The 576,716-nt window shown below is 40.5% G+C and overlaps 6 protein-coding genes and 1 long non-coding RNA gene across 29 annotated transcripts; 1 reads left to right on the top strand and 6 right to left on the bottom strand.

The window, feature by feature from the left end:
• Positions 1 to 35,798: 35,798 nt before the first annotated feature.
• LOC134299335 (uncharacterized) lies at positions 35,799 to 37,645 on the bottom strand. Its single transcript, XM_062981883.1, has 2 exons — positions 36,349 to 37,645; positions 35,799 to 36,197 (listed from the first exon to the last, which is right to left on the bottom strand). The coding sequence occupies exon 1, from the start codon at positions 37,538 to 37,540 to the stop codon at positions 36,443 to 36,445; it is 1,098 nt and encodes a 365-aa protein (XP_062837953.1). The 5' UTR covers positions 37,541 to 37,645; the 3' UTR covers positions 35,799 to 36,197; positions 36,349 to 36,442.
• A 78,537-nt stretch (positions 37,646 to 116,182) lies between these two features.
• On the top strand, positions 116,183 to 383,399 carry shisal1 (shisa like 1). Of its 12 annotated transcripts, none has more exons than XM_062981950.1 (7): positions 116,186 to 116,380; positions 178,892 to 178,991; positions 182,696 to 182,909; positions 204,937 to 205,242; positions 373,360 to 373,548; positions 375,589 to 375,757; positions 378,224 to 383,399. In XM_062981950.1, exons 2-5 carry the CDS (start codon positions 178,925 to 178,927, stop codon positions 373,421 to 373,423), a joined length of 651 nt encoding a protein of 216 aa, XP_062838020.1. In that variant the 5' UTR covers positions 116,186 to 116,380; positions 178,892 to 178,924; the 3' UTR covers positions 373,424 to 373,548; positions 375,589 to 375,757; positions 378,224 to 383,399. The 12 variants fall into 12 exon arrangements, with proteins under 12 accessions (XP_062838017.1, XP_062838014.1, XP_062838020.1 ...); XM_062981952.1 differs by lacking the exons at positions 373,360 to 373,548; positions 375,589 to 375,757; positions 378,224 to 383,399 and adding exons at positions 226,289 to 226,318; positions 227,324 to 227,483; positions 232,246 to 238,690 and having other exon boundaries at positions 116,187 to 116,380; XM_062981949.1 differs by lacking the exon at positions 375,589 to 375,757.
• Positions 248,363 to 250,460, bottom strand: LOC134299341 (uncharacterized). The gene is made up of 2 exons (XR_010006525.1): positions 250,182 to 250,460; positions 248,363 to 248,735 (listed from the first exon to the last, which is right to left on the bottom strand). It is a non-coding gene; the product is annotated as an uncharacterized LOC134299341 (long non-coding RNA).
• On the bottom strand, positions 344,725 to 398,351 carry parvg (parvin gamma). Of its 11 annotated transcripts, none has more exons than XM_062981941.1 (16): positions 392,004 to 392,594; positions 391,550 to 391,757; positions 390,892 to 390,931; positions 386,118 to 386,212; positions 385,627 to 385,691; positions 378,264 to 378,366; positions 376,256 to 376,396; positions 371,167 to 371,282; positions 360,951 to 361,006; positions 357,377 to 357,399; positions 351,045 to 351,106; positions 350,857 to 350,925; positions 349,450 to 349,551; positions 348,134 to 348,206; positions 347,077 to 347,185; positions 344,725 to 345,322 (listed from the first exon to the last, which is right to left on the bottom strand). In XM_062981941.1, exons 4-16 carry the CDS (start codon positions 386,194 to 386,196, stop codon positions 345,091 to 345,093), a joined length of 1,230 nt encoding a protein of 409 aa, XP_062838011.1. In that variant the 5' UTR covers positions 386,197 to 386,212; positions 390,892 to 390,931; positions 391,550 to 391,757; positions 392,004 to 392,594; the 3' UTR covers positions 344,725 to 345,090. The 11 variants fall into 11 exon arrangements, with proteins under 11 accessions (XP_062838011.1, XP_016849427.2, XP_062838009.1 ...); XM_016993938.2 differs by having other exon boundaries at positions 386,118 to 386,214; positions 390,892 to 390,934; positions 391,545 to 391,757; positions 392,004 to 392,591; XM_062981939.1 differs by lacking the exons at positions 391,550 to 391,757; positions 392,004 to 392,594 and adding an exon at positions 398,277 to 398,351 and having other exon boundaries at positions 386,118 to 386,214.
• A 4,432-nt stretch (positions 398,352 to 402,783) lies between these two features.
• parvb (parvin beta) lies at positions 402,784 to 464,848 on the bottom strand. Of its 2 annotated transcripts, none has more exons than XM_003221434.4 (13): positions 464,598 to 464,848; positions 429,802 to 429,891; positions 426,869 to 426,939; positions 422,111 to 422,213; positions 421,255 to 421,395; positions 418,670 to 418,785; positions 414,555 to 414,613; positions 412,981 to 413,000; positions 412,409 to 412,470; positions 411,394 to 411,462; positions 409,664 to 409,765; positions 406,879 to 406,951; positions 402,784 to 404,088 (listed from the first exon to the last, which is right to left on the bottom strand). In XM_003221434.4, exons 1-13 carry the CDS (start codon positions 464,716 to 464,718, stop codon positions 404,012 to 404,014), a joined length of 1,104 nt encoding a protein of 367 aa, XP_003221482.1. In that variant the 5' UTR covers positions 464,719 to 464,848; the 3' UTR covers positions 402,784 to 404,011. The 2 variants fall into 2 exon arrangements, with proteins under 2 accessions (XP_003221482.1, XP_008109627.1); XM_008111420.3 differs by lacking the exon at positions 464,598 to 464,848 and adding an exon at positions 434,958 to 435,074.
• Positions 464,849 to 472,947: 8,099 nt separating this feature from the next.
• Positions 472,948 to 499,295, bottom strand: samm50 (SAMM50 sorting and assembly machinery component). Its single transcript, XM_003221412.4, has 15 exons — positions 499,133 to 499,295; positions 496,777 to 496,887; positions 496,354 to 496,455; positions 494,931 to 495,018; positions 492,731 to 492,837; positions 490,885 to 491,015; positions 490,061 to 490,148; positions 489,503 to 489,631; positions 486,319 to 486,390; positions 485,941 to 486,027; positions 479,446 to 479,516; positions 478,411 to 478,478; positions 476,058 to 476,204; positions 474,329 to 474,470; positions 472,948 to 473,101 (listed from the first exon to the last, which is right to left on the bottom strand). The coding sequence occupies exons 1-15, from the start codon at positions 499,151 to 499,153 to the stop codon at positions 473,056 to 473,058; spliced, it is 1,410 nt and encodes a 469-aa protein (XP_003221460.2). The 5' UTR covers positions 499,154 to 499,295; the 3' UTR covers positions 472,948 to 473,055.
• Positions 499,296 to 504,463: 5,168 nt separating this feature from the next.
• On the bottom strand, positions 504,464 to 536,312 carry LOC100557029 (1-acylglycerol-3-phosphate O-acyltransferase Pnpla3). The gene is made up of 9 exons (XM_008111423.3): positions 536,029 to 536,312; positions 523,882 to 524,114; positions 520,955 to 521,020; positions 518,917 to 519,126; positions 515,585 to 515,645; positions 512,914 to 513,132; positions 512,028 to 512,160; positions 509,483 to 509,599; positions 504,464 to 506,591 (listed from the first exon to the last, which is right to left on the bottom strand). Exons 1-9 carry the CDS (start codon positions 536,228 to 536,230, stop codon positions 506,306 to 506,308), a joined length of 1,527 nt encoding a protein of 508 aa, XP_008109630.2. The 5' UTR covers positions 536,231 to 536,312; the 3' UTR covers positions 504,464 to 506,305.
• Positions 536,313 to 576,716: the final 40,404 nt, after the last annotated feature.

Genomic DNA, 576,716 nt, shown 5'->3' with positions numbered 1-576,716 from the left:
TTTAAAACTCCCCTTTTTTCCTTTTCTTGGCTCTGCCCACTTCTCCTTCTGATGAGCTAGCCAGCTTCGTCTCCTTGGTAACAGCACTACTGTGGATTGAAACAAGATGGCTTCTGTTTCAGTTACTGTGTCAACTAAAACACAAATACATACTCCAACAGACAAAATTAAACACAATAACTATGACTTCTCCACAGTAGGTCTTCCATCCTGTCTATATGTACCTAATACATTTTTAATGCATGCATTTAATGAAGCAAATGCTGACTATGAGTTGTCATGCTCCTCCTTTTGGTGTCTTTACCAAATTAGCTATATTTCTCTCATTTGGTAAAATCCACACAAATGATTTTAATGTGATAGATATATGTGTACAAAACTATCCACAAGTGTTCCTTACTCTGAGAAACCGATACAATTAATTAGTTCAGACATGTACTCATGGGTATGATTCTGCCTTGGAGACATTTCAATTTGCCCAGCTATTAAAAGAGTCATCCATCTTTGTGACATGAATGAGAATTTGCTTTCAGAGATCTAAGACAGTGTCTGAAAGTTGTTTCTTTACATTTAATTAGCTGTTGAATTTTAATTTAAATGACATATAGGGATGATGAATTTGACACCTAAACATTATTTATATAGGTAAAGGTTTGTCCCGGTTATTAAGTCGAGCCATGTCTGACTCTGGGGTGTGGTGCTCATCTCCATTTCTAAGCTAAAGAAATGGTGTTGTCCATAAACGCCTCCAAGGTCATGTGGCTGGCATGACTGCATGGAATGCCATTACCTTCCTGCCGGAGTGGTACCTATTGATCTACTCACATTAGCATGCTTTCGAACTGCTAGGTTGGCAGAAGCTGGGGCTAACAGCAGGAGCTCACCCTGCTCCCCGGATTTGAACTGGTGAGCAAGTTCAGCAGCTCAGCAGTTTAAGCTGCTCTGCCACCGGGGGCTAGAACTGTAGGAATATTTGGTATCTATAGCAGAACAGAGTGAAGCATAGCAGAGTTATATATGAGCTTATGGTAAGAAATAGGAGGAAAATAGGATGCTCTGGTAAGGTTAAAAGGGTAAAAAAAAACCCTTACTTTTATTGTTTCAGGTAATACATCTCATATAAAAGAGGAGATAGACAAACAAAAAGTTACCTAACCTTTGTGCATTAGCCCCTTATGTTGACTCTCAAGCCTGCGTGTAAAGCTTCTTGAGGCAGAGAGAAACCTTGTGATGCTCAACAAAGGACAATAAAGCACACTTAAGATTTCTGGGAAGAAAGATAACGGACTTCTACATGCTGGCAGGAGACAAAATAACCTGAGCTACCTAGATCTCGAACACAGATGAAAACAGCAGCAGCCATACACTTCAAGGTACCCTCTGTCCGTAATTGCTCCTCAATTGCTCTATACATAAGTATCAATGCCTCTTCACTTCTAACACATACCACTTTCATTCAATGTTTCTCCAAGAGTTTATTTTGACAGGAAGCAGAAATAATTGCTGGCATATCTGTGAGACTTTGGAAACACTGTATTTCTCTACACTAAACTTCCAGACCCTACCAGCCATCATGGTCACTCGCCATTTTGGTCCTGTTGTCCAAAAAAAGTATCATTGTCAATCTCAGTGTGTTAACGGGAGAAATAACATCAACCAGACTAATAAACCAACAAAATCTACCAGGGATTTTCCACCATACGAAAAATGTTGCCGATATTGTAAGCCCTGCAACTTCTTGTCATTTCATCCTGATTTGGCTTTGCAACACTCATCCACATCTCAAAGATATATGTGCTTACTCTGAGGTTTTGATACCAAGCATTTTTCTTTATTGTTTAACTCATATATCCTTTGTAAAACACTGACTGACAAGATGATTTTTTTTAAAAAAAATTGCAGCAGATTTTTTGATGATCAAGCTTGCTGGGGAGAATTCCAATGGATTGGATTTATTTTTGAAGGGGTTTTTTGTGGTTTCTATTGGAAGATGAGTCAGCTCACCACAGTTGGTCAACGTCTTCTAAGAATCATGCTGGCAGACCTAGAGATTTCAAGAGAAAACACTTCCCAGAGTAGATATAGATCCTCCAACACAGTTCAACTTCTGCCATATGTTGACCATAGAATTGTACTTGAGGACTTAGTGATTCCAGATAGGTGTTTAAACAGGTCAAAAATAACAGTTTTATTGCAGTTGGGATCTTGTGCCTCTAACCCCAATGAACGTGGAGGGCTGACTCTGTGTGTGTGTATATGTATGTATGTGTATGTGTGTATATATATATATATATATATATATATATATATATATATATATATATATATATATATATATATATACACACACACACACACACACACACACACACACACACACACACACATATATTTGTGTTATTGACTATTGTTTCCATGAATAATATCTGTAAAACAAATTGCTTCTATGAAACAAGTCAAACTCTTCAGAGAAATCAAATAAAGTACTGAACCAGAAACAAGAAGGTTGAACAAAACTCATCCCCACCCCCTTAAAAGCCTTAGCCCTTTCAAGTACTGATTTTACGATCGAATTAGAGGATGCAATTAGTGTTAGTATCTTTGTCTACTCTGACAAGTGTATCTCAATGGCAACTGTAATCTACACACTGTATCCTGTAATTATAGTCAGAAGGCAGCATCTGCATAAACAAGGCAAAATTACAGTTGACAGACACCTTTGGTTAATCACAATTGTGGAGATCCCCCAGGAAAAAATAACCTTTTCTCTTGCTTTTGTAGAAGGTGAAAATCTGCCAGAGCATTTAATCCTGTTAGTGTTGGATGTTTGACTTGCTTCTCTTCAACTCCCTTCTCTACTATATAATGTTGACTTATATAGCCATCATTATATTTTCATTGTCAGCCATTTCAATCTCCCCTGTATCATTCCTGAATGTTAATTTGATCTTACCAGAAAGAACAAAAGTATTTAAGTACTCTATCAGTTTCTCTATTTTGCAGTTCTGTTTTTTAAATAATCATTTGTACCGAATATATTTATTAGAACAACAGGATAACATAAATCACAGAAAGCAAGAGTATGCAAAATGTATGTATTCCAATAGTGTAAAAAATCTTCTAGTACCAAATCTCCCTTTCATTCATAGTAAGAATATTGGCAACCTCATGTAATGGGGCGTTTTGGCAGAATATGCTATAGTTTAGCCACCGAGCCCATCAGCTCCCATCCCATGATTTAAAACTACTTCCAGCAGGGCTCAATGGCTAGTTGACAGCTGAAAAGGCATATGCCGCCACAGTGGCAATATGGGAGGCTTCTCATGTTGCACCAGCAACAATAGAGGGAAGCCGGGGACCCAATTCTTCCCTCTGTGGAATGGGGTTATGGGTAAGTCAGGCGATGCTGGGCATGGGACAATGGGTTCCATGGCGATTCCAGCAGCGAGTATTTTTATTTATTTATTTAGTTAATTACTTATTAATCGCCCTCCATCCAAGATGCTCTAGGCGATTTACAAGATAAAATTGTAAAGGATAAAAATAAATACATACAAATATTGATAAAATTAACATAGATTAAAAGCTCTAGTAAAGAGCCAGGTCTTGATGTATGATGAGGTCCTGAATCTAGAAAAGGTATGTGATATTTATGAACTAAGAACAGGAATGTTTCTTTAACTGCTATCATTAGAGTTTCTTGGACTATATGTTATTTGAGGTGCCCAGGGTTTTTTTATAGTTCAAAATTAGTGAACATTAAAATCAATAAATCAATAAAATACTCAGTGCTTCTGTACATTAATGGAGCCTCAGCATTTGGAGTGGGGAAAAGAGGGAGCAGTGTTTTCTGGGAACAGCACAGAACTCCTGGAAATGTAGTTTGGGAAGGGAGGAGACCTATGCAAGAGAATAAAAAAGACTCTGCCCTAAACTACATTTCCCATGATACACTGCTCAGCATCACAGAGATTTGCCCCTAGCCAGGCATAGTTCCAATAAATTATTATTTTTGTTCCTGGGTTATAAATGTCATTACCTAATTTGTTCTATAATAAAAACATGGCAGAAGTTTATTACTCTGCAAAAACTTTGTCTTTGCACGAAGGACATTGTGTTATAGCACATTTTGCTATAGCACATTTTCCACCAATTTAACATAGTCACCCACCCATTTAACAAAGTCTTTGGCACAAAAACTAAGTTCCTGGAGTGGAATTACTACTTTCAAAGTAAGGAATACACAATTAAACAGGGAATAATATTTTTAAACTAGGAACATATTTTCTTTATTATTAAAAACGTTTATAAAAATGGAAATTTCCCCAAATATCAATGGAGAAGTGAAACATTCCAAAATTTGGTGGGCTAAGGGTGGTAAATGTGTTCTACCACTGTGGTGAGTTTCACCCCGATAGCTGTAAAAATGAAGGAGAAAGAAGGCCCTAAAGTTTCCCCAGTTATAGTAATTAATTATGCACAATTTACTATAACAAAATAGTAACATAATTTCATTAACCTCATGATGGTAATGAATTTTTCATGAACTATACTTTAGAAACACCTTCAAAATGAAACGCTAGTACCCCTCCAGTTTTGTAATGACTTTTGGACCATTTTCTAATGAATTTCACATCCCGTGTGTGTGTGTGTGTGTGTGTGTATTTATTATTTGAATTTTGGCTGCAAAATAGAGATAGAATTAGAGAGGGAGAAATAGGGAGAAATAGATTGGGATGGGCAAAACCAAAAAAAGCCAAATAAAAATAGCAGGAATAGTTGTTATGGAAAAATAGAGCTCAGCTTTGTTAATCACTGGCAATGTGCTATAAAATTAGAGGGTGGGTTATTTCAAATTACTTTTGATACATGATATCAACCTCCCTCCCATTATCCCATATTCAGGACAGAAAGAATTTAAAATTTATTTTTAAAACAAAGATTAGTTTTGAGGTTGGATTTTTGCAACTTTGTTTATCTGGGAAACTCCCCATATGACAGACAAGTACACAACATGGTGTTCTACCTACTGAAAAGATATTTTATTTGGTTAGTGAAATGGGACAGAATTTCATTTCAATTTATTTTTGAATAATTTGGGAAATCTTTCAAAATTCCTCATAGAAATTTAAAGAGAATTTGAAGTTTAAGACATCAGAATGTGGGATAAGTATTTTATGCCACATCTTGTAGATAAACCATACTCACAGTTTAAGAATAGACATAGTGATGTGTTCACACAGCTGATGCCAAAATGTCTGAAATGTGATGTCATCATGCTATACATTGCCCTGCCTCTAGCTCACTTCACTGGCTGCTATATAACTGAATCAGGATGACCAAATATCCATTAGGAATATTGTTGATGTATGTTTTAATGTAGATTGAAATTGTACTTATAGTTTAACGCTAACTGCTAGAGTGTCTGTGTCTGTAATGCAATATGTAATCCAATAATCCAGTAATGCAACTGTTAAATGCATAGAGAAGAGATTTGTGGCTAGAGTGAAGCAATTGAAGCTGATACTTAACAGGACATTCATCATGCAATGGAATGTGGGAGGTGACAGTGTGCTTCCCTTGCAGTGTTCTGAAGAAGGTCGAACGCACAAATGCTAAGGTCCAGCAGATTGTGTAAATATTATGTATAGAACTACAATAAAGTATAAGCTGCTGGTTTCAGCTGACATCTGGGAAGTCTGGATTTTGTCCTGTGCGATCTGAGTCATCTGCCAGGTTCTTCAGAAGAGGTATTGAGACCGGGAAGGTAGAATAGACCTGTAATTGATTTCAGGGATAGCAACTGCATAACTTTCATCACATTTTGTTCCAGCCTCATTGTGAATGTGTATGGATGAATTCAGATGTATAGAATATGCAAAAGAAATGTATGACATTCTCACACTAGGGTTTTAAAGTGGGTGGCCCACATTTCCAATGCCTGCAGAATTCTGGGAAATGTAGTTTAGGGTGGAGCCTTTTGAATTCTCAGCTGCAGAGGTCTTTGCTTTCCCAAACTACATTTCCCAGAATTCTGCAGCAGCAGAAATGTGGGGCTGCTCGCTTTAAAGCCCTGATGTGATAATGAGTAGGGAAATATGTTCAAAGAAGCTTTTATAACATTCAGTGACATGCTGTCCTTTAGGCTCCTGAATCACAATTACGGTATGTTTCAACGAATTGGTAAAAAGAATTAGGATCACCAATTATCTAGCTCTTATTGGATGCCATTTTTGTTTTAGTTCACAAAACTAAGTTCACAATCTGGATTGGCTGGCACTCTCCTGGCTTCCTAGACAGTTGTTTCAGAATACTTGTCATCAGTCCCTATAATTCAAGGAGGAAATATTAGCAAATTACATCCATTTGTTTATAAGTTTCCTGTGTGTTCTTTTTGATTTATACCTATCCAGTCAGGAAATGCTGGGAAGTCAAGCAAAAGATGCAGATGAGCGAGGAAGAATGATCATGTCTGGAAAGTATTAAGTGGATTTCCTTGAACAGTGCTAGGAATGCATGCTTTATCTCGTGAGGCTGCTCTCTAAAAATAGCAGCATCTGTAACAGTAAACGAGCCAGGCATGTGATTAAATATTGTCTCCCATGGAAATGAGAACCAAGGTGATTTGGATTCTTCATTATTCCATTTTTTAAAAATAGGCTCTAAAAGCCAGTTTTCAAATGTTTTAAGTTGGAAAGGATATGAACAAGTCTCGGATACTGGAATCTAGGGTCTCAGTTGGTATCCATTTTAATTTTGGATAAGAGGCATCATTGCATGGCATTCTGAAAAATAGGGAAACATCTGAATTAACATTGTTGTGTAGACAAATACCACAACTTTTCTTGAACTGGGCTTTTACTAGTTGAGTGTTATTATTAAATTCTGAAATGCTTTCTTTAATTTGCCTATGTTTTAAATGTATTTTGGGGCCCCTGATGGCACAGTGTGTTAAAGTGCTGAGCTGCTGAACTTGCGGACCAAAAAGTCCCAGGTTCAAATCCTGGGAGCGGAATGAGCGCCCACTGTTAGCCCCAGCTCCTGCCAACCTAGCAGTTCGAAAACATGCAAATGTGAGTAGATCAATAGGTACCTCTCCGGCGGGAAGGTAACGGCGCTCCATGCAGTCATGCGAGCCACAGGACCTTGGAGGTGTCTATGGACAATGCCGGCTCTTTGGCTTAGAAATTGAGATGAGCACCAACCCCCAGTGTTGGTCACAACTGGACTTAATGTCAGGAGAAACCTTTACCGTTACCTAAATGTATTATATCGCTCTTTCTTTTTTGCATAAAGATAGGATATAATTTTTTATAAATAATTAGTTTGATTTACACATAGAAAGTTAGTGATAGATTTGCTAGTGAAGGCTGAATACAGGAGAGACACATCTATCATTGTTCTGTAACTCATCTCCTATTTATATTGACAGTCTGTGGACATCCCTGTCAACAAAGACATTGGACCGTTCCCACATTCTTGGCTAGCACAGACTTTTGGTCTTCTGGCTGGAAGGGATGGGAATTACAGTCAAACACATCTAAAGAGTAGTGGGTCACAGACCTCAAGCCTGCAACTAAGATATAGCCAAAATTTCTCTATTTTGAACAATTTTTACGTAAGATCATATATTCTTAGCTATGTAGCAGAGGTGCTAAGAAACTCTGTTACAGAATTGCAAAGACATGTACTGGAGCATGAACAAATGTATCCCAATCAATATCAGCATTTTTAGCTGGTTCCATTGAGCATTGGTCCTGATAGCCATTTGTCCCACTCGTATTGGTCCCAATATGCAACAGCCACTTTGCTAATTCCCTTATGTAATAATGTAACAGCAGCCCCTTGCTAATGTGAAAATTGCACCGCTGCTCAATGCTGCTTCCCACAGAGAGAAATCCTCTTCAAAAGCATAGGTTTCTTATTAAATGTTGGCCATAAATCTTTTATACTTCATTTTTAATGGGGACTCAGGGCGGATCACATTATGTACATATAGGGCAAACATTCAATGCCCATAGACACATCGAACCGAGACAGACAGACAGACAAACAGACGCAGAGGCAATTTAACCTTCTCCTGAGGGGATATTCGATTTGGCCACAGGGGGGAGCAGCTGTTTCATCATCCACTCTGACCGCACTTCCTCACTTCCTCATTCCAACGTTGTAAATTAGTTAAACTTGCCTCCCCACTTTTATAAATGGTACCTTATTTCCTACTTGATAGATGCAACTATCTTTCGGGTTGCTAGGTCACCAACGAGCAGGGGCTATATTTTATTTTTAATTGATGGGTGCTCACCCTGCCACGGGCTGGCCTCCAACTCATGGTCAGAGTGATTTATTGCAGCAGCTGCTTACCAGCCTGTGCCACAGCCCGGAAGACTTTTTGTATTCGATAAGTGGTTCAGTGTTTTCAGACACCAGAATTATTTGGGGGAGGGGCAATTGCCCACAAAACTTGTTTCATGTGTAAAATCAACACTCCTACACAGAAATACTGGTTAACATCTTGTTCAGTAGTTACAAAATTGTAAAAATAGATTCACAATGTTGTAACGGCTTACAGTCTGGAAGCACCCTGATAAAACCATTCCAAGATACTGCATACTGTGGCACTCAGAAAGAATGCCTACAATGTTTGCTTGGTGATGGGTTGCCTTGGGACAAGAAACTGAGGCAGGGCACTGTGGGCTCTTTTCAGCTGCCTGTTCTCAGTCTATCCCGTGAAAGAAAAAGGACAGCAAGCACCTGGGGAGGGGCATACCGTATATACTCGAGTATAAGCCGACCCGAATATAAGCCGAGGCACCTAATTTTACCACAAAAAACTAGGACAACTTATTGACTCGAATATAAGCCGAGGGTGGGAAATGAGGCAGCTATGGGTAAATTTCAAAATAAAAATAGATACCAATAAAATTTCATTTCATTAATCAAGGCATCAGTAGGTTAAATGTTTTTGAATATTTACCGTATTTCAAAGAAAAACAATAAACAAGCTCTATAAGTGGAAAAGTAGGGGCAACAAAAACAATATGGTATCAACAATAACCTAATAATAATAATAATAATTTTAAAAAACTTCATTTGGATCCCACCCTATCTCCCCATGGGGACTCAGGCCAGCTTCCAACATGGTAACAGGCAAACATTCAATGCTTATATAAATAATGCAGCGCTAGATATAGATCTATAATTATAGACACTAATTTCAAATATGCATTTCCCCCTGAAACATTTGCAAATCCCCTCTGTGTGTGTGTGTGTGCATTTCCCCTACAATATTTGCAAGCCATATATACACACACACACGCACACACGCACACACACACATACATATCTGTCTGGACATGTCTATAGATATTTGTGTATTCATTTCCCCCCTGTAATATTTGCAAGTCCTATATATAGGTATGTAAGAATATATTCATATCTATCCAGACATCTCTCTTTATATAGATATTTGCAGAGACTAGCAAACATATGAGGGTAAATTCATATATTAAAATAATGTATATGTATGGCTACAGATACACAGGTACATGGATCTATATGTATAAAGGATTTGCAAAGACCTGCAAACATATGAGGGCAAATTCATGTATAAAATTAATGTATATGGATATATACACATACATAGAGATGGCAAAAGCTTGCAAGGGGTTAATGCCTATATATCTGTAAGAGAGTTTAACAAATATTTCAGGGGGAAATGCTTTCATAAGATTAATGAATATATATTTTTCTTCTTCCTGACTTGCAAGGGTGTCTTTCTCTTTTCAAAACATTCCCTTGATTAAGAGCGAGGGAGGCTTTGCGAAAGAAAACACACTGGTAGGGAGAAGAGAGAAATAGATCACATATTGCAAGCAATAGCCTGCAGGCTCTGTTTCTGGCCTTGACCCAATTATAAGCCGGGGAGGCTTTTTCAGCTCATAAATAAGGGCTGAAAAACTTGGCTTATCTTCGAGTATATACGGTAATTAATTATAAAGTAACTACGACAAATTGAGTGCTGTATTAACAATGTAGGAACTTAGCAATTGTATTGCAAATATGCATCTTTGCACAATTGTATGTTTTTTTCCCATTAAACCAAGATTTCTGAAGAAACATTTTTCACATTAGCAAGTTCCCAGATGTGAAAAATCCCATAAGCGGCTCCTTTTTATGAACAGACTATCTCAATGTGTCAAGACATCCTTGTTCAGTGCAGAGAAGATGATTTCAACTATGTTTTTACTTTCTTACCACTGGAACACCAAGAAAGGAGACTGACCAAGATACTGTGTCATGTAGAAACCAAATCCTATAAGGAAGGATTACCGCGGGTTGTATGTTGTATGTTGTATGTATGTCTATGTGTTAAATGTTTTGATACGGCCGATGGGCTAATCAATAAAACGTGATTTGATTTGATATAAGGAAGGAGTGAGAGAGCAAGATATGTTTATCCTGAAGAAAAGAGAGGATCAAGAGAAGAAATGAAAGCTGCCTTCAAATAGCCGAAGGGATGCCATTAGTGAGGGATGATCAGAATCAGGTTCATTTAAAATTTGCATTCAGCGTTAAGCTAGTTCTATTCAGTTTCCACATTATTTTGCATTTTTGATTTAGTTTCCCATACAATCAATTATTTTGTTTGCCATTTCACTTTTTATTTAAAATAATAAGGTTCTACTTATTGGACAATCATTCGTGACACCAGAGTTAGCCTCAACCCATCAGTTCTTAAAGCTAGTTCCAGACCAGATATTTTGGTGATGCAGATAACTTTGTCAAGTAAGGAGAAGACAGGTGGTTATGTGTTAGCTCAACATTGGATTTAAGCTAATCTATTTACTCTTATAGGAGCCCCAATGGTGAAGTGTGTTAAAGCACTGAGCTGCTGAACTTGCAGACCGAAAGGTCCCAGGTTCAAATCCCGGAAGCGGAGTGAGCGCCCGCTGTTGCTCCAGCTTCTGCCAACCTAGCAGTTCGAAAACATGCCAATGTGAGTAGATCAATAGGTACCGCTCCGGCAGGAAGGTAACGGTGCTCCATGCAGTCATGCCGGCCACATGACCTTGGAGGTGACTACGGACAACGCCGGCTCTTTGGCTTAGAAATGAAGATGAGCACCAACCCCCAGAGTCAGTTATGACTGGACTTAACATCAGGGAAAACCTTTACCTTTACTATGTACTCTTATATATGGTTCCTGAGCCAAAACTTGCATCTCAAATTTCAGAGAAGTGTTAAATCTTAATAATAATAGTAGTAATAATAATAGTAATAATAATACTTTATTTGTATTCCTCAAGGGGACTCAGGGTGGATTCCAGCATACACAAACACAAACATTCAATGCCTAGAAACAACCGTAACTCAGATAAAGGTAAAAGCTTCCCCTTCTGGCTCTGAGGAGTGGTGCTCATCTCCATTTCTAAGCTGAAGAGCCTGCGTTGTCTGTAGACAGCGCCTAGGTCATGTTCATCTCTGGCTTTGGGCAGTGGTGATCATCTCCATTTCTAAGCTGAAGAGCCTGCATTGTCTGTAGACACCTCCTAGGTCATGTGGCTGACATGACTGCATGGAATGCTATTACTTTCCTGCTGAGGCGGTTCCTATTGATCTCACAATTCCATGTTTTTGAACTGCTAGCTTGGCATAAGCTGGGGCCAACAGCGGAGCTCATCCTGTCCCATGGATTTAAACTGCCAGCCTTCTGATCAACAAGTTCAGCTGCTCAGCGGTTTAACCCATTGCAAAATGTAAAGTAAATCTTTTGAAGATTAAACGATAATGACGACCCGGACTGATTTACGGCTACAGCACGAGGATTTTGGAGGAATTGATTTTAATCATATGTTTTTATATTGTTTTAATTGTTTTATTGGATTTTTATTGCTGTTTTAATTATGTATAGGCATCGAATTGTTGCCAATTTTGTACGCCGCCCTGAGTCCCTTCGGGTGAGAAGGGCGGGATATAAATGTTGGAAATAAATAAATAAATAAATAAAGTAAACCTGGTTGCTTAAAAAGTTGGAGCAAACTAGATTCTTCTCTGACTCAAGCTGTCCTGTAGAAGAAGCAGTTTTGTTGTTTCAGAGGTAAGGTCAAGAACCCATGGGGTAGTAATTGCAATGATACATTTGAAGAAACTGCTCATAATAGCTATAGCTGTAGTTGTAGCAGTGTTGAGATCAAAAGAGATTGAGAGAAGGAGAAATAGAGGAGGAAGGCTCTGGTGATACTACAGTATAATAGCACTGCATTCCTCTTCAACTGCCATTCCTATGGAATTTTGGAGTTTTGTATCTAAGGATAATGTGCTTACAATTCTCAGCTAGAGCCTCACAATACGTTGCAAGAAATTTGGTAAATTGGTAAATTAAGGTGAATATAACCTGAGACAAGATTAATGTGGGCATCTCCCTCCTTTTTCTGTATCTCCTCTACTCCTCTCTCATCCAGTTTAGCATGACAATTTCTGGCATTCTAATATTTGATCTTCTTTGGACTAATTTTGGTAGAGTAATGACAACAGTGTCTTGGCAACTCCTGGCATGAAACCTTCTGATTCCTCAGGTGGCAACTCATCAGAATCATACTGTGCTTTGACCCAAACAGCTCACTACAAGCAAGAGGTGCAACAATTGTGCCAGTTTAAAGCAAATGTCATACTTTATGTCACCTGGGGTTTGGGAAAGCACAAGAAACAATGAGTCACCAGATGCTTTGTGGGATGCTTTCTCCAAAATTGTGGGAAAATATTCATACTCTTGGTGGGTTTTGAAATAAATTCTGGATCAATTGACCTTTTGCCATCTTGCTCCAGTTTCCTATTTATTCATTTTGAAGAGTTATAGATAAGTCTAGGGAATGATTGCAAAACTTATAAGGAATGTAGTCACTACATACCTGATAGAGCTATGCCTAAGCTTAATGCTTCTTAAAATGTTTGCTTTAGAGCTTAGAGAGTAAGTGCAGAGATGTAGTGTTCCTTGTTTACCTACCAGGGGAATAAATCCTTAGGCACAAGCAATATTTATGTTGTTCTTGTTCTATATCTGCATGAATATCTCTTTCCGTCCTTCCATGTAGGAAATAGGTTAGGAGACAGGAATATGATTTTCCAAATATGGGTATATTCAGAATTAGTACTAAACAATTGTGTATCTACACTGTAGAATTAATGCAGTTTGGGACTACTGTTTTACTTGAGTCAAATGTACCATCAAATCTAATGCACACCTCAATTTTCAAAACCATGAAACTGAAAAAAGTATTTGCAGCATAAAGTATACTCTTTGTCATTTGGCTATTACAGTTCCTGCATGCTTAGAATCCCTTCTTTAAAAACAAAACTATTAGAACGCCAAAGCTTCCAGCAATAAAAAAGGAAACCTTGGGGTGCATCTATGCTACAGAATGAATCCACTGTCTTGATTGAATGCTATGGCATCTTGGGAGTTGTAGTTTCTCTGCCAAAGAATGTAAACCACAAATTCCAGGACTGCAAAGCATTGAGCTATTGCAATTGAATTAGAGATGACGTCCCTCTAAGATGAGCTCGTTGCAGCTTCTGAGGCAGCTTCCCCCTTTGCTTTGGCTCAGCACTAAGATTACCATATGATACAAATCTAATGCACACCCTAATTTTAGTGAGGTAATGTAACCAAAAAAGGTAGGCATTAACTGGCATGGCTCTATTATATGGATTTCATGAGAGTTGTAGTTCTCCAGGGTCTTTAGGCTTTCTCTGCCAAAGAATGGTGGCTCTCCCAACTACACTTCCCAGTATTCCATAGCATTGAGTTCTTTCTGGAGTTTTGATTAGTTCTCTTGTCATTTCCTGTTTTTAATTGCCCCTTGTTGTATGAAGTACCCCCTCATTACCTCCTTGCTGGCATCCCAGATTGTTTCTATTTTTGTTTCTTCATTATTGTTTATCTCAAAGTATTCTTTTAATGGTTTCTTATTTTTTTCTATCTCTGCTTCTGTTTTTAAGAGGTTCTCATTTAATCTCCATCTTCTCACCTTCTGACTTTCTTTTATTTCCGCTTTTATAGGACAGTGGTTTGAGTTAAGTCTTGGCAGGATTTGAACTTTATTAATTTTTGTTGATATTGAAGTCGAAGTCCAGATCATGTCGATTTGGGACAATGATTGATGATGGTCAGAATAAAAAATGTAATCTCTTACTGTCCTGTTTTTAATTCTCTATATGTCCTGTAATGATAAGTCATTTTTAATTGCATGAAGTTGTTCAGGAGCTTTCCCCCTTTGGGGTCACCTTCTTTCTTTACTTTTTTGGTTTTATCTATCTCACACTCCACTACCCCATTAAAATCTCCTAGTATTATTAAATTTTCGTATTCCTGCTCCTGAATTTTACAAAGGTAGATTTTGCTCCTGTCAGAGCATAAATGTTGCAAATTAGTGTTTCCTGATTGTTAATTCTTATTTTTATACTTACCATCCTCCCTTCCTGGTCTTTGAATGCTAACTTTGCTTCTAACTTTTCTTTCACATACAACACTACCCCTCTTTTTTTCTAAAGCTGAGGAATAAAATTCTCTACCTAGTGACTTCTGCACTAGATGAGTTATCTGCTTTTGTTTAATGTGTATTTCTTGTAAGGCAATTATATCATACTTTCCCCTCTTTAGTTGGTTAAAGATAATTCTCCTTTCATTTGGTACATTTAGTCCATTCACGTTATTTGAAAAGTTTGTTAATGTCATTGTCTACTACTTCTTCTGAATCTCCCTGATTCACCTGAGCCTTTTCTGGGAAACCATCATATTCTTCTGGGGAGTCTTCCCTGAGCCTTTTCCCTCCTTTCTTTTTCACCTCTTTCCTTTTCCTTTCTTCTTCTGACTCTGTTTTTTTGTCGGTTTCTTTATTACCCTGCTTGTATCCTTTCTCTATATCTTTCTTGAATTCTCTATAGAAGTCCTTTGCTTTTGTTCTGTTGTTAGCCAAAATTTCCTGTCAATGTATGATATCATTATTCTTTCTGTCTTTTCCCACCTGAATTTAATCTGGTGCTTTTTATGTTCATCCATCAAGAAATAATACTTTTTTCTCTTATTCATAGCTGCTATGGGGAGTTCCTTCTGTATTACTACTTTTTCCCTCTGTAATATGTTAGTTCTTTTGGTGTTATTTTTAAGTATATCATCCCTAATTCTTTTCCTTCCAAAGTGCGCCACAACATCCCTGGCAACCTTATTTTTCCTCGCAAAGCTTGTATTTATCCTGTATCTCTTTCAAATTCCTCCACTCCTTTTCACTTCTTTTCATTCCCTCCTCTCTCTGTAAACCATTCTTAGAACTTTCTTCTTTTAAAATTCACACTTTTAAAATCTCAGCCTTCTTCAGTGGTGTCAAACTGAATTAATTCTACAGTACAGATGTACCCCAAGTCTATTATTGTCGAATACATTTGAGAAATATCTCAAGTTTTAAGACTGTTCTACTGCTGTACTGTGATAGCAGTCCAACACACAGTGATTTTATTAGGGAATGCCATTCCAGCACAAAAAAATAAAGTGATATAGAAAGATGGCAACATAGAAACTTCATTCTATTCTTGCCTTAAATGGCTTTTGCTGAACAGCTGCCACCTACCAGAGATTTATTTGTATTGCTACAACAGTTCAGAGTCAGATTTGTGTAGAAGCTTGTACAATGCAGAGCCTTAGAATATGAAGTGCTTTTGGATACTAAGGATCTAATCCTATGGAAGTTTTCCTTCATTTCTACCTGTTTCAACACACTTCAAATATGGATTCCCATGGAACCCATCAAACGTCACAGGACTGCTTCCAGGGGTTGCTCATGGGACTCCATTGCAGCATTGTATAGAAATGGGAGGATTTCAAAGATGAGCAGAAATCGACTTCATTCTTTTCCCTATGCATAGAAATATTTACAAATTGATATTTTTCCTTGTGATGGAAAGTGATTGATTTTTCAGATTATTTTTTGGCAATTCAGTGTGGATGTTCATGAGGGCTAATGATACTTCTATTTTCATAATAATTTAAAGATGGTGTGGGTCCCACTGAAATAAGTGTTTTAAAATTTGTGCCTATCTTCTTCAGCATAGGAGTTTAAGGGGAACGATCCCATGGGAAGTGGTGTTCCAAAAAAGGAAAGGATGCCTGTCTCCTTTAGTGTAGCAGCTTAAGAGCAATGATCTCATGGAAATTGGTGTTTCAAAAAGGATGCCTGTTTTAAAAGGTGCACTTGTATTTTTAAAACAGTTCAGCTAGAAAGGGGAGGAAACTATCCTATGGGATGGGGTAAATTCTCTGTCTTCTTTGAAGACGGGAGTTCATGAAACACCACACAAAGAATATGATTTCACCCGCTCCCCCCCCCTTTTAAGATGAGATCCTAAATAATTAAAAATATAAAAATCTTTAATTCCCAGATTTTGGTATTGCAATGGGTCCTCTCAAATAAAATCAAATCATTTATTTTGGTTATAGACCAGCACAGGAAATAAAGTTCACAGTTTCATACAAACTTGGTCCTCTCAAGAAAGGCATAGCTCAAGTTTTCAGAATGTCATAATTCAGTGATGGTACTAGTTACACTGGGCATAGGCTCAGTTTGAAAAATACCATCAGTTTTAAGTTTCAGAGTATCTTAGTCAGGCTGGTCAAGGGTCAATCCTACAAGAGGCAAGTAAATCATAGGCAAACCCTGATACTGGGTTGCCATGCCAGGTAGACCTTTGGAGATGCAAGCTGAGGCCTGGCAGATGAAGGCAGGAATTTGTGATGTTTTTGCTTGGAAGGGAAAAACCTCACAAATGAAATAGAAGTTGAGTTTATATTGGTTTTTATTGTCTTAAGGCCCCATGGTAGATCCTGCAAGTAACTGCAATTATCAACCCTTCCTGAGTGATCAGGAGAAGAGGAGCTAGGATGGATGATCATGAACTGGGGTATAATTGAAGCAGAACCTGGCAGGTAATGGTTAGAGCCCTTTTCAAAATATGGAATCTACTGAAACATCAGGCTTCCATACAATTACTTAGCAGAATGTGATTTAAGCGTTGTTGCTTTCAAACCACTCTCCATACATTTGGTCTGCTTCTCAGTGAGGAAAAAGAGGTCTGTACTATCACTTAGTAACAAGCACAGCTGTTTCACTAACACTGGAATGTTTCCATAAATGCCTGCAAGCTTTTTATAGTTGATACACAGTATGGTTTTGCTGTGACAACTTGTGTTTGTTTCAGAGGCGGGGAACACAAATCTCTAGGATGCAGCAGATGAAATGGAAAGTGTAGCATAGTCTTTGTCAAAGGGGAGAACGAAGTGAAAATTCCATGTGTTTTTCTCCCAAATGGTGACATTTAAATAATGAACGAAGTATTTACATAGTAATAATCTTGTATTCCCAACACAACAGAGACACCAGCTGTTTAAATGTCAGAGTTCTTATCTACAGAAAGTTTCCTTATAGCTTCAGCTTGTCCATGAAAAATATATTACTCTCTATTAATGAACTGTGCGTGTACTGGAACCATGATTCCAGGACTTAAGGGGTCTGTTTTATTATGAAAACAGTATTGCAGTTGTCAGTGTATCTTTTTCCATAGAAGATATTGGGCACAAAAAACCCAGGTGAATGTACTAGACCAAAGGAAGAATAAAGCAGCTTGGAACTAAAGTGGTATAAGCAATAAAGAGTAGCACATTACTTGGGGAAATAACAATATTGCTTTGAAAAATAATGCCACAACTACTAATCTTGTCAGATATTTTGATACAATCAAAATGCTCATGGTATTTGTTTTCCTTTCTCAAAGAATCACTAAAAAGTAACATGTTTGTAACACACTCAGAAATAATTATTACTTAGCTCACAGATGATATCCTGTAATGGGATTTATCCAAGCCAAGTAACATAGGAGGTGATGATGGGAATTGCTCACCAGACAGATTTGATTATATTGAGAATGTTTTTTCATGAAATGAAGCCAGAGGCTTGGCCTGACCCTGGGAATGATGCGAGGGAGGAGGAAAAGGCTGGGTTGTTGCCTATCTTTCAGCACCTTCAGTTAAGGCAAGATAATGCTAGGCAAAGGCATTTAAGATTCTCACAGCATCTAAAAGATAAACAAAGAAATGCCAGGTGGTAGATTGTTAGTGTCCTCATAGAAGCTAATCAGTTTCTTAAGTCAGCTTAAGAGTTGTTCTTTGTGACAGCAAAGTTACATTTTCAAGAGAAGCTTATCCTGTTTTTCATGAGCTCTGGAATAGAAGATTTTGGACCTTGCTTTCATGTCATGTTTCTTGGTCTGGAACTGGAGAGTCACGTTTTGGATCTAAATTCTGTGGATTTTTGGCTTTACTTTCTATAGTGATCTGTGTGGTTTACTGCATCAAGAATATTATGACTGTTAACTGAATTTTGGAATGTTCCTTGAAACCAATATTTGGAATATACTCTGCCTTTTATGAATACTTTGGAAAGATGTTTCTAGTTTTACTTTGGAATATATTTTTGAACTACCTTTTTCTATATTGCCCTTTGCATCTCTTTTACTCCATTTAGGATTTAAAATGACACAAGGATCCCTGAAGCAAAGGATGTAGGATATTACCCTGGGAGAGTAAGAGCCTGCTAAAACTCAACATCCTCCCCTAGAGCCCTAAATTTACCATACAGAGAGCCATTTAAGACAAGTTAATACCTAAAAAATCTCACAGTGAGCAAATACCACATATTTTTACAAAGGCAAGACTTAATGTATTTCCCTCAGAGCTGTTAAGAGGCAGACTATCTGGAAACTCTCATTCCCAAAAACTATGCCCCTGTGAAGGAAATGAAGGAGAAAAATAGAACACATTTTATTGCAATGTTGCTATTATACAGTGCAAAGTAGCCAACTTCTATATCCAGTTTTGTCTCATATGACCAGCCATCCCCCACATGTGATTGGTAGATATCTTTTAGAGGATAAATGCCACAGTGTGACTCTCACAGCGGCAAAATTCCTTGCAGTAGCAACAAGGCTGAGAAACAAACAAACCTCTAATAGGAGTATTACTTGAAACCATGCAGATGTATCTGGTATTTGGTAGAATGAACTTCTCCTGAGATGGGAGAATTTAAAAATGATAGTCTGTTACACTGATGGGTCTATGGACCGTAAAAAATATTGTTGTTGTTATTTTTTATATTACTTTTTATAATAAACTTTAACTCTGTTGACTGCTTTTTAGTTGGCTGAGCATAGGGTGCAGAGGCGTCACATTGGTGGCTGGGCTGCCTTCTTGAGCAGGATGCTAACTTTGTGACCCTGCTAACCAAGGTAATTGCAATGAGGAAAAGGGCTTCCCATATAAGGAACATTTGTAGATTTGAGCATCAGAGATTGAAATGGAATTGGTTAAGGCCTTGAGGATTATAATAAGGAGGCAGGATGACCACATATGGATAATAGATGGTTTCTTAATGCAAAGCTCTATTGAGGAAGCACTTTACATGGGGGGTCCCTTGTAAATAAGGGGGTCCCTTTGCGTCCATTCATAGTGGAAGAGTTTACTAAGACCTGGTGACTTATAACTTCATCACACTGGGCTTTTTTAACATCCTAGGATGCTTCCCTGCCAGTCCAGCAATGGATTGGCATGCTGCCCATCACATGACGTTGCTGAAATTCTGGCAGAGAAAGATACAAAACTTTGTGGGCAGACCCCACAATGTACAACTCTAGCCCTGCTGGTGTAAGTGTATACATCTTGCATCATAAATTTATGTGCTTCGGAGAAATGTCATATGCACCAAATAGTACTTACATATTAAAAATATAAGCATCTAAAATGTGTTTTATTTGAAAAAGTGGCAAAAATATACTTAAGGCCCCCTCCATTAATCTGATCCCAGGTTATCTCCTTATCCCAAATTTAATCCAATTTAATGCAGATCATCTGGGATCAGATCCTGGGATATAGGGCAGTGTAGAAGGGGTCTTAGTCAACGGGAAAATGCATACATTAGGGCCGTGTGTGGAATAAATGCACAGAGAAAATGTATTTTAAATATACATACATAAAATGTCCACACAGAAAAAAAAATCTTGCAGTCTCATATGAACAAAGAATGGGATCTGAAAGGAGGTGAGATTTGTAGGAATTGAATGATATTGAGACTGAGAATTTTTCTCATCTCTACATTCCTGACACACAACAGTGACCCCTCTTCTACAAACAACTCATTTAAAATGCAATATCTTTTTCCATCTATATCCAACAGTGTATTTTGTTTATATGGCCATATAATCCTTGCTGATGTGATGGACAAATCAGAGGTATTCCAATGAAAACAACAAGTAGAAGCACATAACTGAAAGCTTTTCCATATTTTCTTAGAAAACCTTTGCACATAAGAATTAGGACCAGAGAAAGATTTCCTAACATCTAATTTTTCTGTATGCAGGGGGTGGGAAGTTAGTTTTTAAAATATGTTATCCATTTGTAACAGGTAACTTATATTGCTTACTTATAACAACATTTATTTTAAAAATTAATTAAATGTTATGTTAGCACAGTTTCAAAGAATGATTTATTGTGTTACTTGTTACCTTCTTGAATACTTTCAGTAACCTTTTTTATTACTTTCCAAGAAAATATTATGATAGTTATAAGACTGGCATTAAACATGAAATGTTCTACTCAGAATGTTGCTAAATATACTTTAAAATATTTTGTTTAAAAGCTGAAAATAGTATATTAGTATTAGCTTTGTTTATATTCTTCCTTATGCACAGTATTGGAATTCAAGGCAGTTTGTAAATTTAAAATGGTTGCAATACTGGGCACAACATACAGAAAGGCAACATTAAGGTAGAATTGGACTATTAAGGATATTAAAACAATTTAGAACACACATAAGAATGAAAAGCAATAAAAACAATACAGTGTCAAACAACACAGCACCAATGTGTTGTCGAAGGCTGTCATGGCCGGAATCACTGGGGTGTACAACAATACAGCACCATCTTAACAGCCTTTTCCCTAAACACCTTTATTTCTAAAAAATACATCTGATTTTTGTTTTAAAAAATAAAGTTTTGCCTGCCAAAGGAAGGGCAGCAAGAAGGGCCATTCTAGCCTCCCTAGAATAGGGTTCCCATACTCGCCAATTATTGATAATTGGCAGGGGTGGCTCCAATTAATCCTCCATCATCCTACTTTTTCAACTGTCTTTCAATGGTCTTGGCTTTTGTCAATGGATTTCTGCAGTCTCTTCTAGCATATATGTCCTTCCTTACTAATATCTATTGCCATCTGGACTGCATTGTGATGTTCTTTGGTCATACATATCTCAGTTTTCATCTATGACAAGGGTGTCAAACTAATTTTCATCAAGGGCGGCATCAGCCTTCTGGTTGCTTTCAAAGGGCCATTACATGGACAGAGTATCCATGAATCTAGAGGGCCAACCATAATAGTATTATGTAACACCCAGTTCTTTTAGTTTTTACCTAGTTTGGGTCTCCAATGTTATTAAATGACAACTCCCATCACTTTTGATTATCTGGGAATAATGGAAATTGCACTTGTGTCTCTAAGGTTAGGGAGAGGTTAAAGGAGATTTTAATATCAGACATCATATCCACAAGTCTTTTATCTAAAGTCAAAACCCAGTATCCTGACTAAACATTACAAACTCCAGCTTTCCAAATGTTTCTGTATCATAACTCACATCAGCTTTGGTCATGATGTCTAATGATGAGAAATATAGGAGTTGTAGTCCAGCATCTGGAGGGCCACACAAAATGACATGGAGGGCCAGATTTGGCCGACAGACCTTGAGTTTGACACATGTAATCTAGATGTTATACCAATTAGATGGTATGAATTCCAGTTCTTACCCTGTTTTCCCTAAAATAAGACATCCCCAGAAAATAAGACCTAGTAGATGTTTTGCTGAATTACTAAATATAAGGCCTCCCCCAAAAGTAAGACCTAACAAAGTTGTTGTTTGGAAGCATGCCCGCCGAACAGAACACCAAAGCATGCAGGATCGGTAAATATACGTACCATAGAGTGTTGTACATGGAAATAATGGTAGTAACAAGAAATTCTTAATAGGATTCACAGTTTGTCTGGTTATGCTGGTTTGTGATGACAACTACTGTACAGTATATAATAAATGTTCATTTTTTTGTTCAACAATAAATGTGAATTCTTCTTCATGGAAAAATAAGACATCCCCTGAAAATAAGACCTAGCGCATCTTTGGGAGCAAAAATTAATATAAGACACTGTCTTATTTTCGGGGAAACACGGTAGGACCAGCCACTGGAGATGCCCCTATCTTTAGTTCCTTCCAATCTACTATGATAAAAGTATCTCTCCTAAAGATATCATGGTCCAAACATCCTCATTAACTGTCATTAGCATGCATCCCCCTCTTCAAACCTAATTATGTTCACACATTAGAAAAGTAATATTAATAATGTATTTCTTTATAATAATTTATTTCTTATATGCCACCTCCACCTCTCTGAGGGGACTTGGGATGGCTCACATGGGGACAAAGCCCTAAGAACAACAGTTGACATATACATAAAACAGTACAAGTTACAACATTAAAATACATAGCAAAAACCAAACAATTTTAAAAACTTTAAATAACTGCATGTCAAAGCAGGCAAGGGAGCGGGGCTGTTTAGGATTACATATTGTCACACCCTGCCTAACTTTGCTCACTAAAGTAAGGCATCAGAGGGCAACTCTTGTAGTGTCAAACCACGGTTAGTAGCATGCCCATCTAGTTTGATAAGTGGAGTGCAGAAGATTGTTTGCCCTTATTTACTCTGTGTGTACCTGAACTCAAGTCCTGACGAAAGAAAAACATTTGAGTCAGTTGTGCTTTAAAGTCAAAACTGAAAGTAGTTCATTCACTTTAAGGATAACAAAAATATATAACACAGTAATTATCCTCACTACAAAAAAGCCAACAAAGGAGACTTCTCTACTTGAGAAATTTTCTTGATAATACCAAGGAAAAACATAAACCGTTCAACTTCTTTCCTTGAGAAGTTCCACAATGCCCTTGACTGGTGCAGTGAAAGGAACACTCACTCTTGGCTTTTTTGTAGCGTCTCCTCAGCTTCAGCAGCAGCAACAACTTGTGGTTACACCAGTGGCTAACAGCCAACACTAGCTACTTACACCAGTAGCTAACAGCCAGCACCAGCAGTGAGCAGCTAACCCACAGTTTGTTTAATTCACTAGGCTTGTTAATACACCCATCTAACACACTGCAGCTGCTTCACTCTTGTTACAAATGTTCTGATCCTTATTATCCCTTAGGAAAAGTCTGTAGTAACTTCTGAGTATCAACATGCAGCTCATTGGGTTGTTGTATGTCTTTCGGGCTGTGTGGCCATGTTCCAGAAGTATTCTCTCCTGACGTTTCGCCCACATCTATGGCAGGCATCCTCAGAGGTTGTGAGGTATGCCTGCCATAGATGTGGGCGAAACGTCAGGAGAGAATACTTCTGGAACATGGCCACACAGCCCGAAAGACATACAACAACCCTGTGATCCCGGCCATGAAAGCCTTCGACAACACAATGCAGCTCATTGCTTTAAAAGTTAGATAATGTATTGTTTTGGGTTAATGTGGAGAAGCCCACAATCATGTGCTTTCCCCCAATGAAAATACATCATATGATGTATGGATTAAAAAATTGACAGAGCAATGTTTGATTCATAGGATAATAGCAGAAGGAATTTGAAAACATGAATAACTTTCCACTGATGGGGTGGCAATCATGACATCATTGTAGAAAAAAGGAGGACCTTTCCATTCTAGAACATTCCAGGAACCAGATAAAAATTCTCACATTTCGTTATTTTCTCCCACACCAGGGAAAAGACAAGTGTCAATCTCCGATGGAAACTGAGATAAAAGAAGTTGCTATACATTATAGAAGAAATTGTTATTGATTTTCTAAGGCTACTTCTCACAAGACAACCAGATAATATCTTGTCTTTATTAGGCTAGTCAATAACAAGACTTGCAAAGGGATGAGAAAGATATTATATTAAAATCCTCCACCAGCCTTTTATTTACAGCAGGAGAACCAGTGTGAGGTATATTAAGCCTCAAACATAACACCATGAAGGCAGACTCTTACCTGTTATTAGATATATTAGAAGCAGAAGATAAGATCCCTCTAAAAAAAGATGCAAAAAGCTCCATGGGGTGAGTGCATTGTACTCCTGTGAAGTAATCTGCCCCTGTGGGAAGCTTCCCATATGAAAAAAATAGGTATTCACATTCTGGAGACACATAGACAAAGAAGACTCAATAGGGGAGGTAAATTATATCTTATAATGTTACGTTTGCTTGTCAGTTTATACAATGCTATGTTTACTTGTTTGTATACAGTTTCAAGGATTGTTCAGAATGAAGCAGCAGACAGAAAAAGGGTGCTTTTATCCTTTTCCTGTAGTAAACATTGGCTCCATCTACACTGATAGTTCAAACCCCACAAAAATGTGAAATAAAGTCCTTAATATGCATCAGCGTTCTCTCGTTTTGTGTAATCTCCATCTGGGACTCAAAGTAGTTCCAGGATTTCCTATGTAATCGCCTGAATAGAAAAACCCCTTTTTTCAATACTGGTTTGAAACTGCACTAAGTGTGGATGTGCCCATTGTTCTGCCAAAACTACTTTTCTGTTGGTATAAGGTGAGATACGGAGATCTAAAGAAGAGATATTCAGCAATAATTGGCCAATGAGTAACCCTATAGGCCCTGAAGATTCCTCGGGAAGTGTTCTGTCCTGCACTCCTAGTTGGAGGGTGTAGTATATTTCACAAATTTCATTTTCAAATGAAGTGATGAGTGTGACATAACTTGTTACCCACTACAAGAACGTCTTTGAAAATTGTGCAGCTTGGGATGTATTTTGAGCAAAATTTGCATATGGCATTTTTGTGCAGAAAACAGCATTTTCTGTACAACAAATGCCTTTTCTTCCATAGAAATGTTCTCTCCTCCTGCTTGGAAATCCTGACTATTATTACTACTACTACTATTCTTATTATTATTATTATTATTATTATTATTATTATTATTATTATTTTATTTTCCAACTGTCGTCCTGGAACAACAATGATTGTTTAGTTTAACTTTAACAGTTTTTGGCAGTTCTTTGTTAGCGCATTTCCAATGTCAGCTGCCTCTAAACTAGTGATTTTATTTGAAGTGTTTAATACCAGTGCTAATGCTTTTTGCTTTTGCTTTTTGGTGTGTTTCTTTGCCAAGTACTTTTTGCATTTTTATATCGCCATTTGTTCAGATTTATTATTTTTCTTTTTTATATAAATATGGACACTTTAGCTTTATTTTTGGTTTTTGGTTCTCTCTCTCTCTCTCTCTCCATTTTTGATCCTTTTTTAATGTGAGTTTTCCTACTTTCTATACAATCAAATGTTCTCACTCTTTCAATGTTAATTTACTCTATCTTATAAAGTAAAACTTCAATAAAAATATTTTTTAAAAAAAGAAAGAAATGCTCTCTCCTCCTGAACAGAAAATGGTGTCATTGGGGGTTTGCTGTGCACAAAATGCACACATGATTGAAGGGGTTTTGCACAAAAAAAATCCACAATAATTTCTGCATAAGAATAATAATAATAAATAATATATAATTATTAATAATAGCAATCTGTATCTGTGACCATTCTGGTACCAGTTTGTACTTTTTACCTATGTCAACTTGATATAGACACAGGGTCTATTCCCATCCCAATTTGCACCTCCAAGAATTTGCAGCATTTTATCAGTCACCTCGTGTTTACAATATTTATATGGTGCACCTTACCCAGTCTACTTTTACAACCTCTTCGTTTTAATCCATGTTTTTATTAGTTCTTGTCATTTGTTTTTATTGGCTAATGTTTAAATTTTTATAATTGTGCATGTTTTTTGTCTATTGTTGTGTTTTATATTGCTATTGTTTTTATTCGGGCTTGGCCCCATGTAAGCCGCCCTGAGTCCCCTTTGGGGAGATAGAAGCGGGGTATAAAAATTAAGTTATTATTATTATTATTATTATTATTATTATTATTATTATTATTATATATTTGTGCAAAAATGTAGTTTCCTGCACAAGATTCTTATTTGTCCAGGATTCTCCTTGTCAGTGTTCCCTGAACTGGAAAGCACATAATCACAATGAAAGAATACAAGGAGTCTAGGGTCCTGTTTTGTCGCCCTTGCTGTTTAACAGGATGAGAGAGGTCATCCAGTGTTTTGGAGTGTGGTACCATCCATGTGCAGATGACACCCAGCTTTACTTCTCTTTTCCACCCCAAGTCAAGGAAGATGTTCTGGTCCTAAATCAATGTCTGTTACCAGTAATGGACTAGATGAGTACAAACAAACGGAGACTTAATCCAGACAAGATAGATGTGCTCCTAGTCAGTTGGAAGGCAGATCAAGGAATTATTATTCAACCTGTGCTAGATAGGGTTGCACTCCCCGTGAAGACACAGGTCCGCAGTTTGCAGGTACTCCTGTACTTCCAGGTGTCTGCAGTGGCCAGGAGGGCCTTTTCCTTGGGAAGCCTGATCTGGCCACCTTGGTATATGCCTGAGTTTCATCACATTTGGATTATTGTGATGTGCTTTACTTGGGGGTGCCTTTGAAGAGTGTTCAGAAACTTTAATTGTTCCAAAGAGCTGCAGGCAGACTGATAAGGGGGCTACAAGAGCAGGTGACATTAATGTTGTAGGACTGGGCGTTATTTACAGGTTTTACCTGTTAATATCTAGCCCTGGTGGCAAAGTGCATTAAAGCACTGAGCAGGGGACCGAAAGGTGCCAGGTTCAAACCCCGGGAGCGGCATGAGCAGCTGCTGTTATCTCCAGCTCCTGCCAACCTAGCAGTTCGAAAACATGCCATTGTGAGTTGATCAATAGGTACCACTCTAGCAGGAAAGTAACGGTGCTCCATGCAGTCATGCCAGCCACATGACCTTGGAGGTGTCTACGGACAATGCCGGCTCTTCGGCTTAGAAATGGAGATGAGCACCAACCCCCAGAGTCAAACATGACTGGACTTAACGTCAGGGGAAACCTTTACTTTTTTATCTAGGGACAGGAAAATCAGGGGAAGAGGAAAACAGGCAGCAGGATGCAAAGTTGTATGCTGGTTAGTCAGCCTGGTGTGATAGAGTCCACAGTTATCCACCTCCTTCCTCCCCACCCCCCAACCTCTGTTTTAGTAGAGTTTCTCTGGAGAGCCTTAAACAGCTCCATCTATTGCTACTTAAACTGTAAAATTATCTAGTAAAGATGCTGAGGGATGAATGCCTGCCATATCTTCCATTTCTAAAGTTAAGCAGCAGCATGTGAACAGAATAAATCCTGTAGTGCTGGATGTGTTTCCTCCCTCTCATCTTGTTTGCACTTATCTTTTAAATAGGCTCCCACTCTCCTCTTACTAAATCTTACTGGATCTTGGATCAGGATTTGCCCTTTCCCCCTAACTTAGCTTAATCCAGGGGAAGGCCAATTAAAGTGTCCTTGCTCCAGGTTAAGTTAGATCAGCCCATGTAGTGTATAGCTGCTGCAGGAATGATCATACACTGATCTAAGGGATTGGTTCATAAGTATGTGAATTGAAACACAGGCATGCTCAGTCATATGAAAAATTCAAGAAATTGTCTTTCATTGAAGGAAATGTGTAACATTTGTGGCAGGGATATATTGAAGGAGCAAGAAGACTGACAAGTCCTGGGTTTGAGTTCAATGTCCTAAATCAAGAAGACAGTCTTCACAGAGTTCTTTCTACTTATAGAACTCGGAGCCATTTCACTGATCACTTACAAATAGAGGAAAAATAAGTAATGTACACGCCCGTATTTCACCATTTTATCAGCTTTAGGACACTGTGATATGTTAAAAATTGGAAAGTGTCATTATAAATACTTTTATGTCTATTATGCTGTCCCCAGTTACTCCAAATGAAATCCACAACATTCTCTTTGGACAGGTCATACAGTACAAAGTTAAAACTTTCCAGAAATGTAAACCCAACTGTGTTATCAAATGTTTCTGATGCAAATATTCTTTGGGAAGTGAATCCCTACCATTTCTGCCAGCTTTACTACACACACACACACACACACACACACACACACACACTGAATGCATCATAAAGCAGCCTGTTACTGTCTGAGAAATTTCCACTCTGCCCACCCCATCATTTTCACACTGAGGGGGAATGAAAGATAGACATAACTTTCACTCTCATGTATGGAAGATAAATTGTTTTCCTAGACAATTTATTTTTCATTGATAATATTTTTTTCTCTTTAAAAAACAATCTTTGGGGAAATGAGACAGGGAGGTCCAACTGCCATTTCAGATAAATTGAAGCCCAGCAACAGGAAAACATCAGTTCAGAATATTCATATCAATGGATCTGCTGCAAAAGATCCAGGTAGATTTCTGAAGAACTTTAGAGTGAGAAAATATGTGCTAAATATAAATAGGAAATACCAAACCTGCTAAAATTAAAAACTTTAAATATGAATACTCTGTGTCCAGGAAATTCAAATTCTGAGTAAATGCCTGGGAATTGCATATATTATGAAAATCTGAATAATTCTGTATGTTTCTTGTTAATGTATTAGTTACTATCTACCCATGAGTGAAGGAGTGAACATGAAGAATTTCCTTTTAACCACTAAAAATCTAACCTGATAGTTGACCTCTGATTATTCAACAAACATTTTATCAGGCCAAAATTGAAACAATGCTTTTTAAAAAAACGGAAGGCTTTTATTTATTAATGTATTAATGTATTAGATTTATACTGCACAGGAAACTTAGGTAATTGTTAATGGAAAATTAACAATACTCTATGAGGTTGAAAAGGGAACAAAATAGAGTTGTTTGCTTTCTCCGATATTGTTTATCCTGCCACTTAAATACTACATAGAGTTTTCAAAATATTACTTTTATTCATTTTCAGTACATTCTTCTATTTATTGGGGTGTGCACTTTTTTTGTTATTCCTTGTAAGTCGAATCAAATTTGTTAAATTCATACTTACAAGGCAATATATAATATGTGAGTGTGGCCTGTGACAAAAACTTTAAAATTGAAGAATACTTTTTCATTTGCGTTTTGTAAATCTCAGAAGCCTCCAAAAGTCAGTTTCATTTTCAACGCAAGCAAGCAAAGCAAAAGCAAAAAGGCTGTCTTTCCTCTTTAAATTAATGGCATCTCACCATTAGAAGAGGGAAGCAGCAGGGAGAAAGCAAAGTTCACTGGGAAAGAAAGCACAGAATTCTGGGAAGTGTAGTTGGGAAAGGCAAGGAGCCTTATGCCAGAGAATTCAAAAGCCCCTGCCCTAAACTACATTTCCCAGAATTCTGTTCAGCATCAAAAAGCCTTAATGAGGACAAGGGATATATTTGTCCCTCCATAGCAGCAGCAAGCCAGATAAATTCAACAATGAATTGTTGAATGTGCAAAGAGGAGGACTGACTGATACTTCTGGTAAGCAAATTTCTGTACTGAGCTGGTAAGAAATCTAAATAGAAGTTCTATTGGTTACTATGAGAGACATTCAATGAGATAGCTTTTCTGGCTTTTTAAAAAACATTTTTGTCAAAACCTTTTCAAAAAACTCCCCAAAATAGCAGATGTATGAATATTTCTGAAAGCTGGGGAGGAATGATCTCCTGTTATCTTGTGTTATTGTATAGAAAATTCAAGGAGATAGCTCTTGTGGTTTTTAAAAAAAATGTTGTTTATAAAAACATTGAAAATTCCCCAAAAATCCACGGATAAGTGAAATGTTCACTAACTTGATGGGCTAACCATGGTAAACGTGTGCTACCATTGTAGCAAGTTTCATCCCAATAGCTATAAAAATGAGGGATAAAGGAGCCCTGAAGGTTCCCAAATTATAGTAATTATGCGCAAATACTATAAAGAAAAAGTAATGAAATTTCATTACTCTTGTTATAGTAATTTTCACTAACTATACTTTAGAAATGCTTTAGAAACAAAACACCAGTGCCCCCTAATTTTGTAATGACTTTTGAAACCTTTTTTATTGATTGCACATGCCCACTATTTACAAAAAATTAGGAATGGAAAAGAAAATAGGAAACTTGATGTCCATGGATAAAGGCAACTCTGTCTTCCAATAATGTTGGAAGATTATTTCCATTAATTGTTGCTCAACTTTGATCTGATACCGCTAGCACTTTTATGGTCCAGTTCTTTTTAGGAGCCAACCCAGGATTTTATCAAGCATGTTTATTTTATATTTGTTTTATGACTTGCTTTATTGTTGATTGATTTGTTTTATTGATGTGTTTTATATTGTCTGTTTTGCTTGGGCTTGGCCCCATGTAAGCTGCCCTGAGTCCCCTTGGGGAGATGGGGCGGGGTATAAAAATAAAATAAATAATAATAATAATAAATAATAATAATAATAATAATAATAATAAATAATTAGTTTAATGTACTTAATTTAAGAAGTCAGTCACTTTTTCTAAGTAGATGGTTAATAGTTCCCAATCTTTTTTTTTTTAAGTGTTTGCATCCTGATTCTATTGCCGTATGGACAGTTTGTCCATTTTGAAGAGTTCCATGAGCTTCATTTTCTTCCACTGTTGGCATTGTCTGTTGTCTCCGATATTTTGCAAATAGTATTGTGGCTGCTGATACCATGTATTAAAAAAATATCTCTTATTCTCTTGAAATTCGTTTATAAATGAGACCTAATAGAAAGGTTTTGGGCTCTAAAATAATTTTGTTTAATATATTTTTCATTCTTTTGTGTATTTTTGTTCAATATCTTTTAGTTTGTGGGCATAGCCACCATATATGGTAAAGGGAGCCAACCACTGCATTACATCTCCAACAAATATTCTTTCTCTTAGGTTGGATTTCAGCTAGTTGATCTGGCTTCATATACCAACAATACATTATCTTATAAAAATTCTCATGGAGGCCATCGTTGTGGGTGAATTTTATCCTCCATTTACATATGTATTCCCATGTACTCATTTCAATATTATGTCCAATGTTTTATGCCCATTTAATCATGCGGTCATTTACTTGATCTTCCTCTGTACAAGTTTTTTATTATACTTTGTAGATTCTAGCAACCAGTTTTGTCTTTTCTTTGCAGTTGCAGATATGATTCTGTATCTGCTTCTTGAATACCTACTTTTTGATGATCTTGCCATCTCTGATGAATCTGAAAATATTAGAACTAGGACATAAGTGCCCATCATTTTTGAGTTCTGATAGGGATGTTAATAGTTTCCTCTCACTGCCTGTTTTCAGTAGATTTTTATATATCGGCCAGAATGTTTATTTGTATTGTAATTTGTGGAATGTGTCCTGCGGTAATGTCCAATTTGGGATTTTTTGAAATGTCTTAGGAACTTTGTTTAATCCATATTCTAAAAAGGTTATTTTTAAAAAAATCATGTTTAAAATTATCATTTTTTTCTTTCTATATACCAAATAGGTATGCTACCCAAATTTCTGATCATATCTTCCAGCATTAGTAGTTTTTTGTTTTTTAAGATGAACTACTCTTTTACGTGAGATAGCACTGCTGCTTCATAATATAGATTCAAATTTCATACTATAGATTCAAATTCAAATTCAAACCCAAATGTTAAATAGAGTTTAAAGCCAATAAGAGACTTTTACAGGAATAAAGATTTGAATATAAAATTAAAAATTTTGGAAAACCTTTTGGAGAATACAGTAGAGTCTCACTTATCCAACACTCACTTATCCAATGTTCTGGATTATCCAATGCATTTTTGCAGTCAATGTTTTCAATACATCGTGATATTTTGGTGCTAAATTCGTAAATATAGTAATTACTACATAGCATTACTGCTTATTGAACTACTTTTTCTGTCAAATTTGTTGTATAACATGATGTTTTGGTGCTTAATTTGTAAAATCATAACCTAATTTGACGTTAAATCCTTATTATCCAACATATTTGCTTATCCAACGTTCTGCCGGCCCGTTTATGTTGGATAAGTGAGACTCTACTGTATATAAGTGCTAACCAGAAGTAAAATTTAAGAATTGGGCATGTTAGCAAGTTTCAAGAGTAATGAAATTTAAAAACATTCCGTTTTAAAACATCATAACTGAACTTCTCAGGACAGTATATTCTGAACCTGCCTACACAGTATCTGTATTTCCTGTACTTATGCACAATGGGGCATATAAATAATAATTCTCATGGATGGCAGAGACATTATTCTTTGCATCATTAATGCAGCTGTTACAGATTTTAGCCATTGTCTAGTTTATACAATGAGCACAACACAGAGATGATCTAATCTCATGAATCTATTATTTCTGAAGAAAGCAAAAAATAAGGATTTAGTAAAATCATAATTGTGCTCATCAACAATAAAACATGTAATTACCTGGGTGGGGGGGGGGGGAGAAACCTTTACATCAAATTAAATAACTTACTTTGCATTTAGTCATTGTACCTATTGAACAGAATTTAATTTTCAAAATATGCCATTAGACAGAAGGTGATAAATGAGAGCATAATAATAAAGTACATTATATTAATTATATATTATATTATACTATATTATCTGTGCCCGGCCACGTGTTGCTGTGGCGATGTATGGTGGTTATGAGAAATAAAGTATTGAGGAATTGGTGGTAGTTAAGGTAAAGGTAAAGGTTTTCCCCTGACATTAAGTCTAGTCGTGTCTGACTCTGGGGGTTGGTGCTCATCTCCATTTCTAAGCCGAAGAGCTGGCATTGTCCATCGATTCCTCTAAGGTCATGTGGCATGACTGCATGGAGCGCCGTTACCTTCCCCCTGGAGCAGTACCTATTCATCTACTCTCATTTGCATGTTTTTGGAGTTTAGGGTTGGCAGAAGCTGGGGCTAACAGTGGGGGCTCTCTCCGCTCCCCCAATTCAAACCTGCAACCTTTCAGTCCAGAAGTTCAGCAGCTCTGCGCTTTAACACGCTGTGCCATCAGGGGATATTATTTCCTAAAGCTTGTGAATATACAATATTTCTGATTTTTTTTTGTCTGTTGGAGGCAAGTATGAATGCTGCAATTAGGGGAAATGATTAGCATGCAATGGCCTTGCAGTTTTAAAGCCTGGCTGCTTCCTCCCTGAGTGAATTTTTTGTTGGGATGTGTTAGCTGGCCCTGATTGTTTCCTGTCTGGAATTCCCTTGTTTTCAGAGTAGTGTTCTTTGGAATATTTTATGTGCTTCTACTGTCTGTGGCCCTCAGAAAACAGAGGATTTGCCAGACTTTGGTGCTGGGAATACTTTGTTGGGAGGTGTTAGCTGGCCCTGATTGTTTCCTGTGTGGAATTCTCCTGTTTTCAGAGTGTTGTTCTTTATTTAGTGTTCTGATTTTAGAGATTGTATTGTTCTTTATTATTCTACCACAGTAATTATTTCATATTACAGGAGAATCTCACTTATCCAACATTCGCTTATCCAATGTTCTGGATTATCCAACGCAGCCTGCCTTTTAGTAATCAATGTTTTTGTAGTTAGTGTTTTAAATTCATTGTGATATTTTGGTGGTAAATTTGTAAATACAGTAATTACTACATAGCATTACTGAGCATGGAACTACTTTTTCTGTCAAATTTGTTGTATAACATGATGTTTTGGTGCTTAATTTGTATAATGATTACCTAATTTGATGTTTAATCGGCTTTTCCTGAATCCCTTCTTATTATCCAACATATTCACTTATCCAACGTTCTGCCAGCCTGTTTATGTTGCATAAGTGAGACTGTACTGTATATTTATAATCTTATAGTATCTGCTTAGAACTGGATTATATGAGGCCCCTTCTACACAGCTGTATAAAATGCACACTGAAGTGGATTATATGGCAGTGTGGAGTCAAGATAATCCAGTTCAAAGCAGATAATATAAGATTATAAATGGGTTATATAGCTGTGTGGAAGGGCCTTGAGTCTACACTGCCATATAATCCAGTTAAAATCAGATAATCTGTATTTTATAGGCAATGTGGAAGAGGTCTAAGTGAGGCCTAACTGTGCTTGTCCCCTGGGCTGAGTGGGTTGCTAGGAGACCAAGTGGGCAGAGCTTAGCCTTCTAATTGGCAGCAATTGGATAAAAACAATTATTCCTCTCCCTCTAATTAGGACTTTATTTTTCTTTTCTTTTTATTGTATGAACGTAGAGGCATAGATGAGGGGTTGTGCTGCCAAGTTTAGTGTTTCTGGGATGCATAGTTTGTTGTTTTGTCCTAGACCAAAATTTCATTACCCTTTTTAATATATAGATTTAGATTAATTAGACAATTCCAAGAGAACCTAAATAAAGCACTGACTCCTATTCTCTCTAATGTGGTGTCACTTGTGGCCTTTCTGAATTCTGGGCAGGAAGATCTCAGCATCCAGGGGCAACTGAGAGGTGCTTTTACTGTCACCTGTCCACAGAATGATCCTCACCTTATCCATGAATGATAGCAAAATCAAAACATGCAATTGACTTATGCATGAGGCCAACTTACACATCAGTATATATTGTAGTTATGTATAAAAGTTCAATCTTCATATGTCCCAGGCACTCCACTGTACCTTCAGGGCTCAAAGTCTAAAATGTCTCCTACTACCCCTCCTTTTCTTCCTTCTTCTTTTTTTTAACCACAACATTTGATTTCCATAAATGGGGATCCTGATAAGATGGGGATCTAAACAGGAGTTTTGCAATGATTTTATTTCCTAGAGTCAGTCAAGCTGCTTAAGTTTCTGGGAAGTCCCGAACACCTTTAGGACCAAAGGTTGTGAACCACTGATCTAGAGAATGAGTATAAAATGTGTGCAGGAAGCCTGAACATATGACCCTAAGCTTTATGCTTTGCATTACTGGGACTTAGGTATCTGAGATCTTTGATTTAGAGGTGCTTGGACTGTCTACTGTAATTGACAATGACACAACTACACCAGATCCTTGACACAATCCAATTAATCTAGCCCCTTTGCCCGTGGCCCCCACTGAAGTCTGCTGCCTTCCAAATTAACTATGGTTTGAATTCAACCTGAGAGCATCAGAATCTGGATTCCTTATAAAGAGTCCAGAGCCTCTGCAATGCAGAGAATGAGACAAGGTGCCTTTTAGGAAGTCATGAAAACCACTCAGCAATATAAAGGTTATTATCATTTTGGTCTTTGCAGGCCTTTCAAATAGTAAAGGATACTAGCATCTCTGCAGCCAATGATTTCCCTTTGTGCTATATTATGTAAAGTGTTAGTAGTTCATACCGTGGATTATTTTATTATTATTTTTTGCTTTCATGATTTTTGTATGGCAAAATGCTGCAAATAAGATGAGCACAGAGCACCTTCCTGTTAAAAAAACAAACAACCCTGCGGTCCTATCAAAAGGGGGAGAAATTTTTATGAATAATTCAATTATTCATGTTTATGCAAAACTTTAAGAAAAGCAAACCAGAACTCAGAATATAGCCAAACATATCCCAAACTGCTTCCTCCTACACATTATCTGCAAAAGTGAACCTGAAGGTCAAAAACTGCAGGCAGTCTACTGGGAAACAAGCAATGCAAACCTATATTTTTCTGTCTGAACTGCTGGCCTAGAAAGAGTTTTGTAGCCTAGACTAGGATTAATGTGAAATTGAAGTATTAGGTGTGCAACAACCTCCCAACAGTGTTGGCATCTGACCCAGCTATATGCACAGATGTCTATTATATACAGTAAAAAGGAAAAAAGGAAAAGTATGGTATATATTGTATTTTAAAGTAAGTTATAGTTCTATATTTCCTCAAGTGATATAATCACATATAGTATGACTGTAATATCAATTTATATATTCCAACTGTACAGATAAGTACATATTTCAATGTCCAATTTTAACAAATACAATCTTGATAGTGTTCTCAAGGTTTGTAGTACTCTTCTTCAAATTCGACCATTTAAAGTAAATCAAAGTTCCATGTCAATAGTAAATCAAAGTTCCTTATCAATAGCAACAAAGTTCCATGTCAATAGTAACGACTGGTCTCCCGGGTATGCATCCAGCTCCGGTGACCTTCTTCAGGTAGACCTTCTTCAGGTAATCCTGGAGTTCCCTCTGTTTGCTGCTCTGCTGTCTTATTTCTTTTCATAGAATTAAATGTAAATTGAGTCAAAATAATACAAACCATACTAGAAATAATACAAACCATACTAAAAATAGACATGTATAATACACCCCAATAATATCTAATATAGTATATAAATATCAGGATTCACGGCAAAAAGAACTTACATGTCCTTGGAGGATCCTTACATGTAGTATTCTACCTCAGGTTGCGAGCATTCAGCAGTAGTTCTGTAAAGACTTAAGTATTTTTTTTATCCCATTATAAGAAGCAGGTGAGATCTAGCCTATCGTTTAGGCCTTGTGGGGTTAATGTCTTCAATTTGTGGATCCAAAAAGCCTCCCTGCAGAGGAGTAACTTCTTGATGTCAGTGTTAATTGGAGTCTGTAGTTTTTCTAAGGCAAGGTACTTAAGGTCGTTACAGGAATGAATGTTGTCTTTAAAGTGTAAGTATAGTGTGGATTCTGTGTTTCCTTTTCTAATTCGTGATCTGTGTTCCTGTATTCTAATCCTTATGGCTCTGGTTGTCATGCCAACATATAATTTATTACAAGGACATGAGAGTACATAGATCACATTCTCAGATGAACAGGTGGTATAGTTTTTTAATTTAATTTTCATATTTAATGTGGGATGTATGAATTCTTTGACATTGTTTGTAAACTTACAGCAATCACAATGACCACATTTAAAGTTACCGGTGGTTGGGTTTCGTGGAACTATACTGGATTTTCTAATATCTGAGTGGATCAAAATATCCCTGAAATTTCTAGTTCTTTTATGTGCTATGATTGGTTTAGATTGACAACCAGGGATGTCCTGTAGTAAATGCCAGTGTTTAAAGATTATTTTTTGTATATTTGATGTCTGTGTGGTTAAGGTGAGGGGGCAAATAATTCTGTTGGATTGTGTTTTAGATTGGTATTTAAGTAATGTGTCCCTGTTAACTTGGTTTGTTTTTTCTAATGCTGTATTGAGAATTTTTTCTGGGTATCCTCTTATCTTAAGTTTGTTCTTAAAGGTGTGTGCTGCCGTCAAAAAATCTTTTGGTTTACTATTATTACGTTTTAGTCGAAGCAATTGGGAATATGGTAAGTTTGATTTTAGAGAATGGTGATGGAAACTTTTGAAATGTAGGATTGAATTTTTGTCTGTTGGTTTAGTATAGTTAGTTACATATAAGCCATTTCCATCCTTGTGAACTACCACATCCAGAAAGTTAATATTGGTTGAACTTATAGTACTTGTAAATTTCATATTTGGATGGATGGTATTGATCCAGTCACTAAATGACTGTGCTTTCTCGTAAGAATTAAATATTGTGAATATGTCATCTAAAAATCTCCCATAATATAACATATCTGTTAGGTATGGGTTATGGATCTTATTGAATATGAATATTGTTTCCAAATGAGATACAAAAAGATTGGCCGCAGATGGCGCAAGCGAACTCCCCGTAGCTATCCCCCAAATTTGTAAATAATATTTAGAATCAAATCTAAAATAATTATTATCAAGAACAATGTCCAATAAGTCCACTAAAAAGTGTGTGGGTGGTATTTTTGATTCTCTGGAATCAAATAGATCCTGAATAATAGTTCTGATTTCGTTTAGTGGTATATTAGTATATAAGGAGGCGATGTCAAGAGACATCAATGTACATTGTTGAGGTATGTAGAGTGATTCTATTGTATTAATAAAATGAGTTGTATCTTTAATGTATGATTGGGATTTTAGTACAAAAGGTTGGAGGAAATGATTTAAGTATTTGGCCAGGGGTTCTAATACAGATAAAGTACCAGATACAATGGGTCTTCCTGGGGGAGGTGTAATGCCTTTATGTATTTTAGGGAGAACATAAAAGATAGGGGTCCTGGGGTACTGGTTCTGTAAAAACTCAAATGTTTGCATAGTGATATAGCCCATTGCTAGACCTTCTGAACACACCATTCTAATTAATGTTTTAATTTTGTTAATGGGATCATGTGGTAATTCCCTGTAAAAAAAACTGGTCTGAAAGGTGTTTCACCTGCTTCTTATAATGGGATAAAAAAATACTTAAGTCTTTACAGAACTACTGCTGAATGCTCGCAACCTGAGGTAGAATACTACATGTAAGGATCCTCCAAGGACATGTAAGTTCTTTTTGCTGTGAATCCTGATATTTATATACTATATTAGATATTATTGGGGTGTATTATACATGTCTATTTTTGGTATGGTTTGTATTATTTCTAGTATGGTTTGTATTATTTTGACTCAATTTACATTTAATTCTATGAAAAGAAATAAGACAGCAGAGCAGCAAACAGAGGGAACTCCAGGATTACCTGAAGAAGGTCTACCTGAAGAAGGTCACCGGAGCTGGATGCATACCCGGGAGACCAGTCGTTACTATTGACATGGAACTTTGTTGCTATTGATAAGGAACTTTGATTTACTATTGACATGGAACTTTGATTTACTTTAAATGGTCGAATTTGAAGAAGAGTACTACAAACCTTGAGAACACTATCAAGATTGTATTTGTTAAAATTGGACATTGAAATATGTACTTATCTGTACAGTTGGAATATATAAATTGATATTACAGTCATACTATATGTGATTATATCACTTGAGGAAATATAGAACTATAACTTACTTTAAAATACAATATATACCATACTTTTCCTTTTTTCCTTTTTCCTTGGCATCTGACCCATCAAACAACACCAGTGTCTATAATGGTTAAACATGTGAATCCTATCTGGATTAAATGTGTAACTAAGAGAGAATCATGTTACAGTAGAGTCTCACTTATCCAACGTTCTGGATTATCCAACGCATTTTTGTAGTCAATTTTGTCAATACATCGTGATATTTTGGTGCTAAATTTGTAAATACAGTAATTACTACATAGCATTACTGTGTTTGAACTACTTTTTCTGTAAAATTTGTTGTATAGCATGATGTTTGGGTGCTTAATTTGTAAAATCATAACCTAATTTGATGTTTAATAGGCTTTTCCTTAATCCCTCCTTATTATCCAACATATTCACTTATCCAACATTCTGCCGGCCCATTTATGTTGGATAAGTGAGACTCTACTGTACTTATAATACAATGACTGTCTTCTATGGTTGCAATTGTTAACTGACTACACACACACACACTTAATCTTAGCCAAAAGGCTGAGAAGCTAGTCAACTGACTCAGAAAATGGCCTGTTATGTTTATACAGCATTAAAAGAAGTCTGATATGCCGAAATAACAAGATAAACATTTCCAAAGTATAATAAGTAATAGTAATCACAATCTACTAGTTATTATACGTAGATGCATTTCATTATTTATTTCATTGACCAGCTGAAATCCTAGTTAAAGCTACAGGCATCAATAGGTGTTTTTAGAAAATACCAGAATTGAGTTCCTCCTAGGGCTTATCTATACCAGGCAGTTCAGCTTGATCTAAATGTACCCTAGAACAGCTCTGCATCTGGAATCATTATTTCCACAGCCAGGGAAAAAGGCCACACATCTAAGGCAGTTCAACCATTACATTGTCCATGACTCTGCCACTACTCCTAGCTGGCCACAGAGCCCCATTTGAGCTTCTGGCTATTATGGGCACCTTTGCTGGCACCCACTCAAGCAGCATGAAAAAGGGGAACAACCCCCCATCTATTTTTCTGGTTGCACTGGCACCCTATTTTGACATTGGTAGAAGTGCCCACATGACCAAGAAGGAAGAAAATAGATTGGGTGAGTATCTCTATCAACATCAGAATAGTGCACCCATGCAACCAGACACCATGCTCATGGCGCACATACACCATGCTCTGTTCTGATATCAGCAGAGGTACCCAGACTGACCAGGAGTTCTCATTGAGCTCTGGGGTCAGTTAGGAGTGGTAGTGACATGGGCATGATCTGTCTTCTTTCCTTGCACTCATCAATTGATGCCCCAGGTGAAGACTAGGCCATTTGAAATTGGATCTGATCCTGCTGTCCTTACTGTGTTGTCAAAAACCAGGACCCCAAAATGAAACATGGAATTTGCAGCTCCATAGTTGCCAGCAATGGAGCCTGTGATTTCCCCCAGTTTCAGGCAACTTCCCAATGAACTTGCCAAAAGTTGCACAAGAACCACGTATAAACCTCACATCTCAGGGAATGCCTCAACATTTGTTTTAGGAAAAGCTCTAATCCCTTCATAATACCCTGGTTTAGGAAGAGCCACGGGTTTTTTGGGGAGGGAGGGATGCCAGATTTTATCTCACTTTATTCTTGGGAACATTTCTTCATTCCAATTGCCAAATTGGACCCCTCCCTGGAGTTCCCATTAAAACTATGGCAACATCCTTGGTACCCATTGTCTGGCCAGCTGAAACCCTTGTCCTGTTCCTGCATTCCTGAACCATTACATCCAATTGTTTCCAACCAAGTCACATTCCTCTCGCCCTGCACACCTTTCCTGGGCAAACAAAATCAGCCACTAGACTTCAAATCAAGCAATGACACCCTATGAAATCTCCCTTCATGCCTGGAGCCAATCAGCAGCAAGGATGGACAACACTTCCGTGCCTATTAGGGAGCAGATTCTAGCCAGCACTGACCTGGACCAATCAACAACTGGCACAGCAAAGTCTCATTGTTTTGAATAGCTGTCAAGGTACTATAAATAAATCCTTATGTTTGCAATTGCACTTATGTCAATTTTGGGAGAGCAGACTTTACTCACTTGACCAAGGTGAATAAAAGCCTCTGTTCTTTGTCTTCATCCCATCTGTGTCTTTTGAGAGCCTGACATGCCAGATTTCCAAACCCAAAGTTCTTGCGGGACGCCAAATCCCATGGCTACTCCAGTTCCCAGCAAATCCCATAGCACTTCCTGACTTTGCCCAAAATGTGCAAACTCAGTTTAAAGATAAAAACACCAGGATACTCATCGGAAGTACCTGTAATACCCCTAGGCAGTGCGAACACTGGGAACCAACACGGAGGCCAATATACAATCGAATATCTTTATTAAAGCAATAAAAGTTTCAAACAAATATAAACAGAGTAAATAGTCAATCAGGTGACCTTTTAGAAAAGATCAGTAATAGTCCGAAGAAAGAAAGTTATATGTCCAATATTAGAGTCCAAAGTCCAAAATCCAATAACCAAAACACACTCAAACTTAATGGAAGTTTGAGTGGGGAAAAGAGCAAAGTTCCTTAGGAAAGTACTTGAAATAATAGTCCAGAAACAGGGTTCAAGGCAAGGCAAGGCAATTTGTGGTGGATCTGTAACGCAGTCCAATCTTGGCAAGGGACAAGACGCTACGCCTGGTCTACTCGAGAGTAAGCGCGCCAACGGGCCGCTTAGAAGCACAGGATCAAGAGACGATGTGTTCTTCCGTTAGAAGTCCAGTTGACACCGCAACAAAGATTCTTTGCACAGAACTTTTATTGAAGTCCAAAAGCTTCCCCCATGCAGGTGTGTGTCTCCCCAAAAGTTCCCAAGAGAACGAGCTGCTAACAACGAGACGCCAGATGCCTGCCTCCTTAAATCTTCCCAGGAGAACTGACTCAGCCACAATCTCCTCACTCCGCTAATCTCACACTTCTCCTTAAACTTTGTCTTTGAGAGCAATCTGTTTGGAAAGTAGCCCTTCTATCAAATTCTAAATTCTCCGGTGATCCAGGAAAAACCGGCAACATTTCAAGGGCATTCTTAATTGGCTCTGGCTCTGCAATGTCAACAGGAGACATCTGGAAAGGGATAGAATCTTGCTGCGGTGGGAAAAAAACCTAAATCCTCTTCATTTTGATCCGCAATGGCTGCTGGATCAGGGGCCAAAGGTACCTGAGACATCACAGTACCTGTGCATTGCAAGTGAGCCAGCCTTCCATTTGAGCCTAGGGTTTTTGGTTTGTCTAGGCAAACCCCCAGATGTTTTACAGAACACCAGACCACACTGTATGGTAGCCTTATCTTTCCCACAGCAAATACACTGGAGCTTTTGGGATTCAGTGGGCTTAAATCAGTGCAATGTTTCTTTTGAAAGATATAACACAACAATAGCTGCAGAGCAAGATGTGGCTACATATAAAACCTTGAATCCATGCTCAATTTTCAATGTTCATATTAAAGAAGAAAACAAAAGAAGTGGGTGCTACTTATATAGCATCATGCGTGAATTTGTGGAGATATCTAAATGTGTTTGAACAATATGTGTTTAGTGGATCAAATGAATAAGCATTACTTCACCTTCACACTCCATCCAGTCTCATGCACTGCTAGAAACAGATGAAGGTTACTTTATTCTGACACCCACATTGCAGTGGTAGATAAGAATAATATCTTCACAGTAAAATTGACCATAGACCCAAGCACAATAATTTCAGTCTATTTTAAAAGTCATTGAAGTTTAATAGTACCTCCTGGGATTGGAGTTCAGGGAACCAAGTCAATTAGGAAAAATACAATGTGGTTTTGTTTCCACGTTTTACAAGCAAGTTAAGTGTGGGGGTCCTACAATTAATAATTTTACTGGTGTTTCCAATTATTTTAAGGAAAGACCCACAGTTTGAAATGTTTGCAAAAGCTAATGCCTAATAAACCAAATAAATCTCTCTGAAGCAAAAGCCTACGCAAAATCATTAAATAAGGAAACCACATTTACACATAGTAAAGTTCAATTGGATTGTAACACCATTAAAATATAAGCACACTGTGCCAGTCTATTTAATGCAGTTTTCTGAATCAGCACTTCAAATAACCCCAAGAACAGGCCGAAAAACCAAAGCACCGAGATTTTTTCTTTGTTGGGCTGTATAGAGAACCCTATTGAAATGACCTAAGAATATTATAGAGTTGAAATGGAAGATCTAGAAAATGCCTAGAGAGCCGATATTTTATTGAATGTGAATGCATGAAATTATGGATACCAGTCACGTGGATTCAGAAATCTTTCTGTATGTCCTTTTAAGGTATCATGAGACTCGCTTCTTTATACTGCTACAGTACAAATTAACATAGTTATGTTTATAGCAATTCTATAAAATAATTCAGTCTTATTCTAGAGGGAAGGGTTGAGGCTCAGAGAAAGACCTCATGCATTAGTAAGTATAAAATTTGAATGGGAGACCATCTGTTCATAAAACATTAAACCAGGGCTTTTCAAATATTTTCACCTGTGGAGCCCCATTTTGAAGCAAAAGTTTCTTGAGTCCCAAAAAATGTGTATATATTATATTATATATACAGTAGAGTCTCACTTATCCAAGCTAAACAGGCCGGCAGAAGCTTGGATAAGCGAATATCTTGGATAATAAGGAGGGATTAAGGAAAAGCCTATTAAGCATCAAATTAGGTTATGATTTTACAAATTAAGCACCAAAACATCATGTTTTACAACAAATTTGACAGAAAAAGTAGTTCAATACGCAATAATGTTATGTTGTAATTACTGTATTTACGAATTTAGCACCAAAATATCATGATATATTGAAAACATTGACTACAAAAATGACTTGGATTATCCAGAGGCTTGGATAAGTGAGACTCCACTGTAATGGATATATATCAGACATGGATAAACTTTTTGACCAACCTAAATTTAACAGTCTTTCAGTAGAAGACCCTAGGGGCCATACAATCCAACCCTCTTTTGCCATGCAGGAAAATCACAATCAAAACACCCCCAATAGATGGCCATCCAGCCTTTGCAATAATAATAATAATAATAATAATAATAATAATAATAATAATAATAATAATAATAATAGCAGAAATCTCAGGCGGCATCCAGTCCAACCCCCTTCTGCCATGCAGGAAAGGCACAATCAAAGCATCCACCAACAGATGGCCATTCAGCCTAATAATAATAATAATAATAATAATAATAATAATAATAATAATAATAGCAGAAACCCAAGGGACCATCATGGATCCCCTCAGTATGCTTCAAGGGAGAACTGCTGGAGTTATACTGAGATGTTAAGGATTGTAGATTATGTTAAATAGAAGTTCTTATGTCTTACAAACCAAAGTCACCCTGCAGGGTAATGATGTGCCACTCAGCTTTGTAGAACAATTAACAGGAACTTTACTGACTTCAAATGATTAAACAGAGCAATAATATCTACAATAGTCTCTCTGATTGCTTACAGAGAACAGTAGGAATAAATAGTCCTTTTAAAGTCCATAAAATTGCCTCAGTGCCTTAGAAATAACAGGTCCACTGAGAGCCGGCAGCCATCTTTTCTCCTGGCTGTTTCCAGTCAGCATACACACACACACACACACACACACAGAGTCTGAGGTAAAACCTGCTCAAACCAGTTCCTCGGCAGCATGACAGAGAAATTGACCAATCAGATTTCTAGCAGTTTGCAGGCTCAGCCAATCAGCCTCTTACACATACTTTTTCCAGTTAACCCATCCATAATGGTGTCTTTGCAAACCACAACATGAGAGTCCCCAAATGCAGCATAGGAGACTTTTTGAGATGACAACAAAACTTTAAATCTTGAATAATTATTTACAGGGACAGCAAACTTCAGATCAGATGTGGCAACCTGGACCAACTCTCTGGTGAGATACCCATGTCCAGAGGGGTACGTCAAGGATGCATCCTTGTCCCCACCCTATTCAACATATTAATAAATTACATGGAGGATACTCTTTTGGTCTGCTCATGTAACAAACAGGGAGTAGAATTCATCTACCACATTCTACTGAAATGCAGTTTCTATGAATAGGCCGAGCACACATAATCAACCCGCTACTTAGAAACTTTCTGCCAACCTAGCAGTTCGACAACATACCAATGTAAGTAGATCAATAGGTACTGCTCCGGTGGGAAGGTAATGGTGCTCCATGCAGTCATGCCGGCCACATGACCTTGGAGGTGTCTACGGACAACGCCGGCTCTTCGGCTTAGAAATGGAGATGAGCACCAACCCCCAGAATCAGACATGACTGGACTTAACGTCAGGGGAAACCTTTACCTTTACCTTACTTAGAAACTTACCAGCTAGCCCAGTGAAATTTTATGTGAAGTTTCTACTTGGTGACTACCTTCCCCAAGTCACCGTGGTGGTTGCCAAGTTTCTTTCTGTGGCAGCCAGGATTAGACAATTCCCAACTTTAGACACAGACTGAAACATGCCAGCACCTCTTGTAAGCTTTTACCTATGTTCATGGCCAACATGTATTTTAAACAGTTTTTAACTGTTGCAGATGTTACCCAATTGTGTATTTATTCAACCAACTGGTTAATCTCATTAACCTGCATATCTTGTACACCGACAGTGCAATAAGGTTCTTTGGACCATTATAAAATGTTTGTTGCTGTTATTATTGTTGTTGTTGTTGTTGAATAATCTTAATCCATAGTGTCAATGATTAGAATTAGCCTTCACTGAAGTTTGCCCACACTGGTTTAATGTCTACAAACATCATCTTTTACACAAACTTATTCAAGACATAGTATGAAAATTCCTTTCGGTGATGTGTATAAAGTGTACATGAAGTATAAATGGATCCTATGTTTAGATTCAGGTCTCATCTCCAAGATATCTCATGATGCACTTATATGCAAATATAGATAGATATTACAAAAGAAAAAAAATCCAAAACACTTCTGATAAAGGGATACTGCAAATGAAATTGTGAAAGGGTTAATAGTAAAAACCGGTTCCCAGGAGTTGCTAAGCAACACAAACTGCCCTGTGGATCATTTACGTATCAGCCAATGGAGATTTGTTCAGCTGGTGTCATTTTTCTACCTTAATATCTGCGAGGAAGAACTGTGTGGGTGGAGTTCTGTGCAGATCTACCTGGACTAGTTCTAATTAGCTCTCCATCACATAAGATTAATTTTTTTCTCCACCTTGTTTGGCTTCAAAATTTAATAAAGTAGCCAATAGACACAATGAAGAAAATCAATAATAGTCATTAGCTACAGCCGAGAATATGATGTCTCACTTTGCAATACTGCATCCCACACTTAGTTCTCCAGTTGCATTGTTAGATATTTTGTTAGAATATCTGGGGAAATGTACAAGATTTCTATTGTCTTCTGGAGCGATCTTTTGGAGAGAATTAAATACATTACACAGCTTGCGGATTCTTTATGCAAGTCTTGGGACCAGAAGCATTTTGGATTTTTCCAGATGATTTTGGAATACTTGTATTTCATCCACATAATGCATTTTGGAGAAGAGACCTAAGTCTAAACAGGAAATATATTTATGCTTCATGTACACCTTATAGCCTGAAAGTAAATTGAATAATTTAGTGTGTGAAAGAAAACAAGGCTTGTGTGCGTTGAACCATCAAAGAACAAAGGCATCACTAACTCAGCCACCAAAGTAGACCATTTTGGATTTTGGAATTTTGGATAAGGAATGTTAAACCTGTGTAGTATGTGACTATTTTGTTCCAATCAAACTCTTGCAAGGACCCGTTTTTACAAATAACATTGATTTAGTGAAATGATTAACTTTCACCACAGTGGCATTAATCTGAAATGAGTAATAGGATGAAAAGCTTAATGTTTGAATTGAAGAAATCCATTTTCTTGCATTGACATGGGATTACTTGAATGATTTGCTGGAAGACCTCACTAAAATTTTATGGCATTCAGGTTTTGCTCCATCCATTGGTTACAATTCCCTGCAAGGAACCAGCCTTGGGAGAGAGGCACTCACTCAGAAAATGACAAGCCTTGCAATGTAGGGTAGCATTGAGTTTATGAGGAATGGTTTTAGAAACAAGTCAGATATCTTCCCATTTGAGCCTGCCCAAGCATCCAGATCTTCAGGTGAGCATTCTTTCTATTCCATCACCTTCATAGACACAGCTTTAGGAAAGAAATGTGGGCAGGTTTTGGGGTTGATGGACTTTGATGGGCCAACTAGAGTTTCATGATGGGTTCCAACTAAGGAGACTATTTGTGGTGGGTTCCCTAGGAGACTCAGACCCCTTCTACACTATCATATAATCCAGTTCAAAGCAGATAATTTGGATTTTATATGGCAGTGTAGAAGGGGCGTCGGTGACCTTTCAGGCTGCCCAAGGATTAATTCTTTGTTAGGTGGTAGGGTTGTTGGCCAAAAAGGATGGTCACTGGGTGATTGCTCCAACTTCCCAGAGGAGTAATGGGATTAGCCTTATGTTTTCCACCAATGGATAACTGTACGTTCTGGGGAAAAGGTCATCTTTGGCTGAGAGCTGAGCTGTGATTCTAGGGAAAAGGTCAAGCCAGCAAGACTCTTCATGGCACCTTCTTTGGCTGCAGGCTTTGGGGTTGTTTGGAGTCCTGGGTTTCAATTAAAGTATAATGGAGGTTGCTCAGCTCATACCTGAATCTGATAGCCTGTTGAGAAGTTAGGAATGATTCATGACTAAACGGTGCTTCCTACAAAGACTTTGGGCTGACCAGTTTTAAGTCAGCCCTATAGAACTGTGGACTAAATAGTGATTCAGAATCAGGCTAATGTTTGCATATCTCTGTATATATGGGAGAGGGAGTTGTGTGCTCTCTTTAAACATCAGACAAGAAAGCATATACATACAGATTATTCGGGCCTTATAATGAGTTATCAACAAAGAAGGTCAATTACTTTCTAACAACAGGAAATAAAATATCTGTGACCGTGTTCTATAATGGATCTTAAAGCTAGTGGCAGATCAGAAAGTGGCATATTTAGTTTTCTATGTGCATCAATCACCAGCTCATTGAAAGAGTTCACACTTATAGATGCTACTCACGTTGTTATCAGATACCTTTCAGCATTTTCAGCTTTTCTTTCCGAGAGGGCATTTGTTTTTCCAAACTCTGCCAAAATGTTTTCAGATTTGTACAATCAGTACTGCTTGTTAGATCTCCTAATCTTGCCATTTAAAGTACAAACACTTCACCATTCAGTCCAAGCTTGGTCAGAACATGATGTAGAATGATAAATTGTATTTTGATTTTGCTTTCAGGTAGAAGTCATAGTTCTGTTCAATCATTGATATTCAGAACAGACTGTTCTCTTCCGTAAATGCGTTACCCAAGTGCCCTCCTATCTTAGGCTCAAAAGACTCCTCAGCTAAAAGATAGTAACTGGCTAAAGGGTACTAGTAAATCTTAGATCTGCTAGAGTGTTGTAGACAGTAGGGAAGTTATTCCTTGTTCTGTTGAGCTCTTAGAAAGAAGTCACTTGAACTGGATACTAATGTGCCACTTGGTTTAAATACTTAACAACAACATTCTCTTATGTATCCCTGGGCATTAAGAACAGGAGCACTACCTACAATTCATTAGTTGCCATTTGAAAACAAAAGTATATAAACATGGGCATTTGATTCCTGTGAAACTTGCTAACCGTTCGATATAATAATTATTAGGCATGGGCAAATTCCTCGGAATTGTTGTTAATCGGAATAAAATAGTATCTATTTTGGGTTCCGAAGAGGGTTCCGAGGTGGTTTGGCAATTCGGAATTAACTTTCCAATTCAAAGCATTGGAGCCAATTTCTTTAATGGCCTCAGAAAGCCTTCGGATATATGAGAAAGCATTTTTAATTCAACCAAACATTGTTTGCAGGGAAGAGCAGCCTAGCCTGGGCTTGCCTCCTTGCCCAGGCAGTGCTGATTATTATAATACAGGAGAGTCTTGGCAGAAAGGGAAGAGTGTTTCCTCTCCAGTGGCTGGTGGCTAGCATCGAGTTTAATAGCAACCCCATAGAAAGACACCAAGTCCTGAGTGTTTCCTCTCCTCGCTAGTAAGCAGCTTAACAGCAACCTCATAGAAAGACACCAAGTCCTGAGCGTTTCCTCTCCAGTGGCTAGCAACAGGCTTAATAGCAACTCCATAGAAAGACACAAAGTCCTGAGTGTTTCCTCTCCTGGCTAGCAACAGGCTTAATAGCAAACCCATAGAAAGACACCAAGTCCTGAGTGTTTCCTCTCCTGGCTAGCAACGGGCTTAATAGCAACCCCATAGAAACCAAGCCCAGTGCTGGAAGACAGTTTTCCCGCCTGACTAGCAGCGGGTTTTGAGACAGCATGGTGTAGTGTAGTGGTTTGGGAGTTGGACTACAATTGTGGCTTGATTCCCCACTTAGCCATGGAAACCCACTGGGTGATCTTGGGCAAGTCACACACTCTCAGCCCCAGAAAACCCAGTGAAACAGCAAATAACACTTTCAAACCAGGAAATGATTTCCTTATTCAGAGGCTGATGGCCATCTGCCAGGAGCGATTTGATGGTGTGCTATGATTTCTGTTTCTGGTTGATAGATCTCATTTCCTAATTGGTTCTGTCATAAAAACATGATGAAACTTTATTACACTGGCAAAACTTTTATCTTTGCACAAGGGACATCATCCTAATAGCACATTATGGTTTGTTGAATCTCTCTCCACCAATTTAACAAAGTTTCAGTGACAAAAACAAAGTTTCTGAAATAGAGCAATGACTTTCAAAGTAAAGACAACCCAATGAAACAGAAAACAACACTTTCAAACCAGGAACAGATTTTTGTTATTTTAAAAAAGTTTTTTTAAATAAAAACTTTGAAAGTTCGCCAAAAATCTGAGGATAAGTCAAACGTTCTTAGATTTGGTGAGCTAACAGTGGTAAATGTATTCTACCACTGTAGCAAGTTTCATTAGGACAGCTAAAAAGAATAAGGTAGAGAGAAGCCCCTCAATTTTCCCCATTGAAAATAATGTTTTCCTGCATGCGCATGCGCATCCACCATTAACGAGGTACATATGAAGATTTGGAAGTTTTGGAAAGTTTTAAACTTTTTGCCTTCAAAATTTGGAAATGACTTTAGAAACGAAGCGCCAGCACCCCCTACTTTCAAAGAGAGTTTAGAACCATTTTATTCCTGAATCACACATGCCTAATAATTATACATGGCAGGCATGCAATTATACACAACAGACATCCAATTGTGCGCCCATGTGTAGCTTTCACCTTGGCTACACTGAAGAACGTATATAGGAAGGAACATTCTACCATATGTAAAGTTTATCTGGCTGGGTATAAGAAATAGTCTAAGTTTGTTGAGTAGCTTTACTGGAGAAAATTAGTCTAAGCCCCATATCTGGCTATTCACATGTTGGAAAAAGTATGTATCTTTAGTAATTTCTTGTAATTCTTTGATTTAATCGGCTCTAAATCAGCTTTACAATGTTTTGAAAAAAGACGGGATATTCTGAAGCTTGCTGGAAATGTGGGAGTATCCTGTGGCTTTGGGGCTGTGTGGGCAGCTGGATCAGGTCTGATTTGTACTGATCTGATGTCCAAATGGGACATAGGTACCACCACCCTTTCCCTCCACTCATCATCACAATGAAAGGGATGGATCGTGCCTGTGTTCCTGCCACTATTCTTAGCTGGACACATAGCTCAGCAAGAGGTCCTAGCTGGTGCCCTCATCTCTGACATCAGAACAGGATGTCTATATAGCTAGCACTAAGGGCTTACATCACCTAATCATGTGGTCATCCTATTATCATGTGGTATTTCAAAGTACCTTATGATCTTGAGTTTTCTTCAGTTTCACTTAATGAATTTCATGAAAGTAAAGCATAGAAATATGTTATTTCTATGTAGAACAATTTCCCGGCTGTCTACAACACTTGAACAGATCTGAGATTAACTAGTACCCGTTAGCCAATTACCATCACCCAGTATAGTTTTAGTTCAGAAGTAATGCTAGTAAATCAAACAAAATTCAAAATTGTGGAAGTTGTACGTGTGCATGTGTGCAAGCTTTCCTTTTAAACTGAAGCATGAACTTTATGTAGGACGTAAGTTAGTGCATGCAGTCATTAATGTCAAAACAGAGAAACCATGGCTTCAACTGTACCTCCAACAGTGCTTATCGAAACATTACCCTTTGAGATGGAACTGGATATGTTAAGAGACTGGTAATGAAGTGTGAAGGCTGCTGAAGAAACATGAGAACTTTTGCTAATATTCTCTTACAAAATTGAAAAAAGAGAACATATGTGCAAAAATAAATATACCACTATGAGATATCACTATGCTCTGATCAGATCTTCTGAAGATGCCAGTCACAGATGCAGCCAAAACATCAGGAGAAAATGCTGTTATGGCCATACAGCCCAAAAACTACACAACACCCCAGTGATTCCAACTGTGAAAGCCTTCGACAACACATTAATCATTGATTCATCCTTCCATTCATGCATCCCTCCATAGTTACAAAATCTACCCTATTAGTTATAAAAGGCAGCTTAAAGAGTTTGGTAAACCAAACATAATATGCCATTATGGAATGCTTACAAAGTACATTTGTCAGGAAGCAAGACAGAAACTGCATTTGGTGCTCTTGAATTGTGTACACATAATAATCCAGGAAGGACTGGGGATGGCATAGAAACTCTGCTTTGTTACTGGCTATCTTTTTAGCCCATATATGTGGGGCCCTTCTACACTATACTAAAATGCAAGGGGAAAAGTGTTAAAATGAATGAACTGATTTCTACTTTATTCTTTTTAATCACAAGATGGGCTTTCCAAATGTATAACCATTTAAAACAAATTAAAATATACAAATAAAATGCATATAAAATTTTTAACTAAGTGTAATTGAGACTACAGTTATTAATGCAGTTAAGGAGCCCCGGTTTGGAAAACTGAGGTATAATAGTTGATATGCTAGGAGAAGACCAGCCAGGTCTGGGATTCAGCTAAATAAATGTGTTTCAGGTGAGTCATACCTTTTCTTGTTAGCTTTTCATAATGCCTTTGGTCTCTTTCTAAAGATTTTCAAGGAAATCAAAAATGAAGCTTCATATCAAGCTTAAAAAACAATTCCTTTATAAAGCACTGCCATTTCATCATGAAACCTGCTTTTCAGCCAAACAACAATTCATTGATTTTTTAAAAAATTAGAAAAAGAAATACAGTCCTCTATCTTTCACTCCTGCTGTCAGCAAGCAAATGCATCTGTCATGCTAAGACTTTTTACTGTTTGTTGATGCATTATGGCTTGCACATGCAGAGTTATGCCAAATGATCATGAATCCTGGGGCCTTTCACATTACACAGCGGTTGCAATACAATCAGCCCACCACATTTGCAAATATAACTTTGCAAATTTGATTATTCTGATTTCACTAATCTGGTATCTCTAGGAATATCTAGGTAATCCAGTTCAACTCTAGTCCGTTTCGGGCATGGAGTCACGCCTAACCACACCAACTTCCATTTTAATTAACATGGGGACAACATATGGCACCTGGGATTTACAGTCTAAGGGCCCATCCAGACAGGCCTTTAATCCAAAACCTGTCCCAGTTTTACCGAAGGTATCCAAATGATGTCTCCAATAAAACTGAATTAACTCAGATCAAACCAGGGTCTCCCTGGTTTGAGCCAAATTAATTAGATGCCCCATTAGATCTAGGCCTTCCTTGGATCCCGAGTCTAATGGGGTATTGGGCCTGTGAGGACTAACCTCCAGGTATTTCCAGGCTCAACTGGTACTACCCGGTGGTGAGTCCACACAACCATCTCAAACCTTTTGGGCTCCTGGATCCCAAAGGTGTGGGATGGCACCCACCCCCCTCTCCACAAGCCTCCCAAACCAACTCTTAAAATTGAAAAAAGTACCCGGACACCATTAAGGTGGTCCTTGCGTTATCCTGGCATGTAGAAATGATGTGCCGGGTGATGGGGGTGGGTTGAGGAGTGATTTTACTCCCCCCCCCAGCCTCTAAACATGTAGTCATTGGGGTGGCATGTAAACACACACCCCTGGGAAAGTCTGGGGTTTTGGGGGGGTCTGTGGGGACAGAAATATACATCAAAGTGGGTTTTAAAAACCCACTTTGGCATGCATTTCTTGCCTGTCTGGAATCGCCCTAAGGAGAGGGACATTTAGAAATCTCAGCCAGAGCGTTCTAATGCTTCACCAAACCACAAATCCCAGGAGACCTGAAGATGTTGCTGTGGCAGTTAATGGTAAATCACAGTGATATAAATGTGTACTGTGAAAGGGGCGCTGACATCAGATAGATAGCTGAGAGCAACAGAAGGGTAGACACATGTTATGATTTAGGGCAGGGGTCCCCAAACTAGATGTGTCCCTCCACGGTCATTTACCTGCCCCTGCCTAAACTTTAGACATATTCTTGCCCTAAGTCTGAAATGACTTGAAGACACACAATAGCAGCAATCCTAATTAACTTGATTATCTCATCAGCCAAAAGCAGGGCCGCATTTCCTGTTGAAATGCTGGTAAGTTTAAGTTGGTTAAAATTGTTCTTCATTTTAAGTACTGTATTGTATTGTTCTTTCATGGTTTTTTGCATGACAAATAAGATATGTGCAGTGTGCATAGGAATTAGTTCATTTTTTTTCTCAAACTATAATCCGGGCCTCAAACAGTCTGAGGGACTGTGGACTTACCCTTGACTTTAAAAGTTTAAAAATTTGCTTGAATATTTACTTATTGATTATTTACTTAGACATTTAAGTAAATATGTTATAACATTAACAAATTTCATAGTCATATATCAAATACAGTAGAGTCTCACTTATCCAACACTCGCTTATCCAATATTCTGGATTATCCAATGCATTTTTGTAGTCAATGTTTTCAATACATCATGATATTTTGGTGCTAAATTCGTAAATACAGTAATTACTACATAGCATTACTGTGTATTGAACTACTTTTTCTGTCAAATTTGTTGTATAACATGATGTTTTGGTGCTTAATTTGTAAAATCATAACCTAATTTGATGTTTAATAGGCCTTTCCTTAATGCCTCCTTATTATCCATCATATTCGCTTATCCAACATTATGCCGGCCCATTTATGTTGGATAAGTGAGACTCTACTGTACATTAAAATGATATCAGGTTTATTTCTCCCATACATTTGCTCAGTTACCCAAGCTGTAAAATCCCTCTTCCCAACATTACCGGCTGTAGCACATCCCGTCATCTTACATTACAGTACACACGCAAAAGTACGACCTGTCAACATTTGAGGATCACTGTAAGCTCATTAACTTCATATAGCAATTGAGTCATTTTGTTTTCACTTGTTATGTTGGTTTTGATTTGTGGCTTGGTTACACTTTCCCTCTGCCAGGGTAACTTAATGTTTCAAAGCTCTGGTACAGAGACCAACAAATCCTTTAAGGAGTACTCTGGAAGGAAAGGTTGAGCTGCCTGTCAAAAAGACTGTCTTGGCAAAAACCCAGCCCAGAGAAACTCCCTGCTATGCATCCAGCCAGGCTTTGTCCTCCAGAGAAAGATTCCCATCCCATAAATATTTTTTTCATTCAGCTTCTAAATTTCTATCACATTGAAAATTCTTCTATTTGTCTGTTCACATTCTCTTGGAAAAGTCACCTCCTTTTCTTTTCTTTTTTCTTTTCTTTTCTTTCTTTCCTTCCTTATTTCATGCTCAAATTCATTTCCCAAATACTCAAATGTTAAGACACTGAAATGCTAGACATTTGGGGACAGAATAAAAAATTCATTGGGCAGCTTTTTCAGCCCTTTCCCTCATAGTTACATTCTTGCAGTCTAAATGTTGACAAATATTTCAAAGGAGCAGAAAAATAATATGTGTTCCTAGACACTAAACTCCTCTCCTTGGGAACTTACGGTTTCTTTTTGCCATGTGTTTTGTTAAAGGTTAGCCTCTAAAATCCTTTAAATCAAAAAAAGTTGCAGAAGTCGAGTTGTTGGCCATTACACCAACATTCAAAGTCCCCTTTGCAGTGGTATTGTTGCTGCTAAAAATTGTCAGATCTGCTCGCCCAGGACAATCCTAGTCAAAAAGTAGACCAAGTGTAGAAATCACTCAACAGTGGCCAAACCTGGAGGTCACCTACAAAGCCAAGTGGCTTTTTTTTGTGTCAGGAGCAACCAGAGTTGCTTCTGGAGTGAGAGAATTGGCCATCTGCAAGGATGTTGTCCAGGGGACGCCCGGATGTTTTAATGTTTTTACCATCCTTGTGGGAGGCTTCTCTCATGTGCCCGCATGGAGCTGGAGCTGATAGAGGGAGCTCATCCACGCTCTCCTCGGGTGGGATTCGAACCTGGCAGCCTTCAGGTCAGCAGCCCAACCTTCAAGTCACGAGGCTTTTATCCCCTAGGCCACCGGAGGCTCCAGCCAAGTGGCTGAAAATGACAAGTTTCAACATAATATTTATAGCATCAGGTTTTCTCTTCATGATCATACAATGCTCATGATTGGTTATATACAAAATAATTGTTTCCTACTTAATATAAAAATAGATACATTGTATTTTTTAAACTGCACATTGTATTATTTAAACTGCACATATACCAGAGACAGACCATAATTTGCATCTAATTGTAATAGCAGAGGCCATCAGTATGTCCCTAAAGACAGTTCACCCAAAGTTTATGCTAATGAAGTCCACACTTGTCAGATTTGTCCAAAACTAGTTTAAGCAAGACAAAACTATTATACAAATTATATTACAAAACTCTTTCTATTTATATTGTTCTTTGAGTTATACAGCCGAAGGCCTCATCAGTGGCCTTGGCTGGTGTGAAAAAGATTTAGCGCTGTTTCACTGGCTAGAAGCAGCTCTCCAGCAGAACTTTGCTGGCAATGCTGCTTCTTGTGATCACATGGCATCAGTAAATATGACCAGCAAGGCTCTGCCAGGGATCTGCTTCTTGCAGGCAAAACAGCAGCAGCAGACATTAGGAAGAGAGTACACCAAGGCCACTGAACTGTAGACCCTGACAACCATCTGCACTGCAAAATAACTTCAGGGTACAGACAGTCCCCAAGTTACAAACATCCGACTTACAAATGACTCATAGTTATGAACAGGGGTGAATCAACAAGAAGTGTGAGAAATCTACCCATTGGAAGGAAAATTCACCCCGAAAGGGTTATCAATGGGGAAAGGTGCATCCTCTAAACCAGGGGTCCCCAAACTTTTTAAGCAGAGGGCCGGTCCACAATCCTTCAGACTGTTGAGGGGCCGAATTATCATTTGAAAAAAAATACAAACAAATTCCTATGCATACTGCACATGTCTTATTTGTAGTGCAACAACAACAACAATGAAAGAATACAATATTTAAAAATGAAAACAATTTTAACCAACATAAACCTATTAGCATTTCAATGGAAAATGTGGGCCTGCTACTCGCCAATGAGATAGTCAAGTTAATTAGGATTGTTGTTGTTGTTGTTGTGTGCCTTCAAGTCATTTCAGACTTTGGCCGAGCCTAAGTCTAAAATTAATTAATTATTTACTACATTTATTTACTACATTTATATCCCACCCTTCTCACCCCGAAGGGGACTCAGAGCAGCTGTATGTACATACAATATATTATATTATTAGCATAACACAATATTAGCATTATATATTACTATATTGAACTATACCACTATACTATTATATAATATCTAATATATAACATTTGATTAATATTATTATATGGTATTACTATTAGTATTATATTGTATAACATAAGATTATTATCAATATTATATGTATATACAATATATTATATTATAAAACTGAGGGTGGGGGCCAGGTAAATGACCTTGGAGGGCCGCATCCGGCCCCCGGGCCTTAGTTTGGGGACCCCTGCTCTAAACCTTTATCTCCAATCCTTGTTTTCACAACAAGCCAAATTTTTCAAAATCCAGTTATCACAGGGACTATATATGTGTATGTGTGTGTGTGTTTGTGTGTGGCTGGAGTTACACTTAAGAAATATCCTTGTTCCAACTCACATACAAATTCAGCTTAAGAACAAACTCACAGACCCTATCTTGTTTGTAACTTGAGGACTCCCTGTACTTCCTGGGTCAGATAACTCTGGGTTATTTTGCCAAGTGAAGACACAGCCTTAGGCTATCATCTCCACAGGTTATCTAGCTGTGCTAACTGTAGTTCAAAACTGTATTTTTTGAAAATTCTGGGAAAAAATATTTATTTATTTATTTTAATAACCATATTTATATCCCACCCTTCGTACCACACAGGGGACTCAGAGCGGCCTTACAAAAAGGCAACAATTCGATGTCGTGTAAAATACATTAAAAAATTAACATATACAGTCTCACTTATCCAACATAAAACGGGCTGGCAGAACGTTGGATAAGTGAAAATGTTGGATAATAAAGAGGGATTAAGGAAAAGCCTATTAAATGTCAAATTACGTTATGATTTTACACATTAAGCACCAAAGCATCATCTTTTACAAGAAACTGACAGAAAAAGCAGTTCAATACATGGTAAATGTATGTAATAATTACTGTATTTACGAATTTAGCACCAAAATATCACAATGTATTGAAAAAATTGACTACAAAAATACTGACTACTAAAAGGCAGACTGAGCTGTATAATACAGAACGCTGAATGAGCGAAGGTTGGATAAGCGAGACTCTACGCTACATTAAAACTAACAAGTTAAAAACATCTCAAAATTAAAACCAAAAACCAACTAATTAAAACTACATAATCCAAAATCGTAATCTGAAGCCATTCCAATTGTCATTGCGCTATTTCATATTTATTTGTTGCACTGTAGATGTGCCGTGCCAAAAGATCTCAGCCGGCATTTGGAAACAATAGACATTGACAAAATTACAATCTGCCAGCTGCAAAAGGCCACCCTGCTGGGATCTGTGCGCATCATCCGAAAATACATCACACAGTCCTAGACACTTAGGAAGTGTTCGACTTGTGATTTTGTGATATGAAATCCAGCATATCTATCTTGTTTGCTGTGTCATAATAAAATAATAATAATAATAATAATAATAATAACTTTACATCATTAAAACATATAAAAATAAGCAATATAATGAAACCAGTTAAAAACCTAAAAGTAAAAACATAAAAAATACCACAATCAACATCACAACCAGTGCTGGAAAAAGTGGGCATGTTCAGATATGAGAGGTAAGGGCAGTCTTGTGCAAAACGCAGAGCTGTAGCCACATTTTAAATTGAAGTCCAGCATTGCTAACAAGGCTTCCTGGGTTTCAAAAATTGTTCTTTAGCACTCTGTATGCACATCCAACTTCTTACCTATGGCTACCAATGCTAAACGAAATCATACAGCAGAAAAAGGTGTGCAAAAGAACTGTGTGTGTATGAATCTGCAGTATTTTGTATAGGTTGTGAAATATCACCTTGGATCACCTGGATGCAGATTTCTAATCTTTCTCAAAAGGCACCGATTGAGCTTTTAGAGGCTATCTTGAACAACTGAATGAATGAAACGGAGTCTACTGCAAAATCTACTCTCAGCAGGCCTCTTTTCATGGTCCCATGTAAGCCTTCCTGCCTCCCATTGGCAATCAGCAATTCTGCTTTTAGGACTTTTTTTGAAACTCCATGGTCCCTCCAAAAGTTCCTAAAAGTCTCAGAATGCATGCTGGGAATTGAAAGGAAAAAGCAAGAGAAGGGGAGGAGAGAGTCACTACATACTCTATTGAAAAATGGAACTAGAGGAGCAATTTTGACTTAGACCTGAATCTTTAAAGCTGCAATTTAAGAAACACACACCCCCTGTCACTTTAGAATGCAATAATTAATACATGAAAGGAGGAAAAAAAGGTTTAAAATGTATCCACTATTTATATTGGGTACTTTAATATTCTCTTTCTTTAATATTCTCTTTCTGAGCTTTTTCAGATATGAAAAATGGTAATGCTTCATTCGCCTTCCAAATATTGTATATACCTGGGTATAAGTCAGGTTCTCCTGGGATGAATGAAGCTTTTATTTTTTTGGCACTCTACTCAGAGAAATTGATGGATCTTTTTATCATAGTTAACATACAGCACTTACACTGAACCATAGACAAGGCAATCCAGGTTTGGGGAGTTGACCTTTTTACTATTGTGTTTAACCTTAAACATGAGTAGATTAGAAGAGTGGTTACTGATCTTTCTTTGCACTGCTGCCAGCTGCAGGTTTTTGCAGGCAATTGAACAACACCACAACCTTGAACATGACTAGATGTGCATAAGAAATAGATGTCTGCCTTCTGTATTAAATGCCCTCATGTTATGGTCCTATACATACTTTTGATACACACAACATCTCACCATACATACATGCATGCATGCATGCACACACACACACCTCGGCAATGAGCAAAACTTCTTTATATTACAACCCCCTCTCCCATAGTCAGTATATAAGCAGTCTGAGAACTGTTATTAAAACAAAATTTGCATGCTCAGAAACGTACACCAACATGCAGCCAGCCCTCCACATATGCAAGTTTGACGTCTGGAGATTTGATTGTTCATGGATTTGATAAAAACTTTATTTTTAGGTCTCTCAGGTGCTACTCTGTGGCCAGCCTCTGTTGAAAGACCTAGAAGAGGTATTCTCTAAATTTAAAAAAATGTTTTTTATTTATAGTTTTCCGCTTCTGTGTTAGTCTATGAGTCTAATATAGCAAATGTGGAGGGACTGACTGTATGTGAAATGTTGTACGATGTCTAGAATGTTACATGAATAACAGCTCCTGAACAAGCTTATTTCTTTTCCCCAGAGTGCCTCCTGGATCTTGGCAGGCAGGTCCATTCATTTACACAACTCTTTCTGTATAGGCAACCCTTTAGCTAACTATCTTGACTGTGTCTAGTTAAATTTTGGCCTTTCAACTACTGTGCTCTTTAAAATATCTTTATAATTTTATTCTGGCCCATTTTTTTAAAAATAAACATTTCGAATGATTACAAAACTGTCCCAAGAGTTCTAGCAGGAACATCCGAGCTCTAATCCTGGAGAGGGAGAGAAAGAATGAGCTACGTATCTGTATGATTCCTCACCACCTTTGATGACATCCCAGACTGCGGTCTGAATTTAAGACAGACCTGATGTTGGTTTGATTTTTTTTTCTTAGTGAGAGGGAAATTATTCCCTCTTCTTCACTCATGACATTCACACACATATGCACACACCTCACACTGAAAAAGTATTGGTCCTTTCCTTTTCCTTTTCCTTTTCCTTTTCCTTTCCTGTCCCTCCCTGCTTCCTTCCTTCCTTCCTTCCTTCCTTCCTTTCTTTCTTTTCAGCCAGGACCCTGGCAGATGACTGGATGCTCCAGCCCAGCATACCTAGGGTCACCCTACCTGGCTTCAACTCTATGCTCTACACCTGGGCTTCTCAAAATGTGGTCCCTGGTCCCTGTTGGGATCTCCTTAACTGGGGTCAAAAATTGGTAACAGTTAAAGGTTTTGGAATGCCACCAATTTACATAAATTTGCTAGCAACCGATGTGCATTGTTTACTATGGTTGCGCATTTGGTGTAAACCTTGATTCGTTTCATGTCCCGGCTTTCGGTGGGACTTATGATTCTTTTTTCTTTTTTTTAATCTCCTGAAATTGGGAGGGCAGGTATCTGTTTTTGCTCTGGGGTGCCGAAAGATCTATTTTCTATTGGCCCATTATGGGGGGAGAGGCTTTCCAGGCTCCCCTTCCCATCATTTTAGGCATTTAATCTGTTCTACTCTAGAAGAGAGGCACTCGGCTGCAGGCAGGCACACACAATTTATCTCCCAGGTTTGCACACCACACACATTCACTTTCCAAGGCATTTAAAGGAGGCAAATAAGTTCTTAAAGCTGTTTTGTACTCTAGAGGAGACACACACACCTGCAGCCACACACTCTTTCCATTCCAAGGCATTTAAAGGAGGCAAGCAAGTTCTTAAAGCTGTTTCTTACTCTAGAGTAGGCGCTCAGCTGCAGGTGCTTGGAGTGATGACATTGAGCTTGCTGAGAAGATCAGAAGGGAGAGGAAGAATGGTTCCTGTCCCTTCCACTTTTGATCTCATTGGTACACTGAATATAATTGCCATTTTGGTGCCCAGTGGATAATGAAAAGGTAAGTTGGGAAGGCAGGGTCAAAGAAGGTGCCATCCCTTTTCTCCAGGCTGTCTGAGCCCAGAGAAAGTGGGATGGCTTATAATCAACTGTATTGTTTCCCAAATGTGAAGTAGCACGACTGAGTGTATCAGCATTGTCATTGGACAATTTGGAGCTTTGGGAAAACTTTGGATTATCCAGCAACTTCAGGTTTGCATTACACAGGACCAGCCCTGTGCATCATATAATGGTCACAAAGCTGGTCAGGCACCCCTGAACTGTAAAAAAAAAGTGTGTCAAGATGTTATGGAATTTCATTTGGACGCGGGTGAAGAAAGCAGACTGACAGCAGAAGTTGTCTTCAAGATAGTTTACTTTTGGCCAAGAGCAGGTGACAATGTTAGCTAATGCCCAGAAAACACAATGCCACACCTTGCCTGTAGTGGATTTCCAATTTATACAATTTTACAGAAGCATGCGCAGAAGCTAACTGACAATGGAATTTGCTGACTATTACAATCCTTTTGGACATGCGTAGTTGCCTTGTAACTTATATAACTCATTACTCATCACATCAGGTGAAGTGTCCATAGTTTGCTCCACGTATGCACTATCCTCAGGTGACATGTTCATAGTTCATCCCACGTATGCATCATCCAGCAGCCAAATCATTACTGTAGTTTGCATGACCTTACATTGTGAGCAAAGAGCAAATGTCAGGCAGAACATGTCCTGTCGACACTTTCATGGAAAAACAAGATTTTTGAGTAAGGGTCATCTAGGTAATGGATTTTTAGGGTCTTTAAATAAAATATTCAAGAGCTGCTCCATTAAAGATACACCCTCAGTTGTCACTTGACTTTAACTTCCAATATTTCTCACCATTTGGTAATGCTGGCTAGGGCAGCTGGGAGTTTTAGGGCCCTTCCACACAGCCATATAACCCAGAATATCAAGGCAGAAAATCCCACAATATCTGTTTTGATCTGGGATATCTGAGTCCACACTACCATATATTCTAGTTCGAAGCAGATAATGTGGGATTTTAATCAGCTGTGTGTAAGATGCCTTAGTCCAACAACATCTGGAGAGCCATATATCCAAGTTATCATTCCCATCCAGCATCTGCTGAGCCAAAGGTTCCCTTGCCATCTGCAAGAAAATAATCTGATAGACTATTTTCTAGTGTCCTTAAGAACTGTAAGTCTTGCCATAGCCTATTTCTGTAGGATTGCCTTGTTTGTATTTTTTAATCAATCGCTATGTCATGAAATAAGCAGGGATTATTTCAACCCTCACCCTGGGCTGCAAGTTTTTTCAAGCAACAATATGGAATAATGCAGCATGCCTTGGATCTCACAAGGGCCTCTTGCCAAGAGTTTCAGGCTCCTATAAGAATTGAGATTTTATGGGACCCCATAACTTGTGGATCTTGGAGTTGTCTTTATATAGGCTTGCCCCATATGTTCCATACCTCCATATCCTGGATTTGTAGCGTGTTACTAAGTGTCAGCCACACATCCAGCAGACAGATCTTGCACTATTTGATATATAATTTGAAGACATTTGGCTGTAACTCAGTTGTTCCTAGGGCAGTTCATTGTGAGAATGAATGATGGCCTCCACAATACCTGCTCCGAGCAGATGAAAATTATGGAATTTGGGGCACTCTGTCTAAAAGATAAAAATATATTCCACAGAGGTGGGCCTCCATAACTTTAAGCAGTTTGTACCAGCTTTCTCCCCAGCCCTAAATTGCTGTAGAAGTCAGAGTAAAATGTGCATTTTAGAAAAATATGTCCAGAAGACATGTTTGGATTCCTTCTTCCAACAGGAATTTCCTGTAGGAGCAAATTACACTTCTAAATGTCAGTGAATTCCAAATGATTGTAAAGAACTGCCAGAACTGCAATGGGATAATAAGCAGCCATCAAAAACCTTCCTTCGGGAGGGTGTCATGAGGAACACATTTACTATTATGTGGCTAGAAATCCTTTTTTTCCGCAGGAATTCCTTAATACTTTAGCAATCATACTAATTTTATGTCTTAAGGCTTGCCATAATAATATTTAATTTGTCTACAGGGAGAGGAAGCAGATGCTTAAGAAGTGGTTATAGTTGAAACTTTAAAAAATGTATAAGATTTAATATCCTTTTCCTTGTGCTTTCCACAAATACACACAGTTCTGCCATCCCCTTTTCTGAAAGCAATAAAATGTAGGGGCTCGTTGTTATATCAGAAAAAGAATCCTTTTATTGTTCTGGATTATGTAATGTTTTGTCTCAAGAGTATCATTAGATGACTAATGGAAGGTTTTGATAACTCATACTATTCTGTTTCAATACAGGCAATTAAAAGCACATTTTATCCCTTAAGATAGTATAAAACTGTCAGTGTGAGGGTGTGATAGTCGACAAATATTATACTTGTAGTTTTCCAAGATGGTAGTCTCCCTCATTCTCTACAATTTGGCTGTTTCTCTCAGTTTGCTCATATTCTCCATGAAATTCATCAAAATATTTAATCATAATTGATTTATATAGGTACTTAATATAGGGTTGTTGTATGTCTTTCGGGCTGTGTGGCCATGTTCCAGAAGCATTCTCTCCTGATGTTTCGCCCACATCTATGGCAGGCGGGATGCCTGCCATAGATGTGGGCGAAACGTCAGGAGAGAATGCTTCTGGAACATGGCCACACAGCCCGAAAGACATACAACAACCCTGTGATCCCGGCCATGAAAGCCTTCGACAACACATTGTACTTAATATAGTTAGGGATTCTCTATTGGTAACGCTAAACAAGTATGCAACACCCAGTTTTGGCACATAACTTAGAAATTACTAAAGTTAAACTGTTACCATCCCACAAGTGCAAAGCAGGAAAAGCTATGTAAGAACGATACCTTCTAGAGATGGGCTTTTGATACTTGCCTTGTTGTGTTTCGTGTCCCAGCTTTCGTCGAGGCCCTGATTGGTTTTCATCTGACCTCCCAAAACATTTGTTTTGTTTTGTTTCATTTTTGTTTTCGGAGCAGCGGGAGGCACCAGCTAAGGCCACAACCAGTGCTGTTCAAATGCCCGGTAAGGAGCCGAGCAAAGGGAGGGGGGAGGCGCAGGCAGAGCCGGTTCTTAATGGAGGCCCATGAAGCTGCCGCTTAGGGTGCAGCCCTTGCTGGGTGCTCTCGAAGCGGCGGCGGTGGCAGCGGTGGCAGCGGCGGCAACCATTGGGTCGCTCACGACGGAATAAGGAAGTACTTGCTATTCTTACGAGATTTCGCAAGATCTCATGAAATCTCAAGAGATCTCGCAGAAATCTCGCGAAATCTCGCAAGAATAGCAAGTACTTTCCTGTTCCACAGCGAGCGACCCAATGGTCGCCGCCGCCACCGCAGGTAAGTTGGGTGGGGCGTAATTTGGGGGGGGGGGTGCGGCCCTAGGTTTGCTTACATACTGAAAAAACCTAGGGCTGCTCCTGGGCACAGGACAACCCAGCCACCCTAACCTCCCCCCCCCCACCAGACCTGTGCACAGAGGCCCAAAGCCTGCACCCATAGGCCTGGGTGCCCGATGGAGCCTCCAGTGGAGTAGTGGGCTAAAGCCTTTTGACGTGAAGGTTGGGCTGCTGATCTGCAAGCTGCCAGGCTTGAATCCCACCCAGGGAGAGTGCGGATGAGCTCCCTCTATCAGCTCCAGCTGCATGTGGGGACATGAGAGAAGCCTCCCACAAGGATGGTAACGTCCTTGCAGACAGCCAATTCTCTCACTCCAGAAGCGGCTTGCAGTTTCTCAAGACGGTCCTGACACACACACACACACACACAAAAAAAAGCTGATCGATCCGAAAGGCAGGCTTGGAGCCAATATCGGCTCCCGCCTGCCTTTCATGTCGAGGCAGTTTTTGTTTTGTTGGAGGTCTTTCTGTTTTGTGCCATCCGAATGGACAATACAAAACAGAAACACCAATGAAACATATGAGATAAATATCACGCATATCTCTAATATCTTTATAATATAAAATTCCTAAAGCCAAAATTAGTGCACATTCCTTTGACTTCATACATTAATATCCATACTTTGTGTTTTATATGCTCTTTTTATCAAAAAGACAAATAAAGGTCGAACATCCCTTATGCCAAAATCCAAAATTGTCCATGTGGGTGGCTAAGAAAGTGATACCTTTACTTTCTGGTGGTTCAGTGTACACAGACCTTGTTTTATGCACAAATTTATTAAACATATTTTATAAAAACCACCTTCAGTCTCTGTGCATAGAGTGTTTATGAAACACAAGAATTTCATGTTTAGACGGGTCCCATCAATTGTGGCCTTTTAGATACTTTCTGCCTACAAATCATATCAATATTGTGCATAAAATGGTGAGGGATTATGGTGAGGGATTACGAAACCTGTAGTCCCTAAATATCAGGAGGGCTACTCCTGAGCAGCGGCTCTCCTCTTGCCTGATGGCAATTCTACAAAGACACTATAATTCTGTTTGTAATGGGCTAAAGCAAACTGGTTTTTCTGTGTACCATCTACAAAAACACCCTAGGAACTAGTTTGAGGCTGGGACAGTGGTTGTGCCGTCCGCCGGACAATAAAAAACTATAAAACTGAAACGTGCTGTCCTTTATCCGGGCGAACTGCAAATCCCTATAAGCTGTCCTATAGATATTGAACGACTGAGTCTGGATAACTTCAAAAAGGATGTTTATTCATACAAGGTTGTAAACCTGGCACAGATCTTAAAGTTGCAGAAAATGAAACAAATTTCTATAGGTTTTAGTCACAGAATTATCCCTGGTTCCAGAAGGCAAAAGTGATTATAAAACCACTATACCCTAATCACGCTGCCTATATTAGAAGGAGAAACTCTTTCCTTCCCTATCTTTACAGCAAAGATTAGTTCTAGAAGCGATGGAATAACTTTGCTCCTCTAACTAGATTTCCTATTCCAGATCAATATAATTCAATACTTATCTAATTTGGATAGGCTTAGATTGGCCTGGTTTTGAGGATGATTTGTCCCAGTTAGCCTTGCACAGCTCCAGCACGTTGGAAAACTATAGCCAGAATGAAGCTCCAAAATGGAGACTAGACCCTGGTAAAAAGGGCGGTCCTAAGATGTTGCACTCTTTGACCAATCACTGCAAAGAAAACTGCAGCCAGCTTTTGCAGATTCCAAGCCACTTTTCCTGGGCTTTGCAGCCAGAGGCTGAAACAAGATGCAAAGGAGGGAAAACAAACAAACGACCAATAGGTAAGGCAAACCATCGTCCTGGGGGACGGAACACTCCCCGCTAAATTCCCAGGATGTGGGAATTTACCAATCAAAAACATACAAACACCTTTGTATACACAACAATAAAACAGTATAAAACTTACACACTTTGGACAAGCAACACGAGATTGCTGGTTGGTCTGTCTAGGACAGACATTTTGTCCTTACTATGAGTCTTTACCTGAACTTTTCTAACCTTACCGTCAGGGCAAGGAAAGGTCTTTAGTATAATGCCCATAGGCCAGGCATAGCGGGGCAAGTCTTTGTCCTTTAGCAACACAAGGTTTCCCACCTTGAAATTGTCCTCTGGGGTTTGCCAGAGTCTTCTGGTTGGAAGCTGGCTTAAGTATTCGGCCTTCCACCTCTTCCAGAAGTGGTTGGCTAAGGTCTGCACATGCAAAATTGGTGCCACAGTCCGATCGAATTGACTTAATTGGCCCACTGAGGGCTATGAACCTTTTCAATGCGTTTATGAATGATGAAGTGTCCATTCCCTCTGCAACCTCTATATGGACAGCTCGTACTGACAAACAAGTAAACAAAACCGCACATCTTTTGTTATTTACAACACCACCCCTGGTTTTCCTAGTGACAACCTCCCAAGGACCAAACACATCGATTCCCACATGGGAAAAGGGTGGGTCTGTCAAAGTCCTATCCTGAGGTAGTTCTGCCATCAACTGACTTTGACAGTTTCGCCTGAGTCGCCGACATTTGACACATTTGAAAATACAACTGTTGACCAACCTTTTGGCATTAACTACCCACAGACCTTCATTTCTAAGGGCTGCCTCAGTCAGAGTTCTACCCTGATGATGGATTTTCTCATGGTAGTGACGAACCAACAACAAAGCAATATGGCTATTGGGGGGTACAATGATGGGGTTCTTTGTACACACTTTGAGTTTAGCCTTAGCTAACCTCCCTCCCACTCTTAAAATGCCCTCCTTGTCTAGAAATGGGTTTAACTCACGCAAGAAACTCCGGCTGGGGGTGTCAAGCCCTTGTTCTAACCTGGCTATTTCTAGACTAAACTCATGCCTCTGAACTGACCTGAATATGACGCTCTTAGCCTTTATCATATCCTGGACCTGTAAAGGCTCACTATCTTTGCAAGCCAAACGATGTATAAGCCTAGCTACTGCTCTAAGAAGACTGTGCCACTCCGAAAAACGTTCAAAACGGTGTGGTTCCAGGCAAGATCTTTGGCCCATCTTGATTTCTGTGGTCATCTTGCAAACTTTCACCTCTGCACTTCGTGAGACTTGAGCATTCATAATGTCCGAAAACCTTTGCTCATCTTTCGAGAGCGCTGTGGCTTCGTCTCTCTCAGAGACTTTGAAGATGGAGGAATACTCTGGAGTTATCCCCTGACAATAGACCGAGATATGACTCAAACAGCTATGCATTAGTGTGGGGTGACTACCTTGAAGCACATGCGCTTGACGAGTGCCCACCGACGATGGAGGGTGCATCCTATTTATGCACACTGGGCCTGTAACTGTCCAGCCTAGTGGTAGCAGCTGAGCAATGGGCGCCCCTGGAGGTCCCTTAACTTGGTCGTTCACATAGAACAAGTTCGGACAGTCCGCACCAAGCAGAAGGGCAATGTCCACATCTGGACGGAAAGCAGGTAAGGCGTTCTTCAGCCTTCGCAAGTGTGGATGAGCCTCCACAACTTCTCTAGTTACAATTTGTTTTTTGTTCCGAGGGATGGAGGAACACTCAATCAGGTCTGGCAACTTGAACTGTCTCTTCTGGTCGCAAGAGGAAACAACAAAGCCGGATGCTATGCGACCCTGCAACTTCTTCTTCCCTACACAGGTGGACATGGTGTAGTCGACCGTCTGGGTTTTTATGTCAAACAGTTGGAAAAACTCTGGAGTCGCCAGGGAGGCGTCGCTTTGTGAATCCAAAGCCACGTAAAGTCTCTTTTTAAGCCAAGGGCTCTTGGCTGGATATACATCCGCTAGGCAGATAGGATGACAAACTCTGTACTGGTGCACGTCAGAGCATAGTTCAGTACAGGCGACCGATGGAGCATCCTCCTGCATCCGTGACGCGGCCTGCATGTTGGTGGCATCAGTAGATGACCCTTCTTTGGAAGACGTGTCCCCTTTGGCGCGGGAGACAGCGTCAGAGTTGTGCATCGCGGTGCAATGCTTAAGGCTGTTACACCTTGCGCATTTGACGTCCTCTTTGCAGTTGGATGCAAAGTGAAGAGTTGCTCCACAGCACCTAAAACATATGCCCAGCTTCTGTACAATCTGTTGTCTTTCTTTATAAGGCTTCTTGCCAAATTCCCGGCAGTTGGCCAAACTGTGAGGCTTTTGGTGAATGGGGCAGAGCACCTCCTTCACCTCTGACTTGGATTCGTTGGCCCTGTGCTGAGTTTCAACAGCCTTAACACTAACCGGTCTTTTGGCCTCTCTGGATGGTTTTTTCTCCACTTTAGGTGCCTTCTCTGGCTGGGTCCCTTGGTATAAGGTGGGGAGGCCCGTCTGCGGATCATTCCTTTCTCTGGCCGCCCTGGTGATGAACTGGACCAAATGAGAAAATGGAGGGTATGCCTGGGAGTGGGCCTCCTTGTAGTTGAAGACCTCCTGTCCCCAGCGTTCTTGCAAAGTGAAGGGCAGCTTGGTCAAGATCTGCCTCTGGGACAGGTGCTGATCGAGGCACTTCAAACCGGGCAGTTCTGGATTCTCCTTGGCCGACTCTAATTCCGCAAGGAGATCGCTGAGGTCCCACAAGAGTTTGAAGTCTTTGAGTTTTAAAGCTGGGAACCTTTGGAGCTTGTCCATAAGAGATGCTTCAATCTCTGTGCTGGCCCCATACCTCTGCTGCAACCTGGCCCAGGCCTTTTCCAGGGCTTTGTCGGGATCGGCTACGTGGGCTGCGTAGATCTTCTTAACTTGTGAGGATGAGGCTGGGCCCAACCATGCAGCCAGAAGAGTCAGTTCTTCCTCAGGCAATAACTTTAAGTCTCTGATTGCTCTCTGGAAGGTGGCCTTCCAGAGAAGAAATTCCTCAGGCTTGTCCGAAAACTTTTCGACACCCTTGTCCTTAAGATCTCTTCTGGGGCTTCTGATGATGGAGACAAGCTGGGACTCTGGCGTCGAAGGGAACAATTGAGGAGTTTGCTGTTGTGGAGTGGACTCCCACCGTGTACCTTGCGTCAACCTTTGGCCTCTTGGAGGGATGACATCGACCACTGACGAATCGATGGTTCCCTGTGCAGCTGTCTGTAGGGGCCAACTAGCGCTCGGCCTTGAGGCCCTGATTGACTGACCTAGGGTTTTAGCAGGAGGCACAGGTAGCTCGAGCAAGGGTGAGCTCCCCGCTATGACGCTCTGCTCTGCAGGAAACTCAAAAGTGACTTTGGGGCCCTGCTCTGGGTAAGGAGAGAAGTCTTCCTGTTCCTCATCCGAAAACTGGCTGTTCATGCTGCCAAGGTGCGCAAACACTTTGGCAGAAGGATCCTGTATTGGTAACTGGCTTACATTTTCTTCTGTGAGTGGCTCAATTAGGGCTTTGGCCAAAGTCTCAGCCCTTACCCTTTTGGCTGCGGCATCCATCTTTATTCTAAGCATCTCTATACGAGCCTGTTCTATTTGCATTTCGCTTTGTCTATGGGCCTGTTCTATTTGCATTTCGCTTCGTCTATGGGCCTGTTCTATTTGCAGTCGTTGCTCTTCTTCTTTAAAGGGAAGGGTGAGATCAGCTGCCTTAGCATCAGCCTCCGCCCCCGCCACTTTACTCTGCAGCTCCAGACGTGCAGCCTCCTTAATGTGCAAGGCAGCTAGGGAAGAGATGGCACTCCCAGCAGCAGAAGACTTGCTAGAGTGGCTGTGTTTAGACGATGCACGCTCCCTTAGTTTAGATACCTGACTAGAGCGGTTGGACTTAAGACTAAGTGCCACAGCAGGTGATTTTAAAAGATTGGTCTCATGGCTGCATAAGGAAGCTAGGATTGCCCTCACCCTATTTTCTTTCTCATTAGTGTCAGCTAAAACACTCACTATTTCTAACTCTGAATCCTTGGCGTTAATGCGCTCGAGGACCTGGACTATCTTAGACACCAAACCCCTCCAAAGACCGAAGGTCTCTTCAAGGTCTGTCTGTAATATGGATGGCACCCTTGTAATACCCAAGCTCTCTATTCTGCCCATTAATGTTACAATGCGCTCCCATGCCGAACCTAACCTCACATGGAGGAGCTCCTTTTCATCTATTAGATGGGCTAGCATCTTGGCTGAAGGGTGCTTTATCCTTTGGGGCCTTTCATTCCTAATTTCAGCCTCAGAAGGAGATATACCATTTGTATCATCTTGAAATTGCATAGACATTATGTATTCTTAATAGCAAGTAAATTTACAACAAAGGCAAATGCAATATACCTGCAAGTAAATTTACAATAAAAGCAAATTCAATATATAATACAATTCACAGCACTTAACCATAGCAATATATATCACTAAGTAACTATACTTTACAAAGATAGTGACCTTTGGCGCCAGACTTTGGTGGGCAAGCTGCAAAATGTCAACTGACAGCAACTTGCCACTTGATACCTCCCTTGCCCGAGTGACGTAAACTGCCAAAATGGCGACTTCGCCAAATTTTCAAGCACCTCGTGCTCTGCGGCTCGAGGCCTGCCGCCGAAGGAGCACCGAGGCTGGCTTTGGAAAGGAGGAGAGAAGAGACGCCTCCTCCCCGCTGTGAAGGGAGGTCACCACCGCAGGTCGATGAAGCAGGTCACCACCGCAGGACGATGAGGCAGGTCACCACCGCAGGACGATGAGGCAGGTCACCACCGCAGGACGATGAGGCAGGTCACCGCCGCAGGTCAATGAGGCAGGTCACCACCGCAGGACGATGAGGCAGGTCACCACCGCAGGACGATGAGGCAGGTCACCACCGCAGGACGATGAGGCAGGTCACCACCGCAGGACGATGAGGCAGGTCACCGCCGCAGGTCAATGAGGCAGGTCACCACCGCAGGACGATGAGGCAGGTCACCGCCGCAGGTCAATGAGGCAGGTCACCACCGCAGGACGATGAGGCAGGTCACCACCGCAGGACGATGAGGCAGGTCACCACCGCAGGACGATGAGGCAGGTCACCACCGCCGGACCATGAGGCAGGTCACCACCGCAGGACGATGAGGCAGGTCACCACCGCCGGACCATGAGGCAGGTCGAAGCCGGCCGAGTGCTCCGGCCGAACTCGCAGCAGCGTTGCCAGGCCTGTCCAGGTTCTAGCCTGGTTCTGGTGGGCTTCACGCCTCAGAGCCAGCCAAAGAACTGTCGCTGGTGCTCCGCGGCTCGAGGTCTACCGCCGAGGGAGCCCTGGACGTTGCTGGGAACTGCACAGCCTGTGCAAACCCAGAAAGCCACTGGGCCACGTGCGCACACGCGAGCCAAATAGCAAGGAAATAGAGCCCCACTATTTGACTCCTTCAGGTCTGAGAGCGGGCTCCACTGCCTCAGACGCTGGTAGAGTCTTTAGGTATGCAGACTGAGCTCAGGCGGAAAAGCCGCAGCCTATACTAAAACTTCCTAAACTATAAAAAACTATAAAGCCGTGCAAGCTAGCTGAAGCGGAAAAACCGCTGATCGACCTCAAAACTGTGCCGTCCGCCGGACAATAAAAAACTATAAAACTGAAACGTGCTGTCCTTTATCCGGGCGAACTGCAAATCCCTATAAGCTGTCCTATAGATATTGAACGACTGAGTCTGGATAACTTCAAAAAGGATGTTTATTCATACAAGGTTGTAAACCTGGCACAGATCTTAAAGTTGCAGAAAATGAAACAAATTTCTATAGGTTTTAGTCACAGAATTATCCCTGGTTCCAGAAGGCAAAAGTGATTATAAAACCACTATACCCTAATCACGCTGCCTATATTAGAAGGAGAAACTCTTTCCTTCCCTATCTTTACAGCAAAGATTAGTTCTAGAAGCGATGGAATAACTTTGCTCCTCTAACTAGATTTCCTATTCCAGATCAATATAATTCAATACTTATCTAATTTGGATAGGCTTAGATTGGCCTGGTTTTGAGGATGATTTGTCCCAGTTAGCCTTGCACAGCTCCAGCACGTTGGAAAACTATAGCCAGAATGAAGCTCCAAAATGGAGACTAGACCCTGGTAAAAAGGGCGGTCCTAAGATGTTGCACTCTTTGACCAATCACTGCAAAGAAAACTGCAGCCAGCTTTTGCAGATTCCAAGCCACTTTTCCTGGGCTTTGCAGCCAGAGGCTGAAACAAGATGCAAAGGAGGGAAAACAAACAAACGACCAATAGGTAAGGCAAACCATCGTCCTGGGGGACGGAACAGTGGTCATAGTAGCCACTGATTGCAGGTTGGAACTGAATCCTGGAACTGCAGTATCTGTGCCATAGGAAAATCAGATTTTTTCTTAACCAGTCCGCTGAGATGTGCTGATGTGCATATCTATATACATTCAGGCTCACTCCAGTCTTTAACCCTGCATTGAATATACTCTGATTGAATGTAGTGGATTTTCTGACTTGTTCTGGACTTTCTGCTGAGGTTTTAAAAAATATGCTGTTTCTGGCTTATGACATCATCACACGACTAGTTGAGTAATGGAGCCCCATGCTGCCCAACACACAATGTAACCTCACTTACGATGGGGCTCCATTGCTCAACTACGCAGAGCCGGCCCTAGGTATTTTTCAAGTGTAGGCGAACAGAATTTTGGCACACCCCCCAAACCAATCACTGAAAAATAAAAGTGTTGGATAAGCGAAAATGTTGGATAATAAGAAGGGATTAAGGAAAAGCCTATTAAACATCAAATTACATTAAGATTTTACAAATTAAGAACCAAAACATCATGTTTTACAACAAATCAACAGAAAAAGCAGTTTCGACTGCGCCCCCGTATGTTTTGCACCCCAAGCGACCGCTTAATTCGCCTCATTGTTGGACTGGCTCTGCAACTACGCTGGCAGTGTGGTAGGATACTGCACTGGAAGTATGGAAGCCTCCTCATGTTCCATTTGGAAAAACAGGGTTACTGCAGGAACACTTCCCCACATGTGATGGCGAAGCATCGCTACCAGCTGGGCAGGGTGCAGGGTGCTGGGATTGCCCTGCTTGCCCTGCCAATTCACCATGGAGGCTGTTGAATTGGTATGCAGGACCTCATCAATGTCCTTACTGTGTTCTTTAGTGTGCATTGGGAGTATGCATTTTGTGGACACCCCACTCTTGAGTTAGCTTTGACCTGCATTATAGTGTCTGTGAAGAACTGCCTTGAGACTTGCACAGTGAGGGTTTGTCTACATGACCTAAAAACACAAAGTGCACCAGAAGTCACTCCTAAATGTTCACACAACATCCGGGGATTTCTGATCCTTAACACAGGATGAACCATATCTTCACAATAAGAAAGGCTGAGGAATGCTTTTGAAATTTGGTTAAACTGTGGAGCAATCCCACATTTTGGGCATAATGAGGAAAAGGGTCTGTGTTGCCTGATGCTGCCATCCAATCCAACAACCCCTTGACATGCAGAAAAGGTACAATCAAAGCACCTCCCAATCAGAGGCGGTCCAACAATGAGGCAAATTAGGCGGTCACCTGTGGCACAAACCATGCAGGGGCACTGTCAAGGCAGTGGCAGAAGGCCCAGCCACCCATCCGAGCGACCATGCGCAGGCCCATTGACGCGCGAGCGGTGGGCGAGGAGTCCTCGGACAGTGAAGGAGAGCAGGGTGGCTGGGCCTCTGCCGCTGCTGCCGATGTCAGTATTTATCAGCAATTTGTTTGGGGGGGGGGGGTGCCAAAATTTGGGAGGGGTGCCAAAATTTCGGTTGCCTACTCCCGAAAATTACTTCAGGATGGCTCTGCCCCCAATAGATAACTATCCAGCCTCTATTTAATAACCTCCACATTTCAAGGCAGCATATTCCATCACTAAACAGCTCTTAATCAACAAGGAAGTTCTTCCTAATATTTAAGTGGAATCTTTTTCCTGCAGTTTGAATCCATTGTTCCATGTCCTAGTCTTCAGAGCAGCAGAGAGCAGAGCTTTCCTCCTCCTCAATGTGACATCTCCCCACCACCACCACCACCTTCTTTTCTTCAAGCTAAACATACTCAGCTCTCTCAGCCATTCTTCATAGGGATTGGTTTCCAAAGGGGATAAAATAACAGCTTTTAAAATTTAATAAATTTCTTGAAAAAATGGCTTAGAAGGTCAGTAAAGAAAAATTCAATCAGTTAAAAAATATAAAATGTTTGATTTTTTCATTTCTAAGGGACAAAGAAAAACTATTAACTGCATACAAAAATGTTTAAATGATAACCCTGATCAGCATTACCCATTAAGTGACATTGGTCTATTAGAGCAATTCATACATACCTTACTACAGTTTTGTTAGTGATCCCTTTCCTGCTTCAGGATGGCTCAGTCTGCTGTATCATTGCTTTAAGACAGTCTCATATAAGATCAGTTGCCTTTACGAACACCAGTTTCAGCCATCATTATTATGTGTGCAGTATTGATTTCCCATTTAGGACCAACTTGAACTGACCTTGCCATGCTACTGATGTTTTTTCTTGGTTTTATCTATGTACGTGTATCATAAGATTTTCTCATCTCATTTTTATAGGCAAACCTATCATGGGTTTTTCTTGGCAAAATTTGTTCATAGGGATTTTGCCTTTGCCTTCCTTGAGACCAAGAGAATATACCCAAGGTCACTGTGTAGGATTTGTTGGTTAAGTAGGGATTTGAAACCTGGGCTCCTGGGGACCTAGTCAATCACTTAAACCATCACTCGATGCATGCTTCCTTAGTGAATGGTTTTCAAAGCTGTTAGCAGTGATATATTTTTGACCCACTAAGCTGAATTCTGCTGACCAGTCTTAAGCAGCCAAGAGATTGAAGTAAGAGCTCTTTAAAAGCTCTATCAATCATTCTAAGCAGGACAGGAACTCAGGACATTTTTTCCTTTCCCTTTTTGCAGCACACACATCTTTAGTAAGTTTCAAGAAGTGAAAATGCCAACATCTCTCCTCAAATAGTTACAGTTACCTGCTCCGAGGACCAATTTGAGGGAAAGAAAGCACCTTCATTTCAAAAGATCTAATGCTTTGACTAAATCTAATATGGTCTTTTAGTACCTCTAGAATGTCCTGTTTGTGGGCCTACAGTAGATAGAAACACCACTAGCAGTAATTCTACACCCGCAACATTTTCTGAAGGCATGCCAGAGTCTTTGGGTGAGATAGCTGCCCCACCCCAATGGATTTCTGGTCCACAGGTGGAGGATTCTTCTCATGCTCCCCATCAGCTAGCCTTTCACAGGGTTTAGGATTGCTCTGATGGTGTGTGTGTGTATATATATATATATATATATATATATATATATATATATATATTCAGACTCTACAGCTATCAATTCAGTACTCACCCCTAATGCCCACTCCCATAACAAATCTTCACACTATTTATAAATAGAGGCAACCTATCTTGAACAGATGGCACTTGAAATGCAGACTAGAAAGCCTTTGGAGGGCTGCATACAAAAGCAGAGAAACCTTGAGATCAGTATTGTTATATAATTAATTCACCAAATCTTTATACCTTAAATTCAGCATCTGCCCTTTGCCTTGGTCTCCCCCCCCCCTCCTAATCTCACCCACCCACACATGCTCAGGCTGGATCTATATTGCCATATAATGCAATTTTAGAATGCAGATCAGTTTCATTGAAATGGATTATACAAATCCGTTCAGTAAATCTGCATTCTGAAACGGCATTATATGGTAGTGTAGATCCAGCCTCAGTCACACACAGACTTTCCAAAAGGATAACCCATGTTTCAAAACACAAGAAAGGCCATGTTAGCTTCCTTAAATGCTTCTCTTACTACTTTTTATTTTATGTATATGTACCCTGTTTCCCCTAAAATAAGACATCCCCAGAAAATAAGACCTAGTAGAGGTTTTGCTGAATTGCTAAATATAAGGCTTCCCCCGAAAGTAAGATGTCACAGACAGAACGTCAGCGAGTAAAACAAAACTCAGTTTATTGAGGTTACAGAACTAAAAACGCCCGTAGGAAACAAAGAACAGGGCAAACACTTGACTTCAGTGTGATAAGTAACAAAAAACAGCTCAGTTTGAGCTTAAACGGTTCAAAGGGATAAACCGGGTTAAACCAAAGTATAATCCGGATTAAATCAAAAGTGCTTACTTCAGCCTGGCAAACAATGCAAACAAAAGAGGATCAACAGGAGTCAGAATGTAAACAACAGACTGGTAGCAGATTCCTCTCTGCTACTCAGAAACAGCAGGAGAATAAACCAGGCTTGTTTATTCCTCCCTGCAGCGAACGAAAAGCGTGGTCGTAATCAGGATTCAGTTTAAGGTTCAGCGGCCAACGATATCCAGGTCCAGGCACAGCAATCAGGGTAAGGGCAGGCAGCAGGGTCCCAATCCGGTCCAGAGGTCAATAGCCAAGCGTAGTCGTCTAGAAATCCAAAGGTCTCACCGATAGCCAGCAGAAGGGATAATCCGGAATCGAAGTCAGTCAGTCCAGTGTCAATCCAGTGCGAGTAGATATTGCCCGTCAAAAAGACGACGGAGGTCCAAGCTATCGAGATTAAACACAAGTTGCACAGAGAAAAACCCCGCACAGTTCCTCCCGCCGTCGATGCCCAGTGTCCTTGGTAAACTTACGTATCCAGTAACGAATCACACCCGTCTTCAGGAAGTTCCCCAACAAAAGCCCAAGCGTCCATCCAGATTACCTTGCCCAACGCAATTAGACATTGGTCCCAAACCCCAATTTATCCCAGTTCAAGCTCATCATCGCTGTCAGCTGCCATCCCAATTCCAGGTGCCCCAACATCATCATCCTCATCAGAGCTTAAGCACCTTTGACTACGCCCCACAGCATCCCCAGCTGTGGATCCCGCTCCATCCCTCCAGCCAGTCCATGGGTCTGATCCTGCAACCCGCCAATCACCTCCCATGCTTTCATTGCCTGTTTCCCCAACACCCAAATCCTCCCTCACACGAGTCCATTCCATGTCGTCCTCCTCTGAGCTGGCCATCTCTTCCTCCAAACCCTCAGAAAAACCCTCAAATGAGTCCTCATCTGTCGGGTCTGTAAACAAATCCCGGAGCCGTTTTCTTTCACGCTCCTCGAAAGAGTCTGACTCTCGAGGAGTCTTATGACCCCTTCTTCTATTACCGGAGCCCGAAGGCTCAACCATAACATAAGACCTAGCAAAGTTTTTGTTTGGAAGCATGCCCATCGAACAGAACACCAGAGCATGCAGGATCGATAAATGTATGTACCATATACATGGAAATAATGGTAGTAATAAGAAATTCTTGATAGGATTCACAGTTTGTCTGGTTATGCTGGTTTGTTATGACAACTACTGTACAGTATATAGAAAAATAAGACATCCCCTGAAAGTAAGACCTAGCGCATCTTTGGGAGCAAAAATTAATATAAGACACTGTCTTATTTTCGGGGAAACACGGTATATCTCTAACCTTTTTCCTAGTTTTAGGACTTCATTACACTTTGCATCCCCCACCCCAGGTAACGTTTCTGAAATTCACGTATCCACCCTCCTCCTTCCTGTGTGATGAGAAGAAAAGGGTATAGGAATCACTAGGGGGCATGTGGTGCCCCCTCGCTTCTCCTCATTAGATGAGGGGAAGCACAAAAATAGTAGAAAAAAGTAGAAAATTGTGGTAAATTTTACATATATCTTGGGTGCTGCCCGCGATGTAAAAATTTGCATCCACCAACGGCGGCTGATGCACAATGCCACAAAAATTCTGAAAGGGGGAGTAACCAGTTGTGTAAAGGGACATGTCAGTGTCTGTAAAAATGTGTTAAAAGAAGTTGAGATCAGCGATAAATTGCTAAAAAAAATCCATCTGATGAGTTTGCAAGACTCAAAGCAGTTTACAAAATTTTAAACAAACATAGATGAAAATTTACAACATGATAGAGTAGAAGCAGGGGCCTCCCCTAAAAGAATTCAGAACATGTGCAGGTTTGTACAGGAGAATACAATTTCTAAAACAACCTTGACTTGATTTGTGTAAGACTTTATAGGTCATGAACTTTGTGCCCAGAAAGGGACAAGTACCAAAGGAGCTGTTGCAACAGGAAAGTAATACGTTCCCTATACCCTGTCACTGAGCTGCTGAGCTTGCAGACCGAAAGGTCCCAGGTTCAAATCCCAGGAGTAGAATGAGCACCCGCTGTTAGCCCCAGCTCCTGCCAACCTAGCAGTTCGAAAACATGCAAATGTGAGTAGATAAATAGATACCGCTCCGGCGGGAAGGTAATGGCGCTCCATGCAGTCATGCCGGCCACATGACCTTGGAAGTGTCTACGGACAATGCCGGCTCTTCGGCTTAGAAATGGAGATGAGCACCAACCCCCAGAGTCGGTCACGACTGGACTTAACGTCAGGGGGAACCTTTACCTTTTTATACCCTGTCACAGTTAACATCTGTCTGTAGGTCTTTAGTCCAGACAAGCTTCCAAATACTTTTCAAAATGCAACCATATACAGATCATGTTACAGTAATCCAAACAGGGTGTCACCCTGGCCAGGTCTACTGTATCTAGGAATTGACACAATTGGCCCAAAGCTTTAACTGTACAAATAGTCTTGATTACTGTGAAAACCTGAACTTCCAGGTTCAGGGAAGCACATTCAAGCTGCAGACCTGCATCATCAGAGGGATTGTGATCCCATTCAGAAAATGTATTATTGCACAGACATTCTTGTACTGTATTTAAACGTTGTCCCAAATGTATAATGTAATGAGAGAATGGTGTACTATACTCTGTAGAGAAGTCAATATAGAATTGGGAAACTGAAGACACTTGGGTATCTCTTTCATTTTGTGATCCATGCTGAAGAAGGCCCACTGTTAAAATATTTTGAAGCCAAAATAGTTATGAATTGTCATACAGTGTACACATATCCTTACATGACTTGGTCTGTCATAAGCATCAGACTACTAGTGCTTACTCTGCTAGTAGTAGTTAATCTTTATTTTTTATTATTGTTGTGAGTTGTCCAGAAACGTCTCTAAAAACACGCTGTCTGCAGCTGTGTGTGATTGTTTCACACAACAATAGTATGAGTTCTAATAATCAGAAGATCACACCAGGAAAATGTAAAAAAAATGACAGTCATCTTTCATCAAAAGATAAATATCCATGATGCCAGTAGCAATTTGTAAACCTTTTCTGCCTCTTTGTCTTGGACATCCTTGATTCTAGAAAGCATGGATGCAAGTAACATATGGATTGTAATGTGCACCCAAACATGTCTAGTTCCAGTTGGTATCAATTAATATGTATTTGAATGCATATTTTCACTAGGCAGAGGGTCCTGGATATTTTTCCTTTTAGGAGCTATGTGGTGGAAATGAAGGAATTCACTACAATGTATATTCATTACAAGGTGCATCAAAGTGCCTTCAGACAAATTTTTATTCAACGTAGTTAATGTCTTGTGTATCATGCAGGAACTTTATGCATAAATTAGATCAGAACAGAGACAGCACCCTTTAAGAAAACAGTGTGTAATACACATGACCAGGGTTTAAACATAATTTTGATTACCACTGAATTTGTGGTATGCAGTTCCAGAGAGAAGTTCCAAATTTTCCTCCAAGCTGTACAGATTCTTCATAAAGTAGGTGTTAGTGGAGAGCAAGATGTCAAAAGAGAGATACAAGCTGTGTCTTCTTTATCTGGAATGCTTGAGATCAGAAGTGAGATTTTTTTGAGGTGATTTTGAATACCTGTATTTGCATATGCCTATATAATGTGATATTGTGGAGGTGAGACCCAAGTCTAAACACAAAATCTATTTCTGTTTCATATGCACCTCAGACACATCGCCTGCAGGTAGTTCAATACAATCTATATATATAAAAGGGTAATGAAATTTCGGCCTAGGACAAAACAACAAAACTACACATCCCAGAAACACTAAACATGACAGCACAACCCCTCATCCATGCCTCTACGTTCATACAACAAAAAGCTCCAGCTACTCCAGAAAACGGCCAAGCTTTGAGACTGCAAGGCTATTCACTGCTATTCCACCTGGCCAACAAAGGATTCCCATAAGCCACAGCAACGCGTGGCCGGGCAAAGCTAGTATTTTTAAATATTATTGTGCTTGAAAAATTTTGTGTGCATTACACCACCAGAAAGCAAAAGTGTCCCTGTCTCAGCCACCCATGCAGATCGTTTCAGATTTTGGAGTATTTTGAAATTAAAGTCAAGGGATACTCAAGTTGTGCAAACTGTCTATTGAGGGAAAAAAAATCCACTGATCAAAAAGTCAGTCTATCTCTTTAATTCAAGTAGGATGCTGGCAGAAAGAAGAACATGTGAGAAACTGCAAGTTGATTCTGGAGTGAGAGAATTGGCCGTCTGCAAGGACGTTGCCCAGGGTACGCCCGGATGTTTTTGATGTTTTTACCATCCTTGTGGGAGGATTCTCTCATGTCCCCGCATGGAGCTGGAGCTGATAGAGGGAGCTCATCCACGCTCTCCCAGGTGGGATTCGAACCTGGCAGCTTGCAGATCAGCAACCCAACCTTCAAGTCACAAGGCTATAACCCACTACTCCACCGGTGGCTCCTGAGGTCAAGATATAAGGTCCTAAGTCCACTCAAAGTGTTGTGAAAGTCGAGGAAGAAGATCTCCTGAGTTCCCTTCCCCACATGTAACATTGAAAAAGAGAGGCTATTCTCTTTTGACACAGAGGACTTGATCAGATTGAGCTGGAGAAAACGAAACAAGGGAAAACGAGGGAAAGCAGGAAAAAGGGTGGAGTTTCATGGAGTTCTGTCTTTAAAGAAAATGAAGAATTTATTCACTGCCATAACACTAAGATCACCCCCTTTAGCTTCTAACTCAACAATTTAATTCCCATCATATGGGCAGGTGATGACTCTTCCCATTTCAAGATTACCAGCACACTTTAAAAAACAGGCATCCTTTAAGGCAGAACTGCCTTCAAGACCCTTCCATTGAAACAGAAGCACCTATCTTAAGGCGACACTTTTCCTGGGTTCGTTTGCACTTAGATTTTTTCCCATTGTTCCTCCAGGATTTCCATTATTTTTTTTAAAAAAAATCACCCCAGATTGTGGGACATGGTTTTAAATTAACCCTGATCTTTCCCAGAGCCTTTGCATTGGCGATCTGATTATAGGAAGTGGTTTTAAATTACCCTTTCCCCAAATCTTCATTGGCGATCTGGGGAATTTGGCATTTCAGCTCATCCTACACACAGTGTCATCATTTTATTTACAAGTGGGCAACAGGGATTAACATCACATGGAGAAATTGGCCATTTTGCCTGTTTCTATGCAAGGAATTTAAAAATAAGCTAATTTCCAAACGGTTTAGGAATTGTTGGAAAAACCAATGCTTTAGAAATAGCAAAATACCTAACCCACACAGTTGAAGCTTGCATCATGTGAAGGGCACAGTGAATTGCTGTTTCTTAATTGTATAGAAACACTGATTTTACTGTGTGATGAAGTCCTATAAAAATTGCTGCTTAGGGTGACTGCTTCATTCTGCCAAATAGTAGGGCAGTTTCTTGGAATGTAGGCTGCAGCATGTACATACAGCAATTTGTGGAAATGGGTTGTTCTTTATAGCTCAGTTAAGATAAATAGCATTCCCAGGAGAAGGAAACCAAACCATTAAGAAAAGTTAGTCTATACACTTAACGAAGTATTTCCTTTGAAAATGGTTTGGGCTCTGCTAAGCAATTGTGCCAGATAACACAGAGTATTGTATTCTCTACAGCCGATGCCCTCGCAACATACCTCAATTTCCATTCCTGCAGATCCTTTGGGAACTCTACAGTCTACATGGGATTTCACCATTCTAGGTGACCTGCAAATTCAGTTATTTCACTTGTTCACTTCTAATGAAACATGGGTTATGGTCAAGTTAAATGGCATGGGTCCCATCCTTGGTGGACTCAACTTCTTACTTCCTTACCCCAAGAGAATCTCTAGTTTTCTGCCCCACTAAACGAATGTCCCATTTGTTTGAGCTGTTTGTAAGGCTTAAAATCTTTTTGGACGTTCAAGTATATATTAGTGGGCATTCAGATGTGAGGCCTGTTTTTAAGTTCCCCATCACACCAAGCTAGCTTGCAAATGAGTCTGTCTATTCAGCTGCAAACAAGTGTTCACTGTTTTTTGTGTGGGATGGTAGATACTGGCTTGTGAATGCTAGTAATTGACACATTTGTGTGAATGTATGTAACATACAGTGTCACATTTCCATCTTTGGGCAGACTAAACTGTCAGTGTGTGCAGGCACGGTTTTAACTTGCTTACCGTATATACTCGAAGATAAGCCGAGTTTTCAGCCCTTATTTATGAGCTGAAAAAGCCTCCCCCGGCTTATATTTGGGTCAAGGTCAGGCCAGCAGCGGAGCCTGGAGGACACAGTATGTTTTCTTTTCCAAAACCTCCCTCCTCTGCTTCTCCTCCCAGGCTGGTTATCTTATATTTTTTTGAGAGAGAGAGACAGAGAAGAAGCAAATGTTTTCAAAAGCAAAAGGAGAGTGTGAGAGAAACCCTTGCAAGGCAGATTGCATGGGCAGAAGGGGAAGAAAAAAATATTCTTGCAAATTTGCACGATTCATTGCTATTATTATTATTATTATTATTATTATTATTATTATTATTATTATTATTACTACTACTACTACTACTACTACTACCATTGCAAGAACATTTGAGTCCAAAGGTAGGGAAGGAGGGAAAAGAGAGCAACAGAAGGTGTGTATTTCTTTTTATTCCTAAGGAAACAAAAATGAGGTGGGCTTTTTTGGGAGGGGGAGAGAAGTTTTAAAAAGCCTTTTCTCCCTTTTGAAAAAGAGAGAAAGAAAAGAGGTGGGAAAGGGCAGGAGAAAAGAGGACAAAGTTGTTTTTAGGAGGGCTTTGCTTGCATTTCTTCCTTGGGTAAGTGCATGCCCCAAAGCTTCTAAATATTTATATAGATGTTCCCCCTACAAATACATTAATATATGAATTTTCCCCTCATATGTTTACAGGTCGTTGCAAATCCGATGTAAATATAGATAACTAGAGATTTCCATGTACCTGTATATCTGTTCCTATATGTATACATTAATTTTATATATGAATTTTATATGAATTTTACCCTCACATGTTTTCAAGTGCAGAGGGAAAATGCGTGTGCGCGCACACACACACAGATGTCTAGATAGATATAAACATTGATAAATCGGGCTTGGAAATATTGCAGGAGGAAAATGCACATAGAGGATTTGCAAAGGTTTCAGGGGGAAATACACACAGGGGGAGATAGATAGGGCAGGGTACAAATGAAGCTGTTGATGATGGTGATGATTATTATAAAGTTATTGTTGCTTTTCCACTTAATAGAGTTAGTTTACTGTTTTTCTTTGAAATACAGTAAATATTCAAAACATTTAACCCACTGATGCCTCAATTAATGTAATTTTATTGGTATCCAATTTTATTTTTGAAATTTACCAGTAGCTGCTGCATTTTCCACCCTCGGCTTATACTCGAGTCAATAAGTTTTCCCAGTTTTTTGTGGTAAAATTAGGTGCCTCGGCTTATATTTTGGTCAGCTTATACTCGAGTATATACGGTAATCATTATTTTTTTCATTTTATGAAGAAGGGGCAGCCTCTTTGGCAGACAATAAGTTCCTACAGTGCCAGGTCTTCTTCCTTAGGTGAGCATTTCACTCTGCCTAATGATAGGAAAATCTCGGCTTGCAGATATGGCACTACCCTATACATCTTTGCAGCCATGAGGAATGGTATACCATGTGAACAAGTTGTACTATACAATCTCGGGGGGGGGGGGGGGTATTCTAGGAAATTTCCACAAATGAAGGGAAAAGTTCCAAGCAGTACTAAGATGGCACTTTTCCTGAATAAAGATGGTGTGATTGCTTTTAGTTTGCATAAATCGAAACACAGCTCTGCCTCCAAAATGTTGGATATGGTTTCTGTTCTCTTCATTCAGCCAAAGCGGGGAAGACATTTCCTGTCTGTTATCCTCACAGCAGATCTCGCCCATTGCATGAACTCACAAATCTTCAAAGCTGTTGTAAATCACAATGGTTGCTGCCAAAGAAAATCAATATGCATTTTAGCAGCTGCTTCTTGAAGTTTGTTTGTACCCTTCTTGGCTAAGCTGGAGCAATATAAGGAGACCCTACAGTATTTTGTGAGGACCCTTACTGCTCTGCTGAAGAAGTTAACAAATAAGCACCACAACCAAAGGCATTTCTTCCAAGGATCATTTGTTGTTTTTCTCTTGGCATGGTGAAAGGGCAAGGTATTGTAGAGAAGGGGAAACTATTAGCTTTTGCTGCGGCAGTTAAAACCCAGCCAAGCACATTTCCAAAAGGAGGCAGCAATAACAGGGGAAAATCTATTAACTATTTCTCAAACTATTATATATTACCTATTTATTGTATCAGAAGCGAATCGAGGGTATAGTTGTAATGTATTTAAAACTCTAGTGCAGTAGTTCTCAACCTTTGGGTCCCCAGATGTTTTGGCCTTCAAATCCCAGAAATACTAACAGCTGGTAAACTGGCTGGGATTTCTGGGAGTTGTGGGCCAAAACACCTGGGGACCCACAGGTTGAGAACCACTGCTCTAGTGGCAGTCCACTATGTGAAAAGAGGGAAGTGCACCACATGGGTGACCACCCAAGTTTACCCTGAGAGAATGCAGCCCTTGAGCAAATGAAGGTTTCTCACCCCTGCTCTATATTATAGACTCTTAACCAAATAATTGTGTAAATCATGTCTTGGAAGGAAATGTATGGTTTCTGCTCCAGCTCAAGAGCCCAGCAGCTCAAGAGCCAATTGTATTATGCAAATTGTGGCAATACATCATACAGGCTAGCTGAGAGTATATCTTAATGCAGTTTGACACCACTTTAACTGTCATGGCTCAATGCTATAAAACTTGAGAGTTGTGTTGTCAAAATATCGACACCCCCCCCCCCCCCTCCAAAAACAATAACTTAGATTAAGTCTCTGGAGTATCTATATATATATAAAAGAGTGATGGCATCAGGGCAGCGGACAAAGCAACAAAACTACAGGCCCCCCAACCTCGAAATTTGACAACACAACCCATCACACATGCCTCAGGGTTGATACAACAAAAAGAAAAGAAAAATAAAGTCCTAATTAGAGGGAGAGCAATAATTTTTTTTATCCAATTGCTGCCAGTTTAGAGGGCTAATCTCTGTCCACTTCGTTGCCTAGCAACCAAGGGACAGCCAGGTTTCAGTTAGGGGACAGGAAAATTTAGGCCTCACTGAGGCTTCTTCCACAGATTATCTAATTTGCACTGGATTATATGGCAGTGTAGACTCAAGGCCCTTCCACACAGCTATATAACCCATTTATAATCTTATATTATCTGCTTTGCACTGGATTATCTTGACTCCACACTGCCATATAATCCACTTCAGTGTGCATTTTATACAGCTGTGAAGAAGGAGCCTCATATAATCCAATTCTAAGCAGATAATATAAGATTATCAATATACAGTAGACTCTCACTTATCCAACATAAACAGGCCAGCAGGATAAGTAAATATATTGGATAATAAGGGATTCAGGAAAAGCTGATTAAACATCAAATTAGGTAATCATTATACAAATTAAGCACCAAAACATCATATTATACAACAAATTTGACAGAAAAGGTAGTTCCACGCGCAGTAATGCTATGTAGTAATTACAGTAGAGTCTCGCTTATCCAACATTCTGGATTATCCAACGCATTTTTGTAGTCAATGTTTTCAATATATCGTGATATTTTTGTGCTAAATTAATAAATACAGTAATTACTACATAGCATTACTGCGTATTGGACTACTTTTTCTGCCAAATTTGTTGTCTAACATGATGTTTTGGTGTTTCATTTGTAAAATCATAACCTAATTTGATATTTAATAGGCTTTTCCTTAACGTCTCCTTATTATCCAACATATTTGCTTATCCAACATTTTGCCAGCCCACTTATGTTGGATAAGTAAGACTTTACTGTACTGTATTTACAAATTTACCAGTAAAATATCACAATGAATTTAAAACACTGACTACAAAAACATTGATTATGAAAAGGCAGACTGCGTTGGATAATCCAGAACATTGTATAAGCGAATGTTGGATAAGTGAGATTCTACTTTGATATGAAATAATTTCTAGGATAGAATAATGCAGAACAATATAATCTCTAAACCAGGACAGTAATAAAGGAATAAAGAAAGTAAATAAAGCAAGGAAATTGGAAAATCCACAAAGGAAACAATCAGGGCCAGCTAACACCTCCCAAGAAAGGATTCTTCCAGAAAGGAAGCTGAGAAGGAAGTGAAGCACTATGTATTACCAAAGTCATTATTATTACTATCATTACTATCATTACTACTACTACTATTATTATAATTATTATTATTATTATTATTATTGTGTTGCGGTCAACCGTGAAAATGAATACAATCTGGCTCCAAGTATTCAAAAACACTAAAATCAGAATATATAAAAATTAATGTGGTATAATAAAACAGAACAATACAATCTCTAAAATCAGAACACTAACAACACTCTGAAAATAGGGGAATTCCACACAGAAAACAATCAGGGCCAGCTAACACCTCCCAACAAAGTATTCCCATCATCAAAGTCTGGCCAATCCTCTGTTTTCTCAGGGCCACAGACAGTAGAAGCACATAAAATATCGCAAACAACACCACTCTGAAAACAAGGCAATTCCAGACAGGAAAGAATCAGGGCCAGCTAACACCTCCCAACCAAAAAATCACTCAGGGAGGAAACAGCTAGGCTTTAAATCTGCAAGGCCATTACATCCTAATCATTTTCCTAACTGCAGCATTCATACTTGCTTCCAACAGACAAAAAAACCCCAAAAAACAATCAGAAATATTGTATATTCACAACCTTTAGGAAATAATATCCCCTGATGGCACAGCATGTTAAAGCGCTGAGCTGCTGAACTTCTGGACCGAAAGGCCGCAGGTTTGAATTGGGGGAGCGGAGAGAGCCCCCACTGTTAGCCCCAGCTTCTGCCAACCCAGAAGTTCAAAAACATGTAAATGTGAGTGCATCAATAGGTACTGCTCCGGTGGGAAGGTAACGCCGCTCCATGCAGTCATCCCACATGACCTTGGAGGAGTCTACAGACAATGCCGGCTCTTCGGCTTAGAAATGGAGATGAGCACCAACCCTCAGAATCAGACATGACTGGACTTAACGTCAGGGGAAAACGTTTACCTTAACTACCACCAATTCCTCAATACTTTATTTCCCATACCACCATTCTTCGCCACAGCAACGCGTGGCCGGGCACAGCTAGTGTTATATATATTTATTTATTACGGTCGATGACCAGCAACATAAAATGTACAAGCATCAGAAAAATATGCAGAAAAATATGCAATTAGATATTAAGAAACACAGTGAAGAACAAGGTTAAAACACAGTATTGAATGTGGTAGTTAAAATGGTATAAAACATTTATATGCTAAAATGGCAAAGGTAAATGCTGAAGTAAATATTAAAACCTACTAGAACCTTGGCAACATCTTGCACCGACAAGCTATAGCTGCTGCACAAAAGCTATGTTATACATGTATACATTTTTATTAACTCATACAAACAAACCTTGGCTGGATCCCGAGGAAGGCACAAGGGAAATGGTCCTAGGATAACAAGATAATTCCCTGGTCCTCAACCAGTTTCAGTTTCAACATACGTAAGTGACCTTTTGGGTCTTCACTTATGTATGGATTCAGAGTTATGAGTTACTAGAAATGAATGTACAAGGGAGCGCTCATGAATGTATTAATTACATTAATTAATTAGTGATTAATTAGTACTAATACTAATTAATAATTAATTAATTTAATTAATTAATACTGATAAAATAATTAAACCACAATACCCAGGTTTTCATAATGTTGAGTCATGGCCCTTAAATTATGTAAAACAGCATTAATTCTACATGTAGATCAGTGCTTCTCAACCCCCCAGATGTTTTGGCCTTCAACTCCCAAAAATCCTAACAACTGATAAACTAGCTGGGATTTCTGGTAGTTATAGGCCAAAACACCTGGGGACCCACAGGTTGAAAACCACTGATTTAGATGCATCCCATGACATATGCCATTGGGACATCTTTATCACCTTCCACCATGTTTCCCTATTGTCTGGGAATGTAAAGTTCTCTATGGAGTTTTAATCTCTCATTCATCTACTAGAGGTTTCCTCTTCTCATTTCCATAAACAGTAAAAAGAATTTGGTTTACTGTACATGAGGTTCTAATGCTGGGATAAAGCCCTCTGACTGTAGAACATTAGAGCGAAACAATCTATTAATATCAGAGCTGTCTTCCGCCTTCTTTTTACAATTTGTTTTCTGCCTGCTTTGTGATGGGATCCATAGAAACAGAATAAATATAAACAACTGAAGGATTTGCTTTGAACTTTGGGTTCAAAAAACGGCTTGACCTGGCTTATAGGAGTTTATTATCTACAAAAGAGAAATTCCTCGGGTGATGCAACATCCCCTTAGTCTGCATCGTTCTCTTACAAAATGCACCTTCTTACTGGGTTGTTGTGTGTCTTTTCTCCTGACATTTCGCCCACATCTATGGCAAACATCCTCAGAGGTTGTGAGGATGCCTGCCATAGATGTGGGTGAAACATCCAGAGAAAATACTTCTGGAACATGGCCTTACAGCCCGGAAAACACACAACAATCCTGTGATTCTAGCCATGAAAGCCTTCGACAACACACCTTCTTACTATTAGGTCCTCAAATGCAAGGGATATCTCCAGTTCTGTGAGAAAAAGAAGCCTCGGTTTTCCTGCTGTGAAGGAATCTTTTTGGTATTGCATCTGAACGGTATTTTGGATGCAATGGTAAAATATCTTGGTATTTTAATTTGCACATTTTGTTGCTGTTGTTCAGATCTCTTACTTGCATGTTGTTATGTAGTGACGTCATTGATTTTACCCTGAAATCCTAAATAGAACGAAGCCAGTAATCAGCAATGTTGAAAATGGATGGGCATTTTGATTTATTTAAGCTCTCTTTCTGTATCTCTTTACCTCTCTCCCCTGTTTCCCTTTATCCCTTCATATACCCTCAGCTCTATTCAATAAAAAGGATTAACATGACATCTCAATCATGAGATTATTTGAATGAATTACACATCAGATTAAAGAAGATCTCATTTGCCGCATCATCAAAATGAAACCTTTACTAATCAAGGAGGAAAACATTCATTTCCCTTCTCAGAAAATAAGAAAAGGATTCTTCGCTCAGTATATATGTCCAAACCTAGTACAGTAGTGTCTCACTTGTCCAACATAAACGGGCCGACAGAACGTTGGATAAGCGAATATGTTGGATAATAAGGAGAGATTAAAAAAAAGCCTATTAAACATCAAAATAGGTTATGATTTTACAAATTAAGCACCAAAACATCATGTTATACAACAAATTTGACAGAAAAAGTAGTTTGTTACACATTAATGCTATGTAATAAATACTGTATTTACGAATTTAGCACCAAAATATCACAATGAATTGAAAACATTGACTACAAAAATGTGTTGGATAATCCAGAACGTTGGATAAGCGAGTGTTGGATAAGTGAGACTCTACTGTAAATGTCCAACTTCCAAACTTCACTAGACTACTGACCCAGACTTTGGATTGAGGGCTCTTCCTAGCATGACTGACAATAGAGATACCTGCTGTATTCTGCACTCTGAACAATGATCTGAATATATCTGTATAATAATAGAACAAAATACAGAAGAACCTTTCACCTTACGTCATCACATTTCAGTGAGCAATTATATGTACCACTGAAAATTACATTGTAGCCTTATACTGCTTAAAGAAATACTTCTGAAACTATACATTATCAGTGTCAAACCTGAAACATATCTGTGCAACCCAAAAATTCTCTAAGTTAAAAAGATGTAATGCCTGATCTTCAAAGTCTTAAATCATTATTCAGTCTTTGCTTTGATAAAAAAAATGTTACTGGTTTTAGATATTCTAGCATAGTGAGATACAGCATATGATATACTTTTGCCCTTACTTTTGGATTTGCTGGTTGAGGTCTGATGGGAACTGCAGTTCATCAACATCTGGAAGGCAGCTTGTTCCTCAATCTTTTTTTTTTGTTGAATAATTTTTATTTCTTTTGATAATCATAGGTACAGCGATAGTGATTGTTCCCCAATCTTATACTGTAGGACAATGATGGGCAACCTTTTGCGCTTGGTGTGTCAAAATTCACCAAAAAAAACCTAGCATGACTTGGGTGGTGTGTCACTTTGAGAAAAAAAAACCCATAATTTTGCAATATGTATAGTTTAAATAACAAAAATATATAATTGTAATATATAACTGTATTTAATAAATCAAAAACTATTTACCAACATTATTTCCATGTACAACAATCTATGGTACCTCGTGCAGTTTCCACGCTGATTTCTCTCTATTCTAGTTTCAATGTAGTCATGAATAATAAATATAATAATATAATAGTAATAATATGATAATATACTACAATAATAATAGAATGAAAATATATATATATATATATATATATATATATATATATATATATATATATATTGTTCATAATTCCCATGAGTACACAACAAAAACTACTGGACTAAATCACACCAAATTTGGCCACAAAATACATAGTCATCCAATCAATCTGCATGCGGCATTGTGTCAGCAAAAATGGCTAGGCGTGTCAGTGCTGACACGCATGTCATAGGTTGGCCATCACTGCTGTAGGATATTCTAGCTAAAGAAATGGTTCCTCAAACTTTTCAAGCAGAGAGCTGGTTCATGATCTCTCAGACTGTGTGTGTGTGTGTGTGTGGGGGGGGGGGGCAGACTAGTTTTTAAAAAATATGAATGAATTCTTATGCTAACTGCACATATCTTATTTGTAGTGCAAAAATGAAAGAAAGAAAGAAAGAAAGAAAGAAAGAAAGAAAGAAAGAAAGAAAGACCAATGCAATATTTAAATGAAGAATAATTTTAAACATAAACTTACCAGTATTTCAGTGGGACGTGGGGGCCCATTTTTGGCTGATGAGATAATCAAATTAATTAAGATTGTTGTTGTTTTGTGCCTTCAAGTCATTTTGGGCTTAAGGTCAATGACCTTGGAGGGCTGCATTTGACCAGTGGGCCTTAGTTTGAGGACCCTTGCTCTATTGGGATATACAACAAAGTCTCACTTATCCAACACTCGCTTATCCAACGTTCTGGATTATCCAATGCATTTTTATAGTCAATGTTTTCAATACACCATGATATTTTGGTGCTAAATTCATAAATACAGTAATTACTATGTAGCATTACTGCATACTGAACTACTTTTTCTGTCAAATTTGTTGTATAACATGATGTTTTGGTGCTTAATTTGTAAAATTATAACCTAATTTGATGTTTAATAGGCTTCTCCTTAATCTCTCCTTATTATCCAACATATTCACTTATCCAACATTCTGCCGGCCCATTTATGTTGGATAAGTGAAACTCTACTGTACTACATATTTCTCTCCAAAGTAATACAATATATGGATGCATCTACTACTCAATAACCACGAGAGCTGAGAGTCCAGTGCAGAGTCAATCCCTCTGTACATATGCTAGTAAATCCCCAGGATCACCAAGTGGTTGGAGGTATCAAAAAGGCACCTCAATTTGATTACTGGATAAATAAGTAATGTGTTGGCTTGGATATCATGATCTTTCAGATAATAACTGTCTTCAACTCCCACTATCCCTAACAAGCATATCCATGGATGAACCTCCAAATGCATTGAGAAGGAATAATTCCCACCTCCTATCCTGTACTGCAGATCCCATGATCATTTACCATAGTTTATGCTGACTGAGAATGATGGTAACTGCTATCTAACAACATCTTGGCTGTGAGATGAATTAGCAGCCATTAGCTCTCTAGAGCTACATTCCCAGTCTGTGGAACTTGGCAAACAGGAACTTGGCTAAGAAAGAAAGCCAACAGGGATGTTTTTGTTCTTGTCTAGTGGAGGAGGCTCAAAGTTCTGTTTCAGTGTCTACTTAAGACTACTGACCATGGACAGAGAGGGAGTTGTTGCAGCCACCTGCAACAGCTGTGGTGTGTGTTCTTGGCAGAAGAAGTGGGAAGTGCAAATGCAAATTGGTGGTTCTCTTGTAAAAAGAAAGTCCAGCAATTTGATGCCCATGTTATCTACTCTTCAGCATATTAGGGAACATGAGGTTTACTTGGAAAGAGTGAAACAGGCACAATGGATGGGGAGTTTTTTGTGTGGAAGAGCCACTTCCTAAACAGGAGGCAGACATTTGAAGGAAGGTGACTCATTGAGCAGGGATCATTCTGTGAATTTGGAGTTACAAAACTGATACATTGCTTTCTGCTTTACCACTGAATAAGAACAAGAGTGCCAGTGTCAACCTTCAGAGAATGTGCAGGTGATCTTGGAAGATTCAATACATGGACTTGCCCTTGCAAGTCCTCAAAGGAGGTGTGGTATGCAGATTCCAGCTAAGGGCAACAGAAGCAGTGATTTGCAAGTTTGAAAGAATGTCCTGAGAGGCATAAGGTAAAGATAAAAGCTTTCCCCTGACATTAAGTCCATTCGTGTCTGACTCTGGGGGGTGGTGTTCATCTCCATTTTTAAGCCGGCGTTGTCCGTACACGCTTCCAAGGTTATGTGGCTGGCATGACTGCATGAAGCACTGTAACCTTCCTGCCGGAATAGTACCTTTTGATCTACTAACATTTGCATGTTTTTGAACTGCTAGGTTGGCAGAAGCTGGGGCTAACAGCGGGAGCTCACCCTGCTCCCTGGATTTGAACCACCAACCTTTCGATCAGCAAGTTCAGCAGCTCAGTGTTTTAACCTGCTGTGCTACCAGGGGCTCTGAGAGGCATACTGAATCAAAAATCCAAGATGAAACATATAGGCTAACAAGACCATCAAGCTCACTGACTATTGCCCCATCCTTTTGGTCCCTGTGGAAATCAATGACATTCTTCAGGACAGCAATTTCCAACCTTTTTAAAGTCATGACCCCATTTTATAGAAGTGAGCTATAACCCTGATACATTACAAACAGGTGACCTGTGATCCCAATACATTAAAAATTAAAGCTATTGGCACTGCTACCATGGTGACTATGGTGTCTGGACCTATTGCTTGGCCCATGGCTGATTGCTCTTGGCTGGCTACTTCCTGGTCAAAGAAGGGAGATAATGAGATGTGCTGGAAGCAGGAGGATAGGTCCTCAGTACACATGTGTAACTAAGAATTGCCTAATCAAAAGCCAAGCAGCACCTGCATTCCATAGACCCAATCACGTGGACGCATAGCTGGCGTGCCTTCCATGTCCGCATGGGTGAATGGAAGCCCTGCACATGCACACAGACCTATCACCCAAAATGGCCAGTGGTGCTGTGCGCGTGTGCATGGCTTCCATTCGCCCACGCAGACACAGAAAGCACGCCAGCCACTCGTCCACGCGGGAGAATGGATTTCTAACGGGAGCCGGCTATAGGGAGCACACAATGCCCCTATTAAAGCAGCTCCACTGGCTGCCGATAAACTGCCGGGCCCAATTCAAGGTGCAGGTTTTGACCTATAAAGCCCTACACGGCTTGGGCCCTACCTATCTCCGTGATCGCATCTCCTCCTATGAGCCAGTTCGGACCTTGAGATCTTCCGGGGAGGCTCTTCTCGCACTCCCACCACCGTCTCAAGTGCGGCTGGTGGGGACGAGGGAACGAGCCTTCTCGGCAGTGGCCCCCCGGCTCTGGAATGCATTGCCAAAAGAGATGAGGCAATCCCCTACATTATCCAATTTCTGTAAGGAACTGAAGACCTGGTGGTGTCGGCAGGTTTTTGAGTAATTATATTGGACTACCGCCAATTTCTGAGCCTGAATACATTGCATAAGATTTCCCTTTATGGTTCCCGTCCCCTTGATCTGGTCATGTAAGTGTGATTTATTGTTATAATTGTATTATTTTACTTTGTTTAATAGTGTGTATTATGTCGTTATGTAATGTTTGTGTTGGTTTTATGACTGTAAACCGCCCTGAGTCCCATCCGGGAGATAGGGCGGTATATAAATAAAGTTTTATTATTATTATTATTATTAATCCCTGTGTGTGCGCACAGGATCATCACCCAAAATGGCCAATGGTCTCTTGTGCGCGTGCGCAAGGCTTCATTTGCCCGCATGGATGGGTGGCTGGCGTGCCTTCAACCGGCTGGAGAGTACGCCCGCTGCCTGGAAGGCGGGCCCACGCCAGCTTACACCCACCCACCCTGTGTGTCGGCGTGCGCCGCTGCCGCAGCTGCCGCTGCCGAAGTCTGCAGCAAGGCAAGTCGGGTTTATTTTTCAGCGATTGGTTTGTGGGGAGGGCGCCAAAATTCTGTTCGCCTACTACTAAAAATGACCTAGGGCTGGTTCTAAGTGGAGGTGAACAATTGGATCCCCATATGATGCTACCAAGAATGACATGGCTTCTTCAAGCAAGGTTCACAGTTTCATGAAGATAGACTTTAGGCAAGTGACAGGTTGCACCTCAGCAATTGACAGGAAGATTTTTGCTAGAAGTCTCACAAGCCTGATGTGAGTCTCCTTGTGGAGAGAAAAAGTAAGGTATAAATAAACGTTATAATCACCACCATAATTTAAACTGAGTTATGTGTGGGAGGGAGACAATATTTCTGAGGACAGGAGTTCATAAAATGCTGGAGATAATCACCCAAATGTTCTAGAGAAAACGTGGTGGATAGTACAAAAACAACGGGAAAAACTTAAATAAGCTAGTAGGGGAAATGGCCCATGATCTTAAATTTCTGTACTCTAATACATGCTGAATGAGAAACAAACAAAATGAAATAGAATTCTTAACACAGCAAAGGAAATGTGGTATAGCAGGCCTCACTGAAAACTGATGGAGAGAGTCTCATGATAGCAATGTAGTAATAGAAGCACATGTCCTATTTCAGGAAAAAAATCAAAATTAATACAATGAATTTCAACATTGAGAAATGTTAGATGCAACAGTTAGGCAGGAAAATATGAAATGCACAAATATAGAATATGTGACAAGTACAGAACTTGTAAAAGGGATACAAGATATTTAGTAGTTGTGAGCCACTTCAAGTTGTGAGCTGTTTCGAGTTCCCTCGGGGAGATGGGGCTACAAATAAAGTTTATATTATATAAATGATTACATTAGACCACAAGATGATCAGGAGTCAACAATGTGATGCAGCAGCTAAAAAAAGAAATGCAATTATGGATATCATCAATAGGAGAATTGTGTCTAGATTGAGGAATGTAATAGTACCACTTTGTTCTGTTTTGTTCATATTTCACCCTGAATACTGTGTCCACTTCTGGGCACTGCAATCCAAGAAGAATATTGAGAAGCTGAAATGTGTCCAAATGAAAGCAATCAAAATGGTGAAAGGTTTGGAAACCATTCCCTGTGGAGGCAGCTTAAGGAGTTTGCTATGTTTAGTCTGGAAAGAGATGGTTAAAAGCTGACATGATAGCCATGTTTAAATATTTGAAATATTATCATTTTTGAGAAGGGAGAAAACTTGTTTTCTGCTGCTCCAGAGAATAAGATACGGAGTAGCACCTTCAAACTATAGGAAAAGATGTTCCACTAAAGCAGTGGTTTTCAACCTGGGGTCTCCAGATGTTTTTGGCCTACAACTCCCAGAAATCCCAGACAGTTTACCAATTGTTAGGATTTCTGAGAGTTGAAGGCCAAAAATATCTGGGGACCCCAGGTTGAGAACTACTGCGCTAAAGCATTAGAAAAAAACTTTCTGATGGTAAGAACTATTCAACAGTGGAATGTGCTGCCATAGAGTATACCTGTATCTGGTGGAATCTCCTTCTCTGGAAATTTATAAACAGAGGCTGGATAGCCATCTGTCAGGAATGCTTTGAAAATGTATTCCTGTGTGGCAGGGGCTGGATTTGATAGCTCCTTATTGTCTCTCCCAACTATATTATTCTATGATCTGGAACACCACAAGTTACCCAGCTTCGTGATATTTTTGTGTGGTCATTGAAAATGTATTCCTGTGTGGCAGGGGCTGGATTTGATAACTCCTTATTGTCTCTCCCAACTATATTATTCTATGAGCTGGAACACCACAAGTTACCCAGCTTCGTGATACTTTTTATGTGGTCATTTACACATCATCAGAAATATATTACCAAAAAGGAGGAGAATGATGGCACACGTTCATTACTACACTTGCACATGTAAGGGCAAATTTGGAAGTAATCACTATAACAGAAATACAATACATTGCCCAAAAGCAGGGGGCATTGTGACCAATGAACTTTGTGCTTGTTCCATCTGCTGCCAAGTGCTAACTAGTGATGAGGAACTTCATAGCAGTTTCCCTCAGGTTCTTTAGCAGATGGCCGATAGCCTTCTAGCTATAGGACTGTACTCCATACAGTATGACACATGGCCACCCTGCCGGCATGTGCAAATCCAGATCCACACTATGAGTAATGAACTTACTGCAACCTCTCAGAAATATTGTGTCTTCATCTTTATTATGTGTGCTTTGCCTATTAAAAATAAATAAATTTAGGGAGCTGGAATTTCTCATTCGTTGACCTGTGGGTAGCCATCCTATCAGTTTTTGCACATTTGCCAAATGCTACCACATTTCTCCGCTTATGGTTCACCATTCTGAAATCGTGAATTAATTCAATCTCTCTGCCAGAAGTGCCCTCCCCACACACACACAACCAGTTGCTTCTACTAGTTAATCTTTTGCAGAAGTCACAGCTTCGCTCAAGGTTTCCAGCAATAAACTCTGCCAACATTGCTGGGTTTAAGCCATTTTTCAGATACCCGTCTTCAGGAAAAAAAAAAAAGACTGCTCATTACTGAAAATGATATGTGTAGTCTGGCTTTGAAATGCAAGGCCCCTGAGTCATTTCCTTGACATTTGGGATTTCTTTTTGGGGAGGGGATGGAATGCCTTTATTGGCATCCCTTGAAAGCCATGTGGTAGACACCCTGTCCAAGCCACCTGAGTCCGACTCGTCTTTATATACAAAGTCAGCAGTTTGGCCCTTAATTCAGGGCAGATGGTGGTGATTAGAAACTGGAACCATCAAAAACTTTATTCATACTCAACAAGGGAACTGGTGTGTATAAAAGTATGCCAAACTATCCTCACCATCCTTGAATGTTTCATTGTAGGAGTACGGAGCAAGTACATTAGCTAGATGTTGATAGAATACATTATCTTAATGGTACAACAAAGCGGCTTTGTGTGTTTCCAGCGAGCCAAATCTGCATTATTAGCAATGCAATTCTATATATTTCTACTCAGAGGTAGGCCCTCCTCAATTTAACATGGCTTATTGCTTGGCAATAGTCCACAAAAGAATGCAAACTAAGTTGTTTATATAATGTTAAACTTAAGATGGGATATGAATCAAATAGCTAAGCCTATTATCACATTTTGACTCCATCTTGGAGGAAATTTGAGAGAAAGAATAAGTGACTCTCTGGATTTCCGTGTTAACTATTAGCTTTAATTCAGCATATGCACCTTTAGGGATTCTGAATTCAATTCATTTTGAATTCGAAAGCCAATTTATTTTGTAGCAAAAAGAAATTGATGCATTGTTATCATGGAAAAGTATTTAAAACAGGGTAACACAAATGTAGGATTATTCAAATTCTAAACAGATGACGGACATATGGATTTAACATGCCTCTTTTGTTTGATGGAGCCTCCGGTGGCTCAGTGTGTTAAAGCACTGAGCTGCTGAACTTGCGGACCGAAAGGTCCCAGGTTCAAACCCGGGGAGTGGAGTGAGCGTCCACTGTTAGCTCCAGCTTCTGCTAACCTAGCAGTTCGGAAATATGCAAATGTGAGTAAATCAATAAGTACCGCTCCAGCGGGAATGTAATGGTGTTCCATGCAGTCATGCCGGCCACATGACCTTGGAGGTGTCTACAGACAACGCCGGCTCTTGAGTCGGACACGACTGGACTTAACATCAGGGGAAACCTTTACCTTTACTTTTTTTTTTTTTTTGATATGCCAAAGATCCCTGATATCTCTAACTGAAGGCTTATTTACTTATTTAACTCAGGATATCATAATGTCTTAGGATATGTCTAAGGGATAAATACTGCTACAACAGTTAGAATTAGGTTAGATGAATTAATGATTTATCTGATCAGGGCAATCCCATCACATACATGTGTAAAATTGTCTATGAGGCCTTCTACACAGACATATAACTCAGAATATCAAGGCAGAAAATCCCACAATATCTGCTGGGGGCAGTTCCAGACACCACTTTAATGCAAGTCCAATTGGGTTTTAAAAACCTAATTGGTCTCACATTGAAGTCTGCACATGTCCCAGAAAGCTCATGCTTTCCTGGGGCGGGTGTCTAGATGCCCTGCCGGACTTTCTGACACAAAACAAAACCCACCAGAAAAGCCTTTAAAATGAAAATAACTTATCCGGCCACCATACCCCTTCTCAGGAGCGATTTTCCTTCCCTTCTCCTGGCGTATCCTATCTACGTGCAAGGAGAGCTCCGGGGAAGGGGGAATAGTGGCCAGGTAACTTATTTTCCTTTTAAGGCTTTTTAAAGGGGTTTTGGGGTGGGGTGGGGGCTGTCTTGGGTTTCTTGGGCTCCAGGAGCCCAAGAAACCTGAGAAAGATGGATGGGCACTGGAAATCACACAACATGATCTCCGGTCCCCATTCACACAGCTCCTGTAGCTGAAAAGACCTTGGTCTTTCAAGAAGACCTGGGTCTTTTCAGCTGAAAAATTATTTCTGCACAAAGCAAAGTTTTCCTGCTTTGTGCCAAAGGAATTCGTTTTTATCTGAGGCATCGTTTGGACGCCCCAGGGAAAAATGCGAGAGGGCACACACTTTAGGTGCTATCTGGATGCTCCCTGGGTTATCTGAGTTCACACTGCCATATATTTCAGTACAAAGCAGAAAATGTGGGATTTTATTCAGCTGTGTGGAAGGAGCCTACATCTAATGTATCTAATGCATGTGTATTCTGTAATAAAACAAAACCCATGTATTCAACATGCCTGTAATTTGGCTTAGAATATACATCTTAGAATGTCACAGTTTTTCCTGAACTTTTGTATTTTTAAAAACAAAAATCTTGTTTCTCAGGAAGTGTTTTTTTAAATAAGTAATAAGCCTAAGCCAGTATGTGGATAATCTAAGTTAATTCCATTTTAAAATGGAGTAACCACTAGATTCTATGTCTGTAGTCCTAGAAGCGGTAACCATGAGATATATGCCATTGATTTTACTGGAATGTATTATTTGGGATGGCAGCTGTACATGTGCTTTTTGAAGGAGAGAAAGAAAAGGTAACAATGTGAAGAGTAAGCCAATAGCTTGAAAATCAGCAGACGCCTGGAAAAAACTTCCTAGAAAGGATTTCTGTTGACATTTGCTATTATTCTGAATAACACTAATTTGGAAAAGATTTTCATTTACTGTTTTGTAACTGTTTGAGTAACAAAAAACCTGGAAGACAGGTCATCCTTCTGCAAGCAGTGAATATTGATAGTATCTAACCACAATACAATTCTCTACATTTTCACTGCTGAAATAAGTGAAATTAATAATATTCTGCTTTCAACAGCTGCCTACTCAAATACAGAGTAGAGGAAAACTTAGTAGGTATGGAATTTCCCTGAAATCATAATTAATTCAATTGTAATTAATCTGACTTGCTTTAAATGCTTTAAATTTCCGAATGTCACAGAATACATTATTAAACAAAGCCAGGACAATTTTGATATAGCTCCATTCACTATTACAGTATGTAGCGGGGGGGGGGGGGGGTCTCAGGGTGGTCTGCGAGAAGGCCTCACATTTATTATTTAAACTGTTATGTTTATTCATATTATGATCTGATCACCATGCTTAATATATCGTATATGCATGAGGGTATTGGGATAACGATACAAAAGGTTTGCTAGGGTAGACCCCCTCCCTCAGACTACCCCCCCCCCAAAAAAAAAGCAAAATCCTGGCTACGGGCCTGCAGTAATCGAATGAATCATCATACCTATGTACCCAATATGTCTACAACATCCCTTTGTTTGGAAGAGATGAACAAAGACAAATGCCAAACTTTCCTTTATTTCCCAGGAGGTTCTGCATTTATCATTTTTTGGATCTTCCTCACTCCTGCATTGCCATGCTATTTTCCCATATACCATGTTTTCCCGAAAATAAGACAGTGTCTTATATTAATTTTTGCTCCCAAAGATGCTCTAGGTCTTATTTTTAGGGGATATCTTATTTTTCCATAAAGAAGAATTCACATTTATTGTTGAACAAATAAAATGAACATGTATTATATACTGTACAGTAGTTGTCATCACAAACCAGCACAACCAGACAAACTGGGAATCCTATCGAGAATTTCTTGTTACTACCAATATTTCCATGTACAACACTTTATGGTACGTACATTTACTGATCCTGCATGCTCTGGTGTTCTGTTCAGTGGGCATGCTTCCAAACAAAACTTTTGCTAGGTCTTACTTTCGGGGGAGGCCTTATATTTAGCAATTCAGCAAAACTTCTACTAGGTCTTCTTTTCTGGGGATGTCTTATTTTAGGGGAAACAGGGTATGGTACAGCATCATGCCCACTGCCAACTCTGATGTGTGTGTGTGGGGGGGGGGGGGGAGAGTGACAACACACACTCACATACAAACATACATAACCATATTAGAAAATGCTGTGGGAGGAGTGTTACTAAGATTAGGGAGGAAGGAGGGGGACTCATGTGTGAGCGATGCCCCCTCCTTTAGTCTCTCATTTGACCCAAGCCCTGCACTTCAGCAAGGAAAGGGAGTGGGACTTATGAGGTCTCCCCCTTCCCCATCCTCCTAGGTGGTAATATCACCAGCACATGAAGGAAGAGGAGGGAGAGAGGAGGAGAGAAGATTGGAGAAGTAAAAAGAAAAGGAGAAGGAAAGTAGAGAGGAAAAGGAGCTGACAGAAGGATAGAGAAAGAAGTAGAAGAGAAGGAGGAAAAAGAAAAAAGAAGGAGGAGTAAGAACATTTTCAGATGGGATAAATTTCGGCGACCACACCTGAAAAAGAGAAAGAGGAAAAGAGAGAAAGAAGAGGAAAAAGAAGAAAGAAGTAGAAAGGAGGAGGAGGGAAAAGAAGAGGAGGAATGTTAAAATGAAACAACATATTCAAGAAAGCCTAAATTAAGTCAGCAAAAGCACTTGACATTTTCCATAAAATCCTTGAACATTTCTTCCAAAGTGCATCGAGGGATGACTTTTCATGTCACCAGCTTCCTTTTTTCTTATGGCATCTATTTTTAAGAGCTTGCCTGGTGAGGCAGGCCTATCTGTTTCTCCCACACTTGTCTCTATTTCACACATACTCAGTAAAAAAAATTCTAGAGGCAGCTGTTGTTTTCCTTGCCTGTTATAGGCAAACACATGAACTGCAATTGGATTAGCTAGAACAGAATCCCATTTTTCCCACTTCATGTTTATCCTGCTTGAATCCTGCTTTTAACTGGGTGGATCAATAAACAGACACACTCTTAAAAATAGTCCAATTACAATTTATTAAAATTTTCCGCCACTGTGATAATCAACCAGCAACGATGTCAGACAGAACCCTGGTCTACTCAGTCAGGAGCCAGCGTGGTAGACTTGGATAGCTATCAAAGCGCAATGAATATGCTCTGTATTCGCAGTTGCAATATGTCATTTCTTTGGAGTTCTGTCTCCACTGACATTCTCACTGGCCATTGAGAATAAAGCCTCTGATTTTGCCTTCTCCCCACCAGTGTCTTATTTGGTCCTTTGATAGATTGGCAGTTACTTGGCACTCCAGGCCCTGAACCTGCGATTTTAATGGAAAAGAAATCACATAGCACTTCTCTCTCTAGAGAGGAGGCTCCAAAGTCTGGGAACAGCCACCAAAAAGGCCTTTTTCCTTGTTCCCACCAAATGCACTTGAGAGAGTGGTGGGATAGAGAGAAGGCCCTCTCCTTAAAGCATCTCTGTGTTATGCAGTGTATCCATGTGCCCATCCCTCCTATCCAATGGGGCTAAAAGAAAAAATATGGTTTTAAGAAATGTTTGCAGATACAGTAGAGTCTCACTTATCCAACACTCACTTATCCAACGTTCTGGATTATCTAACGCATTTTTGTAGTCAATGTTTACAATACATCATGATATTTTGGTGTTAAATTCGTAAATACAGTAATTACTACATAGCATTACTGTGTATTGAACTACTTTTTCTGTCCAATTTGTTGTATAACATGATGTTTTGGTGCTGAATTTGTAAAATCATAACCTAATTTGTTGTTTAATAGGCTTTTCCTTAATCTCTCCTTATTATCCAACATATTCGCTTATCCAACGTTCTGCCGGCCCGTTTACGTTGGATAAGTGAGACTCTACTGTATATGATATCCCATCCAGTTTGGGCTTTACTGCCCATATGTCCTCAGAAAAGATTTGCTGAGACCACTTTTACACTGCCATATAAAATCCAGATGATATCCTTTGAGCTGTGTAGACTCAGATAATCCAGTTCAAAGCAGGTAATGTGGATTATCTGCTTTGATCATCTGAATTATTTGTCAGTGTAGAAGGGGCCTGAGAAGCAGTGGCTTGGTGAAATCAATCTTGTGAGTTTGCTGCAGTGGTTAGAGTAGTGTTTTTAAGCTCTGTATGCCGTTTTGAGTCCTGCCCATGGGAGAAAAGCGGGATAGAAATGAAATTAAATGATGATGATGATGATGATGATGATGATGATGATGATGATGATGATGATGAAGAAGAAGAAGAAGAAGCTGGATACTGAAACTTTAAAGAAAAGTTCATGTTGAGCCTTGAAATCACTAGGTGATCTTGGGTCAGTTATTCTTTTTTAGTCTGACGTAACTCACAGAGTTGTTGCCAGGATAAGTTGGAGATAGGGAGCCAGTTACTTTGCCTTGAGTTCACTGGAGGAAACTTAAGATATAAATGTACCTAATAAATAAATGAATAGGGAGATTTCAAGTAGGGATTTCTGGCCGTTATGCTCCAGTAACTCAGGCTTAAGTGGCCATAATTCAGTGGCAAAGAGCAAATGGGAAGTCATTTTGTGGAACCATTAGGTTTATTTATGAAACTGGAACAGAGAAGGATGGCCAAGGAACTTTGGTGTTTCAACTTTGCTCTGCCATTAAAGTGGACGGGAGTGAGACTTATGTAAGGGCAACCTAATATTCCTCAGGACTTTACTTCTCAGGCATTCTGATACATAGCATAAGTAGGGGCAAAGATTAAGAAGTGAGTATGACCTAGGGTGCATCTATATCGTAGAATTAATGCAGTTTGATACCATTTTAACTTTGTCATGGCTCAATGCTATGGAATCATAGGATTTGTAGTTTGGTGAGGCACCAGAACTCTTTGGCAGAAAAGGCTAAAGAGTTGACCTTGTAAAACTACAGACTCCCATGATACCACAGCATTGAACAATGGAAATTAAAGCAGTATCAAATTGTCTTAATTCTACAGTATAGCTGCAATCCCATTCACAAAACCAGGTCTCCTGCATTTCAGCTTTGAATCTGCATTTTAGTCTGCAGAAAAATAAAGCAAATAAGTAACAATCCTTTTGATTATATTTTAATAAGGCAATTTTTATCTTTTTTCTTTCTCATCCAAAATCCCCCAGAAATGTTCTGTTTCCAGCTCTTATTAAAATAGACCTTTGAACCGGAAGCTTTTAATCAAGAGTGGAAATCCTATGGTCGTTCAGACACTGTCGGACAGCAAATCTTGATATTCAGATGTTGCTATATTTAACTTCTCCCTTACATGCATTAGGCAATAGTACATGTATTTAAGTCATAGAAAGCTTTCCCAGATTTCTGCCATTAAGCAAACAATGGAAGTGAGGTGGATCTGAATAGACCCCCTCATTTAACTGGTAAACATCCCCCCCCCCCCACAAAACCCTGTGGCATTTACTTCTGACAAGATGCTCTCTATGCTCTTTTATTAACTGGAATATTTATCCCATCTGCCCTTCAGCTTGATATTTGCAGTAACAGGGAGTGGGGAAAGGTATGGCTATGAACTAATTTGTTATATTGATGCCCACCCTGTTCTACGGACTATGCACAGCTTGCTGCAATTTCTGTCCATTTCATTTTATAATAGCCTCTCCCTAAGCAAAGGCTGCTGGTTGGTGGTGCTGATAGCAGAAACTACAGCTTGCGTCATTCAGTTCCTAGGAGATGCTATTCAAAGGAAGCGTCTTTAATGCATTCTCAGAACAAACGACATTTGCACTTCCAAGGTTCATCCACAGCAGTAATTGAAGCCTGCTTAATGTATAGCATCCAGACACATGTGCAGATCCTTCCCGTTTATGAGAGTAATCTACTAAGTAATATATAGTAATATGCTAAGTCAGCATATGCAGGAGCATAGCTCACACTGTAATTGATGGAATTTGTGGCATCATTGTCTAAAAATACTCTCAGGGAATCCTGAAGTTCAGTGATGATGAAAACCGAGCTATTCAAGACAGATTGCTAAACATGCCTTATATTCTATCCAGCTCTTGGACATGCTCTTGGATTTTATACGGCAACTCCAAGATCCCATGGGCTTTGCCTGATCTTACCTGAACTAAATATATATCTATAATGTGTTGTCTAGATATATATCTAGAATTCTCAGCACTTTTCAAGATCAGTCATTGAGGGCAACTAATAGGTCCCAGGTTCAAACCCCAGGAGCGGTGTGAACGGCTGTTAGCTCCAGCTCCTGCCAACCTAGCAGTTTGAAAACATGCCAATGTGAGTAGATCAATAGGTACCGCTCTGGCGGGAAGATAACGGCGCTCCATGCAGTCATGCCGGCCACATGACCTTAGAGGTGTCTACAGACAACACCGGCTCTTCGGCTTAGAATTGGAAATGAGCACCAACCCCCAGAGTCAGACATGACTGAACGTCAGGGGAAAACCTTTACCTTTTTATATTGTAGAATGAATGCAGTTTGATACCACTTGAACAGCCATGGCTCAGAGCTATGGAATCCTAGGGGTTGTAGTTTAGCGGGGTGCCAACACTCTTTGGCAGAGACAGTTCAAGACCTTGTAAAACTAGAACTCCCAGAATTTCATAGCATTGAGCCATAGCAATTCAAGTGATATCAAACGGCACGAATTCTGTGGTGTAAATGCACCACTTGACTTGCTGGATCCATTGTGTTCTTCTGCTGTTCTTCTTGCCCTTCCAGACTGAACATCCAGCTGTAGGAATAATTTTGAGGAAGAAGCCAAGTCTATACTGTTGTTATTATATTAAGCAAAGCATTATTGTCCCTGCCTGTTGCTACTATTACTTGTCACTTTATGAGTAACCTGTTAGGAAAACATTATTTTATTTTAATATGTCAAAAAACTCTACAAAGTACCAAAGTACCAAATCGCCAGAAATAAACAATAATTGTGACACCAGAAAAATAACAGCGTTACCGTAAATAGTTTGTTGTGACATCACCATCCTTTCATTGCCTTCCCAAGTGACACATTATAGGTAAAGGCTTCACTTGTTCACTTGCGAACTGCTTTGTGTTGAATGTTATTGACGGTACCATTTTCCCACACCCTCTTTTTGTGGGTGAGCTGAGTTTGCCAAGAGCTGTCTGCACATTCAAATTATTACCAATTGTTTGATATTTATTTAGCAGATTTTACATCCTGCTTTTTGACTCGGAGACTCAACATGACTCACAATATTTATAAAAATGCAAGCTCGAAGCATCTCTCTCTACAGGGAACTACAATTATACTAAGAAGTAGCAGGGATGAGTGAGCCCTCTGCTGCTGTTTTTAGGTGCATCTACACTGTTGAATCAATGCAGTTTGTCATTACTTGGAATTACAGTGACTCCATGCTATGGAATCCAGGGAATTGTAGATTTGCAAGGTCTACTACAGCCTTCTCTTCCAGGGTATTGGTGCCTCACCAAATTACAACTCCCAAGATGTTGTTGCCCTTCATGAGTTTGATGATTGTTGTCTGGAATAGAGAGTCTATTCTGCTCACATTGGAATATCTACAATTTCTGTGAAATATGGGAGAATTGGTCATCCGGATTCTTAAATTGTCTGGGGACACTATAGTTTAAGATACCCTTTGATTTGGGAAGAGCAGTGAGGACAGTGATAGAAATAACAGAGCAAACATCAAATTTTGGAAAAGTTACTTTTTTGGTTTGTAGACCCTAGAATCCACTAGGCTGCATAGCAACGATGCCCTGTCTAACCTCAGATTAGTATACTTTCTGCTTTCTTTTCATGCATATTTAGTCACAGAAAAAGCTTCAGAGAGCTGCAGTGAATACCTTTCACTTTCTTGTCTCAGCCACGGGTTTTTTAAAAGTTACTACCACATACCTTTGCACTACACTGACATTCCAATGTACCTTTGCCTCCATGTTTATAATATCTGATAGGCTTGTGCATTTCGGCTGAATCTCGATCCATTTCTGCTGGCCGGATTATTATTTTCATGCGCCTCCTGAAAATGAGTGGGCAGCTGGATAGCTGTTTTAGGTCCGCAGCAAAAAACTACAACTAGATCCAGCCCATTGGTGGCAATGGGGAACTTACGAGGCTCCCTCTTCCATTCCTGGGGGCCTTTCCTTTTTTCCTTCAAGAGAGCCTGGGTGACAGCAATGGGGTTAGGAAAGCACCCTGAAAGCTGTTTCTACTCTGGAGGAGAGGCACTGCAGGCAGGCAGGCATGCATTTTCTCTCCCCGCAGCACATCACAAAGTCTTACAAGGCATTTTAAGGAGGACTAGAGAAAGGAAGAGTGATGACCTGGAGCTATCCTCCCTGGGCTTCCTTAAAAAACTCTTTTTTCTCTACTGCAGGCCCTGTCTGGATTGAGCATGTTTCAATCTCATTTCATTTTCTGTTTTGGGATTAATGCTTCTTTAAAGCAGTTTCTACTTTCTACTCTAGAGAAGGGGTAACTAGGTGGTAGTAGTTTTTAGAGAATAAGGGCTTTCTTTTTGTTTGCTGGGATTTATTATTATTATTATTATTATTATTTAGAAGTATTTGAAGGAGAGGAAGAGATGGAGAAAAAAAGCCAAATGGGTGACTCTCCCAAGTTCCCAAATGTGCACTCACATCCCACCCACCCATCCCTGCACATCCCCAACTCTCAGTCAGTCTCACTAAATAAAAAAAATCAAGGAAATCAAGGAAAATAAAAAAGATTAAACTGTGGTGCCAAATAGGGGAGGAGGAGATCATCGGCCGCCACTTAGAATCATAGAATCATAGAATAGTAGAGTTGGAAGAGACCTCATGGGCCATCCATCCAGTCCAACCCTCTGCCAAGAAGAAGGAAATTGCATTCAAAGCACCCCCGACAGATGGCCATCCAGCCTCTGCTTAAAAGCCTCCAAAGAAGGAGCCTCCACCACAGTCCGGGGGAGAGAGTTCCACTGCCGAACAGCTCTCACAGTGAGGAAGTTCTTTCTGATATTCAGGTGGAATCTCCTTTCCTGTAGTTTGAAGCCGTTGTTCTAGTCTGCAGGGCAGCAGAAAACAAGCTTGCTCCCTCCTCCCTATGACTTCCCCTCACATATTTATACATGGCTATCATGTCTCCCCTCAGCCTTCTCTTCTGCAGGCTAAACATGCCCAGTTCTTTTAGCCGCTCCTCATAGGGCTTGTTCTCCAGACCCTAGGTCATTTTCAGGGTCCTGTTATGGACGGGAATCCGTGACAGCTAGGCTCTTGCCATGACGGACACCTGAACAAACAGAAGAAGGATTGACTGAAGGAAGCAGCTAAAAACGAATCTGGGATCAAGCCTAATATCTGATTTACATGTAAAGCTAAGTGCAGAAGACGGTCAAAATGTTGGATCATGCTAGACACGTCCAAATTTGAATCCACTCTCAGCAGGAAACTCAATGAAGGTTTCTCTTTTTCAGTCTATCCAACTTTACGGCTTTGCTTTGATAATAAAAATGGGGTGTGGGGGGCTATAGAATCTGCTTTGAGCAGAGGGATAATTAGAATATGAAGGGAAATGAATGTCTTTACAATTGGGAATCAATTTTTAAACCTAAGTCTTTATTTAAGGGATTAACTCTGCAATTTAAGATGATTTGCAGATGTTCGTATAAAAGGATTCCCTGCTTTTAAAGAAGTTACTCAGGCTACCAAATCATGTCCAGTTGCTGAAATGCTATTTATAAATGTTCTTAAGCTAGGATATACACTTAATCCCAAGAGCCATGTTAAAAAATACAAAACAAGGAGAGATGAATGAGTAGGTGGGGGGAGGGAGGGTAAACAACATTCTGGGTAAAGCATTGCTATGATAAGCATATTTCTTGTTGCCTAGGGATCATTTATTTGGAATAATAGTTATTATTATCCTAAGGGGTGATCACTCTATTAAATCCACATGCAAGCTTTACATCACAGAAAGTGATTTTCCACCCCCTTGTTTTGGCAGGTCTTACATTATTCTCTTGGCAAGTATAATTCTAAATTGTAAATTGGGCCATACACAAAGGTTGTATTGTATTTGTTTTTATACACATATATATGTATGTACAACATATACAAGAAGAATGACAGCTGCTAGGGAACATGATGTCGAATCAGATTTGCTGTTTGGGGAAGTAACTGGATTCAGCCAAAACCCAAAGGGCATACTAGAACAAATGCTACTGAATGGCCCAACTGGAATGCATCATTTTATTCGAAGTCTTGTTGTTGTGTTGTTTATTCGTTCAGCCGCTTCCAACTCTTCGTGACCTCATGGACCAGCCCACGCCAGCACTTTCTGTCGGCTGTCACCACCCCCAGTTCCTTCAAGATCAAGCCAGTCACTTCAAGGATACCATCCATCCATCTTGCCCTTGGTCGGCCTCTCTTCCTTTTTCCTTCCATTTTCCCCAGCATCATGATCTTTTCCAAACTTTCCTGTCTTCTCATGCCTCTAATATCCTTCCCTTCAGTGAGCAGCTGGGCATTATTTCCTGGAGGATGGTCTAGTTGGATCTTCTTGCGGTCCAAGGCACTCAGGATTTTCCTCCAGCACCAGAGTTCAAAAGCGTCTATCTTCCTTCGCTCAGCCTTCCTTATGGTCCAGCTCTCGCAGCCATAGATTATTATGGGGAATACCATTGCTTTAACTATGCAGACCTTCGTTGCCAGTGTGATGTCTCTGCTCTTCAGTATTTTATCGAGGTTGGTCATTGCTTTCCTCCCAAGAAGTAAACGTCTTCTGATTTCCTGGCTGCAGTCTGCATTTGCAGTGATCTTCATGCCTAGAAACATAGAGTCTGTCGCTGCCTCCATGTTTTCTCCCCTTATCTGAACATCAGGAAGAATTTTCTCACTGTGAGAGCTGTTCAGCAGTGGAACTCTCTCCCCCAGACTGTGGTGGAGGCTCCTTCTTTGGAGGCTTTTAAACAGGGGCTGGATGGCCATCTGTCGGGGGTGCTTTGAATGCGATTTCCTGCTTCTTGGCAGGGGGTTGGACTGGATGGCCCATGAGGTCTCTTCCAACTCTACTATTCTATGATTCTATTATTCTATTTGCCAGTTATCAATCAGTCTGGTTGCAATAATCTTGTAATGCAGACTGTGCATTCTTGATCCAGATTTTTTAAGGGAAGGTGCGCATCCATGTGGTTAATGTAGCCCATCCTAAACAGTGTGGTTGAAAAGATGTTCTGGTCTTTTCAATCAATGTGGATGACCTTTAAGACCTGCTTAGAATAAGCATGCATAAGATTGAGACCTATGTGTGGATAGTAAGTCATTGGCGACAACAAATCCATAAGTCTTTCTGCTTCAGCATTGCCATTGGCTATGCTGATTTCAGGGTACCTTGAAAACTAAAGAAATGCTTCTCAACCTATGGATCCCCAAATGTTTTGGCCTTCAACTCCCAGAAATCCTAACTGCTGGTAAACTGGCTGGGTTTTCTGGGAGTTGTAGGCCAAAACACCTGGGGACACACAAGTTGAGAACCACTGCCTTAAAGGCAACAGATCCTGTTTGATCCTGGAAACTAAGGCATGTCAACCCTAGTTGGTACTTGAATGGGAGAGTACCAATGAATCCCAGATGCTAGCTTGAAAACAGTACATGTGAAAGGGATCTAGGAGTCTTAATAGACCACAATGTGAGCATGAGTCAACAGTGTGATGCTGAAGCTAATGTGATTCTATGCTGCATCAGTAGGAATATCTATAGACCTGATTTATTCTGTCTCAGTCAGACTTCACTTGTGTCCAGTTCTGGGCACCATAATTCAAGAACAACATTGACAAGCTAGAATGTATCCAGAAAAAGGCAAACATTTGGAAGCTGAGCCCTATAAACAACAGCTGAGGATGTTTAGTTTGTAGAAAGAAAAAGCTGAGAGGGAACATTGTAGCCATGTAAATATGTGAAAGGATGTCAAGTGGAGGAGAGGGCAGGCTTGTTTTCTGATGCTCTGGAGTTTAGAAAATGAGCAATGGATTTAAATGGCAGGAAAAGGATTCCACTGGAACAGGAGGAAGAACTTCTGGACAATAACAGCTGTTTGGGAGTAGAATGTATTGCCTGGGAACGTGTTGGAGTCTCCCTCTCTGGAGATTTTTATAATCATCATCATCACATTCTTTGATTTCTTACCCACCTCTCTTCTCCAATATTTATATTTTATTTTTTACCTGCCTTCTCTACCTCCAGTATTACTAGATCCATGCAGATGAATGAGCAGAACATAGCCAAACTATCTTGTTTTGCATCCATAGAGACTGGATGGATGTGCTTTAATTTTGTACAGGCAGTCCCCAGGTTACATACAAGATAAGTTCTGTAGGTTTGTTCTTAGGTTGAACTTGTATGTAAATCAGAAAAGGCACATTTTAAGCATAACTCCTTAAAAATGCTTAAATGTGCTTTTTTAAAGCATAACTCCAGGATCCCCCATGGCCTAGTGGATTAAAGCCTTGTGACTTGAAGGTTGGGTTGCTGACCTAAAGGCTGCCAGGTTCGAATCCTACCTGGGGAGAGCGCGGATGAGCTCCCTCTATCAGCTCCAGCTCCATGCGGGGACATGAGAGAAGCCTCCCACAAGGATGGTAAAAACATCAAAACAACCGGGCGTCTCCTGGGCAACGTCCTTGCAGACGGCCAATTCTCTCACACCAGAAGCAACTCAGGTTGCTCCTGACACACAAAAAAAGCATAACTCTAGCCATCTATATCTATATCTATATCATCTATATCTATAGCTAGGATTTTGAAAAATGTGGCTTGTTGTGGAAACAAGGATTGGTGAAAAAGCTTCAGTAGACACCCCCATAAAAATTACTCTTTCAGAAGTGAATTTCCTTTCCTAGGGTAGATTCATCTCATTTCCTGCTGCCTCACCCCCGTTCTTAACTAGTAGTCATTTGTAAGTCTGATGTTTGTAACTCGGTGACTGACTATATTTCTATGGGGCAAGGGGTTGGACTCTGTGATTATATGGCTGGATCTACGTTGCCCTATCTCCCAGGATCTGATCCCAGATTATCTGCTTTGAACTCAATTATATGAGTCTACATTGATGTATAATCTGGGATAAGAAGATAATCTGGGATCTAATCATAAATTCCTAATGGGGCTCCTCTATGTCGCTGACTCTCCACTCAGATATTCAATGGTCAGCTTCCACTTTTCCAAAAAATTCTCATTACTTTTGTTCCTTCTATTATTGGTTAATTTGGCCATTAGCATATATTCCGGCATTTTTTCCCTCCAATCCTTTTTAGTTAACCTTTTTCCCTTTTCCGATCTTTGGCTGTGGTTAATCTTGCAGTGGCAAAGCTAAATTGATGTACAACTCTATCAGTCCTTTCCACCTGCTGCTAAGGAGGCTGTTCAGGTCCTGAACCGATGCTTAGCAGCTGTGACGGACTGGGTGAGGGTGAACAAATTGAAATTGAATCCAGACAAAGTACTCCTGGTCAGTCACAAGGCCGAACAGGGTATAGGGTTACAGCCTGTGCTGGACAGGGTTACACTCCCCCTGAAGACACAGGTTCGCAGTTTGGGAGTTCTCCTAGACTCATAGTTGAGCCTGGAACCCCAGGTTTCGTTGGTGGCCAGGGGAGCATTCGCACAATTAAAACTTGTGCGCCAGCTGCACCCGTACCTTGGGAAGTCAGACTTGGCCATGGTAGTCCACGCTCTGGTTATATCCCGAATAGACCACTGCAACATGCTCTACATGGAGCTTGTCATTTTGATTATTATATCCACTATATAGACATAATAGGCACAACCCTGGGCTTTTTATCTTATTATGTAATTATTTTATTTTATGACACAACAAACAAGATAGATATGCTGGATTTCATATCACAAAATCACAAGTTGAACACTTCCCAAGTGTCTAGGACTGTGTGATGTATTTTCGGATGATGCGCGCAGATCCCAGTAGGGTGGCCTTTTGCAGTTGGCAGATCATAATTTTGTCAATGTCTATTGTTTCCAAATGCCAGCTGAGATCTTTGGCACGGCACCCAATGTGCCGATCACCACCGGGACCACCTGTACTGGTTTCTGCCAGAGTCTTTGAAGTTCAATCTTGAGGTCCTGATAGCGGTTGAGTTTTTCCTGTTGTTTTTTGTCAATGCGACTGTCACCTGGGATGGCAACATCAATGATCCAAACCTTTTTCTTTTCCACAACTGTGATGTCTGGTGTGTTGTGTTCCAGAACTTTGTCAGTCTGGATTCGGAAGTCCCACGGTACCTTTGCGTGCTCACTTTCCAATAATTTTGCAGGTTTGTGATCCCACCAGTTCTTTACTGTTGGGAGGTGATACTTGAGGCATAAGTTCCAATGAATCATTTGGGCCACATAGTTGTGCCTCTGTTTGTAGTCTGTCTGTGTGATTTTCTTACAGCAGCTGATGACATGATCAATGGTTTCTTCGGTTTCCTTGCACAGTCTGCATTTTGGGTCATCAGCTGATTTTTTGATCTTGGCCTTAATTGCATTTGTTCTGATGGCTTGCTCCTGGGCTGCAAGGATCAGGCCTTCTGTCTCCTTCTTCAGTGTCCCATTTGTGAGCCATAGCCAGGTCTTCTCCTTGTGAGGAGTTTCTGATTTTTGACTTCAATCAAAGCAGGTTATTCACTTTGCTTTACATATTCTGCCAGGGCATGTTCTTCTTCATCTCCTCCCCGCTTTCAGCCATCAGAGTAGTATCATCTGCATATCTAAGGTTGTTAATGTTTCTTCCAGCAGTTTTAACTCCAGCCTTGGATTCATTAAGCCCTGCATGTCGCATGATGTGTTCTGTATACAAGTTGAATAGGAAGGTTGAGAGTATACAGCCCTGCCGTACTACTTTCCCAATCTTGAACCAGTCTGTTGTTCCATGGTCTTTTCTTACTGCTGCTACTTGGTCATTATACAGATTCCTCAGGAGACAGACAAGGTGACTTGGTATCCCCATACCACCAAGAACATGCCATAATTTATTATGATCCACACAGTCAAAGGCTTTAGAATAGTCAATAAAACAGAAATAGATGTTTTTCTGAAACTCCTTTCCTTCCTCCATTATCCAGCGAATATTGGCAATTTGGTCTCTCGTTCCTCTGCTTGTACATCTGACAACTCTCGCTCCATGTATTGCTGAAGTCTATCTTGCAGGATCTTGAGCCTTACCTTACTGGCATGTGAATAAGTACCACCAGGGCCGTAGCCAGAAAAAAAATTCGGGGCGGAGGGGAATGTGAAACTTTTCTTTAGCAAATCATGAAGAGTAGTTCCATAACACAAAATAATTTAGAAATCAGGCTCCATCAATAAACTTCAGTGGACACCCGTAGGGATTTGGTTAACCAATTAAAATTCATGAGTAAACCAGGGTTTGTTTTTTTAAAAAAAAAAAATGAAAAATTTTGGGGGTGGGGATTGAACCCCTAACACCCCCCTCCCCTTGGCTACAGCCTTGAGTACCACTGTATTATTTATTTATTTATTTATTTATTTAATACATTTATATCCCACCCTTCTCACCCCGAAGGGGACTCAGAGCAGTTTACAAATTAAATTTACATACAATATTATATTATTAGCATAGCACAATACTGGCAATACATTACCATATTGTACTATTTCTATATATTGTGATATTATTAATAATATTCAATAATAATATTCAATAATAAGGTTCAAATCTGGACTTAACGTCAGGGGAAAACCTTTACCTTTTACCTATGCATAATATTATATATTATTGGAAATTATATTGTGCATATGTACCACTGAGTACCACTGTACAAAAGTTTGAGCATTCTTTACCATTTCCCTTTTTTGGTAAGAGGATATAAATTTATTTCTTTACAATCTGATGGCCATTCTTGTGTTTTCCATATTTGCTGGCATATGGCATGCATCTCCTTGTCAGCATTATCTTTCGAGATTTTAAACAGTTCAGCTGGGATCAGTCGTCTCCTACTGCCTTGTTATTAGCCATGCTTCTTAAGGGTCCATAGGGTCCCCATAAACCTAACTGGTGGGTATAGAGCAGGGGTCCTCAAACTTTTTAAGCCGAGGGCCGGTCCACAATCCTTCAGACTGTTGAGGGGCCGGATTATCATTTGAAAAAAAATACAAACAAATTCCGATGCACACTGCATATGTCTTATTTGTAGTTCAAAAACAACAACAACAACAACAACAACAACGAAAGAACAATGCAATATTTAAAAATAAAAACAATTTTAACCAACATACATTTATCAGGATTTCAATGGGAAGTGTACTCCTGCTTCTGGCCAATGAGATAGTCAAGTTAATTAGGGTTGTTGTTGTTGTTGTTGTTGTTGTTGTGTGCCTTCAAGTCATTTCAGACTTTGGGCGAGCCTAAAATTTATTTATTATTTATTTACTGCATTTATTTAATACATTTGTATCACACCCTTCTCACCCCAAAGGGGACTCAGAGTGGCTTACAAATTATATGTACATACAATATATTATATTATTAGCATAGCACAATATTAGCATTATATATTACTATATTAAACTATACCACTATACTGTAATATTATTAGTAATATTATATGTAATGTAGAATATATTAGTAAGATTATCATATGGTATTATTATTAGTGTTCTATTGTATTACATTATAATATTATTATCAATATTATATGTATATACAATATATTATATTATAAAACTGAGGGCCGGGGCCAGGTAAATGACCTCGGAGGGCCGCATCCGGCCCCCGGGCCTTAGTTTGGGGACCCCTGGTATAGAGGGAGCCACCTTCCATAAACAAGGAACTTTCTCCAATTCTGCCCAATGGGAAATAATACCTCACTGAATCCAAGCAGATTGAGGCGATTCGTGGCGACTTTTCAGCCAAGCCACCCAGTAAGTTGGCTCCTAAGTTTTCCCGGGGTGGGGGCTGCCCTACCCGCCTCTATGTGGGGTGGGGCTCCGGTGAGGGCTGCCTGCCCTCCTCCCCCTTCTTCGCCGCTCCCCGCCTCCAGCTCTTCCCTGCTTCTTTCCCCACCCCTTTGCTCAACCCGAAGCGAAGGAAGGGCGGAGTGGAGGAGCCTGGCGATGGGATGCGCTCCCTGAGCAAAGAGCCGCCGCTGGGAAGGAGGAGGAGGAAGAAGAAGAGGAGGAGGAGGAGGAAGGTGCCATCCCCGGGGGGATGCCGCTCGGGACTCCAGCCAAGGCGGCTGCGCCTCTCAGGTGGGTCCGTCCTCCTCTCAAGGCGTTGTTTCCCTACAACGCTGCCCTTTCTTCCCTTGCAGGCGGCGATCGGAAGCTTGCTGAGCAAGTCTTGGGGAAGTTGGATATGAGGTTTGTTTTGAATCGGCCTTCGCTCCAGTCTAGATCACCTGCCCAGGTGTGGCCTCGCCCTTAGAGACAGGAAGGGGGGAGGGAGGGAAAAGCGCTGTTTCTCTCTTCGTTTGCAAAGCTGGGTAGCAGAAGCAGCCTTCTTTCGGGGTGGCTTTTGCCCTGGAAAGGGAGGAGGAGGGGGCCAATCTGGATCCCACTGTGTGCCGAGGATGTAAACAACCAGGCAGCCTCTGCTTCAGAAGTTCAGTCTGGAAAAGCCTTGATGGAGAGAAAGGGTCAAGACAAGACCCCGAGCATCCAAGGGAGGTAAAGTTTCCCCGCAATACACCTTGATCCGTTTTGTGCGTGGAGCATCCTATCTTGCGGGGTGGGGGGAGTGTTTTGAATTTCCAATATCTCCCCTTTACTTTGGGAATTGCTGTCATTTTGCAGGGAAGGTGGGACCCCAAATCTAAACGCTGCCATCTAAAATCCACATTGTCTGCTTTGAGCTGGATTGTATTGTCAAGGCTTTCATGGACGGAATCACTAGGTTGCTGTGAATTTTCCGGGCTGTGTGACCGTGTTGAGGTACCCCGGTGGCGAAGTATGTTAAAGCACTGAGCTGCTGAACTTTCAGACCGAAAGGTCGCAGGTTCAAATTCCGGGAGCGGAGTGAGCGCCCGCTGTTAGCTCCAGCTTCTGCCAACCTAGCAGTTCGGGGGTTTCCACTGAAGCTTTTCCACCAATCCTTGTTTCCACGACAAGCCACATTTTTCAAAATCATAGATATAGATATAGATGGTGGTGGCGCAGTGTGTTAAAGCTCTGAGTTGCTGAACTTGCAGACCAAAAGGTTCCAGGTTCAAATCCCGGGAGCGGAGTGAGCGCCCGCTGTTAGCTCCAGCTTCTGCCAACCTAGCAGTTCAAAAACATGCCAATGTGAGTAGATCAATAGGTACCGCTCCGGCAGGAAGATAACGGCGCTCCATGCAGTCATGCCAGCCACATGACCTTGGAGGTGTCTCCGGACAACGCCGGCTCTTTGGCTTAGAAATGGAGATGAGCACCAACCCCCAGAGTCAGACATGACTGAACTTAACGTCACGGGAAAACCTTTACCTATGGCCATGTTCCAGAAGCATTCCCTCCTGACGTTTCTCCCACATCTATGGCAGGCATTCTCAGAGGTTGTGAGGTCTGTTGGAAACTAGGCAAGTGGGGTTGATATACAGTAGAGTCTCACTTATCCAACATAAACGGGCTGGCAGAATGTTGGATAAGTGAATATGTTGGATAATAAGGAGAGATTAAGAAACAGCCTATTAAACATCATGATTTTACAAATTAAGCACCAAAACATCATGTTATACAACAAATTTGACAGAAAAAGTAGTTCATTACACATTAATGCTATGTAATTACTGTATTTACTAATTTAGCACCAAAATATCACAATATATTGAAAACATTGACTACAAAAATGCGTTGGATAATCCAGAATGTTGGATAAGTGAGACTGTACTGTATCTGGAATAATGTCCAGGTTGGGAGAAAGAACTCTTCGCTGTTTCAGGCAAGTATGAATGTTGCAATTGGCCACCTTGATTAGCATTGAATAGTCTTGCAGCTTCAAAACCTAGCTGCTTCCCGCCTTGTGGAATCCTTTGTTGGGAGGTGTTAGCTGGCCCTGATTTCTTGTCTGGAATTCCTCTGTTTTCAGAGTATTCTTTATTTACTATCCCGATGTTAGAGTTTTTAAAATACATTTATTAGGTTTTTTTTAACCATGAAAATGAACAAAATCTGACTACCAGTACAGTAGAGTCTCACTTATCCAAGCTAAACGGGCCGGCAGAACCTTGGATAAGCGAATATCTTGAATAATAAGGAGGGATTAAGGAAAAGCCTATTAAACATCAAATTAGGTTATGATTTTACAAATTAAGCATCAAAACATCATGTTATACAACAAATTTGACAGAAAAAGTAGTTCATTACACATTAATGCTATGTAGTAATTAATGTATTTATGAATTTCGCACTAAAATATCACAATGCATTGAAAACATGGACTACAAAAATGCATTGGATAATCCAGAATCTTGGATAAGCGAGTCTTGGATAACTGAGACTCTACTGTATTAGTTTATTTAGCCATGAAAATGAAAAAAATCTGACTACCGGTATTTAAAAACTCTAACATCGGGACAGTAAATAAACAATAACGTTCAGAAAACAGGGGAATTCCAGACAGGAAACAACCTGTTTGTTTGTCTTTGTTCTATGTTAAAAGGCACTGAATGTTTGCCTATATGTGTAATGTGATCCGCCCTGAGTCCCCTTCGGGGTGAGAAGGGTGGAATATAAATGCTGTAAATAAATAAATAAATAAATAAACCTGGGCCAGCTAACACCTCCCAACAAAAGATGCCCCCGGGCAGGAAGCAGCCAGGCTTTGAAGCTGCAAGGCCATTCAATGCTAATCAAGCTGGCCAATTGCAACATTCACACTTGCCTCAAACAGACTTCTTTTTGTGTTGTTGAAGGCTTTCATGGCTGGGATCACAGGACTGTTGTATGTTTTCCGGGCTGTATGGCCATGTTCCAGAAGTATTCTCTCCTGACGTTTCACCCACATCTATGGCAGGCATCCTCAGAGGTTGTGAGGTATGGAGAAAACCTCACAACCTCTGAGGATGCCTGTCATAGATGTGGGCGAAATATCAGGAGAGAATGCTTCTGGAACATGGCCATACAGCCCGGAAAATATACTACAACCCCAGACTTCTTTCTCCCACCTTAGACATCCCAAAGATATATAAACCTACTTGCCTATTTTCCAATAGACTTCACAACCTCTAAGAATGCCTGCCATAGATGTGGATGAAATGTCAGGAGAGAATGCTTCTGGAACATGGCCATACATCCTGGAAAACTCACAGCAGCCCATTGAACTGGATTATATGGCTGTGTAGACTCAGGATGAATCCATCTATGGCAGGCACCCTTAGAAGTTTTGAGGTCTGTTGGAAACTAGGCAAGTGGGGTATATATATCTGTGGAATGTCCAGAGTGAAAGAAAGAACTCTTGTCTGTTGGAGGCAAGTGTGAATGTTGCAATCCTGAGTCTATAGCTTGATTAGCATTGAATAGCCTTGCAGCATCAAAGCCTGGTTGCTTCCTGCCTGGGGGAATCCTTTGTTGGGAGGTGTTAGCTGGCCCTGATTGTTTCCTAATAATAATTTTATTTCTTGCCTGCCTTGCCTCACGGCTCAATGTGGGTTACAGTATTAATAAAACATAAACACATAATCATTTTAAAACACTCCATAAAATACACATATTAAAACATGCCTCCATAAAACATAAAAAATAAAATACCTATCAAAATTAACAAAATAAAAACAAGGCATACATTGGAGTTTAAAATTCCCCACTAAAACTGCCTGGATTAGACATCATGATTAGAATTGACTGGAGCTGGAATATACAGTAAGATCTAAAAGGCTGCAACTTGTTCTGTTTAGCCAGGAGAGTGAGGTTTGGATTGAAAGACAAGGTTTATGGATGTGATACCTGGCTTTAAAATCTCCTTTAACCTTTTCCCAACCTCAAAGCCACAAGTGCTCTTTGGTTGAAATTCCCATTATCCCCATTCTACATGACAGATAATCAAAAGCTATAGGAGTTCTCATTCAACAACATCTGGGGATCCAACTTAGGTAAAAACTAAACAGCACCAACCCCTATGTGTGTATGTGTATACATACACACACATATACACATATGCATATACTGTACAGTAGAGTCTCACTTATCCAACATTCGCTTATCCAATGTTCTGGATTATCCAACGCAGTTTGCCTCCCTCCCGGATTCACAGCTGTTTCTCTAGGCAGCAAGGACTGAACCTTTTACAGATTTAATTTTCGACAATGTTGTTACTGTAAGTTCATTTTATGTAATTCTATCTGTATTTGTAGTCAATTTGTTAGTAGTCAATGTTTTTAATGCATTGTGATGTTTTGATGCTAAATTTGTAAATACAGTAATTACTACATAACGTTACTGTGTATTGAATTGCTTTTTCAGTGGAATTGTTGTAAAACATGATGCTTTGGTGCTTAATTTGGAAAATCATAACGTAACTTGACGTTTAATAGGCTTTTCCTTTATCCCTCCTTATTATCTAATATTTTTCTGTCGGCCCATTTATGTTGGATAAGTGAGACTCTACTGTATACATATAGTCAGCCCTCTGTAGCCATGGATTCTCGATTTATGGATTTAAAAGCCCCTTGAAGGCAACCATAAGGCTGATGTGGCCCTCCATGAAAATGAGTTTGACAGCCCTGCCTTATATGCATAGCCTGGAAGTCATGTTATATGAAATCTTCCTGATGATTTTGTGCATGAAACAAAGTTTGTGTGCACTAAACCATCATGAAGCAAAGGTGTCACTATCTCAGACAACCAAGGGGATGATTTGGGAGTGTGTTGGATTTCCGGAAAAGAGATGCTCAACCTGTGATACTATTTGAGATATGATTTGAAAATACGTATAAAGTTGAACTGAGGACGAGATGGCGTTTTGGAGGTGACACAAAGCTTAAATTCCTCATGTTGTAATTATCTAGGGGGTAAGCCTTGCTGAAAGCAATGGGGGGTTGCTTGTGAGTTGACATGCCTAGCATGATACACCGATATTCATCAGTCAGATTGCTGAGCCTGGAGCAGGTTTGCTTCTTTTGGAGCAATTGACTAGTAGGCTGCTTCCATGCTTTGCCTCACATCACCACAAAGAAGGGGCCAATCTGCTGCTTTGTTCCAGGCCCCTTCTACACTGCCATATAAATAAATAATAATGATAATAATATTATAATGGAATACAATATTATACTACTAATAATGCAATATAATAATATTAATTATCTATATATATAAAAGGGTAATGAAATTTCGGCCTAGGACAAAACAACAAAACTACACATCCCAGAAATGCTAAACTTGGCAGCACAACCCCTCATCCATGCCTCTACGTTCATACAACAAAAAGCTCCAGCTACTCCAGAAAATGGCCAGGCTTTGAGACTGCAAGACTATTCACTGCTATTCCACCTGGCCAACAAAGGATTCCCATAAGCCACAGCAATGCGTGGCCGGGCAAAGCTAGTATATTATATATTAAATGTAATATTACTAATAATATTACCATATAATGATATAGTACAATATAGTAATTTAATGCTTATATTGTGCTATGCTAATAATATATTGTATGTACATTGGATTTGTAAGCCACTCTGAGTCCCCTTCGGGGTGAGACGAGCGGGATATAAATGTAGTAAACAAACAAAATATAAAATCCAGATCATCTGCTTTGAACTGGATTATATGGCAATGTAGACTCACTGGATTATATATGTGGATTATATGTTTCGATAACCTGAATTATATGGCAGTGTAAGAAGGGGCTCCGGACATAGGTTTGTTTTCAGGTGAAGGATACATTTCATGGGATCTGAAGGAGAGTTGTTTTGGAAGCAGGCACTGTTGCACAAAACTTATTTTAATAATTAAACTTTATTTGCAACCTGTCCTATCTCCCTAAGATTAAGATTATTTCCCAACATGTTTAAATATTCTTAATATAACTTAAATGAAACACCTTAGATTACCGTATATACTCGAGTATAAGCTGACCCGAATATAAGCCGAGGCACCTAATTTTATCACAAGAAAACTGGGAAAAATTGACTCAAGTATTAGCCAAGAGTGATAAATTTCAGAAATAAAAATAGAAACCAATAAAATTACATTAATCGAGGCATCAGTAGGTTAAATGTTTGTGAATATTTACATAAAACTCTAATTTAAGATAAGACTGTCCAACTCTGATTAAATTATTATTCTCATCTTCTTCGATGTAAATGCCCTTATGTATCCTTTTAATAATAATAGAGTAAAATAATAAATGTAATAACAATAATAATATCAGAGTGAAATAATAAATGCATTATTAATAATAAAACTAGAGTAAAATAAATGTAATACTAACAATAATAATAGAGTAAAATAATAAATGTAATAATACCAATAAAAATAGACAAAAATAATAAATGTACCACATATACTCGAGTATAAGCCAGCCAGGACCCTCCGTCGAGTATAAGCCGAAAGGAGCTTTTTCAGTACTAAAAAAGGGCTGAAAAACTAGGCTTATACTCAAGTATATACAGTAATTATAACACCTCCAATTCTTTCAGTTTGCCTACTTTAAAGAAGTAAAATTTAATTTTAAAATTAGAGTGTATGAGGGCTATCAATACACGAAAGAGGCCCACACGTACATTGGGGACAGACAACCTCCATATTTGCAAGATCTGCCGTTAAAAAAAAAAACTCTTAGAAAAACTCTTAGAATTGAAGAATACAGAATTCAGGAATCCATGTTGACGTTCAAAACCACTGGATCAACTTTCCTTCCTCTAAAATCCAATTCCTAGTTGTACTACCCCATCCTACCTCATTTCACACATTTCAACAGTGTAATTAGGAGGGAGGGTTTTCCTTGTTGCCATTGCCAAACTTTTGGTAAGAATTTCTTGCTATGTTACCAAATCCAGAGATCTCTTAGCAGATCCTTTCTACCTAATGATTTAGGTAGAAAGACTGTTGAATTTGATTCACGGACAGTTTTGTTTATTCTTCACCTGCTGCATAAAGCATCCTCTGAGATGTGAAAGAAGTAGTTAATAACTGTAGCTGTCAAAAGGATACAATTGTGATACCCTTTCTGAAGATGTGACCTGTTGTACCCCCCTAGTGACTCTCCTTAGCCCATCACATAGAAAATGGTGTCCGTAAGCCACCAAACTTAAAGTGTATCTTCTAATTTACTTTCATACATTAGGCACAACTCCCAATTCTTGGCAGGAAATACAAGAATAACAAACATCTCTATGATGCTCGTAATCCTCTGCCCCCGGCACTGGGTCTGTGAAATGATTATATTCTTTTTCTCTATGCTTCATCCTGCTTCCAACATGGGTTTTTCTGTTCCTGAAAGTAAACGATTGGAGCTGTGAACGGGAGTTCTGTGTCACATTTAATTTGAGCCACAGCTGAGTGTAGAAATGAGACATATGTGGAAAGAGAAAGGTGGAAATTAGCCTTCAAGAACCATCAACTGCTTATATAGCAGTAACCCATGCCATCCTTCTCACTTACACATCAGTTGGTAGGTTAAACGAAAAGATCCTATCTCCCCAGATTCACTTTTAATACAGTGAACTCCATTGAACACATGGGACTTACTATGAAATCAACATGCCTTGACTTCTAGTGAGGTTGGTAGCTAACCAGGCATTCAAATTTTTTTGTCTCACCAATCCCACTCTACGAGACATCCCACAGTCCCTGAGTCCTCTCTCATAGTCATCATGTTCAAGTCCCTGAGTCAGCTTTCATAACTGGGTTGTTGCTTCTAACTCTCATACACAGAGACACACAAATGTGCTTCTAACACACACACACACCTTCCTAAAGCATTCCTTGGAGGATGCCTGACATGACCTTGCAGATGGCAATGCATTCATCTGAAACAGCAGATTTGCTAAGTCAGTGGTAGATGCTAAATTTCCTTTCTTGGTGGTTCCACTGGGTAGCTCATTCCAAAGAAGTTTGGAATTTGAAAATGTTTTCATTCCAGTGTTCAAGCAACCAGATTTGTTGATTTTCTTTCCTCCTTGTCTATACTCTGTTATATGAACTTGAAGGCGCTGGGGCTGTAGAAACGGGTCTGGGGAGAAGTGGGTCACTGATTCCTTTATTCTGTTTTCTCCAGTTCAAATTCACCCCCAGAATCTGCTGTTAGGTTCATAGTGGCAACAGCTGATAATCGTTTAAAGGGGAATGATAAAAGCCAGAGCCTTCTACAGCTGCTCAGAGGTCTGAAAAACAGCAGGAGATCTCAGGAGGTCTGCATCTGAGTTGTTTTCTTTCTAAAAAGAATTGCCAACAGTTGCCATAAATTGTGGTAGATGAAGGATCTTTCTTATGCTGGGTTGAAAGAAGCAATGGGCTCTTCTGTGCCAGAAAGAAGTGTAGTTCTTTCACTACTGAACACAGACACATGTTATTGGTTTAAAGGTAAGCTTTAATGATGCTGTAATCTACAGCAGGAAAGCATTCTAGCCTTTCATTGAGGGGTCCAGCACCCTCTGATGGCCAATGGTAGAATTGGGCCCCTAAAATAATTCTACCCAGAATATTCTTCAGGCAGCAAATTAGATCCTCTTTGCTGACTATACTGTAAAGGTAAAGGTTTCCCCTGATGTTAAGTCTGACTCTGTGGGTTGGTGCTCATCTCCATTTCTAAGCCGAAGAGCCTGCGTTGTCCGTAGACACCTCCAAGGTCATGTGGCCGGCATGACTGCATGGAGCGATGTTACCTTCTCGCCGGAACGGTACCTATTGCATGTTTTTGAACTGCTAGGTTGGCAGGAGCTGGAGTTAACAGCGGGCGCTCAAGACGCTCCCAGGATTTGAACCTGGGACCTTTCGGTCTGCAAGTTCAGCAGCTCAGCACTTTAACACACTTTGCCACCGGGGTTGACTATACTCCTGGTGAATTCCCAAGGTTTGTATAGAATCAAAGAAAACCAAAGTGCATGAGCATTTCTTCTCTCCCCTTCCCCAGATAGTAACAACAACAACAAACAACTGTATTCTTATTTTAATTAATTCATTATACAGTATTTATATTCCGCCCTTCTCACCCCGAATGGGACTCAGGACGGATCACATTATACACACATAGGGCAAACATTCAATGCCCATAAACACATCAAACAGAGACCGAGACAGACAGACGCAGAGGCAATTTAACCTTCTCCTGAGGGGATGTTCGATTCTGGCCACAGGGGGGAGCAGCTGCTTCATTATCCACTCTGACGGCACTTCCTCATTCCAGGTCGTAAATTAGTTAAACTTGCCTCCCCACTTTTTTTTATAAGTGGTACCTTATTTCCTACTTGATAGATACAACTATCTTTCGGATTGCTAGGTCAGCAACGAGCAGGGGCTATTTTTTATTTTTTTTTAATTGACGGGTGCTCACCCCGCCACGGGCTGGCCTCGAACTCATGACCTCATGGTCAAGAGTGATTTATTGCAGCTGCTCAACAGCCTGCGCCACAGCCCGGTCCCGGTATATTCTTATATACTGCCCCATCTCCCCGAAGGGACTCAGGGCGGCTTACATGGGGATCAAGGCCAGTAATGCAACAGTAAAATACGACAACGTAAGATACATGGATCCCCGGTGGCGAAGTGCGTTAAAGCACTGAGCTGCTGAACTTGCAGACTGAAAGCTCCCAGGTTCAAATCCCGGGAGTGGAGTGAGCACCCGCTGTTGCTCCAGCTTCTGCCAACCTAGCAGTTCGAGAACATGCCAATGTGAGTAGATCAATAGGTACTGCTCCGGCGGGAAGGTAACGGCACTCCATGCAGTCATGCCGGCCACATGACCTTGGAGTTGTCTGTGGACAACGCCGGCTCTTCAGCTTAGAAATGGCGATGAGCACCAACCCCCAGAGTCAGACATGACTGGACTTAACGTCAGGGGAAACCTTTACCTTTACCTTTAAGATACATTCAATTACAATAAATTAATACATAAAACATATGCAAATCATAAAAGCATAAACTCAATAACATATTGATAGTCAATAACCAATAGCAAAGGGTGTGTTAAAAAAAGTGCATGTGCAATATATTGCAACGTCACTAATAAGATGAGCCAGTAATAAAGTGCAGTGGCTGGGTATAAGTGGAAGTAAAAGGACTCTGTCAAATTGTGCAGAATTAGTCAAAAGCACATTGAAATAACTAGGTTTTCAGGTCTTTCCAGAAGGTGGGCAAGGTGGGGGCCCCTTTCCCCTCTTTTCAAGAGAAAGGGTTGGGAGAGAGGCAAAACAGAAGACCAAAAAACAGGTCATTGATCTAGTTTTGAGAGCACCATTCAGCACTCAGAAAGTTAGCCTTAAGTTGACCCATGCACAAGAATACCCGAAGAATACTTGAAGCCTCTTTGAGTAGTCTGTTTTGCTAATGTAGTTAGTGTGTGTGTTTAGGGACAGGGCTTTACAAGCTTTATGTTTCTATTTGCCGGGGGGCCACCACTGAGAAGGCCTCCTCCTTTGTCCCCAACAACCATGTTTGGGACAGTGGCAGGAGCGAGAGAAGAGCCTCCCCAGCAGATCTTAAAGTTTGTGCAAGTCTGTAGTAGAAAATGTGATTGCAAAGATAGGCTGGACCCGAACCGTCCATAGCTAGCTATGGGACTGTGCAAATGGGTCAGTAAGAAAGGAAAATTAACTCTCCCTGGGCACTTCTACACTGCCATATGATCCAGAGTATCAAGGCAGATAATTCATATTATCTGCTTTGAACTGGATCATCTGAGTCTACACTGCCAGAAAATCCAGTTCAAAGCAGATAATCTGGATTTTATACAGCTGTATAAAAGGGACCCCAGTCTGCTTCTAGACTTGAAATCTTTTTTCATCCTCAAACTGTCAAGCTTATGCAAAAATAAATAAATAAACGAAACAAGGTCCCTAATATAAACTAACCCTTTTATGAGTTGCTAACTCTTGTCCATAATGCTGATAAGGAGGACTCCCAAAACCATCTTTCTGGTGGAAAAGGCCCAATTTGCTGCAGTAGGCGCCAGATCCCTATCCTGATGTATTCACCTGGGGCCCCTTTTACACTGCCATATAAAATCCAGATTATCTGCTTTGAACTGGATTATATGGCAGTGTAATATAATATAAATTATAAATAAGTTTTATTTATATCCCGCCACCATCTCCCAGCCCGAAGGGACTCAGGGCGGCTCACAGAAGCATTTCAAGTGCCACGTAAAACAACAGTACATAAGCACATAAACAACAACCTAAGTATACAAACAACAATCCACATAAAATCCCATTGGATAAAATTGTAGCGCAGTAGAACCTGCAAAATAAAGCTGGCTATCTGTAGTAACAAATCAAAGTGCAGAGCGACAATTGGGGGATCCTCAAAGCTGACCTTAGATTACACACGTTCAAAGCGCCATGAACCATGTTTTTAAACTCACCCAAAAGGCTTGTAGAGTGAGGGCTAACCTAATTTCTCTAGGGAAGATATTCCAAAGCCGGGGAGTCACCACTGAGAAGGCCCTCTCTCTCGTCCCCAAAAACCGCAGTAGACCCACATAATCCAATTCAATGCAGATAATGTGGATTGTCTGCTTTGATAATATGGATTATATGGCAATGTTGAAGGTGGCTGGGTTGTCAGAAGCAAAGTCTGTGGGATTGCTTTGGGAAATCAGTGGTAGGGAAGTATGCTTTTTCTCAGACTGGTTGTATGCACTCCCACTAAGGACCCTTCCACACAGCCATATAATCTAGAATATCAAGGCAGAAAATCTCACAATATCTGCTTTGAATTGAGGGCCCTTCCAGACAGGCCCTATATCCCAGGATCTGACCCCAGGTTTTCTGTTTATCCTAGATTATCTGGCAGTGGGTACTCATGCAGAAAACCTGTGATCAGATCCTGGGATATAGGGCCTGTCTGAAAGGCCCCTAGTTAGCTTAATCCACACTGCCGTATATTCCAGTTCAAAGCAGATAATGTGGAATTTTATTCAGCTGTGTGGAAGGGGCCAAAATCTGAATGAAGCCCTGTGGATGAGCAGCATGCAGTAGGACCGAAAAATCCTAAATACACAAGAACCCGTATGGAAAGCTAACCAGGGTTAGCCCTGGCTAATGCTTGGGTGAGAGAACACCAACAGATCCTGGGTGCTGTTTAGGGCGGAACTGGCCAAACAATTTCTGAGTATTCCTTGCCTATGCAAACCCTTAGAAATTCATCAGGTGACTTGACAGATGACTTGAAGGCACACACAGAGAGAGAAGGAGCTGGATGTCAGCCTTTCAGTTCTCCGGTGAAACTGTCAGTTCATTGTATGAAATCAAGCTTTGAAGACCGAGAGAAGGCAGCTCAAGAAATGAAAGGGAAGGGAGTCTGTATAAGGTATGATTTGGGGTGGAGTATGGTTGGTATATTCCTAAATCGAAACACTGGACTTTTTGAATGCTTGATGTACATTAGCATTATGAGTCAATCTTTGCCGTTCATAATCACTGGTGTCTTATAGAGCTCATTAGTAGAAACTTGTTTCCATGACAATGTGACCCCTAAGATCATTTTGGTCATCATTCTGCCTGGACTTGATATTTATAGTCATACAGATGGATGGTCTGTCTTTAAAGTAACTCCCACCCCTCTGCCTAGCAAGTATCTCTTTTCTCGCATTTCAACTCCAAAAAGGAGAGTTTTTCTGAAGAGAAAGAGCAATTGAACTTTTAGTACTGCATGGTATATGGAAGACCACTCTTATCCAGTATTCAGAACCTTCTTATCCACAAACTCACTTATACATGTTCCAAAAAATACCCCTCTCATTCCCCCCAGAAGTGTTTGTGGGTCTGTCTCAACACTCCAGTGTGATTCTATGGCATGCTTTCAGTCCAAAATATAGGGTTTGCTGTTATCCCCCAAGGATAGGGAATTGTATTTTAAAAACACATTAGATTAACTAAAACCCATTAAACTTAATGGCTATAAATCTGCCTTTTGTTTAAGGTTGTAAAGTTTTGTGAGTATATTGGAATCAAGATTAAAAGTTTGTATTTATGAACAATGGCAGCTTTTGAATTTTTGAGCAGTCCTTTTTGGACTGGATGGTAAACTAAATGTCAAAGTGAAGGGGGAAAAAAAGGTTCCTGGCTACCACATGCTAGTTTTAATGGCATTTTTGTTGGCTGGTTATAATGGGCAGTTCTACACATCTATATATATAAAATTGTAATGAAATTTCGGCCTAGGACAAAACAACAAAACTGCACATCCCAGAAACACTAAACTTGGCAGCACAACCCCTCATCCATGCCTCTACGTTCATACAACAAAAAGAAAAGAAAAATAAAGTCCTAATTAGAGGGAGAGGAATAATTGTTTTTATTCCAATTGCTGCCAGTTAGAAGGCTAAGCTCCGCCCATGTGGTCTCCTAGCAACCCACTCAGCCCAGGGGTCAGGCAGAGTTAGACCTCACTTAGGCCTCTTCCACACTGCCTATAAAATACAGATTATCTGATTTTAACTGGATTATATGGCAGTTTAGACTCAAGGCTCTTCCACGCAGCTACATAACCCATTTATAATGGACTTAATGTCAGGGGAAAAGCTTTACCCTTTACCTTAACTACTACCAATTCCTCAATACTTTATTTCCTATACCACCATACTTCGCCACAGCAACGCGTGGCCGGGCACAGCTAGTACACTATAATGCGGTTCAAGGTTGGCTCCAGGGTGGGGTGTTCCCAAAACACACACACCCCAATGCATGCTGTCACGCGGAGCAAGCCAAAAACAGCACTTAAAAAAAAATAAACTTACCAGAAACCGCAAGCCACATAATGTGTTGCAGCTGATCTCAGAGCATATCCCATGCAGGGCTCGAAACCGGGGTGACCCCGAATGGACGTGGACATGCAGACTGGTGAATTAAAATCCCTACGTTTTCTGGAAGTTGTCTAACCATGGATACTGTGGCTCCTGGGTTCTGTTCCAATCCATAATTAGCAGATATTGTGGCCATCATCCCAGTCTCGAACTGGTTCCCAGCGTGTTTGTATAGGTGCTTCATTCACAGAGAAACTGATTTGTTTTAATCCACTTCCAAGTTGGATTATAATGTTTGTGTAGAATCATCCAAAGACATTCCCGGCTGATATGTTTGATTATACATGGTATAATGTAATGATCAAGTTACTGAGGAATTAGTCACTGTAATAGATTTCACATGTTTTCCCTTCATACACTTTTGATCCCTTCCATCACCATTGAAGTGCATATGTGAGAAAAATAATGCTATTTAACCACACTTACATCAAGTTAGTAAGCTGACACTAACTATACTTCAGTGGGGAAGTACGCAGTCAGTTCTAATTTCTTACATTTCTTGAAGCATTGGTTAGTAGGGTTCTTCAATTGCAAGCCCACTTTCAATCATTTTCTCAGCATTTTCCCACTGTATCCGTTGGGACTGGTACTTTCATCATGTTCGAAGTTCTCAATTCTGCACAGAAGATTTTTGCAGTGTCCTGCATCTTTATTCTCCACTGAAATGAACTGCTTTTTCCAGCTTCTCTAGAAAACGTGCATTTTGAAATAAAAATAAAAGGGGGCACCCATTTATTTATTCCAGAACCTAGGCACAAGGCCGTATGGTCCAGAATTTGGGCAAACCTCATGAGTACTAGTTGGGGAAGGATATTGATATTTTAGCATTACATTGCTTTCGCTCATATCGTTTACATCCTTTCAATGAGACAAGTATGTGCTTTGAAGCATCTTCTCTCTCTGTGCCTTCCAAAATTTTGAAAAGAGTTACTCTTTAGGGGCCCTTCCACACAGCCATATAACCCAGAATATCAAGGCAGATAATCCACAATATCTGCTTTGAACTGGGTTATCTGAGTCCACACTGCTATATAATCCAGTTCAATGTGGATTTTATACAGCTGTGTGGAAGGGGCCTAAGACTACAGTGGGCCTGGTGATGGACATCTCTACTATTTGTTCTCCAGAAAGGTAACTTTCTTGGGCTCTCCCATATTCTGACAAATAGTGTGGCCAGCAGATATCATTTGAGAAATATCTTGTTCATCCCATCCAGCTTTCTAATTCTGGCAAGGAATACCTTTGGAAGCTCTCAAACTGGGCATGATATCTCTGCCCAGTATCTTGTGTTTAGAGACATACATTTTCAGAAACGGAAGCGAGGAAAGTGTTTAAGTACTGCCTCTCTTCTATGATTCAACTTTTAACATATTAAGTAATTTTATGAAAAACCTAGGATAGATGAAACCTAAATGTTTAATGAGGATGAAACTAGGATTGTCATTTTTTAAGTTTTTCTGCAGTGCCTTTAGAACAGTGGTTCCCAAACCTATTTGGCCTGCTGCCCCCTTTCCAGAAAAAATATTACTCAGTGCCCCCTGGATAGGGGGGCATGGCTTAGAGGGGTGGGCGTGGCTCCTGCTCAAGAGGGCGGGGCTGAGCCTCTCCCCTAGTCCAAGATGCAGGGCTGGGAGGGGGAGGTGGGCGGGGCCACAAATGAGCGGCCAGGACTGGGATGGGTGGAGTTACGAGCTCTGAGGCAGGGATGAGCTTCTATCCCTGTCCTGCGGTGCCTGCCAGGAAACGGGGCGGGGCTAGAGGAGGGGGCGGGGCCTCTTACCAAGTGCCTGATGGGGCTGAATCTCTATACCCCACCCCCGTGTTCTAACAAGCGCCTCAAGGGAGGTATACAGAGGCTCAGCCCTGTCTCGCACTCTTGGGAAGAGGCCCTGTCCCCACCCCAGCCCCGCCCTGCCCTTTAGTCCTAAAATGCCTCTCAGGAGAGGTATATAGGCTCAGCCCTGTCTCAGACTCTTGCAAGGAGGCACCGCCCCCGCCCCTAGCCACGCCCTCTGTGTCCCAACAGGTGCCTCAGGAGAGGTATAGATTCTCAGCCCTGTCTCAGGCTCTTGGGAAGAAGCCACGCCCACTCCTCTAGCTCCGCCCCCTGTGTCCTAACAGGTGCCTCAGGTGCTCAGCCCTGTCTCCGACACTTGGGAAGAGGCCCCACCCCTCCCCTGGCCCTGCCCCATGTCCTAATAGGTGCCATCACCACCCCCCTGGATCACTGCAGTGCCCACCAGGGGACGGTAGCGCTCACTTTGGGAATCACTGCTTTAGAATATCATATTCTTACCAATTCACCCACATGCAGCGAGCAAACCTTCCTTACACTTTTTGGTAACTTTACTCATTGAATTTTCATATCAACTTGTTTAAAAGAAAGAGATGAGCAAAAGCATGAGTAACTGTTTAGTCGAAACTCAACACATTTGGGCAGTAAATCACTAGAAATTCAACAAACTGATCATGACTTGGTTCTTCTTCGCTTCAACAAGAACTAGTTCATGCAGCTGTTCACTTGTGAGATGTTGGCTTACTGGCCACCTCATCAGACGGCCAGCAGTAGGAGGCAACGGCTCTCCACTTCACCACGGGGTGTGGGGAACCTGATGCCTATGCCCCACTTTGCCTGGATCCATGTAAATGCAATCACATGGGGGAAGTGTGAGCATGTGTGATGCATGTGGCTTCCCCTCATAGATTTAATGGCAACATGGGAACTTTCCTGTGTTACCCTGTCGGCAGTATGTGCTGGCTCCGGCCTACTTCATCCATAGTGTGATGGGAGCCAGCCAGCTCTGTGGGTGACCTGGGCTAAAATCGGCACGTGCCGTCGATTTTAGCCCAATGTGATGAGGTTGTTGATGAACAATGAGTATGGAGTTCAATAGTGAAACATTTGTTTGATCACAGCTTATCCTAATAGTGTGAACTATCCAAAATGGCTGTGTAGGAAGCTGAGAGTGGGGCATGATGATTCATTTTCACTTCTCTCACATTCAGATCTGTTTTTACATTTTGTGGATATTTAGCTGTTGGTCGAGAAAATATAAAAACCGAATGAAACTTTTGAGTAGCCCCAAAACAAGTTTCATAACTTGCTTGTCCAAACATATCTTTACTATTCATGGTTCCTCACCAGCATTTAAATGATAGATTCCAAATGAATTTGTTAACAGTGATAGTTGAAAGAGGAAACTTTGAACTTTGTTGTTGTCAACTATGGCTGGATGTGCACTGCCCTAAATCCCAGGATCTGATCCCAGATTTTCTGCTTATCCAAAATTATCTGGCAATATATCTATTTATTTATTTATTTACAGTATTTATATTCCACCCTTCTCACCCCAAATGGGACTCAGGGTGGATCACATTATATACATATAGGGCAAACATTCAATGCCCATATACACATAGAACCAAGACAGAGACTGACGCAGAGGCAATTTAACCTTCTCCGGAGGGGATGTTTGATTCTGGCCACAGGGGGGAGCAGCTGCTTCATCATCTACTGTGACAGCACTTCCTCATTCCAACGTCGTAAATTAGTTAAATTTGTCTCCCCACTTTATAAGTGGTACTTTATTTCTTACTTGATAGATGCAACTATCTTTTGGGTTGCTAGGTCAGCAACGAGCAGGGGTTATTTTTTATTTTTTAATTGACGGGTGCTCACCCCGCCACGGGCTGGCCTCAAACTCATGACCTCATGGTTAGAGTGATTTATTGCAGCAGGCTGCTCACCAGCCTGCGCCACAGCCCAGCTGGCTGGCATGGTGTAGATAGAACAAGATATAATCCAGTTCAAAGCAGATACTTTGAGAATCAATCCTGGAATATAGGGCAATGTAGATCCAGCCTTAGGTACACTGGAAGTTTAATTCACAAGAATGGAATTTACAGATGATGATGATGATGATGATGATAACACTTTATTTTTATTCTGTTCTATCTCCTCGAGGGGACTCAGAGCAGATTGCAACATAAACAGATAGGCAAACATTAAATGCCTTTTATACAGTGGAATAACAATGACATACAAATACACAGAACAAAGGTTAAGGCTTCCCGTTTCATCTCCGGCTTTCTGTAGGCAGTGCTCAACTCTGGCCATAGGGAGGTGCTCTTGTTCCATTTCCAAGACGAGGAGCCTGTTGTCTGTAGACACCTCCTGGTTGTGTTTTGCCACCATGGCCGCATGGGCACCTTTGTTACAGAGAATGCTATTTCTTCCATTTAGTTGTTGCCTTCTTCAACAGTTTTCTTCTGTGGTTTCTGAAGCTTCATTTCCAAATGTCAAACTGCCAAAAGAGATAGAAGCTGTAGATATATTGCAATTGACTGAGTGTCGACTGAGAAAGAGAAAGGCAGCATAGACAAGGTAGTTTAGGACCAGAATAGCCCATATATTTTAGTTATTATTCTCTCCTTATTAATCTTGATCTCTCATATACTCCAGTCTGTCCTAGGTAATCTCTGGATAGATCTACACAGCCATATAATCCTGATTTTTTTTTTTTTTTTGCATCAGGAATAACTTGAGAAACTGCAAGTCGCTTCTGGTGTGAGAGAATTGGCTGTCTGCAAGGACATTGCCCAGAAGACGCCTGGATGTTTTCCCATCCCGTGGGAGGCTTCTCTCATGTCCCAGCATGGGAAGCTGGAGCTGACAGATGGGAGCTCACCCCATTCCCCCGATTCGAACCACCAACCTTTCGGTCAGCAGTCCTGCCAACACAAGGGTTTAACCCATTGCACCTATCCTGATTATCAAATCAGATAATCCACAATATCTATGCAGAAGAACCAAAACAATATGTCCTGTAAAAAGACCAATTTTTATTTGCTTTGTACTGGATTATACACATCTACACTGCCATATAATCCAGTTGAAAACAGATAATTTGGATTTTATATGGCAAAGTAGATGGGGTGTCTGTTTCCACATTTTTGCACACTTTCTTCCAAGAGTACATCTAACTGATCTTTTTTTTCTTTTTAATTCAGCTAGCCGACACTGAATCATGTCATCCACATCCTCCTTCTCCTTTGGCAATGAAAATACTAAAAAAAATTGTACCAAAGGAGTGGTGAGTGCTATTCAATCTCTTTTCTAGTTTTTTCCCCAACCTCTAAAGGCTCTTCCACACAGCTATATAAAATCCATATTGAACTGGATTATATGGCAGTGTGGACTCAGATAATACAGTTCAAAGCAGATATTGTGGACTATCTTCCTTGATATTCTAGGTTATATGGCAGTGTAGAAGGGCCCTAAGGGTATCACCAATTGCCCACTCATCATGTTGAGCTGAATTTGGGCAGGTAATAAATAAAAAATTAAAATTAAATTCCCTTATGTATTCGTGCATAAGTCAACATTATGTATGTTTTAAGGGAAGGTTTTGGGGTCGTCGCAACATCACAGTTCAATCTTTTTCTGATACCCCCCCCCCCCCAGCAAACAAATAGTACACCCTCATTCCCTGAAAACTACTCTCTGTCGCACCTCAGGTTAGCTTCACCTTGCTGTATACACCAAATTGCACACAGGTTGAAGTCTTTTTAGTTTATTAGAAAATAGAAGATAAAAAGTTCTTTAAAAGCAAAAGTAAAGTTCCAAAAGATCGTTACAAAATAAAGCCTTAGAGAATAATTCAAGAAATCACAAGGAATACACAAAGTCCCATTAGAGCATGACAAAGTCCCAATAACATGAACACAATGGCTGCAAGATAATCCAAGAAAACGAGAGCTTGCTTCTTGGTTGAACGAAAGTTGCTTTGTCTCCAAACACATTGCTTTAATACCCTTTGCAAAGAATGAAAGCATTTCTCTGGCCTCTAACCTCCCTCTTGTTTGCGATTCTCATACTCCTCCGAACCCTGATTTCCAAATGGTCAGCTCGATCTAAGGAACCTGTTTCGTCAAGGTCAGCCTGCTCATTAGTTTGCTAAGCCTCATTATCAGACTGAGAACTGTCCGCCTTTTCCAAGTCAATTTGCACCTGGCTAGTTTCAGTATCATCAACATCATTCCTTGCTGTGGGAAAATGAACTGGCACTCTCTGTTCCTCATCTTCTACAACAGGGACATTTTGAACCTGATTTTGAACCTTAACCCCATCATCCTCATCAGAGTCAATCTGAGGTTCCAGTTGAGTCACAACACTCTCATTTTTGAGGAGGCCATTGCTCTTCCCTATCTGTAAGTGGGAAACCTTCTTAAAATGCCTTGTAGAGTGCATGGCTGGCTGTCATGGTGTAGTACGGGAGAGAAAGCACTCGTGCCTGCAGCCAAGCACCTCCCAGAACTTGCCTCCTTGCAAAGAGTGTGCATGTGTGGAGTGCAGGTCCAAAAAATGGGTGACTGCCAGTGCCTGCAGCTGAGCACCTCCTCTAGAGTAGAAACAACAGATAAGAAGCCTCCTTAAAGCGCATACCGGGAAGGGGAGCCTGGGTGGAAGCCCCCCCCCCCTCCATAATGATCCGATAAAAAAAGGATATTTCAGCACCCCAGATCCAAAAGAGATATCTGCTCTCCTGATTTAGGTAGGCTCCTAAAAAACAGATCAGGGCCCTCACTGAAAGCCGGGACACAAAACGGGTCAAAATTTACCCCGAAAGCACAAGCCTAGTTAACATCTACTCAGAGCCGGTCCAACAATGAGGCGAATTAAGCAGTCGCTTCAGGCGCTAAACATACGGGGGCGTAGTCGAGACTGCTTTTTCTGTTGATTTGTTGTAAAACATGTTTTGGTGCTTAATTTGTAAAATCTTAATGTAATTTGATGTTTAATAGGCTTTTTCTTAATCCCTCCTTATTATCCAACATTTTCGAATATCCAACACTTTTATTTTTCAGTGATTGTTTTTTTTGGGGGGGGGGGCGCCAAAATTCTGTTCGCCTACACTTGAAAAATACCTAGGGCCAGCTCTGCATCTACTGGAAGTTAACTATGGAGCCATGCTGAAGGGCCTAGAAATTCCAGGATAAATGTTCTCTCAGGTTAAAAAAAATCATGTTTTTTCACTTTTGTTGAGATTTTATACCCCAAACACCAGTGAATGTCGATTGCTGTTTGTATGCTTTTAATTATAAGCTGCTTTGAGTCTCCCTGGGGATAGATGAAGTGGGATATAAATAAGCATAATAATAATAATTTTAGTTCTGTTCTACTCCATCTTATCAAACACTCTTCCAGTCTATAAAAGATATCTGGTAGTGATTTGGGTAAGTGGCTATTTGCTAGTCAGGTATAAACTTTAAATTGGCTAGAAGATACAGTTAGCTTTTTTAATGAGCAGTTTTCTCGTTTTGCATGTGACATTTATACAGGCATACAAATGGCAAGAGAGGCACTCAAAATCAATTTACATTACATCTGCAAAAATGCTCCTAGACAACCACTTTGTCATGAATGGTGATGCTGTGGATAGTCCAGCCGCTGACTTCTTGCTAGCCACTCCAAAACAGTCAAAGTTAATCATCCCTTGAGTGGCTTGATAGTTGCTGCTTTGGTGGAACTTGCAGTGAGGGCACTTAAGAAAAATATCTCTTGGATGTCTAAATGGCACAAATTTGCTAATGAAATCATTAGACAAGTTTGCATAAAGGCTTGTTATTTACAGAGAATTGCTTTTCAGAGCATAATTACATTCCAATATCAAGCCAATTAAAATGTTAATTTACATTACAAAAGGCGCTCAGCTTTCAGGTAGGAGTAGAGAATCTTCTTTCTCCCTAAGACTAGATGAAAAATGCGTTTAACATCCTGCTAGTATTTCTTCTTATTCATTGTACATGGAAGGGACACGTCTGCTATTCAACCCCAGCTGTGCTTTGGTCAGTTGTCTGGAAAATGTCAATAACTGATTAGAGTGAAACCATAGGCGTGCAGAAGGGGTCAAAGGGATAGGTAAAAAAACTTTACTTGGAACAGATCAGCACTGTGACCTAGCTTTTCTGTACCAATGAGACAAAAAAAAATTACGTGGAGTCTAAGGTTGACATCTTTTTAATGGATATGCTACTGGCTGGGTTGCAGATGGGCTGCTCTTTTAAATGTGTGACAGTTTCATTAATTCTAAGGTTAAAAGACTTTAAACCATCCAGTGGGCATATTGGATCTTCTTTGCTTCCAGGTTGTCTGCATCTGTTGTGCAAATGTGCTAAAGAATTAATGCAGGTTGGAATCACTTGAAGTACCATGGCTCAATGATGTAGAATTATGGAAGTTGTCATTTATTGAGGCACAGCACTCTTTGGCAGAGAAGGCCATGGCAGTAGAAGTGGTGTTAAATTGTATTCAAAGGCTCTCAATGACTTAGGTAAAGGTAAAGGTTTCCCCTGACGTTAAGTCCAGTCGTGACCGATTCTGGGGGTTGATGCTCATTTCCATTTCTAAGCCGAAGAGCTGCCGTTGTCCATAGACATCTCCAGGTCATGTGGCCGGCATGACTGCATGGAGCACCGTTACCTTCCCGCTGGAGTGGTACCTATTGATCTACTCACATTTGCATGTTTTCGAACTGCTAGGTTGGCAGGAGCTGGAGCTAATAGCGGGCACTCATTCCATTCAGGGGATTTGAACCTGGGACCTTTCGGTCCGCAAGTTCAGCAGCTCAGCGCTTTAACACACTTTCCCACCGAGGCTCAATGACTTCTGAAGCTCTAAAACAGGGGTCCTCAAACCTTTTAAGCTGAGGGCCAGTTCATGGTTCCTCAGACTGGTTTAAGTGATCCTTCGTTATCCGATGGTCTTCCAAGAGTAGTGTCTTGGCAGTGGGTACGTAGGTTACTGTGAAGTCTTATTATTGACCCACATGTTCTTCAACAGTGAGAACATCGGACAGTCAACACTTCCTTCCATGGGATCGCCCTGCAGCGATGCGGGGCGTGTGGCATTAGATTCCCCCTGACCCTCATCGGCAGTTGCCGGATTCACCACATTGCATGATGTGAAGAGATCTTTAGGTTGAGTTTCAAATGGCTGTATCTTTGAATTTGACTCCCAAGCTTAAGACAGATTCAAAGATCATGGGGAAGTAAAATCAAGGAAGGTGTTTTAAATCTGGTATGACTCTTAGTGTAGGCTTTTAACTTATACTAGCTGTGCCCGGCCACGCGTTGCTGTGGCGAAGTATGGTGGTATGGGTAATAAAGTATTGAGGAATTGGTGGTAGTTAAGGTAAAGGGTAAAGCTTTTCCCCTGACATTAAGTCCATTATAAATGGGTTATATAGCTGTGTGGAAGAGCCTTGAGTCTACACAGCCATATAATTCAGTTAAAATCAGATAATCTGTATTTTGTAGGCAGTGTGGAAGAGGCCTAAGTGAGGCCTAACTCTGCCTGTCCCCTGGGCTGAGTGGGTTGCTAGGAGACCAATTGGGTGGAGCTTAGCCTTCTAACTGGCAGCAATTGGAATAAAAACAATTATTCCTCTCCCTCTAATTAAGACTTTATTTTTCTTTTCTTTTTGTTGTATGAACGTAGAGGCATGGATGAGGGGTTGTGCTGCCAAGTTTAGTGTTTCTGGGATGTGCAGTTTTGTTGTTTTATCCTAGGCTGAAATTTCATTACCCTTTTATATATATTGATTAAGTGGGAATTTAACATAATTGGAATAGTTAAACATTGCACATTCCAGTGTAAATGTAAGTGAATTGGAAGTTTTAGCTTGTCAAAAACTAATTATGTCAAAACATTTCTATTGGCTTTGTTGTCCTTGCTTATAAGTGTGATGTACAGGCAGTCCCCAAGTTATGAGCAAGATGGGTTTGGTTCTTAAGCTGAATTTGTTTATAAGTTGGAATAGGTACATTTTTAAGTGTTACTCCAGCCATGTACACTATATAGTAAAGGTAAAGGTTTTCCCCTGATGTTAAGTCCAGTCATGACTGACTCTGCGGGTTGGTGCTCATCTCTATTTCTAAGCCGAAGAGCCGGCGTTGTCCATAGACACCTCCAAGGTCATGTGGCTAGCATGACTGCATGGAGTGCCCTTACCTTCCCGCCGGAGTGGTACCTATTGATCTACTCACATTGGCATGTTTTCAAACTGCTAGGTTGGCAGGAGCTGGGGCCAACAGCGGGCGCTCATTCCACTCCTGGGATTTGAACCTGGGACCTTTTGGTCCGCAAGTTCAGCAGCTCAGCGCTTTAACACACTGTGCCACCAGGGGCCCTGCACACTAGATAGATAGATAGATAGATAGATAGAGAGAGAGAGAGATGTATACACACTAGGCTTGCTCAAATAATTCGTTTTCCCCGTTAACCGTTATTAATTCGTTATTTTCGTTTGTTTTGAAGCAATATAGAACCTTGGTTGTCCACACGTCTGGATATCGCGGTTTCGAATCGCGAGAGGCCGTTTTTCGTTATGTCGTCGTTTTCTTCGTTAGGAAAAAAAAGCTTTTGCAAATCACCCAAACCATTCAGGCCCTTTCCTTTTGCCCCTCAGCCAATGGGAGGGGGCGAGGGGGAAGGAGGCCGAGGAGGAGGAGGAAGACGGAGGGGGGAAATGGCCGCCGCCGCCGCCTCGCCTCAGCTCAGGCCTAGTGTCTCTCTGTGAGGCGGGAAGGCGGCGGATGGAGCCGGGAATGGAGAGACCGAGAGAGACAGAGAGGGGCCCGGCGGTGAGGTTTTGACGTCTGTGCGAAGCTAGGTAAGTGGGGTTTATATATCTGTGGAAGGTCCAGGGTGGGAGAAAGAACTCTTGTCTGTGGGAGGCAAGTGTGAATGTTGCAATTGGTCACCTTGATTAGCATTGAATAGCCTTGCAGCTTCAAAGCCTGGCTGCTTCCTACCTGGGGGAATCCTTTGTTGGGAGGTATTAGCTGGCCCTGATTGTTTCCTGTCTGGAATTCCCATTTTCTGGGTGTTGTTCTTTTACTGTCCTGATTTTAGCTTTTCTGTAGCTAAAAATGCATATAAAATTGATTCTATAGGGAGGATAAATGATTGGATTTCAACTCCTACAGCTTGGCTTTCTCTGCCAATAATGGTACCCATCTTGGATATTGTAAAGGATTTTTTATTATTATTATTATTATTATTATTATTATTATTATTATTATTATTAGACCTTGCTCCCAGGAAGGTGCCTTCGCTGTGGCTCCCAACTTATCTATCTATCTACCTTTCCACATATTCTCCACATTGTGTGGATGTGTATGTATATTATATATATATGAGCCCCGATGGCGAAGTGTGTTAAAGCACTGAGCTGCTGAACTTGCAGACCGAAAGGTCCCAGGTTCAAATCCCGGGAGCAGAGTGAGTGCCCGCTGTTAGCTCCAGCTTCTGCCAACCTAGCAGCTTGAAAACATGCCAATGTGAGTAGATCAATAGGTACTGCTCTGGCGGGAAGGTAATGGCACTCCATGTAGTCATGCCGGCCACATGACCTTGGAGGTGTCTATGGACAACACTGGCTCTTGGGCTTAGAAATGGAGATGAGCACCAACCCCCAGAGTCAGACATGACTGAACTTAACGTCAAGGGATACCTTTACCTTTACCTATACACACACACACACAAACACACACACACATATGCAGGGACTATATATACACAGTATATATCACACACACACCAATTTAACAAAGTTACAGCCACAAAAACAAAGTTTCTGAAGTAGAACAATGACTTTCACAGTAAAGACAACCCAATTTAACAGGAAATAAGACTTTCAAACCAGGAACAGATTTCTGCAATTATTAAAAAATGGTTTATTATAAAAGCTATGAAAATTCGCCAAAAATCAGAGGATAAGGTAAACGTTCCAAATTTTGGTGAGCTATCAGTGTTAAATGTGTTCTACCACTGTACCAAGTTTGAAGAAGATCACTCAAAAAATGAGGGTGGGAGAGTCCTGTAAAGTCCTCTCCCTCTGTGCTGTTTTTGGGAATTGCGCATGCGCGTCCGCCATTAACGAATTAATTTAGAAAATAACGAATTTTCGTTAATTTCGAAAATTTTTGGGGGCAAAATTCGGAAATACCTTCAAAAACGAAACGCTGCCCCCCTCTACTTTTGCAACGAGTTTAGAATCAAATTTTTCGTGGATCGATCAAGCCTAATACACACACACTTTGGATAACATAGAAAAGTTATCACTCCTGTGGAGTTTGCTTTGCTGTCTGTGCCCCTGTTCAGAAGATTTCACCTCACTTTATGTAACTATGAGAATTGGTTTTTGAAAAATTTGACTTTTTATGGAAACAAGGATTGGTGAAAAAGCTTCAATGGAGACAGCTGTTCCCTATGACAACTCTTTCAGGAGTGAACTTCCCTTCCTAGGGGCAGATTTCTCTCACTCCCTGTTGTCTCATCCACTTTTGTAACTATGGGTTGTTTGTTAGCCAGATGTTTGTAACTCGGGGACGGAAAAGGTGATTGATGTTGTAATCCCAGTAATTACCATATCAAAGAATATCTGAAAATGGTAGAAATTGTTATTGTTGTGTTCCTTCAAGTCATTTCTGGCAAATGACAACACTAAGGCAAATCAGTCACAGAGTTTTCTGGACAGAATTCTTCCACGGAGGTTTGCCCTTGCCTTCCTCTGAAGGTGAGAGAGTATGACTTGCCCAGGGTCACCCAGCCATTTTCCATGGTTGAGTATTCCAAGTATTTTGATAACTGTAAACACCAAAGGGAGGACTGTGCTATTATGCATCCTTGTCATAAAATATGTGTAGGTGGCTAAATGAAAGCTGAGAGCTACATAAAAAATTGTAAATCAGGAGTCCATGTTACTGAGAAGTTGGGTTTTTTTTTTTGACAACTGAAACTGTGAAATTCTGTTGCATCAAAGACATTCAGAACTATGGAAGTCTGCTATGTACCCATTTGCATATGTAACTTTGCGACCAAAGTTCTCTAAACAACTTTGTGTTTTCCTTTATATATTTTTTCTTATTTTTAGTACTGGTTTCACCACTTGTGAAATTATTTTTTGCACCTTTAAGAAGTATCAGTATTACTATTTCCAGATCTAAGGAGACTGCCTTCCATCTTCAGTCCTTAGAGCAAAGTAGAGGAGTCTCAGGGCAAGAGCACTGCTTTGGTGGCTGTGTGTGTGTATAAATATTCCTTATCTGTTAGATTTGATCCTTTTTTATTTGATGTCATACTCTTTGGAATTGTGGTTCATGCTTAATGTGCCATCATGCAGGGTCACCCTTTATGTATGGTCAGTAGAGCAGGTCTGGTTGATCAAATCTAATGAATGCTCCTGATCTGGCAACCTAATTTTTAATGTGTGTGTGAAGGGTAAAAATGGTTTTAAGTTGTAGCTGCAAAGTTTTGTTTTGCTTTATTTTGTTTTAGGATTTGTTTATTTAGGAAATACATGATATGCTGATAAGACCCTGTTCATTTGAACTACTTCCATTTTCTGAAAGCAACTAGTTCCTTTACTCATTACTCTGTTAACCCAACAGAGCATGACTTGTTACTGAAAACCGGAAAGATACCTTGTGAAGTTATTTTAATTACAAGCAAGTTATAGTTATTGTTGTGCCACTGTAAGATAAAGGGAAATGTCCCAGATAACTAATTATCTGGGCCGGGCTGTGGTGCAGGCTGGTAAACAGCTGCTGCAATAAATCACTCTGACCATGAGGTCATGAGTTCGAGGCCAGCCCGTGGCGGGGTGAGCACCCGTCAATTAAAAATAAAATATAGCCCCTGCTCATTGCTGACCTAGCAACCCGAAAGATAGTTGCATCTATCAAGTAGGAAATAAGGTACCACTTAAGTGGGGAGGCAATTTTAACTAATTTACAACGTTGGAATGAGGAAGTGCCATCAGAGTGGATGATGAAGCAGCTGCTCCCTCCGTGGCCAGAATCGAACATCCCCTCAGGAGAAGGTTAAATTGCCTCTGCATCTGTCTGTCTGTCTGTCTGTCTGTCTCTGTCTCAGTTCGATGTGTTTATGGGCATTGAATGTTTGCCCTATATGTACATAATGTGATCCGCCCTGAGTCCCCTTCGGGGTGAGAAGGGCGGAATATAAATACTGTAAATAATAATAATGAATAATTCACATGGTCTATTTTGAAATTTCTGAAAAAATCCAAAAACATTATGAAACCATCCTTGACTGCAAGCTGCTCATGTGATGCTTCTTCCTTCTCTTCTCATTGATCAAAGTCAGCATACATATCCAGTAACGAATAATAAACAAACAGCCCTTTTTCATCCCATTGAAAAGTCGTGAATTACAGCCATGGCTATTACATGCAAATAGATACCAGGTTTTTACTGTAAAAAGCAATTTGTTTCCAAAGTAATTAATTGCAATAGTTTTCTTCCATTTTTGATGGCTTAATATATGTTTTTCTAATTGATTTTTTCAATTATTCCAGTGGGATTTTGATTCTTTCCAGATATTTTCCCAAGTTTTGAATGTTATAAAGAACTACTGATGAAGATGACACAGATGAAAATATATTTGTATGTGTCATTGGATTTCGAAAATTGTTTGGCTGTAGTGCTGTATTTTAAGGTTCTGCTTGAGGCACTACTTATTTTATTTACGTGTCAGAAGCGAATTGAGAATACAGTTATAATGTATAAAAAGCCACAAACAAAGTGGCATTTTACTAAATGGCCTTTGACCAAAAGCTGGCCACTTGGAGTGCCTCTGGTGTTGTAAGGAGGTCCCCATTGTGCAGGGCTCAGGCTGTATTGCAGTAGTTGGTTTGTGGTTTGTTCTTCTCCACACTCTCATGTTGTGGACTCCACTTTGAAGCCACAATTCTTAAGATTGGCTCTGCATCTTGTGGTCCCAGAGCACAGTCTGTTTATCGCCTTCTAAGTCACCAGGAACGTGTTTTTCATCTGGTATCAGCCACTGAGTGAGGTTTTGGGTTTTAGCCTGTGACTTTTGGAATCTCACTTGTTGAAGTGTTCCTGCAAGTATCTTTGTAGATCTTAGAAAGTTATTTCTTGATTTAAGGCATTGGCATGCTAGCTAATATCCGATGTGATGGCGCGAGTGGCACCATCTATATGTGGAACTGTAAGTTGCAAGATTTGAATTGTTGTATCGTGCCTGATTTTGCCTTTACCCTGTAAATGTAGTTGGATTGATTGGTTATTTATAGCTGTCAATCAATGTTGTTTGCACCAGTTATATTGCTTCTTCCGCTCAATTGTTTGGCTCCACCTCTTCCTGGAGTAGGACAGTGTTTCCTTTTTTCTTTCCACCATCAAGCTTTCTACCAGATGGACGTGAGAGAGAGACTTGGCTCTAAAAGCCCTTGATTAAGTTACCTCTCAGCACCAATTCTGAGGTTCTTACCTTTGAGACTTATGCTTCATGTTCAGGGCCAACCTGAACGACATTGAGGAGTCTCAAGCGCCTTCAAATCAGTTCTTTAGCAACAGAGGAAGACTGTGTCTTCAAACATAGGCCATTTGGACTGAGGCTGAGGATTGCTTTGGCATTCACAGCCATTGAGAAAAAAGGACCTGGAAAAGCTTCTCAGCTGCAGAGCTCCTTGGACTTAAGACAACCAAAGACTGTAATGTATATTTTCCTTTACCCCTTTGAAACTTCCATCTTATTGCCTTAAAGGGATAACCTTTTGTGAACAATAAAACCAGTTTTGAGTTATCTACAGTGTTTTGGTCCTTGGGAGTTCCAGTTTCCCTAAAGGAGGCAATCCCCTGGGGAAAGATGTCACGTCCATGCCTCTTTCGCTAAGAGTTATAGCCCCAGGCATGACAGCACATCTGAACAGAGGATGGGCTGGAGATGTCATGGCCTTTGTCCTTTTATTACTGGCTGCTACTTCCTAAAGGATGTCAGGTGGTGCGATACTGGCTAAACAGTATAATTTCTCCAGTGGTGTAGGTCATAGACATCCTGTGATAATGCGGCATGTCTCATTAAGTGCTGCATCCACTGTTTTAACATGGTGAGATGTATTCCACACTGGGCATGCGTATTTCAGCAGCAGAGTACCAAAGCTCAAGGGCAGATGTCTTCACTGTATCTGGTTGTGATCCCCAGGTTGTGTTAGCCAGGCACTGCTAAAGAGTAGTTTAATAATCATGCTACCTTAAACATGATGTACTTTAAATGTTTATAGATTTCTTTGTTGATAAACATTTGTGTTTGTGTTGTCTTTATTTTGTGCATTTTTATCCAATTTGGTGAAGCAATCTATGAACGTTGTTGCTGGGATATACTGTAATTTCCTGCTACGGTTTAGTTTGCGGTCATGCTACTCCTGAATTATAAATAACCTAAACCATAGTTGTTAATGTAAATGGAAGGAGATTGCCTATCTATCTTCTTGTATAATGTAAAATTATTCAAGTGCAAATAACATTTTGTCTTGTCACTGAGTGTTTTTGGAAGCCATCCCATTAGTAAGGTTCATTCCATTTAAGTCTTCCAAGGGCAAACCTAATGAGAAAGTTACATGGATAACCTGTGTCAATAATTCATTTTGCTGTATCTCTTTCAATGCATGTTCTTATTAAGGCTGTCAATCACATAAGGACTTCTTAGTTGATTACCTTCTTTGTAACATTATATTTCATTAGACGCAGTATGCTGCCTTTTGGGTAAAAATGTGAAATTAGGGTGGCTATGGTCCCTTCTACACTGCCCCTATATCCCAGGATCTGATTCCAGATTACTTTCTTATCCCAGAATATCTGGCAGTTGAGACTCATATAATCCAGTTCAAAGCAGATAATCTGGGATCAGATCCTGGGATATAGGGCAATGTAAAAGGGACCTAAGAAAAAATGATTTTAAAAAAAATCTGGGATATCCCCCATTGAAAAAGTGATTATAGGATATTTTCTTTTAGAAAGATAAATATCTGAGATAAAGTGTTCATATGTTTACACCCCAAGAGTATATACAACATCTTATAACTTTGTAATTCTTGGCCTCTTTTCTCTTTCTGTGGTTCTTTTTATAGGATGACTGCTTTATATCTACTTAGTAGACATAGTGGACTCAAGAAGACAAAATAATTTCCTTTGTTTATCTAACAGTGATTGTTTCTTCTATTATTTGCTCGTTTTTTTTGGAGGGGTGGCATGCTGAAAAACTCAAAGGTCCTTAATATTTAAAGACCTTGTAGTTGTATTCTTACAAAAGTAAACATTTTTTAAAAAATCAAAAAAAATCAGTTTCCGCCCATAAAGATGAATCTTTTCCCCCCCCCCAAATTTCTAGGAAGTTTACATCTTGACTTCAAAATTACCAGGAAGTTTTCATCTTGACTTTTGAGCAGTTATAAAGGATGAATAATGCCATGTTGCATTCATTCATTTTTTTCAAAAATGTTACCACTATAGGACTAACACTTTAAAAAAAAAAAGTGTACCTTCTTGTACCTTAATATGATTGCTCACATATTTGCTTTTGAACTGGATTATATGGCAGTGTAGACTCATATAATCCAGTTCAAAGCAGATCATGTGGGTTATCTGCTTTGATAATTTGGATTATATGGCAGTGTAGAAAGTGTATTAGAAAAAGCCCACAAAGTTAAAAACAAAAGAGCTGTGCTAGAGGACACTCCTTAATCCTGTGATCCTTGGCAAGTGATAAACAGCCAACCTAATGAGCCTAATTGTCTCATTTGAAGCCATCAAAATCTTGTGGTAGTGAGCCCTAAAGTTTACATTGAATGAAGAAGTGCCTCTTTTTTGTCTAACCTGGGTAAGATATTATCCAAACATAATATGAATTTGTCAACTTGTACTCTTCTCTGGGTTGGCTATGGCTACCCGCTCAACAAATGTGCAAAGGTGATACCCTCCTTGCCTCTTCATATTGTTGTGAGTAGGGTGCTATCACATTAAAATGTTGCTTGGGTACATGCCCGGTTCCCTTTAATACAGTGAATTTTTTGCTTAACACTTTGGTTGCATAATTCAGATGTCATAGACCATTTTTTTTCTTACTGCTCCCTTTCTCCTTTTTTTTCAGTGATAAGCTGATTTGTTTTTTAAAGAAAGATCCCTTTTTTGAAATTTTCATATGCATAATTCATTCTGCATAACTCAGAAGCAGGTGTTCGCATGTGCAGATACTTCTCTTATCTGGCAGTTCATATTTAATAGCTCCTTTTACTGTTTATCAACTACCGTATATACTTGTGAATATGTCCATTTCATATATAAGTCAAGGACAGATTTGGGGGCTACAATTATGAATTTTGATATGACCTGTAATCAGAGGCGGTTCAACCACCAGGCCAACTAGGCAGTTGCCTGTGGCGCCATCTTGTTGGGGGCGCCATCGAGGCAACTCCTGTCTCCTGCGGCCTGCTTCCGCAAGGTATTGAACTGCTTTTTCTGTTGATTTGTTGTAAACCATGATGTTTTAGTGCTTAATTTGTAAAATTTTAATGTAATTTGATGTTTAATAGGCTTTTCCTTAATCCCTCCTTATTATCAAACATTTTCGCTTATCGAACGCTTTTATTTTTCAGTGATTGATTTGGGGGGGGGGGGCAAAATTCTGTTCGCCTACACTTGAAAAATACCTAGGGCCGGCTCTGCCTGTAATTAAGAGATGGTCATTCTGCAGATAGAGGACCATCCCCTTTTCTGAGTAGAGTGGTGACTGACGAGAGCTTAGTCCGTTCTGGGAGAACATAAAACAAGACATATCAAAAAGTCACTGCTTTAACCATTGTTTTCTTATCTAGACATTCTAAAAGGTAAGAAGCAGCACTATGGCAAACAGACTTAGGATTTCACCCCACACGGTCTGCACTCTGTTTCTCTGCACTTCTGAAATGGAGTTCCACAGAGGCCATCACACGCTGTAAGGCCACTTCTGGTGGTTGCTTTTGGAACTCCATTGCGGCAGCACAGGGAACTGGAGCAAAGACTGTGTGTTCTGGAGTTGGATGCTACCTGAATCCCAATGCTAGAAGATGCCAGAAGACAGAGAGAAATCAGGGATATGACGTGGATGGCTGCCATCCTTAAATATGGAAAGGCATAGGACGATAGGGAACGAAATTAGACAGATCCCTCCACCCCACTTTTCCCCTCTTCCCCCCATGGGATGAATTTCTTAGAATGGTTCAGTGCTTCTTTTAGGTTTCCCAGGACAGTTTTTGCCTTTTGCAAAAAGAGAAAGGCTTTCAGAGAAAGGCTGCTCAGTCGTTTAGCTGTCTCCGACTCTTCCATGGACCAGTCCATGCCAGAGCCTGTCGGCTGTTGCTGCCCCCAGTTCCTTCAAGGTCAAGCCAGTCACTTCAAGGATACCGTCCATCCGTCTTGCCCTTGGTCGGCCTCTCTTCCTTTTTCCTTCCATTTCCCCCAGCATCGTGATCTTTTCCAAGCTTTCCTGTCTCCTCATGATGTGGCCAAAATACTTCAGCTTTGCCTCTAATATCCTTCCCTCCAGTGAGCAGCCGGCCATTATTTTCTGGAGGATGGACTGGAGAATGGACGGTCCAAGGCACTCTCAGGATTTTCCTCCAGCACCAGAGTTCAAAAGCGTCTATCTTCCTTCGCTCAGCCTTCCTTATGGTCCAGCTCTCGCATCCATAGATTACTATGGGGAATATCATTGCTTTGACTATGCGGACTTTCGTTGCCAGTGTGATGTCTCTGCTCTTCACTATTTTGTCAAGGTTGGCCATTGCTCTCCTCCCAAGAAGTAAACATCTTCTGATTTCCTGGCTACAGTCTGCATCTGCAGTGATCTTCACACCTAGAAATATAAAGTCTGTCACTGCCTCCACATTTTTTCCTTCTATTTGCCAGTTATCAATAGGTGTAGTTGCCATGATCTTGGTTTTCTTGACATTTAACTGCAACCCAGCTTTTGCACTTTCTTCTTTCACCTTGGTGATAAGGCTCCTCAGCTCTTCCTCACTCTCAGCCACCAGAGTGGTATCATCTGCATACCTAAGGTTGTTAATGTTTCTTCCAGCAATTTTAACTCCGGCCTTGGATTCCTCAAGCCCCACATTCAGAGAAAGGAAGGTTTCCTTTTTTGAGAAGAGTTAAAGTAGAGTACTTACACTGAATCATGGATAAGTTGATCCAGGTTTTTTGGGACAACTCTGACTAAATTTTCTAGACATAAATGAGTACAAACCATACTTCTAGAAAAGCATTTCTTACCCTTTTGTATGTTGTAAATTTTGCACAATAGTGATACTTTACAGTCTACCACATAAGATTTTACTTTTAGTAAACAAGAGCCATTTCTCTTCCTTCTTTTTGTGTGTGCATGTTGTAAGTACAGTACAGCCATTTGTCCAATTGAACTAGAACTGTCAATACAACAAACACAAGATATTACTCTGAAAATGTCTCAAGGCCACTTTGTAGTCTCCCTAAACACCTTTTTTTCTCTCAAATGAGAGCTAGAATAAAGTGAGTTAATAAGCAAAGTGAACATAAACTGCTAATCGTCATTTGTATATCTCGCTGGCCCAGTTTAGACTTGGCCCCAGCTACACTGGCATACAATGCAGTTTCATAATGCTGTTTAATTGCATTGAGCTGCATTATGTGGCAGTGTAGACTCATATAATACAGTTCATTGCAGTTAAACTGCATTATGAAATTGCACTATCTGGCAGTGTAGATAGGGTCCTAGGGGGAGCAATAGATTGCCAAGATTGCCATTTCCTTCTCAATTCAAGTCCTTCCAAGTCTAATAATTTTTAACCAAAAGTTGGAGGCTGTTGTGTTAACAGCAGATAAGTGAAATTGCGCATCCATGGATACAGGATTTTTACTGCATTAGCTGTTTCTCCTTCCACTTGATGACAGAGTCACTTTGTACTAACAGAAATGACAGCAGTAACAATGTTTAATATTTTAATCCAGAATCTTTTCATTGCAGTTGTCACATTTTCTCAAGAGTATTTGTCTGTGGTGCCATTCCACCACCAATTCAAAAGACATACCCTACCATTTGAACACACACAGACACGCACACATATTTCTTAGCAAAGATATTTTTGTGCAGTTTGTATGTTTATTAGTTCAACTCAGTGGTTTTTACTCCCATATAGACATATGGATGAGTATGACCTGCCCTTTTTATGCTGAAAGCCCAATATAATAATGGGTAAATGAAAATTAGCTTAAATGAAAGGGATTTGAATGACATAATTTATTAAGGACATAATACCTTGCTGATGGTTCAGGTTTGGTTGCTGACCTGAAGGTTGCCAGTTCAAATTCAACCCGGGGAGAGCGCGGATGAGCTCCCTCTATCAGCTCCAGCTCCGTGAGGGGACATGAGAAAAGCCTCCCACAAATATGGTAAAAAAAAAACCCATCAAAACATCCAGGTGTCCCCTGGGCAACGTCTTTGCAGACGGCCAATTCTCTCACACGTGGAGCGAATTGCAGTTTCTCAAGTTGCTCTTGACACACACAAAAAGAAAACCTTGATATTTCCACGACTTGTCTTAGAACTCTTCCAGCTTATCTTGAAATTTCTTTAATGTTTTTTTATCCAAGTCTTTGGTAAAACCATGGGGAAATTTAAGGACCAAGCTTTATATTGCATCGAGTTACATTTACTTGACTGCAAAATTGTGTGTGTATCTTTGTGTTGGAAGGATGCCAGGAATGAAAGAAGAAGCACTTAGCCTTTTGCCCACTGTATTCACCACCCACCCCAGCCCCGCCGCCTTCTTTTCTACTTCCTACGGCTGATTCTCGTAACTTTTTTCCTCCCTGAGCTCAACCCTACATATGTGAAATGTACACCATACAACTGTTCCTTTGGCTCTCATTGGGAGATAAGAATCTGATGGTAATCTTGCACCTTTCCCTGATAGTGTTGCCAATCACAAAGTACTATAAACTATCTGAGGGCGGGATTGTTAGCAGTCTGTTTTCCCACTTCATTTTGTAACGTTGTATAACGAATTTTCTGTGATCCGTATATAAAAGGTTAAGCAATCTTGATTAAAATGTACAGATAAAAATATCACAGGTGGCCTTTCCATCTCATGGTAGAAGAACGGGATTGGTAAGGGATATTAAAAGCTGTATGAAAGACAGGGACAGGTTAGAGGATGCCTAAATTAAATTGCCTAGTTATTAGAAGAAAAGCAAACTCAATCAAGAAAGCCATCTGTTCTGTGTGATATGTTGTAATCCCCTTTTTAAACAGTGTAAATGTTATTGATGTTTTTAATCTAAATGTCATATAACTATTGGCAACCATAGCAAAAATCCAGCCTGGCTACATGATTCTTTCCTTCCTCTCTTACCTCCCCACAATGTGTTCAACAGCTCTGTTGGTTATCCCTCAACAGGTTCCAAAGTGAAGTCTTTCTCAAGTATGGGCTGTTGAAATAGACTGTTTATTTTTTCCATATCTTTCAGACATCTATTGTGGTATGGGGTGTGGAAGAAGTGGTCTGAAGATGGGTTCTAACTGTTTCAGTTGTTGAGGCTGAACAAGTGTCCGAAATACAATAAAATCCAATAATAATAATAATAATAATAATAATTTTATTCTTGTACCCCGCCTCTATCTCCCCGAAGGGACTCAGGGTGGCTTACAAATGCAAAAAGAGTATACATACAAAAACATCAAATACCGAAAATGCACAAAATCCAAAATCACGAACACCCATGGTCCCAAGCATTTTGGATAAAAGACACTCGACTTGTATTCCCTAACCACTATTGTTGGGTAGATGGATGGATATATATACCAGCAACAGTCTAATGGATTTAGCAACAAAATAGCTGAGAGCTTTCCAGACTGTGCCGTCGTGCCTGGGGATATAACTCTTAGCAAAAGAGGCATGGACGTGACATCTTTCCCCAGAGGATTGCTTCTTGCCCTCCTTTAGGGAAACTGGAACTCCCAAGGACCAAAACACTGTAGATAACTCAAAACTGGTTTTATTGTTCACAAAAGGTTATCCCAATAAGCTGGAAGTTTTAAAGGGGTAAAGGAAATTTGGTTGTCTTAAGTCCAAGGAGCTCTGCAGCTGAGAAGCTTTTCCAGGTCCCTCTTTCTCAATGGCTGTGAATGCCAGAGCAATCCTCAGCCTCAGACCAAATGGCCTATGTTTAAAGACACAATCTTCCTCTGATGCCAAAGAACTGATTTGAAGGCGCTTGAGATTCCTCAATGTCGTCCAGGTTGGCCCTGAACATGAAGCATAAGTCTCAAGGGTAAGAACCTCAAAATTGGTGCTGAGAGGTAACTTAATCAAGGGCTTTTAGGGCCAAGTCCCTCTCTCACGTCCATCCGATAGAAAGCTTGATGGTGGAATGAAAAAGGAAACACTGACCCACCCCAGGAAAGGGTGGAGCCAAACAATTGAGCTGAGGGAGCAATATAACTGGTGCAAACAACATTGATTGACAGCTATAAATAACCAATCAATCCAACTACATTTACAGGGTAAAGGCAAAATCAGGCATGATACAACAATTCAAATCTTGCAACTTACAGTTCGACATATAGATGGCGCCACTCGCGCTGTCACACAGACATTTCAGGTTGATGACACATGTTTTAGACAAGCATATTTTTGTGACATAGTAGTTCAGTTTTACTTGCAAAAAGGAGTTTAAAACAACCTCTTGTAAGAGATATGGACATATGCATTGAATTTTGTTTGTTATTGTGTGCCTTGAAGTCATTTCCAACTAATTATGACCCTAAAGCAGGCATGTAGCCGGGGGGGGGGGGGGGCTTGAGGGGCTTCAGCCCCCCCCCCCGAAATTCTCAGGGTGGTCCGCAAGAAGGCCTTACATTTATTATTTAAACTGTTATGTTTATTCATATCATGATCTGATCACCATGATCAATATATCCCATATGCATGGGGGTATTGGGATAACGATACAAAAGGTTTGCTTAGGTAGATCCTCTCCCACTCAGACTTAGCACTCCCCCCCCCCCCCCGAACCAAAATCCCAGCCGCTCCCGAAACAAAACCCTGGCTACGGGCCTGCCCTAAAGTAAACTTACCATTTGGTTTTCTTGCCAAGATTTATTGGGGAGGGGGTTCCTTTGCCTCATTCTGAGGCTGAAAGAGTATCACTTGCTCAAGTTCAGCCAATGGGTTTCTATGGCAGAATGGGGATTCAGAGTTATACCACCTCAACAAACAGCATGATTTTAGTATTCTAGGACACTTCCACCCCGTATGAAGAACTGATGATCTCGCTGCCCATCAGACGATGCAAGAGAGCTTCCTGTGGAAGCCTCTCCTCCAACTGGAGGGAAAGCATTGTCAGATGCTTCCCTCTCAAGACAGGAGGCTTCCTGTGTTGTGCTAACTTCAATGGAATCAGCGTGGGGCCTCCCCACAATGGCAGCACTTTCTCCATGTGATGGGGAAAGTGTCACTGAGAGGGAGCTGTGCGCAGGTTGACAGATTTGCCATGTTGCTCTCTCTTTCCTCCCTAGAATGCCGGCGAAGTGGAACACTTCGGCAGGGCTTTATGATGAGGTCAATAGTCCACTACTCAAACCACCACCACACACTGGCTTTCTCACCAGAGTATTAAAAAACAGCAGTTCACCACCAAAGCAGCTGAAACATTCTTCATCTCATGATTACCAACTTTCTTAGGTTCATCATGCATGCACAGAAACAGCCAATTTCAACACTAAAATTTAGTCTGCAGAAAAACAGTTGCAGCTGATTAGATTCAACCATCAGTCAAAACTCAATCATTAATAATGACTAGCATTAGACTTGATGAAAAATACTTTCGGTGAAGTGATCATTTCAGATGATGAGAATTTTGTTGCTAAATCCATCCATCTACCCAACAATAGTGGTTAGGGAGTACAGATCACGTGTCTTTTATCCAAAATGCTTGGGACTATGGGTGTTTGTGATTTTTGATTTTATTGTATTTTGGAAGATTTGTGTTTGCATTCATGTCCACAATGGCATATCTTGGAATTAGAAAAAAGGCACAATAAGACTATTTCCAAAGATAGCAAGTAAAGAATACTCACTTTTTTGTTTTCTGTTCAGAATGCCTCATTGAAAAAATGGTGACCACCATGAGATTTTTGCTTGTATTGTAGTTCCTTTTTAAACAAGGGATCAAATTTTAGTGTGAGTGAAAGTTTTTTAATAGAAAACAGCATTGCTGATAACAGATTTATGTAAATGGGTGGCATACAGAAACCTCTTACTGTCCTAAAATTGAGCTAAGGGGGTCCCCTTATTTCAATATTGGGGTCAAAAAAATTGGGGTCGGGGCCTAAAGTTTAAGAAGCAGCATCCTAGTTTATGACATCTTCAGACCTGACCATATAATGCCGTTTCAAACTTTATTATATGGCAGTGTAGCTGGCCTTTATGTGATGCTGCCAAGGTCTTCTCTCTGTCTCTGTCTCTCTTTGTCTTTTTTTTTTTTTTTTGCATGTTCTCTCTTCCTCACCAACAGCCTAGTTTTCATTAACTCTCTTTGTTTTGTTTGCTAGTTTGTCTCTGGAGGTAGTAGGGATTTATTATGCTTTTCAGATGTGTTCTGAGACATATAGTATATTTATTGGATTGCTTTGTAGTACTGTTATGTTCTTATGGGGAGTTTTATGAAAGAGTGAAAGCCAATATTGCATTTGATATTAAAGATCAATGTGGTTGGTACACAAATTACATGTGGAGTCTTTGTAGAGAAAAAGTACTACCTTTAATTCAACTAACATTATCAACATTTGACCTGCACAATATCAGATATAAAGTACAGGCAGTCCCCAAGTAACGGACACAATAGGTTCTGTAGCTTTGGTCTTAAGTTTAATATGTTTGTTAGTCAGAACAGATACATTTTTAAAGTATAAATCCAGCCATAAATATATACAAATTAGTTTTGGATAGCATAGAGAAAGGTCAACACTTCTGTGGTATTCGTTTTCCTGTCTGTGCCCCAGTTCACAAGATTTCACCTGACTTTCTGTCCCTGTGAGAATTGGATTCTGAAAAAAATTGATTGTTGTGGAAACAAGGATTGGTAATAAAGCTTTCATTGAGACACCTTTCCCTTATGATAACACTTTCGGTAGTGATTTTCCCTTCCTGGGGGTTGATTTCTTTCACTTCCTGTTGTCTCACACCTATTCTTAAATATGAATCATATAACACACAGGATGAGGCTCTCCTGTCAGGGCCAAAACACAAATTTTGGTTTAGAGGATATAAATACTTTTTGTTCAAAAATCCAAAGTCTGTGCTGTCGAGAATCCTTTCAAGTGGCTTCAGACTTGACACAGTTCAAGGGGCAGGAGAAAATGAAAGTGTGTACAAAATAGTAGGTTCTCACGCTTCCTTTTGTAGAAAAATCCACACAGTATTCAAAGAAATGTTATTCTTGTATTCATTTTTTTCTTTTAAGTATATTTGTAATATTTATTTTTTACTTATTTACTTGTCTGGTAAGTCACTTTGAACCCTACTGATGAGATAAGCAGGAGGATAAATTACACCAATAAAGAAGCAAAAAGTATAGGGATATAAATAAATTTGACACGATGAAGAGAGTCCCATTGCACTCAATCAAAATCATCCAGTGTTTTCGAAGGCAGATTTTTTCCTAGGAAGAAAGTGTAGGAGGAACAGAGGCACTGCCCCATGGCATAACGCTAATGATCCCAGAGCATCCCCAATGACTGTTATTTCTGCTTGAAAAAGCATGGCAGAACCCCTTCAGGTCACATATCCATTTCTTTGTAGGAGTGCATTTGCTGGATAGCTCCTTCTCAAGGGAAGCCAGGCTAGCTCTATCCCTTTGACATTTCTGGCAGGCAGCTGAGACTTTGGTCCTTTTAAACTAAGGGCAAAGGCTCTGACAATTTCAATGGTTTTTAAACTATTTTAAGGAGATGTTTAGGAGCCCCGGTGGCGAAGTGGTTAAAGCACTGAGCTGCTGAACTTGAGGATCGAAAGGTCCCAGGTTCAAATCCCGGGAGCGGAGTGAGTGCCTGCTGTTGCTCCAGCTTCTGCCAACCTAGCAGTTCGAAAACATGCCAATGTGAGTAGATCAATAGGTACCACTCCGGCGGGAAGGTAAGGGCGCTCCATGCAGTCATGCCAGCCTCATGACCTTGGAGGTGTCTACAGACAACGCCGGCTCTTCGGCTTAGAAATGGAGATGAGCACCAACCCCCAGAGTCAGACATGGCTGGACTTAACGTCAGGGGAAACCTTTACCTTTACCTTAAGGAGTTGCTTAGTTTTGTTTTGTATGTTTTACTTGTGCATTTAATGTTTTAAATAGTTTTATCTGTGTACGTCTGTGGCCCTGTTAGGATGAAAGACAGGATCTGATTGGGGTTTGAATTTTCATTCAACCATGGAAAGCCACTGGACCTTGGGTAAGTCACACTTTCTCAGGTTCAGAGGAAGGCAAGGGTAAACCCCCTTGTAACAAACCTTGATAAGAAAGTCCTGTGATAGATTTGACTTTAAGTTGGAAATGATGTAAGGGTACCCAACAACAAAGCAAGCAGTGACCTATCCTGGTGACAGTATGGTCTAGTAAAGGTAAAGGTTTCCCCTGACGTTAAGTCCAGTCGTGTCCGACTCTGGGGGTTGGTGCTCATCTCCATTTCTAAGCCGAAGAGCCGGCATTGTCCGTAGACACCTCCAAGGTCATGACTGCATGGAATGCTGTTACCTTCCTGCCGGAGCAGTACCTATTGATCTACTCACATTTGCATGTTTTCGAACTGCTAGGTTGGCAGAAGCTGGAGCTAACAGCGGGCACTCACTCTGCTCCTTGGATTTGAACCTGGGACCTTTCAGTCTGCAAGTTCAGCAACTCAGTGGTTCAACACACTGAGCCACTGGTCTACCACCATGGTCTACAGCAGGGGTCCTCAAACTTTTAAAGCAAAGGGCCGGTCTACAATCCTTCAGACTGTTGAGGGGCCGAATTATCATTTGAAAAAAAATACGAACAAATTCCTATGCACACTGCACATGTCTTATTTGTAGTGCAAAACAACAACAACAACAACAACAACAACAATGAAAGAATACAATATTTAAAAATGAAAACAATCTTAACCAACATAAACCTATCAGGATTTCAATGGAAAGTATGGGCCTGCTACTGACCAATGAGATAGTCAAGTTAATTAGGGTTGTTGTTGTTGTTGTTGTTGTTGTTGTTGTTGTTGTGTGCCTTCAAGTCATTTCAGAATTTGTGTGAGCCTAAGTCTAAAATTAATTATTTATTTACTTACTACATTTATTTATTACATTTCTTACCCCGAAGGGGACTCAGAGCAGCTGTATGTACATACAATATATGATATTATTAGCATAGCACAATATTAGCATTATACATTACTATATTGAACTATACCACTATACTGTAATACTATATGTAATATATAACATATAATTAATATTATTATATGGTATTATTATTAGTATTATATGGTATAACATTATAATATTTTTATCAATATTATATGTATATACAATATATTATATTATTAAAACAGATATAGAAATATATTATAAAACTGAGGCTGGGGGCCAGGAAAATGACTTTGGAGGGCCGCATCCGGCCCCCGGGCCTTAGTTTGGGGACCCCTGGTCTACAGCATAGGAAATATTCTAGTCCAGCTGATGGGTATGGGCATCCTATTGTAACAAATTATAGAACTGGGTCCTTCTACAGTAAATCAAACCCAGACTATCCCAAAAGCAATAGTCCAAATCCTCATAGCTGGAAAATGGGCACGGAGCTCATCACATGATTTTTTATTTTTTTTTCGTGTCAGGAGCAGCTTGAGTCGCTTAAGGAGTGAGAGAAGGGACCAAGGGACGCCCGGAGGTTTTTGATGTTTTTACCATCCTTGTGGGAGGCTTCTCTCATGTCCCTGCATGGAGCTGGGGCTGATAGAGGGAGCTCATCTGCACTCTCCCTGGGTGGGATTCGAACCTGGTAGCTTTCAGGTCAGCAACCCAACCTTCAAGTCACAAGGCTTTAGTCCTCTACGCCATCGGGGGCTCACATGATGTTAAACTACTTCTGGCCATCATAGTGGTTGAAAAGAGGCTGAAGTGTCCTGAAAGAAAGGAGCTCTGAACACGGGTGAGCAATTGTGTTCAGAGCTCAGAGCTCCTATCACGTTACAGCATAGATCCAGCTGAAAAGCACATGGGATTGGAACCAGTGGGTAGTTTTTCTCTTCTGGTTTTGAAATTGCACTGATCTAAAAGGGAAGGAAAACATGAGAAAGGCTTATTAAGCCAAAGTGGTTTGAAATTACACTGGTTTAATGAAGGCAAGCAGAGCCCTGCAAGGTGGGATGGTTGCTTCCATTACACCCTGCATGGGAAATCCAAAGGAGTTTTAAATTCCCCTGCTTTCCCATCCAATAGGGTGAGGTCCATAGTAGTCTTGACATTTTCCATGAAGATTCTCCATGTGATGGTTCCAACCAGGGGAAAACGGGGGGGAAACTGAAGAGAGAAACACATGTGATGGGAAGAGAGAATTTGAAATGGAACAATTGGGGATCAAAACGTACAAATCCCTTCCATTACAGGTGGTCCACCACACTTCTCATGGTCCATGCGATTAGTCTCGGGGGCATACCACCTCTACATATAAAAAGGAAAAGATTTTTTATTAAAGATGGAGAGAAGGATACGGCTGAGAAAATGAGTCATTAAAATGGGAGTGTGTTGTAATTTCTTTTAAAGCTAAATTGAAGATGGGCACCTGCAGCAGAACCAAAGGCTATTTTTTTACTCAAAAATGTGAAAACTATGGCATGTGGCCTTCATGTAGCCTCTGAACCCTTCTCTTTTCTACAGACAGGAAAAGTGCAGTTCAAGATCTCTGGAGGGTCAAGGGCTGCAAAAACAGCCTCATGGGCTAAATGGACCTCAGGATTGCAGTTTGAGCATGATAACATAGAGGTTCAAATAAAAATGAGTTTTCAGGAAGCGAGGGCATTCTTAGGTTGCTTACTTCACTCTTTTGGGATATTGACTAAACATGGAATCCAGTTTAGAATCTGAATGTCCAGGTTTCAATGTACTGCTGAAATTAGTTGAAATCTGTCGTGGTTTTCAAATTGCGAAGTTTGTGAAGGCTGTAATAAAAGTATATATGGATGAAACATTTATGGATTCTAAATAGGTAAGCATTTGCAAATATTGAAGATGCTCTGAAAATATGTAATAGCTCCATTGGTATTCATTTTCATAAGGTAAATAATATTTTCCATATAGTTTAGTACTGTTTATTTTCTTCTGGCCAGATAAATAGAAATCATCTGCTTGCAGAGAAAAACTAGTTTGTTTCAGCAAGCTTGCTAAATTACAGAAATTAATCATTGTGGGAGCAAGCTATTTAAGATGTGAAGAGGTAATTTATATTGATTTGATGACTTTTTACTAGCTTGGCCTTTGAGAGTAGTAAGCACATCAGGAAAAGTCTTTACATAGACCAAAAGTGAGCAAATTGCACTCCACCACTAATGCTATTGAATATCTTCTTATACCAGTCCTAACCAGTTGAGGAATGTTGAAGAATACTAGGAGTTGCAGTCCTATAATCTCCGGAGGGCTGTGTGAAGCAGTTTTGGGACTTTAAAGTAGTCAAGGGTGGTATATAGGTCAGTGTAGTTTAGGATCTTCATGTTGATTCTTATGTTAGCAAAGTTGAGTCTAGTTGTGTCTGACTCTAGGTGTTGGTGCTCATATTCATTTCTAAGCTGAAGAGCCAGCATTATCCATAGATGCCTCCAAGGTCATGTGGCCAGCATGACTGCATGGAGCACCATTACCTTCCCTCTGGAGTGGTACCTATTGATCTACTTACATTTGCGTGTTTTTGAACTGATAGGTTGGCAGAAGCTGGGGCTAACAGCAGGAGCACACCCCGCTCTCCAGATTCGAACTGCCAACCTTTTGGTCAGCAATTTCAGCAGCTCAGCGGTTTAATTTGCTGTGCCATCGGGGGCTCCGATCCTTATGTTATACCATGGGAATGTTGAATTGAAGTTTATTAGTGTTGCCTATGTAGCATGAAATTTAAGGCACGTACTTCAACTTATATATAATCATGCATTACAATTGGCCCTCCACATTTATGGGTTTGACTTTGGGGATTTAATTATTCACAGATTTGATTAAAATGTTATTTCCAAGAATCTCAAGGTCCTCCAGTGCAACTCTATAGCAGTGGTTCCCAACCTGGGGTCCCCAGATGTTTTTGGCCTACAACTCCCAGAAATCCCAGCCAGTTTACCATCTGTTGGGATTTCTGGGAGTTGAAGGCCAAAAACCTCTGGGGACCCCAGGTTGAGAACCACTACTCTATGGTCAGCTTTCTTTCGAAATGGACTACAGAGTCACATTGAAAGATCTAGAGCTTTTTAGAGAGAATAATTCTCTTGGACTCTATAGGTCCCCCCATTTGATTCTATGGTCAGCTTCTGGTGGACTCATGTTGCAATATCTAATCATAGGAAAGTGTTCTTTCAGGTTAAAAAATAGCATTTGTAATTCATGGTTTGAATCTAACAAACAACATAAAGCATGATCCAATAAATGATCCCTTTCTTTTTCTCCATTTGATGTCAGTAGGGGTCAACTAGCTCTCCCAGAGCTCTGACCAGCACAGGAAAAAGAGGATTGAAACACTGGTCTGTGTGGACAGTGAAGTGTTTCAACCTGGAACCAGTCTACCTGGTGCAGGACTGATCCAGAGTTTGACTAAAACCTTTCCGACTTTCCTTAATACAAGATGGATGACCTCATTAGACAGGGCAAATTTTGGCTGAAACACCAGTCCCTCTTTAGTTTTGCACCACCGGATTCACCACAATGCATGATAATTCTGCTGGCACATATGATGAGGTCATAAACCTGTTCACCATGATTTATCCCATGTTAAGGACCAGAAGTTCCTGAACATCATAAAGACAGCCATGAGAGTTCTAGGTCACTTTGAGTTTTATATCCAGTGTAGATAAGTCCAGTCAGCTATAAGAGCAACAAAAAATGGACAAGACACAAGTGGAGCGGGTGGTTGCCTCGCAGCTCCAGGGTTTCCTGGATGACACCGATTTTCTGGACCCATCGCAGTCCGGCTTTAGACCTGGTCACAGTACTGAGACGGCTTTGGTCGCCTTGGTGGATGACCTCCGCAGGGAACTGGACAGGGGGAGTGTGACCCTGTTGGTTCTCTTGGACATCTCAGCGGCTTTCGATACCATCGACCATGGTATCCTTCTGGGACGGCTCTCTGGGATGGGCCTTGGGGGTACTGCTCTGCAGTGGCCGATCCCAGTTGGTGAAGCTGGGGAACACCTGCTCGGACCCCTGGCCATTGACCTGTGGGGTCCCGCATCCATTCTGTCCCTCATGCTTTTTAACATCTACATGAAATCGCTGGGAGAGGTCATCTGGAGTTTTGGAGTTCGGTGCCATCTTTACACAGATGACACCCAACTCTACTACTCCTTTCCACCGAACTCCAAGGAAGCCCCTTGGATACTGGACCAGTGCTTGGCGGCTGTGATGGGCTGGATGAGGGCAAATAAGCTGAAACTTAATCCCGACAAAACAGAGATCCTCCAGGTCAGTCGTATGTCCGATTGGGGTATTGGGTGGCAACCTGTGCTTGACAGGGTCGCACTCCCCCTGAAGGCGCTGGTCCGCAGTTTGGGGGTCCTCCTGGACTCAGCGCTGACGCTTGATGCTCAGGTGTCGGCGGTGGCCGGGAGGGCCTTTGCACAATTTAAACTTGTGTGCCAAGTGAAGTCTGATCTGGCCATGGTGGTCCATGCCTTAGTTACCTCTAGACTGGACTATTGCAATGCGCTCTACATGGGGCTTCCCTTGAAGATGGCCTGGAAACTCCAACTAGTCCAACGTTTGGCAGCCTTGCTTCTAACGAGCTAATTATAGGGAGCGGTCAACCCTCCTGCTTAAGGAGCTCCATTGGCTGCCATTCACCTTCCGGACCCAATTCAAGGTGTAGGTGATCACCTACAAAGCCCTGAACGGTTTGGGACCCTCCTACTTTGTGATTGCCTCTCCCCCTACGAACCTGCACAATCTCTTCGTTCGTCGGGGGAGGCCCTCCTCTCGCTCCCTCCTCCGTCACAAGCGCGGTTGGTGGGGACGAGAGAGAGGGCCTTCTCCGTGGTAGCCCCCCCCCCCCGACTCTGGAACTTGCTCCCCAGGGAAATCAGGCAAGCCTCCACCCCGTTAGCATTCAGAAAGAGCTTGAAAACCTGGCTCTTCACTCAGGCCTTTGGATAAAGATTGCTCATCCTCATAACAACCCTGTATCTGTGACCATTCTTGTACTGGTTTGCACTTTTTACCTTTGTCAACTTGATATAGACACAAGGTCTATTCCCATCCCAATTTGCACTTCCAAGAATTTGCAGCACTTTATCAGTCACCTCGTGTTTACAATATTTATATGGTGCACCTTACCCAGTCTACTTTTACAACCTTTCCGTTTTAATCCATGTTTTTATTAGTTCTTGTCATTTGTTTTTTATTGGCTAATGTTTAAGTTTTTATAATTGTGCATGTCTTTTGTTTATTGTTGTGTTTTATATTGCTATTGTTTTTATTCGGGCTTGGCCCCATGTAAGCCGCCCTGAGTCCCCTTTGGGGAGATAGAGGCAGGGTATAAAAATAAAGTTATTATTATTATTATTATTATTATTATTATTATTCTCTGAAAATTGGATATTCTCTTAAGTATTATTTAGCTCAGATTTCCATTCCATTCTGTACCAATAGGTCTTTTTAGTCACATATTCTTAATTTTGAAGACTGTATTGTAAACAGCTAGGTTAAAGAAGAAAGGAAAGTATTCCTTCAATACTTATTTGGCTCAAATGTCACTGAGGTTGCCATATTTCTCATCCTCTATTTTTAGGAATAATTATATTCCCTAATGGTTAATTCACAGATGAATACCTTTTCAGGTCTTAGTCATTCTGTTCCTCCTGGAGGCAAAGTCTGTTTTTGTGAAAAATGAAAGCTGTCTGGAGTCTGAATGACCCTGTTTCATTCATACAATAAGCAGCAGATAATCAGCGAGGTAGATCTCTTCCTTGCATGAGTAGTTCTGCCTGGGTGCTCTCAGCTACTTTTTGTTTTTGTTCCCCTTTGGGAATGTGAATTGCATTTTTTCTATATATTTTTCTATAAATTGTAGCAAGGAGCATATTTTCAATATCCCTGTTTGGATTACTTCTTGATTTCCTTGTAAAGACATTTATTGTCTCTTAAGAACCATTCAGCCTCATGCCTCCGACTGAGCAGAGTTCATAATATTTTTCATTTGAAGTGGTCCTTGTAATAAGGTTTTCAGATTGGGAAGTTGTTATGGACAAACTTACACTTTTCATAACGGCAAGAACAAAATAAATAATACACTGGTCGTAGATAACAGCTTCTATGGGGTTCTTACTGAAGGTTTTAGGACTAGACTTATTCTCATATCTGAAGATGTTACACTATGTAGAGGAAAAAACCCTCAGTTTTTTGCTTTTTTATTAATGCTCCCATGAGAAAATGTATAAGGATGTGGGTGAGCTACTATACCTAAAGGTCTTCGGTCAACCCTCCCAAGACTCCCCCAGGATTCACAGCTGGCCATGCTGGGTCTGCGTGCCAAGCTTGGTCCAGATCCGTCACTTTTCTTCTTATCCCAGATTATATGGCAGTGGGGACTCATATAATCCAGTTTAAATCAGATAATCTGGAATCAGATCCTGGGATATAGGGCAGTGTAGATTCAGCCTGATTCCTTTTCCACACTACTCCTATATCCCAGGGTCTGATCCCAGATTATCTGCTTTGAACTGGATTATATGAGTCCACACTGCCAGATAATCTGGGATAAGAAAATTATCTGGGATCAGTTCCTGGGAATTAGGGCAGTGTAGATCCAGCCTGAGTCCCCTTCCACACTGCTGCTATATCCCAAGATCTGATCCCAGATTATCTGCTCTGAACTGGATTATATGAGTCTTCCTATGGGGCTTAGCCTACTTCTAACCAGGAGTTTCTTCCAATACACATACACACAAATATAGGGTGAATTTTAAAAGGAATACTACTAAAAAATAAATTTAAAATGCAACCTTTTCCCTTCCCAGAATGATACTATTATATATATTTTAACGGGAGTCCCTTTCTGTCTCAAATCTAGAGAGAAAAGTGGGGTGCCAATAATAATAATAATAATAATAATAATAATAATAATAATAGGGTAATTTAAAATAAAAGAGGGGAGTTGTGGAAAATCTTTAGAAGGGTGATAGTTTGCGTTCTCTGCCCATTTCCAATTTTATTCTCCCCCTGAAGTGGAAAGTCACACACCAACCTGGATGGAGGTTTAGTTAGAGGTCTAGTTTGCACAAAACCGGAGTGAAGTGATCTGGATCGTGGATTGGGATTGATCCACCCTCCTTTGCCCCCTTTCCTCACTTAAAGCTTCTCACAAAGGCAGGAGGGGAAGGCTGCGAAGGGGAAGAGGAAGTGGTTTGCAAGGGAGATCCTGCAGAAGCGAATCAGAAGCCTTTCGCAAACCAGGCTCCCTCCGCTTCTGCAACCAGGAAGAGGGATTTCTCTCCTGGATAGCAACGGGTTTAAGAGCCCTATAGAAACCAACCAGGAAGGGAAGCGGGATTTCTCTCCTGGATAGCCAGGAGAGAAAACGCTCCAGGTTTGGTTTCTATGGGGCTCTTAAACCCCAATGCTAGCCAGGTGATTGGATGAATTAAAACACTATCTCATATATCCAAAGATTATCCGAAGGTATTCTGGGGCATGAGCACCAATGCTCCAAATTGGAAGGCTAAATTCTAAGCGCCAAACCACCTCGGAACCCCGTTCGAATTTATTACGATTAATGAATTTATTACAATTAACGATGATTCCGATTAATTCGCCCATGCCAGTTGTATAATATATTCTGCATTTTACACTGTCTTGATATATATGCCAACAAAGTCCAAAGAGCAGGCAAGAGAGGGGATTTTTAAGGTAATCAAGGGAGGATAGCTCATCTAAACTCCAGGCCATTGCTCTTCCTTCCCTGGGCTTCCTTAAAATATCTTGGAAAGATGTGTGGCATGCTGCTGGTCCTGGGAGAGAAGAAAGTGCATGTGTGCCTGCCTCTCTGCTAGAGTAGAACAGCTTTAAGAAGCATTAAACCTGGTCTTCCTCTCTACAAAGGGAAAGGATCCAGAAAGAGTGGTAACTTTGATGCTTTTTTAAATCTAGGTCTTAATGATGAATATGGAAGGGGAACCTGTGGGAAGTCCCCCGCATAATGGGCTGGATAGGGTGATTTCTTAACCACATTGCTGAGGCTTCTTTGAAGGGAGGCACTAGAAAATGGATATGGAGGGCAACCAAAATGGATAGCAATTCTCTCGAAATGCACAAGTCTAGTAACTACTATCCCATGCCATAGAATCAGCATCAAGAACACATCTACAATTACCATTTAATACACTGCCTGTAATTATTTTGTGCAAGAAACAACATTGTGTCCACCAAACAGTCAGAAAGCAACAGTGCCCCAATCCCAGTGCCCCTATGAGAACAATTATGGATTATGAGAATTGGGAATTTTGGAATTCCAGAAAAGGGATGCTCAACCTTTCATCTCATTATTAAACAGGCCTAATCCAGCTACAGATGTTGCATTTTGGCATGCAATTTTTTATGGAAGAAGACTGCTATTTTACAGGTTTGAACTATGATTTCGTCAACTGGCATCACTGGCTGAGAACTATTATAGATGGCAGTGGAACAGCAGGCATATAATGGCTGCGGGAACTGTGGCAGTTATGAGATGGAAGCAAAACCCCTCTCAGTTAAGTGAAAAAAACTGCCCTGCTGGATGGCCAAACATTTTCTCTGGCAAGAAAGGTGGTTTCCTCTGACATCACTATGTTGCAGCTTCAGAAAAGTTCTCTTTGCCAGCATAATGGACCACGACACTGCCATAAGGTACCAGCAGGATTCTGGCCTTTACACTGACAATTCTTGCTGTTCGGATGGATTGTACTCTGTAGATGGCCAATTGATTAAGAACATAATCCTCCCTTCGTGCTTATGTCCAGCACATGGACAGCTCAGTAGAGATATTATAAGTTTTATCTGTTTTCTGTGTGAAGGGAAAAGATTTTTACTCTATTCGCATTTTCATACAGAAATATCTATTTCACACTTCCCAAGACTGGCAACAGAACAGAGCACATTCTGCCTCAGAAATCTGTACATCTGTCAAACATGTCATGTATTTTAGATAGAAATAATGCACATAAAAATCAAAACTTGCCTGAGTAAAATATGCCTACTTTTCAGAAGGACATACAAACATGCTTTTTTACAATGAAAACGACTCAAGAAATAAGAAGAAGGAATCACAGCCTGAGATGGAACTGGGTTAGAATGGAAATGCTGGTGGAATGTCAAGAATTTCAAGGAGGACGGATTGGAAGCTTCTCTTTTCACCAGTGAAGAGGAAGAAAAAAGCAGCTTTAGATACTGGAAACCAGTGTAAGAACAGCAGCTAGAAAAATGAATGTGAGGACGGTATTTCTTACAATACTGGGAATGTGCTATGCATTGGTCCTGGTATAACCTGCTTGAGATCGGTGGACTATATACGTAACATGTGGATTATAGATGAATACCATATTGACATCTTTATTCATAGAATCACAGAGTTGAATGAGACCACAAGGACAAACCAATCTAAGCCCTTGTCATGCAGGAACACACAGTCAAAGCACTTCCAACAGATGGCCATCCAGCCTCTGCTTAAAATCCTCCAGAGAGGAAGACTTCACCATGCTCCAAGGCAGGGGTCCCCAAACTAAGGCCCGGGGGCCGGATGCGGCCCTCCAAGGTCATTTACCTGGCCCCTGTCCTAAACTTTAGACTAAACGTCTACCTGGTCTTTGGAGGTCTCTTTGCTTACTTATAACCTTATGAGATCATCTAGATCAGGGGTCCCCAAACTTTTTAAACAGGGGGCCAGTTCACGATACTGGATTGGAAGAGACCCCTTGAGCCATTGAGTCCAGTCCCCTTCTGCCTTAGTGCACAAAAGGAACAAGCAAAGCACCCCTGACAGATGGCCTCCCAGCCTCAATGTTAATAATAATAATAATAATAATAATAATAATAATAATAATAATAATAATAATAATAATGAAGAGTGTTGGAAGAAACCCCTTGGGCCATTGAGTCCAATCCCTTTCTGCCTCTGTGCACCAAAAGCACAAGCAAAGCACCCCTGACAGATGGCCTCCCAGCCTCAATATTAATATTAATATTAATAATAAGGGTTGTAAGAGAAGAAGAGATCCCTTGGGTCATTTAGCCCAACCCCCTTCTGCCCTTGTGCCGTGGGGGCCGGATTAATGGCTTCGATGGGCCTCATCCGGCCCCCGGGCCTTAGTTTGGGGACCCCTGATCTAGATGGTCTTTGGAGGTCTCTTTGCTTAGCTACAGCTGCATGAGACCATCTAGATGGCTTTTGGAGGTCACTTTCATTACCTATGGTCATATGAGACATTCTAGATGGGCTTCGAGGGTGCCTTTACTTACCTATGGTTTTATGAGATTGTCTTGATGGCCTTTGGGGGCCCCTTTCCTTACCTATGGTCTTATGAAACCATATAGATGGTCTTTGAGGATCCCTTTCCTTATCTATGGTCTTATGAGACCATCTAGATGGCTTTTGGAGGTCACTTTCCTTACCTATGGTCTTATGAGACCATCTAGATGGTCTTTGAGGATCCTTTTCCTTATCTATGGTCTTATGAGACCATCTAGATGGTCTTTGGAGGTCTCTTTGCTTACCTATGGTCTTATGAGGTCATCTAGATCAGGGGTCCCCAAACTAAGGCCCTCCAAGGTCATTGACCTGGCCTCTGTCCTAAACTTTAGAATTAAGTTTGACCTAAGTCTGAAACGACTTGAAGGCATACAACAACAACAATCCTAATTTTGGACTATTTCATCATAGTCCGGCCCCCCAACAGTCTGCGGGCCTGTGAATCGGCCCTCCACTTAAAAAGTTTGAGGACCCCTGCTCCAAGGCATCATATTCCACTGCCAAACAGCTCTTAGTGCCAAGAAGGTCTTCCTAATATTTAAATGGAATCTCTTTTTCTGCAATTTGAGCCCATTGCTCTGTGTCCTTACCTCTAAAGCAGCAATGTTGCATCTTTTCAAATATTTAAACATGGCTATGTAAACATGTTATGCTATGGAAATCCCCCAGGTGACCTTTGTCAAGTCACACTCTCTCAGCCTCAGAGGAGGGCAAAGACTTTGAACAATGTTGTAAAGAAAACCCCATGATATTGCCTAAAGATCAACATAAGACAGAATTAACTTGAGGGCACACAACAACAAACAAAAAACCCTTCATTTTCAATAATAATTGAAAAGGGGAATAGCATAATGAAAGACCAGCTGTGTATTTGTTGCCACAGATGAAACATCTCACTCTATTCAGTGTTGAAATGAATGCACATACTTAATTCAGTCAGAATTGGCACATGAGTGACAGACAGTGTATCAGCAGACGATATGCCTAAACGTGTAGACAGTATTGCCTAAAGAAGAGTTTCCTATACCTGTTTGAGCAGAAAGAGAGACCTAAGAGACACACTTTAGGATGGCATACCTAGTATCTAGAGAAAAAAAATGCAGTGTTGTTAATAAAACAGATCGAGTTCTATACATCTCAGTAAGTTGGAATCAGAGTTTTTAAACACTGACCATGCTGGATGGGGAATTCAGGAGTTGTTATTCAAAAAAACATTTCCAACCTCTCATTGGAACTGTGATTCATCTTCTGTTTTTCAGTCATTGGAGTTGTGCCCCAATGTTAGCTTGTTGGGTCTCACAATACTGAAGCCACAAAAATTTTGATGTTGCTCTTGTGTGTATTGAAAGCTTTTATGGCTGGAATCACAGGGTTACTGTGAGTTTTTCAGGCTGTATAGCCTTGTTGCCCGTTTGTTGCCAATATGATGGAACTGAAGTGTACAATTAAAGCACAACTATAGCATAACATAACCTAAATAGATTGGTGTTTCCATTGAAATTTCCATAGTTTAAACTGCTTGGGCTGAATAAAATCCTCGTTGTGTTGTATTTATCTTATAGCTGATTTATTGCATGTGTTCCATCTGCAAGTCATAAGGTGCTTTACTGTCCATTATGTACTAAGGTAGGTTCAGAAACTGGGTGGGTTGTGTTTTGTGGAGCAAAAGCGTGAGAACAATTTCAAGAAATAGGTCCTCTCTTTTTGCAACATAAAATGCAGTTGTCAGCTCAAGGACAACTTTCCTGACTCCATTTGCAGTTCATTAGTTCATTGTTTTATTTCAGTCAGGATAAATTGTAGTTTTGACATAAGATGCTCTTGTCTAGGGCCCACATTATGCTCTTCGCAGGGCCTCCTTATTGAAGGCAGTTCCTTGTTTCTCCAGTTGATCCAAGAATCCAGACAAGTAAAAAATCTTGGAAGATTTATTTGCTAGGCTGAAAGTGTTGTCATTCAATAACCTACTTGGCTTAGCTGTGCCAGAGATAATTTGTGTAACATGTGAAATATAACTGCCCCAGGAGCAAAAACAATTAGGGGACAAATGCAATATAAAATGTAGAATTTTGGACACCAGACCTTTCCAAGTTCATTTTCACTTTATTACAATCAGTGACCACACTTTTCCATTTCTCCAGCATTCCTCACTATGGACTTTGCTGGGCAGAGCTAATGCTGGTGATGTCTGTAGGGCCATAATTTGTTTTCAAGTGAAATAGATGGGGTTTTGAACATTCACTTTTTGGACTGCAACTCCTAGAAGCTCTCAGATGGCTTCAGATAACATCTCTGTCTGTTGCATTCTGCCAGCTGGTTAAGATCTTTCTGTTTACTTTTATTTAAACTTTTATTTTTATTTAAACTTTTATTTAAAAATGCCATTGCTGTCCTTTTTAAAGAAATTAATATTTTGAATTTTATTGCTGCTTGTTTTTATAATCTTAGGTGTCTGGGACTTTGAGCCAATTTTGCTTAGGAAAATTTCCAAGTACAGTAGAGTCTCACTTATCCAACATAAACGGGCCGGCAGAATGTTGGATAAGCGAATATGTTGGATAATAAGGAGGGATTAAGGAAAAGCCTATTACACATCAAATGAGGTTATGATTTTACAAATTAAGCACCAAGACATCATGTCTTGAAAAAGTAGTTCAATATGCAGTAATGCTATGTAGTAATTACTGTATTTACGAATTTAGCACCAAAATATCACGATGTATTGAATACATTGACTACAAAAATGCATTGGATAATCCAGAACATTGGATAAGCAAGTGTTGGATAAGTGAGACTCTACTGTAACATAAATTGGCCTTCCACAACGGTGAGTAGGGCAGAAGCTTCCAAGTGAGAAGGCTTAGTTTCTGAGTAGACCTCAAGTCTGGCATCATTAAATAATTATGAAATTATTATAATTACTAATTCGAATTGAGGATGTGTTTGGTTTATAACATTTTTTTTCATTCTCTGACTTCTCTTTTTAAAAGTAGTTCAGTGATATCTTGACTTAAGAGATTAATTCATTCCATGACCGAACTCTTAACTCAAAATGCTCTTATCGCAAGCGAATTTTCCCATTAAAATGCTATTAATCCATTCCAACCCCTAACCCTTCCCCTATTTTTGTTACGTGTTTATAAATAAGAAAATGTACTTTATAAATAACAAATAGTATATAAATTCACATTTACATGGAACAATAAAAAGAAAGATCAACTTTAAAATAGTAGAAGCACAAAGTTGTGGCACAATGGTGGAAGCACAAAGCACAAAGTGAAGAGGCAGAAGCATCCTTTTCTTCATATTGTACTCATTCCAGCCTCCCTCCCTCTCTTGCTCTCTCTCCCTCTCTCTGTCTTCATGAAGTCTACTCTGTCTCCCATGCTCTATAACATCTACATGAAACTGCTGGGAGAGGTCATCCGGAGTTTTGGAGTTGGGTGTCACCTCTATGCAGATGACGCACAACTCTACTACTCTTTTCCACCTAATTCCAAGGAGGCCTCTCGGGTGCTGGACGAGTGCCTGGCCGCTGTGTCTATCTGGATGAGGAGGAACAAGCTGAAGATCAATCCCGACAAGACAGAGGTCCTCCTGGTCGATCATAAACCTGAACGGGGTATAGGGTGGCAACCTGTGCTGGACGGGGTTACACTCCCCCTGAAGCCACAGGTCCGCAGTCTGGGAGTCCTCTAGGATTCATCACTTACGCTTGAGGCTCAGGCATCGGCGGTGTCTGGGAGGGCCTTCGCACAATTGAGACTCGTGCGCCAACTGCGACCGTACCTCGCGAAGGCTGATCTGGCCGGGGTGGTCCACGCCTTGGTCACCTCCAGACTGGACTACTGTAATGCGCTCTACATGGGGCTGCCCTTGAAAACGGCTCGGAAGTTCCAACTGGTCCAACGAGCGGCAGTCAGGATGTTAACTGGGGCCCCTTACAGAGAGAGGTCAACCCTCCTGTTTAGGGAGCTCCACTGACTGCCATTTATTTACCGAGCCCAATTTAAGGTGCAGGTGCTTACCTACAAAGCCCTGAACGATTTGGGACCATCCTACCTCCGTGACTGCATCTTTGTCTACGAATCCACACGCTCACTTCGGTCATCTGGAGAGACCCTGCTCGTGATCCCGCCTGTGTCGCAAGCGCGGTTGGTGGGGACACGAGACAGGGCCTTCCCTGTGGTGGCCCCCCGACTCTGGAACACCCTCCCCAAGGATCTCAGACAAGCCCCTACATTGGCAGTCTTCAGAAAGAATCTGAAGACCTGGCTGTTCCAATGTGCCTTCCCAGATTAATATGAAATCTCCAATACCAAGTCCCATAAGCACTTTATTAGAACTAAGATCGCATATCGCACTCTGCACTTGCCCTATAAGCCTTATATATCACCTGTCACATCAGCACTTTTAATCTTGTACCCATTACTCTGGCCCGGCCCAGTTCTATTGTGTTCTAGCGTATTGTTATTGCTTGTGGTTTATACTGTTTTAATTGTTTTAATTTGCCTTTTGTTTGTATTGCTACATTGTGTGTTGAGGCCTTGGCCTTTGTAAGCCGCATCGAGTCCTTCGGGAGATGCTAGCGGGGTACAAATAAAGTTTAATAATAATAATAATAATAATAATAATAATAAAGTCAAACATACCAGGAATAAAAAACACACAAAACCAACTAACCCAAGGATCCTCAAAGCGAACAAGAGCAATCTCCCAAAGTGGACAAGAGCATGAGGCATGGAGGCTGCTCTTCTGAAGCCCTAAAGTCCTGTTCTCTCATTCTAGCACTCCCTCTGGTATAGCGGTCCCTCTAGCACTAGCTCTTAACTCAAAATACTGCTCTTATGTCAAAGCCAATAGTTCTTAACTCAAAACACTCTTAAGTTGGGATGCTCTTAAGTAGAAGTTCCACTGTATCATAATTTGCTCCCTGTACAAAGAAGTTTTCAAAAAGCAAATATGTATCTTTCCCCAACAGACTTTATCCATATCTGCTGGCAATGCTTAAATTCTCAAATATATGAACAGCTAATAATTTGACTTATGGCAAAAATTGTAAGTCTGCATATTGCATGATTGCTTGGTAATGTGAAAGTAAAAACTAGAGGCATATGAAATTGTGCTGTCCTTATACAGTAGAGTCTCACTTATCCAACACTCGCTTATCCAACGTTCTGGATTATCCAATGCATTTTTGGAATCAATGTTTTCAATATATTGTGATATTTTGGTGCTAAATTCAGAAATACAGTAATTACTACATAGCATTACTGCATATAGAACTACTTTTTCTGCCAAATTTGTTGTCTAACATGATGTTTTGGTGCTTAATTTGTAAAATCATAACCTAATTTGATGTTTAATAGGCTTTTCCTTAATGCCTCCTTATTATCCAACATATTCGCTTATCCAACATTCTGCCAGCCCGTTTATGTTGGATAAGTGAGACTCTACTGTACTTGCAACTGGCTTCCAGAACACCAGAACAACAATTATTTCCTTCACATTCCCCCTAAAAATATATTTTCCATTTAAGCCTTTGGCACTTTCTCCCAGTCCTTAAATTCAAGTGTAACTGAGGCTAAGTGCATGTAACTGAAATGACAGCATGTTTTTCCCTGACTTCATAATGATAGCACTTTTTTCATATCTCCCTTTCCTCTGTCTCCTGTGTATTGAATAATAGATGGTAAACCCTGTGGGGAAGGACCTGTCATGTTGTACTCTAAAATATTGTATATAGTGATGACACTATATTAATAATCCAAACTTGGAAAAGTCACTTTTTAGACTATTGCCTGGCCAGCATGCTGGGGGCATGTGGTATACCAAGAATGTTATTTAAAAGAGCAACTTTTCAGGACTCTGCAAATAATAAAAAATAATGTTATTGTTTTTTAATTAATATCTCTGTCATACTAAATTGGGGAATTCTTTGAGAGAGAAATACATAACTTTTATCTCATTGTTGAAGGAATGGTGGTCACCAACTGACATTTCATAGGTTAAATTTGACCTGCAAAATGTTTAAATGGCTTTCAGATTTTAAAATCAAAATCTGATTAAATGTTCCCCAGTTTTCACTGATAGAGAAGAAAAATTGTTTGAGGTATAGAAGTGTTTTCTATTTAGGATGTACCATCTGTGTTTGAATTTTGAATGCATATTTGAGCTGCGGGATAAACTACCTCAGAAAGTGCTGGCTTCTTCTCCTTTATGGTCTCATCAAATGTGCTGCTGGAATTGCTGCAAATTGTTGCGTCGCTGGAATCGTGGCAATTCCAGCAGTGCCCGTCAGGGTGAGTGGGGAACCTATCACTCCATGCCCCGTTCCAGTTGCCCCATCCCAAAGGGGAAGTGTCAGCTGCCCAAATAATAATAATAATAATAATAATAATAATAATAATAATAATAATAATAATAATATCCCCCTGTTGATCCCCCTGTTGATCTCAATGGAATGCCAAGGTGGCAGCACATGCCAGTTGAGCTTCTCTTTTGTGACGGAGCCCCTCCGGAAGTACAGTAAAACCCCGCTAAATCGAGCCCCGCTCGTTCGAGCGTCCAGGCAATTTGAGCCAAATTCCTCCCCCCCCCCCCACTCACCCCACCAGATCCCAGTGTTGCTGGAACCCAGCCGGGTGAGTGAGTGAGCAAGGGATGGAGGGTGGGCTCGCTCTCTCGCTCCTCCTCCATGCTGGGTGCCGGTGCTGCCGGCCCCAGCATGCGAGGGAGCCGAGGCATGGGCGAGTGGGTGAGCGAGGAGGGCTCCAAAAGTCCTCCTCGCTCACCCTCTCGCTGGCTGGCTCCTCCTGTGTTGTCAAAGGCTTTCATGGCCCAGATCACAGGGTTGTTGTCAGTTTTCCAGGCTGTCTGGCCATGTTCCAGAAGCATTGCGATGTTTTAGTGCTAAATTAATAAATACAGTAATTACTACATAACTTTACTGTGTATTGAACTGCTTTTTCTGTGGATTTGTTGCAAAACATGATATTTTGGTACTTAATTTGTAAAATCATAACGAAATGTGACATTTAATAGGTTTTTTCTTAATCCCTCTTTATAATCCAAGTTATTCGCTTATCCAAGCTTCTGCCGGCCCGTTTAGCTTGGATATGTGAGACTCTACTGTAGTTTGACGTTGTGAGATGGGAGTCAGTGGCCTCCATCACAAAAGAGAAGATCAACTGGTTTATGTCACTGATCTGGATCCTATCTGATGAGTTTGTTAGAAAGTCTTAATCAGATGTTGGATGGGCATTTTTCAGGAGTGTTTTAGGCCTCTTCTTCACTGCCATACAAAATCCAGATTATCTGCTTTGAACTGGATTATATGGCAGTGTAGACTCATATAATCCAGTTCAAAGAAGATAATGTTGATTTTCTGATTTGATGAACTGGATTATATGACAGTGTAGCCTTAGCCTACACCTTCATGGCAGGGGTTGGACTAGATAGTCATTGCAGTCCCTTCCAAATCCGTGATTTTATGCCTAGTAGTCTCCCATTATCCCTGGTTTCACTTTTAATGGTTTCAGTTATCTGCAGTGCCACCAAAAGTAGACATGCAGCATGGGATGAGATCGGGCAGACTCCATGCTGGCTGCGCAGGTGACGTGTTCTATGACAGGAATTTTTCCCCATGTGATGAAGTCTTTAGAACATAGGTGTGCATGTTAAATAGTATGGGGTGTGTGTGTAGCAGTAGTAATATATATAGAGAGGGAGGTATTTGGTACTATCTGCAGTTTCAGGCATCCACTGTGAGTCTTGGAAGTATCCTCTGTGAAAAGGAGTGAAGCTGCTATATTCCAAGTTTGTGATCCTCCCATTTGAGGATGGGAGCAATAATGCAGAGTCAGATCATTGGTATGAGGTTTGTCTTGTCTTTCAAAATATTTTTGGCATTGGCTTGTGATTGGCTGTGGGCAGATCCAGACATTAGTCAATGTACTTGTATTGTCGAAGACTTTCATGGCTGGGATCATAGGGTTGTTGTGTGTTTTCCAGGCTGTATGGCCATGTTCCAGTAGTATTCTCTCCTGGCGTTTCACCCACATCTATGGCAGGCATCCTCAGAGGTTGTGAGGTATGGAGAAACTAAGAAAGGAAGGTTTATATATATCTGTGGAAAGTCCAGGTTGAGAGAAAAACTCTTGTCAATTGGAGGCCAGTGTGAATGTTGTAGTTAATCACCTTAATTAGCATTGAATAGCTTCATCTCCTGGCTTCTTTCTGCCTGGGGGCATCCTTTGTTCAGAGTCGTTAGCTGCCCCTAATTGATTCATGTGTGGAACTCCTCTGTTTTCTGAGTATGTACTTGTTTTTGGCTACATTCCAGTACTACTTTGTTGTTGAATATTTTTATCACAAAGTGTTCTTATTAAACAATTTAATACTTGATCTTTATCTATTGATTCTGTTGATTCTGCTATAGAAATATACTGCTTTAAGTGTGTGGCAGCACCTTTCAGTCTGATAAAATAAAATATATATAAAAAAACTTAAGTCTTAAAAGTGCTGCTACATTTCTTTGCTTTTCCCCCCCCTCCTCTCCTCATTTTTACACAGTAAGAGATTTTATACAGCCACATCTTTGGAAGTTGTTTTCAATAGGCTCACTAAGTCTAAGTGCAGAATTTTCCAAATATGTGACATTTATTTCTGTTTTCCAAACTAGGTTTGATTTGAAATGAAAATAGTTGTGTCATGTGTACAAGCCAGCCTCTGTAAATGATGGTGACATTCAGGCTTCAGAACCCCCAGGCTTTAGATTTACTAATAAATATCAGACTATTCCGACACATGCAGTTTTCCACAAAATATATACAGAATTCTTTTAAATGCAAACTTTTGCTGACTTTTAAACAATGCCACAACATATCAGTTGCTGTTATGGCCAAAAGTGTGGAAAGGTCTGAAAATACCTTTTAATCATTTCCTTGGAAGCACACCAGTGATTTCTGTCAATTATATTTAAATAAAAAGAGACCTATGGCTTTTTAAGGACTACCAAATTTATTGTGGCATATGCTTTTTGGATGAGAGCCCACCTTGTCAAATTCATCAAGTTTTTTCTACAGCTGATAAATGATTGGGTGTACATAGTACAGTATGACTGGTCGTTTTTCATTTTATGTGTTACATCAGCAATGACTTTCAAAATATATTTGCATCAGCAGTGACAAAATGAATTTTTCTGCAACAGACTATCAAGGCCTGCTTCTTTGAAAACTCATGCATAAATGATTGCCAGCCTTCAGTGATACATCTTTTTATTGATTTTGGATGTTTGGAGATGTTTGCAACAGGTTTGTTGTCTCCCTGGAGCAAAAATCTGAGATATTACAGAATAGACTTAGAATTATAAAGTTATGGGCAGGAAGCTGAAGGCCCTGTATACTGCGGTCATCATTTCGTCTCTCCTCTCAGTTCAAGGGCACGGAACAAGGAAGGAAGAGAATAACTGGCTTGGCAGAAGATGACACCAGGAATGACTTGGCTTCCTGAACCATGGTCTGAGGTTTAATGAAGTTGGGTTTTTGGCAAGGAATGGCTTGCACCTCACTGAGATTGTCAGGAATGTTTTTGCTAAGAGCCTCACAAACTTGATCAGGAGGGCTTTAAACTGAGTTATGTGAGAAAGGTAGGCAGGAGTTTATCTGTGGCGAATATCCCAACTGTCATAGAGACAACCAGGCAAGAAAGACAAGAATGGGATCTAGGAGTCTTTTACAGATCACAAGCAGAACTTGAGTTAACAGTGTCCTAAATATAAACAGCCTAATTTGTATATTAGGCGAATCACTATATTTTGGGCCGTCCCAGAAAAGTTTGCATTTGAAGCTTAGGTTTTGCTACATTGGGCAGTTGATGTAGAAATGTTTGTTCCTAGTAACCACCATGACAAGTTGGGCAGAAATTAAAGGACTCACTTTCTAACTTGAGCATTTGCAGCCTAAAGTACTCTGATTTGTTATTTAATCTTATTCAACATATGCATTATGTAGCTGAGTGTACTCAATAGCCCTGACTACTATGCAATGCTTAGAGGAATGAGTAAAAATGCCTGGAGAATTGTGTTTTCGAACCTCAGACCATTTTACACATTTACACCACAGTTTTCAGCTCTTTGGTTCATTAAATACACAATGCACACATGCCAAACTAGTAATCCTCTCTAATGCCAATTTTTCATCTTTCCTAAGCAGGTAATTCTCAGATGGCTCAATGAAAACAAAACGATGACAAGTTGTGGTCTACAGTCCTTAAATAAACTGATGGTCGTGTTCTATGTGCTCTTGCCAGCAGGTAAAGTTTACTCTATTGTTTCTTCCTAGTTTGTTTGCTAAGTTCTAGAGGTATAGCTAAATTTAGTCTTTTCTTACAAAAATAACATTTCTTACGGAATCTTAAAGCATAAGCTTCCATTGGTAAACACAGACTTGATCAGGTGCAATAGATGAAGCAAATTCTTGTTCACAATAGAGAGCATGTGGCCACCCAGATGTTATTTGACTGCAACTTGCAACAGCTCTAGCTATTATTGCTAATAGTGTAGAATGCTGGAAGTTGCCATCCAGTGGTATCTGGGGGACCACATGCTTCCTATCCTTGATTGTACTTCCAAATACAAGAGTGTTGTTGATAATATTTTTGTTTATCAGGAAAGGAAGTAATTTGTTACAGATTGCAAATTCTATGGGTTGCTAATTTAAGAATAAAACAAAGTAAAACATACTATTCCATGGGGAAAATGCATACTTAGTTATTGTTTGGTTGGGACAGACTAAATGGGGCAATAACACATCCCTGTTTGACACCTGATTCCACCTTAAATGGATGACTTTGGGAGCTATTGCTGTCCAAGACTGTTGCCATCATGTCATTGTGGAGGAGCCGCAGGATGTTCACAAATTTGTCAAGGCATCCGATTTTTTGGAAGATGGTCCAGAGAAGTCTACAATTCACTGTGTCGAACGCCTTTGCAAGGTCAATGAATACCATGTATAGAGGTTGATTTTGTTCCTGGAATTTTTCTTGGAGCTGTTGTGCAGTGAAGATCATGTCCACTGTTCCTTTGGAGGAGTGGTAGCCATTCTGGGATTCTGGGAGGGTGTCTTCTGAGACAGGTAGAAGGCAGTTTGCAAGGATTCTTGCAAGGATTTTCCCAGTTGAAGTTAGAAGGGAGATACTAACAGGGATTCCTCTTCTTCAGAAAAGGAAGGGGAGCAGGAAAGTGTTCATGAATATGAGGGTGAGTTGGAGTCTGAGGAGGAGACTTTGCTAGTACCCTCATTCCAGGAGAGGCGAAAGGAAATAGAGCAGAGATGTCATTCAGCTGGATTAGCTGCCAGAAATGCAGCTGAGTAATTAGGAACTGTCGTAGCAGCTGTGTGGGGACTCAGGGCTATAAAAGCTGAAGCAGGTGCAGCCAGCTCTTGCTGGTAACAAATTGACTCTAATGCCTTCACTCTCTGTGTGCCTGCTCCAAGTCTGCCTCTGGATTTATTCTTGTTTCTTTGTCTGAAGTAAGACTTCCTGGCTTTCTTTTGCATTATTTCACTGACTGTACTGTACTTTATGTTTTGCTGAAGTAAAGCAGTTTTCATTTACTTACCACAGTGTCTTAAGGCTGTTCTTGAAAAAAAAAACAGGACAGATACCGCGATAGTTTCCGTAGATTGTTCTTTCTCCTTTTTTGAAAAGGGTCATGATGGTGGCATCCTTGAAGTCTGCTGGGATTTTATCAGTCACCCCCCCTTTTTTTAATGAGCTGGTGGAATTGTTGTGTCATCTCAGGTCCACCCTCTTTAAAGATTTCAGCAGGGATCCCATCAGGTCTGCTGGCTTTGTTATTTTTTTGTTGGCTGATAGCATTGCTGACTTCCTCCAGACTTTTTTTTTTAGTCCTCCAGACTAAGCAATGGAGATTATTTATAACATTTCACATACATATCACATAATCTAATTTGCTTTACCTGCTTTTCGTTGTAGTAATTCTCAGACTGTGGGTCTAAGGAGTTTGTGAATTTTGATCACTTTGTCATTTAGCCGAACTGATTTCTTTTATTCAATGGGGGAAAGTATCTCACAAAATCTCTTATATGAACATCCAGTTTTGTACAAGGTGTGATGAATTGTAATAGTTTGCACCTGTCCTTTTTCAAATGTTTAAAAAATTGTTTTGCAAAAAAACCAATGCGAACCATAGGACTTGGGAGCGTATCGAACAACCAGCTGCTGCAATTTATCTTCTCATGTCCACTGGTATAACATACCGTTGTTGCTGCTGCCATTACTTCCACATACAAAATGATTTACATCCAAATTCAAGCCACATTATGAATTTGACTATAAAGTATACAATCTGGAAAGCTGTGAGTTTAAATGACAAGCTTTAAGGTCCCTTTCACACAGCTGTATAAAATCCACATTGAACTGGATTTGGTAGTGTGGACTCAGATAACTCAGTTCAAAGCAGAAATTGTGGATTATTTGCCTTGATATTCTAGGTTATGGGGCTGTGTGGAAAGGCCCTGAGTGCCAAAAATATGCGATGTGAACTGTTCTGAATTATACATAGCCAATTAAAAGACCCCTGGTGGCACAGTGTGTTAAAGCGCTGAGCTGCTGAACTTGCAGACCAAAAGGTCCCAGGTTCAAATCCCGGGAGCGGAATGAGCACCCGCTGTTAGTCCCAGCTCCTGCCAAACTGGCAGTTCAAAAACATGCAAATGTGAGTAGATCAATAGGTACCGCTCTGGCGGGAAGGTAATGGCGCTCCATGCAATCATGTCGGCCACATGACCTGGAGGTGTTTATGGACAACGCCGGCTCTTCGGCTTAGAAATGGAAATGAGTACCAACCCCCAGAGTCGGTCACGACTGGACTTAACGTCAGGGGAAACCTTTACCTTTAATTAAAAGACTGTGTTTCCATTGTGCAAACTCAAATCCAAACTCTAAGATAAGCTCATTTTGGCAGAGCTTATCTATCTGGGATATCTATCCGGGATGATGAGGTCTGGGATATTAAGAACTAGAGAGATGGTATCTGGCATTAAGGAAGCTCCCCTTGCAGTTAATCAGTAGCTATTTGGGATGAAACTGTGCTTGGCAACCATTTGATTACCATTGTACACTTTGCAAGAAACAGTCATGTTAGTACAGTAGAGTCTCACTTATCCAAGCCCCACTTATCCAAGCCTCTGGATTATCCAAGCCATTTTTGTTGTCAGTGTTTTCAATATATCATGATATTTTGGTGCTATATTCATAAATACAGTAATTACAACATAACATTACTGTGTATTGAACTACTTTTTCTGTCAAATTTGTTGTATAACATGATGTTTTGGTGCTTAATTTGTAAAATCATAACCTAATTTGATGTTTAATAGGCTTTTCCTTAATCCCTCCTTATTATCCACGATATTCGCTTATCCAAGCTTCTGCTGGCCCGTTTAGCTTGGATAAGTGAGACTCTACTGTAATGCTAAATTTATCCTTGTAAAATGGCATGAAAGGAACATAAATGTTTGTAATTTCTAGTTACCCATGTACAGGTTACCAAATTAATTCCAGCCTTAGATGATCATTTTAGTCCTTCCTGCATTTACAGTTTCTGATCATGAGAAAATGAGGAATAATTCCTCCCAGTTGTCCCAGGTCAAAAACTAAGGTGTTAAGCTATCTCTTCCTTTTGACCTCATCAGATGGTCCAAATTTGGCAGCATACACTGGTTCCTCTTCTCTTTTGCCATGGAACCTATGATGTACATCTACTTCCAGCGGGGCTTGATGGTAAAAATGAAGAGGAACCACTGTATGACGATTACGACATGGCAACATGGGAGGCTTTCTCTTGCCTTAGGAGAAAAATAATGTTTAAGCCAGTTCCTCACCTACCATCCTAGGAAAGAACTGGGATTTTGTGAGAATATATATGTCAAAACTACTTCCTGTCTTTCAGTTGCAACTGAGTTACAAAGAAAGTTGTCTTTGTCTTATAGCCCTATCTGCACATTTCCGGGTCTGTGAGCCATATACAGACTACAAAGGCCGCTCCCATTTTGGATTCCACTGCCCACGCCTTTCTGACAATAAATCGTACATCTTCTGCTGTCACCATAACAACACCGTGTTTAAATATTGCTGTAATGAGACGGAGTTTCAGACTGTTATGCAGATGAACCTAACAGTGGAAACGGATGGATATATGCATAAGTAAGTAAACAAGTTGACACATATTTTTTTGTTCTTCTTCTTCTACAGAATGTATTCTGAGTGTGATCAAAATTGTCATTGAAGCAGGTACTAGAAATGTTTAAATGTAAGTCCATAACAAAAATAATAAATAAAATTGAACAAATAGAAAAGAATTGACAATTTCTAGATAGCACAAAATGGTATATGTGCCTAATCATTATTTTAATTTTGTGCATGTTTTGCATATTAATTATTTGCACTTGATAAGCAAAGTGCATTTGGACTGTATCTTTCTGGAGTGAGATATCTCCTTGAGATTCCATTGCATATTTTAGTCTTAAACAGAGGCCTATTTCATTTTCTCCTTTTGTCTTCATATCCCTCTTTGTTTCTATGCCGTTTAAAGAGCAGGATTTGAAGAATCATAAAGGCATAAAGCTCCTTTCAAAGCAAAGCCGTATTTGAACCAAGCAAACTAAAATCTTAATCTATTTTCTTTATTAGAACTCTGCCTGAGCAAAAGGTGAAATAGTGATATTGACCTAATAATGCTGCCAGTGTGGGACTCACCTGAACCCTGTAACCTGTCTTCCAATGACTTAGTTTTGTCTGGACAAACTACATATAAGCTGTACCAGTTCAGACAAAAACACACATTATTGCTAGTGGAAAATAGAGATAAATGATTTCACTCTTTACACAACTATACCAGAAGATAGGAGAGGGGTCAAATACATAATGAAACTCTTTCATGCAACACTAACTAATGCTGTATGGTTGCATGTGTGGTTGCACAGATGCAGGCAAAGTGGCAGGAGAGAATGCTGCTGGAACATGGCCATACAGCCTGAAAAACTCACAGCAATCCCATTAGAAAGTTATTACACTATCCAACAAATATAAGCCACTTAAAACCATAAGCCATAAAAAGCACAAAAGCACAACAAAAATAAGAAATCAAAAATCGAATAGATGATGTCTGCCTCACTTACACAGGCCTCAGGAATCTGTTGAAATAGTCTTCAACTGCTTATAGGAAGAGAATAAGAAGCCTAACAGTCTAACATAGGTTGCATCCAGACAGTGCCTAAAACACGCGGCGGGCATGTTTTTACATAGGGCGCCCAAATGACGCCCCTCGTAAAAATGATTTCCTTTAGGACAAAGTAGAAAAATGTTTCATTGTGCTGAAGTAACTTGATAGTAGATTAGATACAGGTCTTTTTTTTGGGGGGGGGGGGGGTGTCAGGTGGCTCAGTGTTCTCCCAAAAGGTACTGGGAGGACATTTAGACACCACCCCTCTCCCCAGAAAAGCATAGATGTTGAGCTGGAGTGTGGATTGTAATGCGGACCCAATTGGGTTTTTAAACCTGTTTAGGCCCGCATTAAAGTTCTGTCTGGAACTGCCCATATTTGGGAAGGGAGTTGCAACACCTTAAAGCAGCCTAGAAGACCCTATCTCCTATGTTCTCACCAGTTATATCTAAATTGTCAATGGGAGAGAGAAAAGTATCTCCCCAGCAGATCTCAAAACATGGGTAAGTTCTTAAGGCAGAATGCTGTCCTTCAGATTGCCTAGGCCTGAGCCATATAGAGCTTTATAAATTAAAACCAGGGCTTTGAATTGGGCTCTGGAACAAATCAACACCAAATGAAGCTGTTGCAACAATCTGTTTGCAGCTCTTTGGACTAGCTGAAATTTCCAAGCATTCATAGAATCATAGAGTTGGAAGAGACCATAGTCTAACTCACAATCACAACACACGCAACGCACATTCTGCAAAGGCAGTTTCATATAGATCATATTACAGTAATGTAAATAATGTAACTAAATCTTGTGTCACCATGGCCAGATACGATATCTCAAGGAATAGGACGAGTTTGTGCCAAGACTCTGATCCAATGTGTCTCTGTTTGTGTCTCTGATCCAATACTAGAATTTAGAGAATGCTGTCAGGCAAGACCACTAAGTAGCTAGTCATTGTTAACTAATGAGAGAAGTTATATGTGAAGCCATGGAGAATTTCAATATATTCACCTTCACTCAAGTGTTAACCTGCATCCTGTGTTTGGGTGAACCTGGCTATAAAAACATTTCTCTTGCAAACCATTTTGATATTTTCTTAAATTAAAAGTAATATTCAATGCACTTAGATATATATTGAGAGGTACAGTAGATCTAACTCAGAATTGTATTTCCCCACTGGCCAACCATATGCCTATGAGGACTACTCAACCAAGAAAAAAGAGCAATAGCACCCATTCTCCCATAATTTCCCATCAATTGGTGCTGAAATTCATAATTTGACGATGGGAGTATTCTTTTTCAACCAAGTTAATGTTTGCTACATAGTTTGCGATGCTTCCTTTTGCTTCTTTGTGAGGAAACATAGGGAAATGTCATGCTGTGTGATGTAACAATAGAAGATGTTAGTAACTGAAAGGTCTGCAAAAACCTACTGGGAAAGGTATTGTTCCACACTGGGTATTGGCTGTCTCATGGGAATAGAATACTGCTCACCTCCAATTATGCTATACATGAATATCTATAAATAAATATCATAGCCACACCATATGCCTTTTGTAACTACCAGAGAACACAAGAGTCAGTGGAATCTCTCACTATCTGAAAAAAGGAAATAATACACTATTTATACTCGTGTGAAGGTCTAGAAATTTTCCATAACATCCTGATTATCTGCTTTGAATTGGATTATATGGCAATGTAGACTCATATAATCCAGTTCAAAGCTGATAATGTAGATTACTTGTTTTGATAATCTAGATTATATGGCAATGTAGAAGGAGCCCCAGTTCCATGCAAATGTTTCAGACGACAATTGGCCATGTTGTCTGAGGGATTCAGGGAGTTATTTCCCTAAAAGTAGCATTTCCCAACTTCAGTGCCATGATATCATTGAACTGGCTTCATAATACTTGTTTAGTCTACCTCATATAGCTAGTATAAAGAGTAACCCCTCTCCCCCCCGCCCCATGGCATCAAAACTATGGGGAAGGGATCAGGCAAAAGTAGCAAAATGAAAATTAAAGTTTGGGTGAGATTATTCTGGAAAATGCTGTATTCTGCTTTTTCCTCTCCTCCCTTCTTTGCACAAAAGAAATGGTTTGGCCATAATAAATACACCCAAAATTTGCTATTATTTCAGACATGATGTAAATTATCAATTGGCTGCCTTATTTTCAGTCTGTAATTACATCTTTCTAAATGAGATTGAAAAAGGAACTGGGAAGGACATTTTTTTGTTGTAAGAACAAACCAGTTGTGCTTCATTGAGCATAATTTATATTTTAGGTGTTCCAGCTAAACAAGCACAGTAATTGCTATAAATGGGGTAACTGAGCTTGTCTTCCTTTTTAGCAGGAAGAGAAAGCTTACATGAGTACTGAATCAGGTCTTCAGTGGTCTGCTTTCTATTTTTAATCTCTTGATCAATAATGTGCGCTGGTCTGCAGTACCTTGAAAACTTTTTGTTTGAGATATTACCTGCCTTAAGAGATAGGTTTGTGGAGTCAAGTTGTTTATTCGACGCCATAAATGTGAACAGCTCAAAATTACATGATTGTCTCTCTGCATTATATGTTCATATATACTCAATAGCATGCCTGCCCTGTGCTCCAGTCAGCAAGTACCCTAGTAATTTGGTGGTTAGAATATAAGAGTTGTTCAAGTAGCTAATTCACTCAGGATTAGTAACTAGGTAACCATTAGGATGAAGGGAGAAGCAAGAGGATGGTCTTTAGCTGATATAAAAGTTGTTCAAAATATCAGTAGTCCAGATAAACAATCACCAAGGAGGAGGGGTGAAAATTATGCCAGAGATTTGTAGACAGCTGTCTCCAGTTAACAAATTCCGAATGAGGTCAATATCTTTTATTTAATAACCACTGCGGTTATTTATTTATTTATTTATTTATTTACAGTATTTATATTCCGCCCTTCTCAACCCGAAGGGGACTCAGGGCGGATCACATTATACACATATAGGACAAACATTCAATGCCCATATACACATAGAACCGAGACAGAGACAGACGCAGAAGCAATTTAACCTTCTCCTGAGGGGATGTTCGATTCTAGCCACAGGGGGGAGCAGCTGCTTCATCATCCATTCTGACCACACTTCCTCATTCCAACGTCATAAATTAGTTAAATTTGCCTCCCCACTTTTTATAAGTGCTACCTTATTTCCTACTTGATAGATGCAACTATCTTTCGGGTTGCTAGGTCAGCAACGAGCAGGGGCTATTTTTTATTTTTAATTGACGGGTGCTCACCCCGCCACAGGCTGGCCTCGAACTCATGACCTCATGGTCAGAGTGATTTATTGCAGCAGGTTGCTCACCAGCCTGCGCCACAGCCCGGCACAGTTAGCACTATCTCTCCTTGTTGCTTTGTTGCTCAATGATTAGTGGCAATGATTCCTCTGCATGTACGGGGAGAGGAGGATCCCCATTGTTTCCACTCCCGGCTCCTAAGATTCAGAGAGAAATAGTTATCAATAATTGCAAATTCCCTGCAATCCTCCCTTCATCTGAATTTTCTGACTTCAGAGTTATGGCAATACGCTAATTCCCTTGGGTGTAAGTGAGTCCGGATCTAGCCGGATAGTGTTGGTGGAACCGGCATACCAATATGGGACTATAGACATCAGATGCATATTCCAAAGAGCGCTCCGTTAGTCCAAATCCTATCCAACCAATAAGGTATATTTAGAAAAAAAAATATCCATCATTACAAGACTTAAGGGACAACAGACCACCCTTAGAAAATCAAAAGAGCAGAAAACAAATTTTGTAGGTTTTTGCCAAGCCCAACTCCAGTTTAAATTGGACCTTCTGATTCTAAATGGGCCAATCCCCAAGGATAGCTGGGGTGAATTCACCTTTTCGAATCTGTTTGGCTCTAGTAAGGTGGACTACGCTTTGCTCTCCAGGAATGCCATTTACAATATTCATCATTTTAGCATTGGCACTAGAACAGACAGTGGTCATCAGCCCCTGATTCTTGGAATACTTGTTTTTGGGCATAAAGTTTGCCTAACCCAAACCTGTATACCAAGGGTTGTCACGGGGATCCCACACAAGTCAAGAGTCAAGTAGTCAGATGACAACATAGCTAGACTAAAGTCAGAAGCAACAACCAGATTAAGATCAGTAATCCTATCAAACCAACCGGTAGTAACCACTCTGGCAGCATGCGAAGAATTAATCTATCTTCTTCAAGACGACTAAACTTATGTCACCAAGCAAGGCTACTCTCAAGCTAAAGACACCAGGTCAGTGGTCCCTATCTGGTTTGACAAGAAGTGCCAGCTGAAGAAAAGTATTAAGAGATACATTGGCTGTAAGAAGTCTGGATCCAGTGATCCACCCCTAACCTCTTTCAACTAAAAAGGGAAAACAAGTTCCTTGTAAGGCAAAAGAAACTGCAACATGAACAACACAACACCTGGGCTCTACTGCTGAATGCTTCATTAAACAACAATGCTAAAAAATTATGGCAGCTTATATCAGGAGCCCTACTTTCTCACAATAGAGCTCTAGGTTGTGTAATTCCAGCTCAGCTATCAGAAGATCATTTTAGATCCATCTTCACTGAAACTTGTTGCCATAGCTTAGAATCCAAGAAAGGCCAGGAAGTCAATTTTCTGGATGTGTCTGTTTGTGACCCAGTGTCTGTTGACACTATTCTGGACTTAATTCATCAGTTGAAGAACAGTAAAGCCCTGGGCTCTGATCATGTCCCCACTGAACTCATCAAAACTAACTTTGGATCATAATAAAGATGGATGATGATGAATAAGGTACTGCAGTTTACCATGATGTATGGAAGACAGTCCCTTATAGAATGCATTGATTACTGAAACAAAGAGGTGATTTGTACAGCTGTAGTTTAAGTGTTGTACTAGGACCACAGGAGACAAAAATTCAAAACTGCCCAGCCATTAAAGCCACTTGGTGGTCTTCAGTCAGTCATATTCTCTCAATCTCAAAGGAAGGGAATGGCAAATTCCCTTAAAGTAAATTGCCAAGAAAACTTCTGATATGTTCATTTTAGGATTGCCATTAATCAGAAACGATCTGAATCTATTTTCTTCCTTCTAGATCCTGATTCTGTCAATTGTCAATATCACATTTTAATAATTTTGTTTATTCTTCATGGTTGGAAATCCTATAGCCAGATACACTTCTAACAAATCAGAATATCCAGGAGACCAACCCTCTTGTAGCTACATGTTTTGCAAAATATCCATTTCCAGAGAGATTTCAGGACAAGTCTATATGGCACTGGAAGTAGACTGTGGGAGTTTTTTGGGTTTTTTTTTTTTGTAAATTCTTAAACTATTGGAAGATTATAGAATCAAAGCAAGAATATAGGTTCTGTAGACATATAAGTGCATCCAGGTAGAATATATATTAGTTCCTTGTTAAAATCAACCATCTTTTGGATAAAACAATAGAAATTGATGATCGCCAACAGAACAAATTTTCTCTACGGTAATGCCATATTTGTCAGATGATTAATCACTGGTTTCTAGTGCCAGAGTGTGGCTTTTTTTTATTAAGGCCTTCAGGCTCTGGTTTGTTTTTCAAATGTACACATACATGGTTTCAACTATTTTAGCCTTTTAACTTCTGCTTTTAACTTGAGTTGTTTAACATGTATTCATTTATATTATATTATTGCTTTAAATATAGTTACTTCAACTATTAATATTTTAAAAAAATTATTTGCTAGCCTAAAGTCTCACAATTAAAGTTGAGCTCCCTGTAAAATGTGATGCAAAACTGGCAAAGCTGTAAGACTGGCAACATTCTTGAGATATAATTTTGTAACCATCAATCAAGGCTCTAAATCACAGTTGTCACTAATGTGCCAACTGGGATTTAGAGGTCTGGAAGGATAGGCTGTTAATCCTGGGCAAGGTTGATATTGAACTTGACTGGGAACTTGATTGTGCAATTGCCTTTGCCATCATACTTATTCGTCTTTTCAGAAAATAAAAGATGGCATTGGGCTGATGTGTCTAAGGATCCAATCAATATTTGCATTTTCTGACAGAAACCCACAATTATAGTCTTCTCTTCCCCACACAGGTGGAAGGCAGTCTCGATCAGGGTTGGCTTGATGTGCCTTCCTCTTGGCACATTTCTCCCTTTCACCCTTCATTTGTGCCTCTACAAATTTCACAGCACTACTGGTCACAACTGACCTCCAACTAGAGCACTCAAGGGCCAGGATTTCCCAGTTCTCGGTCTCTATGCCACAGTTTTTAAGGTTAGCTTTAAGCCCATCTTTAGATCACTTTTTCCTGTCCACCAACATTCCTTTTTCCATTCTTGAGTTAGTATAGTAATTGCTTTGGGAGATGGTAATTGGGCATTCGGATAACGTGGCCAGTCCAGTGGAGTTGATGGCATAGGAGCATCACTTCAGTGCTAGTGGTCTTTGCTTTTTCCAGCACATTGACATTTATCCCCCTGTCTTACCAAGAGATTTGCAGGAGTTTCCAGAGACAATGCTGATGGAGGTACTATCATTCTCTGGTATGAGATTATGCACTCCTGTGAGGCAATAGAATATGTTGATGGGAGTAGTGGTATTGATAGGGTCTCCCCATATAAGACAGGCTTTTGCTGAAGAGACAGACTAAATGAGCCAAGCAACTACTAGGAAGTAACCAGAGTTGAGAGTAATACTGGCGTAGGGTGTGTCTGAGACCATGGCACCATAGTTAATATTTGTTTGTACTGCGTTGAAGGCTATGGTAAATGGATAAGAACCCTGAACACAACTGTTCAACAACTTGGGCAGAGAAATAGAAGATGGCAACAAAAGTGTAGAAAAAGATATCTCCTCCACAAGTTTTGAGAAATCAGGCGAAATTTAAACCAAAATGGATAAAGCTTACTTGTCCGAACGTATCTCCCGCTATGACCCACCTCATAGCTTAAGATCTTCGGGAGAAGCCCTGCTCTCGATCCCGCCAGCCTCACAAGCGCGGCTAGCAGGGACAAGAGACAGGGACTTTTCAATAGGGCCCCCCTCCTATGGAATGCCCTCCCTAATGAGATCAGACAGGCTCCCTCTTTCCTATCTTTTCACAAAAAAATAAAACTTGGTTATGGGACCAGGCTTTTGTGTGATAGATGCAGCATCAATTACAACTATAATGAATTCATGACAAAGTGACAGATTTGGATTGTGACTCGGAACGCGCCTCTGAATGTATATTTATATGTATGTCTTAACCTAATTAATTTGAATTATTACTATTGTGATAGTAATATTTATATACTTGTTTTATATTTGTAAGCCACCCTGAGTCCTCCCAGGGGGTGAGAAGAGAGGGACAGAAATGTTGTAATAAATAAATAAATAAATAATGCTCTATGACCAACGGAGAAGAGCACTGCATGATCAAGAAGACATAAAAAGCTGGTGGAAATGGAACACTGAAGATTTATATTAAAAAGATGAAAGTATGATGGATTCATTCAAGGAAGAAGTATTTGAAGATGAACCTACAATTGCAGAAAGTGATCTGGAAGCTACTCTCAGATACGTTTGAAATAATAAATCACCAGGAACCAATGGCATACCAATAGAGCTGCTTCAAGCTACAGAGACAGAATCTACTCTATTTCTAACTAAAATCTATCAACAAATATGTACAATAAAATAATGGCCCAGAGATTCAGAAGTCCTCAATATGAATTCCAGTACCCCAGAAAGTGAACACCAAGGACTGCAATAAATACCAAACCGTTCCCTTAATCTCACATGCAAATAATAAAACATACTGAGACTGTATTAGCCACATAATGAGAATACATGATACACTCTATAAGACAATAATACTTGGTGGGATGGAAAGGAGTAGTGGGGAAAGGAATACTGGGTTCCAGATGGATATAGTCAACCAAAGAAGTCACTGTCCTGAGTCTGCAAGATCTAAGCATAACTCTTTATGGCAGGGTAACTTGAATATCTCTCATTTATCGGGCCACCATACACCAAGGTTGGTTTGGGAGCAGCTAAGAACAAGGAAGCATGATATATGCGTGACCTTTTTTGGGAGGAGCACACACATGCTCCTTGTTGAGTGTGGCCCTCAACATTAGCAAGCACCAATTTACAAGTGATATGGATTCCTCTACATTCTGCCGAATTTGAAAGTGACTGAATAATCCAATTTCACCAGATACAGAAATGTGACAACTGCCCACCACATCTAGAAGCCATACCAGGCACCTGCCTCTGTGGGCTGGTGGTTTAAGCTTCACAGGGGCAAGTAATTACTACTGTGTAGTGATCAGGATTCTAAAAAAAGAACAATGGGCACCACATTGTCCATCATAGAGAGATGGGCATTCATGCCTGACTCTCCAAGTGGCTTAAAAGCACTTTAACACTCTTTGCAATGTGGTCAAGGGAATCCAACCAGAAAAAATTATTCCCTTAGCTGAATTTCAACATCATGACCAGTTTCCTGCTTGATTGTCTTTTGCTGTAATTTTTTCTCACATCTTAAGTATGGAAGGAAATGTTTCACTAACTTGTGGGTTTCATGCAATTATGGAGTAATTAATGCATGCAGATGCATAGAGTGTAATGTGCTAATGACAATCAAAGCTCTTTACCAGCAAATTGAATTCATTTCACTTACTGATTTTTTTTGTGTTTCAATTTTAAATATGCTTCCACATCATTTTAAGATTCTTTTATGGTTAAGGTTATAAAATTTGATGAATTATTCACATGAATTCCTCATAGGCTTTGGACTTGTGCATTTTTGAGGTGTTTCTTCCATCTCTGTCTCTCTCCCACCCACCCCTCTCTCATTCTTCTAAAAAAAGTACCATCCCGTGCTTTTTTTCTTGGAACTAAGCTCCATTGAGTTCAGTGAAACATGTTCATAGGTAAGCCCTTATAGGATTACAGCCAAGTTTGCCTGCATTCAGTTTGATGCCCTTCTTTGGAATGGTCAATGATTTTTTTTTGTTTTCTTTCTTTAATAAACAGCATCTTGGGACAGGAGAAAAATACAGAAATGACATGCTATGTCCTGTTGTACATGTCCTCTGAGACATTATCAAAACAGAGCACGGATAGTGACTGCATAGGTGAAATTTCCCATAATGTCCTCCCTTTTCTGCAGCTTAGTCTGTGACCAGACTAAAATTCATCTAGCCACTGGTACAAACCTAAAGGCAGTGTCGCACCTCAGGATAGCTTCACCTTGCTAAATACACCAGACTGCACACAGAACGTAGTCTTTTTAGTTCATTAGAAAATATAAAAGGAATGGGAGCCCTGGTGGCGCAGCCTGTTAAAGCACTGAGCTGCTGAATTTGCAGACCGAAAGGTCCCAGGTTCAAATCCCGGGAGCGGAGTGAGCGCCCACTGTTACTCCAGCTTCTGCCAACCTAGCAGTTCGAAAACATGCCAATGTGAGTAGATCAATAGGTACCGCTCCGGCGGGAAGGTAACAGCGCTCCATGCAGTCATGCCGGCCACATGACCTTGGAGGAGTCTACGGACAATGCCGGCTCTTCGTCTTAGAAATGGAGATGAGCACCAACCCCCAGAGTCAGACATGACTGGACTTAACGTCAGGGGAAAACCTTTACCTAACCTGTAAAAGGAATAAGTTCTTAAAAGGTAAAAAATACCGTTCCAAAGAATTAGCTGTAAAATAGTTCCAAGAGATTATTGCAAAATAAATCCATCCAAAAGAATGCAGGAAATCACCAGAGTACATAAGGTCCCATAACATGAATAACAAGGCAAACAGCAAAGTCCCAAGACACAGAGGGCAAGATAATCCAAGAAAACTAGAGTGAAACCCGGGGAACGTGATAGCTCTTAACTCAATATTCACTTACATTGGGATGCTCTTAAGTAGGGGTTCCACTGTAACTTGACCTGTGTCTAACCCATTGGAAGCGATAAAAATTGCAAGTATTCACATAACCATGGGAAAGTGGGTTTTTGATGTTGGAATGCCCTAGTCTTCTGGGATACATATAAATGCAAATGGCATGGACAATGTGAATTGTATCATTTGCTTTCTACCCAAGTGTGAAGGAGGCATTCTGCTCACCAGATATTCATAAAAATGCCAACCTGTGTTGGGTTGCAGCACAGAAAAATATCCCATGCTTCTCTGAATTGAAAGTCCTTTAACTTTAATTGCAAAAATGGAGTCATTACATTTTATTGCGAAGTGGGGTGGGATGAGAAGTAGAAGAAAAGGAATACAAACTGAGATCCCTCTGTGGTTATGTTGGTAGGATTTGTGAAGTTCACAGAAGCATTCCATCATGGCTTCTGAAAGCTGATTCTGTTGCACCCCAAGGCAGCGCAAGCACTTGAAAACCAGGCAGGAGCCAATATAACACACAAACTGTTTATTGAAGCAGAGTAAATATATAGGTCTATACACATTTAAGGTGTATAGAAATGGTCCATAATATATAGTCTATTGCAATTCAAAAAGAGTTCATCAACGTCCAATTTGTAATCCACAAGTGAAGCTCGATAGCTTCCCTTAGATATCAAAGTTTGTCCATGAAACAATAGTGGAAAACAAAGCACTGCAAATCCGCTTGAAAAGTCCCGTAGCAAAGAAGCAAGGTAAACAAAGTGGAGTTAATCTCGATCCAGGAACAAGGAAGTCACGGTAACAAGGCAAGGTCTACTTGGGAGTAGCGGCTCGGCACGGCTCTCCTGAAACTGGAAACTCGGCACGGATTCAGAAGACAAGGCAAGGAGCTGGAAACTGGAACCTCTTCCGAGGAAAGGCAAAGTTGACACCGCAATGAAAATACAGTGCAGAGTACTTTTAACAGAATCCCAAGTCTGTAAGAATTAAGGAGTACAGGGCCCACGTATAGCAAGGTAAACAAAGCGGAGTCAATCTCGATCCAGGAACAAGGAAGTCACGGTAACAAGGCAAGGTCTACTTGGGAGTAGCGGCTCGGCATGGCTCTCCTGAAACTGGAAACTCGGCACGGATTCAGAAGACAAGGCAAGGAGCTGGAAACTGGAACCTCTTCCGAGGAAAGGCAAAGTTGACACCGCAATGAAAATACAGTGCAGAGTACTTTTAACAGAATCCCAAGTCTGTAAGAATTAAGGAGTACAGGGCCCACGAAAGTTCTCATGGGAAAACTAATCATTATCTAGTTTGAGAGCGAGTCTTTTACTTCTTCTCAGTCCTTGTTTTCTACTTCTATCTTTGGTAACAAAATCTCTCTGATTAAAACTTCCATTCTCCCCCAAGTCTGTATCATCTGGTGTGGTTAATGCTGAAGAGAATTCGGAATGTTTGCCAATTAGCAGATCCATGATATCCAGCACCTGCAAGGCCATGGGGCCTGAGTTCTGAGCAGGAATGTCTTTGAATTCTGCCGCCTCATCTGTTTCTGACTCCAACTCTTGATGTAACCTGGGCCATGATGGCTGAGCCACAATAGATTCCCTTTTGTTGAACGGCTAAAGCAGTATCTTGGGAACATATAATATATACTTGTGTATAAGTTGAGGACAAATTTGGGGTGGGTCACTTATGATATGGCTTGTGGGTAAAACATCAGCATGAGTCTCTTAGCATCCATTCAATGGAAAGATGAAAGCTTCAGACAGAGCAATCTCAGGGGACCAGCCACCCTTGTCTACTGCCACTTTTCTACCCAGGCATTGCAAAAGACCACCAGAACTAGTAGAGGTAGATGGTGCTTCTTTTAGTTTTTCCAGGAAGTGATAGTTTGGATATCAATAGGATATCAATAGGTTAGCTTAGACTGTCTGCAGAGAACCTAAAAGAAGCCCTGATCCCTTCAACTCTTCCCACCCCAGTAGGGAAGTCCCAAAAAAACCACCACAGTATTGGAGAGAACAGAGAGGTTTGGGGCTTTTTTCAGCTTTTGCTATCTCCTCTATTCTTTCTATCCTGGCGGAGAAGCATCAAACAGCCGTGGTGGCAATGAGACAAAAAAGAATCTGGGCTTTTTAAATCAGGTTCTCACAACCCCTTGTAATCTCCCCATCCCAATGGGGAACCGCCAAAGAGCTGTCAGTTCAGCAGAGAAAGTAGAGGACATCAGGGCTTTTTTCAGGTAGTCCTGAGACATGGACTTCTGCTCTCTCTTTCATGGTGGGGAAGTGCTGAAGAATCTCTGCTGCTATTTTTTTCAGAGGTACCATTTTAACCCATATATAAGTTGATTTGAGGCTTATACTTTTGATTTATACCCATGTATAAAGAGTGATGCTCCCTGAAAAACCAATCTTTCTGTCCTTCCATATCTTACAAATGAGCTTCCTTTGCTTTGTGGATGGTCATCAGAAAGTAAACATGGTCTTAAAATTGCAAATCTAATATCAGAGGCACTTGAAATGTGCTAACGGCAGGGAATATGCATCTCCCTATAATAATGTCTAGTTTGATCCTCGGTGCTTTTATGGAGGCACTACTCTTAGTTTTATTATCTTATCTCTTATCTCTTTAATCCAGAGGATTAGATGCATGGCTGAAGAAGAAGAGAAGACTGTAGTATACAACAAATTCATACAACAAGCAGAAACCAAACAGTGCACATAATATATTATTACCAAACAGATTCCCGACAGGTTTCAGATAGCATACTTCTTCCTTAGGGGTGAAATAAATTGTGCAGGCAGTCTTTCAATCTCATGTTTATTCTCTTCTGAATTCTGTCCATTTGATAGAATGGTTCAGTAATAAAGGAAGATATAGAGGTTACATTCTTTTTTTCTTTTTAGTTATTTGTTTGGACACTTTTTCTTTGAGGCAAATTGGGTTTTTTATTGTCCATGAACAGTCTTTGCATATTAACTATTTCATTGGTTGAAGTCAGGGCCCAAATTGTTCACTTTTTCTTTGCATTTGATGGGCTTCAGTGTGTTATACATAAATCATAGTCATTTTCTTTTTAAATAACAAATTAAAAAGTGTCATTTCCAGGGATCTACATGGTGCTCTGAGACCAACATTTCATGCTTTACAGTTGCTGTTAGGGAAGAGGAACCAAACTGTAATATATACTGAAAATGTTCTGTTTTGATAATTACTTTTTGTATATTCTAATTGTATTGCTTTTTAAGTTGAGAGGCAACAACAATTATCCTCATTAGTTTTTCAGAATGAACTACAGCCATGAAAAAGATGAGAATTCAATACAATATATGATTTGTGCAAAGATTCCTCACTGTTATTCAGGCATTCAGTCTTGTTCCTCTGCACTTCTTTTTGCAAATTGAATCTGAATGACAGTTTTCTATAAATTAAGCCTTTGTTTCCTTTGTGCATGCAAGAACCAAGAATTCCCAAAGGTCTGTTCTAATCCATTGAGTGAGATTACATGTTTTATTTTTATTTTTATTTTTTGCAGTTCAGGACATTTTTTGTTGCAAAGAATCTTTTCTTTGCACAGAAATACTTATAAACCAATGCTTTTTTCTTTCTTTCTGCAGTTAATAATATATTTTGTGCTGAAGACTCTAATTTTTTTTTACAGATGTGGAAAAGTTTATGGTAGTTGCCCATTTTATTCAGGACATACGTTTTCAACAAGAACAAAAAAATTGCAAATTTTCCTTGCATCAGCAATTTACAACAGAGCACCCTTCCAGACAGGCCCAAAATGTGGGATCTGTCATGGATTTACCTGAGGTGGCCAAATGACACCTCAATTAAATCCAAATTAATCCAGAGCAAAGTGGAATTTCTGATTTGGATCTTAATATAAGCTTCAGATGTTTCCAGTTGTGGGCCCTGTGGGGATTAACAGAAGTTTGTTAATCCTGAATCAACCTTTCCCGAGTCAACCTCTACTTTATCCAGGAGGGCATGTAGCCACCGCCCCAGGGAAAGCCTGGGGTTTGGAATGAAATAATCCCAGTTCCTCCTGGGATTTGGCCCTGTCTGGAACGGCCCTGAGTCAGAAATAAGAGCTTCTGTACAGACTGACCCAGAATGAATAAAAGGGCTGTAGCTTCATATGCATGGATATGACTGACTAATGTGGTAGAACTACATACTCGCCACAGAATAAAACTCCCTGCAGAGTACATGGTACAATAAAGACAAGCTGATCCACCTACCCAGAAAACTGATGGTGAACTTCTCACCTTAAAAGTTGAACCTTTTCTGTTTATTTAAACCCAACCGCCTGACAAAGACTCCTGTGAGTCAAAACCGGTTGCAGGTTTGAGTCAAGTTATATGGAAACTGGAGTCTACTCATATATAATAAAGAACAGGACATTTACTCACATGAAAAACTTGTCCTTATACTTCAAGAGACGAACCGCTGATTTCTACTTATATACAATTGGGACAGTCCTTTTCTTTGGATATACATTGAGTTTGTTTCATATCACCACAAGCAGTGGGTTTTGGTCTTCATAGCTTAGGGGAACCCATTGTCCTTTTAGTTAGAACTACTGATCAGTCAGCAGGGTAGGTATTCCCGATATATTATGTCTTGACAAGTATACCCTGCACAATTGGCTTTTCACACTTACAGGTTCAACCTTTGCAGATTTAATATGTTCTCTCTAGAAATGTTTAGGTTTTTCCAGGGTCAGCTTCTAGCACAGAAGCTAGGCATCCCAAGAGAGATCTTCTCTCAAATAAAAAAATACTATTTTTTATTTGTAGTTTTTCTACTTCTGTAGGGATTTGTGCCCCTAACCCGAGCAAAAGTCACAGGAAATACCATTCCATTCTTGGATCCTTGTAATCCCAACAATTGTCATATAAATACCCACCTTTCTTATGGCAATTGTGCAGATTTCCCTATAGAAATCAACAAACGGGTGCTAGTGAATTTGTTTGATACTTCTAAGAATATCAGTTCAATATTATGACACTGCAACAAAATGCTAAAGAGAGAGCAGTGAGAGGGAGAAAAGGCAAGGCTGTGGGCTGAGGATGAGATAGAACTGTGGTTTTCAACCGAGGCAAATCTCATATGGTTCAATAAGTGCTGTGGTGAAGAAATCATATTTTGGAGGAAGGGGAATGGTTGATTTGAACTCAAAGAAAGCAAGGTGTTTCTAGTAGTTCAGTAATAAAGGACACAACTTGGTAGAGTAAAAGACAAAACTTGGGGGCAGGGGAAGGCTCACAAACATATCCTTTTTATTTTCTGATTTAAACAAAATATTTTTCAACAAAAGTAATCTCTACTATATTTAAATCTCTTCTATATGTAATTGTCAGAAGCAGATGTTGTTTTTAAGGAACAGACGGAGATTCTACATATGGCTTCCTCTAATAATTTTTTTGTTAAAATAGCGTTCATTTTTCACTAAATGGTTTTTAATGAACTGAACAAACAATATATGCAGAGAGACAACTGATGGAATTGTGAGAAGTGCTAATGTTTGGGTCCTTATTCTTCTACAAGAAGAGAGTTCTACAGTAGTTCTAAAAATATAGAGAACATATAAAGGCTTTCAAACATTCACTGATGTTGAAAGAAAATAAGCCTTTCTCTATCCCAAGCACAGGAGCCGACATTGATTTGCTGCAAAGCTTGGAAATGCTACTTTATTTACTATGTCTTCCAGATCCTACTAGCTTGCATGACTCCTAGCCAAGCCATGATAACTGTAGGATTCTGTGAATTACAGTGTTAAAAGTGAGTGCTGGTTCAATGAGAAGGTGCTTTCTGTGAGTTGTTCTGATCTTGAATACATTCCCATTTTCAGTCCACTCAATCCGGATGCTAAAAGCTTTTTTTAAAAAGTCATGTCAGTAGAATCATTTTACCCTTTTTTTTTCAATTTCTTTGATTCCCTACATCAAAACCCTCAAAATAAGCAGAATACATTTGTCCCCTTTGTATGAAGCTGGGTGGTCATTGTTGAAGAATACTTACGCTGTGGATTTCTTGGAATCACAGAATAGAACCATATTATTATTAGTGTTATTGTAGTTTCACATATGAGTGGTTTCATAGAATTATAGAATCACAGAGTTGAAAGAGACCAAAGGGGCCATCCAGTTTGACTCCCTGCCATGTAAGAAAAGCACAATCAAAGCACCCCTGACAGATGGTCATCCAGATCCTGAGCTTCTTCCACCACACTCTGAGGCAGAGAGTTCCACTGTTGAACAGCTTCTACAATTAAGAAGTTCTTCCTAATGTTCAGGTGGAATCTCCTTCCCTATAATTTGAACACATTGCTCCCAGTCCTAGTCTCCACAGCAGCAGAAAACAAGCATGCTGCACCTTCCTTATGATGTCTATTCAACTGTTTAAACATCGCTATCATGTCTCCTCTCAACATTCTTTTCTTCAGGCTAAACATACCCAGCTCTTTATGCCACTCCTCATAAGGCATGTTTTCCAGACTTTTGATCATTTTAGTTGCCCTCCTCTGGACACGTTCCAGCTTGTCGATATCCTTCTTGAATTGCGGTGTCCAGAATTTGACTCATTATTCCAGATTAGGTCTGACCAGAACAGAAGAGGGACACTATGATTTCCCTTGATCTTGGCACTAAACTCCTTTTGATGCAGGCCAAAATCCTAACATTGATGAAAGATTTCTTGCCATGAATGGCAACTCTTTCAAATTTGTAATTTAGTACTTCATTATTCCAGCTCAACGTATTTCTAAAAACCTAAATGTCTTTCTCTGACTCTGTCATGTCTGACTGTGGGGGTTGGTGCTCATCTCCATTTCTAAGTCAAAGAGCCGGCGTTGTCCGTAGACACCTCCAAGGTTATGTGGCCAGCATGACTGCATGGAGTGCCGTTACCTTCCCGCCAGAGCAGTACCTATTGATCTACTCACATTGGCATGTTTTCAAAATGCTAGGTTGGCAGAAGCTGGAGCAACAGTGGGTGCTCATTCCGCTCCCGGGATGTGAACCTGGGACCTTTCGGTCATCAAGTTCAGCAGCTCAGTGCTTTAACACACTAAATTAAAATTAATTAAAATGTTCTCCCTAGGAATCTCTAAGTCATCCAGAGCGATTGTATGGGCAACTTCAGCTGGATGTTGCCCATACAACGTCACACTGGAGGATCCTAGAGAGATGTTCTGTCTTATAAGAAAATTGTCTTCATTTTATTTGTGCTTGTTCACTTTCATCAGTGTCCTGTGTCCCTAACCCCAGCATATATGAAGAGCTCTACTTAATCATTGTCTTCTCTTTCTATTGGGTTTTGTATGTTTTTTCTCATTAGTTTACTACCCCGAGCCACCAGTGTACAATACATTATTCATTTAATAGCTAGTGGTACATAGTAAGAAAATTAATGGAGCTCTCCATAGCTACATATCCAATGGTTTCTCAGGCACAAACGTACTAGTAGCCTTAAGCAAATTGCTATCACTCTGCCTCCCTCAGGTTCTCATCTGTAATGTGGAATATTATAATATTTACAGAATCATCTAAAAATGAAAGATTTAAAATATTATAAATATTTTCATAATCTCAGGAAAGCAGTGTGGAACTGTGAATTTTATTTAGTTACACATTTGTGTGGTTTCTATTCTGTCAGTGGTGGTATATAAAACAGTTCCCAGTAAAAAGCTGGTGTTTATGAGCATTACTGTTACCATACAGGTTTATGAGCCTTGCTATTTTCATGGCAACAGACTAAAACAACTACTCTTTTGGAAGTTATGTTGACAGTTTGGCTCCTAAGATGTTTTAGAGGTGTCAGGAAGTTTGTTTCTAGAAGATTGGCTGTGTAATCGCTGAAAGTTTATGCCATAATAAATGTACCAGCAGACTCTGTATTATTTTAACCTATGCCGTCACACCCATGCACCTTTTACAGCTTTAAGATGTGCTTCTTCCTTTGCCCAGGTGAACTGCGGGGGCCTTACTTAGAAGCTCTGGAAATCCCAGTAACCAAAGGCACTTCAAGTTGAACAATCAAACAAAATTTTATTTTCACAAAGTCCATGGCAGACTTGGCACACATAGTTAAGGTTGCAAATATAAACAGTCAACTTATAAAACCTTACAGATGTTCCTTTCTTGCTTTTCCCCTTTAGTTGCTGGTTTAACTTCCTCCAAAGGTGAAGAGATCCTGAGATCCTCTTTACCCTAGCCCTGAGCTATCAGAAAGAGCAGGTCTATAACTATCTAAGCTCAAAGCTAGTTTTTGAGGCGAAGTAGGTAGAACTTCTTCCAGCAGCAGAGAAATCCTGAGACATTCTCTGCCCCAGTGCTAAGCTACTATTTTTAGAAAGAGCAGGTCTTTCCCTATCTGTGCTCAGCACTGGTTTTAAAGGCAGAGGTCAATACTTACGATGGCTTTGTCAGAGTTGGCCTGGCTTGGCCACACAAGCACATCTGAGTTCTTTTTTTCTTCAGTCTAGAAGGCAAGAGGCTTCTCAAAATGGAGCCTTCTTTCCCCAAGAAAAGGGCAGTCTCCAGAACAAAAAGATACATTTGCAAGCTGCAAGCAGGAAAGACTTTGCTGAGCTAGCTACAAACTCTACTAATGGCTAACTATCAGGGTGCTGCAGAATCTGCAGCAACCCTGGAACAAATGCAAACAGGTGCTATTTCTACAACTATGGGCAGCTTGTAAAATCAAACTCCTGGGAGACGGAACACCTCCAGTTTACAATGATACAGGCAGGACCAAATATATATGGGGGTCCATTTAGTTAAAATCTGTATCGTGCTAGTAGATTGTCTCTTGTACATTGGTGGACTGCTTTGATGCAGCTAGTGAGGTGAGTATCAAATAATCATATCTGAAAAAGAGCCCTCATTAAGGTTTTTAAAATGATGTTCCTGTTTTTGTCTTCCTTCACCACCTCCAAGAACCATTTGTGGCATGCACATTTAGCACACATGACATTCTAGGCAATGAAGTAAAAAAAATTGAACCAGGCTGTGAACATAATGGCATGCCATGGTCGGTTTTGCAAAAACATTGACAGAAACAGAAAGGCATTTCATTTTCAGGCTCATACGGTGACTTCCACCTCCAACCCCCTCCCCGTCAAAATTTCATACTGGTTTCTTTTTTACAGCACACTCTGTTCCATTAACTTGGTCCTCCATTTAAAGATGCCGCACTCAGCAGCCTGAAAGCAAGACCAGAGGGAATAATTTGGCAGTACCTGTGCGTTTTGTACTGCTGAACTACACAGTTGGCAGAATCATATGCTGCACTTCTTATCAAGCTGAGCAATTGCATGCTTGAATGCAGAGCTTGTAGTTATGGAGGGCTGCAGCACGTCATTGTATCCACATTTCTTAAAAGTAATAGAAAAGAGAAAAGAAATCCTACCAGCACAAAACAATTTACAAAGTTCTCCAAACTAGTTTTCTTTAATTTTCTGTGAAAGGAGTATACCATCTGTGAACGTAGTTTCTACTAGGGTACATTCAGCCATCTGTTATCTTTAGTTGGTGTAGTCCAACCAAACTAAATCACATGGTTATGCTGATAATATAATTTGTCTTTCAGAAACAGCTGAGCGTAGGCATGACTTTTTAATGCACAGTTTGTACTGACAATAGCATTTTAGAGACAATAATATCATCATACAGGTGTGCTTGTTTTTTCCCCTATCATACATATCTCAATAAACTCTTTGTGCAGGATTTCATAGCAAATCTTGTGGAATCTTCCAAACACTAAAACTGACCTGAAAAGAAATATTCATGTTGAACTGTACCAATATTGTAGATATTTGAATGAAGCTCTCACAATAAAGTATTAAGGGACTAAGTATGTACATATATAATTAATACCCAGAGAGCGGTTTTCTGTGAATCACTATGTATGCTGCTCTGAGAGATATAAAATGAATTACAGGCAGTCCCCGAGTTACAAACATCGAACTTACAATCAACTCATATTTAAGAAATGGGTTGAAACAACCGGAAGTGAGAGAAATCTACCCCTTGGAGGGAATTTTACTCTTGAAAAAGTCATCATGGGGAAAAGGTATCTCCACTGGAGTTTCATCACTAATCCTTGTTTCCACAGCAAGCCAATTTTTTTTCAAAATCCAATTATCACAGAGACAGAAAGTGAGGTGAAATCTTTTGAATGGGGCACAGACAGAGAAACAAACACCACAGGGGTATTAACTAGTGGTGTGCATTTGTATGGAATCGCTGTTTGTTTTGTGTAGTTTTTATTTGTTCCCATTTCCAAAGATGAATAGAATTTTCATCTCACTTATGAAAAAAACTGAAAACCATTGGCGGCAATGGGAGGAATTCCAAGGCTCACCCCCCCTCACCTTGCTCAGTTTTTGGGCTAGAGGGGTGAAAATTGCCACACACAGAGGGCATTTCAACCCCTTTTAGCCCACCAACTTTTAAAATGTTTGACTCTTCCCCAGAGTACTATTGTTATTATTAATATTATTAATATTAATATCCATTGGCACACATCAGCTGTCATGGGGAAGCAGCCCTCTCTCAGACCCAGCTTAGGGTCCCAGATTAACTATTGTTATTAATATTATTATTAACCCCCATTGGTACACATCAGCTGTAATGGGAAAGCAGCCCTCTGTCATACCTGCTTATTGTTACGCAGCCCGAAACAAAAGGAAAACAAAAGCAAGCACAGTGACCATACAGCTTTCTCTTTTGTGTCGCCTTTTGTTTCGTCTGAAAATGGCATCTTTCATTTCATGCATCCAAATGGACAATACTAAACGAATAGATGAATGAAACAGATGAAACAAATACCATGCACATCACTAGTGTTAATCCTTCCCTATGCTATACATATGTGTATTTGTGTGTGTACCTGTTCTGACTTACATACAAATTGAACTTAAGAATAAACCTACAGAACCTATATTGTTCATAACTTGGGGACTGCTTGTATAAGTAAGAATAGATTAAAAAACTGGCAGACGAACCATCCATATATGGTCAGAGAGCTCATCCGTATATGTATTTTAAAATATCTAATGATTCATGATAATGGCAAGAAGTCAAGGCTCATTGTTGACACTTATTTTGTCATTTCTTTTTTGCAGTAATTACAGCGCGTTATTAGGAGTGTGGATCTATGGCTTTTTTGTTGTGGTCTTGCTGGTACTGGACCTTTTGTATTATTCCTCAATGAACTATGATATTTGCAAACTATACCTAGCAAGCTGGGGAATCCAGGGGAAATGGATGAAACCGGAACCAAGTCGGTGGATTAAACCTTCTCAGGACCCAAGACAAGCACAGACTCCGGCTCAACCTCAGCCTATGCCTCAAACATTGCAGACAGGACATGCATTGAAAGGAGAAGCTTTAAATCCACCGCTGATGTCTTTTCCAAGCTCAACTGCCTGGTAAGTTTTTAAGACCATAGTGCCTTTTTCGATGTTGTAATATTGGCTCATTTCCAACATTGATCGCAAAGTGGTTTTATGGTGTCTGTACCATAAAAGAGAATGGAAGCCTCCAAAGCGTGGTTCTACACTGACAAAGTGGGATGGAGCTGGCATCCGAAACAGGACTGCCCTGAGTCGACTCAGCAGTGACAGGACATCCGCACTGCCCAACTTGGTTTAGCACAACTAAGCAGGGATTGAAATGTCAACCCTCTCCGCCCATGTCGCTGCTAGTTACAGCAATTGCAGGGAACCTACCTTACAGTACGAGTGCCATGTCTTGTGACTTGCAAAGGAAGATGGAAAGAGGGGTGAAGCCTTTCTTTCTCTCTGCATCATTAGCTACAAGATACTTAAGGAGGAGGATGGACCCCCCAGCATAAGGTAGGTTCTATCTGTCACTGCCATAGCCAGCAACAACATGGCGAGGTGAGCAGGAGAGGGCAGCTGTTCTGTGTCTCCAGGCTACCTGATTCCAGAAGCAAGGGGTGACTGTTGGGATTCCTGCAACCAGTTCTACATAGGAATCAGATGTAGGTGTCTAGACTGCCATAACTTGAAGGAGAACCCGAATCCTAGTGGAAGGAGCTGCCGCCACAGGGGCCGGATAAATGGCTTCGATGGGCCGCATGTGGCCCCTGGGCCTTAGTTTGGGGACCCCTGGTTTAGAATTATCACCCTCATCTGAAGTGAGGGATAGCTAACACTCCAGAAGACAGGAGCAGAATTCAAAACGATCTTGACAGACTAGAGAGATGGGCCGAAACTAACAAAATGAAGTTCAACAGGGACAAATGCAAGATACTTCATTTCGGCAGAAAAAATGGAAATCAAAGATACAGAATGGGGGACGCCTGGCTTGACAGCAGTGTGTGCGAAAAAGACCTTGGAGTCCTCGTGGACAACAAGTTAAACATGAGCCAACAATGTGATGCAGCAGCTAAAAAAGCCAATGGGATTCTGGCCTGCATCAATAGGGGTATAGCGTCTAGATCCAGGGAAGTCATGCTCCCCCTCTATTCTGCCTTGGTCAGACCACACCTGGAATACTGCGTCCAATTCTGGGCACCGCAGTTGAAGGGAGATGTTGACAAGCTGGAAAGCGTCCAGAGGAGGGCGACTAAAATGATTAAGGGTCTGGAGAACAAGCCCTATGAGGAGCGGCTTAAAGAGCTGGGCATGTTTAGCCTGCAGAAGAGAAGGCTGAGAGGAGACATGATAGCCATGTACAAATACGTGAAGGGAAGTCATAGGGAGGAGGGAGCAAGCTTGTTTTCTGCTGCCCTGCAGACTAGGACACGGAACAATGGCTTCAAACTACAGGAAAGGAGATTCCACCTGAACATCAGGAAGAACTTCCTAACTGTGAGGGCTGTTCGACAGTGGAACTCTCTCCCCCGGGCTGTGGTGGAGGCTCCTTCCTTGGAGGCTTTTAAGCAGAGGCTGGATGGCCATCTGTCGGGGGTGCTTTGAATGCGATTTCCTGCTTCTTGGCAGGGGGTTGGACTGGATGGCCCATGAGGTCTCTTCCAACTCTACTATTCTATGATTCTACGTGGTACAGTCAATGCTATTTTGGGATTATATCACTTGTTCCTTTTCCATGCAGAAATCTGGCAAGGCTCTATCTTCACTGACCATTTAGATCAGTGCGGATATAGATCAGCCCATGGGCAGCCACAAAATGTATGTGGGCCGATCTGGATTAACCCAGTTAGTGTGGATGCAGCCTAGGTTAATATAACTCAGCAGAAACCCACCTCCTCCCTTGCCTGGTGCGGCCTTCCAAAGCTTTGCTTGTTTATAATGGTATTTTAATTATTATTTAATTAATTATTAAGGGGTGCTTTGCTAGTGCTTTTGGTGCACAAGGGCAGAAGGGGGTTGGATTAAATGGCCCAAGGGGTCTCTTCCAATCTTCTTTACTATTATTATTATTATTGACAGAAGGACACAGTATAACACAGCAAATGAGATATATATGCTGGATTTCGTATCACAAAATCACAAGCCAAACACTTCCCAAGCATTTAGGACTGTTTGATTATTTATTATTATTATTATTATTATTATTATTATTATTATTATTATTATTAACAACAACAACATTGAGGCTGGGTGGCCATCTGTCACGAGTGCTTTGTTTGTGCTTTTGGTGCACAAAGGCAGAACGGGATTGGACTAAATTGCCCAAGAAGTCTCTTCCAACCCTCTTTATTGTTTTTATTATGATGATTATTATTATTAACATTGAGGCTGTATTTGTTCCTGTTTTTTTTTGTTTGTTTTTTTACTTCAAAATAAGATATGAGCAGTGTGCATGGGAATTTGTTCATAGTTTAAAAAAAACAACAACTATAGTCTAGCCCTCCACCAGCCTGAGGGACTGTGCAGCCTTCCAAAGCTTTGCTTGTTTATAATGGTATTTTAATTATTAATTAATTAATTATTAATTATTAAGGGGTGTTTTGCTAGTGCTTTTGGTGCACAAAGGCAGAAGGGGTTGGATTAAATGGCCCAAGAGGTCTCTTCCAACCCTCTTTATTATTATTATTATTATTATTATTATTATTATTATTATTGACAGAAGGACACAGTATAACACAGCAAATGAGATATATATGCTGGATTTCGTATTACAAAATCACAAGTCAAACACTTCCCAAGCATTTAGGACTGTTTGATTATTTATTATTATTATTATTATTATTATTATTATTATTATTATTATTATTATTATCAACCACAACAACATTGAGGCTGGGTGGCCATCTGTCACGAGTGCTTTGTTTGTGCTTTTGGTGCACAAAGGCAGAACGGGATTGGACTAAATTGCCCAAGAGGTCTCTTCCAACCCTCTGTATTATTTTTATTATGATGATGATTATTATTAACATTGAGGCTGTATTTGTTCCTGTTCTGTTTTTTTTTTTTACTTCAAAATAAGATATGTGCAGTGTGCATGGGAATTTGTTCATAGTTTTTTTTAAAAAAACTATAGTCCGGCCCTCCACCGGCCTGAGGGACTGTGCAGCCTTCCAAAGCTTTGCTTTTTTATAACGGTATTTTAATTATTAATTAATTAATTATTAATTATTAAGGGGTGCTTTGCTAGTGCTTTTGGTGCACAAAGGCAGAAGGGGGTTGGATTAAATGGCCCAAGGGGTCTCTTCCAACCCTCTTTTTATTATTATTATTATTATTATTATTATTATTATTATTATTATTATTATTATTGACAGAAGGGCACAGTATAACACAGCAAATGAGATATATATGCTGGATTTCGTATCACAAAATCACAAGTCAAACACTTTCCAAGCATTTAGGACTGTTTGATATATTATTATTATTATTATTATTATTATTATTATTATTATTATTATTATTATTATTATTATTATTATTATAGTCCGGCCCTCCACCAGTCTTTGGAACTGTGAACTGGCCCCCTGTTTAAAAAGTTTGGGGACCCCTGTTCTAAACCATTCCTTGTATTAATTACTCTCTGGAGAAGTAAACCACATTTGGCCAGAATGGGAGCCATACATGGGATCAGGTTTAGGCAGAATATACATGGGGCCAATTGATATAGTGGTTTGAATATTGGAGGAAGGCAGTGGCAAAGTGCCTGTGAAAAATTATTGGCAAGAAGAATCCATGGAAAGTTCATCTTATGGTTGCCATGAGTTGGAAATGGTCTGAAAGCTCACAAGACCAAATAAGAAGGAACTTTGAGAGAGCTAGCTTTAAGTATATAATGGCCTGGAAAACTCTTGTACAAATGAACAGGGCTATAAAGATGCTCTTTTAGGGAATCTTCCAATGGCTTAGTTTAAATTATGAGTTGTATCTGCATGTCAAATTGATTCTTCTTAAAACCAACTTTCCAAGCTCTGGCTGCTTCCATATACGGAACTTGGCATACAAAACCAAATCAGAATACAGGATTCACTTGTTTCCTGCTTGGGGTTTCGAACGGGGAGATGTAAGAAAGGGAAGCCAAATACAACTATTGTGGTGGTGTTCAAGTCTTTTAGGCTTACTAGGTTGCATTATCTGTGGGATTGACATATTGTTTGGAAATTTTAAATTCAAATAAGTGGTTTTGTGTTCTGTGGGCCAGCCTCTTTTGTTTCTGGTACATATTCAGTTTCTTGGATCGGTTGCTTGTCTTTTAGCCTCACTGATGTTTCTTCCATGAAATACATGTTTCTAATTGGTCATGGCCACTGCAGAAACCAATTTGTGATCATGTCAAAGACGTTTTCTCAATATTCCAGATTTGCCATTAGTTCAACAAAAAAAAGAGGGGGAGAGGGAGAAAGGAAGGAAGGAGAGAGGGAAAGAAAAGAAAATGGTACCACTCAAATCTTAAGTAGCTACAACATATTTGCAGAGCATGAATGTGATTTCACATTCAGTTGTCTGGCTTGAAATGACACAGTGTTGTTCACATTGTTAAATATGTGCAATGATTAAGAAATTAATTTTGTTCATGTGTTAATATTAAGTAATCTAATTTGCACTAATTTGGACCAGAATAACGTTATTTTTTGTGTGTTTGTGCTCATCTGAATTTTATGTTTTAAAAAATTTCCATGGAAATTATGTACAAAAATGATGATGTTGGGGAAAGGAATATATTTAAAAAGGACATATAGAAGACATGGTTTTTTTTTTTTAAATGTAAACATGACTTGAAAATGTGTAGACATGAAAATACCTGACAAAGTTCATGTGAATTTTTACAACCTGTTCAAAAGTGGATGTTGGGGAAAATGGGATGCTCTTTATGCTTGAGGAGAAATGTAAATATTATAAAAGGTAAAGCAAACAGATTTGACTTTAAATTTTGTCATGAATCTTTTGTGTTAGTGATAAACATGTTTTGTTTCTTAATTTTATACGTGCTGATTTTTATTCATGCATTATTAACTAAAAGTTATATCTCTGTTTTGTGTACATTTCAATGAAACTTAAGGCAGTTGATTCTCACCATAACATGATCTTCAAGAAAGTCTTGAATTTGATCATTAATTACTTTTTAAATTTTGTATATTTTATATGTGAGGTGCATAGTTTCTTTTCCTTTTTTAGACAAATGGCATTCGAGAAATAGAAACAATATCACACATTTATTCTTGACTTTAGAAATGTGATTGTAGTTTTGTGCTGAATGTATCTCAATTCAATAACTAACATAGAGGAAGGGGTTATTACCATATTTACTGAAGTCTAATGCTCACTTTATTTGGCTAAATTACATTGCCAAAACTGAGGTGTGCATTACATTCAATGGTGCATTATACTCAAAGAAATGTTATATATGTGACAAAGTTCAAAGGAGTAGTTCATCCATTAGTTACCTTGAAACATCATACTTCATCTTTGTATATGGGTATTTCCAGATTTAAGAGTGCATTCTAGTTGAGACCTAGCATGTCATGGTTGGGTGTGGTTCATGTCTACAGAAATGTCTATAGAAAGTTTGGAATTTTAGGTGAGATTAAATTGTAGTAAACAAACTTGATATATGAATTCTTGAATATGAACTCCTGGTACTCGAGTCTTGTGGGTTTTGGATGACAGGTTTGTAATGGTATCAGGTGCCAAGTTTCTAGTGCTACCAAGTAGAAACCTGTTTCTAGCTTTAATTCTTTTAATTTGCTTTTCTCAAAAAAGATCAGCTACTCACATTCTGGAAGAATTGTTATTTTTCACCTCAAGAGAGAACATTTATTTATTTATTTATTTATTTACAGTATTTATATTCCGCCCTTCTCACCCCAAAGGGGACTCAGGGCGGATTACAATGAACACATATATGGCAAACATTCAATGCCAACAGACAAACAACATACAGTATAGACAGACACAGAGGCATTTCACATTTTTCCAGCTTCACGATTCCAGCCACAGGGGGAGCTGTTGCTTCACCGTCCACTAGTGGCTGTACTTCCTCATTCCTTTCCTCGTGTTTTGCTGGCAGTTTTATGGTGTTGTAAATTAGTTAAATTAGCCTCCCGCATAAAGCATACCTAAATTTCCCTACTTGACAGATGCAACTGTCTTTCGGGGCTGCATAGGTCAACAGCAAGCCGGGCTATTTAATGGTTGGGGGCTTAACCCAACCTGGGCTTTGAACTCATGACCTCTCGGTCAGTAGTGATTTATTGCAACTGGTTACTAGCCAGCTGTGCCACAGCCCGGCCCATATGAAAAAAGCTCATATTGCTTATTGTTATTATGTGCCTTCAAATCTGACTTATGGCAACCTTAAAGTGAGCCTATTATGGGATTTTCTGGGGCTGAGTGTGTGACTCATCTAAGATAACCCATGGCCAAGCAGGGAATCAATCCTTGATCTCCAGGGTCTTTCCTGTGATTGCCACAAGGTCTAGTTCCTTAAACACATCATCATAAAGTGTAACTGAGAACATGGAAAAATTCTAGAGAGAGAGGCATGCAGTAAACCTATACTGCCTAAAACCCCATTACTCTAATAGCAAGTGGTTAAGGGATTAAAGATAATGCTTGGTTGGGAAGCATTTTCCAACAATTTGTAAAGCTGTGGTATGAATGAGCCAGTGCCCTCACTGATGAAAATAAAGTTGAGAAACCTGATATGATCAGTGTCCTCAGAAATAATAATGAAAATATTTGTTCCCCACAGACAAATTAGTACTGTCTGTGCACAGAGGAAGTGATAAACTGACACAACCGTGTGTGCTCTGGCTAAATGTCTGGCAACATGATGCCTAATCCTGATGGGCCCAATTCCTCATTAATGCCATGTGCCAGCAACTGTGTCTCATCGAAGAAAGCTTTCTGGCTTGTGTATCAAACTGTTCATCTGTTTCCAAGGTTTAAAGAACATGTAAATACTCAATGTTCGGCATATAAAACACACAGCATGGAGAGTCGTCCTAATTAGAGACACTACCCGTCAGGATCCGCCATGTGGGAACGCTGTAAAAAGTTGTATTTCAGTGTGTTCACCTACTGAAGTATGAGCATATGTTACAGTGGGTGGACGTACACATAAACTAAATGAAAAAGTGTGATATTCTCCTCCCACCCACACGCACAGTTCTGCTTTTCATCATTTTAAACCTGATGGTGTGCATTCCTGCATCAAAACCTTCCCAAGCTCTTGTATTGAAGTTTTGCACAGCACGTCATTGTTAAACTCCCAAGCAACCGTAAACAGCTGTGGAATAATAACATTTGGGAAAGAACATGCTGCTATACACCCAGTAAGTGCAGAAAACGCCAAATATTTTTTCTTAGAAAAAGAATTACTGTGGTAGCACGGTTTTCTCTATAGCTATGACACTCCAAATTTTACATTCCAATGAAATACAGATGTGTGTATCTTTTTTTCCCTTACTGTAGCAAAGAGCTAGCATGCTGTAGTTGTTTGAATATTGGACCAGAACGCCTGGAGACCAGAGTTTGAATCCCCACTCAGCCATAGAAACCCACTGGGTGACCCCAAGGTAAAATATATTCCCCCAGCCCTAGAGGAAAGAAATGGCAAGCCTCTTCTGAATAAACCTTGCCAAGAAAATCCAAAATAAATGCTTTAGCAACCAATGCACCAGTAGCAGGGCTTGGATTAGATCAGTGGTTCCCAAACTTATTTGGCCTACCACCCCCTTTCCAGAAAAAATATTACTCAGTGCCCCCTGGAAAGGGGGCGTGGCTTAAAGGAGTGGGCGTGGCTCCTGCTCAAGAGGGTGGGGCTGAGCCTCTCCCCTAGTCCAAGATGTAGGGCTGGGAGGGGGAGGTGGGCAGGGCCACAAATGGGTGGCCAGGACTGGGATGGGCGGAGTTACGAGCTCTGAGGTAGGGCTGAACTTCTATCCCTGTCCTGCGGCGCCTGCCAGGACACAGGGGGCTGGGCTAGAGGAGGGGGCGGGGCCTCTTCCCAAGTGCCTGATGGGGCTGGACCTCTATAACCCACTCCCATGTTCTAACAAGCACCTCAGGGGAGGTATACAGAGGCTCAGCCCTGTCTCACGCTCTTGAGAAGAGGCCCCATCCCTAGCCCCACCTTTTAGTCCTAAAAGGCCTCTCAGGAGAGGTATAGGGACTCAGCCCTGTCTCAGGCTCTTGGAAGGAGGCCCCACCCCCTTCCCTAGCTACGCCCTCTGTGTCCCAACAAGTGCCTCAGGAGAGGTATAGATTCTCAGCCCTATCTCGGGATCTTGGGAAGAAGCCACGGCCACTCCTCTAGCTCTGCCCCCTGTGTCCTAACAGGTGCCTCAGGGGCTCAGCCCTGTCTCCGGCACTTGGAAAGAGGCCCTGCCCCTCCCCTGGCCCCGCCCCCAAATGCACCTGTGGCCATCACCATCCCCCTGGATAACTGCAGCTCCCACCAGGGGGCAGTAGCACCCACTTTGGGAATCACTGGATTAGATGAACCAGTGGTAGACACCTCAGTTTCCACAGTTTCCTCAGTTTTCACCTGCAGTCCAGGCATGCGAGTTCTGGGGTCTTCTTTAGTATCAGCTGCTGCAATGGCTCTCAGACTGCAGTCTTCTTGGTCTTCAATATTTGGCTTCTTCCTTTTTGCCATGAACTCAAAAATGTTCAGTTGTTTTGATAGACATTGCCTTCCTTGAGGCAACCCAGGAGGCCTAGATGCCACCGGGTGAGGAGAACTCAGCTTAGTGCAGCCAACAAACCTCCAGCCCTTATGCTATGCTGGCCAATAAATTCCAAGGGCAGAAACTGCCCAAATTGTAGGGTGAATCCCTGGGGCAAAGGCATTGTAATGGGGACCCTACTAAGTATCCTCTGGAAAAGGGAGGGGAGGGAGCAAGGAGGGAAAGACCTAATTCCCCCTTAGGAACCTGCCTTCTACCACAAACTGAAGTAAAGAGCACAGCAGGGGGTGGAGTGACCTTAAATAGCCTGCAACTCTGCCCCTGTCAACCATGTCTGGTCTCCTTCATGGGGACCTTCAAGCAGGACCGGCCCGAGGAAATTTTCGGGGGTATGCAAAAAAAAATTTGCGCCCCCCCCACCGCGCCGCGGGAGGCGTGGTCAGATCTGGCCCCACCTCCCACGCTGCACGTGGGTGCCCTGACCCCGCCACCCACGGCGGGGGCGGCGCGGGAGGGTTGGCCAAACCTGGCCCCGCCTCCCACGCTGTGCGCGGGCGCCCTGAACAAGTCCCCCCATGGTGTGGGAGGCGTGGCCAGGGCACGTGCGGCGGGAGGTGGGGCCAGAGCTAGCCACGCCTCCCACCCCGCGCACCCTGTCCCAGGCACTCTGCGGCGGGAATCCAGTCCTTCCAGGCCGCGGTGAAAGTCCAGCTGTGGCCTGGAAGGACTGGACTCCCGCCACAGTCTGGCTGGGACAGGGTGCCCGCCGCGGGAAGCAGGGCTGGCCACGCCTCCCGCGGTGGGCACCCTGTCCCAGCCAAGCTGCGGCGGGAGTCCTTCCAGGCCATGGCCTGGAAGGACGCCCGCTGCAGCGGGCGGGCGGCGCGGGAAGCGGGGCCAGACTTGGCCACGCCTCCCGCATCGTGTGGCCATGCCTCCTGCAGTGCAGGAGGCAGGGCCAGGGCGCTGGAGGTTGGGCCAAGTGTGGCCCCGCCTCCCAGGGGGCTAGATAGCCCCCCTGGGAACATGGCGCCCAACGCAGGGGCGTGGCTAGCGTCCCGTGTTGGGCCGGGCCTGCCTTCAAGTCCCTCCTGCACCTTAGGCTATTTCTGCCAGTTGTGGACCAACGTGGTTGCTTCCTCTATATTAGCTATTGCTGCTATTGCTATGTAAATTGGTGGAAAGGTAGGTAATGACAGTGTGAATTAATTGTTAAAAATTTGGTTGAGATAGTGCTTGCAGTTCTGGAGGGACTCTTAATTTTTGTTTCTAATTGACTTAGCATGTGGGTTTGGTTAACCAATTAAAATAAAAAACAGGGTTTTTGACCTTAAAATTTAGGGAGGATTGAAACCCTCACCCCACCCCTTGGCTACAGACTTGGTAGCCACATGTTTTTCAAAACCACAGACCTATAGGTTTGTGCAACAAAATGAAAATTTAAAAAGTGGAGACTAGTGTAAAATGTTTTTGTTTACTCAGGCAAACTTTCCTGATCTGGTTGTTTCACTTCATATGTGCATATTTTTAGTTTGGAATAAAAAGTCTGCTAAAACATAATCAAGCTGCTCTTCTGGTTTTTTGTTGCTTGTTCATTTGGTTGGTTGATTTTGTGATATAGGAATGTATCCCTATTCTTTCCATGTTATTTTTGCCCCTGGTGTGACAGTTTCTCCTTAAAAAGTGAAGTCCAGGAATGTCAGGCTCACTTCAAAGGACCAGTTTGAACGCAGATCAAAGATAGCTGCTCTCAAATCCAATCTTTATTGAAGAATACATGACTTTGGAAAAGTCGGGAATGACCTAATGTTTACATACAATCATTTTTATCACCTCTGTCGTAACGTCACACCACACGTAAATATCATCACCAAATCCCACCCCCTGTATCACATTACTATTATTCCCACACATTCTACCAATTATAATTGTTTATACTTTCAACCCCGAGTTCCCAGGCTCTTCTATCTTCTTCTGCCAGGTGCTCCATGAGACATCCGGAATTATTTATGTTATGACTCCAAGTCCAGGGCTTGGAAATTCAGCCCTGGGACTTGGTTCCATGACATGGCGCCCCCTTTTTCTCCATCCTCCTCTTCGGTGCTGCTTTCATCACAATTCTGAAATAAATCAAACAATAACTCTATGTGTCCATTTTGTCCAAAGTACCCATATACTTTTTCAGTAAACTGCGATGGAATACTGGGTGTATTTTCCCTAAACTTTTTGGCAAGGCCAATTGGAAAGTCACTTCGTTTATAACACCCTGTATTCTGAATGGTCCAATATATTTGGGGCCCAGTTTTCTCGAAGGTAGTCCCAACTTGATGTTTTGTGTACTTAACCATACTAAATCTCCTTTCTCCAATTTTTCGCCTTCCATCCTTTTTCTGTCTGCGAATGTTTTATACTTTTTGTGTGCTTCCTTTAAGGATGCAGTCACTTGACTCCAACATTCTAGCATTTGAGTTTTCCATTTCCCTGCCCCTGTTTCTTCATTCTCTGTCCATCTTGGCAATTGGGGCAGAGGCTGTATTTCATACCCGTAAACAACTTCAAAGGGGGTTTTATTTGTTGTGGAGTGTATAGCCGAATTAAAAGCTAGTTCTGCGAAGGCTAGCCATTTAGACCAGTCATTCTGTCTCATGTTTGAGTACATGCGGAGGAACTGTCCAAGCGTCTGTTGAGTACGTTCTACTGCCCCGTTTGTCATGGGGTGAAAAGCTGAACTTAGGCTCCTTTCTGCTCCTAGCATTTCCAAGAATTTTTCCCAGAATTTTGCTGTGAACTGAACCCCTCTGTCACTGACCACTCTACTGGGACATCCATGAAGTTTATAAATATGGTTTATGTACAATTCAGCCAGCTTCTCTGCCGATGGTAGTTTCGTCAGTGCTATAAAGTGGGCCTGTTTAGAAAACAGGTCTAATACTGTCCAAATATAACGATGTCCCTTGCTAACCGGCAGTTCCCCCACAAAGTCCATAGCCACACATTCCCAAGGCCTGGTAGGTTCTGCTACTGTTTGTAATAATCCCATTGGCTTCCCTCCTCTCGATTTATTTCTGGCACAATCATCACATTGGACAACATGATTCTTTATGTCCTTCCTCATCCCAGGCCACCAACAATGTTTTGCTATCGCCTTTGTTGTTTTTGTAATCCCTGTATGACCAGCGCTCTGGTTATTGTGAAAACGATGCAAAATCTTAATCCTTAATATTGCCGGGATATACAGTTTCTTGTTCACAAACCAAAATCCCCCCTTCTGCTCCCCCTTTTCTGCGTTGGATGCAATCCACTGATCTCCTTCGTATGACTGTCTCAGTTCTTTTCCCCAACTATTTTCCTCGTCAAATTCAATCATAGCAGTGTTCTCTCTTTGGGTCTGCGCTCTTGTACTGACAGCTAAACCCCATTGTTTATCGGAAAATAATGTTCCCTCTTTTGTAGTGGTTATGCCCTCGTGTTGAGGCATGCGTGAAAGAGCATCTGCCAAGACATTCTGTTTCCCTTGGAAAAACTTTAATTGGAAATCGAACCTGCTAAAGTATTGTGCCCATCTAATTTGTTTAGGGGACAATTTTCGAGGAGATTTTAAATACTGGAGGTTTTTATGGTCAGACCAAATTTCAAATGGGATTCCACTCCCTTCGAGGAAGTGCTGCCAGCATTCTAAGGCTTTTAATATGGCTAATGCTTCTTTTTCCCATATGGGCCAACATTTTTCAGTTTCACTGAACTTCCGAGACAAATATCCACAAGGTTTTAAATTCCCATTTTGATCTTTTTGCAATAGTACTGCCCCGTATGCACAGTCTGAAGCATCGCAATGAATTATGAAAGGGCTCCGGATATCGGGGTGTTTTAGGACAGGTTCTTCTGTGAAGCGTCCTTTTAGGGTTTCAAATGCCTTTTGGCATTCTGGTGTCCAACTCAGTTTGGCGCCAGGAGCTTTCACTTTTGCTGTCTCCCCTTTCCCTTTTGTTTTTAAAAGTTCAGTAAGGGGAGTGGTTATTTGCGCAAAGCCTTTTATGAACGATCTATAAAAATTTGCAAATCCCAGAAATGATTGCAATTGTCTCCTTGTTTGAGGTACTCCCCATTCTTTTACGTCTGATACTTTAGACGGGTCCATAGCTAACCCTTCTGGAGATATCCGGTACCCTAGAAAGTCAATTTGAGTTTTATTGAATTCACATTTGGACAGTTTTGCATACAGCTTTGCTTCCCTTAGTCTTTGCAAAACTTCCCGGACCAATTCCACGTGCTTTTCCTTATCCTCGCTCACGATCAAGATGTCATCCAGAAATATGAATACTCCTCGGTACAACAATGGGTGCAGTATTTCATTTATAAGCTGCATAAAGCAACCGCCGCCATTTTTTAACCCAAATGGCAAAATTTTATATTCAAAATGGCCGAATGCGCAGGAAAATGCAGTTTTCCAAGTATCCTCGGGTTTGATTCTTAATTTATGATATGCTTCAATTAAATCCAGTTTAGTAAATATGCTCCCTTTCTTCAATACGGTAATTAAATCCTTTACTAAGGGCATAGGGTATTTATTGTCCTTAGTAATTGCATTTAAATTTCAATAGTCAATGCACAATCTTAGAGAGTTGTCTTTCTTTCTCCTAAATAACACTGGGGCTCCGAGAGGAGAGTTGGATGGCTTAATGAAGCCTCGCGCCAGGTTCTTATCAATATATTTCCTCAATTCCTCCTTCTCCTGAACAGACATGGGATACACTTTTGGTTTTGGTAAGTTTGCTCCTGGGGTTATTTCAATTTCTACTTCTATATTCCTCTTGGGAGGTAATTTACTTGCCTCTTTCTGATTGAAAACATCCACAAAGTCTCTGTATTCAGGTGGCAATAGCTGTGGGTCTATTTCCCCTGTTTCATCTCCCTCGTCCTCCTCTGCTGCTATTTTGCTTATCTCCCATTGTGTTTGTTGCTCTTTAAATGCCAGGCTTTTTCCTCTCCAATCTACTTCGGGATTTGCCTGTTCGAGCCATGGGATCCCTAGTATGACATTGTATGTGGCAATAGGGGCTATCACAAAGGATATTCTTCCTTCCCATTTGCCTATTTTACATGGGACCCCCCGTATTTCCTTCGTAGATACCTCTCCAGCAGCAACTGATCCATCTAGCTGCGAAAATGCAATCGGGGAGTCAAGCAGCGTCTGCCGGCATTTTAGCGCTCCTGCTAATTCCGGAGTTATAATGTTCCTAGAACAACCGCAATCCACGAATGCCCTGCAGGTGGCCCGATTCTCTAACCCCGATAGGCAGATTGGCACTACCAGCATGCGTTTGTCTTGACTCACCAGCCTCTCCGGAGATTCTGGGGCTCGCACCTCCTCCTCCGCTCGTCTCCCGGCTGCTGGCTTGGGCTTTGGGGGTTTTGGCGGCTCCCCCTTCCGGGCCCAACATTCTGCTGCTCGATGGCCCGTCTTCCCACATACAAAGCATCCCGGCTTGGGTCTGTTGTCGTCTCCTTTGAAGGGGATCCCCGGCCTCCCTCCGGGCCTTTCCTGCTTCCTCGTTTCTCCTCGACCCCTCGCCACCGGTCTTTGCTGGCCGCCGCCGCTCCGGAAGCGCTTTACTTGGGCCAGGGTGGATTCGACGCGCCCTGCCAGTTGTATCCAGCCCTGAAGTGTCTCTGGATCGTCTCTGTGCGCCGCCCAACTAAAAACCTCGGGGCGTAGTCCCTCTTTGAATATCTCCACTTTGGTCACTTCAGACCACTCTGGTACCCTTTCTGCGAGATGGAGGAATTCCTCTGCGTACTCGGGCACCGTTTTGTCCCTCTGCTTTATTCCTTTAAGCTGGTCTCGAGCCCTCAATTGCTCTAGCCGGTCTCTGAACCGGTTTTCCAGTGCGGCGAGGAAGCGGGGCACTGACCTCAAGCACGGGTCGCGTCTGGCATGTAGTTGCACATACCAGCTGGCCGCTCCTCTCTTTAGTGTGTTGCCGATGGCCCGCACCATGCTTCCTTCGGAGGGGAATGTGTGTGCATTGTCCTCCATGTATCCCCTGATGCCAATGAGGAAAAAGTTCAGTTCAGATGATTCCCCTCCGTATTCCAGTTTGAGCTCTTCCCTCCTCTGCATCCATTCTGTGGCCCGTTGATGCTGTCTGGGAGGCATGGGGAAGGGTTGCATCGGGTTCCCTTGGACGGCCCCTTTGAACACGCCGCGCCCCATCCCGGCGGTCGTTCCCTGCGGCTCCCGAAACTCTGCCGCTGCTGTCGACCCTTCTCCCCATCCGAATGCGGGCCTCGCCGTAGCCCCCGCACCTCGCCTTCCTTCGTCGTACGGCACATCCTCCTCCTCTTCCTGGATCTCCGGCTCCTCTCCGCCTTCCTCTGCTAATCCACTGGACCCGATTCCTGGTCCCAGTGGTCTTTCCACCCCGACGCCCATTCGGGGGGTTGGGAGTCCTGTTGGAGTTGGCGGTCTCAGAGTTCCCAGAGCTTGCTGGCGCTCCACCTCGCGCGCCATTCTGTCCCGGAACTCCAGTTCCTGCCAGTATTCCTCATCCCCCTCGCCCCTCGCCGCCACGGGGCTCTGCGTTGAGGCGCGCTGGCCCCTCTGGCTCCAAGCCCCTTCTTTACTTGGCTCTCTCTCGGCACCATATCGGGTGGGCTCCTTCTGGAGATTCTCTTCCAATAGTGGCACCAATCTCCCCACAGTTTCCGACAGCCTGGATAAATTAGTTTCCAGGATGGATAACCGCAGGGCCACGGTCTCCGGCATGCTTCCTCCAGATCCCCAACTGGTTTCTGCAGCCGCCGAGACGCCTCTTCCTCCTCTGGGAATCCTCTGGGTCACGCCGTTCGGCCTGGGGTACCCCGTAGAGGAAGCTATGGCTTGCAGCGTTTCTTCCCCCAACGGCCGGGCCCCTGGCAAAGGCCTCTCTGCTCCATTTAGGCTTTGATCGCCTTCTCCACTCATTATCACTTCACTGCGAATCCGCAGGAGGGTGAGAACGGGATTCCCGACTTAAATGTCAGGCTCACTTCAAAGGACCAGTTTGAACGCAGATCAAAGATAGCTGCTCTCAAATCCAATCTTTATTGAAGAATACATGACTTTGGAAAAGTCGGGAATGACCTAATGTTTACATACAATCATTTTTATCACCTCTGTCGTAACGTCACACCACACGTAAATATCATCACCAAATCCCACCCCCTGTATCACATTACTATTATTCCCACACATTCTACCAATTATAATTGTTTATACTTTCAACCCCGAGTTCCCAGGCTCTTCTATCTTCTTCTGCCAGGTGCTCCATGAGACATCCGGAATTATTTATGTTATGACTCCAAGTCCAGGGCTTGGAAATTCAGCCCTGGGACTTGGTTCCATGACACAGGAACATATTATCTACTTTGTTAAAATGAGGCATACTTGTACAGGTTGAATATTCTTTATCTAGAATTCTGAAAGCTGAAATAGTTCAAAATCTAAAACTGTCTACATAAGTGGCTGAGAAAGTAACACCTTTGTTTCATGCACACAATTGTTAAAATATTGTGCATAAAATTATCTTCGGGCTATGTGTGTAAGTTGTATATGGAACATAAATTAATTTTGACTTGGATCCCATCTCCAAGATATCTCATTATATATACAGTAGAGTCTCACTTATCCAACATAAACAGGCTGTCAAAACGTTGGATAAGCGAATATGTTGGATAATAAGGAGGGATTAAGGAAAAGCCTATTAAACATCACATTACATTATGATTTTACAAATTAAGCACCAAAACATCATGTTATACAACAAATTTGACAGAAAAAGTAGTTCAATACGCAGTAATGCTATTTAGTAATTACCGTATTTATGAATTTAGCACCAAAATATCACAATGTATTGAAAACATTGACTACAAATATGCCTTGGATAATCCAGAACGTTGGATAAGCGAGTGTTGGATAAGTGAGACTATGCTGTATTCCACAAAAGTATTTCAACCCTCTGCCTCCCCCCAAAAAATGAAATACTGAACACTTCTGCCCCGAGCATTTTGGATAAGGGATAAACAACCTGTACTTTTAAAGCTCCCTCCAGGTTCTAGTTTTAAAAATGGACATTGTGTGAGGTTACTGAAATATGTGACTTCATTGATCTACATTTCCTTACAGTGTATTCCATATCAGATCAATTTTCCTTTCATGCTCTTTTAAAGCCCTAAATAGTTTAACATACCCCTCTTACATGTTTCTGCTTGATTTCTTACAGTATGATAAGAGACCCATGTCCATATCCCACCTCCGGCTAAAATGTAAAATGTGGAACCAGACAGCTGGCCGAGCCAAAAACTCATTGGGCTGCCACTGCTTTTTCACTGGTCGAAAGGAGCTTCCTTGAAAAACCTTTTTGTTAACATTGCTTTGGAAAAAGTTATACCAGAGTGCCCAGTCATGTGACCAAAAAACCCCAATATTGCCAACAAGGCTCTGCAAGAGAGCTACGTCTGACCAGTGACACAACCGTGGTCTGTTGGATATGCAGACACTAGATCAGGCTGGAATGCAGCCCAATCCAGCTGTCCACATTTCAAAAGCACTGAGAGCACTCCGGTGTAAATTCAATTTCCCCTTGTTCTAGATTAATGACTGGAATCCACCCTTCTGCTTCAGAGCAGAAGGGCAGATTCCAGCCATTATACCAGAGCAATTGCAAAGTGAGTCTGTTTTGTTTGGCCCATATAGGAACAATCTAATTGTGGTACTACACAACCCAAGGAAACAGGTCAGATCTGGCATCTGAGTCACCAGATCAGGCCCACTTTGCAGCTTAACAGGGACTGCCTGAGTCATCTCAGTGACAGCAGGGACCCCCAGTGCCCAGCTACAGACCCAATTGCCACCTCACTTCGCCCATGTCACTGTGGCTAAAGCAGTAACAAGATGACCTACCTTATGCTAGGGGCTTTGTCTTCCTCCTTCTGTGCTGCATGCCTCAAGAGGGAGGATGGGAGAAGGAAGCGGGGCAGCCTCCCTTTCTTTCCTCCCATCCTGCTTTGCAAGTCACAAAAGACAGAAGGAAGAAGGTGAAGTCTCCAGAATAAGGTAGGCTATTCTGTCAGTGCTGTAGTCAGCAGAGACATGGGCAGGAGGGGACAACCATCCTGCATCCAAGGGCTGCAACCCAAGGAGCACAGGCTGACTGACAGGATCACTGCTGCCAGTTCCACCTGGAACTAACTACAGCTGTCTAGCCAGTCCCTAACTCGGAGGAGAACTTGCTACCAACTAGTCCCCACGCTAGCTTATTCCAAGGTGCAAGACATGTTGTGGTTGTTAATGTGGGATTTGTGTATTGATAGTGTTTAAATGCAATTTGTGCCATGCTTGTATTGCAACTGATTGCATCATCCAGAATGTACCATAGTGTGGAAAGAGTTAATTGCCAAGAAGCTATGATGACCTTGATGTGTGGCTGGAACTAGGGAGTATCCAGACACAAGTATTTGTGCATAACGATTGTATCAGTTCAGTTCAGTTCAGTTGAGTTCTGTCTGCCTAGAGTTCGAGTCAAGTTTTGTTGGAGAACAGAGCAGTCCTGTGTCCGTCTGTCATCTGCAAGTCTGTTTGTGTTGATTATTGCTGCATACAGTAAAACTTTGTAAATAGTTTTACCAACGTCTCTGAGTATCTCTTTGTTCTGCGTTCCACTGCTTCCATCCAACTACTGCTGCGCTGCAAACACTCTGACAATGATTGTACTCTGGTTAAGCCAATGTTTAACCTCATGCTGATCCCCCAACCTCACACTGACCTGAGGAACTCATCACATGGATGAGGTCCCGCAGGGTGATTTGCCACCACCCATGGTGAATCAGCAGGGCAGTGGCGCAATCCGGGGACCCTGCACTTTGCCTGGCCCGCAGTCGATGCTTCCCCAGCTCGGTGGGGAAGTATCACCATGCAACTTAGCCCCATGGTTTTCTGCAGAACACAGGAAGCCTCATGTGTTCTGAGGGAAGCCTCCTGTGCAGTCGTCCAGACATTTCTTTCACTGGGCTCCACCAGAAGTCAATAAGAAGAAGAAGAAGAAGAAGACAAAGAAGAAGAAGACGACAACGACGAAGGACTTGTCAACATCAGAAGAGGAATTTTCCAGGGATACTCATTGTCCCCTCTGCTTTTCATTATTGCCATGACCCCTATGTCAACAATCTTACAAAAAACAAATCTCGGCTATCAAACATCTAAGAAATCTCACAAAATTTCGCATCTGATGTACATGGATGACCTGAAGCTGTATGGGAAAACGGAAACGGAAATCCAGTCTCTGACTAACACTGTCCAAATTTTTAGCACTGATATCAGCATGGAGTTTGGTTTGGGCAAATGTTTGATAGTGGCATTGAAGAAAGGAAAAATCATTGAAAGTGAGGGCATAAATATGCCTAATGGCCAAACAATAAAGTGTCACCAGCCAGAGGCCTATAAATATCTGGGCATATTACAGCTGGACAACATCAAGCATGAACATGTGAAAACTGTGGTCAGCAAAGAATACACACAAAGGGTCAGAAAAATTCTCAAAAGAAAGCTCAATGGAGGCAACACCATCAAGGCCATAAACACCTGGGCCATACCTGTCATAAGATATACTGCTGGCATCATAAACTGGACACAGGTGGAACTAGACAATTTGGACAGAAAAACAAGAAAACTCATGACCATTCATCATTCACTGCACCCCCGCAGTGATGTTGGCTATATCTGCCTAGAAGATCAGGGGGCAGAGGACGCTTACAAGTAAAACAAGCAGCCCTCTCTCTCTCGTCCCCACCAGATGTATCTGTGAAGAAGGCGGAAGCGAGAGGAGGACCTCCCCAGAAGATCCCAGAGATCGCATAGGTTCATAGGGGATGACACGGTCACGAAGATAGGCAGGTCCCGAACTGTTTAGAGCTTAGTGTGATGGCATGTCTTGTCGCACCTTGAAGACTAACTAACAAGTTATAGTTGACATACGCTTTTATGGTCTCCAGTTGTGATGTCCCATGGCCCTCTGGGTCGTGACCCTGGCGCCATTATGGATCACAGTGATGAAGAAATGGGATTTCTGCCGTTTCAGCAAGAGGCTGTTCCTTTCCAGATGCCTTTTGTTGACAATTCTAGCCCGGAGCTCATTAAAAAGGACCTTGAACAGGCGCCTATTCCCAGCACCTCTTCCCCCTTTGCGAGAAGGGAGTTTTGGGAAGCTAGCCACTCAGAGAAAACACAAACACGAAAAAGCGCCCGATTAGCAGCCAGAGAGAGTGCTAATTAGCTCGTTTCCCCCTGAGAGTTCTCAGGGAGGATCGCATCTGGACGAAGATGTTGTTTCAGTTCTTTTCCCTTGGGAAAAGGAGCACTGGACACCTGCTTTGTAGAAAGATTTGAAGTTCTTTAAAAGTTCCCCGCACTGGCTAGTCCTCACGGAGTCAATGTGTGAATTTGGAGGATTAACTTTGCTTCCAGCCAAGTGTGGACTGCGTTTAAGTCCACTGCCTTCCAGCCTTTTCGTGCCTTGCCAAGCCGTGTTCCTTGACTTGTCTTGCCGTGAATCCAGTCTTGTTTTGTCGTGCCGTGTATCCAGCCTTGTTTCCAGTTTCTTGCCTTTGGACATGTTCTGAACTCTAGTGAAAGACTTAGATGTTTTCCCCACTCAAACTGCTTGGAAGTTTGAGTGCGTTTCGGTTTTTTGGATTACAACTTTAAACTCTAATATTATATATTGGACAATATATTACTGGACTATATTTGACTTTTCCTGAAAGGTCTATTGATGGACTATACTTTCTACTTGTTTTCATTTTAATTCCTTAATTCCTTAATAAAGATATTAGATTGTTTATTGGCCTCAGTGTATTGGTTTCCAGTGCTCACGCAGCCAGGGGCATCACACCAGTCCACTTCTTTAGGTGTACTATGATAGATCCCTGTACCATCACATGAGCTACATTATAAGATGGTTATTGGTATTGAGTGTGATTCTTAAGGGCATTGCCTGAATTTTCTTTGAGTTGTACTATTGCTGTAGATTTTGAAGCACATGTCATGTCACTTTTGGTAGATGTTTTAAAAAAATATTTCAACCAGTTTTTCAAACGTTTTGATGGACCCTAACACGAATCTGTCAACATGATTTTTTTAACATTCAGGTTGCCAAAATGAATCTGCCAATTTATGAATTTTTTAACATGCAAGTTGCCAAAATTCTGTCTGATTCTTGTTTGACAGGATATAAGATTAATTCACAGGAAGTTTGAGTCTATCTTTTTAAGTTCAAAAGGAAATGCATGTATGTAAATTACACATTGTTACATTGTTAACATTTGCTGTTTTTGCTCTCATTTGCCTTCTGAAGCATTAAACGGGGATCCTATGTTAGGATCAGGTGAGCACATCCCATACATGTGATACAGCTGTAATCACATATGTGATGGGAAAGCCCCCCTTTCGCCCCCCCCCCCCATGTTTCTTTCCCTAGCTATTCCATTTTTCTAAGAATCCCAAACATTTTGAAGGATTAAAACATATATTTCCCGAATGTCATTCACTTGTTCCTCGTGCATCCCAATATCTTTCACTGCCTTATAATAGTAGAGTGTACTTTCTTTCCCTTGAATGTATAGATATTAAACATGTTAAATATATATTTAGCATTCTCTGTGAAACCAATAGATGTTAAAATTGAATTTTGTTGCATTTGTGTTGCCTATATTGTCCAGATGAACAATGGTATTTCCTGTTTAACTTTTGTCTCTCCAACTTACCTGCCTCCTCAAATACAATATATCCGAGCATTAAGTGTCCTACAGTTACAGAGCTGAACTACCCTAAATGCATCTTGAAAATTAAGTAGGATCAGCTCTGATCTGTAATTCTGTGGGAGGCCACTAATGCACATCAGTTCTTATCATTCAGAGGAATTAACTGGAAAATTCACCTCTGAATATTGTATGTCTAAGAAACTATATAATATTCATGGGGTTGCCATAAGTTGGCAGGTGACTTGAATGCAAAGTTTTAGCAGCACCAATTTAATTTTTAAATGTTCAACTAAATGTCATTACCAGCTTTACATGCATAGTAAAAAAAGGGGAATGGCCCGATTTGTAAGACTGTGTATATAGAGCCTTCCTTCAAGTATTCTTGTGAATATCTATATTTGCAGTCATAGTGTTTGCTCTCACCTTAAATGTTCCTCATTCATAAGTGGGAAGAGAGCTAAAATATGGGATTCCTATAATAAAAAGAGATGCTGATGCAGATATTTTAGGATCATTGTCTACAAGAGCCTTCCTATTGTTCGTTTTTCCAACTGGAACCATTCATTCTATGAAATATTTTAAGTTGTGTTTATTTTCAAAATTAAGGTTGTTTTTATTGTATTTGTCAGTTTGTAGTCTCAGCAATCTGAAGAAGAGCTCAGTTCACATTTAACCAGCAACAGGTACTGAAAATAAAATGTCGCAGAAAACCCGAAGAATGCCATTTCCCAAATCAGTCACGAAATTAAGGAGCAAACAAATCATTCTCTCTGCTCAACAATTTCAAAGGTTAATGCTTTTACTTCTTTGATTCACAAAGTGCTTTACTACTTAACATAGTCTATGTTTATGGGCTCGCTCTGTTTCCTCTCAACAGTAATAAAACCTCCAATGCAAATGTTTAAAACTGCTCATTTGTCACGGACAACATTTCAATTGCAGCATCACAATTTTTTCCATTTCTAACAAGAAGAGCATATAGTTACTGGTAGGATGCTAAATCACCTTGGGTACTGCAGCATTCTCAAACACAGTTTAGTTTTAAAATACATTATTTTTAGAACTTGGAAGATTATTTTTTAAAGCAATAAACCTCATTACAGTAGAGTCTCACTTATCCAACGTTCACTTATCCAACATTCTGGATTATCCAATGCATTTTTGTAGTCAATGTTTTCAATACATCATGATATTTTGGTGCTAAATTCGTAAATACAGTAATTACTACGTAGCATTACTGCGTATTGAACTACTTTTTCTGTCAAATTTGTTGTATAACATGATGTTTTGGTGCTTAATTTGTAAAATCATAACCTAATTTGGTGTTTAATAGACTTCTCCTTAATCTCTCTTTATTATCCAACATATTCGCTTATCCAACGTTCTGCCAGCCCGTTTATGTTGGATAAGTGAGACTCTACTGTACCTATTACAATATTTATTGCAATGTTCATGGAAAAAATACCTTGGGTACTGTTACTATATTATACTATCATTCTCACTAGTTTTCTAATAGAACCCTTAAGACCAATAGGAGTCCATAAAACTTTAACATTTCCTCTGAAAATGTCTACATATATGTCCATAATAAGTAAGTAGAAATAGTTAATTCTATAGTGTACATGCACCCTAGCTTGTACTTTTATTATATTCAAAAAAAGTAAGCTATACATATAACAGCAAGCTCTAGTCAATTCACATTAACACTATATGCCAATTTGTAATTTCTTTGAATTTTTAAGTTCCATGCCACATTGCAAATGTGAGTAGATCAATAGGTAAGGGTAGTAGATCAATGGCGGGAAGGTAACAGCGCTCCATGCAGTCATGCCGGCCACATGACCTTGGAGGTGTCTACGGACAACGCCGGCTCTTCGGCTTAGAAATGGAGATGAGCACCACACCCCAGAGTCAGACATGACTGGACTTAACGTCAGGGGAAACCTTTACCTTTACCTTTACCACATTGCAAATTATTTCTGAGGCTTCTATCAAGTGTGCTTCTTCCATGCCTCTAGTGGCATGGCAGCCCCTTCAATAATATCCTTCTAGGTTGATGCAAGAAGCTCTGAACCATGCTTCTCCCACAGCAGAGCCATCCTTTTCAAAAGTGGATAACTCTTTCCTGGGGAACCACATCCAAACCCTTTCCAGAGGTGTTGCCGAAGGCTTTCATGGCCGGGATCACAGGGTTGTTGTATGTCTTTCAGGCTGTGTGGCCATGTTCCAGAAGTATTCTCTCCTGACGTTTCGCCCACATGGCGACGTGGGTGAAACGTCAGGAGAGAATACTTCTGGAACATGGCCACACAGCCCGAAAGACATACAACAACCCTGTCTTTCCAGAGGGTTTGGGAAGCATGTGATGCCATCCAGATGCATGGAGCAGCTCTTACACTTTTACCACTATGTGAAAACTCAGCTCTCTTTCACATTGCACAATTATAACACATTGCTACTGTTTTAGCAGTCCATGTTGCAGTGCTCCATCCCAAGTAGTCCTATCACAATGTATTTAGCATTCTTTGCAAGAGAGCTGCGGTGCCTCACCAAACTACAAATCCCAGGATTCCATAGGTAGCAGTCATGCAGTTAAAGTTGTATAAAAGTGAAGTAACTGGGTATTTTGAAAAAGCCATGTGTCTTACAGCATGTCAGAGTTAGTTTGGCACACTATTTTCCTACCTCAAGGACTTCATCACACAGGGCTTTTGCCCGTCCTAGGATACTGCTGAAACAGTCAGGATGGAGCCCGCCAGACACAGGGCTACATGACTCAGGGCTACTTCTGACAAAGCTTCATCCTGTCTCCATCTCAGCAGCATGGTCAGAAGCAGACCTAAGAACACAGTTGACAACCTTTGTTCTCAATCACTAAGCCAAGGACAGAGTGAGAAGAAGCTGGGGGCATCTGCAAAGCGTCATGTGAAAGTAAGGGGATGAAATGATGCACTGTCCTACAGTTTCCCCTGCTGCCGGATGAATTCCCACGCTGTCCCCTGGCTTATGGATCTTCTTCTGATGAGGTCCCATACCAAAGAAAGCACATCCACCAGAAATGTGTAAAGGGGGATATTTCCAATCCTTTTCTCAGGGCATACAGCACCTGTGAAACATAAGCAACTGCAGTCTGTGGCAAACTTTCCTCTAGCTCCCACCCGCAATGCCATATCATGTTTCAGCATTCACCTCATGAATGAGACCAGTAAAATATATTCTCCTCTTCGCATAACTGTTTGCAGAGGAGAGAGCAAATCAGTTATATGATTAAGCATATTGGATGGAGCCCCTTACCAATGTAACAGAAACCCATAACTCCCAGTTAGATGAGAAACAGATTATCCCTGGTGTGCTGCTGTTACTTGAGTTGTGCAGTCCCTTGCATTTCGCTCTGAACAAACTCTAGTAAACCTAAAATATTTTCCCAAGGAAAACATTTGTGAGCCTCTTTTGGCCAATATGCATTAGTGTCCTCTTAATACAGTGTTCCTTCGCTACTTCGCTTTTCACTTTTTGTGAATTCGCTGTTTCGCGGTTTTTCAATAAACTCTAAAAGTCTATTATAAATCATAAAAAATTACAATTTACAGCCTAAGGAAGGGAGGAAGGAAAAGCCAAAGAGAGAGAAAAGGAGCCCAAGCAGCAATGGGAGGAGAAGGAGGTGATTTATCAACACATGATTGGTTGATAAAGACTTATTTATTTATTTATTTACAGTATTTATATTCCGCCCTTCTCACCCCAAAGGGGACTCAGGGCGGATTACAATGAACACATATATGGCAAACATTCAATGCCAACAGACAAACAACATACAGTATAGACAGACACAGAGGCATTTCACATTTTTCCAGCTTCACGATTCCAGCCACAGGGGGAGCTGTTGCTTCACCGTCCACTAGTGGCTGTACTTCCTCATTCCTTTCTTCGTATTTTGTTGGCAGTTTTTATGATGTTGTAAATTAGTTAAATTAGCCTCCCGCATAAAGTGTACCTAAATTTCCCTACTTGACAGATGCAACTGTCTTTCGGGGCTGCATAGGTCAACAGCAAGCTGGGCTATTTAATGGTCGGGGGCTTAACCCGACCCGGGCTTTGAACTCATGACCTCTCGGTCAGTAGTGATTTATTGCAGCTGGTTACTAGCCAGCTGCGCCACAGCCCAGCCCAAAATAGTGTATAACTACTAAAATAATGCATAAATATTAAAATAAATATAGTGTCCCTACTTTGCGGATTTTCACTTATTGTGGGTGTTTCTGGAACCTAACCCCAGCGATAAGTGAGGGAACACTGTATATCTCTCAGAACAGCATACATAGTGATTCACAGAAAACCGCTCTCCGGGTATTAATTATATATGTACATACTTAGTCCCTTAATACTTTATTGTGAGAGCTTCATTCAAATATCTACAATATTGGTACAGTTCAGCATGAATGTTTATTTTCAGGCCAGTTTTAATGTTTGGTTCTTGATCATGGATTTTTTTTTTTCGGAATCTGAGGAAAGCTACATTATCTTTTCAATGGTTTATTGACTGATGTTCAAAACCCCGTACTGGACTACTGGTTTTCCTCACAATGCACAGCAGCCTCTGGGAAGTATCACAGGCTTTTTTGTCCCATTTGGACAAGGTTGGGGATATTCTGCAGTTTCTTGGAAACTCTGAAGATTCAGCTTGATCTACTGTCCAGACACTGCCATCATCACGCTTTCAGCAAGTTAAAAGGGAATGGATTGTGTCCATGTCACCGCCACTGCCATTCCAACTGGCCACAAAGCTTGTTGCAAGCATTGTCTGTCTTGTCAGGACAGGATGCCTATGCAACCAGCAAGAAGGAGAAGTGAGCACCCCATTCTGACATAGGAAGAGGTGCTTGTAATGGTCAGGAGTTTAAGAAGAGCCCTAGGCCTGGCTAATAGCTATGTCAGCAGTGTCACAGCACAATAATGCAGATGTAGTCTTGAGATGTCCGGACAAGTGCTCTGGATACACAATGAACATGCTGTGTCTGGAGCTGCTTTGTACCAGTTCATAATCCCCCCTAAACTCCACACAACCAGAGTCCATGGTTCCCAGATTAAGAATTCCGGTTTCAAATATAGGAGAGGAGACATTTGTAATATAACTCAACATTCTCTCAGTAGGCATTTTGTATATGTATTCAATTAAATTGAAACAGTATTCTCTTGAGGCCTCTCTTATGTAAACAGCTTCAAGCTTTCGTCTGTGTGCTGCAAATATGCAACAGTGGCTTGAAAGGACAAAAGCAAAGGTGTTTGGAATGGATTGGACTTTTTGGTTCTAGCAGGCACCTTAGTTATTTGTTTGCTGCAAAGATGTCTATGTATAGTCAAAATATTATTACAGCCAGAGGAGTCTGGGATCTGTCATACATTCTTGGCTGCTCTGTACCAGACTTGGAATTTTATAAAGGAAGAGTCAAGAATAATTAAGTTCAACAACCGTCACTTTGACTTTGATGCTGCACTACTTTCTAACAGCGAGTAGATTTTCTCACTAATTACAGAATTTCTTTCTCTTTAGTCTGGAAACCATCTGAGGACTGTGTGATCTGAAGTGAGATTCTGTTAGATATGAATCCACAGCACAAACAAAACGCCATCACAATTGGCACCAGTTTTATCCTATGAGATCTGCGACTGAATAAAGATGCAACTCCTTTTGTTCTCCTTCAGTCATCCGCAAAATCATGGGTTCACCCAATCGCAGCAGATGTTGAAGCTGTAGGAGAATTCACTTCTTGAAGAATTTTGAATCTGCCAATTTTAGATAATAAGCCAATGAAAGACTCTATGGAAGAGAATTTTCACTGAAAAGGCTGAGTACAGCATTTTGCTTCAAGGGCTTTGCTTGCTTGGAAAGCATCTGCTTTCCCCAAGAGTTTTCAAGACAAAGCAAATGCTGACAGAACAAATTAGTTATTGGAAACAGAAGCAAATGGCTTCTAGATGCTGGGACCATGTGGTTGCAGACAGAGCTTGATAAAAGTGTGTGTGCATGCAGGATTTAACCTCCCATGATCCCAATGCTTTCAAGATCATTAGGATCAGTGAGAAATTAGCATCCTTGATCAGAATCACAAGGATTAGAATGACATTTTAATACCCCCCATAGCAGTATAAATGCTATGGTGAGTCCAATGGAAGCTGCATACATGTTGATTTACTAAGTTCTTTATTCAGCAGGGCTGACATTGAATTAACTTCCTCCCCTTTTGCCAGTAAAATATACAGATAGGAAGAATGTAGAGATTGTTTTCTCTTCTTGCCTCCAGATCACTGTGGCAAGTTCCCAGCTTTCAGTGGAATTTCACACTTGATCTCAGTGTGTAGAGAAGTAAACTTTGTGTATGCAAGTGAATGTTAATGTATGCTCCTTTGAATTGTTCCACTTTTCCCAGATACACTCATTAATGTATACTTTCTTTGAATATTGAGTTCTTTGCAGTCATTTATCACAGCAGATACCACTAAGTACGGTTTGTGTTATAGACCGAGTGCATGAGTGGATTGTGATCATTTTCATAGGGCTTCTTCACAAATCCTGCATGTTCTTCTCTTGGCAACCACAACTTCAATGTATGTCTTTCGTGCAATAAGCTGTCACAGACCTGATGCTGCAACTGCAAATGTCATTGGACACATGTTGGATAATGAAGAAGTGTTAGCCAATCATCAGTTTTGGAAGCGAAGAAGCATAAGCACTTGTATATAGAGTGATTACTTATAATCACTCTATAACCCTATAATGCCTACTGTCTTGTTTGCACCTCTTTTTCCTAGATTTGTGTAACTCAAAGTTTTTGCTTCCTGTCTGCATGTAGAGATCACTTTCCCCTTCTTCCACAAAGTTTTTAGTGCTTTATTATCCTTTGTTTAAGAAGGAAGCATCATAAGGCACCTCTCTGCCTCAAGATGCCTGACACATAGACATAAGGATTCTTTCACTATAGTTAAGTAACTTTGTCTATCTACTGTTTTATACAAGAAGTATTGCCTGCAACAATAAAACTGTCTTTACCTTTGTAAACCTTACTAGAGCATCCTGCATATTTTCCCTCCTGTTTCCTATTATAAGTTGATATATAGCACTAGCTACACTGCACTCTGCTCTGCTATAGATACAAAATATTCCTGCTGTTAGTTCTGTTCAAGAAGGCTTTCAGGGCTATGAAGGCCTCAGCACAGTTGTACTTGAAAACTGCAGGACTGTTGGAAGAGGTAAAGACCTTGCTGCCTTCTTTAATCTCTCCACTTTTGCTGTTATGCTAGGTTTGAATGGAAAGACAATAAATAGCAATATGTTAGATCAACTTACAAAACAAATTTCAAATCAAATAAATAGCTGTTGAAATTAAAATTTAAATATGAAAAGAGGAGAATGGAAGAGAATGTGTTGATCAATTCCATAGGTCCATTGTCTTTGTTCCTCAGTAACGTAGAACTGAAAATAGGATCCAAGTAACATCTAGATCCCAAACTTAAGATGTTTCTTGGGGCTAGGTGAAAACCTTTGCAGTAGCAAAAAAGATGGGAATATTTCAGAATATTTCCAGTTCTTTTCCCATGCTTTTTTCCTAATGGAAGACTACATCTGAAACCTGAAATCATTGAAGTTGGGGCTATGAATGTTAGGAGTTGAAAATGAGAGCTTGGAGTTTTGCTTGTTTGTTTGGACAAGAACAGATATGGGCAAACTCAGGCACCTGGGCTGGATGCAGCTCTTTTCTCAGGCCCTCCTCTCTCACACCATCCTCTCAGCATGAGGACATGGCAGCCCACTATGTTCTTATGTTGTGAGGAGGACCAGGTCAGTCACACACGGCAGAGCCTCTTTCTGGCCTATGCCTTGTCCTCCATTACAGGATTCAGCAGCTTTTGCTGGCCCATATGTAGCTGCACGCTCTCCTCCTTTCGGTCCTCCACCCATAGATACAAGGAAGATGTCTTCTCCTTCTCCACCGCCTCTTTCTCCTCCTCCTCTGTCACCATCAACTTCCTCAAGGGCAAGTTCCCCCTCGGAAAGCCACTCCAGGAAGGTGCACTGGCTCAACCAAGGGAACCTGGAGTCCCCAAGGAGTATACCTTCAGGAGGCAGCCTACATTGCTGCTCAAAGAAGAGCAAAAGCAAAACGGTAGGGAAGGAGAGCCCTGGGCAGCAGAGGCGGTCCAACAATGAAGCGAATTAGGCAGTCGGCTGTGGCACAAAACATGCAGGGGCGCAGTTGAGGTGCCCCTGCATGCGTACGGTGCCACCAGGGTTTCCAACAGGCAATGGGCCTGTGTGAGCGTTCGCAGGGCTTCCTTCTACTCGCCCATGCGGCCGGTTGGCTGGCGTGCCTTCCGTGTCTGCGCGGGCAAATGGAATCCCTGTGCATGTGCACAGGCCCATCACCCAAAATGGCCGATGCTCCTGTGCGCACACATAGGACTACCATTCACCTGCGTGGCTGGTTAGCTAACGTGCTATCCGTGTCCGCGCAGGTGATCGAAGCCCTGCGCACACGCACAGGACCATCACCCAAAATGGCTGATTGTCCTGTGCACATGCGCAGTGCTTACAACACACACCCCCGCAGACGGATGGCTGGGCCTTCCATGCCTACGTGTGGCGACATGCATGTTCTCCAGGGGGCCGCCGCCGGTATTTTCCAGCTATTTGTTTTGGGGGGTGCCAAAATTCGGGGGGGGGGAACAACATTCTGGTCGCCTACTCCCGAAAATTACCTCTGGATGGTTCTGCTGGGCAGTTACATGCTAAGAGGATTTGACAAGTTACCCAGGGCTCCCCTTCTCTCCACTCCTGCTTTTCTTCTTTCTGAGGGGAAACTTGCAGAGGCCCAGATGAAGGGGAGCGTGCTGGCAATGAGTAGCTGAGTCCCATGGTGGTGGAGGCCAAGGAGCAGGCCAGGAAGGCCAGAAAGAGGCTCTCCCTGTCCCATACACACACACAACTAGCCCACCATGCAGCCCCCAAGTTTAAAGGTTTGCCTATGTCTGGACTAGAACTTAAAGTGACCCACAGGGCACATGGACAGAGGTCATACATCTAGATGAGGATTCTGGAAGTTGTATCCCGATGGTAGGGCTTTTCCCTCATCCATATAAATTGTAAATGTGTGTGGGTTTTTTGCTAGGGATATCTCAGTATCTATGTAGTTCAGCACCCATCCCATTCTGAATACAGTAGAGTCTCACTTACCCAAGCTAAACGGGCCGGCAGAAGCTTGGATAAGCGAATATCTTGGATAATAAGGAGAGATTAAGGAAAAGCCTATTAAACATCAAATTAGGTTATGATTTTACAAGTTAAGCACCAAAACATCATGTTATACGACAAATTTGACAGAAAAAGTAGTTCAATACACAGTAATGTTATGTTGTAATTACTGTATTTACGAATTTAGCACCAAAATATCACGATATATTGAAAACATTGACTACAAAAATAGCTTGGATTATCCAGAGGCTTGGATAAGTGAGGCTTGGATTAGTGAGACTCTACTGTACCTACTTACCAAAAAAAAGATCCTCTATTGTTGGTTATCATATCATATTGTGTCAGTCATCTATAATTCTGACAACTTGAATTAAGATGTTCACAAAAGAGACCACAGAACACATTTATAGCTTTACTGAATTATCCTGTTATTAACCTTACATTAATTGCTTCTGTGATTATGATTAAAGTTGGTTCAGATCTTCTGTGATAAAGTTGAATTCATTTTTACTCTGAATCTGTTGTGTTTGCATTGATGACATTACTTGACACATTCTGAATGACTTAATAATTATTATGTTAGTGGAGAAAAAGCACAACCATTAAATCAGTCTTCCTGGTTTTATGAAAGCAAGATAGGGAAGTTAAAACCTGATTTGCAATAATGCCAAATGTCAGAAAAATCACTGCAAAGAGAAGAAAACAATGCAATGTTTTGCCTATTCTGTGTACATCCAAAAGTTATATATTTTGAAATGGATAGGGCTATTGTGAATTTGCATTCATTGTGTGAGGCTGTTGAATAAAGCATGGAACTTGGAGTGGTGAGTCATCCGTGCTTAAGTTGTGCCTCATTGCAGAGTTTCTTGATGAGATTTTAAACAAAACTATTTTATGGTTCCATCTACCTATGTGTGAAATAGAAGTGTCAGTGCCCCTTTCTCATGATTAATAAAACATCTGTGCAATATTTTGAATGTCAAAAGCACTGTAAAATTGACTACAATCCAATGCCCCTTGTGAATTCTTTGTCAAAATTTGTAGTATTCATGATTCTATAGCTGTGTGTCAGTTTCTCTTTGTTACCATTGCTTAGAAAGGTTTTAGCTCATGCATGGGCAAACTTTGGCCCTCCTGGTATTTTGGACTTCATCTCCCACAATTCCTAACATCTGGTAGGGAGTTGGAGTCCAAAACATCTGGAGGGCTGGAGTTTGCCCATGCCTGTCTTAGCCTATCAATCCAGTGTGATACGGTGTAACCGTAATCACATGAAACCTTAGTGTGATTAAGAACTTCATCACATGGACGAAAATACCTGTCCACACTTGTGCCACACTTTAACCACAATTTGGACAGAGCCCGAAGGATCTCATCAAATGATGTAGAGCTACTTCTGACAGGCCTCTGTCCCCAAACTGTAATGAAAGCATTGTACAAGGGAACAACAAGAACATGGGAGGCTTTTCATATTCACATTGAGTTGAATGGGGAAAGCACATGGAGAAGCTGGGTAGCAATGCTTCCCCCCCCCCCCCCATGGGATGGGTAAAGGGGAGATGTAAGTGATGTGGCGCACAGGGCAACAGGTTTTCCCACTGCCCCACAAATTCACCATGTTGCATGGCGAATCCACCCACTATTGCCTATTTTTGGTACCTCAGTGTGATAAGGTGTGAAATGATACTGAAGTCCATTTTATCAATGGCTTTCAGGATTCCTCACTGAAGTCATGCTATTCCTTCTGTTGGGAATTGATGAGCCGTTAAGCTCTAATCACCCCCTTTATGAGGTAAATTCCCATTAAAATAGCAGAGTAAAATGCAGCAGTGAGACTTACGCAGTGTGAGTTTTGGAAAGCCTCTGTGTCCAGGACGGCAAAGGAACGCAAAGTTAGCTTTAAAGTTTAAAAGCATTTATTGAGGTAAAAATAAATCCATTGATGGATAGAAAAGGTTTGGAGCTAGCTAACTTATCTAATCTGATCTAATACACATAGACGGATCAAAATAACAAAGATCTAGATAGCTACATCTTGAAAAAATAGGAGCGTACAGAGTGCGTCCTCTCTCTGGAACAAAGCAGGAAGATGGAATGGCGACCAGCCTCGTGGGTCTCTTCTTCTCTAGGGCCATAAACATTCCAAAAGCCAAATTGGGGAAGTTACGTCAAAGCCCTAGGAGAGATCACATTTCTAAAGCATCAAAGGGTGAGGTTGACCTAAACAGGACAGGAAGGAGGAAACAATAGTAAAGTCTAATCAAAGCATGCATGGAACTGGGGAAGGTGTCCCTAACTCTTTTCTAGGCTTCCTATCTAACCATAGAGACTTAAGCAGTGCAGGATGACATTTTTCCAAAATCTTCAACAATAAGGGTTCATCAAGATAAATGTGTCAGACTCCCCCCATAATTTTAATTAGTTTGATACACACTTATTAACAACCACAGAATAACCCTGCACCTCTCAAGACAGGCCCATTTGTTCTCACTTCTGTTTGCCTTTAGATGGTTACTTAAAACTATTTATTTATTTCTTTAAAAAAAACAACACTACATTTGATATAAGCATGAGCTACTGCTATTTTTAAAAAGTCTGTTTTAACTTGTTTGATGGTAAATTCTGTTCCACATAATACCTCATGTGTTATTGTACATTAGTTTGTGGTTGTAAGCTCCTTTCATTACTTTATAGAAAAGCAGGGTTGGAATTCAAATATTAAATGAATAAAATACAATTAGCCATATGACATTTCTTTTGTCAGTGTGTTCCCTCTTTCTTGCAACGAAGTGGATGGTATTGGCACTTTCTCTTTCACATGTCTCCCCCAAGGCAGTTACATTTAAGAAGTCAGGAAGGTCCATCTGAATCAAACATGGACTAGACCTTCTGAGCAAGGATGCCAGCAGAATATGCCAGCACATCAGCTGGTACCAGTTTTTCCTTGTTCCGATGGAGTAATATTTTCACCATCATGGACTGCCTTGTGACAGTGAAATCTGTAACTTGGTGGGAAGGATCCACTGCCTTTGAAATTTACAAAAAAAATGTGTATATGCCTGTGGGAAATACAGCATTATTTTTAGATGTATCAATGATGAAAGTGATGCAAATGACAGTGAAGGGAGGAGGAGCATTTTTGCATATACAAATGCATGTAAGCGGGTTCACTGTATAACGCCCAGAAGAAAAATGTGGATTATTTTGCATATTACTTTCTCCCAAAATCATCTAGCATTTGGAACAAGTGTACTGCAAATGAGAGCACCTGAGCTGATTAAATACATGCAAGGTGAATCATTTTGACATTGACATGATTACGTTGAGCTTTTTTACAGCATTGGAAAAGTTGGGTTTTGCCTAAAAATTACTCAGAATTCAGCAGCTGTTCCCCATGAAAATTATTTCATCATATCTTATCTGGCTTGAAACATCATTTGATGGAAGCTGGCAAACTCTGTGGATCACCTAGAGCTCAACCACATATGTCACTGGAAAAAAGCCCTGTCTAATAAGGTTGTTTATGAAGGCCTGGGGCAAGTCAACAGAGAATGGCCAGGCATCCAGGTAGAAATGGTTGAGAGGAAGGTTGTTTGCAACTTGATAGCATTGTAAAGTTTGAAGTAGCATAGAAGAAGTAAACTAGAATACCAGGGAACACACTATTAAACCACTGGAATAGGGTGAACATTTACAGCAAGTCAGGAAGGTAACCTACTACAGCAGGTCACATGACCCTATTTTCAGCTAAAAATTATATCAGAAGTTACTGCTGCTTTCTACTAGGATAGCTGGCTTTGGGGCAGGAGACCAAGGCAGTTGTTTGAATGGAGTCCTCTAGAAATTTTTTTTTTACATTTTTTATTGGATTTTACATTCATAATTCATAATTCATAACAACACTACTTCCCTTTTTTAACATCTGCCAATATTTTGTCCCTCCCTACCACCCACACCCTCCCTCCTCAACCACAGTATGTTTATATTAATCTTGCAGATCCAGCCACAGGTAAAGTCTTTGTATTTTTTCTTTAATGTAATCGTTGGCTCCTCCATTTTTCACCCAGTTGAAGTAGTCTTTCCATCTGTTTGTAATGTCCTTTTGTTTATTCATTCTTGTTACTTGGTTAGTCATAATTCCTGTAATATCTAACAACACTTGATCATACATATAATCATTCCAATTATTTAACGTCCATTTCGATTTGTCTCTCCATCCTCTAGCAATCACAGCATGTGCTGCTCTTATTGTTACTTTCAATAACTCTTGGCACTCAGTTTTTATACTTGGATGATCCAGCACTCCCCAAAGTAACAAATCATTATTAATTTGTATTGTTATCTGTAATAAGTCCTGGATTTTCCCTTGTATCATTAGCCAAATTTTTTTAAATTCAGAACACTCCCACCACATATGTGAATAAGTGCCCCTTTCTTTATTACAATGCCAGCACTTTGAATTCTTCCCTTTTATCATATAAGAGTTCCGGAGTTCTATACCATCTTAATACCATCTTTTTTTTTCTAATTTATTATATTTTTCTGTTTTTATTTTATTTATGTTCCTAATTATTTTGTCTACTTCTTGTGTGCTTAATATTTTAACCCCATTCCATTTGTTACGTATTGCTCGGATCATAAATTCCTTATCTTCTACCATTAAATTGTATATTTTTGCCACTGTTCCTTTACTTGTTTTTTCTCTTGCATTTAGCAATTTATCTACCTTCAGTTCTTCAGTGGGCTGTGCACCCTCTTTTTTTACTTTTTCCCAGATCCCTCTTAATTTTAACCAATATTCTTTCCCCCCTTTTTCCAAAAGGTCTAGCCAGTTAATTATCCCTCCATCTTGGAGTCCTCTAGAAATAGCAATTTACTCTTTCCAATTGGAAAGAGCAAACAAATTAGGAAGTTAAAAAAAATGGTACGAATACCTAGCTGATTTTATGCTTCAGGAATACATCCTTGAAAGGAGAACTAAATATATATCAGGCTGAATCAAAAAGAACTGGGATCTGAAATGGGGAAGATTGATAGATAAAGTCAAAGGACAAAGAAAATATAAAGAATAGAATCATTCTCTATTTACGATTGATCAATTAAAATAATATCTGAATGAAAGAAAGTACTGTTCCCAGAGGGTGGGAGGAGGGGGGAGGGGTGAAAAACCAGTAGACATAAGTTGGAGATAAAGGTGAAATTAGCAAGTGTAATGTTACTGAGAATATATAATTGGATGTGTATATTGAAATGGTGATGGATTTTGTTATTATTCCACTGGTATTTACAATAAATAAATAAATGGAGCCTCCAGTGGCTCAGTGCATTAAAGCGCTGAGTTGCTGAACTTGCAGACCGAAAGGTCCCAGGTTCAAATCCGGGGAGCGGAGTGAGCGCCCGCTGTTAGCTCCAGATTCTGCCAACCTAGCAGTTTGAAAACATGCAAAATGTGAGTAGATCAATAGGTACCACTCCAGCGGGAAGGTAACGGAGTTCCATGTAGTCATGCTGGCCACATGACCTTGGAAGTGTCTATGCTGGCACTTCGGCTTAGAAATGAAGATGAGCACCAACCCCCAGAGTCGGACACGACTGGACTTAACGTCAGGGAAAACCTTTACCTTTATTTTTTGTTTACAATAAAAACATATTTAAAAAATAGAAATATCAATTTACCATCCTAAAAGTTGTAAAAGCAAGAGGGTTGTGAGGGCTTTGGGATGAGCAAGCTTGAGGTGCAGAAAAGACCAAACAAAGTTCATGAGTCTATGGGCCATAATTTACCCACCCATCCTTGCACCAAAATGTAAGGGAAAATCCACAGCCTGCAATTATTATTATTATTGACACAACAACATTATATGACACAGCAAACAAGAGAGATATGCCGGATTTTGTGTCAGAAAATCACAAGTCGAACACTTCCCAAGCATTTAGGACTGTGTGATGTATTTTCAGATGATGCGCGCAGATCCCAGTAAGGTGGCCTTTTGCAGTTGACAGATCATAATTTTTCAATGTTTATTGTTTCCAAATGCCGGCTGAGATCTGTGTGGCACCACCGGAATCACCTGTACTGGCTTCTGCCAGAGTCTTTGAAGTTCGAGCTTGGGGTCCTGATAGCAGCTGAGTTTTTCCTGTTGTTTTTCATCAATGCGACTGTCACCTGGTATGGCGACATCAATAATCCAAACATTTTTCTTTTCTACAACTGTGATGTCTGGTGTGTTGTGTTCCAGAACTTTGTCAGTCTGGATTCGAAAGTCCCACAGTATCTTTGCGTCTTCATTTTCCATTACCTTTGCAGGTTTGTGATTATTATTATTATTATTATTAATAATAATATTATTAGCACAATAATATGAGAACACTTTTTTGTCATGGAAGAATTCATCGTTAACATATGTGTGTACAGCTTCTAAAGTTGTTCACCCTTCCTACTGAATTAGCTCCAGGAGCTGCAACCACTTTAATATTATTTACAGATTGATTACATTTTAGTGACAGTTCTGCACATCTATATGGTTCTTGTATACTTTGGTTTAGAGTAGAACTTAATCAACTGAGTTTTAAGCTCATAAGTCATGTTTAAAAATTATCCACAGAGGACTGTGTATGGAATAAACCTATCCCACCACATTTGGTCACTTTTTCTTATGCGGTAAAATAAAACCAGTCAGTTTTGGTATTCTAGTGAAAATTGGGTTCATGTAACAATTCTTACAGGCACATTTTGTAACCTAAGTAATGTGAAACTAATACATTTGCATGTGAATTTGTCCCGGCCATTCTGGAATATTGTAAATTGAAATTTTCCAATTCTAAAAAACATCCATTTACACTATCAGAAGGCTGGTTGCCTCAGCAAAGTTTCTTCAAGTAGAGCCCTAATTTAGGTCATCAGTAGAAACTCTTAATGAGGTGAAAGAATATGGGTCAGTGGAAAATTTTCCATGGAACAGGGTCCAGATCTAGTATCTGTATCTCTAAGAAGAGATTTTGAAGCCTCCTGTCTGATCTCCCTAAGAGATGGTGTCAATCTATATCAACACTAGGCTGGATCGATCAAGGATTCATATTAAATCCTAATTGTTGATATTTTTGCAATTTATATAACAAAGGTATCCAATATTTATGATCTTACCAGCTCATTAGATGTGCCAGGTACTTGATTTAGCTATGCTTGACTACTTTAAAAAATGTTGCCATGGATAGAAAATCAAAACAGAAGAGTTACTAAGTTCTACTGGGCCACCATATATGGCTGGTGATCACTATATAACTACTTACTATAAATAACTACATATATGCTGCGATTTCCTACTCCCTTTATTAAATAAGATAAATGTTAAAACATGTCATGTGCTTTTATTGCTTCTGAAGTAACTATGATTTCTGAAAAGCAAGATGAATTTGTGAATAAATGTTATTGAAGATCACCTGAAAACACAGCAGCTGCTTTGTTGTAAAATGCAAAGGAAAGTATTCCCTTTGGACAGAGATTAAAATTCAATCAGTGCCTACCGTGATAAATGCTATGCTTGATTATTTGTGATGTATCTTTCAAATTCATTTGCTGTTGGCATTTGTGATATTGCTCACATTCATATGCAATTACCTTCTTTGAAGTCCATAGCAGAAACAAAGCAAGCAGAATGCCTCTCCTGTCAGTGAACCACCAGAGGTATTCATAAGTACCAGAGGACCAATACAAATGTCTTCCACCTTTTGACAACTCACTTTAAGATGACTCCCCCATTTAACCATTCTAAATATATACTATGGACCATATTTCCAGATCATGGTCAACTCTTTACAGTTTTGTTACAATGTGCTGCTTTTTGCCTTCTCTTTCAGTCAACTTGCTTGATTTATGGGACTTTTTTCTCTCAGTCTGAAAGATACCATCTTTTTCATTCAGTCTATGTCCAATTGTTTTTGGTGCATTTTAGAAGTTGAGGTCAGTGTATCTCTGATACAATACTGTGCTATATTTTTGCTTGTAAGATAGTATGCATGCATATATAGAAACATAGAGTTGGAAGAGACCTTGTGGGCCATCCAGTCCAACCCTCAGCCAAGAAGCAGGAAAATCACATTCAGAGCACCCCTGACAGATGGCCATCCAGCCTCTGTTTAAAAGCCTCCAAAGAAGGAGCCTCCACCACAGTCTGGGGGAGAGAGTTCTACTGCTGAACAGCTCTCACAGTGAGGAAGTTCTTCCTAATGTTCAGGTGAAATACAGAAGCCATTGTTCTGTATTCTACTATTCAAGGCAGCAGAAACCAAGCACTCCTCCCTATGACTTCCCCTCATATATTTATATATGGCCATCATGTCTTCTCTCAGCCTTCTCTTCTGCAGGCTAAACGTGCCTAGTTCTTTAAGCCGCTCCTCATAGGGCTTGTTCTCCAGACCCTTGATCACTTTAGTCGCCCTCCTCTGGACGCTTTCCAGCTTGTCAACATCTCCCTTCAATTGTGATGCCCAGAATTGGACACAGTATTCCAGGTGTGGTCTGACCAAGGCGGAATAGAGGGGAAGCATGACTTCCCTGGATCTAGACACTATATTCCTTTTTATGCAGGCCAAAATCCCATTGGCTTTTTTTAGCCACCTCATGACATTGTTGGCTCATGTTTAACTTGTTGTCCACGAGGACTCCAAAATCTTTTTCACACGTTTCATGGGCGTTCCCCATGCTGTATCTTTGCATTCCTTTTTTTCCTGCCTAAGTGGAGTATCTTGCATTTGTCCCTGTTGGACTTCTTTTTGTTAATTTTGGCCCATCTCTCTAATCTGTTAAGATCATTTTGAATTCTGCTCCTGTCTTCTGGAGAAATTGGTATCCCTCCCAATTTGGTGTTGTCTGCAAACTGGATGATCATGCCTTCTGATCCATCATCGTAAGTCATTAATGCACACATACACACATGCATACATATACATACATATACATACATACACAGTCATATACACACACACATACATACACAGAAAGATAGAGAGTGGTGCATACATAAAAAGATGTAAGTACAGTGTATCCAACAGGTAATAAAAGCTATGATGATTATGTGAAGGCTAAGTTACCACCTTATCACATTTAGGGCTTTTGGCCCCTTTCTACACGTTGGGGACAGGGCATGCTGAGCACCATCACATGACACTGACTTGGCCTCACCACATTGATCCTCGAAGGTAAGTAGTGTTTCAGGTAGCTCTGATGGAGCTGCCTGCATTTTCTCCCCTTTTTCTCATCTGATAGGGACAGGGTGCCAGTGTGCCTTGTCCCATTCCCTCCTTATGATGGAGGAAGAAGGGAGAGCGCACGGGGTGCTGCGATGCACCCCGCATGCCTGCCATTTTGCTAGTAATTACCGGTGTCATAGAACAAGATGGGGGGTCATCTGTACAATGAGGCCCTTAATGCATTTATATTGGAGAATAAATGCCATATTCCATCTTAAATTACAATTTTAGGTGAGGCATTTAAAATGTAATCCTTGTGAAGCATTGCAATGCTCTCATTGTCAAGGCACAGAGTCGCGAACATCACTTAAAGTTTTATTTATAATTTGCCATATCTTTTTTTAAAGAAAAAAATACAAAAAGACATCCATAATTAGAATTAGAATTCACTGTTATGAGTAAATCCTAATAATAATATCCAAAGACATACTGATTGTACCCTGACCCATGAATCCACCTCCCATCTCCCTTTCTGATGCACCTGAACCTCTGACATTGCATTATCACAATGAATCTGGGAGCCGTTTGAAAGCTTCTGCCTTGTTTTGCTTTGTTTTAGTTATTTGCATTCGAGAGTAAATCTGGAAATTGTCCCAGTAATCTTCTGAAGCATGTGTAACAACTGAATTTCAAAAGGGAAACATTAGTCATTCTGTCCTTGGCTCTCAAACGCTCTTCAAAGGAGTCTGGATTGGTTAATTTCATTTTCACTTTGCATTTGAAAAGAAGCAACAGGAGCTGAGGGCTGGTCTTAATTGAAATGTTTAATGCAAATGAACCTGGCAGTAGGTCAAATTGCTTTCTCAAGAGCTTTCAAAGAGTGGTTGCCTTTGCTCCCCTGAGGATAACAAAATGATTGTCTTCCAGTTCCTTGCCCTGTGAATTAACCTCAAGATTTCGGAAAGATGGCTGGTACTATGCAGATGAATAACAATAAACAATGCCAATAACCTGTGATTCCTGCAAATGATGGTAGCCATATTAAGCTGGTATTTTGCAAGTCTTCCTCACAGAAAACATTATTAATTATTATTATTGCATGACACAGCAAACAATTATTATTATTATTATTATTATTATTATTATTATTATTATTATTATTTTATTGTATGACACAGCAAACAAGATAGATATGCTGGATTTCGTTTCACAAAATCACAAGTCAAACACTTCCCAAGTGTCTAGGACTGTGTGATGTATTTTCGGATGATGCGCGCAGATCCCAGTAGGGTGGCCTTTTGCAGTTGGCAGATCATAATTTTGTCAATGTCTATTGTTTCCAAATGCCGGCTGAGATCTTTTGGCACGGCACCCAGTGTGCCCATCACCACCGAGACCACCTGCACTGGTTTCTGCCAGAGTCTTTCAAGTTCAATCTTGGGGTCCTGGTAGTGGCTGAGTTTTTCCTGTTGTTTTTCGTCAATGCGACTGTCACCTGGGATGGCAACATCAATGATCCAAACCTTTTTCTTTTCCACAACTGTGATGTCTGGTGTGTTGTGTTCCAGAACTTTGTCAGTCTGGATTCAGAAGTCCCACAGTATCTTTGCTTGCTCATTTTCCAATACTTTTGCAGGTTTGTGATCCCACCAGTTCTTTGCTGCTGGGAGGTGGTACTTGAGGCATAAGTTCCAATGAATCATTTGGGCCACATAGTTGTGCCTCTGTTTGTAGTCGGTCTGTGCGATTTTCTTACAGCAGCTGAGGATATGATCGATGGTTTCATCAGTTTCCTTGCAAAGTCTGCATTTTGGCTCATCAGCTGTTTTTTCGATCTTGGCCTTATTTGCATTTGTTCTGATGGCTTGCTCCTGGGCTGCAAGGATCAGGTTTTCTGTCTCCTTCTTCAGGGTCCCATTCGTGAGCCATAGCCAGGTCTTCTCTTTATCAGCTTTTCCTTCAATTTTGTCAAGGAACTTTCCATGCAATGTTTTGTTGTGCCAGCTGTCAGCTCCAGTTTGTGGTGTGGTTTTCTTGTACTGGTTTTTTGTCTGCTGTGCTTTGAGGAATTTCTGATTTTTGACTTCAATCAAAACAGGTTCTTCACTTTGCTTTACATATTCTGCATATTCTGAATATTCTACATCTTATTATTATTATTATTATTATTATTATTATTATTATTATTTGTACCCCGCCGCCATCTCCCTGAAGGGAGTTTGGGGGGGGGCTCACAGAAGCACTTTGAAGTGGCGCATATAAACAGACAGCATATAAACAGGCGTATAAAACAGCAGCATAAGTTTAAAAACAACAAACACACATAAAATCCCATTTGATCAAATTGTAAAATTCCTAAAAGTATGACGAGCAGGTGTGCAAGCATAAAACTTAGGGCCAGTTGTGTGACGGAGTCAGGATTCATAGGCTCACAGTTCTGGGAATTTTGGATGAACCGGGACTGTTACCACACCATTCACTTCCCTGTTCCCCCTTTGGACTTTATTACGCAAACCCACCATTCCATTATAGCCGCATTATCATTGATAGTGGATAGTTACCTACTGTGTTGAGCACCTTCAACACCACACCTTTCTTCAGTAGCACAGTTGCACCAAATTACCAGCTTGTGGTTCCACAATTGTACTTCCACACACCTTTGTAACCCTGTTTCCCTACACTACTGCTGTTATTTAGTTTTTATTTTAATGCAATTGTGAAATTCTTGCATTTAAAAACAATAAATGCAAATATAAATATAAAACATAAAATAAATGGAAACCAAGCACCAGGTATAGAAAGGTGGTTGGGGGAGAGAAGGGGAATCCCACTTATTAATATGTTTCTGACAGCAAAGAAGTGGAAGGCACCCATTGCACTAAGGTAAGTGACAGAAATTTTGTGAGATGGGTTTTAACCATCAAATAGCTAGTGAGGGGAGAATCACAGAATAAAGGAGACCAGCCATGTCGTGTCCAAGTGATAGGGCCCTGCTGCAATGTCAGCTTGCCTGTCTTGTGTGATAAAGCCCTACATTCAGCTTCAATCCCCACATTGGCAGAAGATGTCACTGATTTTCCAAGCAGAGATGAGTGTAACATAATTTACAATGGGTTGGTCCTTCCACTCACTCCTATAAGCAAGAGTTATAAAACCAAAGATTTGGCCACTGTGCCAATCCTCCTGTTGCACCCCAGGGCAGTGTGAGCACTGAAAACCAGACAGAGACCAATAAACATATAATATCTTTATTAAAACAATTATAAATCCAGGAATGAATAGGTGGAAAGGTTGAGCAGATAATAGTCCTTTATGAAAAGGTATGAATTAGTCCAAAGAATTGAAGGGAAATGTCCAATATTATTGTCCACAGTCCAGAAACCAAAACACGCTCAAAACTGTTGGAAAGTTCTTGAGCGGGGAAAAACAAGGAAGCAAGACTGAAGTAACAAGGTCCAAAGTCACTAGGGAGTCTTTGATATCCAGGCAGGAACGTGATGAAACTGAGGCAAAACTTGGTTCAGGAGCTAGGCAAGGAAGTAGACTTAATCCGGGTCTACTCGGGAGTCGCGGCTCAGCTTGGCTGCCAGGATCTGGAAACTTGGCTTGGAAGAAACAGGAGCTAGAGTCAGTGAACTTTTCTCATGAAATCGCAAAGTTGATACCATGAAGTGTCCACAGTGCAAAGCACTTTTATGGAACTTAGATTTGATCACAAACAAGGAAAGCCAAACTCCCTAAAGGTTCCCAAGGGAAAACCTTCTATCCATTATCCCCTCGAGATGCCAAGCAGTTACTCCTGCGGAGTTCTTGTTTCTCAGATCCCTGGCGATGCAGACACTCCCTTCTGTTGAAGGACACATTCTCTGGGGAACTAAGAACATCTGGTTCCACCATGAGAGTAATATTTTCACTTTCTTTCCCAATTAAGGAATCATCCAAGCTATCAACAGCCGGCAGCTGTAATTGGAAAGAGCTCTGTGGACTAGGTAAAAAGTCAGAATAAGCTTCCTCCTCGTCATAGTTCATTTCTGGATCAGGTTCAGAAGCTAAAGGTGGCTGGGGTATGACACCTCCAAAGTCTCATCTTGTTCCTGTCTACTGCCCCTACAGGATGTGCCTGCCTGAGTTCTTCTGGCTCTGCTAGATAATCATATCTTTCATTTCTTTATCTTTAAACCTTCCTTTCTCTCTCCTTCCCCAACATCCTTATCCTTGTCATATCTTCCTTTAAAATTGTATCCTTTGAACACATCTTCTCCATTTCTTCCCCCACCCCCACCACAAACTCCTTTACTGGTCTTTGGGGCTTGCTTGGGAGCAGGGAGGAAGAATACTAGAGGAGGGTGAGAGTTAAGAGGAAGGATGCTGCAGAAGTAAGAGAGAAACACCCTTTTGTGAGTGACTCTCCCCATTCCATTGTCATCGCCCACTAGTGGCGGGTGCAAGGCAAAAGAGGACACCCCAATGGAGAGGAGTAACTGGGAGGGCCAGAAGAAAAGAATCCCTTCCATATTACTGAGGTTTCCTAATGCCATGCCGGGGGACATAGAGGCAGAAAGGTGACAGGCTGACCAGAGGTGGCTTGAGTAACAGTGAGACCCTAGAAATACTATGGAGAACCCCCACCCAGAGCTGGGAGTATGGATTAGAGTCCTGATGATCAGGGAAGCCACCTGTATGGTAGAGAAGAGCATGCAGGAGGCATCCAGAGCCATGGCGTATCACCACATGGTGGAGAATAGGCGGATTCCTGTTCCATCTGTGCCTCCTCATATTGAATGCAGAGAGTGTGTACACTCTCCATTACAGGGGACAACAAAGGTATTGGGATTTCTCTGGGCATTTGGCCAGATATCAAGCTTATTAAGATTTGAAGCTCTCTTAAAGAAAATGAGATGTGAGGCTCCTGGTAAAAATACACAATGGAGTGGGCAGATAAAAACAGGTAGAGAACTTAAAGAGATTCAGTACCCAGACCCCCTTCTTCCCTGGTTCATGCACTAATATATTCAGAGACCAAAAACAGACAAAATAGGAAGTTTACTTACAAACTTGTGCAAGAAGCATCACACAAGTTCAAGCTTTCCTATGTAGAGTAAAAGGTAGAAATTAAATCCACATGGTTCCGAAACATAAGAAGGCATTCTCATTGTAAAAACATAGAAATTATCTTTATTTGCTTCATGCTTAGGCAAAGACTTAAAACATTCTCTTTGACTGACCATGATCACACTTAACTCTAACACAGACACACACAAACAGTCAAGCTATCCTTTAGAACAAGGAAAGGAAGATGTTCTCTTTACATCAAAGACTTGGGGATGTGCAAACATGAGCATGCAAACAGGAAGAAAATAGACAATAAACATTCCTTAGGAAACCCTAAGGAGCCCCGGTGGCGAAGTGTGTTAAAGCACTGAGCTGCTGAACTTGCAGACCGAAAGGTCCCAGGTTCAAACCCCGGGAGCGGCGGGAGAGGCCACTGTTAGCTCCAGCTTCTGCCAACCTAGCAGTTTGAAAACATGCCAATGTGAGTAGATCAATAGGTGTCGCTCCGGCGGGAAGGTAACGGCACTCCATGCAGTCATGCTGGCCACATGACCTTGGAAGTGTCCACAGACAACGCCGGCTCTTCGGCTTAGAAATGAAGATGAACACCAACCCCCAGAGTCAGACATGACTGGACTTAACGTCAGGGGAAACCTTTACCTTTACCTAGGAAACCTAACACCCTTTAGGTAAGATCATCTGGCATGCCTTTGATTGTACATATCCCAACACCCATTCTCAAGCATGCATTGCATCAGTCCCATGTTGACTCATTCTCAAAACCCTATCTTGGCTAAGATTTGGTCAGGATATCTGTTATCATCTCTGTGGTTGTTCAGTAGATCATCCTGATCATTCTTTCTTCTTGAACTTATATACATTGTGGTACTTAATTCTGATGTTCTTTGCTCACAACATCATCTTTTCTGTTGGCAAAAGTTTAATGTAACTTTGGTTCTCTTCTAAAACTCGAACTGGTTTCTGTTCACCAATACCAAAGTTGGTCAAAGTTGGTCAAGCCACACCAACTCTTGGCATGCATGTGAAGCTGCTATGTATTCTGTCTCTGTAGAAGACAAAGCAACTTCCTTTTGTTTGTGCCTTTTGTTTGGGCCTTCTGATTGCAAAGAAAGAGACTTCACTTCTGATTCAGTCACCAAATTGTTGCAGGTTCATAAAAAAGACAGACATTGCCAAATTTTTACCGGGATAGTATAAATCTGTGCTTAGTGTATGTTTCTTTGACTGGAGACATGGATTCACATGTTTGCAATATTTTTCATTAACATCTGGATGCTACACCCCTCCACACTAAAAATGAACATGGACAGAGTGATGTCTCAAACAGAACCCGCTACTAGGACTACGAGCTTCTGGTACACTGTTTTATAGATTTATACAGGGAAGGATTATTTTCTTCATTATGGAGGAGCATTAAAACCTGAATTTTCAGCAACAGCTAGTACAATCTTCAAAGTGATCTTTTGGGCCCAGCCTGACAGGATGTCAACAATGGGCTGGTATCAACTCAGTGAAATAGTTTGCTCCCCAAAGATATGACACTTGCTCTGGGTGATACGAAACAAATATAAGCTCTCATCAAAATTTTTCCACTGTTGCTGAATGATTAATGATTCTTACAAACTTTCAAAGGATGCTCTTGCAAAGGATGCTCTTCAGCATTTTGGGGAGAGGTTTTATGCTAGATTTACGATTTACACTGAGAAACCAATTAAACTGCAACAAAACACGGGAAAAGCAGGGAAGGCTTTGAGACAAAGCACACTGTTCTGAGTACATTTCTGTCAGAGTATTAGCAGCGTAGCAGTAGTTGGATGGAATCAGTGGAACGCAGAACGAAGAGACATCAGAGACGATGGTAAAACTATATACAAAGTTTTACTGACTTCAGTAATAATCAAGACAAACAGACTTGCAGACAAAAGATGAACACAGGACTCTCAGCAGACAGCACTCGACTCAGAACAGAACAGATCTGAACTGAACTGATGCAATCAGCAATACACACACTTGTGTCTGGACACTCCCCAGTTCCAGCCACACATCAAGGACATCACAGCTTCTCAGTAATTAACTCTTTCTAGACTATAGTACACTCTGGATGATGCAATCAGTATGCAATACAGGCAAGACACAAATTTCATTTAAACACTATCAATACACAAATCCCACATTAACAATTTCAAATTTTGATGTCTTAAAAGTAGGGGGAGGGGTTGGCTAGTGAATTCCTTAGGAGATGCCATTCCTTTTTGCAGTTTCAAATTCAGACTTGAAGGCTAACTAAAGAAAGGAAGTTTTAGGGAAAGGCACTCTGTTACATCTGATCCTACTTATGTAACAAATCAACAATTCCTTCAATTTGGAGATTTGAGAATTTTGCTATGGGACAGTTTACCTGGTGAGGGTGAAGAGGAGTAATTTAAGAGTTGAACAAGTACATGTTGTTGTCTTCTCCTATGATGAAACACTATCTCCATAACTGATGTCCCTCATGACAGAAGTTCATATATGTACGTCTCATATGGGGATAGCAGATAAGGAGGACTTTCTCCTCTCTCATCCCTTTAATGCTTGGGATTGTCCAGTGACAGTGTGAAAGAATACTCTCAGCATGGGCAACAGTAGCTACTTTTTCACAGAATGGAGATTTAATTTCTGTAACACATTGCTGAAAGATGTCATGGTGGCCACAAAATTAAATATGGATTATACAAGTTGGCAAAGGATAGACTAAGCAGCATCTGTAACCCACATTACCCCCTTTTCTTAGCATACTGTTGTGAAAAAAATGTTAAACCATACCATTGGATATAGGTAAATCAGTTTTTCAGATCTTTCTCTCTCATACAGCTGAGTCATTCACCACACAGAAAAATAATGATTGTAGCTTTCAGATTTAATTTCCCATCATAAGGAGTTCACGCAACAAAGTGTACAAATTATAACCAGGTAAGAATCTCTTTGTGGGTCCTTCCAGATAGGCTGTATATCCCAGGATCTGATCCCAGGTTTTCTGTTTATTCCAGATTATCTGGCTGTGGGGACTCATATAATCCAATTTAAAGCAGAAAACCTGGGATCAGATCCTGGGATATAGGGCTTGTCTGGAAGGGCTCTTACCAGCCTCACCACTATTTCTGAATGCTGTTATTGAGTTATTTGTAAATGCCCACAAAAATAAATATAAACAGTAATCTTATTCCTAGTGTTCCAGCACAGACACAACAGTGAGCAACTATAGCTAAGCAAGTCAACAAGATCAAGTTTCAGATTTCAGAGCAAAGCATTTGCCTATATGTGATTTCAGAAACTACGACTGGGAAATACAGTCAGATGACATTTCTTAAAAACAAGACTGAAAATAAAATTCCATGATGTTTACATTTTTTGTGTTTTATGAGATATCTGTCTTTCCACAGCAGAAGATTCTTATGAGTCACAAAACTTCAAAAGAAATAAAATGTCTGAAGTTAAAACATATACAATCTATTCACTATATACCCAGTTTGTTCTCCTTCATATACATGTCTGAGATTTAAATTGAAGATATGAATGCTGATATGATTTGGTTATGATCTTATTGCTTTTGTGCTCATCACACAATTTTCACTTGGGTCCAATGAAAAGCACTCACTAATCTTCATTTAGAATTTCTAAAAAAGCTTCTTGGGTATGTGTAGTCATTTCTGTACTGCCAAAAATTATGTTTTGACTTAGACTTGCTCTCATTGTCAATTGTCCAAAGTGACATGGATAAAAATGATTAGGAATGATTTTATTTCCTTGGCTCGAAAGGAGATGGTAGTCCACGCTTTGGCTACCTCCCATTGGATTACTGCAATGCTCGCTACATGGGGCTGCCTTTGAAGGTAGTTCGGAACCTTCAGCTGGTGCAGAGATCGGTGGCCAGATTACTAACTGGAGCACCATTTCATGAGAGGACGACTCCCATGCTACGGCAGCTCCACTGGATGTCAGTCTACTTCCGGGCTAAACACAAAGTGCTGGTCGTTACCTATAAAGCCCTAAATGGTTCAGATCCAGACTGTTTGCAGAACCGCATCTCTGTTTACACACCGGCCAGAGCACTGTGATCTGTGGAGGAGGCTATTGTTGTTGTTGTTGTTGTTATTATTATTATTATTATTATTATTATTATTATTATTATTATTATTATTATTATTGTATGACACAGCAAACAAGATAGATATGCTGGATTTCATTTCACAAAATCACAAGTCGAACACTTCCCAAGTGTCTAGGACTGTGTGATGTATTTTCGGATAATACGTGCAGATCCCAGTAGGGTGGCCTTTTGCAGTTGACAGATCGTAATTTTGTCAATGTCTATTGTTTCCAAATGCTGGCTGAGATCTTTTGGCACGGCACCCAGTGTGCCCATCACCATCGGGACCACCTGTACTGGTTTCTGCCAGAGTCTTTGAAGTTCAATCTTGAGGTCCTGATAGCGGCTGAGTTTTTCCTGTTGTTTTTCGTCAATGAGACTGTCACCTGGGATGGCAACATCAATGATCCAAATCTTTTTCTTTCCACAACTGTGATGTCTGGTGTGTTGTGTTCCAGACTTTGTCAGTCTGGATTCGGAAGTCCAACAGTATCTTTGCGTGCTCATTTTCCAGTACTTTTGCAGGTTTGTGATCCCACCAATTCTTTAGAATCATAGAATAGTAGAGTTGGAAGAGACCTCATGGGCCATTTAGTCCAACCCCCCGCTAAGAAGCAGGAAATCACATTCAAAGCACCCCCGACAGATGGCCATCCAGCCTCTGCTTAAAAGCCTCCAAAGAAGGAGCCTCCACCACAGCCCGGGGGAGAGAGTTCCACTGCCGAACAGCTCTCACAGTCAGGAAGTTCTTCCTGATGTTCAGGTGGAATCTCCTTTCCTGTAGTTTGAAGCCATTGTTCTGTGTCCTAGTCTGCAGGGCAGCAGAAAACAAGCTTGCTCCCTCCTCCCTATGACTACCCCTCACATATTTGTACATGGCTATCATGTCTCCTCTCAACCTTCTCTTCTGCAGGCTAAACATGCCCAGCTCTTTAAGCCGCTCCTCATAGGGCTTGTTCTCCAGACCCTTAATCATTTTAGTCGCCCTCCTCTGGACGCTTTCCAGCTTGTCAACATCTCCCTTCAACTGTGGTGCCCAAAATTGGACACAGTATTCCAGATCCCCTACTGGGATCTCCACGCATTTACTGCTGGGAGGTGGTACTTGAGGCATAAGTTCCAGTGAATCATTTGGGCCACATAGTTGTGCCTCTATTTGTAGTCTGTCTATGTGATTTTCTTACAGCAGCTGAGGATATGATCAATGGTTTCATAGGTTTCCTTGCACAGTCTGCATTTTGGGTCATCAGCTGATTTTTTGATCTTGGCCTTAATTGTATTTGTTCTGATGGCTTGCTCCTGGGCTGCAAGGATCAGGCCTTCTGTCTTTGAAGGAAAATTCTCACAGAACAAAATGGAACAGATGGAAATAACAACTGAAATGATCAGCAAACGAGTGCAAAAAGTCAAGAACTGGACATCACCTGGTAGTGATCAACTTCATGGATTTTGGCTCAAACATATGATTAGATTATTATTATTATTATTATTATTATTATTATTATTATTAATTATTATTATTATGACACAGAAAACAAGATAGATATGCTGGATTTAATATCACAAAATCACAAGTCGAACACTTCCCAAGTGTCTAGGACTGTGTGATGTATTTTCGGAGGATGATGATGATGATGATGATGATGATGATGATGATGATGATGATGGTGATTATTATTATGTTATCCTAAGTTATCGATGATAGATAGATAGATAGATAGATAGATAGATAGATAGATAGATAGATAGATAGATAGATAGATAGAGGCTGAAGTTATACTTAAAATATACATGTTCTGACTTACATACAAATTCAGCTTAAAAACAAACCTACAGAATCTATCTTGTTCATAACTTGGGGACTGCATGTACAGGAGTCAGAAGCAAGGTGTCAGCTGCAATTCCTGACTAGCAGGGAAGGGATCTGCTGCATCCCAATCAAGACGAAAATAGATATCCATCCAGTAAGTCAGGACTAGGGGACTTTTATTATATCTGTGCATTCTCTACACTATTGAATGCATAGAAATTATGAACATGAATCATTTGTGAATGTGTCACTCGAGACTGTACATTTTAAAAGAGTCATACACAGGCAGTTTGGAGGCAGATAAAGGTTTCAAACCAAAGCAAACAGAGCTTTGGACAGGGAAGCAGGGTGATCTATGTATATTGGTTGCACATTGCTTGAATTTCAGAAATTGGGGCTTCTGAAGTACAGGAGATCTTACATCAGCCAGGAGTCCCTTTCAGCAGCTTAAGCTGGAATACCAGCTATTCAGTTATACCTGAACTACTTGCTTCCATCAGGCTGTCTTTGAAAACAGTGTGGAAACTTCCGCTGCAGAATGTTCCTATTTGTGTACTTGCAGAGAGCAAATGTTTGAGTAATGCCCTGCCCAATTCAGTGCCAGAGACTGCACAAAAAAGTTACCTACTCTTGTCGATGAGAATCAAACAAAACCAAAATTCACAAGTAGGCAATATTTTATGAGGGTCAACTAAAATTCCAACAAGGGATTCACATTTTTGACTTGCCCAGAAGTCTTCATTGAGCTAGATGATGTAATAAATTAGAGTGGTGGGGAAGATGGTGAGAAATCTAGATCTTTGGCCAAATGTTGTGATTATATAACTGCATCTTTAAAAGGCTATGTTAGAGATTTTAGACTACATCGTTCACTGTAGCCACTGGTGGTGCAGTGGGTTAAACCGCTGAGCTGCTGAACTTGCTGACCGAAAGGTCAGCGGTTCGAATCCAGGGAGCGGGGTGAACTTCGGCTGTTAGCCCCAGCTTCTGCCAACCTAGCAGTTCGAAAACATGTAAAATGTGAGTAGATCAATAGGTACAGCTCCAGCAGGAAGATAAGTCCTCCATGCAGTCATGCCAGCCACATGACCTTGTAGGTGTCTACTGACAATGCCGGCTCTTCAGCTTAGAAATGGAGATGAGCACCAACCCCCAAAGTCGGACATGATAAGACTTAATGTCACGGGAAAACATTTACCTTTACCTAATTCACTGGTAGATATGTGGGCTTCATATTACACTGATGTTTTCAAAAATGATAATCCACCATACCCTAGCAAACATTGCTAGATGTAATATCTCAGCCAATTTCATACTGATACCATGAAATCCATCAACATATAGACACTCCAAATGTTGAAGTGAATTTACTGAACTGAATTTGAATCTGCTTGAGTGGATGACAAATGAACAATATCAAACTCTGGGTGTATTAAAAGAATAGTTTTCCACATGGTGCGTTTTGGATCCTGGGCATAGTATATCTTGGTTAGCTGCTTGTATATGCTATCACTTATTGAATTCTATTGTGGGTTTAAAAAAACAAAACAGTGCCCATATATCAAGGAGCTGGACCTTGTTTGATCATTGCTTTCCAAAGCCAGCAATTTGACTCACTTATTCCACATTAGAGAAAATCGATTGATTTATTTTAAAGCATTCCCATAAATCATTGTTTGTATAGTGGAATACCATTTCTGTCAAGGGCATGTTAAACTAATTGACATCCTGAGCTATCCAAAGAATGAAAAAAAGCAACTCTTCTTTCCAAGCTACAATGAATTTAGACAAGTAATAAACATCTTGGATTTTCTAATCTAATATTGGGGCCAGGATGGCACAACAGATTAAACCGCTGAGATGCTGACCCAAAGGTTGGTAGTTCAAATCCTTGGGACTGGCTGAGCTCTCACCATTAGCCCCAGCTTCTGCCAACCTAGCAGTGCGAAAACATAGGTACTGCTTTGGCAGGAAGGTAAATGGCGCTCCATGCAGTCATGCCAACCACATGACCTAGGAGGTGTCTATGCACAACACCGGCTCTTCGACTTAGAAATGGAGATGAGCACCACCCTCAAGAGCCGGAAGGGGAAGCCTTCATCTTTATCTGTATTATGGTTGTTTCTAGGTGGTGAATGTTTGCCTTTGTGTTTGCTGGAATCCGCCCTGAGTAACCTTGGGGAGATAGGGCAGAATACAAATAAAGTAGTACTATTATTATTATTGGGGTTCCTGGTGGCACAGTGCATTGAAGTGCTGAGCTGCTGAACTTGCGGACCAAAAGGTCCCAGGTTCAAATCCCATGAGCGGAATGAGTGCCTGCTGTTAGCCCCAGCTCCTGCCAACATAGCAGTTCGAAAACATGCAAATGTAAGTACATCAATAGGTACCACTCCGGTGGGAAGGTAACAGTGCTCCATGCAGTCATGCCGGCCACATGACCTTGGAGGTGTCTACGGACAACGCTGGCTCTTCGGCTTAGAAATTGAGATGAGCACCAACCCCCAGAGTCAGACATGACTGGACTTAACGTCAGGGGAAACCTTTACCTTTTATTATTATTATTACTATTCATTTCCTCTTTCATATCCCTTCAGTTTTGTTATGATTTTATATTTTTCATCTGTGGAACATTCATCTTTGGTTCTTGCATTTCAGGTAAAGAAAAATAACTATTTTACGCCCTACTTATACTCTGAATTTTTACATTAGAAAATAGAGTTGGCTAGTGAAAACTGGAAACAGTTGACTCAGAATCTCTTCACATGTGGCAACTGGGAAATAAAATGGCTGGTTGAATTATTGTGTAGCAGTCCCCAGTTTCATTCATTCTTTGTTTTTTTTCTATTTGCATTATCATTTTAGAAATGTACTTTCTTTAAAAAAAACCTGAATTTGATTCCAAGAAAATCAGTCTAAACTCATGGTGCCTTGGAAAACACCTGAAGGAGTTGATAATAAATGGGAATATTATTCTTCTGAGTATGTTGTGAGTTCAATTATGTTTGGGACACACTGTGCTGCTGTACTGAATTAGAAATTACCGATATGTCATTCAGCTGCCAAGAGTTTATAATTTAGCCACACATTCTGTGAATGCTCTTTCCCTTCCTCTCTTTCCCTGTGAAATTCTCTCACCAGGCAAACATGGTCATTGTTGCACCACTTTGTTTAAAACAATGTTTAAAAATGCATTTGTTCATTCTGTGCAGCTTGGAGGGGTGCACTTTAGTGAAACTTTCATGCTGAGATTGTGTTCATTGTATTACATTGTGGCTTTGGATTGATATCTACTTGATTTAATTATTATATACAGTTGGTGAATTTTATTATGTTTTTACTGCTGTTGTGATACTCTTCCTTTACTTTAACTCCATTCTCATATTTCTATAGAACAGAACTCATATCTTGCTGTGCCACTTACAATGGCAGAGGCGGAAGCTCACATTATTGAATATTCCTTCATTTAGAAACAAAAAAAACCCCTATTCATATAAAAATCTAACTTGCTTGACGAAACTAAACCAGACCACATGTCATCAACAGGCTAATTTTCTACATGAAGGAAATGTATTCATTACTTTTTAGATCCACATCTGCAGCCTAAAGTGCCACAAGACCAAATTAAGATTTCATCTCCTCAAGCCAAACCAGATAGTAGCGCAGATACCTCCATAGAGGTTCTCCATTTCCCTCCATATATTGCATTATTAGGCTTTTAAAAATGAGGATGAGCTTCAAATAAATCACTTCCTCGTGTTTTGTTTCATTTTGTCTAAACTCAACATGGTTTCAAGTGTGTGGAATAACAGTGAATTGGACAATCTCAAATAAGCCTAGGAAAATTAAAATAATTAATAAAACACACTTCGGTGGTGAAGTGTGTTAAAGCACTGAGCTGCTGAACTTGCAGACCGAAAGCTCCCAGGTTCAAATCCCGGGAGCGGAATGAGCGTCTGCTATTAGCTCCAGCTTCTGCCAACCTAGCAGTTCGAAAACATGCCAATGTGAGTAGATCAATAGGTACCACACCGGCGGGAAGGTAACGGCACTCCATGCAGTCATGCCCGCCACATGACCTTGGAGGTGTCTGTGGACAACGGCTTAGAAATGGAGATGAGCACCAACCCTGACTGGACTTAACATCAGGGGAAACGTTTACCTTTACCTATTGGTTGATTAGGAGACCCTGGTGGTGCAGTGGGTTAAACCACTGAGCTACTGAACTTGCAGACAGAAAGGTCGGCGGTTCAAATCTGGAGAGTGGGGTGAGCTCCTGCTGTCAGCCCCAGCTTCTAGCATTTCAAAAACATGCAAATGTGAGTATATACAGTAGAGTCTCACTTATCCAACACTCGCTTATCCAACGTTCTGGATTATCCAATGCATTTTTGTAGTTAATCTTTTCAATATATCGTGATATTTTGGTGCTAAATTCGTAAATACAGTCATTACTACATAGCATTACTGCGTATTGAACTACTTTTTCTGTCAAATTTGTTGTATAACTTGATGTTCTAGTGCTTAATTTGTAAAATCATAACCTAATTTGATGTTTAATAGGCTTTTCCTTAATGCCTCCTTGTTATTCAACATATTCACTTATCCAACGTTCTGCTGGCCCGTTTATGTTGGATAAGTGAGACTCTACTGTACAACTGTAATTTCATTCACAATTGTGTGCCATATTTTGTTTTCAACTTACTTGTTTTATGTGCCTTTGTTTTTTGTGATCTTACAATCAATAATTCACTTAACGGTAAAGGTTTCCCCTTGACATTAAGTCTAGTTGTATCTGACTCTGGGCAGTGGTTCTTATCTCCATTTCTAAGCCAATGGAGCGGTACCTATGATCTTCTCCACTTGCATGTTTTCGAACTGCTAAGTTGTCAGAAGTTGGGGCTGACAGTGGAGCTCACTCCATCATGCAGATTCAAACTGCCAACCTTCCAGTCAGCAAGTTCAGTAGCTCAGTGGTTTAACCCGCAGTGCCACCATGGCCCCTTTATAATTCACTTAGGTTTACAATATAAATATTATATGCTTGAAGTATTATTGTTATATATGTCTGGCTAAGCTGTTGACCATATTTAAATTCTTTGTTTTGCTGCCTGATTTTTTAAGATTTTTTTGGGGGGGTAGCTACAACATCATACCCTGTTTCCCCTAAAATAAGACATCCCCAGAAAATAAGATCTAGTAGAGGTTTTGCTGAATTGCTAAATATAAGGCCTCCCCCGAAAGTAAGACCTAGCAAAGCTTTTGTTTCAAAGCATGCCCAACAAACAGAACACCAGAGCATGCAGGATTGGTAAATGTACGTACCATAGAGTATTGTACATGGAAATAATGGTAGAAACAAGAAATTCTTGATAGGATTCACAGTTTGTCTGGTTATGCTGGTTTGTGATGACAACTACTGTATAGTATATAATAAATGTTCATTTTTTTGTTCAACAAGAAATGTGAATTCTTCTTCATGGAAAAATAAGACATCCCCTGAAAATAAGACCTAGAGCATCTTTGGGAGCAAAAATTAATATAAGACAATGTCTTATTTTTGGGGAAACACAGTAGTATATTATTTCTTAGAGGTAGAGGAACCCTGTCCTTGCTTTCCTATGGCAACCTATATACCCTGTTTCCCCTAAAATAAGACATCCTCAGAAAATAAGACCTAGTAGAGGTTTTGCTGAATTGCTAAATATAAGGCCTCCCTCGAAAGTAAGACCTAGCAAAGTTTTTGTTTCGAAGCATGCCCAACAAACAGAACACCACAGCATGCAGGATTGGTAAATGTACCTACCATAGAGTATTGTACATGGAAATAATGGTAGTAAAAAGAAATTCTTGATAGGATTCACAGTTTGTCTGGTTATGCTGGTTTGTGATGACAACTACTGTACAGTATATAATAAATGTTCATTTTTTTGTTCAACAATAAATGTGAATTCTTCTTCATGGAAAAATAAGACATCCCCTGAAAATAAGACCTAGAGCATCTTTGGGAGCAAAAATTAATATAAGACACTGTCTTATTTTTGGGGAAACACAGTAGCTATGTATACTGTGCAGGATCTCAGTGAGAAATTTTATTAATGTATTCATTTAAAAAGCCAAGTAGAAAACGCTATTTAGGAAGACTCTTTCAGATTTATTTGTATTTTAAAATACAGGTTGCAAATCATGGCTGGACTGATACATTCTCTTACTTAATTTCCAGAAAAACATTTTGATGTGCCTCAAGATGGGAGAGGTAAGATTGCAGTCCAAGACGAGCAGCTTTGTCCAACAAGGAGGAGAAATGACTGAACAACTTAGAAAAACTCAGAGGAGATGGCGATTGATCTAGTCGTTTGGTGAGAAGACAGAATGCAAGCAATGCCTTGAGATAAAGAACAGCTGTCATGAAAGAAGACAAATGTATTTGAGGGAAGGCTTACAGCAATGAAAAACAAGTTGCTCCAGTGGGAATCCAAGTGGAAAGTGGACATATACTACAATGTGAACCTTAGGTAGTTATCATTTCTTTGCCTCCCTCATCCATTAAATTGCCATTTAAGCCTAACTCTTAAGTGTCAAAATAATAAATGCAACTTTTTTCCGAAGTTCTCTTGTGAATACAGTCACAATAAGGTAGAGAGCAGCATTTTAAAATAGTTTTTCCTCACTTTTGGAACCCAGGAACCCAGGAAGGGAGAACGGCACCCATTTTAAATCATGTAACTTTCCCATATTGATCCATGGCAAGATAACAAGCGTTGGCTTTGTGTTTGTGAGCAAACCACAGCAGCTTGTCTTGTCTGTGCCGATGTGGAATTTGAAGGAGAATATCTCTCCCATCAAGACTCCAACCAGAAAAAAAGACACCTGTAATAATACAAAGCAATAAAATAGATGTTCTCCATTAAATAAGGTCATAGTTTAATTCTGCTGTTCTGAGCTATCGCTTGCCCATACACTGGCCTTAAGAATTACCTGCCCCTCAGGAACTTTATGACATCCTTACAGAGCAGGTCAGCATTGATACTCATGCTGAGGATTGTGGCAATACTTGGGTATTGTGCACTTTGAAAAAGCTAGACATTTTTCATGGAAGGGTCTATCATTTGAGAACCTAGTGTGTTTTTTATCGGTCATTCTTACACAATCCTATTAGGCACCCTAAATTATGTAGAGCAAAGAACACAATGCTGCAACATGACAAATCCCTATTGAAAAGACATGTTGTTTTTGTTTAGATATTCTTAGATCTTCTCTAGCAAGAAAGATATTTGGCTTTGTGGCTTTGAAAAATCGGTTGTTTGCTGGCAGTAATTAATACAGAATAGAAGAAAGTGTTGGTCGGGGGATGGGATGTTTACATACATGTCCAACTCATCTTTTTATGGTTGGCCCATAAAGAACTGCCTGTTGCCATATCTGAAGACTAATCCCTCCCATTTTTAAATAGAGATTAAATTTAGTATACAAAGATGTTGCTGATTATTTCTAATCAGTTTGATACCCCAGTCCTACATTGCTGGCCATGTGCATTTTTTTACTACAGTGTTCCCTCACTTATCGCTGGGGTTAGGTTCCAGGACCACCCGCAATAAGTGAAAATCTGCGAAATAGGGACACTATATTTATTTTAATATTTATACATTACTTTAATAGTTATACACTATTTGAAGTCTTTATCAACCAATCGTGTGTTGATAAATTGCCTCCTTCTCCTCCTGTTGCCACTTGGGCTCCTTTTCTCTCCCTTTGGCTTCTCCTTCCTCCCTTCCTTAGGATGTAAATTGTAATTTTTTATGATTTATAATAGCCTTTTAGAGTTTATCGAAAAACCGTGAAACAGCGAATCCGCAAAAAGTGAACTGCGAAGTAGTGAGGGAACACTGTATACCCATTCTCTCTCCTAACCTTACTCTTCTCCCTTCCACTGGCCTTTGCCTCTTACTATGGCTACATTCTACTCAGTCCTCACTGTCCTTAAGCTACTGTCCTTTCAATCCTGTGGCTCCAACTTTAATAGACCCATACATCTTCTGCTTCACATATTCTATGTTTTTTGGATTCTCTGGTTCAGCCAATCTCTGCCAGAGGCTTTGCTGTTGCTCCTCTTCCCACAGGAATAGGGAGCATGTAACCCTCCAGTGTGGTTTGGAGTGCGACTCTCGTCATCCATCACTGTTGACTGTGCTGACAAGGACTGATGGGAGTCACAATGAAACAACATTTGGACCACCACATGTTTTTCATTCCAAAATTAACTGCAAATCCATATTATCGTGTCACCTTAGGTGTAAAATAGATGCCAGCTGCTGGGCCAGAATCCCAACCTAGGATTTAGTGAGTCTGTTTCAAAGAGGCAAGAAGACAGACAAGAGGAAAGAATGTCTCTCTCCCTTTTTCATGACATCTTCCAAGGGGATCATGGGCAGCACACTATTGATGAAGTTTATGCCTGCATATGTACATGTCTGGACTATGTAAAAGGAGGCACCCAGTACCTTGTTCTGCAAGCAGAGGCGGTCCACCGGCGAGGCCAATTAGGTGTTCACCTGTGGCGCATTATTACCGGGGGTGCTGTCGAGGCACCCCCACGTGAGCCAGGAGTCCCGGCCCGCCTAGGCCACTCCATGTGGCACCAGGATGAAGCAATCGCTCTGCACAGTGCCAGGCCAAAGCAATTGCTCCGCGCAGCACCAGGCAATCGACCGCAGAGACGGGTGGGCCTTCCATGTCCACGGGGCCGATTGGAATTTCTGCGCATGCGCACAAGCCCATTGACCATGCTTTTTGGGTGATGGACCTGTACACATGCGCAGGCCTTCCAATTGGCCCTATTGGAAGGCCTGCACACACGCACAGGCTCATTGCCCAAAAAGCATGGTCGATGGGTCTGTGCATGTGCGTAGACCTTCCAATCGCCCCCGCAGATGGGTGGCTGGGCCTTCCGTGTCCACGTGCGCCGCCGTGCGCTCTCTCCAGGGGGCTGCCGCCGCATGTATTTTTCAGTGATTTGTTTGGGGGGGGGGCAAAATTCTGGTCTCCTACTCCCAAAAATTACCTCGGGATGGCTCTGTCTGCAAGGCCCACCCTAATGCTCAGCTGCATCACCCAATCCACAAATCAAGAGTGGGTATGTGCCCAAATTTGTTCCAGGTGCTCTTGATCATTGACTGAGAAAGAAGTAGCCTTATACCGGAGACAAGAAGGTACCTTCATCTCTCCTGGCTCAAGAGCAATGAGAACAAGCCCAGATACACCCCCACAGTCAGTCAGTGGCCAGGTCAATGAGGCTGTTCCCAGTAGCTTCTAGCAGTTGTAGACTGGGGAAGGTAGCCAACACCTGCCAGCTCTGATTACTACACTGGGAAACTCCACCACTGCAATGTAGATTCTCAACACATTTCCTTCAGCAATCCTACAACTTCATCACATGGGGTTTTTTTAGTGTCCTAGAGCACTTCCTCCAGTCCAGCGATAGGTGGGCATGCTTCCGATCCCACAACACTGCTGGACTTCCAGCAGAGGCTCCACAATGGGAGTGGAAGCATCCTAGGAAGCTTTCCTCCAAACACAAGAGCTTGCCTGTGTAGTGTTGGCTCCAATGATCCATGCCAGCAATGGGGGAAGTGTCACCTTGATGAAGTGGCAGGCCGGGTGACAGAGTCGCCCCTCGTCCCTGCCATTTTAGCACAGAGGCTGGCAAAACGGCACAGGGAGGGGGAGAGAAAAGTCTATTGAGCCACCACATTGCTTGTGCTATATTTTCCCAAAAGCTCTGTCATGAACAGGGCTTTTGCATACCCCACCGGAACCAGGGTCCTGGAAATCCTTAGAATAGCATTGTTTCATTTAAACAGCAATTGATGTAGCATTCAAATAAAAATAGCCAACAGGTTTTCAAGAAGCCTTTGAGCTTCTTGTTTTCTAGAAAAAGACTCCTGGTATTGTATTGGCCTCATTTTAAATCAAGGATGAGAGAAGAAAAGAAATCACACTATCAGAAAGGCATCAATGCTTTAGGTCCTGGACACGCAGGCAAAGTTTGGGCAAAAAGCATGTTCTACTGTATATTGTAGATCCTTTGGCCCCATTTGTGCTGATATTTTCCCTCTGACTTCTATTGGACAGACACAACACTAGAGTAGCAATCCTACTCGTTCTCTTTCCTTTTCATTCAGTCAGAAACAACACTTATCAGAAGTAATCAAGAACATATCTGTACCTTCAGTAGCTGCTTAGAAAAGGGAGTTTCAACCAGTGCTTTCATGAATAGTTAAGGAAAGCTCTCTTTCTTTGCCATGTTATAAGGGGCAAAGGTGTAAAGGTAGTCAAAGCAAAATAAAAACGAACATCACTCCAGTCCAATTATAGTTGCAGGCAACTTTGGATTGCAGATATATATTCTCATTAAAATCTATACCTAGGTAAGTAGGGCTTTAATGAACCTCACAGTTGAGAGACACTGAACACTCTTTTTAAGTAATGTATTTCCCCACTGTTCAGATCAAGGCTTCTGGATCATTATGAAAACTGAAGAACCTGTACCCACCTACAGGCAACAAAATGCCACCACAGATTTATTAGAATCATAGAATTGAAAAAGATCACAAGAGCCATCCAGTCCAACTCCATGTGGTGGAAGCTCCTTCTTTGGAAGCTTTTAAACAGAGGCTGGATGGCCATCTGTCGGGGGGTGCTTTGAATGCGAGTTCCTGCTTCTTGGCAGGGGGTTGGACTGGATGGCCCATGAGGTCTCTTCCAACTCTACTATTCTATGATTCTATGAACATAGAATTAAAGCAGATGGCCATTCACCTTCTACTTAGAAACCCCCTGAGAAGAAGACGCCACCACATTCAGAGGCATCATATTCCATTGTCAAACAGCTCGTTCCATCAGGAAGTTCTTCCTCATGTTTAGGTGGAATCTGGACCTGCAGGAAACAAGTCTTCAGTGCGACATCCTTTCAAAGGCCTAAATCGAATAGTTGTTCCCCACTAGAGTAGACCCCTGAATTATTAGGACTTTGATAAGCTAAAACTTCATATAGTCCATCCTAACTTGAACTAGAGGGAGAAGACTTGTTTTCTGCTGCCCTGAACACTGGGACTCAGAGCAATGGGTTCAAATTACAGAAAAGGAGATTCCACTTGAACAATAAGAAGAACTTCTGACTGTAAGAGCTGTTTAACAGTGGAACTCTCTGCCTCGGAGTGCTGTAGAGGCTCCTTCTTTGGAGGATTTTAAAGACAGGCTTGATGACCATCTGTTGGAGTATTTTGATTGTATTTTTCCTGCATGGGAGGGGATTAAACTGAATGGCCCATACAGTCTTTTCCAACTCTATGATTCTGTGAAAATTTCAAGCCCTGGCCACACAATGTTCCACATCAAGATAATTGTTTCTGTGCAAAATTTCCCATATCCCCTCTCTCCTTGCTATATTGTGTAATAGCGCCTGTTGCCATATCACTGGAAGCTATTAACAGTTGTGAATGATGGGGAGAATAGGCCAGAGTGGCAATTGTGTGGTTCTCCAGCTGTGGTTGAGCTGTCACTCATGAGCATTTGTCTACTCCTGAAATGTAGACAAAGTCCATTATATTGTCAGAAACAAGAGAAGCTGACAAAGACTAAATGACCAAAGCATTTTAAACCCAAATCAATCATCAGGAAAATCAGAATAAATTAGTAAAGCCAAGTATTTGGCTGGCACAATTCGTTCAGGGCTAGGATTGCCCGCGCATATTTTAGTTCCCTTTTTTTAGTTTGAGAACATACAAATATAAAAATAAAGTTTCATGAGATTGCAAAAGCAGAAGGATTCATCAGGCAATATTACATTTTCATTTAAGCAGCAAAATATTATTTTGCCTAATATAGACGGAAACAACGTTTTTTTCTGTACATAATCATTTGGTTTTCTTCCAAAAACTAATGCTTCAGAATTGTGTGGGTTTTGAAAATGAACTATTTCATTGTGAAGTTGAAAACTGTCACAGAGATCTTTGTAAAAAGCTTGTGTTTATGAAGGAATTTGTATTAGATAATGGTTTGTGTGACTCACTGTATTTTGTAAAAGGTTGATTTCCCTTTGGGAATTGTGTGTATTTAATGAGCAGTTTTATGCTTCTAGTTTGTGTATGTTGTGACTGATGTGCTTTCGACTCTCTGTAAGGAATAGATTGATATTTGATAGATACTACCTGGTTGAGATTTTCATATTGCCTAAACTATTTGCATATATTGATAAAATCCATATTGTAATTGAACAGTGTGCCAATGGTCAGTAATAATAAAAATAAAATAGTCCTTTATTTTAGCTGAATTTTGGATCACGACTGAGATTAACGAGTAACCCAGCCTTAAATTTAATGTTGTATATAAAAAATGGTTCATGACAACTCATCATTTGCTGTTTGTAATGTTTCAGAGTTACCATCAATAAAAAATTAATCCTTCCAGTATAATTTAGGACTCAAACTCCAGCTTAAAGAGAGTTACTAGACTATAGATCTTCTTTTAAATGCACATTGACAGGACTTTAGTTAAAGACTCAATAGCCATATATTTATAAGCCCAGTGCATCTGGTCAAGTGTGATTAAATAAAAACATCATGCACAAGGATTGTGCATAAATGTGGTGTTGCAGCTTTCAAATTCTAACTCTTCAAGACCCAACTCTTTGGATCCAGGTCCATTTCTAGTGCTTATGGATTTTTATTACATGAGACAAAGTGACATTGCAGCTGGACTATTATCTTTGGCGGCAATCCCTATCACAGGGTACGGTGTGCATCCTGATGTCAGTTTGCTTATTCCCTGTGACTTTCCGATTCCTGGCTATTAATGAGTAGAACCTGTCAAGAACTCCCAATCGTATCATGTTCTCATCACCTCCCTTCCACTTCTGTGCCAACATGCTGGCAATATCAGGGGGTAGAAATCTCCCCACCTCTCTGTTCTCAAGCTGTTTTTCTTTCTTTATTTTTCTATGTTTTATACTTATTTTTTACCTTTTCTTGTTTTTAATACTGGGATTGTACAACTGTGCTAAAAAATAAAAAATAAGGAACAGCAGTAGTGTGGGAAGGTGGAGTTATGAAGGTATGAAGATTGCAGGACCACGGATGAGTGAATTGACACAATTGTGGACATAAAGAGGTGTGCAATATGGAGGGTGCTAAATGCAGCATGTATCTCAGGGGTCCCCAAACTAAGGCCCGGGGGCCGGATGCGGCCCTCCGAGGTCATTTACCTGGCCCCCGCCCTCAGTTTTATAATATAATATATTGTATATACATATAATATTGATAATAATATTATAATGTAATACAATATAACACTAATAATAATATTAATTATATATTCTATATTACATATACTATTACTAATAATATTACATTATAGTGGTATAGTTCAACATAGTAATATATAATGCTAATATTGTGCTATGCTAATAATATATATTGTATGTACATATAATTTGTAAGCCACTCTGAGTCCCCTTTGGGGTGAGAAGGGTGTGATACAAATGTAGTAAATAAATGCAGTAAATAAATAATAAATAAATTTTAGACTTAGGCTCGCCCAAAGTCTGAAATGACTTGAAGGCACACAACAACAACAACAACAACAACAACAACAACAACAACAACAACAACAACAACCCTGATTAACTTGACTATCATTGGCCAGAAGCAGGACCACATTTCCCATTGAAATCCTGATAAATGTATGTTGGTTAAAATTGTTTTTATTTTTAAATATTATATTGTTCTTTCATTGTTCTTGTTGTTGTTGTTGTTTTTGCACTACAAATAAGACATATGCAGTGTGCATATTTGTATTTTTTTTTTCAAATGATAATCCGGCCCCTCAACAGTCTGAAGTATTGTGGACCGGCCCTCGGCTTAAAAAGTTTGAGAACCCCTGATGTATCTGTTATCAATAATAACACAATGGAATACTGGATTCATGTGATACAAGCCTATTTTGCAGCCTAGAAGAAGATTCCTTTAATATCCATAGTCATAAATCACACATGAACAGCAAATGAGGCAGTAAACTTTTTTTCTGATCCCCGGGGATTTTGGTGGAAGACTGCAATGACTCGACGGTTTCTCTGCCTAATAAAGATTTTGCTCAATCTGCCACTTTTCTGTGTGTAGGAAACTCCTCACTGGAAAGCTTTTCCCCAATCCAGCAACTTGAAGTAGTGCATGATAGGTTCACCGAAAACAGAGACTATGAAATCCAAGCAAATGAGAAAGAGAGCTGCCAGAAGTAACAGTACTTTCTACACCTTATATGTGACATTTGATCACCATTAATCTGAATACATGTTGCAATGTGTGTATCCATTTTCTTGATATAATAATAACGATAGTAATAATAGTAGTAGTAATAATAATAATAATAATAATAATAATAATAATAATAATAATAATAAAGAAGCTTTGGAAATCGTGAAAGAACAAATTACAGCAACAGCCAGAAAAATTGAAAGATATGAAGCCAGAATCATCCAGTACAGACAAAATCAACTGTTTCAATCAGACCAAAGACGGTTCTACCAGAGTCTGAACCAAACAACAGACACAGTAACCATAAAGCCAGAGAAAACTGCAACAACAAAGTTCTGGAAAGAACTTTGGGAAAATAATAAAAACTACAACAAAAACGCTGGGTGGATAAAGGAGTTTGAAGGAAAATTCTCACAGAACAAAATGGAACTGATGGAAATAACAACTGAAATGATCAGCAAACGAGTGCAAAAAGTCAAGAACTGGACATCGCCTGGTAGTGATCAACTTCATGGATTTTGGCTCAAACATCTGATTAGTTTACAAGGAAAAATGGCCCAACAATTCAATGAGATGCTGCAGAAAGGAAGTATCAGTGAATGGCTAACAACTGGAAGAACATACCTGATACAAAAGGATCCAGCAAAAGGAGCAGCACCAGGAAACTACAGGCCAATAACATGTCTGCCCACTATGTTTAAACTACTGACTGGCATCATAGCTGACAGAATTCAAGACTATCTTGAAGAAAAAAACATCTTGCCAGATGAACAGAAAGGCAACAAACGGAAAAGCAGGGGCACAAAAGACCAGTTATTGATTGACAAAATGATTCTGGAGAATGGTAAGAGCTGAAAAGCTAATCTTCACATGACGTGGATTGACTACAAAAAGGCCTTTGACTCACTCCCACACAGCTGGATCATCAAGTGCCTGGACGCCATCGGGATTTGTAAAACCGTTGGCACCTTCATTGAAAACATGATGGAGCACTGGAAAACTGAACTGTTTGTTGGAAATGAAAGCTATGGACTTGTCAACATCAGGAGAGGAATTTTCCAGGGAGATTCATTGTCCCCTCTGCTTTTCATTATCGCCATGATCCCTCTGTCAACAATCTTACAAAAAACAAATCTCGGCTATCAAACATCTAAGAATTCTCACAAAATTTCACATTTGATGTACATGGATGACCTGAAGCTATATGGGAAAACGGAAACTGAAATCCAGTCTCTGACCAACACTGTCCGAATTTTTAGCACTGATATCAACATGGAGTTTGGTTTGGACAAATGTTCGACAGTGGCATTGAAAAAGGGAAAAATCATTGAAAGTGAGGGCATAAATATGCCCAATGGCCAAACAATAAAGTGTCACCAGCCAGAGGCCTATAAATATCTGGGCATACTACAGCTGGACATCAACCATGAACATGTGAAAACTGTGGTCAGCAAAGAATACACACAAAGGGTCAGAAAAATTCTCAAAAGCAAGCTCAATGGAGGCAACACCATCAAGGCCATAAACACCTGGGCCATACCTGTCATAAGATATACTGCTGGCATTATAAATTGGATACAGGTGGAACTGGACAATTTGGACAGAAAAACAAGAAAACTCATGACCATTCATCATTCCCTGCACCTTCGCAGTAATGTTGACCGGCTATATCTGCCTAGAAGATCAGGGGGCAGAGGACTCTTACAAGTCAAACAAGCAGTCAAAGAAGAAGAACATGCCCTGGCAGAATATGTAAAGCAAAGTGAAGAACCTGCTTTGATTGAAGTCAAAAATCAGAAACTCCTCAAAACACAGCAGACAAAAAAACCAGTACAAGAAAACCGCACTACAAACTAGAGCTGACAGCTGGCACAACAAAACACTGCATGGAAAGTTCCTTGACAAAATTGAAGGAAAAGCTGATAAGGAGAAGACCTGGCTCTGGCTCACGAATGGGACCCTGAAGAAGGAGACAGAAGGCCTGATCCTTGCAGCCCAGGAGCAAGCCATCAGAACAAATGCAATTAAGGCCAAGATTGAAAAATCAGCTGATGATCCAAAATGCAGACTGTGCAAGGAAGCTGACGAAACCATTGATCATATCCTCAGCTGCTGTAAGAAAATCGCACAGACAGACTACAAACAGAGGCACAACTATGTGGCCCAAATGATTCATTGGAACTTATGCCTCAAGTACCACCTCCCAGCAGCAAAGAACTGGTGGGATCACAAACCTGCAAAAGTATTGGAAAATGAGCACGCAAAGATACTGTGGGACTTCCGAATCCAGACTGACAAAGTTCTGGAACACAACACACCAGACATCACAGTTGTGGAAAAGAACAAGGTTTGGATCATTGATGTCGCCATCCCAGGTGACAGTCGCATAGATGAAAAACAACAGGAAAAACTCAGCTGCTATCAGGACCTCAAGATTGAACTTCAAAGACTCTGGCAGAAACCAGTGCAGGTGGTCCCGGTGGTGATGGGCACACTGAGTGCCGTGCCAAAAGATCTCAACCGGCATTTGGAAACAATAGACATTGACAAAATCACGATCTGCCAACTGCAAAAGGCCACCCTACTGGGATCTGCACGCATCATTCGAAAATACATCACACAGTCCTAGACACTTGGGAAATGTTCAACTTGTGATTTTGTGATATGAAATCCAGCATATCTATCTTGTTTGCTATATCATAATAAAATAATAATGGTAATAATAATGATAATAATAATGTCTGTCAGACAGACAGAGTTTTGGAGGCACAATACTCCTGACCTCACAATCGTGTTAAAAAACATAGTATGGATTGTCGATGTAGCAATCCCAGGTGACAGCAGGATTGAGGAGAAATAACTGGAAAAGCTAACATGATATGAGGATTTAAAGATCAAATTACAAAGACTCTGGCACAAGCCAGTCAAGGTGGTCCCAGTGGTGATCTGCACACTGGGTGCAGTGCCTAAACACTTGGGAAGTGTCCGATATGTGATTCAATACAACAGCTAGCAGAGTTTCTGCTGTGGACTCATCTTGTTGTAATAATAATAATTTTTGTTCTTACTCGCCTCTCCACATGGCTCGAGGCAGTTTACAACATAGTTAAAACACATAATCATTGTAAACATTCTACAAAATACACATATTAATATGTATTTCTTTTTTGTGTGTGTCAGGATCGACTCGAGAAACTGCAAGTCACTTCGGGTGTGAGAGAATTGGCCGTCTGCAAGGACGTTGCCCAGGGGACACCTGGATGTTTAATATTTTACCATCCTGTGAGAGGCTTCTCTCATGTCCCCTGCATGGGGAGCTGGAGCTGACAGAGGGAGCTCACCCGTCGGTCAGCAGTCCTGCCAGCACAAGGGTTTAACCCACTGCGCCAATGGGAGCTCCATGTACAGTAGAGTCTCACTCATCCAACATAAATGGGCCAGCAGAACGTTGGATAAGTGAATATATTGGATAATAAGGAGGGATTAAGGAAAAGCCTATTAAACATCAAATTAGGTTATGATTTTACACATTAAGCACCAAAACATCATGTTATACAACAAATTTAACAGAAAAAGTAGTTCAGTACGCAGTAATGCTATGTAGTAATTACTGTATTTAAGAATTTAGCACCAAAATATTACGATGTATTGAAAACATTGACTACAAATATGCATTGGATAATCCAGAACGTTGGATAAGCAAGTGTTGGATAAGTGAGACTCTACTCTATTTCTATAAAATACACATATTAAAACGTATATCTATAAAATACCATTAAAAAGATTAAAACACAGGACACAAGTTTATGATTAAAACTGGATAGGTCTTCAGATGAGTTTCAAATTCTGACAGCTTATTTAGCTGTCGGAGCTCTTGTGGCAGGTCATTCCACAGTCTTGGCATGGCCAATGAAAGGTCCTCTGGGTGACAATGAAAGGTCCTCTGGGTGACAATGAAAGGTCCTCTGGGTGAAAGGTCCTCTGGGTGCCCTCCAGAGGATCTAGGTGTTCAGGGCAGATTGTATGGGAGAAAGCGATCCTAACCAGTACCCAAACCATGTAGGGCTTTAAAAATCAAAAACAACACCTCATACTTCGCCTGGAAATTGAAAACTAATAGAGTGACTTTAGTATGAGTGTAATATGTTCACTCTTGGATATTCCTGTGACCTATCCAGCTGATGTATTTTGAACCAACTGGAGCCCCTGAACTTGGTACAAAGGTAGCCCAATGTGAAGAGCACTGCAGAAGTCCAACCTTGAAGTCACCAGTGCATGCACTACCATCTTTAGGTCCTCTGACTCTAAGAAGGGGCTCAACTGGCATATCTACAGAAGCTGATAATAAGCACCTCTGACCGTCGCATCTACCTGGGCTGACATTTGGAGAGATGGATCCAGGAACACTCCCAAGCTGTGAACACAGTCTTTCAGGGGGAGTGTAATCCCATCCATAACACACCTCCATCCCCATATTAGGACCCTTCGTCAAACACCTATAATTCCTCGTAATACTTAAAATTGAAGAGTATCACTGATGCTCACGAAACTACTGTAACATTTGAGATCACCCACAGCTCCAAATATATTTGTTTGGGATTTTTTTGTGTGTGTCAGGAGCAACCTGAGAAGCTTCTGGTGTGAGAGAATTGGCCATCTGCAAGGACGTTGCCCAGGGGACACACGGATGTTTTGATGTTTTTACCATCCTTGTGGGAGGCTTCTCTCATGTCCCCGCATGGAGTTGGAGCTGATAGAGGGAACTCATCCGCGTTCTCCCCGTGTGGGATTCGAACCTGGCAGCCTTCAGATCAGCAACCCAACCTTCAAGTCATAGAATCATAGAATCATAGAATAGTAGAGTTGGAAGAGACCACATGGGCCATCTAGTCCAACCCCCTGCTAAGAAGCAGGAAATCGCATTCAAAGCACCCCCGACAGATGGCCATCCAGCCTCTGCTTAAAAGTCTCCAAGGAAGGAGCGTCCACCACGGCCCCGGGGAGAGAGTTCCACTGTCGAACAGCCCTCACAGTGAGGAAGTTCTTCCTGATGTTCAGGTGGAATCTCCTTTCCTGTAGTTTGAAGCCATTGTTCCGTGTCCTAGTCTGCAGGGCAGCAGAAAACAATCTTGCTCCCTCCTGCCTATGACTTCCCCTCACGTATTTGTACATGGCTATCATGTCTCCTCTCAGCCTTCTCTTCTGCAGGTTAACATGCCCAGCTCTTTAAGCCGCTCCTCATAGGGCTTGTTCTCCAGACCCTTAATCATTTTAGTCGCCCTCCTCTGGACGCTTTCCAGCTTGTCAACATCTCCCTTCAACTGAGGTGCCCAAAATTGGACACAGTATTCCAGGTGTGGACTGACCAAGGCAGAATAGAGGGGGAGCATAACTTCCCTGGATCTAGACGCTATTCCCCTATTGATGCAGGCCAGAATCCCATTGGCTTTTTTAGCAGCCGCATCACATTGTTGGCTCATGTTTAACTTGTTGTCCACAAGGACTCCAAGGTCTTTTTCGCACACACTGCTGTCAAGCCAGGCGTCCCCCATTCTGTATCTTTGATTTCCATTTTTTCTGCCGAAGTGAAGTATCTTGCATTTGTCCCTGTTGAACTTCATTTTGTTAGTTTTGGCCCATCTCTCTAGTCTGTCAAGATCGTTTTGAATTCTGCTCCTGTCTTCTGGAGTGTTAGCTATCCCTCCCAGTTTTGTGTCGTCTGCAAACTTGATGATCGTGCCTTCTAACCCTTCGTCTAAGTCGTTAATAAAGATGTTGAACAGAACCGGGCCCAGGACGGAGCCCTGCGGCACTCCACTTGTCACTTCTTTCCATGATGAAGACGATGCATTGGTGAGCACCCTTTGGGTTCGTTCGCTTAGCCAATTACAGATCCACCTAACCATAGTTTTGTCTAGCCCACATTTAACTAGTTTGTTTGCCAGAAGGTCGTGGGGGACTTTGTCGAAGGCCTTACTGAAATCCAGGTACGCTACATCCACAGCATTCCCTGTATCGACCCAACTCGTAACTCTATCGAAAAAAGAGATCAGATTAGTCTGGCATGACTTGTTTTTGGTAAATCCGTGTTGACTATTAGCAATGACCGCATTTGTTTCTAAGTGTTCGCAGACCACTTCCTTAATGATCTTTTCCAGAATTTTGCCTGGTATTGATGTGAGGCTGACCGGACAGTAATTGTTTGGGTTGTTCTTTTTTCCCTTCTTGAAGATAGGGACCACATTCGCCCTCCTCCAATCTGCTGGGACTTCTCCCGTTCTCCAAGAACTCTCGAAGATAATTGCCAGTGGTTCTGAAATAACTTCCGCTAGTTCCTTCAGTACTCTTGGGTGTAGCTGATCTGGCCCTGGGGACTTGAATTCGTTTAGAGAGGCCAGGTGTTCCTGGACAACGTGTCTCCCTATTTGGGGTTGGATTTCCCCCAATCCTTCGTCCATTCCGTGTTGCTGAGGTTGAAGATGGCTTTCTTTTTCTGAGAAGACCGAGGCAAAGAAGGCATTGAGCAGTTCTGCCTTTTCCCTGTCCCCTGTCGCCATCACCCCATCTTCTCCTTGCAATGGCCCTATCGCCTCCTTTTTCTTCCTTTTTCTACCAAGGCTTACAAGGCTTTAATCCTCTGCGCCACCAAAGGCTCCATTTGTTTGGGATGAGATCATACCTTTTTTTACAAGAATAACTACTGTATTTTGACAATTGTGACATAAATCCTGGCATCTTCCATTTGTGGGTAAAAGGGCTGCACTCACAGATGGGATCTCAACTATGTTTTCCATGCCACAGTTCATCCTATTCATCTGATGTATAATTACACCATTCATTCCAATAAATAAGATTAAAGGATATATTCTAATACTACTATACAGATATTCCTAATGCTAAGAAACTGGGGTAGGGGGGTTAGATTAGTCCAGTTAGATTAGTCCAGTCTAGCAACCAGACTAAACATTTATTTAAAATCCAAATAAACATTGGTAGAGTTACAAGGCCAAGATAAATAACAGTGTCTGATGAAAAAGAAGATTGAGATGGGGGAAATGGCAATCGGGTGACGGGGAAAGGGCCTACACCAAACAAAAAGGAGCCTCTGGTGGCCTAGGGGATAAAAGCCTTGTGACTTGAAGGTTGGGTTGCTGACCTGAAAGCTGCCAGGTTTGAATCCCACCCGGGGAGAGCGCGGATGAGCTCCCTCTATCAGCTCCAGCTCCATGCGGGGACATGAGAGAAGCCTCCCACAAGGATGGTAAAACATCAAAACATCAGGGTGTCCCCTGGGCAACGTCCTTGCAGACTGCCAATTCTTTCACTCCAGAAGCAACTCCGGTTGCTCCTGACACGGAAAAAAAAACCCAAACAAAAGAAAGGTTGGTTGCATTTTTGTAAACTTCAGAGTTCCACAGAACCTACTGATATTCCTTCTTTTATAGACTAGATATTTGTATTTTAAAACATTGTAATTCCCAAAATCCTTCAGTCATCATGACCACTGATTCTGGGAATTATTATCCAGGATAGGAATAAGTGTTGCAGTGTTGTTGAGCTGCAGTTCTCAGTGTCTCTAGCCCACAAAGCCAATGGTGAAGAGTGCTGGGAGTTTCCATCTAAAAAAAACAACTGGATGATTTCATGACTCCCATCCTTAATATGGTTTAAAACAGTAACATTTCCAAGCTCCAGTGTGGGGTTTCTTTATTTACCTAAGCAGCGCTCAGAGGATGAGTTTGCCCTTTGAAGGTAAGGTTTCCCAGAATGCATTTGAAACCTGTAGCACAGCTCCTAAATCTTCCGATTGAAAGAATGCTTGATTTGTTTCAGAAAAAGGATCAGACAAAACATTCTTATTTTTCCTCCAAACATCTTCCCTCACTTAACATTTAAGCCTGGATTTGGGACTGGAAAAAAAGAACAGTATCACATTATGTTGTCGAAGGCTTTCATGGCCGGGATCACAGGGTTGTTGTATGTCTTTCGGGCTGTGTGGCCATGTTCCAGAAGCATTCTCTCCTGACGTTTCGCCCACATCTATGGCAGGCATCCTCAGAGGTTGTGAGGTATGGAGAAAACTAAGCAAAGAGGTTAATATATATCTGTGGAAAGTCTAGGGTGAGAGAGGTCAAGTCTACATAGGGACCACCAAACGCAGCGCCCAAACAAGAGTCAAAGAACATGAAAGGCACTGCAGACTAATTCAACCAGAGAAATCAGCCATAGCAGAGCATTTGATGAACCAGCCTGGACACAGAATACTATTTGAGAACACAAAAATGCTGGACCATTCTAACAACTATCATGTCAGACTACACAGAGAAGCCATTGAAATCCACAAGCATGTGGACAACTTCAACAGAAAGGAAGAAACCATGAAAATGAACAAAATCTGGCTACCAGTATTACAAAACTCAAAAATCAGAACAGTAAATAAAAAGCAATACTCTGAAAACAGAGGGTTTCCAGACATGAATCAACCAAGGGCAGTTAACGACTCTAAACAAAGGATGCCCCAGAGGCAGGAAGAAGACAGCAGATAAGCTTTTCAATGCTAATTTAAGTGATTAACTACACATTCACACTGACCTCTCTCACCCTAGACTTTCCACAGATATATATTAACCTCTTTGCTTAGTTTTCTCCATACCTCACAACCTCTGAGGATGCCTGCCATAGATGTGGGCGAAACGTCAGGAGAGAATGCTTCTGGAACATGGCCACACAGCCCGAAAGACATACAACAACCCAGTATCACATTACAAGCTTACTTGCCAAGAGTCAGGGGAAAATGGGGTTTATACACACCACTACTTGATTTTTACACAGAACAGTGTGCTCTCTCTCTTAAAGCAGTGGTTTTCAACCTGTTGGTCCCAGATGTTTTGGCCTTCAAATTCCAAAAATCCCAACAGATGGTAAACTGACCGGGATTTCTGGGAGCTATAGGCCAAAACACTGGGGATCCACAGGTTGGGAATCACAGTCTTAAAGGATCTTCTCTGTTCCCCGCATAATTCTTTTCTCTTCTTGTTTAGTAGGATTTGCAGTGTAAACCTGGCACAAAATGCTAAAAGAGCAGGTGTTTTGTTTTGTTTTTTGGGTTTTGTTTTTTTTGCATTAACATAGAGCTTCATTAGTGTTTCCATGCACGTAGAAACAGCCATCAAACAGCCATTTGATGGAAGCCATCAAATGCCATGAGGGCACTTCCAGTGGTATTTTATATTGTATTGTTTTAAATGTATTTATTGTACTTTGTTAAATTATCTAAATGTTTTAATTACTTATGTTGTATCTTCTTGTTTTGTATACTGGCATTGAATTTTGCCAGACTGTGAGCTGCCCTGAGTCCCTTCGGGTGAGAAGGGCGGGATAGAAATGTGGGAAATAAATAAAATAATAAATAAGTACTCAATAGCGCTTCTTTGCCTAAGCGCATAGAAACAGAGCCCAAAGATTGTTTACAGGAGTGCAGTGTTACCTGATTCCAAACTACAGAAAGTGGGGAAAGGCTGAAAAAGTATGTGGAATGGCTGGCCATCCTAGGACACAGGGAAAGATGGTAGGGCATGGGGTAAGATGGTTCCCCTCACTTTTCCCAAGCCATCTGATGAAGTCCTTAGTCTGAACGTTTCATTCCAATGACCATTTAAGCATGAAGAACTCACCTCCAATATTAATGCTGTGTGAAGTCCTAGCACCCCCTTTTGCTAACCAGAGCAGGTAGCAGCTGCCCCCTATTTGTTTTGGTTTTCTCATTATGTTGGAAATAGGATTACTTTCACAACAGCTGATCTTCAGTGCAACACAACCAGACATACTCTGTATTGCTAATTATAGCCTGCTGCCCCTTCAACTACGTGTCATAAATGCCATCCTTCCAAAGTAGCAGCAAAGAAAATAAACTATTGCCTTGCATAAGCGAACAATGTAAGAATTGCCACATTATTATTTTTGCCAGATCAGACAGAAAGTCATATCTTGCCTTATATTCTGTCTGCAATGCTGAACAGTCAAGTCCCCCTGAGAATTTGCAAGTAGAAATCAACCATCTTCTGATTGTTCTCAACATTTGATTCTCATTCGGGGCTCATGAAACCATGTTGACTTACAGCACAGGAAACTGGAGTTACATAGCTATTCTTATATTCTTCATAGCCATTTTTTAAAGAAATATTGAGATCTGAATGAGTTTTAAATTACACAGCCCCCACCCCCCATACTAAATTGTGCATTAGTGATCCAAAATATATTTAAAGTGCCTTTATGGGTTTTGAACTCCAATAGCAACCAACAAACTGAGAGAAGATGCTGCAGCTTTTCTACTTTCTGTTCTTAATAGCATTTCACTTTTGAAATCAAGGCATTGATCAATTTAGGGGCTCGGGCTGTGGTGCAGGCTGGAGAGCAAGCCAGCTGTAACCAGCTGCAATGAATAAATCTGACCAGGAGGTCATGAGTTCGAGGCCCGTTCGGAGCCTATGTTTGTCTAGTCTTTGTTCTATGTTTAAAAGGCATTGAAAGTTTGCCTATATGTGTAATGTGATCCGCCTTGAGTCCCCTTCGGGGTGAGAAGGGCGGAATATAAATGCTGTTAAAAATAAATAAATATTGAAGCGTGATTTGACTGCAGTGCTCACCCTGTATTCTCCAAAAATTCCCCCAATGAGCTTAAATCAAAAGATTTTTTTCAGCTTAGGACCATCATCAGGAAAAGAAGACTTACATCATAAAAAAAACAAAATAAAATTTCTGCAGGACCACAGCTTTCCCATTCTGCTCTATAACTTGCCCCCTGTATTTGGCATTCATTTAGGAGTACAGGGCACCTATACATGAAGGTTTCGTTTACTTTTTGCAGTCAATAGTCACTGACTCCTCTTCTTCATGAATTTCTTTAATAGCAATTCTAGATTATTGTAGAGCAGACTTGAAATGCAGAGTTTCGGCAGTATTGAAATTTATTTTAGAGATAACAGAAATGTCAGGTCCTCGAAATAAAAGAAATGTTTAAAAACGCATTAGCTAGCACCAGATCCATTTCCTAACATTTCTTAATGTCAAGGAAGGAAACTGCCGTCATCAATTCTTAGCAGAGGAAGAGCTCTGATCAATTCTTGCAATAGAGTGTGGTTTTGTCTCACTGAAAAGGATTTAGTGAGTTAAAGAAGAACAAGTGGACATCTCCAGAGAGCTACATAGCTTACATTGAGAAAATACTTTTGTTTATACGGGAGATGAAAAACAAATCATGTAACTGAAGGATGAGCTGACTTCCTACAGGGCTTCAGACCAAACACAGCAAGCCACAGAGAAAAAATCAGACACCTCATCAGTAGGTCTACCACTGAATCAATTTAGATTAGGCCCAGTGTCTGCACTAATCTGGAATCAATCTGTTTGGGTTCTTTGAAGTTCACCCCATGTTGTCATTGTGTACTTTCAAGTTGTTTTTGACTTCAGGCAGTCCTATCACAGGGTTTTCCTGTGGTTGTGTCATTTGCCCAAGATCACAGAGTGGGTTTCTATGTCCGTGTAGGCCTTAAAATCCTGATATTTCTGTTGCTATAGTCCGAAATTTAAACAATTACACCATGTTGGCTCACTACCCCGATCTTTTTTTCATCTTACCAAAGAGGAACGGCACTCATGGGGAATGGCTGAAGTGATGGTGGCATCCTCTCATAAATCATAGCTGCCAGGTAAATATTGCCTAAACCAGTGGTTCCCAAACTTATTTGGCCTGCCGCCCCCTTTCCGGGAAAAATATTACTCAGTGCCTCCTGGATAGGGGTGTGGCTTAGAGGGGTGGGCGTGGCTCCTGCTCAAGAGGGTGGGGCTGAGCCTCTCCCCTAGTCCAAGATGCAGGGCTGGGAGGGGGAGGTGGGCGGGGCCACAAACGGACGGCCAGGACTGGGATGGGCGGAGGTATGAGCTCTGAGGCAGGGCTGAGCTTCTATCCCTGTCTTGCGGCGTCTGCCAGGACACAGGGGGCGGGGCTAGAGGAGGAGGCGGAGCCTCTTGCCAAGTGCCTGACAAGGCTGAACCTCTATACTCCTCCCCCGTGTTCTAACAAGCACCTCAGGGGAGGTATACAGAGGCTCAGCCCTGTCTCGCGCTCTTGGGAAGAGGCCCCGCCCCCACCCCTAGCCCTGCCCTTTAGTCCTAACAGGCCTCTCAGGAGAGGTATAGAGGCTCAGCCCTGTCTCAGGTTCTTGGAAGGAGGCCCCACCCCCTTCCCTAGCTCCGCCCTCTGTATCCCAACAAGCACCTCAGGAGAGGTATAGATTCTCAGCCCTGTCTCAGGCTCTTGGGAAGAAGCCACGCCCACTCCTCTAGCTCTGTCCCCTGTGTCCTAACAAGTGCCTCAGGTGCTCAGCCCTGTCTCCGGCACTTGGGAATAGGCCCCTCCCCTGGCCCCGCCTCTCCCCTGGCCCCACCCCTCCCCTAGCCCAGCTCCTCCCCTGGCCCCACCCATATGTCCTAATACCCTGTTTCCCCTAAAATAAGACATCCTCAGAAAATAAGACCTAGTAGAGGTTTTGCTGAATTGCTAAATATAAGGCCTCCCCCGAAAGTAAGACCTAACTCCGTTTGTGTTTGGAAACATGCCCGCCAAACAGAACACCAGAGCATGCAGGTTTGGTAAATGTATGTACCATAGATTGTTGTACATGGAAATAATGTTAGTAAAAAGAAATTCTTGATAGGATTCACAGTTTGTCTGGTTATGCTGGTTTGTGGTGACAACTACTGTACAGATATAATAAATGTTCATTTTTTTGTTCAACAATAAATGTGAATTCTTCTTCATGGAAAAATAAGACATCCCCTGAAAATAAGACCTAGACCATCTTTGGGAGCAAAAATTAATATAAGACACTGTCTTATTTTCGGGAAAACACAGTAGGTGCCATCACCGCCCCCTGGATCGCTGCAGCACCCACCAGGGGGCGGTAGCGCCCACTTTGGGAATCACTGGCCTAAACTAACTTTTAAAAAAAAATCAGTTCATTGTTTATTATGTTTTAATTACTTTTAAATATAATTTTTTTCCCAAATCCATCGGCCTCCTTGTGTTCTAAGGTAACGAATAAATAATAATTGGTATATCCGAAAGAAACACTTTGTAGTCTTTACATTGATTTTTGATGTAACATCTCCTCCTAATTACTCTCAAAGTAATACAATTATACTAGCCAGTTATTTATTTATTTCGTGTCAAAAGCACTGCATAACAAATACATTTTTAAAATGATGAAAAAAATAGAGGAAATCACAAAACAACTAAATAGTTTTAGACCAGAAGCGGGCAACAGCAACTGCATTGTCCGTAGCTTTAAGCAACTCCTCCTCTGTACATGAGGTAGGACATTGTGGGCAAGCATACATATGTGGAGTTGTTTGTTCTGCTCCACATACTGGCCAGTACAAATTATTGATAGCAGTTTCCAGTGTTTCACTAGATTCTTTCCAAACATGCATAGTGGAATATCTGGGCACCCTGAGAGTGCAGACCAGATGGATTCCAAGCATACCCAGTTACAGGAGCATTCAGGAACATTTCTTGGCATGTCTGGAAACAGCTGTACATTGCCATTGCAGCATCAAATGGCATTTCATCGTTGCTAGTGGGACTAGATACAAGACTAAATTACAGACTGGGATAAAGAGGCTTTTCCCCCTCACCTTCTCTTTGTATTGAGAAGATAAAGGAAGGGTGAATGGCAGAGGATAAACCCTTTTCCTTTGACATAATCTAATCTACTGTCTTGATCCCAGGGAGCAGTCTGGTCAAAATTTTCTTCTTATTTCCCTTTCTTGCCAACCGTTGTCTACTCTTTTCAACAGTGCTATAGGTTGCCTTGGAGTGTAGTGGACCATTCTATTTGGAGGTCTTCACATATAAATTGAATACTTTTATATATTAAATGCAGAAGTTGGATGCAGTTATATATTCCTGTGTGTGACAGGTTGGACAGGATGACTTTTGTAGTCCCTTCCAAACATGATTCTGTGAACACTGATTTTCCAGTGTTCTGTCCAGCTAGAGAGAAAGTCAAAAATAGATTTCCTCTTCATCACAGTGATATGAGATGCAATCTAAAATTCTATTACCATGTTCCGCAAATTGTAGAATGATGCCATCTCTAGACTAAATCAACACTTGAAGAAGTGTATCAGGGAAAAGAACGGCATTGTGCCATTACAGTTTTCTGTACTAGTTCAAAATATAAAATAAAGTTGTCTTGGGTGGTTCCTTTGCTTTATGTTTTCCAGATCTGAAAAAGTTTGATATATTATAGCTGTAAAATACAACTAATAAAACTGAACTAAAATTTATCAATTCTGACTGGCTCATTGAAAATATGGAAACATGGAAGGATAAAGGGCTGGATCAGGCCAAAAGATAGGTCTTTTTATATGTCTAACAATTCACATAAAAGAAAAGATGCACTGCATAGCACAATAAGCAATTGGATGGATGGATTGGTACAGATAGAATTGAATAGAAAGGATGACTTCAAATATAATTACGCAAAATGACATCCATATGTATTAAAAGGGGCCCCTGGTGGCACAGTGTGTTAAAGCACTGAGCTGCTGAACTTGCGAACCGAAAGGTGCCAGGTCCAAATCCCGGTAGCGGAATGAGCACCCGCTGTTAGCCCCAGCTCCTGCCAACCTAGCAGTTCAAAAACATGCAAATGTGAGTAGATCAATAGGTACTGCTCCGGCAGGAAGGTAACGGCGCTCCGTGCAGTCATGCTGGCCACATGACCTGGAGGTGTCTATGGACAACGCCGGCTCTTCGGCTTAGAAATGAAGATGAGCACCAACCCCCAGAGTCGATCACGTCTGGACTTAACGTCAGGGGAAACCTTTACCTTTATGTATTAAAAACAGCAGATCAGACTGTTTGTGTCTGTCACTGTGCATAGCACTACTTTGTACAAAATCTATTTTGCGCTATGAAGAAATCACTGTTTTGGTTTAGAAAACTACAGAAGGTGATTACAATACAAAGGGATGCGAAGCTGTTGAATGAGGAACTTTATTTCTATCCATTTGCAAATTAATGATGTTGGTTTTAAAAGAGGATAATGCTAGCAAGTCATAATTAAACATCAGCACTAATAGCAGGGGCATTTTAATTAGGCATTCTCTTCTACTAATCCTCATGCACATACTGAAGGCAAGGTGAAAGGAAAACATTAGTATTTAAGGACACGGCGTGAACATCCTTCTTGTCACCTCATTAGGGGAAGAACTGTTTCAGTGCTGCACTCAAAGCATAGGGAAATTTATATTTTGGATGACAAGCCCTTCAAATGTCTAACCAGATGAATCCTAGCATGCATTCAGGGACTCCAGAATGTACAAGCTGTAGGACATTTAGCTTCATGCTCAGAGGGATCATGTGATGGGTAAAGTCCAAAACTCTTTGCATCTATCATGTTCCGAAGAAATTAGCTTGACTGCAAAGGATTTCAAATGCCTCCCACCACACAAACCTGCTGAATCTGCCACCCTCATGCCCCAGAATCTGCCCTTTCCAGAGCCCATGCTAAAAACTCAAGAGCCCCAGGAAAGATGTTTCTGAGAGAGAAAACTGCATCTGTTCTATATCATTACAGAATTCCATATTCAAAGAATGAACCAAAAGAGGAAAAATTTAATTCAATTTATTTTGAAATGCTATCTCTTTTATCTGAAGGTTTGTCAGCTTCAGTGTTTTTCAGCTGTATCTATTTTGGGTTATCTCCTGTTGCCTTCTGGTTAACTGGTCTTCCAAACTATTCCTGAAAGTTTACCTTCAGTATTCTTAGGTACTGGAATTTCAGAGTGCTTAACATGGAGCAATAAACAATCACCTTGGTAATCTTCTATGCTATTTCATTTAATATAGACCAGTCAGGAACATACATTTCCATTTTCTTCAGGGAGGAGCACCACCTTTTCTATCAGGGCACTTTACATTACATTACAAAACTCTTACTTTGTTTTTCTTAGAGCAAGCATTGTGGCAATATCCCACACTGCAGTATACAATAGCCTTACCTAGCAGTATCAAGTATGGTATTTAATCAATAACAGTAGAATAGGCAGCTGCTAGGGAAGAACTGCAAATGTGATCCAGAGCACACCTGCTTTAGCTGGTCTAGTGCCAGTTCATATAGTATTTACTAGGGTTGAGCAAATTTTTCGTTAGTCCATTAAAAATTTTTAAAATTCGGTTCGAAAGCACTTTTGAAATGATTTTTGAAACATCTGCTCACTGCCTTCCTAATATTACAAATTTGAATCAAAAAGTACCTTTTTTTGTCTGTTTCTGATGTCTTTGGATGTAGCTGTAGCCCCTCTGAGAGGAGAAGCCATGTTGGCATGCCTCTCAACCAATCAGAGTGAAAAGAAGAGGGAGAGGCGTGGCCATCGTTCTGCTAGTCTTTTAAAAATGTTGTTTCAAAATGCCCCAAAAATCAGTGGATGGGTCAAACATTATGAAACTTGATAGGCAAAGAGTGGTGAATTTTTGCTTTGATTGAGGCAAATTATATCCCAATAACTGTAAAAAAGCAGGAGAACAAAGCCTCTGAATTTTCTCCATTTATTTAAGTGGAAATGAAGCAAGCAGACATTGCCTAAATAAAACTCCATTTCCCAGAAGCCTTGCGCTAAGCTAATCAGAGCGGGAGAGGGAGGGAGGCAGAGGCATGGCCATCGTTCTGTTAGAGTTTTATAAAAATGTTGTTTCAAAAGAGACCTCATGGGCCATCCAATCCAACCCCATTCTGCCAAGAAGCAGGAAATCGCATTCAAAGCACCCCCAACAGATGGCCATCCAGCCTCTGCTTAAAAGCCTCCAAGGAAGGAGCCTCCACCACACTCTGCAGCAGAGAGTTCCACAGCTGAACAGCTCTCACAGTGAGGAAGTTCTTCCTAATGTTCAGGTGAAATCTCCTTTCCTGTAGTTTGAAGCCATTGTTCCATTGCGTCCTAGTCTGCAGGGCAGCAGAAAACAAGCTTGCTCCCTCCTCCCTATGACTTCCCTTCATGTATTTATACATCATGTCTCCTCTCAGCCTTCTCTTCTGCAGGCTAAACATGCCCAGTTCTTTAAGCTGCTCCTCATAGGGCTTGTTCTCCAGACTCTAGATCATTTTAGTTGCCCTTCTCTGACCATCTTGACCAAACTTTCATACGGTATGTGAATTCTTGGAAGGTATGAGAAGTTTAGAGAGAGAAGGGAGGGAGGGAGGGAGGGAGGGAGGGAGGGAGGGAGGGAGGGAGAGATTTGAGTGTTGGACTCCAATTGTGGCTTGATGCCCCACTCAGCCACCCACTTGGGCAAGTCACACACTCTCAGACCAAGATAAGCCAATGAAACAGGAAATAGCCCTTTCAAACCAGGAACTGATTTCCTTATTCAGAGGCTGATGGCCATCTGTCAGGAATGATTTGATGGTGTACTATGATTTCTGTTCCTGGGTGATAAATGTCATTTCCTAATTGGTTCTGTCATAGAAACATGGCAAAATTTATGACACTGCCTGAACTTTGTCTTTGTGCAAGGGACATAAGCACATTATGGTTTCCTGAGTCCACCAATTTAACAAAGTTTCAGCCACAAAAACAAAGTTTCTGAAGTAGAACAATGACTTTCAAAGTAAAGACAACCCAATAAAACAGGAAATAAGACTTTCAAACCAGGAACAGATTTCTGCAATTATTAAAAAATGGTTTATTATAAAAGCTATGAAAATTCGCCAAAAATCAGAGGATAAGGGAAATGTTCTGAATTTTGGTGAGTTAGCGGTGGTAAATGTGTTCTACCACTGTACCAAGTTTGAAGAAGATAGCTCAAAAAATGAGGGCGGGAGAGTCCTGTAAAGTCCCCCCATGCTGTTTTTTTGGCCACTGTGCATGCGCGTCCACCATTAACGAATTACTTTTGAAATTAACGAATTTTGTTAAATTTCAAAATTTTTGAAGACAAAATTCGGAAATGACATCAGAAACGAAACACTAGCACCCCCTACTGTTGAAACGAGTTTAGAATCAATTTTTTCATGGATCGCTCAAGCCTAGTATCTACTACTTTCTATACTTACCTACTTTCTATACATCAGCTTATCAGGAGTGATCGGTAACTGGTCTTTTGATAGCAATCAATTAACAATAAGTTTTAAACAGTCATTTGCTACTCTTCAATAACACAAGACTTGTAATTGTCTGTCTGTTCAAGGTAACCTATCACTCAATTATGAATAAGATTTTGCCAGACTTTTGTACAACATACCTTACTCATCTGCTTCTTAGTATAAGACAGTGGTCATTATTATGCTAATTACCTCACATCAAGTAATTGTATCATGTATGATTCTGTATGACAAAGGACTTATCAATTAATAACCTTTTTTGCTTTCTGTTTTTTCTGTCTCTTAGGTAGACTCTTGTGTATTTTACCTTATTTTATCTTATATTTATACTTAAGTGTTGATACTTATGTGGCTAAATGGTCAGAACTAGCTTCATTATACACTATTAACTTCATGAAGATAACAGCCACATGGTAGAGGTTGAACATTCCTTATCCAGAATTCCAAAATCCAAAATACTCCAAAAGCCATCAAGGAGAAAGAGGAACTTACGGCTTTTCAGTCAGAGGTCTTCTCAGTCTGCTAACTGGAAGTTGAAATAGCAGCAGATTGGGAACATTGAGCTGCAGACGATAGAAGTAACACCCACAATAAATCTCGCTGACACTAAAGTTTGGTGAAGCTGCTTAGCCAGGGTTGTGCCCTTGTGTTTGAAGTCCCAGAAAGAAAGTAAAGATCAGGGCCTTCCTGGTATGCCATACTGTGTAGTATCTGCTTTCCATGATAAAGGCATTAGGATCCTTGTCATCAAATGGAAGCAGTTCTGAATAACAAGTGGATCTATATTTTCAGAAATTGGGAATTAAACGTTTCTGCCTTTCTTGCTTCCAGCAGCTTTGGGGAAAGGTTCAAATGGTGCCTGAAACTATCACTTTGCTTAATGTATATCTGAGACCTTTCCACCCCCAATTCCATCTCATGAGTCTGATCATCCATATTTTTATCTGCTCTTCACAACTTAGCTTTTAAAGTATTCCATCTGCTGTGGGGATCTTGAAAGCTTTTATGCTGTGTGTAGTATTTTGGTTGACAAAACAAAAGTATTACATCAATATGGATATGAGTCTTCAAGCAAAACAAAATGTTGCTGAACCAGCCTTAAAAATGGTGAAGAATGTTAAATGACACTGACCTTCTAACTGTTGAACCCAGCTACTGATGCAAGTAACTGAGAGGCCAGGGTGATCTCAAGGATTGACATTGTTATCATCATCATTATTATAAGCTAGACAGAGAATATGGTGGTAACCATATCAATGGGGCAGTGAGTCTAGCTTTTGGTCTAAAATTTAAAGAAGCTACTTGTGATGTTGAATCCTCTCCACTAACTGAAAACCAAAATGGATTATTTGGTCTCTGCACAATTGCTGAACAGAATCCAGTGGTGTTATGCTAACAGAATTGTTTCCATCAGTGGAACTGGGGTTTGTGTCATCTCACTCCTCATACCCTGGAATAAGGTTTGAAGAGTTGGAAAGGGAGTCCTAAAACTCAGGCCAAGTTGGATTTACTCCACTTACATCATAACATCATGCATTTCAGAATTTACCTCCCACTCCTTTGTTCCAAAGACACAGTAAGAACAAAAAGCCCTGAATTGGGATATCATAACTAGACCAGCAAGAGCCTCTGTGTCCAGATTCTGCAACCAAGTTTAATACTATTTTAACATTTACTTTTTGTAATTTTAAAAAAAATTATACATCTTGAGAGACACTTCACGTCTTGGTTTCTGAGATAAAAGCCAGGTACAAATCAATAAAAGAAGGAGAAGGAAAACCCTTCCTCATATTAGCACTCCGCCAGAAAAATGACTGATAGAAAGGCTGGTTTTACAGTTTCCTTTATACACAACATTAATAATAATAATAATAATAATAATAATAATAATAATAATAATTAATAAACTTTATTCTTATATCCCGCCACCATCTCCCCGAAGGGACTCAGGGCAGCTTACACAGGGACAAGCATGATTAACAACATAGCATGACATTAAAAGGTAAAGGTAAAGGTTTTCCCCTGACGTTAAGTCCAGTCATGACCAACTCTGGGGGTTGGGGCTCATCTCCATTTCTAAGCCGAAGGACCGGCGTTGTCTGTAGACACTTCCAAGGTCATGTGGCCGGCATGACTACATGGAGCGCTGTGACCTTTCCGCCGGAGCGGTACCTATTGATCTACTCACATTTACATGTTTTCAAACTGCTAGGTTGGCAGAAGCTGGGACTAACAGCGGGCGCTCATTCTGCTCCCGGGATTTGAACCTGGGACCTTTTGGTCCACAAGCTCAGCAGTTCAGTGCTTTAACGCACTGTGCCACCGGGGGCCCCTTACATTATGACATTACATACACAAAATTTGACTGTAGTTTAAAACATATCAACACTAAACAAAACGACATAACATGACAATTACTTTAAACAAATTACTTTATAACATTGTCAAAGAGCCCTCTTTCTTGGCCATTTGTTTTGACTTGCGATTTGGATGACTAGGCATATCAAAACAAGGGTACATCTACACTGTAGAATTAGTGCATTTTGACACTACTTCAACTGCCATGGCTCAATACTATGGAATCTTGGAATTTGTAGAGTGGCAAAGATGCAAAGTTCTTGTAAAACTACAAGTCCTACCGTGTTTCCCTGAAAATAAGACAGTGTCTTATATTAATTTTTGCTCCCAAAGATGTGCTAGGTCTTATTTTCAGGGGATGTCTTATTTTTCCATGAGGAAGAATTCACATTTATTGTTGAACAAAAAAATGAACATTTATTATATACTGTACAGTAGTTGTCATCACAAACCAGCATAACCAGACAAACTGTGAATCTTATCAAGAATTTCTTGTTACTACCATTATTTCCATGTACAACACTCTATGGTTCGTACATTTACCAATCCTGCGTGATGTGGTGTTCTGTTCGGTGGCGGGCATGCTTCCAAACAAAAACTTTGCTAGGTCTTACTTTCGGGGGCGGCCTTATGTTTAGCAATTCAGCAAAACTTCTACTAGGTCTTATTTTCTGGGGATGTCTTATTTTAGGGGAAACAGGGTATATACGAGTCCTACAATTCTATAGGTTTGAGCTATGATGTCATTGCATTAATTCTATAGTTGTAGATATACTCCAAGAGGATGAAATGTAGTCAAACTTAGAGCTAGCACCGTGGATAAGAGGATCCATGCCTGGCAAGCATTCAGACTAAACCAAGATAGACCAGGAGAGAGAAGTCACTCACCAGGGTGAAGAATAGGACACAGAGGTTTATTTGATCTGGCCAGAAAGGATGCATGTACAAGCAGATGCTTGCAAAGGTACAGCATAACATCAATATAGTGACATGAGGTTTTATACATCTGACAGCTATTCAAACCTCCCACTCCCTCCCCTAATTGGCAAGAAAAAAGACCAGTTTAGATCTGTGCCTTGATTAGCTCCAATGACACTGCCTCCGGGCAGGGATTCCCTCTAGTGGGTAGGAGATGACAGGGGAAGCATCCTCTTGGGAGGGGGTAAACTTTGGAAAATCTATTACCATATTTGGAAAATGTTAATGAGTTTCTGGGAGGCTTAATTGTCCAGTTTTGGGTGATGTTTTGGAAAACAAAGGTGAGAGATCCCAGGAAGAAAAGGTGATGATCTCTTTTAACAAGCCTTGTATTTGAAATAAGTAAAGTAAAGGTAAAGGTTTCCCCTGACGTTAAGTCCAGTCATGTCTGACTCTGGGGGTTGGTGCTCATCTCCATTTCTAAGCCGAAGAGCCGGCGTTGTCCGTAGACACCTCCAAGGTCATGTGGCCGGCATGACTGCATGGAGCGCCGTTACTTTCCCGCCGGAGCGGTACCTATTGATCTACTCACATTGGCATGTTTTCAAACTGCTAGGTTGGCAGAAGCTGGAGCAACAGCAGGCGCTCACTCTGCTCCCGGGATTTGAACCTGGGACCTTTCGGTCTGCAAGTTCAGCAGCTCAGTGTTTTAACATACTTCGCCACCGGGGTTCCATTTGAAATAAAGGAGTCTGCAAATATTCTAAGCTTCTGTTTCCTTGGTCAGCAATCTCTCAACATAAATGGGATACTTGGCTAAACAAACATCATCTGACTTTATCAGATCAGGCACAGAAACTGTCTATCATTCTATATACACACACAATGGATTTTGCCAGGGATAGCCAGGGGGATTAGCTCAGCCTCATCTGTCTACAAAATATCTCTGCAGGGAGATTGAAAGGTCAAGACCTCTGAGGCTCTTATCATCATGGTTTGGTATAAATCATATACAGTAGAGTCTCACTTATCCAAGCTAAACAAGCCGGCAGAAGCTTGGATAAGTGAATATCTTGGATAATAAGGAGGGATGAAGGAGAAGCCTATTAAACATCAAATTAGGTTATGGTTTTACAAATTAAGCACCAAAACATCATGTTATACAACAAATTTGACAGAAAAAGCAGTTCAATACACAGTAATGTTATGTTGTAATTACTGTATTTATGAATTTAGCACCAAAATATCACAATATATTGAAAACATTGACTACAAAAATGGCTTGGATAATCCAGAAACTTGGATAAGTGAGGCTTGGATAAGTGAGACTCTGCTGTATACACAATAGGGGTAGAAACAGTATTAAAGGATATAAAGTAGGCAGAAATTTGAAAGAAAAGATACATGTTATTAAAGGTTTTGAAACAATATAGTCTTTGTGAAGGAGTTGTTGCCTCTGGTCCACTGTTGGTATCCTTCTTCTCTGCAATTGTGGAAATCCAAAGAAGAAAGAAAAGGAAATAAAAACTGTCTTTATGTCCTTGGAAAACTATAAATCGTCGCAAGGAGGATATTGTGTTCGACAACAGAAAGACATATCTTCCCTGCTAATGTACATCGATCCTTTCCCTAAACAGAATATGAAAAGTCCAGTCTGTACTCTGCATTAAAAAAAGACAAATAAATATATTCTCTGTATATGCAAGCTTATCCCAATGCAATTGAAATATTCTCAGATGTAATATCAGGTGGCATTTTTTTCCAGCACTATAAATTCATAATATAAAATGTTCTTTATTTCCCACATTGCTCTGTTTTCAGAAAATCCAAGGGATCTTCACAGATGGTGGGTGTTTTCCCCATTATCTTGCCAGACCTGAGCGCCTTTTCTTGTGAGTGAATGATGTGTCTGAGGCATCTTTCTAACACAGCAAAGACCTGGCATGCTGCATCTCAGTGAAATTTTTAAAAAATGTGGCTTTCAAAATTATTGCTTCAGAAATAGACAGCTATAAAGTGGTCATGGATAAATGAAACAGGATGATAGGAGTTACCGCATCTAAATGATACAGGGAAACAAAAGGGCAACATGTTTTCCCAAATTAATTAGTATTATGACCAGCATGTGCTAATTTATTATGCTGCCTATATTCTAAATGTTACCATGACCATTAGTCTAATGATTAGCCTAGTGATGAATCTTTGTGAAACATTTATCTTTTTTGGCAAAGATAGGGCTAAAATGCTTTTTAAAAATCAATACATGTAGTACATTATTTCTAGTACCTCTTGCAAGGCTGGGCATTATAATCAGAAATCAACTAAAGCTTTAGCTGATTTATAGGAAAATGCAAATTGTAATCAGATTAAAATCAGTTCAATCAGCTAAAGCTTTAGTTGATTTAGAGGCACAATCACATTTTCATCAGCTAGACTTGCTTATTTCTTACTTATTTCTTGAGACTAATTTGGTTCTGTTGTGCTTCTGTAATAGCATGAAAATATTAAAGATATCCTTTCTTGGGATTTCCTCAAATGTATTTACTGTATATACTTGACTACAAGTCAAGGGTAGGTTATTGGCCCCAAAAAAAGGTAAAATTGGGGCCTAAAACAAGGGATCTGCCAACCTAGCAGTTCAAAAACATGCCAATGTGAGTAGATCAATAGGTACCGCTCCGGCGGGAAGGTAACGGCGCTCCATGCAGTCATGCCGCCCACATGACCTTGGAGGTGTCTACGGACAACACTGGCTCTTCGGCTTAGAAATGGAGATGAGCACCAACCCCCAGAGTCAGACATGACTGGACTTAATGTCAGGGAAAAGCTTTACCTTTACCTTAGCAAACCATAAATCATTGGGGAGGGGGATGTTGTGTTTGACAACAACAATACCACCTTTCTCATGCATTAGATTGCTACCTGGTCCATCTTGCTGCAAAGGATCTTCTTGGCAGGCAAATCACTGTTATTGCAAGAAAACAGTGAATTTGCCTTGGACATATCACATGATATCACACTTTTCTTACCAACCTCACAGTGGGAGACTATTGGAAGATGTTGCTTTTACAAAAGGAGGTCCAGTCATCATTTATGTTTGTAAAAGAAACCCTTTCCAAGCTGTTTCCCACCTGGAGAACATCGGGAAAGAAGCAATGTCATGTGAAAAGTCCAAAGAAAGGATGCTGCTGTCCTGCAGCTTTTCAAATTTGCCTGCCTTGTGAGATATACTTCCAAGTTTCCCTTACACTTTATTGAAAGTTATAGATTGCCTAACACCAGGGCTGTAGCCAAGGGGGGGGGGGGGGGGTAGGGGTTCAACCCCCCCCCCCCCATGAAATTTTTCAAGTTTTAAAAAGAACCTGGTTTACTCATGAATTTTAACTGGTTAACCAAATCCCCATGAGTATCCACTGAAGTTTATTAATGGAATCTGATTTCTAAATTATTTTGCATTACGGAACTACTTTTCATGATTTGCTAAAAAGAAGTTTCAACTCCCCCCCTCCCTGAAATTTTTTTCTGGCTACGGCCCTGCCTAATACTGTATTATAGTTTTGCCTGAAAACAGCAGGGGCTGTATTGAGTTTCTGAACCAAAATATGTTTCTCAGCATTCTTAGTACCAGGGGCCGGGGGGTGAGGGAGAACTAGCAGAGAACAACAACCTTGTAATGTTTGCCATTGACCCGTATGCAGTGGGGACGTTGTGGATGTGGGCAAATGAGCCTGGTGTAATAGACTACAGGTCTGTTGTGACTCAACAGCAGTGCCAGAGTGAAGATGAGGAAGGGGATTTTGGGTTACAGATGCAGGAGTCAGATGATTGGATGCAAGATGAATTCCAGGATGGTGTCATGGGGATGGAGAACCATGGAGTTACACAGGCTGGTTCAGAAGTGCAAGAAGCGCAGCCTGTGGATGAACTCCTGAACCAGCGTGTCACAGATGAAAGCCAGGGAAACATTCGCATGGGAAATAATGAGCTTGATTTGTCTCAGGCGCAAGATAATGAACTGTTTGGCCTTGACAGTCAAGAAGCTCCATTGCTATCTCGGGCAGATCGTTTGCAATGGAAAGGAATGCCTTGGCGTAGCCTGAGATTAGCTGGAAAATGGGAGGCCTCTGAAGGGAAGAGAAATGCATTTTTGGGTTGCTTTTAAAACTGTGTGTTGGGAGACAAATCTCTGTCAAAGCAAATTCTCGCTTCATCAGAGTGGATGGTCTATGTCTTCATGCTTTGGAAATTCTCCTGCTTGTGAATCCTTGTACCTGTGGACTATCGTATCTTTGGGAATAGACTTCTGCTTTTTGCCTATGGATCATTGGATTTATTGACTCTATTTTACAACTACTTTGGGAACTATATTTTTGCCTGCTTTGATATTATATATATACTACTTTTGCTCAATAAAACTACAAAAGACTATCTTCTGTATGTGGCTTGGTGTCAATAGCAAGGTGAACTATTCTGAGGTGTGACAAGGCCCCTCAAACCAGTTAAAGACAATATAACAACCATGTCACTCATACACAGTGACTTCTTTTACATGCTTTCCCTGCAAGGTTTTTAAAACGTCTTCACCCAATGAAGTTTTTTTTTGTTATGAAAAGCTTGCACAGAAATTTTCCTGTCTTTTTGGGTGTGCATAATTACTGCAATACAGACTCCAGACAAAAGACTCCTAGAAGGCAATATTCACATTTAATGTTCAGTGCTTTGATGCCATCCGTTATAGAACTGGAGACTGACATGAAAAGGCATGATGTTCCCAAAAGTTTAACCTGAAGAGCTCAAAAGAAAAACACCAGTGAGACTCGATGACATTTCTACAGAAAATCGCAAGCCAAACTTAAAGCAATTTTAAGCCAGCAGATGACATCCAATTTATGGCATGAAAATGTCAAGATTTATCATCCAAGAGAATCACTAAATTTGGATTCCCTAGATCTATTTCCAAGGCATCCAACTTAATTAAGTACTGTAAATCAAGTGATCTTTTTTTTTGTGCCAAGAAGGCCTTCCAATTTGCTCATTCCTCCCACACATATATATATAAAATGTGAGATGGATAACAAAGCAAGATCAAAAGGTAAAGTAAGCAAGAGCAGAAAATGATGAACTATGAAACATCCGCGTCAAAACAGTTGCTGCAGTTTATGATCAAAGGACTGGAGCTGAAAGGTGCCTCCTGCTTTCTGATTTTTTCTTTCTTTTTTTAACATGCTATTCCTCACTTCCTTTAAAGGTGTTTATGTTTCAGCAGAAAAATGGGACTATAAAACAGCATGGCTCAAAAATACTTGGATTCATTTTATTTAACTGTTCCAGGCAAAGGTTTGTTTCAAGCTCAGGATACAATGTAAGCAAAAATATGGGCAAGCAGCAACTCATATTTAGTACAAACCAGGGGAAATGTTAAAACAAGAGCCCTTCCCCAAATTTAGAATTCTTTCCAGGCTTTACCAAATCACACTATTGAAAACTGGGCCTTGGACACAGCCAGTATCACAGTCTCACCTGGGGAAAAGTCATTAAAAAGGTGGAAGAAGGTTAGACATAGAAGCAAAATCTCTTGTGTCAATTCTACATTCTCTCCACCACAGCTGGTAGGAAAGAAAACTGGTGACTTTCCTGGTGATGTTTCCAAGATACCCTCCCAAAGCAAATGATGTCAGTGCGGAAGGAAACCACATGACACATTCATTCATTATTAGACACAAAAGAAATTCTAGTCTCTGAAGCAGCAGAAAACAAGCTCACTCCATCTTCTACATAACATCACTTCTAGGATTTCAATATGTCTATTATGTCTTCAGTCTTTTTGTTATCCGTTAAACATGCCCGGCTCCCAAAGTTGTCCCTTATAAGGCATGATTTCTGGATCTTTCAGGCTGCCTTCCTTTAGACATGTTCCAGCTCATCAATATTCTCAGAACTGAACAAAGTATTCCAGGTGAACTCTGGCCAAAGCAGAACAGAGTGGTACTATTACTTCCCTTGATCCACAATATATAGCTTTGCTGATGCAGCCTAGAATTGCATTGGCTTCTTGGGCTACTACATCACACTGCATCCACAAGAAAAGAAGTTTAGCGGTAAAGGGAAAGTGGCAAACGGAAGATAAGTAAAGACTACTTTCCCATTGGCTTCCAATTTTTGGCACAATCCAATATGCTTTTTTTGCCTTATAATACGCCCCATGAGTAAATTGAGTCAATGTTAGCCTGTTGGCTCAGTATAGCTTCTGAACTATATTAATTTTTATTAAGTAAAAAAAGAACAAAACAAATACAAAGAAATTTGAATTTTGTAATGTGTAACACTAAAACTACTGCATCTTACAAAATAAAATCTGACAAACACACTAAACTAGCATCTACCTATATATACTAAGCGAAAGGTAAAGGTAAAGGTTTCCCCTGACTTTAAGTCCAGTCATATTAGACTCTGGGGGTTGGTGCTCATCTCCATTTTTAAGCTGAAGAGCCGGCGTTGTCTGTAGACACCTCCATGGTCATGTGGCCGGCATGACTGCATGGAGCACTGTTACCTTCCCACCGGAGCGGTACCTATTGATCTACTCACATTTGCATGTTTTCGAACTGCTAGGTTGGCAGAAACTGGGGCTAATAGCGGGCACTCATTCTGCTCCCTGGATTTGAACCTGCGACCTTTTGGTCCACAAGTTCAGCAGCTCAGCGCTTTAACACACTTCACCACCGGAGGCCCCACATACTAAGCAAAACAAGTACTGAAATGAATCTATGGACCTCACGCTCATTGTCTGTTGATTTGTATCTCTTATAAACCTATTCCCTTTAAGGAAAAGGTAAAGGTTTTCCCCTGACATTGTCTAGTCGTGTCCAACTCTGGGGGCTGTTGCTCATTTCCATTTCTAAGCCAAAGAGCCGGCATCGTCTATAGACATCTCCAAGATCATGTGGCTGGCATGACTGCATGGAGCGCCGTTACCTTCCCACCAGAGGGGTATCTATTGATCTACTTACATTTGCATGTTTTTGAACTGCTAGGTTGGCAGAAGCTGGGGCTAACAGCGGGAGCTCCCCCCACTCCCCGTATTCGAACCACCGGCCTTTCGGTCAGCAAGTTGCGCAGTTCAGCAGTCTAACCCACTGCACCATCGGGGGCTCCCTTTAGATAATGCTATATATCCATCCCTTCTGCTTTCAAAAACATTCATAAATCCAGCAGTTGATAATTGGCCCTATTGGTGTGAAAAGGTAATAAACAAATCCCAATCTGTCTTGAAGTTGGTCAAAGATTTCACATTGATCAGCATCCTCAGTTTGTCCATCTCAGCTAGTTCACAGATCTTTGTCAGCTATTCTTGTTGCATTGAGATGACTGGTTCTTTCCATTTCTGTGCCTATACATTTTTATGCAGTTAGTAATAATTCAGCGCAGCTTTCTGAAGCACTTCTCTTTGCTTTTCTGTGTCAAAGCAAAGTTGGGCCACCTGGCCTAGCCATGCCCTTTGTTGCATAGAAGAGAACCAAAGGCCAGAATCAAGCATACCCTCAGGAAGCTGGAAGGTGGAGAAGGTTTAAATTGTCTCTGCGTCTGTCTCTGTCTCTGTTCTATGTTTATATGGCATTGAATGTTTGCCATTATATGTGCACATTGTGATCCGCCCTGAGTCCCCTTCGGGGTGAGAAGGGCGGAATATAAATACTGTAAATACTGTAAATAAAGGTCTTCATGGAATAAAAGGAGCTCTAGAGTTAATCCTTCCTCAGTGTATCCAGTCTAATGCCCCTATGTCATGGGCACCAAGTATTTCAATAGTGTCTCCTCTCTGTAGCTGTGCATAATTTTCCACAATGCAATGACCACTATCTGCATAACCATTCCTTACTCTAGCTTTTTCATCTGCATTCCCACCAGCCACTTGGAAGGAAAGAAATTAATAACACCAATTAGCTAGAATTCAGAAATCTATTTCATACTAAAACTCCCAGAATTCTCCAGCTAATGTAGCCACTGAGGATTTGTGGGAGTTATGGCCCTCCAAAACTGATGTGTGCAAGATTTGAATTTCACTCAGACTTTCTTTCCCACATTGTTCTCAGCCAAGAGGCACTCATGAAATTCTTAGCAGACAGCAAATAAGATTAAGAAATAGAAAGTATGCATTCTTGCTTTACAAATTTAAAACACATTGGTGGAGAATGGGAAATATTGTAATAATATAAGAGAGAAGGAAATTAGACCACACAAGATGAAAGTCAATCTCCAATATAGGATGGATCTGTATTCCTCAAATAAAAATGTCCTGACCGTGTGAGACAGCAATCCTGTTTTAAATTTTTGTATGCTGCATAAATTATTTTCATATTTTATCACTTCTCAGCCCCTTTCAGAACAACGGTGGAGTAAGTGGCCCACCCCTGGGATCAACGGAATAAAGTTCATATGAGAAAAGCAGGATTGTCATCTTGAGAATCTGTTCTTTTCCCCACCTGCCACTCTGACATGAAGCTCTGCAAAGCAGTCAATAGGAAATGTCAGCATCACCTTTAAAAAAACATAGGCTTGGCACAGAAGAACCAAGACAAAAGAAAATACAAAACAGACCAACACCACTCTATCTTTGAAAAAGCATGGATCATCCATCCCACCCACAATGAAACTTCTTTCTAGATGTCGCCAAGGAAATGGAGTGAAATACCATTAAATATCACAGCTTATTATTATTATTATAAAATTATTATTAAATATCACAGCACCGTTTTCTCAGGAAAACTCCCAGGGATATGAAAGAGATCCATTGAAATTCAGCCATGATTTTCTTCTTAGAAACAGCAAGCTTGAAAGTTCAGATGGGCAATGGTTAAAGCTTGCAAAAGTTACATTTTTTTGCATACAGTTCCTATAAAGTTTCAGTTAGCATGGTCGGTGCCTGTGCCGTCCGCCGGACAATAAAAAACTATAAAACTGAAACGTGCTGTCCTTTATCCGGGCGAACTGCAAATCCCTATAAGCTGTCCTATAGATATTGAACGACTGAGTCTGGATAACTTCAAAAAGGGATGTTTATTCATACAAGGTTGTAAACCTGGCACAGATCTTAAAGTTGCAGAAAATGAAACAAATTTCCATAGGTTTTAGTTGCAGAATTATCCCTGGTTCCAGAAGGCAAAGGTGATTATAAAACCACTATACCCTAATCACGCTGTCTATATTAGAAGGAGAAACTCTTTCCTTCCCTATCTTTACAGCAAAGATTAGTTCTAGAAGCGACAGAATGACCCTGCTCCTCTAACTAGATTTCCTATTCCAGATCAATATAATTCAATACTTATCTAATTTGGATAGGCTTAGATTGGCCTGGTTTTGAGGATGATTTGTCCCAGTTAGCCTTGCACAGCTCCAGCACGTTGGAAGACTATAGCCAGAATGAAACTCTAAAATGGAGACTAGACCCTGGTAAAAAGGGCGGTCCTAAGATGTTGTACTCTTTGACCAATCATTGCAAAGAAAACTGCAGCCAGCTATTGCAGATTCCAAGCCACTTTTCCTAGGCTTTTGCAGCCAGAGGCTCAAACAAAATGCAAAGGAGGGAAAACAAACAAATGACCAATAGGTAAGGCAAACCATCGTCCTGGGGGACGGAACACTCCCCGCTAAATTCCCAGGATGTGGGAATTTACCAATCAAAAACATACAAACACCTTTGTATATACAACAATAAAACAGTATAAAACTTACACACTTTGGACAAGCAACCCGAGATTGCTGGTTGGTCTGTCTAGGACAGACATTTTGTCCTTACTATGAGCCTTTACCTGAACTTTTCTAACCTTACCATCAGGGCAAGGAAAGGTCTTTAGTATAATGCCCATAGGCCGGGCATAGCGGGGCACGTCTTTGTCCTTTAGCAACACAAGGTTTCCCACCTTGAAATTGTCCTTTGGGGTTTGCCAGAGTCTTCTGGTTGGAAGCTGGCTTAAGTATTCGGCCTTCCACCTCTTCCAGAAGTGGTTGGCTAAGGTCTGCACATGCAAAATTGGTGCCACAGTCCGACCAAATTGACTTAATTGGCCCTCTGAGGGCTATAAACCTTTTCAAGGCATTTACGAATGATGAAGTGTCCATTCCCTCTGCAACCTCTATATGGACAGCTCGTACTGACAAACAAGTAAACAAAACCGCACATCTTTTGTTATTTACAACACCACTGGTTTTTCTTGTAACAATTTCCCAAGGACCAAACACATTGATTCCCACATGGGAAAAGGGTGGGTCTGTCAAAGTCCTATCCTGAGGTAGTTCTGCCATTAACTGACTTTGACAGTTTGGCCTAAGGCGCCTGCATTTAACACATTTGAAAATACAACTGTTGACCAACCTTTTGGCATTAACTACCCACAGACCTTCATTTCTAAGGGCTGCCTCAGTTAGAGTTCTACCCTGATGATGGATCCTTTCATGGTGATGCCGAACGAGCAGCAATGCAGTGTGACTATTAGGGGGTATGATGATGGGGTTTTTTATGCACGCCTTGAGTTTAGCTTTGGCTAACCTTCCTCCAACTCTCAAAATACCCTCCTTGTCTAGAAATGGGTTTAACTCATTTAGAAGACTTTGATTAGGGATGTTGAGCCCTTGCTCTAGCCTAGCTATTTCCTGCTTGAAAGCAGATCTCTGTACTGACTTGAATATGACGCTCTTAGCCTTTATCATATCCTGGACCTGTAAAGGCTCACTATCTTTGCAAGCTAAACGATGTATAAGCCTAGCAACTGCTCTAAGAAGACTGTGCCACTCCGAAAAACATTCAAAACGGTGTGGTTCCAGGCAAGATCTTTGGCCCATCTTGATTTCTGTGGTTGATTTGCAGGCTTTCACCTCTGCACTTCGTGAGACTTGAGCATTCATAATGTCCGAAAACCTTTGCTCATCTTTCGAGAGCGCTGTGGCTTCGTCTCTCTCAGAGACTTTGAAGATGGGGGAATACTCTGGAGTTATTGCTTGGCAGTAGACTGAGATGTGACTTAGGCAACTGCGCACAAGTGTAGGACGTCCACCTTTAAGCACCTGTGCTTGATTGGAGTCCAACGACGATGGTGGGTGCATCTTGTTTATGCACACTGGGCCTGTAACTGTCCAGCCTAGTGGTAGCAGCTGAGCAATGGGCGCCCCTGGAGGTCCCTTAACTTGGTCGTTCACATAGAACAAGTTCGGACAGTCCGCACCAAGCAGAAGGGCAATGTCCACATCTGGACGGAAAGCAGGTATGGCATTCTTTAATCGTCGCAAATGTGGATGAGCCTCCACAACCTCTCTAGTTACAATTTGCCTTTTGTTCCGGGGAATAGAGGAACACTCAATCAGGTCTGGCAACTTGAACTGCCTCTTCTGGTCGCAAGAGGAAACAACAAAGCCGGATGCTATGCGACCCTGCAACTTCTTTTTTCCTGCACACGTAGTCATAGTGTAGTCAACCATCTTGGTTTTAAGGTCAAACATGCGGAAGAACTCTGGAGTAGCCAGGGAGGCGTCGCTCTGTGAATCCAGGGCCACATAGAGTCTCTTTCTAAGCCAAGGGCTCTTGGCTGGATATACATCCGCTAGGCAGATAGGATGACAAACTCTGTACTGGTGCGAGTCAGAACACAGCTCTGTACAGGCGACTGCTGAAACTTCCACCTGCATCTGCGGTGCAGCCGGCTTGTCGGTATCTTCGCTTGCTGTCCTTTCCTTTGGTGAAATGTCCCCTTTGGTGTGGGAGACACCATTGGAGTTGTGCATTGCGGTGCAATGCTTGACGCTGTTGCATTTCTCGCACTTGACGTTTTCTTTGCAGTTGGATGCAAAGTGCGGAGTTGCTCCACAGCATCTAAAGCAGATTCCCTGCTTTTGAACTAGCTGTTGCCTTTCTTTGTATGTCTTCCTACTAAACTCCCTGCAGTTGGCCAAGCTGTGAGGCTTTTGGTGAATAGGGCAAAGCAACTCTTTTACCTCTGACCTGGGTTCGTCAGTCTTGTGTTGAGTTTCGACTGCCTTTACGCTGACAGGTCTATTGGCCTCTCTAGGTGGTTTCTTGTCCACTTCAGGCGCCTTCCCTGTATGGATCCCTTGATATAAGGTGGGCAGGCCCGTCTGTGGATCATTCCTTTCCCTGGCCGCTCTGGTGATGAACTGGACCAGATGGGAAAACGGTGGGTACGCCTGAGAATGGGCCTCCTTGTAGTTAAAAACCTGTTTCCCCCAGTCTTCCTGCAGGGCAAAGGGAAGTTTGTCCAGAATCTGCCGCTGGGACAGATGCTGATCGAGGCACTGCAGTCCAGGCAACTCTGGATTCTCCTTGGCCGACTCTAACTCTGCAAGAAGATCACTGAGGTCCCACAAGAGCTTGCAGTCCTTGAGCTTTAAGGTTGGGAACCTTTGCAGCTTGTCCATTAGAGATGCTTCAATCTCCGTGCTAGCTCCATACCGCTGGTCTAATCTGTCCCAGGCCTTTTCCAAGGCTTTGTTGGGATCAGCTACGTGGGCTGAATATATTCTCTTAACTTGAGAAGATGATGCTGGACCCAACCAGGCGCCTAGCAGGGTCAGCTCTTCTTCAGGCAACAACTTTAAGTCTCTAATTGCCCTCTTGAAGGTAACCTTCCAGAGAAGGAACTCTTCAGGTTTGTCTGAAAACTTTTCAACTCCCTTGTCTTTGAGGTTTCTTTTGGGACTTCTAAGGATCGAGACGAGTTGGGATTCTGGCGTCGACGGGAACAAGTGTGGCGTTGGCTGCTGTGGGGAGAAATCCCACCATACTCCTTGCGTCGACCTTTGGTCTTTTGGAGGGATGACATCGTCTGTAGATGGACCGATGGTTCCCTTTGGACTTGCTTGTAGGGCCCAATTGGTGGTAGGCTTTGATGGTTTGGCTGACTGTTCAGGAATCTTAGTAGGAGGCACAGGCAACCTGAGCAAAGACGAGCTCCCCGCTATGATGCTCTGAACTTTAGGCAACCCGAAGGCAACTTTAGGGCCCTGTTCTGACCGAAGAGAGAAGTCTTCATGTTCCTCGTCAGAAAGCTGGCTGTTTAAACTATTAAGGTGCACAAGCACCTTGGAGGAAGGGTCCTGCATTGGCAACTGACTTACATTTTCTTCTGTGAGTTGCCCACTTAGGACCTTGGCCAAAGTCTCAGCTTTTACCTTTTTGGCAGTAGCATCCATCCTTATTCTAAGCATTTCTATTTCACATTGCCTTTGGGCCTGTTCTATTTGGAGTCGCTGTTCCTCCTCTTTAAGGTGGAAAGTGTGGTCAGCTGCTTTTGCATCAGCTTCCGCCTCCGCAACCTTGCTCTGTAGCTCCAGACGTGCAGCCTCCTTAATGTGCAAGGCAGCTAGGGAAGAGATGGCACTCCCAGCAGCAGAAGACTTGCTAGAGTGGCTGTGTTTAGACGATGCACGCTCCCTTAGTTTAGATACCTGGCTAGACCGGTTGGACTTAAGACTAAGTGCCACAGCAGGTGATTTTAAAAGATTGGTCTCATGGCTGCATAAGGAAGCTAGGATTGCCCTCACCCTATTTTCTTTCTCATTAGTGTCAGTGTCTCATTAGTGTCTCATTAGAGTGAGTGAAAGTGGTTGTGTTTGTGTCCTGGCAAGCACAATGGAAGATGCTGTGGGGCTTGTTCTCTCACTTTAAGTTGGGGCTCAGAAATCTATTACCATGTGCCCTCTCTTATAGGTAACGTGAAATTTGCCTGTCCAAAGGCAACCACTAAGTCATGTGAGAAGCAGTAGTGAATATATATTGGAGTTGTGCGCAGTTTCCATTTCCTTCGGTATCTCTGGGAGCCCATAACAGCAACCACATGAAAGTCATGTGAGAAGCAGTAGTGAATGCATATTAGAGTTGTGCACAGTTTCCATTTCCTTCGGTATCTCTGGGAGCCCATAACAGCAACCACATGGAAGTCATGTGAGAAGCAGTAGTGAATACATATTAGAGTTGTGCACAGTTTCCATTTCCTTCGGTATCTCTGGGAGCCCATAACAGCAACCACATGGAAGTCATGTGAGAAGCAGTAGTGAATACATATTAGAGTTGTGTGCATTTCCATTTCCTTCAGTATCTCTGGGAGTCCATAACAGCAACCACATGAAAGTCATGTGAGAAGCAGTAGTGAATACAAATTAGAGTTGTGCACAGTTTCCATTTCCTTCGGTATCTCTGGGAGCCCATAACAGCAACCACATGGAAGTCACGTGAGAAGCAGTAGTGAATATATATTAGAGTTGTGCGCAGTTTCCATTTCCTTCGGTATCTCTGGGAGCCCATAACAGCAACCACATGAAAGTCATGTGAGAAGCAGTAGTGAATACAAATTAGAGTTGTGCACAGTTTCCATTTCCTTCGGTATCTCTGGGAGCCCATAACAGCAACCACATGGAAGTCACGTGAGAAGCAGTAGTGAATACATATTAGAGTTGTGCACAGTTTCCATTTCCTTCGGCATCTCTGGGAGCCCATAACAGCAATCACATGGAAGTCATGTGAGAAGCAGTAGTGAATACATATTAGAGTTGTGCGCATTTCCATTTCCTTCGGTACCTCTGGGAGCCCATAACAGCAACCACATGGAGGTCATGTGAGAAGCAGTAGTGAATACATATTAGAGTTGTGCGCAGTTTCCATTTCCTTCGGTATCTCTGGGAGCCCCTAACAGCAACCACATGGAAGTCATGTGAGAAGCAGTAGTGAATACATATTAGAGTTGTGCGCAGTTTCCATTTCCTTCGGTACCTCTGGGAGCCCATAACAATAAGGGCCCTCCCGGTACAAAAAGCCACCCATAATGAAAACAAGAGAGAGCCAATCACAGTTCTTCCTTCCTTATTCAGCATCACAGTTGAATCTTTTTGATTTTCATTTATTTTGCTGATTCTTTTTATTTAGTGGGACTGACTGCGAGTTAGGGACCTGATGGATGGTGAGTGCATTTGGGGGCTTTCACACTTTTAGCTTCTTTTTCTCCTTCCATCTTTGCCAGAAAATACTTCTAAAAGATAATAATTATTATTGATAATAGTAATCTCTGAAAACAAAAAGAGAAGCCTTCCTCTCCTCTAGAGTAGAAAGTAGAAACAGCTTTAAGGAAGCAAAACTAGCAAGCAGAAAAGAGATTGCAGACTTGTAGGCAAGAGAGGGGATTTTTAAGAGTAGCTGGCTCTCCTGTAGAGTAGGTCTCCTCCTCTACAAACAGAAGGGAAAGGATCCAGAAACTTAAGAGTGGTAACTCCGGTGCTTTTTTAATCCTGTTGCTGACACCCAGGCTTCCTTGAAGGAAAGAAAGGAAAGGCTTCCAGGGAAAAGGTGAGCCTTGTAAGTTCACCATTGCTGCCAATGTGCCGAAAAGAGTCACCTGATTCCACCTGAACATTAGGAAGAACTTCCTAACTGTGAGAACTGTTCAGCAGTGGAACTCTCTGCCATGGAGTGTGGTGGATGCTCCTTCTTTGGAAGCTTTTAAACAGAGGCTGGATGGCCATCTGTCAGCGGTGCTTTGAATGCAATTGTCCTGCTTCTTGGCAGGTGGTTGGACTGGATTGCCCACAAGGTCTTTTGCAACTCTATGATTCTATTATTCTATTATTCTTGCATTCAGATAAATGGTTCCTTCCATATCTGTGCATAGACTATTTTCATTGTACAGTAGAGTCTCACTTATCCAAGCCTCGCTTATCCAAGTTTCTGGATTATCCAAGCCATTTTTGTAGTCAAAGTTTTCAATATAACATGATATTTTGGTGCTAAATTCGTAAAAACAGTAATTACAACATAACTACTGAACTACTGAACTGAAGTATTGAACTACTTTTCCTGTCAAATTTGTTGTAAAACATGATGTTTTTGGTACTTAATTTGTAAAATCATAACCTAATTTGATGTTTAATAGGCTTTTCCTTCATCCCTCCTTATTATCCAAGATATTCGCTTATCCAAGCTTCTGCCGGCCTGTTTAGCTTGGATAAGTGAGACTCTACTGTATATGATTTATACCAAACCATGATGATAAGAGCCTCAGAGGTCAGAGGTCTTGTTTAGCTTGGATAAGTGAGACTTTACTGTAGTTATCACATACTGCAATAATCTTCCATGCTGATCATCCAGCATTCCCAGCAAATAAAACTCTGATTTCATTGTGATTTTAACTTTACCAATTTCTTCCTGCATCATATATATTTGAGTCCAGTATTCCTGGACCATGCAGGACCACCACATATGGTAAAATGTCCCAACATTTTCCTCACATTTCCAACAATTGCTAGAACTGCTTTTATATTTCTCAGAGAATTTTTATGGTGTCAATAACTACCTATACATCACCTTATAGCTTTCTTTCTTTCAAATCACTACTCAAAGTAAACATCAAACTCTTTGCCTAAACCTTCGCCCTTTGTTCTAGCAGAATTTGTGTTCCTATATTTTGAGCCCATTTAACCAGTCTTGGACAACAAAGCTTTCTCTGACGGCCCTTCCATACAGACATATCAAGGCAGAAAATCCCACAATATCTGCTTTATCTGAATGTAATTGGGTTATCTGAATCCATACTGCCATATATCCCAGTTCAAAGCAAATAATGTGGGTTTTTATTCAGCTGTGTGGAAGAGGCCTGAGTGACCCAGAAGAATCTTGTCGATATGGTACTTCTGTAAGATCAGCAAGGACTTCAGACAATTTGAAACAAATCACTTCCATCAGCTGAGAAACAAAACTGACATACAGAGGGGAAGAGAAAAGCAAGAGGAATGCAAGCCTAGAGAACAAAAAACAAAGAATGATGACAACGGCAGATGAAGATACGTGAATCTGTTGGAATTGGCAAATTAACTAAGCTGAAATATTTGTCCAACTACAAGCAATATTGGAATTTACTAATTTACTAGTTATAATAATGAGGGGGGGTTTGTTTATTGTCAGTTTGTAGAATTAGTAGAATGTTATTAAAAGTAGAAGGGTGATGGTGTTGTTTCTAATGGCAACAGGGTTGTTAAAAAAAGCTTTTAAAGGAAATAGAGTAAATAGAGATAAAAATCAGCATGGAGTAAGAGGTTTGTATATCAGTTTTTCTGTTTGTTAGCTTTGTTCTTGTTCTGTGTGTGTCCTTGTTTGTTTAATAGTTCTTTAAAAAAACATAATTGTAATTTGTCTAAACATGCTTTTGTTTGCTTTTCTTTTTCTTTTGTCTTTGAATGAAAGTTATTTTTGTAAAAAGGATTAAAATCCCTGCTGGATCACCAAAAACCACTGGTTGACTTTGAGCAATTGACCCTCTCTTATCCTTGAAGGAAGGCAAAACAAACCCACTCTGAACAAATTCTGCCCTCCAAAACACATGGTAAGTTAGCTTTAGGGAAGTCAGAAATGACTTGAAAACAAACAACAACAACAACAACAAATTCTGTTAACAACAAATCCCAAAATTTGCTATCCCTGAAAGGTCTCTATTAACTTTGTTATTGGTTTTGTATCATTTTGTTTTAAAGCCTCGCCTATTGATGTTCTTATCAGAGCCTCAGAAGATAATACTGTTGTATTTCGCTATGGTTTATACTAGTTTTACATAGTTTTGCTCCAAAGAAATGTATTAACTTATCCAGTGTACAGTCCTACTTAGCAGCATAACTCTCAGGGCATAATGAAATTTCCTATCTGAATTTGTATTTAAAATCCTTAAAATGAACATAGTGTGAAAACCAAGCCTGGTACATTCAAAACAAATGTCTGTACAATTTTTGTACTATTCTGAACTCCAAGCTGGATTTTTTTTCAAATAACAGTTCTCTTTTAATGCCATTAAAAAAACCAACAAAGCATTATGTGAAGATCTTTATGAATCCAAAAATACCATGACTACAGGGGTTTATTCTAGAAATTACATTTTTCCATCTCTTCCTTGATTTCTTTGTTTGTGTGTGTCATTTTTCTCTCATTGAATTGTAATATCTCTTGATGCTAGTTTTAAGGACCAGGATTCCAAGCAAAATCTTCACTTGAAATGACTCAAAATAAGGAAATTTTGGTCCCTTCCATACAAATGTATAAAATCCATAATGAGCTGGATTATATGGCAGCGTGGACTCAGATAATCCAGTTCAAAGCAGATATTGTGGATTATCTGCCTTGATATTCTAGGCTATAGGGCTGTTTGTAAGGGCCCTTTTAATGGGTGTTTTGGCTTGGCAGATTAAACTGTTTTCCCAATCCTCTCTTTCGTCCTCTAGAATCATATTTATAGCTTTTCAACAACTCTTCTCCTCTCTCTTTACCCCCTTTGCTTCAAAAATGCTATCTAACACTGTTGGGTTTATATTTTAACAAACTGGGGGAGGGGGAGTAATCTTTCGAAGTTGTATCTTTTCTTCTTATCTCATGAATTTTAAGTGTAGTGATTGTTTCTATACTGGCATGTTTCCATTTCCTTAAACAATCTGATTGCTGCAAGACAACCATCTGGTATGATAAAGCCCCTAGGTCTTTTTATCAAATGACATTGGACATCCAATCACCTCTATTAACAGTTCCATCTCCCCGTAACAGCCAGGTAAAAACTTATACTCAGGATTGTATGGTTTTGTTGCTGAATACCATAACTCTCTCTATATGTATATTTCCATTTGTTCACACATATACAATGGGGAAAGGTATAAAAGTCAGGAGAGAGAGAAAGAGGGAAGATAAGGATAATGGAGTTATTGTTAGTAAATTAAGTCTTGACCAATATCTAATATTTCACGCGAGGAGGGAGGTGGGGTTAGTTTCAGGAGTGACTTGAGAAACTGCAAGTCGCTTCTGGTGTGAGAGAATTGGCCGTCTGCAAGGACATTGCCCAGAGGACCTCCGGATGTTTTGATGTATCCTTGTGAGAGGTTTCTCTCACGTCCCCGCATGGAGATGGAGGTGACAGAGGGAGCTCATCCGTGCTCTCCCTGGGTTGGATTCGATCTGGCAAGCTTTATGTCAGCAACCCAACCTTCAAGTTTGACCACTGTGCCACTGGCTCTGGGAGGGATGCGGAGGTAGGAGAAAAGGCAATGTACAGTATTAAGGCCCCTGGTGGCACAGTGTGTTAAAGCGCTGAGCTGCTGAACTTGCAGACCAAAAGGTGCCAGGTTCAAATCCTGGGAGCAGAATGAGCGCCCGCTGTTAGCCCCAGCTCCTGCCAACCTAGCAGTTCGAAAACATGCAAATGTGAGTAGATCAATAGGTACCTCTCCGGCAGGAAGGTAACAGCACTCCATGCAGTCATGCTGGCCACATGACCTTGGAGGTGTCTACAGACAACACCGGCTCTTCGGCTTAGAAATGGAGGTGAGCACCAACCCCCAGAGTCGGTCACGACTGGACTTAACGTCGGGGGAAAACCTTTACCTTTTTTACTGTAACTCTTAGAAAACTGGCCATACTGAGTTGCTCTGAGTTTTCTGGGCTGTGTTGTCATGTTCCTGAAGCATTATCTCCTGACATTTTGCCCACATCTATGGTAGGCATCCTCAGAGGTTGTGAGGTCCATTGGAAACCTCTGAGGATGCCTGCCATAGATGTGGGTGAAATGTCATGAGAGTGTGCGTCTGGAACATGGCCATACAGCCCAGAAAACCCATAGCATCTTAACATCTTGGCTGAGCCCAATAGAAGCAGTTACAAGACCAGCCTTAAGTGTAGAAACAAGAACATATAAAGAATACCTTATTAGAGAAAATGAAGAGTGGAGATTAAAAGTGCGGGAAGAATTGGAGATTAATGATTGGTTTCGATATCACCAATTGCATGAAAGATATAAAAAAGATATGAGGGTAGGTTTCGCAACTAAAAAATCAGAACTGGGAAACAAAGGGTTAATCTCCAGATTATACAAATACATATTAAGTTACAATATGGAGGACAACTGAGTCAAGACAGTAATGATATCCTGGGCCAAGGACCTAGGTAGGCCAATAGAATTGGATAGCTGGGAGTACCTATGGAACAAAAAATTCAAATTCACAATATCTGGATCAATTAGGGAGAATCAATATAAAATGTTTTATAGATGTTACATCACCCCAGCAACATTGGCAAAAATAGATAAATCACAACAAGGTATTTGCTGGAGGTGTAGGAAACAGAAAGGGACTTTCATCCATATGTGGTGGACTTGTGCGACCATACAAACATTTTGGAACAAGGTACAGTAGAGTCTCACTTATCCAACATAAACGGGCCGGCAGAATGTTGGATAAGCGAATATGTTGGATAATAAGGAGGGATTAAGGAAAAGCCTATTAAACATCAAATTAGGTTATGATTTTACAAATTAAGCAGCAAAACATCATGTTAGACAACAAATTTGACCAAAAAAAAGTAGTTCAATACGCAGTAATGTTATGTTGTAATTACTGTATTTACTAATTTAGCACCAAAATATCACGATATATTGAAAACATTGACTACAAAAATGCGTTGGATAAACCAGAACATTGGATAAGCGAGTGTTGGATAAGTGAGACTCTACTGTAATTAAAGAGACAAATAAAATGCTACATAATAAGATTTTAAAAAGCCCAGGATTGTGTCTATTAGGTTTACATAGAGAAAAAAATAACCAAAAGGACCAAGAAATATACCAATATAGCTTTGCTGCAGCAAAATTGACCATAGCCAAAGACTGGAAAGGAGAAAAAGGTTTAATTAAAAAGGATTGGAGGGAAAGAATGCAGGAATGTATCCTAATGGCCAAAATTACCAATAATAGGAGGAACAAAAGTAATGAGGACTTTTTAGAAACATGGAAGTTGGCCATAGCATATCTGAATAGAGAGTCAGTAATATAAAGGAGTTCCATTAGGAATGTAGGGTTACTATTAACAAGGATAGATAAATTGGCTTAAAGGCTTCATAGTGCTTCAGGGTTGGAAGTCATGATGAAGGGTGCACGGGTGGGGAAGGGGTTTTATCTTGTGTGGGATAGGGGTTTTAGGTGCGTGCAGGGTCTGTTGTGTGTAATACATTTGTATGTCTTTGTTTGAATGTTAGGGTGAACTCTTATATTTAATTTCTTTAAATAAAATGAGTAGAAATCTAGATTGAAAATAGTGGATAACATGTAGAAAGAGCAATTCTATATGTTTTGAATTACTGATAATAATATGCACTTAACATCTTAAACAAGATTTTAAGACTCATTACTTTCCTGAATTGTAGAGACTCCCCCTGCCATGGCTCCTCTGTAATATTGTCTACAACACCTGATATTCCTGGATGTTTCTCAGTCCTTAGCTTCCAGAATCAGTGGGATAGTGAAGGCCCTGAAATCACAAAGAAATATAAGTTAGGAGGATAATTCTGTTCTTGTCTAACATGGAACAATGGAAATGCTCTAGCCTGGCACAGGTGGTAAAAGCAGTGGTGCTCTGGTTGGTCATTAATACCTGAGCTCTGGCCCAGTTTTGCTTTTCTTGCTCAAAATAAGCAGTTCATCTAGGTCAGGTGGAAACAGTCTGCTATCTGATCCACAACAGTCAAAGAAATATACATCATACACACAAGGAGGGAAGGAGGGAGGGAAGGAGAAAGTGGGGTAATCATCAGTCCTGATCTACATCAGCTTGATCTACAGATATTAAGGAGTGGAAAATGTTTATTTCCTCCCATGCTGAGAAAGGCTTCACCTGGGGCCAATTAAACTGATGCTAAAACATAGAAGCAGGCCACTATTAGCATCCCAATGGGCTCAGCTACCAGTTTGGATATATACACATGATCTTTGATTTATCAGGAAACTGCAATTCAGTGCAAGGGTATTTTTATTCTTTCACCTGAATGTTTGATGCTTGCTTACTAAAATAAGGTGCAATAGGACTACAATAGAGTCTCACTTTATCTAAGCTAAACGGGCCGGCAGAACATTGGATAAGCGAATATCTTGGATAATAAGGAGGGATTAAGGAAACGCCTATTAAACATCAAATTAGGTTATGGTTTAACAAATTAAGCACCAAAACATCATGTTATACAACAAATTTGACTGAAAAAGTAGTTCAATACGCAGTACTGTTATGTTATAATTACTATCTATATATATAAGAGGGTAATGAAATTTCGGCCTAGGACAAAACAACAAAACTACACATCCAGAAACACTAAACTTGGCAGCACAACCCCTCATCCATGCCTCTACATTCATACAACAAAAAGAAAAGAAAAATAAAGTCCTAATTAGAGGGAGAGGAATAATTGTTTTTATCCAATTGCTGCCAGTTCAAAGGCTAAGCTCCGCCCACTTGGTCTCCTAGAAACCCACTCAGCCCAGGGGACAGGCAGAGTTAGACCTCACTTAGGCCTATAAAATACAGATTATCAGATTTGAACTGGATTATATGGCAGTGTAGACTCAAGGCCCTTCTACACAGCTATATAACCCTTTTATAATCTTATATTATCAGCTTTGAACTGGATTATCTTGACTCCACACTGCCATATAATCCACTTCAGTGTGCAGTCGGACACAACTCGACTTAATGTCAGGAGAAAACCTTTACTCTTTACCTTAACTACCAGCAATTCAATACTTTATTTCCCATACCTCCATACTTCGCCACAGCAACGCGTGGCCGGGCACAGCTAGTATTTACTAATTTAGCACCAAAATATCACGATATATTGAAAACATTGACTACAAAAATGCATTGGATAATCCAGAACCTTAGATAAGTGAGTCTTGGATAAGTGAGACTCTACTGTATGTGCATATCCTTTTCTCATATAGACAACCAGATTGTATGAGAAAAGCACTGTTCTTCCAGAGATGTCAAAGCCTAGGAAGAGCTCATGAGCTACAGTCCTCAACTCTACACTAAGTGCATGCTCTCATCCTCTTAAGTATAGGTTGTCATTCCATCAACAGTGGTACTCTAGTGTGCTTGAGCTTCATTTTCAGTTACATGTTCATTAAAGCTAACAGCTGAATGCATCTTAAAAGCTACTAATGGTCCTAATATCAATTCATGTAAGACATTTATCAGAGTCTAACAGTATATTCTGAAAAACCATTTTAGGCAAACACAGCAGTATTATTATATCCATTTTACGATTGGAATAATGGGGAAATATTTCACTTGGTCTCTAAGAGAACAGGAAGTCTAAAATACACACAAATGCAATATATATCACTTTTACCCCATCTTTCTCCCCGAGGGGACTCAAGGCAGCTTACAATAAATAGGCAAAAATTCAATGCCTAAAAACAATGTACAAAACAACCATTCATATAAGACAATGTACAAAACAACAATTCATATAAAAACAGATACCATTACAAAATAAAATCATATTATATAAAATTTTAAGCATGTCTAAAATTAGAATCTATTCATCCAGAATCCTCAATAAGTCTTTGTACAGGTCATGTAAAGTCCATGTTCTCATTCATTAAAAGCTTGCATGCACAACCATGTCTTTAAGGCTTTCCTGAAGCCTAGGAGAGTTGGCACCTGCCGTATGCTGCTGGGGAGGGTGTTCCATAGCCGAGGAGCCATCACCGAGAAGGCCCTGTCCCTTGTTCCCACCAGCCTTACCTGCGAGGCTGGTGGGACAGAGAGCAGGGCCTCCCCCGGTGATCTAAGGGTTCTAGAAGGCTCATAGGTGGAGATACGTTCAGACAGGTAAGATGGGCCAGAACCGTTTAGGGCTTTGTAGGTCAAAACCAGTACTTTGAATTGGGCTCGGTAGCATATCGGCAGCCAGTGAAGCTGACTCAACAAGGGAGTAGTATGCTCCCTGTTATTAGTCTGGCTGCCACCCGTTGTACTAGTTGGAGCTTCTGAGCCGTCTTCAAAGGCAGCCCCATGTAGAGAGCGTTGCAGTAATCCAAACAGGATGTAACCAGAGCATGGACCACCGTGGCCAAGTCAGACCTCCCAAGGTATTGGCGCAGCTGGCGCACAAGTCTCAGTTGTGCAAAAACTCCCCTGGCCTCCACCGAGACCTGGGGCTCCAGGCTCAGTGATGAGTCCAGGATCACACCCAGACTGCAAACCTGTGTCTTCAGGGGGAGTACGACCCCATCCAACACAGGCTGTAACCTTATACCCTGTTCAGCCCTGCGACTGACCAGGAGGACCTCTGTCTTGTCTGGATTAAGTTTCAATTTGTTCGCCCTCATCCAGTCCGACACAGCGGCCAGACACTGGTTCAGGACCTGAACAGCCTCCTTAGTGACAGGTGGAAAGGAGTGACAGAGCTGGACATCATCTGCGTACAGATGACACCGCACCCCAAAACTCCGGATGATCTCTCCCAGTGGCTTCATGTATATGTTAAACAACATGGGGGACAGTACTGACCCCTGCGGGACCCCACAAGTCAATGGTTGTGGGCTGAGCAGGTGTCCTCCAGTGACACCATCTGGGAACGACCCTCCAGAAAGGACTGGAGCCACTGTAAAACAGTACCTCGCCCCATCCCGGCAAGGCGCCCCAGAAGGATACCGTGATCGATGGTATTGAAGACCGCTGAGAGGTCCAGCAGAACCAGCAGAGACACACTCCCCCTGTCCAGTTCCCGGTGTAGATCATCGACTAAGGTGACCAAGGCTGTCTCGGTACCGTGCCCCGGCCTGAAGCCAGACTGAGCCGGATCTAGAAAATCAGTATCATCCAAGAATACCTGGAATTGTGCGGCCACCACACTATATACCCACTAAGGCCTCTGACTGCATAGTGAACACTGTTAGAGCAAGAATGGGCAAGGTTAGGATCTGTCGTTGGAGACCTTCTCCCCAAATGTATGTGTGAGTACACAGAAACAGGTTTGTGGATGATGCCACTCCTGACACAATTCAGTGGTCATTAGTGAGATCTGCTGTTGCCAGATTGATTTCACCTGCAATGGCAACAGCTCTCTGTGGGCCCTTCTGCACATGCTGTAAAACCTGGAAGTAACTGAGTTAAGGGGGCGGTGGGGAGGTGGCTAAACAATGTTAAACCAAAGTGCATCGGGAGGAATCAAGTTAACAGCTGAAAAGCACATGTTTAAAAGGTGTGGTTAAAACCTGTTTCAGCCTGAAAAATGCAGACCTTTGCATGACTATATATCCCTGCAGTCATGCAAAAGACATGCTTTTCTTCCTTTCCCCCTGTGTAGACTGCTCCAGCATACATGCACTTTTAAAAAGACCGAAACAGCTATTCAGCTGATCGGGCTGTCAAACGGACACATAGGTAGCTCAAGGGAAGCACAAATGAAGAGCAATTAGAACTCTCTGAAACTCTTTATTTTACACTTCATAATCCTAAGCAGAGGTTGAATTAAGAATTGGGGGAAGACAGAGATCCAAGGGACGTTTTTTTAAAAATTCACTCCATTATGCGCTGGACCTCATATACACAGTCGCACATCTCGATCTGCTTGTGTTTATATTAAGATATTTGCATGTGCATGTATATGGTCCAGTGCATAATGGAGGGAATTTTTAAAAAACCTCAGTCAGATGTCTCTTGTCTGCCCTCCATCTTGATCCTCTACAGAGCAAGGCTGCAAGGACAATGGGGAACCATATCCCAGGACTGACAAGTCTGTGTGTGGACCTACTTGAAGATCCAGGGATTTTTAAATCGATTTTTAAAACTCGGATTTTGGCACTGTCTGGAAGCTTCATGTGGCATGGTGAGGGAGGATGCCAAAGCATCCTCCTGTATCATACAACCTATACATTTACATGCAGTTGTCGCCTTAAAAGCCTGATATAAGCATATTGAAAATAGGATAATATAGGGCTTTATAAGACAAAGCAGGAACCCCGGTGGCGAAGTGTGTTAAAGCACTGAGCTGCTGAACTTGCAGACCGAAAGGTCCCAGGTTCAAACCCCGGGAGCGGCATGAGCGGCCTCTGTTAGCTCCAGCTTCTGCCAACCTAGCAGTTCAAAAACATGCCAATGTGAGTAGATCAATAGGTACCGCTCCGGCGGGAAGGTAACGGAGCTCCATGCAGTCATGCCGGCCACATGACCTTGGAGGTGTTTACGGACAACGCCGGCTCTTCGGCTTTGAAATGGAGATGAGCACCAACCCCCAGAGTCAGACATGACTGGACTTAACGTCAGGGGAAACCTTTACCTTTACCTATAAGACAAAGCAGATATTCCATGGCAGTGACACAATCATAGATAACACAAATATACCAGAATGAGCATTTTCATTATCACACTATTCTTCATTTGCAAAATTGTACTCATTCACCAATTCATTATTGTACTTCTGCATACCATTTTAAAAATCTTTGCATTCCTTGTAACTTTACCTTCATGCATTTCTGCTCCTCTATGGCAGAAGTGCCAAATTAATTTTGCAGAAATGATTAACATTTTGCAGTGTGATAATGTTCATAGAAGTGTGCTATGTAAATACAGTGTTCCCTCACTTATTGCGGGGTTTATGTTCCAGGACCACCCACAATAAGTGAAAATCCGCAAAGTAGAGACACTATATTTATTTTAATATGTATACATTATTTTAGTAGTGATACACTTTTTAAAGTCTTTATCAACCAATCGTGTGTTGATAAATCACCTCCTTCTCCTCCCATTGCCACTTGGACTCCTTTCCTCTCCCTTTGGCTTGTCCTTCCTCCCTTCCTTAAGCTGTAAATTGTATTTTTATATTTATAATATATAATAGTCTTTTAGAGATTATTGAAAAACCGCAAAACAGTGAATCCGCAAAAAGTGAACTGCGAAGTAGTGAGGGAACACTGTATATACTGACATGGCCACGTGTAAATATTAACAAAGCCATGGAATAGCAATAGATTGGGACTATTCCAATGGCTCTGGGAACCAGAATCTCTAAAATGTCATGCTATTATATATTTTTGCCCCCTCTGACTGTTTCACAATATTCTTCATGTTTTATTTTGTGATATTTTTGATGCTCTACAAGCAATAGAAAGCCATACTCATTACATCAATGCCTGATGTGATTGAGAGCTGTGATCTCTGGGAGCAAGATAGAGCAAAACTCTATTGAACAGCTTATCTTCTCATTACATATGGAAAAACCATGGGATTATAAATCTGCAAAACCTAACTATCACTTTTTAACAAATATCTTCATGTCCCCTTTGCAACCTGACCTATATATCCTATTAATGGCAGAATTTGAATGTAATCACAAAATTAAAAAAACATACACACCAACAAACACACAATTTTTTGGATGACTAAAAATCAACCTTGAGTTTCTTCTTTAAAGAGTAAGGCGGAATCAATCCATTAGGAAACATTTGTTGCAATATATTGATATTATTTGACTTAGGTTAGCACTAGGACCCTTTTGTTAATTATACAGCGAACTCAGTTCCCAGGAACTTATGCAAACAAGGGGCACGTGACAGCAGGTGCCTCCAGGATATATTCAATACAGATTTATATTTATTTACAGTTATTTATTTACAGTATTTATATTCCGCCCTTTTCACCCAGAAGGGGACTCAGGGCGGATTACAATGAACACATATATGGCAAACATTCAATGCCAACAGACAAACAACATATATAGACAGACACAGAGGCATTTAACATTTTTTTCCAGCTTCACGATTCCGGCCACAGGGGGAGCTGTTGCTTCACTGTCCACTGGTGGATGTACTTCCTCATTCCTTTCCTCGCGTTTCGCTGGCAGTTTTTATGATGTTGTAAATTAGTTAAATTAGCCTCCCGCATAAAGCGTACCTAACTTTTCCTACTTGACATAGGTCAACAGCAAGCCGGGCTATTTAATGGTCAGGGGCTTAACCCGACCCGGGCTTCGAACTCATGACCTCTTGGTCAGTAGTGATTTATTGCAGCTGGTTACTAGCCAGCTGCGCCACAGCCCGGCTGTGGAAGGGCCCTGGGATCTAATTGATACAATACACAAATAATAAAAGTTACATAGAAAATATCAAGTTTTTACATTTATTTAAAAGGGTTAACTTTGATATAGTTTGGGGTACAGTTCCTGCTGGGTCCTTTTAGAATATCCAGCAGCTTCAATATTATAGAACTTTGAAAAAGCAAAAAAGTTTTAAAACTAAAGAAAATATATCTCTTGCTTGAAGTCTTATTGATCATAAAACTTTGGGAAAGGGAGTGTCATGGCTCAACAACATATTCTCCAATTCCCACACTGCCAAGTTTCTTATCAATGCACTGAGCCTTTTTATAAATATAAATTGTACAATTCATTCCCCTTCCTCCCAACTTCTGGTTATCACATCATTTCAGCAAAGTTGGGAGAAACATATATTTCCTGCACTATGATTCCCAGCCACATAATTTAATCTGTTTCTCCCTCCTTTCCTTTTTGAAAGAAAATCCCATCAGATAGTACACATCAGATTGGTAAATAGATGTCCTGATTGAAAATTGTCGACTGAGATGGTTCTGCTTCATTACCATTCAAATTGATATCTGAGCTGTGTCCCGACTCCTTCCCCATTTTGGAACGGATGATTTAAAAAGTTGCTACCTAACATCATCAGCCTGTCTGGCATGTCAGCAACATGCAGTGAAACACTTTGATGTGGCAAGACCCAAACAATACTTTGGTCATTGGAGGTGAGAGAAAAGAACCCTATGGGGGCAGAAATCACAGGGTTGTGTTGTAGTCCTATGGCATTAATTTAGCAAGATGAGTAAAAAGTTGCACTTAACCAACTTATCTGGATGCATGGTTCAGTTCAGATACCACCTCAGCTGGTTTTGGAACTGAGTCATTCAAAAACAAAAAGCATTCCCCTTCAAAAATATCAAATAAATGTTCCACAAGCAAGAGCATACCCCATCAACATTTTCTAGGACATTTTGTCACATGGACCTGCTGTCAGGATGTGATCGCCCAGCATTCACACTAGCTGAACTTTTCCCATCCTGCCAAAAGCAATTGGGGTGGAGATAGCCTAAATCAGGGGTCCCCAAACTTTTTAAACAGGAGGCCAGTTCACGATCCTTCGGACCGTTGGAGGGCCGGACTATAGTTGGCCACCGAGCAATAATAATTAATAACAACAACAACAACAATAACAACAACAACAATAAAAAGGGTTGGAAGAGATCCTTTGGGCCATTGAGTCCAATCCCCTTCTGCCTTTGTGCGCCGAAAGCACAAGCAAAGCACCCCTGACAGATGGCCACCCAGCCTCAATGATAATAATAATAATAATAATAATAATAATAATAATAATAATAATAATAATAAAGAGGGTTGGAAGAGACCCCTTGGACCATTGAGTCCAATCCCCTTCTTCCCTTGTGCACCGAAAGCACAAGCAAAGCATTCCTGACAAATGGCCACCCAGCCTCAATGTTAATAATAATAATAATAATAATAATAATAATAATAATAATAATAATAAAGAGGGTTGGAAGAGACCCCTTGAGCCATTTAGTCCAACTCCTTCTGCCTTTGTTCACCAAAAGCACAAGCAAAGCATCCCTGACAGATGGCCACCCAGCAGCTTCAATGTTAATAATAATAATAATAATAATAATAATAATAATAATAATAATAATAATAATAATAATAATGGTTGTAAGAGAAGAAGAGACTCCTTGGGTCATTTAGCCCAACCCCCTTCTGCTCTTGTGCCGTGGGGGCCAGATAAATAGCTTCGATGGGCCGCATCCGGCCCCCGGGCCTTAGTTTGGGGACCCCTGGCCTAAATGATAAGAACCATCTGGCTAGGAGGATTGATTTATGGCCATGATCTGGTTTTCAAGCCTGGGAAAGGACTATCGACAGACAAGTGTGAATGTGGAAGGGGGGCTGGGGGGAAGTAGTAGTTTGATATGCTCGGGTCCGGGTGGAAGTTGATTAGTAGCATGTTTGTGCTTGTCTTGGCAAGAAGGATTTCAATAAAGCGTTTCCACGGAACTACCTGTGTGAGCATTCATTGTGTCCTATAGCTTCCAAGGACTGACACCTGCTATTCTTCTACTAGAGTAGATTGTGGATACATACCCAGTTGATCAGCTTCAGTGTCACACCACTTTTCAATCACAAATGGCACTAATGTGCCAATACACAGTCTTGGAACATCTCATACTTCTGCATTCCTACACTACTGCTGTTGGTAGGTTTATTTTTTTTTCTTGTTATTTTAGAATAATTTCACAATTCCAGCATTGGGAAATAAACAGCAAAAGATTGATATAAGTGTAAAATATAAAAAGAACAGAAAATGGGCAGCTTTGGAATAGCCAAGGAGAGGGAAGAGAGAAGGAGAGGAGAAAAATCCTGCTCCTGACATCACTATATTGCTGGCATAGAAATAGAAAGGACCCATTGCACTAGGGTAAAAAGTAAAAGTTTTCCCCTGACATTAAGTCCAGTTGTGACTGACTCTAGGGGTTGGTACTCATCTCCATTTCTAAGCCGAAGAGCTGGCGTTGTCCGTAGACACCTCCAAGGTCTTGTGGCCAGCATGACTGCATGGAGCTCCGTTACCTACCTATTTATCTACTCACATTTGCATGTTTTCAAACTGCTAGGTTGGTAGATGAGCAAAATGTGGCAAAACTGAGAGCTATTGTTTCAGTTTTACCTGTCAAAAATAGAAATTGAATTTCTCATATTCTAAAACAATCCTGTTTTGACCGTTTCCTCTCACTCCAGTACCTTCTAAAGCAGTGGTTCTCAACCTATGGTTCCCAGGTTTTTTGGCCTCCCAGAAATCCCAGCCAGTTTACCAGCTATTAAGATTTCTGGGAGTTGAAGGCCAAAACATTTGGGGACCCACAGGTTGAGAACCACTCTTTCTCAAGCCAAATTCTCTACTTGCTTTTTCAGAGTAGTTTTTTTTTCTGGTATCCAGTTTCAAGATTATTATTCCTCTTCAATATCTACTAGAGTTGTGCATTTGTGTGGAATTGCTCTTCATTTTGTGTAGTTTCATTCGTATGGTTTCATTTTCATATTAGTGTCCCGCTAACGAAAATGGGCCACCTATACAACACGAATTTTCATCTGGCTAATGAAAAACACAAAAATGTCCATGCCATTGGCAGCAATGGGAAGGCTTTTGAGGCTCATCCCCCCCTCCTCCGCTTCACCTGAGCTAGAGGGGTGAAAATCGCCACACACGGAGGGCATTTCGATCCCTTTTAGCCCACCAATGTTTGGATCTTCCCCAGAGTACTATTGTTTTTAATAATATTATTACATTAACCCCCCCTCTGCACAGATCAGATCTAACCCAGAGGCATCTCCGTCTTTAAGACTGGGCTCAGATTCCCAGATCCTCATCAGTATCTATGTTATATAATATATATAAATATTACTACCTTAACCCCCCTCTGCACAGATCAGATCTAACCCGGAAGCATCTCCCTGCCAGGCTAGGCTCAGATTTCCAGATCCTCCTCAATATCTATATTATATAAATATTACTACCTTTAGGGAGCCCCTGGTGGCACAGCATGTTAAAGCACTGAGCTGCTGAAGTTGCAGACCTAAAGGTCGCAGGTTTGAATCTGAGTGAGTGCCCGCTGTTAGCTCCAGCTTCTGCCAACCTAGCAGTTCAAAAACATGCAAATGTGAGTAGATCAATAGGTACTGCTCCGGCGGGAAGGCAACAGAGCTCCATGCAGTCATGCCAGCCACATGACCTTGGAGGAGTCTAGGGACAATACTGGGTCTTTGGCTTAGAAATGGAGATGAGCACCAACCCCCAGAGTCGGACACGACTTGACTTAATGTCAGGGAAAACCTTTACCTTTACCTTTTATCTTAACCCCCCCCCCCCTTTGCACAGATCAGATGTAACCCGGAGGCATCTATCTCTGCCAGGCTTGGGTCAGATTCCCAGATCTTTCTTAATTTATACTATATTATATTATATTATAATATATCACCCATTGGCACACATCAGCTGTAAGCCCTCTGTCAGTATCTGCTTATTGTTGTATAGCAGAAACGAAACAAAAGCAAGCACAATGACTGCGTGGCCTCTCATTTCTTACGAAAATGTCATCATTCATTTTGTGTAGACGAACAGTCGAAACAAAATAATAGCACGAAGGAAACAAAGGAAAAAATGTCGTGCATATCTCTAATATCTATCATTCATGTTGAAGTGAGCACCTTTTGACTGCCTATATCTAACATGGCTAAGTTGCATGTTTGCTGATTTCAAGTTTGTTTGCTCTTCTCTCTTCCTGAATTGCTTTAACCTGCAACTGTTTCTCTGATCTCTCCGCCCTCCATTAAACTATATGTTTGATTACATACCAGAATTTTGAAAGTAAACCTATTTCTATGTTTTATACAGAAAGGTATGCTTGCTTCTTTCTCTGCCAGACCTTGTGGTTGATTGATTGAGAGATTGGTTGCTCTTGCCAATCTGATTACTCTGTTTACCAGATCCAATCTTTCCTCACATTTCCCAACTACTGTTGAATTAAAGTAGTTTGATGCTACTTTAACTGTCATGGCTCAATGTTATGGTATCATGGGAAATGTAAAAAGTTTGTCACACAATGATGGAAACCAGCACAGTAGTGGGATTGTCCCTATTACATGATGTCATGCAATAGCATTACCAATCTGCCTCCTCCCCAGAATGAAGTTGTCAATAGGCAGGATATAAATATAGTAAATAGATAAATAAATAAATAAATGTTATCATTTTGCAAGATCTTCAGCCTTTCCTGCCAAAGAGAGCTGAAGCCTCCTCAAATTACAGCTCCCCGGATTCCATAGCATTGAGACATGGGAATTAAAGTGTGTTGAGCTACATTAATTCTATGGTGTAGATATACCCCATGTCTTGCCTGATGTAGGAGGATAATACCACTTTCCTCATGATTTTCTGCCTTTCTAGCACTACAGTTGCTCTGCGGCTTGAAAAACGCTGGTTTGCAGGAATATGTTTGAACAGACAGGCAAGTGAAAATGTTTTATGTATTAGCAACTGTTGTAAATGTATGTGTTAAACAGTGAGAGAACATTCATTAAATGTTCATTGCATAAAAATGATGAGCGAGGGTAGTGGTAGAGTGACTTCTGAATAAGAAAAACTCAGAAATGAACATGAGTACTGGGCCATATAACAAAAAAAGTCCTAATGGTGTTAAGAAGAAAGGACTTTCCTTTGGCAACAAAGAAAGATTTTATCCGAACATGGAAAGCTTTTGTGTGGTTTCCTTGGATGACAAAGCTCTATATAATCTTCACAAAACAGATGGAAAGATTTGCCATAAAAAAACAACCCTGAGTTAGAAGAAAGTAGAACAAGAGACAGCTTTTGCCACTTGACAGAGCCCAAAAGGTGGAGGATGCCAGTGGAGTGTTTTATTCTTCAGCTTGCACTTCCATGAAATGTCATTTAGTCACCTCCACCCCCCTCCCCATTTATCCCAGTTTCTTTCAGGTTTTAGTGCATGTGTAGAAGGGCCCTAAGATCACCAGAAGACAATGCAATTATTGAGCAGTGTAATGAAAGGTGCGTATGTTCATATGCTCTAATTATTCTGGTTAAGAACTCTCCAATATTATATTATCAACTGATATTTGTATCTATTTATTGCTTTTCTTTGGTATTGTAGTAGGACACTGTCCTCTAACTGGTACAGATATATCATTCTGTATCTATCTATCTATCTATCTATCTATCTATCTATCTATCTATTGTGTCAGAAGCGAACCGAGGGTACAATTTGTAATGTATTTGAAAACACAAACAAAAGTTATACAACAACAGTCACAATGATATCGAGCTCTTTTAGTTAGGGATCTCCTTCTTGAAGGGAATCCCCCGCTCCTCTCTCGGGCGTGAGTCCGAGGATCCTGGCAAGAGGGGGAGCCGCTATAGATCAATCAAGGTTTAGCCAAAGAATTTCTCACCCTCAGGATGTTGAAGAAAGAACACTGAGTTGTTTTATTCAGTTTCAGCTGAAAAAGGGTGACCCCCGCAATCGTTCGTCAAGGAACCATGACATACATTTACAGATCAACCACTTTTATAACAAAAATATGAGAGACGCGGATTGAATTCCGCACTACACCTTTCCCCCGCCTTCCTATATGCTGATTGGTCCTTAAAATGGTGGCGGGAACCCTCGTCCAATCAGAGGGCTCCCTACACCTCGGGGTCCCCCACCAATCAGGGATGAGGAGGCGGGCTTATCTAGGAACAATGGACTTGCCGGGGATTATGATTGAGTCATTGAGTAAATGTCCAGAAGGGGTTTCTAGACTGCTTTTTGGGGTGTAAATATACATATTTGTCTGGCAGGCTCTACCAGACCATGGTGCTGTATTTGTTTTTGAAAAGTGTCCTGTCCATGTTGACAGCCGAAGTGATTGTGCTTTGGTTGTCCCTGTTGTTAAATGGTCCCGGAATCTGGACGGCTGATTTCCCAAAAGATGGCCCTGCTCCGATGTCTTAATGGGGGGAAAAAACCCTAATCTATTGCCCATGCAAGGGAAATCTGACAGTTTCCTGGTGTGAGGAATTATCTCCCTCTGGGGTGTGTTACAACTTGTCCATTTAATTCCTAGGTCAGGTCTCGGTCATTCTTTAATATAAGACATTTTTCACAAGAATAAAGAAAATGAACAGGTATGGTACATAATTCATACATAGGGAAAAGACATTGCACAAGGAAAATAATATTGGAAAATGTGTGTCAATACAGGAAAAGCAGAAAGATAAGCAGTGAGAAATAAGGGCAAGCATGTGGTTTAAAATTGGCTAACTCTTTTGTCTGAATAAACAGGGAGTGCTTTTGTTTGTCAGGAAAGGATTAACAGGGTTGTTATCTCTTGCCTCAGGCCAAAAGGTCAAACACCTTTGGTGCAGGGATTTTAGTAAATCATAGTGGACAGTAAATATCTCAGTTACCTTCTGCTATAAATATATGAAATATAAAGCCTTGATTTTTGAACTATCTTTCACAAAGTCCTGGGGGGGGGAGTCGATCACAACAACTTGGCATTATACTAAATGTCCTTTGACCCATAGCTGGCCACTTGGAGTGCCTCTGGTGTTGCTGTAAGAAGATCCTCCATAGTTCATGTGACAGGGCTCAGACTGCATTGTAATAGTTAGTCTGTGGTTTGCTCAACCAGAAGTGATTTGCAACATATCATTCTGTATAAACAATCCATTATGTTTGAAGAGTGAGTGATCAGCATACACACTGGTACAAAGGGGTGAGGGTGAGAAGAAAAGAATACATTTATCAATGACAAAAACATAGCTGAACTGATAGTTGAAATTTGGCAATTTCCTTAATCCATTAAATCCCATTATAGCTCAATGTATCTGGAAAATGACTGGGAAAGACAATGAAAAATTACTAAAAGAACACTTTTGAAGGAACCAATAACAAAATATACCAGTAGTGGACATGAGCAAGAATCAAACAGCATGCTCTGCAAATCTCGTAGTTCTCAATGAGTAGTTTAATTAAGAAATTAATTAATGATAAAACAATACCTTAAATGCAATTCTTCTGAAAATTAACAACAAATTATTTAGCCCATTTCTAACTAGGAACATTAATGAATTGATTTTTAAACCTAACATTCCACACTGCAAACACATTGCACTTGAAATTTCCTTCTATACTTTATTCAAATGTTTGAAAAATTATGTTGTTGTGTTGGGAAACTGATAAAAAAACATTGAGTTGCTAAGAGCTGCTTTATCTCTTGATGCACTTCTCTTTAACATTTTAAAATAAAATTACCATGGTTAGAGCAATTAAAATTAAAATTCCCTAGATTCACAAAGTTGTAATAAATAACTGGGGAGGGGAGCAATGGGGTGGTTTTCCTGTTGCAAATATATCCAATGTCTATACATTGGAACCCTTCAACACCCTGCAAGTGCATCATGTGTATTTCTGAGATGCTTGACAGGTGGAAACAACTCTAGAGGGAAAATTTAATACTTTTCTTGCTGAAGATTTCACATTCAATGAGTAGACTTTACTTACCTACCAGCCTGTCAATGTATTCTCCTATTCTTAAGCAATTCTACAACTCTCAAGGGCACCAACTACAATTATGCATGCATATAAATAAGATATTTTAAAAGCCATACTCTGCAACTCCCTCATGTGTACATCTCTGTGTTATCTGCTAAATCTGCTTTTCTCATTAGACAATGCAAAAATACAAATTAGGAATTCTATTTATCCCTAATTATAAAGAGGTTCTCAAAGCATCAGTCTGGTACTTTCTCGTTCCTGAGAATACAAGCAAATGTCATAGGAAACTGAGAAGGAATAGAAATGAGGCAGCCCAATGACTGAGCCTGAAATAGTCGAGGGAGAATTCAGATAGGACAAAGCTCCACTTTAACTGCTATATTGAAATATGGCTGGATCTACACTGCCCTATATCCCTGGATCAGATCCCAGATTATCTGCTTTGAACTGGATTATATGAGTCTACACTGCCATATAATCCGGAATAAGCAGATAATCTGGGATCAGATCCTTGGATATAGGGCAGTGTTGAGCCAGCCTAAGATTCAGCAGATGGTCCAGTTTGTTTCTGTACAGGGAATGGGAGAAATAATAATAATAATAATAATAAAACTTTATTTATACCCCGCCACCATCTCCCCAACAGGGACTCGGGGCGGCTTACATGGGGCCATGCCCAAGACAGTACAATATAATAAAATATAAAAACAACATATCAAAATACAATTAAACAATACAAGAATAACAATGCACAGTACAGAACAAAATCAAAGCAAAAGCAACATAACAAGGGCGGGCCGCATGGACACAAAGTTAAAACTCGGGGTAAGAAAAGATAAGAATAAAACCATGGGGAACAGGGACATGAGATAGTGAGAACAGTCTAGAGGATAGATGTTGGGGGGAGTAACCCAGAAACCACATAGACCACCTTCATATCCCATGCCATCATTGGACTGATTTTCAAGTTAACATAAAACCATGTAAAAAAAGGTAAAGGTTTCCCCTGACATTAAGTCCAGTCATGTCTGACTCTGGGGGTTGGTGCTCATCTCCATTTCTATGCTGAAGAGCCGGCGTTGTCCGTAGACACCTCCAAGGTCATGTGGCCGGCATGACTGCATGGAGTGCCATTGATTGACCATGATTAAAACCATGATTAAGCCCTAAATATACAAGCATGGATGTGCTGGGAAGTTGCCAATAATAATCTATGCACCAACCAAAATTTAACATGAATTTTCCAGTCATCTGCCCCAACATTTAAATCTCACACTAGCTGGGTCAAAGGAGAAAAAATATGCCTTCTAGTGGAGGGTTAGTATGTCTGCATTCACAAGAGAATTTTTATCTTTTTGTTGTTTGCAATATTATAGTATAAGAATAATGGATTTGTGGGATGCAATTAACGGTTGGGCACAACAATTGCTCGAGGCTCATGTTTTATTGACCAAAGATTTGTAGTGCTTAATCTTTGCTGTGCAGCATGTATTTTTTTTAGTGTCAAACACTGTTTGTGTTGGAGGTACTAATAAATATAAGTTTATCAACAATTGACATTTTTATTCCTCTGAGTGGTTGTGTAGGCAAGACACCATGCACCACTTTGCCCTGAGTATGTGTAGTCTCAGCTACAATAGCATTTTCACAAGAAAAAGTGAATTAAAACTGAATTCCAAATTATTTCTTTATTTTGTGTTATTTCCAACGTAGTTTACATTTTGCCTGGATTGCCTCAAGGTGGCTTATGCCTTACAATCCCTAAAATAAAAAGACATATTTTCTATGTAAAAGAATTGTAAACTACACTATATAGTTTAAAGCGAGAAAACAAATAAGGTAACTAAAGACAGCCAATAGAATAGTAGAGCCAACAATGTACTGTATATACTTGAGTATAAGGCTAGTTTTTCAGCCCTTTTTTTAAGACTAGAAAAGCCCCCCTGGGTTTATACTCGGGTGAGGGTCCTGGTTGCCTTATATTTGGGTCAGCTTATACTTGAGAATATATGGTACATTTATTATTTTTCTCTATTATTATTGGTATTATTACATTTATTATTTTTTCTCTATTATTGTTGCTACTATTACATTTATTTTACTCTATTTATTATTATTATTATTATTATTATTATTATTATTATTATTAATACATTTATTATTTCACTCTGATCTTATTATTATTATTGCATTTATTATTTTACTCTATTTATTATTACATGTATTATTTTCCTGTATTTATTATTATTACATGTATTATTTTACTCTATTATTATTAAAAGGATACATAAGGACATTTACATTGAAGAAGTTGAGAATAATGATTTGATCAGAGTTGGACAGTCTTATCTTAAATTTGAGCTTTATGTAAATATTCAAAAACATTTAACCTACGAATGCCTCAATTAATGTAATTTTATTTTATTGGGGCCCGGGCTGTGGCGCAGGTGGGAGAGCAAGCCAGCTGCAACCAGCTGCAATGAATCACTCTGACCAGGAGGTCATGTGTTCGAGGCCTGCTCGGAGCCTATGTTTGTCTTGTCTTTGTTCTATGTTAAAAGGCATTGAATGTTTGCCTATATGTGTAATGTGATCCACCCTGAGTCCCCTTCAGGGTGAGAAGGGCGGAATATAAATGCTGCAAATAAATAAATAAATAAATCTATTTTTATTTCTGATATTTACCACCCTCGGCTTATACTGGAGTCAATGTTTTCCCAGTTTTTTGTGGTAAAATTAGGTGCCTTGGCTTATATTCGTGTCGGCTTATACTCGAGTATATACGGTAATTGGAATAAAGCAATAGATGGGGTGAACACAAGTCAAAAAATCATGCTCAAACAGGGGCATATTATGAAGGGTGTCCCCCTTCATTCTTAAAATATTTATTATAGGAAAATGTAGCTTTGGACATGATTGCTACATAAAATGAAAAATTGAAGATGTTTGTGGAAAGCTTTGGACAAGTCCTTCTCTCTGGGTCTTATGCATCTATGTGTCACAAAGATGCTGAAAAGTTAAGGGTAGTGAGAACAAGTAGCAAATAAATAATTCCACTCCCATAAATGCCTTTAATTTGCATTTTTGTTTCCCAAGCTTTTTTAAAAAGCTATTGAATAAACATGTTATGTATGCTTGTGATATATCACAGAAAACTTATACCAGTCATAAAACTGCAAAGTCTAGGTTCACGATGCAATGATGGTCTCTGAGGAATCCAGTCAGCTTGGAAGCTGCACCTTCTTAACCTGCAAACATTTTGCCTAAAGATTAATTCATGCATTACCATAGCAACACAGCCAGTGCCAAAAATTGCTTCCATTTCACATCACTGTATTGCAATGGCATCACATATTTTAATTAGGGTCAAAGGAGACGATATATGAAGTGAGGATAGACATTTAATGTGTCAGTACCATGGTCACGCCACCCCGCAGCAGGGTTCCAATTCCAATGAAAATTGTCTTCCCACTCCTCAAGCTGCTTTTCACTCTGAAAGGAGTATCTATTGAATGAATACTACTCGAACTCTTCTTTCTGCAAATATGTGAGGGTAAAATACAGTTTCAGTAATCTATGCTTAATTGTTGTCCTTGTCCTTTAGTTAATTTTTCCCTTTCCTCTACAGCAGGGGTGCGAGCCACTATAGAATCCACAATCAGCACATAGACACTGCGAACATAAAACTTGAAGCTGAGCCAACAATACAGATATTCAAAACATTGCCACTTACCAGATGAAGGGTTAACTGAAACTGGAGTAAACCTGGGAACCAGTAGTAAACGGCTTATGTAAACAGCTTACTTCAGCTCACAGCCAGCTACTCTAAAATAACATCTATCTGACCATTTATTGTCAACAAACTGAAGCTACGGCTAATTGACTGCATTTACATCCTGAGGAGTCCTACGGAACTGCTCCAAGACTACAGAGACTTTGATTTGTTTTAACTCCAAGCCAGGTTTGAGCCAATTGATTTGCACACTAATATATTTAGTTTTACAGCATATTACATGCATTTGGAGAGACTGAATGTACACATACTGTGTCGCTAACAAACCTTGGTTGGAGTCTTGTTGATATATGTTTGATATATGTTTTATACTGAAAACTGCTCTGTGTAGCATTTAAATCTGGATGATTGCAGTCTATAAATCTTTGTAAGTTACAACTGTGTACCACTACAGTTGACAGAATTTGGTTATCAGTTGTATTATTGTTTGTATTATTGTTAACATTATTATGTATATGATGCTCTAATATACATATTGTGTTCTATGTTTTGAACCTTTATCGTGGTGTATATTTTTCAGATATTGTTTAGAATAAACAGCTGTGTTTAGTTATTATCATATGGTGCCCAAACTAAGACCCGTGGACCAGATGTGACCCTCTAAGGTCCCAGCCCTTGCCCTAAACTTTACACTTATGACCTCATCACAAAGGCCCATGGATTAGCCACGCATTGTGGTGAATCCATGGGGCCCCAGTGGGGCGTGTGGAGAAACCATTGCTCTACACCCCATATTTCTCACCTTACTTTGGCCCCCATCCCACAGGGAGAAGCGCCACAGGTATAAGGTGCTTGCTCTCCTTTTTTGGCACGAAGCCTGAATGTACACGTGAGTCGTGTCATGGGCTCCATGCTGAAAGGGGAGAACAAGTGGCATACGACAGGCAAATGAGGAAGCTAGGGTCACCTTGAGTTTGAAATGACTTGAAGGTGCCCAACCAGAACATTCCTAATTAATTACCGTATATACTTGAAGACAAGCCGAGATTTTCAGCCCTTATTTATGAGCTGAAAAAGCCTCCCCCGGCTTATAATCGGGTCAAGACCGGCAATGGAGCCTGCAGGCTATTGCTTGCAATATGTGATCTATTTCTCTCTTCTTCCTTATCAGTGTGTTTACTTTTGCAGAGCCTCCCTCACTCTTAATCAAGGGAATGTTTTGAAAAGAGAAAGACAGCCTTGCAAGTCAGGAAGAAGAAAAATATATATTCATTCATCTTATGAAAGCATTTTCCCCTGAAATATTTGTTAAACTCTCCTTCTTTCTTTTATTATTTCTACCTTTCTTTTCTATAAACACCTTTATTCTTACACTTTCGCTGTACATATCACTTGAAAATAAAATATATATATAAAAATAAAAAGGGAGGATTTCTTGTTTCGTTTTATACATTTGTAACCCCATGGTTGAGAACTGGTACAGAAAGAAGTTTTAAGAGCTAAACCCTAGTAGAGTGCATCTACGCTGCAGAATTGATGCAGCTTGACACCACTTTAATTCTACGTAGTAATGGAAGTTGCAATTTGGGTAGGCCCCAGCATTCTTTGACAGAAAAAGCTAAATACCTTGTACAACGACAGCTCCGAGGATTCCCTAGTATTTTAATTGGTGTCAAACTGCATTAATTGTGCGGTATAGATGCACCTTTAAATTCTGCCTCAGTTTGAATCTCTAAATTAGAAGCCTTATATTTACTTTTCCTTTGCATACAACTCTGAAAGTGAAAGAACCACGGCAGAAGAGACTCCTACGAAGATTCTGTGCTTCTTGACATCTAAAAGCGGAGTGCTATATTGTTCACCCCACTGGCTTCTCCCTTTGTTGTTTAGGCCTGCTTAGTCACTGTGAACTGTTTCCGCTGTTGGTTCCTTTATTGGTTTCAGCACACCTGGAAGAAAGTAGCACAACATGGAGGCCAAAAAAAAGTTCACCACTAAGAGTTGCTAGACAACTCTTTGCCTGAAACCAAAATTAAACTGTTCTATAGTAACACTGAGTGACAAGGAAAGGTTTGTGATCACACAACTCTTGTGGAATAACAGCTTCATGGGATAGCATCCTCAGTCTATATTTAACATATATATTTCAACAGACAGACAAGAATCTGGAAATAATTTATAATTCATTACAGTTTGGAACAATGGAAGTGTGGCAGAATTACATTTTAAATTAAATTTAATGAGGGAGAATTGTGCTCTTTTTTTGGCACAATGAGTAATGGTCTCTACTTTTAAGAAGTTAAAAGTAGAGACCATTACTCATTGTGCCAAGGCACAAGACTCTCATGAAAGTGAGGAAAAAACAATCAATTGAACATGATTGAAAGCCACCATAGTCAATGCAATGTTTCCAATTTTATGCTGTGTTCATATCATGAATTTCCAATACAGAAATTGAATAAATCAATGTTACATAGTGAATTATTATTAACAACTGTAAGGTATAATTACAAGTAAAAGTATAGATGGGAGTGACTTTCAATGAGTTGGAATATAAATTACTTTTATATTTTATAGTTTAGTAATTTCCAAAGTCTGAGATGACAGACACTCTATATTACAGAGAATTTGTGAGACATCATTTTATACAGAAATTAATCTCATGTTCCCCTCTTCCCTCGCTAGCTATTTGGTTTTATTTTATACTAGCTTGGGGACCCGGCGGTGCCCGGGTCATTTGAGAATGGTATTATTTGTCTTTCAATGTTACGTATTCTGTTTGGAGTGGGTGAACTACAATTCCCAGAATTGTGGCTCAAACCTCCCCAAACCCTGCCAGTATGAAAAGTTGGCCATTTTGGGGCCTGTGTACCAAGTGTGGTCCAGATCTATTGTTGGCTGGTCATTGCCTGGCTGCAGTGCTCTCTGGATGGGGGTGAACTACTACAACTCCCAGAGTCCTGGGGCAATTGCCCCAAAACATTTGTCAGTATCCACAGCAGGCAATGTTCAGTCTGTGTGCCAAGTTTGGTCCAGATCCGTCATTGGCTGGGTTCAGTGGTCTTTAGATGCAGGTGAACTACAACTCCCAAAATAAAGGCCCATTCCGAAAAACACCTGCAGTATGTTCAGTTGGTCATGAGGATTCTCTGTGTGAAGTGTGGTCCTGGTCCATTGTCGGTGGGGGTTACTGTTTCTCAGGATGCAGGTGAACTATAACTCCCTTTCCCCGAAACTTGTCCAATATGTTCTATTGATGAAGGTGTATTGGGAAAATATAATACTTGTATTGGAAACTATATATTGAATGTAATCATGTTAAGAAATAGAAATAGGAAAAATGTAATCACAAGCAGAATTGTGTGTCTATTAGCCCAAAAATACATTCTGCCCTAGCAAATAGATGTCTCCCCATAGCAAAGACCAAAGTTCACCCTAAGTTACAGAGACATATGTTAAGTGTCAACAAGAATAGATAAGCTAATGGACAAGAGACAAATTAAGGCTTTTTGGGATGTCAAGATAAGACCTGGCGCCATGGAGGAATACTAATTACTCCCTCTGACAAGCTACGGTAGGGAGGAAATTCCTTAATTAATGGAGGACGAGGGGGAGCCCTAAAAGCTGAGATGAGAATTCCAGAGATAAGGCTAATGGACAGAGGTCTTGAAAGTAGTCTATCTTTTAGGAAAATGCAAAAATAGCTTTTTAGTAAGTGCAAAGTAAGACTTTTTTGACACTAATTGGTGATGGATAATGCCTAGATGACGTAGTAGATGGAGGGAAAAGGGTATATAAGAACCTGTGATTGTACCTTCGCTTTCCTGATTACAGGAGAAGGTCTCCTTTTCTTATTGCTATATTCTCACTGGCCACTGAGAATAAGCGTCATTTTTTCTACAGCCACCGGAACTCTCTTTGTCTCATTTCCTCAAACCTTTGTCTGCCATTTCACTATTGGTTATGGGGCTCTGTGTGCCAAGTTTGGTCCTGGTCCATCATCGGTGGGGTTCGGAGTGCTCATTCATTGCAGGTGAACTATAAATCCCAGTATCTACGACTCCCAAATGTCCAGGCAGACTAGGACGCAGAACAATGGCTTCAAACTACAGGAAAGGAGATTCCACCTGAACATCAGGAAGAACTTCCTCACTGTGAGAGCTGTTCAGCAGTGGAACTCTCTCCCCCGGGCTGTGGTGGAGGCTCCTTCTTTGGAGGCTTTTAAGCAGAGGCTGGATAGCCACCTGTCGGGGGTGCTTTGAATGAGATTTTCCTGCTTCTTGGCAGGGGGTTGGACTGGATGGCTCGTGAGGTCTCTTCCAACTCTACAATTCTATGATTCCATCTATGGAGGGCCACATTTCCTACCCCAAGCATGAGAATATAAAAGAATGGCTGATGACAAACATTTGAATGATGTTTGAACAGTTGTTGAGCCTGAATAGTTTCCAGCTTGATCAAACCACTGTCAGAACCAGAAGGAGTGAATATCATTAGACAGAGAAACAGTAAGAATTACTTACTTCTTATTCTGGAAGAAATAAAAGAGCCAGTGAATACAGGCTTGATTGTATTCATTTTCTCAACAAGAAGTATGAGACTCCGTGCACATAGGTACTGAATGCGGTCTTTTCAAACAGTTCAGTAGAAGGGGAAATCAACTGAAATTCAGTTGGATAATCAAGTTACAGAATTCAACATTAGTTTGAAAATCACTTAAAAAACTCAGAGCATGAAGACAAGGTTTAAAATATACTTTTCAAGACATGTGCAGCTGCGATAAAATGGTGGGCTGAGTGTAACATTTCCCAGGCAAGCAGGCCCAACAGAGCACAGTCACACGCCCTCCGAGACACATGTGCTGTGAAAAAAAAAGTTCTTGCAAATAACTCAGTGAAGGAACTAGCTATCAGAATTTCAGCTGTTGGGATAAACTGAACCATATAGTATATGCGAAAGGAAGTCAATTAGAAAAGACTGCATTCAGAGAGAATATGCACTTAGTCTCATAGCTCCTGACAAGGAAACACCTAAAGGGCAGCCTGCTTTCCTTTTTCCCTTTGCTACGCCCACTTTGGATGCTTCTGCCAAGCTGCTGAATTTCAGCGATAAAGTCAGCAGTGCAGCAGTACAAAGAAGTACAGTATAGGCTGAGTCTTCCTCATGAAGAATTTTGAAATCTCAAAAATTCCAACACAGAGGTACAAATAAATGGAGAAAGGGGGAAATTTGACAAGGGGAAACTGAATCAAGCAAATTCTTGTCATGACTGTCTTCCATCTGGAATTCTATGTCCTCATTGTCAAAGACCATATGGATCCAGAATATATCTTGACAGTCATTTATGACTCTACTGCTAGGACTCTACCTCTGAAAGACAATTATACTTGGCGATGTGTCATCGCCTATGACAGTGATGGCCAACCTATGACACGGGTGTCAGCACTGACATACCTGGCCATTTTTGCTGACACGCTGCCGCATGCAGATTGATTGGATGACTATATATTTTGTGGCCAAATTTGGTGTGATTTGGTCCAGTGGTTTTGTTGTTTACTCCATGAGAATTATGCACATTACATTTATATATATACAGTAGAGTCTCACTTATCCAAGCCTCGCTTATCCAAGCCTCTGGATAATCCAAGCCATTTTTGTAGTCAATGTTTTCAATATATCATGATAATTTGGTGCTAAATTCATAAATACAGTAATTACAACATAGCATTAATGCGTATTGAACTACTTTTTCTATCAAATTTGTTGTATAACATGATGTTTTGGTGCTTAATTTGTAAAATCATAACCTAATTTGATGTTTAATAGGCTTTTCCTTAATCCCTCCTTATTATCCAAGATATTCGCTTATCCAAGCTTCTGCCGGCCCGTTTAGTTTGAATACGTGAGACTCTACTATATATATATATATATATATATATATATATATATATATATATATATATATTCTATTATTATTGTAGTATATTATCATATTATTACCAGTATATTATTATTATATTATTTATTATTCATGACTACATTGAAACTAGAATAGAGAGAAATCGGCATGGAAAGTGCACGAGGTACCATAGATTTTTGTACATGGAAATAAGGGTAGTAAATAGTTTTTGATTTATTAAATACAGTTATATATTACAATTATATATTTTTGTTATTTAAACTATACATATTGCGAAATTATGTTGTTGTTTTTTCTCAAAGTGACACACCACCCAAATCACGCTAGGTTTTTTTGGTGAATGTTGACACACCAAGCGCAAAAGGTTGCCCATCATTGGCCTATGATGATAAGTATTCCAAATTTTTTTGGAATACTTGTTTGGTCCTGTGTTTTTGGTAAGGGATTCTCAACCTACACTTGCAACTTGTTGTCAAATTCAAGAAAGGTATGAAAACCTGCACCAGGCCCGTAGCCAGAAAAAAAATTGGGAGGAGTTGAAATGTTTTTCCCTGTGAGATGACTTTTCAGGTCAGTGTCTCCTGATCAAGGCCTTTAAATGACCATCATTGTGCAAAGGTTCTTCACAGGTAATAGGTCCTGAATCATTGATCCCTCTTAAAGCCAGTTCTCGTCGGCCACAAAGGATAATAGTTTCCACAATTGGCAGAAGTTTCTTTCTATTTTATTCTGCTTTCTTCTTATCTCCTTTCTCATGCCCATGGGTTACATCAAGACGTTTTCCACTGTGAATTAGCAAGTAATTTTCAGCCAAGCACAATTTGTTCTGATGGTACTCTGCTTTTTGGTGTCTATTGAAGACTTCTATTGCATTTTTCCATCACACAAATAATTTAGCAACCAATGCACCAAGCTGCTGATGACCTTTACTCCTAACATCTCCTCCAGACACCACACAATACTTACAGAGTGCACCATGTACATGAAATGAGTGGACTAGCCAGGGGAATCTGCTGAACAATTTGAGTGGAAATCTTAGATGACTCTTCTTATCCACAGGAAATACTTATCATGACAATGAAGTCTGTGGTTTTGGCACTAAGTAAACTTTCACTTGGTGATCAGGAACAGTCTTGTTCATATAAAGTCCAAGGTCTAACAATGACACTTGGCTCCTGTTCCATGATTTCTTTGGCAGGGCTTGGATTAAATCAACCACTGGGAGACACCTCAGTTTACACAGTTTCCTCAATTTTCACCTGAAATCCAGGTCAAATCTTCCCATCCTGTCCCACTCCTTAGGTTTTGCCTGCCGGCTACCACATTTTGGCAGCTTCCAATATGGTCGCTTTCACTATGTCAGCTATTGCTGCTATTGCAATGTAAATTGGTAGAAAGGTATATGACAGTGAAAATAATAAAAATTTGGATGAGATAGTGCAAGCAGTTCTGGAGAGACTCTAATTTTTCCTTCTCATATTCTTGGCATGGGGATTTGGTTAACCAGTAAAAATTCATGAGTAAACCAAGTTTTTTAATTTTGACCTGAAATTTTTTGGGAGTACAGTAGAGTCTCATTTATCCAAGCCTCGCTTATCCAAGCTTTTGGATTATCCAAGCCATTTTTGTAGTCAATGTTTTCAATATATCATGATATTTTGGTGCTAAATTTGTAAATACAGTAATTACAACATAACATTAATGCGTATTGAACTACTTTTTCTGTCAAATTTGTTGTACAACATGATGTTTTGGTGCTTAATTTGTAAAATCATAACCTAATTTGATGTTTAATAGGCTTTTCCTTAATCCCTCCTTATTATCCAAGATATTCGCTTATCCAAGCTTCTGCCGGCCGGTTTAGCTTGGATAAGTGAGACTCTACTGTAGTTTGAACCCTAAACCACCACCTTGGTTACGGGCTTAACCTTCACAAAGGGAGATTGCCCATCCCATTCCAAAGCCCCATTCCAAAGATATTGTAAGAATATCAAATATGTCATTGTTGAACATCTAGAGCAGCTGAGACCCCTTCCTCCCTCCCTTTTAAATGCATATTAACAAAATATCAAGGCCCTATTTTGCAAGTCTGAAAACAAAATACATTTTACCAACTGTAAAAATGTCTTTAGGGTAGATCATTTCAATTTCATATTTTTATAATATACAAGGGAAGAAAGTGAACATATTCACAAATTCACCTGCTCCTCGTTTGATTCATTCCCAAAGAGAAAATGACACAATTCCACGTGTCATTTTGTTCATGGTCTTATCGGCGTAATCTCTGATTTTTATCTCCCTATTCCCAAAACTTTCCTGTTTAATTAAAGTATAAAGTATGCATCTAGATTTAGCAAACAAAGTTGCTAGGGCAATCTGTTCTTTTCCCAGTTGCAGTGAAGGAAAATCCTGCTGTACCATCTGTTCTGTGTGAACTGCAATATATCACCCAGAGCCAAAACTCATAGGGCACTGATCTCCTGATTTCTTGGCTTCTTAATTTTTCTTGCAGTAATCTTGGGAATGGGGTGGGACTGGTGTGATTCGTCAAACAAGGCATGGTGCAATATCATTAGAACTGTCAATCAGCGATGGAAATAGGATGATGCCAACACCTTTGGATGTGCTAGCTTAGATATCTCACACTATTTTCTGCTAATATTGTTGCTGTTAACTGCCATCAAGTCAGCTTTGATTTATGGCAGTCTTATGAATGAGAGCTCTCCAAGTCACCCTTTACTCAACAGCCTTGCTCGGTTCTTGCAGACTCAGGGCAATGGCTTCCGTAATTGAATCTATCCATCTGGAATGCGGTTTTCTTTTTTTGTTGTTGTTGCCTTCTTCCTTTTCAAGCATTATTACCTTGTCTAGTGACTCGTGTCATCTCATGATATGGTCCAAAGTAAAATAGTCTTGGTTTAGTGACCTTAGTTTCTAGGGAGATTTCAGACTTTACTTGGTCTTGAACTCATTTATTTCTCTTTTTTGGCAAGTTGGAGCAATCATATAGACAAGTTATCAAGCTAGGCTCCTTATTCTAGAAGCTCATAGAATCATAGAATAGTAGAGTTAGAAGAGACCTCATGGGCCATCCAGTCCAACCCCATTCAGCCAAGAAGCAGGAAATCGCGTTCAAAGCACCCCCGACAGATGGCCATCCAGCCTCTGCTTAAAACCCTCCAAAGAAGGAGCCTCCACCACAGTCTGGGGGAAAGAGTTCCACTGTTGAACAGCCCTCACAGTAAGGAAGTTCTTCCTGATGTTCAGGTGGAATCTCCTTTCTTGTAGCCGTTGTTCCGCGTCCTAGTCTGCAGGGCAACAGAAAACAAGCTTGCTCCCTCCTCCCTATGACTTCCCTTCACGTATTTGTGCATGGCTATCATGTCTCCTCTCAGCCTTCTCTTCTGCAGGCTAAACATGCCCAGTTCTTTAAGCCGCTCCTCATAGGGCTTGTTCTCCAGACCCTTAATCATTTTAGTTGCCCTCCTCTGGACACTTTCCAGCTTGTCAACATCTCCCTTCAACTGTGGTGCCCAGAATTGGACACAGTATTCCAGGTGTGGTCTGACCAAGGCAGAATAGAGAGGTAGCATGACTTCCCTGGATCTAGACGCTATACCCCTATTTTGAATTCTGCTCCTTTCTTCTGGAGTGTTACCTATCCCTCCCAATTTGGTGTCATCTGCAAACTTTTTGATCATGCCTTCTAACCCTTCGTCTAAGTCATTAATAAAGATGTTGAACTGAACCGGGCCCAGGACAGAGGCTTGCAGCACTCCACTTGTGACTTCTTTCCAAGATGAAGACAACGCATTGGTGAGCACCCTTTGTGTTCGTTCGCTTAGCCAATTACAGATCCACCTAACCGTAGTTTTGTCTAGCCCACATTTTACTAGTTTGTTTGCCAGAAGGTCGTGGGGGACTTTGTCGAAGGCCTTACTGAAATCCAGGTACGCTACATCCACAGCATTCCCTGTATCGACCCAACTCGTAACTCTATTGAAAAAAGAGATCAGATTAGTCTGGCATGACTTGTTTTTGGTAAATCCATGTTGACTATTAGCAATGACCGCATTTGTTTCTAAGTATTCGCAGACCACTTCCTTAATGATCTTTTCCAGAATCTTGCCTGGTATCGACGTGAGGCTGACCGGACGGTAATTGTTTGGGTCGTTCTTTTTTCCCTTCTTGAAGATAGGGACCACATTCGCCCTCCTCCAATCTGCTGGGACTTCTCCCGTTCTCCAAGAACTCTCGAAGATAATTGCCAGTGGTTCTGAAATAACTTCTGCTAGTTCCTTCAAGTGCTATGGGAGTTTTAAAAAAAGCTCTCTGGTCCCCTGTTCAGAAAATTTCACCTCACTTTCTGTCCCTGTAACAATTGGATTTTGAAAAAAAATGGCTTGTTATGGAAACAAGGATTGGTGAGAAAGTTTCATCTTTTCTCTATGATAACTCTTCCAGGAGTGACTTTCCCTTCCGAGGTATAGATTTCCTTTCATTTCCTATTGTCTCACCCCTATCCTTAAGTAGGAGTCATATGTAAGTCGGATGTCTGTAACTCAGAGACTGCCTGTACACACAAGCAACACAACTGCTGATGTTATTTGCTTTCAAGTCAACTCTGACTATAGCAGTCCCTTTCTAGGGCTGTCTTAGCAAGATTTGTTCAGAAGGGTTTCATCACTGCCACCTTCTGAGGTTGAAAGGGAATGCCTTGCCCAAGGTCACTCAACTGATTCAGTGGTGATTTTGACATTGCCCTTCCAAAGTCTAAAGTTCTAAAGTTTTTAGAAGGGATGTTGTGTACTAGAAGCACATGTGAGTAGAATTCTCCTTTGCTCAACAATTCACTCCTGTTTGAAGCAGTAACAGCAGAGGAGCAAGGATTCTGACCACGGCCTTGCCTCCCAGTGTAGTTTCTACCAACTTGAACTATACCTTGATTGTTTCTCCTTCTACAAGGAACATTTCTATTGTTTCCCAGGTTAGCAGTGAGGACAGGCAAGTAGGTCTCACTGATGCCTCTTTGAAAGTACAGTCAGCCCTCCTTATGAAAGGATTCTGCATCCACACATTTAAACATCCACAGTTTGAAAATAATACTTTCAAACACTGAAACCTTGGTTTTGCCGTTTTGTATAAGGGACACAATTTTACTACACCTTTGAATAACATGGAACATGAGCATCCACAGAGTGGGATAGACAATGCTACTGTTAGGTGGAGTAGGAATTGGTTAACTGGCCAAACCCAAGCGATGCTTAGCAATTACCTCTCCTATCCTAGAGAGAAGTGACCCCAGGATTCTGTCCTGGGCTCAGAGATATTCAACATCTTCATCAATGACTTGGACCATGGAATAGAAAGCATGCTTATCAAATCTGCAGATGACACAAAATTGGGAGGGATAGCTATCATCTCAGAGGACAGAATCTGAATCCAAAATGACCTTAACAGATTAGAGAGCTAGACCAAAACAGACAAAATGAATTCCAGCAAAGAGAAATGTACGGCACTGCTCTTAGTTAATATAAATGAAATGCACAGGTGTAGAATGGGGGACATCTGGCCTGAAAACAGTCTGCAAGAAAGGGATCGAGGAGTCTTAGTAGACCACAAGCTGAACATGAGTCAATAGTGAGATGCAACAGCTTAAAAAGCCAATGTGGTTCTAAGCTGCATCAATAGGAGTAGAATATCAAAATCAAGAAAAGTCATAGTCCCATTCTATTCTGCTTTGTTCAAACCCCACCTGGAATATTATATCCACTTCTGGACACCACAATGCAAGAAGCTATAATGTGTCCAGAGAAGAGCAACCAAAATTATCAAAGGTTTGGAAACCAAGCCCTATGAGGAACAGCTGAAAGAGCTAGTTGTGTTTAGCTTGGAAAACAGAAGGCTGAGAGGAGACATGATAGCCATGTGTTGTCGAAGGCTTTCATGGCGGGGATCACAGGGTTGTTGTATGTCTTTCGGGCTGTGTGGCAATGTTCCATGTTCTATGCCTGCCATAGATGTGGGCGAAACGTCAGGAGAGAATACTTCTGGAACATGGCCACACAGCCCGAAAGACATACAACAACCATGATAGCATGTTTAAATATCTGAAAGGATATCACATTAAGGAAGAAGAAGGCTTAAACATTAAGAAGAACTTTCTTATGGTAAGACCTATTTGACAATGGAATATGCTGGCTTGCAGGGTGATGAAATCTCCTTCTGGATAGCCATCTATCAGGAGTGCTTTGATTGTGTGTTCCTATGTGAGAGGGGATTGGACTAGATAGCCCTTGTGGTCTCTTCTAACTTTATGATTCTATAGTATCCAAACCCTAGAGCTAAAACTCAGTGGATACTGAGCGAGGCATTACTTTCCCCATCTATTAGCATCCAAACATCTTGAACTATGGAGGCTCTGTTTAGTGCTGTTTATTTCCAAGTACATCTCCATAAAACAGAACCAATCCAATCTTTAGTGCTTAGTGCTTTATCATTTAAAACAATGTTTCGTGACAAGATTTCTTCACAAGGGGGTTGCTTCTGCCATTCTCTGAAGCTGAGAAAGTGTGACTTGCTTAGGGTCACACTGGAAATTTCCATGGCCAAGTGGGGATTTGAATTCAACACTCAAACCATTACACCGAGTTGGCTCTTGGGCAAATGACTTCAATGTCACATGATGCCGTTCATGTAATTCATCAAAAAAAGTGGAAAAAGCAAAATGAAAAGAACAAAACAATGGCATCAAACTTGTTTTTAAATAAATCACATTCAGACAATCTAAATGTTTCATGAAGGGGGGGAGGTATTCCACTCAAATGGCTGTTTTCAAGACAAACCTGGAACTGAGAAATAATGATAAATAATGCTATTCTGTTTGATATTTTCCATGCTCTTTTTATATGGCTCCTGCTTTTGGGTTCTTCATAATCAATACTGCCATCTGAGCAGTTCTTTTCAACGTTCTGATGAAGAGCCAGACAAAACAAATCCTTGGCTCTAAATGTCAGCAATCAAAAAGGCTTCAAGTTCCTAGATTTTCCATTAATACCCAGACAGTGAATGTGATTAAAGGTCAAATGCAGACTTAAGGACGCCAAATTTCTTTAAAAACAAGAAGACTTTGCTCCTTTTTTTTACAGCCATCTTAGCTCATCACACAAATATTCACACTACTCCAATGCATATAGGACAATGCTTTAATAAACCACAAAGGCATTCAGAAAAAGGGAGATGATCACAATACACTTGTTTTGTTTGTTTTCATTCTTGGTTTTATTTGCTGCACATGTTAGTAGGTCTCAGACTTTTAAGGTCAACAGTTACAAATTAGTTGACTAGTTGCCTGTATTAAATATATTTCTCTAAAGTTGCATTGCAGTTGTAACTTACTTTTACTTTCACAGTTACTAATTGTGGCCTCACTGAATGGTAGAAAAGGAGCATCACATGATTCAAAGCTCATAAAAACGTAATTTTGGGGTTTCCTTTTAGTCCACTAAAATTTCACCATTATTGGTTAATCATAATATTCACCAGGTTTCTTCTTCTAACCCCAAAACACATCTACATCACAGTGCATAGATAATATATTGATATCAAGCTTGTATAGCTGCAAAGATTCAAATAAAGGTTGACATTGAAAATCAGACCATTCAGTAGCAAAACTGAGTTTGAGATCAGTCTTCTGATTTTCATTCTTTATTTTTCTTTGGTCTTGAATTTGGAAAACAAGCAGTATAAGAGCAGCAATGTGGCATTTGTATCTTGGTTCACCACATCTAGGAAGACATAAGGAACACAAAACAGATGAGTTAAGCACTAGCTAAGTTGAAGAAGAAATACTGTTTTGTCAGATTTGATTGGTATTCCTCAGGTTAGAAAGAGGACTCCAAATCAATTATCCCAGAGGTAGTATTTGGGAATAGAAAGAACTGACATCAAAGTGATATGGAATGAAAACTTTTAAAACATGAGTTTTTTTCTCATGTCAGGAGTGACTTGAAAAACTGCAAGTCACTTCTGGTGTGAGACAACTGGCAAAGATGTTGCCTAGGGGAAGCCTGTATGTTTGATGTTTTACCATCCTTGTGGGAGACTTCTCTCATATCCCCGCATGAGGAGCTGGAGCTGACAGAGGGAGTTCACCCTCTCTCCCCAGATTCAAACTGCTGGCCTGTCAGTCAGCAATCCTGCCGGCACAAGGGTTTAACACATTGCACCATTGGGGGCTCCATTAAAAACACAAAAGTAAACATAAGAGATTATACAATACAGTGTTCCCTCGCTACTTCATGGTTCACTTTTCGTGGATTCGCTGTTTTGCGGTTTTTCAATAAACTCTAAAAAAACTATTATAAATCATAAAAAATTACAATTTACAGCCTAAGGAAGGGAGGAAGGAGAACTAAAGGGAAGGAAAAGGAGCCCAAGCAGCAACGGGAGGAGAAAAAGGTGATTTATCAACACACGATCGGTTGATAAAGACTTAAAATAGTGTATAACTACTAAAATAATGTATAAATATTAAAATAAATATAGCGTTTCTACTTCACGGATTTTCACTTATTGTGGATTGTCCTGGAACCTTACCCCCGCAATAAGTGAGGGAACACTGTACATATAAAGAATTCTGCGATCAAAGATATGGTGACATAAAAATCATGACTTTGGGCTCTTCTATACAGGCACATAATGTGGCTCAGAACTGACATGATTTCTGAGCTACACTGAGACCACACAGGTATCTTGAGCTGCCTTGATAGCTGAGCACCAGCCTGATAACCCAGCTATGCCAAAGCCAGTTTGGCAAAGCTGGGCATGGGCACTCTTTCCACCTGGCTGTAGAATTCAGTGTTTTTTTTTAGCCTGGATCCAGCTGCATTAAGTGGCTTACCCTGAGTAAAGTCACATTAGCCTGTGTGTGTTGTGTGGATGCATGTGCCATTACACTGCATTATTTGGCAGTATAGATTACTCTTTGTTAAAGTTTCTAAAGTATATTTTGTAACCCCTAAATCTATTTATAGAATTATCATCCACATATCTTAGGGTAACTCACACTAATGAGTCCCAGTTTTTTGGGGGTTTTTTTCGTGTTAGGAGCAACCGGAGTTGCTTCTGGAGTGAGAGAATTGGCCGTCTGCAAGGACGTTGCCCAGGGGACGCCCAGATGTTTTGATGTTTTGACCATCCTTTTGGGAGGCTTCTCTCATGTCCCCGCATGGAGCTGGAGCTGATAGAGGGAGCTCATCCACACTCTCCCCAGGTGGGATTCAAACCTGGCAGCTTTCAGGCCAGCAACCCAACCTTCAAGTCACTTAGTCCACTACGCCATCTGGGGGCTCCATGAGTCCCAGTAAGGAAAGTACAGGATCGCAGAGACAGAGAGATGAACTGCTCTCATCTTTTTAATGTTCTGGTAAACACTTTAAAATAGATTGCCTGCTCTCCTGTTCAGCAATTGTAAACCTGATCTATGACAATTCACTTTCACATTTGTTGTTCTACCAAAAGTCTCCCATGGCCCATTTACCTGTGTAGTCCCCTGTCCTGCAACCCAGCCATTTCCAAGTTGCCAAAGAGTGAGGGAGAAGCAATGACAGATCTGCCGACACTAGCACCACAGTGACAGTCAGTTGCAGCTATAGGAAGAAGGATGGACACATAACCACTCACCCCTTGCTCTACATCAATTTGGAAATTGCCAGGTTGGAGTTTGTATGATTTAAAAAGCAAATTTTCAGGGGGTGACATCGAGAAATGTAGCTACATCTCCCAGTGTAGGATCTCTGCTACTATTGACAAGTACAGTAGGTCCCCGTTATCCACCAGTTCTGCATCCACAGATGTAAACCAGTCATGACATATATATATATATGTGTGTGTGTATATATACACACACACACACACACACACACACACACACACACACACACACACAGTAGAGTCTCATTTATCCAACACTCGCTTATCCAACATTCTGGATTATCCAACGCACTTTTGTAGTCAGCATTTTCAATATATTGGGATATTTTGGTGCTAAATTCGTAAATACAGTAGTTACTACATAGCATTACTGCGTATTGAACTACTTTTTCTGTCAAATTTGTTGTATAACATGATGTTTTGGTGCTTAATTTGTAGAATCATAACCTAATTTGATGTTTAATAGGTTTTCCTTAATCCCTCCTTATTATCCAACATATCCGCTTATCCAACCTTCTGCCGGCCCGTTTAGCTTGGATAAGTTAGACTCTACTGTGTGTGTGTGTGTGTGTGTGTATAAATATATATATATACTTGATTTTGCCATTTTATACAAAGGATACCATTTGACGCCATTGTACGTAATGGGACCCAGGCATCAGAGATTTTAGTCCCACTGGTGGTTCTGGGACTGAACTCCAACAGATACCCAGACCCTACTGTATGACATCAATTTTAAAATCAGATTTGCCTTCCATTTTTATCAACACTGTTTTACAGTTTCAACATATTAAACCCATCAAAGGTTAGAACAACATACTCTGAGCAAATATAAACTATCTGGGCATGGCCTACAACATTGTTCTTTGCCTACAATGACTGACCTTCAAGGTTGATAGGAGTGTCTAGAAGACCTTCATCCATGAGCAACTCTACAGCAAGATTAACATTGTGCATCTAAAAATAACAAAATAAATGTGGTTGTAGTTCTCAAAAGAGGGAGTAAACTCACTGATACATGTGCCAACAATTATTAAGGAACAAAGTATAGGTGGGCGACTGTCAAAGTTTTTAAGGTGCACATTGGATCCCTATGGAATCCTAGTTGGACCACCTGCAATGCCCCCTAACTTTTAAACATTTTAAAACATTTTTCCATAGTCTGCTTGCTTTGATGGGCATCAGAGGTGGGGGGCGGAGGTATGAATAGGACTGAACACACAATAGTTCCAACCATGTATACTTCTCTGTGAATAAGCCATTTGAATCTTCTAAAGCTGGACAGAAGAACACTGGTTCTTCAGATGTTTGACAACATATCTCAAAATTTCTTCCAACTGACCATGTTAGCTTATTTTTGCGGAGTGTAGAAGAGCTAGAGAGACAAAGGTTTACTACCCTGTGCTAAGTAAATATATTTTGTACCTTCCTAGTGAGTGGACTGAAAGAGGATTGAAATTCCATGTAACATACTGCTGTTTTATTGTTTCATTTTTCCTTCTTTCTCCATGACTTGCTTCTTCTTGCTTCTTCCTACACTATCCAACTCTCAGGGCTTCGATGTCTGATGTTAAAGATCCCACCAGTCTGGAAGGACCAGAACATAATACACACAGGCTCTTTCAGGGTAGTCCTCTATTGTTAGAACAGCAATATAATTAAAAGCAAAATCTGGAAGGGCATCAGTGGCCATGTACAAGCCCACTGCGGACCCCAGACAAGTCATACACTCTTAATCCCAGGAAAAACATGTGATAGATATACTTTAGGGTCACCATAAGTCTGAAAGGGCTTAAAGGCACAAACAAGAACAGCAATGTCACCGTAAAACCACACAATCATATTGCACCTTAATAGCTGTGAAATTTATCATCCGCAGTGTTGATTTGATTTAACTGAATATTACAGATTTTACATGTAGTCGGGGTCAAGACTGAAAACGGTGAGATCACAAAAGAATGAAATGCAGGTATAGCATATCATTTTCCTGTGAGCTCGTTATTTGTGTCCTGCATGTGTCTTGCACTCAAGACATAGTGAGGTCAAAGGACACAAGATCAGTAAAATCTATTGACCGGCAAAAGGTCAACTGGTGTTGGATAGGACACTCAAATGGTTTATAGGTAATCTGGAGAAATTCCTTGATTAAGAATTAGCACAAAGTGCTAAAGCCACACTTGAGCATAAAAGAATAACACACCTTTTCGGAAACAGAAGTTGGATTCAGGAAGAACTCTCCCAAGTTCAGAAAATAGCCTTGGAGCTGCCCAATTAGCAAGATCAAAATAACACCATCTGCAAACTAAAAGACACCACAAAGATCACGAGCCTATTCCGTATATACTGTAGAGTCTTGCTTATCCAACCTTCACTTATCCAACGTTCTGGATTATCCAAAACATGCCTCCTGCCCGGATCCACAGTTGTTTCTCTAGGCAGCAAGGACTGAACTTTTTACGGATTTAACTTCTGACAATGTTGTTACTCTAAGTTTATTTTATGCAATTCCATCTTTATTTGTAGTTAATATTTTTTGTCAATGTTTTTGTAGTCAATGTTTTCAATACATTGCGATGTCTTGGTGTTAAATTCTTATACGGCAATTACTACATAACGTTACTGTGTATAGAACTGCTTTTTCTGTCAATTTGTTGTAAAACATGATGTTTTCATGCTTGATTTGTAAAATCATAACGTAATTTAACATTTAATAGGCTTTTTCTTAATTCCTCCTCATTATCCAACATTTTTGCTTATCCAATGTTCTGCCAGCCCGTTTATGTTGGATAAGTGAGATTCTACTGTACTTGACTATTAGTCAATATGTTTTCATCTAAAAATATACCCTGAAAACCTGGGTTGACTTATCCCTTACTACCAGATGTATACTTGACAAAAAATGGCAGCTTACCCTAATTCTAATGGATAAAAAATGCATCATAAAGATGTTTCCAAACATTTCATTTCATACAACTACATTGTATAGCAGTGCAGAAGGTGCCAAGGGCTCTAGATCCCATCTCATCTTAGAAGCTAAGCGGGGTCAACCTTGAATTTTACTTGGATGAGAGTCTGACAAGGAACTGCAGGTACTGCAAGCTGTATTTCAGAGGAACTGACAAAACTATATCTTCATTGCCTAAGAAACCCCTCTTAAATTTATGGGGTCACCATAAATGGACAGCTGACTTGAAGACACATATGGATACAATATCTTCCATCATCTGAAGTTATACAGTTCAGGAACATCATAAGTCTTTTCTGCTTACACTGTCTTTAATCAAACCATTGCCTCAACTCAACTGTAAAAAGAGAGCAGCATAGTGCTTTGTCCAATGCAGCTTGTTTGTTTATTTATTTGCCACCTTTCTCTCAGAGTAAGTCCCAAGGAGGCTCTCAAAAAGAATAAGCTAAGAACAATAACAATTTAAAACACAGTCAAAATCATCCCATTCAAACAATAGGTTAAAAACAGCATAAAAATAATTAAAAACATTAAAATTAAGCACAATGATTGTTATTAGGAAGGGACACCACAAAGCATCATTAGTTGTTAGGGTGAACAAGACCACAAACCAGATTAATTAGACATAGCAAAGGATTTTACCTGTGCATTAATATCTTTTACAGTTAAACCTAATTTCTCAACATGCTTGTTGACAAATTTCAGAAGTACCTAAATGAATAAAAAACAACATGAAATTAGTGTGCTTCTTGGTTGTATACATAGAGTCACAGACTCATGATATACGCATACAATAAAGTAACATAAAAATAATAGGGTGCTTACATTACCTCTTTTACAGCATCCAGTTTCTCTGGGGCATTTTTCAATAAGTCATCAAAAATCTCAGCTTCTACAACAAAGTGGTAAATGCTTATCAGTGTTTGTGGAGAATGCTTTTACATGACATATTACAATGCAAGTCTTATTTATTCATATTCTAATTCATTAACAACACAAACAGTGTTGGAGTATTCATCATATAAGCAAAGAATACTGGCTGAAAGATTCTGGGAATTGGCAGGCCCAAATATGTTGTTGTTGCTGCTGCTGTTGTTTTGCAAGTTTTGGCCATATGGCTCATCTCTGGGCTTGTGGAATAATACTATGCATTGCTCACCTCCCTCTATGAATAACTATCTTTGTTTTGTTTTGTTTTTCTCTTTTCCTTCCATACTCATTATGTACTGTAGAAATCTAGACTGTGGGCTCCTTTGGACAGATATTTGTCTTTTGTGTTTATGTAGTCTAAACATCACCCCTACTGAAAGCGTTGTTCTGCAAGAGTAAATACATGTCGTCAACAACAACTCTTCTTAGTGCAACATCAAGCTGATAATAAAATGATTAAATTAATCAATTAAAAATTAATCAGCTACTGAAATGCATTCTTAATGAGGAACTCCCGATACTCTAACTCATGGGACTCAAAACAAAAGCCTGAAGCACTGTATTCCTCCAACCTAGTTTGAAAACTACTGACATAGCACTGCACATACAGCCAAATAAAGTATCTGTAGAGCAATTTTCCAGAAACTCAAAAAGTAATCTATGTGTTGGCTTGTGCCTTTTAATTTCCAACATATGGCAGTTCTAAGGGAAACCTAGGATGGGATTTTCTTGTTCAAAATGGGTTGCTTTTGCCTACTTCTGAGGCCAAGAGAGTGTGACTTGCCTAAACTCACTTGCCTATTCAGTTTACACTTTAACATCTTAGAATAGTGTCTCTTAGCAGGCCTGTAGCGAGGGGGGGGGGGTTAGGGGTTCAACCCCCCCCCCCCGAAATTTTTCAGGTTATAAAAAAAACCTGGTTTACTCATGAATTTTAACTGGTTAACCAAATCCCCATGCTAAGTCTATGAGACACAAAACATTAAGAGTCCCTCCAGGCACTATCTCAAGCAGATATTGACAGGTTTGTAGCGGGGAGGGGTGTGTGCTAGGGGTTAAACACCCCCCCCTCCCCGAAATTTTTAAAACCCCTCCCGAATTTTTTTTCTGGCTACGGCCCTGTCTCTTAGGATCTCCATGTGCCATCCCCAGGTGCAGTCCCATATATGTTGGCTCAGGCAGATGGGGAGGAGGGATGGTAGCGGCCTTTTCCACCCCAAAATTGTCAGGGGGGTTTTAATCGGCACTTGAAACACCCTGATTTATTGGTGAGACATAAACCTTTTCCTCTCACCTTTTCCTCTCCAGTCAGACCGCTTAAGCATCCAGCGAAAGCAGCACCGACAAACGACACCTCAGTTGTAATTCTGCTGATCTCAGTGGTTCTAAGGCTTTATTTATTTACAAGTATTTACAGCTACAATAACAAACACCATTGCTCTCTGGACTCATGCTTCCCCGCAAGGGTAAAGCATGTCCTCTCTCTTCGCCACCAGCTATCAGCACACACTGGCAACACCCAACATCCCACTGTTCATGACGAATGTTCCGTCCACGCTGTTGAAACCGGAAGACTTGACCTATTGGCCCTGCAGGCAGTTAATCAGGACTGGCTGGTAATTAACTTGTCTGCTGCTGGAAAGCTTGCCAGAACACACAGATGCACAATCCAAACAGCAAACAATTGATCTAACATTTCCCTCTAACAAAAAAATACACCAACAAAAATGTATGTTAAATGCCTCAAGACTGAGGCTTAAAGCTTCTTTGGAGCTTCTGCTGTGTCAAATGATGCACCAGGAGCTTTGGCGAGGGGAGGGAGGAATTCTCCTTTCAGAGTGCCTGGTATCATTTTAACACTTCAGGAGCTCCAGATAAACTTTGTGCTTTGAGTCGGAGGCATTTAGTATAAGTTTTGGAGGTGGAACGGTGGGGCTGGGAGGGGAGGGGGCCAGTGGCCATAGTTGACATTTAAGGAAATAGGTCTCAAAAGTAAATAATTCCTTCAGCTGGGACTGAATAATTCCTCTTTTTGTGTGGGCTTTTTGAATTGTTTTTTTTAATATATATTTTTATTGAAGTTTTACCTTATAAGATAGAGTAAATTAACATTGAAAGAGTGAGAACATTTGATTGTATAGAAAGTGGAAAAACTGAGATTTAAAAAGGATCAAAAAGGGAGAGAGAGAAAACCAAAAACCAAAAACAAAGCTAAAATGTCTATATTTATATAAAAAAGAAAAAAAATCTGAACAAATGGCAATATAAAAATGCAAAGTACTTGGCAAAGAAATACACCAAAAAGCAAAAGCAAAAAGCTCACTGTTTCACAACCTGTTCACAAGCCACCAGCAATTGTGAACTGTAGTTCTTTTTTTTTCTTCATCATGACCTTTTTTTTTTTCACAGAAGGAAGTTAAACGAGTGGTGAAAATTAAAATTTATAATAGTCAAATTTGAAACCCCCACGTTGAAATGGTCTTTCCTTCTAAAAACCTTTTGATGTTGATGTAGTACGGAATAAAATAGTGAGTGACTTACCACTTTTAACCTTTTTTCCATATAATTTTAATTGCAAATATATGAGGAATGGGGAGAGGTACAAGAGTGGATATGGAACGGGGGCATTTTTAACATCTTACATTTTCCTCTTCTTCCATTGCTGTCTAATACTAAAAAGATATCTATGATGTTAAAAAATAAAAGAGAAAATAATAATAACACTTCTTCTTAAATCTAAAACAGAAGGATAGAAAAGTGGTTAAAGAGTGTTTTGAAACAAAGGAGATAGAAAAGCTCAGAAATGGAAAAGAGAAAGTCACGCATTTGAGCTGGTCTTACCATTAGGCAAAATAAGGTGGACTGGATACCTAATTTCAGTTATCATGAAAATGTGCAAAATTAGCTTTGTAATTTATTGAATTATTCAAATTTTTTAGGCATTAAGGTGAATGTACTTTCATCTGTAATCCACACAAGTCCTGAGGTCATGATGGATGCTTAAAATATATATCTTGGAAGTTAGGCAAGATCAGGTCTGGTTAGTACCTGGAAGGGAAACCAATCAGGAATACCAGTGATGTAGACTATATGCAGAAGAAGACAATGGTGAAGCACATCTGAGCATTCCCAGCTTTAAGATGTCATCCCATGCATTCTGGGCTCTGTTTCCATGTGCTTCGGAAACTGAGTCCCTCATAATCCAAAAATCTATTCTTCTTGTCATAAAAACTTATCTCTGGTAGATTAACTTTCCAGGATCCCTTCGATACCATTGGGAATCCTGCTATTCTTGTTGCTGACTTCTCTACTTTTTCTTTCTTGTTATTCCTACATAACTAATTTTCCCTTGGTGCTATAAAAAAAACCAATATTTTAATTTTCTTTTCTTCTTTGAACTAATCAATAAGAGGCTGCCATTCATCTTCAGATTTGGAGGAATCTGGCAATTGTATAAGTCTAGTCAATTTATCTATCTCTAATTGGTGCCAAACAGAGACCCCCCTTTTTGCACAAAAAGATGATTTATAATAAGGTTGTTGGACACTCATTGAGTCACTTTTAATCCACTCAAAGACCATCCCCGGTTCTTTGTCTCCCGCTCGGACCGCCTCCTCTCTCCTGATTGGCGAAAAGGCTGAAGCGACGCTGGCTTTCTGATTGGTTGAGGCACCCACGCCTCCTTTTCAGCTGATGACGACGGCCAATCAGCGTGGAGCCAGCGGGGGGGGGGGGGGTAGGCGGGAAATTCAAATCTGACTGCCCTGATTTTTGGCTATATAATGTATTGTGAAGTGTTGTATGGTATGTCTGCTTGACGAATGATCGTGGTTTGACATCCTTTCCAGCTGGATCACAATAAACAACTTGGTGGCATTTTCTTCAATTTTCTGGTGAGATTTATTTGGGAAATTCAAGGGGAATCCTTTATCTAAAGGCTTTCTTTTCTCGCCAGGGTAACGAACCTTTCTTTGTTGGGTCTGCGGTCTCTCTCCTATTGAGAGCGACCCTCCAAATTCTAGCTCGACATCATAATGATTACAGTATTACATTTGTTCTTCTAGTTTGGGAGGACCTGGTGATTATATAAACCTGATCAATTTGTCCATTTCTGTCAGATCCATCATTTCTGTAATCCATAAATGTTGAGTGGGATTTTTTTGTTTCTGGTAATTGCAAGCAATAAAAACCTTTCCTCTTCTTTTTGGCAAATCCCGTGCATTTATATATAAAAAGAAAGTATTCTCGGGGTTCTCATTCTTGAGAGATGATATTCTATTTCTTCTTCTTCATGTGGAGTGACCTGTCACTGTAGTTGAACATCTTTTTATCCAGGACCTACTGAGGTTGCCATCTCTTCCTGCCCTCCCATATGTTCTTTTTCTCATTTGTCTTCTGATATTTCCTCTGGATCTAGGTCTTTTCCAAGCCTCTCATAGAAATAAATCCATGGCTGACGTTAACCATTCAATCATCCAATTCTTTATCATTGAAAAAAATATCATCAGTCCTTCTGGGCTTTCCCATCTGAATCTGTAACCTTTCTTCTTACGTTGATTTGCCAGCAAGAAGTAATCACTTCCTTTCTTTATTTTCTGAGATTTTTGTTTATGTGTCAGGAGCTACCGGAGTTGCTTCTGGAGATGAAGTTCTCTTAATACTGCTCTCCTGGTATTTCCTATTTCAATCGGATCTTTAGCATGGGCTTGCAAGACTTTGTCTCATACTTTCTTGTAAACAACACAATCACACGTCTTCGAAGTTTATTCCTCATTGCATGTTGAGATTGGACCCTAAAGGTTCTGTCAATTTGAGCCTCGACCACTTGCTTTGGTCTACCAAGGATTCCAGCCACAACTTCTGTTATTGCCATATCAAGTTTCTGTATTACTCTCAAGCTCAAAGAGTTTTCTCTTTGCGCATAAGCTAATCTTTGCAGCTGGGTTGAATCTCTTTGGAAATCTATTTGGCATCTTTTTTGTGCTTCTTCAGTTATCTTTATTTTCTCTTTTTGCTGTTTTTGCTACTTCAAAATGCCTGCCATCTGTTATACTCTGTTATTCTTCTTATCTTGTTGCCCTTTCTGTGAATAATCTTCAGCCTGTGTAATTCTCTTGCCAATCCTGGCCTCCAAATGTTTCATTCCATCAATAATGGTTCTTAATTGGGTAAAGATTTCCCCAATTAGATGTTCTTCTTGTGGAAGAGATCCTTCCCCAGAAGCTTCTTTCTGGTCTTCCTGATCTTTGAATCTTGGTCTTATTGAACTTGTAGTCATTTCTGCAATCAAACTAGATATCTGATTTTTAAAGATTTATTGTAGTGCCTCCTTTGGCCACTTTCATTTTTAATACACTGCTGTATTTCTGTATTTCAAACTGTTTCTCAAGCTCTATATTTTCTCTATGCTTTTCTCTATGGTTTTATCTATATGGTCCATCTCTGTGGTCACTTTTTGTCTTACGTGTTGTTTGGACTCAGTCCAGAAGCTCCATGTGGTACCAAGATGTTATGGCTATCTAGTTCTTAGGTATGTTAAACAATTTTAATTCCAATTGTTTTTATAGCATAATCTTTAACAAATTAATTTACTTTCGCCCTTTGTAGTTGATCTCACCAAATAGTTTCATCATGCAGACTTAGAAAATTCTTGAAGAACCAGTTTCTCTAATTAGATTTTGCAATCTCTACCATTTCCAATGGAGGGGAAAATGTAGTTTACCTCTCAGAGATATTTTTCTCAATAAAGTTGGTGAATTTGCAGCAGATTTAAGGACATATTTTTGTTTCTTCAGCCTTGTGTAAATGAAGTATTTTAAGAAGTATATCATTGAGTTTCATTTGTCATTTTTTTTTTCTGAAAAAGTATTTTTCAACTCCATACAGTTGATAAACCCCCAGGGACGTCCCAGTGTTCAGTTAGCTCAATGAAACACTCCTCATTGCTCCATGTCTTCCCTGGAAGTCCTGTTTTAACCCTTATGTGTGTTTGATATTACTAAATAGGTGTTTGTGGTTTGTGCATGCATTCGTGTTTGGTAAAGATATAAATAGAAGGAGGTTTGATTAAACTAAAATTACAATTATTTTTATGCAAGAAAATTGTTTTCTATTAACTATATGAGACACAGTTGTCTGCAGGGAACTAATTGGTTGTCCATAATCACATAGCTAATGAAAGGAGAGGCGTAATGTAGAAACACTGAAACAATGCCTAAATTCTGCAACTTACTTGAAGAGTTTTCTTCACATTCCCTAAAGGTTAAAAAGAAAACGAAAAGAAAAGTCAGTGGAATTTATTCATATCCAAAAATAAAGCTTCTGATAAAGTATGTTGGTACCAGAATTTGGAAAATTTGCAATATTTGCTGGACAACTCTGGTTTTAATTGCTATCCACAATAACTGGCTGGACTCCTGTTATGAAGGCTGCATCTACACTGCAGAATTTGTGCAGTGTGACACCACTTTAACAGTCAATGGTCAATGCTGTGAGTTGTAGTTTTAGTAGGTCTTTATACTTCTTTCCCCAAGACTTCTGGTATCTCACTAAACAATCTTTTCCCATGATTCCATAGCATTGAACCACAACAGTTAAAGTGGAGTCAAAGTGCATTCATTGTACAGTGCAGATGCAGCCTTAGTTCCCATGAGAGTAGATCAATAAAGATTTGAATGTTAACACATTGGTAAATGCAACTGATTCAATGGCTCTACTCTAGTAAGGATTACCAATGAGATTTAACCCCTCATGTTACACCAAATAGCTGAGTTCTGGGTATAAATATGTACATGGCCCAATTTTATTTTATTTTATTTTATTTTATTTTGCATGGTTGCTTGGAAGAAAGAGTCCCTTGCTCCTAGCTAAATTATATATAATGCCAATTCCTTTTGCTGTAAGTCAAGCTTGCCAGTTCAGGGCCCCTTTCTTCTTGCCTGAAGTTTGATACACAATGTACAGTATCAACTATATTTATAGTTTTGTAGACCCAATAACATGTTCTACGATGAGGCAGTGTTGGAGGCTATTTGCCTTTCCCCTATTTCTTATGTGTGAATTCATCCTTTCTTGGTTCTTTGCCCCAGAGATAATGTTACAGAATCTAATTTGAAGCCACAAAACCACACAGGAGCACAATGAGAGCCAGGAAAGTGCATCAAACAAATTCAGCAGAAAATCCATGTTAAGCCTCAAATCTGGGGCTTATCTAGTTATGTGCAACTAAACTGGTTTCTCCCAAACCAGTTTCATACTGACAAGTGTTCAGTATAGATGAGCTATTAGACCTAACTATAGTCTGGAGATCAAGAATGATAGCTTTATTCACCCCAAGGATCATTTATATTTAAGGGGCTTTTAAAACTACAGAAATGTAATGTTATAATTCCACTTTAACTGTGTCCTATGGAATCATGGGATTTGTAGCTTGGGAAAAGAGAACCATTTGGACATCTCACCCCAAGAGCTCTTCTATTCCTTCATCCAAAAAGCATATCGCCTCAGAGAAAGGCAAAATCCCTCTGAACAAATCTTGCCAAGAAAACCCCAAAATAGGATCACCTTTGCATTGCCATAAATTGAAAACATCAAGGCATATAACAACAACAAAATACATGACAGTAGATTTTGGTTAGCATCCACATTGCAGCCACTAAACAGTGTGTTGTGAGTCATCCAGATCATATTGTGAGTCATCTGGATTAGTTCTGTTTTCCATATTATGTTTCCTGTCTATCTCAAAGAGAAAAACCATTCAATCCATGTGAAGCAGCACTATGTACAGTCATCTCACTATATGGCAACAGCCACAATGGAGATCGTCATATTATCAATAAATCAAAGGCAGTTTCTCTGTTCAAAAATTACTTCAGTGCCATGTAGAGAGCGTGTTAGAGTTCTTCTGACTTTAATTTGCATGATTTTTTTTGTTTTTATAATGAGGTAATGTGATAAAGAAATATGTCTCACTCTACCTCAGAAACTGAAACAATACAGCCCAGCAAGAGATCTACAAGCTCATTTCCAGTCTAAACAATTCTCCAGTTCTAAAATATAAATTGCTGTTGTTATCAAGTTGGCTTTAACATATAGTAACCCTACCAATGAGAGACCCCAAGTCCCTGCCTTGTGAACTCAGGCCATGGCTTCCATGATTGAGTCTAACAACTTCTGATGGTGTCTTCCTCTTTTCCTATTGGCTTCTACTTTACCAAACATTATAGTGATTTATGTCTTATCATGCTATTTCCAAAGAAAGACACCCTCGGTTTAACCATTTCGGCTTCTAGGGAGATGTCAGGTCTAATTTGCTTAGTCTTTTTAACAGTCTATGGTATCCGCAAAACTCTTCCCCAGTATCACATTTCTAATGAGTTGACTTTCTCCTTAACAATTTTTTATTTTCACAAGCATACAGAGAAACTGGAAAAATAATGACATGGCATGGACAATTCTTAGTATTCAGTGATATATGTAAATCATCTATGGCCAATATGCATGTGTACACATATAACCTGTTTCACATGGTGAGTTTGTGGCAGTTGTTTGTGGACTTTAGTGCATGAACCAAAGTGTTCATGTGTTATAGCTCAGCCATCACGGCCTACAGTTCAGGAGATGGATTTGGAAACAGGTTATGCTACAGATCTAGGAGACATTCCAGACCCAGTACGAGGCCCCTTGGCCTTGCAGCTGCCAGATGTTGTTGCGCCAGAGGATCCGCTAATTGGAGAGCATTCTGAGGCCTCGCCAATCTTGCCTACACCAGATGGCGTTGATTTGTGCAAAGATGAGCCTTTTATTCAGAGGGAGGCTTTTACAAGAGATAGGAGCAGGAGAGAAGGTGTGCGAAGAAGTAAGTCTTGATAATGACTAACTTTCCCATGTGAAGTTTTGTGGGTCCTGTACTCCCTTAATCTTGCAACCTTTGGATTTCCATAAAGGTGTTCCTCTTTGTGTTTCTCTTTGCGGTGTCAACTTTACTTTCCTCGGAAGAGGTTCCAGTATCCAGCTCCTAGCCTTGCTTCCCCAGCCTTGTATCCGTGATGGGTTTCCAGTTCCAGGCAAACCGCGCCACGCCCGTGACTTCCAAGTAGACCTTGCCTTGTTTACCTTGCTTTCCTTTCCTGAGTCAAGACTTTCCAGACGAGCCGCGCTGCGCCAGTGAGTCTTGGGTAGACCTTGCCTCGTTTACCTTGTTATTCCTGTTCCTGAAACAGGACTCTCCGAGTGGATTACAGTTTGCAGATTTGCAGCGTCTTGTTCCTGTTTCCTGGTGTATGGACTAACTTTGATTTCTTGGTGGAACTAGCGAGTTTCACTTGTGGATTACAATTGGGACATTGCTGAACTTATTTTGAACTGGTACAGACTCTACATGAAAGACTATTTCTTATACTGACTTTTTACGATAACTGTATATATATATATATATATATATATATATATATATATATATATTCCTTAATAAAATGCTTGCGTGTGATACTGGCTCCTGTCTGGTTTTCTGGGTGCTCCTGTATCCTTGGGGTGTAACATCATGTATTTATTTTAAACAATGCCAGACACATAGCTGAGTACATGCTTGCTGCTCAGGTCAGTCACCAGAACCACTTTATATGAATTAAGAACTTGCTGAGTTGACTTTTATTTCCAAAGTCATTGAATAAAGAGCTAGATATGATTTACCAAAGCAAGTAACCAAATAGGTTTCTATCCTCTCTGAAGTGAAAAATTAAATAAAGAACAATATAATTTCATTGGCTGTGTCAATCGCACTTCAAGTACAATATAACCTTTTGTACCTGTCCTTGGTAATGAACTCTACTCCATTTTCTGTCTTCAGTCCATTTGAAGTGCGCTGTAAATTAGAAATCAAGTTTTAGATGAATTATGGGGAAGTGTAAGAGACAATTAGAAGATTCCAATTATTACAAAGCTAAAAGTAATACATAAATAAATAAGAGTATAATTTACAACAGTCATGAACAGGATAAGAACAGTCTCACTGGTTTGGTCTAGACAAGTAAGATATTACTATGAACAACTCCGAGGCAACAAGTTAAAAAAACAGTTTCATTTCTCCGTTTTCTGTTAATAACCAAAACTGGTGGTGAAAGAATTTGAAAAAGGAGAATTGGCAGGACAAAAGAAGGATGTAACTTTCCTTCCACTGCACTTTCTCATGGGCCTATGGATTCTGAGATGTGTATGCTTCCAGGGTTGCCATAAAAAGGCAGATTTTCAAGTCAAATACCCAAATATACATAAATATGAGAGTCAGTGTGATGTAGTCGATTGAGTGTTTAACTAGAATACAAAGAGACAAGGAGCTGAATCCCCACTTGGTCATAAAAAACTACCTTGGACAAAAGCAAACTCCTCTAAACAAACCTTGCCAAGAATATCCTATGATGGGGTTGCCTTAGGGTTGCCTTAAGTCAGAAACAGCTTGGAGACACACAATAAGAAATATGTGGATTTTATTCATCATGTCAGAAGCGAATTGAGAATACAGTTGTAATGCATAGAAAAACTTGGCATTATGCTAGATTTCCTTTGATCAAAAGCTGTCCACTTGGGGTGTCTCTGGTCAAGAAGGTCCTCCATTGTGCATGTGGCAGGGCTCAGGCCGCATTGTAGTAAGTGGTTTGTGGTTTGCTCTTCTCCACACTTGTATATCGCAGACTCCAGTTTGTAGCCCCATGTCTTATGATTAGCTCTGCATCTCGTGGTGCCACAACACAGTCTGTTTAGCGCCTTCCAAGTTGCCCAGCCTTCTGTGTGCCCAGGAGGGAGTTTCTCATCCAAATTCAGATGATGGTTGAGGTTTCGGGTTTTGGCCTGCCACTTTTGGACTCTCGCTTGTTGAAGTGTTTCTGTGAGTATCTCTGTAGATCTTAGGAAGCTAATTCTTGATTAAGTTGTTGGCCTTCTTTGTAGACGGCTGATTCTCTCACACCAGAAGTGACTTGCAGCATGCAAACTAACAAACTAACAAACCAATGGACCTTTTCAGGACCAACTATGACAATATGTGGATAAAGTGGAAACAGTCTCTGGAAATACCTATAATCCCTATTCCCGCCACTGATTCAACCCCAGATACCTCCTTGGCTTTTAATGGTGTCAGCAGACACTGAACTGGGTTCTCAAACTTGCTTCTGAACAGATAGTGAGTCTGGGATCTGAATCCTTTTTTGTAAAGGAAATCAAACTGGCGTGCATTGTCTGAACAGCTGTTGGGTTTATTTGAGCAGAAACATACACACAACTTCATTAAGCAGCAAAACAGCAAAAACTAAAAATATGCATTCTCTGTAAATCTTGAAGTCAGCTGCTCACTTCGTATAGTTCCAAAGTGTCTGCCAATATTCTATGAATATTTGATATATCCATTCAGGTGATAACTTAATTTTGATACCTAACAATTGATTACAATATTTAATATTTAATTTATTGTCAAGGACAGAACGCCACAAGATCAAAGATAACAGAGTTTATTGGATTTACAGAACTCAAAATGCCCGTAAAATACAAGGGCCAGGCAACATTAGCCTCAAAAAGCAAAAAGGGGCAAGAAAAACGTTCAAAAGATAAACCAAATTAAACCGGAGTTTAATCCGGGTAAAATCAAAACAGCTTGCTTCAGCTTGGGAACAAACTAAACAGAAGCTGGGAAACAAAGAGTTCAAAAGAATGTAACTAATTGGCAGCAGATGCCTCTCTGCTGCCAATGCTATGTTTTGAGTAACTTAGAAGTCACTCCTACACACAGCAGGCAAACTTCCAATACAAACACATCAGTCGAGGATTGAAGCAGTAGAGTAGTCCCAGTTCTTTCCGAAGGTCGATAGGCAGAAGCAGACGTTTGCAGTTTCCCAAGTCCAGAAGGAGAATCCAAGCCCGTAGTCAGTTCAGTCCGTAAATCCAGAGAAGCAGATGGCGTCCGTCAAGAAGACGACGGAAGGTCAAAGCTATTGAGATTAAGCAGAGGTTTGCACAAACAAAAGCCCACACAATTTCTCCCGCCGTCTGAACCCAAATTCCAAAACAACTTACGTAATCAGCACACTAAACACACCCGTCTTCAGGAAAACGTCCCACACAGATCCCAAGCGTTTGTCCAGATTACCTTGCCCAACGCAATTTGCAATTGCTCCCAAGCCCCATTTTATGCCAGTTACAAATCCTCATCACTATCAGCTGCCCTCCTTAACCCGGGCGTTTCCTCATCACTTTCCTCATCAGAGCTGGAACACCTCTGACTACGCCCCACAGCATCCCCAGCTGTGGATCCCGTCCCATCCCTCCAGCTTGTCCATGGGTCTAGTCCTGAAGGTCCCCAATCATCTTCCATCCCATTATTGCCAGTGGCACCCAATTCCTCCCTTACCCGAGTCCAATCCATTTCATCTTCTTCCGAGCTAGCCAGCTCTTCCTCCATTCTCTCCGTAAACCCCTCAAAAGACTCTTCGTCAGATGGTTCTGCAAAGATATCTCGCAGCCTCTTTCTTTCTCGCTCCTCGAGAGTATCTGACTCTCGAGGAGTCTTACGCCCACGCCTGCCAGTAGCAGAGCCATGAGGCTCAATCATAACACTATCCCCTCTCACAAAGGCCTCCTCCCCCGAAGGCGGAGAGGTGGCAGTGATATCCTCTGCTATAGCACCACGACGACTGGAGGTATCCAATTTCAATAGCGAACGATGGAACACTGGATGGACCTTTAAACTAGACGGTAGACGCAAACGAAACGCAACGGAAGAAATCTTTTTAACGATAGGAAAGGGACCCAAATACCGAGGCGCAAACTTTCCCCCAGCCTGTTTAATATACTTGGAAGACAACCACACCAAATCCCCTTCTTCCAACTCCTCCCCTGCCTGCCTGCGGCGGTCGGCCTGAGTCTTTTGTGTTGCCTTGGCTTCCAACAGTAAGTGTCGGGCAACATCATGCAGCGCAGCCATTTCTGAGGAGCGGTACACAGGGTCAGAGGAGACCACATTGGTCGACGGCGCCACACCTCCCCGTGGGTGAAAACCATAAGTCAGTTCAAACGGCGTATGCTGACTAGACGTGTGCACCGCATTGTTGTAAGCGAACTCCGCCACCGGTAACCATTTCACCCAAGCAGTGGGTTGATCTAAACAAAAACAACGTAAATATTGCTCTAAGAGCCCATTAACCCGTTCCGACTGGCCATCCGTTTGAGGATGAAACGCTGAAGAGACGTTTAACTTAGTACCTAAGCACTCATGGAAGTGTTTCCAAAAGCGTGACACAAATTGTGGAGCCCTATCCGAAATAATCACCTCAGGAGCTCCGTGCAAGCGATAGATGTGCTTAGTAAACAATAACGCCAACGTAGGGGCCGCCGGAATGGTCGAACAAGGAATAAAGTGAGCCAGTTTGCTAAATAAATCCACCACCACCCAAATACAAGTATAACCCCCAGACTTAGGCAAATCCGAAATGAAATCCATGGAAATGATTTGCCATGGCCTCTCAGGAACAGGTAGAGACGACAACAACCCTCTAGGGCGCCCAACAGGCGTCTTACTCTGCTGGCAAACAGCACAGCTGTCACTAAAACGCAGAATGTCTTGCCGCATCTTCGGCCACCAGTAGCTCCTGGTGATGAGCTGCACGGTCTTGAATCTGCCAAAGTGCCCAGCCATGGGTTCGTCATGGTGGGCTCTAATCACCTCCAACCTGAGGGCCCCCACTGGTACATAGACCTGCCCCCTGCGTACCAACACTCCGTTTTGATCTTGCAGGTGAGGCAGTATTGTACGGTTACCTGCTGACAACAGCATGAGTTGTTCCTGAGTCCACACATCTTCTCTCTGAGCCTCAATGATCTGATCATGTAACCCAAGCTCATTGTCTACAACACACAGAGAGGCAGTAGGCAAGATGGTCTGACATACTACCTCATTGGTCTTAAACTCCGGCTTGCGGGACAAGGCATCGGCCCGCAAGTTAGCCTTCCCTTCCACGAATTGCACCTTGAAGTTAAACCTGGAGAAAAACAAAGCCCATCGGATTTGACGCTGGTTTAACTTTTTAGCTGTTTGCAAGTGCTCCAAATTCTTGTGATCAGACCGGACCACGATTTGGTGCCGCGCCCCTTCTAGCCAGTGCCGCCACACCTCAAACGCCACCTTAATCGCCAACAACTCCTTCTCCCATATGGTATAGTTCTGCTCAAATGGTGTTAGTTGCCGCGAGTAAAATCCACAGGGACGCAAGGTCCCTGAGGAATCTCTTTGAGACAATACAGCCCCCAACGCGTAACTAGAAGCGTCCGCTTCTACCACGAACGGTTTGTCAACATCAGGATGTGTTAGTATGTTGTCTGACTGAAAGCTAGACTTCAATTGCAAGAACGCATCGTGAGCTTCCCGCCCCCACACAAATGGCTGTTTTTTACGCAGGAGCTGCGTCAAAGGCACCGTGAGCTTGGCAAAATTTGGGATAAACTCCCGGTAGTAGTTAGCGAACCCTAAGAACCTTTGCACATCCTTCTTAGGCTTGAGCTCCTGCCATGAGTTGACGGCGTCAACCTTATGTGGGTCCATTTTAAGTTCCCTACCTGACACTACATGACCTAGGAACTCCACTTCAGGCACATGAAAGACGCACTTGGAAGCCTTGGCGAAGAGCCCATTAGCCCGCAGACGGTGCAGAACCTGCTTGACATGCTGACGATGTTCTTTCTCGTCCTTAGAAAAAATCAAGATATCATCCAAATAGATCACCACAAATTGGTCAATTAGGTCCCTAAACACATCGTTTATGAACCTCTGGAAGACCGCAGGCGCATTGCAAAGTCCGAAAGGCATGACTCGGAACTCGTGGCATCCGAAACACGTGTTAAATGCCGTCTTCCATTCATCACCTTCCCGTATTCTGATTAAGTTATACGCCCCCCGCAGGTCAAGCTTGGTAAAGACCTTAGCCCCTTGCACCCTTGATAGCAGTTCCGATATTAAAGGTAGCGGGTACCTATCCCGAATGGTGTATTTATTAAGGATCCGATAGTCGCAAACCAACCTGAGGTCCCCAGTCTTTTTGGCAACAAAGAATACCGGCGCCGCAGTTGGAGAGCTAGATGGGCGAATAAACCCCTTGGCTAAATTCTCATCTAAGAACTCACGTAAAGCTTGCCTTTCCGGTACAGTCAAGGCGTATAGCCTTCCTGCTGGCAATCTCGCACCTTCCGCTAGTTTAATGGCGCAATCATACGGCCTGTGCGGCGGTAACTTGTCCGCTTCCTTTTTACAGAATACATCAGAGAACTCCCCATACTCAGCAGGCACTCCCTCCATATCAGGCTGAGTAGTGTTTAGAGTACAACATTCCTGCCTCTTTAAGGTTAGCTTACGCGTCACCCAGTCTACTTGTGGATTTACTACAGCTAGCCAATCCATCCCCAAGATCACATCGTATCTGGGCAGGCTCGTGATATCCCACACAAACGTTCCCGTTACTCCCTGCACTTCCCACATTACTGCTGAGGTCTCATGGTTAACCACCCCAGTCTCCAGCAGTCTCCCATCCGCTCCTTCCACCCACACGTCGCATGCCTTGCGCACTATAGGAATGCCATGCTTCCTAGCAAACTCAATATCCACATAAGAGACCGTAGCCCCTGAGTCCAGCAGTGCCAAAGTAGAAACAAGTTCCTTTCCCCCAACAGATAATGTAATGGGTACGAAAACATGCTTCCTCCCTTCAGTTGACTGCTTTAATAGCCCTAATGCGTTGGACTCACGCCGCACTAGGGCTGGCCTTTTCCCGAAAGCTGGGAAGGTTTCACATTACAGTTTTTGGCAAAATGCCCAGCATTCCCACAGTACAAACACAACCCCAGCTGCCTCCTACGGTTCTTTTCCTCTGTAGACAGCTTTTTAAAGACCCCAAGCTCCATAGGCTCTTCCCCCATTACCACAGGTGCCTTGGTTACATGCATAGGTGGCGCACACATTGCTTTCGAGTGCTTACGGGACTCAAACCTGGCGTCCAAACGCAGCACTTTAGCTACTAAGGCATCCCAATTTTCAGCCGGCTCCAAGCGTGCCAATTCGTCCTGGAGATAATCACTTAAACCGGCAGTAAACAAAAGCATGAATGCATTTTCCCCCCAGTCCAGCTGGTGGCGATACAAATTAAACTTATTTAAGTAATCCAAAACAGTCCCCTTTCCCTGTTTCAGCCGATACAGAGCCCACCCAGCATTCTCCGTACGGAGGGGATCCCCAAAAGTGTCAGTTAGAAGCTTCTTAAAATTATTCAAATTGTCCTTGACTGGGTCATTTCCCAAAATCAAATTGGTGGCCCATTGTCCTGCAGGACCAGTCAACAAACTCAAAATAAAAGCCACCTTGCTAGTGTCCGTAGGGTAAGCTTGAGCACTGAGCTGGGAAAAATAAAGCTCAACTTGTGCCAAAAAAGTTGGCAGTTTGCACCTGGATCCGTCAAAGCGTTCAGGGGTCAAAACATGTCCTTTAACAGAATGAGCTGCTTGAGTGGCGTTAAAAGCCATTTGTAATTGCTCAAATCTAGCCTTTAACTCATCCATCGTCTTCTTGACGAGATTTATTACTGCAGTAAAACTGTTTATGGGCGTTGGGCAATCTGTCAAGGACAGAACGCCACAAGATCAAAGATAACAGAGTTTATTGGATTTACAGAACTCAAAATGCCCGTAAAATACAAGGGCCAGGCAACATTAGCCTCAAAAAGCAAAAAGGGGCAAGAAAAACGTTCAAAAGATAAACCAGATTAAACCGGAGTTTAATCCGGGTAAAATCAAAACAGCTTGCTTCAGCTTGGGAACAAACTAAACAGAAGCTGGGAAACAAAGAGTTCAAAAGAATGTAACTAATTGGCAGCAGATGACTCTCTGCTGCCAATGCTATGTTTTGAGTAACTTAGAAGTCACTCCTACACACAGCAGGCAAACTTCCAATACAAACACATCAGTCGAGGATTGAAGCAGTAGAGTAGTCCCAGTTCTTTCCGAAGGTCGATAGGCAGAAGCAGACGTTTGCAGTTTCCCAAGTCCAGAAGGAGAATCCAAGCCCGTAGTCAGTTCAGTCCGTAAATCCAGAGAAGCAGATGGCGTCCGTCAAGAAGACGACGGAAGGTCAAAGCTATTGAGATTAAGCAGAGGTTTGCACAAACAAAAGCCCACACAATTTCTCCCGCCGTCTGAACCCAAATTCCAAAACAACTTACGTAATCAGCACACGAAACACACCCGTCTTCAGGAAAACGTCCCACACAGATCCCAAGCGTTTGTCCAGATTACCTTGCCCAACGCAATTTGCAATTGCTCCCAAGCCCCATTTTATGCCAGTTACAAATCCTCATCACTATCAGCTGCCCTCCTTAACCCGGGCGTTTCCTCATCACTTTCCTCATCAGAGCTGGAACACCTCTGACTACGCCCCACAGCATCCCCAGCTGTGGATCCCGTCCCATCCCTCCAGCTCGTCCATGGGTCTAGTCCTGAAGGTCCCCAATCATCTTCCATCCCATTATTGCCAGTGGCACCCAATTCCTCCCTTACCCGAGTCCAATCCATTTCATCTTCTTCCGAGCTAGCCAGCTCTTCCTCCATTCTCTCCGTAAACCCCTCAAAAGACTCTTCGTCAGATGGTTCTGCAAAGATATCTCGCAGCCTCTTTCTTTCTCGCTCCTCGAGAGTATCTGACTCTCGAGGAGTCTTACGCCCACGCCTGCCAGTAGCAGAGCCATGAGGCTCAATCATAACATTTATTTTGTGATAGTATTGACTGTGGGATGATATTTTGTATTGTCAGGAGAGAATACTTCTGGAACATGGCCATACAGCCCGGAAAACATACAACAACCCTGTGAACCCGGCCATGAAAGCCTTCAACAACATATTTTGTATTTGGGTTGTTGTATGTCTTTCGGGCTGTGTGGCCATGTTCCAGAAGTATTCTCTCCTGACGTTTCGCCCACATCTATGGCAGGCATCCTCAGAGGTTGTGAGGTATGGATAAACTAAGTAAGGAAAGGAAAGAATATATATCTGTGGAGAGTACAGGGTGTGGCAAGAGTCCTTTGTCACTGGGAAGCCAGTATTAATGTTTCAGTTAATCACCCTAATTAGCATTGGAAAGGTTTTGTCTCTTGCCTGGGGGCATCCTTTGTTCAGTCATTAGCTGGCTCTTCCGCTGCGCCTTTGGATAACCGAGCCCATAGCTATAGTAGTTGCACAGGCCATCTCTTTGACTTGAAACACTGCACTTTATTCCTCTGCCCCAAAGCATTTTAGAATATAACCTTGTATTTTAGTTCTAGTGGTCCCTCCAGGCCATCCTCTCCTCCATCCCAGTGGTCTTTTTTCTTTTCAGATTCATATGATATTTGAGTGATTACATTACTTTTGTTTATGTGATTGTTTAGTCAATTGTTATGTTTTGTTTTTGTTTTTAATTCTTATAGCGTTTTATAGTGTTTTCAGTGTTTTATTATACAATGTTTTATGCTGATTTTATATTGGAAACCGCCCTGAGTCCCTTTCGGGAGAGAGGGCAGTATACAAATAAACTTCTACTTGCTTACTTACTAGCTGTCCTCTACCCTCAGAGTGTTGGTTCAACAGAAAGGAAGAAACCATGAAAATGAACAAAATCTGGCTACCAGTATTAAAAAACTCTAAAATCAAAACAGTAGATGGGAACCAACACTCTGAGGGCAGAGGGCAGCTAATGACTGAACAAAGGATGCCCCAGGCAAGAGACAAAACCTTTCTAATGCTAATTAGGCTGATTAACTGAAACATTAATATTGGCTTCCCAGTGATAAAGGTCTCTTGCCACACCCTGGACTCTCCACAGATATATATTCTTTCCTTACTTAGTTTATCCATACCTCACAACCTCTGAGAATGCCTGCCATAGATGTGGGCGAAACGTCAGGAGAGAATACTTCTGGAACATGGCCACACAGCCCGAAAGACATACAACAACCCTGTGATCCCGGCCATGAAAGCCTTCGAGAACATATTTTGTATTTGTTTGCTGATATTGGAATACTTTTTAGCATTGGATGTGTCCTATATATGATGTTTAACAACTAAAAAGATTAAGAAAACCCCATGCCAACATCATCATGAAAAATTGAGGACCACTGCCTTTTGACAATTCAAAAAATCCATATTCAAAATGTGAGAGGAATATGTTGCATCCAACTATTGATCTTGAGAATGCCCCATACTGGACCTGTTGTGTTGCAACACTCACTGATTAAGTATAAGATAGCATGGAAAAATATAATGGGTGATTCAGTGCATGGAGGATGCCCAGGCTGAATCCATGGTCTCTGGTCTCTGAAAGCTTCAATGGATCTTGGACAGAACAAACATTCTCCCTTTTTTACATCAAGCAAAATCTCAGAGAGGTTGCTATGTCTACAGCATGGCAAACAAGAGGAGGTTGGGGAGTGAACCACTGGAGCAATTCTCATCTCAAACCATGATGGTTGAGGATCTCTTATCTAGAAACCCAACATCCAAAATCATCCACCTATGCTTTGTGTAAAAGATATCTATGCATTCTAAATGAATTTCATGTATAGACAGGTCTCATCTCCAGGATATCTCCAGGATATGCAAATATTCCCAAATCTGAGAAAATCCAAAAACCAAAACACATCTGGTCCCAACCTTTTTATAGAAGGGATACTTCACCTGTACCATAATAAGAAGGCTGCTATAAAGCAAACTGAAGAATCTTCTCCTTGCTCCACAACCCCTTCTCCCTGCTCCATAATTCATCACTGAGTCACCATTGGAAAAGATAGTTTTAGGGCATTTTAGCTGGGGAATGCTAGCTGTCATGCAAAAAAGGTAAAATGTCCAAATCCTGACTCTTCCCTTATTATAATAATGGAAATGTATCTAGTAACAAGATACGTCCAAGAGGGTAAAAATGTTCTGAACATCGGCAGAAATTGCAAAGAAAAAATGTTTGAAACTTACCTCTGTGATGATTATGTCCACTTTAACATTTGGAGGCAAAGCAAGGCTTGGCTTGAAGTGCTCAGCAAGGGCCACCAGAAGATGCAAGGTACTTAGCAAATCCTTCTTCAAGATGGCTAAAACCAAATCACAAAAATGCTGATTAAATATATGTCTAGCCTCTATTAATACTAGGGGTGCGCAAAACTTTGTTTATAACTTATTAGTCAGATCTAATTTGTTAGATTCATACATACGAAGCTGTTGGGGACTGGCCCGGAGAGGAAGTAAAGGAGAAAATTCCAAGAGAGCAATAAAACAAGCCTTTTATTGTTATCACAGCTATGATAAGGCAGAACAGCCGTAGACACCCATCTCAATGGGTCCGTACCATGCAAATGGCCGTCGCAAAAACATGTCGCAGCAAACAAAGAATATATACCTTTGGCTTATCTAAAATTGACCAATGGCATAAGTGATACCTTTGACCTCACTTGTTGAGTTCAAGCTAACTTTTGGTTTTGGAACTTTCTGGAGAAAGGCACCAGCTCACAGGAAGGGAGGGGCATATGCAGAGGCAAAGCCACATAGGCAAAAGTTTACTATTTTCTGGCTTATAGTCCCTTCAAAGTGCTATTTAGAATGGCCCCTGGGGTCTACCAGTGAAATAGTACTGTTAAGTTTATGTTGGTTAAAATTCTCTAAAATCAGTGGATGTGCAAATCTTTCTGAAACTTGGGGGTAATGATGCCGTAATTATGTTGTATCATTGAAAATAGAATTCAAGGAGATAGTTCTTGTAGTTTTTTTAATGTTGTTCATAAAAACTTTTTAAATTTCCCAGAAATCAGTAAATGAGTGAAACATTCTGAAACTGGGGGTGGGGGGAAGAACTGCAAATGTCTTCTACCATTGTAGCAAGTTACATCCCAATAGCTCTAAAATTGAGGGAGAATAGAACTAATTTCTCTGGACCCCCCCCCCCCAATTTAGTAATGAGAATTAAAACATTTCTTTCATTTATCATAGGTAAAGGTAAAGGTTTCCCCTGATGTTAAGTCCAGTTGTGACTGACTCTGGGGGTTGGTGCTCATCTCCATTTCTAAGCTGAAGAGCTGGTGTTGTCCATAGACATCTCCAGGTCATGTGGCCAGCATGACTGCATGGAGCGCCGTTACCTTCCCGCCAGAGCGGTACCTATTGATCTACTCATATTTGCATGTTTTCGAACTGCTAGGTTGGCAGGAGCTGCAGCTAACAGCGGGCGCTCATTCCGATCTGGGATTTGAACCTGGGGCCTTTTGGTCCGCCAGTTCAGCAGCTCAGCGCTTTAACACACTGTGCCACCAGGGACCCCATATCATACAAGTTGAATTAATAAATAATGAATTTATTACAACGGATTCACTTTCTCTTTTTAAAAAAAACTCTCTGTGTGCTTCCTCCAAACAAGGAGGGGTATGGGCATCTTCAGTTGAACCTTTAAATCTGGAAGCAGTTGGGAGGTACAAAAATACAGTCTTTTTACTGCAAATCCATCTTTGTGGGGTGCTCTGAGCAAAATGAAAGCGGAGGTGCTCCGCAGTGGATGGTTCTTTTCTAGTCTTGGGGTGCTGCAAAATCAGGCATTAGTTCAAGGAATGCCAACACTCTTCCATGCCATGTAGATAGATAGAATCTCTCAGAACAAAAAACTCCATATTCCAATCCCAAATTCTGTGCTAATCCATATTTTCTGTAACTCTTTCTCTCTTCAGCCAACAGATAGATGACTCTCTACCAAGTCTACATCCATGGATTCAACCATCCAAAGCTTGAAAATATTCACCCAAACAGCAAACTGTGATTTTGCCATTTATACAAGGGGCATCATTTTATTAGGCAAGTAAATATAATGAGACTTTGGTACAGATTTTGGTAATGCGAAGGATCCTGGAACCAAATCCCAAGGGTGTATGTGTGTGTTTGTGTGTGTGTGATTGTGTGTATTTACACACACATATGCATACACACATCATATAATATGACTTTAATTTATTAGATTTTAATGGGAAGAACACATTGGCTTTTTGTCCATCATAAAAATCAAGAATTTTGCCCTTATGCAATTGATATTAGGAAAAAACTTTATTTAGCAGACTTTTTGTTATTTTTTCCCCCTTCAGTTCGGCTTGATTCAGCCCTATGACCTCCTATCTCTTCTTTTTCTATTAGGTCCCATTTAGCTAGTTATTCTCTGCCTGCTCTGAATCTGGAAACTGGTGACACCTCAGATTAGAGTTTGCCAGCCTGAACTCAAGAGAAAGAATAGTGGCTCGGATAAGGAAGGAATCCAGTGGAGGATGCTCATTAGATAATGATAATTTCAAGAAACAAGAGAGAAGATTTCCAAAGTTCAAGACGGTGAGTGTCATAACCAATGTAGCTGCACAAAATGTCAGAGTGCAAGGAAAAATGCTATTCCTGGACCATAATTTATGGAACAGATTTGACCCTCAGAGGTTTGTTATTTGGTGAAGTATGTCAAGTAGGAGAGAAAGAAACCCAGAAAGACTAGTAGGAATAAATTTGTATATTTTAAGTGTTAAGCTTCAACATACATTAACTCTTAAAGCTATAACTGTGTGTATGTATACACTATGCTATACCACATTAGTTTGGAAGGGCCTCAGTGTGAAAACCCTCTTTCTGGCTGTTTGAAGACAGATTGTCACAGAAGGGGTGTGAGCATTTTGTTCTGGGATTTTTACCAAGGACTCATTGCAGATATACTGTATGTTGCTTTATTCAGTTCCACTGTAGTCTTGAAGAATTTTCTCCTTTACATCATTTCCCAAAGTAAAAAAGAAACAACGAGGAAAGTGAGGTGAGTCTTGTAGTCATTCTGTGCCCTACGCAAGATCATTTTTTAAAAGAGAAAGATATATATTGCTCCGAAATGCTTTTTGGGAGGCATAGGAGACATTCTCACAACCTGCCTCACCTTGCCTTCTCACTACCTATTGCTAAAAATGTATGTCTGCTCAATTTCTGTTAAAAAGGTCCTCTCCTGGATCTAAAATTGCCTAGGAAGCCATAATACCTATGTCCTTAAGCAGAGGGCCGGTCCACAATCCTTCAGACTGCTGAGGGACCGAATTATCATTTGAAAAAAATACAAACAAATTCCTATGCATACTGCACATGACTTATTTGTAGTGCAACAACAACAACAACGAAAGAATACAATATTTAAAAATGAAAACAATTTTAACCAACATAAACCTATTAGGATTTCAATGGAAAGTGTGGGCCTGCTACTGGCCAATGAAATAGTCAAGTTAATTAGGATTGTTGTTGTGTGCCTTCAAGTCATGTCAAACTTTGGCCGAGCCTAAGTCTAAAATTAATTATTTATTTACTGCATTTATTTACTACATTTATATCCCACCCTTCTCACCCCGAAGGGGACTCAGAGCAGCTGTATGTACATACAATATATTATATTATTAGCATAACACAATATTGGCATTATATATTACTATATTGAACTATACCACTGTACTATTATAGAATATGTAATATATAACATATAATTAATATTATTATATGGTATTACTATTAGTATTATATTGTATAACATAAGAAAAAGGCCTTCAACGATTAACTATTAGGTTGAACTATCTGCCCATCCAACTACAGGTCCTTTCTGCCACTACTATTTTGCACTTTATTGAGAAATCTACCTCTCCCATTTGATATATTTTGCACTTTGGCCCAGATCCTTGTTTTACTCTTCTGCTTTTAATATCTTATGTTATATGTTGATTATTATGATGGTTTTATTGATATTGATGTTTTATTGTTGGTATAATTGTTTATCATTTTATTGTTGTATGTTTTCGGGCTTGGTCCCCATGTAAGCCGCTCCGAGTCCCCATTGGGGAGATGGGGCGGGGAATAAAAATAAAGTTATTATTATTATTATTATTATTATTATTATTATTATTATTATTATCAATATTATATGTATCTACAATATATATTGTATGATTAAAACTGATATAAAAATATTATATTATAAAACTGAGGGTGGGGGCCAGGTAAATGACCTTGGAGGGCCGCATCCAGCCCCCGGGCCTTAGTTTGGGGACCCCTGTCCTAGAGAGTGGACTTTTGCGAGGTGACTGCAGTGGGGAGATTGTGTGTGTGTGTGTGTGTGTGTCAGGAGCAACCGGAGTTGCTTCTGGAGTGAGAGAATTGGCCGTCTGCAAGGACGTTGCCCAGGGGATGCCCGGATGTTTTGATGTTTTACCATCCTTGTGGGAGGCTTCTCTCATATCCCCACATGGAACTGGAGCTGATAGAGGAAGCTCATCCGCGCTCTCCCCGGGTGGGATTCAAACCTGGCAGCTTTTCAGGTCAGCAACCCAACCTTCATGTCACGAGGCTTTTATCCCCTAGGCCATCGGAGGCTCCCTTTGCAGAGATGAGCCGGTAGGACTCAGGTTTCCCATTACAGTTGAACTAGTGCTCAGTAAGAACATGATGTCCAAAATTCACAATCTGTGGTCTCCCTTTGGCTCTATCAACCCCACCAGGCTGGTTGACCAGATTGGATTGAAGATGACAGGTATACTGAAACTCATTCCCAACATAAAGAATTTCTAGATGAACCTTTTGAATGAACAATCGATGTATCATTTTAGAATAAAGCTCTGCTATTATACATCTTTCCAACCTTGGTCTTTTTACTCACACAAAACACAGAGATACCTAGCAGACCAAACAAAATGACATGCTTGTCGATCTCCCCCTTTCAGCTCCCTTGCCTTCATTTCAATTAGGTTCGCTATTAGCCACTGTTTTGCATATCCCAGCACATATGTATGTTGTTAAAATGTAAAATAACAGAATTCCTGGGACTTCTAGCAATGGGTGCACTTACACAGTTCTATGTGTCTTAGTCAGAAAACATTTGATTAGCAGATTTCAAATGTTGAAAAATATGCCATTATAGACTCATTTAAGCCTTCCAAGGTTTCTTGGGGGTAATAGGCTGCTAACCCTCCATGGCTGCCCACCCCTGGTATACATGAACATCTTCTTTGTGCTTGGCATCTCTACATACCGTCCACACTCCACTTCAGTTCACTTTCTTCTAGTTTTAAACACGTGCTCACAGTTTCTAGAATAGTTGCAAGTTTGAGCCGTTGCTTCATTTCTGTCAGGGCAAGCTTCTCTGCTTTCAAAGTTAGGGATCCAAGTTTCTCTGGAATAGAGAGAGAGAAGAAGAAGAAGAATTGGAAGAAGAAGAGGAAGAAGAAGAAGAAGAAGAAGAAGAAGAAGAAGAAGAAGAAGAAGAGGAAGAAGAAGAGGAAGAGGAGGAAGAAGAAGAGGAAGAGGAGGAAGAAGAAGAGGAAGAAGAAGAAGAGGAGGAGGAGGAGGAGGAGGAGGAGGAGGAGGAGGAGGAGGAGGAGGAGGAGGAGGAGGAGGAGGAAAATGATTATGAGGATTATTATTATGATTTTTGTTCCTGGGTTATAAATATCATTTCCTAATTGGGTCTATCATAAAAACAGGAGGAAAAAGTTTATTAAACTGCACAAAACTTTATTTTTGTGGGATATCCTGCAGCACAATTTGCTATAGTTTTTCAATTAATATCTCATAAAATCTCAACCAATTCAGCATCGTTTGTGGCAACCACAAAAACAAAAGTTTCTGGAGTATAACAATGACTTTCTAAGTAAGTATGATTACCAGGGAAGGAATCCCACTGACGCATCGCAGCACACCAAAATACTTGGAAGTTACTCTGGACCATGCTCTGACTTCATCAAGCGAAAAGTGGGTGCTGAAATAATACAAATAATACAAAAGCTGACTGGCACAACCTAAGGATCACACCCAGATACAGTGAAGACTGTATCTTGCGCTTTGCTGCTCTGCTAATACAAATGCCCAGTGTGGAACACATCTCACCACGTCAAAACAGTGGATGTGGCTCTTAATAAGATATGCCATATTATTACAGGATGTCTATGCCCTACACCACTGGAGAAATTATACTGTTTAGATGAAATCCGCTGGGAAGTAGCAGCCAATAACGAAAGGACCAAGGCAGTGACATCTCCAGCCCATACCCAGTTCAGATATCAGCCAGCACGCCAAAGCCTTAAATCAAGAAATAGTTTTCTAAGATCCACAGAGATACTCGCAGGAACACCTCAGCAAGCGAGAGTCCAAAAGTGGCAGGCTAAAACCCAGAACCTCAATCAAGGGCTCATACCAAATGAAAGATTCCCTCCTGGGCACACAGAAGACTGGGTGACTTGGAAGGGAGTGAACAGATTGTTCTCTGGGACCATAAGATGCAGAGCTAATCTTAAGAAATGGGGCTTCAAAGTGGAGTCCACAACATGTGCATGTGGAGAAGAGCAAACCACAGTCCACCTACTACAATGCAGCCTGAGCCCTGACACATGCACAATTGAGGACCTTCTCACAGTGACAGGAAAGGCACTCCAAGTGGCCAGCTTCTGGTCAAAGGAAATCTAGCATAATGCCAAGTCTTTAACTTTGTTTGTGTTTTTAAAAACACATTATGACCGTACCCTCAATTCACTTCTGACACAATAAATGAATAAATGTTGCACAATTAAAAAGGAAAAAAACTTTCAAATCAGGAATAGAAAAAGATTCAAGTTTTGTTACAAAGTGTAATTATGACCCACTAATTTCTTGCTGAAATCTTTCCATGGAGGTCTGACAAAAAGTAGGTCTTGTTTTCATTTGTACACAATAACTATCACCAGAGGTGCATATTGAATTTTAATTGCTAAGAGCCAATTTGGGAGACTATTTTTACTTTGAAGCAGAGGAAAAATATAACAGCCAATTAAGAGGAAATTGAGTGGGTCTGAAATGGTACAAATGTGAGAAGTCATTGAAACAGGTGCTCTTTGAGCAGTGGTGTTTCCAGGGGGAGCTTTTACTATGTATTCTTCCTGGCTTAGTAACTGAGTTCAGTTATCGCTTTTTGATTGTAATCCTCCCATGTTTCTTCACTTTTGATTATGTTTTTCTCTTCATTCAGGAGCACAGTCAGAACTCAACAACAAGGAGAAATAGCTTACCTAAGAGATGGTGAAGAACTAACCCATCATATAGGTCTTGTTCTAAGCTTCTCACCACAATGTGTTCATGCTGCAGCGTTGTGTTAATCCATTCTAGTAAAACCTATGTGAAAACAAAATTGCTGTGAATTGTTTTGAGTTTTAGCTTCAGTGGTCTAAGGTGAATGTGAAAGAATAAAAGACAAAGAGTCGGCTATAAAAAGAGAGCATTCTAATCTGGTGGTAAGTATTCATAGCAACATCTTTGGAGAAATGACATCGCAAAGGACAACATTCGGCTGATAAATATGTAATAGTTTTCAATTTTAAAAATGCTATAAATAAAGTAATGCAAGAATAAATTACAATAAATAAATATGTAGAGTTCAAATCATTACTTTTGGGGAGAGGAGAATAAAAGTTCCACAATCGCTTAGCCAGGTGGCTCCTTTTTTAAATAAGAGTTAAGGTACAACAACAATAATAATAATAATAATAATAATAATAATAATAATAATAATAATAATAGCTTTATTTATACCCATACTGACCCATACAATACCCATACTGACCGGTTTATACACTGACGCATTTTTAAAACTAACATTTCAAGACTTATACATTATATATTGTTGATTCTAGTGTCATTCTGTACTTCAGCATTATGAATATGTGATCCATTTTAAAAATGGTTCAAAAGTCATTACAAAACTGGGGGGTGCTGGTATTTTGTTTCTAAGATGTTTCTAAAAAATAGTTTATGAAAAAATTGTTACTATAATGAGAGTAATGGAATTTTGTTACTGTTTCATTATAGTACTTGCACATAATTACGATAATTGGGGAAACTTCAGAGGCTCCTTTCGCCCTCATTTTTAAAGCTATTGGAGTGAAACTTACTAAAATGGTAGAACCCATTGACCACTGTTAGCCCAACAAATTTCAGAACATTTCACTTATCCACAGATTTTTGGGGAATTTTCAACGTTTTTATAAACAACATTATTTTAAAAACTGCAAGAGGTAGCTACTTGAATTTTATCTACAATGCACAAGATAACCAAGACATCAATCCAGAGAAGTTTCAGAAAAAAATCACAGATATACAGATTTTGGGGGATTTTTAAAAGTTTAGACAAAAACCCTCCCCCACTAAAAAAAAAAAAAGCAACAACAGCAATTCCCTTGAATGTCTGTCTGTCTTTAGGTTACACAAGCACATAACTTCAACTTAGCACAGATTTATACTATTAATTATTAATTCTCTCACACCAGGAGTGACTTGCAGTTTCTCAAGTCATTCCTGACACACACAAAAAACATGGACAAGTGAAGTTTAGAACCCTGGTCTTCCAGTATCCTAGTCCAACATGAAAATCTTGAATCTCAAGATGAGCAAAAGGTGGTAAATAAATAAATGAAATATAGTAGAGTCTCACTTATCCAAGATAAACGGGCCAGCAGAACCTTGGATAAGTGAAAACCTTGGATAATAAGGAGAAATTAAGAAAAAAGCCTATTAAACATAAAATTACATGACGATTTTACAAATTAAGCACCAAAACATCATGTTTTACAAGAAATTGACAGAAAAAGCAGTTCAATACACAGTAATGTTATGTAGTAATTATTGTATTTATGAATTTAGCACCAAAACATTGCAACATTTACTACAAAAACAATGACTACTAAAAGGCAGACTGCCTTGGATAATACAGAACCTTGGATAAGTGAAGTTTGGATAAGTGAGACTCTACTGTAACAACTAAATAAATAACCCACTCAAACCACTTCACCACTCTGGCTGTCTTTGTGTTAGTATTTCCTTGATTTTACATTCCTAGGAACCCATGGATCACTATGGTTTCATCAATATGTTACTGAGAAAATGTGGTCTAATTTGTCCTCTGAGTTGCTGAAACTTCCTGACAGGTTCTTGGCATGGTAAAGATCCAGTTCTCACTTAAACTGGCTGAATGAAAATGGGAGCTCATGTGAATAAAATGGGAGCTCATGTGGGCCTGGGCTGTGGCGCAGGCGGGAGAGCAAGCCAGCTGCAACCAGCTGCAATGAATCACTCTGACCAGGAGGTCATGAGTTCGAGGCCCGCTCGGAGCCATGTTTGTCTTGTCTTTGTTCTATGTTAAAAGGCATTGAATGTTTGCCTATACGTGTAATGTGATCCGCCTTGAGTCCCCCTTCGGGGTGAGAAGGGCGGAATATAAATGCTGTAAATAAATAAATAAATATCGCACTACTCCATGCATAGCCTAGGCCTGAACCCCTTACCCTGACATTTAGGGTGATGTCATTCTTCTTCTTTTTCTCAAAACAAGCTGATATTTAAGAAGAGAGAGGTTATAACTTGTGATGGATGCTAAGTTTACGAGAATGGAATTTGCAGTTTCTTTTGCCTCCTGTGTTGAATTAAGAGGCAGGGGAAATTACAAACTTAATGTTCCCCTGCTGACATTTCCTGCTCAAGAGCCTCTTTTTTCCTATTAATCCTTACCAACCACCACTTTTCCCATTGCTTATTGTGTGTATGTGAACGAGTGAGAGAGAGAAGACAGACAGACAGAAGACAGATAAACAGACAGAAGATTGGAGAAGGTGACAAGCCCCAAGTGGGGCTCAAATTCGAAGAGTCCAGAGCAAGGTTTAAATAGTTGCTACATGTTCATCAACATTCAAATCACACTGGGCTCATTTCTCTCCACGTACAGAATATAATAATATATCATCAGTCTCAGTTTAATATGAAATATTAAACAGTAATAGAGTGCTGTTTATGCACAGGTCATCTTTCTGTAAATCTTTAATACACCATGCCGTGTCTAACATAAAACAAGGAGCTTCAGGCACAGGAGATGTCCTTTATGGACACAGTTTCATCAAGTCACACAGAATCAGAATTTGTTGCCGCAGGGTTATCTGATGCATAGTGCTCTTTTTTCCCCATAGGAATCTGGCAAATATTTTGTGAGAAATGCCACAAATCTCCAGAAATATCCAATAGGAAGCAAAGTCGAGGGAAAGAAAATGGTAGAATCCCATCTTTGTCATTGTCCTATGATGCAATGATTATTACAAGCCAACCGTTAATTAGAGTAAAATATATGATTAAAAATTGGAAGAATTTAAGAATAAATCAGGACTATTTGTTAACATCAAAAAGTCAGAGATACTATGTCTTAATACCCCACCAAGAGAACAATTGGAGATTAGGAAAACATCAGGCTTAAGATTAGGATTAAAGAAGTTAAAATATTTAGGAATATGGATATATAAGGAGCCCCGGTGGCGAAGTGTGTTAAAGCACTGAGCTGCTGAACTTACAGACCGAAAGGTCCCAGGTTCAAGCCCCAGGAGCGGGAGGAGCGGCCGCTGTTAGCTCCAGCTTCTGCCAACCTAGCAGTTCGAAAACATGCCAATGTGAGTAGATCAATAGGTACTGCTCCGGCGGGAAGGTAACGGCACTCCATGCAATCATGCCGGCCACATGACCTATGGATAACGCCGACTCTTCGGCTTAGAAATGGAAATGAGCACCAACCCCCAAAGTCAGACATGACTGGACTTAATGTCAGGGGAAACCTTTACCTTTACCTATGGATATATAAAAACCCGAAGAGTATAGTCGAGGAGAATTAGAAACAAAAATGGAAAGCAATAGAGAAACAATTTAAGAATTGGGGAGGGAAAATATTACCAAGAGTGGACAGAATAAGGGCACTAAAAATGTTTATAATACCAAAATTGATACAGTAGAGTCTCACTAATCCAAGCCTCGCTTATCCAAGCCTCTGGATAATCCAAGCCATTTTTGTAGTCAATGTTTTCAATATATCATGATATTTTGGTGCTAAATTTGTAAATACAGTAATTACCACATAACATTACTGTGTATTGAACTACTTTTGCTGTCAAATTTGTTGTATAACATGGAGTTTTGGTGCTTAATTTGTAAAATCATAACCTAATGTGATGTTTAATAGGCTTTTCCTTAATCCCTCCTTATTATCCAAGATATTCGCTTATCCAAGCTTCTGCCGGCCCGTTTAGCTTGGATAAGTGAGACTCTACTGTATATTTATTCCAAACATTATCAAACACAGTAGATAGGAAGACACTAAAGACATGGGATAAAAGAATAAGAAAATGGGCAGTCGGAGGAAAAAGGCCCAGAATAAGGGACAAATGGTTAAATGCAAAAGAGGAAGAGGGAGGCTGGGGGATTCCAAGTTTAGAAGTCTATCACAATGCATTTCAAATCCAAAGATTGTTGGAAATACAGTATACTTAAAAAAATGGGCAAATATGGAGAAGATAATAAATAATACCAAAGAAAAAGAAATAATATTTAGGAAATGAAGTAGGAGAGCAGAATTTGAGGAACCCTTTAAAGGAACAATAAAAGTATGGGGGGGGGGGGGGGAAAGAAAGAAGAAGTTAAGTCCAGGCAATGAGAATAAGATTGCAACTATAAGGCAAATTAATTACAATAATAATGAAATTATAGGCAAAACATTGAGATCAATTGAAAGTGGAGGGAAAAGGTTAGTGGAGGATTTGTATACAGTAGATGGAGACCCTGTAGAACAAAAAGAAATTCAGAATTAGATAGGATCAGGGAATTGGATTCAAAGCTGGGCTATAAGACAGGAAATGTTTATTCGGATGGAAAAAATTAGAGAACAGGATAGTCCATTTGAGAAGGTGATTAGAAAATGTTTGAGAGAGGAAAAGAAGGTGTCAGGAGATCTGTACGAACAATATAATGGTAAAAGAAGAAATAATAGAGAAAACTTTCCAAACATGGAGAATGGACATGGAAATTGAGGGGGAAGACATACAAAGGGAAATAAGTAATATAGCAAAAGAAAAGTACAATGTATTAAGGGACGCAAGAAGGAAAATGTTACAAAAATGGTACAGAACTCCTGCACAACTTTCACGTTTTTTACCAGGGATGAAAGACAGGTGTTGGCATGGTTGTGAACAAAGAGGGGTGTTTAATCACATAATATGGGAATGCGATCGAGTGCAAGGATACTGGAGAATGATTGAAGGAGAAATCAATAGAATGCTAAATGTACAAATAGTAATAGTTAATAGAAATGTACTACATGCAAGGATAACAGAAGTGAAGAATATGGTTGACAAATTAATAGCGTGTGCACAAATTGTTTTAGTGAGGGGTTGGAAAGCTAAAAACATAATGAATTGGTATAAGTATATAGTTGATAACAAATTGCAAATGGAACAATATAAATAAAATTGAAAAAGGTTGCAATAATCAAGTGGATGCAGGAACCAGTTAAGAACTATTTAGAGAATGTGCTAAGATGTGGAGTGGAAAAAATTGAGATCGATATTTCGAATGTAATTTCTGTAGTCTGCTGTATAAATTGTATGTACAAGGAGGGGAGGGTGAGAGTGAGATAAAACAATAAAGCAACAATATATATGGGAATGCCTATATGATAAATCATTTACACTTTGTTTGTTTATTGAATTATGTACCTCTATTGCACAATAATAGGGAAAGTGCCAGATACTGAAAAGAAAGGGGGAGGGGAACAGAAGGTGAAAGAAAAAAACATGAGAGTATTTTGCTTGTCATATTACACAGATATTCCTTTTTTAAATTAATGAATAAAACATGGCTATTGTATAGTAGCCATGTCCCAGGACCAAAAAGTTCCAGGTTCAAATCCGGGGAGCGGAATGAACACCCGCTGTTAGCTCCAGCTCCTGCCAACCTAACCATTTGAAAACATGCAAATGTGAGTAGATCAATAGGTACCGCTTCAGCAGGAAGGTAACAGCGCTCCATGCAGTCATGCCGGCCACATGACCTTGGAGATGTCTATGGACAACGCCAGCTCTTCGGCTTAGAAATGGAGATGAGCACCAACCCCCGAGTCGGTCACGACTGGACTTAACGTCAGGGGAAACCTTTACCTTTATTGTATAGTAGACTTAAAGGACTTTATCATAGGCATGTTATCATTTATAGTGGATGCATTCCATTGAAAACCTTCCATATCACACTACTCCTCATTGGCACAATTGCACTGATTCACCAATCCATGGAGAGGATATGTGATAAAGTCCTAGCTGTGTAATAATTATGGTTTTGCTTATTCACTTTTTAAAGATCTCATCACATGAATGAGATCCCACAGGATGATTTGCCACCAATGGTGAATCAGCACCTCACCTGCAACTTATGCTTCCCTATGCCACATGGAGAAGCATTGCCACCCCGGGATGGCCCTGAAGTTTTCTACAGAAAATGAGAAGACTCTCGTGTTCTGAGGGAATACTCTTGTGCTGATTTCAAGACACTTCCTCCACAGAGCCCTGACAGAAGTCACCATATGATGGCATATGGAAGTGTTCTGAAAGTGTCCTAGGACGCTTAATTCATGTGATGAGGCTATAAGGGGTATATAGGCAAGATCTTGCTTTTAATTCCTGAAATAATTCCTCTATATAGGGCTGCCTTTGAAGATAGATTGGAAGCTGCAAGTGGTTCAGAGATCAACAAGATTACTAACTGGAGCACTGTACAGTTAGTAATCTGGCTGCTGATCTCTGCACCACTTGCAGCTTCCAATCTATTTTCAAAGGCAGCCCTGTGCCGTAGCGCCTGGGGCTATAACTCTTAGCGAAAGAGGCATGGATGTGACTGTTCTGCCTCTGAAGAAGTGGGTTTATATCCCATACTTCTATCCCCCCCTTCTTTCTGCGTTCTTTCTTTTTTGTCCTGAAAAAGACTCACTTTTTTGAATCCTATATTGTATCAATCTACTTGATTCTCACTCATGGGAAAGACAATGTGCCAATCAGAAATTAAGCAATATCTCAAAAACCCGTTCTACCATTCAGACTGCAGTGAAAATTGATCTGAAGAGCCAGTGTTAAGTAATATGTGATTCTTGGGTTTCAATCGAACATATTGAAGTTCAAGCCCTTGCGTCACTCAGGCCTAAAATTCACTTGGTACCTATGGGCCAGTCACTCTCACCTACCTCACTAAATTGCTCTAATAAAATGGAGAAGTGTCTGTAGCTCACAGGAAGAATGACAGGATATAAACATGATTCATCCAGCGAACAAATGGGGTCACGTCCCTGAGAAAGAGGCACTTTGTCAGAGAGCAAGTGACACCTTTCACAATGGTGCAACTGCTACCACTTCCTGAGCTTGGCTTGAGAAGAAACATTAAGCTGCCTCATAAAAATGTTCTACAAGTATTATTAATTTTTTGTAAAAGGGGTCCTTGGAATTGTTATTTCATATTTGGGGTGGGGGTATTGTTTTGCTATAAAAAAAAATACATGCAATCTAACGAAAACCAGTAAAACTGCACTACCGTATGTAGGGCTTCCAATTTAGGATCATTCCGAGAACTTGGGTTGATGTATTTCCTCTTTTCTCCTAAAACAGAAGTAAATGAACACCATTTCAGACCCTGGTAAGAAGTACCGTTCATTCAGCAGAATGACAGTTCAAGCGCAGTCATTTTCTAGCACTTTAGATTCCCCTTGAGGATGGCCAACAGAAGGCAGATTTTTAAGACGACAGATTTGCCAGGACTTCTCAATAGAATAATAGCTAAAGTCAAAACACTTCCTAAAAGTATTTGAAAAAGAAAATGTTTTAGCCTCTCAAACGCCTCATTCATTAAATTGGAATTGGTGATATTTCAAATGTCATATAAGATTTGTATTCCTGAGAGCCAACTGGAAATAATGAAGTCAAATGACTCATAAGGGACTCCGTTAAATATAGGGAAAATACTGGGCAAAAGCATCATTTTCTCCTTGGCTGCATTTTCTTCATAGCAGACATTAGACTACATACCTAGAACAATGTCGTCCTCTGGAGGCAGCTGATGAATTGCAACAAACTCTGGGGAAACTTTGAGAAAGCCTTGCTCCATGGTTTTTGTGTACGTCCTCTAGAACAAAAGACACTTTGATTTACTTCTTCTGGAAGACTTAACAAGATGATATAGACAAGAAAAATGGATGACAGTGCGGACCAGATATTATGAGTTCTCAGAGAACAGAAAATGCTAGCATTGCCTTTATACAATTTTTTGTCCCATTAAACTCCTAAGTATAACAAAGAGTTTTCATGTCTGTATCATAGACCTGCTAAGTCTCAATACCCTGAAGACTTGGTTAGTACTTGAATGGGAGACTGCTAAGGAATAACAGGTGTTGTAGGATACATTTCCTAGAAAGCCCATGAAAACACACCATGGCATCTTCCTTACCTAAGGAAAAGGTAAAAGTAAATGTTTCCCCTGACGATAAGTCCATGTCTGACTTATCTAATTTGGATGGCTTAAGATAATAGATTCCAATGGTCTCATTTTTAATATTTGTTTCAGTCAAGTGGGAGCCTATGAGGCACATTGCTTGACTGTTAACAACTTCAAACTGAGCTCACTCTGGCAAAGCTAAAATGAAGAAAGCATTTCACACCAGGTTCACCGATCAAAAATTTCACAAAATCCTGAAGGAGCTACATTTTAATTCAGAAAAGCAATGGAGGAAAGTTTTTTAAAAAATAACTTCCCCATACTGCTGCACTGGTACAATATGAATCAGGCTTTAATACCCTTGTCTCATGTCAGTTTTGCTTTGAGTAGAAGGAAAGGAAGGAACAAAAAAATTATAGCTTTTGCTCTTTTTTGCTCTCCTGGAGCTCCCTAGTCAGCTCTAGCATAATTTGTTAGAAATACATGCTACAGCAGAGCTTTCCAAACTTTTATGGTGGTAACATCCTTTTTAGACATGCATCCTTTCTTCATAAGTTTATGCAGCTTTACTGGCAAAATGGAGGTTAAACCAACTCCTTATAAGATAGATGATAGATAGATAGATAGATAGATAGATAGATAGATAGATAGATAGATAGATAGATAATGTATGTTTCATATAATCTTCACTGTATACATAAGTTTGGATGTTTTCCTTTACACTTACTGTATATACTCGAGTATAAGCCGACACGAATATAAGCCGAGGCACCTAATTTTACCAGAAAAAACTGGGATAACTTATTGACTTGAGCATAAGCCGAGGTGGGAAATGCAGCAGCTACGGGTAAATTTCAAAATAAAAATAGATACCAATAAAATTTTATTAATCGAAGCATCAGTAGGTTAAATATTTTTGAACATTTACCATAGTTCAAAGAAAAACAATAAACTAGCTCTATAAGTGGAAAAGTAGGGGCAACAAAAACAATATGGTATCAACAATAACCTAATAATAACAATAATAATAGTAATAATAATAACTTAAAAAACTTCATTTGGATCCCACCCTATCTCCCCATGGGGACTCAGGCTGGCTTCCAACATAATAAAAGACAAACATTCAATGCTTATATAAACAATGCAGAGCTAGATATAGATCTATAATTATAGATTCTAATTTCACATATGCATTTCCCCCCGAAATGTTTGCAAATCCCTTGTGTGTGTGTGTGCATTTCCCCTACAATATTTGCAAGCCATATATATATATATATATATATATATATATATATATATATATATACACATACATACATACACACACACACACACACACACACATATATAAATTCATATCTATCTAGACATGTCTATATATATATTTGTGTGTTCATTCTCCCCCGTAATATTTCCAAACCCTATATATAGGTAGGTAAGAATATATTCATATCTATCCAGACATCTCTCATTATATAGATATTTGCAGAGACTTGCAAACATATGAGGGTAAATTCATATATAAAAATAATGTATATGTATGGCTACAGATACACAGGTACATGTATAAAGGATTTGCAAAGACCTGCAAACATGAGGGGAAATTCATATATAAAATTAATGTATATAGATAGATACACATATAAAGGTACATAGAGATGGCAAAAGCTTGCAAGGGGTTAATGCCTATATATCTGTAGGAGAGTTTAACAAATATTTCAGGGGGAAATGCTTTCCTAAGATTAATGAATATATTTTTTTCTTCTGCCTGACTTGCAAGGGTGTCTCTCTTTTCAAAACATTCCCTTGATTAAGAGCGAGGGAGGCTTTGCAAAAGTAAACACACTGATAAGGGAGAAGAGAGAAATAGATAACATATTGCAAGCAATAGCCTGCAGGCTCCGTTGCTGGCCTTGACCTTGACCCGATTATAAGCCGGGGGAGGCTTTTTCAGCTCATAAATAAGGGCTGAAAAACTCGGCTTATCTTCGAGTATATATGGTATGTACTACAGTTGATTCTTGTGTAGTTTCCTCTATAGCCAGCCACTCTACGGGGTTCATCACAAACATCATTGTCGACAGATTTTCCTTTCTTAATTAGAAACTTATCAATTTTAGTAGCAATTACTGCAACACATTATGCAAATAATAAAAGCTATAACAGTACCTAAACTTGAACAGCACCAGATCTTTGTTAGTCGGGGCAGGGGGTGGCATTTGTCATGCAACACGCCTAATGACTACAGAAAACATTAGTGTGTCCTGACACACATTTGGAAAGTTCTGTGTTATGAGGCTTTACAATGCAGCAATGCACCAGGAGGCTTTACAATGCAGCAATGCATGAGCATTTATTAAAATTCCATCAAATGTAAATCTGTCTATTTTTTTTTAAAAAAAGAATGGTAAGATATACGATCTGAGCACATGGATGCTCCATTTACTGTTTCATGCTTCCCATTCTCTTAGGGCCCATCCAGACAGATCCAAATGCTGATTGATATCAGGATGGCATTTAGCCACACACACACACACACCCTGGGAAATCCCTGGTTTTGGAGGGCTTGTGGGGACTTAAACTCATGCCAAAGCACTTTGGCACAGGTTTAAGTCCTGTCTGGAAATGGTCTTAGTGGTGGGAAGTTATAGAGCAATTTTTTCACAAGGCCAGCTTCCTTTCAGATGGAGACTACTGGAAACATATGGGCCCTTGGAAAGGAGCTGATTACTTAGAAATATATCGGATGATGAAGTGGGAAGCAAGCATATTGGAAACAGTGCTTAACTCGACAGAAGATCATCCCAACAGCCCACAACCTCACAGCTTGCTTCTGTCAGCAAGAACATTCTTAAAAATCTTCAACCAGTTCACAAACTTTTTTTTTCATCACAGTCTTGCACTATAAATGTTACAAACCGTTCTCAGCCTTAGTGCACCCAGCAAAAAGTATGGCTTCGGGGTTTTTTAAAAATAAAATAACAGTTCGGAGGACAATCAAAGGTAAGTGTCAGAGAGGCAACTAAGTATAAAAATAGGTTTTGCCTGGAGAAACCTGAGTTCAAACCCTCACTCAGGCTTGAAGCTCAGAAGATTATTTGGGGTCAATCATAATCTCTCAGTCCACAAAGTAGTTCTGCATAGAGATGAGTGAGGATTTTACTCAGTTATTTTTAATATGATCCATGAATAAATTGGGGATCATTCCACTGAGAGGGAAAAGTGCTAGTATCACCCCAGGGAACCTGTGATTTCTGCCTGTTGCGACTCCCATTTCCTAACCATTTAATAAGGCCAGAAGTGATGATATAGTAGAGAAAGTAAAGGTGGTTGCCGTCTATTGTAGGGTCTCCTGAGATGCCTTTCACCACTCTACTCAGAAAAGGGGATAATTCTATTTTGAGAAGAGGTAAGGTGAAGTACATACATTGACACTTAGATAAATCAACCTTAATTTTTGAGGCCAATTTTATAATGAACATTTCTAGACTTATACATGAGTGTAAGTACTTGAATTTGGCTACCACAGATGGATGGTTTGATTTGAAAAGAAATCGCCATCCTTTGTAAGCTGCACTTTATTTGGGATGCAAAAAAATTGGTATTAAAATAAAAACCTGAATGCAGGAGAAAAATGAAACCTAATGAAGGCCATCCCAATGTCTGTAAAGGAAGAGTTGCATATCTATATATATAAAAGGGTAATGAAATTTCGGCCTAGGACAAAACAACAAAACTACACATCCCAGAAACACTAAACTTGGCAGCACAACCCCTCATCCGTGCCTCTACATTCATACAACAAAAAGCTCCAGCTACTCCAGAAAACAGCCAGGCTTTGAGACTGCAAGGCTATTCACTGCTATTCCACCTGGCCAACAGGTGGCCGGGCAAAGCTAGTAACTTTAAAAATGAAATCAAGCAATGAATAAAAAGCTATTATATGTTTTCTCAATAAGCTGATCATGCTACAACCTGGAAATAAACACTGGATTTTTTTTTTCTTTCCCACCAGAATCCCCATCATCTTCATGGCTGGAGTGGCCCATAACTTCCATCAGTCTATCTGTATGTCTATCTATGAAATTTGCATTCCACCTTTCTCACAAAATAAAACTTAAGATGGCATCAACATAACTTCTCGTGAACTAATGAATATATTCTTCAATGGATCAAGAATTTGTAAAGTATAATAATTTGAATTGAACTTTTATTGCCGAAGCCGACAATAAATTATCTTAGTGTTTAATGGCTGCTTTTTTCTGAGTGCCAGATTGTATGGATACAAGAGTGTTCTCTTTTTTTACTTTTTATTTTTGGCACAGTGATTTATTAGCTACAAACACAAGAAAATTAGAATTTACTTACTTTTGCAGATGCCACCAAGAAATGAGGATGCTTTTACTTCCTGCTGGGGAAAAGAGACAAAAAACCTCAAAAACCATACCAAAGCAACATGTGTTTTATGGGCCTTTTATAAGAAAAAGAAAGAAATACCCTTAAGGACCTAATCATATCAACAGCATTCAAACAGGATGCTTTAATTTGCCAGCCAGCAGTCAACTGAAAACAACTTCCTGCTCTTGTTCAGGCATTTAAGATTAAGCTTGCAAATTTGCAGAGGCAAAAGGAAGCACTGCGAGTTATCTACATACTGGTGTAGAAACACAAAAGGGCATTAAAAGAAATGCTCTTGTAAGAACCAGCCAAAACTTCTTTTAAAGCACCATCTTTAAAGAGGCATACTGAAAAAGCCGACAATAAGTTTGGTCCACATCAAATGAGTTTTACCTTCAAAATGTTGCTTTGGTGTTGAGAGACACCGGAGAAAGGAAGTTAGTACATGTCCTTCCTAAAAGCAGCATTTCAAAAATGAAACCACTGCTCTTAAGGAAGCAGTATAACCACTGATTCCCACAGACGTGAACTATCCTACTTTGCAAAACAAAATTGGTTGTTGGGCCAATTCTGGAGGCAAAGCATTAATTAAAATGTTTATTACAGTTTGATGTTTTCATTACTTCACCTCCCCCCTTCCAATGAAAGTGTTGGTGGAGCCTATATTGTTGAATGAAGGATGGATTGTATCAGAAATGTATTTAGAGATGCCGTGTCTTCATGAGCTGGGTTCTGGAAACCAAATCCTCCTGATTTGTTGAGAAACGGGCCAGCTAGGATCCACACTGGGATTGGCTAGAGGTTTCCCTGACATCACTGACAGGAGGAGGAGATCCCTATGGAGGGAAAAACAGTTGATTATTGGTAGGTTTAAAGATCTCATCTGTTGGGGGGAACAAAACTGAGGATGAGGATGAGGTGGGTATGTAGATGATTCCTTGTTTATTAAGTATTAGGGTTGAGCAAATTTTTCGTTAGTCCGTTAAATTCGTTTAAAATTCGGTTTGAAAGCACTTTTGAAGTGATTTTTGATACATCTGCTCACTGCCTTCCTAATATTATGAATTTGAATCAAAAAGTACCTTTTTTTGTCTGTTTCTGATGTCTTCAGATGTAGCTGTAGCCCCTCTGAGAGGAGAAGCCATGTTGGCATGCCTCTCAACCAATCAGAGTGGAAGGAAGAGGGAGGGAGAGGCGTGGCCATCGTTCTACTAGCATTTTAAAAAATGTTGTTTCAAAATGCCCCAAAAATCAGTAGATGGGTTAAACATTATGAAACTTTATAGGCAAAGAGTGGTGAATTTTTGCTTTGATTGAGGCAAATTATATCCCAATAGCTTTAAAAAAGCAGGAGAACGAAGCCTCTGAATTTTCTCCATTTATTTAAGTGGAAACGAAGGAAGCAGAAATGGCCTGGATAAAACTCCATTTCCCAGAAGCCTTGTGCTAAGCCAATCAGAGTGGGAGAGGGAGGGAGGCAGAGGCGTGGCCATCGTTCTGTTAGCGTTTTAGAAAAATGTTGTTTCAAAAGAGACCTCATGGGTCATCCAGTCCAACCCCATTCTGCCAAGAAGCAGGAAATTGCATTCAAAGCACCCCTAACAGATGGCCATCCAGCCTCTGCTTAAAAGCCTCCAAAGAAGGAGCCTCCACCACACTCCGCAGGAGAGAGTTCCACAGCTGAACAGCTCTCACAGTGAGGAAGTTCTACCTAATGTTCAAGTGAAATCTCCTTTCCTGTAGTTTGAAGCCATTGTTCCATTGCATCCTAGTCTGCAGGGCAGCAGAAAACAAGCTTGCTCCCTCCTCCCTATGACTTCCCCTCACACATTTATACATCATGTCTCCTCTCAGCCTTCTTTTCTGCAGGCTAAACATGCCCAGTTCTTTAAGCCGCTCCTCATAAGGCTTGTTCTCCAGACCCTAGATCATTTTAGTTGCCCTCCTCTGACCATCTTGACCAAACTTTCATACGGTAAGTGAATTCTTGGAAGGTATGAGAAGTTTAGAGAGAGAGGGGGGAGGAGGGAGGGAGGGAGGGAGGGAGAGGTTTGAGTGTTGGACTCCGATTGTGGCTTGATTCCCCACTCAGCCACCCACTTGGGCAAGTCACACACTCTCAGTCCCAGAAAAGCCAATGAAAAAGGAAATAGCACTTTCAAACCAGGAACTGATTTCCTTATTCAGAGGCTGATGGCCATCTGTCAGGAATGATTTGATGGTGTACTATGATTTCTGTTCCTGGGTGATAAATGTCATTTCCTAATTGGTTCTGTCATAGAAACATGGCAAAATTTATGACACTGCCTGAACTTTGTCTTTGTGCAAGGGACATGGAGCACATTATGGTTTCCTGAGTCCATCAATTTAACAAAGTTTCAACCACAAAAACAAAGTTTCTGAAGTAGAACAATGACTTTCAAAGTAAAGACAACCCAATGAAACAGGAAATAAGACTTTCAAACCAGGAACAGATTTCTGCAATTATTAAAAAATGGTTTATTATAAAAGCTGTGAAAATTCGCCAAAAATCAGAGGATAAGGGAAACATTCTGAATTTTGGTGAGCTAGCAGTGTTACATGTATTCTACCACTGTACCAAGTTGGAAGAAGATAGCTTAAAAAATGAGGGCGGGAGAGTCCTGTAAAGTCCCCCCAGTGCTGTTTTTTTTTGGCCACTGCGTGTGCGTGTCCACCATTAACGAATTACTTTTGAAATTAACGAATTTTCGTTAAATTTCTACATTTTTGAAGACAACATTCAGAAATGACATCAGAAACAAAACTCTAGCGCCCCCTACTTTTGAAAAGAGTTTAGAATCAATTTTTTCATGGATCGCTCAAACCTATTAAGTATCCAGTTCCGTGAAGACAAAGGTACAAGGCCCAGAAAACAAAGGGTGGTAATCCTGAGCGACCAGAGGCTTTGTTGCCCTCTCAAAAGGTAAGTGCATTCATATTTTTTTAGCTTTTTCTTCCATGAGGACTATGAGTCTCCAGTCATATTTAAACAGATAAACAGTGGGGACGCAGCACTATCAATAAAGGGATTATCTGTCACACATATATACACAAAGGAACTGATTTTATCTAATCTGGGAGACTGCTGAAGGGACCTCTTTAATTGTTTAGCCATCTCTGTTACCAGAAGCGTATGTAAATAAGGGGCACTGGGAAAAATATATCCTAATACATTTGATACAATTTTATACATTCAGGAATTGATACAGTGCACAATCAATACCAGTTACACAATAAATATTTTATACATTTATTAAAGGGTTTTGGTTTAATAGTTTGAATTATAACTGCAGCTGGGTCCCTTCCTGTGCCTCCAGAGGCTTCTACATTGTGAAACATTAAAAGAGCAGAAAATGTTTAAAAAATAAAATATAATGTTTAAAAAATAAAAGCTTCAGTTGAGTCATCTTCTCCCCATGATCACTCTTTCAGAGTGAATTTCCTTTCCGACGGGTAGATTTCTCTCACTTCCTGTTGTCTCACCCCCGTTCTTAACAATGAGTCATTTGTACATCAGAAGTTTGTAACTCGGGGACTGCCTGTAAATGTGTTCTTGAATGTTACTCCTTGAACATAAAATTTAGTTTTGATACAGAAATAATATGGGGGGAAAGAAATGCAGTTCAGCAGTTCAGCATATTTCAGGTAACTTTTTATTCAAAACTAACATATGCCTGTGAAATGAAGCAACTTGGTAAGGTAAGCATTGAATAAGCAAAGAAAACATTTTGAACCTTCTAGATACCACTTAAAAGTTTCTGCCCAAATGCATTCCATTGTGATTTTTTTCTTTCTTCCATCCAACTTCATTTTTCTTATTATTTCCATTTTGGTGGTCAGTCCAAACTGGAAATGTGGTGGTTATGTTTCTTTAACGTGATGGGTATAATTGGAGAGGAGGACCTTCCTAATGTCTCCCCTTTTCTCTGTTTTGCTGTTTGTTCCTGTTCATATTTAATTTGTTTGCATGTCTTGTGTAAAGGAAAAATTCCAGAAGCTCAAGGAAAACATGAGAGGATTAGAAATGGTGGAACATAGTATCTGGACCCAAGGAAATAATACAAATGAAGCAGAATAATCACATATTTGCTTGATTTGTAACTCATTTCTGGGGGGAATATAGAGAAAAGAGGCAATTGACAAATATTAGATAAGTTAAGAGAGGGGTGGACTCATTTTTAAAAATGTACTAAGATCCAGATTTTGTGCTCAGTTCTAACAGATACCACCATAAAATCCCAGGCTTCATGACCGCATTTCCCCTTATGAACCGGCACGATCTCTTCATTCGTCGGGGGAGACCCTCCTCTCACTCCCACCACCTTCACAATCGCGGTTGGTGGGGACAAGGGAGAGCGTCTTCTCCATTGTGGCCCCCCGGCTCTGGAACACTCTCCCCAGGGCGATTACGCAAGCCCCTACCCTTCCAACTTTTCAGAAGAGCCTGAAAACTTGGCTCTTCCAACAGGCCTTTGGCGAATGATCCTCGCCCTTAAGTTTAGGGCTTGTCCTGTTTGATTAACAGTATCTCTGCTGCACTTTATTCCATTTTCCTGTTGGAAATAGTTTTTATGTTTACCCTAACCCTAGCCCTTATCATGATAGTAGTTCCTGGTTATTTACCTCTTCTCCAGTCTACAGATTTCACTACACGCACTTTCTTTGGCCAAATTCATTTTTTTTTTCAAATGAATATCTTTTATTTCTTTAAAACATCTACAACAAAAACTAAGGCTTAATCTAAACACAGAACAACAGTTAGGTGATACTGGAGAAATCCAGTCATCCCTAATCATAATTATCACTAACATATGAGTGAATTTCATCCCAAGATCAAGCATTTTAAACAGGTGACATTCACTTGGTTTCAGGATATATTCTATATATAAGATCTCTCTTATATATAAAGTCAGAACAACTGGCCAAATTCATTTTATGGGCCTCCTGGTGCCAGCGCAGGCACCGGGAGGCCCGGCGTGGGCACCGGGAGCAGGGCCGGTTCATCATTAAGGCTGTTGAAGCCGCCGCTTGGGGCGCAGCCCTTGGGGGGTCCTCTCTAGGCAGTGGCAGCGGCGACCATTGGGTCGCTCGCTGCGGACCGAGGAAGTCCTTGCTCTTCTCGTGAGATTTCGTGGAATATTGCCTTCCTGGAGGCCTTTGTAGTTCCGTGGCTGGAGAGCATGCCGCCGCCCCTGGTATGTTGGGGGGGGGGCATAATTTCGGGGGAGGCAGCCCTAGGTTTGCTTACATAACGAAAAAACCAAGGGCCACCTCTGACCGGGAGGCCCGGCGCGGGCACCGGGAGGCCCGGCACGGGCACCGGGCCGCCCTGTGAGTGCTGGGCCATTCACCGGAGCACTGGGCAGAAGAGGAAGGCCTTGTGAGTCTTGTGGTTATACAGAAAATATTTGCTAACATGAATTACTAGATGGGGCCATTAATTGAAGCTGGATCTACACTGTCATATAATCCAGTTTTTAATCCAGTTTATCTGATCTGAACTGGATTATATGGCAGTGTAGATTCACATAATCCAGTTCAAATCTGATAATCTGTATTCAGAAACTAGATGATATGTCAGTGTGAATCTAGCTTGAGTTAGGCCACCTCATCCTGTGTACTTTATGTGGACCAGCAGCAGTGACAAAAGCCTTCCCCTAATCTGGAATTGCCTTAAAAATGAGCCCCAAATATTATCTGTGATCTTTGGGATTACAACTCTTATGGCATGTAGTCTCCTGTGGGAATGCTGTTATAGAAGAAAGACAACAGCAGATTCTGAAAACAGAAATGGGAAAAAAAATCATTTTTTTCTTCTTCTCTACATGGTGCTATTTCTTAATGGAGGGTTTCTTAAATGTAGATGTTCTGACACAGCCTAAACATTAACCTATGGTAGATTGAACAAATGCAGCTCTGAAAATCATGAAATTGTGTTTTGAATTGTGATGGCTGTTGCTGTAAACACAGAGCTTACCTCAGTAGAACTGTGTACTGACAACGATTTAGGATTCAACCTGATTTTATGCAACCGCCAGCATTATTGCAAGGGCCTTCTGGAAGCAATCAATTCAAAACTAGTAAGATTCATGTTTTGCTTGCTTGGCAGCAAGAGAAAAAAATGCTGGAAGACAGACCCTGCAGCATTTCACAGATGAAAAATGGGACATGTGGCAGAGTCACATCATAATGTCTAAAACTTGTGGAAATTTGGCTATGTGGAAGAACATACACGCTAGGAACGTCTACAGTTTATTTTTTGCCTAAGTCTACATAGAAGATTTCACACCATCCTGTTGAAGTAGGAACTACTTTTGCCATTTAAATTCACTTTATAACAATTGAAGGAAACCAAGGAAACCAAGCCTCCGGTGGCTCAGTGTGTTAAAGTGCTGAGCTGCTGAACTTGCAGACCAAAAGGTCCCAGGTTCAAATCCCGGGAGCGGAGTGAGAGCCCGCTGTTAGCTCCAGCTTCTGCCAACCTAGCAGTTCGAAAACATCCAAATGTGAATAAATCAATAGGTACTGCTCCGGCGGGAAGGTAACGGTGTTCCATGCAGTCATGCCGGCCACATGACCTTGGAGGAGTCTACGGACAACGCCGGCTCTTCGGCTTAGAAATGGAGATGAGCACCAACCCCCAGAGTCGGTCATGACTGGACTTAACGTCAGGGAAAACCTTTACCTTTTAAGGTCAAAGAAAGAATGGAGGAGGAGAGACAAACTAGGACATTTTTTTTAAAAAAAAATGATGGAAAAGTGGAATGATCAAGTAGGACTGTCCTTACCAAAACAGGATCATTTGAAGTTATGAGTAGGGGGAGCATGGATGACTCTGCTTATTGTTTATTCTTGCTCTGCTGGATTCATCCGCCATGAAAAAAAACTATATTGGAGCTAGGATTGTAGCTCACAGAATCCTCCAAGGGTCCTAGGAACTGTAATTGTCAAAAAGTGCCTATACTTAAAAATGTCTATAGAATTAAACCCATATCAAACATTAATTTAAAAGAACAGACTTAGAAGCACTAAAACTGAAACTCATTATATAAAACAATCAGTTTCCACATACCCACTGGGAAAGAAAAGCCCTTGCTGATGATGAAAGGATAGCAAAGAGAAAACCAATCTAGGAAGGGAGTTCCAGAAACTGGAAGTAGGATTGGCACAGAACTGGGAACAACTGGGATGGCACAGAGGAGCTTAAAATATAATTGATTTCTGAATAAAATCAAGTAGCAATAATCCAAGATCTTCACTCTTTCATGCACTAAACACTTGTATAGGATATGCATGTGAGTTGATCAGAATTTTAATGAGTTGATTCATCATACCTTAAAATTTCCACAGCTCCAATATACACTGCGCTTTATTTCAGTCATGGATTATAATTTCCATTCACATATATCCTTCCATATGGCAGCTCCTGGCCAGTCTCAAAGCATACTAAAAGACAGAGACAGCAAGAGAAAGACTGAACAATGTGAAGTACTTAGTAGGGAAGTGCACGATTTTGTTTTTCTGTACTGGATTTGGATGGTTCAGCAGATTTGGTTGCCAAATCCATGAAAACGAGCCTGGTATGAGGCAGCTGAAGCCTTAGCCAGTACAGATCACAACAGCTGGATCTTTTTGGCAAATGGGGGCTAATGAGATGAACGGGGCTGAATAGCACTCTTTTGAAAGCATTGAATGTATGCCATTGTTTGTTGGGATCCGCCCTGAGTCCCTTCAGGGAGATAGGGCAGAATAGAAATAAAGTTGTTGTTATTATTATTTTACTATGACACAGATGGTGTTGCCTCCATTGAGCTTACTTTTGAGAATTTTTCTGACCCTTTGTGTGTATTCTTTGCTGACCACAGTTTTCACATTTTCATGCTTGATGTTGTCTAGCTTATTATTATTATTATTATTATTATTATTATTATTATTATTATTATTATTATTACAGTAGAGTCTCACTTATCCAAGCTAAACGGGCCAGCAGAAGCTTGGATAAGCGAATATCTTGGATAATAAGGAGAGATTAAGGAAAATCCTATTAAACATCAAATTAGGTTATGATTTTACAAATTAAGCACCAAAACATCATGTTATACAACAAATTTGACAGAAAAAGTAGTTCAATGCGCAGTAATGTTATGTTGTAATTACTGTATTTATGACTTTAGCACCAAAATATCACGATATCTTGAAAACATTGACTAAAAAAATGGCTTGGATTATCCAGAGGCTTGGATAAGCGAGGCTTGGATAAGTGAGACTCTACTGTATTATTATTATTATTATTATTATTATTATTATTATTATTATTACCTGAGGAGGCAGTGGCGGTAGTGGCGGCAGCAGCGATTAGGCAGGGAAGCCTTGCAAATAAGGAAAACTGCTGCTCCTCCTTTGTTTTCTTCCTCGGAAGGCTCCTCCATCCCTTTCCGAAGCCCCCCCCCCCCACATGCCCGCTTGAGGCAAATGGGAACTTGCTTTCTCAGCAGCACTTTGTGCAGTACAAGCATTGAAGGAGCCTTATGCTCCCTCTCGGGGCATGATGGGGGCTGAGGTTTCTCTGTGTGTGTGTGTGTCTGTCTCACTTTCTTTCTCAGCCAAAGAAAAGCCTGGTTGACTGTTTTCATTCTTCTCTCCTCTTGTGGTGTGTGCTTCGGACTTCAATTCCCAGAACCCCCTCTTTTGGTTCTTTTTAAAAAACATGTTATGGTAAAAACTTTTTAAAATTTTCAAAAAAATAGTGTATTGGTGAAACATTCTGAAACTTGGCAGGCTTGCAGAAGTAAATGTGGTCTACAAGTGAGGCTGACAGACCTAAAAATAATGGAGAAATTAGCCTCTAAATTTCCTCCATGGGTGGCAATGGACCAAACCTTTCCAGCATGAAAAAAGAAACCTCTCCTGAATTTGGGAAGTTCCCTAAAAATGCAACGGGGGAGAGGAAGCTGAAAACCGAGCACTGGAAATGGAACGGGTTTTTGCCCAATTGCACACCCCTTAGGCAGAGAGAGAAAATCAGAGCAAAATCATCTCACCCATTTGCACTGGAACCCATTGAGACTCTATGACAAGCCAACCTTTGTTAAATTCATGCACAGTAAATTTAAGCAAACCGGGTTTTTTGAACAAGTGTAGGTAAGCATCAAGTAAAACCAGTTTCAAAAGCTTAAAAATGAAGAAAAGCAAATGTTCCAGGCTGTTATTTCATCATAAGTTGGTGACAAAAGCAAAGATCCCTTCCCATAATATCACTGTGCTGCTAAATCTTGAAATGCCAACCTGAGCTACATGCATTGCAATTTGCCCTTTTAACATTGATGGCTAACATTGAATTCTGATAGATTGCTTGGATTCAATCAGGTAAGAGCTGTCTTTTATCTGTTCAGAAACACAGACAGTGCATAGTTGTAAGCTCATAAATATGACCAAAAGTATCAGAGATCGGGTTATAAAAACTCAGATCTTTCCTTTGCCTTTTGAAAGTAGTAGTATAAGTAGGTCAAATGGAAACTAGTCAATTATTAGATTCCTGCTCCTGCCCCATGTCAAGACTATGCAGAGAAGTTCAAAGCTAAAGATCCTGAATCTTAGTTGGAAGTGGCAGTGTGACATCTAATTGTATTACACCTGTAGTAAAGACACTTCTGGTACTGACCCTACAGAGCTATTATGGTGGATTGGGAAGATTCAGCTACTCAAGGAATAAAGCTTCAGGCAGTCCAGTTTGGGATGAAATTAACGTTTCACATATGGTCAGGACAAACATTAAAAATAGGTTGGAAGAGAATCTAAAGGGAAAGGGATAACATCAGAAGGAAGCAAAAGGCCTGGGAAGCAAAGAAAGCAGAAACTGAAGATAATGGGAAAACCCTGTAAATACTTATTTTTGAATCGCTTTTTAAGACATGGGGTTGCTCCCTCTAAAGGTAAATCAAGAAAATATTTTGGTAAGAGAATGTAGGATTTGGAAATAATTCCAAATTATTTCCAATCTATATTCTTGCGTATATAGAATCTAATCTCCTCAGTGCTGTTACAATATCACCAAATAATCATAAGATATATATGCATGTTAAACGTATTAAATTTTCTTTTAAATAATAGGTCTTCCTCTGTTTACTATAATATTGATGGTTTATATTTTCAGCATTTTCCCACCATGGTGGCACAATGGGTTAAACTGCTCAGTTGCTGAACTTACTGAACCAGAAGGTTGGTGGTTCAAATCCGTGGGACAGGGTGAGCTCCTGCTGTTAACCCCAGCTTCTGCCAACCTAGCAGTTTGAAAACATGCAAATGTGAGTAGATCAATAGGTACTGTCTCAGCGGGAAGGTTAACGCTGCTCCATGCAGTCATGCTGGACACATGACCTAGGAGGTGTCTATGGACAATGCAGGCTCTTCGGCTTAGAAATGGAGATGAGTACCACCCCCCAGAGCCGAAGATGAGCACCATTCCTCAGAGCTGGAAGGGGAAGCCTTTACCTTTATCTGTGTTTGTTGTTTCTAGGGATTGAATGTTTGCCTTATGTCTGTGTTTGCTGGTATATGCTCTGAGTCCCCTCAGGGAGATTGGGTGAAATACAAATAATAATAATAATAATAATAATAATAATATAATAATAATAATAATATAATGATGATGATGATGCACTGCACCCTCGCAGTGATGTTGACTGGCTATATCTGCCTAGAAGATCAGGGGGCAGAGGACTCTTACAAGTAAAACAAGCAGTCAAAGAAGAAGAACATGCCCTGGCAGAATATGTAAAGAACCTGCCTTGATTGAAGTCAAAAATCAGAAACTCCTCAAAGCACAGCAGACAAAAAACCAGTACAAGAAAACCGCACTACTAACTAGAGCTGACAGCTGGCACAACAAAACATTGCATGGAAAGTTTCTTGCATGGAAAATGCAGACTGTGCAAGGAAACTGACAAAACCATTGATCATATCCTCAACTGCTGTAAGAAAATCGCACAGACAGACTACAAACAGAGGCACAACTATGTGGCCCAAATGATTCATTGAAACTTATGCCTCAAGTACCACCTCCCAGCAGTAAAGAACTGGTGGGATCACAAACCTGCAAAAGTATTGGAAAATGAGCATGCAAAGATACTGTGGGACTTCCGAATCCAGACTGACAAAGTTCTGGAACACAACACACCAAACATCAGAGTTGTGGAAAAGAAAAAAGTTTGGATCATTGATGTTGCCATCCCAGGTGACAGTCGCATTGACGAAAAACAACAGGAAAAACTCAGCCACTATCAGGACCTCAAGATTCAGCTTCAAAGACTCTGGCAGAAACCAGTGCAGGTGGTCCCGGTGGTGATCGGCACATTTGGTGCCGTGCCAAAAGATCTCAGCCGGCATTTGGAAACAATAGACATTGACAAAATTACGATCTGCCAACTGCAAAAGGTCACCCTGCTGGGATCTGCGAGCATCATCTGAAAATACATCACACGGTCCTAGACACTTGGGAAGTTCGACTTGTGATTTTGTGAAACGAAATCCAGCATATCTATCTTGTTTGCTGTGTCATACAATAAATAATAATAATAATAATAATAATAATAATGTATTTTGAAAACTTTATTTTTAGTCTGCCCTCTCCCCTCAGAGGGACACAGGGCAGTTAACATACATATAAATGGCAAACATTCAGTGCCACAATTTCTTCATGAACATCAAAAGTATAAAATGACAGTAACATACACATTATAATAAAAATTCCAGATTAGAAAAACAATAAATAAACAATAAACAGCAATGCCACCAGATACCCCAATCTCCCTTCAGGAAGAAAAAACAGAGAGACAGGGAAGGTAAAAGAAGACTGGCTTTATTCAAATCAGGCAGCTTTTCCATCTGTGTTTCACAGTACATTCAGGGGAAGTAATACTCAATGGTATTAGGATAACAACACAAAAAGGAAGGCAATGCTTCCCACAGACAATCAGAAGAGTAAGGTCAGTCCTGAAAGGAAACAAATACAAATGAAACAAAGGCCACATATAAAAGACACTGTGCAAGGGCTTCATGAGTACAAAAACAACATATCTTGAAATTAGGGACAACCAAAATGATATCACTTCAGTATGTGTGAAATGTGGACACAAGAGATGGATTCATCCTTCTTAAATCTGCATTGTTCCCAAATTGCTTTTCACCATTTTCTACCTTCAGAGCTTAGGAAAAAACCAAATGCCACACCCAAGCCAACCTTTATTTATCCCAGGTGTTATAGGTCTACTTTATATTCAAAAACCTAGGAAAATATTATGGCTTAGCATCCATATGTCATGTTAAAAATGATCAAAACACCTCATTTGCATTATCTCACTAATCCTTGTAATGACTCGGTAAGGTAGGACAGTGTTATTATCCCCATATAACCTATGTAGGATTGAAGGTGATGTGCCTAAAGTTATTAATGTTTTAATGACAGAAGAACTTGGAAGTAAATCTTTTCTCCCCGCATCCCTTCAGACAAACAGCATCATGGTGCATTTCTTTGGCCACAACTTCTTGTTGCTATTAGAATGAATTATAACTGCAATATCTACCGTGTTTACCCAAAAATAAGACAGTGTCTTATATTAATTTTTGCTCCCAAAGACACACTAGGTCTTATTTTCAGGGGATATCTTATTTTGCTCCTTCCTCCTCCACCAAGGAAGACGCACTGAGGCTGTATTTGGCAAGTCACCAAAACCTCTACTAGGTCTTATTTTCAGAGGATGTCTTATTTTCGGGTAAACACGGTAAGAGTACAACACACGAGAGATCATTCTGTCACCAAACAAACAATGTGGATATTCCAATAAATGAAACTATATTTTCAAAGGCACGGAGTGGACTTAGAGCATAAAGAATTACATGGAGAAAATGGTAATGAATGGTAATGAAGGAAGGGACACCACCATGCATGAGGGAATACAAAATATGGCACAAGAGGAAGTGAAAGAAAAGGTGATTTCCTCTCTCCCCCCACTTCTTCTCTCCCTGCAAAACGATGCTGTGAAGATCCACAGCATCTCAGGAGCCTTGCAAATCACTCAACATTCTTGTATTTCGTGAATAAGTTGTACAAAACCCTTAGGGTAGATTTCAGATCCAAGTTGACAACATCTGTGGGATAAGGGGAAAAAAAGACATTTTAGGTTGTTTTAATAGCTCCTCTTTTAGAATATGAAAAACAAGTCTTCTGATTCCTAAACAGCAAAACAAAATGTTCCACAACTCCCCTGATACCATCTGTCAGAGAAACCTCAAGCACAACTCAAAACTCTCGTCAGAACAATTGGCGTAAGAATGTCAAATGAATGCTATTCTACCCATGAGCCGAAAAGAGATTTCTCATATTAGTTAACTGCCTTTTCCATAGACTTGTGAAAACTGAATAATTAAGATTGCCTAAGATTTTTTTAACTCCCTTATCACAAAAAAAACACTCCCTTATTTACAGCTGGCCACCTGGAGCAAGGCCACATTTGGCCCACCTGGATCTATGGCCAGCCATTTGATCTTGGCTTGAATTCTACTTCCTTTATATCTTTTTATGTTAAATAGATTAACATAACCATCTCTTCTGAATATTATCAGTGGTTTTTGTTGTAAGTATAGGCACAGTGAAATAGGGAATATAATGGTGGGATTAATGATTGTGAAAATAAAATACACCCTCCATTTGTAATGGATCAAATTGGAAGCTCAAGATAGCAATCCAGAAATTTCAGAAATGGCTGCCCATGTGTTTGTTTTTAAAAAAACTAAACTGCTCTTGCGTATAGCTGATTTTAATTTATTACGCTTTTATGAGACTATACCCTACTCTCCTTATGCTGGTCTATGACCGGAATAAAGGTTTGATTTGATATAGCTGATGCAGGCCAGATGGAGATAAAAGTCTGACAACTAAAGGAAAATAATCACATATTCAGTTTAATCCTACTCAATCAATCCAAACAGAAACATCCTTAAATACAGTTACTTTCATGCTGGTTGGAGATTTTGGGAGCTGTAGTACAAAGAAACCCTGACTTTCTCAACCTCTTTGGCAGAGCTTTGAAGGAATATTTTCTGGACTACCCTGAAAGCTGAACTGGCCTTTGCATTTTTGTTTTTTGGTCCAATATAAGCCACAGCAATGAGAATGTATCACCAAGCATCCTTGAAAAAGGGAATTGCACTGAATTTATGGGATGAGGCACACTCCCCCTTCCCTGCTTGGACTTTGGACCATCCTCATTTTCACTAGGGGAAAAATAAAGAGGATCTTATTGTAACTGTGTGTGACAATGCATATTATTAAATACCCATCTCTAATTGTTATCTCAAGAAGAATTTTTTTAAATAAAACATGCTTTTATATAAGCTTAAGAAGCCTATTAGAAACAAGAGAAATAATCTAAAAAACATGGACAGAAAATCCAACTTTAGTATACCCTTTATATTTCTTAATATTTGGAAAATGGAGCACAATAGATGCAGAAAAGCACCACAGCGATCATGAAATGCTCTTACAGGTATCTGAAACCAGAACCAATTGTTCGGATACTTCCACACAGGGAGGTGGCAATAATGAAAGATGAAAGCATTGCCCATCAAGTAAGAATTCTTCCCCCTGACATAGTGTGGGACATTGTAAATTGTCAAAGCCTAAAACAAAGACCCCCAAACTAAGTCCTGCGGGCCCTCCAAGGTCATTTCCCCTGTCCTAAACTTTAGACTTAGAGTCGCCCTAAGTCTGAAATGACTTGAAGGCACACGACAACAACAAACTTAATTGACTTGACTATCTCATCAGCCAAAAACAGGGCCACATTTCCCATTTAAATACTGGTAAGTTAGTTTATATTGATTAAAATTGTTCTTCATTTTAAATATTGTATTGTTCTTTTTGTGGTTTTTGCGGTACAAATAAGATATGTGCAGTGTGCATAGGGCAGACAGGAAATCATAAGACATTTACTTCTTGGGAGGAGAGCAATGGTGAAATAAAATAAAATAAATAAAAAATAAAATAAAATAGTGAAGAGTAGAGACATCACTCTGGCAACAAAGGTCTGCATAGTTAAAGCAATGGTATTTCCCGTAGTAACCAATGGATGCGAGATCTGGACCATAAGGAAGGCTGAGCGAAGGAAGAATGATGCTTTTGAACTTTGGTGTTGGAGGAAAATCCTGAGAATGCCTTGGACTACAAGAAGATCCAACCAGTCCATACTCCAGGAAATAATGCCCAACTGCTCACTGGAGGGAAGGATATTAGAGGCAAAGATGAAATATTTTGGCCACATCACGAGAAGACAGGAAAGCTTGGAAAAGATCATGATGCTGGGGAAAATGGAAGGAAAAAGGAAACGAGGGCGACCAATGGCAAGATAGATGGATGGTATCCTTGAAGTGAGTGGTTTGATCTTGAAGGAACTGGGGGTGGTGACGGCCAACAGGAAGCGCTGGTGTGGGCTGGTCCATGAGGTCACGAAGAGTCGGAAGCGACTGAACGAATAAACAACAGTGTGCATAAGAATTCGTTCATGTTTTCTTCAAACTATAGTCAGGCCTCCCAAAAGTCTGACAGACCTTGAACCAGCCCTTGGCTCTAAAAGTTTGAGGCATTTCTTTGGCACCTTTGCCTGTGTTTGGATGGCTGAACTGTAGTTCCAAATATTCAACTGATGTCGCACATTAATTACAATGATGGAAATTTGGGTACTGAATGAAAATTGGAGGTCGGTAATACCCTCATTTAATCTGTTGGAACTACATCTTTGCTCTCCCATACCCTATACCTATGCACACATGAACAAAAACACACATGGGTGCTTTCGGAGAATGATGGGATATACGTTCCATACATAAATAAATGGCTGAACATATGATTGTCTAATCTAGACTCATATTTCTGAGTACTACCTTCTGGTCGAGCCTTTGGCTTCTTCAGTCCCCCATCTTGCATCAGTTCAAAAGCAAAGGAAACATTGTGAACCTGAAAACAAAATCACAAAGTAGACTCCAATTAGATTTTTTTTAATGCAATGTAAAGAAAAATCTGTCTCTTCTTTTCCCCTTGCAAAGCATAGCCTGCACTTACCAGGAAGCATTTTCCACGGGGACCTTAAGTGAGTTCACACAACAAATGATTTGTCTGTTTTAGCAAGATCACTTACCCTTTTTAGAACTAGTTCATCTGTCTCCACTGGCCACTATTTTCACATGTCATAATGTTCAGTTTGCACGATTCATGTAGAGCATGTGCTGGAAACTAAAACAACTTGGCTGCTCCCAAACTACATCTTAGACTGTCTCAAAACAAAGGTGACAGGTTCAGAAATGTCTTTTGGTATCACCCTGTAGGTGGTACTCAAATAAACATATGATGAATATTGTGAATATTTTTTAAAGCCCAGCATTTGGAAAATTAGCATGCTAGGCTGATGGCAAGCTAGCTTTCTATTGGCAAGAAGTCATTTATATGCAAATAGGAACATTAAACAGAAAACACATGTCCCTGCCATATCTGAAACAGGTAAATTTCAGGAAAAGCAGTATGACATGAAATAGATGCATAGTTTAGTTGCCAAATTATGTGAATGCTAGACTTGTGCGAAGATTTTGTTTCCTCTGTTTCCTTCAGTTCCTTCGGTATTTTGGGGGCTCGTAATGGTAAGGGCCCTCCCAGCACAAAAACCCACCCGACACGAAAGCAAGCGGGAACCGATCCCAGCTCCTCCTCCCCTATTTGGCATCACAGCTAAATCTTTTTGATTTTACTTTATTTTCTTGATTATTTTTATTTAGTGGGACTGACTGGGAGTTGGGGACTTGAGGGATGGTGAGTGCGGTGGACGTGCCCACGTTTGGGAGCTTTCACCCTTTTAGCTTCTTTTTCTCCTTCCCTTCCTCTCCTTCAGAAAATATTTCTAAAAGATTATTATTAATAATAGTAATCCTAGAAAACAAAAAGAGAAATATACATTTCCTCTAGAGTAAAAAGTAGAAACAGCTTTAAGGAAGCAAAACTCCAAGCAGAAAGAAGATTGCAGGCAAAAGGGGGGATTTTTAAGGTAGTCCAGGGAGCATAGCTTGACTGAGCTCCAGGTCATCCTTCCCTGGGCCTCCTTAAAATGCCTTGGAAAGCTGCTGGTGCTGGGAGAAGAGAAAGCACAAGCACCACCCAAGCTTCTTTGAAGGGAAGAAAGGAAAGGCTTCCAGGGCAAAGGGGAGTCTCATAAGCCCCCACTGCTACCAATGAGTCGAAAATGTCAATTTTTTTGGATGCTGAATGAAAATGTCCATTTGGTAGCATGCCCGTTTTCAGGAGGAGCTGGAAAACTAATAAAGGGGGCTTCCGGCAACCAGCAAGCAGAAACTGATAGTGATTCACCTGAAATGCACAAGTATAATAAATGCTGCCAAGTGTGAGAACTTCAATATATTAGCTGCCTCAAGAGGCTTGATATATAAACTAATTTGTAGTTATTTTATTTGTAATAAACAATGCCCATGCAAACTTGAAGGCCTCATTCATGATAAATGAAGAAACATACAACGAGCAGAATGTAGACCATAACTGTAGAGATTAAACCGTATATTGCTGAAAACCTAGTCCATTGTTTGCAATCAGTAATAATTTTCCTGGATCAGAATTGCAGTACAGATAAATTCCTTTCTGCAGTCATATCCAGGCGGTTTTTTTGTTCATGCATGCACACACACACAGTTTTTACGGCACTGAGAGGGCAGAATTTAATTAAAACTGCTTTAGCTCAGTGAGTTGGGCAATAAAAACAGCCAACACTTTCCCTTTGAGTTGTTCCAAAAATCCATGCTTAACCATCACCATTCCAAAGAAAAGCAAATCCCCTAAATTCTATGATCCTATTCTATGATTCCATGGTTTAATGTTTTATTTGCTTAATACTGTGAATAAAGGGAAATATGCATTTTCTGCCTATATAAGCATGACAGAGGATGTGAATACTTTTTTTAGATAACAGAGTACATCAAAACTAGACAAGTCATTTTCCTGTCATTAAGGCCTCCTACAATTCTTGACATGAACATCTGAATGCCATCTATTATGATGTTTCAATGAGATATGATAGCCCCGTTTCCTTCTAGGAACACTCCTTTTAGAATTAAAACTTTTCAGCTTGAAACTGAACACTACTACTTGGACAGCAACCAAAACACACTTTAAATTTTTGAAGCATCCATGGAAATTTTCTGATGAGATGCCTGTCCCACTTTCGCTTCTTTTAAAATGCCAACCTGAAACTTGGCCCTATTTAGCCAACTGTCCAAAGCATGCTGTTAAATTTTGAGGCATCAAGTACAATGTCACAACAAGTTATGGCAGTGCACAGACAGTACACCTGCACATACATGTTTTCTGTTATTTTATCTTTAGGGTTCCCTTTTTCTCTCTTTCATACACACACACCAGTATAACATAAAGCTACTGGATGCACTATTGGGATTTATTAGCTGCTGGACTGATTAGCATTATGTTTAACATTCATGACTAAGTGTCACAGAACATTTTCACACAACTATGAAATGTTAACAATTATTTGCAATCATTAGGAAAGCTCAAACTTTGGTTTGAGTGGCAAATATAAAAAAGAAGGAAGAGTAGAAAATAGCCCGCTCATAGAATGCAGCACAGAGAAGTTGCCTCACTGGGATTTTTACCCACCTTCTGATCAAAGCTCTCTGGTGTTAAATAGAAATTATGGAGAGGAACGAAGTAGTCTTCAAGAAGGCCCATAAGTAATACGAGGTATACGCCATCTGCAAACTGAAGAGTCAAAGTATCAAATACCTGTGATACTTCCAGAAGAACCAAAAGAGGAGTCAAATAGGGTTTGTAAACAAAGTACAGAAGGAATTGCTAGACCAGTGCTTCTTAAACTTTTCCATCTTACAACCTGATTTTGCCCAATATTTTTTATATAACGCCAGGTACAGTAGAGTCTCACTTATCCAACATAAACGGGCCGGCAGAATGTTGGATAAGCGATTATGTTGGATAATAAGGAGGGATTAAGGAAAAGCCTATTAAACATCAAAATAGGTTATGATTTTACAAATTAAGCACCAAAACGTCATGTTATACAACACATTTGACAGAAAAAATAGTTCAATACGCAGAAATGCTGTGTAGTAATTACTGTATTTACGAATTTAGCACCAAAATATCACGATATATTGAAAACATTGACTACAAAAATGTGTTGGATAATCCAGAACGTTGGATAAGCGAGTGTTGGATAAGTGAGACTCTACTGTATATAAAACAGATATACAAATCAAACTTGTTTTGAATATTGGATGGTTAAATCTGTGGATACAGAAGACCTACTGTATCACAGTAATAGTAATTAGTGCATGCCTAAATTCCAAGTGTATAAAGACTAAAGTAAAGAGGTAAAGGTAAAGTACTTAACTAAAAAAACAATGGTCCTCAGCATCCACTAGGTTATGGTTCCATGGCCCACAGTGCATACCAAAACCCATGGATGCTCAAATCCTATGATATACAAGTGTGTGGTAAACCATGTCCCTTATATAAAAGGGAAAAGTTATAGTTTGCTTGCTCTCCCTCTCCCTCTATATATACACATACAAGTTATGGATGGTTGAATTTATGGATACAGAAGGCCCATCCCATTGCAAACCAAATCCTGCAAGTAGATTAAGGTGAAATCCTTAAATAAAAGAAATAAAATCCCAAAATGAAGGAAAAGGGATTCAATTTGGGGTTGGGGTGACAGTTTCAGAAGCTCTGCTCTAGACAAAGAGCACCTTGGTTCCAGAGAAAATACTTAACACCACTAAATGTTTGCAGACATTTGACAAAGTCAGTCTTAAACCGTTTAGGATCCAAGTGGGGAAAAACACAAAATGGAATCTAATGAAATAGAAAAAGTATGTTCCCAAGGAATCACACAATTGTACTTGAACTTCAAATACAGTACTCTCAAGGTGAATACATTTACTTACTTAGGCTATAGCAAGGTGCTGCTGTATACAAAACAAAATTCATGATAGCCTTGTCTTATTAGGACACTTAGCTTTGATGTCTACTACGTATTTACCCTTGTAGGTAAATCTGATGAGACTCCTTTTCTTGATGAACTGCTGTTTACATATTGCATTAAAGCTACTTTGTCAAGGATAATTTAACAACTAAGTGCCAACTTTAAACAAAATTGTTACACTACCAAAAGCAAGTATAAAAACAGTTGTTACCAGTATAAAGGATGATGGGGCAGAATTCCAAAAGGTCAGCTCTTTGGGCCAACTGAATTTTAAGAACACTCTTCAAAGGAAGTTCAAAATAGCATATGTGTCTAAACATATAATACAAATAGTATATGTGCTTAAACATATAATACGGCTCTCAGCATTGCTACTATATCTTACCTGCGTTTCTAATTCTGTCACCTCCAAGTTCAGTTTGTTGAGGTGTTTGTTTACAAAAGTGATTAGAGACTAAAAAAAAAAGGTGACCAAAGGAGAAAATAAGTAACTAATAGCTAGGCATATTACAATACAAAATCAGCACTGTTCATCACTTCCATTGTTTATTACGGTCTTTTACTATTTTTCTTAAATTTGGAATTCAATTAAACAGGAACCACTTCACCCAACATTGCTTTGCTTTCCTTTTCTGTTGTTATCACAGGCACCGTAAGCATTCTCTACATGTGAACAAAAAGCCGGTACACTCCAAGGATGTCTAAAAAATTCTTATGCAATGCATATTTGCACTTTTCAAGCAGCGAGACTTAAAACAGTAAGAAAACTATCTGAATTGTAAACTACTGTATATACTCATGTGTAAGTCTAGAAATATTAGTTGAAAAACTGACCCAAAAAACAGGGTCAACCTATTGAAAGGTCAATGTACGTATCATATGAGCACCACGCAAGTTAAACTGCAGAAAAAATTGTCTCAGAATCATGAAAGTGGTGTCCAGTTGTAGTATGAGTGGCTCTTCAAAGGGTCAGGTAGAGTTGTTCTAACTGAAGTTCAAAGCATTTTCATATGGAATCTTAAGCATAGACAAATTTGCCTTAAAACACTGAGTTATGGACTGATCTCCACGGTGTGTTATACAGGCTCCTTCAAGCCGTGTGTGAAATTTTCAGTCGAAAATGTCCAAAACATGTTTAACCATGAACAGGACAGAAATGCGGACTTATTTACAGGGAAGGCGGTGGTAGAGTACATGAATATGCACGCTAACATTCAGCAAGGCCACCCTGTTATATCAATACTTCATTTTAAAATAACATCAATAGAAAATTCAAAAACCCATTGCAGTATTTCTCATTCACAAGGCAGGAGACTAAGGCTAACAAAAACAACCCCTTGTTATCCATAAAGAATGAAGGATCTCTCCCACTTGCCCATTAGTTGCAAAGAAAACTTTACCTTTTTTACTACACTTAGTTTATCTGGAGCATGGTCAAAGAGTGTATCAAAAGCATCTCGCTCTAGTTTAAGGAAGAAAAGGAGTGAGGACTTTATTTTTCAGAATATAATGCAATGCATCACAATACAAGTATAAATCGTCAGTGAGAGTTCATGAAAGCAAGATAGGCAAAACTTTAAAGGAACCCAAGAGAGCAGGGGTCTCACTGAAGGGTTACATTGCATGATATAATGCAATGGTTTCTAGCTACATTTTTTAAAAAAAATCTTTTTTATATACCTAGAATACAATTAGGAACATATTCAGGGGTTGCTGTGTTGGCCACACTACAGGGTATAAAAAAAATCAAAATTCACAAAATAATAATAAAAATAATACGGACAGAGGAAAGTCACAATGTTAAGGGTCACAGGTCTCCATTTAACTGTTGTCAGCTAAGATGGTCTGGAGGGATCTCAATCTTCCATCATGACCAAGGACAAAAGGCAATACAAGGCAGATAATAAAATTTTACTCTATTAGCAACAGAAAAATAACTTCCTTCAAAATCCAGTTTAAGTCTTTTACTTACCAAATCTTCCCATCATCATCCTGCAAACCAGAGTTTTAAGAAAATGCTTACTAAGAGTTCAAACTTAAATAAGTAATCTTCCCCCTCCAAATGCAAAACCAATGTTGCTACACATTTTTAAGGAAAGCACAAAGCCCAAAAGAGGATTGTATCTGATTTTATTTCATGCATTATTCTAACTATTGATACTGCCTGGGTTACTCCTACAAGTTACAGGTTTGTCCTATTGAAGATAAACCAAGGGAGCAGCTGTACTTGCCAGCTGAGTTGAGAAAGAGAGGAACAATGGCCCCTTCTACACTGTCCTATACCAGATCACCTACTTATCCCAGATTATATGGCAGTAGAGACTTAGATAATCCAGTTCAAAGCAGATAACCTGGGATCAGATCCTGGGATACAAGGATAGTGTAGAAGGGGCCAATGAGGGAGGAGAGGAATTACAGTTGCTAAGAATAATAAGTAGGCCTCTTTCACCTCGAGTAAAGTAGCAAGGTTTTCAGTTATTGCTTTAGGATGAAACAAAAAGATAAATCCTATGCATTTCTAACTGCTTTGTATATTTTATTTATGTGTTTAAGATTTACATCCAAATGTTGCAAAAAAAAATATGAAACATTATAGACAGAAGAGTCCCACCATCAGATTCTACACTGGCACATCATTGGATACTTGGCACTTATGAGACAGTACATATTATGTCAAATTGAGTATATAATTTGCTGTATTGTCATTAAAAGGTAAATATTGAGGCTTACATTGTGGTTTTTTGCAATATTCAATTACAGTCGGCCCCACAGAACCAAGAAAGGGCTGTACTTACACATTTATGAAATGATGTTTAGAGATGCTGACCATGTACAATGTCTACAACATAGGATGACTACAAGTGGTTGTATTATGTTTTGATTGTGTGTGCTTGTCACAGGTCTTCAATATTTGATCCGGCTTGTAGTCGATTTTGGCCCAAAACATTTTGTTACCAGAATGATAGAACCAAAGGACCTTCACACACAGAATATCAAGGCACAAAATCCCACAATATCTGCTTTGAATTGGGTTATCTGAGTCCACCCTGCTATATATTCCACGTCAATGCAGATAATGTGGGATTTTATTCAGTTGTGTGGAAGGGGTCCAAGTGGCCACCCCTTCATTCTTTAATAAACTCTATTGTAACGCCCTCAGATCAATTCCTGCCTTAAGCTATGCCCCTGATGTTTTTACAACTGAAGTTGTCTGATTTCTAGAATATGTGCCAGTATCTCTGAAATACAGTTTCCTTGAAAGACAAGTCATTATAGAAAATACACACTCGAGGCAGAGTAACTTAAAGTATGAGTGTGTTGCGTTTTTAAAGGGAATAAAAAGATTCAGATTGTTTTTACTAAATGCAATTAAGAGTTGCTATGTTAACAGATTCTGGGCAAGAACATGCCATGCATAGCCCCAGGTGTGTATCAACACCAAGCATCCAATTTTGCATAATGCAGAGATAATAGTTCTAACTACATTTTAAAAATAAGTATAAGTTAGCCATACAGTGGTAAACCAATATGAATTTCTGTACTTACTCTGTGGTGGTGGTAAGTTCCTCTGTGACATGGGCTGTCTGGAGTAGCCCTTCTCGTTTCTACAAAAGAGGAAGAAGATTGGAAATCAGCTTTATTGGGATGCAATGGGTTAAACTCTTGTGCTGCTGAACTGCTGACCTGAAAGTCGGCAGTTTGAATCCACAGGACTGGGTGAGCTCCCACTGCCAGCTCTAGCTCCTGCCAACCTAGCAGTTCAAAAACATGCAAATGTGACTAGATTTCGGTGGCAAAGGCATAAAGACACTCCAAGCAATCACATGACTAGGCGGTGACAATGCAGGCTCCTCGGCTTGGAAATGGAGAATTCTTCACTCAATGCCAGAGATGAGCATCGCTTCCAGAGCTGGAAATGAAAGGAGAAGCCTTTGCCTTGATTTGTGTATGTGTGTCTCATTGTATTGTAACAAGGCATTGACTGTTTGCCTGTATTTGTTTATATATACTGTAATCCGCTTATTATTATTATTATTATTATTATTATTATTATTATTATTATTATTATTATTTATGACACAGCAAACAAGATAGATATGCTGGATTTCATATCACAAAATCACAAGTCGGACACTTCCCAAGTGTCTAGGACTGTGTGATGTATTTTCGGATGATGTGCGCAGATTCCAGCAGGGTGGCCTTTTGCAGTTGGCAGATCATGATTTTGTCAATGTCTATGGTTTCCAAATGCTGGCTGAAATCTTTTGGCACGGCACCAAATGTGCCGATCACCACCGGGACCACCTGCACTGGTTTCTGCCAGAGTCTTTGAAGTTCAATCTTGAGGTCTTGATAGCGGCTGAGTTTTTCCTGTTGTTTTTCGTCAATGCGACTGTTACCTGGTATGGCAACATCAATGATCCAAACCTTTTTCTTCTCCACAACTGTGATGTCTGGTGTGTTGTGTTCCAGAACTTTGTCAGTCTGGATTCGGAAGTCCCACAGTATCTTTGCATGCTCATTTTCCAATACTTTTGCAGGTTTGTGATCCCACCAGTTTTTTGCTGCTGGGAGGTGGTAATAATAATAATAATAATAATAATAATAATAATAATAATTATTATTATTATTATTATTATTATTATTATTAAGTAGGCACGAAGGATCAGCTAAACCAGAACCCACTTAATTAAATTAATGCATCACCATAAATCAAAAATAAAAAGCATACACTTTCTTTCAAAATAATCCACAGCAACAGCATTTGGATAAAATAAATAACATCTGTTGCAATTAGTATCAACTAAATATTTCTTAACTGGATGAAAGCCCTGAATATTATTTTATGATCCCCAAAGGAGAGAGAGGGAAAAGCACCACTCCAACCTGAACTAACTCATTTTTCTCCTGGGATGCATAATGTTGACACACAGGACATTATGCAAATACATCAAGGCTCCATCCCAAACCTGCTGTATTTTGTTCTGAGGAAAGCACACAAGAAATGCGGGTGAGACAAAAACTGAGCATATCCTTCAAAGTACTCTTTGCACCACCTAGTGGTACTTTTCTAAAGTTATTGTAAAAGGAGGGGAATGAGTGACAAATGGTCTGTTGCTGAGTGAACTGAATTTCCTGCTACAGATTCATTTTCTCCAATAACAAATGGAGACAATAAAGCAGAAAAACGTCTTTGTAAGCACAAGGATGTTAAACTGGAACGCCGGGAGACACACTACTGCTTTCAATCCAAAGTGAGCACAGCTTTAAATGAGAAACAAACCCACAACGGAAGGGAGAAGTATTAATCTCTCACATTTTGCCTAGGCTCAAAAACATGCTGCGTTTCTTGGGGACTCTGCCAGTTTATGCCATCAATCTATCCTGCCATTATTGTAACAGCCTTATTCCACACACAGAGAAAAAGAAGTATCATCTAGTCACTGAGAAAGACCAATATCGGTAAAAGACACAAGACAGCGTAACTGCAACTCTACAACATAGAAATATAGACCCCAGATAGCACACACCTTCATCATTTATGAAATGTGCACATCGAGAGGCAAGAACAAAAGTGAAACAGAGGGTTTTAAAACTGCTTAGCAGCAATTGTTTTGATAGATGGCAATGGTAACCAAGGGTGCATCTACACTATAGAATTAATGCAGCTTGACATGATTTAAACTGCCATGGCTCAATGTTACAGGATTCGGGGAGTTATGGTTTACTGAGGCACTTGCACTCTGCACTTTGTAAAACTGCAACTCACAGGATTCCATAGCTTTCAGCCATAGCAGTTAAAATGGTAAAAAATGGAATGAATTCTACAATGTAGATGCACCATATTGAATGCAGGGTGGCTCTGTGAACACCAAGAAGTTAACAATAGAGTCATTCTATAAAAACTAGAGGTTTCTAGAAAGGTCTTGTCTCAGATAAAAAATAGTATTTACTTTTTTAAATTTGTGGTTTCTCCACTTCCATTGGGGGTTCTAGACCTCTAATCCCTGAAAGATTGGAGGGCCTACTGTCTATTACAATTGGATTCAGTATGATGCCATAATTTTTGAAAAGAAGCCTGAGTTCGGGCTTTTTTTTTAAACAACAGGGCCAAGATCTCCACAAGTGCTCCACTTACTTCACCATATCATCACAAGTAGTTCAGGTGCAAAAGCTAAACATGGGTCTGGAAAACACGGTCTGACCAATTAGCCACACAGCTTTATTTAGGATTATTGAAGTCATCATCTAAAAATTCAGATTAAATTAATTAAAACATATATATCTGTGTACATAATGATGTGTATGCTTACATTTATGGTTTTGCATCAGCTGTCCTGTACAATTATAAATAATTATTTATATTTATTATGTCCCGACATGGAATGCTTGCCGTATATATGTTGTGCTCTGCCCTGAGTCCCCTTCAGAATGAGAAGGGTGGAATATAAATGTTGTAAATATTAAATAAATAAATACTGTATATACTCGAGTATAAGCCAAGTTTTTCAGCCCTTTTTTAGGGATGAAAAAGCTCCCCTCAGCTTATACTCGAGTGAGGGTCCTGGCCGGCTTCTATTCAGGTCAGCTTATACTTGAGTGTATAGGTATTCAGAATTGGACAATCTTATCTTATTAAAGTCTTATTATTATCTTAAATTACAGTTTTATATAAATATTCAAAAACATTTAACCTACTGATGCCTCTAATAATGCAATTTTATTAATATATATTTTATTTTTGAAATTGACCCATAGCTGCTGCATTTCCCACCTCGTCTTATACTCAAGTCAATAAGTTTTCCCAGTTTTTGTGGTAAAATTAGGTGCCTTGGCTTATATTCGGGTCGGCTTATACTCGAGTATATACAGTAAATAAATAAATAACCGGATTTCAGAATACAGGCAATCCCCAAGATAGGTTCTGTAGGTTCTTTCTTAAGTGGAATTTGTGTGTAAGTCGGAATTGGTTTGGTGCAGGCAGCTGGCTGGCACAGAGGGCAAAAATGCACTCTTTGTAATTTATCCAAAAAAGGCACACATTATAGTTCTGGTGTGATTAGAATTCCTTTTTAAAAAACAAAAATGTTAGAACACCGAAGCTTCCAAGCAATGGAAAGGAAAACAATGGAAATAGATAATCCTTCCTTCAAGCAGCCTCTCCTGCTGATCCTGCCCCTTAGGGTGTATTTATGCTGTGGAATGAATACAGCTTGAGACCACTTTGACTGCCCTTTTTCATTGCTATGGAATCTTGGGATCTGTCATTTTGCAAGGTCTTTAGTCTATTCTGCCAAAGAATATTGCAGCTTCATCAAACTACAAATCTCAGGATTGCATAGCATTGAGCCAGGGCAATTAAACGTGGTGTCAGATATGAACGTGGAATGGAGAGACACAGGGAGGATGAAGGCGATATCGATAGAAAGAAAAAGGAAAGGAGGATGAAGCAATATTGATACGAAGGAAGCGAAAGGAGCTTGGAGAAATATCAATAAGAAGAAAGAAGAAGGGGGCTTGGAGAGATACAGCACTAAGATTTCATGGCAGGGGAGAGGCCCGTTCATAGCTATGAATCATACGTAAATCAAATGTTTGTAACTCGGGGACTCCCCGTACAGCAAGACAATGACATCAAATAAGCAAACGGGTGTACTTACCCTGACCACCACTACTTGCACAGAAACATGTTCAGGAAGTCTGATGGGAGCCCGGAAATGCATGGCCAGAGCTACAAGCAAGTGGAGGATGGACACCAGGTTCTTGCCATGAATTGCTTAGAGAAATGCATACATATTTGAAATTAATTAGGGAACAAGTACTTTACGGGACATTTTAAATCAGTTATCTGGGATTGGTCCTTTGCCTTCAGGGCCTCCATATAGGCCAACCAGATTTGTTGCTGCTTCTGTTTCTCTTTATAAACACACCCTTCTAGGATTCCCCAAGTCACTCACCTACTATCTCCTACCCACTCCTCATGGACCCTTCTATCTACTTTCAGTCCACAAATCAATGTGTCTCCTTGTTCCCTAGCAATTTGCATAAAATCACTGTTGATTCCTTCCTGCTAGCACAGTACAGAGTGAATTTTGAAGTCCTCTCCCCTACAACTCAGCTAGTCAATTGGATTGTGAGGGCCCTTCTACACTGCCATATAATCCAGTTTCTGATGCCAGATTATCTGCTTTGAAGTCATTATATAGCAGTGTAGATCTGGCCTGACAGAAAGTGAGGGGAGATCCTGCTTTGTTGTTATGTACATTGAAGACAATTCTGGGGCCGGGCTGTGGCGCAGGCTGGTGAGCAGCCTGCTACAATAAATCACTCTGACCATGAGGTCATGAGTTCGAGGCCAGCCCCTTCATTGACGATGGAGGCCCAGGTCTCCGCCGTTACCAAAACTGCCTTTTTTCATCTTCGGCAGGCTAGACGGCTAGCCCCCTATCTATCTAGGGACAACCTGGCTACAGTGATCCAGGCTACAGTCATCTCGAGACTGGATTACTGTAATGCCCTTTACATTGGCCTTCCTGTGTCGGTGATCCGGAAGCTCAAATTGGTGCAAAATGCAGCTGCCCAGCTCCTTGCGGGAGTCCCGATAAGATGCCACATAACACCAATCTTACGGCAGCTGCACTGGTTACCAATTGAGCACCGGATCACTTTCAAAGTGATGGTGCTTACCTTCAAGGCCTTACATGGTCCAGGGCCGATGTACCTGAGGGACCGCCTCACCCCCTACAAACCCCAGAGATCCCTCCGTTCTGAGGACCAAGACCTGCTGGAAGTCCCCAGTTTTAAGACCTTGCGTCTAACTGCAACTAGATGCAGAGCCTTTTCAGTAGTGGCGCCACCTGAAGTTCGTGCCTTGGGGGACTTGTTGGCCTTCTGCAGGGCATGTAAGACACACCTGTTTCGGCAGGCTTTTGAGTTCTGTTGCTGATGTTTTAAAAGGTGCTTTTAGAATGTTTTTAAGATTTTTTTTTAAAGATGTTTTTAAAATGTTTTTTAAATTGTTGATTTTAGCCGGTTCTTGTAAGCCGCTCCGAGCCCTAGGGGAGTGGCGGCATATAAGTCTGAAAAATAAATAAATAAAATAAATAAAAAATAGCCCCTGCTCGTTGCTGACCTAGCAACCCGAAAGATAGTTGCATCTATCAAGTAGGAAATAAGGTATCACTTATAAAGTGGGGAGGCAAATTTAACTAATTTACGACATTGGAATGAGGAAGTGCATTCACAGTGAATGATGAAGCAGCTGCTCCCCCTTGTGGCCAGAATCGAACATCCCCCAGGAGAAGGTTAAATTGCCTCTGCGTTTATCTCTGTCTCGGTTCTATGTGTATATGGGCATTGAATGTTTGCCTTATATGTATATAATGTGACCCGCCCTGAATCCCCTTCGGGGTGAGAAGGGCGGAATATAAATACTGTAAATAAATAAATAAATAATAAATACTGGTCCATTATCTGGATAAAGGCCACCAGGGAGCACTTGAGAGAGATGGATAGTCCGTTTTATGGGGGTGGAGGGTGTGTTGAAGGAGGAAAACCATTTTCTCCTGTTACCTCATTTAGGATATGGGGAGCAGAAATAACCAGAAAAAATGAGAGAAATTGTTTTCCTCCTTCAACTCTCCCTGTTTTCCTGTTATTCCCCCCACCTATGTCCCTGTCATGGAAACAACCCTCATTTATGATATGGGAAGCGGGGAGGGGGAATAACCAGCAGAAACAGGGAAATTTGTTTTTCTCCTTTAACCCCCCCCCCCCCCCCCATGGACTATCCTTCTTTGTCTAGCTCCTCCTAGTGGTTTTTGCCCAGATAATGGAACAGTACCCAATTCTGATTTATGGTAACAGGAAGGTTCTCAGCAGAATTTGATTTAGAAGGGGTTTGCCTTTGCCTTTCTCTAAGACAGCATGGCATGCCCAAGGTTAATCAATATCCTTCCATGGCCAAACAGGGATTCGAACCCTTGTCTCCCAGTGTTGTAGTTCAACACTCAAATCACTACACTGTGCTGGCTGCTAGGACCCTATAACTAGGATTCCTGAATTATGCAAAACTGCAAATTTGATAATGTACACATGCTGGTACACTTGCCCTTCTAACAAGGAGTCTCTGAGTGACTTCCTCTAAGGTCTGAAGTTGGGCCACTGAGTAGGCAAAGCATATGCTCTCTTCTTTCCTGAGCTGTGGCTCCTGCACAGCAAACCTATTCCTAGGCAAGTTGCTTACAGTCAACGTTCCACTTGATAGTCCAGCCGTGGGGTCGCAGCAAATCATGGACAGCTTCCAGAACAGTTTGCAGTTTTTGCTTCTGGCCAATTTCGGACTGTGTGACTTCAGCCACGTTCAGTTTGCGGCCAGCTAGTTTCTCTACATCAGAAAAACAGAAGATTTGACAGACAAGGTAAAAGGAACTGAATGCCAGGACCTATTTACATCAAATTTCTCACTTTGTTAGTTACCAGTTAACTACTAATGCAACTTTGATTTGATTAGATCTAAGCGGTGATTGATTTTGCTTAGAAAACCAAAAGATCTACTTCAAAATGTCAGCATTGTCCCAATTCATCCCCAAGAACATCTGCTGAAAGGTGGTGTCTTTACAAAAGCAACATGGCTATTTCTCCTCTGTTTATGTTTTTAAATAGTTTTTAATTCAGTGCAATGGGAGAATTTTAAAATTGTTTAATTCTTTGCACCATCATTACTAATTTTAACATTGTTCTGTTTTAAACCATGATACGAGCCATTTTGGATCCCACGCTAGAAGGAAGGCAGTGTATAAATAAAATAAAAACACTAAATAAATACATTAATAATGTAATGATTTGGGAGGACATTTGAAGCTTGACCTCCAGCTCCAAAACTCTAGATACTACTACATAGTAGAATTAATGCAGTTTGACATCAGTATAACCAGTAAGGCTCAATGCTATAGAATCCTAGGAGAGCTAGAAACCTTTTGTAATGACAACTCCCAGGACTAGCATTCAACCATGGTAGTTAAAGTGGTGTCAGACTACGTGAATTCAACAGTGCAGATTAACCTTTTATTCACTATATTAAGCTCAAGGTAACAACTCACCCAATAGTTTCTGTAGCACCTGCCCATCATAGACGTCCTCCTCAAGCTGTTTGACTATGATTCTTTCTTCTACCAAAACATCATTGATCCAATCAATCAAAACCTATAGAAAGGAAACAATACATTACTTGATTTACCTGAATAAATACATACTGCTATTTCAGTTTTATAAAAAGGCAAAGGTTTCCCCTGACGTTAAGTCCAGTCATGACCGACTCACGACTGCATGGAGCGCCGTTACCTTCCTGCTGGAGCGGTACCTATTAATCTACTTACATTTGCATGTTTTCGAACTGCTAGGTTGGCAGGAGCTGGGGCTAACAGCGGGCGCTCATTCCGTTCCCGGGATTTGAACCTGGGACCTTTTGGTCAGCAAGTTCACCAGCTCAGTACTTTAACACTGTGCCACCAGGGGCCCCTTTTATAGGTTTTTTTTAAAAAGCTTGTGAACTCTAGATTACTGCTTGTTATAAAAATATCTTATGAACTTGACAAAGCAGACTCAATTCTGCAGAAGCTTGTGTAAATCTCTTAGTCTTTTCTGGTGATCAGATTCTCCTGCTTTTGAGCAACAGATTAAGAGAGATTTGGTTTTGCTATATGCTGTTAGTTTTGACTTATGGAAACGCTATGCATAAGAGACTTCCAAGGGACTGTGATGAACAACCGTATTCCTAAGCTAAATCAACCCATCTGTAATGAGCACTTTTTCAAATTGCCTTTGGCTTTACCAAGAATTATCATCTTTTCCAATGAGTCATGAAATTTCATCATATGTACAAAGTAAAATAGCCTCACTTTAGTCATTCTGGCTTCTATTGAGAGTCTTTTTCTTGATCTTTTTAAAAGTCTGTGATATTTTTTGGACTCTCCGCAAGCACTATCTCTCAAATGAACTGATTTTTCAAATCAGCTTTCCTCTTTTTCTTCTCCTTCTCCTCCTTCTTTATATCCTGCTTTTTCTCTCCACAAAGGCAACTCAAAGTGGTTTCTTCACTGTCAACTTTCACAAACATAAGTAGAATCCAGAATTCCTATGGCACAGAACTCAAATAATAAATATATACACTTGAGGATTTTCTATAGTACTTTCATCAGTTCTCTGTCTTAGGGCTGATCTACACAAACAGGTTAATCTGGTGTAAATCTAGCTGGGAGCAACCCAGATACAGAACATATGTGCTGAGTCCAGCACCATTAGCCAGATCAACAGAGATCACTATCATCTTCATCAGCGCTGCTCCCCGCTAGCTATGGAGCTCTGCCTGAGCACTCAACTACTGCAATTGCCACTGATGGTTAGAATGGGGCACTTTCATGATCAGTAAGAACGATGAGACAGTAACCCACTGCTTCTTATTGGTGGTGTCCCATTCTACCATCAGCAAAGACAACCATGGTGGCCAGATGCTTAGGGCACTTCCAGATAGGCCCTACATCCCAAGATCTGATCCCAGATTTTCTGCTTTAAACTGGATTTACATTTCCAGATAACCTGGGATAAATAGAAAACCTGGGATCAGATCCTGGGATATAGGGCCTGTCTGGAAGGGCGCTCAGTCCGAGCTCCATGAATAGGCTAAGAGCAGAGATGGCTGCAACACAGGCACAATCCATCCTCTTTTCCTGCACAGCAGGAATGGTGACATCTGGACAGTGGTTTGGGCTGATTTTGACTTTTTCGGCAACTAACGACTAGCAATGGGGTCTGCAGTGAGTGGAAGTGACATTTTAAGTGGCTGAGTGCAACTTCCATTCATTTTACAGCACATACCATTTATGTGATAAAATACATCCCCAAAAGTCACACAAAGTCCTGGCACTCCCTGGTTTGCAAATAAGCCTGCACATGCCTAAAAAGGTTATAGTGGGGCTTAAAACCGCTGGAAATATAACAAAATGGCTATCGGACAGTCCCAAAAGAGTGTTGTCGAAGGCTTTCATGGCCGGGATCACAGGGTTGTTGTATAGCTTTCGGGCTGTGTGGCCATGTTCCAGAAGTATTCTCTCCTGATGTTTCGCCCACATCTATGGCAGGCATCCTCAGAGGTTGTGAGGTATGGATGCCTGCCTCTGAGGATGCCTGCCATAGATGTGGGCGAAACGTCAGGAGAGAATACTTCTGGAACATGGCCACAGAACCCGAAAGATATACAACAACCCAGTCCCAAAAGAATTCAAACGGCCATTACTCTGGCATCAGAGAAGAAGGCATAACTTCCTTGGCTCAGAAGCAGAGGAAAGGCCCTCGCTCCATCCCAATCGACAAAGCTGTGATGACAGAGGGAAAGAAGAAGAGGCAAACAAATGCTCCATCATGCCTAGGGCAAGAAACAAGTGAAAAGAAAAGATAGTTTCTGCAGAATGTAATGTCCTCCCACACTGCCATTCCCTTTTCATTTTGCCATTTGTTTGCAAGCCTTGTTTGTATCTGTTTTTTTCTTGTTCTTATGTTGGTGGCACTAGAAAAAAATGTAAGCAAAGATAAGGATGAGAATAAAAACAACAACACCCCTCTCAAGGCTTGGGAAAGTTTCTGATAATTTTGGTGCAAAGCTATTTATCTGTCTCCTCCAAAATGAGGCATGTAACAGGAAAAAAAACTGCTTCCCATCCCTGGTCTAAGTGCTGAAAAAGATGCTTTTCCCTAAGAAACTCAGCCATTTTAAAAAGCTACTGCATGAAAATCAGAATCCTGGCTATCTCATGCTCCAAAAATCCAGAAAAATGGAAACTACAGTTGATACATGCCTCACAATCAATGACGCTCTCATACTAGATCACAAATTACACAATACTCAAGGAGAAGGGCTGCGGCCTCTACCATCATATGAACTCTGCTAGGAATTATGCCCTTGGTTTTCTCACCCCATCACAGAGAAAAAATAAGTCCTAAATCCAAGCAGCCTCCAGCTTGCTTCAAAAATTACCCTCCAAACATACAAAATATAAAAGAATTGGATTTTATGTCTTGGTCATGCCCCAGCAATACTGTCCTTACTTGCACAACCCCTCTTACATACTGGCTAAAAAAAATGGGGAACTGTAATAAAAAACCAACCCTTTGCAAGCTCTTCTGGTTCTTCCTTTAAGGCAATCTTCCCTAAAGTTTCCATTCTTCACTATTCTATTTTGGTGAATCCACTAATGGATCATGTTGATGAATTCTGAATAAAGTATATGGTGAAAGCAAGTTCAGTAGTTTCCTGAGAGAGAGTTTGTGAAGTACTTCTTTAACGGGGCACTTCCAACAGCTGCTAGGTTTCAATGCTTGCATCTGTTTCCTTCTACTGCTGCATTGTCAGATAATGCTTGATGAGGCAATAATGTTCTGTGGTGGTAAACAATGCCATTTTAATTCTTATTCACATATAAGCCTTTTTTGCAGGTTAAAATCCTTTGCAAATTGAAATATTTTGTAAAATCTTTTCTACCATTTTTCTACTCCCAGTATGCCATTTCATGGACAGATCCAGTTAATAACTGTAAATTTGCTAGGTAAACTGACATTGTTATTGATTTATATCGCTACATACTTTGTTGTATTTTTTAATATTGTTTAGTGCTTTTTGTGAGCCGCCCCAAGTCCCTTCGGGGAGATGGTAGTGAGATACAAATAAAAGATGATGATGGCGATGATTACTACTACTACTACTACAACAATGGTTTGGGAAAGGATATTTAGTAGACATGTCCAAAAATTGCTTTGAATCGTATATCGGATTTATTTCGGATTGTTCTTGCTTTTTGATACGCATTCCGAGACATTGTCTCACAGCGCAACCAGCAATGTAATTCGAACCATTGTTGGCCCATTCTCTAATTGTCTCTTAATGTTTCGTTAATTTTTTCCCCTCCAAAATTTTTTTTAATATATTTTTAAAAATATATTTTAAAAAATTTTTGCTTCTGCAACCTACCTTGAATGGGAGCTTAGCGCAGCCTAATATGGCTGCCGCTCCCCAGCCAATCAGAAGCTTCCACGATGGACGCAAAGGTGGGGGCTAGGGTCCTCTGCATCCATGTGGAAGATTGCCATAAAAGCCCATTGTGTAGCCCGGGCGAGCCATTCTGTGCTGGGCTTTGTGCGGAGAGGGTGGTGGTCTGCAAATGGAGAGCAAGCAAGCCTCTTGAGGGAGGGAGAGGGTGAAGGGGCCCAGTCTGGCTGTTCCCACAGAGTGGTTTGGAGAAAGGGTTAGGGTTTTTTTGCCTGTTCTTTCTCTTAGCAAGGGACTTTCAAGTTTTCAAAGTATCTTTGCACTCCTTGCCAGGGCATTGCTTGGCATGGTGGTCACTGGTCCATTTCTAATTGAAGGCATTGGGTTGAGGCTTGTGAGATTACATAGCCAGAGACACCATTGATTTCCAGTATCCTTCTTGCTTACAAATATAGCAAGGGAATTTCTAGTTTTCAAAGTATATTTGCACAACTTGCAAGGGCATTGCAAATTTGATGATAGCTCAAGAAATGAGGGCGGGAGAGCCCTGTAAAAGTCCCCCCCCGGGTTCCCTTTTTTTTGGGGGGGGGGGCGATTGCGCATGCGTGTCCGCCATTTTAGAAACATTTAGAATCATTACGAATTTTCGGAAATATCCGAAATTTTTGGGTGAAAAAATCGTAAATACTTTCTATATCAAAGCGCCAGCGCCCCCTACTTTAGAAACGAGAGTTGAAACATTTTTTTCATCGATCGGACATGCCTAATATTTAGTCTTGCACCAAAGGAAGGCATAACTATGCATTAGTGATGTTCTTACCTTGATAAGTTCTTTAAATTTGGCATCCTCCTTCGAGTTGGGATCGATCATGGTGCGTTCTTCATTCTCCTCTGCCAGTTTAGAAAACAATTTCTTAGATGAAGCCATCATAATCAACGCACTCATCCCACACAACACACTGTTTTAAAACACTGCCTTGCTGGAATCAGCTGCTGTCTGATTCATAAATGGGGAAACCCAGTCACTATGGGAGGTCAGAAACAATATAAAATGATTATGAGGAATTTGGCTTGTCTTAAGAATGCACCAAATGAAGGATATAACATGTGGATGCTATTCCTGTACACTGACATCTATCAGCATGGATTCCTAAAGCCAATAAGTGGATTTGCCCAAAGACACGTTTTAACACACATGGCTCACTTTTACTACAATATGAATCCCAAGAGATCTGCAACTGTACATTTATTTTCTTATTTGGGGGGTGGGAGGCACAAAATGTTTTTCCAGCTCACTGATTATGAGACTTTGCTATGTGTGAAGTCATACTGTAATTGGGCGTAAATATCCCTGTACATATAGAACTGTCAACCAGTGGAGTAATATTTCATTTACTCACCTGATTTATCTAGTAATCAGGTTTCTATGTGTTTACATATTGCCAACACTGAAACGTAGGAGCCTTCTTGAGATATGAATGAGTCTAATGAACACAAATTAACTTTCATAAAAAAAGGAAAACCCTCTTTAAATAGTGTCTCTTTCACAGAAATACCCATAATCATAGATTTAACTACAAGTTTGAGATGTATTTGCCTGAATATTGCTCACCAACAACATGAGCAAAGGTCTTGTGGTCAAGTTCAGGATGAGCAGAGGACTGCATGAAGATAGAATAGGAGGAGCAGAGTATAAAAATAGCCCTTTTCCTGCCAACGATGCAGCAAATGTCTCCAACACCTGCTGCAGGGAAAGATACTCAGACCTTGATCCTTTCCTCCTACAACCATGAAGTCAGTTCAGAGGGACAGTGTCAACAAAATGGCTAGTGGGAAAGGAAAAAGTAACCATCCTCATTTAAGGAAGAACCTTTCCACACAGTCATATAATCCAGAATGTCAAGGCAGGAAATCCCACAATATCTGTTTTGAACTGGGTTATCTGAGTCCATACTGCCACATATTCCAGTTCAAAGCAGATATTGTGGAATTTCCTGCCTTGATATTCTGAGTTGTATGGCTGTGTGGAAGGGCCCTAAGTTCCTATAATTATTTTGAAATGGAGTGAATTAGAACTGTTATGTATCTCCGCCCAAATACATTTCGCATTAAATGCTGTGATGTTATATATTTTTATCCTGGTTCCTTTTAATTCTGCAAACTCATATAGGCAACCATATCCTTTATTTTTAAACACTCTAACTTCCATTATTTTATGCTCAGTGTTGACAGATGCTGTATAAATTCTCCCTACGGAACCATCTACCAAAAAACAATGTGTTTCAATAGCTAACATCAGTTCTGAGCTTAACCAATAAATTGCTTCAGCTTTCAACATACAGTAGAGTCTCACTTATCCAAGCTAAACAGGCTGGCAGAACCTTGGATAAGCGAATATCTTGGATAATAAGGAGGGATTAAGAAAAAGCCTATTAAACATTGAATTAGGTTATAATTTTACAAATTAAGCACCAAAACATCATGCTATACAACAAATTTGACAGAAAAAGTAGTTCAATACGCAATAATGTTATGTAGTAATTACTGTAATTACAAATTTAGCACCAAAATATCACCATATATTGAAAACATTGACTACAAAAATGGCTTGGATAATCCAGAAGCTTGGATAAGCGAGGCTTGGATAAGTGAGACTCTACTGTATATGCTTATATATGAGTGGAGAAGGTTTTGTATTCTTGGGAATGTACTTGCTTCTTCAGAGACTAAACATCTATGAGACAATGCAATACAGTGCTTTTGCAGGCAACCAGGCTCTCAGATTTGGCATCCCAGATGACATTGAACTTCAGATCCCAGAACCCTTAGCCAGTATATCCAATAGGTAAAGATTTTGAGTGCTATATTCCAAGAATATCTAGGGTCAAGTGGACCCCCTTCAACACTGCTATATAAAATCCAGATTATCTGATTTGAACTGAATTATATGACAGTGTAGACTCATATTATCCAGTTCAAAGCAGATAATGTGGATTATCTGCTTCGATAATCTGGATTATATGGCAATGTAGAAGGGGCATAGGAGCCACTGCTTAGCAAAACTACAAAATCCCATGTTCCCAGAAAGACTTCTCAAGGGTGATAAGCAATTTCTTGAACTTCCACTTTCATGAAAGGATGGCCTGACTATTCAGTTACAATAGTGGCTAGTATTTCCTTCTTTTGCCTCCATAACATCAATCAAGGAGGCTTTCTTCATGGAGAGGGATGGGTTTCCAATTGCCGGCCTATACTCTTCGATGTACGATCAACATCATCTATAAGTAACAGCTTCACTTCTTTAGAGCACATGTGCTAAGGCATGCTTGGGACATTTTCACATAAAACTCAAAGAGAGGTGTACCATTACTCCAACTGTCTGCCTCAATTTTTGAAAATACCATGATGTAGCTTTTGATTCACCCTTCATTTAGATTATTATCACACTGAAGTCAGAACAAGGGTAAATCTTAAGACATTTGCAGAGGGAAAGAGGGAAACCTAGAAAAACAACTTCCTATGTATGAGGGCTCTTATAAATGATTAAGGCAGAAGCCATTTAAATTTATTTTATCCTAGGACTGACTGCACTCAACTGGAACCAAAAAGGAGGTTTAAGTTCTTATGTCACATCATCACTGTCCATTGTATTGCTTTAGACTGATATATCTAGCTTGATCCCTACATCCTACTCACATAATGAAAGAGAGTCTTCTATTTTGTAGTAATTTACATTTGGCAGGCATACTGTACCTAATAATGTATCTTCTGGGTGTAGATCAGTCATGGCAGGGGACATTGGTGCGTTGATTGCATTTTTACCCTCTTCTTGCAGGTCTGTCACTATAACAAAGAGAAACCACAAAACATGTTGGCAAGTTACAAATTTACTTCACTTTTATCTAGTGTTGAGTAAAATGTTCAATGTAGTCTTTACTCTTTTACTATGATTGAATGTAATGATTTTAGCAAGGCTATCCAGCCCACTAGCATTTTCTTTATGGCTTTTCAGTACAATTCACACTCATTTGTTGCTGTTAACAAGGGGAAGGAGAATTCATTCCCATTAAGTACATTAGCTGGGGTTGATGGGAGATGCAGGTCCACATTTGGAAAGTCATACAGTTCCCATCCCAGCTGTACAGTTCATACGGTCAAACCAAACCAAATATGTATCATAGCATGAACACACCTACAGCTGTTCTGCACTGACTCCAGAACATTTGATGAAAACCCACGTAACCTATTAAGATTCTGATTAAGGCTTTTGTGATACAGATTCTTATCATGTGTTACCATCCCCATATGGCCATTTCCTCATTTACTGCACTTTATTTTGCCTCATCCGTTTACAGTTACAGGGTCCGCCCCACCCAAGTTGCCCCATTGTCAATGGCTGTATTCATTCAACTACCTCATGACTCAATATTTACACACTGCACTTTACCCAGCTCGTTTTTATCTTTTTACTTGGGTGCCAAATCCACATTTTAATATGCTTTTAACATGATTAATATTTTTTTGTTTTGTTTTGGAATGTTGGATTTTAATAACTCTGTTTGGATTTTGATGTTTCTTTGTGTTTTATTGTTTTATCTGGGCTTGGCCCCATGTAAGCCGCCCTGAGTCCCTTCGGGGAGATGGAGGCGGGGTATAAAATAAATTATTATTATTATTATTATTATTATTATTATTATTATTATTATTATTATTATTATAAAAACAATTTCTAGTCAAATGTCTTCGAGGGGGAAACATACCTGGAGGGAAACTGAATTCTTGATAAGTTTAGCAATATGCTATTTAATACTGTAATTTTAACAGTGGGTTTTAGTTTGGTCTTTTTGTAAACACCTGATTGACCCAGAATCTAAGGCTGGAATTGTAGAAGAGAAGCAAATAAGTATGTTTCATATAATCCATCTTAACTGTAATCATATCTATCAACATGTCTAGTTTTGAACCAGTGGTTCTCAACCTGGGGTCCCCAGATGTTTTTGGCCTTCATCTCCCAGTTGGTAAACTGGCTGGGGTTTCTGGGAGTTGTAGGCCAAAAACATCAGGGGACCCCAAGTTGAGAGCCACTGCTCTAATCTAATTGAAAGTCAGAGAACTATTGTATATACTTGAGTATAAGCCGACCCGAATATAAGCCGAGGCACCTAATTTTTACCACAAAAACTGGGAAAACTTATTGACTTGAGTATAAGACAAGGGTGGGAAATGCAGAAGCTATTAGTAAATTTCAAAAATAAAAATTAATAAAAAATTAATACAATTACATTATTTGAGGCATTGGTAGGTTAAATGTTTTTGAATATTTATATAAAACTGTAATTTAAGATAGTAATAAGACTTAAATAAGATGAGACTATCCAACTCTGATTACCTATCTACTCGAGTATAAGCTGACCTGAATATAAGCCGGCCAGGGCCCTCACTTGAATATAAACCGAGGGGAGCTTTTTCATCCCTGAAAAAGGGCTGAAAAACTATGCTTATACTACAGTATTCATAATGCTCTAAAGACCGAAAGGTCCCAGGTTCAAATCGCAGGAGCAGAGTGAGCGCCCGCTGTTGCGAACCTAACAGTTCGAAAACATGCCAATGTGAGTAGATCAATAGGTACCGCTTCGGCGGGAAGGTAACGGCGCTCCATGCAGTCATGCCGGCCACATGACCTTGGAGGTGTCTACGGACAACGCCGCCTCTTCGGCTTAGAAATGGAGATGAGCACCAACCCCCAGAGTCAGACATGACTAGACTTAACGTTAGGGGAAACCTTTACCTTTACTAATGCTCTAAAAGACCTTTGCTATCACTTCAGGAGGAAAAAGTGCACAGACTTTAAGACTTTTTCATAAAGAAGGTAGGATGTTCAATTCCATTCTTGTTCTACAGTTGAGTCTCCTACTACATATTTCCCATTAACATATGGTGTTCAATTCAAGACTTTTCATTTTTAAAAGGACATGGATAAGTTGCAGCAGTTCAGAAAAGGGCATTAGAGTAGTAAGAGATGTGGAGAAAAAACATCCAGCAAAAGGTAAAGGGATTTAGGCATGTTCAGCTTAACAAAGAGAAGACTGAAGGGTGGCATATTAGACTCTTAAAATATCTCAAGGGCTGTCACCGAGGAGGGGCAGGCTTTTTTCTGCTGCCCTAGAGGGTAGGGATAAGCTCTAATTGAACATCAAATGGAACTGTTTGACAGTAAGAGCTGTTGGATAATGGAACCAATTCCCCAGCGAGGTGGTGCAGTCACCTTCAAAAAATGCCTGGGGAGCTATTTGCTGAGTATCCTTTGGCTAGAGTTTCTGCACTGAGTTGTATTTGAACTTGATGGCCCATATGATTCACCCCACACAAACTCTACCATTTCATAATTCTATCAGAAACTTTATATGAATAAAAGTAGAACAAGGAAATTAACATGAGGAATGTGTGTGTCAGAGAGGGGGGAGAAGGAGAGAGAATATGGATATATATGTTCTGGGGTGGCTCCAAGATGGTTTAATGAAGCCATCATTACCTAATTTAAAATACTGATGGGTATTTTAGGGAGTCTGGTAAAGGACGTTGGGTGTAATAGTCCACTGACATCCAGAGAACCATGTGAATCCCACTGATGATGTATTTGGACCAAAATTAGCACATAGGCCCATCATGACCAACTTAAAATATTGGCATGGTTCAAGGACAATGACAAAGGATGGTGGAAGTGATATTCTATCCACATATGGAGAACAAGGTGAATCCCACTGGCTGATCTGGACCGAACTGGACCCATCAATAGGAGTATAGTGTTGAGATGGAGGGAAGCCACAGTTCCACTCTATTCTGCTTTGGTCAGACCTCATCTGGAAAACTGTGTCCCATTCTGGGCACAACAATTCAAGAAGAATATTGACAAGTTAATATCGACATGCCTTAGGCTGATGGGAGTTGCACCACATGGTGCTATAAACGTTCCCATTATACATTTATGCATTTTCATAAAATCCAAAATCAATGGCTATTTCTAATAAATAGCATTACAAAATACCTAACCTGAGCAATTTTGGGTACCTGAATTAGTATGATTATAAAAACTCATGTTAAAAAATCCTCATCTCTCAGTTACAGATTTCCTTCTCACTCAACAATTAAAGGGAGAGGAGAAGAAAGCCAAAACACAATCTTTTCTCTTACAACTTGAACATCTGGGGGTTCTGAACAATTTCAGTGATCACCAAGGCTCTCCTCTTGCCGAATGGATAAAAGCTCAATTTTTTAAAGCAGACATGAAACTTCTATGCTGGTTGCCAAAATAAAGTCTCTAGGGTACAAGTTTACAATGATTTAACAGCAGGTTTCCTCAGGATTATAATAAATGTAATGTAATTCCAAGTTGCAGCAGGAAATGAAGTATATCTGGATTCCTCAAGAATGAGACATACACCATGCAGCCAATCCTGTATTATGTGTGGGTCTCTTAATTTGCTGGGCCTCAAAGCACCTTGCCAATTGAAATAAAAATGATGTTGGGCTTCCTTAATACAGTATAGAGGTAAAACAGTAGAAGTAAAATGGGCATAGAACTACTACTTTATGGTTTCCACCCAGGAAAAATACTTCTCAGCACACAAAGGAAACTTTGTGCTTTCAAACTTCAGACAGGGACCTATTGAGACTCACCACCACTCCACTCCACAATACACCAGGTCATATCCAATTCTATCTCTGGCCCACCAGTTCATATCCTGTTTCCAAAAAAATCCCCAATATATGTAGTCTTCTGCAACAACAGTTTCTGTTATGGTCTTACAGTTTGGCCTTTGTCAGACCCGTTCCTCCTCTAATCTGTTGACAATACATTACAGTTATCATTCCCTCATCTCTTGCACGAAGCTTATCGTCTCTAGGTTGAGAGTAATGGCATAAGTCCCCAAAACATTGTGCTGGAAGAAATGCAAAAAGTAATGTCTACCAACTTGGATCAATGAAGACATCTCAAGTTGGAGTTTCCCAACTTTTTGATTATTTAGTTTCTGCCCCTGTGTCTTTCACAATAGCTTGCTCTACCACCTTCAGCAACTGTCAATGACTACTGTGTACCATGAAAAAGTTTGCTTGCTAAATTCTGAAGATCAGATTGATATTACAGGCTTAGGAGCATGCCAGAATAATCTTTGTTTCATGCAAGGGTTACTAATGTAGTAAATGTGATATTCAGGCTGTGACTGTGTACAGAATGTTTAACAAGGTTTTCTGTATCGCACCCAACACTGTAGCTTCTCTGGGCTTAAAATGGATCACAGAATGAGCACAGCTCCAGTTACAACCTAGAGACCTCTAGTAAGACAAAGGCTGCAGATGCATTCTAATACCTACTATTGTACATTCACAAAACCACAAAGCATGCCCTCAGGCTCCTGTTACAATGCATTTTCACACAGATCTTTCCTCAGACTTCTCATTCAGCAAATCTATTGTTAAACTGTTAAAATGGGTGATGTCTATTCCTCTTCCTGTACATCACATATTTTCATAGCTAAAATGAATAATCCTTTGAATTTCCTGAACATGATCCAATTCGCTCTGAACCTGATTCAGAGGCAGTGTTCAAGTGGAGCTCAAAACACACAAAACCCCCACTCTTAATCCTGCCATTCAGCTCACTGCTGAGAGTAAAGAGTCATGAGCATGTGTCTGGTCTTTAAAACAAATGCCAAGGCTGCAGGGTTCTATTCTATTTCTGAACTTAGTTGGTAGGCTGTGCCAAATGTCTCCCAGATCTTGCCATGTTATCACTTGCTTTGGGACAGAAAGCTCATGCTCACAGGAAAGCCTCCCAAGCCAACTGCAAGTAACTCTGAATGAAAACAAAACAAACATCAAGCTTTTGTACCCGATGTGTTCTTTCCTACCTCCTGTTTTCTTGCGTTTTTTACAAAGCAGCCCTGCCATCCTGGCCCCCTGGAATGTAAGCCAGTCTGCTGTGTACAGCTGTAGAGACTCCTGTTGGCAGTCCAAAATATCAAAGAAGAAGGAGGGCGGGTGGACAGGAACTGACCTGCAAGCCTGGGTTAATTCAGTCTCAGTGACACGGCAGGAGATGGTAGGACAGCAGCAGTGAAGAGGAGTGGAAAGAGGAGGGTGGAATAGAGGTACATGGCATGGCTCAGTGAAACTCAAGAAGACCGGACTCTTCAACAAGGACACTAACTACCAGAAATACTTGTGTACAAGTCAACCTCCTGTATATGTCCAAGGGAGGTTTTGAGATCAAAATTTTTTGATTGGACCTGTACGTCAGTCAAAGGTTAAACTTTTCAAAACTCATTTTGCAGATGTGATAGAAATATACATGCAGACAAAATACTTTCTTCTAGTATAAAAGTGGTCAGGGCCCCTGGTGGGGGCGCAGTGTGTTAAAGCACTGAGCTGCTGAACTTGCAGACCGAAAGGTCCCAGGTTCAAATCCCAGGGGCGGAATGAGCGCCCGCTGTTAGCCCCAGCTCCTGCCAACCTAGCAGTTCGAAAACATGCAAATGTGAGTAGATCAATAGGTACTGCTCCGGCGGGAAGGTAACGGCGCTCCATGCAGTCATGCCGGCCACATGACCTTGTAGGTGTCTACGGACAATGCCAGCTCTTCGGCTTAGAAATGGAGATGAGCACCAACCCCCAGAGTCGGTCACGACTGGACTTAACGTCAGGGTAAAACCTTTACCTTACCTTTTAGTATAAAAGTTAAGATACACTATTAACTTTTTAATTTTCCAATCCAGGTCAGAAAGAGTGCCACACCAGCGAGAGTAAAGGGGGGCAGTTCTTTTTTAAGGTTCTCCCAGGACGTACTAAAGATGAGGGTTAGTCTATCCTGAAAGAACCTTAAAAAGACACCCACTAATCCCCATCTACTTTCCGTAACAGTGGGAGTAGAGGGTATCAGTGTTTTAAATTTCTTTGCCCTGGAGGCAAAGAACCAGTACAGAGAAGGGGAAAGCGGAGACAATCAGGTTTTTTCAGGTTCTCCCAATTCCCTCTAATCTTCTTGCACTAGTGGTGACTGAGGGCTCCTCCAGACAGGCCCCAAAATGCGGTGACTGTTGCTCTTTTATTGGAGGTATCCTAATGACACCTCTGGTAAAAGTGAATAAATTCAGGACAAAGCAAGTAAACCCCACCTTGTCCCAAATTAATTAGATACCTGATAAGACCTGGATCTTTGGTAAGGTCAGGGCCTTATCAGGTATAAACTCAGTGTGGATTGGGCCCAGGGACCTCATCATGTGATTCCCTGGCCCAATCCACATAGCCCACTTGGTTTTTTGGGCTCCATGAGCCCAGAAAACTGAGAGGGCACCCACTCCCTACCCAACCCCTCCCAAAAGCCCTTAAAAGAAGAAATAATTTACCTGGATACCATTAAGGTACTCCTGGAATCCTCCAGGCCCATAGAATTTACATGCCAGGAGGCAGGGGGTGAGGAGCAATTTTCCTCCTCCCCACCCCATCTCATGGTATGTCATTTCTGAGTACCTTAGTAGTGGCCAGGTAAGTTACTTCTTTTAAGGGTTTTTTTTTTTGGGGGGGGGGGTTAGGGTGGCTGGGTGCCATCCTGCTGGTCACTGGGATGGCATCTAGACACCCCACTGGGAAAGCATGATTGTTTGGGAGGGGGTGTAGATTCAAATCCATGCCAAAGCGAGTTTTTAAAACCTGCTTTGGTGAAGATTTGGGAGCTGTCTGGAAGTGCCCTGAGGCTTGTTTCAGGTTCTTCCAACCCATTCTAACCTCCCCAACACAGCAAGTAATCACCAAAGAGCCACGATGGCTGCAAAGGAAAAGGTAGAGAGGATCAAAGGGTTTCCCAAGTTCTCTTGGGATAATCTAAGGCAAGAGCTTAGTATGTCAAGAGAGAACTTAAAAGAGGCACCGAAAGAACTCCCCCATTCTCCCTTCCATAGTGCGGAAGAACCAAGAAGCCGCCACTATACCAATTTTCTATCTATGGAAGTGGCACTACAGCAAGGAGGGTCCATGCTTCCCAGGTTAAAGAGAACAATGGATAAATCAACCCATATTTTTGGATCCTTTTTTGTCAAAATGTTTTTTGACTTACACATATTACACATATCTGTAGTTGTGAATACACTGTATCCCTCTGTGAAATGTATGTGTGTGAACATCAGAGTTAGAAGCTGAGGGAAGTGTTTGTCCATTCTACAACTGTCTGTTCTGCTCTTCCTGCAGCTAGCTAGCTAGCTCTCTCTCTCTCTCTCTCTCTCTCTCTCTCTCTCTCAATTTCTCTCTCACACACACATATATTTAGTCCTCCATATACACAAGTTATGCATGCAAATTCAACCAACAACTGATTTTATATATAAAATAATGTCATAATATCACCATTTTTAATATGGTGGAAAATGTCCCTCACTGAGAGATGCATTAATAATATATTGTAGTTAAGATCTTATCGTATCTCTTCCCTTGGTGACCAGCCAAGAAGAACAGGGATCAAGAAGACAAGTTGTCTTCCTTACTCATCCTAGCAGCTTATCCACATTTCCGATACTCAGCAACTGAAAATGATCCAGCGTAATCCTAGTCATGGACTTGCTGGACACCTCACTGTCAACTTCCACTGCAACAATGACATCTATTTTGCTCTTATTTTGTTTTGTGAAGTGTTCCTTAAAGGCACTCACAGCAAATTGCTGAGGGCTCTAGAATTGGATCAGGGGAAAGGTGCCTAAGTTAGACTACCCTAAATAATTCAGCTAGATGCAAGTTCACAGATGCAATAAATACACAGAAGGTGGCTTTCTTTTCTGCATGTGTTGCTACTTTATAGGAACAAAGACATTCTCTATGTTGCATCTTTATTGGATCTAAGTTGAGGTTTCTGCCATCTATGCTCCAATCATCATCCTGCTCACTCACGTTGTGCTAAACAGTGAATTTTGCTCCTAATGACAAGTGCAGCCATACTCAAGTACCCTGATCCAATGATCATACCATCAATTTCTTGGGGCCAATTTAGCAGACTCTGGAACTTAGATTATGACTCCCAGAATCCCCAGTTAACATCACAAGTAGCAGTGCTGGCTTTGAATTCACAGAGCTGTAATCTGAAGAAGTAACTTTCTGAAGCACTGACTTTTCAATTGTTTTAACATTATCCACCCCAGAAATATTTATATTGAGAGTGCGATATGAAAAATCATAAAGCGAACAATGTATGAAAGAAGGATTGGCATTCATGATACATACTACGTAGTCCCTTTACCAGTTTGAACACCAGCTTGACAGTAAAGAGAGAGAAATTAAATATTCGTTTTTAATCCATAAGCCAAAAGTTGACATCATTGTTATTACTGTCAACAGCACAATCACCAGATATAAGATTTTCCCAGGAAAGTAATAGGAATGTCTATTTGAAATCAGATTTATATTCCAGATGTTTACAGACAATAGTACCTGAAGGTTCAGAGCAGCTGCTTTTTAAATAATCCTAACAAATATTGTTCTCTGTGCTCATAACTATTCTCAAAGAGAAGCTGGAGGATAACTGCTATTTAATTTTAGCTGCCGTTATTTTTGATCCAAGGCCAGAACCTCAGAGTATTAGAAAACAGCAGCTGTCATACTGTTGCTGAATGGAATAGCTAATTATGGGATGCTGGGTACAGTGTCTCCCACCTAAATCAAGCCATCTTGGGGTATTGGTTACTGAGCAGAGATCTCAATTTCACAGCCAGCCAAGAGTACTATGTGAAAACTGCCAGATTTTTAAAAGAGCATAAAAAACAAGTACACTTGCTATTGTTTCGATTGTATGTACAGGTTGAGTATCCCCTATTCAGAATATTCGGATATATGGACCCCACTTGCCTAGTTTCCAATGGACCTTGCAGCCTCTGGGGATGCCTGCCATGGGTGTGGGCGGGATGTCCGGGGGGGGGGGGGGTGTTTCTGGAACATGGCCGGGCAGCCTGGAGGACTCACGGCAGCCCAGTGATTCCAGCCATGAAAGCCTTCGACAACACGAAGTCCAAAACATGTGGAGGGCCCAGGTTGGCCCAAACCTACTTTAAACCTATGTGGCGTACCTCCACGGCCTCTGCAGCCTCCCCACGTAGCTTCTTTAATACCTTGCTTGCTGCCTGCCATTTTTGGCCCTTTTTTTTCTATCAGCCCACTTCAGTTGGGTTGAATGTATGTTGAAGCTGTTTATTGTACTTATATTTAAACTGTTTAATTTGATATGTTATAATTATTATTGTATGTGTAATTGTGGCATTGATAACTGATAACTGAATTTAATGCTTATGTATTTATCATTTATTTTATATTACAACATTGAATGTTTGCCATATATATGTTGTGCTCCACCCTGAGTCCCCTTCCAGGTGAGAAGGGCAGAATATAAATGCTTTAAATAATAATAATAAATAAATAAATTGTTCCTTGACAAAATTGAAATTGCTGACAAGGAGAAGACCTGGCTATGGTTCACGAATGGGACACTGAAGAAGGAGACAGAAGGCCTGATCCTTGCAGCCCAGTAGCAAGCCATCAGAACAAATGCAATTAAGGCCAAGATCGAAAAATCAGCTGATGACCCAAAATGCAGACTGTGCAAGAAAGCTGACAAAACCATTGATCATATCCTCAGCTGCTGTAAGAAAATCGCACAGACTGACTACAAACAGAGGCACAACTATGTGGCCCAAATGGTTCATTGGAACTTATGCCTCAAGTACCACCTCCCAGCAGCAAAGAACTGGTGGGATCACAAACCTGCAAAAGTATTGGAAAATGAGTACGCAAAGATACTGTGGGACTTCTGAATCCAGACTGACAAAGTTCTGGAACATAACACACCAGATCTCACAGTTGTGGGGGAAAAAAGGTTCGGATCATTGATGTCGCCATACCAGGTGACAGTTGGATTGATGAAAAACAACAGGAAAAACTCAGCCGCTATCAGGACCTCAAGATTGAACTTCAAAGACTCTGGCAGAAACCAGTACAGGTGGTCCTGGTGGTGATCGGCACACTGGGTGCCGTGCCAAAAGATCTCAGCCAGCATTTGGAAACAACAGACATTGACAAAATTACGACACCCTACTGAGACCTACTCGAATCATCCGAAAATACATCACACAGTCCTGAACGCTTGGGAAGTGTTCGACTTGTGATTTTGTGATATGATATCCAGCATATCTATCTTGTTTGCTGTGTCATACAATGTCATTTTGTCAAATATGTGTGTGTGTGTGTGTGTGTGTGTGTGTGTGTGTGTGTGCAAATATTCCACCCCCCACCAAATCCAGAATACAGAACATTTCTGGTCTCAACCATTTTGGATAAGGGATGTTTAACATATATTAAGAAGGAGAGTAACAGCGATTTACATCCAGAGAGTTTGAAGTGGACATTTGTGTAAATAGACATAACCATAGTAAGGTTTCTTTTTAAAAATCACAACCAAGTTGCTTCTTCCATTCCAACACTCTCTGTATTGCAGATGAATGGGTCAATTTTTCCAAAAGACTTTTATGAGTTCCTCAGGGAAGAGTCTTGTCATTCAGTTGTCGTTCAGCAATCACAGCAGCAAGAGCTTTCATGTCAAAGAAGCTCTTTGTGTTTTATGCTGACTGTGGTGGTTGCGAAGGACAAATTGTCCTGCATCCTCCCTATGTAATCATGCCTCCTTCTAGCATCCATATAAACAGAGGGAATGCATGAAAAATTTGTCCTTCACAACTACCACCATCAGCATTAAACACAAATATATCATTTTAAGCAGACTGAACCAAGGAGCTCCTATTTTGAACATACTAAGCAATCTAAGCTTCCAGTTCTTTACAAGCTAGCTGTTCAAAATAAGTCCACAAATGTAGTGAAAGGATACATATTCAATCTAGATAAGTCCAATGTTCCCAAGACAAATTATTTACTGAAACATGAAAAATGATGCATATAGAAATAAATGGTTGAAAATGGCTCCTCACGCAAAAGAAGGAAAGGCAGAAAAAACCCCAATAAGACAAAACCCACAGAACTCACTGCTAAAGAGATGGTCACGGTGAAAACAGTGATAGAGTGCAGTTGCTTCAGTTTACACAAGTCCAAAAGAAACCTATTAATTGCAAGGTCTTATTCAGGACAGTTCTGATGAATTCTAAGAACACAAAAACTTTGAGGAACACAAGTGGCACTGCAGGAAGGGAAGACAGATGATGATAATGGACTAAGAAACCACAAGCAGAAGTTTGCCACAGTTATTTTATTTATAGAATCATCTCTCTGCTAATGAAAGCCCAAGACAGGGTACAAATTAAGTATATATACAGTAGTTAGTCATATACTCATATATATATATATATACAGTAGTTAGAAATTTGTCACAAAAATGTATTGATATCCACGGGTCAATGTAAAGTACTATATCAGTATAATAAAATGTCACACAGGCTTGTGTAATAAGTAACAGTATCTTTACTTCAGTTCAAACATTCAGACAGGGCAACAAAATATATATCAGTCTTTTTGAATTCACACAGAGAACATGGGAATATATAGTCCCTTTAAATATGCCTCATTTGCCTTATAAATAACTAGGCTTTGGAGAGTATGGCAGCCATTACCTCCCTGACCATTTTCAGTAAGCGCTCTCCTCCCTCTCTGAGATGAAAGTAGCAGTTAAAACCGTTTGCCTTAACACCAAGCTAGAGGCATCAGCAAATCAGAATTCTGGCTCCTGGCTGGCTCAGCCAATCAGCTGTCGCCACATGCCTTTCCAATCATGTTCCAGATGCCTTCCAAAAGATCATGGTGTCTTTTTACAAACTCTCACAAAACATACCCATCTCCCTAAGCCACTCCTCTTAGGGCATGGTTTTCACATCTTTGACCATTTTGATCACCCTCCTCTGGACATTTTCCAGATTTATATTGAGTTTTTTCACAAATTATCTGGCAGTGTAGACTCATACCATCCAGGCCAAAGCAGATCATCTGGAGCCAGAAACCTGGATTCTGTGAAAGTTTAGACCAGGCCTGGGCCAACTTGGGCCCTCCAGGTGTTTTGGACTCCAACTTTCACAATTCCTAACAGTGGGAGTTGAAGTCCAAAACACCTAGAAGGCTGAAGTTGGCCCAGGCCTGGTTTAGACTCAAACCATCCACATCAAAGCAGATAATCTAGATCCAGAAACCTGGATTCTATGACAGTTTAGACTCTTCTGCTTCAAAACAGATAATCTAGATTCAGAAACCTGTTTTCTACGACAGTTTAGACTCATACCATCCGCTTCAAAGCAGATAATCTGGATTCAGAAACCTAGATTCTATGACAGTTTAGATTCATATCATCCATTTTAAGGCAGATACCATATCATCTGCTTCAAAACAGATAATCAGGATTCACAAACCTGTTTTCTATGACAGTTTAGATTCATATCATCCACTTCAAAGCAGATATATGGCTATGCTGGGTTATGATGACAACTCTGTACAAAATGTTCATTTTTTTGTTCAACAATAAACGTGAATTCTTCTTCATGAGAAAATAAGACATCCCTGAAAATAAAACCTAGCACACCTTTGGGAGCAAAAAATAACATAAAACACTGTCTTATTTTTGGGGAAACAGGGTATACATGTCCTCCACACAATTTTAATAAATGTTACTTTGTTTCAGTAATCACATGTTTTGTTTTGTTTTGTAAGACCCTGGATGTTGATGTACTTAATGTAGCAATTATTCTTCTGTGTGTTTGGAACAAAAGAAGTGGTGCAGTATTTTCTTTACAATCCTGGAGAGGGTCTTTTGGGGGGAGGTGGGGCGGTAACATTATTTTTAATTCTCACATGCAGTTATTTCCTATATAAAGATCTCAAAAATAGAATCATAGAGTTGGAAGATACCTCATGTGCCATCCAGTCCAACCCCCTGCTAAGAAGCAGGAAATCGCATTCAAAGCACCCCCGACAGATGGCCATCCAGCCTCTGCTTAAAAGCCTCCAAAGAAGGAGCCTCCACCACGGCCCGGGGGAGAGAGTTCCACTGTCGAACAGCCCTTACAGTGAGGAAGTTCTTCCTGATGTTCAGGTGGAATCTCCTTTCCTGTAGTTTGAAGCCATTATTCCGTGTCCTAGTCTGTAGGGCAACAGAAAACAATCTTGCTCCCTCCTCCCTATGACTTCCCTTCACGTATTTGTACATGGCTATCATGTCTCCTCTCAGCCTTCTCTTCTGCAGGCTAAACATGCCCAGCTCTTTAAGCCGCTCCTCATAGGGCTTGTTCTCCAGACCTTTGATCATTTTAGTTGCCCTCCTCTGGACGCTTTCCAGCTTGTCAACATCTCCCTTCAACTGTGGTGCCCAGAATTGGACACAGTATTCCAGGTGTGGTCTGACCAAGGCGGAATAGAGGAGTAGAATGACTTCCCTGGATCTAGACACTAGACTCCTATCTATGCAGGCCAAAATCCCATTGGCTTTTTTTAGTTGCCACATCACATTGTTGGCTCATATTTAATTTGTTATTCATGAGGACTCCAAGATAGGATATGTCTTAGAACTGCAGGTATATCTTATTTATATTTTTGTTGATGGTGGTTATACTAAAATGAAGGTGTGTCTTACAATTCATAGTTTCTTACAATTGAAGGAATACAGTACGACGAAGTTCAGGTTCATCATTTTGAGACAATGATCGAAGTAAGTGCTTGGCAAAAGGTTAAAAGGTGCATCCCAACAAGAATGGCAGGTAACGGAGGAAGAGGAGATACAACTGATGTTGTAACACATTAAAAGTAAACTATCAAAACACTATGTAACACAACTTTTGTTCCTGGGTTATAAATGCCACTTCCTAATTGATTCTATAATAAAAACGTGGAGGAAAGTTTATTAAACTGCAAAGACTTGGTTTTGTGGGACATCCTGCAGCACATTTTGATATAGTTTTTCAATGAATACCTCATAGAGTCGACATAGTTTGAGGCAGCCAGAAAAACAAAGTTTCTGGAGCATAACAACTACTTTCAAAGTAAGTACAGTAGAGTCTCACTTATCCAAGCTAAACGGGCTGGCAGAAGCTTGGATAAGTGAATATCTTGGATAATAAGGAAGGATTAAGGAAAATCCTATTAAACATCAAATTAGGTTTTGATTTTACAAATTAAGCACCAAAACATCATATTATACAACAAATTTGACAGAAAAAGTAGTTCAATACGCAGGAATGTTATGTTGTAATTACTGTATTGACAAATTTAGCACCAAAATATCATGATATATTAAAAACCTTGACTACAAAAATGGCTTGGATAATCCAGAGGCTTGGATAAGCGAGGCTTGGATAAGTGAGACTCTACTGTACCAAACAATTAAATAAAAAATAACACTTTCAAATCAGGAACAGAATTACATAGTGTAATAAACAGAACCAGCCTTCCTATTAGAAAATGTTAGGCAGCCACCACTAGATGCTGCTGTGACAAAGCAGATTCACATCATCTCTTTAGTGAGAATAGGTATGGAGCCCCCAGATGGCGTAGTGGACTAAGTGACTTGAAGGTTGGGTTGCTGACCTGAAAGCTGCCAGGTTCGAATCCCACCTGGGGAGAGTGCAGATGAGCTCCCTCTATCAGCTCCAGCTCCATGCGGGGACATGAGAGAAGCCTCCCACAAGGATGGTAAAACATTAAAACATCCGGGCGTCCCCTGGGCAACGTCCTTGCAGACGGCCAATTCTCTCACTCCAGAAGCAACTCAAGTTGCTCCTGACACGGAAAAAAAAAAAGTGAGAATAGGAGAATAGAAGCTTCCTATCCTGGTTTGCAGAAAACTCTTAATTTGTCATCGTATTTGGATCAAGAAACAATGATTTGTCCTCATTCCAAGTCTGTAATCTTGACTTTCTATTATTGATAATTTGAAATAATACAGCATTTTATAATTTCCTATGAAGTAGAATTAAACAGCAACAAAATAAGAGAGGGAGCACATATAATAAACATTATTTTAGCACCAAACCACAGCTTATAATACACTTTATTTCTATTCCGCTCTATTTCTCCAAACTGACTCAAAGCAGATTACAGAACACATATGAGGCAAGCATTCAATGTCTTTTACACAATGACATACAATACACAGACAGAGATAAAGGTCTTCCCCCTTTTTCATCTCCGGCATCTGGAGGAGATGCTCAATTTCGAGTCATGGGGGGGGGGGGTACTCTTGTTCCATTTTTTCCATGCCTAGGAGTCTGTTATCCATAGATTCTCTGATCTGTTGCCAGCATGTTTTGCATATTTGCACAGGGCGCCCTTTTACCTTCCCGTTGAGGCGGTACCTATTGCTTTACTCACATAGCATGCTTTGCAACTGCTAGGTTGGCGGAAACTGGGGCTGACAGTCAGGAGCCCACCCCGACTCATGGATTTGAACTGCCAACCCTTTGGTTGACAGATTTTCCTGCACCTTAACTCACTACACTACCTACCACTACCACAACTTGTTACAAGTAAACTCAGCCACAGATTAAACACCAGGCAACATTCGGAGATCAAACAGCAGCAAATCTGGTTGGGCTGAATGTCAGCATCATCCGATACTTAAATTCAATCCAACTGGATTTACTGCTGTCTGATCTCAGCGTCTTGCTTGTTGTTTAGTCTGCGTGTGGTTTACATGCAGCACTAAAACTACAAATGACACTGCTATCTCCAGTTCACAATTTTTAAGAGCCAATATGACAGCCTAGTGAAGAGTGTTTCTCTGCATTGGTGAGTTTTCTGTTGAATTAGTTTGACATACTCTCATTTGAATCGTACACACAAATACAACAGAGCACAGAAACAGATCTATATTTTCCTTAGACAATTTAAGCAGTATAAAATTTGCTCAAACATCAATAGATCCATGGTTTTGATTTTTTTTTAAAGAAATCTCTTTCTGCCATCAACTGTTTCTGTGATATAGAATTACTGATGAAATTTCCAGCTGCTCCGACTGCTTCCCACAGATGTTTGGCACATGAAGTTTGGGTCAGACAGATGAACTTACTGGGGCTCGCCTTACAGAAAGAAGGCTATATAGAAAGAGGGCAAAGACTGACCCCGAATTGCTATTGTTCTTTTCTTTTCTTTTATGAACCATTACATTTGCACATATTACACAATGCATTAAAAAAGAAGACTAAGAATGTTTGATGAAAATAATAATACAATAGATTACCTTTTCTAATACAGTTTATGTGTATTTGGCAATTTTATATGGTATCTCTGTTTCTGAAATGTCTGTTGATTTAGTCAATAAAAATGTATCTAAGAGTACATCTGTACTGTAGAATTAATGCAGATTAACATAACTTAGACCGCTATGGCTCAAGACAATGGAATCCTTTGAACTGTAGTTTCTAGTCTTCTCTGCCTAAACATTCTGGTGCATCACTAAACTACAACTCCCAGGATTCTGTAACATTGAGCTATGGCAGTTGAACTGAATTCACTCTACAGTGGAGATGCACACTTCTACAGCAGGCTACTCACAAAGTTCATCATTCAACAAGCTACGTAGTTGAGATCTAGTTTAAATCTCAACGTGATAACTATGCAACCATAAGGGTTGCAGTGCAAATCCATATAAAAATGCAGATTAAGTATCCCTTTCCTAGAAATCTGAAATGCTCCAAAATCCAAAATTGTCCGCATAAGTGGTTGAGATAGTAATACTTATGCTATCTAATGTTTCAATGTACATAAATCTTATTTCATGCACAAGTTTATAAAATTATTGTGTATAAAATTATCTTCAGGCTATAAGTCATATTTGAAACGTAAATGAATGTTGTATTTGGGTCCCATCTCACAATATCTCATTATGTATAGGCAAAATATTCAAAATCTGAAAAAATCTGAAATCCAAAACACTTTTGGTTACAAGAATTTTCGATATTGGACATTCAAACTGTAATCAATTAGTATAACAAGGAATGAGCCTGAAAATAAGCAATGGCCCTGAAAATATTTTTTTAGAAATTCTTATTTCTTGTTGTATGCCTTCAAATTGTTTATGACTTACGATAGCCTTAGCTGACCCTATTACATAGTTTCCTTTGCAAGATGTATTCAAAGGGGTTTTTACCATTGCTTTCCTCTGTATCCGAGAGAGTGTAGCTTGCCAAAGTTCATCCAATGGGTTTTTGTAACTAAGCAAGGATTTGAATCCTGGTTTCCAAAGTCATAATTCAACATTATGCTGGCTTTCACCTATTGTGTATGTGATGTCATTTATTCCACTGCTGGGGCTTTGCCTATTTGCTTAATGCTATTACTATTCTATGACCGCATCTACACTATGGCCCCATCTACCCTTCCATATAATCCCATTTCTGAATGAGAATTATCTACTTTAAACTGGATTATATGAGTCTACACTACCATGTAATCCAGTTTAAAACAGATAATCTGCATTCAGAAACTGGATTATTTTGCAGTGTAGATTAGGCCTGTGTTGCCCTTGATTATGCCCAATAAAGAACAATGGCTTAAATTCAAGGACCTGATAGAAAAGTAAATCATCAAAATCACATATCAACTATTACATTTCTAAAAGTAATTACATATATAAAAATAAATAATACATTTCCAGTAAATAAAATATGTATAAGTAGATCATTTGTTTCAAAGGATACATTGCAATGGGCATGGGCAAACTTTAGGTGTTTTGAACTTCAACTCCCAGAAATTCCAACCAATTTACCAGCTGTTAGGAATTGTGGGAGTTGAAGTCCAAAGCACCTGGAGGGCCAAAGTTTGCCCATGCCTGGACACTGCTGCAAAATACTTCTGCTCTGAAGCCTCTTGTTCAATATTTCAATTCTGTTCTCTCCCCAGCACCCACACAAAATGAATCGCTCTCTGATTTCCAAGCCCCAGCCCTGCGCCCCTTTCTGTGATGAAATGAAGTGCTGCTCCAAATTGGAGTCACGTGTTACGACTTATATACAAGCCAAGCTCCCCTTACCTGAAATGCTTAGAAACCCAACTTTTTTGAATTTTGGATTTTAAAATATTTGCATACATAAGGAATGAAGTCTGGGGAAAGGGGGCTAGTCACATATCCAGCACCCACTGAGTTTTTGCTCAAGGAGATGTAATGGGAAAACAAAAAGGGGGAAAGATTTAGTTTCCACAAGGCCACTGTGAAAAGCTATTTTTCAAGATACTTTCCCAGCTGTCAGCATAGTTTTGGCCCTTTTAGCGAACTAGCCAGGAAGGGAGGGGACTCTTCCCAAATTATATGGCCAGATCACTGATTCAGATCTAGGAACAGCGGCTCCTAATGGGAGACTTTTTATGTGCTACCCTGTAGAGCAGTGGTTCTCAAACTGTGAGTCCCTAAGTGTTTTGGCCTGCAACTCCCAGAAATCCTAGCCAGTTTACCAGCTGTTAGGATTTCTGGAAATTGAAGGCCAAAACATCTGGGGACCCACAGGTTGAGAACAACTGATGTAGAGCCAAACTTTCTGAAGGCACTTGAATAAGATGACATCAATTCATTTCACCTAGAACTGTCCAGTCTGACTGGCAGCAGTACTTCAAGATTTTAACATTGGTAGCAAATGGGAAATGTGGATATGAAACTCCACATGGGCAAAAGCAGTTGGAGGAGTACGTTTTAAGAGGAATATAATGAATATAACGAATGGCATAAGCACTTTGCACTATTTTAAATTGTGTATATTGTATATTATAATTGTTTTAACTGTTTTCATGTGTATTTTATTGTACTATGGTGTATTGGCATAAATTGCCAGTCTGTAAGCCGCCTTGAGTCCCTAAGGGTGAGAAGGGCGGGGGTAGAAATGATAGAAATAAATAAATATAAGAGGCACTTTCCAATCTGTAAAGTGAGGATGAAGTAGCTCCTTGCTCTGTTGCAAGGAGCTTCAGGATAATGTGTATTTGGACACACACACACACCCAAACCTAAGATTCTGAGAAATAACTATGGGATCTTCTATGCACAAAATCACCAGCCTGACTCTTCTCCAGCATGTTATTGCCCAGTGTTAGTGAATAAAATACTCTCTACGTGTATTTTACTCTCTCATTAGTACTCTCTTATTATTCAATTCTTTTTCATGATTTTCCATGAAGCCTCTTCATTCTTCCTTGCAGTTCTCATTCTCCCAGTCTCCCTATGAGTATGTATCCCTAAGCCCCTTGTTGTCCCCAATGACCTAATAATTTCACAGGGTTTTTATCATTCTCAATTTTTGTCTCTTTCTGTTTCAAACAAACACAAAAGATAACTAACACCAGTTAATTTTATATCACTATGCTGTGTCTTCATATTTATCCTTTAATATTCTGCTTTTCCTTATGACACCCTGCTCTGCACCAATTTGTGTATATGTGTGTGAAACAGAGAAGGGGAGAGAAGTTGAGAAAGAGTCCCATATATACTCGCACAACTGTATGAGTGCAGATGCATTCACCTCTGCTGGTAACGTTATTCCTTTAGAATTAAGACAAAAACATAATGCTGATGATAAATCCAATCCACTTTGTTCACAATTCATGAAAAAAGGAAAAGAGTACATTCTAAATGAGAAGACTTCTGTTGCCAAGAAGTTACAGCCATAATAAAGTCTGGCAAAATAACAGTCAGATTCAGCCAAAAAAAAAAAAAAACCTTACCTTGGTAGCCACTACATGCAACAGCAAACATCCAGAAAGTAGGGCCAACACTGCTGACCATACTCAGGTATTGGGGCCAACTTTTACACTCCAAAAAACACCTTCAGATATGCAATGCAGCACTCATCTCAGAAGAGGGAGAAACCCCATTGCCACCTCCATGGCTTTCCACTAAGTTAATCTAGATGAGCTCTCCTGCTGCACTTAGCTACCATGGGGCTGATTAACCAACCTGAATAGCCAGTGTAGATAATAATAATAATAATAATAATAATAATAATAATAATAATAATAATAACAACAATAATAATAATAACAACTACTACTACTACTACTTTATTTTATACCCGGCCACCATCTCCCCAAAGGGACTCCAGGCAGCTTATACATGGGCTTACATAGGTGTGCACAAAGTTACAAACCTTTTTGCTGTGCAAGCAAAAAATCCCATTTTATATAGTCAACATATGGAAACTTCTTCCAATCCTAGGTCCCTCTTTCTCTCTCCTCTCTCTCCCAGAAAAAAAAAAGTCAAAGGAAAAGGTCTGATCCATAACAGGAAGTTCACAGCATAGTCATTTCCAAACTGTGTGCACAGGTCAACATTATACACAGAAGTGTTGGTACATCATGAAAAGCTGCTTATTTTTATGAGCCCAAGCAGGCTGCTCCTTGCACGATTAACTGATTTTGGCTTTAATACGTTCCAACTCAACTTTTTCCATCCCTATCTCAAGCTCTGTTTTGATCATTCAATCACAATTCTAAAGACTGAGAAGCAGTAGAGCATTCCACCCGCTCAAAGAGTTAGTATATTGTATCTCCATAGGAATCATAATTCTGGATCTGTCTCCTTTCATGCAGGGTGAGCAACATGTGCATAAACAATAGAAGATAGGTTTATTTTTAGGAGTTATACACTTGTAAAAGCAAGTCTTCACAAAGTATGACAGCAAAATGTTCCTTGTAAATGAGAGACAACAGCAACAAATAAAGAACACAGAAAGATTAATGCTGGATCAGTCCAATTAGGTGTTTGCACTGTGATCAGTCAGTTGTCTATAGAAAGTTTGGCAGGAGAACATTAATGTGACTTGTGTCCATTGCATGTCTTGGAAAGCAATGAAAAGCTGCCTAAGGCCTAAAGGAGAGGCATCTCTACTGAACATACATACTGGTTTAGGAAAAAGTTGTTACATGGACACCATAATGGAACTTTGCAGTTATGCAAACTCTTGAAGGTGACAGATGAGGCACAAGATTGGAAGCCAGCCATTGAAAAATGTGTTGTCTATTTGCAGAGAGGCTTATGAAGGATGTCCGAAGATAAGACAACTGTACTAGGAGTGTCCTCCCCACCCTTAAAATATACATTAGAACTGAGGGTTTCGCTTGTAACATGTCTCTGCCTGTGGATGACTGCTGATTCTCTTATTCTTCTCTCATGACTTTATTAGAGAATGAGAATAAAGTTTGTGTTACATTAATTGTACTTTTCATTCTAAATCAGTTGGATCTAAAAACTAAAGAATTCAAAGTTTGTTTCGAATGAGTTGAGTATATATAGCATCAAAAATGGGCATTCAAGAAAACTTTTGAATAGTAGCAACTTTTCTAACAGAAATGACTGAGTTGGGATTGTCTGCAGTGGACAGGTCTCTGGCAAATCCAATCTATATAAAATTCCACCAAGTACTGAAGTGGGCATAATCTTTTTGCTCAACACAACCGAAGTGGCTTGCTGTCAGATGAGATAAATGGTGCCCCTCATTAGAAGAGAGATGAAAAAGCACTCCACATCTGGTACTGCAAGCCTTGAGAAGGCACACATTTCTGTAAAAGGTTCATCCAGGGTTCATCTAGTGAAGTCAGGAGATACCAGGTGTGGAAGATGGTTCACAGACAAGACATGAGGCCAGTTCTTCTGAGCACCAGCATGCAGAAGCTAATCCTTCTAACACATTCATATCTTGTCTGACAGAGACAGAATCACGTATTATATGCTCATATTTACATTAATAGGGACATCGAAGCAACAGTCAACTTTCAAGTCTTCAAAATTTGATATATATGTGTGGACTATATCATCTGTAAAATCAAACATGCACATGGTGACAATCTTGTATAAAGGCCCAGTTAAAAAGTAGAGGAACATGCACAGGGATAGATGGATTTTCTATCCTGTCTCCTCTAGAGTAGAAACAGCTTTAACTAAGCATTAAACCCTTACAAACAAACACAAATTAAACCTGGCCTCCTCTACAGACAGAAGGGAAAGGATCGCAGAAAGAGTAGTATCTTAACTCTGATGCTATTAATACAGGTCTTTATGACGGATATAAGGACAAACAATGCCTAAAATGACGGGAAGGGGAGCCTGGGAAGTCCCCTCGATAATGAGTTGGATCGAAAATGAATCTTTCATCTTCCCAGATCAAAAACAGATTTCTGTCCTCCCAAATTTGGGAGGTTCCCAAAAAACGGATTGGGAGCCCCCACCAAAACTCATGACACCAAAATGAATCACAGTTTACCCAGATTGCACAAGCTTGCCAAACAGTTTGCATTAGTCTTCTATTCAAATCTGACTTTCTTTGAAAATATTGTTGCAAAGATCTAGGAACCCAAAACTGTCTAGAAGAGTGGTAGATGTGGCTTTTTTTAAGCTGGAAATTAAAATCCTTAAATTGTTAGACTATTTGAGCTCTGTTCTGATCTTTTAAAAACACTAGTTGCTATCTGTAATGCTTTGATGACAGATCATTCTTCCTGTTCACTGGAGCCATATACTAAGGGTGTCATTTAAAAAAAAAAACACCAGAATGGTCATTCTTCACATTCTTTCATTTCGGTGAGTATATTTTAATGTACACATGTCTTCATAGACCTGTCAGTAGTTTATGATACTGTAAATCATCACCTCCTCCTGAAAAAAATGTATAATATCACAAAGGATTACCACCTCACCCGCTTCATAGGAAATCTGATACAAAACAGGAGCTTTTTTGTTGAGTTCCAGAGTCAGATAAACAGATAGTGAAAACAGAAGAACTGTCTGCCTCAGGAGAGTGTGCTTGCTCCATCAATGTTTAACATTTACACAAATGACCAGCCACTGCCAGAAGGGACAGAGAGTTTCATCTATGCTGACAATTGTGCCACCGCCACTCAAGCAGAAAACTTTGAAATGGTTGAATGTACACATGCTATAAGAGTCAGACAATCTGGGAGCCTTTTTCTATCCAACACCCAGTGACAGAAAGGACACAGAAGCCAAGCCAACATGGACAAGAAGAAAGACCAGAACAGTTGCCAAATATCTTGATTTTTACAAATTATTGACAAACTGTCACTAGGATGCATTTACATCAATCTATCATTATTGATAGGCACTAAAGCAAGCACCAGATCGGTACACAGTTTCACAATGACAGAAGGGACCATCTGGAATAACATCCGTAAACTTTTTATTTAAAAATGTATAGAATGAAAGGAAACACTACAAGCTTGGAAACCAGGGAAGTGGGGGGGGGGAGGAGGCTTCCTTTTCATCTACATGTGGAAACCAAACATTTCCCATTATCGTTACAAAATTAATAAGCATCCTGTTCAGGCAATCTGAAGGACATGACTGAATAGATCTCACTACACCAGGCTCCACTTTCCTGTCATTCTAAAATAAGTAAAATTGGGAAATTTTAAGTAAAAGTGTTTAATCATCATTGCAAGAGGAAGAAACATTTTAGTCCCCCAGAGTCACACTTTGTGGCAGAATCCACACACAATTAGTCCTAAAATACAACTCTACAACATCCCCAAATTTCAACTATTCATCATTAAAAGTGTTTTCCCTTACAAACAAGCACAAATAATCCAACAAACTCATTGCATTTTTGTCACCAACAAATCTTTTTGTCCCAGCCAATGAATTGTCAACAGACCATGGTGCAGAGAAGTGAATTTGCTGGTTGTTGGCAGATTGACAGCATTAGGGGAAAACTGAAATTCCTTTCAGGAGGGGAAGGAATTTGAAAATCTATTTGGAATTCAGTGATGTCAGGCATTCCACAATACAAGAAGTGAATATTTGGTTTAATTTAATTTAAATTTTATTACAGCTTGTGTTTTCTGCCTCCGTCTAGGTGGAACACATTTGATTCTGCACGCATGGGCATTTTTATTTCCAACAGTACTCTGGAATTCTCATTGGGATAAGAAAAGAAAAACATCCCAACTCACACAACACAAAAGGGGATTAAATATAACACCTGAGGTTTAAAGTTATTCAATAAATCCTGAAATTATAAAACTAGGGAATCTACAGGTATATCATAAAGCTGGTTCTATGTCGAAACTGCAACTCCTATGCTTGCAATATTCACATTGCTGCTGTGCTCACCTTGGCCATAGTATTTAGCAGATTATACACACAGAGAGGTGGGTGGTATTATTATTATTATTATTATTATTATTATTATTATTATTATTATTATACAACTTAAAAGCTAAGATGTCTGTTAACTAGGTTTTAATACACAGAAACATCTTTTATACAGTTAAATTTAAGTTGAATCTGAACAGAAGTGGATCCATGCTCTAGTGTGATGAGGTCTCTAGTGAAATAGTTAGAACAGCCATATAGCTGTTGCCTGACCCTACTCTCTTCCATTAACATCAAAGTCAAAGCCAAGAACATTTCTAATCACCCTAAAGATCAAAACAGACTCAAGTAAAGGAAGTGACAGCTAAAAATCCTCCCAGAAGGCTGCAACTATTTGTGAAGAATGGCTGCAAACAAAAGGCAAAGTGAGGAGGAAACAACTCTGAAAAGGCATTCCCACTAGGGATTTTCAAACGTTTCTGATCAAGGTTCATCAACAGCATCAACTTGTAATATGGAATTAGTCAGCACTAAGTCTAGCACCATGGATGCAACCCAGCTCAATTTGGGGAAGACACGTCTACTTCCTTGGATTTCTAGCTTCCATGTTTAAAAAAGTCATTCTTTAGCCTTTAAACACAAAAAGCAATAAGAGGTGGACAAAGTTTGCTATTCTAGATGTTGGTGACAGTTGCTGCTGTTCTTATCATTTCTCTTTTTAGACCTAGCTGGGGTGAAATTATTAAAACACATCAACAGATAGACACCCAAAATGGTTAAAAACACAAACATCAATTAAAAATACAGAGTTAAAGCCTTAGAAACCAATTGTGAGAAAGGTTGGGAATGGCAGTTCAACAGCACAGAGAATGATGTACTTCACCCAGCCCTGCTAGAAAGTAAAGAAAAAACAACAGTTATTCAGAAAGTCAGACCAAAGAGAAAGGGGTTCAGCTCACTGATACAGTCCATGGTTTACCTGCAGAAGATTATCCATCACAGTCCTTCTCTTTGGGAAGACGGAAGGTGGTCTGAAACACTGGAGGATTACTGGAGATCGACTTTGGACAATATTGATAGAAATGGACCAAGAGTCTAACTCAGGGCTTCTTAAACTTTTCCACTTACAATTCATTTCGACCTGAGAAAGTTGTACATGACTCTGGATATATAGGTATATAAAATAAAAATAAAACATATACTGATAACAAGTCAGTATTTGCAAGGCTTGCTAAAGAGGCTAATTTTCCTTTTTTATGAAGTACAGCTGAAGCATCTTTTGCAGAGTCCACTCTAAATGCTATACAACATATTTGTATACATTTCTAAAACAGCCACTATGTGATGCTCAGAAAATTGTTACTATTGCCAAATTTTTGGGACCGCAAATTTGAGCTAAGGAGGCCCAATTTGGGGTTGGAACCCACGGTTTGAAAAGCTAACTCACTATGTGGGAGCTCCCTACATTTCTGAGTAGAGCTGTTTGTCCTACCTGTTATTATTCTAGGTCCTCTAGCTCCATTGGAAGCTGACCAAAGAATTACATTGGAAGATCTAGACTTCTAGAGAGATGTTCTCTCTCAAGCCCCTTCCCTGTGTGATTCTATGGGGAATATATGGAGAAAGTTGCACTAGAAAATCTAGGGATTCCTAGACAGAACATTCTATTCATTCACATGGAACAATATAAAAAAAGAAAGATCAAATTTAAAATGGTAGAAGCACAAAGCTGTGGCAAGGAAGCACAACACAAAAAGGCAGAAGCATCATTTTCTTCATAGTGGACTCATCCCAGCCTGCCTCCCTCTCTTGCTCTCTCTCCTTTTCTCTCTTCATGAAGCCAAATGTACCAGGAATAAAAACCACACAAAACCAACTAACCCAAAGCGGAGAAGAGCAAAGCAGGCAGCAATCACCCAAAGCAGATAAGAACACGAGGCACAGAGGCTGCTCCCTCTGATGCTAGCTTTTAACTCAAACCACTGCTCTCATGTCAAAGCGAACCTCAGGCCCAGCGACAGCTCTTAACTCAAAATGTTCTTAAGTTGGGATGCTCTTAAGTAGAGGTTCCACTGTACACAAAGGAAATTTAATGATGGGTTTAAAACTAACCAAAAATTGTGTATAAACACCAAGAACTGGGAAGCCCTGGCACTCAAGCATTGCAACTGGAGGTCAGCTATCACCAACGAATACAGGGAAAAAGGAAGAATTGTGCCAAGAGAAAGGCAAGTCAAGCAAATCCTTGTTGTGACCGACTAAACCTTCAGTATGAAAGACCATGTAGATCCAGAATAGATCTTTAATCATTCATGGACCCACTGCCAAAACCCTACTTTGGGAAGGCAATCATACTCAGTCACAGGGGATTGTCTATGATGAGGAATTCCAGGCAAGCTTGTGAAAAGTCCAAGGTTTGGTGAAGTAGAACTAAAAATAGCTTCACACCTTTACAGTCACTTCCCCAAAGTAAAGATTTATTTATTTACTATATTTATATCCCGTCTTTCTCTACCCAAGGGGGACTCAAGGTGGTTCAAGATACTGGGGAGTGAGGGACAGACCATGTAACTGGAGATTGCAATTCACAGTAGTACAGTTAGTCAGTTGCTGGCATGAGGGGAATGATAAACCAGGATGAGAAAGAGATAGCATGGAGGGCACAGCTTTCTGTCGGTATGCTGAAATGGGGCACTCCACGTTGCAGCATTTGATAAACGTCCCACTTGTCCTTTCTGACAGCCATTTCAGCTGGTAACTAACAATGGAACTTCATCAGGCCATATGAAAAGATACATCTTTTTCAATCTGGCTATAATCTGAAAATAACTATAGATTCTGAATTCAAAGATTCTGAATAAAGTTTTCTTTATTGTTCCCCTTGCCCCCACCTCTTTTCTCTTTCTCTTGCTGTATTAAAAAAAAAACAGAACTTTCCTTCTCTAAGATCATGAAAAGTCTTTCAGGCATCATTTTGCCAAATTCCTTTTCCTGAAGGGGTGTTGTGGCTTTAGCAGCTACTTAACAACTAGAAAGGTTTTTCACATCACTCAGTTGCCTTGCCAAGAAAAGCTTCACCTGCCAATTTCCATCTGCAATGCAGCGACTAAAGGCACAGGAGCCTTGCCAGAGGTGGGGAAAGAGAGAGAATTGGCAACCTTTTCTGGAAATCTAGCAGCTGACACTTTTCCTAGCACAGAGATTTCCTGGTATCTGCTTTTTTAACTTACCCTGGTGTCTTTTAGTGCCCTACGCAACTCCTCACAGACTAACCACATCTACCACTGTGATCCCGCTTGTATCCCTTGTGTCTGATGCACCAAACTTAGGTTGAAATTAAATTATATGTTCCTTGGGGCATACTTGTCTTGTCCTGTGTATGTTACTCTGTATTGATTGTTGTTGCATTTTCTGTGATATCATATGTTATCTCAATCATTTGTAGAAAAACTCTATATGCTAAAACAGCATTATTATTCTATATAATAAAAGAAATGGGGTGAAGGATGAAGGTAAAAAAGGTAAAGGTTTTCCCCGGACATTAAGTCCAGTCGTGACTGACTCTGGGGGTTGGTGCTCATCTCCATTTCTAAGCCGAAGAGCCGGCGTTGTCCGTAGACACCTCCAAGGTCATGTGGCTGGCATGACTGCATGGAGCATTGTGACCTTCCCGCCGGAGCGGTACCTATTGATCTACTCACATTTGCATGTTTTCGAACTGCTAGGTTGGCAGGAGCTGGGGCTAACAGCGGGTGCTCATTCCGCTCCGGGGATTTGAACCTGGCACCTTTTGGTCCGCAAGTTCAGCAGCTCAGTGCTTTAACGCACTGTGCCACCAGGGGCCCCATAAAGGATGAAGGACTCACACAAATCCACTAATTATCTCCTAAAGTTAGATTGCAACTGGAGATGCTGTAGTTTAGCATCAATGCTAACTTGGAAATCATATCCAGACATGACCACCCATCGCTGCTTCATAAAGCATGGCTAAGCAAAACCTAAGGGAGACAAAACATGATGTACATGAAAGCATCTGCCACACACTTTCCCACTTACATTGTCCATGCCCAAACTAGATATCGAGCTGTGTGAAGAAAGTGTAGGGCTGCAGGGAATCACAGGCTGATATCAGAATGCACATGGTAAGACTAAAATAATAGAATCATAGAATTGGAAGAGACCACATGGGTAATCTAGTCCAATCCCCTGTCAGGCAGGAAAAACACAATCAAAGCACCCCTGAAAGATGGTCATCCAGCCTCTGTTTAAAAGCTTCCAAGGAAGGAGCTTCCACCACACTCCGAGGCAGAGAGTTCCACCGCTGAACAACTCTTAGGAAGTTCTTCCTAATGATCAGGTGGAATCTCCTTTTCTGTCATTTGAACCCACTGCTAGTCTCCAGGGCAGTAGAAAACAAGCCTGCTCCCTTTTCCTCATGGCAGCCTTTTAGATATTTAAACATCCTGATCATGTCTCCTCTCAACCTTCTCTTCTGAAGGCTAAACAGACCCAATTCTTTAAGACACTCCTCACAGGGCATGGTCTCCAGACCTTTGATCATTTTAGTTGCCCTCCTCTGGACACCTTCCAGATTGTCAATATCTCTTTTGAACTGTGGTGCCCAGAATTGGACACAGTATTCCAGGTGAGCTTCAACCAAAGAATACAAAGACACCATTACTTCCCTCCATCTAAACATTAGACACCTTTCAATGCAACCCAAAATCCCATTGGCTTTTTAAGCTGCTGCATTTCACTGTTGGCTCATATTCAACTTATTGTCTATGAAGACTCTTTTTCAAATGTACTAATTGTAGTGCAAAAAACAACAATAAAGAACAATATAATATTTGAAATTATGAACCATTTTAACCAACATAAACCTATCAGTTTTTATTGGAAGTATGGGCCTGCTTTTGGCTGTCGAGATTGTCAAGTTAATTAGGACTGTGGTTGTTGTGTGTCTTCAAGTCATTTTAGATTTGGGCCAACCCTAAGTCTAAAGTTTAGGGTGGAGGCCAAGTAAAGGGACTTGGAGGACAGTATTCAGTCCACGGACCTTAGTCTGGGGACCTTTGTGTTAAACGCTTTGGGGCTTATTTCCTCAAGATACAGTGTTGCATAGTGCATAGTGGTTTTAGCATTCGACTTTTGACTCTGGAGACCAGGATTCAATTATTCACATGGCCTGTAAACCCATCAAGTGACTCTGGGCAAGTCACAAAGTCTCTTCCCGAGAAATCCCTGTGATTGGGTCGCCTTGGGGACCCTGTAAGTGGGAAGCTACTTGAAGGCAGGCAAAACCGCAACATGTGTGTGTTTACACTGTGAAACACTGAAACAAACTTGTATTTGATAGCAAATGAATCTTGCCACATGTTAACGGTCATAGCCATAAAGTTATAAAGTATTTAATTGTTTTTGAAACCTTGTATCTATGCTTCTATGACTTTCTATTGTTTCAAACTTGTCTTCCTTTAATATGGCGTTAGCTGCCTTGATCCCCATCCTTGGGGAGAAAGGTGGGAGATAAATGGAATTATAGTAAAATTAATGTACAGGCAGTCCCCAAATTATTAAGGTGATAGGTTCTGTAGGTTTGTTCTTAAGTTGAATTTGTAAGTAAGAACAGGCACATTTTAAGTGTAACTCCATATATATATATATATATACACACAGTATATAAAAATATATGTTTGGAGTTACACTTAAAATGTGTGTATATATATCTATGTATAGATATAAGGTAAAGGTAAAGGTTTCCCCTGACGTTAAGTCCAGTCGTGATCGATTCTGGGGGTTGGGGCTCATCTCCATTTCTAAGCCGAAGAGCCGGCATTGTCCATAGACATCTCCAGGTCATGTGGCCGGCATGACTACATGGAGTGCCGTTACCTTCCCGCCGGAGCGGTACCTATTAATCTACTCACATTTGCATGTTTTCGAACTGCTAGGTTGGCAGGAGCTGGGGCTAACAGCGGGCGCTCATTCTGCTCCCGGGATTTGAACCTGGGACCTTTCAGTCCACAAGTTCAGCAGCTCAGCGCTTTAACACACTGTGCCACCAGGGGCCCATAGATAGATAGATAGATAGATAGATAGATAGATAGATAGATAGATAGATATATTAGCTTAGGATAGGATAGGGCAGGATTAACACCCTGTGGTGTTTTGCTGCCTGTGCCCCTGTTCAGAAGATTCCACCTCACTTTCTGTCCCTGCGAGAATTGAATTTTGAAACAATTGGCTTGATGTGGAAACAAGAATTGGGGATAAAGCTCCAGTGGAGACACCTTTTCCTGATGATAGCTCTTCCAAGATTTCCCTTCCGAGGGGTAGATTTCTCTCCTTTCCTGTTGTCTCACTCCTGTACTTAACTAGAAGTTGTTTGTAAGTGAGATGTTTTCTAACTCAGGAATTTTTTTTATGTCAGAAGCAAATTGAGACAAGTTGCTTCTGTTGTGAGAGAATTGACCATCTACAGAGATGTTGCCCAGGAGATGCCTGTATGTGTTACCATCCTGTTGGGAAGTTCTCTCATGTCCCTGCATGGGAAGCTAGAGCTGACAGAAGGGAGCTCAACCTGTTTCACAGATTCAAACTTTCAATCTTCAGGTCAACAGTTCAGCCGGCACAAGTGTTTTAACTCTTTGTGCCAGCGCAGCTCCTTAACTCAGGGTCTGCCTGTATTATTATAATTATTACATTTATAACCATCATCATCACAATCACAGTATTCCTAAACTTGGAATATGATAATCCTAGTATCTGAGGAAACGAATCGCAAGCCAGGAAAATATGAAGCCGTTGGCCTTCAAAGTGCCACAGAGCTCTTCTACTGGCTTTGGCTTCTTGGTTATGCTTCTAAACCTTTGGGAAGGAGAATCCTAGGACTGGAAGTTGCAGGTAGAAAGATCCTTATCCAATTTGTGGATTACACCAAATTGGGAGGGATAATTTATGCCCCAGAGGACAAGATCAAAATCCAAAATGACCTTCACAGATTAGAGGGCCATCGGTTGGGGGTGCTTTTCCTGCATGGCAGAAGGGGGTTGGACTATATGATCCCTGGGCTTGCTCCTATTACTATGATTATCATTATTACAAAGGTTGGTTTACCATCTGTTGGGGGTGCTTTGGTTGTGTTTTTCCTGCATGGTAGAAGGAGTGGATGGCACCTGGGGTTGCTATTATTGCTGTTATTATTATAATTACAAAGGCTGGATGGCCATCTGTTGGGAGTGCTTTGATTATGTTTTCCCTGCATGGGAGAAGGGGGTTGGATTGGGTGGCCCCTGGGGTTTTCTTCTATTACTATCATCATCATCATCATCATCATCATCACAAAGACTTGATGGCCATGCTTTGATTGTGTTTTTCCTGTATGTCAGAAGGGACCATATGATCAGGAAACAATCAGGGCCAGCTAACACTTCTCACCAAAAGATTCCCCCAGGCAGGAGTCAGCCAACCCTTGAAGCTGCAAGGACATTCAATGCTAAGCAAGGTGATTAATTACAACATTCACATTGGCCTTCAACAGACAAGAGTCCTTTCTCCTACCCTGGACCTTCCACAGATATATAAACCTCCCTTGCCTAGTTTCCAATAAACAGTAGAGTCTCATTTATCCAACACTCGCTTATCCAACGTTCTGGATTATCCAACCCATTTTTGTAGTCAAATGTTTTCAATACATCGTGATATTTTGGTGCTAAATTCGTAAATACAGTAATTACTACATAGCATTATTGCATATTGAACTATTTTTTTGTTGTATAACATGATGTTTTGGTGCTTAATTTGTAAAATCATAACCTAATTTGATGTTTAATAGGCTTTTCCTTAATCTCTTCTTATTATCCAACATATTCGCTTATCCAACGTTCTGCCGGCCCGTTTATGTTGGATAAGTGAGACTCTACTGTACCTCACAAGCTCTGAGGATGCCTGCCATAGATGTGGGCAAAACGTCAGGAGATAATGCTTCTGGAATATGGCCATACAGCCCAGAAAACTTACAGCAACCCAGTGTTTGTGTGTGTATATGTATGTGTGTGTGTATATATATTGTTTTAAAGGGCGAAATAGTTTTAAAACTGTTTATTTCTGTATACTATAATGCAATTTTGTTGTTTAATTGATATGTGATTATTGTATTTTTATATTATTTATTATATTTGTTCATTTGCTGCAAGCCACCCTGAGTCTCTTTGGGGAGAGGGAGCGGGATATAAATAAAGTTTATTATTTGATAGACAACAATATTAGTAAACAAACAATATCACTATGCTGGCTGTTGCATTGGATCACACACCTCGGACACTTTCCAAGTGTCTAGGAGATTATTATTATTATTATTATTATTATTATTATTATTAAGATTTATTTATAAACATTTATTAATAAAATTCATTATTATTATTAAGATTTACTTATAAACATTTATTAATAAAATGTATTATTATTATTATTATTATTATTATTATTATTATTAAGATTTATTTAGGGGGCCCTGGTGGCACAGTGTGTTAAACTGCTGAGCTACTAAACTTGAGGACCAAAAGATCCCAGGTTCAAATCCCGGGAGCGGAATGAGCACCTGCTGTTAGCCCCAGCTCCTGACAACCTAGCAGTTCGAAAACATGCCAATGTGAGTAGATCAATAAGTTCCGCTCCGGCAGGAAGGTAACGATGCTCCATGCAGTCATGCCGGCCACATGACCTTGGAGGTGTCTATGGACAATGCCGGCTCTTCGGCTTAGAAATGGAGATGAGCACCAACCCCTAGAGTCGGTCATGACTGGACTTATAGTCAGGGGAAACCTTTACCTTTACCTTAAAAGGCAGACTGCATTGGATAATCCAGAACGTTGGATAAACGAGTGTTGGATAAGTGAGACTCTACTGTATATGAAAAGTCTCAGTGACTAAAAATTTAATAATTGAATAATACTATTGGTATGCAACTCAGGTTTAATTAAGAAGTCTTCAAACTGCCTGTAAAAAGCACACTTATTTTAGCAATTTATTATGAACTTTTAAAATGGAAGAAATGCAGATTTGACTCATTTAACTAAGTTGACAGACGTTTTGGTTGTAGAGGCTAATGATAATAATAACAACAGATTAGGTTATGATTTTACAAATTAAGCACCAAAACATCATGTTTTACAACAAATTTGACAGAAAAAGCAGTTCAATACACAGCAATGTTATGTAGTAATTACTGTATTTACGAATTTAGCACCAAAATATCACAATGTATTGAAAAGACTGACTACAAAAATATTGACTACTAAAAGGCAGACTGCATTGGATAATCCAGAACGTTGGATAACCGAATGTTGGATAAGTGAGGCTCTACTGCAGGGGTCCCCAAACTAAGGCCCGGGGGCCGGATGCGGCCCTCCGAGGTCATTTACCTGGCCCCCGCCCTCAGTTTTATAATATATTGTATATACATATAATATTGATAATAATATTATAATGTAATACAATATAACACTAATAATAATAATATTATTTATATATAATATAATATTAATTATATATTCTATATTACATATAATATTACTAATAATATTACAGTATAGTGGTATAATTCAGTATAGTAATATATAATGCTAATATTGTGCTATGCTAATAATATAATATATTGTATGTACATATAATTTGTAAGCCACTCTGAGTCCCCTTTGGGGTGAGAAGGGTGTGATACAAATGTAGTAAATAAATGCAGTAAATGAATAAATAATAAATTAATTAATTTTAGACTTAGGCTCACCCAAAGTTTGAAATGACTTGAAGGCACACAACAACAACAACAACAACAACCCTAATTAACTTGACAATCTCATTGGCCAGAAGCAGGACCACACTTCCCATTGAAATCCTGATAAATGTATGTTGGTTAAAATTGTTTTTATTTTTAAATAATGTATTGTTCTTTCATTGTTCTTGTTGTTGTTGTTGTTGTTGCACTACAAATAAGCCATGTGCAGTGTGCATCGGAATTTGTTTGTATATATTTTTTTTCAAATGATAATCCGGCCCCTCAACAGTCTGAAGGATTGTGGACCGGCCCTCGGCTTAAAAAGTTTGAGGACCCCTGCTCTACTGTATTAATAAAATAATAATTATTATTATCATAAACATTTATTGAGATTCCAGGAGGGAACCCCTGCTCTAGAGGTAAGGCACACAGAGCAAGGGATTCAAGCTGCAGGAAAAAGAGAGTCCAACTCAACTTTAGGAAGAGCTTCCTGACAGGCTGAGCTGTTCCACTGTGGAACATCCTGCCTGGGGGTGTGGTGGGCGTCTCCTTCTCTGGAGAAGCAGCGGTTTGGATGGCCATCTGTCGGGGGTGCTTTGATTGTGCTTCTGAGCGCGACCGGGGGTCATCTTGGCCCCCTCCCCCCTCCCTCTTCCTCCTCCTCTTCCTCACCTTCCTTGGCCTTCTTCTTCCTGGCCAGCGTCCCGCCCAGCTTGCCCAGGAAGGACTCGTCCTTCTTCATGCGGTGGGGCCGCAGGGTGGGCGACCGCACCGGAGTGGCCGACGACGACATGGCGGGGCGAGGCAGCGGCAAAAGCGGCCGGCCGGGAAGACACCTCAGCGGCAGGCGGCCCGGGACTCCCTGCCTCTCTCAATTTCGCTCTCTCCAGAGCAGCCAGGCGAGGGGCGTGGCTTCGGGGGAGGCGTGGCTACGACTAGGGCGGGGCGGCCCCTCGCCCAATAGAGCGTTCCGCTTGAGGAAGACCAAAGGGCAGCGTTGTGTGTTCCCCACAAGCCTGGCTCGGCGGGAGTGGGAGACACTTCTGCAGGGGGAGGAGGCTTCAAAGGGGGAAGGGCGCCTTTCCGTCCTGAAGCCCCCCCCCCCCTCTCAGAGTGTATCTCTCCCACTGGTTCACCTAATCCAGGGGTCCCCAAACTAAGGCCCGGGGGCCGGATGTGGCCCTCCGAGGTCATTTACCTGGCCCCCGCCCTCAGTTTTATAATATAACTAGCTGTGCCCGGCCACGCGTTGCTGTGGCTTAGTCTGGTGGTGTTGGTCAGTCTACATTAGGTTGTATTGATGCTGTGACCTCCACCCTTCTTTATACTCACATTAGTAGTAGTATTTGAAGTCTGTTACCTTCTTCAATTTTTGTGTTGATTGATAATTGCTTGAGATCCCTGTTGTCTTTGGTTTGTTGTTAATTGTAATGTCTGAGTCTGCTGAGTGCGGTTTATATTTTTATTGTGGTACAATAGTCTTTTTTTTGTTTTGCCTGTGTAGGTGTTTATTATTATTGTTGTTGTAGTGATTATGAAGGTTGGATAAGTTAGATGCTACTGTATTGTTTTTTGGAGGCCCAGTGTAGCACTGACTGGCCTCTCAGCCTCAGTGCCTGGCTCTTTCTTGCCTGTGATGGTGTTGATTCTTATTGTTGTTGTTGTTCAAAGACTCTGGCAGAAACCAGTGCAGGTGGTCCCAGTGGTGATGGGCACATTGGGTGCTGTGCCAAAAGATCTCAGCCGGCATTTGGAAACAATAGACATTGACAAATTTACGATCTGCCAGCTGCAAAAGGCCACCCTGCTGGGATCTGCGCGCATCATCCGAAAATACATCACACAGTCCTAGACACTTGGGAAGTGTTCGACTTGTGATTTTGTGATATGAAATCCAGCATGTCTATCTTGTTTGCTGTGTCATACAATAATAATAATAATAATAATAATAATACATCACACAGTCCTAAACGCTTGGGAAGTGTTCGACTTGTGATTTTGTGATGCGAAATCTAGCATATCTATCTTGTTTGTTGTGTCATACAATAAAAGAAATAATAATAATAATAATAATAATAATAATGAGGGTTGGAAGAGACCCTTTGGGCCATTGAGTCCAATTCCCTTCTGCCTTTGAGCACCAAAAGCACAAGCAAAGCACCCCTGACAGATGGCCTCCCAGCCTCAATGATGATGATGATAATAATAATAATAATAATAATAATAAGGCTTTTGAATAACAATTAGCAGCACTAATTATTATTATGTATGCTGGAACTCATTTGACAGACTCAGTCTTTTAGACTCGGAACATGCCCATCTGTATTTTATAAGTGTTTTTATGAATGTCTGATGTAATTTAATAACTTTTTAATTGATTCACAATGCATTGTACAATTTATATATGTGTTTTATTGTAAGCCGCCCTGAGTCCCCTATTGGGTGAGAAGGGTGGGATATAAATATTGTAATTAGTAATTAATAATAATAATAATAATAGTTGGAAGAGAAGAAGAGACCCCTTGGGTCATTTAGCCCAACCCCCTTCTGCCTTTGTGCCATGGGGGCCAGATAAATGGCTTCAATGGGCCGCATGTGGCCCTCGGGCCGTAGTTTGGGGACCCCTGGCTTAGAGTTAGAATTGGGAGAGACCACACAGGCCATTCAGTCCAACTCCATTCTGCCATGCAGGAGAAGCACAATCAAAGCACCCCCGACAGATGGCCATCCAGCCTGTTTAAAAGTCTGCAAGGTAGGAGCTTCCACCACACTCCGAGGCAGAGAGTTCCACTGTTGAACAGATCTTACAGTCTGTAAGTTTTCCCTAATGTTCAAGTGGAATCTATTTATTTATTTATGTATTTACAACATTTATAAGGGAACCCCGGTGGCGAAGTGCGTTAAAGCACTGAGCTGGAGACCGAAAGGTCCCAGGTTCAAACCCCGGGAGTGGTGGGAGCGGCCGCTGTTAGCTCCAGCTCCTGCCAATCTAGCAGTTCAAAAACATGCCAATGTGAGTAGATCAATAGGTACCGCTCTGGCGGGAAGGTAACAGCACTCTATGCAGTCATGCCGGCCACATGACTTTGGAGGTGTCTACGGACAACGCCGGCTCTTCGGCTTAGAAATGGAGATGAGCACCAACCCCCAGAGTCAGACATGACTGGACTTAACAACAGGGGAAATCTTTACCTTCACCTACAACATTTATACCCCGCCCTTCTCACCTGAGGGCACTCAGGGCGGCTTACAAAAATTGGCAAAATTTAATGCCCCAAAATGCCATCATAAAAGCAAAACAATACATATAAATCCATTAATAACATTGTTAAAACACATTATAAAAACCTTAAAAAAAACATACATACATATATATATATATATATATATATATATATATATAATATTAATTCCATTGGTCCGAGATCCTCATGCTTCATCCTTAAATCAGGCCATCTCAACTTTATCATTTATCAACCTTTCCTTTCATTTGAACTCATTGCTAATCTCCAGAACCAAAGATAACCAGAATACAAAAATAATACAGTAGAGAATCTCAGTTAACCAGAACGCAAACCCAAAACTCTCAAAACAGCAGGCAAAAAATGGAAGAAATCATAGACTATACATTAAAATTAAAATCAATGTTAGTGAAACAAAGCTGTTTTAAGAACTCAGTGAAACTGAATTATTTGATTCCTAATCTTAAAACCTGCCAGCTCACCAAATTATTTTAATTTGCCCGTTAACATTTTTGTACCCTCCCGAGCAGTGGTTTTCAACCTGTGGGTCTCCAGGTATTTTGACCTACAACTCCAGAAATCCCAACCAGTTTACCAGCTGTTGGGATTTCTGGGAGTTGAAAGCCAAAGCACCTGGGGACCCACAAGTTGAGAACTACTGCTCCAGAAGATTTTCTAAAATGATCACCAAGTCATCAGCAAATGGCCACAAGTTGAAACCAGTTTTTCAAAACAAGCAGACAGGATTTAAAGTCAGTTTGCTTCAGTCTGGGATTGATAAACAGGAAACGTAATGTTGGTGGGCAGGAAAAGAGATCTAAAGATGGGCTTAAAGCCAACCTTAAAAACTGTGGCATAGACACTGAGAACTGGGAAGCCCTGGCCCTTGATCGCTCTAATTGGAGGTCAGCTGTGACCAGCAGTGCTGCGGAGTTCGAAGAGGCACGAATGGAGGGCTTAAAGGAGAAACGTGCCAAGAAGAAGGCCCGTCAAGCCAACCCTGACTGGGCGGGACCACCTTCCACCTGGAAACCAATGTCCTCACTGCGGGAGAACATGCAGATCAAGAATAGGTCTCTTCAGCCACCTACGGAGACCCCCCCCCCCCCCAGACAACAGAAATGGAAGACAATCGTCCTCGAACTATAAGGGATCGCCTAAGATAAGCTGGCCTTCTGCAGCTGGCAGGTGGTAATTTTGTCAGCACCGATTGTGTTTAAGTGCAGGCCAAGGTCTTTAGTCACTGCACCCAGTGTGCCGATCACCACTGGGACCACCTTGACTGGCTTGTGCCAGAGTCTTTGCAATTTGATCTTTAAGTCCTCATATCATGTCAGCTTTTCCAGTTGATTTTCTTCAATCCTGTTGTCCCCTGGGATTGCAACATCGACAATCCATATACATTTCAAATGTTAGGATTTGTTTATGGTGATCAGGGAAATTGATAAAAGTTGGTCCTGGAAAATCAGACAATGGAAAATAGTTTTGGTGGCAATGGTGCTATAGTGCATTTCTGATTGCTAGGCTAATCCTTTGGGTCTATTTCAGCAAACCCAGCTGAGTATTCTTCTTTAAAAATAGGCTGCTTTATCATTTATCTTAAACAAGATTGGGTCAAGGTCTTTGACAAGAAGATGCATTGTGTCAGAATTTGATTTTGATTTGAAGAAGGCATGCCAAGCTACCTTTGAAAGTGGTGGGTGACGCGTTCTGCTTTAGAGGGAAGTGCTTTGTTCCTCTTTCATGGAAGTGAGGTTGATGAGTTGAAAACTCTGGATCTCAAGCAACAGAGCAGGAAGCTTTCTTAGTCATCTGAAGAATCAACCCTTCCTGACAGAAATGTTTCCATAGTCCACACCCAAAAAAATCTATTTCTGCCACCTTTCTACAGAATGAAAGAGAATCAAAAACCTAAACATATGCCTGGACATACATTATATTTTCATGATAACAGGAATGACTCCCACATGTGAGTGGAAAGTAAACATCACAGATAGATTTTCATTCCGCTTCAAGCACCATACTGTTGAATTGCATCCATTCATACTTTCAGCAATGTGTCTAGCAATGTCCATTGCATATCTAACCAAGTCCTACACTTTTATGATTTCAATGAAATGCCATCTTCCAGGGTTACTTAGGATCACAGATGCCAAACCAAATATTGATATAATATAGAACAGCACAGCGGTTCTCCTCCCTATAAATCTTGCATTACACCAATCACTCTGGGTCAGAAAGAATGAATTCAGGCTTTCCTGGAGACACTTATATGTTTGTAATTATTTTATTTATTATATACAGTAGAGTCTCACTTATCCAACATAAACGGGCTGGCAGAATGTTGGATAAGCGAATATGTTGGATAATAAGGAGGCATTAAGGAAAAGCCTATTAAACATCAAATTAGGTTATGATTTTACAAATTAAGCACCAAAACATCATGTTATACAATAAATTTGACAGAAAAAGTAGTTCAATACGCAGTAATGCTATGTAGTAATTGCCGTATTTACAAATTGAGCACCAAAATATCATGATGTATTGAAAACATTGACTACAAAAATTCGTGGGATAATCCAGAATGTTGGATAAGCGAGTGTTGGATAAGTGAGACTCTACTGTATAATCAATTTTAAGGACATAAAGATTGCAGTGATATTGCTGGGGTAAATAGAAATGATTCCTTTATACACTGAAAATTGCAATATTGTTCATCCGTCTTCCCTCTACATGTGCAGTTTTGACTTGCAAATTTGATTATGCATGAATTTGATTAAGAATGTTTTCTAGGTCCTCTGGTGTGACTTTATGGTTAACTTCCTCCAGTCATGCTGGAAAAAGTAGAAAATCTTTTAAAGAGAATACCTCTCTACAAATCTTTAGGGTCCTACCAATGTGCTTGTATGTTTAGCTTTCAATGGAAGTTGACTATAGAGTTGTGCGGGAAGGCCTAGAAGTGACAGTGCTAAAGTCACATAATCTACATGCTGTCTTCAGATGGTACAAGGGAAGAGGTCTGCTTTTGCTGTATGCCTTGAAGTTATTTCTGACTTATGACAACACTGCAGTGACCTTATCACAGATTTCACTCTAAGATTAATTCAGAGACTGTTCTGAATAATTACAAATGGTAGTAGAAATCCAGTTTGATTGCCTTTACTGAAAGGCCTCGAAGCAGAACTGTCTGCTCAGAAGTTATGGGAGTGGTCAGAGAATCAGTGGGGAGAATAGTGATCACAGGCATTTCCAGCCATATATTTTGTTATTATATCTGCAAGTTGTTTCTGACCTATGGCAACCCCTGTAGCAACCCTATGCAAATCCCATCGTGAGGTTTTCTTGGCAGGGTTTGTTTAGAGGAGTTTGCTACTGCCTTCCCCTTTAGGCTGACAAAACATGACCTGCCCACCGCAATCCACGATAGAATGGGCAAGTCAAACCCTAATCTAGAGTCCAACCCTCAAACCTATACATGTTAGCTGTACAAAAGGGCCTACAGCTCTGGTTCCCAAATGCTGTCCCTCTAGGTATTTTGGATGCCAACTCACAGAAGCCCCAGTAAGCGTGGCCAACAATCAGAAATTCTGGGAGCGGAAGTCCCAAATATCTGGAGAACCAAAGTTTTGGAACCACCAAACTAGAGGCCATCAAACCAGCTCATCAGGCCACACATCCCAAAAACCCCCAGAAAAGAGCAATAAAATCTGTGTCTCCATTTGAAACTTCAAATCCTTCTCCTATCTGGAATACTGAGTAAAGTAATATGAAGTTATCCAAATGAGTACTACAAAGTGAAGTCCACGACATGCGAGTGTGAAGAAGAGCAAACCACAGACCACTTACGACAATGTAGTCTGAGCCCTGCCACATGCACAGTGGAGGACCTTCTAACAGCAACACAAGAGGCACTCCAAGCGGCCAGCTTCTGGTCAAAGGAAATTTAGCATAATACCAAGTTTTTAACTTTGTGTTTTTTATACATTATAGCTGTATTCTGACACGATAAATAAATCCAAATGGATTTTGATCAACTTGTTTTGCCAGATTTGGTCCCCACACATTAGGATTGGGGGTTGATGGTTTGAAAGCAGCTGATGATTCCAACTGTGAATCAGATTTTGTTGCTCTGCTTTTACTCCTTTACTTGTTCTCAGTGGCTGTAGCAACACTGGGGATGAGGTATGATTTGATAAGCCTGCTAAACTTTTCTCTTTTACTACCTGTAGACGATATGCAGATCAACTGGATCTCAACACCATCACTTATTTTTAACTTCATCTGCACTTTTTAAAAACCATTGTTGCCTCTAGAAGACAATTTTTGGGAGTTTCTGGTTGTCTCGTAGATTTGGGAATTTGACATATGGGCACCCCTCTGCATTTTTATACATTGATAGTGCATTTTTAGTGTCTTTGCAAGAGAGGAACATGAAGAGAAAACAAGATTAAGGAGGTATCCAAGATATACAATGATAGTACAGTGGACTGTCTGAATTCACAATTTCCACTGACCGTGTTGTCTCAAACCCCATATCATTAAGTGGCAGTGATGTAAATGGTTCTAGGGGATCATTTGTATTCACACTGCCACCATGTAATGTGGAATGCAATCATCCAGCTTTTATTTTGCATCCATATAGTCCTGGAACTGAACAAACATGGGTAGGACAGGCCCACTTTAAACTGTTATGGCTTCATCCGACAGAATCCTGGGTTTTGTAGTTTCAACAAAAGAAATAAGTATCTTTGCCAGAAACCCCTAGCATGGTAAATCAGAAAAAAATGTTAGAATATTCTTGGTACCTCACTGAACTACAAGTCCCAGAATTCTATAGGATGGAATCATGATAAAGTGATGTCAAATTACTATAACTTACGAAATTACTATACATTGGCACTGCTCATTGTAATCTCCAGATTCACCCCAATGGACAAAAGCTGCAGCTGCCTTCAAGGCAAATGCAGAAAATGCATTTCATTGGTTTCCTGCAAAACCGTTTTGAAGAAGCGCTCTACCAGAACCAAGAAAGTGATGCCAGAGGGTGAAGTTCTGCAATCCCTCGGGTGAGAAAGGCGGGATAAAAATGTTGTAAATAAATAAATAAATCTTCAGAGCAATGGCAGAGGATTGGAAATGGACTGCACCTTTTTTAAAAAAAAATCCAGGATATCAACCATAAGACTATGGCTGCTCTGAAATGTAATAGCTGATGTTGGAAACCAGTGTGAGTTTTAAATTTTTTGTGGATATCTCATCAAGCATCTGAAACAATCTTTACTTTTATATATTCCATCTTCCATCCACTGTAGAAAATAGGCAGTATACACTGCTTTCATAATGGTCCCCCATCAGGCACCAACTAGACCCAGAATTGCTTAACTTCAGTTAACTCCACTGCTTTTGTTTCAAGAAATATAGTGGAAAATCTCTGAAACAGAAAACGTGGGAAATTGAGTTACTAAAATTGTTCCCTCTCCTCGTAGGCTTCAAATGACATACTTTCAAGAAACACTTGAGTATGGGAAAACAGCAGCACAGTGGTAGGAGGATTCAAAGAGTATGCTGTTATGCCTCCTCTTCAATAAACTTACTTTAAAGGGCTTTCTGAAAGGCAGTGGGATTGATGCATTGAATTCTTGGTAGGCAAGTCATCTAGCTTGCCCAAACAGTCTTTCAAGCTCTGCCACTTCTTGGGTCATGGGGTGTCTCAACTGAAGGATTATAGAAAAAATCCTGCTATGTCTGATCAAAACCAAAGACTCAAAGACACCATCAAGCATAGTCCTTCTTGGCTGTTATCTTTATTGAAGTTAATCTCTTATACCTAATTATACTTCAGTAAAAAGCTCTGGGATATCATCAGGCCACACTCAAAGGCTCTGAAATTACAGGAATCTTATTCCAGCTCCAAACTGAACTCCGTCACAGATTCTGGAAAACAAAAGAAATAATTACTGTACTAATCCTCTCTCTCATGTGATTTTAGTTTTAAAAACATAATTTACATATCATTGACCTTTACTATGTTTTAAAGCAGATGACACCACATTCTGATTTTGCACTCAAAGAGTAGTTTCTGCACCAGCATCACTCCCTAAGCAATTGACTGCTGATTCTTGATGGGTTCTCAGAAAAGAAAGAAATAATTGTAGCTAGTGGACAAAAATATGGTGCTCCTTCCTGGTACATTGGTGGAAAACCCCTGCTGATCTCCTAAATCAAAGAGGCGGGACTGATTGAATCACATCTAGATAAAAGTGAGTTTACAGAGTGGAGATGTATCTACACTGTAGAACTGATGAAGTAGACATACCATTAATTGCCATGACTCAATGCTAGGGAATTATGGGAACTGTAGTTTTGCAAGTTGTTGTTTTAGCCTTTTCTGCCAAAGAATGCTGGTAACTCACCAAATTACGAATCCACAAATTACATGGCATTGTGTCATGGCAATTAAAGAATCAATTTACGAGTTAGATATCCAACTTACATCTGATTCCTAGTTTCAATCAGAGCTGAGACAACAGGAAATGAGAGAAAATCTACCTCTTGGAAGGAAAATTCACTTCTGAAAAGTTACTATGGGGAAAAGGTGTCTCCACTGAAGCTTTATCACCAATCCTGATTTTCATGACACCTCAATAATTTTCAAAATCTAATTGTCACAAGGACAGAAAGTGAAGTGACATCTTCTACAGGTCGCAGACAGCAAAACAAACACCACAGATGTACACCCTTCCCTATGCAATCCAAAACTATATATGTAGCTGGAGTTACACTGAAAAAATGTACTGTTCTGACTTACATATAAATGCAACTTAAGAATAAACCTATAGAACCTATCTATGAGGTAACACTGTCTCTGAAAAAGCCAGAACGTTGAAAGCAAAAAGTTTGTATGGCAGCAAAAATTAGGATCTTCAGTCTTTTTCCGTTTTTCATTGAGTAGAACCTTGTGGCTTTTTGTGCCTTAACTGACTTGTGAACTATAACCAGATCCTTTTTTTGTCTTACTATATACCATGATAAAGCAACATATATTTAATTTTACTAAAAGTTGCAACTCACTGTCAGTTTTAAGGCAATACAACTACATATAAGATCAATAATTTCCATAAAAAGATCAGCAGCAATCTAAAATAAAAACCCCTAACATACCTGTCTCCACTTTGTACTCCCATTGGGATGCAATAATTGAGTTCTAATCGAGCAATGTTTCCAAGCCTGAGAACTATTCCAGCGCCATAAGACCACCGGATGCATTCTGCCAGTTTCCGAAGATGAGCTTGAGGACCATCACCTGATAAGGGAATGGAAGTTCATAAATATAACCATCTGTCATTTAAATACAGTGGGCTATTAAGCTAAATTTATTCAGAGTTGTATCTAGATTTTTTTAAAAAATTGTTCAGGTGTGCATCATACAAATTAAATATTTTGGGGATATGGCCACACACTGAGGATGAATGCCTTACCACTACTATACTATTTTCATTGAGGCAGATTAATGTATAGTCCTCAACTCTATTCCCGGAAAATTAATGCTGTACTAAGAAAATGTATATGGGGAACTGTGCAACTCTCCTTTTTCACTTAAAATGATGCAAATGTTGTTTTATGAAGTTTGATTTTTGTTTGCCAGACTTCAATTCATTTTTTGATCTGAACAAAAAGCTGTCAAGTACAATTTGATTTAAATACTCCTTTTGGGGGGATTCAGAAATCAATCTATTTGGTTATTATCCACTTAAAAAGGAAATAGGGTGTTACCCTTGCAATTTCTGTAGGCAGTTACAATTTGATCTAGTTCAGTGGTTCTCAACCTGTGGGTCCCCAGGTGTTTTGGCCTACAACTCTCAGAAATCCTAGCCTGAGAAATATATCATATATTGCAAGCAATGGCCTTCAGGTTCTGTTGCCCAGACTTGACCTTGACCCCATTATAAGTCGAGGGAGGCTTTTTCAGCTCAAAAAAAAGGGCTGAAAAACTCGGCTTATCTTCGAGTATATATGGTAACTGTAAGTCACTTCTGATGTGAGACAATTGGCCATTTGGAAGGACATTGCCCAAGGGACGCTCAGATGTTTGATGTTTTACTATCCTTGTGGGAAGCTTCTCTCATGTCCCCACATGGGGAGCTGGAGCTGACAGAAGGAGCTCACCTGCTTTCCGCAGATTCGAACTGTCAGCAGTCTTTCCAGCACAAAGGTTTAATCCATTGTGCCACCGGGGGCTCCTGGATGAGGGGGTTAAACTACATGAACTTTAACTCCTATCTCTCTGGGCCAAAGAACCCAAATGTAAGACCACTCATGAAGGAGGATGATAGTGACCTCGCAAATGATAGAATCTGCAATGTGAAACCAACAAATGCAGAATTTTAAAAAGATACTGGCTGCTTCAGTTAAACACCAGAGAGGGGAATACAGATAGTTCTACTGTAGCTGTATCCTGTAATAGATCCTTTCTGGCTAGATATATTGCCAACTATTCATTTTTAATTAGAAGCGTATTCCGATATTTGTACAAATTACATACCCACAACTTGGAACTCAACTAATGGACAGTACTGCTGGATTCTATGTGCTCCTACTATGGTTACATCTTATTCCCTCAAAGTTGGAAATACAGTCAGCTGACATTAATGCATTATTTTTATATATTTAAGATTTGTTTTAAAAAGAAACATAACTAGCAAACATTGTCAATGCCATTAGCCCAAGCTTTCTTTTAAATATATAAGTAAACAATTTTTGAAATGCTTAACAGACATTAAATCAATGAGGGACAGAACCCTAGGCTTCCAAAAGGACCCAGTATTTCATATAATCAATCCAATGGGCTCATTTAAAAAAATTCAGACCTCAGCTATATATATTTCTTTACCATAGTGAAGGTTGCAGAGATTGCCAGCATTGAGGAAAAAGTGTGTCCGAAAGAGATCTCCAAACCCTCCTCGACCTGGCCGAAAAGGGAGAGGTGTGTACATATGGAGACCTCCAGCCCAATAAGCTTCACCTCCTAGGTAGTCACCTAAAAGAGAAAAGTAATATAAAATATTCAGCACATTGAAACCCCAAGGGAGACTTGTCAAATTCAGAAAGAAGTTTTTCCAGTGCTTTATATACTAATTAAGCTCCTGTGCCAAAAGTAAGTAAAAGATACCTAAGTTCCTTAGCAGACAATTGTGTAACCAGAGTAAAACAACACAAGATTTTGGCCAATACCAGAGACAAACAGTGTTACTCTTAGAATTTGATTTATAACCTTGGCCAACAGAGAATGCAAAATGGCTGATCCGTGTGTAAACCTGTGGATATAAAATCATCCAAAAAGAGATTTTAGTATTAAAAGAATTTTTGAAAACACTAATTAGCCCCAGTAGAATTCTTAAAATGAGATATAAATATATAAAAGTTTGTTTACAATCACCCTCTCCTTTTCAAAATTCTATTGGGATTAATTACTGCTTTCAAAAGCCAATTTCTCATCCTTATACATTTCTCAAGACTGAAGCAGTTCTACTGAGAAGGATAGTTTATGTTATCCTCTTATCTTTGGTATGAACACACACATCTACAGATATACACTGGGCCCCCAGTAGTGGAATGACATTTTTTTTCTGCCCCCATTACACCTCCCATGAAATCTTCCCTAAAGAGTTGGTAGACTTCCCAAAACAAACCTGGCTAAGGTGGGGTTCTCTGCAACTGGCAATTTGGACACCTAATATTAGATGTTGTCTTTAAGTAATGTGATATTGAGGTGGAAATTGATACCAAAAGAGAATGTGGTCTGCATTCACAACGACAAATTGAAAACAAATGTTAAAAGCGAAACCAGTTTGTCATTTCTGCTCCCAAATCTTAATAACCTTCAGACCCCAGACTTCTCTGGGAATGACATCCTATCCCAGCAACCCTCCACTGTTTTGATTTACAAGGTAGAATAGGGAGTTTCTAGTCAAAAGGAGCAGGGGACTATTAAACAGATTTATGCAGTAAGAAAAACTGCTTTTGTTCTTTTAGTAACTGCTCATTCGGCTAAACCATAACAGCTGCTATTAAGGAAAGATGGAAATCTGTACAACACTTTTAAATAATTTAAAGCTTCTGAGTGGGTTAGAGAAAATATTACACCATTGCAATCAAACAGCAAGTTTAGCAAATTGTACTAATACTTATAAAATTAACACGTGATAGCTCTGATGACCAGTTCTATTCACTTAAGTAAGAATTAGGTAGAGTTAGAGGACTTTTTAGCCAAACAGTCCCTTACCCCTTGTGATACACTTAAAATTCCTTTTGTCATTTGCAATTTAGGTCCCCTCATCCTCTACCAATGAGATATGAATTTTGAGACCTGGAAGCCAAAAAATTGTCAGATATTAGGTTGGAAAATGGCAGTGCAGGCTTTTTCTGTTAAATTGAAACAGTCACAAATCACAGTGGCTGTGCTCCCAAGTAGGCTTTTTTCTAAACCTATGTTTCACATTTTATGTCACCCTTTTTTTAGCAAGCATTGGACTAGCTTTCTTGCACCTTTCAGGCCCCGTCTATACTGACAATTTAATACAATTTGAAAACAACTTCAAATTGCTATGGCTAGATGACTCCCACAAAAAGCACACAAACAAAAGCCCTGATGTGCATCAGTGCTCTGTGGTTTATGTGACCACCATTTGGACCACAAACTGGTTTCAGGATTCCCTATGAAAAAATCTGATATAGCAAAACCAGTACTGTTTTGAAACTGTATTAAATAGTCAGTGTAGATAGGGCCTCAGTCAGCCTCTCATCTAGGCACTGATTAGGGAGATATGTTTAATTTTACAGCATTATGCATCCTTAAGCTGCTCTCTAGGCTCCGCTAGCAGTAGGACAGTGTCATTACTCTATATGGCAATGGTTCCCAACCTGTGGGCCACAGCCCAAGGGTGGGCTACAAGACCTAAAATAAGGTCCGCGAGACATGCAGGGAAAATCAGCTCTAGATGATCAAATATGGTTTCTGTGGGCGAGCAGGTGGCGATTACTGGATGGCATATGTTCTGTATCAGAAACTAGAGCTGATGTGGTCTATCCCATGCAATTTTCTGAATCAGCACCCCAAATAACCAAACCAAATCTAAAGTTGACCAAAAACTGATTTGCAACCCTTTCAGTACTCATGTTGGGGAGTGTGGTCCCTGGTCAAAAAATGGTTGAGAATCACTACTGCACGGTAAGCAGCCTCTTACCTTCACTCTGAGGCCCAATGCTGTACATACTGAATCCACGAACACTAGTTGGTCCACCAAGATAAAATCTATAAAGGTGAAAAGGGACATAATTACAAATAGCAAAACATTCCCCAGTCAAGTTGAAATGTAAGAGGGTATGAGATGCCTGGATGTTCCTGCTGAAGCTGCCAAGCAAATACTTTTTTTTTTTAGTAAATTGGTACAGTAGTTAAATCTCATACATGTAAATCCTACTCAGAAAAAAGCCTCAGTGATTAATTGTGTATAGCATTGTGGCACAAGTATACAAAATATTGCTGTAAGCAAAGGGAATGTTGATGTCAAATTAAAATTAAATATAGTAACCAATCTCACGCTGGAAGCATGGTATGGGGAGGTATGGAACGTAGCCTTAAATAATAAACGATCAATGGAAATAAGGGTGTTCAGGGGGAAAATAAAAGATCAGAATTTGAATCATATTGGTCGGTTTTCATTAAATATATTTTAGAGAGTGATAAGGGAAAACAGTACATTTTTGGTCAGGAATTTTGGATATGATATTTGTTTACTGGTTGACTCATACATTTATGACAAAGCAAATTATATTTGTTCAGACCTTGGTGGTGGGGTGGTGGAGTTATGTGTTTGTAAAATATTCATTGTTTTGTGTTCTGTTTATACTGCAAGTTGTTAATGCATGTGTGTGTGTATATATATTATTAAAAATGAAGAGTTTAAACCCTTAAGACTGATTAAAATTCTATTCATACTGAAAACTACAGCACCTCTTGACTTGATCTTTAAAAATCCCTTCTTTAAAAGCCTGTCTGAATAAAAAGATTTTAGCTGCCGCCAGAAGGACAGCAGGGAGGGGGCCATTTTAGCTTCCCTGGGAAGAAGGAAGTTCCAGAGTCCTGGGCAGGTTCGTACAAGGAGATGCGATCAAAGAGCCTGAACTTGAGTAGTATAGATGTTCATATTAAGCCCACATAAGATGCTTTCCCAAACTGAAGATACCCAAACTCAAAGCAAAGGAGACTGAGTACTTACCTGTCTGCAATACTGGATGGTTTGTCTCCAATTGGAACCAACATTCCACCCCACAATGAGGCTGAAAAAACCTTTAATGAGACATATTTTTACAGTTAGTTTGAGGGGTTTTACAATGACTTTGGTGCAAGGCAGTGTATGTGTGTCAGTATCGGCTTGCACACATATCATCCAGAACATGTGTACACACTCTCCCATCCTTTCCTGCCTTTTAAAATCTTAATTTCATTTTGGGAGCATTCACCTTAAAAAAGGTCAGTTTCTCATAAAGACATTTGCCATTGTCCCTAGATTTCTCTTTCTCCTCCAAGCATCAAATTCTAAGCCGTATCACCAGTTAGGAAACGCACTCATGTTTCAAAAGGTTATGGTCATGTGGCATGGGGGACAGTTGTTATTCAAGAAAGGCACACCTGACATTTCCACAGGCAAAGAACAACACCACCTCCACTAGAATAATTTTTTCTGAGCTCTGCAACAAGACTCCTACCAAAGCAATCATTACAGTCACACTGGCATCTTCTGAAAAATGCATATTCCCCCTCCCTCCGCCTTTCAATATTTTTAGCATGAGTCCTGAACAGACATCACACTAAGCTACTGAAACGAAAATAGTGTTATTCCAATGTATGAACTGCAAGTCAAAACCCAATAAAGCAAGAGGTATTCCTCCATTTGAAAATTATTTCAAAAGTTCTATAACATTAAAGCCAAGATGACTTTGTTTTGTGTATTTTAATATGTATTTTGTGAAATGTGTTTTAATATGTGTATTTTAAATAATGTTTTTAGACGAATGTGTGTTAACCAATTTGTAACTCATCTCGAACCATGAGGAGAAGAGGGCAAGAAATAATAATAATTATAATTGTTGTTGTTGTTTGAGCATTAGACTATAGAGACTAGAGTCTGAGGTCCCTTCTACACTGCCATATAAAATCCAGATTATCTGTTTTAAACTGGATAATATTTCAGTGTAGACTCATATAATTCATATAATGGAGATTATCTACTTTGAGGCAATAGCAAAACTCACTATAAACAAAACTTGTGTCAGAACCCTGCTACTAGAGCCTGTATGTGGCTCTGAGTTTCAGGGTCACTGACATTGATAAGACACCTGCGTCTCAGGACTCGGAGAAGAAACGGCTGCTGGACTTGGCGGGGAATTTGCGCGGGGTTTTACTGAGCGGGAAGAGACTTTTCAAATGAGGGGGAGGGTATATAAAGGATGGTTGGCCGGAGTCTCCCATTCTTGGCTTTTCGGATGTTTATGTTTCCTGCAGCAAAGTTTCTGGTGATATCACAGAGAGTCTCATGTGTTCATTCAGGAGCGGCTGTAGTGAGCTGACACTAAGCCAAGAATATAGACACCATCCCGCCGTAGCGGTGAGGTGTAACATGCAAGTGGAGGATGAAGAACTCTTGGGCGCAGGAGGAGGAAGGTCGGGAAGGGCCACTCCCGAGCCGGACGCTGAGTTCCACCAGCTGGCGGCCCTGGCGTCATCCACCGCTTATGCCCAGCCAAATGGGGTAACCCAGAGGCGTGGAGTGGTGCGGGGAGACAACACCGGAGGAGAGGAAGGTTCACCTTCCCCAGGCCCACAAAGGATGGTGTTTCTGGAGGAGAGGATGTCGGCGATGGAGACCACCCTGGCAGTAATGTCGAGGGCGATGGAGCGCCTGGCGTTTTTGGCGGAGCCAGAGAGAGGAAGGGAACTTCGGGCTGGCTCAATGTGGGACGTGAGCGTGGGAAGCAGCCAGGGCTTTGCAGACCTCCCAGCACCGAAGGGAAGGGAAATGCGAAAGGAGCCCGGCGCCCGGCCCAAGACCCAAACAAGCCTGACGCGGGTGGAGGAGAGTGACGACGAAGGGGAAAAGCCTCCGAGAATCCCGGCTACGCTCCCAGCTGAGACCCTAGTGCCCCTGGCGAATGCCGGGCGTGGCACAGGGCCAAGAGAAACAGCAGCGGGGCCCACTGGTCCGCAAGGGGGCTTGCGACGGGCGGAGAATTGGGGATTGCCACCACAGGGACCCCTACCGAGACGAGAGGAACTAAGGATCGAGTTTGGGGGAGAGTCCTCTGAACTGGATTTTTTCCTTACCACGGTGAGGGGCTATATGGAGGACAATGCTCACACTTTTAGAACGGAATCCAGCCGGATACGGGCCATTGGCGCAGTGTTGAAGAGGGGAGCGGCTAGCTGGTACGTTCAGCTGCACGCGCGGCGCGACCCATGTCTGGGGTCAGTCCGACGCTTTATGGGGGCCCTGGAGACCCGTTTCCGAGACCCATTGGAGCAGATCCGGGCGAGGGAGAAGTTGAAGACCGTCTCCCAGGGGCAGAGGTCGGTATCTGAGTATGCGGAGGAATTCCAATGCCTCGCCGAAAAGGTGCCGGAATGGTCTGCAGTGACAAAGATGGAACTCTTCAAAGAGGGGCTCAGGCGGGAGATCCTCTCCTGGGCGGTGCATCATGATGAGCCTGACACACTGCGCGGATGGATTCAGCTGGCGGGGCGCGTCGAGACATCGCTGGCCCAGGCGAGGAGGCACCGAGGAGCGCTACAGCAACGGCCGCAGATGAAAGAGGGGAGCCGGAAGGAGGGATCAGCCCCAGCCGGGAGGAGAGCGGAGCCGACAGGGAACGTGAGCGCCAGCAGGAGTGGCTGCTTTGTGTGCGGCCGGTTGGGCCACAGAGCTGCCGAGTGCTGGCAGAGAAAAGGGGAAAGCGGAGGCCAGCCCAAACCAAGAGCCGTGGCAGGAAAACGCGCCGAGGAAGAAACACCGATGAGGCACCATTCGGGGGGGTTGGTAAGTCAGGACAAAGCTATGATAGTGGTCCCCATTCAGCTTGAAAATGGCAGCAAACAAGCAACCTGCAAAGCGTTTGTGGATTGTGGATGTTCCAGGAACATCATTTCCCCTGAATTAGCCGAGGGATTAGGATGCGAAAGAACGAACCTAGAATCCCCAATAGCATTTTCGCAGTTGGACGGATCCACAGCATCAGGATCGTTAGCTAGGTACAGTGCCGAAGATGTAAAGTGTAAGATAGGGAGTTGGGAAGGAAAGGTGTCATTTGTGATATCACAAATAGCCAGCTATAATGTTATACTAGGCATGCCGTGGCTGGGGCAGGCCAACCCGCAAATCAACTGGGAGGATAAGAGCATGATTTTCGGGATGAGTTTGGAAGAAGGGAGCCAGGAAGTTGAGAGGGAGCCGGGGAAAAGGGGGGAGGAAGACTCTATCAGAATAGCAGAACTGGCAGATAAATTACCCCCAGAGTATCGGGATTTTGTGGACGTGTTTGACGAGAAGGAAGCAGACAATTTCCCACCGAAGCGGAGAGTTGAAGTGAAAATAGAGCTAGTCCCAGGAGCAGAGCTTCCCAAGGCAAAGATATACCCGATGTCGGCTAGGGAAAAGGAGGAACTGAGAAAGTACATTGATAAAAACCTAGCGAGAGGTTTCATAGAACCTTCGAACTCCCCTTTAGGGGCACCTGTGTTGTTTAGGCGGAAAAAGGACCAAACGCTGAGGCTCTGCATTGACTACAGGGGCCTGAATGCAATCAGTACTGTAAATAAATACCCTCTACCCTTAGTGAAGGACTTGATCGCCCAGTTATCGGAGGGACAGATATTAACTAAATTGGATTTAATTGAGGCTTACCATAAATTGCAGATCAAACCAGAGGACAGGTGGAAGACGGCCTTCTCCTGCGCCTTCGGATTATTCAATTATTGTGTGCTCCCATTCGGTTTATGCGGGGGAGGGGCCGCGTTCATGCAATTAATCAACGAAGTGTTGCATCCATTATTGTACAAGGGAGTCTTTATTTTTTTAGATGACATATTGATAATGTCTCGGACCAAGGAGCAACACGTAGAACTAGTCAGGGAAGTCCTACAAAAGTTGAGGGAAGCGAAGCTGTATGCGAAGCTTGCCAAGTGTGAGTTCAATAAAGACCAGATAGACTTTCTGGGGTATAGGATTTCCTCCCAGGGAGTGGCGATGGACCCTGCGAAGGTGGAAGACGTAAGGGGGTGGGAAGCCCCCAGAACACGGAAGCAGCTGCAATCCTTCCTGGGGTTCGCAAACTTCTATAGAACATTTATCAAGGACTTTGCGCGCCTCACTTTGCCATTAACGGATTTGTTAAAGACTAAAGGCAGGGGAGAAACAGCCAAAGTGAAGGCCCCAGGGGCCAAACTGACCTGGACAATAGAATGCCAGGAAGCTTTCGAAGCCCTAAAAAAGCGTTTTACTGAGGAGCCTGTCCTACAGCACCCTGATATATCTAAGGCCTTTGTACTACATTGCGATGCGTCAGACCGGGCATATGGGGCAGTTCTGCTGCAGAAAGACGAGGGGGGGAACCTGAAGCCATGTGGCTATCTGTCGAAAAAGTTTAGCGATACAGAAAAAAACTGGCCGATTTGGGAGAGAGAAGCCTTAGCGATTCTGAAAGCACTAGAGTGCTGGAGACACTTTCTGGAAGGAAGTGGAACACCGTTTGAGGTGTGGACTGATCATAGAAATTTACAGTATCTGAGATCCCCTCGTAAACTATCAGCGAAGCAGATTAGATGGGCCCAATATTTCAGCCGTTTTGATTTCAGACTCAAGTTCTTCCAGGGGAAACACAACATACTCACTGACGCTCTCTCTCGGATGCCTCAGCACGGGGGAGGAATTCAGGAATCTGAGGGGAGCCTTTTCCTAGATAAGCAATGGGGCCTGGCAGTACTGACTCGAGCACAAGCAGCCAAAGAAAACAAACACACTGCCATTTCCACGGGGGGAGGAGAAATATGGGAGGAAGAGTTGAAGCGAGCATATGGAATGGACAAATGGTTACAAACGAACAAAGAACAGGGAGAACTGTGCGGGGATTTGGTGTTTGTTAATAAGAAATTGTATATTCCTGAATGTTTAAGACAAGAAATGTTAAGGAAATGCCACGATAACAAGGGTGCAGGTCATCTAGGCCCCACCAGGACTATTAAACTGTTGGCCAAACAATGCTGGTGGCCCGGAATGAGGAAAGACGCCAGGGGGTACGTCACGCAGTGTGAATTATGTGCAGAGGGCAAGACACCACCTGGGAAGCCCCAGGGGCTATTGCAGAAGGTGGTGGAGCCCATGAGGCCATGGGAATGCGTGGCAATGGATTTTGTAGGCGAACTACCCCCCAGCAGAGGCCACAGATACATTTGGACAATATTGGACCTATTCTCAAAACAGGCACACTTTGTGGCCCTGCCAAAACTCCCCTCGGCTGAAAAGCTCGCTGATTTGTATGTGAAGCATGTATATCGCCTACATGGGTGCCCCGACAAAATAATTAGCGACCGGGGAGTCCAATTCACTGCAAAATTTTGGGGAAAATTCTTACAGCTGTTAGGAGCGGAAAGGAATCTGAGCTCGGCTTTTCATCCCGCGACCAACGGGGGGGTCGAACGTACCCAACAGACACTGTGCCAATTCTTGAGGATGTACACCAATTATAGACAGGACGATTGGGCGGACCTTCTTCCGTTTGCTGAGATGGCTTTTAACGGGGCCGTACATTCGGCCACAGGTCGTGCCCCATTCGAAATAGAATACGGACAGGAGGTGGCACCTTTCCCCAGGCTACCCGAGTGGAAGGAAGGAGAGGGCCAGACCGACAAGGAATGGCCGGCCAAAATTAAGCAAGGGTGGCAGACCGTAGTGGAGGCATTGAGGGAAACACAAAAGAAGTACAAGCTCTTTGCAGATCGTAGGTGCCGAGAGGGGGACAAATTGGGCGAAGGAGATCTGGTTTGGCTGAGCACAAAAAACCTGAAATTGGGGTTCCCATCTAAGAAATTGGCTCCACGCTATATAGGGCCGTTCAGGGTAGCGAAAAGAATAAACGAAGTGACCTATGAGCTGAGGCTACCCAAGGACCTAGGGAAGGTACACCCGGTATTCCATTGCAGCCTGTTAAAAAAGTATAAAGGAACTCTGGACAGCGGAGAACAATAGTTGTGTTTAATCTTTTCCTTCCAGGACGAAGGGGAGGAGGACGCCATGTCAGAACCCTGCTACTAGAGCCTGTATGTGGCTCTGAGTTTCAGGGTCACTGACATTGATAAGACACCTGCGTCTCAGGACTCGGAGAAGAAACGGCTGCTGGACTTGGCGGGGAATTTGCGCGGGGTTTTACTGAGCGGGAAGAGACTTTTCAAATGAGGGGGAGGGTATATAAAGGATGGTTGGCCGGAGTCTCCCATTCTTGGCTTTTCGGATGTTTATGTTTCCTGCAGTAAAGTTTCTGGTGATATCACAGAGAGTCTCGTGTGTTCATTCAGGAGCGGCTGTGGTGAGCTGACAACTTGCCAAGATAGGTTCACCTTAGGCTCATCATTGCTCAAAAATGACTTGAAAGCATAAAACAATGAAATTAAAGTCATTTATTCCCATTACTCTTTAGCATCTGTTGAAAAACTGCCAAGTACTTACTGAATCCCACAGGAGCTGCCTATTCATCTGAAGTTCAAAGTCCTCTTTTAGAAAGCTCACATCACCGCCGGTGAAACCAGCCAGTTCCTTAAAAATAAAATAAAAAGGGTATCACTTCATTTGGAAATATAATACCTAAAATTGAATAAATTAAACAAAAACAACACATCCTCCAAACCCTACAAGCTTTCATTTAATCATCTGTTGTTTCTCATCTTGGTGCTATTAAAAATACTGAGGACCTGTCAACCATGCTGGACACTGAAGTACATTCACAAACCACTTGGAGACCTCAACAAATTCAGACAATTTTTGAATATCTTTAGGCAGATACAAGACAAGTATACAAAGGCACTTTATCAGATCAGGCATTAATACCTGGTTTATTTTCAGCAAGGCTCCTCGTTTGGGCAGGATGGAAGAGTTTCGAGAGTCAACTACCATTGCATGCTATGAAAAATGAAAAACAACAACAATAAACACATTAATTTTGTAAGGTAGAGGGGGAAATTGCATACAGATTTATTATAGGCACAGAAAATTTTACTTGACATCTATTAATATTTATCACCATTGGTTTAGAAAAAGAATGCATCTGGAATATGGCCATACAGCCCAGAAAATTCACAGCAACCCAGTGATTCTTGCTATGAAAGCCTTTGGTAGCACATTAAACATTCTCTTTGTCGCATCAGGATGTTTTTTTATTATATTGTTATTTTCAGTTGAAAACAGAATTATGCAGTATTCTTAGCTGGCCTTTTGTTTGAAGGTTACTGTAGATAGAGCACAGTCCCCTGATACTCAAACATATAGCTGTTGTAGAGAAGCTGCATAAGGTTTGAAGTGTTCTTTCTACCCCACACCATTTTTCTAACGGTGCTTTATCAACTGTTTATCATGTTTTACTGTTTATATGCTTTTTTATGTGTTCTTGTTTTAAATGTATTTTACACTGTATTTTATGATGTACCGGGCCTCGTCCCCATGTGAGCCGTCCCGAGTCCCTCCGGGAAGATGGGGTGGGATACAAAAATAAAGTAGTAGTAGTAGTTGTTGTTGTTAGGCTAAATTCAAGTCAGGCTGAAATCAAACTTGGGTTCAAAGTTATAACTATATGAGTCACCTCATCTCTCCGAGGTGTGAAATAGAGCAATTCCCAAACAATGCATTATCAATGTGATATCAAATATCAATATTTTACTGACAGAGCAGTTCAACTTTATAAACCAGAAAATCACCCTTATGTGCTATCTGGCCAAATGCATTATATACCTCTTTCCTTAGGAGTTCTGGAGGGGGTTATTAAAGAAAAAATAAACTATGATGACAGGAATCCCTATGGTGATTCAGGAGAGATAGGATCATGTTTTTTATACTGCTCCTTTGACTGCAACAGTTTAAACCACTGCAGTGGCGCAATGGGTTAAACCCTTGTTTAAACCCTGACCTGAAAGTTGGCAGTTTGAAGCCGCAGGATGAGGAGAGCTCCCACTGTTAACTCTAGCTCCTGCCAACCTAGAAGTTTGAAAACATGCAAAAGTGAGTAGATAGATAGGTACTGCTTCAGCGGGAAAAGGCAGTAAGTGTTTTTATGAATGTCTGATGTAATTTAATAACTTTTTAATTGATTCACAATGTATTGCACAATTTTATATATGTGTTTTATTGTAAGCTGCCCTGAGTCCCCTATTGGGTGAGAAGGGCGGGATATAAATATTGTAATAAATAATATAAATAAATAAATAAATAAAAAGACCTGCCGGCCACACGACCAGGAGGAGACAACGCAGGCTCCTCGGCTTGGAAATGAAGCGCCTCCCCCAAAGCAAGAGATGAGGACCGTCTCCAGAGCCAGAAATGAAAGGAAAAACCTTTGTGCATGTGTGTTTCATTGTAACAAGGCATTGAATGTTTGCCTGTGTTTGTTTATATACTGTAATCTGCTCTGAGTCCCCTTGGGGAGAAGGGCAGAATATAAATAAAGTGTTATTATTATGAAACACAACAAGATTAGTACACAGGAAACAAGATCACTATGCTGGCTGAATTCAGAAGTCCTGGAATAGTTTGACATGTTCATTTTCTGTAACTTTTTCAGGCTTATGATCCCACCCAGTTCTTTGTCACAGGCAGATGGTATTTGTGGCACAAGTTCCATTGGAACTACTACTACTACTAATACTACTACTAATTATTATTATTCTTCTCATCGTCGTCATCATCATCATCATCATCATCATTATTTTACTGAAGATTTTAAATGGAAATATGTTATGCTTTCTTCTTTCTCTATGAAGAATGCAATTATTTCCTTCAAGAGTCACCTAATTTTGTGTTGCAGTGTGGCAAATCCAATTGAATGGCTAACTCGGAATCGTGTCTTTTTATTCTTTAACAGTATGGTTGTTGTTCTCCCCCTCCTGCCTTTTCTCCAGTTCAGGACAAGACAGCTTACAACTTTTTTAAAAGATAAAAAATACACAGCAGTCAAAAGCTAAAAGGTAAAACAATTTTTAAAAACAGCTACAATGCCTCTGTGCCACTCTCAACTTTCTTTACTGCATGAATGACACATTTTATAGTGTTTATTTGAATGCTTGTTGTTCACTATAACTAAAAAGACTGAAGATCTGCTTCTACATCTTCAATGGCTAGTTTCTTTGTGGAAATGGCTAATTAGCTAATTGGTATTAACTAATTAACAAAGCATGAAGGCATTGGCATGTATATGTGCATGCAAATAGCACAGGAAATATTTGCAGTTTTGTTCCCCTTTGTGGCTAGCTGGATCCCAGCAACACTGGTGGAACTCCCGGTGGCACAACGGGTCAAACCCTTGTGCTGGCAGGACTGCTGACTGACAGGTCGGCAGATCGAATCCAGAGAGAGCTGGTGAGCCCCCTCTGTCAGCTCCAGCTCCCCATGCAGGGACATGAGAGAAGCCTCCCACAAGAACGGTAAAACATCAAACATCCAGGCATCCCCTGGGCAACGTCCTTGCAGACGGCCAATTCTCTCACACCAGAAGCGACTCGTAGTTTCTCAAATCGCTCCTGACACACAAAAAGGCCAGCATTGGCAAACATTGCATCATTGACCTGTCTTAGGCCCCTTCTACACTGTCAGATTATTAATCAGGCATTGCAGAAGGGCCCTAAAACAGGTCAATTATCTGCTTTGAACTGGATTATATGTGCCTGCGCTGACATATAATCCACTTCAAAACAGATAATCTGGATTTTATATGGCAGTGTAGAAGGGGCTTTAGTACATAGTGACCTGAAGAGAAAAGAGAAACCCCTTGTAAAAAAAGGTTACACTTCTCCACAACTTTATAAAATCATAGAATCATAAAATTGGAAGAGATCACATGGGCAATCCAGTCCAACACCTTGTCATCCAGGAAAACTCTGTCATGTACATAATTTAAAATTCTTGGCAAAAATACCAAATAATCATAATAAAAGTAGCTTTAGAACTAGGAATATTTATCTCATTTGGCACCATTAATTCAGGAGCATTAAGAAAGGTGTCTTCCTTCAAAATCACAAAATCTTACAGACACAGAAGACTTGAGGGAGTGTCCACTTTCTTCTCGAACAGAAAATGACGCAGTTCTGGCAAGGCAGCCAAGCTCTCTCCAAACGCCTTCCCATTTAACTGTGTGGTTAGTCTTCCAAATTGGAAACTGTAAAAGAAACCATGTATGACTTTGAAGGAGAGAAACATGAGAAAAATATTCAGCATTTTTCACTCATTTATTTATGGAACAAAAGCAAGGCAGGCAGACAAAAGCATTGGGTTTATTGCTGCAGCAGCAGCCAATCTCAAGTGTGAACCCTGACTGCTTTGAATTGCACTCCTACATGGCAATGACTCTCCGCAAAGCTATGAGATTCAGACACCTTGCCTGTCCATCTATCAAGTGCTTGTTCAGTCTGATATCCTTCAGAAAGACAACCTCTGCTAAGAGTTCTGTAAAATTTTCAGCAACAACAAAGAGACTGGTTCTATATGGGGACAGTTGCCAAACACAGAGGTGTAATGAACACAGTACCACATTTATGCCACATTCTCCAACCCAAGAATAGACATGTGTTGCTTTTTTAAAACCTACATTGAACTCTGTTGATATTCCTCGGTCTGTTTCACGAAGGGAACTCCAAGGAAACTGTCCAGTTACTTTGTACAAATTGAGAGAAAAGCTAGACGTAAACATAATAAGAGATTTGATGTCATAACGACAAAATAATAATTTAGAACATAAATGCATTCTTAAAAAATGAAAGTGCAGAGCTATTTTTACTTTTGCCGTGACAGCAAAATGACTATGGTTCTTATTACTGAAAGAACAACAAGATTGTATTAAGGATTCAGGTTCCTGGATCTCTAAAATCATTTCAAAGACAATGCAATGGGAGTGACATTATTTTCTCCCTATCACTCAAAAAGCATGATCCTTGAATCTTTGCATGCTTATAAAACAATCCACTTTCACATCACTATTGTCAGGAAGGAGTCTAGCACCAGCTCTCCCCACATAACTATAAACTCAGGATTGAAGTGTAACATCGTTTAAGAATTGGCCAGCCCTAGGAAATAAAGCAGAATTCTACTGCAAGTCTGATTGGCTTAACTGCCTGCTTATAAAAACTTATCTGTTTTCGCATGCTGACAATGAATTAAATGGTATCTATGGGACAATATCCCATACAATGAACTAGAACAACTGCTATTGATCCAATGGAACTTTCACCCAAGTACCTCTGCACAGATTGCAACCTAAGACCTATGTACACGGCATTTCAGTCATATTTTATTTTACTGAATTTTGTTATTGGCATTGAATTTTGCCAGATTTTGCAAGCCGCCTTGAGTCCCCTTGGGTGAGAAAGGCGGGGTAGAAATGTTGTAAATAAATAGACTCCAAAGATGTCTTACTTTCTTTCAAAGTGACCAGGCTGGGGTTTGAAGAAAGAGAGGCCATAAGACGTTTCTTTTGTGCCATAGGAGAACTGAAATGTCACCTTCTCAGCCCGTCCAAAGATGTTAGGCAATTTGAGTCCCAGCACCTGTAAGATGCCAGAATAAGCAATGTGTGATATTATTATTATTATTATTGTCATTATTAACTGTATTTATAAACCACCTTTCTCCCCGTGGGGGCTCAAGGTGGCTAACAATCCTACACTTAACTCAAGTTTAAGAAGTGCAACATAAACGTTAAAAAATTATTAAATAGAACAGTGTAGTAAAACAGATTAAAACATAATACACTTAAAATAGTCTTTAAAACTCACAATTCCTACCCATCCCAATCCCACCCATAAGCTTCCCAATAATAATAATATTATAATAATCTTTATTCTTGTATTCTGTCCCATCTCCCCTGGGGGACTTGGGGCGGCTTACATGGGGACCAAGCTCAGCAGTATACAATAAAATACAACAACATAAAATACATTCCAATTTCAACAAATTAATACATCAGAACTATAAAATCACAACATCACACAGTAAAAGCGTGGCCATTAGCTAAGCCCAAAGCCTGACCCTTATCTTTTCCCAAATACGTCTTTGCCAGGACACTTGCGCATATAAGCATTTTTTCAGCACGGAAACTAGTATTCAAATCTTTAAAAATGCTACATTTAACATAAGCATATGTAAAATATTATCTATACATTATTACATGTATCTGACAGCATTAGTAGCATCCCCCCCCCCCCCCCCGCCTTACAACTCTTTCTAGCTTACTGTATGGTAGAAGTGAATTAGGCCACTGCTTCTCAGCTTATGGATCCCAACCCCAAATGGGATCCTCATAGCTCAGTATTGAGGTCCAGAAAAATTTGTCAACAGTAAAAGATTCTGAATATCACCTAGCAAGACATTTAGCAAGTCTTTCAGATGCTGATTTGTTATTGGTAAATGTATGACTTGTATACCTATTTTATATACCTATATAGCTGGGATTATATAAAACTATTTTGGGCTAAAAGAGGTCCCCTCCCCAGTGGGAAAATTTAAGAAGCCCTGATCTAGGTAACCACCAATACACAGATATGGAAACTCAGGTCCATTTTCAAGGCCAGGTGTTAAGACCCAGGTAATGTATTTTTCTATTGGGCTCTGTATTAGCTTATACAGCTAATATCTGCCAAGGGAGTCATTTAAAAAAAAAATCTTTATGATTATGACACTCCCCTTCTGCAAGCTCTTTTCCATAAGCTTTGAATATAGTTCAAACATAATATAATAGTATTCACATGATATTTATGTATAAAAACTAGACATTAATGGAAATAATTCTAAAATGGCTGAATTTTAATATTTAGGGTTATTTCTAACTATTAATGGCAAATAATTTTCAAGCAGGATTAACGGTTCTATTCAAATATACAGAACCATATATTCCTGTAAATGTGTCATTTATCCAACTGTAAAGCATACAGTTTTATCTCAAGGTACTTTTGATTCTACCTTGGAACAAAATGAGATAATAAAATACTTCGTAATTAATTGAAAAGGATATCTGAAAGTCAGCTTAAAACAATATATCTTTATAAGTTCAGTACTCTGCACACAATATAGACATCCAAAGGTTTAGAGACACTAAGGGCAGGCATAGAATTTTTTTAAAATCAACACATACAAAATCATGATTAACTTCTCATTGATTTTAAGAAGATTCCCTTCCAACCAAATTTGTTTGGGGATTTTAGAGTAAGATAAACTGTGTTCGCATCACCATAATGAAAACTGCAATTGATTTTGTGGAACATACCATGCTCCCTTCATTGTTGCCAACCATAGTGTTGTAACTTCCAGTTAATCTTCTTAGTTCCGTTACTTCAAATGTTACATCTAAACCATTTGGAAGGGCATCATCACCTAAATTCATATAAATCAATGTAAAGAATACAATATTTGCCTTTTGTAAGATAATACTCATAATACAAACTTTTTTTAAGAAACAACAACAGTATTACAAGACGATTTTGAGAACATATGTGTTTAGTTGTGCGTCTTCATTTTTGACTCGTGGCAACCCTAGAGTGAACTCATATCAGGCCTTGTTCAGACAGGAATTGCCCTTTGCCTTCCTCTGAGGCTGAGTGCACCAGTGAGCAAAATTCACCCATCTTTAGCAGCATCCCTTTGTGTCCAACCCAATTGTCAGGATTCTCTGAAGCAAAGTTGAAGTGGGTTTAAGAGGGAAGGAAATTTCACTGAACAAATGGAAGTTCAGAAGAATAATTCTAGATTCATGTTTTCTGCTGCCCTGGAGACTAGGACTCAGAGCCATGGGTTCAAATGACAGGAAAGAAGATTCCAACTGAGCATTAGGAAGAACTTCTTGACCATAAGAGCTGTTCAACAGTTAAACTCTCTGTCTCAGAGTGTGGTGGAGGCTCCTTCTTTGAAAGCTTCTAAACAGAGTTTGGATGGACATATGTTGGGGGGTGCTTTGATTGTGCTTTTCCTGCATGGAAGGGGTTGGACTGGGTGGCCCCTGTGGTCCCTTCAACTCTGACTCTATGACTCCATCTCTACTAGTGAAAATAAAATGTAAACCCCAGGCCACCAGAAAGTGGAAATTTAAGCCACATTCCTCTGCTGTTTGAATAATTTTCCAGCAACCTTTTAAGTATTTGCCATAAATCAGCAGGAGACTTAAAGACACCAGTAAAAATATACACACAGATACATTGCTTCTTTTTCCCTTGTGGATTTTTTAAAACAGGGGAGCCTATATTGTAGCAATTAGAAATACTATGGTTCCTTCTACACTGCCATATAATCCAGATTATCAAAGCAGATAGTCCACATTATCTGCTTTGAACTAAACTCCATCATAATCCAGTTCAAAGCAGAAAATCTATATTTTATATGGCAGTGTAGAAGGGGCCTAATTTAAGCAGTATCCAATTTCTGGAACTGAAATTACCTGAGTTTCAGTAATGTTACCAACTATACCCTTACATTTTTTTCTTCTTCCCTCAAACAGAACTCAATTAAAACTATAAACTTCTGTGGGCAAAGGTGTGATCTGCTATATGGAAGAAAGTTTTTTCTACATTTTCTTTACTGAACAAAGTGTGTACCAACTTGTTTAGCAGCAAATATAAGAAGTTAGAATATGGCCTGATTTTGCTTGGACAGATCCAGAAACGACCCTGACTAATTTGAATCCAAATTTCAATTAGGACATTTTAATGTCATACTCTCATTGGCTATCATTGAAAATAAACAAATAGCTATATTTTCTGGCCAGAAATGGAAAATAGTGAGATAATAGCTCTACAGTAAAGGGTTATATTAGTCAGATGTATTGAAATGTTGGCTGTCAATTTAGGAGCAGGTTTTTTTTCCCCTTAAAAGAATTGGATGAAATTGCAGTGGGAGTCGCATTTTCCAAAGGGATTATTCTTGTTAGGTTCAGAGGAACAGGAACAGGGTGTCTGTGCAAGAGAAATGGTTTTTATAATTTGTGAGTTTGAAAGTTTTTGTGGACAACTGTAAAAAAAACATACTACTACATAGGCATGGGTCTTAGAAAGAAACCTGCAAAATTTCAGAAGAGCAGATGAAAGATTTTGGGGTGGAGTCAAGTGATTTCTTGTCCTTCCTCATATTCCATTGTTCTCTTTGGCAACTTCATGAAAATGGTGAATATCAGAGAGATGCCCCTAAGCAAGAAACTTAACAAAATTCCAGAAGAACGGGTATAGGGGTTATGATGAATGAAAAGCAGTTGAAGACTTTTTTTCCTGTTCACTTGGCACCAGTCATACAGAGTACAATAGGCCAAACGAAGGCATAATGTCTATATCCCAGGCCACATGGAAACAGTAGATCACTGTTTTCATTTATTCTATGCCAGCTAATTGTTGTGAAGCACACTGACAAATAATTGTTTGTGCATTAAAAAGTGAAACATACGAAGCAATACAAAGAAAAACAAATCAAGCACTGATAATTACCTTGACACGTATCAATCAGAACATCCACCTGTCTAAAAATTCCCAAGCGTAGCAGCTTTTCACGAGCTTCATGTGACTTCCTCATAACCTTAATTAAAAACATTTAAGGTTTAATTTGGCATTTCGCTACAATAGCATAATGTAGCTTAACAGTTATCTGCCAAGTGTGCACTCTTACACATCAAATAATAATTATTTTAAAAGGTTTATTTTGTGACCTGTGCTTTTTCATTCAAGAAACAAGACTTCCAAACCACAGAAAATATTCCCAAGGTAGATTTCCTTTGGATTATCTATTTTTTTCAGAGATATTGCCACGTCAGTTCTCTTTCAACAAAACAACAAAGAGCCTTGTGACAAAGTTAAATTTAGAAGATTTTATTTAGCATATGCTTCCACAGTTCAATTTGTTCATCTTTAAGATACGTCAAGAATTTCGGTTGTCTTTGATCCAAGATCATATATTGAACTACACAAATAAACATTTAATTTATAGGATGTTGTATGGTTTTCGGGCTATATGGCCGTGTTCTTTGCTAGAACATCCCAGAAAACACACCAACACCCCAGTGATTCTGGCCATGAAAGCCTTCGACAATACATTTAATTCTTTGCCTTGTTTATATATGTTTATCTAGTCTGTAGACAGTAGTAAACATGACTTATATGCCAAAGCCCAATAAATGGCACCTAACTGTAAACATCATCTCCCTTTCTCAAGAAAGAAAACAGGCAAGGTAGGTAGCAGCTGCCTTCAGAAACCCTTACTGAGCATCCATAAAAGCAAAGCAGAGTCAAAAGATGGAAGCTGGTAAGTTTTCCTCATTAGCAAGTTCCAAATATTAAAGAAGAATAAATCTGTAAGTTTGGTTACCAAAAGAAAAATCTGGCAGAAAAATTACCTGGATCCATTTTGTAAAAAACTTTCAAGAAGTGCTTAAAATGTTCAAAAAAATTGTTTTTATTTATTCAAGATGTCATTTCATATATGCATATAAACCTTTGTTTTAACTTCTGATTTATCATCTTCTTGTGTTTTAAAATTTATCATCTTCTTGTGTTTTAAACTGTGTATATTGTTTAATGTATTTGTGCTGTTACTTTTGTAACGTTGTGAGCCGCCCCGAGTCTCCACGGGGAGATGGTGGCGGGGTATAAATAAAGTTTTATTATTATTATTATTATTATTATTATTCTTTTTCATAATGTAGGAACCTATGCATATTATTTATACATTATTTCTACCTCTGGTATGAAATTTTATGTTACAAAAGTAATGTCCAGAAAACATCTCCTTTGTTAACTGACATATATCTGTACCTTGGTTTATATTAAATGAAGATACCAACACATTTTAGATTTGGAAATAATTTCAGGTTTTCAAATATTTCAAAACACACACCCAAATTGTTTCACTACTTACATCAATAAGGTTTTTAGCCTTGAAAACACCCCCAATTTCATACATGATAATGTCATCTTTAGTCCTTCCAAGTCCATCAAAGTGTACATGCTGAACCACAACCTAAAGATAAAAACAATTTAGCATAGACAGGGCAGTCTATAAATAATAATAATAATAATAATAATAATAATAATTATTATTATTATTATTATTATTATTATTATTATTATTATTAAACAATACACAGAAAAAGTTAATGAAAAGAAAATGTCCAAAATACAATGAAAGCACAGGAGTGGTATTTTTTTTCATTACTAGTGAGCAGAAATCAACAAATACCTGGACTTTTATCTGACTCATGTACAGTTTTATACTGCAAACATTGATTTGGAATTAGGAGGGAGGGAGGAAGGAAGGGAGGGAGGTTATATCCATACTCACATCTTTATTTTCAAGAATTTCCTGTTTAGTTTCTGGCTCGACTTCTATTAGTTCAGCTTCTTCTCCTAAAGCTCCAAAATCAGGTCCGCTCGCTGGAAGAGGCTCCAAACTCTGAACAAGATACAGATTTGCACTAGTTACATTGTCCTGATAAATCATTAGGTTTCAAGTCAAAAGTGCTTGTTTAGTTTTGAATATCCTCCTGGCCTTTAGAAAGAGTTAAAACTTGGCCATGGAACCAAGCGTTTGGGGAGTAGTTTCAATGCCACAGAACTATGACTGCAATGGCTTTGGACAATGATTTTTTGGACTTTGTGCTATGTTTTTAACAGCTTATTTAAAAGTATTTATATATTTTATTTTTGGATGTTAATATCTAATGTGCTTATATTTTATATGTTTTATGTTATACTGTGGCATTGAATTAGTGCCAATTTGGAAGCCGCTCTGAGTCCCCTTCAGGATGAGATAGGGTGGGGTAAAAATACAGTAAATAAATAAATAATAAATAGTTTGCTTTGAGTTTTCCAGGCTATATGGCCATGTTCCAGAAGCATTCTCCCCTGACATTTCACCCACATCTGTGAACAAGTCTACACAGGGATCACCTGATGCAGCATTGACCAAACACGAATCAAGGAACATGAAAGGCACTGCAGACTAATTCAACCAGAGAATTCAGCCATAGCAGAGCACTTGATATCTAACCTGGACACAGCTTATTATTTGAGAACACAGAAATGCTCGACCACTCTGACAACCACCATGTTAGACTACACAGGGAAGCCACTGAAATCCACAAGTATGTGGACAAGTTCAACAGAATGGAGGAAACCATGAAAATGAACAAAATCCAGACAGGAAACAATCAGGGCCAGCTTTTTTTCTCATGTCAGAAGCGACTTGAGAAACTACAAGTCACTTCTGGTGTGAGAGAATTGGCCATCTGCAAGGACGTTTCCCAGGAGACGCCCGGATGTTTGATGTTTTACCATCCTATGGGAAGCTTCCCTGCATGGGAAGCTAGAGCTGAAAGACATGAGCTCACCCCACTTCACGTTTTTTAATAATGACAGCCAGATTTTGTTCATTTCATGGTTTCTTCCTTTCTGTTAAAGTTGTCTATGTGTTTGTGGATTTCAATGGCTTTTCTGTGTAGTCTGGAGACGTGAGCTCACCCAGCTTCTCAGCTTCAAACCACCAACCTTTTAGTTAGCGGTCCTGCCAGCACAAGAGTTTAACCCATTGTGCCACCGGGGGCCAGTTAACACCTCCCAACAAAGGATTCCACCAGGCAGGAAGCAGCCAGGCTTTGAAGCTGCAAGGGTATTCAATGCTAATCAGGGTGGCCAATTGCAACATTCACACTTGCCCCAAACAGACAAGACTTCTTTATCCGAAAGGTCCCAGGTTCAAATCCAGGGGAGCAGAGTGAGCGCCCGTTGTTAGCTCCAGCTCCTGCCAACCAAGCAGTTTGAAAACATGCTAATGTGAGTAGATCAATAGGTACCGCTCCGGCGGGAAGGTAACAGCGCTCCATGCAGTCATGCCGGCCACATGACCTTGGAGTTGTCTACGGACAACGCTGGCTCTTCAGCTTAGAAATGGAGATGAGCACCAACCCCCAGAATCAGTCACGACTGGACTTATCATCAGGGGAAACCTTTACCTTTACCTTAAAAGGCAGACTGCATTGGATACCTACAGTAAATATACTATGATAAAATCCTGAGTTGGCTCCAAAAAAGGAACTGGGTTTTGAAGCTGCAAGGTTATTCAATGCTAATCAAGATGGCCAACTGCAACATTCACACTTGCCCCAAACAGACAAGTTCTTTCTCCCACCCTGGACATTCCACAGATATATAAACCCCACCTGCCTAGTTTCCAACAGACCTCAAAACCTCTGAGGATGCCTGCCCTAGATGTGGGCGAAACGTCAGGAGAGAATGATTCTGGAACATGACCATACAGCATGGTCATGTTCACAGCAAACCAGTGATTCCGGCCATGAAAGCCTTCGACAACACAAATAAAAAATACCCAGACCAAGAAAACGTGGAAGGATGAAACACCAGGCTCCACTGCCTCAAAAAAGCTCCAGGCAGGCAAGACACTGCCCAGGCTCAAGGACATGCCTATATATTACTTCCAATAGGAAAAGCCCTGCATCAAGGCCCCGTTATAATTGCGTGGCTGAGGGGAGGGATGGAAGGAAGGGCCGGGCTCGGGACAGACTGCCTCAGGGCGAGGCGAGGGAGCCTTCCTGCCAAGCGCGGCCTACTTTCCTTCCTTCCCTGCCCCAAGGTCACTACCGCTCCTCCCGTCTGGGCAACAAGCAGAACGGGCCTCTCACCCGCGCGTGGACCGTCCCCATCGCTCCGCAGAGCTGTTGTCGCTGGACTCGTGAGGAGAATGCGGAGAAAGGTGACAAGAGACGAGCTTCAGAGCCGGACACTACTGTAAGCTGCCATGACAGGGAGGCCGCCGGCCAAGCCACGCCCCCCGGGCGCCTGGGATTGGTCGGTACGAAGGCGGAAGAGACGGGGCTTCGTTAAGCGGAAGTGAAACGGAGACCCTAGAGATAGGAAAGTGAAGAGAACGAGAAGAGCGAGAAGGGATTAAGGCAATGCCATACTCGGACCCTGGTGGCGGCGCAGTGTGTTAAAGCGCTGAGCTGCTGAACTTGCAGACCGAAAGGTCCCAGGTTCAAATCCCGGGAGAGAATGAGCGCCCGCTGTTAGCCCCAGCTCCTGCCAACCTAGAAGTTCGAAAACATGCAAATGCACCTCACTGAAAGACTGAATGCCTTTTGTTTTGTTGTTGTTGTTTTTTAGAGGACTCTGCTTACTATTGCATGAATTAAAAAGGCTACACAATCTCCATGCCCAGACTGCTACTTTAAAACAAAAACAATACTCTGACAGTTCAGTCTTAATCCTGCATTGTAAAAAGGAGGAAGGAAAGGAGAGGAAAAGAAAAGGAAATTTGGTGCTAACTTTAAGACTGTTTTCTTTTTTCTCATTATTTTTCATGAGATTTCATGGGGACTGCGGTGGCACAGCGGATTAACCCACTAAGCTGTAGAACTTGCTGACCAGAAGATCGGCAGTTCAAATCCTCAGGATGAGGTGAGCTCCCATTTTTAGCCCCAGCTTCTGCCATCCTAGCAGTTCAAAAACATGCAAATGTGAGTAGATCAATAGGTACCGCTCCGGCGGGAAGGTAACGGTGCTCCATGCAGTCATGCCAGCCACGTGACCTTGGAGGTGTCTACGGACAACGCCGGCTCATCGGCTTAGAAATGGAGATGAGCACCAACCCCCAGAGTCGGTCACGACTGGACTTAACGTCAGGGGAAAATCTTTACCTTTACCTTTAGGAAGAGGCATCTAAGGCTTCAATCCAAATGGTTCAGCAGATTCCCCTGGTTAGCCTACTCATTTCATGTACAAGGTGCACTCTGTGAGTATGGTGTGGTGATTGGAGAAGTTAGGGGTTAAAGGTGGACATCAGAAGCTTGGCGCATTGGTGGCAAAACCATTGGTGCGATAGAGAAATGCAATTTAAAAAAAGGTAAAGGTTTCCCTGACGTTAAGTCCAGTCGTGACCGACTCTGTGGGTTGGTGCTCATCTCCATTTCTAAGCCGAAGAGCCAGCGTTGTCCATAGACACTTCCAAGGTTATGTCGCCGGCATGACTGCATGGAACACCGTTACCTTCCTGCCGGAGTGGTGCCTATTGATCTACTCACATTTGCATGTTTTCGAACTGCTAGGTTGGCAGAAGCTGGAGCTAACAGCGGGCGCTCACTCTGCTCCCCGGGTTTGAACCTGGGACCTTTCGGTCTGCAAGTTCAGCAGCTCAGCGCTTTAACACACTTGTGTCTTCAGTAGACACCAAAAAGAAAAAAAAGAGTACCATCAGAACAACTTGTGCTTGATTGAAAACTTCTTGCTAATTCAACAGTGGAAAATCTTGATGTAACCTGTCATCATGAGAAAGGAAATAAGAAGAAAGCAGAAGGAAAGGTCTGCCAGTTGTCCTTTGTGGCTGAAAAGAGCTGACTTAAAGAGGGAGCAAACGTTCAGGACCCATTGTGAAGAACCTTTGCAGAATGCTCATCTCCCCTGCCCTTTAATGCAGTTTGAAACTGCATTAGAGGGTCAGTGTAGTAGACTCAGTGTGTTGTCCAAGGCTTTCATGGCCGGAATTACTGAGTTGCTATGAGTTTTTCGGGCTGTATGGCCATGTTCCAGTTTCATTCTCTCCTGATGTTTCACCTGCATCTGTGGCAAGCATTCAGAGTTTTGTTCAGAGGACTGTTGGAAATGAGGCAAGTAGTGTGTGTATATATCTGTGGAATGTCCACGATGAGAAAGAACCCTTGTCTGTTTGATGCAAGTGCAATTGGCCAGCTTGATTAGCATTGAGTAGCCTTGCAACCACAAAGCCTGGCTGTTGTTGCCTAGTGGCATCCTTTGTTTGGTAGGTGTTAACAGGCTCTTGATTGTTGGCTGTCTAGAATTCCCATTTCTGAGTGGTGTTCATTATTTACTGTCTTGATTCTGGTGTTTTTTCATACTGGCAGCCAGATTTTGTTCATTTTCATGGTTTCCCCCTTTCTGTTAAAGTTGTCCACATGTTTGTGGATTTCAATGGCTTCTCTGTGTAGTCTGATATGATGCTTGTCAGAGCTCTAACAGAGCACTTGATGAACTAACCTGAATACAGAATACTATTTGATAACACAGAAATGCTGGACAACTTCGACAACCATCATGTTAGACTACACAGAGACACCACTGAAATGCACACAAGCATGTGGACAATTTCAACAGAAAGGAGGAAACCATGAAAATGAACAAAATCTGATTACCAGTAATTATAAACACCGGAATCAAGACAATAAATAATGAACACCACTCAAAAACAGGGGAATTCCAGACAGTCAACAATCAAGTGCCAGTTAACACCTCCAAACACAGGATGCCCCTGGGCAACAACAACCAGGCATTGCAGCTACAAGGCTTTTACATGCTAATCAAGCTGGCTAATTGCAACATTCACACTTGCTTCAAACAGACAAGTTCTTTCTGGACATTCCACAGATTAAAAAAAAACCCACTACCTCATTTCCAACAGACCTCTGAACAAACCTCTAAGGATGGGGTTGTTGTAGAACATGGCCATACAGCCCGGAATACATACATCAACCCTGTGATCCCAGCCATGAAAGCCTTCGACAACATCTCTAAGGATGCCTGCCATAGATGCAGACAAAATGCCAGGAAAGAATACAGAGCCATGCAGCCCAAAAAACTCATAGCAACCCAGTGTAGACTCATATAGTGAACGTGTTATATCAATCTACACTAACCCTATGTAGAAAATTTTTTTGTTCCTGTTGTTTCCTAATTGGTTCTATCATAAAAATATGGAAAAGGTATCAATGAATATTCATATTCATAGTCGCAACCAATTCAACATAGTTTGTGGCAGCCACAAAAATGAAGTTTCTGGAGTATAACCACAACCTGAAAAGGACCATATAATTAAACAGGAAATTACACTTTCATAGCAGGAACAGAACATTTTTCAAATTTTCTTACATAATGTAATGAACTGTATTATATCAATCTACACTGACCCTAGAATATGAATCTACACTATATAGTGCTGTTTCAGATGCGTTATAGGGCAGTGTAAATGGAGGCCACAGACAAGTGGGCATTCATTGAAACCTAACACTCAACCTCATATCAGACCTTACGGAGCCTCCGGTGGCCTAGGGGATAAAAGCCTTGTGACTTGAAGGTTGGGTTGCTGACCTGAAGGCTGCCAGGTTTGAATCTCACCCGGGGAGAGCGTGGATGAGCTCCCTCTATCAGCTCCAGCTCCATGTGGGGACATGAGAGAAGCCTCCCACAAGGATGGTAAAACATCAAAACATCCGGGCGTCCCCTGGCCAATGTCCTTGCAGACTGCCAATTCTCTCACTCCAGAAGCAACTCTGATTGCTCCTGACACGGAAAAAATAAATAAATCAGACCTGATCTAAGTTAGAAACAGTAGGAGGCGCTGCCTTATTTCTGCATTGCCCCTTTGCATCTACACAGCAGTGAACTGCATTATAAACCAGCATAGATTGGGCCTAAGAGGCTGAAGTTCTCAGTTTTGTTGACAGTTCACGGCCACAAAAAGTGCATTTTAAAGAACTCTATAGACATGGATGAGCATTGCACTATTTTTTGGTATGCTCCTGCAGAAGATCCCACATACGTACTTTCCTTTGAAATGTAATATGAAAAAAGGGAGCAAGTCATGGCATTGTGCAATAGGGAAAGATCAAACACCAAACAAAGCCAATACAATTGTGCAACGAACTTATTGTGTGATAAAAGTTTGTTGTATCTGCAAGGGGATAGATCTTAAGCCTGCCTTCAGGCGCCACTGTGGAGCATTTGTAGCATTGCCCTTCAGAACCAATATTAAAACACCCATTGAATAATCTCCAGTCAAAGCAGCCTGTAGATTATAGTTTCATAGTGATTTTGAAAGGTGTTTTTGAGGGGCTTAGGCTTGTTTCAATCCACATAAAACTATTTCCAAGTTTAGGATGGTAACCCACATGGATGATGCAAAGAGGAACATTACATGCATTGTGCTCTTAATCTATGGAACACAGGTGCATCTACACTGTTTGCTGTAATTAATTGGTGGAGATGCTTTCATTATGTCTATCTTGTGAAGAGAAAGTATTAGGGAACCCTTAGTACATTACTCAATCAGAAAAGTAAAGTTCCATTGGTTTCAATAGATAACATATAAATATATGCCTAATCCCCACAAGAAGCAATCAGACATTTAACATGGTCTTATAAACATGAGCTTTTTGTCAGGTCACTGGGGCTTGGACTAAGAACTTCATTACTTAAGCCTATGAAGTTGGAATCAAGTCAAGCTATAGTTTGGGAAAGAAATGAGCTTTAAAATGCAATATTCAAATATTTTCTCATGTATATGCACATGTATGTATGTAAAATGGGAAGACAGAGCCAAATGTACTACTCTGAGCTACTGTGACATGGAGTCATGGGAGCTGTAGTCTTGCAAGGATTTTTGCCTTCTCTGTCTCAGCAAACTGCAACTCCATAGTATTGAGCCATGGCAGTTTAATTGGTGTCGAACTGCATTAATTGTATAATGTAGATGGAGCAAATAGGTTTGGAACAGGACGTGTTGGTCTTTAAAAGCAATTTGTCTCCAGATTACAAAACAAGAGCCAGTATGGGGTAGTGGTTTGAATGCTGGAGTGAGACTAAATCACATTTTTAAAAAGCCCTGCCAAGTGCTATTTTCCATAGTTTATTAATTTACATCTCAATCATAAAAAATGTGTAGCTTTTGAGAAGCTGAAGAAAGAACCCTGGACTCTGGCCATAGTTTTTGTAGGGACAGCACTAATCCTTTTTATGTATGTACACACACACTTTGCACTCCCTTCAACCTTCCCACCTTAGTAGTTATCTTCATTCTGCCTGGACACATTTTCCCCAAAAAGCACAGAATACAGCAGCAAGCAACTCAGAAAGAGCTCAAGAGGCATTGATAAGATTTCCAAGATTTATAAAAAGAGGAGAGGGTTCTCTGAGGTGATACTGTAAAAAATGTATATTAAGATCAGTTTGCTGTTATAGGTAGACATGTGAAACTGTAGTTTATTTTGTTGCTTTAAAAAGATCAGCAATTGTAACAATACTGCAATTAATCCATTTTAGAAATACAATCAAGATTTTAGAAAGAGTAAGTACAACACTTTTAACAAAACGAAGTGTTAAAGATAGGTCTTGGATCAAAAAGCACCAACATTTTTATATATAAATCAAAATCTGCACTATTATAGTGCACGGGGAGCCTTTTAAAGTAGTTACATTTCTTCCAGAAATGCAGCACTTCTTTTGGTTTTCATCAGCAAGTCACAACCAAAAGACTGCCTAAATGTTTAGACAAAATTAAATTTACTCAAAGTTGACAATTAAAATAATCTGAAATACCATATTTCCTGCTCCCATCTGAGCATTAGTGTTTTGCCAGTTTATAAGCAATCTCATTGGTAACAAACAATCCCCTAGGCAAATTCTGTTTGGTTGATGCTTTGACTATTTTAACAAGAGAATTTAACACAATTATTTCAAGAGAGCATTAAAACAGTCCTACAAGTATTTGGGGGCGGGGGGAGAGATAGGACACAAGTATTTACAACAGTGATCTTATTTTTGAAAACAACACTGAAATCTGGCACCATAAATAAATGTTCCTATCACTTCAAGCACTGAATTTGTGAAGCAAAGAATAACCATGTATTGCTACCAACTATTTCAGAGAGAAATGATTTGCTATCTTCCCAACATGTGCTGTTCAAAGTTAAAACAAAATGAAAAACCATATATTTTTCATTTTATCTTTTTGACAGTTATGGTACAAGAAACTTAAGGTCCTAGCTAATAATATATTGGCACCTTTTGACATTTTTGTCAATAAAACTTGACTAAAAATGGTTTGAATTTAATGAAACACAGGACAGAATTTCTACTGTGATTATTTCATGGATTTCTCATGCAATTCTCTTTTCAGAGTTTTGCTTTATTCATTTCCTGTAGTTCTTGTAATTTTGATAATAACAAAGAGCAAGTAAAGCCTTCTGAGTTCCCAATATTTCATGCCACATAGCATCTGTGTATTAATTATGTGCCCTGATGATATTTTTAGTCATATTCTTTCTTACTTGCTTCCGGAAGTAATAAAGGCTGTAAACTAGCTTCTCAAATAAGATATTATAAAATCTATTCTTGTTTACAGGGATTTAATATAGCCCTTAAAGTAGTCCATCACATATCCATCATACTGAAATCAGGGTTAGTTTTTAGCTTCTGTTAATTCCCAAAGTTATTCTGGGACAAACATGTTCTTTCAACAGAAAAGCAAATGTTCTTTCGACAAAAACAGTGCTCCTACATGATGATTCTGAAAAAGAAGGATGCCTTGCAATAGGGAGTGTAACCAAGATGATAATACCTTGTATTCATGCAACATATTTAAACATAAGGCAATTGAAACTTCCAAAATGTTCCCATATGCGACATCCCCTTAAGTACAAAGTGTTTTCCTTAAGTGCTAACAGCATTTATAGACAAATAGAAGAAAATCTATTTTAAAAGTTAAATATGGTAAAAAGCTATATTTTCCCTAAGAGTGCTTGTCCCAATATGAGCAGAAGAGGATTCATTTTTTTTCCTGCTGAAACATTGTGTTTTGGGCAATGATCTATTGCACTAGGATCTTTTTAATCCTAAAACTGTTATCAGGAATCTAGACCAGAACTGCACATTGATCTTTCCACACGATTCCTCCAAGGCAATTAATCATCTATTGTAAACAAAGTCTTCCAAGAGATTGTTTGGCAAGATGTTAGGAGAAAATGTGTCTCCTCCGCTGAAATTTGCTTATCTGATGCTGTGTTCATGAATTAGTCTTCAGAAGCAGTCTGGAAGCTCTTCTCAGAGGAGGAGTCAAAATCTACTTCCACCCCAGATTCTTCAGAATTTATGAAAAAGGGAGGAATAGAGGAAAATCCTTCACTTAAACCATCTGCAAGTTCCTTCTTAGCTGATTCTTCACAGTAGGGAAGATCCCAGAGCCACTCTTCAAGATGTGTAGAAGAATGGGATATTTTAGGCGGGCAAGAGGATGACAGAAGACTTGTGTTCACTGGCGCAGTCTGGCATTTTCGAAGTACCGTATTACTTTCTTTACTGCAAAGGAAACAGATTGCAATTTTTCAGCAAAATTATAATTTTTTGTTATACATAAAGATGGGATAAAGTTTCCACGTGTGCCAAGAAATGGCTGAAAATATATTTTTAAATTGACAAATATTCACGAAAGATCTATCTCTAGATATCAGTTTCAATTATCTGCAACGTATATATTCAGAAATTACTGCATTGAATCTAGAACTAGATGAGGAAAACTCGCACTGGTAAAATGACTTTTCTGGTTCCTGTCCCTGTCCCTCAACCTAATGATTTTTATAAAACCAAAATCAAGTATCTGGCTACTTGCAATTTTGTATTTTGGAGGTATGCAACCCATAAGTGAGTCCCAGGGGTTAAAAATCGTATCTCACATTCCCACAAACGTTCTGCTGCTTTGTACAAATGCATCTAAAACCTCTAAGTTATCACATCTAACAATTTTTCATTTTTTTTTGTTTTCCTTAAGAGAAAAAGTGCAGATCATTGGTCTGATACTTTCATTTGAGCTATGATAGGCAAAGCAGAAAAAAATAGTTGGGTGTGATACTGAAGAAACACAAACACTTCTCATTTTGTAGTTAGCAAAAATTCACTTGCAAACATCCCTTTTTAAAGTTAGTAACTGAAATAATACAAGAAAAAGGACAAAATATACAAACATTGCTTTGTAATGCCACATACATGAAGTAGTTTCCACCATTGTATAGCCAGTAACAGGACCAAACTGCACATCCTTTCCATCGCATGTAAAAAATGAACATGACTATCTTATTAGTTTAAAGTGAGAAAAAAATGCTATGATGTGTGTTGTTTATTCGTTCAGTTGCTTCCGACTCTGTGATCTCATGGACCAGCCCACACCAGAGCTTCCTCTCGGCCGTCGCCGCCCCCAGTTCCTTCAAGGTCAAGCCAGTCACTTCAAGGATACCGTCCATCCGTCTCGCCCTTGGTTGGCCTCTCTTCCTTTTTCCTTCCATTTTCCCCAGCATCATGATCTTTTCCAAGCTTTCCTGTTTTCTCATTATGTGGCCAAAGTACTTCATTTTTGCCTCTAATATCTTTCCCTCCAATGAGCAGCCGGGCATCATTTCCTGGAGGATGGACTGGTTGGATCTTCTTGCGGTCCAAGGCACTCTCAGGATTTTCCTCCAACACCACAATTCAAAAGCCTCTATATTCCTTCACTCAGCCTTCCTTATGGTCCAGTGCTCACATCCATAGGTCACCACAGGGAATACCATTGCTTTAATTATGTAGATCTTTGTTGCCAGTGTGATGTCTCTGCTCATCACTATTTTATCGAGGTTGGTCATTGCTCTCCTCCCAAGAAGTAGATGTCTTCTGATTTCCTGGCTGCAGTCTGCATCTGCAGTGATCTTCGCGCCTAGAAATATAAAGTCTGTCACTGCCTCCATGTTTTCTCCCTCTATTTGCCAGTTATCAATCAGTCTGATTGCCATCATCTTGGTTTTCTTGATGTTTAACTGCAACCCGGCTTTTGTACGTTCTTCTTTCACTTTGGTGATAAGGCTCTTCAGCTCCTCCTCACTTTCAGCTATCAGAGTGGTATCATCTGTATATCTAAGGTTGTTAATGTTTCTTCCAGCAATTTTAACTCCAGGCTTGGATTCGTCAAGCCCCACACATCGCATGATGTGTTCTACGTACAAGTTGAATAGGTAGGGTGAAAGTATACAGCCCTACTCCTTTCCCAATCCCGTTCCCAGTCTGTTGTTCCGTGGTCTGTTCTTACTGTGGCTACTTGGTTGTTATACAGATTTCTCAGGAGACAGACAAGGTGATTTGGTATCCCCATACCACCAAGAACTTGCCACAATGCACTAATGCACTATGATCCACACAGCCGAAGGCTTTAGAACAGTCAATAAAGCAGAAATAGATGTTTTTCTGAAACTCCCTAGCTTCTTCCATTATCCAGTGGATATTGGCAATTTGGTCTCTCGTTCCTCTGCTTTTTCTAAACCCAGCTTGTACATCTGGCAACTCTCGCTCCATGTATTGCTGAAGTCTGCCTTGCAGGATCTTGAGCGTTACCTTACTGGCATGGGAAATAAGTGCCACGGTACGAAAATTTGAGCGTTCTTTAGCATTTTCTTTTTTTGGTATGGGGATATAAATTGATTTTTTCCAATCTGATGGCCAATCTTGTGTTTTCCATATTTGCTGGCATATGGCATGCATCACCTTGACAGCATCATCTTTCAAGATTTTAAACAACTCAGCTGGGATCCCATCGTCTCCTGCTGTCTTGTTATTAGCAATGCTTCTTAAGGCCCATTCAACCTCACTCCTCAGGATGTCTGATTCTAATTCACTTACCACACTGTCAAAGCTATCCTCTATATTATTATCCTTCCTATACAGATCTTCTATATATTCTTGCCACCTTTTCTTGATCTCTTCAGCTTCTGTTAGGTCCTTGCCATCTTTGTTTTTGATCATGCCCATTATTGCCTGAAATTTACCTCCGATGTTTCTAATTTTTTGGAAGAGGTCTCTTGTCCTTCCTATTCTATTGTCTTCTTCCACTTCCATGCATTGCTTGTTTAAAAATAGTTCCTTGTCTCTTCTGGCTAACCTCTGGAATTGTGCATTTAATTGGGCGTATTTCCCCCTATCACTGTTCCCTTTCTTGGGCTACTTCCAGTGTCTCAGCAGACAACCATCTTGCCTTCTTGGTTTTCTTTTTCTTTGGGATGTACTCTGTTGCCACCTCCTGAACCATGTTGTGAACTTCTGTCCATAGTTCCTCTGGGACTCTATTTATTAAATCTAGTCCCTGAAAACTAGTCCCTGAAATGCTATGATGTGTAGAAAAGGTTAAATGATTTGTCCAACAAAGCACATATGAGCAGCACAAGATATACCTGGGAATGCTTAGTAGTCTTTCCCTTGCTTTGGAATACACCGTACCCATAATTTGACTGAGTTGCTCTTGCATCCATCGCACATCATCAGGAATATCAGGAAACCAATCAACTAATCTGCAGAGATGATAAGAACATTTCAGATTTGTGAGAAAAGCCATTTGAAGACAAAAAAAGGGAAACAAGCTATTCTTCTAAAGTTGTTTCTTGACTATGTTATGTTTCATTTCAGTACTTTCCAACATTATTTCTGGTCATGTAATGTGTTTATTTATTTATTTATTTATTTATTTCTCACATTTATATCCCGCCCTTCTCACCCGAAGGGACTCAGAGTGGCTTACAGTAATGGCAACAATTCGATGCCCATATAAAATCAGTATCAAACAGTGCATAAAACAGATAAAACTATTAAAATACAATATAAATTACAAAATATAAATTTCAAACATAAAAACAGATCCGATCATCCTCATGCTTTGTCCATAGTTCAGTCCGTGTCATCTTTGCCATTTATTGATTAAAAGCCTGGGCACACAGCTATGTTTTTAGGGCTTTTCTGAAGCCCAACAAGGTTGGAATTTGTCGCATCTCTCTTGTGAGGGTGTTCCACAGCCGGGGAGCCACCACTGAGAAGGCCCTGTCCCTCGTTCCCACCAGCTGCGCCTTTAAGGTTTCTATCATTCTCTTTCTACAAAAATACTTTTTTTGGGGAAAACAAAACCAAGGATACCTCAATGAACAAAGCCTTTGACAAATAGGCTCTTTTTTACAAAATTGTTTTATGCCTGTGCAGCTCATTTTTCCTTCTCATCATCACTCCAGCTGACAGGATTTTTTAGCCACACAGATAAGATGGTAAAGGGGAGGATTGATAAATAAATATTTTTTATGTCAAGACACTGATCCCTTCCAACCATAGCACAAAATGGAACTCTGAACAGGCATAAAAAGATTGGTTCCAAGCTGCATGGTGGCCACAAAAGGCTTCCCTAAGCCACCTTTGTGGGTGGACAACAGCCCAACAGTCCAGCTTTACTAAAGCTGGTTCAGCAGGACTGAACATAGACTCAGTTTCTCATGCTCCTAGCACCTCCATGCCTCCAAAAAAAAACCCACTAAAAATCCCCCTTTAACAGAGCTACATACTCATTGCTTTCTGATTCTTAATCATTCAGAGAGCAAAGCAACATGAGAGAAGCAAGTCCCAACCTTCCTCCAAAACTGTTTTGCTTCCTGAATGATGAAGAATCTGGAGATACAGAGCAGACAGTGTGAGTAAGGGAGGAGTTTCTGTCATTTCGGGGAGGATGGAGGTGCTGGGAGATGGGTCAGGAAGGGACTGACACCCAGATCCCTGGGCTGCCTGGTCCCTGGGCACATGATCCTGGATCCTGCACTGGGATCTGGGATGGCAGTCTCCACTGCCCCAGCATCTGAAAAAGTCTGGATCTTGCCAAAGGATTCAGACTTTTACCACTTTTTTTAAACTCAGGGTCAAGCCTGATTCTAGGTTCAATTGCATTAGCCTGTGTACATTGTATGGATGCACCAGGCTAATGCGATTGCTACACCACATTATATGGCAGTGTAGATGGGGGCCTCTGTATCTGATGCAAAAAGTACCCTAAAGCTTGAGCTTGGAAAAAATGATATATAGTAGCTGTATCCAGAACCCCTTACTGGGCAGACATGAACAAAGAGGAAAGAGGAGAGCAGATAAATCTACTTCATCAGTTACACCAGACATGGGCAAACTTACCAACAGTTATGAATTGTGGGATTTGGAAGTCCAAAACACCTGGAGGGCCAAAGTTTGCCCATACCCAACATGTTTAAAAAGCATAAATCTATGCTTAAAAAACAAATTCTTTCCACTTGCATTTCCCATTACATTTGTAATAAAGAGATATTGATGACACTTTACAAGATATTTTCATTTTTCTAAGAAAAGTAGTTTGCAAAGGTGGTCTACAAATTGGGTATGTTTCTAAGGACTATTTCAAAGGATTAATGAGATATTGAATCATGTGAAAGATTTAAGCACCTAGCAAATGTGCATAAGGAGTATTGTTCAACCTATGGGCTACATTCTAATTTGGGAATGATCTTGGGGTCTCACTGCAAATGTTAAAAGTCTGTAGGAGGCATAACAAAGAGGACAGGGCCAGACAGAATCTGGCTGGTTTACTACCAAACACATGAAGCATAACTTGTTCTATCGATTGCTTCAGGAATAAGCCTCCATGTAAGAGCCTCCAAATGTGCCAAGAGCAGCTTAACTCTATGCGTATCTACACAAGCATTAGCCAGTGCCAGGCTGTAGGACACGTGAATTTCAGGAAACACACTTCCTGAACTCAGGATTTAGTTCCACTCAGCAGGTTCCTAAGCTTTGAACAACCTCTTACATGTTATCTCTGATCACTGAAGGGAGATAATACAGCACAAAAAGCTTGCAAATAGGACCCAGGGGTTTCCCATTCTTGCACTCTATAAAAAAAAGGTTTCACAAAAGGTTTTTAATCAATCTCATCACACTCACCTCAAAGCCACAAAATATGCTGACTCAACTGGCAGGGTATATGGCAGCATCATATAGGACATCAGTCGCATTGGTAGAAATTTAGAAAGATGGGCGTACAGTCCACATTTTTCTTTACAAGCTTCCTGCAATGCTGTCATTTATACGATCATTAATCTCAAACTGAACATAAAATAATGGCTTCTAGATTCTAGAAACATGAACAACCATTTTTGTCATCATGAATTGTCCATAAAAGAGCTTCTCATTGTAGAAATCAGTGAATACTGCTGACTTCTAATATCTCTGTATATGAAAGTTCCAAGTCATTCCCCGTTCTATGATTTCATTGGTAACAGTTTTAGTTGGCTCCCACTGAGACAGATAATAGAACCAACTCTGTTCTGCATTGAATAGGCTACCCACTGTGCTTCTGTGGCAAATCACTTCTATGCACTTTCTTTTTCTGAGTCAGGACAGCCTCATGAAAAGACAATGAAAGGGGTTTCCAAATGCTGAAACATTAAACTTTTAGGATGTAAAAAAGAATGTGCTGGTTATCAGAAGCTTAGGAAACATTGGTGTCCATCCAACCTCTGTTTAGTAGTCTGACCTTTAATGGGCCTGCAAGGCATCTGACATTTCTCTAAGGTTAAGAGTGTATGGTTTCCCCAACGCCACCCAGTGGGTTTTTGTGGCTGAGCAGGGTTTCGAGTTTTGTGTCCTGAAGTTTAACCCAATATTTAAATTACTACACAATGCTCACTCTGTACTGAATTCCCTCACTGAGCTGGAACTTACAACAACAGGATTTTGGCTGGATTGTGTCCATTGTTATTTAAAGTTACCATTACTAACTACTTAGATAGTTTAACAATAAAAAGGGAAGTTATATTAAATCTCTTACCTTTGCGAAGTCTTGGTGGTAGTTTCTCAAAAATGGTTTTATCCAGTGGCCAAGCTGATAATTTTAGCTGCTCCATAAGCATTTCTTCATCTTCCATTTCTTTTTTTCCTTGATACAGTTCAATGGGGGGTTTATCCATGTAATTTGGTATCTGCACATATTCCCGACGGCCTTGCTTTGTTAAAGACAAGTCAACAAAGACTGAATCCTGCAGTATATCTGAAGGGACAAAAGAATGATAGAATGATAAGTGTCATTAATGAAGCAACAAGAGAAGATAAATGTTTGTGACCGTCCAACTTTCCAGTCAAAGGTATAAACTTTCAAATCTTGAAATAAGAGTTTCATATGTTCAGGAACGAACTAGCATTTGGAAAGTAGTACTGCCATCTAGAATGTTTTAAATGTATTAAAACTAGTAGCTTATCTCTGGTAAATATCACATTTTAGTGGAGGTTTTATACTACTACCATTGTAGTAAAAATGGAGTTGTTAGCATCAGCAATTCTAACTGGACTATAGGATAACAGGTAATATAATTAAATAAGCACTTTGATAGCATAATAGTCATAATTACATAGTAGTTATGGTCTTTTAAAATTCTTCATATAACACTATGTAACAAAATTTGAAAATTGTTCTGTTCCTGGTTTGAAAGTGTTATTTCCTGTTTAATTGTGTGGTACGTACTTGAAAGTAGCTATTATACTCCATAAACTTTTTTGTGGCTGAGTAGTATTATTTGCTCCTGTCTAGATACTTCGTTTGTAATTTTCCTCAATGTAAATAAGCCATTTTTAGACCACAAAACAAAGTTTTTTGCAGTTTAAAAAACCTTTTCCATATTTTAATAATATAACAAATTAGGAAATGATATTTATAACCCAGGAACAAAGATTGTGTTACATAATGTAATAGCTGCATCTCCTACCCCTTGGGGCAGCATCCATAGCACAAAGTGGCAGGGGCAGGGGCAGGTAAAGACATGAGAGCGAGGAGGCTTCCTTCAGCTGCTGCCAGCTGAGAGAGACCTCATATCTGTCAGAAAGGTGTGAAGACGGGTGACCCTACGCCCACTCGCATGCCTGCTGAGGTGAGCTATGGGGCCCCACACGTCTGCCGGCAATCAAAGAAGGCCCTGGAGCTCTCGCTCGCCTGAAAATTTGAAGACAAAATTGAGAATATGCAACAAAGCATAACAGTATGCAGCTTTTTGGAAGTGTACAGCCCTAAAAAAAGAATATCCTGTGGAATCAGCAGTATGCTGTGTTATTTTTAACACAACAGGTCAGCTAGCCTACTAAGCCTAGTAATTTTATGTTCAATTATGCACTCTTCATCCTCATCAAGTCCTTGAAAAAAACCCATGCTACCCATACACACACACAGACACACACATATATATGGACAAAACCTGTCACTAAGAGCAAACAGGGTAGCAGCTCCCGGTAAGTATAGCATTGCCTGTTTTAGTTTGAAAATACTAACTACACTGCACAGCACTATAATCTGATATGCCATTAAAACTGAAGAGGCAATTCTCCTTTTTCAGATTCTATGCAGGCAATGCTGGTTTTTTTTCCTGTACCCCAGTTCCTATTTGAATTCCCAGCCCTAATTGGTACAAATGAAATAGTCTCCTGACGCCTAACTGCATATTGTCCTTCAGCCAGTAATATAGGTAAGTATCTCTGATGACAACTTTACTGCAGGTGTGAAGAATTTGGCCCTTTCCACACAACTGAATAAAATCCCACATTATCTGCTTTGAATTGGAATATATGTCAGTGTGGACTCAGATAATCCAGTTCAAAGCAGATATTGTGGGATGTTCTGCCTTGATATTCTGGGATATAGGGCTGTGTGGAAGGGCCCTTTATGACCCTGCAATAATTGATAAACTTCAGTTCCTATTGCTTTCTGGGCACTGGCCATGCTAACAGGACTAATATTTGGTGGAGGGGGGCACAGGACTTCCATCCTTGACTTCATGCATGGGGGATGACAACATGGGAATAGATTATCCTCTAATGCCCGTATCACAGGCCATGTAGGTCAAAGCCAGCATTTAAAATGTATTCAGAAACAGTATGGGATCCAAGGGAAAATAATATAATGTATTTCAGTAAATTCTAGAATCAACAAACAAATTAATTGAATATTTAAAAATTTTAAACATTTGTTAAAGAAAGGTTCAGATAATCCCATCTGGTTGTAATGCAAGACTTGAGTGTCAGCATCTTTTGCAATATAGAAAAATAGAACTGCAGATCTCAATATGGTCAGCTTTCTACATTTGCAGATTTGATTTTTGTGGATTTGATTATTCACTTATTAGATTACAATGATCAATTTAGGTCTTGCAATGTGACTTCATGGTCAGCTTCTGCTGAAAGTTGATCACAGTCATAGCACAGAACCTAGAGATTCCGAGACAGAACATTCCCCGAGTACAATTTAATGGTCGACTTCTGCTGAAAGTTGATTATAGAGTCAGACTGGGAAAGCTAGATATTCTAGCAATGTTCAGGAAAAAATAGCAGAGGTTTTCACTTTTGTAGGAGTCCTGCGGACCTAATCCCAGTGAATGTGGAGGACTGACTAAATTACAAAATATGTTTGCCTCTGTTCTCTTACTGTTACAGAAATGAAACAACATATAATGACATACCATTTTCTCTCAGGTACCTAAGAGCATCTGAATATCCTTGCTCACAAATTTCTCCAAGTATCTGAAAAGAAGGTTACAGAATGTTTGTAAACTGATGAAAAGGTTTTAAAGTGCTAGAGTAAAGATATTAATGTCTGGCTAAACCTTTTTTTATAGATGACATAGTTGTGAAATTATGAATTATAATATATTGTATGACATCTGTCACGACAACATCAGATGAATCTATCTTTCCACATTTACAAAAATGTTCAATATCAATGTATTCCTAGACTACCATTCTTCTAAAAGTATGCACTAAGAAATATGTTAATTAACTTCACTTTTGATTTAAGTAGATGGTGAAAGTGATGCAATACGGTGAAGAAAAATCACAATAATGCATGTATGGCAGACTGTCCTCACTGTTGGCCATTTTCTCAAACACCAGTCAATTAAATATGCAATTCTCCCAAGGAGGTGTTCCCCGCAAGGTTAGTCCAAAACTTGGTTCTCCAAAAGGATAACCAGTGATACAGCAAAACCACCAGGCCACCTAGTATTGCTAGTTTCAGAATCCTACACAAATAGAAAAAGAAAACAGAACATTTAGAAACTACACAATTGAGACATTTTAAAGAAAGATATTCATAAATATGCAGTTTCTAGATATCAGAATCCTATTTCACATGCATCCTCATTTAGTGCATCCAATCTGACACCAAATATCCAACTAGAGTATCTATCAGGTTGAAACACACTCCAAATCTGTAGCCATGCTAGTGACCAAAAAGAAATGAGATATTATAGAAGGACTCCAAAGTCTGCACAACTTCCCAATGTTTTTCAGATACAATTCTGCCCATTGTTTTTGACATTCAAAGTTATTGGTTCTTTTCTATGCAACTAACCGAGAAAAGACCAGTTCTATTACAGAGAACTAGCCCATTTAAAGCTTTTTGTTACTACAGGCATGACACTTCCCTAAATGTTATGTTCTGTGCCAGTCAAGACTCACATAGTGCTTCTGACATACAATACCTATATCCCTTGAATGGCGTCATCGTAGACTTCTACCAACCCTGTCTGGATATGCTGGTGTTGCCAGAGTGTAACTCAAGATCTTGCATGACCAGCCTTGAATTTATTTCTGTGTCAACTCACATCAGAGTTTGGAAGTATGAAGTTACAACAAACATAGGACCCTTCCACACAGCCCTATATCCCAGAATATTAAGGCAGAAAATCCCACAATATCTGCTTTGAACTGGGTTATCTGAGTCCACACTCAGATAATGTGGGATTTTCTGCCTTGATATTCTGGAATATGTAGGCCCATACTGCCTACATCTAGCTATTTTTGAAAGTAGCAAAATAAGCAACAGCTGGATCTACAATATCATATCATACAGTTTGGAACTGCATGATATGGTCAGTGTAGACCCATATAATGTTGTTCAATGCAGTTCAAATCATTATATAGGTTCAATATATGGCTCAGATATTTTTATATGGATCATATATATATATGTGGTGGGAGGAAAGCCAGTGTTGTGTGTGATTTGGGTGTTGGACTAGGACACTGGGGGCCATTCCACACAGCCATATAACCCAGAATATCAAAGATAATCCACAATATCTCCTTTGAACTGGATTATCTGAGTCCACACTGCCATATAATCCAGTTCAATGTGGACTTTGTACAGCTGTGTGGAAGTGGCTCAGGAGACTAGGATTTGAATCCCCACTTGGCCATGGAAAACCACTGGATGATCTTGCACAAGTCATGCTCAGCCTCAGAGGAAGCCTTTTCTGAACAAATGTTGCTCAGAAATTAGAGTGATAGGTTCATTTTAGGGCTTTTATAAGACAAAAACAACTTAGAAATACATAACAACAACATATGGATTAACACCATCGCATTTAAAGTCCTTCTGTCCTGCATACCTACATCCATAGGGAACACAAAGGTATTCAATGTGATGGTGTCAATCAACGGAGAAGGTATATGCAGACATTATTAGCATAGGTGCATGGATGACATAACATAGGAAGGCTGCTGTTGTCAGCATTCACGTGGAAATCAAAATGTGTCTAATGGCTCTTAAGTAGTTTTTCAGGTCAAGGATTATGCCTGTATAGGGTTGTATTTTAATCAGATTATCACTCTCTCTGTATGTGTGTATGTGCACATGCTGTACCTTACTGCTATTCAAGACTTTAACCTGCTCCCAGCATTCAAAGCAAGATAAACTTTATATTCAAATAAAATAATTGTATCTTGCCACTTTGAATCCTCTTTAGGAAACGAATGCCGGATAATAATAATAATAATAATAATAATAATAATAATAATAATACAGTAGAGTCTCACTAATCCAAGCCTCGCTTATCCAAGCCTCTGGATAATCCAAGCCATTTTTGTAGTCAATGTTTTCAATATATCGTGATATTTTGGTGCTAAATTCGTAAATGCAGTAATTACAACATAACATTACTGCGTATTGAACTACTTTTTCTGTCAAATTTGTTGTATTACATGATGTGTTGGTGCTTAATTTGTAAAATCATAACCTAATTTGTTGTTTAATAGGCTTTTCCTTAATCCCTCCTTATTATCCAAGATATTCGCTTATCCAAGCTTCTGCCGGCCCGTTTAGCTTGGATAAGTGAGACTCTACTGTAATTCATTATTATGGATGCAAATAGATGATGTGCCACTTAAGGTAGCCTGTAAGTTGGCATGAGACGGTTATGAAGTATCTTCCCAAATGTCAACGCCAATCTATCTACCCGTGAAAAATTGTAGATATCATTAAAATAATTCATCACGTAAGAATAAAATGCACTTGAGAATTAAAATGAAATCATTTTGCAACACAATAAAAACAAAAAAAGGGCGCTGAAGAAATCCCAAGTATACGAAGAGCTGATCTTGGTAAACCATAATTATTTCATATAATTACACTGAATGATATACTATACCTTCCTGGCATATTAATTTAATCAAAACTGCTCTAATCATCTGACCCCTAAAATACAAGAGTACCACTTTTTACATTTGGCTTTTCTAATATTCTTAAGCTTACAACTCCCATCATCTGTTTTGATAGGTCATACTGAGATCTGGGGATCAAAGATTCAGAAGGCTATTTACATTACTTCCTATTAACAGGAGTTGCTTTCAGTGAATTTACTACAGATGAATTTACCATGGAGGGACTCTCATTTGTGTATGCTCTTCCTGAGACAGTTTTGTATTTATATAGCTATCACACAGGAACACAGAAGTATATGTTTCAATACTCCTAATGAGAGAATTCATTTGGCAGAAAACAGTGAATATACATTACCTTAGGTTCTGGGGGGAAAAGAGCTTGAGTTAAACGATAGATGTTCCCTAAGCTGAATTGAATGCTAGTGTTAGTTAAATTCATTTCATGGAAGTTTGCAGAGTTTCCCTTGGGACAAATATCACACTCTCCAGAGAAAGGCGAAATTGTGATGGTATTCTTTGAGTTATACTGAGGTAAGTTGTCACTTATTCCACCATCCACATAACGCTGTAATGTTGGGAGAAGGGGAGAGAAAAACAAGAAGACTTATTTACGTACATAAGCAAAAATCAGCTGGTTTGCCTGATTATGTTGCAGATGTCAGGAAGGACTGAGAGAGAAAAGATTTATGGCCTTATGTTACTTTGTTAGGTATAGTACTTAGGCAACATTGTTGTATAACCACAAATTGATGTTGTTTTTAGGATTACAATGTACAGGAGGCTTTTGATTACCTGTTACAGACCACGTCTGTTTGCAACTTATATATTTTATTTCGCTTTTCACTGCCTTGGTCAGGCATACATATAGGCAACCCTCCAGATGATGTTATGCAATTCCCATCAGTCTTAGTCAGCACAGCTAATGATAAGGAATACTGGAAGTTGTAATCCATCAACACCTGCAGGACCAAAAGATTCCCACTCTTGGTCTTCAGCTATGTCCATTATGGCTCAGTAGTCTTATTCTACATGATCAAAGCTGACCCAATTTACAAAGTTATTTAGAGTAGAGACAGGTACAGTACAAGAGCTATACCTCAAGATAGCATTCAGTATCATTCAGAATATATAAGGATGCAGTTCTCCATTAATATGCTTGCCCAGTAGCTTTTGCACCATGGAAAGCAATCTTATATTTTCTCTTTTTGGATTACACAGTATGTCCATCCGAGGAAACAAAATGTCTATGGTCAGCAAAAGTATAAACTTTACTTCTAGAAAATATTATAAGTCTCTTTCATTAGACTTACATTTTTCTTCCACCTATACTTTGCATCCCACAATGCAAGTGGGGTTCTATTTTTTCATTTTACATGTCTTTTTCATAACAATCATCACAACCTCCTCCTCCTCCTCTTTTGTCCGCCTATGCGCATTGCAGTTATATTACTGTTTCTGTGACATCATTGAGTGGAAAGTCAATTCAGAAAAGGTGTAGAACTTCAAGCATACCACATGTTTGTCAGTTGAGGTAAATTCTTTTAGATAACATAATTGTCCAGCCACAAGGACCAGACAATCAGATTAATCTGACTCTATTCAAACAACAGATTTACTGTAATATGCTATTGAGCATCTTGTACAGGATTTCCACTTTTAAAAAATAGCAAGGTGTTTGAATCAGTTTATCACAAATTTCACCAAATCATTGCTGATTATTTGTGGGTTAATTTTTAAAGGAAAGAGCAAGCAAATAAAATGTCCACAAACAAAGAATAGCATTTGTTTTTATCTTCTAGCATGTATACATGAATTATTTGGATGTTTTATTTCTTTTTAATAAAGTAAGAAGGGCAAATCACACTAGCAAAGATCAACATTGGTATACTCTATTTCACTCAAATTGCAGGCAGCCTTTAATAGGATTGTTCAGGTTCTAAATATGGCCTTGAAATACACTACTTAAGAAAAGGCCTTAACAATCTTAAGAGGATAATTAATTACAATTTCATCTTTACGACTGCCTCCTCATCTAGATCCTAAACATACTTTCTAGAAATGAAACAAATGCATGCAGTATACACCTGTATCTTTGGATGGATATGTATAACACACTTTCAAAGATGGTTCACAGAATTCCAATATGATCATGATCAAACAGCAGCAGACATATTCTTATGTCTCACATTCAACATAATACATATTGAAATTTTTCATATGTACACTGAACACATATGCATTCTATTTCCTTCGTCTTCCAATTTTCACTTTGTACACGAGCTGCTATTGTCAACTAGCTTAACGTAGTTTTATTAAGAAGTATTAAGCATTGACCATAACAAAGTTTCTGAGAAAAAGCTATTATATGTAGATAAAAATAAACAAGTACTTACCACTCCTCTAAATGAAGGTGGAATAAGGCCACAATATATTGGCACAAATGAACTACAAAGCAAAGCCTGTGGAAAAGAATAGTACGTTTTACAACTCATTTCTGGTAGTTTAAACTAAGCTAAACTGGATGCTGCTGTTGGATCCGCTAAATGAGGAAGCATGTGAAAAATTATTCTGATATCTAGAAACTGCATATTTAATGGAGATTTTGTGGCCTTCCACTGATCTAAGAGAACAAACATGATTTTCAAAAGCTGTATTTTGGAGGAACTCTTTCTAGATTTCCTCTCCCTGTTGTCTCAGGGACAGAAAGTGAGATTAAAACTTTCTAAGGAAGATACAGACAGCAAAAAAAACACCTTGCACAGTGGCACTAACCAACACCATACTAACCAAAACTAAAACAATACAATTTGCATAAAGTTCTACTTTACATGCAACTTGGAAAAATGTTTGTCTTAACATGCTATTTATTTTTACCTGTGTATCCAAATATTTAAACCTTTTCAAATATGCAAAAGGCCCGAGGCATACTGTTAACTGGTGTGCCTTCTCCCAACAGAGACACTCCCAACCCAAAACATTTGTACCTAGGAGTCGGATGTAAGTCGGATGTTTATAACATGGGGACTGCCTGTTTTCGGCAGAGACTGGGGGTGGGGTGGGAGACTTTTGCTACATCCATCCAGATTATGTGTACTGACAAGGAGAGTTCTTTGTTTAGAACTAGCTAATGAAATGTGTTGTTTTCTCTCTGTCAATGATAGGAAAGTAAGGTCATCAAAACTTTCAATTTCATGTACTTTAAGTAACTGCAAAATGAAAAGGTATTTAAAGAGAAGAGTAAACAGTATGTGAAACTTATCTTCCTGCTTTCCCCCAAAAATCAAACTCGCAAATAATAACTCTTGTTTATTGCATGTTTGAAAGCTCTTGCAATGGGGTCCATTACTAAGCAAACATGTAAAAATTGAACTTCTATATATATAAAAATGTAATGTACATAATTAGGACCAAGTTAACAACAAAACCACTGGATCAAATGCACCAAATTTGGCCACAATACACCAACACATCCAAGGTATGTCCTTCACTCAAAAAAAAAAACTCCCCCCAAAAAACCAATTGACCTGTATCTATTTTTCACTCCCCCCCTCTTTTTGGCCATAAAGGTACACACCCCTCTTTTCCCTTTACTCTCCGTACTTGCCCTGAGGGGGGCGACTGTGTTTACAGCTGTCGGGGGAGCCTGGCACATGGAGAAGAGCAGGTAGAGAGAGCGCCAGCTGCCAGGGCTGTTCTACCTGGAAGGGCTTTCCTCCCTCCTTGCACACATAGTTCTCCCCCTGGCTGCCAGTCAGAAGGGTAGGCCCTGCTGCCTTTAGGCCCTGCCTCCTTCGTGTCATAGCAACCCCCTCAGGCACAATGGCACCTAGGGGACAGACAGGGTTCACTAGGCCTCGTCCACACTGCCTATAAAATACAGATTATCTGATTTGAACTGGATTATATGGCAGTGAAGACTCAAGGCCCTTCCACACAGCTATATAACCCAGAATGCCAAGGCACATAATCCACAGTATCTGCTTTGAACTGGATTGTATTAAGTCCACACTGCCATATAATCCAGTTCAGTGTAGATTTTATACAGCTGTGTAGAAGGGGCCTCATATAATCCAGTTCTAAGCAGATAATATAAATTATAAATATAAGATTATAAAAGCAGCCAGGCTTTTAAGCTGCAAGACTATTCAGTGCAATTCAAGCTGGCCAAACAAGGATTCCCCTTCAAAGAAAGTAGACAGGCTTCAAAGCAGCTCTTTGATTGAGGGTGCTACTCCAGCTTGCCAAACAAAGATTCCCCTAGGTATAACACAGCCAGGCACTGAAACTGCAAGGCTATTCAGTGCAATTTAACCAAACCAATAAAGGATTAACCTTGGTGGAAGGCAGCCAGGCTTTGAAGCAGCAATACTACTCTGTACTATTGAAGCTGACCAATCAAAGATTCCTCTAGGTAGCAGACAGCCAGGACTGAAGTAGTGAGGCTATTCATTGCAATTCTAGCAGCCCAAAAAACCATTCCCCTAGAACGCAAGTGCCCAGCCTTCCAAGCAGCAAGCCTATTTCATTGTATTCCAGCTCACCAAACAAGGACTCCCATAAGAAGAAAAAGGCCAGGCTTTGAGGCTGCAAGGCTATTCACTGCTATTCCATCTGGCCAACAAAGGATTCCCATAAACCACAGCAACGCGTGGCCGAGCACAGCTAGTTGCTTTATATGTTTGGTACAGAATATGGTAGTAATTGTATGTGTGTGTGTGTGTGTGCCAAAAAACCTGTGACTACAACAAAGTTTTTTCCCTGACATTAGAACAGTTTCCTCACTCTTAGGCTTCAGGAAATATCTTAAGACCTGGCTATTTAAGCAAGCCTTAGGGGATTAATATAACCCATAAGTATGACGGAATCTGTATAAGAACAGCTAAAACAATTGGTTTAATGTTTACAAAGCTCAGTTGGTGCTAGATTTTTGATATGTTAATATGTTTTTAATCCTTTGAAATATTATTTATAACTGATATGTATATGTTTTAATAGCTTTATAATACTGCCTTTTACTGTTATTGTTATTGTCTGAATCTGGCATTGAATTATTGCCATAGTTTGTAAGCCGCCCTGAGTCCCCTTTCGGGATGAGAAGGGCAGGGTATAAGTTCAGTAAATAAATAAATACACAGCTCTGTAACACAAACCACTAAAAACCAGTATACACAATTTTACAAAACACACATGGACTAAACAAAGGCTAAGAGCAACATTCAGCCATTGGATCAGTATTCTGGACATTATTCTAAGCAGTGTTAACATTGAGAACACAATGTCTTCATAGTTCTTTTACAAACTTCAATAACTGGAGCCATACCTGCACAACTTCTTCTTTCGATTTAAAGTTGGATACCAATACATTTTTGCCATCAGACACTCTGGTAAGTGAAATCCGAAGCTTTCCTGATATCAACTGATGAGTGTTTTCTGGAAGATTTTTGCAGAGTCCATCTCTTATTATTTTCATCACATTGAAGGATGGATGAAGAGGGCCAAGATTTCGCTTTCTTGCTTCTTTGGCTAAACCCAAAACATCTGCACAGGCTTCAGCTAAAAGATACATTATTATATGTAAGATAGAATATGTATTTTAAATGCTTTTAAAAGATAGATTATCTCTGTACTTAGGTTTTCAGACTTGAGTTTCCCTTTTAATAGCCTACCTTTCAACAACATATTTCTAGTGGCTAACAAGCACTGGTCTTGATACTAAAATTAGATTATTGGCACAGAAAAAAGCGTATGTAGCTATCAAACTATCAATGGTTCAGTTTCTTTCGGCACAGAAAAATAAATAGGCATATGAGTCTACTTTAGAAGTATGAAGATTCTGACTGTAAACTTACTTTTGGCACTTCAGTTCAAACAACAGAAGATCAATTTGATCTGATCAATATTGGTTTGCAACTTGCTATTTCATTATGGCAACCCAAATTACAGTAGAGTCTCACTTATCCAACATAAACAGGCCAGCAGAACGTTGGATAAGCGAATATGTTGGATAATAAGGAGAGATTAAGGAGAAGATTATTAAACATCAAATTAGGTTATAATTTTACAAATTAAGCACCAAAACATCATGTTATACAACAAATTTGACAGAAAAAGTAGTTCAATACGCAGTAATGCTATGTAGTAATTACTGTATTTATGAATTTAGCACCAAAAAATCACGATATATTGAAAACATTGACTACAAAAATGCATTGAATAATCCAGAACGTTGGAAAAGCGAGTCTTGGATAAGTGAGACTCTACTGTAATATACAAATCACACAAGGACAACAGAACAGCAGAACCTAGCTTTAGAGGCAATTCTGCTAAATCAACAGCAGTTCAATTCTTGCAAGAATTGCATATTGGCTTTTATAGAATACTTGACGATGTTGAATTGGTAAATCAGTTGAAAATATTTGGCCAATAAACTGGCTAACATGCATACAAGTCAATGACAAGGCAGAAGAAGAGAGCAGTCATTATATGTAATAAATTGCTAAATATCATTAGCATTGACTGATTTATTCAGTACCAACAACAGTTTGAAAATATATTTTAATAGCAATGTTTCATGGAAACGGATAGCTTAATAATTCCAAGTCAACCATAATTAAACAAATTAATCCTGACTTTGATTGACTGATCGATTTACTTTGATATTTCAGCAAAAACGTGTACATTCCAAGCTTCTTTAAAAAACAACAACACTGTTTTGCTGAGATCAGATTATATTTATTCATTCTTTTTGTCTGAAAGTTACTGAAGAATTGGAAAAGATTAGTGTCCTGTAGTAACCTCCTTCGTGAGGGAAGATAACTAATCGCACCATAAGTAAGCACAGTCTCTGCTCATTTTCTTTACCCAATGACAGGACAGCAAATGCTGCACACCACCAGTTTATTACTGCTGCTTTTCACTCCCTTCAAAGCTTGTCCCTTACTTCACTTCCAAAGAGGAAGGCAAAGGCAGTGTTCCCAAAGGAATCTGCCCTATGAATACGAGCCAGAAAAAAACATAGTCCAAAGAACAAAAAGGGCAATACAAATCAAACACAAAGGGAATTCAGCAGTTACATCTACAATCTTTTACCATCTAAATCTTTGATTACACCAATGACTCACTATTATCTACCACTGAACTGGGGATTCTAATAAAATGTATATATGTCATTTAGATTCCAGCAGCAGCAGCATTGAATGGTGACTCACCAGATGTTTTTAGTTCTGCCATTCCCTTACAAGTGGCTGCGCTAGACATTGCAACATAGACTCGGCCACAAATTCCTACTACTGGATTAGAACAACTCAAATACAGTAGAGTCTCACTAATCCAAGCCTCGCTTATCCAACGTTCTGGATTATCCAACGCATTTTTGTAGTCAATGTTTTCAATATATCATGATATTTTGGTGCTAAATTCGTAAATACAGTAATTACAACATAGCATTACTGCGTATTGAACTACTTTTTCTGTCAAATTTGTTGTATAACATGACGTTTTGGTGCTTTATTTGTAAGATCATAATCTAATTTGATGTTTCATAGGCTTTTCCTTAATCCCTCATTATCCAGCATATTCGCTTATCCAACGTTCTGCCGGCCCGTTTATGTTGGATAAGTGAGACTCTACTGTAATAACTTTTGGGGGAAAGCTATTATATATATACCTGAAATCATTTCCACAGCAAAATCATATAATAATTGTCCACATATTTCCTATGTTTGTTTGTTTTAAGAAACTAGAGTAACAAGAAACTAAACTTAATCATAATAGTGGCAGCAGTGGGTACCTAATCTTTTTTCTTTGGGAGTGTATGTGCATGAGCACCTTGAGATTTCTTGCTGACTTACAGTGACCTGAAGTTTCATAGGATGTACCTGGAAAGAGTATTCAGAGGTGGGGTGGTTGTATCTTTTCCGGGCTGTATGGCCATGTTCCAGAAGTATTCTCTCCTGACGTTTCGCCCACATCTATTGCAGGCATCCTCACAACCTCTGAGGATGCCTGCCATAGATGTGGGCGAAACGTCAGGAGAGAATACTTCTAGAACATGGCCATATAGCCCGGAAAACATACAACCACCCTGTGATTCCAGCCATGAAAGCCTTTGACAACATATATTCAAAGGTGGTTTTGCCAGTTCCTTCCTCTGAAAAGTAGCCCACATCACCTTGGATTCCTTTGCAGCCTCCTATTTAGGCGCTAACTAGGACTGACCCTACTTAGCTCCCAAGATCAAAGGGAATCCATCTGCTGCCTTGAGGGTATTCCATGTTTTAAATCAAAGCCATCTCCCTTACCCCACCTACTTTTCTATGACATTTGAGTAAGGAGCACTTGCAGAGAGCAACTCTTGTCAAATTAATCACAATGAAAAGCTTATATATCACTGTTCCTAGTCTCCCCCTGTTCACATCTATGTTGTTGTTTCTGAATGTTCGGTCATCCACTGTGCATCAACCTAACTCAGCCATCACTCATTCTAATTGTTCTCAATTAAATGTCACAGGCTCTTTCCTGGCATGCTACAAATAGTCATTAATTTCTTTGGCGTATCAAAAAAAAAAAGCTACAGTGGTTGCTAATATCCATGATCCTTTATGCTTTTATCTATCACTCAGTTTTTCACATAACTTCTGATGTGACAAAAAATCTAACTAAATGTGGAAACACATTACACTGTTATTTAGAAAAGCAATGAAAATAAATGCAGGAAAACAAATTTTCTTAATTGTTGTAGAAAGCCAACATCCCTCACCCTTAGGACACTAGGCAGGATCTAATCCATGATTATCTTATACACAGAAAGGGCCATCTTACTTTCCTAGACTAGAGTTGGAGAACAAAAACTAAAACAATTTAAGACAAAACAGGAACTACTTATTCAAAACTGAGATAATCCTAACCCCAAATTTATCATAGAACTGAAAATAGAAAGTTTACAAAACAGAGCCTTCTTTCAATTCTCCCTATACACTTGAAACATTTATCAGGTGAGTCAAGGAGTCCTTCTGAACAATGTGTAGAGGTTCAGAGATTGGGGAATCCTCAGCGAGGAGGTCAATAAATGATGTGTTTCTAGATTACCAAAGATATGCCAGACCTTTGAAGACTTAACACAAAGTTACATACACATTCTCTTTAACACTACAAAGAATTTGGGGACCCTCTCACTTCATGATTGCTGTGAGATTTTATCCTTCTGCTGAGGTGAGATTCTCTGCATGCTGAATGAATTAATAGAGGTAGATCACCTCTTGCATTAGAAGCTTTTCTCACTGCTTCCAAGTCTTTTTGAAGTCTTTAGCCACCTCCAAATACAAGCTAAAATGTGTGCAGCTTTCCAGACAAGTTTCCCTAGTAGAAATGTAAAGCCTCCAGATTTCAGTTTAATTCTGAGTGCTGAGACTCTTGACACTTTCCCCAGGCCATGCCTCCTCCCCTCAGATCAGTCCAATTATAACTGCTATGGCAGTACTCCATGCAATGCAGCAATGAGCACACCTTGCTATACACACTACTTTAAATGCTGCCAAAGATTAAATGCAGTTTTGTACATGGAAGAAATAGAGGAAAACTACTTTATTTTCCTAGTGCATGTATGAAAGTTTAAAAATGTGTGCTGTATAAATGACCTCTGAGCATTCCTTGCTTAAGAAAACCCAATGAAATTCATGGAATTGCTATTAATCAATGAATAACTTGAAGGTGCATACACACCCACGGGAGCCCCAAAATGAGGAATAGGTACTAGAAAAATGTTTGGGGACCATTTTGTGTTACACATTTCTCCACTCTTTAAGAGTGTTGACAAAGGGAATGCAAGGCCCCATATAGGCCCAATTAATTTTCCTAATCCCTGGAAGCTGCATTGTACATACTCAAAGAAAGGAAGGGTTGTAGTGAAAGCAAGAATAACAAAATAAAGCTGCAGTGATATGCCCTTTGAAATCAATATGGTATGGTTTACATTGGCAAATGTAGTGTTGACTGTTGGGCATGAAAGATTATCAATATAAGCTTTACTACTTCCACTTGAATAAGAGAAAACAAAGCCCTGTGCGTTATTTCCTTTTAAATAATTTTCAATCAATAACAGTGGTTTGCGTCACAAATCTCCTCTGTGGAAATTATGTGTTTTGTTTATAAGAGATAACCTAAAAAGGCACATGTTTTATTTTACTGTTTATATAAAGTTTAAATGCATTAATATTCTTGCTTTAAAGAATATATGTCACTTTTTTCCTCATCTGCCCTTCTTTCCAGTTATTGAAGCAGGGCAAGGTATTCAATAAGCTTAGATCATACTATACACTAGAAGCATTCAGGAAACACAGTAAGCCAACAAGACAGCAAATTAGTGCATGTTATTCAATTGCTCCCTGTAAAACCTAAGTAAACATATGATAGACATTCCACTCATGGTCCATGGTTAAAAACCAGAACTCAAGCTGGTCTCATTCTAGACAAGCTAGATAAGGTATGGGCAAGCTTAAGCCCTCCAGGTGTTTTGGACTTCAACTCCCAGAAATCCCAGCAATCTTACCAGCTATTAGGAATTGTGGGAGTTGAAGTCCAAAACATCAGGAGGGCTGAAGTTTGCTAATGCTTGAGCTAAGGCAAAAAAAAAAAAAACTGGTTTACGGCTCTGATTTTTAAAGGGAGAGAAAACCCAAGTTACTGGTCTAAATGGCAGAAAATTCTCCTAGGACATTGTTTAAATAGACCCTTTTGCAGTAGGAAGAAATTACCAGCAAGTACTAAAGAATCAGCACAGCCAATCTGTTTCCTAGGCTAAGCCAGGGGTCCCTAAACTAAGGCCTTGCAGCCACATGCGGCCCATCGAAGGCATTTATCCGCCCCCCGCAGCAGCGGCTCCCTCCTCCTCCACCAAGGAAGACGCGTGCAGCACGAGGGAGGAAGGAAAGGCACACACCTTTCCCACCTCCTCCCTCGCCTGGTGCGCACCTTCCAAAGCTTTGCTTGTTTGTAATGGTATTTTAATTATTATTTAATTAATTATTAATTATTAAGGGATGCTTTGCTAGTGCTTTTGGTGCACAAAGGCAGAAGGGGGTTGGACTAAATGGCCCAAGGGGTCTCTTCCAACCCTCTTTACTATTATTATTATTATTATTATTATTATTGACAGAAGGACACAGTATAACACAGCAAGTTGAACACTTCCCAAGCATTCAGGGCTGTGTGATTTATTATTATTATTATTATTATTATTATTATTATTATTATTATTATTATTATTATGCAGGTTGGGTGACCATCTGTCAGGGGTGCTTTGCTTGTGCTTTTGGTGCACAAAGATAGAAGGAGGTTGGACTAAATGGCCCAAGAGGTCTCTTCGAACCCTCTTTATTATTTTTATTATGATTATGATATTATTAACATTGAGGCTGTATTTGTTCCCGTTTGTTTTTTTTTACTTCAAAATAAGATATGTGCAGTGTGCATGGGAATTTGTTCATAGTTTTTTTTTAAAAAAACTATAGTCCATCCCTCCAACAGTCTGAGGGACAGTGAACTGGCCCCCTGTTTAAAAAGTTTGGGGACCCCTCGGCTAAGCTCATGGTTCTCTCATTATTCATTCCATTGAATTGGGAGGAGGGAAGAGCCAACCTATGCTAGTACATAGGGACACTAGAAAACCATGGAAGAAACTCTTTTTTAGCCGATCCTAAACACTCTTTCAGCCTCAAAGGTTTGCAAAGGCAAATCTCCTCTGAATAAATCTTGCCAAGAAAACTCCTGTGATAGATTTTCCTTAGGGTCACCATAAGTCTGAAATTACTTGAAGTCACACAACAACAAAATTGTGCACGAGATTCCCTTCTGATATTGGAAGCAAAGTGAAAGGAGAACTGGTTAGTACTTGGATGGAAAACTACCAATGAAACCAGGTGCTGTACCAGATGACGGTACTGGTGAAGCCAGTATTTCTTGCCTAAGAAAACCCCATAAAACATATGGGGTCCCTTAAGTCAATAGCATCATGAAGAAACACACATACACTTGTGGCAGGAATCAAGAAGAAGCCACCAAACAAGATGCACAATTCAAAGAAATCTGTCTTATAATAACATCTAAACATGTCACTGCCCAATGTTTTTGCTCAACTTTCCTAGAATCTCTTACTCCACCATTATGTTCTTAGCTTTAAAAATATGACTATAAAATGTTCAAAGGTTTTTATATCTTCTTTATTTTGGAATTAAAGTAATTAGTAGACCAAGGCTAGAGGAATTAACTTTCAAATACTATCTGTCATTCTTAGGGTTGACCAAGATACAGTTATCTACTGGTGCCAGAGTAATAGTAATGTGTCATGCTTATTTTTAGGCTAATGTAATTGTTCAGCATTATGCAACTCCTCTTACATTGCACAACACACTTGCACTGGGTTTGGGGAGCTAGTTTTTCTCAGTTCCACAAGATCCAATGCACAATTTTCTTCTTGCTTTCTAAGATACTAAACCACTGCAAATCATGCAACAAGACTTTCTGCTTTTCCATTCATATTATACAGCCATCATTCCGACATTATAGCTTCTCTATTCTACAGACCCCAAATTTCCAAACTTTCAGTTCTGGCACATTTTATTCCATTCCTACATTTTCTTCCCTTATTACTAAACATTTTTTCAAAATTATGTTTTGGCTTGTGGTTAGCAATGTCCTATTATATCGATGTACTTAGTCACAACATCTACAGAACAAAAGATGTTACACATACCTCTCACCAAAAAAGGTCATCAACATTTTCCCATAATCCCTACTAGCTGAGCAATAAACCCAGTTAATGTAATTCAGAATGGTACATGTTCCACGCTACAAGAAGTTAGGGATCCACATTGAAACCCCAGTCTCTCTGATCTAGAGGTCCTATCAGTCTCAAAGATGCAAAGACTGTTAAAAGATGAAGAGTATTCTGCACAAACCCTGACATTGAAAACAGGATGTCAAACTGATCCCTGGCTCAAATTAATCTAGAGTTTTCAGTATCGTCTTAGAGCCTTGCTTCTTTTTAACAATTGTAAACAGCCAACTTTGTATTTGAGACTACCAGCTTGGGTCTTTTAGTCAGTTTTATGCACCTTTCAGTATCTGATTGAAAAGCAAAAACCTGAGCAACAAAAATCCAAGCTTGCTTCATCACTGTATTTTAATGTAGGGAAAACTTCACATACTGATTCTGCCTGCCATGGTTTTGCCCTAAAAGAGTAGCAGTTCAAATGCAGCATAAATATACACTGCAAACAATTATGAATACCAATAATTATTCATTAAATATAAATACTAGACTCAATTAGAATAGGTCTACTGAACTAGTGTGAACTTATTAATTCAATGCTTACCTAAATACAATAGTCAATAAGCTATTCTTGTTAGAACAATTCTAGTTTAGCCTTATAAAAATATGCTCTCCATTCAAGTTAGGAGATTCAGTAAAAAGGAAGTCTAACCTACTGAATTTCTGATTTATCACTCAACCTTTTCAAATACAAAAGAATTAACATTCTCTTGGACCCACTTTAGTTTATTCTTAACTAACAATATCTCTATTCTTATTTGCCTGGCAATTTGACCAAAAAGTCTGTAATTATCCAGATCTATAAATATCTCAGATATTTTAAAAAATGGCAGATGCATCCTGCACAGCGCTCTCTTCAAAGACCCAAATGCTCCAGTGAACAGTTTATGGCCCCATGTACACTGACCATTTAATGCAGTTTCAAACCGGTATTGAAAAAAGAGTCTCCGTATGGAGAGAAAAAGTGGGATATAAATAAACATAGTACTAGTAATAAAGCCAGGAACTGCTGTGATTTTATATGCTTTTAATTATGATTCATATGGTTTAATACAAGTATATTTGTATATTTTAAGTTCTACTGCCATGCTTTTAGTTGTGAGCCACTTTGAGTCTCTGTATGAAGAGAAAAAGCAAGATATAAACATAATAATAATAATAATAAAGCCAGTAACTGCTGTGATTTTAGATGCTTTTAATGATGATTAATGCTGTTTCAATACTTATATATTGTAAATTTTAAGTTAAAGCATCATGCTTTTAGTTGTGAGCAGCTTTGAGTCTCCCTATGGAGAGAAAAAGTGGAATATAAAAAAACATAATAATATAAAAGCCAGGAGCTGCTGTGATTTTATATGCTTTTAATGATTATTAATATTGTTTAATACTTGTATATTAAACCTGCCTGGTCATGAAGATCTTCCGGAGAGACCCTTCTCTCCGTTGTTGCCGCCGTCACAAATACAGTTGGTAACAATGTGAGAGGGGGCCTTCTCGGTAGCTGCCCTGGTCCTTTGGAACTCTTTTCCCATTTAGATTAAAACTGACCCTTCCCTGTTTCAAGAACCAGTTGAAGACCTACCTGTTCAAGCAAGCTTTTGACGAATGAATTCAATTGCTAATGACAACAAGGTCAATTTGTACTGATCCTAGCAAAATATACTACTTAATTAATGAGTCTCCACAATAATTGTAATTGCTTTTAAATGTTTGTAATGCTTAATATTTATTTATATCTAATTTCTGGATGTTATTATGCTTTGTGTGATTTTTGACTTGTATTTTATGTTAAATGTGCTTTGATTTGTACTGCATTATGTTGTGAGCTGCTTTGGGTCCCTTTAGGGAGAAAGGCGAGATATAAATAAAGAATTATTATTATTATATTTGTATATTTAAAGTTGTATTGCAATGCATTTAGTTGTGAGTCGCTTTGAGTCTCCGTATGGAGATAAAAAGCGGGATATAAACATCATAATAATAATAAAGCCAGGAGCTGCTGTAATTTTATGAGCTTTTAATGATGATTAATATTGTTTAATACTTGTATATTTGTCTATTTCAAGTTGTATTGCCATGCTTTTAAGTTGTGAGCTGCTTTGAGTCTTCGTATGGATATAAATAAACATAATAATAATTATAAAGACGGGTCTAAATGAATATAATAATAACATATACATTTATCCTATAAAGCCCTAACCACTTCTGGCCCAGCTTACCTGTTCTAACATATCTCCCTCTATGAACCAGTCCAGACGTTAAGATCTTCCAGGGAGGCCCTGCTCTCAGTCCCACCTCCGCAGGTGAGGATGGTGGGGACAAGGGGCAGGGCCTTCTTAGTAGTGGCCCCTCAGCTGTGGAACCCCTTTCCTAGTGAAATCAGATCAGCACCCTCCCTCCTGTCCTTTAGAAAGAAAGGTTTCTTTTATCGTGTCAGAAGCGACTTGAGAACATACTGCAAATTGCTTCTGGTGTGAGAGAATTGGCCATCTACAGAGACATTCCCAAGGGGAAGCCTGAATGTGTTACCATCCTGCTGGGAGGCTTCTCTCATGTCCCCGCAACCTAGAGCTGACAGATGGGAGCTCACTTCTCGTGGATTCGAAGTTAAAAGCTAGCTATGGACCCAAGCGTTTGGGGAGTAGCCCCCATTGGTGCAGCGGGTTAAACTGCTGAGCTGCTGAACTTACTGACTGAAAGGTCGGCAGTTCAAATCTGGGAGCGGGGTGAACTCCTGCTGTTAGCCCGACTCTGGAGGTTGGTGCTCATCTCCATTTCTAAGCCAGTTTCTGCCAGCCTAGCAGTTCAATCAATCACGTTTTATTGATTAGCCCATCGGCCGTATCAAAACATTTAACACATAGACATACATACAACATACAATGCGCGGTACAAAAGAAGTTAAAATAAACAAGCTGTTAACAAGATCCCTTTCAGCTCAAATATCTGCATCAGCTTAGCAGTTCAAAAACATGCAAATGTGAGTAGATCAATAGGTACCGCTTTGGCGGGAAAGTAATGACACTCCATGCAGTCATGACCTTGGAGATGTCTATGGACAACACTGGCTCTTCTGCTTAGAAATGGAGATGAGTACCAATCCCCAGAGTCGGACACGACTAGACTTAATGCCAGGGGAAAACCTTTACCTTCACTATAGAGCAACAGGCAGCGATGAAGTGAATGGATGTAATGTAGCTTCTGGACTACGATTTCGGGTCTACTTGCAATGTTAGCCCCAGCTCCTGCCAACCTAGCAGTTCGAAAACATGCAAATGTGAGTAGATCAATAGGTACCGTTCCGGCGGGAAGGTAATGGTGCTCCATGCAGTCATGCCGGCCACATGACCTGGAGATGTCTATGGACAACGCCAGCTCTTTGGCTTAGAAATGGAGATGAGCACCAACCCACAGAGTCAGTCACAACTGGACTTAACGTCAGGGGAAAACCTTTAACTTTACCTACCTGCAATGTTTAATTGTCTATGTAATACATTTATATGCCACTGTTTTTTATGATTTTACAATTTGTATTCACATGTTTTTATATTAATGTGGCATTGAATAATGCCAATTTGGAAGCCGCTCTGATTCCCTCAGGGGTTGAGATAGGACAGGATAAAAATGCAGTAAATAAATAAATACTAACATTATCAATTCTAATAAGAAAATACAGTAGAGTCTCACTTATCCAACATTCGCTTATCCAACGTTCTGGATTATCCAACACATTTTTGCAGTCAATGTTTTCAATACATCGTGATATTTTGGTGCTAAATTCGTAAATACAGTAGAGTCTCACTTATCCAAGCTAAACGGGCCGGCAGAAGCTTGGATAAATGAATATCTTGGATAATAAGGAGGGATTAAGGAAATGCCTATTAAACATCAAATGAGGTTATGATTTTACAAATTAAGCACCAAAACATCATGTTATACAACAAATTTGACAGAAAAAGTAGTTCAATACACAGTAATGTTATGTTGTAATTACTGTATTTATAACTTTAGCACCAAAATATCATGATATATTGAAAACATTGACTACAAAAATGGCTTGGATTATCCAGAGGCTTGGATAAGCGAGGCTTGGATAAGTGAGACACTACTGTTCAATAATTACTATGTAGCATTACTGCATATTGAACTATTTTTCTGTCAATTTTTTTTGTAAAGCATGATGTTTTGGTGCTTAGTTTGTAAAATCATAACCTAATTGGATGTTTAATAGGTTTCTCCTTAATCTCTCCTTATTATCCAACATATTCGTTTATCCAACTTCTGCCAGCCCGTTTATGTTGGATAATTGAGACTCTACTGTATGTCTTTAAGAACTATCCCACAGAAGCTCTTATTCTTAATTTGGAGACTTTCAGCTGTCTGCCAAAGAGCTCCAGAGCTGGGAACCAGAGCTCTCTAGCAGAGAGGGGACTCCACCATGATTGTTGGGTGACAGTTAAAGCGGGATGGAACCCCTATAACCCTGTATAATGGACAGAGACCTATTCTGAAGGGGGCTTCTTTTCTATTTGAGAGGAGGCGCCCTCCTCCGCCCTCCTCAGAGCAGCTCTTCTCGTCAGGTGTGTGAGGAAAAGGCCTCCTTGTGGCGCTTCCCGCTTTCCCCGGAGGGAGGACACGTACCCAGAGAGCCGCCTCCGATGAGGACGGCGCCGGTGAGGGCCCCCGCAGAGGCCCCGTAGATGCGTCGGGCGTCGCGAATGAGGTGCGGAGCGCGCTCCTGGAGGCAGGTGGCGGCGCCGATGTGGTAGACCCCCAGGAAGCCGCAGCCCGCGAAGGACACGCTCCAGCCGCCCTCGACTTCGCCGCCCTCCGCGCCCACCATCCTCCGCCGGAAGAAGCAAACGCGCTCACTCGGAGCCACGCAGAGGGAAGAAGAGGGAGGGAGGGTGCGCTCTCCGCCGAACCGCCGAACCGCTTCCCGCTCTCCTCACCGCCGGCTGCGACGATTCATAATAACGCAGAGGCGCTCAGCGGCGCGAGCCGGCAGCGACGTTGCCAACACGCCCCGCCCCTTTCTCTTCGTGTCCAAGTGGTGGGCTCAGGCGCGCAGCCAATCGCGGGAGATATGCAAAACAAGCCGCGCCCCCTTTCTGCGTTGGCAGCCGAGCGGTTGCCAAGGCTCTCTCTCTCTCTCTCTCTCTTTGCTCAGAGATGTAGGTCATGTGGAAAGGTGCCAGGCCTACGTCCTCACGTCGCCTGGGCCCGTTCCTTGGCACCAGGCCCGTAGGCAGGAAAAACATTCGGGAGGGGTTGAAAGTTTTTCCCTAGATGACTTTTCAGGCCAGTGTCTCCTGATCTGGAACTAGAACTCAACAAGGCCCTGAAATTGCCATTATTATGCAAAGATTCTTCATCGGTAATAGGTCCGGAATCATTGCTCCCTCTTTAAGTCAGTTCTTGTCAGCTACAAAGGACAGTTGTTTCCTCAATAGGCAGTCTTTTCTTTCTGTTTTCTTCTGCTTTCTTATTTTCTTTATCATGATGACGTTCACATCAAGACACTCCACTGAATTAGCAAGAAGTTCAGCCAAGCACAAGTTTGTTGTATGTCTTTCGGGCTGTGTGGCCATGTTCCAGAAGCATTCTCTCCTGACGTTTCGCCCACATATATGGCAGGCATCCTCAGAGGTTGTGAGGTAACCTCACAACCTCTGAGGATGCCTGCCATAGATGTGGGCGAAACGTCAGGAGAGAATGCTTCTGGAACATGGCCACACAGCCCGAAAGACATACAACAACCCTGTGATCCCGGCCATGAAAGCCTTCGACAACACATCAAGCACAAGTTGTTTTGATGATACTCTGTTTTTTGGTGTCTATTGACGACTTCTATTGCAATTTTTCCACCGCACCAATGGTTTTGCCACCAATGCACCAAGCTTCTGATGAGCACCTTTATCCCCCAACTTCTCCAAACACCACACCATATTTACAGAGTGCACCTTATAATAATAATAAATAATAATTTATTCTTGTACCCTGCCCCATCTCCCCGAAGGGACTCGGGGCAGCTCACATAGGGCCTTGCCCAACATCACAATATAAAATCCAAACAAGAACACAAATTTACAACAATAAATCAACAATATCGGTAAAACAATCGAAAAGGACAATCTTACAAGATAAAATGTTAAAACAGGTATATCAAACACAAGTCTGGGCCGAAAGGTGAATACAGTAGAGTCTCACTTATCCAAGCTAAACGGGCCGGCAGAAGCTTGGATAAGCAAATATTTTGGATAATAAGGAGGGATTAAGGAAAAGCCTATTGAACATCAAATTAGGTTATGATTTTACAAATTAAGCGCCAAAACATCATGTTATACAACAAATTTGACAGAAAGGGGAGTTCAATATGCAGTAATGTTATGTTGTAATTAGTGTATTTACGAATTTAGCACCAAAATATCATGATATATTGAAAACATTGACCACAAAAATGGCTTGGATAATCCAGAAGCTTGGATAAGCGAGGCTTGGATAAGTGAGACTCTACTGTACATGAAATGAGTAGGCTAACCAGGGAAATCTGCTGAGCCATTTGGGTTGAAGAAATGCCTCTTCTCATCCACAGGAAATATATATCCTGGCAATGGATATACAGTAGAGTCTCACTTATCCAAGACTCACTTATCCAACGTTCTGGATTATCCAATGCATTTTTGTAGTCAATGTTTTCAATACATCATGATATTTTGGTGCTAAATTCGTAAATACAGTAATTACTACATAGCATTACTGCGTATTGAACTACTTTTTCTGTCAATTTTTTTGTATAACATGATGTTTTGGTGCTTAACTTGTAAAATCATAACCTAATTTGATGTTTAATAGGCTTTTCCTTAATTCCTCCTTATTATCCAACATATTCACTTATCCAACGTTCAGCCAGCCCGTTTACATTGGATAAGCAAGACTCTACTGTGTATGGATTTTGGATTTTGGTCTAATTCGGCTTTCACTTAGTCATCAGAAACAGTCTTGTTCATATAAAGTCCAAGATCTAACAATGACACAGCTTCTTGTCTTTGCTCCTGTTTCATGGTTTCTTTGGCAGGGCTTGGATTAGATGAACCAGGGAAATCTGCTGAAGCATTTGGGTTGAACTCTTAGATGTCTCTTTTTATCCACAAGAAACACATATCCTGGCAATGAAGTCTGTAGATTTTGCACTAATTGAGCTTTCACTTGGTCATCAGAAACAGTCTTGTTCATATAAAGTGCAAGGTCTAACAATGACACAGCTTCTTGTCTTTGCTCCTCTTCCATGGTTTCTTTGGCAGGGCTTGGATTAGATCAGTGTGGTTCCCAAACTTTTTTGACTAGGGACCACTTAACAAGGGACCACTTTCAGAAAATTGTATTGGATAGACCACATCAGCTCTAGTTTCTGATACAGAACATATGCCATCCGGTAGTCACCATCTGCTCACCTACAGATAATCATATTTAATAATCTAGATTTGATGTGATCTATCCAACATCCCACAGATGCACGTTTCACCTGCATCTGTGGCTGACATCTTCAGAGATTCTGTTGGCAGGCAGAACCTCTGAGGATGCTTGCCACAGATGCAGGTGAAACGTCAGGAGAGAATGCTGCTGGAACATGGCCATACAGTCCGAAAAACTCTCAGCAACCCAGGATTTATGTAATTTATTAAATATTAGAATCCTCCTCTTTATCTTGGGGTTTACCCTCACTGCAAAATTGTAGAATTTTGGCACCACTTCAACTGCCAGGGCTCAATTTTTCCATAAAAGATACCCAGTGAGGCTGCTGTCCTATGAAAGCATATTTTAGATAATAAAATATATTTTAAGAGCCTCTCACTATCTGAATTAAATATCATTATTGCAGGAATTTAATGTAGCATTACCTTCTCACAGCAAACACATTTTTTATTGACAACCAAGAACTTTGTCATATTCTAACATCAGAAGGGATCACCTGATAGTGCAGTGGGTGAAACCGCTGAGCTACTAAATTTGCTGTCTGAAAGGTTGGTGGTTCAAATACTGGGAGTGGGGTGAGCTCCCGCTGTTAGCCCCAGCTTCTGCCAACCTAGCAGTTCGAAAACATTCAAATGTGAGATCAATAGGTACTACTCTGGCAGGAAGGTAACAGCACTCCATGCAGTCATGCCGGCTACGTGACCTTGGAGGTGTCTAGGGACAATGTCAGCTCTTCGGCTTATAAACGGAGATGAGCACCAATCCCCAGAGTCAGACATGCCTAGACTTCATGTCAAAGAAAAACCTTTACCTTTTCCTAACATCAGTTTGTTGAGCTATGAAGTGAAACCAGAATGCATTTTCAGCATTATATTCCTAGATAGTGTGTTAAGTATTTGTTTTGGTGCAGATCCAAGTGAGTAAGAAGTCATTTTCACTTTTTAAAATTTGAGTGCCATAGATTTCTTTCAGATTAGCTGTCTAACTTCCAAACTCTAAAAAATACAGGCACTTTGAAGACGTATATGGTCAAAAATCCTGCAAAAACAAGAATGTCTTTAATAAATGATAAAAACTCAAGAAAGGGGGTTGTGCAAACTTTCTAAGGCAAGAAATTTCACCATTAGAATGAAACCACGTCTGGACGCGTGCTCCTGTGTCCAGACCAAGTAGTTATTTCTCCATAAATGATAGCTATAATAGCAGTGTCTGAACACATACATGCCATTCTAAGAAAGAAATTAGGTGTTTTTTTCTTTCTGTCATGCTGAAATCCATGTTCTTTAACGGAGTAACTAGTAGAACACTGAATATAAAAAGTTGAGCTCTGTGCTGTGTTAGTGTCAGAGGACTTTACTAAAAACAATTTTTGGTGTTTCAAAACTGTTTTGCTAAGAGTGGGATCCTGCTAGATGGGGTCAAAGTCTGGAGGAACTCCTAGATTCGGTTCTGAACCTGGAGGCCCAGGTTTCAGCAGTGACTAGGAGTGCTTTTGCACAGTTAAAACTAGTGCACCAACTATCAGTAAATGCTCAATCAACAATGGAAATTCATAGCAATGCATAGAATGAGCCACAAAACTGTGCCGTGACTTTTTTTAAAAAAAGCAAACATGCAAGTTTTAAAAGGAAGCGAGATATCTATTGCTAACTTACTTGCACAGTTCTCTTTGCTATTGGGGCAAGGTAGGTTAAACTTGCACATTTGTTTATCTTCCACTTGCCTTGGTTGGCTTTGTAAACGAGCAATTTAGAGCAGCATTGGATAGTGAGATCCAAGTTGTGGGTTAAGCCTGGTGAGAAAAGAAGCCAATAATTTCCAGAATATAACTCCCCAAGTCGAAGCAGAAGCCACCCAGGTATTTTATTTAATCTCAGCTGAAAGTGATACTAGCCTGTGATCGTTCACCAAAAATAGACTGAGATACATGACATAGCAACGCATGCACTTTTATACAGTTTTTAGGTTCAAAATTCCCACCACCCCTCGCTGGACCGAACCTTGCTGTGATTGGCAGGGGCTCCCTGGAGAGGTAGGAGCTTTACACGCCTCAGCCAATGAGAGAGAGTGCCCCCTGCCTTCAATGCAAATTCTCCCTCTGTCCAATGATGAAAGAGGGGCTGGAAGGTCTCTAAACAATGGAGGAGGCGATGGCTGATGATGAGATTAAGTATCCTGCTGTGTGGGGACAGTAACCCTGTTGAAACTCTTATTGCCCTTTTGCATGTACAGTCTCTGATGAAGCCCAGTGTCCCAAACACTAAAAACTCCCAGATAAATCCAACAGAAAATACTTGTCTAATGGCTGGATTATGACTGGCCCTTCCTGGGCCCATTGTCAGATGGCCCAGTGAGAGTCTTGGGCCCTACAACCTGGACCTGTCTATTGATATACTGATTGAAATAACAAGTCCCTGGGATGGGAGTCTGACACCTGAATGTCAGTCCTATGGTCAAAAGAGCAGCAGTATCGGTAATCTTGTTGGGATTAGAAATGATTCAGAGTCCAAGGAAGGGAGATGGCTTTGTCTTGTCAACTGCAGTTTATCCTTGCCTCCCCACAGAGCAGGTAAGCCATTTAGGTGAATGATTAGAATGTCCAAAGGTTGCTGCATTCTCAAGTGGCCTGGCATCACCCTCTGAAGTTTGAGAGAGAGCCCATTGTTTTATTTCCAGATGGTGATCATGGTAATCCATTTTTGTAGAACATGGCCTGAAGCAGGCAGGTGGCACTCAGGTCAGGATGGTGTGCTGGTCAAAAGTCACAGTGTTTCTTTTTATAAGGGGCAAGATATCATAAGGTATAATACAAAATAAAATTGATAGGAGACACATGTGGGATTCACAATGAGGGAGAAACATGAGATCCAGTATCCCCATGTGTTGGGAGACAAACATGGGGTTTTCAGCGGGCTCTGATCTCCCCTGTGTTTCCCATGGAGGACAAAGAAAGGGATCCCAGAAGTTCCCAAACAGGCAAAAGGCTTTTGGGGTTCTCCTAGAACTGCGAGACGGTGCAAGGGATACAAAGGGGTTCGTGCAGGAGGGGGAAATGAATGGCAAGGGAAAGATGATAAAGCATAATGTTTACTTGGCTAACCTTTGGCCTAGATATGGAAATGTTTCTTAGCTCAAAATGGAGTCCCTTTTGTTTGTGAGTTGTTGACTGAGATGGGAAACAATTAGAAGAGTCGTGCTCAGATGGAAAAAGTCAAATAACTTTTGTGACATGGCTTCCAGTAATAAATTTGTTACCTTCTGCTATAAATATATAAAATATAGGACATAAAGCCTTAATTAAATGTACACACTATCTAACATGGGAAGGGTCCTTGTTGTTGTTGTTAGTGCCTTTGCAAATTGACCAAGATGTAACCCTTATTATCCAGTCTGATGTCCTTGTCCTTAGCAAATCTATAAGTTACTATCTTTTATTGGGGGGGGGGGGTCACCTTCGACTTCAGCTTCATAAAAGGTTATTGCCTTTTCTTACCTCATCCTTTTCTCAGAGAAGAACCCATAAGGCAACCACCTCAGATAGTAGATAACCATGACACTCTGCTGGTGCTGCCTCATCCTACCTCCGTTGGTGAATTGCTGCCTTGTCTGACTCACTTGCATACCCCCTCTCTTGCCATACGTCATGACCTGCTTCCTTCCCTTATTTTTTGCATTCCATTACAACACTTATTTCCCTCCCTTATATCTCTGAATGCTTCCCTACCTTGCTTCTTGCACTTCTCTCTCCCTTCTTAACTTTCTTTCCTTGTACCCAGTGCTGTTTTTCCTTCCTCTCCAGCTTTCTCATCATTTACACAGGCCCCTTGTACACTGCCATATAAAATCCAGATTATTTTTGAACTAGATTATATAGCAATGTAGACTCATATAACCCAGTTCAAAGCATATAATGTGGATTATCTGCTTTGCTAATCTGGATTATATATATGGCAGTGTCATGCTTCCCTCCCTTGCACTCACTGTTCCCCTTCATCATTTCCCAGCATTACAGGTAAAGGTTAGGTAAAGGTTTTCCCCTGACATTAAGTCTAGTTGTGTCCGACTCTGGGGGTTGGTGTTCATCTCCATTTCTAAGCCAAAGAGCCAGCATTGTCCGTAGACACCTCCAAGGTCATGTGCCCAACGTGATTGCATGGAGCACCATTACCTTCCCGCCACAGCAGTACCTATTGGTCTAAAGCCCGGGGCTGTGGCGCAGACGGGAGAGCAATGAGTCACTGACCAGGAGGTCATAAATTCGAGGCCCGCTCGGAGCTATGTTTGTTTGTCTTTGTCCTGTGTTAAAAAGGCATTGAATGTTTGCCTAATATGTGTAATGTGATCCGCCCTGAGTCCCCTTCGGGGTGAGAAGGGCGGAATATAAATGATGTAAATAAATAAATAAATAAATAAATAAATGAAGGCCACTATAACCAGAAATATAATCTAATAATATAAACTATAAGACAGCATTTCCTATATATGCTATAGTCATAGAACATTCAATGTACGGACAAGTATTATAGAGATTCAAAATATACTAAATGTTTCAAAATACACATCTCTAAACAAAAATCTTCCTTACATAGGAAAGACAAGAAATGCCTACAGCAGAATCCAGAAAAATATAATCCATGTGTTACTAACACAAATACACTCATAGAAAGCAAAACTCTTATATTCAAGGTTTGTGAGTCCAATGACAACCAGAGTTCATGTTCCACATGGAGGACTGTGTAAATCACAAATTGTAAATCCAAACCTATATGTCCAAGTTAGTAAATTCTTTTTGAATCCAAAGTTTTAAACAAATCCAAGGTTTGTAACCATCCACAACCAGTTTTGAGTCTTCCTCAGGTGGTAGTTTGTAAAAGTTCAACAAATATATAGAATAGCCAAATTTCCAGTGTAGCACAGTCTTCGAGTAAATCAATTCAATGTGCAAGTATCAACGACGGAGTGGACCCACAGGGAATACATATGAGTGGCTAGAAACACTTGTATAGGATAAAAATTACCAAAAGCATTAAAGACAGGAGCATGTATACTCACATCAACTCTCCTACTAGTTTGATTCCTTAGGCAGGTCCAGGAGATGCAGGTAGAACCTACTGTATATAGAGAGAAATTTAAATGGATCCCGCTCTGTCCCAGCCATCTGTAACCAGTTTCTCATAAGAAGAACCTATATGAACTTGATAAAAAGCATACATAGTCTCACAGAAATTTTATTGCTTTCTGTGTAGTCTTGGCAAGAAACTCTGCAAAGCAAACTCTTCACCAAAAAACTAACCTGCTATCTAAAATAATAATGTTGAATCAGGGATTGAGGGAGGTATAGGATAAGTATATAATTTTAAAGCTATAGAAATTGTCAGTCTAACCATGAAACTTTATTCATTTGCTTTTATTTATTGCTTGTGATTTCTTTTTTTTCTTTTCTTCCCATTATTTGAAATGTATTTGTTGTACAATGCTTTTGACACGAAATAAATTCATTTGCTAAATGCAGTTAAAGCAACAGACTTGTTTATTGCAAGGAAAACAACTGGTGAACTAGTTCACATTTTGTTCAATGACTCCATTTCTATAAGGGCTGAAGCTCTGGGTTTTTTTAAGGCCTGAAAAAGAAGCCAACTTGTGGTCTAAATAGGCATAATGTTAGGTGCCAAAATCCAGACAAGTTCTGACTCACCAGAAAATATGGAACTCCTATATTATAAGAAGGATGTTAACATTGACATTTGATTCCAAATCATATTTCTCCTCCTTCTTGCTTGCTTTCTTTTTTTCCTTCTCTGCTTGGCATATTTTTATATTTTAGACTTATGCCTCATTCATTCTTTTATTCGTCTGTAAATTACTTAAGGAAATTTTCTGTTTGAAAAGCATGGCACAAATGCTTTAAATAACTGTACTTTCAGTGGGAATGATACTGCACACATATGACAAAATAGCACTTCATTTAATCAGTCATCACACGTGTGAACAGATTGTTTTAACATTCCTACAGACATGTTTTGTGGTTATTATGCAACAGCCTCATGATGGATTCATCATTGCCTGGAGATGGTTCCTGTCATAAACAGCACCACTCCCAAAGCTTAAGAGCGTCAGGAGCAGAACTAGCAACAGCTGTACCATACAAACTCTATCAGTTCTAAACCTTTTAATAAATTTTATCAATTTGATGATTTTGGTGTAACTCGTATCTCATACTGTCTACTGTATCAATTCCTTATATGAAATGTATAAACTGTTTCTAAATGTATGTATTGAAGGAAGCCAGATCTCCTTGACCCAGTTTGCATAATCCCTTGGGAAGGGGGCCATGGCCAAGATCCCTCCAGCCATTTCCCAAGCCAGATAACTATCAGACCCATTGTGTAGATATGTAGATAGACGATCCTGTTTTCTAACAACATAAGCTCAGGATGTTTGTCCATTTAACCTGAGTCTGAGAGTCTGTCGCCCCTGTGGAAGAAGAAACTCAAGAGATGTGAAGTAATTAATTTCTATACTGACAGCCCAGTCCTTGGTTGTCCAAGAACAGCACCTTTGTCTTTGGAGTCTTACACCTTTTGTCTCGCACGGAACTGGACATATGAGTTAATCAAAAACTCATCAGGATATCTGCACCATTGTTTCCTCTTGAACTGTGCCTTCCCAGGGGGCATCTCTGCAGTGGATAGGTTCCTTAAACAGACCAATCCCCAACTGCCAATCTTCCCACCATGGGAATCCCTACCTGTAGGCTGTGACATCAAAGGAACCTTCAGCCAATCCTTGAACAGATTCTGGCCAGCCTCTTTTTCAGCTAATAATGAGAGGGAGCAGAAAGTCTGAATAGCTGTCAGCACTGTATAAGATATCTTGAATTTCTCTGTATGTTTCTGCTTGTATCTTTTGAAGCAAATTGCTTGAACTTGCATCATTTTTGGTCGAATTGTAATAAATCTGGTGAGTTTGTTTCTCTGTCCTGGCTGATCTGGTTTCAGCAAATGCTCACCGGGCACAAATCCTTTTAACCGTGTTCGTATCTAAAATAACTACATTGTAAGAAGCATAGCCAAACACTTTCAGCTATTCAGGGACATGGAAAGGATTTATTTGTATTTAGTAAGTTCTGCTTGATAATTTCACTTCATCTTGGTGGTTAAGGCTAAAAGGAGACTGTTTTTTGGGCATGGACTGAGTATATGTTCCTGCTACCAGGCAAGATCGGAGATGGTTCATGCCTATGGACATTGATACCATGTGTTTGCTTCTAGACTATATAAACCCAGGAGTCCATCTTCCAGTGGCCTCGGTCCATGCACCTCAGTCCAGGGGATTTGTTATCCAGCCATAGAGATAAAGAGTGTTGGCCTTGAGATTGTCTGGGCAATATTCTAGTTCTACCCCTTGCTCTGAGGGCATGCAATAAACCACCTGATGCACCATTTACCACTACAAACATTACAGTAGTGATTTTGTGATGCCAAACAGAGTTTTAAGGATGCCTAGAATTGTAGCCAGTTCCAGCTCAGAATACATGGGCGTATTTTGTTGTTGTAAGAGCTGAGATTTCACATGCATATAGTTGAATCACCCATGTATTTTGTTGTCTACAGATATGTCCATTTTAGTTCCATGGAAAGGAAATGCTATATGTCCCAACATTATCATCTGGCCTATTTTAAGAACATAAACCACATTGTTTCTGGAATATCTAGTCTGTAGTAGTAATGTGTTCATCAACTGTGAAATACCATTAGCATCAAATCAAAAGATGCTATTTCTTTATCTAAAAGAACACCTCTCTAGGAATCTCTATGTCCTTTAGCATGACCCTATGACTCTGTTGGAGTTTGACTAGTCAAACTGGAAATCCTTAAGTGAAAATTTTTATCAAATCTAGAAAGTCAAAATCACAAATATGAATAACCAATAGTGCACTAAAATAATTATAGTGCTGAAAATGAGAAATCAAGTGGTTTGGTATATTTGGAGGGGGAAATGACTCCTGCATCCCTCCTCATTTTAACCTTCACAGTTTTCAGATAGGTCCTAACTCTCATGGTATGACTGCTAAATCATAAAAAACTTGAAAACAAGCTCAACTGATTGTGCTGATGCAGTACAGTAGAGTCTCGCTTATCCAACGTAAACGGGCCAGCAGAACGTTGGATAAGCGAATATGTTGGATAATAAGGAGAGATTAAGGAAAAGCCTATTAAACATTAAATTAGGTTATGATTTTACAAATTAAGCACCAAAACATCATGTTATACAACAAACTTGACAGAAAAAGTAGTTTAATACACAGTAATGCTATGTAGTAATTACTGTATTTACGAATTTAGCACCAAAATATCACGATGTATTGAAAACATTGATTACAAAAATGCGTTGGATAATCCAGAACGTTGGATAAGCGAGTGTTGGATAAGTGAGACTCTACTGTACTTCCAAATAAATATGCCGTGGTTTACTTTTTTCTACCCTTAACCATTTTTGAAGTAAAGCAGCAAGCTAGGCAGCAGTTCAATTGAAATCTATATAGGGTGTTTGAAAAAGAACTTCCTATTCACCATTTAATTTCAATGCTGAATAGGGAGTTCTTTTTCAAACACCCTGTAGAATTCACTTCAGAGAAACTTGAGTTCAGGGAGTATCATCTTCAATTATGCAAGATATTAAACAACAACAATCTTGCAATGATTTCTTACGTCATGGAACTGTATAACTATTTTGTACTATGCCAACAGTTGCTGGTTTTTCTTCAATTGTCTGAGAAAGTTAAAAAAAATTAAATTAAATACAGTATTTATATTCCGCCCTTCTCACCCCAAAGGGGACTCAGGGCGGATCACATTATACACACATTGGGCAAACATTCAATGCCCATAAACACATCAAACAGAGACCGAGACAGACAGACGCAGAGGCAATTTAACCTTCTCCTGAGGGGAAGTTCGATTCTGGCCACGGGGGAGCAGCTGCTTCATCATCCACTCTGACGGCACTTCCTCATTCCAGGTCGTAAATTAGTTAAATTTGCCTCCCCGCTTTATAAGTGGTACCTTATTTCCTACTTGATAGATGCAACTATCTTTCGGGTTGCTAGGTCAGCAACTAGCAGGGGCTATTTTTTATTTTTAATTGACGGGTGCTCACCCCGCCACGGGCTGGCCTCGAACTCATGACCTTATGGTCAGAGTGATTTATTGCAGCTGCTCAACAGCCTGTGCCACAGCCCGGCAAAATATCCTTTCATATCTAAGTCACACTCAAATTACCATAAAAGGCACACAGCACTGTGCCCTCTTTTCTCCATAGGATAGGGGTACGAGTAGGGATGTAACTGCAGAACGAAAAAATTGGTTCATGGCCTCCTAAACAAGTGTTGCCCCTCATATTAAAATTTCCTTCACTCTACAAATGTCTAGCATAGTGGAGAGTGAGATCCTTAAAATCTTGTACTAGTTGTGTTTGCATTCTCTTGGTAACTTGGCCTGCCTGTAAACACATGGAACCTGGAGTGTCCCAGAAACAACGGATTGGCACTAGCATGTACATTCTTGCACAGAGACGAGGAATTGTCATCCATTTTAAGGGGAGAAACTACAACAAACCATTATTGTATTTAACATAATAAATAATAACTGAGTTTTGTTTGAAATGTATTCATTCTAGAAAGTAGCAAAGCGTTTTGCACCAATTTTGATAATCAACATTCATAATTGTTCTTTTTTCTTTTGCATTTGTGCTGGCTTGCTTAGGATAATGTGCATGAGTAGGGGAGGGGCTCCATAATTGTGTATGTGTGTATGTATGTATGTATGTACACACACACACACATACACACACATACAATTTTATGTCAAGTTCTGTTTTCATAAAGGATTCCTGTCCCAATCCTGGTATTGGTAGCATTGGAGACAGCAGGCAGCTTTGATCCTAAACTTTAGCAGTGACTGAGGCCCCTTTTACACTGCCATATAATCCAGTTCAAAGCAGATAATCTGGATCTTATATGGCAATGTAGAAGGGGCCATGGTAAACAAACTGCAGGGGAAAAGACATGTGATTTATTCAGCTGTGTTTGCTTGGTATTATGGAGCATGTAGCAGTATTTAGTCTAAGCTCTAATAAGCTATTGTGCAGCAATGTACACGCGGAACATTAATACCTGACTATTAATTATTAAGTGGTAATTTTATCCACATTGAAATTCTTGAATTCCTACTCAGCCAAGGAGAGATGGCCTTGGGTCACAAGAAGAACATGATGGCAAATACCCTCTGAACAAACCTTGTCAAGAAAATGCCATGGTCAGTAAGACTTGACGTTATACAACAAGCAACTGGTGTCTGTGAGGTGACTTTTTAAAATATATATATATTGAACTAGCTACTTTTTAATGAAATTTATATAATTCCAAAATTGGTGTTGCTGATTCCATATTGCAGTCCTTCCATAAGTGTTTATCTGGGCCTGAACGGACAAGAGCACCACAGGGAACGAAGATGTGCTTTAGGTAATACCAACTTCTACGCCATCAGATACATGCAATACATAAGCCTTCTCTTCTTCACACACTTCTCCACCCAAGAGAGTGGCTGACATTTTGCTAATAATAAGGACACAATATTTATAATTGATATTTTTGGCAACTGATTTAGGCAACCAGATTAAGAACTTTAAAGAAATTAGGCACGAATTTGGGTGGCTGTATCCCACAATGTAGATGGTTTATCCAATCTTTAGAAGGCTGATTCCAGAATTAAATGCACATCTTTTTGCAACATGTAAGTTATTGCTCTCCCACAAAACATACCTTGCCAGAGCCAATGCTGTTCAATAACACTATGTAGCACGATTTTTGTTCCTGGGTTATAAATGTCATTTCCTAATTGGTTCTATCATAAAAACATGGGAAATTTTTATTAAATTGCAAAAACTTTGTTTTTTCGGCACATCTTGCAACACAATTTGCTATAGTTTTTCAATAAATATCTCAGAGAGTCTCAACCCAGCTCAACAATGTTTGCGGCAGCCACAAAAACAAAATTTCTGGAGTACAGCAATTACTCTCAAAGTAAGTACTGCACAGTTAGACAGAAAATACCACTTTCAAACCAAAAACAGAATGTTTTTTCCCGATTTTTTTAACATAGTATAATTATAGCTATAGAGCTTTTGTCTGTATTTCTGGGTCTTTGCATAATAATTGTACCAGCTAGCCGTCAAAGCTATTATTTAAAACAATATCACTCATTCCAGCTATTTATATCAAGTCGAAGAGGGTTGACTGGGCATATTCAACAAAGGGTTAATACCTTATTTATAAGGAAAGTTGTCCTAGCAATGCTCAAAGCTGTGAAACCATACATAAAGAAAAATGAACTAGATCACGAAGACTGTAGCAATAACTACAACTTGCAAGCATCCCACATTGGGGCAAAACAGTGGGAAAATGTGGCAAATCGAAATCCGGGGATTTCGGATGAACAGATTGGTTAATCATCCATTTAACTTTATCCTGGCTTTTGACTCTGCAATAACTTTGCATTCCCTGATGGGTGAGCTCTATGAAGGCAGGATTCCGTTGATTCTTGATGTGACTGACCATGGTATCATTGCATTAAGTTTAGGATGCATGGCATTATACTGATCCCACTCACGCTACTCTTTCAGAAAGAGATATTTCTCTCAACTCCATGGCATTTCAGTTTTCTCTCCCATCATTCCTTAATATCTGCACGAAGCCAGTATGGGAAATACCAGTCTGATGTGAAGCATCATCAATGTATTTTTCTGTCCATATAAGTTATTTGAGGCTGTGATGAATGGCAAGTCCAATGTGTTAATGTGATGGATAAGGAATAATACTCTAACTCAGTGGTCCCCAAACTAAGGCCCTGGGGCCAGATGCGGCCCTCTAAGGTCATTGACCTGGCCCCTGTCCTAAACTTTAGACTTAGGCTTGACCTAAGTCTACCTGGTCTTTGGAGGGTTTTTTGCTTACTTATAGCCTAATGAGATTGTCTAGATGGTCTTTGGAGGCCTCTTTGCTTAGCTACAGCCAAATGAGACCATCTAGATGGCTTTTGGAGGTCACTTTCCTTACTTTGGTCATATGAGTCCATCTAGATGGCCTTTGAGGGTGCCTTTACTTACCTATGGTTTTATGAGATTATCTTGAAGGCCTTTGGGGGCCCCTTTCCTTACCTATGGTCTTATGAAACCATCTAGATGGTCTTTGAGGATCCCTTTCCTTATCTATGGTCTTATGAGACCATCTAGATGGGCTTTGGAGGTCTCTTTCATTACCTATGGTCTTATGAGATCATCTAGATCAGGGGTCCCCGAACTAAGATCCATGGGCCGGATGCACCCCCCCCCCAAAGATCATTGACCTGTCCTCTGTCCTAAACTTTAGACTTGGGGATGACCTAAGACTGAAATGTCTTGAAGTCATACAACAACAACAATCCTAATTTTGGACTATTTCATCATAGTCCGGCCCCCCAACAGTCTGAGGGACTATGAATCGGCCCTCCACTTAAAAAGTTTGAGGACCCCTGCTCTAACTAAATACTGATAAGACAGAAGTGCTAGAGATGGGTGGTTTTTGGTACTGGGAAATCAGTGTTTAGCTTGCTGTGGATGCAAGCATGTAGCTGGGGGGGGGGGGGGCCTTCAGGGGCTTCAGCGCTCCCCCACCAAATTCTAAGGGTGGTCGCGAGATGGCCTTACTGGTATTATTTAAACTGTTACGTTTATTCACATCATGATCTGATCACCATGCTCAATATATCCCATATGCATGGGGGTATTGGGATAACGATACAAAAGGTTTGCTAGGGTTGATCCTCTCTCACTCAGACTTAGCCCCCTGAATCAAAATCCTGGCTACGGGCCTGTCTGGATGGATATGCACTCCTTGGAAAAACAGATATATACCTGGGGGTAACACCTTAATGCAGCATTGTCACTAAATTTCTAATTATTTGGTGTAATGCACATGGATGGTTTTAAAGGTGACTCAGGTTCCTTCCACACAGTTGAATAAAATCCCACATTATCTGCTTTGAACTGGAATATATGACGGTGTGGACTCAGATAACCCAGTTCAAAGCAGATACTGTGGGATTTTCTGCCTTGATATTCTGGGTTATATGGCTGTGTGGAAGGGCCCTCAGAATCTGCTATTTTTATGAATGAATCTTTTAGATTTTTAACTGATTTAGATGGATGGAGCTGCATTATACAAATTCTTTGAAAATTGTGTTGACTGCCTCTTTGTTTCTGAATCAAACCGGAGGTGATGGTACTTCATTTTAGAGACCTGAACGGACTTGAACCCATATACCTAAAACCTTAAACATCCTTGCTTACAGAAATCTACTTCTTTCTTCAGCAACTGTATCCTCCTTGCCCTCTATTCCTTTATCCTTCTGTTGGTCTAGCTCTTGTCAATGAATGATCAACATTGCAAAGCTCATCTGCCCACACCTATGCTTTGTGACAGTGCATTCAAATCTAGTCCCACTCCCTAACAGACATAAACTGAGATAAGAGGATCATGCTTGGAATATCACAGATAATGAGCCTTATGTAACGACTGCAAAATGATGCCTGTGCCCTTGTATATGTGCACACATTAAATGTTGAGTCAGGCAATATCTATTTCCAGCACTACCTATTAAAGATATATTATGCACAACATGTAGGTAGCTAAAGGTTCCAGTCCTATACACCTACGGTATGAACTTCTCCAATTTGGAAGTGACAGCATCAAATAATTCTCAGCTGTCCCTGCCACAGAGGTTTATTCAATTCGGCCAAAAGGGATACAAGTACAAGCGGATGCTTCAAAAGTACAAGCATAAACATAGAGAGAAAGTGCGAATGTCTTATACAGTTTGACAGCTATTCAAAACACTGCCTCCCTTCCATGATTGGTTGAAAGAGCTCCTCTTTCCATGCCCTGGATCTACACCATGTTTGGCTGAGAGTTCCACTTATTTTGCTTCTTCCAGGCTGGGATTCCCTTTCAAGGGGATATGAAAACCAAGGATTGGTTAGCCGAAGCATCAATCAACTAGTGGGACTCTCCCCTGGGAGGAGGCAGGAACAATGTTAAAGAATTGATAATAAGTTTTGATTAACTGAACTGTCCAATTCTGTGTTTGACAAAGACAGGCACTTTTAAAGACAAAGGTGCAAGGCTCCTAAACAGACGCAGTACACAGAAAGATATGTTACACAGAAAGTCAGAGAAAGCAGATACAGTTTATTAAAGGGTTAGAAACAATAAAGTCTTTGGGGTGGGAGTGAAGCTTCTGCTGGTCTGCTCCCGATTTATGATACTTCGAATTTGTGAAAGTTCAAAAAAAAATATTTTTTTTAATATTTTAAAAAATATTTGTTCTAGAGTCCTTGGCAAGCTATAGATCTTCCGGGAAGGGGGGGGGGGGGTGTTCATTGTAGCTCAATAACATACTCTGTCCAAGTTGTCTGTTCTTCCTCCTTAACTTTTAGCAACACTCTGATATTGCTCGGCCACATGCAGCCTGGTTTTCATTAGTAAAATGTTGGAAGATATGGTCTATACCAGGGGTCCCCAAACTTTTCAAGTGGAGGGCCGGTCCACAATCCTTCAGACTGTTGGGGGGGCCGAATTATCATTTGAAAAAAAATACAAACAAATTCCTATGCATACTGCACATGTCTTATTTGTAGTGCAACAACAACAACAACGAAAGAATACAATATTTAAAAATGAAAACAATTTTAACCAACATAAACCTATTAGGATTTCAATGGAAAGTGTGGGCCTGCTACTGGCCAATGAAATAGTCAAGTTAATTAGGATTGTTGTTGTTGTGTGCCTTCAAGTCATGTCAGACTTTGGCTGAGCCTAAGTCTAAAATTAATTATTTATTTACTGCATTTATTTACTACATTTATATCCCACCCTTCTCACCCCGAAGGGGACTCAGAGCAGCTGTATGTACATACAATATATTATATTATTAGCATAACACAATATTAGCATTATATATTACTATATTGAACTATACCACTATACTATTATATAATATGTAATATATAACAAATAATTAATATTATTATATGGTATTACTATTAGTATTATATTGTATAACATAAGAAAAAGGCCTTCGACAATTAACTATTAGGTTGAACTATCTGCCCATCCAACTACAGGTCCTTTCTGCCACTACTATTTTGCACTTTATTGAGAAATCTACCTCTCCCATTTGATATACTTTGCACTTTGGCCCAGATCCTTGTTTTACTCTTCTGCTTTTAATATCTTATGTTATATGTTGATTATTATGATGGTTTTATTGATATTGATGTTTTATTGTTGGTATAGTTGTTTATCATTTTATTGTTGTATGTTTTCGGGCTTGGTCCCCATGTAAGCCGCTCCGAGTCCCCATTGGGGAGATGGGGCGGGGTATAAAAATAAAGTTATTATTATTATTATTATTATTATTATTATTATTATTATTATTATTATCAATATTATATGTATCTACAATATATTATATTATTAAAACTGATATAAAAATATTATATTATAAAACTGAGGGTGGGGCCAGGTAAATGACCTTGGAGGGCCGCATCCGGCCCCCGGGCCTTAGTTTGGGGACCCCTGGTCTATACTAATAATTACTAGGCTTGCTCAAATAATTCGTTTTCCCCGTTTACCGTTATTGATTCGTTATTTTCGGATTTTTTGAAGCAATATTGAATCTTGGCTGTCCACACGCCTGGATATCGCGGTTTCGAACCGCAATTGGCCGTTTTCCGTAATGGCGCCTTTTTTTTCGTTTTTAAAAAATGCTTTGTCAAATCATCCAAACTTTTTTAAGTCCACTGGGGCAATCTAGTGTGTTGTTTGCACCTTGTAGCCAATCAGAGAGCACGTTTAACCAGGGGGAGGGGCTGGTAGGACGTGCTTAATGAAAACAGCGTGCACACGCCTCGTGGCTCAGTCGCACTGGGACTTTTGGAGAGGGTGGAAGGGTAGATTGGTGCAGGCAGGCAGGAAACATTGCTGCGTCACAGCATGGCTGTGTGAAGACCAGGAGAGGAGAAAAGGTGGGGTGGTCTGTGGCTGAGTTTGGTGGTGTGGGTCTTAGGTCTTTCTATTTCTTTTGTTGTTGCAAACTTGCAAAGGGCTGTCCTGTGGGTGTTTTTCCTGTTCAAAATACAACTCCTTCGGGGAAAATAAAAGCTTGCCTTTGTGCCTTGCCTTCCCCTGGGCTACGGGTGTGTGTGTGTCTGCCAGGGACGCTTTGGGAAAGAGTTGCATATCCCATCCTGTTCAAAATACAACTCCTTTTGGGGAAAGAAAAGGTTCCCTTTGTGCCTTGCCTTGTGTGTGTGTCTGCCAGGAACGCTTTGGGAAAGAGTTGCATATCCCATCCTGTTCAAAATACAACTCCTTTTGGGGAAAGAAAAGGTTCCCTTTGTGCCTTGCCTTGTGTGTGTGTCTGCCAGGAACGCTTTGGGAAAGAGTTGCATATCCCATCCTGTTCAAAATACAACTCCTTCGGGGAAAATAAAAGCTTGCCTTTGTGCCTTGCCTTCCCCTGGGCTACGTGTGTGTGTGTGTCTGCCAGGAACGCTTTGGGAAAGAGTTGCATATCCCATCCTGTTCAAAATACAACTCCTTCGGGGAAAATAAAAGCTTGCCTTTGTGCCTTGCCTGGTGTGTGTGTCTGCCAGGAACGCTTTGGGAAAGAGTTGCATATCCCATCCTGTTCAAAATACAACTCCTTTTGGGGAAAGAAAAGGTTCCCTTTGTGCCTTGCCTTGTGTGTGTGTCTGCCAGGAACGCTTTGGGAAAGAGTTGCATATCCCATCCTGTTCAAAATACAACTCCTTTTGGGGAAAGAAAAGGTTCCCTTTGTGCCTTGCCTTGTGTGTGTGTCTGCCAGGAACGCTTTGGGAAAGAGTTGCATATCCCATCCTGTTCAAAATACAACTCCTTTCGGGAAAATAAAAGCTTGCCTTTGTGCCTTGCCTGGTGTGTGTGTCTGCCAGGAACGCTTTGGGAAAGAGTTGCATATCCCATCCTGTTCAAAATACAACTCCTTTTGGGGAAAGAAAAGGTTCCCTTTGTGCCTTGCCTTGTGTGTGTGTCTGCAAGGAACGCTTTGGGAAAGAGTTGCATATCCCATCCTGTTCAAAATACAACTCCTTCGGGGAAAATAAAAGCTTGCCTTTGTGCCTTGCCTGGTGTGTGTGTCTGCCAGGAACGCTTTGGGAAAGAGTTGCATATCCCATCCTGTTCAAAATACAACTCCTTTTGGGGAAAGAAAAGGTTCCCTTTGTGCCTTGCCTTGTGTGTGTGTCTGCAAGGAACGCTTTGGGAAAGAGTTGCATATCCCATCCTGTTCAAAATACAACTCCTTCGGGGAAAATAAAAGCTTGCCTTTGTGCCTTGCCTTGTGTGTGTGTCTGCCAGGAACGCTTTGGGAAAGAGTTGCATATCCCATCCTGTTCAAAATACAACTCCTTCGGGGAAAATAAAAGCTTGCCTTTGTGCCTTGCCTTGTGTGTGTGTCTGCCAGGAACGCTTTGGGAAAGAGTTGCATATCCCATCCTGTTCAAAATACAACTCCTTTCGGGAAAATAAAAGCTTGCCTTTGTGCCTTGCCTGGTGTGTGTGTCTGCCAGGAACGCTTTGGGAAAGAGTTGCATATCCCATCCTGTTCAAAATACAACTCCTTTTGGGGAAAGAAAAGGTTCCCTTTGTGCCTTGCCTTGTGTGTGTGTCTGCAAGGAACGCTTTGGGAAAGAGTTGCATATCCCATCCTGTTCAAAATACAACTCCTTCGGGGAAAATAAAAGCTTGCCTTTGTGCCTTGCCTGGTGTGTGTGTCTGCCAGGAACGCTTTGGGAAAGAGTTGCATATCCCATCCTGTTCAAAATACAACTCCTTTTGGGGAAAGAAAAGGTTCCCTTTGTGCCTTGCCTGGTGTGTGTGTCTGCCAGGAACGCTTTGGGAAAGAGTTGCATATCCCATCCTGTTCAAAATACAACTCCTTTTGGGGAAAGAAAAGGTTCCCTTTGTGCCTTGCCTTGTGTGTGTGTCTGCAAGGAACGCTTTGGGAAAGAGTTGCATATCCCATCCTGTTCAAAATACAACTCCTTCGGGGAAAATAAAAGCTTGCCTTTGTGCCTTGCCTGGTGTGTGTGTCTGCCAGGAACGCTTTGGGAAAGAGTTGCATATCCCATCCTGTTCAAAATACAACTCCTTTTGGGGAAAGAAAAGGTTCCCTTTGTGCCTTGCCTTGTGTGTGTGTCTGCAAGGAACGCTTTGGGAAAGAGTTGCATATCCCATCCTGTTCAAAATACAACTCCTTCGGGGAAAATAAAAGCTTGCCTTTGTGCCTTGCCTGGTGTGTGTGTCTGCCAGGAACGCTTTGGGAAAGAGTTGCATATCCCATCCTGTTCAAAATACAACTCCTTTTGGGGAAAGAAAAGGTTCCCTTTGTGCCTTGCCTGGTGTGTGTGTCTGCCAGGAACGCTTTGGGAAAGAGTTGCATATCCCATCCTGTTCAAAATACAACTCCTTTTGGGGAAAGAAAAGGTTCCCTTTGTGCCTTGCCTTGTGTGTGTGTCTGCCAGGAACGCTTTGGGAAAGAGTTGCATATCCCATCCTGTTCAAAATACAACTCCTTCGGGGAAAATAAAAGCTTGCCTTTGTGCCTTGCCTGGTGTGTGTGTCTGCCAGGAACGCTTTGGGAAAGAGTTGCATATCCCATCCTGTTCAAAATACAACTCCTTTTGGGGAAAGAAAAGGTTCCCTTTGTGCCTTGCCTGGTGTGTGTGTCTGCCAGGAACGCTTTGGGAAAGAGTTGCATATCCCATCCTGTTCAAAATACAACTCCTTTTGGGGAAAGAAAAGGTTCCCTTTGTGCCTTGCCTTGTGTGTGTGTCTGCAAGGAACGCTTTGGGAAAGAGTTGCATATCCCATCCTGTTCAAAATACAACTCCTTCGGGGAAAATAAAAGCTTGCCTTTGTGCCTTGCCTGGTGTGTGTGTCTGCCAGGAACGCTTTGGGAAAGAGTTGCATATCCCATCCTGTTCAAAATACAACTCCTTTTGGGGAAAGAAAAGGTTCCCTTTGTGCCTTGCCTTGTGTGTGTGTCTGCAAGGAACGCTTTGGGAAAGAGTTGCATATCCCATCCTGTTCAAAATACAACTCCTTCGGGGAAAATAAAAGCTTGCCTTTGTGCCTTGCCTGGTGTGTGTGTCTGCCAGGAACGCTTTGGGAAAGAGTTGCATATCCCATCCTGTTCAAAATACAACTCCTTTTGGGGAAAGAAAAGGTTCCCTTTGTGCCTTGCCTGGTGTGTGTGTCTGCAAGGAACGCTTTGGGAAAGAGTTGCATATCCCATCCTGTTCAAAATACAACTCCTTTCGGGGAAAGAAAAGGTTCCCTTTGTGCCTTGCCTTGTGTGTGTGTCTGCCAGGAACGCTTTGGGAAAGAATTGCATATCCCATCCTGTTCAAAATACAACTCCTTTGGGGAAAATAAAAGCTTGCCTTTGTGCCTTGCCTTTCCCAGTCTCAAACACCTCCAGGGCTGCGTGGGTGTGTGTCTGCCAGGGACGCTTCCTGATTTTCCCAAGCCAACTTTGGGAAAGAGTTGCATATCCCATACTTTCCTGTAGAACTGGAAAGTACAGGTATCCCCTTGTAAATAAATAAAACTAACTAAATGTTATAGACTACGCTTTTGCAACAGTAAATTGGCCAGAATATAACACGTTGCCAATCAAGATTCAACAAATATTTCCCACCAGTAACACAACACCTTACCATCATCCCTTCTGTTACCTGAAAACACTCCCCTTGTCATGAAGCGCTCAGCTGTACGCGGGTCTGGGGGAGCAAGTCCTGGTAGTGGTCAAGCCACGGCCAGGACACTGTGGGGGGCCAAAAAAGTTAAGGTGGGTCCCATACGTCTGGAACGCCGAACTATGGGAGTGGGTGGACTTGATGAAGAACCAGGCTGTTCTAATGCAGACAGTTCACAGGCATCCACCCGGAGCCGGCTGTCGCATGGAGCTGAGACAACTGGACGATCATTGGAACATACAGGTGTTGCCGTCCTGGAACTACAGGTGGTGGATAGTGAGGATATAGATAACCCCACCCCTCCCCCAGCTACTGACAGTGAGGAGGAGGTAGAGGAGGTACTACCATCAAAACGTAGACTTTCTCATGCTGCTGAAAGGGTGCCCACGACTCCCATCTCTGAGGGCGTCGCCACAGTGGCTGTGGGGAGGCCAAGGTCATTTATTTGGGACCATTTCCATGTCCACTCTCAGAGTTCTACTTTGGCAGTTTGTAGACACTGTGGGGCAAATATCAGCAGAGGCAGAGACACGAGACATCTTGCGACCTCGGGGTTGAGCTCTCACATGAAGCGACACCATCCCTCCATTTCGCTGGGAGGGGGAACTGCAAGCCCTTCCAGTGGCAGCCTTAGCACGCAAAGTTCACCAGGTGAAGATAGTGGAAGGCGGACACAGTCCACCTTGGAGGATTGGGCCATTCCATTACACAGAAAGAAAACGGGGGAAACATTGCTCACACCCCAGCAGATAACCCAAACTGTGGGAGAGATGATTGCCCTAGATCACCATCCCTTCCGCCTGGTAGAACAAGAAGGCTTTGTACGCCTTATGAAACGACTGTGCCCCCGCTACAAAATCCCCTCCCGTCACACCTTTTCCAGAAAAGTAATCCCCGGCTTGTACGAGGGCTGTAAGGAACGCATTATCCAGATGTTGCGTACCGCCATGGGAGGACACATCCATTTTACCTCTGATATTTGGTCAAGCTTGGGAGGAGGCCACTCCTACCTCTCTCTCACGGCACATTGGTGGGAGAAGGAAGGCACTATGGATACATCCCATCGTTGGGCACTCCTTGCATTGGAGGTAGTTGATCGTGATCACAAGGCAGAGACCATCTGCAACTATCTGGAAAACATGATGGGGGAATGGATGCAGTGTAGGCCGGAAGAAATGAGGAGGGGCTTTATGGTGACGGACGCAGGGAAAAATATGATCAAAGCGGTTGAAAGTGCCGGGTTTCAGAATGTGTCCTGCATGGCCCACTTGCTTCACAATACCGTCAAGGAAGGTTTAAAGAGCCAGGAAGAGCAGTCGGGCAGCAACACAAACATCTCCCTGCTGATCGAGCGCTGTAGAAAGATCGCGGGCTACTTCCACCGGAGCATCAAGGCAGCCCGGCAGCTGAGAGACAGGCAGAGCCTTGAAGGCCTCCCGCAGCACAAGCTGCTCCAGGACGTCTCGACTCGGTGGAATTCAACCTTAAAAATGCTCGAACGCATGGTCGAGCAGCAGAAGGCGGTACACGGCATCTCCCTCACTTTGGTTGCGCCTGTTAGCAAGCTTGTTCCAACTAAGCAAGAGTGGGACACCATCTCCCAGCTAGTAGACGTACTAAAGCCATTCAAACATGCCACTGAGACACTTTCGGAATCAAAAGCTCTTCTGAGCCAGGCAGTGCCCATGGTCTTGAGGCTAAGGAGGCACCTAGAAAGGCTTGGGGCCGGTCGAACAATGGACTCCCTGGCTGGACCGCTGACACCGCCGGTCCAGGAGGTGGTGAGGAGGTTGTCCTTTGCTGTACGGAAACGGCTAGAGCCACTTCTTTCCAGCAAGGTCCATATGCTGGCGGCCTTGTGTGATCCACGGCTAAAGTACAACGTCTGCCCAAAAGACTTTACCATGTGGAAGGCCCAACTTGTTGACCTTGTGAGGGAGGTCTTTGCTGCCAGGGTGGAGGAAACGGGCACAGCGGCCCCTCTTCCAGAACTGCCTGTCACCCCAAGCACTAGCGCTAGTGGCGAGACGGAAAGTCCCGCGGAGCCGGTAGGGGGTTGCCGTAGGGATACGGATCTCCAGCCGCGAACAGGAAACGTTTTCTTTGCAGAGACGGTGGCCATACTTGCCTGCTCTGAAGAATCCTCTTTGCTGGCTTCTGCTCAAAAGGTAGACTCGGCCGAATGCTCAGTCAACAGGTACTTTGAGGAGCCTCCTGAGATAATTTCTTGTGATCCATTGTCCTATTGGGCTTCACGCGAACACATGTGGCCGGATCTGTCGCACGTAGCCCGCCAGTTCCTCAGCTGTCCTCCCACCAGCGTCCAGAGCGAAAGGGTCTTCAGCATAGCGGGAGATGTAGTCACGCCCCACCGCAGCTTGCTGGACCCTCAAACAGTTGAGAAACTTGTTTTCCTGAAGGCCAACCTTCCTGTGTTGAATTTCCCAGATTTGGATTTTGAGACCGACTGCTCCTAGAGCAACAGTTCTCCTCCTTTAACCAACTCTGCTTCAGAGTAACTTTGGCCAATTTTTTGGGCGTCCGGGCGGGGGGGTGGCCCCTTTGGACTCTGTCCAACAACTCTCTCCTCTATCCTACAATGCTTTCCTCTCTCTTTTCCCTTCCTTTCTCCTCTTTTTCATCACTCAACGTTGCCCCACTGACGTTTTTGGGTTCATCCATCTCAAGGGGCCGTTTCACGAATCATGTAATCATGGAATCATAGAAAAGTAGAGTTGGAATAGAACTCATGGGCCATCGAGTTCTCCCCCAAGAAAGACGCAGGAAGTATCATTCAAAGCATCCCCGACAGATGGCCATCGAGCCTATGCTTAAAAGCTTCAAAAGAAGGGGCCTCCAACACAGTCCGGGGGAGACAGTTCCACTCCCGAACAACCATCGCGGAGAGAAGTACTATCTTTCATTTGTCCCTGTTGAACTTAATATACTTTTGGCCCATCTCTGTATTCGGAAGTTACAAAACGTTTTCTCTCATGTAATACTGGCTCTGTAGAGGTTGAAGGATATTCTGTGGAAAATTAGACCATAAAAGCCAAGGTAGATAATGCTTCCTCTTTGTGTTCTGTTCGGATTTCATTCAATTCCCTTTTTATTTGGGGGGGGGGGGAAATATTACCATCACGAGCCATGACTGTTTGGTCTTCTACAGATCCTCGCAGCTCCTGTACAGAAAGAGCACTGTTATATTTGATGTGGATACTTCAGATAATCATTTCAGGTGTAGGAAATGGAATACGCCAGACTCTCACTTTACAGAGGTATACTATCTGTCCATCTGAACCTTTGAGGATGTCTTTATCCACTGGAATTACTACACCTCGACTTGGGACAGAACTTCTCTAAATTGTCATCTTTCAGTGTCCCATTGTCTAGAGCGGGTGTGGTTGCCGCAGTGGTCATGGGACGGCCGCCTTTGGGTCCCCTAGCCCTCTGCCCGCTTACGCGGAGGGTGCCTTTATAACTCGGAGGGGGGAATCATCAAAGACAGTGGTACTCCTCCGCCTTTGCCAGCATTTCTCCAAATGGTTGTCTAGTGTCCCTTCTCCTTTATATGCCGTGGTCTACGCTGTGGTCGTTAAACGGCCGCTTTTGGGTCCCCTCCCCCTTTGACCTGGCACGCAGAGGGTGCCGTTCCCCCTTCAGGACGTGTGCCTTGCGGCTGCTTTAGATGTTTGGGCGCAGGTTACGCCGAGTGGGAACTGCCTTTTGCTGGCTTGTTGGGAAAACGATAGAAGAGGTACACGGCCTTCCCCTTGGGTGGTGGGGTGTTGCTGTGGGTTGAGGCTTAAGTCGCAAAAACAAAAAACTTTGTGGGAGGGCCGTGCCGAATTCTCCGGGATGCATGCTGGCCAACTGTGGCCGGCTGGCTCAGGGTGGGGTCTTTGCTGCCCTTTGTTTTTTTCCCTTACTTTTCTTTTCTTTTTGCTGCCTCTCGGACTACGTGACGCCAGACTCTAGAGGTATATGCCCTTCCCCCTTCAGGGCGTGTTCCTTTGCGGCTGCTTGCAATGTGTGGGCGCAGGTTACCCAGAGTGGGAACTGCCTTTTGCTGGCTTGTTGGCAGGACGATAGAAGAGGTACACGGCCTTCCCCTGGGGTGGTGGAGTGTTGCTGTGGGTAGAGGCTTAAGTCGCAAAAACAAAAAACTTTGTGGGAGGGCCGTGCCGAATTCTCCGGGATGCATGCCGGCCAACTGTGGCCGGCTGGCTCAGGGTGGGGTCTTTGTATATGCCCTTCCCCCTTCAGGGCGTGTTCCTTTGCGGCTGCTTGCAATGTGTGGGCGCAGGTTACCCAGAGTGGGAACTGCCTTTTGCTGGCCTTTGGGTAAAACGATAGAAGAGGGTGGAACGATCAAAGACAGTGGTACAGTCTCCCATCACCCTGAGAGGTTGTGATTGACGCTGTTGCTGCGGAACGGCCGCCTTTGGTTCCCCTTGCCCACTGTCCGCGCACACGGACGTTGCCGATTGCCCGTCAGGGCGTGTGCCTTTGCGGCTGCTTTCAAGGAGTGGGCGCAAGTTCCGTCTCGTGGAAACTGTTTCTTGCTGGTCTGTTGGTAATAACGAGGGTGGAGTGATCACAGACTGTGGGACAGTGTCCCATTCACCTTAAAAGGAAGTGTACTCAACGATGTGGCGGCAGAACGGCCGCCTTTGGTTCCCCTCGCCCTCTGGCCGCGCACGCGGAATCACTGAAAGAAGTGGGACACCTTGGCCTTTACCACTTCTCAAAATTGTCTTCTTTCACTGTACCATTGCCTTGTGCGGGTGTAGTCGAGAGCATGTGATGATAATCTTACGCAGAGTAAGAAGTAGAGAATCAATCCACTCAGAATCTCTTTTGCTATTAAAAACAATTACTTAATAATGCCTTCATGTTTCCTTTGGAATCAACATTTCTGCTTTGTTTCTACTTTGAATTACTTTCTACTACATTACACACTATATCTTTCATAATTGTACTTCCTCAAGTTTACTTAAACTTTATGTATACCAACTGAAGTCATTTCCCTCTATCCAGGTCATCTGCAGGAGAACTTTAATAACCCCTGAAGAACACACTAGTCTTACCTGCAGTGGAACTGCATGGAAACATGTGCCTAACATCAGAGCCTTTAAACCTTCCTCCTCCAAAAAGCATTATAGGTCTGTGTGGTCGTTTGTAGCCTATTTAAGAATAGCTTGACAGCCCAATAGTATTTCGCACTGTATAGTTTTTTAACTGTCAAACTACCTCCTCTTCAGTCCTCGGACTAGAGCCGTGTTTTTACACCACTGTTTTTTAAGCTGGTAATGCTGTATGCTGACTGTGACTTCAGTTATATCTTATGTCTTATTGACCCAACATGAACACAGAAGAGTCTCACTGATCAAAGCCGAACGGGCCTACCAGTGCTGAAATAAGCAAATTTCTTGGATTGGACTTGTTGAAGAAAAGCATATAACACATCATATCAGGTTATTATTTTCCAAATAAAGCACCATAAATGCATGTTATACAACCAAGGAGACATAAGAAGTCGTTCTATATGCTGAAATGATATGTTGCTATTGCTTACTTTATGAATTTAGCTGCAAAATATCACAATATAATGGAATCATTGACTACAGAAATGGCTAGATTTTTCCAGAGGCTAGACGGTTTGCTGTTATGGAGTGTATCTTTGTGTCATGGGTTGTGGTGTGTGGGCGTGGGGCCGGCCAACGGTGGCCGGCCCCCCGGGTCTGATGGGCTTGGGCCCACATTTTGAAAGCAGACGTGAAGAAAGCATGCCCTTCCCCCTCTGGGTTCAGCGGTGTGGGCGTGGGGCCGGCCAACGGTGGCCGGCCCCCCGGGTCTGATGGGCTTGGGCCCACATTTTGAAAGCAGACGTGAAGAAAGCATGCCCTTCCCCCTCTGGGTTCAGCGGTGTGGGCGTGGGGCCGGCCAACGGTGGCCGGCCCCCCGGGTCTGAGGGGCTTGGGCCCACATTTTGCAAGCAGACGTGAAGAAAGCATGCCCTTCCCCCTGTGGGTTCAGCGGTGTGGGCGTGGGGCCGGCCAACGGTGGCCGGCCCCCCGGGTCTGAGGGGCTTGGGCCCACATTTTGCAAGCAGACGTGAAGAAAGCCTGCCCTTCCCCGTGGGTTGCGGCGTGTGGGCGTGGGGCCGGCCAACGGTGGCCGGCCCCCCGGGTCTGAGGGGCTTGGGCCCACATTTTGCAAGCAGACGTGAAGAAAGCCTGCCCTTCCCCGTGGGTTGCGGCGTGTGGGCGTGGGGCCAGCCAACGGTGGCCGGCCCCCCGGGTCTGAGGGGCTTGGGCCCACATTTCCTTTTTTTTGTTCTTCTCTCTCTTTCTCTGGGAAGGGTGCCGGCCAACGGTGGCCGGCCTAGTATTTTAAAGTGTGGGCCTTTTTGGCGGTGGCTTTTTCTGTCTTTTCTTTGGTCTTTGCTGCCTCTCGGCCTACGTGGCCGAGTTTCCCCCGATGCACCGCCTCTCTCTTCTCTCTCGGCTGTCGTTCTTTACCCCTTTATGCGAGTTTGCACCGAAGCCTCCTTTGGGGCGGCGTCCCCTCTTTCTTCCTGTCTGGGAATCGTGCCGGCCAACGGTGGCCGGCCTAGTATTTTATAGTGTGGGCCTTTTTGGCGGTGGCTTTTTCTGTCTTTTCTTTGGTCTTTGCTGCCTCTCGGCCTACGTGGCCGAGTTTCCCCCGATGCACCGCCTCTCTCTTCTCTCTCGGCTGTCGTTCTTTACCCCTTTATGCGAGTTTGCACCGAAGCCTCCTTTGGGGCGGCGTCCCCTCTTTCTTCCTGTCTGGGAATCGTGCCGGCCAACGGTGGCCGGCCTAGTATTTTATAGTGTGGGCCTTTTTGGCGGTGGCTTTTTCTGTCTTTTCTTTGGTCTTTGCTGCCTCTCGGCCTACGTGGCCGAGTTTCCCCGATGTACCGCCTCTCTCTTCTCTCGCCGGCTGTCGTTCTTTAGCCCTTTATGCTATTTTGCACAGAAGCCTCCTTTGGGGCGGTGTCCTCTGGTTTTTTTTCTCTCTCTCTCTCTCAGGGATGCGTGCCGGCAAACAGTGGCCGGCCCGGCTTAATGTATGGGCCTTGTCGCCTGTGGCTTTTTTCTTTCTTTTCTTTTCTTTCCTTTTCTTTTTGCTGCCTCTCGGCCTACGTGGCCGAGTTTCCCCCGATGCACCGCCTCTCTCTTCTCTCTCGGCTTTCGTTCTTTACCCCTTTATGCGAGTTTGCACCGAAGCCTCCTTTGGGGCGGCGTCCCCTCTTTCTTCCTGTCTGGGAATCGTGCCGGCCAACGGTGGCCGGCCTAGTATTTTATAGTGTGGGCCTTTTTGGCGGTGGCTTTTTCTGTCTTTTCTTTGGTCTTTGCTGCCTCTCGGCCTACGTGGCCGAGTTTCCCCCGATGCACCGCCTCTCTCTTCTCTCTCAGCTGTCGTTCTTTACCCCTTTATGCGAGTTTGCACCGAAGCCTCCTTTGGGGCGGCGGCCCCTCTTTCTTCCTGTCTGGGAATCGTGCCGGCCAACGGTGGCCGGCCTAGTATTTTATAGTGTGGGCCTTTTTGGCGGTGGCTTTTTCTGTCTTTTCTTTGGTCTTTGCTGCCTCTCGGCCTACGTGGCCGAGTTTCCCCGATGTACCGCCTCTCTCTTCTCTCGCCGGCTGTCGTTCTTTAGCCCTTTATGCTATTTTGCACAGAAGCCTCCTTTGGGGCGGTGTCCTCTGGTTTTTTCTCTCTCTCTCTCTCTCAGGGATGCGTGCCGGCAAACAGTGTCCGGCCCGGCTTAATGTATGGGCCTTGTTGCCTGTGGCTTTTTTCTTTCTTTTCTTTTCTTTTCTTTTCTTTTTGCTGCCTCTCGGCCTACGTGGTCGGGTTTCCCACGATGCACCGCCTCTCTCTTCTCTCGCCGGCTGTCGTTCTTTACCCCTTTATGCGATTTTGCACAGAAGCCTCCTTTGGGGCGGCGGCCCCTCTTTCTTCCTCACAGGGAAGCGTGCCGGCCAACGGTGGCACGCCTAGTATTTCAACGTGTGGGCCTTGTCGGCCTACGTGGTCGACGTGTTTCCCACGATGCACCGCCTCTGTCTTCTCTCGCGGCTGTCGTTCTTTACCCCTTGGTGCAATCTTGCACAGAACCCTTCTTTGGGGCGGCGGCCTCTATTTCTTCCAGTTAGGGAAGCTTGCCGGCCAACGATGGCCGGCCTAGTATTTCAGTGTGTGGGCCTTGCCGGATGTGGCTTATTCTTTCTTTTCTTTTATTTTCATGAAATCAGCGGGGGAGGATGGGCGGGTTGTGTTTCCACAGAACACCACTCAAAGAAACAGTTAGCGGTATCCTATACTGTTCTAAATTGCTCGACAACAAAATGATAGAATCATAGAAACATGGCACCAAACATCATATAATCATAAAGCTAGAAGAGACCATCCAGTCCAACGCCATTCTGCCATGCAAAAACAATATACAGTAGAGTCTCACTTATCCAACACTCGCTTATCCAATGTTCTGGATTATCCAACTTATTTTTGTAGTCAATGTTTTCAATATATTGTGATATTTTGTTGCTAAATTCGTAATTACTACGTAATATTACTGCGTATTGAACTACCTTTTCTGTCTAATTTGCTGTTAAACAAGATTTTTTGGGGCTTAATTTGTAAAATAACCTAATTTGCTGTTCAAAAGGCTTTTCCTTAATGTCTCCTTATCATCCAACATATTTGCTTATCCAACGTTCTGCTGGCCCGTTAATGTTGGATAAGCGAGACTCTACTGTATCCAGAAATATCTGATGCTGTAACCGATATATCATTTACCGTCCCGGAATACTAGCCAGATGGCCCATGAATGGTCACAAAAGTCATAGAAATATGGTCACAGAAGTCATTGAATAATAGAAACATGGTCCCTAAAGTCATAGACTCAAAGAACCAAGTAACAGAATCATCCCAAAAGTCCTAGAATCCTAAAATGATAGAATCATAGAGTCATGGCGCCAAACATCATAGAATCATAAAGGTAGAAGAGACCATCCAGTCCAATGCTATTCTGCCATGCAAAAGCAATATAACACTCTTGCAGGCTTCATCATTACTGGATCCGTCCTTCAGGACTTTGGCAAACGTTGGATGTGCAATGTTGCTATTTCATCCAAGGCAGAAATTCAACTCATTCTTGGATGGACAAACAGAACCACAACTGCTAACGTTCCCTTAAGGCAGTGTTTCTCAACCTGTGGATCTCCAGGTGTTTTTACCTACAAGTCCCAGAAATCCCAGCCATTTTACCAGCTGTTAGGATTTCTGGGAGTTGAAGGCCAAAACATCTGGGGACCCACAAGTCGAGAACCACTGCCTCAAGGGAGAAACTGTGGCATTACCTCCAAAGTTAAAAAATTGGAAAAACCAAACTCTTCCTTGAAAAGCTGTGATTGTCTAGACATGTGGGGGTTAAATCTAGGGCAAAGGAGGGTAAAAATAGATGGGAGGGTCCAATGTGAAAGGTTTGGAACCCCTCCCCTTATATATAAAACAAAGACTCCGCCTCCAATATGTGGCATTCAGTGTGTGTCCACACCAGGGTAGAATTGGCACCATGCTCTCCAGATCAGCCATGCACGTGCCACATTATGCCCCTTCCATGTTCAGGGAGTTTGACAGATGGAAGGGCTATCTGAGCCTTGCGAAAGTGTTTACGGAGATCATCGCGGAACGCAAGAAGGTCCCATTTCCATCTCAGAGTTGGGACACAATGGAGTACGACATGCAGCTAGTCCTCAACGAGGACAACTTTGAAACAGCATCACAATGGGTTAATGGAAGCAGTTCCAGCAGCAAGAGCTCCAAAGGTAGTGCCAATGGCCAGGCTTCCCAAAACAAGGAGATTTGCAATTTCTGCAAACACAACGGGGAATCCAAGCAGGTCTATTCGTCCCACCGGCTGAAGGGGATGGACGGCACCGTGGAGTGCCCCATCTTGCGCAAATACACCTGTCCGCTCTGCGGTGCCACGGGCGAAAAGGCCCATACTTTAAAATACTGCCCACTGAGCCAAGGGAAGAGGTCGCTGTATCGCAAGTGCGGACGTAACTCGGCTGGACGCAAGGTGAGGAGATAAGAAGATCAGGAGAAGACCGAAGCATTTATTCTTAGTTTTAGTTTGACTTTGTAAAAGAACAACATTTGATTTCGAGCATCATTAACACTCTTTACATTTCCTCCCACTTTGTTTCAGGTTTGGAGAATGGAAGCCCAATTCTCTTAGACTACATTTGTGAGTCCAGAAATGTTTTTTTATGTATATTGTTGCCTTCTTTCACATTTGTTGTACCTAGGTTAATTATATTGTGTTTCTTTTAGATGTGTCAGTTGCCTAGTGTGATGACTCATGGGCCCTGCAGTCCTATTCCTGACAGTATTGTGGCAGATGAGGAGGAAAATATGGAGTTTTCCCCAGATTTCCGGTCGGAGTCAGAGCCTTGGCAGCTGCCTGAAGTTCTAGTCCAAGAACCAATTAAACCTGACCTTGGTGGGAACTCTCCCCCTTATGGGAGAAAACAGGCTTACACGACTGATAGAGGATCGAGAGAAAAATTTAGAAGTAGTGCTCGCCTTGCTGCCAAATATGCCACTGATTAGAAGTATTTCCCCTGAGAAAATACGGGGAGTCTTGCACCTGCAAGCTGGTTTCCTTCGCTCCCTGTTCTCTAGGGAAAGTGATTGTTGTTTGGGGAAACGAGACCCAATATAGGGAAATTGCGCGAAGGATTCCTTGCGGAGTCAATTCGTCAGCTCCTGGAGAGAGGTCATGTGTGTGTGGACTTCGAATCCTGTTCCTTGCCTCCTGAATCTAGTTCCAAGCCTTGTCCTCGTCTCACGGATTTACCACAGATCTTGTTCCATGCTTCAAGTTGCTTTGCCTTTAGCCACAGCTCCAGCCACGTTCCAAGTAACTTTCAGCCTTGTGTCAAGCTTCATTGGATTCAAGACTTTTTCTGTTTTCCCAACGCTTTGCTTGGCAAAGCGTGTGTTGCGGTTATTGGATTATAATCTTTGGACTCTAATATTTCATATTGGACAATAATCTGCTGGACTATATTTGGCCTCATTTGAAAGGTCTGCTTCTGAACTTTATTCTACACTTGTTTTTATTGACTTTATATATTCCTTTAATAAAGATATTAGATAGAATCTGGCCTCAGTGTATGGTTATTGGTGCCCAGCAGCCTAGATCCTGACACCTTGTATCATGCTTTTTTATACATATAATCATGTTTTTTACATATGTAATATCACGTTCCTTTGACATCTGTAATTGCCTTATATCATATTTTATATTGTGTTTTATATATGCAGTTACTTTACATGTTTCTTTTATGTATGGATGTATAATTTTTACATGTTTAATTATATTATTTGCAACTATAATTGCCTAATATCATGCTTCTTTTATATATGCAATGACATCATGTTTATTTAACGTATATAAGTGCCTTATATCATGTCCGGGTTATCATGTGTGTCTCCAGAGGGATGCAGCCCTATCCTTTGCAGGGAAAATATAGAAATATCTTCTAAATGGCTACTGTCTAGAATTTTGTTTTGTAAAGAAAGGAAAAGTTTATATGCTATTGGAAAGAAAGATACTATTTTATGTTTAAATTTTGGAAAGGAATAGAATTGGTTATTATTACTGTGGTCTAACCTTCAATTGTTTGCAAGTTGTTCTAAAGTTTGGATCGTAGAGTTTAATAAACAGAGTTTATGGTTTTGGCATCAAAACTGTTCATGTTGTGCTTAAATGGGATTGAATTTTCTTTAATTTGTGGCCCATAATAGGCTGGTTATAAGCCTGATCTGGAAGGCAGCCAAGGCAAAGACCATTGAGCTGCTGAACTTGCAGACTGAAAGGTCCCAGGTTCAAATCCCGGGAGCAGAGTGAGCGCCCGCTGTTAGCTCCAGCTTCTGCCAACCTAGCAGCTTGAAAACATGCCAATGTGAGTAGATGAATAGGTACCGCTGTGGCGGGAAGGTAATGGCACTCCATGTAGTCATGCCGACCACATGACCTTGGAGGTGTCTATGGACAACACTGGCTCTTGGGCTTAGAAATGGAGGTGAGCACAACCCCCAGAGTCAGACATGACTGAACTTAACGTCAAGGGATACCTTTACACACACACATATGCAGGGACTACACCAATTTAACAAAGTTTCAGCCACAAAAACAAAGTTTCTAAAGTAGAGCAATGACTTTCACAGTAAAGACAACCCAATTTAACAGGAAATAAGACTTTCAAACCAGGAACAGATTTCTGCAATTATTAAAAAATGGTTTATTATAAAAGCTATGAAAATTTGCCAAAAATCAGAGGATAAGGGAAACGTTCCACATTTTGGTGAGCTATCAGTGTTAAATGTGTTCTACCACTGTACCAAGTTTGAAGAAGATCACTCAAAAAATGAGGGCGGGAGAGCCCCCTAAGTCCCCCCCCCCTTCGGGCTGTTTTTGGGCCACCGCGCATGCGCGTCCGCCATTAACGAATTAATTTAGAAAATAACGAATTTTCGTTAATTTCGAAAAATTTTGGGGGCCAAATTCGTTATTAGCAACAAAAACGAAAAACTGCCCCCTCTAGTTTTGAAACGAGTTTAGAATCAAATTTTTCATGGATCGATCAAGCCTAATAATTACATACTTACATAGCAATTTCTGTACCTTATTCCAAAAAGGAATATGTATCAGATATAGAGAGATAGATAGATCTAGACAGACAGACAGAAATTTTCTGGATACTATCACCTTAAAATCTTTTAAAAGGGGGAAGGGAGAGAAAGAAAGAGAAAGCAACGAACAGCCAAAGGAGTTACTGTTACTCCAGCTAACTGTGGAAACACATATGGAGTGTCAAGAAAATCTAGATGAAGAGTCCCCATAATCTGGATAAAACCCATCTAAGTGTATAAAATGGCAACTCTAGTCCAGGGCAGGGAGAAAGGGAGAAATCATCACCATCTATGCAGCTATTATTGTTGTTGTTATCTTTAGGGCTTGTATCCCGCATGTCCTTCCTTATAGCTGTGTAAAATACCAATAGAGTTTTTCGAGGCCTTGTGCTGCTGTTGCTATACTGTTACAGCTGAGCTTGTAACAGGTTCATTGCCAGCCTACTGGAACATTTTGCCAGGCTCTGTTCTGCTGCCAGGGTTCATGCATCAAAAGAGTTGATGAGTCCTATGAATCACAGAATCATAGGGTTGGGAAAGACTGAACAAACCATCCACACCAACCCCGTGCCATCCAGGAAAAGCGCAATCAAAGTACGCTGTTTAAAGGCCTCCAAAGAAGGAGCCTCCACAGAAGCCAAAATTCAGCTATCCATCAATAGGCAGGTGTAGATTTGTCACCCGGCACACCTTACTAATTTGAAAGCCAGATGATAACACACAGACTGGGTTGGGCAACAACAAACAGAGATTTTTAACTTTCATGCCTGAAAGGATGTCTGATACGGCGTCTTCACTCAAAAGGAATTTGATATAACCATGCAACGTGGTGCAAGGCATTTTAGCCCCTTTGACAGCCATTCAAAGTCCTGCACATTCCCCCAATTGGCTGAAAAGCAGTCAAGTTTGTATCCGGGTTTTCATTGGCTGGAGAATGCCAGTGACATCAGATATGGATGAAGTATTTTTTGTGGCAGGGAAAATGAAGAGCTGTCATTTGTCCATTTGAAGCTGGAGTCATTTGAAAGTCTATCCAGGCTGGGCTGACTAAGTGGTTTGAGGCAATATGAAAAGATTTCATGGTAGGATTATAGGTTGGACCCAATGTATACAAAAGAGGTGAGCCATCAAGAAAATGAGGAGGTTATTAAAACACAAACAGTTCAATGGAAGGCATACAGATTTAATCAGAAGGTTGATTATGTTTGACTATTCCTGATCTCTGGTTCCTCTTGGGAGATGGGAGATCCTTTGTGTTGTCCTTCTGAGTGTGCCCACCACATAGCTGGATATCAAAGTCCCCTCAAGCATGCACAGAATATTTTATTAAAGATTTCCTAGATGCGCTGGATTGTATCAGGGCATATCCATTCCAACACATCTTAGTTGTTTGATATAAAAATTGATATGTCCACGAGCCCCAACTATAGAGTAATTATGTGTATTTCATAAAACATGTTGTCCGAGACCTCTGACACAGATGGTTTAAAGCAGGGATCAAAACTCTTTTGTTAAGAGGATTAGGTGAGGCTTAAGGACACATTTTCCTTCACCTCCCTCTGGCATCCTGATCTTTAAGAAATAATTATTTTAATCCTTTCTGAAACTCTGGGTTTCAATCAGGCATCGAAAGACTTGTGCTATTTTGACACCTTAGAGTGGAGAGACTTTGCTGCTCTGGAAGTTGTATGGATTCAATTAAATATATATAAATTCATAATTTGCTCCAGATATTTATTTAAAATTATTGCTATGGGAAGGGGGGGGGGTCAATTTCTTGTAATATCACAACATTCCAAGGCAGTGAGATCCATAACTGAAAAGCTCTTGCTTTCCTCTAAATGGCATGATGTGCCAAAGTACATGTGCTCACCACATCGCTCCCTAGTTGCCTTCCATTATACCTGGATTCTTAATCTGCCAATATAGTATAACTGCCACATGAATCAGTGAGAATTGCTGCTAATTATAGGGGCCTCAGCATCATATACCTTTAAGGGAATGGTGGGTATGCAATCTTGCCATATGTTTTGCCTGCACTGAACTGTTGTAAGCCCAGAATCAAACACCTTGAAATGTGTCTCTTCAGCTGGAGAGCCAGGGAAGCATAGTCATTTCCCAGGAAATTGTCAGACACCGTGAGAACTGGCAACCTACTCTCAGTATTTAAGATGAGTAACAGAATGTGAACTTGCACTGTGCCATGGCTCTGTATAATTTGGGATGAGGCAAATTGTAGACACGCACATTCTCTGAAAAGACTTCCATCTGTCTATGTTATGCTGTTACTTATACCTCCAACTGCTGACTCTACTTGAAACAAAAGTGTTTTACCTGGTTGCTGTGAGTTTTCTGGGTTGTATGGCCATGTTCCAGAAGCATTCTCTCCTGACGTTTTGCCCACATCTATGGCAGGCATCTTGAAGTTGAATCTTGAGGTCCTGATAGTGGCTGAGTTTTTCCTGTTGTTTTTCGTCAATGCGGCTGTCACCTGGGATGGCAACATCAATGATCCAAACCTTTTTCTTTTCCACAACTGTGAGGTCTGGTGTGTTGTGTTCCAGAACTTTGTCAGTCTGGATTCGGAAGTCCCACAGTATCTTTGCGTGCTCATTTGCCAATACTTTTGCAGGTTTGTGATCCCACCAGTTTTTTGCTGCTGGCAGGTGGTAATTGAGGCATAAGTTCCAATGAATCATTTGGGCCACATAGTTGTGCCTCTGTTTGTAGTCTGTCTGTGCGATTTTCTTACAGCAGCTGAGGATATGATCAATGGTTTCGTCGGTTTCCTTGCACAGTCTGCATTTTGGGTCATCAGCTGATTTTTCAATCTTGGCCTTAATTGCATTTGTTCTGATGGCTTGCTCCTGAGCTGCAAGGATCAGGCCTTCTGTCTCCTTCTTCAGTGTCCCATTCATGAGCCATAGCCAGGTCTTCTCCTTATCAGCTTTTCCTTCAATTTTGTCAAGGAACTTTCCATGCAATGTTTTGTTGTGCCAGCTGTCAGCTCTAGTTTGTAGTGTGGTTTTCTTGTACTGATTCTTTGTCTGCTGTGTTTTGAGGAGTTTCTGATTTTTGACTTCAATCAAAGCAGGTTCTTCACTTTGCTTTACTTATTATTATTATTATTATTATTATTATTATTATTATTATTATAAACAACACAATTTAAAAACAGTTATTAAAATCACACCATCCAAAATCAAGTCTGTAGTCGTTCCATTGGTCCGTTTAGTAGTCCTTATTATCTTATTGCACTACGAGCTTTGCTGTCCAAAAGCTTGGTCACATAACACATTTTTACCTTCTTCCTGAATGTCAGGAGGGAGGGGACTGCTCTAATTTTCATTAGGGAGGGAATTCCATAGCCGAGGGGCCACCACTGTGAAGGCCCTGTCTCTCATCCACATTAGTCGTGCTTGTGAGGAAGGCAGGATCGAGAGTAGGGCCTCCCCAGAACATCCACACTTACCTCCAACAGACAAGGAGATAATGCTTCTGGAACATGGCCATTCAGCCCAGAAAGCTCACAGCAACCAGTGATTCTGGCCGTGAAAGCCTTCCGCAACACAAAAGTGCTTTTGTCTGTATATTTCCCAGTTTTCCTTATTTCATAGTGATCCGACAGGCTCAATATGTACATCTGTTCCAACATAGATTTGCCTGCGGTCAATAGACCTATTCAAGCAGTGAAATCAATTAGACTTTTGTATTAGTATACTAATATTTGGAGCCAAAGTCACTTAAATAACGCCCTGTGTGCCTATACAAACTCCCATCACGATTATAAATAAGTTATGAAAAAACTGTAATAGTGGTTTGCAATAATAGATTATAGGGAGGCAGCATTGTGCCAAATGTTCATATCCTGTTTCCCCAAAAAGAAGACATCCCTTGAAAATAAGACCTAGTAGAGGTTTTGCTGAATTGCTAAATATAAGGCCTCCCCTGAAAGTATGACCTAGCAAAGTTTTTGTTTGGAAGTATGCCTGCCAAACAAAACAGCACAGCATGCAGGATCGGTAAATGTATATACCATAGATTGTTATACATGGAAATAATGGTAGTAACAAGAAATTCTTGATAGGATTCAAAATTTGTCTGGTTATTCTGGCTTGTGATGACAACTACTGTACAGTATATAATACATGTTCATTTTTTGTTCAGCAATAAATGTGAATTCTTATTCATGGAAAAGTAAGACATCGCCAGAAAATAAGACCCAGCGTACCTTTGGTCGCAAAAATTAATATAAGACACTGTCTTATTTTCGGGGGAACACGGTAGTTTGTTTCTGTGTTCCTGGAAACCAGAACAGGATTATTTTTTGTATACAAGACAGACACTGAAATAAAAGAATTAATATTTCTCTGTCCACAGAAACATACAGGATCCTAAGAAAACAAGAGGATGAGGATGAATGTATAGTCCTCTGCAGCAAACTTTTAAATAGATCTGATACTGATACATGTATATGCACAAGTAGGTCAGAGATCAAAATGAGAGTTTATCAATAGTACCTACTTTCTGTAGTGGGATGGGGGGTAGCGTGTTTTGTTGAGGTAAGAGGCTGTGCTGATGACAGTAGTGTCAGACAAGAGGGGTTTTTTTTCCTGACAAGCCTGACTAAACAGACTGAACAGCTACTTGGTAACAATTATTATTATATATATTGTTTCTTGTGTACTCAGTAAAGTTTGTATGGGTCTGAGTCACTGACTGAGATGCTTGAGTGTTGGCATATGAAGTTCCTTTAAAGACATTGTGTACTCTTAGAATATACTCTTAAAGCACATGAGCTGTCCTTATGCTCTGGGAATGTTGTCCTGAATCCCACGGTTCGTTGCCGGCATGCCAGCTTCAGTGTTTCCCAATCAAGACATGCAGAGATGAGAGCAGAATCAGAGGTTTATTGCTTTGTTGATCAAAGAAGAATGTTAGGGGAATTCACATAGAATCATAGAATAATAGAGTTGGAAGAGACCTCATGGGCCATCCAGTCCAACCCCCTGCCAAGAAGCAGGAAATCGCATTCAAAGCACCCCCGACAGATGGCCATCCAGCCTCTGCTTAAAAGCCTCCAAGGAAGGAGCCTCCACCACACTCTGGGGCAGAGAGTTCCACTGCTGAACAGCTCTCACAGTGAGGAAGTTCTTCCTGATGTTCAGATGGAATCTCCTTTCCTGTAGATTCAACCATATGTGTTCAAAGTACATTCATTG

This window comes from Anolis carolinensis, chromosome 5 (assembly GCF_035594765.1).
Source record: "Anolis carolinensis isolate JA03-04 chromosome 5, rAnoCar3.1.pri, whole genome shotgun sequence".
Lineage (NCBI taxonomy): Eukaryota > Metazoa > Chordata > Lepidosauria > Squamata > Dactyloidae > Anolis > Anolis carolinensis.
The sequence above is the reverse complement of the archived record's forward strand: the minus strand, read 5'-3'. Positions and strand labels throughout refer to the sequence as shown.

Bases quoted from the DNA above. Each gene is read 5' to 3' on its own strand.
- samm50 (XM_003221412.4), bottom strand. From the start codon at position 499,153: ATGGGGACGGTCCACGCGCGG. The intron at 486,028-486,318 runs GTATTAATGCCT...TTTATTTTTAAG, and splicing joins CCTTGCTGAAAATAAACCAG to GAACTGGCTGGTTTCACCGG. The intron at 476,205-478,410 runs GTAAGAGGCTGC...TTTCTCTTTTAG, and splicing joins CATTGGGCCTCAGAGTGAAG to GTGACTACCTAGGAGGTGAA.
- LOC100557029 (XM_008111423.3), bottom strand. From the start codon at position 536,230: ATGGTGGGCGCGGAGGGCGGCGAAGTCGAGGGCGGCTGGAGCGTGTCC. The intron at 521,021-523,881 runs GTATGGCTCCAG...TCTTTTCCACAG, and splicing joins CGAAAGAAGAAGTTGTGCAG to GCTTTGCTTTGTAGTTCATT. The intron at 515,646-518,916 runs GTAATGTATATT...CCTTCTTTTCAG, and splicing joins TTTTCCCCCCAGAACCTAAG to ATACTTGGAGAAATTTGTGA.
- shisal1 (XM_062981943.1), top strand. From the start codon at position 271,322: ATGACGTGGATTGACTACAAAAAGGCCTTTGACTCACTCCCACACAGC.
- parvb (XM_003221434.4), bottom strand. From the start codon at position 464,718: ATGTCGTCGTCGGCCACTCCGGTGCGGTCGCCCACCCTGCGGCCCCAC. The intron at 409,766-411,393 runs GTAAGATATAGT...TTGACTCTTCAG, and splicing joins TGACAGAATTAGAAACGCAG to TTTGCAGATGGCGTATACCT. The intron at 406,952-409,663 runs GTGGGTAAAAAT...TTTTGTTTTCAG, and splicing joins CAGAGAGCTTTGATCAGAAG to GTTCACAATGTTTCCTTTGC.
- LOC134299335 (XM_062981883.1), bottom strand. From the start codon at position 37,540: ATGTTATATTATGGGAGATTTTTAGATGACATATTCACAATATTTAAT.
- parvg (XM_062981939.1), bottom strand. From the start codon at position 386,196: ATGGAGCAAGGCTTTCTCAAAGTTTCCCCAGAGTTTGTTGCAATTCAT. The intron at 376,397-378,263 runs GTAAGCTATTTC...TCTCTATTCCAG, and splicing joins AGTTCTTCACCATCTCTTAG to AGAAACTTGGATCCCTAACT. The intron at 357,400-360,950 runs GTACAAAAGGTT...TTTAACCTTTAG, and splicing joins GAGTTCATTACCAAGGACAG to GGAATGTGAAGAAAACTCTT.